General features: G+C 44.9%; 1 protein-coding gene and 1 long non-coding RNA gene across 3 annotated transcripts; one reads left to right on the plus strand and one right to left on the minus strand.

Moving 5' to 3' along the window:
- Positions 1 to 28,320: 28,320 nt before the first annotated feature.
- KCNJ3 (potassium inwardly rectifying channel subfamily J member 3) lies at positions 28,321 to 353,299 on the minus strand. Of its 2 annotated transcripts, none has more exons than XM_068245763.1 (3): positions 351,250 to 353,299; positions 292,632 to 292,848; positions 28,321 to 29,931 (listed from the first exon to the last, which is right to left on the minus strand). In XM_068245763.1, exons 1-3 carry the CDS (start codon positions 351,919 to 351,921, stop codon positions 29,348 to 29,350), a joined length of 1,473 nt encoding a protein of 490 aa, XP_068101864.1. In that variant the 5' UTR covers positions 351,922 to 353,299; the 3' UTR covers positions 28,321 to 29,347. The 2 variants fall into 2 exon arrangements, with proteins under 2 accessions (XP_068101864.1, XP_068101865.1); XM_068245764.1 differs by lacking the exon at positions 28,321 to 29,931 and adding an exon at positions 254,391 to 254,468.
- Positions 353,300 to 406,334: 53,035 nt separating this feature from the next.
- Positions 406,335 to 425,317, plus strand: LOC137525847 (uncharacterized). Its single transcript, XR_011023029.1, has 3 exons — positions 406,335 to 406,482; positions 409,777 to 410,020; positions 425,108 to 425,317. It is a non-coding gene; the product is annotated as an uncharacterized lncRNA (long non-coding RNA).
- The last annotated feature ends 151,399 nt before the right edge of the window (positions 425,318 to 576,716 follow it).

Consider the following 576,716-nt stretch of genomic DNA (forward strand, 5'->3'; position numbering starts at 1 on the left):
TCCGACGTGGAGTTTTTGTGTATTGGCTCATTTTACATGCTTTTTTCTCTTTTTTTCCCTCAGTGTTTTTCCTCTATGTTTTATTGCTGTATGAAGCAAGTCAGGGTTGTTGTTTGTATCCCACAGGCTCTTTTGATAGTATGTAAAATCTATATTTTATGCACTCCTTGTGGTTGTAATTGAGGACTCTTTGTAAGTCTGAAATGTATTAACTATTTCTGTGCTGTGTGTTTGATTTGTTACAGTTTGTAAGCCATTGTGAGCCATTGTAAGCCATTGTGAGGACCCCCTGGCATGCTGTGGGGTTTCACTATATTTTCACACACAAAAGATTGAAGAAATTTAAACTCAAAAAAAGAAAAAAAAGAGAGGCTGAAATGTATTTTTATTTAAGCACTTGTGTCATTTATCTGTCTTGTGTACCTGTGTAGAGGAGGGTGCAAGGACAAATCCCGTCACTAGAGGGTGCATGGTGTCAGGCTGAACATGAATCAAAAACTGAGACAATCTCTTCGAAGAGTTCCAACATCTGAAGTGTGTTTTCATTAAATAATAGTTTTATTTTTCTGTATTTAAGTGTCCTGTGTGTCTGTAAAGGTTAAAGTGCTTCAGGTCACCCTGCTGATATTTCCGGTTGTGCCCAATTACCAGACTCCATTTTGAAGGCAACATATTTTGCATGTTCCAGCCACTAGATGGTGCATGAAAAATATACTGTCACTCTTTTGCAGCCAATATAGAGGAAGTATGACCTTTTTACATTCACCTTTTAAAGGAAACCTGTGGTAAAAAGTGCCCCAAATAGGTACTTACCTTAGGAGAGGGAAGCCTCTGCATGCACAGACCCGCTCAGCTTTTGGCAGTGTAGCTGGGAAGCAGGAAATTTGGGCGCATGAGGCAGGTGGACAAAAAGAGCGTCGCCATTGACTCCCACAATAAATATTGTTTAATGGGCGCCCAACAGGAAAAAAGGGCGCCGGAGAAAAATAACGTTTTACAAGCGGCGCCCGGAGACTTTTAATGTTTTATAACTGCTTCTCATGATTACACATTATTTAATAATTTATAATTTTTTAAACATTATTTTTAAACGAAAAACAGTACAATATTTTTTTTTAAAACATTATTTTTAAACGAAAAACAGCACAATGTTTTTTTTTTTTTACAAACGTTATTAATGCTTATCACAGGGGGGCCCTAGGTTTAGGCAGCATCAGGGGGGTCTTAGGTTTAGGCACCACCAGGGGGGTCTTAGGGTTAGGCACCACCAAGGGGGTCTTAGGGTTAGGCACCACCAGGGGGGTCTTAGGGTTAGGACCACCAGGGGGGTCTTAGGTTTAGGCACTACCAGGGGGGTCTTAGGGTTAGGCACCACCAGGGGGGCCTAGGGGTTAGGGGTAGGTACAGGGAGGGTTCTGTGTGAGAGTAGGGTTAGGTATAGTTTTAGTAAAATTCTTATTCATCTTTTATAAAACGTTATTATACATTTCACTCTTTAAACAGGGAAAATTAACATTTTTACAATTGCCGATTTCATACACATTATTTAATGATTTATAACTTTATAAAACATTATTTTTAAACAAAATATAACACAATTTTTTTTTACGTTATTCATGCTTATCGTTTAAAACCCTGCGCCCTTTTTTCCCGGCGCCCTTTTTTAACGTACGCGTGCAGCTGCCCTTTTGGGGATCTCAGAACTGGAAAAGCATAGCAGAGGACTCAGAGGCTTCCAACCTCCTGAGGTAAGTATCTAAATTTGGCCACTGCAAACTTTAAAGCGGGCTCAAACCAAACATTTTTTAAATTCAAAATATTTAGTTGCACCACTCTGACACATACAAACACTCCTTCAAGCTTATGAGCATTTCAGTGCATGCTTTTCATCCTTCTCTTTTCATAACTAGGGTTAAACAGGTGGCAGCCATTAAAAATTCCTCCTTTGCCAGACACCTTCTACTCCACCAGTTTGCCGGATTCTGTCCCGGCAATATGAAAGGAAGGGAGGGGTTCCTCCAATACAGGGCTGCCCAATATGTCGATCGCGAGCTACCGGTAGATCGCGACTGACTGCTGGGTAGTGTTGGGCGAACAGTGTTCGCCACTGTTCGGGTTCTGCAGAACATCACCCTGTTCGGGTGATGTTCGAGTTCGGCCGAACACCTGATGGTGTTCGGCCAAACTGTTCGGCCATATGGCCGAACTAAGAGAGCATGGCCGAACGTTACCCGAACGTTCGGCTAGCGCTGTGATTGGCCGAACGGGTCACGTGTAGTGTTGGGCGAACATCTAGATGTTCGGGTTCGGGCCGAACATGGCCACGATGTTCGGGTGTTCGAGCCGAACTCCGAAAATAATGGAAGTCAATGGGGACCCGAACTTTCGTGCTTTGTAAAGCCTCCTTATATGCTACATACCCCAAATTTACAGGGTATGTGCACCTTGGGAGTGGGTACAAGAGGAAAAAAAATTTAGCAAAAAGAGTTTATAGTTTTTGAGAAAATCGATTTTAAAGTTTCAAAGGGAAAACTGTCTTTTAAATGCGGGAAATGTCTGTTTTCTTTGCACAGGTAACATGCTTTTTGTCGGCATGCAGTCATAAATGTAATACATATAAGAGGTTCCAGGAAAAGGGACCGGTAACGCTAACCCAGCAGCAGCCCACGTGATGGAACAGGAGGAGGGTGGCGCAGGAGGAGAAGGCCACGCTTTGAGACACAACAACCCAGGCCTTGCATGAGGACAAGAAGCGTGCGGATAGCAATTTGCACTTTGTCGCCATGCAGTCATAAATGTAATACAGATGAGAGGTTCAATAAACAGGGACCGGAAACGCTAACCCATCACAGATGTTCATTGTTCATGTTACTTGGTTGGGGTCCGGGAGTGTTGCGTAGTCGTTTCCAATCCAGGATTGATTCATTTTAATTTGAGTCAGACGGTCTGCATTTTCTGTGGAGAGGCGGATACGCCGATCTTTGACGATGCCTCCGGCAGCACTGAAACAGCGTTCCGACATAACGCTGGCTGCCGGGCAAGCCAGCACCTCTATTGCGTACATTGCCAGTTTGTGCCAGGTGTCTAGCTTCGATACCCAATAGTTGAAGGGTGCAGATGGATTGTTCAACACAGCTATGCCATCTGACATGTAGTCCTTGACCATCTTCTCCAGGTTACAGGGGTCCAAAATTGGTAAAATCCCCCATAGACTTTCATTGCCTCCCTATTTCACTTTCCAAAATCTCACATCTTTTCAAAGGGCAATGGCTCAGCAGTACCAAATTTTCTAGCATTGTAGGGACCCTTAGGGGGAACATGACTGGTGAGTTTTGGGCCCCTAGGCCAAAGAGGTCATAGCCTAGGGTCACAAAAACCTGTTTATTTGGGCAATTTCAATGGTAGTGATGGTGACGTACATAAATCTCAGCCATGGCCGTTAGCAACGTCTGAATTTCACGAAATGTCTCATGCAGGTAGAAGACATATTGTTAGACTTGGATTCCAAAGATGGGGTCCCTACATCTCTGCAAACCAGAGTTACAGGGCTCCAAAATTGGTAAAATCCCCCATAGGCTTTCATTGGGCCTACTATTTACCGTTCCAAAATCTCACACCATTTCAAAGGGCAATGGCTCAGCAGTGGCAAAACTCACCAGTCATGATTCCCCTAAGGGTCCCTACAATGCTAGAAAATTTGGTACTGCTGAGCCATTGCCCTTTGAAAAGATGTGAGATTTTGGAAAGTGAAATAGGGAGGCAATGAAAGTCTATGGGCGATTTAACCAATTTTGGACCCCTGTACCTCTGGTTTGCAGAGATGTAGGGACCCCATCTTTGGAATCCAAGTCTAACAATATGTCTTCTACCTGCATGAGACATTTCGTGAAATTCAGACGTTGCTAACGGCCATGGCTGAGATTTATGTACGTCACCATCACTACCATTGAAATAGCTCAAATAAACAGGTTTTTGTGACCCTAGGCTATGACCTCTTCGGCCTAGGGGCCCGAAACTCACCAGTCATGTTCCCCCTAAGGGTCCCTACAATGCTAGAAAATTTGGTACTGCTGAGCCATTGCCCTTTGAAAAGATGTGAGATTTTGGAAAGTGAAATAGGGAGGCAATGAAAGTCTATGGGGGATTTTACCAATTTTGGACCCCTGTAACTCTGGTTTGCAGAGATGTAGGGACCCCATCTTTGGAATCCAAGTCTAACAATATGTCTTCTACCTGCATGAGACATTTCGTGAAATTCAGACGTTGCTAACGGCCATGGCTGAGATTTATGTACGTCACCATCACTACCATTGAAATAGCCCAAATAAACAGGTTTTTGTGACCCTAGGCTATGACCTCTTCGGCCTAGGGGCCCGAAACTCACCAGTCATGTTCCCCCTAAGGGTCCCTACAATGCTAGAAGATTTGGTACTGCTGAGCCATTGCCCTTTGAAAAGATGTGAGATTTTGGAAAGTGAAATAGGGAGGCAATGAAAGTCTATGGGGGATTTTACCAATTTTGGACCCCTGTAACTCTGGTTTGCAGAGATGTAGGGACCCCATCTTTGGAATCCAAGTCTAACAATATGTCTTCTACCTGCATGAGACATTTCGTGAAATTCAGACGTTGCTAACGGCCATGGCTGAGATTTATGTACGTCACCATCACTACCATTGAAATAGCCCAAATAAACAGGTTTTTGTGACCCTAGGCTATGACCTCTTAGGCCTAGGGGCCCGAAACTCACCAGTCATGTTCCCCCTAAGGGTCCCTACAATGCTAGAAAATTTGGTACTGCTGAGCCATTGCCCTTTGAAAAGATGTGAGATTTTGGAAAGTGAAATAGGGAGGCAATGAAAGTCTATAGGGAATTTTACCAATTTTGGACCCCTGTAACTCTGGTTTGCAGAGATGTAGGGACCCCATCTTTGGAATCCAAGTCTAACAATATGTCTTCTACCTGCATGAGACATTTTGTGAAATTCAGACGTGGCTAACGGCCATGGCTGAGATTTATGTACGTCACCATCACTACCATTGAAATAGCCCAAATAAACAGGTTTTTTTGACCCTAGGCTATGACCTCTTCGGCCTAGGGGCCCGAAACTCACCAGTCATGTTCCCCCTAAGGGTCCCTACAATGCTAGAAAATGTGGTACTGCTGAGCCATTGCCCTTTGAAAAGATGTGAGATTTTGGAAAGTGAAATAGGGAGGCAATGAAAGCCTATGGGGGATTTTACCAATTTTGGACCCCTGTAACTCTGGTTTGCAGAGATGTAGGGACCCCATCTTTGGAATCCAAGTCTAACAATATGTCTTCTACCTGCATGAGACATTTCGTGAAATTCAGACGTTGCTAACGGCCATGGCTGAGATTTATGTACGTCACCATCACTACCATTGAAATAGCCCAAATAAACATGTTTTTGTGATCCTAGGCTATGACCTCTTAGGCCTAGGGGCCCGAAACTCACCAGTCATGTTCCCCCTAAGGGTCCCTACAATGCTAGAAAATTTGCCACTGCTGATCATTTGCCCTTTGAAAAGATGTGAGATTTTGGAACTGTAAATAGGAGGCCCAATGAAAGCCTATGGGGGATTTTACCAATTTTGGAGCCCTGTAACTCTGGTTTGCAGAGATGTAGGGACCCCATCTTTGGAATCCAAGTCTAACAATATGTCTTCTACCTGCATGAGACATTTCGTGAAATTCAGACGTTGCTAACGGCCATGGCTGAGATTTATGTACGTCACCATCACTACCATTGAAATTGCCCAAATAAACAGGTTTTTGTGACCCTAGGCTATGACCTCTTCGGCCTAGGACTGCATTGAACGCGACCCACGCATTGTGTGCATTCTGGACAACACCAATTACTGGGTTTATACCCTTCTGGATCCACGGTACAAACACAATGTTCCAAAACTGCTTGAAGAAAGAGTCCGACAGGTCAAAATGGAAGAATACCAGCAGGCCCTTGTGGAGACTTTAAAGAGGAGATTGACATCCTCCCTCTCCTCTAGCAAGTTGTACGCCGACAGACTGACTTCCGCAAACCCAGGACGACCAGGAGGGCAGCAAACAACACAAGCCGCAGCTAGTGCCCAAAAGGGAATGGTATCGGCAGTGTCCTTGGAGTGGGAAAATTTTCTGACACCCATGCAGCAGCACACAGAACAGCAAGCGTGCAGATCCACCTCCAATACCGACCGCCTGGAGAAGATGGTCAAGGACTACATGTCAGATGGCATAGCTGTGTTGAACAATCCATCTGCACCCTTCAACTATTGGGTATCGAAGCTAGACACCTGGCACAAACTGGCAATGTACGCAATAGAGGTGCTGGCTTGCCCGGCAGCCAGCGTTATGTCGGAACGCTGTTTCAGTGCTGCCGGAGGCATCGTCAAAGATCGGCGTATCCGCCTCTCCACAGAAAATGCAGACCGTCTGACTCAAATTAAAATGAATCAATCCTGGATTGGAAACGACTACGCAACACTCCCGGACCCCAACCAAGTAACATGAACAATGAACATCTGTGATGGGTTAGCGTTTCCGGTCCCTGTTTATTGAACCTCTCATCTGTATTACATTTATGACTGCATGGCGACAAAGTGCAAATTGCTATCCGCACGCTTCTTGTCCTCATGCAAGGCCTGGGTTGTTGTGTCTCAAAGCGTGGCCTTCTCCTCCTGCGCCACCCTCCTCCTGTTCCATCACGTGTGCTGCTGCTGGGTTAGCGTTACCGGTCCCTTTTCCTGGAACCTCTTATATGTATTACATTTATGACTGCATGCCGACAAAAAGCATGTTACCTGTGCAAAGAAAACAGACATTTCCCGCATTTAAAAGACAGTTTTCCCTTTGAAACTTTAAAATCGATTTTCTCAAAAACTATAAGCTCTTTTTGCTAAAAAATTTTCCCTCTTGTACCTACTCCCAAGGTGCACATACCCTGCAAATTTGGGGTATGTTGCATGTAAGGAAGCTTTACAAGGCACGAAAGTTCGGGTCCCCATTGACTTCCATTATTTTCGGAGTTCGGGTCGAACACCCGAACATCGTGGCGATGTTCGGCGAACCCGAACATCTAGGTGTTCGCCCAACACTACTGCTGGGTAGATCGTGGCCTCCTGGCCGTGTCCCAGCAAAAGTTGCTCCCAGTAGCTGTATTATAGTAGCAGTGTGGCCGCGTCTCATCACATTCTGCTGCCACTGCTCTCGGCCGATCAGGGAAGGGATGAGGAGGGGAGATGCACGGCTGAAGGGGAGAGGCCCACTCCTTCCCCTTCAGCCACGCATCTCCCCTCCCTATCCCTTTCCTTATTGTCCAAGAGCAGTGCAGGTATCAGAAAGTGATGGGACGCTTGCTATCCATATCACCCGCCGGACTGAACTCCTGCTCTTTTGGCTGCCGGTCTGGAGGAGCAGTGGATACCACAGCTGGAGCTAGGTACTTTATTACTTTGCACCTACTTTTAGCTACCTATGCTGGGCACCTACATTTAGCTACCTATGCTGGGCACCTACACTTAACCACCTATGCTGGGCACCTACATTTTGCCACCTATTAGGGCACCTACACTTAACCACCTGTGCAGGGCACCTACACTTAGCTACGTATGCTGGGCACCTACACTTAGCTACCTATGCTGGGCACCTACACTTAGCTACCTATTAGGGCACCTACACTTAGCTACCTATTAGGGCACTTACACTTAACCACCTATGCTGGGCACCTACACTTAGCTACCTATGCTGGGCACCTACACTTAGCTACCTATGCTGGGCACCTACACTTAGCTACCTATTAGGGCACCTACACTTAGCTACCTATTAGGGCACTTACACTTAACCACCTATGCTGGGCACCTACACTTAGCTACCTATGCTGGGCACCTACACTTAGCTACCTATGCTGGGCACCTACACTTAGCTACCTATCCTGTGCACCTACACTTAGCTACCTATGCTGGGCACCTACACTTAGCTACCTATGCTGGACACCTACACTTAGCTACCTATGCTGGGCACCTACACTTAGCTACCTATGCTGGGCACCTACACTTAGCTACCTATGCTGGGCACCTACACTTAGCTACCTATGCTGGGCACCTACACTTAGCTACCTATGCTGGGCACCTACACTTAGCTACCTATGCTGGGCACCTACACTTAGCTACCACTGGGCACCTACACTTAGCCACCTATGCTGGGCACCTACACGTAACCACCTATGCTGGGCACCTACACTTAACTACCTATGCTGGGCACCTACACTTAACTACCTATGCTGGGCACCTACACTTAACTACCTATGCTGGGCACCTACTTTTAGCTATCTATGCTGTGGACCTAATTTTAGCTACCTGTGCTGTGGACCTACTTTTAGCTACCTGTGATGGGCACCTACATTTAGCTACCTATGCGGGGCACCTGCATTTAGCTACCTATGCAGGGCACCTGCATTTAGCTACCTATGCTGGGCATCTAGACCTAACTACCTATGCTGGGCACCTATACTTAGCTACCTGTACTGATAGATCTCTTGGTTGCGACAAATTTAAAAGTAGCTCGCGAGCCAAAAAAGTGTGGCCACCCATGCTCCAATAAATGTAAAATATTTTATATTTGTCATCATGCAGCTGAAAAAGGCTGCTATTTATTATTATAATTTAGAAAATAAATTTTTAATTTTGGTCCACTTTAATAGGTTTGCTTTAACCTCCTTAGCGGTAACCCCGTGCTGGACACGGGGTAAGCCGCCGGAGGGTGCCGCTCAGGCCCTGCTGGGCCGATTTACATAATTTTTTTTTTGCTGGACGCAGCTAGCACTTTGCTAGCTGTGCCAGCACACTGATCGCCGCCGGCCCGCGCCTGATTGCCGCTCTCTGTTGCGGCGTTCGCCCCCCCCCCCAGACCCCGTGCGCTGCCTGGCCAATCAGTGCCAGGCAGCGCCGAGGGGTGGATCGGGAGTCCCAATGACGTCCCGACGTCGCTGACGTCGGTGACGTCATCCCGCCCCGTCGCCATGGCGACGGGGGAAGCCCTCCAGGAAATACCGCCCTGGGCTCACTACATGATTTAAAAAAAAAAAAAACTGCTGCGCTGCCCCCTGGCGGAATTTTTCATACCGCCAGGGGGGTTAACATGTACCTGAGATGGGGATATCAACATTTTTTAAATACCTGGAGCTTCCTACAGCCCCCGCCAGTCAGATCACTCCCACGCCACCGTTCCCTGCTGCCTGCAGCCTCCACAACTGTCCCCGGCAAGTCGTCTAGTCAGGAGTTGGTGCAGATACAGTCAGGCTGTGCAGACTACCCCCTGGAGTAAAGTGCACACAGCCAGCCTGCTCCTGTACAGTATGCCCCAGGCCAGAGGACTTTCTGGGTCAATTTGTGGGAGCGATCTGGCCGGAGGGGGCTGGAGGAAGCCCCAGGTATGCATATATTTTTAATAGTAGCAAGGAATACAGAACATGCACCTTCCATCCAAACGGTTTATTACCACAAAAGTGACAGTGCTACAATCAATTTGCCATACAAAACAAAGTCATGTCCAGTTCTTACGTGTCCGGTGGACTTGAGGTCATGGGTTCAGAAGGTGGGTGGTGGGCACAAGGATGGTGAGCGACGGCCGTTTCGCGTCTGAATGATGCTTAGTCACGCTGCATACCATTCAGACTGAATGGTGACCAAGCGTCATTCAGACACGAAATGGTCGTCGTTCACCATCCTTGTGCCCACCACCCACCTCCTGAACCCTTGACCTCAAGTCCACCGGACATGTAAGAACTGGACATGACTTTGGCCTCAATTCACTAAGATCATGTTGGAGATAAGGCAAGAGAAAACTTACTTCCACACAGTGAGATAGTTATCTTATCTCTTCATTCCTTAAAGGGATACTGTAGGGGGGTCGGGGGAAAATGAGCTGAACTTACCTGGGGCTTCTAAAGGTCCCCCGCAGACATCTTGTGCCCGCGCAGCCGCTCACTGATGCTCCGGCCCCGCCTCCGGTTCACTTCTGGAATTTCTGACTTTAAAGTCAGAAAACCACTGCGCCTGCGTTGCCGTGTCCTCGATCCCGTTGATGTCATCAAGAGCGCACAGCGCAGGCCCAGTATGGTCTGTGTCTGTGCAGTACACTCCTGGTGACATCAGCGGGAGCGAGGACACGGCAACGCAGGCGCAGTGGTTTTCTGACTTTAAAGTCAGAAATTCCAGAAGTGAACCGGAGGCGGGGCCGGAGCATTGGGGAGTGGCTGCGCCAACACAGGATGTCTGCGGGGGACCATTAGAAGCCCCGGGTAAGTTCAGCTCATTTTCCCCCGACCCCCCTACAGTATCCCTTTAAGTTACCTCCTCTGTAGTTAAGTTACCTCCTCTGTAGTTATTTTCACATGCAGTTAATTAACAGCCTGTCTTTAACTTTAGAATTCTGGAGTTATTTTAAGGATTGAAGGGTTAACTTAAAGACAGAAGAGTTAACTTTAGGTTTGCCTGAGGTAAAATGTTTGCTGAATACGACATGTCTCATTATCATGGTGATAACTATAGAAACGTTATTAAAGACAGGAGATAAGCTTAGTGAATTGAGGCCTTTGTTTTGTATGGCAAATTGATTGTACACAGCAATACTGAACCGCTGTGTAGCACTGTCACTTTTGTGGTAATAAACCGTTTGGATGGAAGGTGCACGTTCTGGATTCCTTGCTACTACTACCTATTGGTCTGTTTTTTCTCTACAATAGCGGAGCACATATCCAATTACAGTGCTAGACGGTGTTTACCATTACATAGGTCATCCGGTATCGATGCCAGTGTGAACCTAGCTCTAGCTCACAGAGATTAACTATGGGATGTGCCACACAGTGAACTGTTATCTTGTTGACACACAAATGTATATATTTTTGAGAATACCCCATCTCAGGTTTCCTTTAAAGAGACACTGAAGCGAAAAAAAATTATGATAATATGATTTGCATGTGTAGTACAGCTAAGAAATAAAACATTAAGATCAGATACATCAGTCTAACTGTTTCCAGTACAGGAAGAGTTAACCTGCTGGGCGGTCTGGACGAGCTCAGCTCGTCCAGTACTGCCGGAGCCTGCCGCTCAGGCCCTGCTGGGCCAATTTGGCTCAAATAAAAAGCAGCACACGCAGCCGGCACTTTGCCAGCCGCGTGTGCTGCCTGATCGCCGCCGCTCTGCGGCGATTCGCCGCGAGCAGCGGCGAAAGAGGGTCCCCCCAGCCACCTGAGCCCAGCGCAGCCGGAACAAAAAGTTCCGGCCAGCGCTAAGGGCTGGATCGGAGGCGGCTGACGTCAGGACGTCGGCTGACGTCGATGACGTCACTCCGCTCGTCGCTATGGCGACGATGTAAGCAAAACAAGGAAGGCTGCTCATTGCGGCCTTCCTTGTTTATTCTGGGCGCCGGAGGCGATCGGAAGAACGCCTCCGGAGCGCCCTCTAGTGGGCTTTCATGCAGCCAACTTTCAGTTGGCTGCATGAAATAGTTTTTTTTTATTAAAAAAAAAACCCTCCCGCAGCCTCCCTGGCGATCTTAATAGAACGCCAGGCAGGTTAAGAAACTCCAGTTGTTATCTCTATGCAAAAAAAGCCATTAAGCTCTATGACTTTCAAGGTCGTGGAGAGGGCTGTTTTCTGACTTTTATTATCTCAAGTGTTGTTGAACTATTTACTTTTTCTCTGCCAGAGGAGAGGTCATTAGTTCACAGACTGCTCTGAAAGAATAATTTTGAATGCTGAGTGTTGTGTAAACTGCACATATTGTAGTATGATGCAATGTTAGAAAAAACACTATATACCTGAAAATAAAAATATGAGAATATTTTATTTGCTGCTAATCTTCTAGTAATTATTCATAGTACACAACCAATTCATTATATCATATTTTTTTCGCTTCAGTGTCTCTTTAAATGGTTTAGTAGTTTTTGTGTTTTTTCTTTCTTTTGCTAGTTTGGCGTTCTGATTTTTGCTTGATGAATACTAGAGCTCTCTTTCATAAACCCTACAAGCGTTCATTCAGAATCAGTTTTATTTATGATTTTCTTCAAGAAAATGGTTCTTAGACCTGCAGTGTTTACAACAACATTGTGGAGTTATTTACATATTAAGCAGTTACTGATTACCTCTTACATATGCCTAATTATACATTTGCATATGCATGACTTTTCATAATTATCCTTTAACAAAACAACCAGGTTTGAAAATGAGCTAAACATAAAATCTTAATGCAAAATTATATTTTGGCACTCTAAGTACTTTGGGAATATTCTCTAAACATTATTACTAAAAAGAGCAAAAGGGAGCTCATGAGAATCTCTACGGCAGGGGTGCCCACACTTTTTCGGCTAGCGAGCTACTTTAAAATTCGCCGAGGCCAGGAGATCTACCAACATTTCAAATACTGAGCTTAGCATTAATAATGCTGGTATATCACTATACAAGTCTTGTATAGTCATATAACAACATTATAAATGCTAAGTTTACCATGGGACGACCACAAATTGCAATCTCATTGGCAGAGGATTTCCCCACAAATTGCAATCTCATTGGCAGAGGATTTCCCCACACAGGCAATCTCATTGGCAGACTATTTCCCCACACAGGCAATCTCATTGGCAGAGGATTTCCCCACACAGGCAATCTCATTGGCAGATGATTTCCCCACACAGGCAATCTCATTGGCAGATGATTTCCCCACACATGCAATCTCATTGGCAGATGATTTCCCCACAAATGCAATCTCATTGGCAGATTTCCCCACAAATACAATCTCATTTGCAGATTTTCCCACAAATGCAATCTCATTGGCAGATTTCCCAAGAAGTGCAATCTCATTGGCAGATTTCCCCACAAGTGCAATCTCATTGGCAGATTTCCCCACAAATGCAATCTCATTGGCAGATTTCCCCACAAATGCAATCTCATTGGCAGATTTCCCAACAAGTGCAATCTCATTGGCAGATTTCCCCACAAATACAATCTCATTGGCAGATTTCCCCCCAAATGTACCCCCACACAGTGACATTAACCCCCCTCCCCACCCCAGCATATTTGGCAGCAATCCTTCCCTCAACTAGGGGTGCCCACATTAAGCTCAGTTAAACCCCCTGCCACCCCCAGCCCTCCCTCCCCTCCCCCTGCATGGCTTCTATGAATAACAACTAAATCCCCTTCCCCCTGCAGCCCCACAGTAAACTAATTGGCCCCGACCTGCAGTGCGACCCGACCCGACCCACCAGCACCATAATTCTATTCCCCACCTTGGCAGCAATGCAATTCCTCCGCTCTCCAGTCTCCAGTCCAGTCCTTCCAAAGATGGATGCGGTGGTAGAAGCCCGCGGGACAAGGGGGAGGCGTGGCCACAACGCTTGACCATCACAGAGGAGGGAGAGAAGACGCTCACAATTGGCTCCTCTCCCCCTCCAGCCACGCCTCTCCCATCAGCGCTGCTCAATTGGCTCCTCTTCCCCTCCAGCCACGCCTCTCCCATCAGTGCTGCTCAAATGGCTCCTCTCCCCCTCCAGCCACGCCTCTCCCATCAGCGCTGCTCAATTGGCTCCTCTCCCCCTCCAGCCACGCCTCTCTGTTTAGCCGCGCCTCTCCCATCAGCGCTGCTTCGCTCGGAAGCAGATTCTGACAGCCGCAGCACGACACAGAGAACACGCACGGCTATATTTAACAAGACGCGGCCAAGAGGCCGCGATCTACCAAATAGGCGGTCGCGATCTACCGGTAGATCGCGATCGACCTATTGAGCACCCCTGCTCTACGGTATCCAGTGCAGCAAAAGTAGCATCTATTTTGAAAAAAAAGTAAGAAAAAAAAAGAAAAACACAAATCATGTATACAGACTTGGATGTCATAGGATCACAGAAGATCCAAGTCCACTCTGAACAGAAAGGGAAGAAGTATTCTGTGGCACATGGATAGATCCTGGGTGTGGCCAATAATCTACCAATTGTTTACACCAGTGACACCCCCACCTCTCCCTCAGGTGAACTATGGTTGAAACTCCTTCTCTTTATGATCATATTTGGTGGTCTTGCTAGTCTCTACAGGGTTTTTGGAAGGATGTCGAGAGGGTGTTAAACCGGGCTGCCTGTGAGGGCTTTGCATTAAAGGAAAGGTCCGAACAATGTAAAAATAAAAAATCCACTTGCCTGGGGCTTCTTCCTGCCCCCTGCATCCATCCTGTGCCCTTGCTGCAGCTCCGGTGGCTCCTGGTCCCCTCTGGTGGAGAAGTCAACCTCACCAAGTCGGTTTCCGGATCGGCTTCCCCTGCGCTCCAGCATGCGGCTCACTGGTCATGCTGACGTCATCCGGACTGTACTGCACAGGTGCAGAACTACTGCGCCTGCGCAGTACAGTCCAGATGATGTCAGTGCGACTCTGAGAGCCGCTCGCGCAGGCGCAGTGGACAGCCTGCGCCGGAGGGGACCCCGGGCCACCAGCGGTGAGCGAAGCTGCGGCGAGGGCACAGGACGGCTGGCAGGGGCTGGAGATAGCCCCAGGTAAGTGGATTTTTTATTTTCAATGTTCTCAGATGTGTCCTTTAAAGAACTATATGGTCCTTCTTTATATCCGTTGCCTGGCAGCTAAGAAATCAATGAGAAATGGGGAGCTAAAATGGTGCCAGATGTTAAAGTGGAATATAACCCTGCATTTCAACTTTGCTCTAAAACATTATTTACAGCATATTATATGCAACCAGCATTTTTTTTTTACTATACCAGCATTGGAAGGGTTAAACACAGAGGTTTAAAGTTCTGTGGAGAGATATGCAGAAGTTCACATAGATACATTTTAACTAAATAGAATGTAACAAGTTATAAATGTTACACACTCTTTGGCTGTTCTCCAGCTTCTCAGTCAGAGAGATGAGTCACATTCAACACTTAGATACATTTATGTAAACAAAATGTATCTATGTAAGCTTCGGATGCGTCTGCAGAAATCTAAAGGAACTTTAAAGCTGTGTGTAACCCTTCCAATGCTGGTCTAGTAAAAAAAAAAATGCTGGTTGCATATAATATACTGTAAATAATGTTTTAGAGCAAAGTTGAAATGCAGAGTTATACTCCGCTTTAAAGAGAATCTGTACTCTGAAATTCTTACAATAAAAAGCATACCATTCTATTCATTATGTGCTCCTGGTCCCCTCTGTGCTGTTTCTGCCATTCTCTGCTGCAAACCTGGCTTGTAATTGCCAGTTTTAGGCAGTGTTTACAAACAAACTAACCAGCTTCTAATAGGCTCAGCTAAGCAGAGTGTGTTAGTCACACAGAGCCTGCAGGGGGTGTGTACAGCTTCTAGCTAATCACAAGCAGCCCTGCACATTCCAGTCTGACTGCCTCAGCCTGACTGTGCCGACTATAGAGAGAAGATTAGATCATATAACAGAGATAACACAGCTACTGTGCAATTAGGAAAAGCTGCAGTAAGCCAGACCACATTAGAAAAGGCATAGGAACTTATAGCATAGAAGAAATAAAGATAAACAATTTGTTACAGAGTCTCTTTAAGGTATGGCAGAACAAATGCGCCAAACTTTTAGATATAGAAATTGATATTACTGGTCCTGCTAGTGACAGAGGGGAAAATACCAAAAATATGTGGGATACAATAAGTAATTGAAACAAAATTACTCACAGCTTACTCTCTCTTGTTCCTCTCTCCTTGAGGGGGTGGTTGTAAGCATGCTATTCCTCTTACTTGTTTTTCTTTTCTTCCTACCGGTAACTCTTTCTTGTCTTCATCTTTTCTCACTTCTTTTTTTTCTCTTTTCATTCGCTCTTTTCACTGGCTACAGATCTTCTTTTATGTCTTAGGGCCCGTTCAGATCAGAAATGCAGATGGCCATGCGTGCGGAACGCGTGCGGACCGCAATGCGTACGAACGCATGGCCATCCGCGTTTGTGTGCGTTGCGTGGCTGATCCCATCACTGAAAAGTGAATGGGACAGCCACGCGTTTTTGCAAAATCTGCGTGCAGCATGCGTTCCCGGACCGCACAGGTCCGGAACGCATGCAGTGTAAACATCAGACATTGCACTCTATGCAATGTCTGATGTCGTGCGTATCGGCCACCTGCACGCGTTTCCAAAACGCGTCTGGAAACGCGTGCAGTGTGAACGGGCCCTTACTCCTTTCCTCCTCGTATTGTAATTCCATTCCCTTTTTTCAAGCAAACCATGAAGTGAATTCAATGCCCAGCTTTAAGAGCAAGCTGAGGAAGGCCAAGATAGGTCTTCAATTCTACTGAGTGTTTGCAAAAAAAAAAAAAAAAAAAAGGAAACCCCTTCTCTTTAAATAGAAAAATAGTCCCGAAATACCATACATCCATCTCAATGAAATGTAATAGAGAAACAGTGTGTGTACTGTTTTCCTCAGCATAACCACTCGAGCATGCTCACTCAAACAAAATAATTAATCAGCGTGTACTCCCCAATAATACATAAACCATTTCCTGCAGACACTTTAAAACATCGGTTATTAAAAACTTTAATTTTGCTTTAATGCACATCCACTCACGGGGTGCTTGGTTGCGTTTTAACGTGGCCATGGACCAGTGATTAACTATTTTCACCTCCTGGACGTAGAAGCTATGTCCAGGAGTCCATGTTTGCCCCCGCATGCTCCCAGGAATCAATGAATCGGGCCATGGTGCCCGATCACTGATTCCTCTCCCCTGCAGAAAAAGTGACGGCTTCTCTCTGAAGCCTTGCTTTTTCTGCCTCCTACGTCCCCCTATGTCCCTCTAAGCGTACATGTTACGCTTAGAGTGACGTTATGTAAACAAACCTAAGGTTACCATCTTGTGGCCAAAAAGTAAAACTACATCTACATTAAAAAATAAAATATATAAATATATATTTACATTAAAAAAAATACTATTTACATCCCACCCTCCCAAAAAACCCAAATAAAACGTTTAATAATAAAAAAACAAAAACATTACAATTAAAAAAACACAAATATTTACCTAAGGGTCTAAACTTTTTAAATATGCATGTAAAGATGAAATATTTCTATTTTTTTTTTTTTATTATAAGCTTGTAAATAGTGATGGATGCAAAATGGAAAAAATGCACTTTTATTTCCAAATAAAATATTGTCGCCATACATTGTGATAGGGACATAATTTAAATGGTGTAATAACCGGGACAAATGGGCAAATACAATACATGGGTTTTAATTGTGGAGGCATGTATTATTTTAAAACTATAATGGCCGAAAACTGATAAATAATGATTTTTTTCAGTTTTTTTTCTTATTCTTACTGTTAAAATGTATTTACAGTAAGGTAGCTCTTAGCAAAATGTACCACCCAAAGAAAGCCTAATTGGTGGCAGAAAAAACAAGATATAGATCAGTTATTTGTGATAAGTAGTGATAAAGTTATAGGCTAATGTATGGGAGGTAAACATCAGGCATGATCGAAAATGCAAATATTCTTTTATTTTATTCGCCGAATATTTTCGCATTAATTTTCGCCTAAAGTCAGTTTTTTTCGCGTTTAATATCTAAGACCCCTTACAAACTAGAATCACCAAATTTTCAGGGTATATTGAGGAAATATGTGGGTACAAGAGGAAAAAAAATTTGCAAAAAGACCTTATAGTTTTTGAGAAAATCGATTTTAAAGTTTCAAAGGAAAAAAGTATACATTTAAATGCAGTAAATGACAGTTACTGTAGCAAACCTAGCGGTAGTGTAATTTTACTAATATCAAATGAAAGGGCCAAGTGCAAAGGGCCAAGTGTCAAATGCAAAGTGCCAAGTTCCAAGTGCAAAGTGTTATATGCAAAGTGTTATATGCAAAGTGCAAAGTGCCAAGTGCAAAGTGTCAAATGCAAAGTGCCAAGTGCAAAGTGTCAAATGCAAAGTGCCAAGTGCAAAGTGTTAAATGCAAAGTGCAAAGTGCCAAGTGCAAAGTGTCAAATGCAAAGTGCCAAGTGTCAAATGCAAAGTGCCAAGTGCAAAGTGTTAAATGCAAAGTGCACTTTGCACTTTGCATGGCACTTTGCACTTGGCACTTGGCACTTTGCACTTTGCATGGCCCTTTGCACTCAGCCCTTTGCACTTAGCCCTTTGCACTTGGCCCTTTGCACATGGCGCTTGCACTTGGCCCTTTGCGCTGGCACTTGGCCCTTTGCACTTGGCAGTTTGCACTTGGCCCATGGCACTTGCACTTGGCCCTTTGCACTTGGCCCTTTATTTTGGTTTGCTACAGGTTTGCTACAGTAACTGTCATTTACTACATTTAAATGTAAACTTTTTTCCTTTGAAACTTTAAAATTGATTTTCTCACAAACTATAAGGTCTTTTTGCAAAAAAAATGTTTCCTCTTGTACCCACATATCTCCTTAATATACCCTGCAAATTTGGTGATTCTAGCTTGTAAGGGGGCTTAGATATTTAACGCAAAAAAACTGACTTTAGGCGAAAATTAATACGAAATTTCGCCTTTTGAAACGAAAATAGTACTTATTTTCGCGAAAATTCGGCGAAATCGAAAATAGGATTTTCGATGCGAAAATGACTTTAGCGAAAACTCGCAAGCAACACTAGTAAACATTGCTCGGATGCAAAAAGTAAAAAAGCGACTGAGGGCTGAAGTAGTTAAAGAAGCATTGGCACTACACTTTAGCCATGACAAATTAATTAGGCTATGAATCGGCCCAAACATCATATTTAGGCATTGTTTGGTACCAAATGTAATTAGGAAGAGTTCATACAACATAACGTGGCAGCATGTACTACTAAAAACAAAACAAAAAACAATTAGGCAGTGTGTACCCCAAATAACATAGGTTATGAATTTTCCAAAATGTTCACAATTAGCCGAATTGCCCCCCCCCCCCTGAAAATACCATAAATATGTAGCAGGTATCACCCCCCCCCCCCCCAAAAAAAAAAAAACATAGTTTGCCAGCACATAGCTAGGCAGTGTGCACCTCCAAATTAATTAGGCAGGGTGTCCCCCATACATAAGTAGTCAGTGGGTCTTCTGACACATTGGTATTCAGTGGTGTGAGTAACAAAAAGAAACTCCATGCTCACCTCTCTCCTGCAGCAGCAATACAGCTGCATGAGGGAGTTAACTACACATAACTGAGCTTTCCAGCAAAACTTTCCAGCTACAATCATTCTTATAATAGAAATCTGCCTTCTTAAAGAGACACTGAAGTAAAAAAAAATATGATATAATTATATGTATGTGTAGTACAGCTAAGAAATAAAACATTAGGAGCAGATACATAAGTCTAATATTGTTTCCAGTACAGGAAAAGTTAAGAAAAGCCAGTTGTTATCTATGCAAAAGAGCTGTTGAGCTCCACAACTTTCAAAGTCACAGAGAGCTCTGTCTTTTGAAGTTTATTATCTCAAGTATCAGTCACTGTATTTTTTTTTTCCTGCAGAAGACAGTTCAAAAGCTCACAAGCCTTTCTGTAAAATCATTTAGAATGCTGAGTAGTGTGTAAACTGCAAATATTAGAGATTGATGCAATGTTATAAAAAAAAACTATATAACTGAAAATAAAAGTATGAGAATATTTTCTTTGCTCCTAATGTTCTAGTCATTATCTGTACTACACAATCAATTCATTATATCATTTTTTTTGCTTCATGGTCTCTTTAAAACAGAAATGCTTATCAGTAATGAGCTAAATATGATCAAAAAAGATCTTCCATGATGCATCACTACTCGCTATGCTAAGCATAGGCTTAAATAGGGTGTGTTAGCAACAGGCTGTCTAAAACTTCTTTGTTATTTGTTGCAAGCCTCCTTTTTCTTTCTGAGCAATGGAACCGCATCACTTGCTGGAAGCCAGTTAATTATAAAAAAATTAAATTAGTTGAAGCTAATTCATCTTTGTTGACAGTGTAGACATAAAGATTGATCTTGTTCGAATATAATATTTTAATATGCAGTGCTTTACTGTACACCCTGCCTTAAGTAATAAGTATTACTGAAAACAGAAAATGTATTTTTAAGAACTGCACATCACAACTACAATTTAAACACCCTGATTTCTTTTTTAAAGCCATTTATAAAAACATACCGATATTTTGGAGAATATACATTTAAATTTCCTTGACTGCAGATTAACTACAGATGAAGATTGGTGATCCACCAAATTTTTAATGCAGATGTTTCCTATTGGTTTATACACTGACCAATGAGATTCCTTCTCATTGACCAATTCTACAGACCATTCACTCACCCAGCTTCAAGGCCATGTGACCAAAGTGGGAGAGCTTCAGACTGGCTGTAACGATCGTTATTAAACAATCGTTACATAACAAATGTTATCGTGACAAACCAGGAACAACAGATCATTTTGCAGAAAATACAGAGGTCTGAACAATGAATGGATCGGTAAGTGAATAGTGAACAATGAATTTATTATTAATTATATATATATATATATATATATATATATATATTTCTTTAAATATATATATATATATATATATATATATATATATATATATATATATATATATATATATATATATATATATATATATATATATATATATATACATATATCTATATATATATATTATATACACAGTATATATTTATACACAGTATATACAGTATGCATTGCTTGTGAACTGGTAAAGGGTTCTTTTAGACTCGAACTGACAATACAAATGTCAAAATGTCACCATTAGAATCAGAAAAAAATGAAACAAAGAATGTTAAAAAAAAACTTTATTGAGATAAATTCTTATGCACTGCACACTGTACATTAGGTGTCATTATTTGATATATGAAATTACATTCCACAATACTTATGGCTATTTGTGCCATCCAAATTGATGGTAGTTTCTAATTAAAACTTCAGTGTTTTAAAATATGGATTTATTGTTTTAAAAGAAGAGCAATAGAAAAGGTTAAATTTGGGTAAAGGCAAGACCGTGGAGTCCTGGATAGGAAATTAAAATAAATAAAGAATGAACAGGAAAAAATAGCACAACTTAAAAATGTACACCTTTTAAAATATATATTTTTTCAATTTCCCCAGGGCTTCACAGTAGTAGATGTTAAAAATAATTCATGATACCATACACAAAGATGACATACATCAATGTTTGATACACATTATTTTTTAGTGCAAGAGCTATATGTGTCGATACAATATAATAATAAAATACTGTTTAGCAATAATTCGATTTGAGTCCATTGGTCTTTTATGATAGGTAAAGTTATAACACAAACTTCCTGTACACCTTGTCCTTGGCCATGCTGCAGAAAAGTCCATGGCATTTTTTTTTTATTCTGTCTGTGCAGCATCCTCTGTGCCAATGCAGCAGCTGCAGCGTAGAAACTGTATATTGAAAGATGTGATTTTGGATTCCACGGATATTCAGATTACGAAAAATGCTGATTACCAAATCCATGGATTTCCAAAAACCAATTACCGATTTCCGTGGAAAGGTTTTGTTTTGTCATTTTGTTAAAAAGTTAGATAACTCTGATACTTCTGAGAATTGGACCAATCAGAGAATGCAGAACTTTACCGCGGTAATTGGAATAGCACACACATTTTAGGCCAATCACAAGAGTGAGAAATACTCGGTAGCATCCGAGTCTTTAGATTGGTTTAAAATTACTGTGGTAATCTGATTTTCATGGAAAATGTCTGCACGCTCTGTTTGTTCCATAGCTTAGAGTTCTGTGATTGGGCAAACATTACGAAGTTGCGGTAATGTGGCATTTCCTAGTAAATACAATTTTGGAGATCGATTTCCGATTACCGCTGTATTAAACCTATTTTTCAAATGGAAATGCGAACATTTTTAATTCCATGGAATCTCTACGAGCCACTCATCTCATGCTCTGCCTCTCAGCAGTGTGTGCTTTCTTGTGCTCTAAAACCGAGGTGCCGAGAAGGCAAATAAGATAAATGACAAGAAGACATTGCATGGAGTGTTGGGGTGGAGCAAAGGTCAAGAGGACAATTAAGTATGTGTGGCAACTTTGTGATCCTTTATAGCCATGTTTAGGGTCTTGAACAGAAATGTGACCGATTGCCATCAGTGGCCGACTGAGGAGTTTGTGGTATCACCAACACTAGATACTGAGGAGTCTTCTCCAATAAAATGTTTTGATAATTTTATGAAGGTGTGGGATATGTCCATGAGGGCTAGATGATGCAAGCATAGTGCGCTTCATCTGTACTGCACAGGCGCATGTGTAAGGCAGGCGCTGGAGAGATTGAGGGAGTCACTGCACATGTGTAAAACTGGCCGTGACTGGTCGAAGTTATGAGACCCGGTACCGGCGATCCAGAAGGCTAAGGACAGTGGCGTGGGAACGATCCATGCAGATGTAGCTGGAGGAAGCCCCAGGTGTGTATAAATCTATTATCTTAAATCCTCTCTGAGTCTCTTTAAAATGTCTGTGGAAAGTGTCGGCAGAGTGAGTGCAGCAGAGTGAGGATCCTATGGATGCTTTTTAAATAATGAGCAACTATATTTTTTGGCAAGGACAAATTAGATTTTTTTTCTAGCATTAGTCTAGCACTGGGAATGTCTGACTGACCTCCATCCTGCCTTTAGGGATATGCCGGGAAATGCATGTAAATGTTATCAAATATTCCATGGAAGTCAAAGGGCATTCCATCTCTAACTTAAATGGGAATATTCAGCTAGAGTAAGCCTTCTTGTCTATGCTATGGATATAACAGTAGCAAATAGACACTGCATGCATAAATACTCAAAGAGGAACTGTAAGGTGGACATTAACTCACAAGCAGTCTGTAGCGGATGGCAGGTTTGTCAGGGGTCTAATTCTCAGAGGGAAAAAGTCCTGCAGCCAATGGAAATCCAGCTGAAAAGATGAAACCCTTTACGCAAATTAAAATTCGGCCTACTGATGCACAGCCTTGTGGGTTATGACACCACATGCAGCTCATTCCTGATTTGAATTTGCTGTTATTAAAGGCTTGATATCTCAGTGCTCATACCTCTTACACACTTCTAATTTTGACTGTAGAGAGGGGACCCCCAAACTATCTCTGTGCCAAATTACAGCTTCCCAGTGCCACTGGTTCCTGAGATGGGGTATACCGATGCTACCTTATGAACCAGTAGGGCTGGGGGGATATAGTTTGGCACAGAGGTAGTTTGGTGGGTCCCCTCCATGTTTATTAGCTTTGAGTGCTGAGATATCGAGCGTTTAATATTAGTAGCATAGTATAATACCATAGACATAGTAGGATCAAACACAGCATTGGCGTAGCAACCTAGTGGAGAGCAGAGAAATAACGGCAGCAGCACAGGATCAGACACAGTACTGACAAAGCAGCCTAGTGGTGAGCATAGAAATAGCAGAAAATAACACAGTGTGAAAACCAGTCTGCTTCATACTGAAAATTGTGGCCAAATTTTGCTGCAATTACGTTTGCAATTCTTAAACAAGAATTTCAAACAGAATTGCATAAAAACAACGGCAGGGATTTTCAGCGTTAAACAGAGCTCTAAGTGATCTGAATAATTGTGGGTATCTATAAAGGAAAAAAAAGAAAAAAGGGGTGTGCCTTAAAGTAAGAGAATTAAAAAAAAAACCTCTAGCTCTGTGTGGACCTGTAGAAAACATGATTCCTCCCATGCTGCGAGAGACACTTTTCTATACCTCACTGACAGTTTTTTTCTCTTTTGCTTATCTCTATTTCTTTTCCTCACACTCTCTTTTCCTTTGTCTTGTAAAAAATGTCCTTACAGTTACTCTTTAAATCAAACCTGAATAGAGGAATACTTACCTGGATACCATAAAGTTTTTCTGGTCCTCGCTCTATTCTCAAGTGTTTCTGAGGAAAGGAGCATCTGTATTGTGCATGTGCGAGCCCAGACTTGAGTTGCGTGTGCTCAGCATGGCCCCTATACACTCCCACTCTCAACAAAAGAAGCTTTTCCACAAACTGGGTTGCACCCTTATGTCTGTAAATAAAGAGTTACTGCCAAATAGGCAGTATCTCTAAATAAATACTGTGAACTAGTGGCGGGATAGTGTAATGGTTAAGGGCTCTGCCTCTGACACAGGAGACCTTGGTTCAGATCTCACCTCTGCCTGTTCAGTAAGCCAGCACCTATTCAGTAGGAGACCTTGGGTAAGTCTCCCTAACACTGCTACTGCCTATAAAGCAGTGGCTAGTGGCTGCAGCTCTGGCGCTTTGAGTCCGCCAGGAGAAAAGCGCAATATAAATGTTCTGTGTTTGTTGTGTTGTTTGTTCTGTTCTGTTGTTTGTGTAGGCTTTATCAGAAAGAACAACTGCACAACTTAGTAGACATCTTAAAACTACAGCTGATGCCCCTGATAAACTGTAGCCCACAACATCTTCCCTTTTCCCCCTATTCTTTCACATAACTGGAGTCCTCTCTACAGCTTTATGCAACAGATCATCAGAAAGTGGATGGTTGATGACCATGTTGACCTCTAAAGTCTGAAGCGCTTTAGGTAAAGGTAGACACAGTCAAACAATTAATGTTTTGTTTATAATACCAACAAAATTCTAAAAAGCATATATCATGCTAAGCACAAGTATTAATAAAACTTTATCTTTCATTAAACTTTTTAAAATCCAGCAGGTCATAATATTACATGCAAACAACCAGCAGAGATGACCACCTAAACAACCAGAAGGTTGAAAAGATATAGGGTAAAGGTTTGATGCCGAACTACCACTTTTCAAGACCACTAGTACCATAACCCATCCAGGCTTATAAACCATTACATATCGTTAAGCACTCAGTTAACGGTTAACTGTGTCAGTGTATCACACATCTCTCCAAGAGAATAATATCTTCCCATAGACAGCACCATGTTTTTAAACCACTGTCCAACCAGATTAAATGGAAGCCATGGTAAATTACTTAAGATTAAGTAAATCTGAGTGCTGCAGGCAGTGGTTTAGAGAAAAGTGGAACTAATACCCACGTTTTTAGCTGCTAATGTCTATAGGGTGTAATGCATTTTGTAGGCAAGCTACTGCGTAGAGCAAGCTGTTGAACAACACATTTGTATAGGAATACACAGATAGACATGAAGAGCTCATGTCCCTTCTTCTTTGTACTATACTGAGCCCCAACAGAATAAAAATGCTGTAGGAACCAGAATGATAGTGCTATTTAGGTTCATTGCTAAGCAGCAAAGCAATGTAAGGGTAACACATCTTAAGGCTCATACACACGATTTTCGCAAACAACCTGTCGTTTGGATGTCAAATCGGGCGTGTGTACAGTCTGTGGTTCAGCTGATAAGACTGGACTTGAGCGATCCGCCAAGTGGATCGCTCAAGTCCAGTCTTATCAGCTGAATGACAGACTGTACACATGCCTGATTTGACATCCAAACCACCAATCATTTGGACATCCAAACAATGGGCCGTTTGCGAAAATCCGACGTGTGTATGTACCTTTCATTTTTCCTAGCAAAGGGGAACTCTATCAAACATGTTGATATCTGCATTCTTTGTCCATAGCTGGGACAAACTGATTAATGGCTGTCTACCCCACCACGGCACTGTTTAAAAAAGCCCAATGAACTTTAATGGCAAGATGTTCCACTTGGTCAACCGCCTGCTCGGGTTCCTCTTAACACAACTGAAAGCAAAAGGGTCACAGGAAAATGAGTAATCTCTACTGTTAGCAATCGATTTAGCTCTTTTAATAGAAATTGCAGAATTCTATATATTTAGACTAATGATCACTTTTAATGAATTATAAATACAGAATGCCCAGCTTCAAACCATTCAAGATGCATTGATTATTTATAAAGCAGTCTCTGTGCTCATTGTCTTGTCAACATATATATCAAAGTTAATCTAGCTCTTTGAATCTCTTTACATTAATTATATTCCCTTGACCAGAGAAGGAATAAAGTACTGTCATTAGCTGTAAGCAGAAAACGTCTTTAAAGTAGGACTCATGCATGTTGACAATCATGGCCTTAGCATCTAACACGTTGTTCATAAACCTCATAAAGTGACCATAAGTTGTGAAGAGCAGCACCTTCTTGTCCAAAAATGTCATAGTAATACTATAAATGTTAAACTGTAAAAGTGTAATATATTTAGAGCATATGAATAGTAGAAAACATATCTAAGTAGACTATATGTGAATTATATGTCTTCTCCTAAAGTATTATAGAGTAGAAAATAATTGAGCAAATTGAATTACATGCTTTGGGATGTAATTTCATACAGATGCAGTCATAGAATGTTTTTTGACCAGAAGTTCTATTCATGTGTAGCTAAATAATACTTACTCCAACGACATTTTTTTTTCAAAAACATATAAATAAAATTTGGTTTAAAAAGTAGCTACTAAAGGACTTCTATTTTTTTTAATCAGAGCTCCTACATTGGTGATATCTTATTGACTGCAGTGTAGGTATTTAGTTTCTTGATGACATAATTAATGTTTTGTATTGGTAACACTATGTTATGTAATTTGTGCAAAAAGCATAAACACTTGTATAGGAATACAATACATTGACCAATGTTTGTTATCCAGCATTTACCTTCATTTTGTCTAATGCCATAGTTAATTTTCGATTATAAAAAAAAAAATGTAATTATGTAATTTATTGATTAACCCAAAAATATAACTATATACATATAAACCAAAATTTTAACAATACTCTAAATGTATGTGTTGATGTATGATTTCTTGTGAATAAATAAATACTGTATGATAAAATAATCATATTTTTGAAGAAATATAGTCATGTAACATGGGTAAAATAATCTTTCATAAATATATTTTATGTACCTGAGTTCCCGAGATCTTTTTAAATAAGGTTTCCCTAGATCTCAATCAAAATACAATAAAATAATGTTAACTTTCTCTTTGTGCTAAAAGTTAGATACAATAACTTAAAAAATAAAAAATTAAGGGTAAATACTTATACCTCTAATGTACTGGATTCACTTGGGGTAAACCATATCCAGCGTCATCTTCTGTTTAACTAATTCTCTCAAATAACATTGTGTCTGCTAAGTACACACAGAAAAAAACATCAGTAGTTAAACAGAGTAGGCCTTTAGCTGGAGTGACAAATAAAAAATGTGGGCTTTCACAGGTCGTTGTTTACATTAAAGTTTTTCTCTGAAAGTGAAAAATAGACTTACATGACTTCAATTTTTAATTCTCTCTAACCTTGTGATAAAGGTAAGGATTTTCAGAGAATACATTGTGCCTAATAGAATGGGATGTGCTTCCTCTGATAAGAGTTTAGGGCATACAGGATTCATATACATTATTTCAATCTCACTTATATTATAGCTGCATTTAGCATTTGCAATACTGAATAAGACTGTCAGTGCACTGAAAAGCAAGCTTTAAGCTGTAACAAGGATCACAATATTCATCCAGCATTTATCTTACAATTGGAAAAATATTTATGAACCTCAATTGAAAAAAACATTTTTATCTTCATTTTAATAAGGGTTTACCATTTTTTCCCTTTTCTTTTTCTATTTTTTTTAACCAACTTGCATTATATAATTTTGATACATTTGCTGCATTGATAATTTTGCAGTGTGTTTGAGACTTCTAATTTCCAATCAAAAAAATTAATCAATAAAATTAATTAATTAGCATGGTCCACACAGCAGAGATGGCCAGTAATTTAGTAACAGCAGTACTATTTAAATTAGTTAATCAAAACTACCTTGTGAACAATTGCAGAGGAAGTTAGCACCGCAGTACCATAAAATTAAATACACCCAAAGTGTATAAAACTGCATATTATAGTCATATACAAACACATATAATAATATATATCTTAGGTTAGCAAGCTTTCATAATATTTTTAACAATAGCCTGAAACAGTGCACACTGAAAGGAAATGCAGGGCCCTACAAGTGAACTTAATAAAAAGAAACTCTTTTAATAACCAAAATTTATATAGTAGCTATATTTATATAAAACATGTCTAGTATTGTTTTTTAAGTGAGATCCAATTAAATGGCTTAATACCACATGAATTAATTAAGGGCACAGTATGCCTTTGTAATAAATAAAGTGACTATAAATTAGGAAAAAGTATAGAAATATTTTGAAAAATTCTATCTATAGGTCAATTAAATGCAAGCAATGTTTGCCAATAACTATTGATGTATTTTTTAAATCTTTTATACTACAGATGTTTAAAACTTTATTGTTACTCTGAAATATTAGACAGCCCAGAGCAAGTGAAAAAAAAAAGAACAAAAGATTCATTAAAACTGAAATTCTATTTAAACTGAAAATTTCACTTTGCTGTTTCTATTTTGTAACCTGTATAGGGCTGGAAATTTGGAGCAAGAAAAAAATTCTGGCGTTAGACACATTTAAAAATTATAAATAATGGCATTCTAGACAGGTAGACAGCCCTTTTCATATAGCATTTTATGTGTGTTTTTTAAAAAATTCAAAATAAAAGGGAACTGCTTTAACCATACACTTTAAAGTAAAATCTGAATCCAAGAGTGGTATTCAGTATTTTGCTAACTTTTTCTATCCTCCCCCTCTCCCCCCATCTTTTCAGTGGTCCTTTATCAAAGTAAACTGTGCATATAAAACATTGATGGAAATGAAAGCGAAGACCAGTTTGCTGTTCTAATAAATCTAATATTTCTAGCACCTCAGTCTTTTCTAACTTCGTGAGGGTATTTGTGTTCTTCAAAATCTCCATCACATAGATGCTTTGGATTTAGTAGCTACTGGTGATGTGCTCTGTGAAGTGATAATTTTGCATGGAGGTGATAGATCCCCCATAGAACATACAGCAAAATGAAGTTACAATATTAAATTAATTTCAGTTTTAATCATTTATACATGCTTTGAAATAACTTGCATGTATGTGTATTTACAATTTATAATCCAATAATAAATAAAACATTGCCCTTATAGTTATCCATTCTTATGAGAGAAGTACCAGTCTTAAAAAATATGGGGAAGAATAATGCCCCTTTCATTTTTGTTTTTTTTTGAGTATACAATATAAAGTAAGGATCATGCCATAAAACTATATGCAAAATATGCACACTATTATTGCATGCTTGATGTGATACTACATGCCAGTTAGTATTACTTTAGTTCTAGAAAGACCATAAAAACACATTTGGTCTCTTATGAAAGCACTATATATACAGTACAGTCCTGACTACTACCAGCCTTAAAAACGACGGTATATTTTTCCTAGAAAGGAAATTGAGTCTCAGCAAGAACTGTCTTTTTTCGGTTCCTCATAAACATTTCATTGAGTTCTTCTTTAACTCAATATTCTTAATTAATACCTAAAAGTATTTGTTATGTAAATCTGTCGGAATTCATTTTCCTTAATTTAGGTGGCAGGTTTCCATCCATTCTACCCCCACCGGACAATCTTTGAAGCTTTGGAGGTAAATCCGCTACCGATTGACTCATTGGATCTGAAATCAGCTTAGTAGTTTTAATGACCAATTTCTCTTCTGAATTACCCGGTACTGAACTTATTCGTTGAAGTTTCATTGGCAAGTCACCCATACTATAGGCTTTCTCAGAAGTTGTAGAACTCATTCTGAGTAATTTTCTTGGTAGGTCCTCCCTGCCAGTCATTTTCTGGAGTTTTGCAGGCATTTTTGTGCTAATATCATCAAGACTGTCCAAGGTGTCTACAGAGCTATTTTTGTCTTTGCTGTTGCCTACTGCTGGTGCTATTATTGGTGAAGATATAAGAAGCATTTCTTCCTGTTCTTTGACACTGTAAGGTGCGGTGTTAACTTCAAATGTTGCATGGAACTGTGAGTAATCTACTTTAAAGAATCCTTCTTCTAGAGAAATAACAGGAAAAAAACGATGACCCCAAAGAACTTCATCCTCAGTGTATGATGTCCGTGCTTGGCAAGTCATCCCTATAACCAAATAAAAAATAATTATTTAAAATACCATACAACTGAATTATGATGCATAAAATCACAATAGAAATCTATTTAACTTAAACAAGCATAATGACTTTGGTCCATTACATTTTTTCATTCAAGTTCACAAACATGTAAAGGGGATATTTTATAATTTTGATTGTTTATTAATACTATATTTTACAACCATGCCATTGATTTTGACAATGCCTTTCTGTTTTCTAATATGAAAACCCGTGTTTCTTGTGACTTTTCACATCAAAAATTGTATTTTCGATTTAGAGAAAATTCACGAAAATGTAAAAAAAATCTTTATTTTTACCACAAAGACGTGGTTATTTTAGTGCAAAAATGATATATAACAGATTTACAGATATAACAGATTTGACATGTTTTTTTTTTTTCATATTTGCTTGAAAAGCAAAACACTAGGTTAAAATGCCAGCATTTTCAGTACTACACATGCAAAGTTTCATTTATATTGATACAATTTACTAGAACAGCATTCAACTAGTTAAACACAGGACTTACAAGCTCCCTGCAGGGAAAGCTGGATGCATCTGAACTGGAGATAACATTATCTTGTGTTTACTTAATTGTATCAAGTGAGGAATGTAACATTCTCTCTAGCATTTCAGACACTAACACAGACAGATACTCAGAAAGCATTTCTGGGTACATTTACAGGTTCATTTAATATGAATACACCAGTCATGAATAAAATGCAATGTCAGCTCTCAGAGCAAAAAAATTGTACTTTGGGAATGTGTAATTCCTAAATTACTAATAATACATATGCACAAAAGCAAATATGATAACTGTATGGGATATAAAAAGTAGAAAAACATGTTTTTATTGAATTTTATGTCAGAGTTTTATACCGCTTTAACAACTAAGACATTTAGGGCCATATGCAATTAACTTTTTCACCAGGTGAAAAAGTGACTTGCATATGGCCCTTAAAGAGGAACTGTAATCAAGGAATGAACTTCATCCCAATCAGTAACTGATACCCCTTTTCCCATGAAAAAGTTTTACCTTTACTCAAATAGATCACCGGTTGCCTGTCTGTAAGACTTGTTGCAAATAACAACAGCCAAGCAACCAATATCTCACTCTTCCCCTTGTTTGCTTTAAGTATCGAGTTTATGAGTTTTCTGGTCTGCAAGGGGGATGTAGACTATTTTCAACACGGTGGTAAAATTTTGCTACTCTGATTGCAAAGCGAAAAATGGCTATTTAAACCAAAAGGAACAGTTAGCAATTTTCGTCAAGGTCATTATTACAATGAAATTTAAATTTTTGCCTGAATCAATATTTCAGTAGAAATGCAGTAGATTTTTGAAAGATAACCCATTTATGAAAGTGAGAACTTTCTTCAAAATGTGTTTTCTCATTGCCATTGACTTCAATACATTTGGTGAAAATGTGTCTTTGCATACATGTCTATAAATGTCCATGCGTATTCTTGTGCAAAAATATGTTTTCTTATGCACATGTATTTCTGCTAATATTCTAATCTGTGCAAAAAAAATTGACATTTTTGGAAAAAACATTGGCTGATATGCAATTCACTTTTTCACCAGAGTTTTCTCCTAGGAGATAATTTTTCAACTTCTATTTAAAGAAAAATTTCAGCACTATGCAGTTGTAAAAGTACCAAAAAGTAGGTGAAAAGGTACTATCAAAATTATTTTGAGTAATTTTTTGCCTGCTGATGGTTTAAAAGACATTTTATTGACAAATTTGAAAATATCACCTAGGAGAAAACTCAGATGAAAAAGGGAATTGCATATGGGCCTTTGTGTTTAATGAAAATGGCCATATTCATCCATTGCTAATCTGGACAAATATCTGCAAATTGGAACTTTATTAGATCATAGAAGCAACAAGGTTTCAAGATGATATGTTTTGAACTCACACTGGTCCTTAGCTATGACACTATTAATGACACTATTCACAACTGTTAACCAGTGTACTGTGCGCACTTAACCTCCTTGGCGGTTAAATTTTTTTGCCAAGGAGGCTGCATTATACTTTGTTTGTATTTTTTTTTCTGTTTCATGTAGCTACCCGAGTGGTAGCTACATGAAACACCACGAGAGGGCGCATGTGTCCCTCTAGTCCGATCGTCGCCGGCAACAACAGCAAACAGGATATTGCGTATAGCACGCGATCTCCTGTTTGGCTTGTCCTGTTGCCATGGTGACGATCAGAATGACGTCATGGACGTCAGCCGATGTCCTGACGTCAGGCGCACCCGATCCAGCCCTTTGCGCTGCCCGGGACTGATTGGCCCGGGCTGCGGAGGGCTCTGGCGGGGGGGCCCTCTTCAGCCGCTGCGTGCGGTCGATCGCCGCACGGCGGCGCCGATCAAGCTGTACGCGTGGCTAGCAAACTGCTAGCCACGCGTACAGCACTTTACATCATTTAAATCGCCCCACCAGGGGCTGAGATATCCCTCAAGGCGGCTTACCCCGAGCTCAGCTCGGGGTTACCGCTAAGGAAGTTAAATATTCAATGTGAAAATTGCGTTCCGATGCAAAAAAAAAAAAATTGCATTCCATACTACACCATACTGCACATACATGGCTGTTATTTAAATATTCAATGCGAAAATTGTGTTCTTATGCGAAAAACAAAATTCGTATTCATCAGCCAGTATACTGCACATGCATGGCTATTTATATATTCAATGCGAAACATCTATTCCTATGCGTAAAAATGCATCTGAAATAACACAAAATGACACTAACATGCGAGATTACGGTTAGCGATTGCGTTTACATTTTTACATGTAATCTGCAAATCTGCAAATTTTGCATTATTATTTCGATGATGCGTAATTGAGAACTACGATGAGTAATTACGCATAGGCATAATTTCTGCCAACCACTATTTATCGGAGCCAACACAGTGAATTAATGGTTAAGCAGGTATAACTTTATTCTTATATAGTGTTAATTTCCTTCTGGACAAAAGTTAGAACAAAATTCATGTGTGACAAGCAGAATATCCAGTAACAGCAAATTCGGCCTAATGCATCTTTTCTCCATTCTGGAGCATGCCCTCGGTGGGGATTTTAGTTCCCTTATGGTATCACAGAATTGGTCATACTTTATGAACTACAACTGATTTCATATATATCGCATGTGCCTCTGAGGAAGCAGCTTCTTACCGTCAAACACATGTTAGGCCGTTTTTGCTGTTGCTGGACATTCCGCTTATTAAACCTGAATTTTGTTCTACATCTTGTCCAGAAAGAAGACAGTGGGGAAGATTTATTAACGCACTACCAACAGTTTTTTCTTCTCAATCTGTTCTAACCAGCAGGGAGAATAGTTCTGCATGATAATAAGAACCTTCTTAAATCATAGGTAATAGTGGCAGTTTAGCATGAATTTCTAGAGCTGCACTACAGTTAAGAAAAGTACAAATCCATCCCTAAGCTGCTGCAGATTAAGAAGTGCTTCATATCAGTTCTCCAGATAGTGCAGAGTGCAGGCTAGACATGATTTGTGAAGGGCTTCTCCCCCATGCTGAATTCCTCCTCAGAGGCAGAGCTTGCTGCTATCAATACAGCAGATGTATTGGTTACCTCAGCAGCAGCAATTCCCCTCACATATTGCACTGACTGAGAGATCTTCCTAGCTCTTCCTATTTTACAACAGTTTAAGAAGGAATCTGCACTAATGATTTGTTAAGATGCCTTGTTCTGCACAAATTTCTAAAAACCTACCAATATGTTATCTCACTCTTGATAAATGTCCCCTATGAGTCTTTATGCGCTTTGAAGAAAAACGATCTACAAATGTTATTGTATTGTAATGTTATTGTAAGAATGAAGTGATAACTATATAAATGATAATTCACTGTGCTGGCTCTAATAAACCCCAGTTTGTGAACTTTTTGGCATTTAAAGCGGTATAAAACCCTGACATAATATTCAATAAAAACATGTTTTCCTACTTTTTATATGCCATATGGTTATCCTATTTGCATTTGTGCATAAGTATTATTATTCATTTAGAAATTATAGGTTTCCAAAAGTACATTTTTTGTATATAATAAGTGTGTATAAGGCAGCGCAAGGTTTATTGGGATATCTGTATAAGCAATACCAGTTGCCTGGCTATCCCATTGATCTTCTGCCTCTAATACTTTTATCCATATACCCTGAACAAGTATATGCAGATCAGGTGTTTTAGACATTATCGTCAGATCTGACAAGATTAGCTGCATGCTTGTTTGTGGTATGATTCATACACTACTGAAGCCAAATAGATCAGCAGGGCTGCCAGGCAACTGGTATTATTTAAAGGATACCCGAGGTGACATGTGACATGATGAGATAGACATAGGTATGTACAGTGCCTAGTACACAAATAACTATGCTGTGTTCCTTTTTTCCCCCTCTGCTTGAAAGAGTTAAATATCAGGTATGTAAGTGATGGACTCAGTCCTGACTCAGACAGGAAGTGACTACAGTGTGACCCTCACTGATAAGAAATTTCAACTTTAAAACACTTTCCTAGCAGAAAATGGCTTTTGGGAGCAGGAAAGAGATAAAAAGGGTCAATTGTTCATACATGTTAGCTGTGGTATACTTCAATGAATGTGTCACTGAGCAAAAACAGTAAAACAGTTAAAACTTAAGAAGTAGATTTAAACATAAAATAAAACTGCGGAATATGTTAAAAAGTATTTTTTAGGAGAAGGAAGATAGATACAATTATTTATTTCATTAGTTTATTTTCACCTCGGGTGTCCTTTGAAAGGAAACAAATATGGCAGCCTCCATATCACTCTCACCTCGGGTTCACTTTAAAGCCGTAGGATTAGCCATACTATGCCAGGGGGGAAAAACACATATATAAGTAGATAAATACTTGATCTACTTACATAACATATGTATTGTACTGTCCACATTTTGATTTTAGTGAATGTTATATAGTAAATGAAGAGAATTCTGTTCCTGGTGGGGGCCATGTCTTTTGCCCACAGTTTAGGCTAACTCGTGATGTAATTTCTGCCCTTTACTTTTTTTCTTTTCTCCTCCAATCACTGAGTCACCTCAGCCTTGCTTGTAAACACAAGTGAGCAGGGGATCAGGTTTCAGATAAGCTGACAGGGAAATAAATGGAAGAGGAGGTATATATTACAGATAAAACGGGCCCCCAGCATGCAACTGTTTGGCACTGACTACTAAAAGGCCAGTGCTCCTTAAGTATGTGATAACTCCAAATCATAACAGCAGAAAAAAGTTTTGAATGCAGGATTAGCATCTTTGTCACTTAATACACGCAGACCAGTTGCTGTTGAAATTTGATTTTTATGGTGCCACTCCCGCTTTAAGGAGATTTTTTAAATCCTTGTACAGGTAAAGTCTTTGGGATCATATTACTTACGCACAAAAAAAAGTACACTCTTCTGTAATATTTTTATTGGCTCAATCATTTTTGAGCCACTGAAGCATAGGAAGCGTAGTGTCTTTTTTCCCTACACTGCATTGATTTTGTGTTACTTCCAGGAGAATGATTGCATTTTAGAGACAGGCGATGCTCCAGCTGTAGAACAGTTCCTTAGACTTCTGTTTTTAAAACATTTTACTCATTGTAATTGATCCCAGGACGATTCAGTGCAAGATGTCAGTTTGTTGCGATATGCAGGCCGTTTTGTTTTTTTTCTGTCAAGATGTTTCAGAGCTATTTGATTGCAATTATAATATCTACTTTTAGTAAATGATGTCCGGGTTTGGGCAAAGGTTTAAAGGGAACCTGAAGATGCCTTAAAAAAAAAGAGAAAAAAAAGAGATTCACATACCTGGGGCTTCTGTCAGCCCCCAGCAGTCGTCCTGTGTTGAGATGTAGTGAACGGTTCGCCGGCGAACGGTTCCAGGTGAACTTAGGGGGTTCGCGTTCGCCTGCACCAGGCGAACTTTTGCGGAAGTTTGATTCGCCCCATAATGCACTATGAGGGTCAACTTTGACCCTCTGCATCACAGTCAGCAGGCACATTGTAGCCATTCAGGCTACACTAAGCCTTGGAGCCCCACCCCCCCTTATATAAGGCAGGGTCCAGCGGCCATTACACTCACTAGAGAGAGGAAAGGGACAGCTGCTGCAGACTTTTTCTCTTAGGGACAGATTAGTTAGGTTCTAGGCTGCTTTGCTTACTCTTGACTGATTATTATTGCTTTTAAAGCACCCATCAACAGCAACAGCTCTTTTCAGAGCTCATCCTGTACATATTTTTTTCTGTGTGTCAAATTGACACTTTTGTTGCATGCACAGCCTTGCTAATTTATAGTGTGTGTGCCACTGCCAGCAGCCCAGCACATTCAGTAACTACCTGTGTGTGTGACAGGAAGCTGCACATTGTACTACCCAGTACTGCATATACCCAAGTACCTGTTGTGTTTACTTAACCCACCTCATCACTGCATATACCTAGCTTTGTGTTGAGTGAACCCAGCTCACTGCATCTAACTACCTGTTGTGTTGAGTGAACCCACCTGGCCACCTCACTGCATCTAACTACCTGTTGTGTTGAGTGAGAACCCACCTCACTGCATCTTAAGTACCTTTACTGTTCAGTGAACCCAGCTCACTGCATCTAACTACCTGTTGTGTTGAGTGAGAACCCACCTCACTGCATCTTAAGCACCTTTACTGTTCAGTGAATCCAGCTCACTGCATCTAACTACCTGTTGTGTTGAGTGAGAACCCACCTCACTGCATCTTAAGTACCTTTACTGTTCAGTGAACCCAGCTCACTGCATCTAACTACCCAGTACCTGTTGTGTTTACTTAACCCACCTCATCACTGCATATACCTAGCTTTGTGTTGAGTGAACCCAGCTCACTGCATCTAACTACCTGTTGTGTTGAGTGAACCCACCTGGCCACCTCACTGCATCTAACTACCTGTTGTGTTGAGTGAGAACCCACCTCACTGCATCTTAAGTACCTTTACTGTTCAGTGAACCCAGCTCACTGCATCTAACTACCTGTTGTGTTGAGTGAGAACCCACCTCACTGCATCTTAAGTACCTTTACTGTTCAGTGAAGCCAGCTCACTGCATCTTACTACCTGTTGTGTTGAGTGAGAACCCACCTCACTGCATCTTAAGTACCTTTAGTGTTGAGTGAACCCAGCTCACTGCATCGAACTACCTGTTGTGTTGAGCGAGAACCCACCTCACTGCATCTTAAGTACCTTTACTGTTCAGTGAACCCACCTCACTGCATCTAACTACCTGTTGTGTTGAGTGAGAACCCACCTCACTGCATCTTAAGTACCTTTACTGTTCAGTGAGAACCCAGCTCACTGCATCTAACTACCCAGTACCTGTTGTGTTTACTTAACCCACCTCATCGCTGCATATACCTAGCTTTGTGTTGCGTGAACCCAGCTCACTGCATCTAACTACCTGTTGTGTTGAGTGAACCCACCTGGCCACCTCACTGCATCTAACTACCTGTTGTGTTGAGTGAGAACCCACCCCACTGCATCTTAAGTACCTTTACTGTTCATTGAACCCAGCTCACTGCATCTAACTACCTGTTGTGTTGAGTGAGGACCCACCTCACTGCATCTTAAGTACCTGTACTGTTCAGTGAACCCAGCTCACTGCATCTAATTACCTGTTGTGTTGAGTGAGAACCCACCTCACTGCATCTTAAGTACCTTTACTGTTCAGTGAAGCCAGCTCACTGCATCTAACTACCTGTTGTGTTGAATGAGAACCCACCTCACTGCATCTTAAGTACCTTTAGTGTTGAGTAAACCCAGCTCACTGCATCTAACTACCTGTTGTGTTGAGTGAGAACCCACCTCAGTGCATCTTAAGTACCTTTAGACAAGACAAGACAAATAACATTTATATTGCGCTTTTCTCCTTGCGGACTCAAAGCGCCAGAGCAGAGCAGCAGCCACTAGGGCGCGCTCTATTGGCAGTAGCAGTGTAAGGAAGACTTGCCAAAGGTCTCCTACTGAATTAGTGCTGGCTTACTGAACAGGCAGAGCCGAGATTCGAACCCTGGTCTCCTGTGTCAGAGGCAGAGCCCTTAACCATTACACCATCAGCCAACAGCCTTTACTGTTCAGTGAACCCAGCTCACTGCATCTAACTACCTGTTGTGTTGAGTGAGAACCCACCTCACTGCATCTTAAGTACCTTTACTGTTCAGTGAACCCAGCTCACTGCATCTAACTACCCAGTACCTGTTGTGTTTACTTAACCCACCTCATCACTGCATATACCTAGCTTTGTGTTGAGTGAACCCAGCTCACTGCATCTAACTACCTGTTGTGTTGAGTGAACCCACCTGGCCACCTCACTGCATCTAACTACCTGTTGTGTTGAGTGAGAACCCACCTCACTGCATCTTAAGTACCTTTACTGTTCAGTGAACCCAGCTCACTGCATCTAACTACCTGTTGTGTTGAGTGAGAACCCACCTCACTGCATCTTAAGCACCTTTACTGTTCAGTGAATCCAGCTCACTGCATCTAACTACCTGTTGTGTTGAGTGAGAACCCACCTCACTGCATCTTAAGTACCTTTACTGTTCAGTGAACCCAGCTCACTGCATCTAACTACCCAGTACCTGTTGTGTTTACTTGACCCACCTCATCACTGCATATACCTAGCTTTGTGTTGAGTGAACCCAGCTCACTGCATCTAACTACCTGTTGTGTTGAGTGAACCCACCTGGCCACCTCACTGCATCTAACTACCTGTTGTGTTGAGTGAGAACCCACCTCACTGCATCTTAAGTACCTTTACTGTTCAGTGAACCCAGCTCACTGCATCTAACTACCTGTTGTGTTGAGTGAGAACCCACCTCACTGCATCTTAAGTACCTTTACTGTTCAGCGAAACCCAGCTCACTGCATCTAACTACCTGTTGTGTTGAGTGAGAACCCACCTCACTGCATCTTAAGTACCTTTACTGTTCAGTGAACCCAGCTCACTGCATCTAACTACCTGTTGTGTTGAGTGAGAACCCACCTCACTGCATCTTAAGTACCTTTACTGTTCAGTGAACCCAGCTCACTGCATCTAACTACCTGTTGTGTTAAGTGAGAACCCACCTCACTGCATCTTAAGTACCTTTACTGTTCAGTGAACCCAGCTCACTGCATCTAACTACTTGTTGTGTGGAGTGAACCCACCTCACTGCATATACCTAGCATCCACCCGAGATGGACAAAATGAACAAACCAGGTAGAGGAAGAGGTAGAGGCAGACTCAGAGGAAGGCCACCAGGCACCGGCAGGTCTGTGGCTGTGCGAGGCGGTGTTGCTGTGATTTCGTGCGGACCTGGCCCAAAATACAGTGCTCAGAAGAAGGCACGTGCCATCACTTCCCAAAATCGTGAGGAGGTGCTTGAGTATTTAACACAGAACACCTCATCCCCCGCAGCCACCAGCGCTACAACAAGCACCACATCCGCTGCATTTAACACTTCGCAGGAGTTATTTGGTGGTGGTGGTGAAATCACTGATTCCCAGCCACTACTGCAACAACAACAAGAAGGCGCAGGTACACCACCTCATACGTCTGAGTTTGGTGGCGATAGTATGGAGGAGGGGGATGATGAACCACCTCAAGTTGGTGCAGTTGAGGAGGTGTCTGAGGAAAGCGCAGCTGGCCAGGAGGATTATGATGATGATTATACGGATACTACATATGTTCCCGGTAGAGGAGATGACCAGGGGGACAGTTCAGAGGAGGAGTCAGAGAGGAGTAGGAGGAGACGACTCCATGATAGAAGCAGAGGGAGCTTGTCCTCAGAAACAGCTGGGGGCAGTGTCCGGCGCCATGTATCGCCAGCTATGGCCAGCCAGCCAACATGCCCTTCAACGTCAGCTGCTGATGCCACCGTAGCGCCATCACCCCAGGGGGGCTCAGCGGTTTGGAAATTTTTTCACGTGTGTGTCTCAGATCGGAGCAAAGCCATCTGTTGTCTCTGCCAGCAAAAATTGAGCCGTGGAAAGGCCAACTCTCACATAGGGACAAGTGCCTTACGAAGGCACCTGGAAAGAAGGCACAAACAGCTATGGCAAGAACACCTGAGGAAAAGCAGCACCCCTCAAAAGACAAGCCACCCTCCTTCTCCTCTTCCTCCTTCAGGTGTATCGTCTTCATCCACTTTCTCCCTTGCACCTTCACAGCCACCCTCCTCCACACCGCCTCTTCCCTTGAGCGGTTCCCTTTCCTCTGCCCACAGCAGTACCCAGCTGTCCGTGAAGGAAGTATTTGAGCGTAAGAAGCAAATGTCTGCCAGTCACCCTCTTGCCCGGTGCCTGACAGCTGGCGTGGTGGAACTATTAGCTCTCCAGCTACTACCATACAAGCTGGTGGAGTCGGAGGCTTTCCGTAAGTTTGTGGCCATTGGTACACCGCAGTGGAAGATACCAGGCCGCAATTATTTTTCACAAAAGGCCATACCCAAACTGTACCGTGCAGTTGAGAGGCAAGTGGTGTCATCTCTGGCACACAGCATTGGGTCAAGGGTCCACCTGACCACGGATACCTGGTCTGCCAAGCACGGGCAGGGCCACTACATTACATACACAGCCCATTGGGTCAACCTGGTGACCGATGGCAGCAAGCAGGGAGTACATGGCTGCGCAGCGGACCGACTTGTCACACTGGAGCAGCTCTCCTGGCTGCTCTTAACAAACAGGTGGAGCAATGGCTGACCCCGCACAAGCTTGAGATCGGCAACGTGGTGTGTGACAACGGCAGCAATCTCATTGCTGCGTTGAATTTGGGAAAGCTGACACACATACCCTGCATGGCACATGTGCTGAATCTGGTCGTGCAAAGATTTGTGTCCAAGTACCCAGGCTTAGAGGACGTCCTGAAGCAGGCCAGCAAGTTGTGTGGGCATTTCAGGCGCTCTTACAAGGCCATGGCACGCTTTGCGGAAATTCAGCGTAGAAACAACTTGCTGGTGAGACGCCTGTTTTGCGATAGCCCGACTCGCTGGAATTCCACCCTGCTGATGTTCTCTCGCCTGCTAGACCAGGAGAAAGCCGTCATCCAGTACCTGTATCATTGCAGTACAAGGACACAATCTGGGAGGATGGGGATGTTGTGGCCCAACAACTGGACTCTGATGCGAAATGCATGCAGGGTCATGGAGCCCTTTGAGGAGGTGACCAAACTGGTGAGTCGCGATGAGGGCACCATCAGCGACTTGATCCCCTATGCCTAGTTCCTGGAGCGTGCCGTGCGTAGAGTGGTGGATACAGCTGTGGAGGAGCGTGAATGAGAAGAGTTACGGCAGCAGGAGTCGTGAGAGCCATTTACACCCGAACCCGATGTTCCCACAACACCTGTGGCAGCACAGAGGGGGGAGGAGGAGGAGGAAGAAGAGGAGGAGGAAGAAGAGGAGTCGTGTGGGGAAGGAGAGGAGTCAGACTCTGATGATGGTGATGATGAGGAAGGTGTTTCTGTTGAGGAGGAAGAGGCGGCGGAAGAAGAACAACCGCGGCAGCCGTCACAGTGGGCTTCTGCTGCTCCACGTTCCCGTGGTATTGTTCGTGGCTGGGGGGAGGAAGAGGAGTTGCATCCCGTCACTGAGGAAGAGCAAGAGGAGATGGAGAGTACGTCTGCATCCAGCTTTGTGCAGATGTCCTCTTTCATTTTGTCCAGCCTGTTGAGGGACCCCCGTATAAAAAAATCTCAAGTTGAATGACCTGTACTGGGTAGCCACGCTACTAGACCCTCGGTACAGGCACAAAGTGGCGGACCTGTTAACAACTCAACACAAGGCGGAAAGGATGCAGCACTTGCAGAACAAGCTGTCGATGATGCTTTAGTTTACAATGCGTTTAAGTGTGATGTGGCTGCACAACGCAATCAAGGTACCTCTGGCAGTAACCCTCCTCCTCCCAAGTCCATGCAGGCAAGGACAGGACGCTCCAGCGATCTCAGGGTGATGTCGGACATGCGGACGTTCTTTAGTCCAACTCCTCGCCATAGTCCTTCCGGATCCACCCTCCACCAACGCCTGGACCGGCAGGTAGCCGACTACCTAGCCTTGAGTGTGGATGTAGACACTGCGAAAAGCGACAATGAACCCTTGGATTACTGGGATTACTGGTTGCGCAGGCTTGACCTGTGGACAGAGCTGTCCCAATTTGCCATACAACTTCTCTCTTGCCCTGCCGCAAGCGTCCTGTCAGAAAGGACCTTCAGTGCAGCTGGAGGCATAGTTACTGAGAAGAGAAGTCGCCTAAGTCAAGACAGTGTTCAGTACCTGACCTTTATCAAAATGAATGAGGAATGGATCCCGGAGGGCTACTGCACAACCGAAGACTAAGTCAGTCCCCACACACAACATCTCTGCCTGCAGGCCACTTGCCTTCTCCGCCACCACCAACAGGGTCCAGGACTCTAGCCGGATTCCTGAATGTTTAAGGCTGCTGCTAGCAGCGGCCGCTACACTAATTTTTCTGGTGCGTGTACATGCCTGCCTAATTTTTCTGCCTGCACTGCGGGCGGCTGCAACAAAAAAACAAAAGGCATGTACATGTGTCCATCCCCCTTCGTGATCATTACCTTGCCGCGGTGAAGGGGCATGCGTATCACAATGAAGCAATGACCGCCGGCTATTTGAGTGTCTCGGGTGGGGGTGGCACACAAAAGATAATAAGGTCATTGCTTCATTGTGGTCAGACCAAATTTAATCAGCTGGACAGTCACTGTTGTTCTATCATTGAGCTACCACAGCCCGGCGACCATATGGGCTTGAAAAACGCCACGGCCTACACCCTGGCCACGGTGCGCACCAGTCCAGCACGGTCGTCACGACGCAAACAGCTGTTTGCGGTGCGTTACACAGTGAGTTTGGTGTGTCAGTGTGAAGCAGAACTCTAATTACACTCCCTGATTGATGTATACCCATGCAAGATGTTTGAAAGCACGTTAGGCCTGCAATTTAGCATTCAATGTGATTTCTGCCCTTAAAACACTGCTTTGCGTCAAATCCAGATTTTTCCCCGGGACTTTGGGCATGTATCTCACTCCGCCATGCCCCCCTCCAGGTGTTAGACCCCTTGAAACATCTTTTCCATCACTTTTGTGGCCAGCATAATTTTTCTATTTTTCAATGTTCGCCTCCCCATTGAAGTCTATTGCGGTTTGCAAACTTTTACGCGAACCGAACCTTCCACGAAGGTTCACGAACGGGGTTCGCGAACCAAAAATCGGAGGTTCGCGACATCTCTAGTCCTGTGCCCGCGCCATCCTGGAACAATTCTCTGTTCCAGGCCGCAGCTCACTTTCTCTTTTGCCAGTAGATTTTCTCAAACTTCGCCTGCGCAGGACGCCTCCGGTCGAAGGGAGCCCGAACGAGGACATGTGCGGCCAGGGCCATGCAGACACAGTGGACGTGAACTTGTAAGTCATTGAAAGTGAAAGTGAGCTGCAGCAGGGGAACCGAGGATTGTTCCAGGATGGCACAGGATGGCTGCAGGGGGCTGGTAGAAGCCCCAGGTGAATTAAACTTTTTTTTTTGTTTTAGGTATCTTCAGGTTCCCGTATTTGATTCAGCCATAGATTCATTAACAATTATTAAGGAGACTATATAGAATGGTGGTGATCAACATAAATGATCACTGCTATGACAAGGGCTCACCTGTTTAGGTGGAGGGGATATCAATAATTATTGTAAAAATTAAGCATTTTTTTTCATTGCAGTTCCTAAATATTGTCACTGCAGCTCCACTTTACCTACTCTGCGACCGCCAAACACCAATTGGCGGCCACAGAGTGGCTCCCCCAGGACCGCTTAATGTCGATTGGCATCAGGTCCTGAAGGCGTGGATTAGCAGGGACTGCACGCACATTCCCTGCCAAGGTTGATAGCCGGGATTCGTGAACCAGTGCTGGGCCGAAATTACGCATTAGCATAATTACGCATCGTAATTCACTACAAATGCACCGTAAGCGTTACGTGTAAGGTTACGGTATTACGCGTAATTAATTACGCGTAGACCGTAGGTTACGTTATTACGCGTAACAAATTACGCGTAAGACAGTAAACTCCTATTGAAATTACACAGTGTGCCGTAATCGCGTAATATTACGCTCCCGTATAATATAAAAAGCCGCCGACTTTAAGGGTTAATAGCAAAGCCCCCTTAAGTGCTAAGAGCCTCAAATTTGGAGAATATATTAAGGAGATCAGAAGGAATAAGAGGAAAACATTTTTTTTTCAAAAAGACCTTATAGTTTTTGAGAAAATCGATGTTAAAGTTTCAAAGGAAAAATATATACATTTAAAAACCCGCCGACTTTAATGGTTAATAGCAAAGCCTGCTTAAAATTTAGGAACACCAAATTCCCAGTGTATATTAAGGGGATCAGTGGGAATAAGAGGAAAACATTTTTTTTCAAAAAGACCTTATAGTTTTTGAGAAAATCGATTTTTAAGTTTCAAGGGCAAAAATGTCTTTTAAATGCGGAAAATGTCAGTTTTTTTTGCACAGGTAACAATAGTGTTTTATTTTCATAGATTCCCCCAAGTGGGAAGAGTTTTACTTACTTCGTTCTAAGTGTGGGAAATATTAAAAAAAACCAACGTGGGGTCCCCCCCTCCCAGACCTCTTTAACCCCTTGTCCCCCATGCAGGCTGGGATAGCCAGAATGCGGAGCACCGGCCGCGTGGGGCTCCGCACCCTGACTATACCAGCCCGCATGGTCCATGGATTGGGGGGTCTCGGAAGGGGAGGGGCAGCCAAGCTTTCCTCTCCCCCTCCGAGCCCTTGTCCAATCCAAGGACAAGGGGCTCTTCTCCACCTCCGATGGGCGGTGGAGGTGGAGGCCGCAATTTCCTGGGGGGGGGGGGGGTTCATGGTGGCATCTGGGAGTCCCCTTTAAAAAGGGGTCCCCCAGATGCCCACCCCCCCTCCCAGGAGAAATGAGTATAGGGGTACTTGTACCCGCCTCTCCCACATGTCACCTATATACATGCTGGCACCCATGGGTGACAGGTGTGGGCGGAGTGGACGGCGGGAGCCGGCGGTTGAGCGGCGAGTGACGTCGGGTGCGGTGGAGTTACAAAGTAACAAAGTTGTTACATTGTAACAACTTTGTTACATTGTAACTGATTAGTATATTTCCGAGGATATTGCGTGGGAACTGGCTTTTAAAGGGACAGGTAAGTATTAATGGTTAATTAAGAATATTAAAGGACTTTTTTCGTGGTTATGTTTTTTGTTCAATTAAAATACTTTTTCTAAGTGTTTGTGTGTTTATTTACTTTTAACTCTTAAAGGAAATGGGTAAGGGGTACAAGTACCCCTATACTCATTTCTCCTGGGAGGGGGGGTGAGCATCTGGGGGACCCCTTTTTAAAGGGGACTCCCAGATGCCACCATGAACCCCCCCCCCCCCAGGAAATTGCGGCCTCCACCTCCACCGCCCATCGGAGGTGGAGAAGAGCCCCTTGTCCTTGGATTGGACAAGGGCTTGGAGGGGGAGGGGAAAGCTTGGCTGCCCCTCCCCTTCCGAGACCCCCCAATCCATGGACCATGCGGGCTGGTATAGTCAGGGTGCGGAGCCCCACGCGGCCGGTGCTCCGCATTCTGGCTATCCCAGCCTGCATGGGGGACAAGGGGTTAAAGAGGTCTGGGAGGGGGGACCCCACGTCGTTTTTTTTTAATATTTCCCACACTCAGAACGAAGTAAGTAAAACTCTTCCCACTTGGGGGAATCTATGAAAATAAAACACTATTGTTACCTGTGCAAAAAAATGACATTTTCCGCATTTAAAAGACATTTTTGCCCTTGAAACTTAAAAATCGATTTTCTCAAAAACTATAAGGTCTTTTTGAAAAAATTTTTTTCCTCTTATTCCCACTGATCCCCTTAATATACCCTGGGAATTTGGTGTTCCTAAATTTTAAGCAGGCTTTGCTATTAACCGTTAAAGTCGGCGAGTTTTTAAATGTATATATTTTTCCTTTGAAACTTTAACATCGATTTTCTCAAAAACTATAAGGTCTTTTTGAAAAAAAAAATTTTCCTCTTATTCCTTCTGATCTCCTTAATATATTCTCAAAATTTGAGGCTCTAAGCAATTAAGGGAGCTTTGCTATTAACCCTTAAAGTCGGCGGCTACCTAACATTGATCCATGCGTCAACTTTTCCGCTTGGAAGCATGACCTTACGCATTAATTGCTAGTAGGAAATTACGCGTAAGGCAATAACGTAACAACCTGCATTACGGTATTCTTACGCGTAATTGCGTAAGGGCTATGCGTGATTACAGACATGAACGTAAATAAATGTCTACGCCGTAAGCGTAATTCCGTAATGCGTAATAGCTTAAAATTATGCGTAATGATCCGTAAGCGTAGTTTTTTCCATTACGCCCAGCACTGCCGTGAACAGCCTGCCAATCAGAGCTGGCAGGCTGTTAGGGCCTGTACACACTGATGCAGTTGCGCTGCGTTTTTTACAATCGCATGTGATTTTTAAATCACAAAGCCTTCATGAAATAGAAAAAAAGCATCCCACCAGTGTGTACAGGTCTTCACGATTTTCATGGTTTTTCAAAAGACCTTGCAATTAAAAAATGCATGCAATTGTAAAAGCACAGCACAAGCGCAGCAGTGTATACAGGCCCTTAGAATAGAAAACAACAGCTATTTACATTTGTACAGTGCTGCAATCTAGTGCAGCACTGTACAGGGCACAGCCCTGTCACTTAGCTGTCCCTCTGATTGGTTCACAGTCTAAACCCTCTCATAGGTTGATGCCTATGAGAGGGTACTGAAAAGGATTGATCACAGTCAGAGGATTTTTTTATTTAAAAAAAATAAAATAGCTGTTTAAATTAATAATAATAAAAAAAAAACGCAAATAGCAGCAGTAAAGCTCTATTGGTGAGAAGAAAAGGAGGTCAGATTCATTTGGGTGCTAAAATGTGTGGCCGTGCAATACACTGTCAAAGCTGTGCAGTGCTGAATAGGGATGGCCTTGCCTAGGAGAACTCATGGAGAAGCATGTGATCAGTTTGGTCAGCTGATAGTTTTTTAAGGTTCTTATTTGCTGTGATGACTTCCTGCTTTAACACATGATCATGACCAGCAAATCAGAGCCTTACAAATCTGATCAGTTGATCAAACTGATCACATACTTCCCCGTGAGTTCTCCTAGACAGAGTCATCCTTAGTGCTGAATTGTAAAAAAAATTGCCTGGTTACTAGGGGGGTATAAGCCTGTGGTCCTGTAGTGGTTAAAGAGGATCTCCATCCTAAATTAGAAAATCCTGCTGCGCTGCTGTAAGAAAAAGTTATATTTACCTGCTGTATCTTGTCCCACAGAGCCGCCCCGAAGACCCCGCATCACTCCACTTCCGGTGCTTGGCCCCGCCTCCCCTCTCTCCCAGGAGAAAAAACGCCCGGCTATTTACTGCAGTAAATAGCTTGGTGTTTTTTCTCCGAGGAGAGAGGGGAGGCGGGGCCATGCACCAGAAGTGGAGTGATGCGGGGTCTCGATGGTGGCTTTGTGGGACAAGACACAGCAGGTACATATAACTTTTCTTTCCAGTAGCGCTGCAGGATTTTCTGTTTTAGGATTCTCTTTAAGTATTTGTTTTTTTACCTGAGATTCCCCTCTGCAGAGCAGCTGAAAAAGGCGCAGGCAGCATCCTGTTTAAAAGGGGACTGTTTAAAAGAGAACCACTAAAGCATGTTATTTGTAGCCACAGTTTGTGTAGCGGGTGGCCCCTGCACCCATTATTATACTGGGGGCCCTTCTAAATAGGACATGTTTTAAGGGGGGGGTTAAGGTAAGGTGCAGGAGGGGGGTGGGGGGTGAAGGCTAGCTGCCCGCTGGGTGGTAGTTAAGGTTAGTTGCCCAACTGTGGGGGGAATTAAGGGTAAGGTATCATGAGGGAGAGGTTTAGTGTTACTCAACACCAGGGGGAGATTAAAGGATACCCGAAGTGACATGTGACATGATGAGATAGACATGTGTATGTACAGTGCCTAGCACACAAATAACTATGCTATGTTCCTTTTTTCCTTTGTATGAAAGAGTTAAATATCAGGCATGTAAGTGGCTGACTCAGTCCTAACTCAGACAGGAAGTGACTTCAATGTGACCCTCGCTGATAAGAAATTCCAACTATAAAACACTTTCCTATCAGAAAATGGCTTTTGAGAGCAAGAAAGAGATTAAAAGGGTAATTTCTTATTAGTGAGGGTTATACTGTAGTCACTTCCTGTCTGAGTCAGGACTGGGTCAGCCACTTACATACCAGATTTTTAACTCTTTCAGGCAGAGAAAGAAAGAAAGGAACACAGCATAGTTATTAGTGTGCTAGGCACTGTACATACACATGTCTTTCTCATCATGTCACATGTCACTTCGGGTATCCTTTAATCTCCCCCTGGTGTTGAGTAACACTGAACCTCCCCCTCATGATACCTTACCCTTAATTCCCCCCACAGTTGGGCAACTAACCTTAACTACCACCCAGTGGGCAGCTAGCCTTCACCCCCCTCCTGCACCCCTTTAAAACATGTCCTATTTAGAAGGGACCCCAGTATAATAATGGGTGCAGGGGCCACCCGCTACGCAAACTGTGGCACCACCACTGGAGGGTTCTGTGTGAGAACAGGAGTTAGGTCATAGTAAAATATCACCGATATTTTACTATTCGAATTAAGTAGTAGAATATCAGTTAATGTACCCATATTAGTCTACTACCGCTATTTTGCATCATTTTTAACAGGCGCCTTTTTCAAAGGTATGCCCCCTTGGGATTACTTTAAAACTGGAGAAGGCTATTTACATCAGTGGAGCACAGTGGTTCACAAACATCATTCCCTACAGATGCTGAAAACCTATTCACTACTTCAGTCCAAAGGTCCAGTCAAGAGCATAACCCAGGAAGGCAAACAAAGCTTTGCTCCTTTATAAATATAAAATCATATATGATTAAAAAAAGGCAATAAAAGAAGGGTGATTGGTTAAGGCTTGTACACACGTGCAACTATTCCTCCCAACTATTGTCCAAATTTGGTCTGTTGGACGATAATTGGCAGTTTTTACCATATTTTTTCCTGTTTATTCTGGGTCCCCTACTACATAGACATAGGCACATGTGTGGAAGAACTCTTATCTGAGTAAAGTGGTAGAACAAATTTCATATGGAACTAGAGGTAGAGAGTTTTCCTCCTCACGACTGATAGTTTATAGGCTTTCCTCCTAAGGACCAGGGCAGGCGCTTACATTAAGACAAGAGGGGGCAACTGCCCCAGGGCCCGAGCACTGCTGGGGTCCCAGCCTCCCCCTGCCTCAACATTGTGGTCGCACTGCTGCCCCATTTCCCCACGCGGGCAGAACCCAGACCTCCCTCCTAATTAATCCGTGCTAAAAAATGTATCAGGGCCCCAGCACGAGAGCAGCATTTGTATTTTACCTGTCTCGGCTGCTGTACTGGAGCCACTTGCCTGTCTTCATTCTATTTCCTGTACCTGGCGCATGTTACACATGATATGATGCGTCCGGTCACACAGGAAGTAGAATGAAAACGGGCAAGCGGCTCCAGCACAGCAGCCAAGACAGGTAAAGTACAAATGCTGCTCTCATGCTGGGGCCCCACTAGAGGATACATTAGTTAGTGTGGATTAATTAGGAGGGAGGTAGGGGTTCAGCCTGCAAAGGGGGGAGGGGGGGGCAGGGGTCTCGCATCTGGCCAATGCTTGTCATTTTACTGAGGGATGGGGCCCCAGGATTGTTTTTGCCCTGGGGCCCCACTGGAGGTTAAAACGGCCCTGCTAAGGACTGCTAGTTTCTAATAAGGTAGAAGTGATGGAGCACTGCACATTGATCAAGTCAGGTGTAAACTAGAGCACTCATATTTCATTTACCGGGGGGAACCTGACTAGCTAGCTTCTTTATCATGTTCTAGGTCTGTACGACCACATATGAATATCCTTACTGTCCATTTACCCCTTCTAGAAAGAGTTCTAAACAGTACCCCATCATACTGTCCCAACGGTGGCATCATGTCCATCATGCTGTCAGCCTGGCTAGCTGTGGACAATTCCACCCTACCCTCTGCATCAACCAGAGGGTGGGTACATTGCCACAGAATTGAGGTGGTCAGCTGAGTGTAGTTACACGGGGGCAAGAGATAAGGCCAGTGTGGCACTTTCACAGCTTGGCAGCTTGGCACCCGTGGGCCAGTACGAAAAACCAGAAAGCATTAGGCAAATATGAATTTGGTTTCCTAGGTTTAATGTTGCTCACCTATAAACACCATCCTTATTTGCAAATAAAAATAAAATGAAATTACCTTCTAGTGTATTGTACTTTAGGCAATTATATAGGCTTGAACGCCAAAAAGTTCCCAAATTGTGCCCTTTGAATTTTGTAGTATATTGCTATGGCACATGCTCACCATGCATGCCACAATAAAAATACAGTATATGTTGTGGAATATAGACATACAATCCCCTTCAAATAAAACTGCATGCGGTCACATTTACACCACATGATAATGCCTTGCCAGTCAACACACCGTAGCTCATACTGTGCAGTGTGAATGTACCCTACGTTATTATCTGGATTTATTATTTATCTTTTTCTTAAGACTAAAATTAATCTGTCTTGAAAACATACCCTGCTGAGAATTATAAAAAAAAAACAAAAAAAAAAAACAACTACAGCCGATTATGAAACCACTTGTAATTGATTTCCAGGTCTTAAAAGTAATGTTTCCTCAGGTACTAATTAATTGCTTAAAATCTTTCACCAGCCCATATGTTTTTCCATCTCTGTGAGAGGATCAAGACAACATTCCAATTATCGGTTTATAAAGGTCTCAGTATCTACAGCCTATCCTAATTGTATACCTTCTGGCTCCCCTGCCTGCTTAGAGACCTACGTTCTCCCTGGGATATGCTCCCAACTCTACAATTACGCATGTGTTACACTGGCAGCTTTATTGTTACCATAGACTATGTGTCGTACAAGAAAAAGAAAAGAACCTCTGAGAACATGAAGAAGAACAAAAAATAATGTTTATGTCCTTTGATAAATTTCAGGCTGTGTTGTTTACTCTGTCTGGTCCTGTTGATCTCCAACGTACAATGATCAGTGCTAGCCAGGTAATTGGTTTCCGTTCGGTAGAGCTCTTGCCAAGTTCTTATTCCATGATTGCCACCAATATGTCTCAACGAGTGCCTAGGACTCGCTGTCGTTCCTACAGAGTATTCTAGGAAAACATAGGAATCATTATTTTTAATCTTCACTGATCCTTATTATTCGGGACAAGCACAAATGTTTACTGATGAAACTTCTAAGCACAGGGGGATGATTTTGGATTCGAGCCTTGATCAGGAACAGTGTTTGCTGAGGATTTACATATTCCCTACAATCCCTGTAACCATTAGACATTTGTTATCTGCTGCTACATGTTAAATTAAATAAACACCAATACCCAATGTTAATGGAACTTGACAATAGCACAGGTAATCAACATTTTAATATACTAGGTGGATTATCTTTTGATAGATCCAATATGTTGGCCAAAGATAATTTATTTCAAAACATCTGCCCACCTCAAAAAGTGAGGAATACGATGAAATTATTCTTATAAAAGGTATGAACAACATAAAGACTTGCATTCATTAACTAATTCATAGCTTAGGATAATGCATTTATGTTACTTTCTGCTTCATAGTAGGCCCCCAGTGTAATGTCCAAAGCCTTGTTAACAACTCCAACCAGTGTTGCCCTTTACAATAGTTACTTGATGGTCAAGGCGACATGGCATGAAATGAGCCTTTACAGGCATGCTGTTTGGCTAGAGCCGGGCAGCATGTACCACTCAATGAAAGAAGAGGTAGAGCAATGAGGTGGTGCATGAGCAAGCAGCATCTGGCAAGGTGGGTAAGTATGAATGCAATAGCCTTCTTTGTTGCTCACCTATTAGCTATCTGCCATGGCAAATTGTCAAATGATATCATGGGGGAAGCTGGACAAGCGCTAGATTCTTGGCTAACATGGCAACAAGCGACCATCTCCCTTGTGTGTTTCCCAGGGTGTGTACAAAGCTTAAATCTTGCCAAAATGTATGTTAGTGTACAACAGCAGGTTTTTAGTTTACCACAGCAAGAGCAGGGGCTATAATTTGGCAATCAGCTTTAATTATTTTGGTGCCCTCCATTACAGAGTTTTTTCTTGACTGAAAGTGTTGGGGATTTGAAAGCCTCTGTTAGGCTGCTCATGCAGTCAGAAGTACTCTTTAATGGAACATTTTGAATTCACTACCTAAACAAAAAGGAAACTATCTTATCCACCAGATTCCCATGGACTGATGGTTGTCTGCTTCCTCCAAGCTAGCATGAACCACTCCACATTAGTCACATGGACATGCCGGGAGAAGATAAATGGCTCTGTCAGTTGAAGATGTGTTTACTGATTAACAAACTTTAATGGCTTCAGGCTGACTGGAATGGGAGAGGGGGAGGTGAACAGGCATCAGAGATCGAGGTGAAGGCAATGGGAAGCTGCATCAAGCACTCCCTTATTTATTTATTTATTTATTTATTTATTAAATTTCAGAATTTTTTAATGCATAATTCATTTAAATTCAGCAAGCATGTGGCAGGCATGGCCAGATTTATATTTCAGGAGCCTCTCGGCACAGAAGTTCTTGCATCCTAAATATTACCCAACACCACACCTGTGAACCCTCAGATCCCAATGTGAACACAAGTGTGCTGGCTGCCCCCATTTTCTGGCAAGCCTAGCCAACCCCCTTTTCCATTCCCCTGTCCAATGCACCCATGCTCACCATCCACTTAGTCTCTCTCTATATTATCATATGATTTGGTTACTTCAATTATCATGGCATTAGATGCCCCTTTACATTTTGTAACGGTTAGTGATGTTCATGTGTATAAGAACTCATGGAGAGGCATGTGATCAGTTGGATTAGGTGATGGATTTGTTAGTCTCTGATTTGCTGCACACAAATACTGTATGTGCTTAACATCGCATACAGTAATTACCTTGGTAGTGGGAACTGTATGGATCTTCCAGATGATTCCCACATCCTCTTTAAGGCCACTGATCCACAGCTGGGATGATCTGGAAGTGCGCAGCTGTGCTCCAGTCCATGAACGAGCACAGCCTCACTGTGCAGATGCAAGGTGCCTCCAGCCTGTGCAGTAGCACCAACCACTGGGCTCAGCGGAAAGCCAGATGAGAGTGTGGCTGAGCGCACCTCTCAACAAGCCCTTGTCAAAGAGGTTTGGTGGGTCCCAGCACTGGATCAGTGACAGCACAGGAAAAGGGGGAAGCCATTGGGCTATCCCGAGCCAGAGCAGTTTCTAGGCTAAATTGCACCCAGGACGAGGGTGTAAGAATTGTACCCCTCCCTGTGGACTCAAGAACATTATTTGTGATGTAGTACTTAGCCACCCCAGTATAGGTGGCCAGGTATAGGTGCCCCCCAATATAGGAAACCAGGCATAGATGCTCATGTATAGGTAGCCAGGCATAGGTGCCCTAAGTGTAGATAGCCAGGTATAGGTGTCCCCAGTACAGATAGCCAGGTATAGGTGACCCCAGTATAGGTGCTACAGAATAGGTTAGCCAGGCATAGGGGTCTGCCCATAGGTAGTCAGTATAGGTGTCCCCAGTATAGGTAGCCAGGTATAGGTGACCCCAGTATAGGTGCTCCAGAACAGGTTGGCCAGGCATAGGGGTCCCCCCATAGGTAGTCAGGCATTGGTGCCCCCAGTATAGGTAGCCAAGTATAGGTGCCCCCAGTGTAGGTAGCCAGGTATAAGTGACCCTAGTATAGGTGCTCCAGAATAGGTTAGCCAGGCATAGGGGTCCCTCCATAGGTAGTCAGGCATTGGTGACCCCAGTATAGGTAGCCAAGTATAGGTGCCCCAGTATAGGTAGCCAGGTATAAGTGACCCTAGTATAGGTGCTCCAGAATAGGTTAGCCAAGCATAGGGGTCCCTGCATAGGTAGGCAGGCATAGGTGCCCACAGTATAGATAGCCAGGTATAGGTGACCCCAGTATAGTTAGGTATAGGTGCTCCAGAATAGGTTGGCCAGGCATAGGGGTCCCCCCATAGGTAGTCAGGCATAGGTGCCCCCAGTATAGGTAGCCAGGCATAGGTGCCCCAGAATAGGTAACTAGGCTTAGGTGCCCCAGTATAGGTAGCCAGGCATAAGTGCCCACAGTATAGGTAGCCATGCATAGGTACTCCCAGTATAGGTAGGCAGGAATAGGTGCCACCAGTATACTGTAGGTGATGGAGGGGGCCTGTGGGCACATTGGGACTTAGCCACAGGGAGGGGGCGTCATCCGTTGTGCTTCCCCCTCCACTGCAGGATAAGCGCACCAGGAAGCCTCACTGCAAAAAAACCCTCACCTGCCAGGTACCAAACAAAGTAACTTGCCGCCGGACTCCTCTGCCGGCTCTGACTGCAACGCCACTTACTCTCACTACTTCCTGATCAAATGTGATCTTTCAGCGCAATATTTACTATCGCATGGTACAGAAAACAAAACAGTGTTTGGTGAAAATCAATGTGAAACAATTCTTTAGTCGATTGGAACTGAAAATTCACTCGATCTGAATGTTGTATTTTACAATTGAATCGGAAGAGAGAAAAATGCCCTAATAAACCTGTTTATGGGAACAATCAAAAATCACCTTCCGATTACTTTCGAATGTAAAAAGTGCATTGAAAGATCACATCTGATAAACCAAGGGCACCTTAAAGAAAACCTGAACTGAAAATTAAAAGTCAAAATAAACATACACAAGTCATACTTACCTTCCATGTAGTCTACTCCTCAATCTCTTTCTCCTCTCCTGCATCCTGTCTGTCCACTGTGATCAATGGAATTCTCCATCCTCCATTTTGAAAATGACCATTACCCCATAACAGCTTCCTGGTCAGCACACAGTTAAACTGTAACATCGCCCACTTAAGCCATAGGGAAACATGGACACATCAGTTCTCCTCTGAGCTGTAACTGACAGCAACTGACATAACTGACAGCAACTGATATATTTCAGTTCTGACAAAATGTTGTCAGAACTGGAAGGGATCATTGTCAGAAGAAAATGGTGAGCTTCTGAGAGGAACTGATGGCAAGGTAACTATGTAATGTTCATTTAAAGTTACCTCATGTATTTATTTTAAATAATTTTACTCAGTACAGGTTCCCTTTAAAGAGGAACTTTAGTGAAAAGGGGAAAAAAATAATATATTGCAAAGTGAGAAGTAAAAAAATAGAAGAGAAATCAAGAAGTGATTGATATTCGCCATGTAATTCGTTCATATTATGTTATCCACAATCAGCCTGCATGTCATCATCTTTACTATTAGCAGACAAGAAAAAAAAACTGACAGCACCAACTGCCATTATCTATTACCAGAACGCCTAAAATGCACTAGGCTAAAAGGTTGTTTTTCTATAGATATGCATATGCACAGAGGGAGATACTTGGCATTTGGAAACAGCTGTCATTTCCCACAACAAGGTTTACAAACAGGAAACTGTCAGGACCTAGGACCTCCTGACATCACACTGTGGGAGGGGTTTCACCACAATATCAGCCATACAGACCCCTCAGATTCTCTGTTTGAGAAAAGGTAATGATTTCTCATGGGAAAAGGGGCAAGCTGAGGATGAGGTAAACTTGTGAGGATGCACCCCCCCCCCCCCGCCTTTTCCAACTTTGAATGATCGCACAGCATCCGAAAATGTACTCTGATTCATTTCATGCAAATGAAACACTGCTGCTCTCCTGCCTCCCCCTCATCATTCACTGTTGGACTCCTCACACAGCACAACAAGCTGCTTTTCCCCAATGATGACCTCTTCACCTTGCTCACAGTACAAAAATGCTGCCCCTGTAATCTCTGCGCCTGATGCAAGTGTTTGCTCTTGCTTCATGACAGAACCGGCCCTGAGTATCATTAGCTACAGACTAGCTACTGGCTAAAATCAGGGCAGTGCTACTTGTAATTAGTGATTCACTAGTGTCACATCCGAGCATACTGTGTACACAAGTGACAAGGCAGGATAGAAAGAGCCTGGAGCAGAATTTATATTGCATAATATACTATTACCCAACAAGGCTGTAAACTACTGATTTTTATGCTGTTCTTCACCCCATAGAAAACACCAACTGATGAAACATTGCATTGAGTGTGATTTAGGTGCTTACATACAGTAGATTAGGTCTGCATCACACAGAGGCTACTAATCACAGCACGTACCTTCCACACATATTTGCAAACAGAATGTAACAAGGTTACAGAGGCGCCAGTAGTGTAAAATCAAAATGTAAAACAGTTAAAAAGATAGGGAGGCAGTAGGTGGACTTACCTCCCCAATGCAGACACAAGATAATGTCGATTTTCAACATAAAATAAATTTATTTATATACTCCAATTAATTGAAACGCGTTTCGTGGGTTCAACCCACTTCATCAGGCTATAGGTAGGACCAATACACTTGTGTGCAGGATCAGTCAGCTTAACGCCTCCCCTACATATTTGCAAACGTATGTGTTAAATTACCCTTCCCCCGTGCACCTCCCTCACTAGTTATGAATCGACTGAGCAACTGGTATTTTGGAACTCATTTACGAAAATGTATTTGGAAGGAAATTATTCTTGCTTCCTATGGTAGCCTACGAGTTTCCTACAGTCCGTTTTCACATCGCCACTGGAAAACAAAGCAAGGGATCTGCAGGAATGTTTCTAGTAACCAGTGATGAGCGGAAATGCTGATATTATTTTGGCATTCATTTTTGCGAAAATAATGTAAAATTCGACTTTCAAGTGAAAATGTCACTGAAAATAAGTTTGTTATACACTTTGCGATTTTTCTCAAATTTCCTTGCTAAAAAAGAAATGTTTTTGTGTCCTTTGCAAATTGTCACCGTAAAAACAATGATTTGGGCATTTTGTGATTTTTTTTATCAGAAAGAAAAATTTGTTTCCTTTAACCATATTGCGGAAATGTAATGTATTTTCACAAATGTTTCCTTGGAATCAAAAAAAGCATTTTCGATGCAAAAATTAAAAATTTGCAAGCAACACTGCAGGCAAAATTGACCCCCCTGATAGACCCCCTTTACTAAAGGAGCATTAGGGGACCTTTGTTGTGGCCCAGTTTGCCCACAGGCCCCCTTATCTGGCTGAAGCATGTAACCGCACTTCCCATGTTCGGTTGCTGCCCGTAGCAGTTATAAGTAAAGACAGTCAAGTTAGAGGACTCTTATAAGGTAACCCTCTTGTGATTTTTGCCTTTCCGAAATTATCATGATCGTCATATTTAGATATCCTCTTTCCCTAAAATTAAGTCATCCTCGGAAAGTAAGCCCTAGCAGGAATTTTGTGCATGCTCGAAATATAACCCCTACCCTGAAAATAAGCCCTATCTGCAGTAAGGGGAAAAAGTATGCCAACTTGTGTTTCTATTGGAACAACTCAGTGAGTACAGTGATCGGCCCAATAACAGAGCCATGGTCCCGTCTACGAGATCATTGGCTCCAGTAGAAACACAAGTTGCCGTACTTCTTCAGCATATGCTGAAGATCGGAGACACAGCAGCATGGAGCTGGGGAGAAAAAGAGTATTAGGATGACATCACATCACAGGACACGGGGAACAATGCGACATAGAGCTAGGGTTAAGAGAAGGAAGCAAGGGACATCAGAGGACACAGGGGACACAAGGAGGACATAGGGTTACATGTGACACAGGAGTTTAGGGGATAGATGAGGTCATGGAGGGGGACAACAGGAGGATGCTAAAGGTACAAAGGGGGCACACAGGGCCACACAAGAAGTGGATCCAGCAGAGGAAGAGGTGGCACAGTGGGGAAGGCAGGAGGACACACAGCACTTGTGTGTTTATAGAAATATAAGACATCCCCTGAAAATAAGCCCTAGCACAACATTTGGAGACACTGTCTTATTTTCGGGGAAACACGCTATCTGCCACACTGACGGTGTAGATAGAACACCCTATGTTTCTATGAAGAACAGGTGTGTTCGTTTCAACCTAGTTAGGCTGCATGTACCCCCAGACAGTATAATTAGGCACTCTCCTCCCAAACAGCATAATTATGCAGAGTACCCCCAACGCACTTAATTAGGCAGCACACCCAACACATTTAATTAGCTAGATAGTCCCCCAAACATAATCAGGTATTATGGTGATCGACTCTGCATTATCTGAGCCTGGTATTATAATCCAAGCTCAGTGAAAGGAGGCTCCCTATGCATATCACTAGCAGAAGTATTTAGTATCTGGACATGGGCCTGAATATATTTATGTAGCAACAACACTGCCGGAATTCCTCTTTAAAGAGAACCCGAGGTGGGTTTTAAGAATGCTATTAGGACACAGAGGCTGGTGCTGCATACTATCACCAGCCTCTGTGTCTGTACTGTGCCCCCCCAGGCCTCCCCTGCGCTCTGCTGTCCCCAGGAAAAAAAAACTGCTGTGCTAGCGACATGCAGCTTGTCGCTAGCAGGCTGTTTACCTTTGTGCTGCCTGTCACCACCACTCCCCCGCCTCCTCTATATCACGGCTACCCGCTCGCATCCCTACCCTCCCCGCCTCTGTAAGCTGATTGGAGGGGAGGGGACGCAGGCAGGTAGCGGCTCTATAGAGGGGGTGGGGGAGCGGTGGTGACAGGCAGCACAAAGGCAAACAGCCTGCCAGCGACAATCTGCATGTCGCTAGCACAGAGGCTGGTGATAGTATGGAGAACCAGCCTCTGTGCCCTAATAGTATTCTTAAAACCCACCTCGGGTTCTCTTTAAGCAAAAAGTCAAGATAAAACACCATAGGGCTCATGTATTAGCGTAGAGAAAACTGGAGTAAAAACAGAGCCATTGTTCAGAGCAATTAATGAGAATCCTGAAACATGACTGGTTGCACCTTTCTTGACACACGCCAATAATTCATTCACTCATTAATACATTTCTGGGAGGCTGCATTGACTTTTCCATAGCCTGTTTATCTCTAGTGGTAACGGTACACCACGGAAAATAACCTAAGCAGCCGGTCAGAATATTAATAACAAGAAAAGTAGAAGCCGCTCAAGACTGTATTTTTAGACTTTTAAATTACTCCCTTGCTCTTCTTCTTTTAAATCTACTGTTCCGTTAAGGGCAAGAAACAAGAACGGCTGAAATATTAAGCCTTGTCGAGGTCACAATTGATAGCTGCCCAAAGCACTGCAGAGTCTAGTATCGCCATGGCAACCACACTGCCATAGTAACCTCACACACTAGAGATATTAGGCAGGAAAAATTGTTAAAGGCCTGAAAGAGCACAAAGAGACATAACATGCACTTTCTATGGGTTAAACTGGCCCTTACTTTCACTTTGGAATTGTTTTTATAAATGCAGAGCCTACGACCGGCGTGTATAGCGGAGATGGAGCTGTAACATTGCCATGGCTTCAGTTTATCTACTGTGCAAAGTCTGCCTGCTTTCTCTGCCAAGTGTTGTCTGCCAAAAATATGTGTAGCTATCAGAACAAACATCTAAACAACTTGTTTGTTGAGAATCGAGCCAGGCAAATGCCAAAGGACTGCTGGATATATAAATATATAGAGTATATATATACATATATATATATATCTGTATCTACATTTATGTCATCCCGCTTCCTTAAACTCAATATGAGCAAAACAGAGATTGTGATATTTCCACCTTCTCTCTCTGTTCCACCTCCCATTGTCACAATCAATGTAGATAACACCCCAATAGCATCAACCCCCAAAGCTCGTTGCCTAGGGGTAACTCTGGACTCTGAGCTCTCCTTTAAACCACATATTAACACTTTAACTACCTCCTGCTACTTCCATCTCAAAAACATTTCCAGAATCTGTCTCTTCCTTTCACAAGAAGCAACTAAAATGCTTGTACATGCCCTAATCATCTCCCGCCTTGACTACTGCAACACCCTACTCTGTGGTCTACCAAAAAGCAGACTGGCACCTCTCCAATCCCTACTAAACTCTGCGGCCCGTCTCATCCACCTCTCTTCTAGATCCTCTGAGGCAGCCCCTCTCTGCCAATCCCTCCATTGGCTACCAGTTGCCCAAAGGATCCAGTTTAAACTTCTCACACTTGCATACAAAGCTCTATACAAGCTATCGCCTCCATACATTTCCTCTTTAATCTCCAGATACCTCCGCGCCCGGACCCTCCGTTCCTCACAGGAGACCCTTTTGTCCTCCAGCCTAGTCACCTCGTCTCACTCTCGCATTCAAGACTTCTCACGGGCTGTCCCTCTCCTTTGGAACTCTCTCCCTCAGCCGGTTCGTCATGCCTCAAGTCTGGAAACCTTCAAACGTACTCTGAAAACACACCTGTTCAGACAAGCCTATAATTTGCTATAGGCAGCACTGAAGGCACACTGGCTCACCCACTAATCCTTGTGTTTCCTTCCCTTTTGTTTCCTCCCCACTACCCTCTAGATTGTAAGCCCGCAAGGGCAGGGACCTCCTCCTAGTGTTTCTCATACTGCTGTTATTTTAACATATGTACATGTACCAACCACATATCAACTATGTATGTATCTGTATTTACTCTATTCAATGTCATGACGGTACAGTGTCTTGTATTTCTTATGTATATTTGTTCCCCATTATTTGTTTGTACTATGTACAGCGCTATGGAAGATGTTGGCGCTATATAAATAAAAAATAATAATAATTATATATATATATATGTATATATATATATATATATATATATATATATATATATATGTATATATATATATATATATATATATACAGTGGAGGGAATAATTATTTGACCCCTCACTGATTTTGTAAGTTTGTCCAATGACAAAGAAATGAAAAGTCTCAGAACAGTATCATTTCAATGGTAGGTTTATTTTAGCAGTGGCAGATAGCACATCAAAAGGAAAATCGAAAAAATAACCTTAAATAAAAGATAGCAACTGATTTGCATTTCATTGAGTGAAATAAGTTTTTGAACCCTCTAACAATAAAAGACTTAATACTTAGTGGAAAAACCCTTGTTTGCAAGCACAGAGGTCAAACGTTTCTTATAATTGATGACCAAGTTTGCACACATTTTAGGAGGAATGTTGGTCCACTCCTCTATGCAGATCATCTCTAAATCCCTAAGGTTTCGAGGCTGTCTCTGTGCAACTCTGAGCTTGAGCTCCCTCCATAGGTTTTCTATTGGATTAAGGTCCGGAGACTGACTAGGGCACTCCATGACCTTAATGTGCTTCTTCTTGAGCCACTTCTTTGTTGCCTTTGCTGTATGTTTTGGGTCATTGTCGTGCTGGAACACCCATCCACGACCCATTTTCAGTTTCCTGGCAGAGGGAAGGAGGTTGTCGTTCAGGATTTCACGATACATGGCTCCGTCCATTTTCCCATTAATGCGATTAAGTTGTCCTGTGCCCTTAGCAGAAAAACACCCCCAAAGCAAAATGTTTCCACCCCCATGCTTGACGGTGGGGACGGTGTTTTGGGGGTCATAGGCAGCATTTTTCTTCCTCCAAACACAGCGAGTTGAGTTAATGCCAAAGAGCTCTATTTTGGTCTCATCAGACCACAGCACCTTCTCCCAGTCACTCACAGAATAATTCAGGTGTTCATTGGCAAACTTCAGACGGGCCTGCACATGTGCCTTCTTGAGCAGGGGGACCTTGCGAGCCCTGCAGGATTTTAATCCATTGCGGTGTAATGTGTTTCCAATGGTTTTCTTGGTGACTGTGGTCCCTGCTAATTTGAGGTCATTCACTAACTCCTCCCGTGTAGTTCTAGGATGCTTTTTCACCTTTCTCAGAACCATTGACACCCCACGAGGTGAGATCTTGCGTGGAGCCCCAGAGCGAGGTCGATTGATGGTCATTTTCTGCTCCTTCCATTTTCGAAAAATCGCACCAACAGTTGTCACCTCTCCCAGCTTCTTGCTAATGGTTTTGTAGCCCATTCCAGCCTTGTGCAGGTCTACAATTTTGTCTCTGACATCCTTGGACAGCTCTTTGGTCTTTCCCATGTTGGAGAGTTTGGAGTCTGCTTGATTGATTGATTCTGTGGACAGGTGTCTTTTATACAGGTGACTAGTTAAGACAGGTGTCCTTAATGAGGGTGACTAATTGAGTAGAAGTGTCTAACCACTCTGTGGGAGCCAGAACTCTTAATGGTTGGTAGGGGTTCAAAAACTTATTTCACTCAATGAAATGCAAATCAGTTGCTATCTTTTATTTAAGGTTATTTTTTCGATTTTCCTTTTGATGTGCTATCTGCCACTGTTAAAATAAACCTACCATTGAAATGATACTGTTCTGAGACTTTTCATTTCTTTGTCATTGGACAAACTTACTAAATCAGTGAGGGGTCAAATAATTATTTCCTCCACTATATATATATATATATATATACACAGTATATATAGTACATCCCAGAATATACCACGATGAGTCTTATAAAAACTTTGCTTAGGCTACTTACTTATCTATAGATACATCCCAGAGTACTTTTGTTGTGGGTCCCTGGGTGCAAACTGGGCAATTGTCTGAACTTCTTAGCTCCCCCAAGTCAGGGGTCACATGGTTGCAACTGTGACCAGTCCTCTGGTTCATAGGAGTGTTCATCTGGATTCCATTTGCATTCACCACCCCAATAAAGAGGTCAACAGAAAAGTGTAGTAAAAACATTTACTGGGCTTCATTAGCTGGTTCTCCCTTGTTTCACATCTATATGTCTGTCAGTCTACATTGGAATTGTTCTATGGAGACTTGATGGGGACCAGAAGACAAATAGGGAATACTATGGTAGGTTGAGGGGTCCACTAGACTACCAGGGAATACTATGGTTGGACCAGTAGACTACCAGGGGACACTGTGGGGGGATGAGGCGACCAATAGGCTGACAGAAAATACTGTGTGGGTATAGGGGGACCACTAGACTACCAGAAAGTATGGTGTAGGGATGGGGGGACCACTTGACTTCTAGGGAATATGGTATGGGGATGGGGCACTAGACTACCAGGGGATATTGTATGAGGATTGAGGGTACCAGGAGACTACTAGAGAATACCGTGTGAGAATGGGGGGACCATTAGACTATCAGGTAATATGGTGTGGGGATCGGGGGCATTAGACTACCAGGGAATACTGGTGGGTGGGTGATGGGACTGATATTACAATTTTACTAACGTTTTAGTGCTTTCCTATTTTATTGGGTTACTCTGGCACATAATTTGTATCGCCGGTTATCAGCATTTGCGGAAATCACAATTTCCACAGAATTGGAAATTGGCTTTTCTGACCATCCTTAGTGAGGGGTCTTTTTAGGTTAAACATTGCTGGTTTAGATTAAGGTTAGGCACTAAATATGGGGTGTTTAGGGTAAGACATTACCAGGGCATGGTTCGGGTTAAGCATCGGTAGAGGGAGGGCAGGTGTCAGAAAATAGGGGTAGGTTTAGCTGTAGTAAAATATCAGTAACATTTATAGATATTTTACTATCGGAATAAGCACTACACAATAGTAGAAAATCAGTAATTTTATTGATATTCTACTAGAGGCTTTTTCGGTGCCTAACTTTCCTCTGTGCCATTTTTGCATGTATGCCTTTTTTAATATCTAAGTCTATGTAAGGTCCACCTACAGCAGTGCATTTCTTTCACGTATAGCTCTCATTTGGGTGCAGGGCCGGATTTCAGGAAAGGCTGCAAAGGCCCTGGCCTTTACAGAAAAATGAAAGAGGAGGGACAAAATGGGGAGCATCACATGAAAAAGAGAAAAAGATGCTCAAGGAAGCTGTTCATGGGAGGGGCTGCTGTGCATGGATGATACACATGGAAGAAGGGGCTGCACATGGAATGGGAGGGAAAGAAAAGGGATCCACAACATACTTGGCCTAGTGGCACAAGTATAAATCCATCCTTGTTTGGGTGGCAGCTCCCCTCTTCCATGTGCTGGTTCTGAACCCCCTTTAGCAACCTCTTTTTCCTTTTGCAGCAAACCCTTCTTCCATGACCGGTTGCTCCTTTAGGCAGAAGCTGTCCTAGGCCACAGCCTATGTGCAGAAATCCATCCCAGTACACCGCATTGAAATAACAGTGATGGGAGCATTGACTCTTTAAATAAGCCTGAGGTTTATTATAGAAGGATCAGTACCAGGTGACTAGCACAATGCCTGTATGACACCTCCTCTGTATATCGCTGTGATGTGTTTTAGTATCATGCCGCTAACAAACAGAAAAGCATCTAATGAATCACACAAAACAAAACCATCACATCCAATTTCCAGGTCCACACAGTGTAATACAGTCTAGTACTCTGGAAAGGACATATGGCCTTGGACCAGATTGCAATCATTTGTCTAACAAGGACCCTCCAGGATACACAAAGAAAGCGTTTGAGTTTCCAGGCATGTCTGGTGCCATAGATAAAGGAAATGTTATTCTCTGTTTGCTCTAGCGGAAATCAGCTGTGTGTGGCTGGAGATATCTTTTAAAATGCTACTAAAATCGTCTTAAGGGGCTCATACACCTAACAATTTTCCCGCCGATATACAGCAGATTTGATCACTGTGATCGAATCTGCTGTGAAATCGTTGCGAAAACGCTGACAGAACGATCGATTTCCTGTCCGAAATCAATTGTTCCCGTCGATTCCCGTCGATCCGTCTGTGCAGAAGATTGCGATCGATCGCCGGTGGGTCGGGAGTGCGTCAATAGCGGCATTCGAATGCCCGACAACCGACGCTAGCGGCAATACATTTCCTGATGCAGCCGGTGCGTGTCCCCTGGTGTCCGCTGTCACTTCTCTGTGCTCGGCTCCTCCAGATTCACTGAACTTCCTGTCCCGGCAGGAAGTTTAAACAGTAGAGTGCCCTCTACTGTTTAAACTTCCCCGGTAGGAAGTTCAGTGAAGTTGGAGTAGCCGAGTACGGAGAAGTGACAGCGGAGACCAGGGGACACGCGCCGGCCGGATCAGGTAATGTATACGTGGGGGGGGGGAGGCGTCAGCAGCAGCTTCACAGATTGTGATCGGTTTCATGCTGAAATCGATTCACAATCTGTTTGCAGTAAAGGAGCCATATGATCCCTCTCTGATCAGACTCGATTAGAGAGGGATCTATCTGTTGGTCGGATCTGATGGCAAATCGACACATGTATGGCTTACAGTAAGCTATAAGACTAGAAGGAAAATGGTCAGGGAGGATCATGGGAGTCTTGACAGCTGAGATGAGTACAGAGGCTTATTTGTGGAGGGTAGGGCTTCTTCTGGCTACATTTATGGCCCATTCAGATCGGAGGTGCTGGAAACAATGTTAGTATTGAATGGTACTTTACAGGTTCTGGTTAGTATGACTGCCAGTTTTAGTGGGCATTGACTGGTGCTCAGGGATGGGATTGCCATAAAGCACTGTAGGTGTGTGCCTACAGGCGCTTATTGTGGCAGAGGTGGCCACCCTCCCTTGCTAAATATTCCCTCTCTCAGCAGAGCCGGAGGGTGATGCCACTCCCAGCTCCTGTCCGGCAGCCGCAGAGATGTAGTTAGGGGCAGAGATCTGAGGCTAAAAGGGACTCCGAGCTCAAAATAAAAACAAAATCGGTACTCACCTGGGGCTTTCTGCAGTTCAGAGTAGGTCGGGAGGTCCCACGGCGTCCATCTGGCTCTTCTCCCAGGGCCTGGCCTAGCCCGGCGACACAGGCCCGAGTGTCGTGCTCATTCTTTCTGAAACGTCACGTCTGTCGTCACCACGGCGGCCGCCTCGCATCATCATGGCGGCAGGCGTGACAGTATTTAATCACGCATGCGCCGTACTGTCACGCCTGCCGGCGTGATGACGCAAGGCGGCCGACGTGGTGACGACAGACGTGACGTTTCAGGAAGAAAGAGCCAGACACTAGAGCCCAGTGTCGCCGGGATCCGCCGGGGAGCCATTTCTGGCCAGGCCCTGAACAAAGAGCCAGATGGACGCCGTGGGACCTCCTGACCTACACTGGGATGCAGAAAGCCCCGGTTGAGTACCGATTTCTTTTTTATTTTGAGCTTGGAGTCCCTTTAATCAGTGCATCCTGTGAAAGTGAGAGTTGCATGGTGGGCGGTGTGGGTATTGCATCCTCCTCCCTCTGTCCCTGCACTGCACCAGCTGCAGCGAAGATCAACTGTGCACTCTGGCCACACACACTGCCATTTGGCACCTGCTCTTCTCTGCGGGGGGTGGGCTTGAGGCAATGTAAGGGGTGACTTAGTTGTGTGTAGTCCCTGATCTTAGTTATGTGTAGTCCCTGATGTCTAGCCAGTTTTGTAAGGTAACTAGGGCTATGTGTATAATTATCATAGTTTTTTTTTTTTTATTATTAAAGTAAAGGGGGCCTTGTCCAAGATTTGGCTGGGCAGGCCCACTCTTTGAATCACACCACTGCTAGGTTTATGTACATTTAGCTTTTTATGTAATTCAAGAAAATAAGGGCTGGTATTGGAGGTATGGCCTGTGTTGAGGGCACTAGAATCTGAGGGCCAGATTTATCGAAGTATTAACTCTAATAACTCTTACAACTAATTAACTCTTTTGGCTTCCAGTATCACCTCTATGCGGATGACACCCAAATCTATCTCTCAGCTCCTGACCTGTCCTCACTACTATCCAGAGTCCCCGATTGTCTATGTGCCATTTCTGCATTCATGTCCTCCCGCTTCCTCAAACTCAACATGACTAAAACGGAAATTGTGATTTTTCCACCATCGCTATCTACACCCCCACCAATTGCAACTATAACGGTAGACAACACCCCAATAACCTCAACCACTAAGGCCCGCTGCTTGGGGGTTATACTTGACTCAGAGCTCTCCTTTAAACCTCACATTGCCTCATTAACCACAACCTGCTATTTACAGCTCAAAAATATATTCCGTATCCGTCTCTTCCTCACACAAGAAGCCACCAAAATGCTTGTTCATGCCTTAATCGTCTCCCGCCTAGACTACTGCAACACCCTACTCTGTGGCCTACCAAAAAACAGGCTAGCACCTCTCCAATCCCTTCTAAATTCAGCGGCCCGCCTCATTCACCTTTCCACATACTCTTCCGATGCAGCCCCACTGTGCCAGTCTCTCAACTGGTTACCTATTACCCAGAGGATCCAGTTCAAACTCCTGACTCTAACATACAAAGCCCTCCACGAGTTGTCTCCTCCATACATCTCCTCACTAATCTCAAGATATTGTCCCTCCCGCAACCTTCGCTCCTCCCAAGAATTTCTCCTGGCCTCTAAGCTGATCACCTCCTCTCGTGCTCGCATCCAGGACTTTACACGAGCATCACCCCTTATCTGGAACTCTCTTCCACAGCCTGTACGTCATGCTCCAAACCTGGACATCTTCAAACGCACTCTTAAAACACACCTTTTCAGACAAGCTTATAACATTCTATAGCCCTTATTTACTTCTCTGTCACAATGTAATCAGAGGCAACGAATCACTGCCTCATCCATCCTCCACCCCCTTACCTAGTGTGTTCCCCACAACCCATCAGATTGTAAGCTCGCAAGGGCAGGGTCATCCTCCTAATGTTTACTCTTCTTGTAACAATATTTGTGCTGCTTGGAACTCTGCTGTACATTTGCTAGTTGTATCTATGTTCCCCTTGTCGTCTTATTGTGCTTTGTAAAGCGAAGCGGAATATGTTGGCGCTATATAAATTAAAAAAAAATTATAATAATGATAATAATAATAATAAAGTATTACCGACAGTTTTTTCTTCTTAAACAGTTCTAGCCAGCAGGGGACTGTTTTGCATAATAATAAGAAACTTCTACTTGTTGTAGAGAAAATCCTACTTAATAATAAGAAAATCCTACTTAATGGTGGTAGTTTAGCATGAATTTCTAGAGCTGCACTACAGTTAAGAAAAGTGCAAATCTATCCCTAAACTGCCACAGAATAAGAAGTGGTTAATAGTAGTTCTACAGATAGTGCAGCAGTGCCAGCTAGGCGTGATTTGTGAGGTGCTCCTCCCCCCTGCTTAATTCCTCAGTCAGAGCCTGCCTGTATCAACACAGCAGATGTATTGGTTACCTCAGCAACAGCAATTTACCTCACACACTGCAATGTCTGAGAGACCTTCCTAACTCTTCCTATTTTACAACAGTTTTAGAGGGAAACTGCACTATCTAGTTATTTCTTAAGATGTCTGAGACAGTTCTGCATGGATTTCTAAAAAACTACCAATATTGTGTCCCAGATAGTCTTGATAAATGTCCCCCAAGCTCCTGAAGAGTAAATCCGGCCCTTCTGGTGCTGATGGGTGCTGAGAGCACTACTGATTACTAGTGCTTGTTAGTGAGGGGTTGTGGAAGGCATTTTCTGTTGAGTTCTTTGCTAATGAATATCATGTAGCAAAGCCAGCCAGGGTCAACTGGCAGAAGACAAGGAGATGCAAAGAACTCCAAAGTGGAGCAAATTATGTGCAAATCTATGCAAGCTTGGAAATGGACTAGTGCAGCAGCTGTTGCATGTGATTGTTCCATTTCCGACCAGAATATATTTGCATACAATTTGCATACAGCTCCGAATTCCTTGTATCTTATTGATCACTTGAGGTGTGGACTGGCCTGTAGGAGAACAATGGAGGTTTGCATTTTGATAGCACTATATGGCCAAACTCACAAGGGTAGCAATGAACAAAATAATCTATTGCAGGGCCGGGCCAAGGCATAGGTTGGAGAGGCTCCAGCCTCAGGGTGCAGTGTAGGAGGGGGCGCACAATTCATTCAGCTATCATTCCTAATTGTGTATGAAGCAGAAAGAAATAAGAAAAGTGGATACATAGCAGTGACTGCAAGCCAGATAACTAGATATTAAGGTGTTGGGGAGGTTGTGAGCCCTGTGGCCCTCTTAGTCTAATAGCAATCAGTGTGTGACAGCTGAGGTGGGAGAAATGGAGGGGCGCACTTTGGTGTCTCAGCCTTGGGTGCTGGAGGACCTTGTCCCGGATCTGATCTATTGGTTCATTTTTGTAGAAGAAATGGCCTATCGTACATTTGAAATTTTCTTATTGAAAACAAGATGCGTAGCTACACTGGAGAGGAGCGGGGACCTGTCCCTCCGCTGGAAGCACTGTGGCCACTATTCTGCAAATCACCACTGGAGCTGGCCCTTTAGCCCCTAGGCCTCCCCCATGATGGCAACGGTCACAGGGTCTGTTGTTACTTCCCCTGGGTGAAGGTCAGAGGGATGCCCTGCTTTCTGGCATAAACATTTATCTTTGCCTATGATAACATATACTAATGTTCTATATCTTAGCTGTACTACACATACAATTTATTATCTCATAAGATTATTTTTACTTCAGGTTTGCTTTACACTAAGACAAAAGTAAGTAGGGCAATTCGGGTAAATCTCCATCAGCAAATTCAGCATCCAAATCACAACCGGTTTGACTGAAGATGTTACTGCAGGTGATTAGCATCTCCGTATAGAGAAGCTCAGATTTCAGGGTGTTATTAATATTTAAACATATTTCTTTTATTTAGATTTTATTAGGGAAAACTGTGCACCGATGGCCAGTGAATGCTCAAGATATGTCTGATTTAGTAAGCAGATGTAAAATAATGCTTTGATGATCAATATTAATAGACATACATAACATAACAGAGGCACACTCAGACACACACATACTAGACACTTCACACACACATTGGGCTTGATTCGCTAAAGTGTGCAAAGTGTTAGCACGTCAGTGAAAAGCCACTTTGCACATGCTAACATGCTTTGCACGTGCTAACTAGTGTGCTAACTAGTTTGCTCGTGCAAAGCTTTTAGGCGTGATAACTAAGTTATCACGCTTTTGTGAATCAAGCCCATTGTATAAACACACACACACACACACACATACATACACACACCACATACAGGTACACACAATGTGGGCACACATATGCATAAACATCAGACACATACACATGCACACACGGAAAAACAAGACACACACAAGACATACTACACACACACACACACACACACACACACACACACACACACACACACACCAGATACAGGAAAACATTTACACACATACACACACACATACAAAGACAAATACCACACAAAGACACACACACGGAGAGCAGACACACTGTACACACATATTTTTTGCGAGCACACACACACATACACACGCACACACACCAGATACAAGTACACATATCACACACACAGAAACATATGGACCAACATCACATGTGCACACACACAAGACATACTGCATTCAAACATTGCACACAACCATACACACACACATACACTTTGAACACACACTTCAGTGGCATACAAACACACACACACACACACACACACACACACACACACACACACACACACACACACACACACACACACACACACCTGACATAAACTCTCTCACACACACACAACATACATGCACACACAGCAGACACACACTGCTTACTCAGATGTGCACACTGCAGACACAGACTCAAAACACACACATGCATGCATGCACCACATGACACACTCACACACGCTTGGCTGATGCGTAGTCACCCAGCCATTTTATTGGACGGAAATGCGTCATTTTGCAGCATAATAGATGAACAGCAGAGCTGGCATTTCTCAGGAGGTGCGGCGGGCTTCGCAGTTCAATAAAGCAGACTCGCTTTTGTCATGGTTGAGGAACTGAAAGTTACGTAACTGCAATAACTCTTTCCCCTCAGGCTGCCTATGCGCAAATCCTACCTGATGTCGCAGAGGATCTTAAAGGAAAAGTATTAAGACGTTTGCTCCGTTTTTCTCTTTGTGAAACTGCACACATTGATAAACAAGTGGGGTTTAATATTACTCACTTAGACATTGCTGTTACATATTTGCTTCATAAATAAATATTTATTACAGCCTTTACAGGGTACAGCCAAGTTCCCAAAGCCCACAAATGTCCCTATTCAAAAAAATCGGAAATATTTGGTAGTATTGGACCAATCAGAGAACTTTGGTGATTTACCGTGAAAATTGGAAAAACTCGGAAATTTTAGGCCAATCAGAAGACTCGAAAATACTTTGTAGTATCCGAGTCTTTTGGTTGGCCTATAATCATCATGGCAATCCAATTTCCATTTTGAAAATTCTACATTCTCTGATTGGTTGATTGGGCTGTAATTGGCCTAAAATTACAGCATTGCAGTAAATCGGTATAGTGGTAGGTAGACAAAGATAGAGAAACCGGCACTGCTTCTTAGGCTCATTTATTCAAATGTATAGAAACATTAGAAATATCTTGCATACAAGCATGCAAGCATACAAAAGTTAAAAAACATATCCTTTGAGGGAAGGTGACATGGGTTGGTGGTTGGTGAGCGGTGGGTGGTCAGGTACTGGTGCCTTACGGCCGTTTCATGCTATATGCGCTTCTACAGAGGCTGCAAAGCAGGGTCTCTAGGTTAGCTTCATTTAAAGCCCACTAATCTCAGCAAACGCCGTTTAGGCCCCACCCATCTACTTCCTACTTCCTCCGTATTACTCCGAAGCGCTTCCGCGCTTCTGACTGTTACCGTGGAAGCAGGGGACTCCCTAGTATATGTCATTACGCCAGCCTGTGTTAGGTAGCGTCCGTCATGCATATTGCAGACGTTATGGTGGCCATACATGGTACAATAAAAACGTTTGATTATCCCATTTATTCGATCTAAATGATCGAATCGAATGAAAGTTGAAAATATTTTATTTTTTTCGATCAAGAAATTCGAACGATTATCCCGTTTTTTCGAGAAAAATTAGATCGGACATGCTGGAAAAATCTTTATATTCGATCTAACGGAATAATCAAACTAAATTATCTAATCGACAAAAAATTAAAAATTGTACCATGTATGGCCACCTTTAGTACGTATGAGGTACCATAGCCACATTTGAGCGACATCTTGTGTCCAAAGATGGAACTGCAGCCTCACAACATACAGCACATAGGCAATGAGACAAAAATAGGAAAACGGGTGAATGAAAAGTGGGTAAAAAGTGAAGGTGAAACGGAAGTGAAATAAAGGTGAAAGGCTGCAATGTAAAAAGATACAGTGTTAAATTAGGTACAGTAAAAAGTGTTGATAATGTGATTATAAGGCAAATTAGTAGAAAATGACAAACATGAGATTGCCCATTTATACATATCGTGAGTGCTGCAAGTGCCACCTTGATCAAAGTGGGTACATGGGGAAAGGTGAAATACTAAGGATTCCTATCGGAATAATATGTGTTATATGGGGTAGTGAATATCATGCATTTCACATAAAATCCATTTCATTTGGGCCCTCTTTCCATACTCCCTGGTTCTGGGATAGAGTTGGGGTCCCATTCGGAAAGGGTAAGCGTTTTGGTAAGGAAGGGAAAGGGGTTATGAACGGCCTCCGCTACTCTAAACTCAAAGCATGTCAGATGCAACCAATGTTAGTATTATAGTAAGGCATAGAAAAAAGGGGGGGGGGGGGTAGGGTTGGTTCAAGTCCCGTATTTTCATAATTAAAAAGGAAAAAATAAAGAAAATAAAGAAAAGGGACAGCTATGCATGGATCAGCCCTCAGTCACAACTACATGGTTGTTATCTTCATCAAGGATCCAAGAAACATGAGAGGTCTGTGTGATCATTCAATCCCAAAGGCCCCATTGCATCAGTCCTCAGGATTAGTAGAGCTTCTTCACGTTTCAGAGTTTTTTCTCGATTGCCTCCTCTAGATGGAGGTTGAACGTGTTATAGGCCTGCGAACTTCAAAGTGTTTGGGTCACTTCCGTGTTCCTTTCTTATATGCTCTATGACTGGAGGTGAGCCTTTGCCTGGGGATATTTAATTGTAATGTTCCCTGAACCTCTCACTTAGCATTCTTGTAGTTTCTCCTATGTAGAACCTACCGCAGGGGCACCACAGGGCGTAGACCACAAATTTTGTTTTACACGTAAAAAATGCCCGTATCTGTCGTGAAATAGAGCCCAATCAAACTTGTTGTTGCTCACCTACCAACCACCACCAACCCATGTCACCTTCCCTCAAAGGGTATGTTTTTTAACTTTTGCATGCTTGTACGCAAGATATTTCCAATTTTTCTATACATTTGAATAAAGGAGCCTAAGAAGCAGTGCCGGTTTCTCTACATTTGTCTACCTACCACGATACTGACTACTGCATACCTGAGCACGCTTCACATTGGCCAGTATACTCAGGGAAGGAGCACTGACTGTACCACTATGATACACCAGCTCAAAAACTTGGGATTAAAATTGTAGTGCCAGCCTGCTATTGATCTCTATCACCAGTTGCAGTAAATCGGATTTGCATGGAAATCCAATTTCTGATGCCGTTTTCCAATCAGAAAATTGGAAATTTCCGTTACGGCAGAATTTTCCGACCATCCCTATTCGGAATTAAAACCATCTAACACTCCTTCTGACTCGACTGCATCCCATCCCCAATGAGGTCTGGGGTAAAGATTCATTACATCATACCACAACCATACATCCTTGCTGACTGAGCTGCTCTCAAAAAATGACCCTAAGAAACTTTTAGGCCTCATTCACACCTAGAATCGAAAACGATAACGTTTTGCATTTTTGTTTTGCATTTTTGTGCGCTTTTTGTGAGCAGCAACTGGGCCACACCTCCCCCCTCCCCCCAGGCTATCCCACTGAATCCAAGCAAAACAAAAAAACAATTTTCCAAAAGCCAAATCATCATAGCAAAACAAATGACACTCAGCGCCTCTGCCTCAGTGGCAGAGGCGATGAGTGTCGTTTGTTTGGCTAGATGCCGTAACTCCTTTTTCTATTGCCTGAGGAAGCGGGCGCTGACCCGTGAAACGCGTTGCTTTGTTTTATCTGGAGTTCGTTAATAAATAGACTGAATGTACAGTCGTGTTGTGTCTGCTTGGAGGGGGTAAGTCCACCACTGCCTCCTCTAATTACCAAGTTTTGGCTTTTAAGCTCCTTTAAAACCCCTTTTATCCTTTTGGCGCCTCTGTTCTCTCCTATATAATATTGTATCCACCCTGGGTGGAGGGAGAAGACCCTTTCTACTATCTACAGAGAGCGACTTCTTATTCCTGAGTGGGGTCAGGATAATCTCCCCACCTGCCTTTACAGTGGTTGCCTATTGGTGACCCATGTTTGTGAGTATAACAACTATTACACTTTGTCATTATCCCCTTTGTCAATACATACTACACTATTGGGGCTCTTGGTGTTCCTCTGTTTATCTCGTTTTAATGTTGCATCAAAACACAACATCCTACTGTGAAAGAGGCATGAATGAAGTGTTAGTGGGGGAGGGGGTGTGGGAGGGGCAGAGTCCTATTTAGAATTAAACTGACTTCTACAGCACAAGGCAGTGTCTGAAATGGATACTGGTCCTGTGATAATTACCCCAAGCACATGGCTTTGGAATGCCTGGCACTCAAGGCAGGCGGCCGACATTGATACTGCAAAGTAAAAATAGGCTGAATGCGCACAGTCTAAGATAGCAATTACGGAATGTTTGTCAGGCAAAGCCGCTGTGGATTTGAATAAACTGGATGTGACAATTTCAGAGAAAGGTATTGCTTTTTGTAAAAGTAAAACCACTGCCACGAAGGCAAAGGATATGACCCAGATTCAATAAAGAGAGCAGTGCCTGAGCTGTCGTGCCCCGGGCACAATTGGCAGGCATCGTTCAATACATCGAGATCGTTATATTTGGTTTACAAAACTGCCTCCATAGAAATGATAAAAAAAGTATTTTGTTGCACATTATAGTGTCCAATCAGAAGAGCATTCGGCAGCCACAGGACCAAGGTGCAAAAATCTTTGTCCATCTTTACTGTTCATCTGAACTCAGAACGTCCTCTCTGCTCTAAAAGTTAAATAACTGCATAATAACCTATAAAGAAAAACATTTTTGTTACAGCTCATACAAATCCTGCAATAAATCTGCAGTGTGTCTACTTCCTGCTTTCATGAAAGCAGACACAGGGTTAACATCCTGTGTTTACAAACTAGCTGCTCAGTCGTGCTAGCCAGCTGACACAGCTGAGAGGCCAAATTCCAACTTCTGATTAGTCACAGATGAGGGGGAATTAGTAAGGCTAAACTCTTTAAATACATACAGGGTGCATTTATTTATGCTTTCCTTCTGTCCTGTGCAAGAGTTCAGGTCCACTTTAATTAAAAATAAATTAATTCAACAAAAAACTGTGTAGAAGGTAAAGTCATTTTGACCATAAAAAATGTAGCTCTATACACAGAGCAGATCAGTGGGATGCTCATTTGGTTGTAGATTGAAAGTAAGCCAATCAGAAGCAGTAGATGCTAGTTTTGATTGGCTCAGATTCTAGCTGCATGCAATTTAGAACAAAATTTGCAACTCAGAAAAGATGCATCTCATTGATCTTCTTATATTCTCAGGGGCCCACAGTGTTAAAGAGGAGCTGTCAGCCATACTATCTCAGAAAAAAAAACATATATATATAAGTAGATAAATACTTGCTCTACTTTCATAACATATGTATTGTACTGTCCACATTTTGATTGTAGTGATTTTTCTATAGTAAAAAAAAAGAGAAAATCCTTCTTAGGATTCTCTTTTAAATGTGTCTGTCTTTAAGCCAATTCTGACATCATTTCCTCCCTTACTCTCCTCTGCCTGATTGTGTATGCATTGCCCACCCTTCTTCCAGTCTTCAGGCACTCCCATCCAGCTATGGGGAGGGGGGAGGGGGTGCGCACTCAGGCTCTCAGGCTGCATTAGTTAAAGGAATACTGTAGGGGGGGTCAGGGGAAAATGAGTTGAACTTACCCGGGGCTTCTAATGGTCCCCCACAGACATCTTGTGCCCGCGCAGCCACTCACCGATGCTCTGGTCCCGTCTTCGGTTCACTCCTGGAATTTCAGACTTTAAAGTCTGAAAACCACTGCACCTGCGTTGCCTTGTCCTCGCTCCCACTAATGTCACCAGGAGTGTACTGCGCAGGCCCAGAGACACAGGATCAGCAAGAGAGTCAGGCAACTGGTATTATTTTAAAAGGAAAAATCCATATCCTTCTCAGTTTAGGTTCCCTTTAAAACCTGTGTATTTTATTTGCCCATTTGCCTCGGTTATTACAACATTTAAATTTTGTCCCAATCACAATGTATGGCGCCAACATTTTACTTGGAAATAAAGGTGCATTTTTTCAGTTTTGTGTCCATCACTATTTACAAGCTTATACTTTAAAACATGTTCATAATATACCCACTTCACATGCATATTTAAAAAGTTCAGACCCTTAGGTAACTATTTATGTTTTGTTTTTTTTCAAATGTATTTTTTTTCCATTAAAAAGTTTATTTGGGTAATTTTTGGTGTGGGAAATAAACAGTTAATTTTAAATGTAATAATGTGTGTTTATTATATTGAAAAATGTATGTAGATGTAGTTTTACTATTTGGCCACAAGATGGCCACATTGAGATTTTTTTTGTCAGTTCTTGTCACGTCCAGGAAGCGAGAAGAGAACGGGAAACTTTTTTTTCAGAAAGGTTGCGGTCTCTGATAAGAGACAGTCGGTTTTTCTGCTGGGGACTTAGATCAATGAATGGGAACCATGTTCCCATTCATTGATCTCCAGGCTACTGGGGGGCGGCACGGGGGCGCACGGGCGCATGCGTGATCACGCCGAAGCGTGCACCAGCAGGAGAGCAGCCGCCCGGATGCGAGGATCACGTCCAGGTGGCATAAATGGTTAAAGTAAACCTGAGATCTAGAAAAAAATATATATACAAACCTGTGGCTTGCTCCAGCCCCCTTCAGGCTCATCAGTCACCCTGCCCGGATCCTCTGCTAGGCAAGCCCGTAACTCTGGACAGCCCGGCGTAGCGCGTCCTAGATCGCGCTCCTTTTGCCGGGCACTCTCTGCGCATGAGCGTGACGTCGTTCATGACATCACGCACATGCGCAGAAAGTGCCCGGCAACAGGAGCACGATCTAGGATGCGCTCGGCCGGGCAGCGCAGGCATACTACTCCGGGTCATAGCGACCCAGAAGTAGTCGAAGTCCCAGTGATGCAGAGATGTTCGCTGGCGAACGGTTCGGGAACTGTTCGCGACATCTCTAGTTGGCAGCAGTGAGGAGCAAAAATACTGATATTCTTTTTGCATTAATTTTTGTGAAAATAATATATAATATCTATAATATATATATATATTTATAATAATTTGACTTTCGAGCGGATATGTTTTTGTAAATCATTTTGTAATAGGTTTATAATTATTAGAAGGTAATTTGCTATAAACTCATGAATGGCAATTTAGGCAAAAAATTTTGGTGAAAATGTTGGCAAATTTTTTTTGCAAAAATTCCCATTGCGAATATATTTTTGAAGTCGAAAAGAGAAAATTCGCAAGCAACACTGGTTGGCAGATTTAGTTAAAAAGGGTCTTAATGCCTTGCCTCTCCACCATCTGAATTATATAAGCCACAGTATATGATCTGCCGTAGCTTGTGCCAGAATATTCATACCGCGCCGTACACTAGGCTGATCTGATTACGCGAGCTAAGGTGGACGTCTATTGAATTTCTGGAATCCTAATAGTCACAAAGGTCTCTTTCTGAACACTGCCTGTAAATTGAAACTAAACAGGATGGCGGAGTATAATTTATCATCATCCGACGTGGAGCTGCTGCTTCACAAATCAGGCAAGATTGGAGATCAGGTAAACATTACAACAGTATTTGTAGAGGTTCCCATACACAGCTGAATATTATTATGTCCTCATTCACACACATGAGTGCGTATCAAAATCCCTTGATTAGTCTTCTCTCCTATAAGCATCACTTATACCTCACCTACAATGCAGCGTCTGAGTACAGGATCAGCACGCATCTCTTCCTTGAAGTGTTGTCACATGTACTTTGTTTATTCCCAGCCACAGCGGGAGAATCATTTAACTACAAGTGACTTTGCTCTGGTTCCCCGCCTCAGTGGCGTAGCTAAGGATCTGTGGGCCCCGGTGCAAGTTTTACATGGGGCCTCCCCAAGCACTCTATACATAACAATTGATATGGCGCACCAAAACCTGCTAAGGACAACCACAGTGTCAGAGTTGCAAGAAGGGGATGGGGAGCAGTTTGTTAAGGATTATTACTATTCAAAGCATCTATAGACGTGATTATTACCAGCACAGGACCAACAGAAAGCTAATACTGTGATAGAGGGAGGACCCTTCGCGGCCCCTCTGGCCCAAGGGCCCCGATGCGGTCGCTACCTCTGCACCCCCTATTGCTACGCCCCTGCCCCGCCTCCTGTGATGCAATCAGAAGGAAAAGTGTCAGGATGTTGACTGAAACTGGTCACTTGCCAGTTTTATCACCAGGAGAGATGGTGGTAAAATTTCACCACCGTTTTTTTTTCTATAACTGAAAAGATAAAAAAAAAACTGTGAAGTTTGTGAAGCACACATTTAGATACTTACCTTGGGAGGAGGAAGTCTCTGAATCTTCCTCTAGAGGCTTCCCCCATCCTCCTCCCCAGAGATTGATGAAGATGTAATGGGACCCTAGGCAAGGTAGTAGATTTGGGGCCCCCTTGTGGTCCTTTTAGTAAGCTGAAATGAAAAGAGGTCAAATAAGGTGGCAGATGGGCCCCTTGATGCCCACTAGGACGCAAGCAACTGCCTAGGTTACCTGGTGGATGATCCTGCTCTGCTCCTCCCCCAGGCCGGTTCAGAGCTGAGACCTCAAAGTGCTGTTGCATTGCACCTGCTCAGTAACACAGACCCGATTGAGCAGATCCATGCTACTGTACATGTGTGAGCCGCCAACAAGCGGTTTTGCGGATGGGAACCTGTCGGTGGAGGAGGTTGGGGGAACCAGAGGCTCCCCTCTCTCAAGGTGAGGGAAGCAGTTTATTTTGTCACAGTTTCCTTTAGGTCAGTTGTACACTTAATTTTGGTGTTGTGGTGCAATGCTCTTTCCGCATCGCACTGCCACGCCAAAAATGACAAACATATGACCCTGCGGTGGAGTATGCCGACAGGGTCATATGCATAGGCTGGCCTTCTCACTCAGTGACCCTCCCTGCTGGACAAGAAGTGTGACTCGGGGATTCCTGTCATCTGCCTTCGTCGATTAAATTCTGCATCGCCCATTAACTCCAATGATTTCTGTCAGAAACGCGCTGCAGATTTTGTATCAGCTCGGTGGAAATTTGGAAGCTTCCGGTGCAATGCAATATATTGGCCCAATCGATTGGCTATTAGTATAAATTACAACTGCATCACACCTCTCACAATCTTAGATCAAAAGGAACTAATAATTTGGTCACCCCCAGAGTCAGGGGTGCCTCTAGTCATTTTGTCACTCCAGGCGAGAAAACCTGTGCCCCCCCCAAGCCCCTCCCCCCCAGGAAAATAATCATAATGCAGCATCGTTTCACCAGAAAATAATCATAATGTGGCAGTGTTTCATCAGAAAAAAATTGTAATTATCGTAATTCAGAATTGTAATTCACCAGAAAATAATCGTAATGTGGCAGTGTTTCACCAGAAAATACACTTATTGCAGCAGCAGTTCACCGGAAAAATATTCGTAAGGTGGCAGCGTTTTACCAGAAAATAAACTTATTGCAGCAGCATTTCACCAGAAATTAATCATAGGGCAGCAGCGTTTCACCAGAAAATAATCGTAATGGGGCAGCGTTGTCAGAAAATAATCATAATGTGGAAGCGTTTCACCAGAAAATACACATAATCCGAGCAGAGGGAAAGAGTAGAGAGGGAGAGGCAGCATAAGATGTAAGAGGGGGGTAGAGGAACAGAGAGGGGGAGGGATAGACAGCATAAGATGGAAGAGGGTGCAGAGAAACCGAGGGGAGAGGGAGAGACAGCATAAGATGGAAGAGAGTGCAGGGGAACAGAGAGGGGTAGAGACAGCATAAGATGGAAGAGGGGGCAGAGGAACAGAGAGGGGAGAGGGAGAGACAGCACAGCACTAAAGCACAGGTTTACAGCTTTACCAGCCTACAGCCTAACCAGCTTTCAAAGAAAACTCTAGTATCAAAAGAGCAGGGCACATTCTAGCAGTTATAACAGTACTGGGAGTCGGCACACAGGACAGGAAGTGTTAGCAGCCTGCCTGCATACCTTCTCTTCTGCCTGTGCATGCTGCTTATCATCTCTGAGTCTGGAGCAGAAACTTCCCTTCTCCCGGGCTGTGTTGCTGTCTTGTGCGGGGGCGGGGCTCCAACACGGACACATCACATTCTTCTCTCTGTGACTGCATCTGTCCCCTGGCTGTCTCGCTCTAGTGTCTGTGTGCAGCCAGTGACACAGGTGGGGGGTCAGACTGTCGGGGGCATAAGCTGGCTGGCCGCTGGCTCCTGGTTTGACTAACGTGGGGCGGAGTTAAAGGCTGGGCCACACGGGATAAACACTTTACCTGTGTGGCTACTGAGAAGAAGGGGCATGGCTTTAAAGAAGGAGCCTGGCAGAGAAGAGCAGTATTGATTGCTCTATTGGCTGGGGAGAAGTGGCGGTGGAGGCACTGCTGAGCACATGGTAGCGTGCCGAGCATTGGGGACTGAGTCAGGAGGTAATATAATATTAAAAAAAAAAAACATGGTCACAGTAGCAGCGGTGGGGGAATGCGCCTCACCACCTCATGGCGCCTCACCACCTCATGGCGCCCCAGGCAACCGCCTATACTTGCCTGGTGGGTGAGACGCCCCTGCCCAGAGTCCATCTCAAAACCTTTGCAGGCAGAGTCTTCTGGCATGCTGCCCCTACCCTTTGGAACTCCTTGCCACACCCAATCATGACAACTCCATCCCTGAAAGCATTTAATTCCAAACTGAACACATAGTTACAGTCCACTCTGTAACTATATCTTGATCTGAGACAGGTGTATGTGTTTTGAGTCATACGGGAGAAAAGTGTTTTACAAATGTTATTGCCTAATGTACTGTATAAATTGGTGCTAAATTGCTTGAGAGCCCTTTCACACTGAGGCGGTGCGGTAATTTTTCAGCACCCCACCACAGGGCAATGAAAGTCTATGGAGACTTTCATACTGCCGAGGTATGGTGCGATATGACAGAAGTGACATTTTCACCGCATCCTCGACGCTCGGATAGCCCTACGTTATTGCATGATTATGTGTTGGGCTACGGCAATCTGTGGCAGACTGGAAGTCATGTAATCTGTGTTGAGACAGGGATGTTACAAATAATGGTGGCTGCGGTGCGGCGTGCATGCGTGGAAGCATATTTTTTGCAATACACTTCCGTGCACTTCCGTATTTCGGAAACAGGAAGTAAGCACAAACATGTCACTTCCTGTTTGGCTGTCGGCCAGAAGAATCCCAGAAGGCCTGTTTTTGGCGGTGCGGTGAGGCCTCCAAGCCAATCCATGGTCTGAAACTCATGTCTGATCGTCTCTGGGCAGAAGCAGAAGGCATTTGTTTGGGTATAAGATGCAGTAATGGCTCTTGTTACGAGGGAAAAGACAAACTGCAGATTTCTGTTATAAAGTCCTAAATCCTGCAGAAGAACAAGTTAGAATCCAATTTCAGAACTTCAGATGAAGCTTGGTCTTCTAGATAAACCACCGTTCAAACATAATAAGCAACTAAAGGACATCTATATTAAAGCCAAATAAGTCGTATTGTGATAACAAAACCAGATTCATTTTCTGCACAGATACGGCTAAGGAAACAGCACAATAGATTAATCCTTTTTGCTCTCCTTATCATGGTATCGAGGGCTACGGTGACACAGCAATGTCCTCCAGGCTAAAGGAATGGGGAGACTGCGAATAATGCATTATAATGTCCACAGAGTAGAATGTACAATACAATGCGCAATGATTTCCCATAATGGAAGTTTAGCTGAATATAGATATACACTCTGTCTTTACAATCAGTCCATCTAGTTAAGGTAAGCCTGCCCTATTACCGTTTTTCTCTTCTCTGTTGGAACTGTAACGTTAATAGGGATATTTAAATTATTCTGGTGAAAAAACAAGATATGTTGCCCGAGGAGCTACAGAAATAGAATTGTTAGTGATAAGACTTGGAAATCAGCACCCTGCCCATTCTGTGTTATCAGAAACTAAAGTTTTGTGAAAAGTTACATTATAACTAAAGATTAGAGAAAAAACGAAAGAAGGAAAACATCTTCCAATCAAATTTCCCTGAAAATAGGACAATGATTGGCATAAAAGTAAAAATAAAAATAAAAAAAAAATCAGAGCTGCATATTTTTCAGCTACTATTGTAATTGAATGTGAGATATTCTCATAGTTGAAAATCATGCCATGTGGCCTTTTAAACTGCAGTAGCTATATTCATGTCCACCCATGTTTAAAGAGAACCTGTACTGAGTAAAAATATTTAAAATAAACACATGAAGTAACTTCAAATGAACATTACATAGTTACCTTGCCATCAGTTCCTCTCAGAAGCTCACTATTTTCTTCTGACAATAATCCCTTCTAGTTCTGACAATATTTTGTCAGATCTGAAATATATCAGTTGCTGTCAATAAAATATCAGTTGCTGTCAGTTATAGCTGAGAGGAAAACTGATGTACCAGGAAATGTCCATGTTTCCCTATGGCTCAAGTGGGCGATCGTACAGTTTAACTGTGTGCTGACCAGAAAGCCGTTATGGGTAATGGCCATTTTCAAAATGGAGGACGGAAAATTCCCTTGATCACAGTGAACAAACAGGACGCGGAAAAGGAGAAAGACACTGAGGAGTAGACTACATGGAAGGTAAGTATGACTTGTGTATGCTTATTTTGACTTTTAATTTTCAGTTCAGGTTTTCTTTAAGCATCATGGACTCTTCCAAATGGAGCACTCAACAAATTCAGAAAATTAAACAAAGCATGAAAAGATATGATTGGTTTTCAAGTTACTGAAAGGGCTAATGATTTTCTTTTTTACAGACATCTCAGCCATTAAGTTTTTCAACCTAGTACAAACTAAGCTTTATCAGCTTACACTTATTCCAGGCATGTTTGCATTATGTCTATAGCGGTCTATAGCTGTCTATATCTTCTGGAGAGGTAAGCGATTACCTCTCTTTTTTATTTGTATTTATATTTTAAAACATCAAAACAGAACACACATTGGATGCCTCCATCCTACCCATTATATGTCACTACAGCTCCTCTTTTACCACTTCTCTACTCTTGCCACGCTTATCAACGTCCCTGTACATAAACACCTGTGATTCTGAACATGTGTAAAAACTTGGTTCTGTTTTTTATTTTTAAAACACGGAGTTAGTATCTTGTGGTCAAAAAGTAAAACTACACCCAAATACACCATCATACACTTTCCCATAGAAAATCAACACATTTTCATTATTTTTTAACTCCTTCCACCGCTACCCCAAAATAAAATATTATCTCTATACATTGTACTAGGGACACAATTTAAACGTTGTAATAACCAGGACAAATGGGCAAATAAAACGGGTCTGTTTTATCTACAATAGCACATTTTATTTTTTAAACTACAATGGCTGAAAGCTGAGAGACGGTGAATGTTTTCAATTTTTTTTCTTCTTCTACTCTGTAAAATGCATATAAAATAATATAATTCCTTATGCCTTGGTTTGTCCAGCAAAAAATAATATAAAGATCATTTCAGGGTGATAAGTAGCGATAAAGTTATTACCGAATGAATGGGACGAGCTTTAGAAGGGGCAAAAAACTGTGGCAGGGAAGTGGTTAATTAATCCAGGCCAGGTTTGCAGTATCCCCAATCCCCATATGTTGTCCAGCCTTAGTAAATCAAAACAGTTGTTTTGTGTTGTTGAAAGTGTCTTGCAGCCATAAAAATGCTGTCACAAAACAAAAAAAATACATTGTGTATATCTGTATTTCTAACAATCAATCTAGACTCTGACAGTCTGCCTGTCTATCTCCTTTCCTATCTCTAGAATTCTACATTCCGATCCCGGAGACGATTTCCCTGCTGGCTATCGTTATTTTATTCCTTGGCCTCCTCTGCAAGTGTTTTATTTAGCGTGGATGGCAGCAAACAACATACCCCATGGCTAGCTAAATTCATGGAGACCGTACTGCAGAGCTGTCACATTGTTAGTCTGTACCGCTCGCAGCCAGTCTATAAGTGACTCAAATGGGTTATGCCTCTTCCCATTTCCTGTTGACACATTCAAGAAGAAAATATTTAGGTCAATCATGGAATAATCCCTCTGGGAGCTGAAGAAACAATGTAATTGTTAAAATGAAGTCGGTTATTAGAGCTATGAATATTAGATTACATCGTAATTAAGTCGCAGATCACTGACACACTTTTCTGTGCAAATAGTTTGGTGTTTGCCTGTAAATATTAGATTAAGTTAATTAAACACATCAAAAATGCAGGTTCTGGAGTACCTAATGTGCAATGAGTTAGCCAGGGACAACCACAGCTACGCTGACGTTTAAATGTACTTGCGACTTAAAGCGGATCCGAGATGAAAAACTAAATATAACAAGTGACTTGTTTATATATCTTATCTAAAGTTTAGATAGTTTACACAGCAAATCTATCTTCAAACAGCTTCAACAGTATATTAATATTTTTCCCTGCGATACAATGGGAGCAGACATGTTTTCTGCTTGTCACTATTACACAATTACACACACAGGCAAGCTTATCTGTATCTAGGCATGCTAATCTGCATATTCTGTGAAAACTCCACTCTTATCTCCTCCATTACACAGGCAACTGATCTGTATCTGCACTGCAACTCTCAGATTGTGAAAACTCTGCCTCTGAAATCTATAGCTAGTAACACCTTTTTCACCTGCCCAGACTGAAATCCCACAATCCCTTGCAAGCGCCAAGGCACTCTGGAGAAGCTGTGGGTGTGGCTGGTTTAGTTTATAGGAAATTAGAGTATTAAAACAAAACAAAACAAGTATTTGGCTTGAGGAATGCCCTATAAACTATATGTAAGGAACACAATTATGCAATGAGTAAAAGTTCATCTCGGATCCACTTTAACTAGGAGACAAAGTAAGCTATCATAGGCATGTTACAAGTGATTTAAAGACATCATTGCTCAAAATGGCTTTAAGTCACAAACAATCTCTATTTACTGGACATTTTCTGTTTGGATTTGTTGCATTTAAAGTAGACCTGAACTCATAACTTCCTCTCTGCTGTAAAAGATATGCAACAGCATAATTTGTCTCACTTATTGCAGAGCAGTAGCCGTGGACCCCAATATGTTACTCGCTTCTAACAGTGGGACAGATCCTCAATCCTCTGTGGTGGTGGACAGGGCCGGTTCTCTCATGAAGCAATGTGAAACATTTGCATCAGGCACAGAGAATACAAGGGCAGCATTGTAGTACTGTGTCTACGCTAACAGCATGCAGAGGAGGAGGAGGAGAAGTGAGAGGCGAGCAAGGTGAAGAGGTCATCAATGGGGAAAACAGCTTGTTGTGCTGTGTGAGGAGTCTGACAGTGAGCGAGGAGGGGGGAGGCAGGAGAGCAGCAGTGTTTCATGTGACGTGCACAGGAGAAGGGAGGAGGTGGCACTGCTGTCCTGACTGAGGAGGAATGGAGTGGTTGAGGATGGGAGGAGCATCCTCACAAGATTACCTCAGGCAACAAAAAGTCTAGATTAGAAACAGCTCCGGTGGCGGAGGTCAGAGAGGCTATTGTTACAACACTGTTTACAGTGTATTGTGCTCTGAGTCCTTCTTATTTATATACATACTTATTTTACATTTTACAGTTTTTCATGAAAGTGATCCTTTAAAGTGTAACCAAGGTCTGCCTCATGCTAAGAAACACATACTTACCTAAGGAGAAGGAAGACTCTGGGTCGTGTAGAGGGGGTACATGTTGTTGCACCGCCGGTGAATGAATGACGGCTCAACCTGCTGTAACCCAATAATAATAATTATAATCATTAAATACAATAATAATAATTATGAAATAATATTCCCCTCCAAGTCGTAGCAACTCAGAGGAAGAAGTAATTTGGGGTCCAGGGATCGTCAGAGCCCCAAATTACCCTTATGCACCCCGCAAACTACAGCATTACTGCTATAGAGGTGCACCTGCTTCGCCTGTGGAGGCTTCCCACGTTATTTTCCGGTCAGAAGAAGACAGCCCCCCCCTCAAGAAATCGAGTACGCCTGTGACTGCGCATTGAGCCGGGGCATCTCGTGCATGAGCGGCTCCGTGCATCTGCGCCAGTGTGGTCGTGCTCACACAGATACAATACAGCCAGACTCGTACTTAAGAAGGAGCCCAGCCAAGCTCTTCCAGAGGGTCCCGGCAAGCAGCAGCGAGGAGGACACAGGAAGCCTCTACAGCAGTGATTCTCAACCTGGGGTCAGCGGACCGGATCAGTGAATAATGGCGCACAGCGCCTATGCATATAAATGGCGCAGTATTAAAAAGATACGCTTATCGCTATTTATCGTTAGTACTGCATAATAATGGCGCACAGGGAAAAAAGAAGAAAAACGGCACACAGTAACGTTATTTATCAATAGTGGCAAACACTAACGTTATTTATCAATAGTGGCACACACTAACGTTATTTATCAATAGCTCCCTACATAAGCCAAACTGCAGACGTTATTTAACTGCAAAACGGTGAATGGATTTAATGTAACCCTGTCAAGGTTAGGGTTAGGCACCACCAGGGGGTCTTAGGGTTAGGCACCACCAGGGGGGTCTTAGGATTAGGCACCACTGGGGGGGGGTCTTAGAGTTAGGCACCATCAGGGGGGTCTTAGGGTTAGGCACCACCAGGGGGGTGGTTAGGGTTAGGCACCACCAGGGGGGTGGTTAGGGTTAGGTACCACCAGGGGGGTGGTTAAGATTAGGCACCACCAGGGGGGTCTTAGGGTTAGGCACCACCAGGGAGGTGGTTAGGGTTAGGCACCACCAGGGGGGTCTTAGGGTTAGGCACCACCAGGGGGGTGGATAGGGTTAGGCACCACCAGGGGGGTCTTAGGGTTAGGCACCCCCAGGGGGTCTTAAGGTTAGGCACCGCACGGGGGTCTTAGGGTTAGGCACCACCAGGGGGGTTTAGGGGTTAGGGATAGGTACAGAGAGGGTTCTGTGTGTATTTATGCTAAATAACAATAAGGCTTTAACGCTAAATAACAATAAGGCTTTAACGTTAAATAACAATAAGGCTTTAACGTTAACTAGCGATAAGCGGCAAACGTATTAGCGGCAACACCGTGCGCCATTATTTGCAGGCGCCATTTTCAGATGGATCCCAGCGGACACCTGGAGGTACATTACCACTTGCCGGGGGTCTCTCAGGGGCTGCAGATCTTGTCAGGGGATGCGGATCTTGCCTCCAGGTGGACTTGTAGGCAAACTACAGCTTATGGGTTGAATCCAGCCCATCTGGCCATTTCATCTGGCCCGCTGATTCAGGGCTGAATGGTGTGTGTCCCCAGGAGGTGAACTGTGGACGCCGTTCCAGTTCACCAGCCTCAGCCCGCAGCTCACCTCCAGCCTGCGGACTCTGCGGGTTCCAGGAGGCAGAACAGTGCAATGGGAAAATGGCATCCAAAGCCCTTCACTGGAGAATATTTGGGTCTCCAATGAAGGGCTTTGGGCACCATTTTCCCGCAGCCCTGCTCTTCTTGTCTTCTGGACTTGCTGCACCAAAGATGATCGGGACGCTATGTTGGAGGACTGGAGAGGAGTCTTCTTCCAGGTGAGTAAATGTTTCTTCTTTTACAGGTACCACTAGCACCAGGGCTATTAGGAGGAACTAATGGGGGCATGCATTTTTTAAGGGCAACAATTGTGTGTATTTTGGTAAAACACAGCCATATGTGTTTTTTTTTTCAGGAAAACACATGATGTGCATTTTCTGGGGAATGCTGACACATTACATGTGTTTTCTAGGGAAACGCTACGTCATTATGTGTATTTTCTGGTGAAACGCTGCCACATTATCTGTATTTTCAGGGGAAACGCTGCGCCATGATGTGTTTTTTTCTGGTGAAACACTGTGCCATAATGTGTATTTTCAGGAGAAAGGCTGCACCATTAGGTGTATTTTCTGGTGAAACACTGTGCTATTATGTATATTTTCTGGGAAAACACTGCACCATTATGTGTATTTTCTGGTAAAACGCTGCACATTATCTGTATTTTCTGGGGGAACGCTGTGCCATGATGTGTATTTTCTGGAGTAATGCTGCACCATGATGTGTATTTTCTGGTAAAACACCGCCGCATTGCATTTCTTGCTGTCTAAGGGGGTCTGTCTGCTGTCTCTGGACCTTTATTGTTGGCTGGTGCCAAAGAATTTAGGCTGCTGCCATTTGCTGGTTGTGGGTGAGGGGAACGTTGTATATTTACCTTTAGGATCACTTTGCATCTGTTTTGGGAGAAAACTTGGGCCCACTGTCTTTGCTTTACACTGTTACATTACAGTTAGCTCCACCCATATCCTGTCATGGCCGCACCCATTTTTTGCAGCAGCGTGCAAACCTCGTCGCACTCGTGTTCTTGTCGGGGGTACATTGGCTTGTGGATGATCCACAAAAGAATACATGCGCTAAAAAGGTTTAGAATCACTACTCTACAGGATCCAGAGGCTTCCCGCAGCTTCAGTAAGAATCTCTTTCTTAACCCGAAGTTCGCCCCAGGTTCTCTTTAAGCATTCAGTGAATAAGTATTATTTAGAGATTTAATCAGTCCCTGTTTGGAGCCGGAATGGAGTTCTGTACAAGCAGCTAGACAGTACTGCAGCACAGCAGTGTAAGCCGAGCGGATGACTAATCACTAGGAGGAGGTCAGGTCAGATGTGATTATAATTATTTCTTACATACTGGCATGTACCGGGGACCAAAACTAAACAATGCCGAGGAAATTGTCGAATTGCGGCTGTTACCGAGTCTCCTATTTCCTTTTAGGGTGATTCAGTGTTGTGACTTTTAGGAACTTGTGTCAGCGATAATTACAGTCATTTTACATCACGCCCCCAAAACGATGCTTATCCTACACAACTACATAATCAGCCACTTTTTTTTAATTACCTATTTTAGGCTTTATGGTTGAGAAGATGTTTGGTCTTGGTTTAGGGGACCAATCAGGAAACATCATAGGGGACAGTTCTCCAATCATAGCACCATCTACGTAGTGATGAGCAGAATTTATGCCTAATTGCCTATGCGTAATTACGCATCATAATTTACAATTACGCATCCTAATTGTAATGCGAGATTTTAGGGAAACACATAATTAATTTCGTAGTTTTGTAGTGTAATTACGCATGAATTTATGCGTAATGTTGTGCCGACTTTGGCAATGAATATCCAGTCCCCCATACATACTATTGCTGCCAAAATTGCTACATATGTTATTGGCCTGTGTTTACAGCTGTGCTTTCTGTGTTTCTAGTTCTCTTCAACATGCAGATCAGATGCTTCTGATTGAAGTCTGACTGGATTAGCTACAGCCAAGGAGATCAGTAGGACTGCAAGGGAACTGGTATTGTTTAGAAGGAAATAAAAATGGCAGTCACCATGGTCTTCTCACTTCAGGTTCCTTTTAAATGAGAACTCTCTGTACCTATAACAGCAACAGTTTTGCAATGTTGTGCAGACTGATATGCATTGCTGACCTATGCACTGAAACATTGACATGTGCTGCTCACTCCCTTACTATGATTTTCACTGGAGACTATTCTATAATATAACCAAAACTTAATTTATGCATGTTGGAATACAATCCTAGCATAAATTGAGAAACCCCTGTACTGTATATAGGCATAGCATTTTCTTAGATATATATTAAGGAATATGGAAGTGTGCTGTACACCATATGATATGTTCTCCAAATACGGTACTGTTTCCATGGTTGCAAAGAAATTAGATTTGAAGATCTTGGCAGTTTTAGAAAAAGGAAAGTCAGTTGAACTGGGGAGGTCATTTTAACGACATAACATGACAATATGGCTTTGAACAGCACCAACAAAAATTGTACCATATTTTTTTAATGAAAAATACCTTAAAGAGAACCCGAGGTGGGTTTGAAGAATATTATCTGCATACAGAGGCTGGATCTGCCTATACAGCCCAGCCTCTGTTGCTATCCCAAACCCCCCTAAGGTCCCCTTGCACTCTGCAATCCCTCATAAATCACAGCCACGCTGCTGACAAACAGCTTGTCAGAGCTGGCTGTGTTTATCTCTATAGTGTCAGTCTGCTGCTCTCCCCGCCTCCTGCAGAACTCCCGTCCCCGCCTGCATCCCTTCCCTCCCTGCTGATTGGAGGGAAGGGACGGGGGCAGGGACCGGAGCTATGCAGGAGGCTGGGGAGCAGCTGAGACTGACACTACAGATGTAAACACAGCCTCACAGCATGGCTGTGATTTATGAGGGATTGCAGAGTGCAGGGGGACCTTAGTGGGGTTTGGGATAGCAACAGAGGCTGGGCTGTAAAGGCAGATCCAGCCTCTGTATGCAGATAACATTCTTTAAACACACCTCGGGTTCTCTTTAAAGGGAACCTGAAGTGAGAAGAATATGGAAGCTGCCATATTTCTGTTTAAAGAGAACCAGAGATGAAGCACTCTCTTGTATTTTACCTTATAAATCAGTGGGAACATGACAGTAAACACCTACTCTGCTCTTTGTTTCATTGTTCTCTGTTTAATCTGACTGTTATCCCCTCTGATAAGAATCCCCGACTGAGCACTCAGTCTAGCTTTGCTACGGAAAGATTATAGCTGAGTCTTTCTTCTCTTGTGTCTTTTCAAGCCCAAGCCTGCCCCCTTGTGACTCTGCTATATTGACTCAGCTATAATTATTCCCTGCAAAGCCAAACTGAATGCTCAGTCTCGGATTCTTATCACAGCTGATAACAGACACTTTTAGCAGTGAGGATGAAACAGAGAGCATGGTAAGTGTTTTATCTAATGCTCTTACTGATATATATGGTAAAATACACAAGGGTGCTTCGTCTCTGGTTCCCTTTAAACAATACCAGTTGCCTGTCAGTCTTGCTGATCCTCTGCCTCTTATACTTTAAGCCATAAACCCTGAACAAGCATGCAGATCAGATATTTCTGTTTAAGTCTGACTGGATTAGCTGCATGCATGTTTCAGGTGTGTGATACAGACACTACTGCAGCCAAATAGATCAGCAGGACGACCAGGCAACTGTTTCATAGGAAATAAATATGGCAGTCTCCATATACCTCTAGCTTCGGGTTCTCTTTAGCTGCAGACAAACAAATCACCTCTGATATAATTCCCCACCACCTATCCCTGTTAACAGTGTCATATTGTATTCTTTCTACAGCCACACAGTAAAAAATATATGTTTCCCACTCGCCGCCTTTTGGCGAATAGAAATGTGAAGTGCACGACGCACACCTCCAGGCATAAAAGGAAATATTTTAACCATGCAAGAGGAAAATATATATCATTTCATAAGAAGGAACTGGCCCCTACAGCCTCTGCAATGCAACTGAAGCTGAAGTAAACGAGGACATAAAAAAAAGAGACCAGACTGCCATGCTCTGCTATTGATTCATATAATCTAATAGGACAGCCAGAGTCCTGATCCGCAATCCCTTTATTATATGGTTGGGTTCTGTGGGCAGTTATGAATATACGCGTCTTTGATGTAAGATATCAAATATGCATGTTCTGCTCCCAAATAGTGAAAGCCAGTCAGCTCCAGAAGCAGTGGAAAGGAAAAAACATAGCTTGCTTATAAGCAAGAAAAAGGGTTTATATTAGTATCGCCATGGCAACCCCTAATGATGGGTACTTGTAGCGTAGCAACCACATTAGAAGTAAGTGCATACAAAATGCTGGTACATGTTAGAAATAGACCAAATCTATCACGCTGGATGAGATTGTTCTATTATTTATTTGACCTACCCATATATGACAAGGCTAAAGTTTACAGGCTCAAGTGTACCAGTTTGCCAGTATGCCTGGGTGCACTGGGCATTCCTGAGAGCGGGGTTGGCTTTCATTTACTATGATCAGAGATCATTCCTGAATTAACCACCGAAAGAACCTGGATTTTTTTTTATCCTGTAATTGCAATTTCCAAAGTGTGGAAATATCCAACAGTTTTTTGTTGTTGTTGAGGCACAAAGTCATTGCTGTAACAACATACCTTTAAAGGACCTCTGTCGTGCAAATCTTAAAATTTAAAATACATGTTAACATATACAAATAAGAAGTACATTTCTTCCAGAGTAAAATGAGCCATAAATTACTTTTCTCCTATGTTGCTGTCACTTACAGTGAGTAGTAGAAATCTGACATTACCGTTAGGTTTTAGACTAGCCCATCTTCTCAGAGAGTGTTCTTAGGGTTTCCTTTAATTTTAAAAGCACTTAGTGAATGGCAGTTGCTCCATCCAACTGCCAGAAAAGTGTACGGTGAGCAGGGAGGTTGTCCAGCATCATTGTATAAATCTTTTTCAGGGAATGTCTTTATAAAGAATAAAGGCCATGCTGAGATTCCTCTATGGAGAGATGGACTAGCCCGAAATCTGTCGGTAATGTCAGATTTCTACTACCTACTGTAAGTGACAGCAACATAGGGGAAAAGTAATTTATGGCTCATTTTACTCTGGAAGAAATGTACTTCTTATACGTATGTGTTTTACATTTTAACATTTTTGCGACAGTTACTCTTTAAAAAAGGGGACCTTACGAGGCCCCTAAAACAGTTGCACAAGGAAGCAATAAGGAAAACCAAGAGCCCCCAATGGTGTAGTTATATATCAAAGTAAATTTGCAGTATGTGAAAAAGTCAAGAGAAACTGCAGTGAACATAATGCCATGAAAAAAAGTGCTACATTTTTTCAATAATTATTTATAAATGATTTAATCAGTGTCTGCCCATTGTAAATCTTTACTCTCCCTGATGTATTCTGAAATGTATCACATGGTGACATTACTGCTGGCAGGTGATCCCTATGGAAAGAGATGCTGCTTTTTTGGCAGTGGGAAACAGCTGTTATTTCTCACAACAACCTAGGCGCTGACATCACACTGTGGGAGGGGTCTCACCATAATATCAGCCATACAGAACCCCCTGATGATCCATTTGTGAAAAGGTGAAGAGTTCTCATGGGAAAGGGAGTATCAGCTACTGATTGGGATGAAGTTCAATCCTTGATTACAGTTCCTCTTTAAATCAAGAGGTTATACTCACAAACAAGGGTTACCTCTATAGCAACCACTAGTAAGATGGGTGGGGGGGAATTCTACCTGACCCCACTCAGGTTAAGTAGTCGCTCTCTGTAGACAAAAAGGGGAGCACACCCCTTCACTGAGGGTGGACAATTGTAACACTGAGTATTACTACAGAGACTATTTTTGCTAAAAATTAAGTAAAATGGGAGGTAGTGGTGGACTTCCCTTCCCACTGAAAGACATGGTTTAGTCTGTTTCAGTTTACTAATGAAACGCTTTATTCAACTACTCCACAATGCAACACGTTTTGCAAGAGCAATCCTGCTTCATCAGACAATAAGGGAGTAACAAGATACGGTCATAGGAACACCAAACACTTCAGTCTCATCCTCTGTCTGCCTGAAACAGTTGTCAGATATTTGCACTCTTTGGTTTATTGCACTTACTGGATAAATAAAACCTAGATAAGTAAAACCTAGATTCTTCCAGGTGGTTATGGTGTGCCTGCTAACCCAAGAATTGTTTGCATGATGATGACAGCCAATCAGCATAGCCAAGAGCCAAACATTACAAGGATTAATGATTCTGCTTATATCAGAGAATATAAGGAAGTATGCAAAACTAGAACTGAATGAATGAGCCCCACCCCACTTCCCCCTCTCTACTTAGGGCTCGTTTCCACTGTGCCGACATGCGTCTGCAAAATGCGATGCTAGCACGGCTTTAGGGGCTCACACGTGGGAAGCTGTTTTTGCTGCTTACACTGCTCTGTGTTTATTATGCAGTCAACAACCAGACCCTGCGTTGCAAGCATTCTAATATGAGCATAAATGATTCTGCTGTAATAAATCTTATCTAAGTCAGCCTGTCTCTATTTAGTACATTGCCGCCGAGAAGAAAGCTTGTTATCCCCCCTCCCACATTTCTGCTCTACACTGATTGGCTGAGGGCAACTCAGTGTGAAGCTGCTGAAATACGATCTATGCTGTGCTCACATGTGTAAGATATGACAGTGCAGTTCCTAGGAGAAAAAAAAAAAGAGTACAGTAGTAAATGACATCAGGATTGGCTTCAGTAGTGTAACGATTTGTGTCAGCAAAGAACAGAATTCTGATTATTAGCTATTATTAAATAGCAATATGTGATTGGTGCAACAGTAGTACTGATAGGTTTAGCTATACCTCACCAGAGGAGCTAGTGGGTACTAACAGTACAGCGCCCCTTACCAGAGTCAAGGGCCCTCTGGTGAGAGTAGAGTGGTCAGACTGATCGGGTTGGCAACAGACAGACAGATGCAGTACAAAATCGGAAGGCAGAGACAGAAAGGTATAAACAGGTAGAGTCGGCAGCAAGATCAGATGGGCTGAGGTACAGAATCACTGAGCAGAAGAGTAGTCAGAACAAGCCAGAGTCATGCACAGTAATAAATAATGTTTAAGGCTATCAAACAATTCCTATCTTGTGTGAAATCCCGGGTTTCCTCCCGGATCAAAGCACACCGGACCTATCTAAGGTCTGAGTGCTAACACCAAGTATTCGCAACAGCAGACAAGTTGCGAGTGATTCAGCTAGGCTTATGAAGCAGAGGAGACCCCCTACGGCACACCCTCTCCTATCAGCCAATGAGGAGCGGCGAGCGTCTCCTCTGACATCAGCCGACCGGCCGGTCAGCTGACGTGCCTCCTCCCCGCATTAAGGTCCTGTCTGTGCGTGCGCGCACGCGACAAAGCAACCCTATATGCGGCTGACAGACCCGTCTTCGGCGTGCTAGACGCCTGAGGCACGGATAGATTGCTAGGCAGGGAGCTGGAGGCAGCTGCGGTGGTAGCGCTGTTCACCGTGGCTGCCTCTCCAACGTTTGTTACAAGTAGGAGGCAGTAAAGAAGAAAAAACTGTTTTCTCTTGTTTTACTATATAAAATTCACTGAAATCAAAATGTAAACAGTACAGTACAATACATATGTTATGTAAGTAGAACAAGTATTTATCCACTTATATAAGTGTTTTTTTTTCCTGGGATAGTATGGCTGTCCCTGCTGCTTTAAAAATAATCCTAAACATGGACCTTATCATTGAATTAAAGAATGGTTTGTGTACCAATAATTTTATTTTTTTGTTTTTGTTTTTTAAAGTAGCGTTACACTTTAAAGTTGACATTACTGAAGGATGGTTCTATCTCCATCTCCCCCAGAGGCTTCATAGTCAGAGATTTACATCCAAGGACAATTTCTTTGCATGTTGACAATATGTGATAATCTGTTACTGTTTCCAGTCTCCTTGGGGCTGAACTTGTACACATCTTATTAATAATTCACACTAATAAATAATAGAATGGCAGATCTGAAGCAATTTTATTGCTAGGGCCATGGTCCTTCCAAGGGAAGAATATCGTACAAAGAATATATTGTGTATCATAGTTCAATTATTTTCCCGGGAAGGACTCAGCTTAAGGTACACACACAGACGAATGCCACAAACACACACACAAGTAGGCTAAAATACTTCATCTGCCCTTCAAACAACCCTGGTAGTGCAGTTACAGTTACAGGATAAGCACTTTTAAAGTCTTTGTTGGAGGCGTTAGTATTAATGGAGTGGACTCTTACAATCACTGGGGGACCCAGAGCTTTGGGAGAGCTCCAGCTATTTTCCCTTCCTTTCTCAGATACAGTAGTAGCAGTAAAGTATTGTACCATGTTAGCCATCAGTAAAAGAAAGATGTTTTGAACCAGGATTATATCACTTGCTGGCTAACTTAAAAAAATAAGAGTAAGCTTTTGGTTATTCCGCCTTCATCAGACTTGAATCCTGTATGTGATGAAGGGGGAATAGCCAAAAGCTTACTGTTATTTTTTTTTAAGTTAGCCAATAAATGTTATCATTCTAATTCAAAGCTTCTTGCTTTCTCAGATACAGGAATCCATTATCAAGGTCAAGGGTTGTTGTGGGTGTTGATGGTGCATACATCAAATAAAGGCACCAGGAAAAAAGGTATAGCCCCAGGCATCTAAATTTGCTGATGCCGCTGATGGTCACACTTATTTTGGGATGGGTGCCCAGGCTGCAGGGTAACCAAAGAGGGAATGAGTAAGGAATAGGAATACTAGGAGAAAGAAGGGATGGTAATGAATGATTTGCCCATCATTTGTAGTCATGAACCTGGCCCCTGCCCTTCCACAAAATGTATTGACCTGACGATCCCCCATCCACTAGTCTACCAATGATGGTGTTAAAAGTATGAAAAAAGACCTTAAATACCTGAACATAGATATGAACAGCAGTGGTAATGTTACTTACTGTACCTGAATTTGCCCTTTTGCCAAGCTGTCTGCTGGTAGGGAAGGTACGGGTAAGCCAGCACTTATCACCCTTCCCCCAATCAATGTAGGAGTGGGCCATGGCTGAGCTGCCACTCATTGCCTGTACTTCTGGGAACAGTAGAGGGTGGAGTGAGTGCCTCATTAAGTGTGGTTTGACCAGCGAGGTCCTTGAGAATCTGAGGAAGAGCTTGTTACTTGGCAGCAAGAAAAAGCATCTACTAGTGTGTGTGAATGACCCACGTCAGCTGCATACATCTACTTTACATGATAGAAGGGCTCAACCCAGCCCACTAAACCCATCTCATGAACCTATGGGAGTCTTCAACTTTTGGTATCATCCCACAACCCCCAAGAAACCCACACTACTCATCCCAACAAAAGTGCTGACTTCCTTAATCTAGACATCATCCTGTCCCATGAACCACACCTTCGGCACAAAGGAAATCATTGGACGGAGGAGAAGAGGCAGTTTGGCCATGATTCAACCCCACAAAAAAACGTGCAATATTCCAGTTAATCTTGGGGCATATCCCACATGTAAGCCATATCCTAAAGGGGAGGTGACAGTGGTCATAACAGATCTGCTTTCTTCCAGTGATGTGTGGGTAGGGAATGAGCTGGAGATGTGACCATCCCTTCAAGAAATCACTGAATCTTGTTGTTAGAGCTTTGCAAGGATTTAGTGGTTATAAGGAAGGGGTCGAAAAGTATTAAAAGTGGGAATATTTCTATGAATAGATGCTGCCCCCCACTACAGATAAACTGTCCTCTGAAGGCACCAATCCCGCCAGGTGAGATCTTTTTACTCATGAACCTAGCCCTGAAGGACCAGAAACCCCTCATTGTTCCTCTGGGTCACCTGTGGCAGACACTGTGTTCTCCAAGGCAGTTTGAGTTAATGGCAGCCAGCAGGAGCTTACCAATTGAGCATAACAAGGTAAAGGAGAACTGGGAAGAGACTAACTGTACAAAGAGGTTATTCCCTCAGAGCGTGAAACAGGCATGGTAGATCGGCAGTTGGTTGTACCCCACAAATACTGACAGCAGCTGTTGTCTCGTTGACGAGATTCCTCTTATCAGGCACTTGGGGACACACAAGGTCAAAGCCCATCTAGCTCACAACTCATAAGGTTGGGATAAACTGTTTTGACAGGTTCTTATTTGAATACAGTGATAAATCTTTTCTATTTATGTATTAAAGTTGACTTTAATAGTTGAAAACGGTCACTCGCGATCAGTTTATAAGCAGAACTAAGCATCTTCACTTCCACAAGAACTCAAAACTAACAGGACATAAAAGCGTTGCGGCATCCGAAAAAAAAAAACATCTTAAATTAAAAGTTGAAAAACAAAACGGAAATGCAAGTACTTTCAGAAAAAAAGCAAAAAAGTTTGCTGTGGCTTTGAAGTGGATGAAATGTTTTTCTTATCTCTAAACTATGCAAGGAGGAAGAAAAAACTTGATTGTTCTAAAGCATTCTACAAAGTGACAGTGCTGACATATCTCCTTATATTAATTAGTCTTCAACAGTTTTCAAGCTCCAAAGCATAAGCAAGAGCCCATGACCACACTCATTCTAAGCGAAGGAAGAGTCCCGCTGAGGGTCACGCTAGCGGAATCACTTGCATTGCTGGTACTTTTATTAAAAAAAAATGTGTATATTAGTAAAAGTCATATCATTTGGCATAGAAGACATTTCACATACTATGTTCTATTTCAGTTCTGTATTTCGATATCTGCCTGGAGTTTAACCAGATCAATTAACGTTAGTAATTACTCCTCAAAATGGCAAGAACTAGAGAACCGCAAATCCGTTTTCCTTGCATCCACCGTAATTTTTTCTTTCACTTGCTGAAATCCAGATCTCGGGCGGTCGAATTAAAATTATTAACCAGTTATACTTATATTATTATAATTTGGTCAGAACAGGCCAAATTGATAAAACAATTAAAAAACTATTTAAAATGAAGGAAAGGGTGAACTTGCCTCTAAATAACCAGGGCCGGGCCGAGGCATAGGCTGGAGAGGCTCCAGCCTCAGGGCGCAGTGTAGGAGGGGGCGCAGAATTCATTCAGCTGTCATTCCTAATTGTGTTTGAAGCAGAAAGAAATGAGAAAAGGGGATACATGGCAGTGACTGCAAGCCAGATAACTAGATATTAAGGTGTTGGGGAGGTTGTTGGCCCTGTGGCGCCTCTTAGTCTAATAGCAATCAGTGTGTGATGGCTGGGGGGACAGGGATGGAGGGGCGCACTTTGGTGTCTCAGCCTTGGGTGCTGGAAGACCTCGTCCCTGCTCTGACAATAACCGTAACAAGGTAAAAAGTTTACTGAGCTCACCACAATGCATTTCGTGGTCAGTTGACTTGTTCACATCTTAAAGGAAAAGCGAGGTGACGAAATAAATCTATCTTTACTTACCTGGTGCTTCTTCCAGACCCTAGAAGTCACGTGTGTCCTTTGCCACAGGTTCAGTCTTCTCTTGGGTTCGTCATGGGGAGTATGTCATGGGGAGTATGTCCACGTCATCAGGAGCATACTGCGCCTGTGCAGTAGTACTGTGCAGGCACAATACGCTCCTGGTGACATTGGGCACTCAAGTGACGCGGGCGCATGCCTGTGCATGCGCAGAAGACGTCTCCTTCAGAGGCTCCCAGCGGGACCCAGGAGAAGACCAGAGCTGCAGTGAGGGACACACGTGGCTTCTATGTGGATCAAAGGCCACCTATGTGGAATAAAATTCCAGCACTATGCTGTGCTGCATAATTACGCTGGTGTGCATGCAATTGGGGGTGGAGCTACAGTGCATGAGCTGGAGCAGTGGACCACTCCCCCTGATGCCGGGTCACTCTAATGTGAGAATGTAGATATCCTACAGATCCCTGTGGCTGGCTGGTCTCTGGATCACCCATGCGTGTGTGTCTTTCCCATGCCCCCACCCCCCTGCAAACACCGATATAAGGTCGGTGCTGGGGGGACATAGGTGATCCAGAATTTGGGTTGTAAATGCTTAGACAATGTTGTGGGACAGCTGCACACAAGCTATAGTCTCAGCTAAGATAACTGCAAATGATCGTTTCAGGTAAGTATTATGTAACTTGCATTTGAGGCTTCACCTTAAAAAGCTAGTGTATTTGCTTTGTAAAATTATTTCTTCCACCATCTCCTCCTTCATTTGATGGACAACTGAAGAAATCATTTTCACTTAACACATTTGTAGAATTAGGGATATTTGGAACAACCTGCAGCTATCTTGCTTTGACGGCTGAACGTGGTATTTATGCACGCCGATATGAACTGAACTTTCAGCTTTGCAAAGGTCTGCAGCAAATTTAGCAGAAAAAAGTAAATTAGCAGAACTTCCAGGCTTTATGAAATTTCTTGGGAAAACAATGCTAAGTGAACTTTAAAACATGGAGACAACATCATCTCAGAGGCGCTCTAAGGAGCATTAATACATTGGCAAGAGCAATCCGCTGACCCTGTATAGAAAAGGCAGTCTGTCCTCGGCATCTACTGTCTGCACCACTCAAGTAAAGACCCACAGTCATGAAACTAAAATGATGCATTATATCTGTGTCACATTATAAATGCCTCTGCTTTTTGTTTATGTGGTTTCTTTTGCCTTAATGTGTTCAGTCCCTTTTGCTTTGCTTTGAAGCACAGTATAAGTGAGTATGTCAACTATGTTTCAATTTCAAACAGCTATGACCCCTGCAAACCTGCTGATAACCACGTCCCCTTTGCCGCTGTACACGTTGAAGAGGAGCTGTAACCAAGGATTGAACTTCATCCCAATCAGTAGCTGATACCCTCTTTACTGTGAGAAATCTTTACCTTTTCTCAAATAGATCATCAGGGGGCTCTGTATGGCTGATATTGTGGTGAAACCCCTCCCACAGTGTGATGTCAGGGCCATGGTACTGACAGTTTCCTGTCTGTGAGCTTTGTTGCATTGGGGAAAATAACAGCTGTTTCCAACTGCCAAGCAACCAGTATCTCCCTCTGTCAGTGGCGTAGCTAGAGATCATGGGGCCCCTTAGCAAAACTTTCATGGGACCCTCAGATAGAGGCAAACTTAGGCAATGCCACCTGCCCCTACCCTATAGATAAGAGTTAACTGGGAAATTTACATTCTCATGCAGAGGGTGGAGAAACACAGGAAAGTTAATGGTGATACATACACATAAATGGAAGAAGAGGAATATATTGTAGATAAAAAGAACTCCCAGCATGCAACTGTTTGGCACTAACTACTAAAGGGCCAGTGCTACTAAAGTATGTGATAACTCCAAATCATAACAGCAGAAAAAGTTTTGCAAATTTTGAATGCAGGCTTAGCATCTTTATCACTTAATACGTTCAGACCAGTTGCTGTTGAAATGAAATTTTTATGGTGACAATACCACTTTAATATATATATATATATATATATATATATATATATATATATATATATATATATATATATATATATATATATATATATATATATATATATATATAATTTTGTACACTTTATGCCTGCCATCAGGATTATTTTGTTTCTTGCATTTGGAGAGTTCATTGCATTTGAGTCATTATTGGCCTGGCTGTCCCAATGACCTATAAAAGGAGTTTCCTTTTATAACTGGACAGCTGTAAACTACAGATTGATCTAGGCTTGTGGCCTTGTTCACCGTCACCACAAAATTACTCTCAGCAATCTAGCAGCAACAGGGCCTGGTAGGTCAAATGCCACATTCAACAACTATGTCCCTCCCGGGCTACATTGATTGAACACTGCACAGTTATTGTAGAAATGACATCCATTCATCATCGCGTAACGCTTTCTCAAAGATTATTTTCCCATTCCAGGGATATACCTGCTTGGGTCACTCCGGCCTTCATGTATGTCTTTAAATTAAACATGGTCACAGCCAGCTTGTCCGCCTTTCTTACATTTTTTAAAACGGTGCTGGAAATGTAATACCAGCTCCCATGTTATCATCACAGTCAGTGGAGATTTATAAGGCATGGCTATGTCCCCTCCTATTTCTGTTTTCTTGCCTGTTGTGACATGACAGTATTTACCGAATTTCGTGCACCTTTAAAGCGGCATTGTCACCATAAAAATCAAATTTCAACAGCAACTGGTCTGAGAGTATTAAGTGATAAAGATGCTAATCCTGCATTCAATACTTGCAAAACTTTTTCTGCTGTTATGATTTGGAGTTATCACATACTTTAGGAGCACTGGCCCTTTAGTAGTTAGTGCCAAACAGTTGCATGCTGGGAGTTCTTTTTATCTATACTATATTCCTCCTCTTCCATTTATTTCCCTGCCTAGCTGCTTATCTGAAACACCTCTGCTCACTTGTGTTTACAAGCAAGGCTGAGGTGACTCAGCAATTGGTGGATAAGACAGTGCAGTTCCTAGTATACACCTCAGTGGGAGTGTCTGAAGACTCTGGGAGGAGGGCAGCTAATGAATACACAATGAGCAAGAGAAGGGAGGGGGGAAACAAGAGTCAGGAAGGATATGATGTCAGCATTAGCTTGGCAAAATGGCCACTGCCTAGAATAGGATTTTCTGCTTTTCCTTTATAAAATTCACAGGAATCATTATGTGGATAGCACAATACATCTGTTATGTAAGTAGAAGTAGTATTTCTCTACTTATATATGTGTTTTTTTTTTCTAGGTTAGCATGGGTGTCGCTTGTTCTTTAAATGCAGGTATAGAATTTGCCATAACTACTTCTTGTGGCAATACATTCCATATCTTAATCACTCTTACTGTAAAGAACCCTTTCCTAAATAAATGGCTAAAACGTTTTTCCTCCATGCGCAGATCATGTCCTCTAGTCCTTTGAGAAGGCCTAGGGACGAAAAGCTCATCCGCCAAGCTTTTATATTGCCCTCCGATGTATTTATACATGTTAATTAGATCCCCTCTAAGGCGTCTTTTCTCTAGACTAAATAAACCCAGTTTATCTAACCTTTCTTGGTGAGCGAGACCTTCCATCCCACGTATCAATTTTGTTGCTCGTCTCTGCACCTGCTCTAAAACTGCAATATCTTTCCTGTAATGTGGTGCCCAGAACTGAATTCCATATTCCAGCTGTGGCCTTACTAGAGCGTTTAACAGGGGCAATATTATGCTAGCATCTCGAGTTTTTATTTCCATTGTAATGCATCCCAAAATTTTGTTAGCTTTAGCTGCAGCGGCTTGGCATTGAGTACGATTATTTAACTTGTTGTCGATGAATACTCCTAAGTCCTTCTCCAAGTTTGATGTCCCCAACTGTATCCCATTTATTTTGAATGGTGCTCGACCATTGGTACGACCAAAATGCATGACTTTACATTTGTCAACATTGAATTTCATCTGCTATTTCACACTGCTGGTTCTTCCCACCTGGCCCCTCCTACTCCTCCCACATGAGATGCTTACGGCTCTCCCTTAACCAGGTGGCACTGCTCCTGTCCTCTGCACTGGTTATGGCCCAACCTCTCCTTAAGGTGACTGTGTTCATTCATATAGTAAAATATAGGTAATATTTTACTATGGCCTAACCCTTCCCTACACTCACACAGTACCCCCCCCCCTCCCACCCCTGGTGGGACCTAACCTTAACACCCCCCCCCCCCCCCATGGTGCCTAACCTAAATCCCCCCCAGGTGCCTAACCTTAACACCCCCTGGTAGGTGCCTTTCCTTCATTCTCCTCCCCTGTGATGCCCCTAAACTTAACTCCCACCCCCGTGCCTAATCTTAACCCCTGGTATCCTGTTGAAAAGGGCGCCCGCTATGTGATCTGCGCCTACAAATAGAGGGCCATTTTTAACAGGACAAGTCTTGTACCCTTTTTAACTGCTTTGACCGTCAAGCGCTCCATGCATAACAATTGATATGGACGGCCAAAACCTGCCAACAATATCCCCATTCCCCACTGTCAGAGAGGTGTAAGAAGGAGAGGGACAGATTGCTAATAATCACCACTATTCAGCACAAATATAATGGTGATCATTACCTCCACAGCACTAATAAAGAGCTTATACAATGGTGGTAGCAAGGGGGCCAATTGCTCCAGGGCCCCCAAGCTCTGCTGCCCCTCTATCACCAGCTTTCCCCACTGCTTCAAGGGTGTCCTCCCCCGGGCCCCTGGAGTGTTGTGAGCAATATCAACTTACCTGTCCCGGGGCTGGTCCATATATGCTCCCGTCTTCATCAATTCATCCTACTAGGCTGCCTCTTCTCAGTAAGGGCCCTAAGTCACTAAGTCATTAAGAAGGTCTCTCACAACACTGCAGGGGTCCCTGGGAGGACATCTAAGAAAGAGGCGAAGACCTGGGAGGGGGGAGCACCCGGGTTGAGAGTTGGGGGTCAGGAACCCCTCTAGGTCATTTTTCCCCGGGGCCCCAGCATTGCTGCAACCAGCCCTGGATGGAAAGAGGGCCTCTGGTGAGCCCCATGGTCTAGGGGCCCCAGTAAGGTTCCTGTTTCCACCATTACCATGCCACTGAACACTGCAAAGCGCAGCAGAAAATAAAAATTCTTTATAGATAAATAACAATCATTATAAACACAACACTCCCTCTGCACTGACATATGTTTCACTTTTACTAAAATACTTGCGAAAACAAAGATCTTCTGAAGACCTAAAGGAAAGCAAACTGCAGTTTTGTGCCAGAAAATTGATTTTTCCCAAAATCACCTCTCGCACCTGACGACGAGCGCTGTGAGTTACAGTAATGCTTGCTCCGCTCCTGCAGAACAAAATGGAATTTGTAGTGTTTACATCTGCCTCTTCCAAACATCAGTTCCGAGAGGTGATCCCCCAGCAGCGCTCAGACTGCGCCGCTCCTTTCCACAATCGTGCGGCTATTAATAGCAACTTCCCTTCATTCTTCCTATCGGTTTTCAAGAATACTTTCCCTAAGTACAATCCATGATGCACGCTGACAATGTAACTGCAATGTATCTCTACATATTAATGAAGGTCACACTGCCATGGGCTGCCACGGAGCTGCAGCTACTGTGCCATTATCGCAATATGGCTCACTTACTTGCTAATGCCTTAAACAGCGCCTAAGAAAATGATATGGTATTCCTAGAGAAATAATCCTATGTGATCCCTCTTATTTTCAGTGTGTTGAGCGGCGCTGTGAAGAGGGAGGTGCGGGAAAGCTGTGGCGGAGGAAGAAATGGTACACAGGATGCTGCAGATGAACGCACAGACGCTCTTTCATCACCGAGACTAAATAGGGATGCAGTAAAGGCCACGTGCAATCAGGTCCCTTTTACACAAGCAGGTAATTCCTGTGTAATGTTACTAAGGCTGTTCATTCAGATTCCACGGAATTCCAATTTCCGCATTTCCGATCAGAAATTGGCATTTCCATTCAGAAAACGGATATCGCAATCCCACGGAACTCTGATTTAGTGCAACTTGGTAATTTTAGCCCAATCACAGAACTCAGAAATCACAGAACTCAGAAGTATTGGACCAATCAGAGAAGGCAGAATTTTTCTGCAAAAATTTGAATCACCGCAGTAATTTTAGACCAGTCACAAGAGTTTCCATTTTTCCAATTTCTGTGTTTTTTAATTTATTTATTTTTTCAGTTTTTGCATTATCTGATGTAAAAAAAATGAATTATAAAACACTCCTCCAAAATCAGAAATCAGAAAAACGAAAATCGGAAAGACTTAAAATCAAAAATTGGGGAGACGGAAATTGGCATTGGCAGAAATCGGAATTTCTGCGGTAACGGAAATGGGCATTTCCGATGACCATGTGACTTTCACACTTATTGCGGTCCCTTGTGCCGCAGGGGAAGTGTCCATCCGAGCTGATGCAACGGCAATAGCACCTTACTGCAAACACCTCACTTAAAGAGAAACTCCGACCAAGAATTGAACTTTATCCCAATCAGTAGCTGATACCCCCTTTTACATGAGAAATCTATTCCTTTTCACAAACAGACTATCAGGGGGCACTGTATGACTGATATTGTGGTAAAACCCCTCCCACAAGAAGCTCTGAGTACCGAGGTGCTTCTGGCTGTTTCCTGTCTGTGAACCTTGTTGCATTGTGGGAAATAGCTGTTTACAGCTGTTTCCAACTGCCAAAAAAGCATGCAGCAGCTACATCACCTGCCAACAGTAAAAATGTCACCATGTAATAAATGTCAGAATGTAAACCAGGGATTTAAACAATTTTACAATGGGCAAACACTGACTAAATCATTTATACATAATTATTGTAAAAATGAAGCACTCTTTTATTACATGTTTTACTACATTATTTTCACTGGAGTTCCTCTTTAACTCACGGTGCTTGAGGTAATAGAAATCTATGGATTCCACACGTGGTGCAAACCAAGGGCATTGCTAGGATCTTTAGAGATCCGGGACCCTTTTGGGCACTCCAGGCGGAAAGGTGTGGCCATGCATAAGAATGAGGGTGTGGCCATGGGTGGGGCCAAATGTACATGAACTTGACAGTGGCCTAAGTAGAAAATCTATGAAAGAGGGCTGCTCACAGCTGTAATAATATCAGCATAGCCCAGTTTGCCTCCTCCTATATAAAATGAAATTAAATTCTCGAGAGGTAGCGCTCAAAGTTTGCCTATACTATCCACTTAAATCCAGTCCATAAAACAACATCTAGTATATTATATCCTAAAGGATGCCAACAGAACTCTCCGCATAGACAGTTCAGCAACAGCCAGTGTGAACCAGTCCTCTCTGCAAAAAAAAAAAAAAAAAAAAATGTAAAACCGGCCTAATTGTTCTTGATAAACTCACCATCTCCCCCTCCCTTCCTTTCCCTGAACTAACACTAAGAAAAGCACCCCACACACACACAAATCTTGATCCCTGTTGTACTTTGTTCGCTGGTTGAACTTGATGGACATTTGTCTTTTTTCAACCCAAATAACTCTGTAACTATGATCTGCTGCTGTTTTTCTTCTATTGGCCCCCAAAGTTCCAGTGTAGGCGTTTCTCTGGGGCCTCTAGTGCTGGCGGCCTATGTTGTTTGACATGTATGAAGAGGGGAAGGGAAGTCTTTTCTTTTTCTTATTCAAGATTTTTATTAGTCTAAAGTGGTAACAAACATAGGGCTTGATTCACAAAGCGGTGCTAACCTACTTAGCACGTCTAAAGTCTTTAGACGTGCTAACCAGGGTGCTAAGTAGGTTAGCACCGAATTATCTGATTCAGAAATTCGGTGCTAACCTACTTAGCACCCTGGTTAGCACGTCTAAAGACTTTAGACGTGCTAAGTAGGTTAGCACCGCTTTGTGAATCAAGCCCATAGGGTTACTGCACGAAAGTGCGGTACTATTGCTGCAATATCACTGTTACTACCGGCAGCATTGTACCATGAGTCACGCCATCAGTGAGAAGCAAAAATCCTGTTCTTTACATATTAATTTTCGTAAAAATGCTAGTTTGATTTTCGAGCAAAAATGCCATTCAAAATCATTTTGTAATAAGTCTGTTTCTTTTTTATTATTATTTTTTCACAAATTTTTGTGCTAAAAAAGTTTTCATGGCAAAAATAATGATGTTCCCCTTTTTCGCACATTTTCGCCATATTGTGAAGATACAATGTATTTCCACGAAAAATTTCCTTAAAATCTAAAAATGCCATTTTTGATGCGAAAATGACTTTGGCGAAAATTTGCGAGCAACGCTGCAAGCTGTTAGGTACTTGAGTAGCGTGAGTGTTGCTACTGTAACATGTGTCACCGCGTGTTTGTAACTCTGGTTTCCAGAGTAATGCTCTGGTTTGATCCCAGAGGCCAATGTCTGTTAAACCTTTTGGGGGCCTTATCCACCTAAAAACTTGAAATACGGCCTGCATTCTTCAGCAAAGTGTTTACAATCGTTTTGCACCGTGCGACACATCAATAAGCGGCCTCTGAACACTCTTAGGGTCATTACTGTCACACTGGCTGCTCTCCAGAAAAAAAGGTCATGTAATCAAATTTGACTCCATTCAACAGCTCTCCTTAAAAGCAAAAGATAGATAAAAGAAATGAAAATTGCTGATGTTGATTGGCCAGCCAAGAAGGAAGGACTGTGTGCTGCTGAGCTCCGTGTCCACAGGTTAAAGCTTTTTGATCCTTTTCACTTTCAACATAAAACTGACAAAACGCAGTATCATTAGTAAGGGATTCATGCTAAAGCATCTTTGAAGGAAAGATCCGCGCAGACTATAAAAAACAAACTGCACTTACCTGGGGCTTCTTCCAGCCCCTTGCAGTCGATCAGTGCCCTCGCCGCAGCTCCTCTCCCTCCCGGCGTCCAGCGGTGAAGAAGCCAACCTTGCCAGGTCGGCTTCCGGGTCAGCTTTATGTGCGCTCCACAGCGCGGGTCACGTGGTGTAAGTGACGTCAATTGATCTCTACTGCACAGGCGCAGTAGAGACCCGATGACGTCTCTACACCACGTGACCCGCGCCGTGGAGCGCATAGAAGCCGACCCGGAAGCCTACCTGGTGGGGTAGGCTTCTTCACCGCTGGACGCCGGGAGGGAGAGGAGCTGCGGCGAGGGCACCGATCGACTGCAAGGAGCTGGAAGAAGCCCCAGGTAAGTGCAGTTTGTTTTTTATAGTCTGCACGAACCTTCCTTTTAAAGAGGAACTGTAACCGAGGATTAAACTTCATTCCAATCAGTAGCTGAAGCCTCCTAACCCATTAGAAATCTTTACCTTTTTCTCTAATAGATCGTCAGGGGTTCTGAATGACTGATATTTTCATGATTCCCCTCCCACAGTGTGATGTCATGACCATGGTCCTGATATTTTGCTCTCTGTAAACCTTTTTGCATTCTGGGAAATAACAGCCTTTTCCAACTGCCAAGCAACCAGTATATTTATCTTTGCATATGTACTGTATATCTATAAAAACACCAACCTTTTAGCCTATCACATTGTTAGGGGGTGTAGTTATAGATAATAGCAGTTAGTGCTGTGTGGGTTTTTTTTTTTTTTGTCTGCCAGTAGTAAAGATGATGATGTGCAGGCTGATTAGGGATGCGAATATTAATCACTTCTTGATCTCTCTTCTATTTTTAACTTCTCGCTTTGTAATGCATTGATTTAATGTTTTCCCCTTTTTCGCTTAAGTTACTCTTTTAGCCCAACTCCAGGCATAAAGGGGTCCTGTGTAGGCAATCACTGACAAAGCTGGTATTTATCTATGCAGTAGTTTCCTGATTAGCTGATGTCAAATAAAACATTTGTAAAGTATCCGCTCATAAGAATTCCACTTCCTACACTATAGAGATTCATACCAGGGACTTCCTTTGTTGCCTGAAGAAGCAGGTTACACCTGCGAAACATGTTGTAAAGTTGAGTGTACACCAATAAAGATTGCTTTTCAAATAAGCACTTTTTGTGTCTTCTGTTGGGAGGTAATTCCACCACTACCACTGTTGCTAGTTTAATTGCTTTAGGTCTTATGATAAGTATTTTTTTAATAAATGAGTGAGATAGCTCCTATTCCGATAGCATGGCTGCGCAAGCCCGCTCGTGCATGCCAGTAGCACGGAGGCTTACTGCGCATGCGCGGGCAGGCTTAGTCGGCTTTTGCATGGCCGCGCCATAGAAAGAAGAGCTGAGTAGCCCTGATGTGATTAACAAAAATGCCTTTTCGCTAAGCTTTTGCGGGGCCACGCTCAGCAACGAGGGACATCGGATTAGTGAGGGAAGCCTCAATGGGATCCTGAGGCTTCCCTCTTTTTAGATAAGTATCTAATTTTGTATCCTAGCTTTGGCTCTGTTACTCTTTAAAGGACATCCAAGCTGAAGGCTTACTCCAGCCTCTAGCAGTCGATCTCATCTCTTGCTGTAGTTCCACTCAGCTGCGTACCTTGGGAATTTGACACCCGGTGCTGATTATTTACAGACACCTGCCAAAAACAACCAATTTTTTTTGATGGTAGGGTCAATGGGTTGGGGCGCCGAGCGTGTCACTGCAAATTTTGTGGGAGTTATGAAATTCTGTACTCTATACAGTGTTGCAGAAGATGTCAGTGTCACTGGCTTTTACAACAGCAGACTGCCCTGCATTATTGATTAATTACTCTGATCAGGATAAATAATCAATAGTCTAGGGCACTCTGGTATTACAGCAGCCAGTGCACATGGCTACTAATGACAGGCAACTTCTGAGGCACTAAACACATCCTGCCACCTCTCCCTGCTAATGTCCCAGCTACAGCACAGCAATCATTCTCTCTACTAACCCTGCTGCTTTGCACATTCACTCACTGCAGGGTGTGTGTAGAAAGCAAGGAGACACATTGCCCACAGGGCAGGAAGGGGGAAGGGTGCTACATCTAGTGCAGGAAGTAGTACAGTCCCCTGCACTGATTGCTGCTATTTTCCCAAATGTTGCCTACATCGATAAAATCAGCAGTATTATAACAACGACAGACCGCTGATTCGAGCCATGGGGCTCTTTATCAAGTTGTCAAAACTGCAATACTACAGTATTGCAGTTTTGACAACTTGATAAAGAGCCCCATGGCTCGAAACAGCGGTCTGTCGTTGTTATACTACTGCTGATTTTATCGATGTGATCAATAAAAGAGATGATTATTTACATCGTTGGTGCCTGCTCCCTGTGGATCTACTGAATTAACGGCTCCGGTGGTGTGGAACGCCATAAGCTTGGGCACACGCTTCTCCCTATGTTTGATGGGTGCTGATTCAAGTCTTTCTTGTGTTTACCCCAAATGTTGCCCAAATTATGAAGAAAGGTCCCAGGTGGAAAAATACAGTGACTGAGACAGTGACACCCCTAGCCATGGCTACACCCGGTGCTGTGAGCACCTGCAGACTTATGGTAGGTACGCCACTGGTTCCACTGTCCTTCAATGTGCCGCTAGTGAGGTTGCAAGCCTCTGCACATGCACAGGCCAGTCTCTGCACCTCTCTCGTTCGCACTCTTGCACAGTTTGTCTTTTTAAACTGTGCAAGTGCAAAATGCTCCTGGCCATAGGAGTGCAATCCAGAGAGGCGTGCAGATGTAGCCACGCATGCACAGAAACCCGAGCCCCCAGCCGTGGTCAAGAATCTTTCAAAGGGGCTATCAGAGCAGTGGAGGGCAGGGAGACTGCAGCCAGGAACCATATAAACTGCTAGGGGCTGGCTAGAGTCTAGTTAAAGCTTAACTTTTCCCTTTCAGCTCGGGTGTCTTTTAAAGTCCCAAAAAGTTGATTGGGAAAGGCTATCCTTTTTGTGGACAGAAGCAGCAGGAGATTGACAGCCACATTGCATGAACATGGGAGTTAATACAAAAAAAATAATAAATGAATCAGCTGAGGATCTTTTTTTACTATACAAAATTGGTTAATTGTTACAAATCCACAAAAAATAGGGCAGGTACTTTTTTCAACTATTTTATATTCATTCAAATGAGAACGACACCATCAAGTCCATAATGGGACACTGCTGATCCATGAAAAATCAGCAGGATGCCAGGCTATTGGTAAAGGAAATAAGTATGGCAGCCTCCATATGTCTGTCACCTTGGGTTCCTTTTAGGTCGGTTTTACACTTATATTTTTGCGTTGCGGTGGAGATGCGATGTTCCTGCCCCCTTCCACCGCAACGCAAAAAATGTCAAACATATGCCCCTGTGGCAGAGTCTGCCAATAGGGTCATATGCATGGCTCCGCCCCCCCGCTCATGGCGTACTCCCTGCTGGGCTGGAAGTACATCACTGCTTGGCAGGGAGTACGCTACTGGGATTCCTTGGGATTCCTGTTGGTGGCACACCACAATGCAATTCTCTCCATAGCTTACATTACTTGTATCGCCCATAGACTTACAATACCCCAAGCACCGTATGTTAAGCGGCAACCTGCTGTTGCCCTTGCATCAATTTAGATACCTCTAGCGCACTGCAATGGACCGCAATAAGTGTGAAAGTCTCCATAGATTTTCAGAGCTTTTGAGGCCCCTTGTGGCAAAATAGGGTAACTGTAACACAACACATGTTTCCCTGCTAGTGTAAAATGGGACTCAAATAGTCTAATGGCCCTAGCATGGAACAAAGATAGTCCAAGCAAGAATAACTTCCATAGGACCCAGACAGCAGGCACCTGTCTCATCTGATTACCATGGAAGGGGCAGAGGTTCCCCCACAACTGTTCTCAGGGCATTTTACCGGTGTGATGTGCGGCAGAACATGTGACCACATGCTACGCCCGGCACACACACATCACTGGGGAAATTCAACCTACTTCTGTCCTCTGACTCCTTGCTGTGACCCTCACCCTTGTCCCTTTTACATTTTTCATTTTCAGTTTACGCTTCACCCTTGCAGCCAATTTGCAGAGAGCGCGCTCCACTTTCCCCCTCAGGCAAAAACTTCATTTTTGATGAAATTTCCCATTTAGTATGTCAGGGTGAGATTTTTCTCCTAATAAGTCCCCTAAAACCATCTTCTGTTTCTCGCTGAATGGCTGGATGCGCAACTGCTGACTTAGAAAATGTCTAAATCTACACCCAAATGTACATCCTGAGTGGCTTTCTGTGTTTGGTAAGATAACGAATCTGCTGAAATGGAAAAAACAGTAAAAAGAAGATACGTGAAGAGGAAGATACACTTTAGTACATTTATTAAAGTGAAATTGATGTAAAAAAAAGCAGTCCCTTCAGTTCAGCCATATATACCACAAGAATTAGGGCCAGTTCACACAAGTGTAGGGATGCTAATTCGGATTTCGTGGAATTGAAATTTCCAATCTGAAATTGAAGTTCTGCGAAAATACAACATTACCGCAACTGGATAATTTTAACCCAATTACAGAACTCGGAAGCATTGGACCAATCAAAGAATGCAGAGTCAACTCGGAAGTATTTAGCCCACTAATCAGAAAACAGAAATTGGCGGAATCGGTAATCAGCATTGGTGGTTCAGACAGACGCCCGTCTGAACTAGAGATGGCCCAGCCTTGGAGAACTCATGGAGAAGCACATGATCAGTTTGATCAGCTGATAGATTTGTAAGGCTCTGATTTGCTGGTCATGATCATGTGTTAAACCAGGAAGTCAACACAGCAAATCAGAGGCTTACAAATCTATCAGCTCATCAAACTGATCATGTGCTTCTCCATGAGTTCTACTAGGCTGGTCCATCTCTAGTCTGAACCAACCCTAAAACAAACTTTAATTTTGTTTGCTTACTTTTTGTTTTTTTTGGGTGCCTACAGAACACAGTCACTTCACAGAAACTATCAGTCGAAAGTGGAAAATCCTACTGTGAGTTGCCAATTTTGTTTGATTACATCATTATCTAGGTTGTAAAAAGACATGCACCTCTATTCATAACAAAAAAAGCCACAAGGAAGAAAGTATTTCCCTGACTGGATCAAAGAATCGTCTTTCTTTCAATCATAACCGTTGGTGCTCTTCAACGGACACCTGAAGTGAGAAGGGTATAGAGGCTATTTATTTCCTTTTAAGCAATACCAGTTACCTGGCTATCCTGCTGATCCTCTGCCTCTAATACTTTTAGCCATAGATCCTGAACAAGCATGGAGCAGATTAGGTGTTTCTCACATTATTGGCAGATTCAAATACTACTGCAGCTAAATAGGTCAGCAGGCTCCCAGGCAACTTGCATTGTTTAAAAGGAAATAAATAAGGCAGCCTCCATATCCCTCTCACTTCAGGTTCCCTTTAACCTCCCTGGCGGTAAGCCCGAGCTGAGCTCGGCTATGCCGCGCAGGAGGATTTCTCCGGCTCTATTGGGGCGATTCGCCCCATTCAAAGTGCTGTGCGCGCAGCCAGCACTTTGCTAGCCGCGCGCACAGCTTGATCGCCGCCGCTCTGCGGCGATCGCCCGCACGCAGCGGCGAAAGAGCCCCCCCCCCACCAGAGCCCTGCGCTGCCCGGACCAATGAGTTCCGGGCAGCGCTATGGGCTGGATGGGGTGCGCCTGACGCCAGGACGTCGGCTGACGTCCATGACGTCATTCCGATCGTCGCCATGACAACAGGAGAAGCCAAACAGGGGAACGCGTTATATACGCGCTCCCCTGTTTGCTATTAGTGCCGGTGATGATCGCACTAGAGGGACACATGCACCCTCTAGTGGTGTTTCATGTAGCTACCACTCTGGTAGCTTTACATGAAACAAAAAAAAAACAAAAAAAATAAAGGATTTTTGCCCATTTGAAAAAAAAAATTAACCACCAGGGAGGTTAAAGTAAGGAAGACGTTCAAAAAACAGTTTTCTAAAAAGGTGGCATACTCTCATTTCCTCCATACACAGTTCATATCCACTTGTCCTTTGTACACGGTAACAGTAAAAAAGGGCGCAGGAGGCTAGTGGACAAATCGGGCGCCGCCATTCACTCCCATAATAAATATCGTTTAATGGGCGCCCGATAGGAAAAAAGGGCGCCGGAGAAAAATAACGTTTTAAAAGCGGCGCCCGGAGACTTAATGTTTTATTACTGCTTCTCATGATTACACATTATTTAATGATTTATACATTTTTTAATATTATTTTTAAACGAAAAACAGTACAATATTTTTTTCAAACATTATTTTTAAACGAAAAACAGTACAATTTTTTTTTTACATTATTTTTAAACGAAAAAACCGCACAATATGTTTTTGAAACTTTAATAATGCTTATCACAGGGGGGTCTTAGGTTTAGGCACCAACAGGGGGGTCTTAGGTTTAGGCACCAACAGGGGGGTCTTAGGTTTAGGCACCAACAGGGGGGTCTTAGGTTTAGGCACCAACAGGGGGGTCTTAGGTTTAGGCACCAACAGGGGGGGTCTTAGGTTTAGGCACCACCAGGGGGGTCTTAGGTTTAGGCACCACCAGGGGGGTCTTAGGTTTAGGCACCAACAGGGGGTCTTAGGTTTAGGCACCAACAGGGGGGTCTTAGGTTTAGGCACCAACAGGGGGGTCTTAGGTTTAGGCACTAACAGGGGGGTCTAGGGGTTAGGGGTAGGTACAGGGAGGGTTACTTAGGCACCAACAGGGGGCTCTTAGGTTTAGGCATCAACAGGGGGGTCTAGGGGTTAGGGGTAGGTACAGGGAGGGTTACTTAGTAAAAAAAAATTTAAACGTTATTATACGTTTCACTATTTAAACGAAAGATTAACGTTTTTACAATTGCCGATTTAATGCACATTATTTAATGATTTATAACTTTATAAAACATTAATTTTAAACGAAATACAGTACAATACATTTTTAAACGTTATCCATGCTTATCGTTTAAAACCCCGCGCCCTTTTTTCCCAGCGCCCCTTTTTAACGAACGCTTTGTACACAGCTCACTTGCCAAGTTTTCATATGGTATTCCTACATGTTTATTATGGCACTTCACAGTTGTATTTTTTCCAAGCTAAATAAGCCAAGTTGGTCTAACCGTTCCGGGTGAAAGCAAGAAGTTTTGAATCAGGATGATACCATTTATTGACTAACTTGAAAATATACTGTATGAGTCAGCGTTCAGCTTTTGAGCCTGCATCAGACTGAATCCTGTATGTTTACAAGACAGCTATATACATGCAACATCAAAGGGGATACATGGATTCTTGCTTTTACTGATCGCTAATAAGGTACAATATACTCGGCCGGATTTACCATAAGGCACTATAGGCACGTGCCTACAGGCGCATGGTGATGGAAAGGTGGCTCACTCCCCTTCCTGAGATCCTCCCTCCCTCCTTTTCTATGCAGAGTCCCAAGCACAGTGTAAATGAGAGGTTACACACCGAGGTCTTGGCATTCCAGTGAGATATCTCTCTTCAGTTGGAAGTACCACTAAATACTTAATACTGAGGGTACTTCTAGCTACCTGATACTAAGGGGCACCTGTAGCTACCTATTACGGCCAAGTGAAGTAATGGAGAAGTAACCAGGCCAGCCAGCACACTTGTTCGGCGGGTGTTTGTGGGTTCGTGAAGTCTAGGGTGCCAGGACATCTGTGACTATAAGCTCCCCGGGTCTGAATATATTGCTGCTACTTTCTGAAAAAGTGAGACTGCCATCAACTTGATTCATCTAGCTGCCTGTAATTGTTCTAGAATTTCAGTGTCCTCCCCACAAAGGACCCGGCCCTGGGCAGCATGCTGATCAAGGAGGCGGCTGGACATGGAATAGGTGTTGCGGCATATGTAAGAGAAAGGGGAGAATGGAATAGGGAGGAAGCGCACATGGAGCAATACATGCAAGATAGAAACCGCTGTCCAATGAATCTATAGGCTGTGTTCTGTTGCTATGTTGGGGAGCGGAGGGCCAACGGTGCGGGAGTGACGTCACGTGGAGGGTGGAGTAAGTTGAGATAACAATGCTCTTGGCCAGAGTTCAGCTAAATCGGTCTGCTGAGCTTATTATCGAGGGCTGCTGTAAACATGCTAGTTTCATCTAGCTTATGTACAAGACTTAATACAGACACAACATTTAAAGAGCAACTGTCGTACATAAAATCAAAAATCAATTCTTTATTTTATCTGGTAAACAAGTAATAAGGATGCTAACCAGGCAATCCAATAGTTAAAATCACTATTACTTTTCTTGTTGAGAAATGATTATTCCTCGGTTTACCTGACTCTTATTTGGTACGTGCAAAGTTTGGTACACAAAAAGGAAGTTGCAGGACATGTTGATTTGTTCTTTTTTGCTGCTCTACTTTCCCTCAGACTTAACTAATGCAGCCTGATTGGCTGAAGCCTCCTTCCCTCCTGTTTTCCCCTCCCACTGCCCTGTTCCTCTCTGATTGGCCAATATTTCTCATTTTGAGACAATGCACTTTCTATAGTGAAGGGCGGGCAAATCAGGTAGAGGAGAGTAAGGGAGGAAATTACAATAGGATTGGCTTCAAATTAGCCACACTTAAAATGGGAAATGCTATAAAGGATTTTCTCTTTTTTTTTACTATGGAAAAATCACTAAAATCAAAACGTGGACAGTGCAATACATATGTTATGTAAGTAGAGCAAGTATTTATCTACTTATATATGTGGGTTTTTTTCTGAGATAGTATGGCTGACAGCTCCTCTTTAAGATAGATTTTAACTTTTAAACACAAAATAAGGCTATGGGATTCCAGGAAAATCCTATTTTGAATTAGGATTATAGCTCGGAATCTGGATGTTGAAAATACACCATTGAAATCAAATGGCACCCTGCTGCAGATTCCAACACAGGAATAAAATGCTAAATCATAAGAAAATACAAAACTAACGTTTAAATATCCTGCCTCCGTCCAAAACTAAAAATGTAAATCTTTTGGCGGAAGATCTTTTTCTTAAACCCGAAAGTCTCCGAAGGGACACCCATATTGTGATTTTCTAAAAGGTAAAGAAAAGGAAAATCCTAATTACAGAGTTTTAGCTGAGCGGGTTCAGGATATAGCTGAACTCTTCCTGCGTCTCTCTGTTTGCCGAGAACTTTACTTAAGAGGAATATTCAGCGGGAAGACCCGTGGCCTCTTCTCACCGGCGGATCCTCTTCAGAAATTCAAATCAGTAAGTCGGAGGACACAGGCTTGTTTAATGTTCTGATATCTGTATTCAGGAGAGAAGCCAGTAAGCAGGGAGAACAACACTCCCATGACTGAGCAGACGAGAGCGGATGCATCCATAAAAGAGGAACTGTAGTGAAAATAGCGTAATATACAAGTGCTTATTTTTTTTACAATATTCATTTATAGATGATTTATTCAGTGTTTGCCCATTGTAACATTTTTCCTCTCCCTGATTTACGTTTTGAAATTTACCACAGGTGGAAACATTCTTTAGTTCTGCCAGGTGATCTGTATGGAATGTTTGTTACTGAGAGTTCTATGCACAGAGGAAGATACTGCTTAGCAGTTGGAAACAGCTGTTATTTCCCACAATGCAATGAGGTTCACAGATAGCAAACTGTCAGGGCCACGGCCCTGACATCACACTGTGCGAGGGGTTTCACCACAATATCAGCTATACACATATCCCTGATGATCTATTTGAGATTGGAGAAAAGGTACAGATTTCTTCTGGGGAAAGGGGGTATCAGCTACTGATTGGGATGACGTTCACTCCTGGGTTACTGTTCCTCTTTAGAGCCCATGTTATAGTTTATATGCATCCAACAGAATGTAATTTTATGTTAATTATGCATAAAAAACGCTTGCAAAAAAACACACAGATCTTCACAGTAAGGGCCAGTGCACACCAAAAACCACTAGCGTAAAAGCAAACGCTTATCGCTTTTTTAAGTGATTTTTTTAAGGCTATTCTAGGCATATAAGGCTATTCTAGGCATTTTGCAGTCCATGTTTAGCATGGTATCGTTGCTGAACACAGTTTCTCCATAGCATACAGATTGCGGGCATATTTGCCTTGGGTCCATTGTTGACGTTTGTATACAGTGTGCCTCTGAGGAAGCGGCCTTGGGTTGTGAAACACGTGTCAGGCAGTCTTTTTATGTGGATTGGAACTCTGTATTTGTATCCATACGTTGGTTTGCAACTTTTGAAGATATTGTGAAAGAAGAATAAATAGAGAAATTGTTAAAAAAAAAAAAAAAAAAAAAAAAAAAAAAACTATTTCCTGAGAATTACCTTGTTTATTCTAGGCATATGCCTAGTTTTGTGGAGCGTTTTGATGTAGCTTTTTTATATTTTATTACAGTAAAGCTGTAACTGAACAGCTTCTGTAACAAAAACGCTTGGAAAATCACTCTGATCTAGTGCTTTTCAATGCGAGTTTTTCCACTTTCCTATACTTGAAATCGCCTCAGAAATCAGCAAAAATGCTGCAGGACCCGAGTTTGCGTTTGGGGAAAAAACAAATCGCTCTGGTGTGATCCATCCCATTAATATACATTAGCCAAGCGCTTTTCAAAGCGCAAGCGTTTTTTAAAAATGCTCAGAATGCTCAAAGGAGCAGCGAGTGGGTGTGATTGGCCGGTCTGGTGCCAGAACTGGCCCTCCTTGCCGGATTTGTTTAGATTGACCCAGAAAAGCATTAACTTGAACTGTAGCCCTAGGCAAGATGTCAAATATGGGCCCCATTGTTGGTCATTTTGCTTCTTTGATAAGGTAAGATTAAGGAGGTTAGTCAGCAAAGGTGCCAGCCATGCCCTAGGAGCCCATAAGGCCCTAGGAACCCTGCTTAGGACCTTGCACAGAAACAGAAGACTCGTGAATGGATCGAGAAGCCTCTTGGCTATTCAAAGACTTGAGGTAGGTATCTCACTCTGTAGTTATACTCTTTTTCAGGTCCACTTTTCGAAGACCACCACAGCTATGATTCAGTATAGGACAGTATTTATGGCAGCGTTTGATGATACATATGACAGTGTGTGAAATATGTGTTTAATATCACCTAATCGCTGCATACGCTTTGTGTTTATCAGTGCTGACTCACCCTGAGAAGGGATTACGAAGTGCAAAGGAGAAAAAGAAAAAAAACAATCTCAGCTAGGTGAAGGCAGCACAATTATTCAGATTACTTCACCATGAGCATTTTGTACAAATGGGACAAGAGGTCTCAGTGGGATTTTGCTGATAAGAATTCTCGTTTTGCTGTATGAGCAGATGCAGTCTGTCACACAGATGCTTTGTTCTGTCATGAGGCGAAGCCCGTTGCACTCAGCCCAATATTTTCACTGCTGGTTGGGCAATAACATGCACAGATGGCTTCTGCGGCCCGCTCCGAGAGCGATTCCATTCACCCGGAGCACTTTAAGTGGCATCGTGTTTCGTCTCTTGCTGTACAACGGCTGCCACAACAGCTCTAATTGTTAAGAAAAATGAATTATCGCCGGCACTAAAAATAGTCTGTGTGTTAGGTTGGGGGCTGCGTTTCGAGAGGATCGGTTTGCCTGAACCGGAACTGGCCAAAGCTCTGGCGGATCTGCAGCTAGTAGATGCTCAGTGCTGTTTGTTATTAGTGATAAATGCTAAATTCTAATTAGCTTCACCTGGGAGGCAGAAGTCGTTTCCGACAAATCATTGAGGTATTAATGCTGCTGCTGGTTAAATAGAACAGCTGCTAGCAGGGGTGTAACTACAGGGGAGCAGCCCTCGTGACAGCAGGGGTGCCCAGAGCTGTAAGGGAGCCCCAATTATTACTTCACCCCCTCTGAAAAACGGGTCCATTGTGTTTTTGTGACTACACTTGTTATAGGTGTGAAGATGATGATGTCCACACTTGTTTTTTGACCCCTGGAAGCAGCTTCCATAGAGGCAAAGGGGGCAATTGCCCCAGGGCCCAAGAGCTTGTAGGGGCCACTAAGGTGTGTGTCCCCTCCCGTACAGCTATGAAGGGAATGAGGAAGAGAAGTATTATGGGGGAAGTCGGGAGTGTAGAGCTGCCTCCTGTGTCCTGCCTGGATCAGGTAAGACACCAATGTGTGTACACTCTGGATTTGTTGAGAAAAGGAGGAGGGGAATAATGGGATCATCAACAATGCTTTATGACTGAGACCTAATGATTTTGTGTGGCCGGGAGTGTGGTGAGATGGGTTCAGGGAGTCAGCTCGGGGGCTGCAGGCTACTTTTGCTCTGGGGCCCCATTGTAGCTAGAACTGGCCATGCTTCCAAGATGGGCCCTCAGGCTGTAAGGGGCACAGGGATAGGCAAGGGAAAGGGTGGGAACATTGGTGGAGGGCCATCCAAATTTTGCTTATGCCCTCAGGCATGTCAGTTAGTCAAGAGTGTCTTCCATTTGCCTGTTCTGGAGTTCTGACTAAATGGGGACGTTACTGTACCTCTGAAGTGGGCATGTCCAAGTTCCAAACAGTAGATGCCTAGGCAAAGAAAGTGATTGTGCACGAGTTGTAAGGCCTGATGGATCTGCTGCCCTCGTTTCAGGCGTACCTCAAGAAAGGGCACAGAGGCATTTGAACACAGGGTGAAGCCACCACTGGAATATCAGCAATACTGCTAATATCCTCCTATTAGCGGCGGGTTGATTACAATAATAGAATATCAATAATTTAACTGATATACTAATATTGCTTTACCTAACCTTCCTCTCTCACAAACCCTCCCTACTCCTAACACTAACCTAACCACTATTCAGGGGTGCTATAGACAAAAATCACTGCGCATCATTACTCCACTGCAGACCAGATAGGAGTATACCCTGTAAAATAATTACAATTTGCACATAGTGCCAAGTATTGCCTTAAAGGGACAATGTAGGGGTCGGGGGAAAATGAGTTGAACTTACCCGGGGCTTCTAACGGTCCCCCGCAGACATCCTGTGCCCGCACAGCCACTCACCGATGCTCCGGCCCCGCCTCCGGTTCACTTCTAGAATTTCAGACTTTAAAGTCTGAAAACCACTGCGCCTGCGTTGCCGTGTCCTCAATCCCGCTGATGTCACCAGGAGCGTACTGCGCAGACACAGACCATACTGGGCCTGCGCAGTATGCTCCTGGTGACATCAGCGGGATCGAGGACACGGCAACGCCGGCGCAGTGGTTTTCAGACTTTACAGTTTGAAATTCCAGAAGTGAACCGGAGGCGGGGCTGGAGCATCAGTGAGTGGCTGCGTGGGCACAGGATGTCTGCGGGGGACCATTATAAGCCCCGGGTAAGTTCAACTCATTTTCCCCCGACCCCCTACAGTGTCCCTTTAAGACAAACTATGATTTGCACCCTGCGCCGCACTCCTGAGGGTAGTGCCACTACCTTGGGAAGGATAAAAGAAAAGCTCCCCCTATGTGGCCTCACTCACCAGAAGCGCCTCCTGTATGTTAGCGTATCACAAGAGACGGTCAGTGAAGGATGCACTTAGTTCCAATAAGCAGATTCCAAGTTTAATGTAAAAAAACAGTCATACAGGGAATTGTTCACGTACATGAAATATTCTGGCCATGGACCACAGAGCTACATGTTACCTCCGATCACCTTACTTCCAGGTATGATGTCAGTGTGCACCTCCGACTCCGCCCTACGCGTTTCGTCACGCTCGTGACTCATTCAGGGGCTCCTCCTCCTATTCTGGGGTGCTATGAATGGTTACATTGAGTCTGCATTCCAGTAAGACTACTTTTGTTATTTCATTTATTTATATTACATATCAGGAATCAGGAATCAGGAATCGTTTAGTTCGCCAAGCATGACTGGGTCATGCCCGAGACATTAATCGATAGCATTAGAGACATTAGACATCAGAAGAGACATTAATCGATAGCATAGAGCAACAGGAGCAGAAATTTACAATTACACATGTCAGTAGCAGACGGTTACATTTGCACTCCAATTTCATTTACATTGTATTACATTTGCATTTCCAGTTTACATACTAGAGCAGCAGTATCAAGACTTTGTGTTAGTCAAAAGAGTGCTCAGCTTGATTAAAAATGAATGAGATCTCCATGTTCCTAAGCAGAGTGCAAGGAGAGCCCCACATCACCAAAGAGAGTACAGCAATACCCCTGGTATCCGGCACTGGTAGGGATCACCTTATGCCAGATACATGTGCTTGCAGATTGCTTGAGCAATTGGCTGAAAAAGCACAAACCTCCCCCCCCCCCCCCAGCTGAAAATACTTGCCAAGCCTCTAGGGGCTGTCTCCTGCTCTTCCTGTGGCTCCTAGCGGCTTTCCAATGTCCTCTGTGTGCGGCTCCCGGCATGTCACCTGACCCGCATCAGGTCACATAAAACACTGGGAGCCTTTAGAGCCGGGACAAAGTCCTCCAGCACCCAAGGCTGAGACACTAACGTGCACCCCAGCCATCCCTCCCACCTCAGCCGTCACACACTGATTGCTATTACATAAATATAGTTATCTGGCTTGCAGTCACTGCCATGTATCCCCTTTTCTTCTTTCTCTCTGCTTCAAACACAATAGGGGTATGATAGCTGAGTGAGTTGTGCCTCTGCCTCGGCCCAGCCCTGGGAGCTATACATGGACACTGGAAAGCTGCCATGAGAGCAAGAGTTCCTTTCTCTGCACATAATCCTCACCAGACCATGCCCCTTTCCTTCCTGCCTGTGGTGCAGAGGTAAGCAGGATCAGCCATGTATTAACTGCAAGGCCAGCTGGAACCCTCTTTCAGCTCCTCCCTGACTACCTCACTGTATAGGAGGGGAGGAGTGCCGACTGTATAGGGGGAGGAGTTTGGATAGAACTGTTCAGTAAAACCAAGCATTTTCTGACATTAGCACAGGAAGACAGCACTACAATCCCAGCCAGCCAGGTAAAAAACAGGTTTATGTGCAATATACATAACTTTATGCAGTTCAAAATATGATATATTCCACACAGTATACATAAAAAAAACTAAAACAAATTCCAAATTTTCTTTGTTCTAAAAGATTATTTGTAGCATAAAACCTACTCAGAAAATCAGAAATCAGAAAAAAATTGGTAGCAGAACAGCATTCAAACACTTAGGACACGTTTCCAGTAGAGACAAATCCGACCCACATCTACAACGTTTCCCATGCAGGAGACTTGGGCGGGGAAATGCCAACTATCCCTCCAATGCCTTGCCTTACGAATCTCACTTCAATGCGATTCTGGTAGCATGTTGCAGATTTCTGCAGCACGCACCCAAATCCTTATAGCCGTGCATGGCATGGCTAAACTATTCAGCTGCATGCTCGCATCACTGCAAGTGCCGACTTTCGTCCGAACCAAGCGGTCGCTTGGGGCCTCAAGATCGTAGGGGCCTCGGCGGCTCAGTGACGTCGGCGTGACGTCACTGTTTTCCCGCAGCCCCGCGGGGCTGGCAGAGCAGAGTAGGGCAGGGCTACGGGAAGATGGCCGCCGCCGAAGCCCTGCTCTGGAGACTATGCCTCCAGTACAGGGCTTCGGGTGGCCATCTTCCCGTAGCCCTGATTCAATCAGCGCGGGAGATTGGAGGAGGGAGGGAGCTCCGTGGGAACTGCGCGCCTGAGGAGCCGGCCAGGAGAGGAGACGGGGAGAAAAGGTTTCTGCCAGTGCCAGGTGAGTAAATTCTTTTCTTTTTTCAGCTCTGAAAATGTGCCCTAATTGCGTTTGATATCTGCTGAACTGTTCCCTAATTGTGTTTGATTTCTGCTGAACTGTGCCCTAATTGTGTTTGATTTCTGCTGAACTGTGCCCTAATTGTGTTTGATTTCTGCTGAACTGTGCCCTAATTGTGTTTGATTTCTGCTGAACTGTGCCCTAATTGCGTTTGATTTCTGCTGAACTGTTCTCTAATTGTGTTTGATTTCTGCTGAAAATGTGCCCTAATTGCGTTTGATATCTGCTGAAAATGTGCCCTAATTGCGTTTGATTTCTGCTGAACTGTGCCCTAATTGCGTTTGATTTCTGCTGAACTGTGCCCTAATTGCATTTGATTTCTGCTGAAAATGTGCCCTAATTGCGTTTGATTTCTGTTGAAAATGTGCCCAAATTGCGTTTGATTTCTGCTGAAATGTGGCCCTAATTGCGTTTGATTTATGCTGAAAATGTGCCATAATTGCGTTTGATCTCTGCTGAAAATGTGCCCAAATTGCGTTTGATTTCTGCTGAAATGTGGCCCAAATTGCGTTTGATTTCTGCTGAAAATGTGTCCAAATTGCGTTTGATTTCTGCTGAAAATGTGCCCTAATTTCGTTTGATTTCTGCTGAAGATGTGCCCAAATTGCGTTTGATTTCTGCTGAAATGTGGCCCTAATTGCGTTTGATTTCTGCTGAAAATGTGCCATAATTGCGTTGGATTTCTGCTGAAATGTGGCCCTAATTGCGTTTGATTTCTGCTGAAAATGTGCCATAATTGCGTTTGATTTCTGCTGAAAATGTGCCCAAATTGCGTTTGATTTCTGCTGAAATGTGGCCCTAATTGCGTTTGATTTCTCCTGAAAATGTGCCATAATTGCGTTTGATCTCTGCTGAAAATGTGCCCAAATTGCATTTGATTTCTGCTGAAATGTGGCCCAAATTGCGTTTGATTTCTGCTGAAAATGTGCCCAAATTGCGTTTGATTTCTGCTGAAAATGTGCCATAATTGCGTTTGATTTCTGCTGAAAATGTGCCCAAATTGCGTTTGATTTCTGCTGAAATGTGGCCCTAATTGCGTTTGATTTCTGCTGAAAATGTGCCATAATTGCGTTTGATCTCTGCTGAAAATGTGCCCTAATTGCGTTTGATTTCTGCTGAAATGTGGCCCAAATTGCGTTTGATTTCTGCTGAAAATGTGCCCAAATTGCGTTTGATTTCTGCTGAAAATGTGCCCTAATTTCGTTTGATTTCTGCTGAAAATGTGCCCAAATTGCGTTTGATTTCTGCTGAAATGTGGGCCAAATTGTGTTTCATTTCTGCTGAAATGTGGCCCTAATTGCGTTTGATTTCTGCTGAAATGTGGCCCAAATTCTGTTTGTTTTCTGTTGAAATGTTGCACAAATTGCGTTTGTTTTCTGCTGAAATGTTGCACAAATTGCGTTTTTATTTTCTGGTGTCTGGGGTAACTGTTGCTGCATTTATTATTTAATGGTCATAGTTGGCTATATTTGCTGTGCTACGGTTAAGCTCCGCCCATACAATGTCATGGCCAAATCCACCTTTCGGCGCGGCGTGCTGCGCGCGCCTCAATCCCCCCCACATCCATTTTCCCTGCAAACAGCCCCGCCCCAATCCACCCTCCAGCTCCACCCACATGTCATGGCCACGCCCACTTATATGGGATAGCCACACCCATTTTTGCCGGATAGGGCCACTTCCTTGGGGCCACAAAAACCTTAGCTGCACCCCTGGCTAAAGGGAAACCGTCCCATAAGCAGAGCACTTTCATCTTCATAGGAAGCCTAGATCTGAAGCTTATATCAGAAGCCAGAGGAAGTAATTACATTATCGTGTTTATGTTTCCGTATCAGCACTATTAGTAAACATTTCTGGCAGTGTTTCAGCTTGCATGGTTAGCAGAAGTTAAAACAAGAGAAATGTAATTAGATACATTATAGTATATAACTATTAGAGCTATGCAATAAAATGCTATGGCAGCTTTCAGAGCAGATAAACTGTACTTTGGGAAAATGTAATTTGTAAACCGATAATAATACAGGTGAAACTCGAAAAATTTGAATATTGTGCAAAGGTCAATTTATTTCAGTAATTCAACTTAAAAAGTGAAATGAATACATGAAATTGGAACCCTTTGCAGGTGTTTTGGATGAATTTGCTGATTAGGGTCTGACACTTTGAGCCGAGAATATTGAACATTTCCACAATATTCTAATGGTCTGAGATTTTGATTTTGGCGTTCTCATAAGTTGTAAGCCATAATCATTAAAATTAAAACAAATATCTCACTTTGCATGTAATGAATCTATTTTACATATTAGTTTCACAAAAGCAAATATGGTAAAAGTAGAAAAAAACATATTTTTATTGAATATTAGGTCAAGGTTTATTACCGATTTAAAGCGGATCAGATCTCCAAACTTCCTCTCTGCTCTAAAATATAAGCAACAGCATAATAACCTTTACCGAAAAATAATTTCTTTGTTACATCCTGTGTTTACAAATTAGCTGCTCTGCCAAGGCATCCCGCTGATACAGCTGAGAGATCAAATTACACTTATAATAAGTCACAGATGAGGGAAGAATAAGACAGGCTAAACTCTCTAAATGTGTATGTTTTCCTCCTGTCCTGTGCAAGAGTTCAGGTCCACTTTAATAAAGGAGCTTTTTTTACTTAGTAATGGTACCACGGTTGCACTGTGCTACTTATTTGGCAAAATAAATGGAAATAGATTTATAGACCTTTTATATAACTTTAACCACTTCACAACTGAGGGGTTTTACCCCTTGAACACCAGAGCAATTTTCACCTTTCAGCGCTCCTTCCATTCATTTGTCTATAACTTTATTACTACTTATCACAATGAAATGAACTATATCTTGTTTTTTTCGCCACCAATTAGGCTTTCTTTAGGTGGGACATTATGCCAAGAATTATTTTATTCTAAATGTGTTTTAATGGGAAAATAGGAAAAAATGTGGGAAAAAATTATTATTTTTCAGTTTTCGGCCATTATAGTTTTTAAATAATGCATGCTACTGTAATTAAAACCCATGAAATGTATGTGCCCATTTGTCCCGGTTATAAAACCGTTTAAATTATGTCCCTATCACAATTTTTGGCGCCAATATTTTATTTGGAAATAAAGGTGCATTTTTTTTTCAGTTTTGCATCCATCCCTAATTACAAGCCCATAGTTTATAAAGTAACAGTGTTATACCCTCTTGACATAAATATTTAAAAAGTTCAGTCCCTAAGGTAACTATTTATGTTTTTTTTTTATCGTATTTTTTTTTTTTAATTACAAAAAAAGAATAATTGGGGAGTGTGAGAGGTAATGAGTTAATTTATTGTGTAAAACGAATGTATTTGTATATGTAAAATGCTTTAGGGTGTAGTTTTACTATTTGGCCACAAGATAGCCCCAGTGAGTTTGTTTACATGCGAAGCACTACGAGGCTGGGAAAATCACAATGATCGCGCTGTTTCTCAAAGAAGCAGCAGATCATTGTGGGGGCTTAGATCAACGAACAGGAATAGATTTTCCTGTTCATTGATCTCCGGGCGAGTGGACGGTGGCATGCACAAGCGGCGGGAGCGCGCGCACGAGCGGCGGTAGCGCTGACAGCGGCGGTAGCGCGGAAGGTACGGATTTCTCCGTCCCTTGGTTTTTTAGGGGGAAAAAAGGGACGGAGAAATCCGTACCACGGGGGGTAAAGTGGTTAAAGAGGAACTCCAGTGAAAATAATGTAATAAAAAAAGTGCTTCATTTTTACAATAATTATGTATAAATGATTTAGTCAGTGTTTGCCCATTGTAAAATCTTTTAAATCCCCGATTTACATTCTGACATTTATTACATGGTGACATTTTTACTGTTGGCAGGTGATGTAGCTACTGCTTGCTTTTTTGGCAGTTGGAAACAGCTGTAAACAGCTATTTCCCACAATGCAGCAAGGTTCACAGACAGGAAACTGCCAAGAGTACGTACTTTTCTTGTTTCTTGTGGGAGGGGTTTCACCACAATATCAGCCATACAGCACCCCCTGATGGTCTGTTTGTGAAAAGGAATACATTTCTCATGTAAAAGGGGGTATCAGCAACTGATTGGGATAAAGTTCAATTCTTGGTCGGAGTTTCTCTTTAAGTGTATGTTATTAAAGTTTTAGGGGAGGTTGAATCAGGATTGAGGGGGCTGGGAGGGGATGTGGGATACAAATATTCAGGTCAAAGTGGGCTTTGATTTTAATATTTCATGGGCTGAGCAGCAAAGAATTCTGAGGATTTGGATAGTAATTTAGTGAGGCCACATGTTGGGTTTGCGCGGACTCCCCTCCCCTGCTGTCCTGTCCTTGCCTTGCCTGCGTAAGGTTGTTCAGAATGATATAATAACCGAGTGAGCACCTATTTTCTGCTGACGTGGATTGGAGAATGTAAAGAACTGCTGATACTAGGCACGAAAGCTCAGACTGTGTGCCTGGCAATAATGAATCTGCACAGAGTAACGCAGCCAGGAAATGCTCAGTGAACTGCGTCTGCCCTCTGTGCAGTCAGCAGCTGGAAAATATGCAAGAAAAAAAAAACAATAATAAACACTTACAACCACTTTAGCCAATAAGCAAAACAGAATTCGCTGTACAGATACATGAAAATCAGCAGATGGAAAATCCTCGGGATTATTTATTTATTCTTTTATCAAACATCTATAGGATATCTTAAAGAGAGATTGTCAGCCACAAAATCAAATTCCATTTACCCTCTGTGTTTATTATGCAGACTGCATTGCAAGCAATCAAATCTATTCAGAAATAGAACCTATATCTATTTCTGAATATATATTTCTGATACATAAATCTTATCTCAGTCAGCCCGGCTATATTTGGTACATTGCCAACGAGAAGGAAGCTTCTCATCACCCCTCCTCACTGATTGGCTGAGAGCAGTTCAGTGTAAAGCAGATGAAATATGATCTATGCCAGGGCTGCCCAATAGGGCGATCGTAATCTACTGGTAGATCGTGACCGCCTGCTTGGTAGATTCAGGCTCATGGCGGCATCCCATTAAATTGTGCGGCCAGCAGCTGTAGAACGCATCCGCTTGGCCACGTCCCATCAAGTTCCGCTGCCGGCCGCTGGACAATAGGAAAGCAGGGGAGGAGAGAGGCGGCACGGCTACGACATCATGGCTGGGGGAGGTACAACACATCCACACAAGCTGCCCGCCATCCTTTTGCCATCTATAAAAATACATAATAATACCAATATTTGTAGAAAGAACTTTGAAATCTTTTCCTAAAGGATTCAGTGTAAATGCGAAGACTACATAAGAATAGCATAATTTAAAAAATAAATAACATTTATATTGCGCTTTTCTCCTGCTGGACTCAAAGTGCTGGAGCTGCAGCCACTAGGGGCGCACTCAGTAGGTAGTAGCAGTGTTATGGAGTCTAGCCCAAGGACTCCTTATTGAATAGGCGCTGGATTACTGAACAGGAAGAGAAAAGATCTGAATGCAGGTTTCCTGTGTCGGAGGCAGAGCCCTTAAAGTGGAACTGTCAGCCATACTATTTGAGAAAAAAAAACACATATATAAGTAGATAAATACTTGCTCTACTTACATAACATATGTATTGCACTGTCCACATTTTGATTTTAGTGATTTTTCTATAGTAAAAAAAGAGAAAATCCTTAAGATTTTTTGTTTTGACTATGTCTATCTTGAAGCCAATCATGACATAATTTCCTCCTTACTCTTCCTGTGCCTTGCCTCCCAGTCTTCAGACACTCCCACCCAGCTCTGCAGTAGAAAGTGCATTATGAAATATTGGCTAATCAGAGTGGAACAGAGGTTACATAGTTACATAGTTACATAGTTATTTTGGTTGAAAAAAGACATACGTCCATCGAGTTCAACCAGTATAAAGTACAACACTAGCCTGCTCCCTCACATATCCCTGTTGATCCAGAGGAAGGCGAAAAAACCCTTACAAGGCATGGTCCAATTAGCCCCTAAAGGGAAAAATTCCTTCCCGACTCCAGATGGCAATCAGATAAAATCCCTGGATCAACATCATTAGGCATTACCTAGTAATTGTAGCCATGGATGTCTTTCAACGCAAGGAAAGCATCTAAGCCCCCCTTTAAATGCAGGTATAGAGTTTGCCATAACGACTTCCTGTGGCAATGCATTCCACATCTTAATCACTCTAACTGTAAAGAACCCTTTCCTAAATAAATGGCTAAAACGTTTTTCCTCCATGCGCAGATTATGTCCTCTAGTCCTTTGAGAAGGCCTAGGGACAAAAAGCTCATCCGCCAAGCTATTATATTGCCCTCTGATGTATTTATACATGTTAATTAGATCCCCTCTAAGGCGTCTTTTCTCTAGACTAAATAAACCCAGTTTATCTAACCTTTCTTGATAAGTGAGACCTTCCATCCCACGTATCAATTGTGTTGCTCGTCTCTGCACCTGCTCTAAAACTGCAATATCTTTTTTGTAATGTGGTGCCCAGAACTGAATTCCATATTCCAGATGTGGCCTTACTAGAGAGTTAAACAGGGGCAATATTATGCTAGCATCTCGAGTTTTTATTTCCCTTTTAATGCATCCCAAAATTTTGTTAGCTTTAGCTGCAGCGGCTTGGCATTGAGTACGTTTATTTAACTTGTTGTCAATGAGTACTCCTAAGTCCTTCTCCAAGTTTGATGTCCCCAACCGTATCCCATGACTTTACATTTGTCAACGTTGAATTTCATCTGCCATGTATGTGCCCATATAGCCATCCTATCCAGATCCTGTTGCAATATGACACTATCTTCCTGAGAGTTGATGATTCTGCACAATTTTGTATCATCTGCAAAAATAGCAACATTGCTCAGGTGTGGGAGAGGAAAACAGGAGGGAAAGAGGCTTCAGCCAATCAGGCTGCATTAGTTAAGTCTGGAAAAGTAAAGAAGAAAAAAAGAAAACCCAGCATGCCCTGCAACTTCCTTTGTGTGGCAAATGTACCAAATGAGAGCCAGGGAAACTGGAAAATGATGTTTTATGGACAAGAAAAATAAGAGTGATTTTTAATGTTTTGATTGCCTGGTTAGTATCCTAATTACTTGTTTACCAGATAAAAATAAAGAATTGATTTTTTATTTTATACCCAACAGTTAATCTTTAACCAAGACGACACTATCAAGCCACTTCATATCTACTGACCTCAAGCCAAACCACTGATATATACATATACTGTATACAGCGATATAAAAAATATATATATATTTTATTTATTTTTTTATGGGTAGAGGTCACTAGCTCCTACATCAAACCCTTAAAGGGAACCCAAGGTGAGAGAGATAATTTGCTTAGATAACAGCTCTAGTAGAAAGGGACTTCAGACAATTTCTGAGTAGAGCTAGTACTATATGTACCTATGTTTATCTTGTGCTACATGTCAGCTCATGTACCCTTTAACTGTTCCCTTCTCAGATCTCTTTATGAAAGCAATATCATCTTTTCACACCGTGAGCGCGTTTGAGGAGCTTTTTTAGAGCTTGTCTAATTGCGAACGCTTTTCAGTGTTTTGAAAAGCGCCTGGATAATAAAAATCCAATGGGTTATTCCCTCTATTATCTCTATAAAATTCCTCCAAAATTGCTAGCGCTACTTAATGTGAAACAGCGATTGCAAATCCACTATTGACTGATCAAGGGGCAATCTGACGTTTATCTGACATATTTATGTTAAAACTACCTTTACTAGTCTAACCTGACTATTGAACGCTTGCCTTTTAGAACACTTTTCTATCCATTAAGCTGTAAGAGTGTAAATTGTAAATGAGTGGCGCTCTGGCCTGCTATAAATATGTCTCTGAATGCCGCGGAATAAGCATGTAATTGTTTGCTATTGGCTGCAATTCTACAGAACATTTTTTTTTAATCTTAAGTAGTCTGACTCATGCTTAGTGAACTAAGCGGTGATCTGACAAATGGGTTTTAATGTTATTATTATAATTAAGGGGTTAATTTATAAAGATTGCATATTTGCAGGATTTTGCAGGATTTTAAAAAGAGACTTCTCTCCTCATTCTTGGAATTTGTTTAAAAAGCAAACTCACTGAACTATTATTGCACTAAGCATGGAACAAGTTTATTTGCAATTTATACCTTTTTGTTCTTCAACAGTTACCAGTTACAAAACCCTTTAGGAGCCAATTTATTTAGAGGCCTGCAAGTGCTCCAGGCCAATTTATTTTAGCACTTTTTTTTATTTGTTACATTTTCTTGCTTCTAATTAGTACTGATGTAATGTGTGTTTATGGCCACTTGTCACTAGGGGGCAGTGTGACAGAGTGCGACAATAACAGAGGAATTCTGCTTTCCGTTTCTATATTTTCTGCTAGAGAGAGAGATCAAAGCATTTCATGAATTTACAGCCAAACGACTTCTGTCGACTGAGGTCAAAAGCAGCACACTTATCGCAAACAAGATAACTATTGATGCTGCTAAGGGTTAAATACTATCTCCAGTGCAAATAGTATACACATAAATATAAAATTAATGTCCTCCATATAGTACTATAGTGTAGCTTTTGTGACGGAGTGGGAATATAAATAACCTGTTCACTGGGAAATTGCAATTATTGTTAAACCCTGCCCCCCCCTGTTTCCCCCCCCCTCCCCCCATTGCAAACCCAAAGAATTTCTGTTGAAGTCCAGAGGCCACTCCCACCTGTGTTCCCATGGTCTGCCCCCAGCTCGGTGGCTGCCTATCACGCCACAGTTGCCAAGCTGGGGTTGGCCGCAGCAACACAGTGGGGGTGGCCACAAAGCTCCAAACATCAATTGAGAGGGTTCGGGCAAAACAACACCATGGGGGTTTTACTGATGAGAGAGATGGGGTTTAACAATAATGGCAATTTCATGGTGAACAGGTGATTTATGTTCCCATTAAATTGCCAAACTACATTAGGGTACTTAATGGTGGATATTAATTGCATTATCAACCAGTTCAAGCAATTTGGATGCTTATATGGATGCTTATATATGCTCATTCATGGGGGGATTAACATGTGGAAGATTGTGGAATGGAAACGTGTTCCTTGAGCCAATTTCAATTGCCTGTGTATGAATGAACATAACATCAATCAGAAGTCATGTTCATTCATTAAAATGTAAGTAAAGTAAAAAAAAAAAGTGTTCAAACATTGGTAACACAGGATAGTGTGTAATGCCCTCTTGCAACCAAAAAATAAAATTAAAATAAAAATTCATTAAACAATTCCTATTTCCTACAGTCATTAACCCCTTCTAACCCCCTCACCTGTAGTTCCCAAAATAATATTCCCAAACATAATTAGTTACCTTAGGAACTTTCTTAATATGTACCGTATATACTGGCAAGCAAGCCAAATTTTGGACCCCTTGCGAGTCCCCTGTGGTCCGCGCCCCCCGCTCCCCCGCCCCGCGGCCGCCGCTATCACCTGAGCTGGCGCCGCATCTTCTATTATTCCCCTCTCCGCTCGTATAGTAATTCACAGCAGCGCGCCCCACGGCGGCTGCTGTGATGATGAAGCAGGTAGCCATAGAGAGAGAGCGGTTCCCATAGCTACAGGAAGCCGCTCTCTCTCTATGGCTTCCTGCCTCGTCAGCACAGCAGCCGCCGTGGGGCATGCTGCTGTGAAGTACTATATGAGTGGAGAGGGGAATAATAGAAGATGCGGCGGGATGTGGGGAGAGGAGGGGGCACTACCTACCTATACTGGGCACTGTACTAGCTATACTGGGGCACTATACTGGGCACTACCTACCTATACTGGGCGCTATACTGGGCACTACCTACTGTACTGGGCACTATACTAGCTATACTGGGCACTACCTACCTATACTGGACACTATACTAGCTATACTGGGCGCTGTACTGGGCACTACCTACCTATACTGGGCACTATACTAGCTAAACTGGTTCACTACCTACCCATACTGGGCACTATACTAGCTAAACTGGGGCACTACCTACCCATACTGGACACACTGTACTAGCTATACTGGGGCACTATACTGGGCACTACCTACCTATACTGGGCACTACCTACCTATACTGGGCACTATACTAGCTATACTGGGCACTTTACTAGCTATACTGGGCACTTTATTAGCTATACTGGGCACTATACTAGCTATACTGAGCACTATACTAGCTATACTGGGGCACTATCTACCCATACTGGGCACTATACTAGCTATACTGGGCACTATACTAGCTATACTGGGCACTTTACTAGCTATACTAGGGCACTACCTACCCATACTGGGCACTATACTAGCTATACTGGGCACTATACTAGCTATACTGGGACACACTGGGGGGATCATGCGGCCAGCATTTCCTACCCCCAGCTTATACGAGGGTCAATCATTTTTTCCTGTTTTTTCAGGTACAAGTTTGGGGGTCGGCTTATATGCAGGTCGGCTTGCTTGTGAGTATATACGGTATGCCATGAGGGTATATTATTTTTATTTTTGCAAAAAAGGGACTTGTAATTGATAGGGTACAGTGAGAAAGCAAAAAATTCACCTTTATTTCCAAATAGTATAATGCCGCCATGCACTGTACTAGGAACATATGGTAATTTAAATGTCTTGATAGCTGGGACAAATGGGCAAATAAGGTGTGGGTTTTATCTATAGTAGCATTGTTTATTATAAAACTATAGGGGATGGAATATGAGAAATAGTGTATTTTTTTCCTTTTTTTGTGCTTTGCTTTTCTCTATAAAATGCATAGAAAATAAAGTAATTACTGAATACAAGTATTACCCACAAAGAGCCTAGTTTAATACACCAACAAAAAAATCCTTTTTTTTTTTTTTTTTACTAGCGGAGTTAATAACGATAGTAAAAAAATTAATGATGGATTTTATTAATTTTTGGCTACAAGATGGGGTTATACACTATCTTGGGCTACTAGGAAGTGTTTGATCATTTCTTTACTACACGTGTTCCAGTTCACCACTCAACCAAGTGTAAGTACTGCTGTGACGGAGCAGCGGGAACATGCGTGGGATTTGATGGGAAAATCGCATGGTGTATATAGGTTTTTAGACAACAGACAATACTGTAGATGTAGCAGTGCTAATTAATGACAACATCAGGTTGGGGAACTCTGTATTAGAGGCCAGCTTGAGGGCTCTGCATGGTATTTTAGCTGTTCCGGGCACTGCCCTCTTCTGGATGGAGGTTAATGTTGTTGTTCCTGGGATCTGGAGTGACTGCTTCAGCTTAGGAGTTACCGCCCACTAGTAAGTAAAAGAAGCAGGAGAGGTACCAGGGTCCAGGGCCGTTGCTAGCCCCAAAGATCAGTGGCATGTGCCACAGATCTATTCTAGGGTGCCCCGGATGTCCCCCAGGCAGAATCAGAGCTGTGGAGCCTCTATGAGGACATGAAGGGAGCTGTGGTTCTTCTATGGGGCATGCTGGGAGTTATAGAGCCTCAATGTGAGGCCTGTGAAAGCATGGGAGGGGGTCCACTAGAAGGTCAGGGCATGCTATGGGGAAACTGCCAGATAACCTAGCAGCAGGCCAGCCTGCCCAGCAGAAATCCAGACCAGCCAGCACAGAAGCCAAGTAAGGGCTGGTGCACACCACAGGAGCTTTTAGAAACGTGATTTTAAAAGCTCTTGCTAATGCAATGCTATGGAGGATTTTTACAAAATCACATGGCTCCAGTGTGCGCACACACATAGGATAACATTGGCAGGAGCTTTTAAAATTACAAAGCGCTTAGAAAAGCTCTTCTGGTGTGCACCAGCCCTAACGCTGCCTAGTTATGTTTAAGTGGCACTACCTATTTGTGTGATATGCTGCATTTATTTATTTATTTATTGTATTAATGGAGAGGGGGCTTCAATCAACATTTTGTTGGGCACACTTACTTAGAACGCTGTTAAGTTCATGAAAATTGGGCCCCATCCATGACCACACCCACATTTTGGTGCATGTCCCCACCCAATTTTCAGCGGGAGTGCCCAAAAGTGCCCTGGATCTCATAGGATCCTCACAATGACCTGCCAGGGTCTAAAAGATGAACTAGAAAACATGAAAACTGTAGCCAAGAGTGTTCCCTTTAGTGGTAGGAGGATAGTGGGCGGTAACTCCTAAGCTGAAGCAGTCACTCCAGATCCCAGGAACAACAACATTAACCTCCAGCCAGAAGAGGGCAGTGCCCGGAACAGCTAAAATACCATGCAGAACCCTCAAGCTGGCCTCTAATACAGAGTTCCCCAACCCTGTCCTCAAGACCCATCAAGAGTACATGTTTTGCAGGAAACCACAAACATCCACAGGTATTGTAATTGGTGTCACACTGGAGCTAATTAGCTCTGTATTAGACGCCAGCAATATTCAGCATTAGTAAAGCCACCTTCTTTAATTGACTGCCTAATGCTGATAAGACACTTTCAAATGAATTAACTGCGGTCCACACAATAGTGGTTTCTTGAGATCAGAGACTGGCCGTGGATCATCTTCTGATTCCATAGTGCAGTGTTTTTCAACCAGTGTTCCGCGGCACACTAGTGTGCCGCGGAACGTTGCCTGGTGTGCCGTCCTCTTCTCCCCCTCCCGCCCGTCCCCGCGGCCGCCGCTGTTATTACCTTAGCAGCGGCCGCTCTCCCCTCTCCAGCGCATGTGTTTATTCTAGCAGCGTATCTCCGGCTGCTCTGTGTGATGCGGAAGGAGGCAGGGCTCGGTTACCATAGTAACGGCGATACATATCGCCGTTACAGGAAGCCGCTGCCCTGCTTCCTTCCGCATCACACAGAGCAGCCGGAGATACGCTGCTAGAATAAACACATGCGCCGGAGAGGGGAGAGCGGCAGCTGTTAAGGTAATAACAGCGGCGGCCACGGGGACGGGCGTGAGGGCGCTATACTGGGGCACTATTCTGGGGCACTATACTAGCTATACTGGGGCACTATTCTGGCTATACTGGGGGGCTATACTGGGGCACTATACTAGCTATACTGGGGGGCTATACTGGGGCACTATACTGGGGCACTATGCTGGCTATCCTGGGGCACTATACTGGCTATACTGGGGCACTATACTGGCTATACTGGGGCACTATACTGGCTATACTGGGGCACTATATTAGCTATACTGGGGCACTATTCTGGCTATACTGGGGCACTATACTGGCTATACTGGGGCACTATACTGGCTATACTTGGGCACTATACTAGCTATACTGGGGGGCTATACTGTGGCACTATACTGGGGCACTATACTAGCTATACTGGGGGGGCTATACTGGGGCACTATGCTGGCTATACTGGGGCACTATACTAGCTATACTGGGGCACTATTCTGGCTATACTGGGGCACTATACTGGCTATACTGGGACACTATACTAGCTATACTGGGGCACTATACTGGGGCACTATACTGGCTATACTGGGGCACTATACTAGCTATACTGGGGGGCTATACTGGGGCACTATACTAGCTATACTGGGGGGCTATACTGGGGCACTATATTGGGGCACTATGCTGGCTATACTGGGGCACTATACTGGCTATACTGGGGCACTATACTGGCTATACTGGGGCACTATACTGGCTATACTGGGGTACTATACTAGCTATACTGGGGCACTATTCTGGCTATACTGGGGCACTATACTGGCTATACTGGGGCACTATACTGGCTATACTGGGGCACTATACTAGCTATACTGGGGGGCTATACTGTGGCACTATACTGTGGCACTATACTAGCTATACTGGGGGGCTATACTGGGGCACTATGCTGGCTATACTGGGGCACTATACTAGCTATACTGGGGCACTATTCTGGCTATACTGGGGCACTATACTGGCTATACTGGGGCACTATACTGGGGCACTATACTAGCTATACTGGGGCAACTAAACTCCCTACACTGGGGCAACTATGCTAGCTATGCAGCCGCACCCCAGCCCCCCCCCCCATAGCCTGCTGCGCATGGCACTGTCCACTAAGTCGCGCAAACAACCGGGGGTCGCACAAACAACCGGGGGCCGCAACCCCGACCCCCCCCCCCCCCCCCCCCCGCACCGTTCCCCGGAGAAAAATATGGTCAGACAGTGTTCCCCGGGCCGGAAAAGGTTGGGAACCACTAGTGGACTGTCAGCGTTCAGGGGGCATGATGAATGGGAAATCAGTCCATTCTCCTGCAGGCAGACTGCTATTCCAAGTTCATTACAAAATAATACGCCAATAAACAGCCAAGGCAGCCATGTTGTATTCACCAGAAGTACCCATCTTGTGCACAGTAGTGGGGTCTCTTCAGATACAGTGACTTGCAAAAGTATTCGCCCCCCTTGAAGTTTTCTACATTTTGTCACATTACTGCCACAAACATGAATCAATTGTATTGGAATCCCACGTGAAAGACCAATAGAAAGTGGTGTACACGTGAGAAGTGTACACGTGAGAACATTATACATGACTCCAAACATTTTTACAAATAAATAACTGCAAAGTGGGGTGTGCGTAATTATTCAGCCCCCTTTGGTCTGAGTGCAGTAAGTTGCCCATAAACATTGCATGATGAGTGCTAATGACTAAATAGAGTGCACCTGTGTGTAATCTAATGTCAATACAAATAGAGCTGCTCTGTGACGGCCTCATAGGTTGTCTAAGAGAATATTGGGAGCAACAACACCATGAAGTTGAAAGAACAGGCTACAAAAGATTTCCAAAGCCTTGAACATCCCATGGAGCACTGTTCAAGCAATCATTCAGAAATGGAAGGAGAATGGCACAACTGTAAACCTACCAAGACAAGGCCGTCCACCTAAACTCACAGGCCGAACAAGGAAAGCGATGATCAGAAATGCAGTCAAGAGGCTCATGGTGACTCTGGACGAGCTGCAGAAGTCTACAGCTCAGGTGGGGGAATCTGTCTATACGACAACTATTAGCCATGCACTGTACAAAGTTGGCCTTTATGGAAGAGTGGCAAAAAGAAAGCCATTGTTAACAGAAAAGCATAAGAAGTCCCATTTGCAGTTTGCCACAAGCCATGTGGGGGACACAGCAAACATGTGGAAGAAGGTGCTCTGGTGAGATGAGACCAAAATGGAACTTTTTGGCCAAAATGCAAAACGCTATGTGTGGCAGAAAACTAACACTGCGCATCACTCTGAACACAACATCCCCACTGTCAAATATGGTGGTGGCAGCATCCTGCTCTGGGGGTGCTTCTCTTCAGCAGGGACAGGGAAGCTGGTCAGAGTTGAGGGGAAGATGGGTGGAGCCAAATACAGGGCAATCTTGGAAGAAAACCTCTTGGAGTCTACAATGGTTAATTTGCATATATTCAGCAGTGATGCCCTGGGAGACATCTCAAGCTCACTCCAACCTGAATTATCGCAAATTCTTTCTGTTTTAAGAAAGCAAACTTTTGTGAGTCTACAAAAGACTTGAGACTGGGGCGAAGGTTCAGCTTACAGCAGGACAACGACCCTTAGCTTAAAGGCAGGGCAACAATGGAATGGTTTAAAACAAAACATATCTATGTGTTAGAATGGCCCAGTTAAAGTCCAGATCTAAATCCAATCGAGAATCTGTGGCAAGATCTGAAAACTGCTGTTCACAAACGCTGTCCATCTAATCTGACTGAGCTGGAGCTGTTTTGCAAAGAAGAATGGGCAAGGATTTCAGTCTCTAGATGTGCAAAGCTGGTAGAGACATACCCTAAAAGACTGGCAGCTGTAATTGCAGCAAAAGGTGGTTCTACAAAGTATTGACTCAGGGGGCTGAATAATTGCGCACACCCCACTTTGCAATTATTTATTTGTAAAAAAATGTTTGGAATCATGTATGATTTTCGATCCACTTCTCACATGTACATCACTTTGTATTGGTCTTTCACGTGGAATTCCAATAAAATTGATGCATGTTTGTGGCAGTAATGTGACGAAATGTGGAAAACTTCAAGGGGGCCGAATACTTTTGCAAGCCACTGTAGATACTGAGATTTGCACAAATGTTAAAGAGACTCTGAATAAAAAAAAATGATGGTACTGTATAATGATTTGTATGTGTAGTACAGCTAAGAAATAAAACATCAGGAGTAGAGACATAAGTCTAATATTGTTTCCAGTACAGGGATAGTTAAGAAACTCCAGTTGTTATCTATGCAAAAGAGCCATTGAGCTCCATGACTTTCAAAGTTGCATAGAGCTCTGTCTTCTGAAGCTTATTACCTCAAGTGTCAGTCATTGTATTTTATTTTTCTATGCAGAGAAGGGTTCAGAAGTTCACTAGCCTGCTCTGTAAAATCATTTAGAATGCCGAGTAGTGTGTAAGCTGCAAATATTATGATGCAATGTTATAAAAAACTATATAACTGAAAATAAAAATATGAGAATATTTTCTTTGCTACAAATGTTCTAGTAATTATCCGTACTACACAATCCATTCATTAAATCATAAATTTTTTGCTTCAGTGTCTCTTTAAATCTGACTAGTGATGAGCACAAATTTCGCATAATCAAAATTTTGGTTCGTAATTCGCAATTATGATTTGACATTGTAATGCAAAATTTCGGGGAAAACGTAATTGATTTTATATTTAAACGACGTAAGCAGGAAACATAATTTCCCAATGTTGTTTAATTTTTGCTAGTTATGTTAACCTCTTGAGGACTGCAGTGCTAAATCCCCCTAGTGATCAGGCCATTTTTAGTAAAATGTGCCACTGCAGCTTTAAGACTAAGCTGCAGATCCGCGCAACACAGCACACAAGTGATTCCCCCCCCCCTTTTCTCCCCACTACCAGAGCTCTCTGTTGGTGGGGTCTGATCGCCCCCAGATTGTTTATTTTTTATTTTTTTACAAATATTTTTGTTCCTGTTTTTATTTAAAAAAAGTATGTTCCTTTAAATATATTCCCTCCCTCCCTCCCCACAGCCAGCCAATTGTGGCGATCGGCTGTCACCAGTACAGCGCTGCTGCCAATCGCAGCGCTGTACACGTAAATAGACGGCGATCCCGCTGTCTAACAGTCTCCCGAGCGGCAATAGCATCTCGGAGACTGAAGGCGGGGCAGAGCTCCGCCCCCCAAGCAGAAGATGCGCACGCAGTCTGCACGAGATCTCCTGCAAAACAGAGCCCCAGGACTTTACGGCCCATCGGCGCGACGCGGTCGGCAAGAGATTAAAGAGAAATATTGGGAACAAGTCAAAAAAAATTTTTTTTCAAAAAGACCTTGTGGTTTTTGAGAAACTTGATTTTGAACATGCAAAGGAAAAATGTTTTTTTAAACTGTAATTTTTCTGAATTTAAACACCTTTTTTCCCAGCCAGGGCACTATCTACACAAAATTTGTATGTTCTCCCCATGTCTCTGTGGGTTTCCTCAGTGCACTCTGCTTTCCTCCCACATCCCCAAAAAATACACATAAGTTAAAGCGGACCCAAACCAAACATTTTTTTTAATTCAAAATATTTAGTTGCACCACTCTGACACATACATAGATAAATAAACACTCCTTCAAGCCTATGAGGATTTCAGTGCATGCTTTTCACCCTTCTCTTTTCATAACTAGGGTTATACAGGTGGCAGCCACTAGAAATTCCTCCTTTGCCAGACACAACCTACTCCAGCATTTTGCCGGATTATTTCCCGGCAATATGAAAGGAAGGGAGGGGTTCCTTCAATAAATGTAAAATATTTTATATTTGTCATCATGCAGCTGAAAAAAGGCTGCTATTTATTATTATAATTTAGAAAATAGATTTTATTCCTGAAATCTTGTATTTTTAATTTGGGTCAACTTTAACTGGCTTATCCTTAAATTGGCCCTAGACGACAATGGATATGTGACTATGGTATGGGTTAGATTGAGAGCTCCTCCGAGGGACATGAATATGTAAAGGGATGTGGATGATGTTGGCATTATATACATAATAAAAATAAAATGCCTCCAATGACTCAGCACAGCTGAAGACAATTTACATTTAAGTGTAGTTGAACAACGGTAAAGAAAAAAAACTGCACCATTAAGTGTCAATGAAAAAAATCATATTTATCATTTTCAGCCTGCAGAAGGTGGTTCTAATTTAAGACTCTGATAATGCCAGTTCCAAGTTCATAAGTTCATGAGAAGGTGCTCACTGGCTACCCAACAATAGAGTGGGGTGTGCAGAAATCACTTCCCAGGTACTTCAGAAATCCAAACATAGAGCAAAAGTAGAGATCCACACCTCCATACAATTTACAATGACTTACATTTATTAAATCTGCATTAAAAGACAGACATTTAAAATATTGGACTTGATGATGCTACTTCCATATACAATTACCTCCCAAGCCAAGATCACACCATCCTTGTTACCAAGTTCTGAGTTATTACCTGCTGCTGAGATCAATTACACGGACGTCTAGGTTCTCCATAGTGGGAAAGACAACCCACTCTCCCTGCACATTGAAATTATGGACTTTCAAATATATAGATAGATATAGTAGATAGATAAAATGCTAATTATTCTCGCTTGCATGTACATTTTATGCAACCTGTATGGGTGTTGGAACTGGACAAATCAAATACACAAGATCATTTGATTGGATCATTCCCAGGCTCCCATGCAATTTGCAAATTTCTTCACAAGTCATTCTTATTAGCATCTCATTGACTATCCTTGATTCCTGTTCTTTTCTATAGAACTATTTTTATCTTTACTACACAGTAGTAAAATATGAACAATTTTTTCACTTGCAAACTTGACCTGCTAATAAAACAATAAATAAAAATATGTAAAAAAATATGGTTGTAAATGTAATAATAGTAATAATAATAAAAAAAATGAGTATACTAGTACAAATGGGATTTAGAATTAAGTACTGGTCTGAAAAGGTGATGTCGAATTGTTCTTGTGCAATAATATTCCATTACCATTAATTTAAACAAAAAAAAATTACACTATCCTGATTGCTTTAGCTTTCCCATAGCTAACCCATGGTTGGACTGTACGACTCTTGTCTATAATTTAATTACAAACAACTTCCAGGAAGAGCAGACAAATACACACACATAAGCCAACTGCTGGCAAATGGACATCTGGGACTCCAGTGCTTATTGCGTTGTGACCTGTGATGACTCAGATTTCCAGTGAGTGGGTTATGCATTGCTGTCTATCACAGTTCTGAAGCAGAATGTATTTCAGGCTTCAAATTTATTTAACCCTGGAAAATGCTTTTCAGCAACACGGACACATAGACGGGATACTCTACAGCAGATACAAGAGGAAAACTACGGATGATAGCGTAAACATGAAGATGGTTATTTATTCCTTTTCTCTCACCTGGAAAGCTACCAAAATGCGATCACCAAGAAAAAATCCTCCTACCTATCACAGGAGATCGCAAAGGCCGCCAACAGACCAGCCCAACTATTCCGCACAGTTGATAGACTATGTAATCCATCCTGTCTAAAACCCACTATAACTCCCTCAAAGGAGCTATGTGAGAAATCTGCTTGCTACTTTGCTGACAAAGTATCTTCTATTCGGTCTCTCATTCAGTCCACAGCACCCAAGACTCATGCAACTAATGGAAATAGCTTCAAAAACAACCTAACACCCTGGACTGACTTCAAAAGTATTAGTGAGGAAGAGATCTCAGACATCCTCTGTCGTCTCCGCCAGACAACCTGCGACCTGGACCCTGGACCAACTAAACATATGCTGAAATGCCCTGACCTGCGTGGTCCAGCATTTCACAAAATAGTAAATTGCTCTCTGCAAGCAGGGAGGTTTCCTACCTCTCTAAAAGAAGGAATCATCAAGCCAGTTCTTAAAAAACCTTCCATGGATCCAGATGCTATGAACAGCTACAGACCTGTCTCCAACCTCCCCTTCTTAGGTAAAGTTATTGAAAAGGCTGTCTATCTGCAACTTGAAACCAGGCTGTCAGTAAACAACATCCTGGACCCTCTACAATCTGGCTTTAAGAAACACCACAGCTGTGAAACAGCCCTCATCCAAGTCTGCAACGATCTGCTCATGGCAAGGGACAGAGGGGAATGCTCCATCCTAATCCTGTTGGATCTCTCAGCTGCTTTTGATACAGTTGACCATAAAATCCTGCTTAACAGACTGCAGGAGTACTGTGGCATCAGTGGATCAGTCCTCCAGTGGTTCAGATCATTCCTGACTGACAGAACACAGAGAGTATCCCTAGGACCTATAATGTCCAAACCTGCACCTCTACAATTCGGAGTGCCACAAGGATCAATCCTATCCCCTCTGCTGATTGCAATCTACATGTTGCCAATCGGTACACTTATCCAACGACATGGCCTGACGTACCACTGCTACGCCGATGACACACAGCTATACCTGTCCTTCAAACCTGGTGGAACAGACCCTACCCCAAAAATAAACTCTTGCTTAGCTGAGCTTCAGGCATGGATGAATGATAACTGGTTGAAACTGAATGCTGACAAAACTGAGGTCCTGTTTGTCCAAAGCCAGTGCTCGCCATCAAAACAGCTCTATCCTAAAGCAACACCAATCAGGATTGGGAATTCAGACATAAACAGCTCCAACCTTGTGCGCAGCCTTGGCGTACTAATCGATGGGGAATTGAGTTTCAGAAACCAAATTTCATCTGTAGTTAAATCTTCCTTCTTTCATCTGAAGAACATTGCAAAGATTAAACATCTGATTCCCCCAGAGGATCTTCAAACCCTAGTCCACGCCTTCATCACATCACGGCTGGACTACTGCAATGCCCTTTATGCTGGCCTCCCCAAAAAGGACCTGCGTCGCCTGCAATTAGTGCAGAATGCTGCTGCCAGATTGCTAACAAACCAGCCTCGCCACTGTCACATTACACCGATCCTTCGCTCACTGCACTGGCTACCAGTAGAATGGAGAATACTCTTCAAGATTGGACTGCTGACATTCAAATCCCTGCACAATCTGGGCCCTGGATACATGAAGGACTTGCTGAAGCTGCACCACACCTCTCACAACCTCAGATCAGCAAGTTCTATAAACTTGGTCACTCCCAGAGTGCACCTCAAAAAATCTGGAGACAGAGCCTTCTGTCATGCTGCCCCTACTCTTTGGAACTCCCTACCACACCCAGTAAAGACAGCACCTTCCCTGGAGCTATTCAAATCCAGACTGAAAAGCCACCTGTTTAGCCTGGCATTTCCAGATTTATAAAATTCTTCCTCTGTACCACGATGGTCGGAGCCATGCTTATGCGCTTTGAGTCCCACGGGAGAAAAGCGCTTTACAAATGTTATTTGTTGTTGTTGTTGTTGTTTTTTCCTTCCATCCAGCGGAAAAAAGTCAAACTGAAAAGCAAGGGTTTTTTGCATTGATTAAACACAACATTTCTTTACCTAAAGTACGTTTTTTCTTTTTTGTTTTATAAAGTTGAAGTACCTGTAATTCATATACAGTATGTATATATATATATATATATATATATATATATATATATATATATATATATACAGTGGTATTCGGCCCCCTTGAAGTTTTCCATATTTTGTCACATTACTGCCACAAACATGAATCAATTTTATTGGAATTCCACATGAAAGACCAATATAAAGTGGTGTACACGTGAGAAGTGGAACGAAAATCATACATGATTCCAAACATTTTTTACAAATAAATAACTGCAAAGTGGTGTGTGCATAATTATTCAGCCCCCTTTGGTCTGAGTGCAGTCAGTTGCCCATAGACATTGCCTGATAAGTGCTAATGACTAAATAGAGTGCAGCTGTGTGTAATCTAATGTCAGTACAAATGCAGCTGCTCTGTGACGGCCTCAGAGGTTGTCTAAGAGAATATTGGGAGCAACACCGTGAAGTCCAAAGAACACACAAGACAGGTCAGGGATCAAGTTATTGAGAAATTTAAAGCAGGCTTAGGCTACAAAAAGATTTCCAAAGCCTTGAACATCCCACGGAGCACTGTTCAAGCGATCATTCAGAAATGGAAGGAGTATGGCACAAATGTAAACCTACCAAGACAAGGCCATCAACCTAAACTCACAGGCCGAACAAGGAGAGCGCAGAAATGCAGTCAAGAGGCCCATGGTGACTTTGGACGAGCTGCAGAGATCTACAGCTCAGGTGGGGGAATCTGTCCATAGGACAACTATTAGTCATGCACTGTACAAAGTTGGCCTTTATGGAAGAGAAAGGCATTGTTAACAGAAAGCATAAGAAGTCCCGTTTGCAGTTTGCCACAAGCCATGTGGGGGACACAGCAACCATGTGGAAGAAGGTGCTCTGGTCAGTTGAGACCAAAATTGAACTTTTTGGCCAAAATGCAAAACGCTATGTGTGGCGGAAAACGAACACTGCACATCACTCTGAACACACCATCCCCACTGTCAAATATGGTGGTGGCAGCATCATGCTTTGGGGGTGCTTCTCTTCAGCAGGGACAGGGAAGCTGGTCAGTGTTGATGGGAAGATGAATGGAGCCAAATACAGGGCAATCTTGGAAGAAAACCTCTTGGAGTCTGCAAAAGACTTGAGACTGCGGCGGAGGTTCACCTTCCAGCAGGACAAAAACCCTAAACATAAAGCCAGGGCAACAATGGAATGGTTTAAAACCAAACATATCTATGTGTTAGAATAGCCCAGTCAAAGTCCAGATCTAAATCCAATCGAGAATCTGTGTCAAGATCTGAAAACTGCTGTTCACAAACGCTGTCCATCTAATCTGACTGAGCTGGAGCTGTTTTGCAAAGAAGAATGGGCAAGGATTTCAGTCTCTAAATGTGCAAAGCTGATAGAGACATACCCTAAAAGACTGGCAGCTGTAATTGCAGCAAAAGGTGGTTCTACAAAGTATTGACTCAGGGGGCTGAATAATTACGCACACCCCACTTTGCAATTATTTATTTGTAAAAAAATGTTTGGAATCATGTATGATTTTCGATCCACTTCTCACATGTACATCACTTTGTATTGGTCTTTCACGTGGAATTCCAATAAAATTGATGCATGTTTGTGGCAGTAATGTGACAAAATGTGGAAAACTTCAAGGGGACCGAATACTTTTGCAAGCCACTGTAGATACTGAGATTTGCACAAATGTTAAAGAGACTCTGAATAAAAAAAAATGATGGTACTGTATAATGATTTGTATGTGTAGTACAGCTAAGAAATAAAACATCAGGAGCAGAGACATAGGTCTAATATTGTTTCCAGTATAGAGAGAGTTGAGAAACTCCAGTTGTTATCTATGCAAAAGAGCCATTGAGCTCCATGACTTTCAAAGTCGCAGAGAGCTCTGTCTTCTGAATCTTATTACCTCAAGTGTCAGTCATTGTATTTTATTTTTCTATGCAGAGAAGGGTTCAGAAGTTCACTAGCCTGCTCTGTAAAATCATTTAGAATGCTGAGTAGTGTGTAAGCTGCAAATATTAGAGATTGATGCAATGTTATAAAAAACTATATAACTGAAAATAAAAATATGAGAATATTTTCTTTGCTACTAATGTTCTAGTAATTATCCTTACTACACAATCAATTCATTAAATCATACATTTTTTGCTTCCCACTGTATATATGTGTATATATATATATATATATATATATATATATATATATATATATATATATATATATATATATATATATATATATATATACATATATATATATATATACATACATATACAGTATATACTGTATATACTATATCTTGCTCATGCGCAGTAGAGCCACACTCATACATTGACAGGAGGACGGCCTACAAGGGCAAGAGTGTCCCGGCCAGCAGCAGTGCTGTCAAGGAGGAGAAGCCTCTGAACTATCCAAGTATCCAGAGGCTTCCCTCTACTGGAGTAAGTATCTAACTTTAGGCCTGTACCCACCACATGATTTTCCCAACAATTTTTTTGATGACCAATGATTCTTTTGAGCAATGAGCAGTTAATGCTGCGATTTTACAATGTGGGTACAGGCACGCAATCACGCGAGTGACGCTTAGCTGAGTGTGCTGATAATGACCTTCACGCCGGATCAGATCTTTAAAGTGAATGGGAACCCGTATTAAAAAAAGTCAGATACTCACCTAAGGAGAGGGAGGCTCTGGGTCCCATAGAGCATTCCCTCTCCTCTCCCAGTCCCCGCTGTTGTCCTGGCTCCCCCGTAGCGGCATTCGACCATTTCGGTCAAATACCGCTGTCTCCCAGCCAAAGGGAGGCTTCGGAAAGCCAGAGTGCTCCCGAAGATAGGCCGCTCTACACTGCGCACGTGCGAGCGCCCTCTATGATGCACTCACGTCTGCACCGCCTGTCTTCGGGAGGACTCGGCTCAAGGGGACGTCACTGGACCAGTCGGGTGGCAAGTCCATAGCTTTTTACTAAATTCTCCTTACAGGTCTGTTTTAAGGATGCCTGCATTCTGAGGTTTATGAAAAACGTCATGTAAAAAATACATTACACATTATGTGAATTTTAATAAAAAATATTTTTTATAAATATAAATAACTGTGGTCTATAATATTGCTACTGTGAAAGTCCAAAAGTCCCCAAAATGTTCTCAAAATATATGAAAGGGATGTTGAGGAGTGTTGGGTAATTTAGTAAAAACACAGTGGGCCCGACCCAAATTCACTTTTCCTCCTAAGTTTTTCTCCCTGGAGATAATTTTAACCTCCTTTTTAAAATAGCTTTCCAGCACTTTGCAATTGAAAAAAAAAGTACCAAAAGCAGGTAAAAAAAATATCAAGTATTTTCTTGTTCGCTGTGGCTTAAAATGCATGTTAATGATAAAGTGTAAAAATATGACCTAGGAGAAAACTTAGAAGAAAAAATCAATTGGATCAAGCCCATTTATGATTTATTAGTATCCATAAGTAAAATCATAGTATTCTCCCTTTAAATCTTAACTTTGGCCAAGCACGCGTGTGCCTGCCTGTGTGTGTGTGTGTGCGTATGTGTGCTTGTGTGTGTGTGTGCGTGTGTGTGCCTGTGTGTGTGTGTGTGTATGTGTGTGTGTGTGTGTGTGTGTGTGTGTGTGTGTGTGCGTGTGTGTGCCTGTGTGTGTGTGTGTGTGCGTGTGTGTGCCTGTGTGTGTGTGCGTGTTTGTGTGTGTGTGTGTGCGTGTTTGTGTGTGCGTGTGTGTGTGCGTGTTTGTGTGTGTGTGTGCCTGTGTGTGTGTGTGCCTGCGTGCCTGTGTGTGTGTGTGTGCCTGTGTGTGTGTGAATGTGTGTGTGCGTGTGTGTGTGTGTGCCTGTGTGTGTGCGTGTGTGTGTCTGCCTGTGTGTGTGTGTGCGTGTTTGTGTGTGTTTGTGTGCGTGTGTGTCTGCCTGTGTGTGTGTGTGTGTCTGCCTGTGTGTGTGTGTGTGTGTGTCTGCCTGTGTGTATGTGTGTGTGTGTGTCTGCCTGTGTGTGTGTATGTGTGCGTGTGTGTGTGTGTGTGTGTGTGTGTGTGTGTGTGTATGTGTGTGTGTGTGTGTGTGTGTGCGTGTGTGTCTGCCTGTGTGTGTGTGTGTGTCTGCCTGTGTGTGTGTGTCTGCCTGTGTGTATGTGTGTGTGTGTGTCTGCCTGTGTGTGTGTATGTGTGCGTGTGTGTGTGTGTGTGTGTGTGTGTGTGTGTGTGTGTGTGTATGTGTGCGTGTGTGTGTGTGTGTGTGTGTGTGTATGTGTGTGTGCCTGCCTGTGTGTGTGTGTGTGTGTGTGTGTGTGTGTGTGTGTGTGTGTGCCTGTGCCTGCCTGCCTGTGTGTGTGTGTGTGTGTAAGGCTGTAACTATCGACTAGGTGCCCACTGAGAATTCAGATTATCATGTTGGGCATACACTACGAGATCTTTTTAATTGATAGGGTTTTAGATTTACTAACAGAAATGTGTTCAAATGTGGGGCATTCCGTTTCAATATAAATACTGAGCATGGATGTGAATTTGTAAAATTTTCCCTCCCCTGATTTACATTCTGAAATGTATCACATGGTGACAACTTTACTGCTGGCAGATGATGTCTGTGCAAGGAGATGCTGGTTTTTGACAGTTGGAAACAGCTGTTGTTTTCCACAATGCAACAAGGCTCCCACAGTGTGATGTCAGTACCTCGGTACTGACATCACGCTATGGGAGGGGTTTCACCACAATATCATCCACACAGACCCCCTTGATGATTTGTCTGAGAAAAGGTAAAGATTTCTCCTGGGAAAGGGGGTATCAGCTACTGATTGGGATGAAGTTCAGTACTTGGTTACAGTTCCTCTTTAAATCATGAAAGATTAATGCAGGAAGCTGACCTGCTTGAAAGTAAAATAAATTACTAGAGGGAGCCTGGCCCTGGATTGTACATTTTCTTCTTATTTATGTATTGCATGGTAGCTTCTATACTGTTTGCATGTAATGATTTATTGACTTTAAGGGATGCTCTATGCACTAGTAGCAGGTTTATTGACTAACCCAGTTTAAAGTGTGATTTCTGTGTGTAAAGTGTCTTGACCCATGGAAACCGATTTTATCCTTTACTAATGATCTGTACCTTTGACTATGTAGAACTGAAAGATGATAGGTCGTTATGGGTTAATGCATTTTGCACAATGCATTTCATTTGACATCATCGTAAATAAGCAGCAGTGGGTGCACTGCTCAACCTCTCCTCCCTAAACAGTGGTGCTGGATCAAAAACAATGACACTGGGGTAGCAAAAGGTCTGCAACCTTGCTTGTTAATTAAAAAAAAAAAAAATGTATTTATGCATCAGCAAGACAGGTAAAAAGGGCTAGCATGTATCAGACTGTGTGTCTTTAATACAGAATACATACATACATGCATACAGAACTGGTGAGAGTCATGGGCACTGACGGTCATGGCCAGGGTCGCATTTCTGGAAAGGCCACAAAGGCCCGGGCCTTGGGAGGCAGCAGTCCAAGGGCGCATTTGAACATAAAAGAGGAGTTGCTACATAGAAAAGAGGAGGTTGAAAATGGGAAGCAATAAATGGAAAAAGGGAAACCGGAGTTGTTCATGAAAGAGAGGGGCTGCACCAAATGAATGACACACATGGAATAGGAGCTGTACATGGAATGGGAGGGGCCCTGCGGCACAGGAAAGGGGAGCCACACCATACTTGGCCTAGGAACACAAAAAGTATAAATATGGCCTTGGCCATGGCAGACACAATGGGAAGTCCTACATTGGCAGACTGACACCCATGTTCTAAGCCATGCCGGTGCCACACCCCAATTACTGCCTTTTAGAACTCTTCTGAAAACTATCGTACATTTTCAACTAGAGAGAAAGAGGTTCAGATAAAACAGAAGACTACCTACCAAGCAGATTCTCGACAAGTTCCTGTACAGAAATGCATTGCTAACTAGGCTTTACAAGTCTGTCCTGTTTACACTTAGTGCTTATTACATCCATATGTGGTGTAGTGGGGTACATAGTGCTGCACACAGTATCTAACCAACATGATAGAACATCAGAGGTTGCAACGAAAGCTACACTTGACAATTCCCGCCAGAGTGTTGTAGTGTGGTATGATTCAGAAGTCTTTTGGATAAGCTGCAGGCAAGCACAGGTACATGCTGAGTTTTTGAATTTGAAAATTTCAATTACAAAACAAATGCTTTAATAAAGGTCAAGTATTGAATGTCAAACTCTTTTTATTTGCGCTAAAAATAACTGTTCTAGAATATGTGGTCTGTGCCGAAGAAACACTTTGTCATGTGTCTTAGACTGTTTGACCTAATTGTAGTCTTTTTTGTAGAAGGTAAGTCCACCACCCTTCCTCCTTTTAATGTTTTTTTTTTTATATATTTTGGGTGCCTCATAATATACTATCACAGTTAGCCCACTTTGGTGGTAAGTTGAGGTGTTTTACCCATCTTCTATGGGAGTGTAACTACATGGGACATCACCTATCCTGGATTTCTGTCCCGAGTTATGGTGGGTTTGTGATCAACACCTGCTTTGTAATTGGTTGCATCTCTGACAGCCCAACTCTCGTTGTTTGATCACTCATTCATGCTGTACTACACTACATTTGGCCCTTGGTCTCCTTCTAGGCCACTCAAGATCTACATTTTTTATAAGTAGGCCACTGTTTCCTTTTGGCAAAAATACAGGAGAGAAGTGCTGGCACTACAGCTTTAAGAGTGGTGAGGGAAGGGGGTTCAGCATCAGCACATCACCACCTGGTACCTTCACATCTGCAAGCCAGTGTGCTCTGACTTAAAACAGCATATCTATAAGGCATGCAAGAGAGGAGAAGCTAGCACTGCTGAATGGCATACTGGTTTATTCAAATGTGCATAAAAAACATAGTACAGTTTAGTACATATGTCTTTAGTATCCATCATGAATTGCACATACTGGTACGTTGGTAGGAAGGAGGGTGATGGTGGGTGCCAGGCACTAAAAGCCAGATGGCTGTTTTGCGCTATCAAGCTGCAGTACAGTACTACACTACATTTATCCCTTGGTCTTTTGTTTCCTTTGAGGCTACTCAAGAGCTACATCTTTTATAAATAGGCCACTGTTTGTTTATAGCAGATTTGAAGTTAATATCTTACGCTTCAAATCTGCTATAAACAAATCCTGTAGCTAGGTAACGTCCTCCCTGCTCAGCGTTGGTATTCTGTGCTGAGGGGGAGTGGCTGGCTCAAAGTGCAGTTAGTCATGTGGGCGGTCATGTGGTGACGCCCACATGACGTATAGTGATGCTCAAATACCCCTTTTTAAAATTCGAGTTTGGTCGAATTCGAATAGTAAATTATTCGAGGTCAGTCGAATATTCGAGTCGAATAATTTTTACTATTCGATTCGACCTCGGACTTCGAGCTCACTATTTGAGTCGGTATTCGAGCTAACTATTCGAGCTGACTATTCGAATTGGCCTTAAATAGCTTCCCAACACTTGTTTTGAGGGTTAATGATGCAAGAAACATATTTTTTTCCAAGTGACAACAGCAAGTGATTATGTGGGGATGTTCCTTTAAAAAAAAAAAAAGGTGAAAAGAGAAGTTGTGTCCAGAATTTTGTTCAGTACTGTATATACTTCTTCTTCTTCTTCTTCTTTATCTTCTATATCTTCTTCTTCTTCTTCTATATCTTCTTCTTCTTCTTCATCTTCTTCTTCTTCTTCTTCATCTTCTTCATCTTCATCTTCTTCATCTTCATCTTCTTCATCTTCTTCATCTTCATCTTCTTCATCTTCTTCTTCATCTTCTTCATCTTCTTCATCTTCATCTTCTTCATCTTCTTCTTCATCTTCTTCATCTTCATCTTCTTCATCTTCTTCTTCTTCTTCTTCTTCATCTTCTTCTTCATCTTCTTCATCTTCTTCTTCATCTTCTTCATCTTCATCTTCTTCATCTTCTTCTTCATCTTCTTCATCTTCTTCATCTTCATCTTCTTCATCTTCTTCTTCATCTTCTTCATCTTCATCTTCTTCATCTTCTTCTTCTTCTTCTTCTTCTTCTTCTTCATCTTCTTCTTCATCTTCTTCATCTTCTTCTTCATCTTCTTCATCTTCATCTTCTTCATCTTCTTCATCTTCATCTTCTTCATCTTCTTCTTCATCTTCTTCATCTTCTTCATATTCATCTTCTTCATCTTCTTCTTCATCTTCTTCATCTTCATCTTCTTCATCTTCTTCTTCTTCTTCTTCATCTTCTTCTTCATCTTCTTCATCTTCTTCTTCATCTTCTTCATCTTCATCTTCTTCATCTTCATCTTCATCTTCATCTTCTTCATCTTCTTCTTCATCTTCTTCTTCTTCTTCTTCTTCTTCTTCTTCTTCATCTTCTTCTTCATCTTCTTCATCTTCTTCTTCATCTTCTTCATCTTCATCTTCATCTTCTTCATCTTCTTCTTCATCTTCTTCATCTTCTTCATCTTCATCTTCTTCATCTTCTTCTTCATCTTCTTCATCTTCATCTTCTTCTTCTTCTTCTTCTTCTTCTTCTTCTTCATCTTCTTCTTCATCTTCTTCATCTTCTTCTTCATCTTCTTCTTCATCTTCTTCATCTTCTTCTTCATCTTCTTCATCTTCTTCTTCATCTTCTTCATCTTCTTCTTCTTCTTCATCTTCTTCTATATCGTCTTCTTCGTCACTTATTTCTCTTTTCATTTTTTTTTTTTTAAAGAAATGCAGCTATTTTTGAGCGTAACAACAAATAGCTGGTGGCGCACGCATGTTGGAAGCGCCATTGTATGTGCTCCCTGGCAGTGGAAACACACAGACAGCAGGAGGTAAATTTAGCAGCAGGAGGAGGAGGATGAGTGTGTGGCAGCATGCAGTCAATGAGGCAGGCAGCGTGACATAATAGCCCTGGTACCTAGCGGTGATACCATGGCTGTAAATAAACACAACAGGAGGTCCCAGACAGCGGTCGTGCAGCCCACATTGTGTCCAATACACAACTGGGACAACACAGTTTTCAACCCGGGCACCTCCGAAAAATTAAACCTTTTTTTGTAATGGTTTTGTAGTTTTGGTTTTACAACCAATTACACAGATATATAGCTATTTTTTGACGTAATAGCTGGTGGCAGAGTGGCAGCAGAAGGTAAATCTGTGTACCCTGGCGGTGGGAAACACAGACAGACAGCAGCAGCAGCAGGAGGAGGAATGGAGGAGAGTAATTATGTGAGCAGCTATTGTTTGACGTAATAGCTGGTGGCAGTGTGGCAGCAGAAGGTAATTCTGTGTACCCTGGCAGTGGGAAACACAGACAGACAGCAGCAGCAGGAGGAATGGAGGAGTAGTGTGAGTGTGGCAGCAGGTAGGCAGCGTGACATAATAGCCCTGGTACCTAGCGGTGATACCAGGGCCGTAAATAAACACAACAGGAGGTCCCAGACAGCGGTCGTGCAGCCCACATTGTGTCCAATACACAACTGGGACAACACAGTTTTCAACCCGGGCACCTCAGAAAAATTAAACCTTTTTTTTTTTTTAATGGTTTTTTGGTTTTTGGTTTTACAACCAATTTAGCTATTTTTGGACGTAATAGCTGGTGGCAGAGTGGCAGCAGAAGAAGGTAATTTTGTGTACCCTGGCAGTGGGAAACACAGACAGACAGCAGCAGCAGGAGGAGGAATGGAGGAGTAGGCGAGCAGCTATTGTTTGACGTAATAGCTGGTGGCAGAGTGGCAGCAGAAGGTAAATCATCTGTGTACCCTGGCAGTGGGAAACACAGACAGACAGCAGCAGCAGCAGCAGGAGGAGGTATGGAGGAGCAGTGTGAGTGTGGCAGCAGGTAGGCAGCGTGACATAATAGCCCTGGTACCTAGCGGTGATACCAGGGCCGTAAATAAACACAACAGGAGGTCCCAGACAGCGGTCGTGCAGCCCACATTGTGTCCAATACACAACTGGGACAACACAGTTTTCAACCCGGGCACCTCAGAAAAATTAAACCTTTTTTTTTTTTTAATGGTTTTTTGGTTTTTGGTTTTACAACCAATTTAGCTATTTTTGGACGTAATAGCTGGTGGCAGAGTGGCAGCAGAAGAAGGTAATTTTGTGTACCCTGGCAGTGGGAAACACAGACAGACAGCAGCAGCAGGAGGAGGAATGGAGGAGTAGGCGAGCAGCTATTGTTTGACGTAATAGCTGGTGGCAGAGTGGCAGCAGAAGGTAAATCATCTGTGTACCCTGGCAGTGGGAAACACAGACAGACAGCAGCAGCAGCAGCAGCAGGAGGAATGGAGGAGTAGTGTGAGTGTGGCAGCAGGTAGGCAGCGTGACATAATAGCCCTGGTACCTAGCGGTGATACCAGGGCCGTAAATAAACACAACAGGAGGTCCCAGACAGCGGTCGTGCAGCCCACATTGTGTCCAATACACAACTGGGACAACACAGTTTTCAACCCGGGCACCTCAGAAAAATTAAACCTTTTTTTGTAATGGTTTTGTAGTTTTGGTTTTACAACCAATTACACAGATATATAGCTATTTTTTGACGTAATAGCTGGTGGCAGAGTGGCAGCAGAAGGTAAATCTGTGTACCCTGGCGGTGGGAAACACAGACAGACAGCAGCAGCAGCAGGAGGAGGAATGGAGGAGAGTAATTATGTGAGCAGCTATTGTTTGACGTAATAGCTGGTGGCAGTGTGGCAGCAGAAGGTAATTCTGTGTACCCTGGCAGTGGGAAACACAGACAGACAGCAGCAGCAGGAGGAATGGAGGAGTAGTGTGAGTGTGGCAGCAGGTAGGCAGCGTGACATAATAGCCCTGGTACCTAGCGGTGATACCAGGGCCGTAAATAAACACAACAGGAGGTCCCAGACAGCGGTCGTGCAGCCCACATTGTGTCCAATACACAACTGGGACAACACAGTTTTCAACCCGGGCACCTCAGAAAAATTAAACCTTTTTTTTTTTTTAATGGTTTGTTTGGTTTCGGTTTTGCAACCAATATAGCTATTGTTTGACGTAATAGCTGGTGGCAGAGTGGCAGCAGAAGAAGGTCATTCTGTGTACCCTGGCAGTGGGAAACACAGACAGACAGCAGAAGGGCAGTACACAGCAGCCCACTGTAGGTGTAAAATGTGTGGCTGCAGGCGACGTAATAGTCAAAGTGAACCAGGCTGGCTTAGTGAGCAGGAGCCAGGAGGTGGTAAAGGGTGGTAAGGCACATTAACGATGGTTCCGGCAGCCAGTTCATGTCCCCCTCTCGCCGACAACAGGGGCCAGGAACTCGCCTTCCACCCACGCCTGGTTCATCTTGAGAAACGTCAGTCTGTCCACAGACTTGTGAGACAGACGTGAGCGTTTCTCGGTGACCACGCCACCAGCTGCACTGAAGCAGCGCTCGGACAGCACGCTGGAAGGGGGGCAGGACAGCACTTCCAGGGCGTACTGCGCTAGCTCGCTCCAGATCTCCATGCGCTTGACCCAATACTCCATGGGATCAACAGGGGCATCGCTGTCAAGCCCGCTGTACGACCCCATGTAGTCAGCCACCATGCGGGTCAGGCGCTGGCTGTGACCGGAGGAGGATGCTGCTGCATGCATCTCCTCTCTAGTCACTGCTGCCGGAGCCTCTACAGTCCTGTAGAGCTCGTGGCTGAGAGACAGCAGGTCTGTGGGGCGCTTGCTGCTGCTGGATGCAGGCACCTGCTGCTGCCTCTGTGCTGGCTGCTGGACAGTGGGGGTGGAAGGCTGGGGGAAGGCTTCCTCCAAGCGCTCAACAAGGGCCTGCTGCAAGCTCCTTATTTGTTGCGCTGGGTCTCCTCCTGCAGGCGGCAGGAACTGGCTCAACTTCCCCTTGAGGCGTGGGTCCAACATCATGCTGATCCAGATGTCCTCCCTCTGCTTCATCTGGATCACCCTGGGGTCCCTGCGCAGGCACGCCAGCATGTGCGCTGCCATTGGGAAGAGGCGGGCCACGTCTGCTGGCACATCGACGTCAGTGCTGTCCTCATCCTCCTCCTCTGCCGCCTCATCCTCTCTCCACCCCCGCACCAACTCAGCTGCGCTGTGCTGATCCCCCTCATCAGCAGCCAGGTCAGGGACCTCCACCAAGTCCTCCTCCTCCTCCCCCTCAGAGGTGGACTGCGCAGCTGGTTGCCGCTCCTGCTGGTCCAAGGCTGCCGCTCCCTGTTCCAGCAAACCATCGAGGGCCCTGTTCAGCAGAGAAACCAGGGGCACCCACTCGCAGACCATAGCATGGTCCCTGCTCACCATGTTTGTGGCCTGCAGGAAGGGAGCCAGCACAAAGCACACCTGCTGCATGTGCCTCCAGTCATCATCGGGGACGATGGACGGGATGTTGCTGGTCTTGTCCCTTCTCCGAGCTGCGGAAACAGTGGCCAGGGCAAGGTACTGGTTGACAGCGTGCCTCTGTTCAACCATACGCTCCAACATCGCCAGGGTGGAGTTCCAGCGAGTCGGAACGTCAATGATCAGCCGATGGCGTGGCAGATCCAGCTCCTTTTGCACGTCTTCCAGGCTCGCACAGGCTGCAGCCGAGCGCCGGAAGTGACGCACAACATTCCTTGCCGTTTCCAGCAGTTCGCCCATCCCCTGGTAGGTGCGCAGGAACTTCTGCACCACCAGGTTCAGCACGTGGGCAAGACAGGGGATGTGGGTCAGGTTTCCCCTGTCTATGGCAGCAACCAGATTGGCCCCATTGTCGGACACCACCTCTCCGACTCTGAGGCCTCTGGGGGTCAGCCAAATCCTCTCCTGCTCCTGGAGTTTGGCCAACACGTGGGCTGCCGTCAGCTTGGTCTTGCCAAGGCTGACCAAGTGCAGCAGCGCTTGGCAGTGGCGGGCCTTCACGCTGCTGCTGAGGCGGGGGGTTTGGCCAGGTGTGGCGGAGGATGGCAGAGGATCGGAGGAACCCGCTGCAGTTCCCCTGACCCTGCGGGGTGGCACCACCCACTGTGTTGCTGCTGCTGCTGCTGCTGTGCCCGCTGCTGCTCTCCCATCCTCACCCCCTTCCACCAAGCTGACCCAGTGGACAGTGAAGGACAGGTAGCGGCCTGTCCCGAAGCGGCTGCTCCAGGAGTCCATGGTGACGTGGACCCTTTCACCAACCGCGTGCTCCAGCCCTCGCTCCACATTGGCCATCACAAAGCGGTGCAGTGCTGGAATGGCCTTGCGGGAGAAAAAGTGTCTGCTGGGGAGCTGCCAGTCTGGGGCTGCACAAGCAAGCAGCGCCCGCATGTCGCTCCCCTCCTGCACGAGCGTGTACGGCAGGAGTTGGGAGCACATGGCCCGTGCCAGCAAGCCGTTCAGCTGCCGCACGCGACGGCTGCTGGGAGGCAGAGCCCTAACCACCCCCTGGAAGGACTCGCTCAAAAGGCTCTGGCGTGGCCTTTTGCTGACACGGGAATCACCAGACACAGCGGAGGAGGCCACTGAGGACTGGCTGCCAGAACAGGCCTCAGTGTCGGCGGCAGGAGTTGCAGAGGGGGGAGGAGCAGTGCGTTTCCGCACTCCTGCTGGTGCTGCTGGAGGAGCAGGAGGGCGGGTGGCTGCTGTTGCTGCTGCTGAAGGCTGTGCAGTGATGGGTGTGGTGCCACTGCCAGCACCAGATGCCTTCAGCCTCTGGAACTCCTCATGCTGGTGGAAATGTTTAGCCGCAAGGTGGTTGATCAGCGAGCTGGTGCTGAACTTTAAGGGGTCTGCACCTCTGCTCAACTTCCGCTGACAGTGGTTGCAAGTGGCGTACTTGCTGTACACAGTGGGCATGGTGAAAAAGCGCCAGATTGGTGACAGAAACATCCCCCTACGGCATGGAAGCGCTGCTGCCTGTCTCCCTGTGGTGGTTGGGGGGGGGGCTTGGGTGCGGCTGGTGGTGGTACTGGCTGATGCTGCTGCTGCTGCTGCTGAGCCTGAGACACCAGCAGGCTGTGGGTCGCTGCCAATGCTTGCAATGATGCGCCTCCTTGCAAGGCCCACAAGCGCATCCTCCTCCTCCTCCGAGCTGCTGAGGACGACATCCCCTGGAGGTGGTGGCACCCAGTCTCTGTCTGTCACCGGGTCATCAACATCATCCTCCCCCTCCTCAAACATGTCCTGCTGGGATGATGACCCCCCAAACTCCTCTCCTGATGCATGGATGGGCTGCTTGACTGTCGCCACAGTCTTGCTGTCCAATCCCTCATCCCCCAAAGTGCCCATCAGCATCTCCTCCTCAAAATCGCCAACAACAGCAGACAATTGACTCATCATGCCTGGGGTCAAAAGAGTGCTGAATGAGAGGTCGGCGACTGACGGTGAACTGGCCTCCTCCCCAGACCCTGCTGGGCGGCTGCTGCGAACAGGGGTGGTGGTGGTGGTGGTGGTGAGGGTGGAGGCCTCGGATGCAGAGCTGATGGCGGGCTGCTCATCCTCCGTCATGAGTTGCACCACAGTGTCTGCATCCTTTTCCTCAATGGGACGTTTCCGACCCGGCTGGAGGAAAATCGGAGCAGGTGCTACACGCTGCTGCTGCTGTGTCTCTGCAGCGTGAGTTGCAGATGCTCCTGCTGGGCGGCGCCCAAGGCGTCCACGGCCAGTGGCTATGGGAGGAATGTTAGCCACTGACGCTGCTGCTGCTGCTGCGGAACTGTGCATGGTGGCGCGCCCGCGGCCGCGGCTTGCCACAATGCTGCTCCCTCTCCTCCTGATTCCCTTGCTGCCCTTCCCCTTGCCCAAACCGCGCTGGCTGCCACTTCCAGACATCTTAAATGTTTTGGGCGTATAGACAAAAGTTTTGTAAAAGGGCGGGTGAAAAGTGGGGTACTTTAATGGAGTGGGTTGGTTGGTGAGGTGACTGAGTGAGTGTCCCCTAGTACAGTAAGTAAGTAGTAACAGTCAGGAAGTACAACTAGCAGTTACAATAATCAGTAGTAATCACAAGTAAATTTAGTGTGTGTACACTCAGACAGTGAGTGCACGCACGCAGGAGCTAGTAGCCTATGAACACAGTGACTGAGTGTCCTAGACTCCTAGTACAGTAAGAGTAAGTAGTAACAGTAAGTAGAACTAACTAATTACAATAATCAATCAGCGATCAGAAGGAAATGGAGTGTGGGTGGTGTGTGTACACTCAGACAGTGAGTGACCGCACGCAGGAGCTAGTAGCCTATGAACACAGTGACTGAGTGTCCTAGACTCCTAGTACAGTAAGAGTAAGTAGTAACAGTAAGTAGAACTAACTAATTACAATAATCAATCAGCGATCAGAAGGAAATGGAGTGTGGGTGGTGTGTGTACACTCAGACAGTGAGTGACCGCACGCAGGAGCTAGTAGCCTATGAACACAGTGACTGAGTGTCCTAGACTCCTAGTACAGTAAGAGTAAGTAGTAACAGTAAGTAGAACTAACTAATTACAATAATCAATCAGCGATCAGAAGGAAATGGAGTGTGGGTGGTGTGTGTACACTCAGACAGTGAGTGACCGCACGCAGGAGCTAGTAGCCTATGAACACAGTGACTGAGTGTCCTAGACTCCTAGTACAGTAAGAGTAAGTAGTAACAGTAAGTAGAACTAACTAATTACAATAATCAATCAGCGATCAGAAGGAAATGGAGTGTGGGTGGTGTGTGTACACTCAGACAGTGAGTGACCGCACGCAGGAGCTAGTAGCCTATGAACACAGTGACTGAGTGTCCTAGACTCCTAGTACAGTAAGAGTAAGTAGTAACAGTAAGTAGAACTAACTAATTACAATAATCAATCAGCGATCAGAAGGAAATGGAGTGTGGGTGGTGTGTGTACACTCAGACAGTGAGTGACCGCACGCAGGAGCTAGTAGCCTATGAACACAGTGACTGTCTGACTGAGTGTCCTAGACTCCTAGTACAGTAAGAGTAAGTAGTAACAGTAAGTACAACTAACTAACAATAATCTATCAGTAATCAGAAGGAAATAGAGTGTGTGTACACACAGACAGTGAGTGAGTGCACACACGCAGGAGCTAGCTAGTAGCCTATAAACAGTGACAGTCAGTGAGTGTCCTACTCCTAGTACAGTATAACTACAATACTATTAGTAAAGGACAGCAGAAATACTGGTATAGATGAGAGAAATAAACAGAGGACAGCTGCCCACAGAGGCAAGGCCCCCCTGAGGCCTAAACCTGTAAGCTTGCAGCAGCTGCCTGTCTCTAATGTAACACACAAGCTACTAACTAAAATACAATGTCTATCTAACTAACAACAATATAGGTGTATATGGCAGGTGTAGGTGAGCAAAAACGCTAGGTAAATGATCACAATAGAGCACTTGCTAAGCCAAAGCACAAAGGAGCAACTCTCTCTCTGTACAAGTCTCAGGCAAGCATGGAGAAACGTAACATGGCGGCCGCTATTTATAGGGTAGGGGCTGGCCAGGGTCCCCCTCTGTGATTGGCTGCCGTCAGAGGGCCTGGGAGCCCTCTGATTGGCTCTAAGGACATCAATCTGGGCTATGACGCTATTCGAGCTCGGTACCGAGCTCGAATAGCGCCGAGTTGCTCGAATAGCTCGAATAGTGAATGGGCTATTCGAGTGTACTCGGATAGCCCATTCGAATAGCTCCAGCTATTCGGAGCTCGAATACCGAGCTCGAATAGCTGAAAAAGAGCTCGAATATTCGAGCTACTCGAATATTCGAGCTCTGCTGAGCACCACTGATGACGTATAACAGAGTATACGGAGCGACGATGTGCTGCTCCCAGGGCTGTAATCCTGCGCAGCCTCAGTAGGGCTATGCAAACTGTCCAGGAGGGTGATTTTTAAAGCGGCGATTCTAATCGCCAAGAGATAAGGCGACCCTGGGCTGGGTCGGGGCCGGTAATGGTAACTGGATTTAGCTATCAGAGCGTCTGGGAACTGGGAAAGTGAAGGGAGGCACTTATCATCTGCCCTGAGGTCTGATATTCAAGTAAGGTAATTAACTTTTTTTTATTACATTCAGCTCGTAAGTCCTTTAAAGAAAACATATGATTGGGCCTACCCTACATTTGCACCACGTTCCCCATGTAACCTCGTAGTAACATTTAGAGCCTGGAGGACCATCTACCTGGGGTCAAAAAGGAAGATCGGCCACCATGACCTCCAAGAGAGTGTGGCCACTATGACTCAGGGGCGTTGCTAAAGATCAGTGGCACGTGTTCCCCAGGCAGAGTCAGCTGTTATGCCTCAATGGTGGGCATGCTGGGAGCTGTGGTGCATCAAAGGGTGGTATGCTGGGTGCTGTGGTGCCATGCTGGGCAGTGTGATGCCTTTATGGGGGCATGCAGGAAGCTGTGGTTCTTTTATGGGGACATGGTGGGAGTTGTGGCGCCTGAATGGTAGGCCCATAGGAGCATGGGAGGGGGTCCACTAGAAGATCAGGGAATGCTGTGGGGGATTGGCAGCAGGCAAGCCCACCCAGCTGAAAGCCAGATCAGCCAGCATAGAAGCCAGGTAACTCTGCCTAGTTATGTTTAAGTGGCACTGCCTATTTATCTGATATGCTGCATTTTTTTAAATTATTATTACTGGAGAGGGGGCTTCACCCAACATTTTGCTAGGCAGGTCTACTTAGACCGCTGTTAAGATCATGTAAATTTGGCCCCACCCATGGCCACACCCACATCCTGGTGCATGGCCACACCCACTTTCCAGCTGGTATGCCCAAAAGTGCCCTGGATCTCTTTGGATCCTAGCAATTTCCAATTGGGACTCGTACATCGGAAAACAGAAAACAGATTTCTGGGGAAAATCTGCATTACCGCAACTCAGTAATTTTAGCCCAATCACAGAACTCGGAAGCAGTCAGCTCTGAAGTATTTGGCCAATCAGAGAATGCAAAAAATGACAAAAAAAAAAGACTACTCAGAAATGGAAAATGGAAAACTGAAATGGGAATTTCCGCGTAATTGGAAATCGGCATTCTCCAATGCCGACCTCCGATGCTAGCTGCAAACGACCATACCTGAAGGCAGACCATTTTATTATGAATTCAGCCCAGCTTTACAGGATTATTTATGGTCTCTGATGACCTACAATGAGATGCCTAAGTAAATCACGCCAAAAGCCTATACTACTCATGCGATATAAGATCGACGCAATGATTAGTCTGGGGAGGTGAGCACCTACGCACGGACCGAGCTGGAGGTCGGGTTATCGTTGGCCATAATTCTCTCTATGGACACACACAAATCTCTAATTATATTTACTTTTGTAGGGCACACAAAGGCTAATGAAAATTGTCTATTTTTATTCAAATAACACTTATCCTTTAACATGTCTTATACATGAAAAAATAAACTGTGGAAAATGTGAAGGTCAAACAAACTCTTGATGTGACTGCAAGATTTGACTTATTGATTGCAACACCTGACTCCAATTAACCTAACTTTGAACATGTCGTCACCCTAGACATCCTCCTACCTTTTTCATCGATAACATTGATTGTTTGAACCGTTTGTGGAACTAAGATATGGTAAGGTAAGTTGGACTCATTTTTTCTAACTATTCATCCATATTTATATTTAACTACTATATTTATAGAGCCAGCATATGAAGCAATAGTGTGTGAAGCTATACATACAGTATCTGATTCTGTCCTTTAGGAACTCCAAACTTATGGCCAGAGCACTCCGCTAACTTTGGTCTACCGAAATGACAGGTGACAATTCTCCATATAAACATGCTGCTATCTTTTTCTATTTATTTTGTCCAATGGAGATGAGTGATGGGGAGGAGCGAGCTGCAGCAGGAATAACCAATAGGGACAAGACCTGGTTTTCAAGTTTGCCCAATTACAAATGACCAGTGTGTTCATGTTAGCGTACTCCTGCACACACTGTGCATAGACACCCCCCCCCAAAAAAAAATTATGAACAACTGTTTCGGATCCTAAAATCCCAAGGTGTGTATTAGCAAATAATGTCCCTACCATTCTTAAGGGGCTTAAGGGGTTGTATGGGAGCCAAATATAACCTACCAGTAGTGGCATAGAAATAGGTGATGCAGAGGATACAAGTCCACCTAGGCTTGTGGACCCAAGGGGCCCACCTAGGGTTTTCCTACAATTGCTGCATTAGCTCTTTTTGGTGCTATAGTGGTAATGATTACCCTTATAAATGCATGAAATAGAGGTAACAAAAAACAAATGGTTTATACTGCACCTACTTACACCTTTCTCGCACTGCGGCTGTCCTTGAAAGCCACGTTTTTGATCATGTAGATTATTTATATATAGTAAAGGGAGCTTCAATGACAGTGAATACATCCTGTTTTGTAAATAGGATCCGTTGATACTTGAGAGTCTGACTGAGATCAGTGGCGTATCTATAGGGGTGCAAGTATGGCTAGTGCCATAGGCACCATGCCTGCACCCCCCCCCCCCCCTTGACCGTGTGCTGTGCACTGCTAAAATGCATTTATTGAGCCGCCGCTCAAACAGTCGCCCCCTCCTTCCTTCCGTGCTGCTAAAATGCATGTACTGAGCTGCTGCTCAATACCATTCCACCTCTCCCCCTCCTTCTCCCCCATGTTGCCGCCACTAAAACACGTGCAGACCTGAGATTAGCAGTGACCAGGAGACAGGACAAGAGATCACCGCATAGTAGCCGCGCAATGAACTTCAAATGCAGGAAGTGACATCATCAGTCACTCCTGCATTTGAAATGCATCCGCACGATCTACTATGTGCCAATCTCCTGTCCTGTCTCCTGGTTGCCGCTGATTTGAGGTCATTGTTTTAGCGGTGTGCAGCACGGGGGAGAGGGGAAAAACTGTATTGAGCGGTGTCTCAATACACACCTTTTAGCAGCGGCAGCATGGGACAGAAGGAGAGGGGACTGTTTTGAGCGACGGCTCAATAAATACATTTTAGCAGCTCGCAGCACAGGGAGAATGAGAGGGGCCTATTTTTATGTGGTGGGGGTGTGGGTAAGTGTTGGGGGGGTTATAATTTTAGTGTTTGCTATAGGCTGTTTCACCCAGATACGCCCCTGACTGAGATCTGTTGCATTAGCAAAAAGCAGTATTGCACTGTCTGCGTTTTACTGCTTGAGAGTGGAAGCTTTTCCCATGTAGCTTATGGTTGAAGCGTTCTGACTGGACAATCAGTGCGGACACTACACTGTCTGCTCCAACTGTCCGTCGGGTACCTAGCCTTGAAGAGGAACTGTAGTGAGAATAATGTAAAGAATAAAATTATTCAGTATTTTTTTTACAATAGTCATTTATACATTTTTCAGTCAGTGTTTATACATTAAAATCTTTCTTTTCCTTGATATACTTTCTAAAATCTATCACTAGTGGTGATATCTTTAGTTCTGCCAGATGCCTATTAAATGCCGGCGATCCCCGGCCAATCAGAGGCTGGGGATCGCCAATCTCCTTTACAGCAGCGCCGTACACTGTAAACACCGGGGGATTTCTTCCCCGCGTGTTTACAATTAGCCTGCGAGCCGCGATTGGAGGCTCGCAGGCTGTTCACGGAGACACCCTCTGTGAACTGACATGGAACGGCTGCTCGAACGAGCGGCCGTTACCATGGAAACCCACTTAAGTCCAGCCGCCGCCTATCGGCGTTAGGCGGTCGTTAAGTGGTTAAAGTGCCTCTTTAATGCTAGGTACACACCATACAATTTTCTGGCAGATTTACCTGCCAGATTAATTATTTCCAATATGTCCAATCTGAATTTTGATCGATTTTTCAATATTCTGATCAATTACCGTTCACTTCTATGGAAATCGATCAGAAAAACAATCGGAAAACCGAAAAATCAATCAAAATTCAGATCAAACATGTTGGAAATAATCGATCTGGCAGGTAAATGTGCCAGAAAATTGTATGGTGTGTACCTAGCACTAGGTGCTCTTTATGATAAAATGTTGTGATCCAATCTTGCAAATACTTTCTTCTTTTTTGTAACAGAACAAAAACTAAAGGTTTTCACAGAAGTTACATTGCAATTTATTTAAATTGCATCTGTAATTGGAGCATTAATAAAATTGGAAAGTGAAGTAGGACTGTAATCTGCGGTGATAGAAGACTGGCAAGCCTCACGCGGCGCTGCCAACCTCCCGCAACGTCTCATCTATTTCTTCACTGATTGCATATATTTTCCTAGGAGGACAGAACAGCAATGGCTATTGTTTTTTAAAGGAAAATGTCTCCATCCCTAAGTCACTGCTCGAGGCAGACATCACTGCTGCACAAGTCTTCTTTTTGCGCTATAACGTTATTACAATTCTCTGCGCAAGTCCTGCGCAGTAGAGCGGTCCCGACTGGGATCGGCTATTCCCGTCTGTTTCCGGGTGGGGAGTCGCTACTGCGCCTGTGCTGGGAAGGTAAATATTTACATGCCCGCTGTTAAGTGGGCTGCAGCGAGACCACTGTGGGACACAAGAGGACGGGGGAAGCCTCAATAGAATCCAGAGGCTTCCCCCTCCTGAGGGAAGTACTAACCCCAGGGGAATTTTTTAAGATGAAAGATCCTCTTTAAGCGCAAATTAGTCAAATTTGCTTCAAAACCAAATTTGGGAGTTTCTCCTGCTCGTCATCCCCAGCACAGAGCAGAAACCCTTGTTACTCATTCTAAACACGTTAAAGGGGCACTACAGTAAAAAACTGTAAAATGTAAAATATGTGCAAACATATACAAATAAGAAGTACATTTTTTCCAGCGTAAAATGAGCCATAAATTACTTTTCTCCTATGCTTTCTCCTATGCATTGAGGGAGATATTGGTTGCTTGGCAGTTGGAAAAAGCTATTATTTCCCACAATGCTACAAGGTTCACAGTCAGCAAACTGGGCCATGGTCATGACATCACATTGTGGGAGGGGTTTCACCACAACATCAGCCACACAGACCTCCCTGATGATCTATTTGAGGAAAGGTAAAGCTTTCTTGTGGGAAAAAGGGTATCAGCTAGTGATTGGAATGAAGTTCAATGCCCATTTTGCCAGCTTCGGGGTGTAGAGCTATTGCTCTTGCCTGGATTGCACCATCTACCTGCACAGACCTAGGTCCTGACATCAGATAGTGGGAGGGGTTTCACCACAATATCAGCCATACAGACCCCCCTGATAATCTATTCGAGAAAAGGTTAGGATTTCTCATGGCAAAAGGGGGTATCAGCTACTGATTGGGATGAAGTTTAATCCTTGGTTACAGTTCTCTTTTAAGGCCATTTTCCACCTGCAGTGTTTTGCAATCTGCTTGGTTTGGTGGACATCGCGTGCATTAGTGAGATGCAACTGCAATGTGATTTTACCGGATTGCAAACATTGGTCCTGTCACATTTTGGTGCATTTGCGCTCTTAATGAACTCAGTCACAGTTGGACACACTTTTCTGATGATCGGATCCCTTGGATGACAGTTTGGAGCTGAGTTCTATAGATAATCTCCTGCTCTGGAGGGGGGAGGAGGGACAACAGTGCAGTACAGTGGCGTAGCAGTAGGGGATGAAGAGGTAGCGACTGCAGGAATATCGGCCCTTGGGATAGAGGGGCTCAGAGGGGCCCACTCTCAACCACAATATTAGCTTTTTATAGGTCCTGTGCCGGTAATAATCACTTCTATAGATGCTTTTAATAGCAGTGATAATTAGCAAGCTGTTCCCCATCCTTTTCTTGCACCTCTGACACTGTAGTTGCCATTGGCAGGTTTTGGTGCGCCGTATCAATTGTTATGTATAGTGTGTTTGGTAGGGCCCAATGTAAAACTTGCACCGGGACCCACAGCTCCTCAGCTACTCCACTGGTGCAGTAGACAATGGAGTGGCTTGAAGTGGGTGAGGTAAGCAGGGGAATAACAAAATAAGTCTGTTCTGTAAACATTGCCATCTATGCCATAGGAAGTAGCACTTAAGAAGTGATTTATATGACATTAGCTAATCAAGTAGTTAATACACAGATTACAATCTAGCTTTTCCTTTGAATCGCTGCACAGGACAAGACAGCAGAGAAAACAAAGTCACATAAAGTAAGTACAGTAAATGAAGTATCACAGTGTCATTTTAATTTTTTTAACCTCATACAAAAGTTGTCCTTTAAATGCATTTGGGTTGAACATAGACATATATTCCAGTAATAGGACGGGTGAAAGAGGCATGCACGTCTCATGACATACATCATAGCATGAAGGGGATATGACTCCTGCCGTAATGAGCTTGTTTCTGTTTGAAAAATAAATTCAAAGGCATATCTATGTGAACCACTAAATTAGATCCGCTCTCGTCATCTTCCATATTAAAAATAGGTTGTGACTTAGAAAGAGAAGAATACAGTAACAGGATCTGCGTGCCGGAGAGATCTGTGACGGATGATTCACCCAACCGGTGTCCAGCAGACCTGCGAGTTCTGGCAAGACGATAATTAGGTAAAGCGATGAGTGTCGACAGGAAAAACACACTAATCAACTTAGAGCCCGTGTCCAGAGAGGACTAACATTAACAATATAACAGGTATGTCTTTTGTTATCAACATTGTTAAGTGTGTTTTGTGGCTTATCACAGAGGCGCTTTTACTGGCTGACAAACCTTAAACTGTTACTCCTGTTTATTGCTTGATGAAGAAGGTCAGTACCTGTGAAACCCGTTGCATTGTTTGGAGTTTTCCATTAAAGAATTTTTCAACGGAATATCGACAGGGCCGGATTTCTGGCAAGGCCACATAGGCCATGGCCTAGGGCACCAGAAATGTAGGGGCGGCTCAGTGAGGGACAGTAAAGCTGTTCCATGCAGCCATTCCTATCTACAAGGACAGCTTTAACCTTTGAACTCTCTGTCCTGTGTACTTGTGTCGTCCCTGCAAGACCTGTAAGCTCTATCCTGCAGGTATACTTCGGCCTAACTCACATGGTGGCACAATGGGTCCATCATTAAGGAGATGGCAAACGTAACGTAAAAGTTCTTAAGGAAAATATAACTTATAATCTATACAAGTATTACTGAAATAGTTGTTGTCTGTGACATCCAATGATGTAAGTAGAATTCTCATTGGGGCACACGGAGATAAGCATACAGACGGTATAATTGGCCTTGGGCGGTAAAAAGTACAAATCCGGCCCTGAATATCGACTGTTATAACACTTATACACTCAAATATCTGCGGCAGAGAAATCTGAAATAGTCCCTTCCGCTGTCACTAGGTAAAAGTCCTCAGAAAGACTCCCAAAGCTTATTTCTTGAAATGACCTCAGCGCTATTAGATATTCCACAATTTATTCACCATCACCAAACACTCAATACAGTGCAGGCTTACCGTATTCTATTAAGACCCAGATTATAAGGTCTCAAAAGCGTTTTTGCCCAATAACAGCCTCGATCACCACTTCCTCCTTAGTCATCAACGATCACCTCTTCTCCTTAATTCGCTCCCAATGAGATATAATATAAACCAAAACACATCTAAGTGTATACCGTTTAAAAATACTTCATTTATTGCACATCCATATCATATACAAGTTAAATGCAGTCCTTGATACTCACTTCCGGGCCCTTCGGACAGAGACCCATGAAGTTAAATGGCACATCAATCAATCCTCCTCTGGAGTACCTTAACTTTCTATCATCCGTAGGCCCGACCGGTTTCGCTGTTGCGTCCTCAGGGGCTTGCAACAGCGAAACGGGATATGGATAATGATGATAATGATAATGATATGGATGTGCAATAAATGAAGTATTTTTAAATGGTATACACTTAGATGTGTTTTGATTTATATTATATCTCACTGGGAGCGAATTAAGGAGAAGAGGTGATCGTTGATGACTAAGGAGGAAGTGGTGATCGAGGCTGTGATTGGGCAAAAACGCTTTTGAGACCTTATAATCTGGGTCTTAATAAAATCTGGTAAGCCTGCACTGTATTGGGTGTTTGGTGACGGTGAAGAAATTGTGCAATATCTAATAGCGCTGAGGTCATTTCAAGAAATATCGACTGTTTTAGTCTAATTGGGGGAAGTCCACCACTACCTCCCTGTGTTTAATCTATTATACTCAGTTTTGGCACATCTGTTCAACGTATAACCAAGTTTTTGAGTTCACCCTTGGTGTAGGTGTGTTACCCCTATTCGTTTCCTCATACAGAGAGCAAATTCTTAACCAGAGTGGGGTCGGGTTTAATTTCCCCACCTGCTAATACAGTAGTTTCCTTAGTGGTAACCCACCTTTGTGAGTACCCTCTCTCTTCTGTCTATATCAAAAACCATATTTGTGATAATATACTACACTATTAGGGGCACTCCATTTTTCCTTTTTGTTTTTTAAGTATTTGTGGTTTATAAAGTTTTTTTATTGTTATATTAAAGGATGCCTGAACTGACATTTGACATGATGAGATAAACATGTATATGTACAGTCCCAACCCTACATGGAACTAGGCTGTGTTTTGTTTTCTCACGTTAAAGGTTTAGAATCCAGGACAGTAAATTATATTTTCTTTGCAGTTGGATTGAACTTGAGTTGGATTGTAGCATAACTGTTAGGGCTTGTTCACATTAGAGGTGATTTCAGGTTTTTTTTTAGCGCTGGCGATTTAAAAAATCACCTTAAAAGTGCAAGTGCAATGTTAACTTATGTGAGTGTTCTCACATAAGTGATGAGCTTTCTATCCAATCGCAAACGTGGCTCCTGCACCGTTTTCTGAAGGTTTGCAATGCAGTAGAAAGGATAGGGAAATCGCTAAGCGCTTGAAAAAGCGTTTTGAAAAGGGATTTCCCGAGCAATTTCAATGAATAAATACATTGTATTTATTCATTTCTGGGGTCAAAGAGTTCACTTCATGAATGTCAGCATCAGGAAGTGAAAAAAAAAATATAGCTACACAAAAGCGCTTAGAAAATCGCCTTTCTAAGAGCAAATTGCTCTGAAAGCGTTTAAAACAGATTAAAAAGGTCAATACTTCAAGACTGAAGCTATAAAACATTAAACACTCTTGTCATTCAGCTGAGACGATAAAAACTTTAATCATAAAGTTTTCACTTACATTTTAGGCCAATCACAAGACTTGAGAATACCTCGGTAATCCGATTTTCACTGAAAAATTCTAATTGGTCAAATACTTCCGAGTTCTGTGATTGGCCTAAAATTGCAGAGTTGCGGTACGGTGTCATTTCTGCAGAAATCTGATTTCAGTTTTCCAAACGGAAATGTAAATTCCGCACAATCCGAAGGAGCATCCTTAGATCCTATAAACTCACCCTTGGGAGTTTTCAACAGCAGGGTTAAAATGGTCTCAAAAATATTCTCCTCCAGAAGCGACGCTGGGAGGCAGACTCCAGACAGAAGATGTCACCTTTGGTGCCTCAAGGAGATCTACTGAGCATGGGGACGGGGCCAGAGCAGGATCATCCACACGGCAACCTAGGCAAGTGCCTCAGGCCTAATGGGTGTCAAGGAGCCCAAATGCCAGCTTCTATGGTCCATTTCCTACCTTAGCTTTCCAAAAAGATCTTAAAGGGCAGCTAAATTTACTTATTTGCCTAGGGCCCCATCTAATTCTTCTCTGGATAGGGAAGTGTTTGGAGAAGGAGGGAGGAAGAATGAACATATGTGCAGTGGCGTAACTAAGGAGCTGTGGGCCCTGATGCAAGTTTTACAATGGGGCCCCCCAAGCACTCTATACATAACAATTGATACGGAGCACCAAAACCTGCAAATGGCAAAAAAGTGTCAGAGGTGCAAGAAGGGGATGGGAACAGTTTGTTAATGATAACCACTATTCAAAGCATCTATAGAAGTAATTATTACGAGCACAGGGCCAATAACGAGCTAATACTGCAGTTGAGGGAGGACCCTTCGGGGCCCCTCTGGCCCAAGGGCCCCGATGCGGTCGCTACCTCTGCACCCCCTATTACTACACCCCTGGGATGGGGAACAGTTTGTTAATGATTACCACTATTCAAAGCATCTATAGAAGTGATTATTATGAGCACAGGGCCAATAAAGAGCTAATACTGCAGTTGAGGGAGGACCCTTCTGGCCCAAGAGCCCTGATGCGGTCGCAACCTCTGCAACCCCTATTGATACGCCCCTGCATATGTGTAAATAGATTATAGCCAGAAAAAAAGGTGTAATCCGCTCAACTCTCTCTATCAAGGAACAGTGCAGGAACCAGGCGACCCAACACCCAGAACCAGCAAAAGAAAGGCGAAGTTCCGAACACTGATCCAGTGAAAAATTTCAAGCCTTTATTGAAAAATGTAAAACCAGATTATATGTATAGCTGACATGTTACGTACAGTAGTCCTTAATCATAACATTATTAAGCATGCTATGATGAACTACTTAAGGACCGTGGTGATTGAAATCTATGCCCTGTTTTGTTGGGCTCCTGGCTGGCAGGGCGTAGATTTCAATCACTGCCCGCAGCGCGTATCCGCCATTTCCGTCGGCCCCCGCCGATCGCGCCGCAGCACACAACAGGCCTGATTCACAAAGCGGTGATAACTCACTTATCACGCCTAAAAGACTTTAGGCGTGATAACCTTTGCACCGCTGAGTTAGCACCGCTTTGTGCTGATTATCGCGCGCAAAGTCCCGCGCTCAAAATTCGCGCGAGTTTCTTCTTATCATGCCTAAGCTGAGTTTAGGCGTGATAAAGGGCTTTTCACTGGCGTGCAAACACTTTGCACCGCTTTGTGAATCAGGCCCACTGGGTCTGCCTGTCTCTATGACGGTAGAGCCATGTGAGCCAATCAGGAGCCGATTTCATTGGCTCCTGGCCGTGTCTATCAATGCAAGCTGCTCCCATTGGCTTACATTGATAGACATGGTCAGGAGCCGATGAAAGCGGCTCCTGACTGGCTCACATGACTCTGCCGTCATAGAGCCAGCAGAGTAGATGTTAGAAGGATCCTGGTGTGCGGTGGTGACAGCGGTTGCGGCGGGTATGCGTGGCGATTCATCGGGATTCCGTCGTTATTGTATCAGCGGTCTCTGGTCCTTAAGGGCGCAGAGACCACTGGTACTTAAGTGGTTAAGGACCACTGTGCGTCCGAAACAAGTCAGCTATACATGTAATCTGGTTTTAAGTTTTCCAATAAAGGCTTGAAATGTTTCACTGGATCAAGAGGAGAACTTCACCTTTCATTAAAAAGATTATAGAATATAATTACATGTATCTGGTTTTTAATATGCAAAATGAGAAAGTGAATGTTTCCTCCCCCCGTGTCATTATCAGATTGGGCTAGATTAAAGGAGCTCATCCCTAACCAGCAGCTTAGGTAGTATTATTAGTTCTGCTCCAAGTAGACCTGACACGGCAATGCCTGTTTTGTAGAATAATTCTCCTTCTGTCTAGTGGAGCATCAAATGCACTGCCAGACGTGCAAGTTTTAACAACTGCCAAGTGCATGATAGCATCCAACTCTCTTGTGTGCGAGCCAATCAGAGCAGTAAAGTGTGTTTATTTTATTCATTTCTATGCCGCTGATAAATTCCACGGCTCTTTAGAGATTGCACAGATCCATTCACATCAGTCCCTGCCTTGGAGGGGCTTATCGCATAATGTGCCTACCGCAGTCATACTCAAGGATTTTTGGGTGGAAGCCAATTAACCTGGTTTTGGACAGAAGGGAGAAAGGTTCACCTGATAAAAATTCACAAGCACAAGGAGAAAGACACAAGGATTTCAAACAGAGTGCGTACATGGCAGGAAAAAAAAGACAGGACTCCGCTACTAACATCAACCATTCTAACCACTAGAGGGCCTGCTCACACATAATGCAACGTCAAGTAGTGTGCACAGCTCTGTACCTTTCTTAAAGGGAGTCTGAAGCCAAAAATTAAAGAAAAAAAACAATAAAACAGATACTTACCTCAGAAGGGGGAAGGCTCTGGGTCCTGTAGAACCTTCCTGTTCCTCTTCTTGTCCGTCGTTCCTGCCCATAGGTCAGAGACTGCGACTGCCCCACTGCGGGTGGACTTTGGAAGTCTTCGGGAGCACTCAGTCTCCCAAAGACGGGACGTTCCAAACTGTGCACATGTGAGCGCCCTCTGTCGCGCACTTGCGCGTGCGCAGTGCAGAGCTGCCACAGTACAGAGCACTCGGGCTCCTGAAGACTGCTGGAGAAGCCTGCGGGGGAACAAGAGGTTGAAGAGAGCAAAGGGAAGGCTCTATAGGACCCAGACCCTTCCTTTTCCTTAGGTAAGTATCTGTTTTGTTTTGTTTTTTTAATTTTTGCTACAGATACACTTTAACCACTTAATGACATGCTGACTTATAAAAACGTCCTGCTAGAGCCTCTTCATGGCTCCAGGACGTTTTAATAAGTCAGACAGTGCTGCTGCAGCTGTGCGCGTGCAAACGAAAGGATGAGCACTGAAAAAGGTGAAAATCGCTCTTGTCCGTTAGGATAAAAACCGCCTTGGGGTGAAGTGGTTAATAGTTGCAGTAGAATATGGAGCAGGGCAGCCTCATTCAGTAAAAGAGAACAAGGCTGCCCGTCTGTCACTTCAACATTCGTGTTGTCAACAAATGTTTAACCTGCCTGGCATTCTGATTCCCGCGGCCCTGCGGCCGCGGGAAAGTTTTTTGCACATTTTTTTTTTTTACATGTAGCTAGCCTAGCACTAGCTACATGATTCCCCCCTCCCTGCGGCGTCTGTCCATGCCCTCTGATCGCCGCCGGCGCAATGACCCCTCCGGAAATCCCGTTCTGAACCGAATTTCCTTGAGGGCTTCCCCCGTCGCATGTCAGCGACGTCGTGACGTCACAGGGAGACCCGATCCTCCCCTCAGCGCTGCCTGGCACTGATTGGCCAGGCAGCGCACGGGGTCTCGGCTGGGGGGGCCCTGTATTGCGACGGGTAGCGGCGGATCGGCGGCGAGCGGCGGTATTCGGGTAAGACACGCAGCAAGCAAAGTGCTTGCTGCGTGTTTAAAAAAAAAAATTATTCAAATCGGCCCAGCGGGGCCTGAGCGGTGACCTCCGGCGTCTCTGGACGAACCTAGCTCGTCCAGAACGCTAAGGAGGTTTTAAAGTAGTATCGGCTGTGCTAGTGAAGTATTGTGGTCGCGCTAACTCACTTTCACGCATCATTTAGAAGGTTAGGCCATAACTAAAGTGCGCATGCTACGCTGTCATGGCCACACATACCACTAACTTATCACCCCCACTTGTGCATGGCAGCTTTACTGCACTTTTATGAATCTATCCCATTCATGGGGAGGGGGAGGCTAGGGGAAGACATTGAGGTTCGGCTTATAATCGCATCACACATTATTATTTTAGGGGCCAAAGTTGGAGGGTTGGTTTATACTCAAGTATATACGGTATATGCAAATGTATATGTATATCCAAATGCCAAATGTGGTAAAATAAAAATTTCCACCAATCAAATGTCAACCTCCAAACCTAGTTCAACAGGAAAAAATATAAACATTTCAATCAATGTACTTGAATATATAGATTCATTTCTGCAGCATGAAAAAAAGCAGTGAAACAAGAAAGAAACTGTTGTTTGAATCTAGCTAATGCAAATAGAGCTGCCAGATCGAGCAGCCTGAGAGAGCTATGCATCTAAATATCTGTGGCAAGCCAACCACTCTAATAACGAGGTTACACAAAGAGCAGGGCAGGGAGGGCAATTGCCAGAAGCCATCTGCTCTCAGAAAACCCCCAGCTAATATTCTCATTTTAGAAATCATTTCATATCAGCTGGATGATGATGCACTTTGCAGGGCGATTCTAGCACAGCCATGTTGCTCTCTGCTGCAAGTCCGTCTCATTCTAACTCAGGTCTTGTGAGGTAACAGATACCTGCGAGGATAATAAAGTTGCATTTTTTTTGTAAAAATGACATTTTGCAGGATGAAAGCCATAAAGAAAACCTGTACTTAAAAAAAAACCCTCTTGTGGATACTTACCTAGGGAGTGGGAAGCCTCTGGATCTTAACGAGGCTTTACCCATTCTCCTCTGTCCCTTCGTTAAAGCACCCGAACACCGTGGAGGTAAATATTTACCTTCCCGGCACCAGCGCAGGCACAGTAGCTGCTCTCTGATCGGGCTCAGGCAGAAATAGCCAAGCAAAATTGAGGCGCCTGCGCAGTAAAGCAGACTCGATCGAGCTCGGCTATTTCTGCCTGAGCCCTTTGGAAAGCTGGTACTGCGCCTGCGCTGGAGTCAGGAAGGTAAATACTGCAGGTGCTAATGTGGAGGCAACACTGGAACGGAGGTAGAAGGGAGAGGGCCGGACTTATGTAGGCACATGCCTACAGGCGCCTGGTGACGGAAAGGTGGCTCACTTCCCTCCCCTAGTGCCTCCCTCCCTCCTTATACAGAGTCCCCAGCAGAGCATAAATGAGAGGTTACTCACCCAGCTCTTGGCATTCCACTAAAAAGATCTACCTTCAGTCGAGGGGACTACTAGATACTTAATACTAAGGGTACCTCTGGCCACCTAATGCTAAGGGACACCTGTAGCTACCTATGACAGTCAAGGGAAGTAAGGGAGACGTGACAGCTGGGCCAGCCAGCACACTTGCAGTGGGGTGCAGCAGGGGTTTCTAGGTTCATGGAGGGCAAAGTCTAGGGTGCCAGGACATCTGTGCCGATAGGCTCCTGTGATGTAAATCCAGGCCTGAGAAGGGAGGAAGGGGGAAGCCTCAATAGGATCTAGAGGCTTCCCCCTCCCAAGGCAAGTATCCCCTAGAGCAGTGGTCCTCAAACTAAGGCCCGCGGGCCAAATGTGCCCCCCTGAGGCTTTTTTACCGCCTCCCCCCCCCCCCCACACACACACACACAAAAAAAGGAATTATAGATGCAGTCGGCTACATCTTTAAATATTGGTGGTCCGCATATAGAATGAAGCCAGAAAGCAGTAATTTGCTGCTTTCCAATCAAATTCCACATCAGGTGACACTGTTGTCCAACTGGACTGCAGGTTGTCACCTAGGTATGCTTCATTGTCTGGCCCGCAAAGTCTTCTACATCATTTTATGTATGTTCCAGCCCCCCAGCAGTCTGACGTATGTTGACCCGGCCCTCAACCCAAAACGTTTGGGGATCTTTTTAGTTACAGTGTCTCTTTAAAGGACAACAACTGAAGTGAGAGGGATATGGAGGCTGCCATATTTATTTCCTTTTATACAAACACAAACAAACACAGAACATTTGTATTGCACTTTTCTCCTGGTGGACTCTAAGCGCCAGAGCTGCAGCCACTAGGACGCGCTCTATAGGAAGTAGCAGTGTTAGGGAGACTTGCCCAAGGTCTTCCACTGAATAGGTGCTGGCTTACTGAACAGGCAGAGCCGAGATTTGAACCCTGGTCTCCAGCGTCAGAGGCAGAGCCCTTAACCATTACACCATTACAATACCAGTTGCCTCGCTATCCTGTTGATCCTCTGCCTCTACAACTTTTAGCCATCAACCAAGCGACTTGCTTCCGAAGTTTTCCATCCTGTGTGATCAACCTAATAGACCGATTTCAGATAGAAATTGATAGATCGGCAATCATTTGCAGCTTCAGTTTCAAGCAGATTTGATCAAATGATCAAACTGGCTGGATATCAATGAAAAAATCGTTAAGTATACAGCCGCCTTAACATACACTGGCGGAAAATACTCTGCCATGCATGAGATCTTTATTTTGTAATTTTGAAAAGATTCCTAGGGTCAGGTCAGCGTAATCCTGTTTTTTCAATGCCAGCATCAGCTAGGAACCCCTTTATCACATTACCATGGGCATAAGAGAAGAATCCGTGTCTTTATCTTCGGTGACAGATAAAACGACATGTTGTTGTATTGCTTATTTTATTGAAGCTGATTACAGGTTGTGTGAGTAAAACAGGGGAGACAGGAGATGGGATGAATCACTGAAACAGAGACGTCTATGCTGCAGAACTATTACCATATTATAGCCCTAGAGATGATATAAGTCAGCTTCCAGATATGAATCTTCAGTCCGCTCTCCCTCACTGCCGGCATTCCGTTAACAATCTGATTTAAGACTTATGGGTCCTGATTACTGAAGTGGTCCGCGACTGGGGAGAACAGCAAGCGCAAATTTACATAACATAAACTGCATTGAGCGTGCACGGAAAGCCTGTGTGTGGCCGTCTGACATTGGCAGATCTAGAATTCACAAAGCAATTCCCAGTAAATTCAGGGGCAGATTTTTGGAAAGGCCACATAGGCCCGGGCTGCTGCCCCAGGGGCGGGGGAAAATGGAAGAGAGGTCGCTGTATATGGAAAAGGAGATTGAAAATCTTTTTTACCTCAAACAAAGAACAGCGCAGTACAAATAACTCAAATAGCGGAAGCAGGAAAAAGGGTGTCGTCTGAAGGTGGAAGAAAAGGGTGCCGCCATAGACTCAAATGCATTTAAGATTAATAGCAGAAAAAAGAATGCCTGATAAATATCGTTAACAACATTAGAACATTAAAGTTTTTGAAATATGTTATCGTTTTAGAAACTTGCATTGTTATGGTTTTTCGATAGTATGTATAGATTTTGCATTATCAAATACTGTTTATTATCATTTCTATGTGCGTAAGGGTGTTTGTGCAGGGGGAGTGGTTAGGGTTAGGCACCACCCAGGGAGGGTAGGGCTATGCAACACCGGGGGGGGGGGGGGTCTTCAGGGTTAGGCACCACCAGGGGGTGGTTAGGGTTAGGCACCACCGGCGAGGGTGGTTAGGGTTAGGCACCACCAGGGGAGTGGTTAGGTTTAGGCACCACCAGGGGGGTTAGGGTTAGGCACGCACCACCACGGGAGTGGTTAGGTTTCTGCACCACCAGGGGAGGGTGGTTAGGTTTAGGCACCACCGGGGAGGGTGGTTAGGGTTAGGCACCACCAGGGGAGTGGTTAGGTTTCTGCACCACCAGGGGAGGGTTCAGTGTGAGAGTAGAGTTAGGTTAAGCTGTATTGGTAAATTTTGTAACGATTTTCACAGTTAATATATTTTCGCTTTCATCTCCCACCGGCGCCAATTTGTTATCCAACTGGGCCATTTTTTCCTGGCGCCCTTTTTTTATGCACCCCAAATAGCGTACATTGCAGTTCCCTAGCCAGCCAGTTGGCCAACACATGAGGTAGAGCGAGTAAAAAAGTTGAATGATGTTTTTGTACTGCAAATCCATTTGAGGGCACAGTTTTAACTTTATTAAAATGTGAGTAAAACGGTTTTACGCTTTTGTGGCTCAATTATTCTTTGTTTGAGGTGAAAAGTGTTGCATGAGACTGGCTATAATTGGATAAATAGTAGTGCACCACCGTATATATATGTGTTTTACACCCTGTGATATTTACTTGTCAGCGCGGTATTGTAGATTGGACAATTATACCCTCTACCTAGATCTGCCAGTACTTTATAAACAGGCACTTGGATATCATCTCCACCCATTTCTCTATTCAGATCAATGTCCTTCAGCTTTGCTCACATCTCTCCCCTTTTGACTTACAGTCTTGATAGGAGTTTTTTTTTTTTTTTTGCTCTGCATTTGTGATTTAATGCAAAGACCCAAATTTGATTAGGTATCCATGGAAACCTACGGAACATGCGGTATCCTTTGCCACTGGGAGTAAACAACAAACTCAATTAGTTTCATGTGTGAGCTACGACCAGGGTGAACACCACCTGTGGCTAAAAGGGGACCTGTTGTGTATAACAATGGCTGATATTCTGCATAGAGGGAGATATGAGGGACAATATCCTTAAAGGTGTGTCATAACACCCACATAAAGTGTATGCCAATACAAGGATATGTATAAAAGATATTGAAGAAACTCAAAAAGGTTTATATGCAAAAATACAAAAAGTCTTTATTGAAGACAAAAGTCGAGCAAAATATTCATATCAGGTATCCTTCAAGGAGCATATTCCATAGCCAAGGATGGCGAACATACAGCAGTGATTAAAGCGGAATATAACCCTGCATTTCAACTTTGCTCTAAAACATAATTTACAGCATATTATATGCATTTTTTTTTACTAGACCAGCATTGGAAGGGTTACACAGGGCTTTAAAGTTCCTGGAGATTTCTGCAGACGCATCCGAAGCTGACATAGATGCATTTTGTTAACATGTGTGGTATGTGACTCACTGTCTCTGACTGAGAAGGAGCTGGAGGACAGCCAAAGAGTGTGTGACATTTCTCAATAGATACATTTAACTAAATAGAATGTAACAATCTGAACTTCTGCATATCTCTCCACGGAACTTTAAGCCTCTGTGTTTAACCCTTCCAATGCTGGTCTAGTAAAAAAAAAAATGCTTTTTGCATATAATATGCTGTAAATAATGTTTTAGAGCAAAGTTGAAATGCAGGGTTATATTCCGCTTTAGCATCAGGATTACTGCAATTCTAAGTATTGAGGTGACAATGTCGACTTGTTTCGGGATAGACCCTTCATCAGGCCTCCACATATAAAGTCAAATCTGGATAATTACTGCATGATCTTAAAGAGAATCTGTACTCTAAAATTCTTACAATAAAAAAACATACCATTCTATTCCTAATGTTCTCCTGGGCCCCTCTGTGCTGTTTCTGCCACTCCCTGCTGCAATCCTGCCTTGTAATTGCCATTTTTAGGCAGTGTTTACAAACAAAAGACATGGCTTCTAACTAGAGTGTGATAGGCTTGAGAGTAGCTCAGTCTCTGACTCATACAGAGCTTGGAGAGGGTGTGTATAGCTTCTGCCAATGACACGCAGTGCAGCACATTCCACACATTACAGCCTCAGCCGACAGAGCCGACAAAAGAGAGAAGATTAGATCATATAACAGAGATAACACAGCCACTGTGCAACTAGAAAAGGCTGCAGTAATCCAGACCACATTAGAACAGGTATAGGAACTTATAGGATAGAAGAAATAAGGCTGAAAATTTTGTTACAGAGTCTCTAAGTAACATCTGGACAACATGAAGCCAGGTAAGACCACTAGTCCTATATTCACACACAGAGACCACACATAGCAAGGTCTGGAGGAGAGTGGTGATAATTCCTTACACACTTTATTATTATTATTATTTAGTATGTATATAGCGCTGACATCTTCCGCAGTATATTGTGTTGTCACTTAACTGTCCTTTAGAGGGGCTCCCAACCTAATGCCTACCATAGTCATATATCTATATATGTATCGTAGTCTAGAGCCAATTTAGGGGAAGCCAATTAACGTATCTGTATGGTTTTGGGATGTGGGAGGAAACTGGAGTGCTCGGAGGAAACCCATGCAGAGATTGGGAGAACATACAAACTCCATACATATAGTGCTCCAGCTAGGATTTTTGCTGTGAGCTCCTTGTATGTTCTACATTGTATGACAACCCCATGTATCTATTGTGCGGCACTGCGTTATAAGTTGGCGCTTTAGAAATACAATAAATAATAATAATAAATATTTTTGACAGCCTTTTTGGAAGCAGATTTGTGAGGCTGTAAGGTCTCGTCGCACATGGCGGCGGAACGCCGATATCCACGCTAAGGCGCAAGCCTCTGGGTCTCAGCGAAGCTCTGATGTCAGTGGAGCGCACGGTGCTCCTTCCTTATTGGCCCAGCAGCGGACGCGTCCTCAGTACACGCGATGCCGCTGTAAACATTAGCAGCATGCGTACCGGCGTGTCAGCTGACACGCCGCAGACTGATTGGTTGTTTTGGATTCTGTTACTTTTTGATTGGTTAGTGCTGATATAAAAGAAAGGTGAGCGCCCTCAGTCTTGGCCCGTGATAGCCTAAGCTGGGCTTGTAGCTGAGATTGTGCTCACACCAAGTGCCTTGTCTTGCTACAGATCCTGTCTGTCTCTTGACCAAGCTTCTTGTAGATCTGATACCTTGTTGCCGACCCGGATTGAACCCGACGGGAGGACTGGCCAGGGGGGAAAGGGGGAGATTTCCCCCCAGGCTGACTCTCATTTAATGATTTAGGGCTGGTACAGTGCCTGGTGCTTTCATGTTTTTGTATAAGGCAATGTGAACCACTAGTCTGGCTGAGAGAAATAAACGCCCAATTTCAGAGCAATTAGAGGGCAGGCAAGCTGGTAAATATACACAGCATTGTGCAGAGCAGAGGTTTGCCTGCAGGGTCCATGGGAAAAAAATTGTCTAGTCTCTCATCATTGTTAAAATGACTGCATGTGCACTGCTACATGAGGTATTGTCTAGGTTGAAAAGTTTTTGACATTCCCTAGACTCCAGAAGGGCTGCTTGCAGACAGTGCCTAGACTCCAGAAGGGCTGCTTGCAGACAGTGCCTAGACTCCAGAAGTGCTGCTTGCAGACAGTCCTTAGACTCCAAAATGGCTGCTTGCAGGTGAATTCTGATGATAAATTCTGAATGCGACAGAAACCCCAGCCGTGGTCTCTCAAGTGTTCTTACTGTATTTCCCATGTGACTAGTGGCATATAGCACGTGGGGCACATGTGCGTTGTCATTTGGGCTTGGGTTGCGGTGAAAACAGGCCTCTAGTTTCTGTTTTCCTTCCAGGCCAAAAGGTCCCAGTCCTCCTCTTCTGATCATCTGTTATCGACCCCGCTTGTACCTGACCTTGCATCTACTGGATTCCCTGTTGCCAAACCTTGGATTGCTTAAGGATCTTGCATGAACGCTGCCTGCCCTGATCCCGGCCTTTGTGACCTTGCATCTGTAATGTGATTATACTTTCGTCTGGATTGCTGCAGTCCATAGGCCTCAGGTGACTATTCAATTATACTGTATCTGCATTTCCTTGCTGTGTTTGGTGAATGCAATATGCCAGGTTGTATGTTACATCTACCTGCAGGATTGTGTGGTTTTGTTTGTTAGGCAGGAGTGTACGCAGGTGTTAGGGCTGGATTATAGGTCAGTCATATGAGCATAGAGTCTGACCTATAGCAATTAGCCAGAAAAGCCTGACAGAGGCTTTCTTTTAATTTTTAATAAAGAATTTTCTACTTGTAGATGATCGGCATTCATGAAAGATCCTGCAGTATTGGCCTGGATTTATTAAACGTTTTCTGCTATTAAGCGTTACCAACCTTCACCTGAGTCTCGGCAGATCAGGCAGAGGATTGCTGAAAGGTTAATGAATATGTGATTGCAGTTATTTGCACGCACACACCCACAGGGAGAATTTTTATTTAATAACCGGAGAACTGTCTGGATTAATTAAAAAAAAGGTCTCACTCCATTGGTGCGTGCATACGACTTCCATCACACAAACTTCTAATTCACTAACCTTACACCAGGCCTCACTATGATCAAATATGGCCCAGCTGAGCATTGCAGATTCTTACCACCTCATGGGAGTGTCATTGCCTGCACCATTCAACTCATTGCAAGAGCTTAGGCCACACACAGTACAATTTTTTTTTGTATTCGGGAAGTACAATAGATTTTCACTTTGATTGTAACTTTTGAAGACATTAACTAATGCATCACGTATGCGTGTTAAATCTTTCCTCAATTAGGAAAAAAAAATGTCGAAAATCCTGAAAATATCGTTTGGGTGATTAACGCAAGAAATTTTCAATCTATCCTACACCATTGCATTTGCAGAAAAATCGATCAGAATTTTCCATCATGGCCAATCGAAAAATACATTTAAATAAATCGGAAATCAGGGCGCAGTGTAGAAAGGGGCACAACTCACTCAGCTATCATTCCCCTGTTGTGTTTGAAGCAAAGATAAATAAGAAAAGGATATACATAGCAGTGACTGCACGCCAGATAACTAGAGATTAAGGTGTTGTAGGGGAGGGGAGGGGGGGCCTGGGATGCCTCTTAGTCTAATAGCAATCAGTGTGCAACTGCTGGGGTGGGAGAGATGGAGGGGCGCACTTTGGTGTGTCAGCCTTGGGTGCTGGAGGATCTTGTCCCGGCTTTGGTTGGGGGACAGGTTCTGTACATAATGCAGAGCGGAAGTGGAGCGTTATACATTAGCTGCTCCTGATATGGATACAGGTCTGTCTTCACTTCCTTCTTAGTTTGCAAGCTCAGTGCAGCCAGACAATCACCATGCGGCTTCAGTCACGTCAAGTGACCGGGACAGAAACAGCATGTGATTGGCAGGCTGCACAGCACTTGTAAGTTAAAGAAGTTAAGAGGACTTGTATCGCGTTCGGAGCAGGAAGTGTAAAACTCTCTGCTCCGTTGTCGCGCTGCACACCCCCAACTCCCTCTCCCGGGCTCTTCCCCAGCTCCTGGGGCCCTGGTGGGCCACAATAAATATAAAAAGGGAGGTGGACATATACGTTTCTATATACTGGATGATTCATGAATATGTTGACCTTCATTTTTACTTTTGATTGCCCTGGAAATGCTAAGAAATTGCAGCAATCAATACAGACCAAATTGTAAACAATTACAGCTAGCACATTAATTGGACCTGGGTATATTACTGTTATGTTATTCAGGCCTCTTTTGTTATGCTAATAAGCAGTGCCTATTTAGGTGTAACGATTATCATCCATCCCTTTCTTAAAGGACAACTATCAATAACCAAGTGTCCAAAATTACAGTGTACAATTAATGTTTAGCTGTGTAAGCATTTACCTACTTTTCATGTTAAATATCAGAGGCAAAAGTTGTAATTCATTGTGTGTAGGTTTTAGCTGCAGTAGAATGATTTATTAGCAAACGGGGGGCTGTGCTTTGTGAGAAAAGTGACAATACAGCCAGTGCTGGTCTCTGCATCTCTCAGAAGACTACAGAGTACTGCAAAAAAAAAACAACCTTTAGTATGAAAATCCTGCCTTGGTATCAAGTTTTACACACAAAACAGAATGTCTATTCATGCCGCAGATACATTTCAGCCTGTTAGCTTTGCACGTCAGTGCATTATTCTCCTCAAATAGCCAACCCTCAAAGTCTGGACAGCTCATTCAGAGAGACAAACCTACAGCGGCAGTTTAAACTAGTGAGACCTTTCATCTGCAAAAGATATAACGTTCACAAAGGGTTAACAGATGTAGGGAGAGGGATTCCCCCCTCCCCTTATGATTCACTGGTTCGAAGCCCTGGTCCAGAAACTCTTCATGAAAGGAATTTGATAACATTAAAGGAAGATAAAAGCAGGGGGGGATATACAGCAGTACTTATTTACACCTTGACAAGCTATTCCCTTCCTAGTTTAAAAAAAAACAAAAAACGTGTAACTCGATCGTTGTCCTTTAAGAAAACTAGCACAGTGTATTAAGAATAACTCTGCAGTGCCTCCTCTGCAGGTGTCACCAAAGGTGGTTGCCTAGTTTGCCTATGTTTAAAAATGTTCACCTTGCCCTATTCAACAGGGATTTTATTATTTTTTTTAGCTACACTTCAGTCTCCGCACACTAACACTTTAAGCCCCATTTCAGGTTTAACATTCTTGGCTTATCTGCCAGTATATAGTGTATTAACACACCTGGGAGGCCTCAGTCCACAGCTGGATATAACACAAAACCAGCATTGCGATTAGCATTTCCTGAAAGCCGAACTGATTCTCCAGATATGAAATCTCCTCCACGTCTCCTAACAATGGCTGAACATGTCCACGCTTCTGTCTCCCGAGAATTCTTTGGGTTTTTCCTCCCACTGATGATCCAAAAGCAGTAGAACTTCAGTGGCCTTATTAATATTTAAAGACCCGACACACCAGAAATCTATAGAAGCGCTTCTACAACTTTTCCTGCGCACCACGGCTCTGAGATAAGACCGTTTATTCTGCAGCCAGTTTCAGGATTTACTGCTCTGGACTCGGGATAAGCTTGCGAAAACATCAATTTCACTTTAGAAAATGCAATGCAATTTTTTTCAAAATTAGTTTTTTGTTTTTGCTCTTTATTACTACTTTTGACATTTTCCAAATACAGCATGTTGCAGTCTATGCACTGTTCAGGGCCGGATTTGTACCACCCAAGGCCCACTGTCACCCTGTCCTGTTCCTGTGATTCCTTTATCCTGTTCTCAGGGTCGGCCCGCTCATGAGGCGGGGTGAAACTTTTGCCTCAGGCGGCACATTTCTAGGGGCGCCATCCGCCCGTTGGTGGGTGGGGGGAGCCGGCCGCCTAGCTGGAGGGGTAGCGGGCAGGACAGGGGTATTGGGCCTAGCGGCGGGGAGGGGGGACGGGGGGCCCAGGCGGGGTCCAACCCCCCTCCCCGCCGCTAGGCCCAATACCCCCGTCCTGCCCGCTACCCCTCCAGCTTGGCGGCGCCCCCCCCCCCCCACACGGGGGGGGGGGGGGGGCGGCAGCAATAATTTTTTCAAAATTTGCCTCAGGCGGCAAAAAGTCTAGGGCTGGCCCTGCCTGTTCTGTTCTCCCCCTGTCCTGTGCTGTTCTCTCCCCATCTCCTGTTCTCCCCCATCCTGTAACGTCCTTCACTGCTGCAGACCGGGGCCTTGATTCAATAAACGGCGCCAAGCCGGTTAGGAGGCCTTAACAGTTTGTGGGCGCAAACCACAGCATTAGGTGGTTTGTGCCCATAGAACCACCCACATCATGCGCAGAGCGGCTGGCCGGTATTAGTAAGTGGTGCGACGATAACTCTGCGCCCGCTGCCCTGTAAACGTCGCAACTGGTGCGATGAAAACGGCGCATGGGGTGGCCCCCGAATCGGCGCACTCGGTGCAACGTTTACAGGGCAGCGGGTGCGACGTTATCATCGCACCGCACACTAATACCGGCCAGCCGCGCTGCGTGCACACTGAGCAGGGCTGGGTGCGATGTAGCTTTGCATGGCTGTAAGTCTGCTCAAAGCTACTTTGGGGGCAGTAAGTGGCTGTTCACTCCGGCGCTAACACTTAGCAGCGGTTAGTGAATCAAACCCAAGGTCTGTGACCGCTGCCATTAACATATTAGGCAATTGAACTGCCTGAGTGTGCCAGCAGCTGTCTTCCCCTTGCTTCCTGGTGCCCTTGGCCATAACCTTTGTGGCCTTGCTTCAAGTCCAGACATGGCCCTGTTTGCAGCCTCCTATCTCTGACATGATGTAGATTTTAACACACCAGCTCCGTGCACCACTCTCATCGCGAACGCACTTCCATTGCTGCTAAACTAATGACAGCTGAGTTTTGTGTGCTGTTCAGGAGCCCATTTCATAGGTCTTTGATCCACCACAATCACTGCGAGCCAACCACAGTGACCAATGATCATTGAGAAAAAATTTACCTTCCTGGCGGTAAGCCTGAGCTGAGCTCGGGCTATGCCGCGCCGGAAGATTTCTCAGGCCCTGCTGGGCCGAATTGCATAATTTTTTTTGTACACGCAGCTAGCACTTTGCTAGCTGCGTGTACTGCCAGATCGGCGCCGCTCCGCGCTGATTCGCTGCCGCTCGCCGCGCCGCATCGCCCCCCCTCCAGACCCCATGCACTGCCTGGCCATTAAGTGCCAGGCAGCGCTGAGGGGTGGATCGGTAGTCCCTTTGATGTCACGATGTCGATGACGCCGGTGACGTCATCCCGCCCATCGCCATGGCGAAGGGGGAAGCTCTAATGGAAATCCCGTTCAGAATGGGATTTCCGGACGGGCTTGATCGCCGGAGGCGATCGAAGAGGGTAGGGGGATGCCACTGCTCTGCAGCTATCATGTAGCTAGCGCTAGGCTAGCTTCATGATTTAAATTTTTTTTTTTTAAATAGTGCTGCACTGCCCCCTGGCGGTTTTAATTAACCGCCAGGAGGGTTAAGAAAACAAAAAAGGCTCTGATCCTTAACCTCCTGGGTGATAATCCTGAGCTGAGCTCGGGGTATGTCGCGCAGGAGGATTTCTCAGGCCCTGGTGGGCCGATTTGCATAATTTTTTTTTGTTACACGCAGCTAGCACTTTGCTAGCTGAGTGTAACTTCCGATCGCCGCCGCTCGCCACCGATCCGCCGCTACCCGCCGTGCCGCGCAGCCCCCCCGACCCCTTGCGCAGCCTGGCCAATCAGTGCCAGGCAGCGCTGAGGGGTGGATCAGGACTCCCTCTGACGTGGTGACGTCATCACGAGCGTCGCCATGGCGACGGGGGAAGCCAAACAGGAGATCCCGTTCTGAACGGAATCTCCTGCTTGCGCTGATCACCGGAGACGATCGGAGAGGGTGGGGGATGCCGCTGCACAGCGGCTATCATGTAGCTAGCGCTAGGCTAGCTGCATGATTTTAAAAAAATAGATTAAAAAAAGTGCTGCGCCCCCTCCTGGGCGATGTTATTGTATCGCCCAGAGGGTTAAAGAAGGATTGGCAGACATAAATTCGAATTCGAAATGCCAAATGCTATGTGTTTATTAAGCAGTCTACATCCTTACCCTGCATTGCAAGCATTCCAATATAATCATAAATGTGTCTGCTGTAATGAATCTTATCTCAGGCTCCCCTGTCTCTTTTCTCATACATTGCCAAAAAAGGAAAACCCTTAAAAAGCCAACGCAAATGTATGCATGCAGGAAATCGTATGCTAAAAGTATGTATGCAACTTCTGAAGGTCAAGTTTTTTTTTGTTTATGTATTTTAAGGTCGCATTCACAGTGCCACGTTGCGGAGCTGCGACATACAGTCTTATAACGCAGCTTACCACACTGCACTGTAATCCTATGGGCCATTCACAGTGCAATGTTATTGTTGCGTTAAAAATGTTGCATTGTGGTAACTCATTGCGTACAGTGCGTAACCTCTAAATGCAGGCACGTTGCGACTTTAACGTCGCATTAAACCGCAATGTCCTACTGTGAATATGCCCTAATGGAATAAATTGGCAGGGTAATTTCTGCTGAATGCCCAGTCTAGCTTTATTTGTGGTGTTCCCTTTTAGTGCAGTTAAAGGGGCAATGTGGCAGAAAATTGTAAAATTTAAAATATGTGAAAACATAGACAAATAAGAAGTATTTTTCCAGCGTAAAATGAGCCATAAATTACTTTTCTCCTATAATAATAAGGGAAGGGAGACACCGAGAGCCCGATATGGTGTAGTATGTACTGGTAATAAGATGAAGGTGATTAATTGATAGGAGTAATACTCACAAGTCTGGGTCACCTTTCAGGCAACCACTGTATAGGCAGGCGGGGAGATTAGACCTGTCCCCGCTCAGGATTAGGAAGTCGCTCTCTGTAGATCAGGAAAAAAGGGGGGCAACACCCCTCCACCCAGGGGTGGATACAATGTAATCAGCAGTGTAACAGAGGCGCCAAAAGTATAAAAACAAATAAAATGTTTAAAAGTAGGGAGGCAATAGGTGGACTTACCTCCCTAGTGCAGACACAGGAAAAAATCGAGTTTTCGACAAAATAACGTTTAATTTACAAACTCCAATATTTTGCAACGCGTTTCGTGGGTTTCAACCCACTTCATCAGGCTATAAAAGGAGCAATCAAAGTTTACTAAATTAAACGTTATTTTGTCGAAAACTCGATTTTTTCCTGTGTCTGCACTAGGGAGGTAAGTCCACCTATTGCCTCTCTACTTTTAAACATTTTATTTGTTTTTATACTTTTGGCGCCTCTGTTACACTGCTGATTACTTTTCTCCTATGTTGCTATCACTTACAGTAGGTGGTAGCTTTTTTTGTTTTCTTAATGTTTACTCAATGATCACTGAGGTTGGCTCCCAGTGATCGTGGTCTGATAGAAGTGACAGGTTTTGGACCAGTCCATCTCTTCATAGGGGATTCTCAGCAAGGCTTTTATTCTTTATACAGATATTCCCTAAAAAGGATTTAAACAATGATGCTGGCCGGCTTCCCTGCTCCCTACACAGTTTTTTGGCAGTTGGACAGAGCAACTGCCATTCACTAAGCGCTTTTGAAAATAAATAAATTCCTGAGAATCCCCCCATGAGGAGATGGGCTAGTCCAAAACCTGTCGCATCTGTCAGATTTCTACTACCTACTGTAAGTGACAACAAAAGTAATTTATGGCTCATTTTACTCTTGAAAAAATGTACTTCTTATTTGTATGTGTTTGCACATATCTTAAATTTTACAATTTTTTGCCGTAGTAGTGCCCCTTTAAGGATCAAAGGCTTACACCCCTAGTGACCAGGCTATTTTTTACAATTTAGTGCTCTGCAGCTTTAACAGCTTGCTGCATAGCCACACTACTTGGCACATAAATGAATTTTGCTCCCTTTTCTTGCCACCAACAGAGATTTCTGCTGGTGGCATCTGATTGCTTCTGCTAAGTTTGTTTGTTTTTTTATTAATTTTATTGTAACCTTTTGTTAGTAAAAAAAGTATTTTTCTTTGTATTTCCCTACCCAACATCCCTCCCTCCCCCCGGAGAGCCAATTAGTGTGATGCCTATGAGAGGCAATCATCTTTTGGGCCAATCGAGGGGACAGCTCAGTGACAGAGCTGTCCCCATACAACGATGCAGGAGATCGCTGTACATGTAAACGACAGCTGTTTTCAGCCGTTAGGGCCTGTACACACTGCTGCGATTGCGCTGCGCTTTTCAAATCACATGCGCTTTTTAATCGCAAGGTCTTTTGAAAAATAATGAAAATCGTGAAGACCTGTCACAGTGGCGCGATGCGCTTTTTTTTATTCTCATGAAGGCTTGTGATTTAAAAATCACATGCGATTTTAAAAGCGCAGCAGTGTGTACAGGCCCTTTCACAGCCTGTAAGCCACGATCTGATGCGCATGTGCGCATGTGCGCACGCATTCCCTGCTAATTCTCGCTCACCGCTATTGGCGTTAGGCGGTCCTGGGATAAAATCACTATTACTTTTCTTTTCCATAAAACATCCCCATTCCCCAGTTTCCCTGGCTCTTATTTGGTACATCTGCCACACAAAGTAAGTTGCAGGGCATGCTGGGTTTTCTTTTTTTCTCCTTTACTTTACCCTCAGACTTAACTAATGCAGTCTTATTGGCTGAAGCCTTTTTCCCTCCAGTTTTCCACTCCCACACCTCCGTTCCTCTCTGATTGGCCAATATTTCTTACAGTAACTAGTTGACCTAAGCCCGTTTAAAAACAGGCTCTAGGTCTCTGTCACACTGCCACCAACGCATGCCCCCCTCCCCGCCTTACACGCGCACACCTGTCCGCCGCATGCGCACTCACGTACATCCGTCCGCCCGTGCACACCCCCACCTGGCTCCCTGGCCTCGTCCTCCTGTCCCATGCTACACATGCACAGTAGCGGAAACGCACATACACAAGGACAGGATGACGCTGGGTCACTTAGGTTTATTACATAGGATGCACTTTCTACTGCGGAGCTGGGTGGGAGTGTCTGAAAATTGGTAGGAGGAAGGGCGGGCAATGATACAAAGACAGAGACAGGGCTGGTGCACACCAAAACCCGCTAGCAGATCCGCAAAATGCTAGCAGATTTTTAAACGCTTTTTTTTATTTTTATGAGGCGTTTTGCTAGCGTTTTGCGGATTGCTGCTGCGGTTTTCAGTATAGTAGATTTCATATATTGTTACAGTAAAGCTGTTACTGAACAGCTTCTGTAACAAAAACGCCTGCAAAACCGCTCTGAAGTGCCGTTTTTCAGAGCGGTTTGCGTTTTTCCTATACTTAACATTGAGGCAGAAACGCATCCGAAATCCAAAAAATGCCTCACCCAGGCATTTTTCGTTTCCGCAAAACGCCTCCCGCTCTGGTGTGCACCACCCCATTGAGATACATTGACCAAGCAGATCCGCAGCCGCAAGCGGATCTGAAAACGCCCAAAAAGCCGCCCGGTGTGCACCAGCCCTAAGGGAGGAAATTATGTCAGGATTGGCTTCAAGATAGACGCAGACAAAATGGAAAATCCTAAAAAGGATTTTTTTTTTTTACTAAAAAATCACTAAAATTAAAAAGTGGACAGTACTATACATGTGCTATGTAAGTAGAGCAAGTCATTTATCTACTTATATATGTGGGTTTTTTTCTGAAGTAGTATTGGTGACAGCTCCTCTTTAAAGAGACACTGAAGCAAAAAAAAAAATGATGATATTATGATTTGTATGTGTAGTACAGCTAAGAAAAAAAACATTAAGATCAGATACATCAGTCTAATTGTTTCCAGTTCAGGAAGAGTTGAGAAACTCCATTTGTTATCTCTATGCAAAAAAGCTATTAAGCTCTCAGACCAACTTGGTCCTGGAGAGGGCTGTTATCTGACTTTTATTATCTCAACTGTAATTTAACTGTTTACTTTTCCTCTAGCAGAGGAGAGTTTATTACTTCACAGACTGCTCTGAAAGACTAATTTTGAATGCTGAGTGTTGTGTAATCTGGACATATTATAGAGTGATGCAATGTTAGAAAAAACACTATATACCTGAAAATAAAAATATGAGAATATTTTCTTTGCTGCTAATCTTCTAGTAATTATTCATAGTACACAACCAATTCATTATATCAGGGGCGTAGCAATAGGCCCTGCAGCGCCTGCGCCCGCGGGGAGGCCCGGCCCCCCCCCCCTGGGGCCCGCTCGGGGCCGTTTTTTGGGGGCTGGAGGGGTGGCAGCATGAGGGGAAAGCCTTGCCCACAGTCGGCGGGGAGAGGGGAAGTTCCCCCCTCTCCCTCACCTCGGGGCTCTCCCCTCTGCGCTCCCCTCCAGCTAGTCAATGTGTGTGGGCAGCGGGCAGCGGCGGCGGGATACATACCTTCTTCCTTGCGTTCCATCGCCGCCTTCTCGCTCTAGCGGCTGACGTCACTTCCGGAAGCGGAAGTGACGTCAGCCGCTAGAGCGAGAAGGCGGCGATGGAACGCAAGGAAGAAGGTATGTATCCCGCTGCTGCCCGCTGCCCGCTGCCCACACACATTGACTAGCTGGAGGGGGATTTTCAGGTGTCTGCTGCCCACATTACGATTTTCAGGTGTCTGCTGCCCACATTACGATTTTCAGGTGTCTGCTGCCCACATTACGATTTTCAGGTGTCTGCTGCCCACATTGTGATTTTCAGGTGCCTGCTGCCCACATTACGATTTTCAGGTGTCTGCTGCCCACATTACGATTTTCTGGTGACTGCTGCCCACATTACGATTTTCAGGTGCCTGCTGCCCACATTACGATTTTCAGGTGTCTGCTGCCCACATTACGATTTTCAGGTGTCTGCTGCCCACATTACGATTTTCTGGTGACTGCTGCCCACATTACGATTTTCTGGTCACTGCTGCCCACATTGCGATTTTCTGGTCACTGCTGCCCACATTACGATTTTCAGGTGTCTGCTGCCCACATTGAGATTTTCAGGTGCCTGCTGCCCACATTACGATTTTCAGGTGTCTGCTGCCCACATTACGATTTTCTGGTGACTGCTGCCCACATTACGATTTTCAGGTGCCTGCTGCCCACATTACGATTTTCAGGTGTCTGCTGCCCACATTACGATTTTCTGGTCACTGCTGCCCACATTGCGATTTTCAGGTGTCTGCTGCCCACATTACGATTTTCAGGTGTCTGCTGCCCACATTACGATTTTCTGGTCACTGCTGCCCACATTACGATTTTCAGGTGTCTGCTGCCCACATTGCGATTTTCAGGTGCCTGCTGCCCACATTACGATTTTCAGGTGTCTGCTGCCCACATTACGATTTTCTGGTGACTGCTGCCCACATTACGATTTTCAGGTGCCTGCTGCCCACATTACGATTTTCAGGTGTCTGCTGCCCACATTACGATTTTCTGGTCACTGCTGCCCACATTGCGATTTTCAGGTGTCTGCTGCCCACATTACGATTTTCAGGTGTCTGCTGCCCACATTACGATTTTCAGGTGTCTGCTGCCCACATTGCGATTTTCAGGTGTCTGCTGCCCACATTACGATTTTCAGGTGCCTGCTGCCCACATTACGATTTTCAGGTGTCTGCTGCCCACATTACGATTTTCAGGTGTCTGCTGCCCACATTACGATTTTCAGGTGCCTGCTGCCCACATTACGATTTTCAGGTGTCTGCTGCCCACATTACGATTTTCTGGTGTCTGCTGCCCACATTACGATTTTCAGGTGTCTGCTGCCCACATTGCGATTTTCTGGTGTCTGCTGCCCACATTACGATTTTCTGGTGTATGCTGCCCACATTAGGATTTTCTGGTGACTGCTGCCCACATTAGGATTTTCTGGTGACTGATGCCCACATTGCGATTTTCTGGTGACTGCTGCCCACATGGCGATTTTCTGGTGACTGCTGCCCACATGGCGATTTTCTGGTGACTGCTGCCCACATTGCGATTTTCTGGTGAACTCTGCCCACATTACGATTTTCTGTCCCACATTACGATATTCTGGTGAACGCTGCCCACATTACGATTGTCTGGTGAATGCTGTCCACGTTACAATTTTCTGGTGACTGCTGCTCACGTTACGATTTTCTGGTGAACTCTGCCCACATTATGATTTTCTGGTGAACTCTGCCCACGTTATGAATTTCTGGTGAACGCTGCCCACATTACGATTGTCTGGTGAATGCTGTCCACGTTACAATTTTCTGGTGACTGGTGCCCACATTACGATTTTCTGGTGAACTCTGCCCACATTATGATTTTCTAAAGGCCCACATTACGATTTTCTGGTGAACTCTGCCCACATTACGATTTTCTGGCCCACATTACGATTGTCTGGTAAAATGCTGCCCACTTTACAATTAATTTACAGTGAAACGCTGCCCCATTACGATTATTTGGCACCTATGGGGGGGGGCCCCATCCAAATATTCGCAGGGGGGCCCAGTGATTTCTAGTTACGCCCCTGCATTATATCATATATTTTTTTCGCTTCAGTGTCTCTTTAATGTAACTTAGCGTGTCAGTCAGCATAATAGCAAAGGCCTGTTGTGACCGATGCTGTAAAGTGCCTGTGTACAGATACAAAGACGCGTGAAGCACCCCTTAGTCTCTGTGGACTATAGCTACAAATTATGATACCAACAATATAATCAGCAATCATTTCTAGTAATTCCATGTATACTGCTATTCATTTTCATATCCTGTTGAGAATGCTATTATTAGATACCCTCTCCAGTGCAATTTATTATAATGTTCTCCTTCAAGATCCAACAGTTATGTCCTTTACAGGAAGGCAGATACCCCCTCAAGACAAAATACCTCCTCAAGACAGAATACCTTAATCAATGATGCATTAAACAAATTACATAACTGCTCTACCTCGCACAAGTAAAGAGCCAGGTCATTCATAAGGTAAGCAAGGCATGTACCTAGGGCCTGCTAGCTGCCTGGGGGTCTGGTAGACAATTTATCTGACACTAACCCCATCTTGTAATAATGCTAGGAAGCAAGAAGAGAGAACCAAAAATGCCAACTTGCTTGGTGCTTTAGGCTTGGTTAACAGTGGTGAGTCACAGTGCAGCGTAACGTCCACATAGTATCACGGTTTACCGCACTGCAATGCACCAACTATAGGATGTTCACTGTGCGACGGGTGTATTGTGGTATAAAGGTGTGCGGCACTGTAACAGTGTGTTACTGCTAAACATGCAGGTTTACAGTGAAGCATACCTTTAATTGGCTGTATACTTCATTGTATGCGACACAATATGCAGATAACATGCAGCGCCACTCTCCTGTTGCTTTGCATTGTGTTCCTACTGTTACAGAGAACTCTCACTTTGACCCTAGCCTAAACTCGAAACCAGAAAAAAGGGCGTAGGAGCCCTTATGGAAAAAACGGCGCTGCCTTAGGAGCTTATCGTAAGAGGTGCAAGGACAGAAATTTGGGCGCACCCGGGCTCAAAATGTACCTTCTTTGATGCAAATTGTGGGAGGAATGTGCTGCCTCTGCTGTGATAGGGAGAAGTTATACACGCCCCCTGCATGCCCCCTCCAGGCTCTGTGTGCTTTGTTTAGTACTCACAGACAGAGCTCTCTGAGGGGGAAGGAAGCTGCCTGTCTCATGCTGAGAACTGTGCGAATCCCAGACTGGAGTGCAGATAATTCTCTATGTAATAAAAAATGTAACATGAGATATATACAAACATCACTGCCTGGTTAGCGGCCATGTTTTTTGTTTGTGAACACTGGCAAAAACTGGCGATTAAAAGCCAGGATCGCGGCGGGGAGCTGCGGAAACGGCAAAGAGGGGCCCAGGAGAACACAATGAATAGAATGGCATGCTTTTTATTGTAAGAATTTGAGAGTACAGATTCTCTTTAATAATGACATTCCCATTTGCAGCAACATACCCAGTGGTAAGTGATACTTTGAGAAAAGGAAATGCCAAGACAACACAGGTCTGAAAGTCCTGGCCACAACAATTAACAAGGAAAGGGGCAGGGGGGAAATACTGGGCTGCAGGAAGGGGAGCGAATAACTGCAGCATTTGGGGGCCTGGAGGAGGTATTGGCTGCACTTAAGGGACAGGTGGGGTTAATGGCTGCAATACTTAATGCAGTGCATTCATTAACCCCTCCTAGTCCCCAAGTGCAACAATTAACTTTGTTGGGTAGACTTATACTTGAGTCAATAAAACATTCCAGCTTAAGTGGGTTGAATATTGGAGTCGACTTATACGCGAGGTCAACTTGTATTCAAGTATATATGGTATACTGTAGCATAATCAAAGTTTTTGGTTGTTTTCAACATGTTTAATTTGTTTTAAACTACTTACAACTGTTTATACCATACTGTAACATGTAACAACAACAAAAGTAACAAAGAAAAGTACAGTATATTTTGTACATGGAGGCCACTTTGTATATATGAAATGGTGTAACTCGAATCGTTTGTAAGTGTCTCTATGTGGCCTCTCCAGTTTAGATAAGGTAAAGAGATAAACGGGTCTTTATATGTACATTTAATCTATTAATTTGTTTGAAGTGTACCTGAAGTGGATTTTAATTTGGGTGATTAAACATACCCTAGAGAGATTATGAACAGCTCTCCTAAACCTCTTTAGTTTTATTTCCATAATTATCACTGTTGTACCAAGAGCCCACAGAACACATCCTTAAGCCCCATACACACCTTCAACAGCTGTCTTTTATGCAGCACAATTGTTCAAAGAGCTGATAAGACTGATAAGACTGATAAGAAGATCCAACAGTTGAATTGACGTCTTATCAGTCTTATCAGCTTTTTGCACAATAGTAAAAGACTTTTTTTTGTTATTTCAACTTGTTTCACAACAAAAGTTGTTCAACAATTGTGCCCCAGAAAAGACCGCTGTTGAGTGTATGTATTGGGCTTAAGCTGATCCGACGTTGTGGCAGGATGTTAATATTTGCCCGGGAAGCCAAACACAGCCCCTGCCATCTGCAGCAGTGAATTTGGGTGCCCGCGGCTAATGGACAATTTGGGCACCGCCAGAGGTGCTAATGCAAATATTGGGCACCGAAAGCAAATATCATTTTGAAAATTAGAAGGTAACAGTTTTTGAAAATGTTATTGTTTTTGAAAATTATAGAAAGTTATATTGTTTGAAAGGTAAAGTCATACACATTTTTCACTTTTTAGATCACCAAAAAATGTTTATTACTGAAAATGGAAACGCTATTTAGGGCCAATTCCCACTGGGGCGCTTTTCTCTTGCGATTTGCACTTTGCTGATCGCCCGCAATCAGCAAAGGGTTGCTGCACAAGCGCTGCACAAGTAATCCTATGGGATTACTCTCACTGCAGCGATTGTGACGGGTTTGCGATTATAGCCAATCGCAAATGTGCTACATGTAGCATTTTCCTGGCAATTGTGTCACAATTCTCATTCAATAAAATGAGATTCGCAAATCGAGGAAAAATCGCCGAAACAGTAATGCAAAATTGCAATTGCTAGGTGATTGCGATCATGATTTTTATTTAGAGAGGAGAACAATTTTCTTTCTAACACTTGTTCACCACTTTTCCAATAGATAACTCCTTTAACCACCCTGGCGTTCTGATTAAATCGCCAGGGTGGCTGCGGGAGGGTTTTTTTTAAATAAAAAAAAAACTATTTCATGCAGCCAACTGAAAGTTGGCTGCATGAAAGCCCACTAGAGGGCGCTCCGGAGGCGTTCTTCCGATCGCCTCCGGCGCCCAGAATAAACAAGGAAGGCCGCAATGAGCGGCCTTCCTTGTTTTGCTTACATCATCGCCATAGCGACGAGCGGAGTGACGTCATCGACGTCAGCCGACGTCCTGACGTCAGCCGCCTCCGATCCAGCCCTTAGCGCTGGCCGGAACTTTTTGTTCCGGCTACGCTGGGCTCAGGCGGCTGGGGGGACCCTCTTTCGCCACTGCTCACGGCGGATCGCCGCAGAGCGGCGGGGATCAGGCAGCACACGCGGCTGGCAAAGTGCCGGCTGCGTGTGCTGCTTTTTATTTGATGAAAATCGGCCCAGCAGGGCCTGAGCGGCAGCCTCCGGCGGTGTTGGACAAGCTGAGCTCGTCCAGACCGCTCAGGTGGTTAAAGTACAAATGAAGGCTGCCATATTTAATTCCTTTAAAAAAATGCCAGTTGCCTAGCTGCTGTAGTGTCTGAATCACACACCTGAAACAAGCGTGTAGCTAATCCAGTTACAATTCAGTCAGAAGCTTCTGATCTGCATGCTTATTCGGGGTCTATGGCTAAAAGAATTAGAGGCCGATGATCAGCAGGACAGCCAGGCAATGTGCATTGTTTAAAAGGGAAAATAAATGTGGTAGCCTCCATATTCCTCTCAGTTTAGGTGTCCAGTAAAAGGTGGAGATCTGCGGCTACCCTAAAACTGAATGAAAGACATTCTTTTATATATATATATATATATATATATATATATATATATATATATATATATATATATATATTTAATGAAAAAAGCTATTTGCCACTTCCAATATCAGGTTCCCTTTAAAGGGACTGTTCGAGTAAAAAAAAAAAAAAAACTTCCTCCAGCCCCCAGTAGCCAACATGTCCCACACCACAGCGCCACTCTCAGCCGCCAGCCTGGGGTCCCCGCTGGTGCAGAGGCCGTCCTCTACTGTGCCTGCGTGTGAGCCGCTGTCAATCAAGTCCACGTTGTCCGGTGTGTACTGTGCAGGAGCAGTAGTTCTGCGCCTATGCAGTACACTCCGGACAATGTGGACTTGATTGACAGCGGCTCTCGCGCAAGGCACGGTAGAGGACGACCTCGCGAGGTCGGCCTCTGCATCGGCAGGGACCCCAGGCCAGCGGCTGAGAACGGAGCTGCGGTGTGGGACATTTTGGCTGCTGGGGGCTGAAAGAAGCCCCGGGCAAGTAGATTTTTCTTTTATTTACTCGGACATTCCCTTTAAGTTACACAAGTTTAGAATTAAAAGTGTAAGATAATAATAGTAAGCAATGAAATCACTGATCTCCACCATCATAAATCAGATCACATACAGTATTTATTATTATTTATTATTTTTCAATTTTTAAAACTGAAGAACTAAGAAAAACTGATTTGTAATCAGACCCCTTCTTCATTATAAATAAGTTCCCCGATGTGCATTTGAACTTTGGAACTTCACTGCAAACAAAAGCTATGTCTTAAGCTCCCCTCACAAAGCTGATTGCCTTCATAGCTTTTGTTTGGAACAGCAGAAATCCTGTTCATGAGAAATCCACCTTTTACTACAAGTCTCTTTGTGAATCTCCATTACCGTATTTTTTTTTCCGGAACATAAGACGCTTCAGTAAGGGGAGGCAAGGGAAGGAGTGTGAACATTGGGGGGCACATCCAATTTTTGTTTGCTAGGGGCCACTAATAGCGACCGCACACGGGTGTGTGTGTGTGTGTGTGGGGGGGGGGGTTGGCGGGTTGGAGAGGTTCACCTCAGCTTAAAGTGAACCTCCAGACTAAAAATCTACTCAGCAGCACTGAAAAGGCTTGGTGTTTCTTTAACAGTTTCACAGCATCAGAACTTTGTTTGTTTTACCCATGTCTAACTTTTAGCTGCACAAAAGCTAAGCCCCGCCCCATCAAAGCAAACTGCCCGGTCATTTTTCCCCTGATGTGCAAAGCATGATGGGATTTCTGATGTTGTTGTTCTCACTGCCTAGCAGCTGGGAGGAGTGATCAGGACACAGGACAGTTGGAACTGTGTCTCATGCTCCCTGTCACCTCCTTTCAACCAAAAAGATGGCTGCCCCCATGAAATCACAAACATTTGCCTGTTCTTTTAAACAGGGTGGGTAAGAGATTATATTCCCTATCTATTTTAATTAACATAACTAATGTAACTTAAAGGGATACTGTAGGGGGGTCGGGGGAAAATGAGCTGAACTTACCCGGGGCTTCTAATGGTCCCCCGCAGACATCCTGTGCCCGCGCAGCTACTCATCGATGCTCCGGCCCCGCCTCCGGTTCACTTCTGGAATTTCTGACTTTAAAGTCAGAAAACCACTGCGCCTGCGTTGCCGTGTCCTAGATCCCGCTGATGTCATCAAGAGCGCACAGCGCAGGCCCAGTATGGTCTGTGTCTGCGCAGTACACTCCTGGTGACATCAGCGGGATCGAGGACACGGCAACGCAGGCGCAGTGGTTTTCTGACTTTAAAGTCAGAAATTCCAGAAGTGAACCGGAGGCGGGGCCGGAGCATCGGTGAGTGGCTGCGCCAACACAGGATGTCTGCGGGGGACCGTTAGAAGCCCCGGGTAAGTTCAGCTCATTTTCCCCTGACCCCCCTACAGTATCCCTTTAATGACAGTATGTTTGTTTAGGCTGAAGTTCCTCTTTAAACTGAATATTTAAATTAGAAACACTGTTACCAGTGTGCTCCTCTAAACGGTAAGGCATTCTTTGTTTTGCTGCTTACAATGATAGACATTAGGAGCTCTCGAGGGCCACATAACATGGCAGGGAGGGCCGCATTCGGCCCGTGGGCCTTGAGTTTGACACCTGTGCACAGTTTCCAAGCATTTATTGTTGCTTGTAATGAGCTAAAATACTGATACGGTGTTGCTGGATATGGGGCTTATAGAGGGTTATCATTTTATAAAACTCTAAATTTGTTATACTTCATCAACTACATCAAGCCCAAGTACCCCCTGGACCCTTCAGAAGCACCCCCAGGGGTACTCGTTCCTCTGGTTGAGAAACTAGGTTCTGGATCATATAAATTAGGCCCTTGGCGGGTAGGAAAAAAATCTATATATTAATAATCTGTCTCTATAAAGTAGACCCAAAGTGTCCAGTAAAACCTCTGTGCCTATTAATGATAGGTTTCTACAGCAGTTAGTTGTTCCTGATATTCTGCATTGCTGTATCTCGTTTTCTCCCTTTCCTGTGTGCTGAAACCAGGTTAAATTATTCCCCACTCCCCAGTCCATATGCTTCTGTTAGATCTAGTACATAATTATCTGACCGCATTGGAGCAATGGCAGCTCTGCAATGAACAATTATCTCTGGGAGTTAGCAGAGCTGCCCCATCAATCTCCCCGAGTTCATACAACTCCATTCATCGCAGTTACTATAAAGAGGTGATGGAGTGTGGCGCGGACACCCCCTCCTCTAATAATAGTGCTTCCACGCGCTCTACAAGCAAAGGATTACTCCGCACTCACAGGGAGAGGAGAATATCACAGCTAAAACATACACAGCATTAGCTCGTTCCAATTTTTCTTTTATATTAGTGTACTCTTATTATTACAGATTTAGATTACTCCAAATGGAAGCAGGGAATTTGGGCGTCTGCATCTAATGAACGATTTAGGCGCCACCATGGGCGCTAGTGCAAATGTTGGATATTGGGTAGCAAAAGCAGAAAATTTGGCGCCCCGATACCTATCGTTTTAAAAATTAGAATGTTATAGTCTCGGAAATTTTGATGGTTTTGAAAATTATAAAGTTAGTGTTTGAAATTTGTTTGTCTTTTGTATTTACATTTTTTTTGCTTTTCAAATGTATAGTTTTAAAATTATAAGGGGGAGGGGGTTAAGATTAGGCATCAGGAAGGGGAGGGTCTAGGATTTGGCGTCAGGAAGGGGGTTTTAGGGTTTGGCGTCAGGAAGGGGGGTTTTAGGGTTTGGCGTCAGGAAGGGGGGTTTTAGGGTTTGGCGTCAGGAAGGGGGGTTTTAGGGTTAGGCGTCAGAGGAGGGGGATTTTAGGATTTGGCATCAGGAAGGGGGGTTTTAGGGTTAGGCGTCAGACTAGGGGGGTTTTAGGGTTAGGCGTCAGAGGAGGGGGATTTTAGGGTTTGGCGTCAGGAAGGGGGGTTTTAGGGTTAGGCGTCAGAGGAGGGGGATTTTAGGATTTGGCATCAGGAAGGGGGGTTTTAGGGTTTGGCGTCAGGAAGGGGGGTTTTAGGGTTAGGCGTCAGAGGAGGGGGGTTTTAGGGTTAGGTGTAAGGAAGAGGGGGGTTAAGGTTAGACGTCAGGGAGGGGAGTTTTAGGGTTAGGCGTCAGGAAGGGGGGTTTTAGGGTTAGGCGTCAGGAAGGGGGGTTTTAGGGTTAGGTGGGCCCTACTTATAAAGCCAGTGATCTACATATCACAAATTTTTTTTACTAACCTCCTAATGCAGTGAGTAACAACTTTATTGCTCGTACACACGCCGTGCACAGACCTGGATTAGTGAGATTGATTGCTCACTTGCGTTCAAAATACTCATCACACTATAGAGCTGTGTGACCATGCCTAAGGTGACTTTACACTGCTGATGATAGTGTGGCAATTCCTCAGCAAGAGACATCACACTGTAGAGAGCTGTGTGAAAATACCAGAGTAGTAAACCTTAAGGTGTCCATCATTCTATGTAAGCAATAAGAAGGTAATTATTGATTGTTTCCATAAATGGGTCAATTAGGGCATTTTCTCTCTTCAGATGGGATCGCAAAAGCCAACAATCCAATCAACAAAATTCTGCATTCCAATCAGCCATAAAATTTCATGTCGGGTTTCTCCACATATGGCGTGGTTTTCTGTACTATCATTGTATCGTAAACATCTTATCAAATGATCGGAGAAAAATATTGTACCGTTAATGGGCACCTTAACACTGTAAAATGTAGCCCTTTTTTCCAGGTGCCTTTTTTACATGTATATGGTCATTGGCCTCACCCCCATGTCTACCGTTACCATAATGCTGTACCACATGGCGCACATGTGACGTCACAGACACGCACCTGGTTTCATATGATACAGGCACTCGCCCAATGGCAGACTCGGTTGTGGTGGTGGCCCTGACCACACAGTATCCTACCACGATTGGACAGTGTATGGCGTGGGCAATGCGTAAAAGTCCCATACCTACTGCGATCTCCATGGTAAAGTAACATAGACTACCACTGGCCAATCAATAACCAGGAAATGGGGACTATGATAGGCTGCCTTCTGTATTCTGTGCTATTTGCTGGAGCTGAGCCTGGGTCCTTTCATCCCCCACACCACGTGCATGCCTGACCCAGCATTCCGTAACTGCCTGCAGCTTCTGCTGTGTCATTGGACCAGGTCTGACTGCTTGCTAAGCTGCTTCAAATAGTGTGGTTAGCTCGACACCTTTCATTTGTTTGGACACTTAATCTGCAAATAAAGCCCACTGGCTGCCTGAAGTCCACCCCTTGTTTATCTGGTGCCCAAGGCCATGGCCTTTGTGGCCTTGCCAGAAATCCGGCCATGGTTGTGGCACCGATTTTAATCTGATTCAATAAAATTATCAAATCGAATGGTCAATCAGGCCACAAAAATGGTAGATATATGGACTGTGGGATAATACCCGGGTTGACTGACACCACACTATAAAAGGGCTTTGTTGTTACAAACTCTGAGCAGGCGATATTACACTGTAGATGGTTGTGCTGCAATGCCTGAGCGGCTTGGCATTCTGCTGCTGATGATGATGATCAGGTGTGATCAGGCTGGCATGACACTGTAAGAGTTGTGTGACCATGCCAGGGCAGGCTGGCATCACGCTGTAGAGAGCTGCCTGCTGTGTGACAATGCTTGAGCAGCCTGGCATCGCACTGCTCAGAGCTGTAGGACACAGAGAACTCCCCACAATTTGGCAGCCTACCAGTAACCTACATTCTGAATTGTGCATCAGGATTAGATGTTATATAAATATTGTAGATGGCTGATAGTCAATTGCAGTGCAATAAATTCAGTTTTACAGACATTTATGGGGTGTTTTTGCACACATTATGGATAGTACAGTACAATGCCTGCCCTATCTCCATAAATATCGGAATGATTCGCATGCCTGGCTGACTACAGTGCAGCTGGTAGTAAGATCCTACCATTATTCTGTCTAGTCTATGTTTTGTCTTTTTTGTGTGGCTAAAACCTCATATACAGGATCTTCTAAAAAAATTAGCATATTGAGATAAAGTTCATTATTTTCTGTATTGTACTGATAAACATTAGACGTTCATATATTTTAGATTCAAATATACACAACTGAAGTAGTTCAAGCCTTTTATTGTTTTAATATTGATGATTTTGGCATACAGCTCATGAAATCCCAAATTTCCTATCTCAAAAAATTAGCATATTTCATCCGACCAATAAAAGAAAAGTGTTTTTAAAACAAACAAAGGCAACCTTCAAATAATTATGTTCAGTTATGCACTCAATACTTGGTCGGGAATCCTTTTGCAGAAATGACTGCTTCAATGCGGCATGGCATGGAGGCAATCAGCCTGTGGCACTGCTCAGGTGTTATGGAGGCCCAGGATGCTTCGACAGAGGCCTTAAGCTCATCCAGAGTATTAGGTCTTGCGTCTCTCAACTTTCTCTTCACAATATCCCACAGATTCTCTATGGGGTTCAGGTCAGGAGAGTTGGCAGGCCAGTTGAGCACAGTAATACCATGGTCAGTAAACCATTTACCAGTGGTTTTGGCACTGTGAGCAGGTGCCAGGTTGTGCTGAAAAATGAAATCTTCATCTCCATAAAGCTTTTCAGCAGATGGAAGCATGAAGTGCTCCAAAATCTCCTGATAGCTCGCTGCATTGACCCTGCCCTTGATAAAACACATTGGACCAACACCAGCAGCTGACATGGCACCCCAGACCATCACTGACTGTGGGTACTTGACACTGGACTTCAGGCATTTTGGCATTTCCCTCTCCCCAGTCTTCCTCCAGACTCTGGCACCTTGATTTCCGAATGACATGTAAAAGTTGCTTTCATCCGAAAAAAGTACTTTGGACCACTGAGCAACAGTCCATTGCTGCTTCTCTGTAGCCCAGGTCAGGCGCTTCTGCCGCTGTTTCTGGTTCAAAAGTGGGTTCATGCTTCCATCTGCTGAAAAGCTTTATGGAGATGAAGATTTCATTTTTCAGCACGACCTGGCACCTGCTCACAGTGCCAAAACCACTGGTAAATGGTTTACTGACCATGGTATTACTGTGCTCAATTAGCCTGCCAACTCTCCTGACCTGAACCCCATAGAGAATCTGTGGGATATTGTGAAGAGAAGGTGGAGAGACGCAAGACCCAACACTCTGGATGAACTTAAGGCCGCTATCGAAGCATCCTGGGCCTCCATAACACCTGAGCTGTGCCACAGGCTGATTGCCTCCATGCCACGCCGCATTGAAGCAGTCATTTCTGCAAAAGGATTCCCGACCAAGTATTGAGTGCATAACTGAACATAATTATTTGAAGGTTGACTTTTTTTGTTTTAAAAACACTTTTCTTTTATTGGTCGGATGAAATATGCTAATTTTTTGAGATAGGAAATTTGGGTTTTCATGAGCTGTATGCCAAAATCATCAATATTAAAACAATAAAAGGCTTGAACTACTTCAGTTGTGTGTAATGAATCTAAAATATATGAAAGTCTAATGTTTATCAGTACATTACAGAAAATAATGAATTTTATTACAATATGCTAATTTTTTGAGAAGATCCTGTACATAAATTGTTGATCATAAGTGAACCTGAGGGGAATTTAAGTGTAAAATATATACTTACCAAAAGCACAGTTGCGCTCCTGTAGCCAGGAGCATTCTGCACCTGGGACGAATGTCTCCAGCTAGGGAAGCGTGACCGCCAGCGGAGTGGCCACGCTCGCTCATGCGCAGAGGCCACCGACCTGGCTATGGATAGCAATGGAAATACATAGGAGAATTTATGGAGAAGCATGTGATCAGTTTGATCAGCTGATAGGTTTGTAAGGTTCTGATTTGCTGTGATGACTTCCTGGTTTAACACATGATCATGACCATCAAATCAGAGCCTTACAGATCTATCAGCTGATCAAACTGATCACATGTTTCTTCATAAGTTCTCTGAGTTCCCCTAAGCATTGCCATCCTTAGCTACGGAGTGGACCCTGGGAGACTACCTGAGAGCGCAGCTGCGGCAAGGGACACATAGGCTTTCAGGGGCTGGAGGAAGCTACAGGGAAGTAAATTAGATTTCTTCTTTTAATCGCCAGCTGTATCATTTAAATGTAACTGCAAACAAATGTAATTCACGCTGCTCCCTACTGTTCTGTGCTGTCCCCTGTCCCAGATCCCGACTGTACCAAGTCGGCAGAGATGGATGAAGATGTAATAGGGCCCTAAGCAAGGTAGTAGATTCGGGGCCCATTTTAAGCTGAAGTGGAGAGAGGTCAGAGAAGGTGGCTGGTGGCCCCCTTGACACCCACTAGGCACCTGGCACCTGCCTAGGTTGCCTGGATGATCCTGCTCTGCAAGTCGGTACCTTTGTTTTTGCCAGTTAATCATTTCAGCTTTTTAATATAAGCGAAGTTTTCCTTTATGTAGAACAGAGCAACTAACACCACGGAAGCAAAGACAGACTTTACAAAAAAAATGGTCTAATAAATAATATGGAGAACACGTTTTATATGCTTTTGAGATGATATGCCTTTTTAAAAAGTACTTTCTGAGCCTCTCACTTTAAAAAAAAAAACTCATTTGCAACGACAATAGAATTTTGAGCCCGCCGCTCATTAACAATACAGCAGGCAGCGTGCCAGCCCAGGATGCTAAATTTGTCAAATGTGGATTATGGGAATCTTTGTGGAGAAAATCATTTATTGGCTCAATTCTCAATTTTAATAAAGAGCTACGGATGCGGCGGAGAATGACAAATTTCTTCCTTTTGTGCCTCGTTCTTAATCATATAAAGCAAGAGCCGGATACCAGAGGGGAACGCTGAGATGTTGTGCTGTGCTCGTCAAGGAAGAATACGCAAAAAAATAAATAATTTAAAGAGGAACTGTAACCCAGGATTGAACTTCATGCCGATTAGTAGCTGATACACCCTTTCCCATGATAAATCTTTACTTTTTCTCTAATAGATCATCAGGGCTGATATTGTAGTAAAACCCCTCCCACAGTGTGATGTCATGACTATGGTCCTGACAGTTTCCTGTCTGTGCACCTTGTTGCATTGTGGGAAATAAGATATAACGGCTTTCTCCAACTGCCAAGCAAGCCGTATCTCCCTCTGTGTATAGAAGTCTTAGTAAACAAACATCCCGTACAGATCACCAGGCAGGAATAACTTAGCCTATCGGGTGTGATTATATTTAATTGTAGTTGGTCCTGTCTGTTTTTTCCATGTCTGCCAGTAGTAAAAACGATGACATGCAGGATGATTGTGGATCAAACATGAACAAATTAATTACATAGCGAATATCAATCATTTCCTGATCTCTCTTCTATTTTGTTACTTCTGGCTTTGCTATGTATTAATTCATTTTTTTTCCAACTTTTTAATTTCCTCTTTAAATCCCTGATATTACAGCAGGGCCGGATTTACAGCTCAGGAGCCTATAGGCACATAAGCCCTGGCAACCTAAACCCCGCCCCTTAACACAGGACACACCTCCACAGGCCAAGCCCTCTAGCCAGCCAGATGTGCCCCATTAAGCAGTCCCCCACAACCAGATGTGCCCCCCCCCTTTTCCCCTCAACCAGTACAATTAGTCTCTCCTCCCCTGTCCAGTGCCAGTGAGTCTCCTCATATACAATCTGCTTGCACTCTCTAGAAAGAGGGAGGGAGAGAAGGGAAGCATTTGGGGCTGCCAATGAGCCACCTTCCACACATGTGTCGCTTGTAGGCACTAGCCTACAGTGCCTATCGGTGAATCTGGCCCTGTATTACAGACAGTGTAATATTCTACGGACAACTTTTTACTTTGGTTGGAGTCATCCTTTAGTGAAGCAAGCAATAAAACACTGAAGCTGCGGGAGTTAAGTGAAAACAGGCTAATGATCCCTCCTCTACCGGTCTGTGCGGCGGTATATACAGCCCTTGAGTGAGCTCTATGCACACAGCTTAATAAGCATCACTTTAAGCGGACAGACCGGACTGCAGACGCACGTTGTTAGCTCCTGCCACTAATGTGTTGGTACACAGTTTGTCTAATTGCTGCAGTTTCGCTCTTGGAAACACAGGCAGGACCGTCCTTCCCGCAATGTTTCTGGAGATTATGCAATCCCGGGTATGCTGGGGGATCGCTGTTCTGTTTCATTAAAACAATGCGAGCATTAGTGCTGTTATATATATAGTTATGGTGTTGCTAAGCAACAAGAGCTGCAATTTTTTTTTATCACCATATTTTGCTGGCTTACTATGCTGAGGGCTGGAGCTGAAATGAATAGTGCTTCTAGACTTGTTGCAAAATAAATAATAATAATAAATTATGCAGGATGTTCGATGGGTCTGTGTGCATTGCTATGCGTTTCCCATCTGAGACCACAAGAATATGAATACATCAGATCTTCCCCCAAAAACAAATAAAGAAAGGGATACAGGTGTCAGAAATGGTGCATTTACTGAGGTGGGAGGTGCTGTATCTCTGGCACAGCATCCTATGCTCCTGGGCAGCCCATCTGACGTGAGAGGGATATGGAGGCTGACATATTTATTGTCTTTTAAACCATGAATATTGCCTGGCTCTGCTGCTGACCCTCTGCCTCTAATACGTTTAACTATAAAGCCTGAACAAGCATGCGGATTGGGTCTTTCTGACTCAAGTATGACTAGATTAGCTACATACTGGTTTGAGGTGTGCAGAGGAGTAGCTATGGGTGTGCAAGGGGGAACATATGTCCCTGGGTGCAGCACTGTAGGGGCGCTCAGCACAGCCGCTGCACCCCCACGTGTATGAGAAGCGGCTCGCTGGTTGCCCAAAGTGCCCCTGCTTCTCTACCTCCCTCCACAGAGGAGTGCAGAAACGTTACAGCAGCGGAAAAGGGGCACACATGTAGCTATATAAACAAGAGGATGGGGGGCACATAGGCTATCTAAAGGGGGGGGGGCATGACTGGCTATCTAAAGGGGGGCACATGCGGCTATCTAAACAGCATTTATACATCTGTCTCCGCCCATGACTATGCCCACATTCTAATGCTTGTCCATGCCCATTTTGTCCTGGGAGGGGGGGGGGGGATGCAAAAGCTTTGTAATGCCTCTGGAGGTGTGTAAATCAAATTATACTGCAGCCAAACAGATTAGAAGTACTACCGGGCAACTGGTATTGTTTAAAAGGAAATAAATATTGCAGCCGCCACCAACAGTGGATTTATACTTTTCCAACTTTAGGCCAACCTTCTTGTATCTTCCCTTCCATGTGCATCACCCCCCTCCTATTCCTTGTACAGCCCTCTCTTCCATGTCTAACCTTCATGTACAGCAGCCTCCTTCAGTTTTTTTATATAGGTCCCTTGGGCAGCAGCTCTCTCTGTTTTCATGTCTGGTTCCTTATTTGCAACTTCTGTATTCCATTTGCATCCTCTTCTTCCATATGCAGCGATCCCTTTTCCATGTTCAGCCCCTCCTTGTCCAGCTGCCACCCGAGGCCCGGGCCTTGTGGCCTTTCAAGAAAGCTGGTCCTGGTCACCACACATTTCTCACTTCAGGTGTAAAAGCCCAACTCCAGATACAAATCATCTAGACCATACATGTCAAACTCTGGCCCGTGGGCCAAATTTGGCCCTCAGAGCCATTCAATTTGGCCCTCCAGTGGTTTCCGTACTTTGCATTATGTTTGGCCCACTCTAGACCACTAGGGAAGCTATAATGGAGGTGAAGCCCTAGATCACCAGGGAAACCATATGGGAAAGGTAGGAGAAAGCACTAAACACTAGGGAACTATATAAGGTATGGTCGGGGTCTCTAGGCACCAGGGAACTGTATAGGGGATGGAGGACCACTAGACACTAGAGAACTTTATAAGGGAAGTGGGTGGCCAGTAGACATTGAGGTTGGCCCGCAACTTGGTCCCAGTGTACAATTTCGGTCCACTTTGTATTTGAGTTTGACAACCCTGATCTAGACACTCAGTAGCAGAGCCTGATTACATCTACAGTGGGTTGCAAAAGTATTCGGCCCCCCTTGAAGTTTTCCACATTTTGTCACATTACTGCCACAAACATGAATACATTTTATTGGAATTCCACATGAAAGACCAACACAAAGTGGTGTACACATGAGAAGTGGAACGAAAATCATACATGATTCCAAACATTTTTTACAAATAAATAACTGCAAAGTGGTGTGTGCATAATTATTCGGCCCCCTTTGATCTGAGTGCAGTCAGTTGCCTATAGACATTGCCTGATGAGTGCTAATGACTAAATAGAGTGCACCTGTGTGTAATCTAATGTCAGTACAAATACAGCTGCTCTGTGAGGGCCTCAGAGGTTAACTAAGAGAATATTGGGAGCAACAACACCGTGAAGTCCAAAGAACACACAAGACAGGTCAGGGATCAAGTTATTGAGAAATTTAAAGCAGGCTTAGGCTACAAAAAGATTTCCAAAGCCTTGAACATCCCACGGAGCACTGTTCAAGCGATCATTCAGAAATGGAAGGGGTATGGCACAACTGTAAACCTACCAAGACAAGGCCATCCACCTAAACTGACAGGCCGAACAAGGAGAGCGCTGATCACAAATGCAGTCAAGAGGCCCATGGTGACTCTGGACGAGCTGCAGAGATCTACAGCTCAGGTGGGAGACTCTGTCCATAGGACAACTATTAGTCATGCACAGTACAAAGTTGGCCTTTATGGAAGAGTGGCAAGAAGAAAGGCATTGTTAACAGAAAGCATAAGAAGTCCTGTTTGCAGTTTGCCACAAGCCATGTGGGGGACACAGCAACCATGTGGAAGAAGGTGCTCTGGTCAGATGAGACCAAAATGGAACATTTTGGCCAAAATGCAAAACGCTATGTGCGGCAGAAAACTAACACTGCACAGGGGTGTAGCAATAGGGGGTGCAGAGGTAGCGACCGCATCAGGGCCCTTGGGCCAGAGGGGCCATGAAGGGCCCTCCCTCAACTACAGTATTAGCTCTCTATTGGTCCTGTGCTCATAATTATCACTTCTATAGATACTTTGAATGGTGGTAATCACTAACAAACTGTTCCCCATCCCCTTCTTGCACCTCTGACACTGTAGTTGCCATTGGCAGGTTTTGGTGCGCAGTGGCAATTATGTATAGAGTGCTTGGGGGGCCCCACTGTAAAACTTGCATCAGGGCCCACAGCACCTTAGCTACGCCACTGACATTGCACATCACTCTGAACACACCATCCCCACTGTCAAATATGGTGGTGGCAGCATCATGCCCGGGGGGTGCATCTCTTCAGCAGGGACAGGGAAGCTGGTCAGAGTTGATGGGAAGATGGATGGAGCCAAATACAGGGCAAACTTGAAAGAAAACCTCTTGGAGACTGCAAAAGACTTGAGACTGGGGCAGAGGTTCACCTTCCAGCAGGACAATGACCCTAAACATAAAGCCAGGGCAACAATGGAATGGTTTAAAACAAAACATATCTATGTGTTAGAATGGCCCAGTCACAGTCCAGATCTAAATCCAATCAAGAATCTGTGGCAAGATCTGAAAACTGCTGTTCACAAACGCTGTCCATCTAATCTGACTGAGCTGCAGCTGTTTTGCAATGAAGAATGGGCAAGAATTTCAGTCTCTAGATGTGCAAAGCTGGTAGAGACATACCTAAAAGACTGGCAGCTGTAAATGCAGTCAAAGGTGGTTCTACAAAGTATTGACTCGGGGCCGAATAATTACGCACACCCCACTTTGCAGTTATTTATTTGTAAAAAATGTTTGGAATGATGTATGATTTTCGATCCACTTCTCACATGTACACCACTTTGTATTGGTCTTTCACGTGGAATTCCAATAAAATTGATGCATGTTTGTGGCAGTAATGTGACAAAATGTGGAAAACTTCAAGGGGGCCGAATACTTTTGCAACCCACTGTATATAGAAGCTCCTTAATTAGATCATGCCAAATAAATCACTTTTTAATGTATCTGATTAGTGGCCCCACCAGCAGCTAAGGCACCACAGACTAGTACAGCTTGAGGCTGAAGTTTACCAGGAGAGCTCTGTCATTGCTCCACCCTCTTATACTCTTATAAAAGTATGATGGCCTTAAAGGACCACCTCAGCGAAAAAAGTAAGCAGTTAAAATCTGACCGAACAGAGAGTTTTTGGACTATTCCATCTCCTCATTGGGGATTCTCAGGCCCCATTTACACTTAATCAGTTGGTATGCGTTTTTTTTTTCCTTCTCCATAGCAGTGCATTGAGAAAAAGATTTCAGTTAAAATGCGTTAAGTGTGAAAGGTGCCATAGGAAAACATGGGCATTACTGTGAAAATCAGTTGTCCTTTCAGTTATAACTGAGAGCAACTGATTAAAGTGTAAACGGGGCCTCAGGGTTTTCTTAGAATGGCAGTTTAACCGCCAAAATAGTAAGATACCAGCAAGCCTCCCTGCTCACTCATGCACTAATTTGTCAGTTAGACTTGGCAGCTGCCAATCAGGAAATGCTTTTAAAAACAAAGAACACCCTGAGAATTCCCCATGAGGAGATGGACTAGTCCAAAACCTATTGGTTCTGTCAGATTTTAACAGCTTACTTTTTTTTGCTGGAGTGGTCCTTAAGACCTCTTGCACACTGCACGCGATTCCGGAGCAAACTGCAAATCAGAATCTGAATCGGATGTAAAAACTGATTAAAAAGCGGAATCTGAATCGGAATCACTTGCAGTGTGCAAGAGGCCTAAAGTGGATCCGAGATGAACTTTTACACATTGCATAATTGGGTTCCTTTCTATTTTTTATAGGGCATTCCTCAAGCCAAATACTTTTTTTGTTTTTGTTTTAATACTGTAATTCCCTATAAACTAAACAAGCCACACCCACAGGTTTTCAGAGAGCCAAGGCACTTTCAGACAGTAGCAAGGGCTCATGGGAGCTCAGTCTGGGCAGGAGGAGGGGGAGGAATTACTAGCCAGAGATTTCAGAGGCAGAGGGGAGGAGGGATGAGGAGGGATGATTAGGTTTTTTTTCTCAAGATACAGATAAGTCTGCTTCTGTGTAATGTTTACAAACAACATGGCTGCTGTCACTGTATCACAGGAATAAAGAATCATATTCTATGAAAGTTGTTTGCAGCTATATTTGCTGTGTAACCTATCTAAACTTTAGATAAGATATATAGACAAGTTACTTGTTATAGTTAGTGTTTCATCTCGAATCCGCTTTAAAGAGACTTTGTATTTTAAAAAAAAATCCACTGGGGGTACTTACCTCGGGAGGGGGAAGCCTCAGGGTCCCAATGAGGCTCTCCCCATTATATGGAGCCCCAAAACCTACCAAGGACAGCTGCAGTGTCAGAGAGGTGTAATAAGAGTAAGGAAACAGTTTTACCACAATGCAATGCACAATGTGTTCATTACCAACATGGCACCAAGGAAAAGCTACTAAGATGCATGAAAGAGTGCCCCTAGTGGACCCCTCTGTTCAATGGGCCCGGTGCATCCCCCGTGCGTACAAGAGAAATCACCGCCGGCAAGATACAGCCGATATATGGCTTATTCTGCTGCTGCACAATTTCCGGCAGCGTTAATTACTATTCCCCCGAATCCCCCGCCAGGTCCACGTGGATGGTGGGGAATGATGTAATTCAGCTTCCAGCTATTGCTGGCGGACGAATTACAGTGTTTTAAAAGTAACTTCAGTTCCATTTTCTGACGGCGCCGATGTTACTCACTGAGCGCCGCTATAGCCATAATTCCTATTACAGTCTATGGTGGTGCCGACTGCGCCCAAATCTCCTGCACTGGATTCCATGCGTTTGTCACCAATTGCTACTCCACTGGTGATGCCCACAGCTAGGGAGGCCCATCCAGAGCAGGGACAAGGTCCTCCAGCACCCAAGGCTGAGACACCAAAGTGCGCCCCTCCATCCCTGCCACCCCAGCCGTCACACACTGATTGCTATTAGACTAAAAGGCACCACAGGACCCACAACCTCCCCAACACCTTAATCTCTAGTTATCTGGCGTGCAGTCATTGCTATGTATCCCCTTTTCTTATTTCTTTCTGCTTCATACACAATTAGGAATGACAGCTGAATGAATTCTGCGCCCCCTCCTACACTGCGCCCCAAGGCTGGAGCCTCTCCAGCCTATGCCTCGGCCCGGCCCTGGGCCCATCTGTCATGGAACAAATGTGGCCACCATGACTTCCCCACCACAACAGTGCGGCCACCAGGAAATCCTCTATCCAAAAGAACAGCTGCTTCGGGAGTTCTGTATTCCTCAAGACATTTGATGGTGGTCTTAACCTGGCCATACACTTATAGACTTACCACTCTATGTGGCAAAATTATTGACTCCTCTCTGATAGGAATCGATTCAAGAAGGAATAGATTCCTACCACACACAGCTCATCAATTTTATTAATAGATTATTGATTGAACTGCAGTGTTGCACTGTTCAATGTAGGGCAACGCAATGGTCAATCGATCGACTACCTGCAGTTGATTCCCGATCGAATAGTGCAACACTGCAGTTCAATCAATACTACCTGCAATTAATTCCCGGCCGATCAACCCTCCAATTTTTTTATTATTAGTCGGATGAAAATTGGTGCTGCCAAGAGCATGCCCGATCCACGATGCAACCAATTCCAGGGCAAAATTGGCCGCCTTTATCATTATCAAAATCGCTAATGCAAATGTTGACCGATCGACTGATTTTCATCTGACATAGGTTGATTCAGTTGATTGGTGCAGATGGAAAATTAAACTCAATCGGCGGCGGCCCGGGAGCCCGTCGCTATCAGCATTCGGTTCAGCAATGACAGACGTTGCGTCTGCTGCTATGTTGCATAGCAGCAGCAATAATCTCACCTGCCCAGCTGGGGCGCATCCACAGGGTCCATGCTGTCACTTCTTCCGGATGGCTTCTTCTCTATGTCTTCTTCACTTCCTATCCTCTTACAAGCCGAAGTTCAAACAATAGAGCACCCTCCCTCTGGACAGGAAGAAGTGACAGCGCAGATCCCGGGACCCACGCCGGCGGACAGGTGAGATTACTGCTGCTGGCCGAGGGAGCCTAAATAGAGGGAGGCCTGGGGGGCGGTGAGGCAGTCGGCGGCAGCTCCACAGGTTTTGAATCGATTTCATGCTGAAATCTATTCAAATTCTGTGTTCAGTGTAAAGACAGCCAATAGATCCCTCTCTGATCAGAGAGAGATCTATCTGTTGGTCGATCTAGTGGCAGGAGCGTAGCAATAGGGGATTCAGAGGTTGTAACCGCATCGGGGCCCTTGGGCCAGAGGGGCCCCGAAGGGCTTTCCCTCAGCTACAATATTAGCTCTCTATTGGTCCTGTGCTCATAATAATCACTTCTGTAGATGCTTAGAATAGTGGTAATCATTAACAAACTGCTCCCCATCCCCTTCTTGCACCTCTGACACTGTAGTTGCCATTTGCAGGTTTTGGTGCGCCGTATCAATTGTTATGTATAGAGTGCTTGGGGGGCCCCATTGTAAAACTTGCATCGGGGCCCACAGCTCCTTAGCTACGCCACTGTCTAGTGGCTATGGACCAGTGTATTGCTTCCCTTAAGGTTAGGCGTTTCAACTGGATCCTCTGGCTAAATTAAACCAATCAAGCCAGTATTTGCTCAGCTGGTTAATTAGCCAGTAGCTAGAAGCTTTGATTAGCTAATTTTATCTCTTTAGAAATTCCCTTATTAGGAGAATTTTTTGCTCCTAACTAGGGATGCCTGCTTGCCGCTCCCGCCTTCCTCCTCTATGGCAATAAAAAGGCACGCTTGGACGATCCGTTCATCTGCATCCCCCCGGGGCACCTTCACTAGTACTGAGGTCACTGTTACTGGGGATTGTCAGGGATTGAACATGCTGGATGTGTCTTTTTTCAGCCTAATCAGCTATGTAACTAACTACGTCAGTGGACAGAACCTTGAATGTTCAGCCGAGAAAAAGGAGTGAAGGGTGAGTCATTCTGGAATTATTCATTAGTCTGCACTGTCGGGTAATCCGATTCCACCACAAGACATAAAATTGGAATTCAGGAGCGTTCAGCCTGGATTACTTGGACTTCCAGCTATCGTTTTCACAAGAGCGGTAGGAAATGATTACAAGCGTTGTAAGATGCCATTGAACTCTGCAGCAGAAAAAGGTGCTCTCTGGAGAGAAAACTCATGAATATTGGCAGATGCCAGGGGAATGCTCTGTTTATACTTAGTGTCAACTGTAAAGTCTGGTGGTGAAGAAATCTTTGATTGGGGCAGTTGATGATTATTTAAACTAGGTCCCTAAACTCTCATAATGGAAAAAAGGGCATACGTGTCAAAAGCCATACATGTCAAACTCTGGCACACCATACAATTTGGCCCTCAAGTGGTTTAGCCATTTTGCATTATGTCTGGCCCACTCTAGACCACCAGGGAAACTATTTTGGGGGTGAAGACCTAGATCACCAGGGAAGCTGGGGGAGGGGGATCACTAGACACCAAAAAATTCTATAGGGGAGGGAGGGGAACCACTTGACACCAGAGAAATTTATTGGGGAGGGGACCTAGACTCCAGGGAACAGTAAAGGGAAGGGAGGAGGACCACTAGACACCAGGAAACTGTATAGGGGAGGGGCAATAGACACCAGGAAACTGTATAGGAGAGAGATGGATGGGAAAGAGGGAGCCACTAGACACCAGAGAACTGAATAGGGAAGGGGGGAGGCATTAGACACCAGGAAACTGTATAGGGGAAGGAGCAAGGCCATTTGACACCAGGGAACTAGAGGTGGCCACTAGACATTGAGGTTGGCTTTTGACGTGACGTGGTCCCAGTGTTCAATTAAATCCCACTTTGTATTTGAGTTAGACGCCCCTGTTCTACAGGACTGCACGCTTCCAGCTTTGTGGCAGTAGTTCTGTTTCAGTATGGCACTGTCCCTGAATCCAAAGTGAAGTTCAGAAAGAAATGGTTTAATGACTAATGTGCAGTATGAGCTCTGTGCAGGATAGTTATCCCACAAAGCTATCACACACAAGCCTGGCCAATTGTGTAGCTTTATAACCATTTATAGCCACTGCATGCGCAGTACTCAGGTAAACGAGTGCATCTGAAGCTGTCCGAGGTGGCGGTGGAACGAGAGGCACAACAGAGGAGGACATGGAAGGCTCTATAGGATCTAGAGCCTTCCCTACCCATAGGTAAGTAACTTTTTTTTTTTTAGCCTTTACACTTACTTCAAAGTCATTTTGTGACTACACCCCTTAAAGCGGACCTGACCTCCGAACTTCCTCTCTGCTCTAAAAGACACGCAACATCATAACAACCATTAAATAACACTTCTTTATTACAGCTGATAGAAATCCTGCAATCAATCCGCAGTGTGTATACTTCCAGCTTTCATGGCAGCAGACCTATTTTTAAAATTTGTGTTTACAAAATAGTTGCTCTTCTGTGGCAGAGGACGTTCCTGAACTGATACAGCTTAGAGATCAAGTTACAGTATGTTGGCGATTAGTCACAGATGAGGGGGAATTGGACAGGCTAAACTCTCTAAATACATACAGGGTGCATTTCTCTCTGTTTTCCTTCTGTCCTATGCAAGAGTTCAGGTTTAATGAGTTAATGAGTTTTAGAGTTTAATGCTTGCTGCCTATGCCTCCTCCTATCCTCTCTGATCTCTATACACTGCTATGCAGTGCGCAAGCCTCTATTATTAGAGTCAGTGCACCATCTCCCTTCCAGAGCGGAGGAGCTGTCTGCACACATTACTTCATTAAAGCTGCTAATTGTAAATTGTGTTGTGAGCTGCCTTCCCCAGCCATGTTTCCTCCATGCAGTTGTGCACCGCTCTCTGTCACGCCATGATTGCGATTAATATAAATAGATGTGCTACTACACTCTTCTTTAAGAAGGTCAGCCGCGCTGCAATGTCATTCTCCATCAGGTCCTCTCTGGCGGTAAGGAAACTACAGTCTTCTGCTGCAATCTCAGGTCCTCTGCAGTGTTTGTTAGTGAGGAGCAGCAGCACCCGAGGAGAAGAAGCCTTGCTTCTCAATGTTTCTTGCAGCTATTCTAGCGGGTTAGAGGGGAGAGAAGAATCTTCGTACATCACCTCTAAAGATCTGTACACATGTTAGATTAATTGATTGATATTCGCCATTTAATGCGTTCATATTGTTTGATCCACAATCAGCCTGCATGTCATCATCTTTACTACTGGCAAACATGAAAAAAAAAACAGGCAGCACCAACTGCCATTATCTATAACCCCACCCACCAATAATGCGATAGGCTAAAAGGTTGTTTTTGTATAGATATACATATGAATAAAGGGAGATACTGGTTGCTTGGCAGTTGGAAACAGCCGTTATTTCCCACAATGCAACAAGGCTCACAGACAGGAAACTCTCAGGACCATGGTCATGAAATCACACTGTGGGAGGGGTTTTACCACAATATCAGCCAGCCATATAAAAATCCCCGGATGATCATGGGAAAGGGGGTATCAGCTACTGATTGGGATGAAGTTCAATTCTTGGTTACAGTTCCTCTTTAAAGTCGCCACACACAAATGAACGACATTGCACAAACAACATTACACCAGCACAAAGAAATTACTAGTCTTTTAACTACTTTACAACCGCCGCACGCCAATGGGCATGATCGCACCGGCAGCCGCAGGACCGCCTAACGCCAATTGGCGTCAAGTCCTGGGGCTGCAGTTTCCCAGGGAACGGCCGCGCGCACGTGCGATCATTCCCTGCAACTTCACGGAACTGAGTTCCGTGATTAGCCTGCTAGCCGCCAATCGTGGCTAGCAGGCTGCTTGTAAACGAAAGGGGAAAGAAATCCCCTTTGATTACATGCGTACAGCGCTGTGGTCTCCAGCAGCGCTGTACAAGATCGGCGATCCCCGGCCTCTGATTGGCCGGGGATTGCCGTCCTCTCATAGGCTGATGCCTATGAGAGGTGGAGAGCAGGACGGATCGCCGTCCTGCTCAATTGTACAGGTGGAGGGGAGGGAGGAAGGAGAGGGAGGGGGACTGCGGCAATGAGAGCCTCTAAGTGGCTAAAGAAAAAAAAATAATAAAAGTGACCGCTGCGATTGGACCTCTCTGGCAGCATATCCCCTTAGGGACAAAAATAGGAGGTGAGTCCGATCGCCATACTCCTTAGCTGGGCTGTGCAGGAGGCTGAAAAGCCTGCACAGCCCAGTACAGAAAAAAAGTGTCTGGTCTTTAGGGGGGTATAACACTGCGGTCATCAAGTGGTTAAACTACGCCGTCCACACACAATGATATTGAAAACAACTATGGAGTTTAAATATCGCATGCGGAAGCAATAATTCACACCACACTTGTGCATGCTCTTGAACATTGGTGTTTGACCAACATTGCACACACCCGCCCGGCTGCACAATATCTGCCTAACAATCGCCTGAGTGTTTTTAAACACGATTTTCAAAATTTCAATTCCAAATGACTTCTCTTTAGCGTGTGTACGCGCGTGTATCAAAAAAGGGCGCCTGGAAAAAAGGGCGCGGGGTGTAGCCGAAATTTTAAGTTTTAATGCAAAACCATATTTTCTTTTAAGGGGTTGTAAACGAAAATTTAGTGCTAAATAGGTTAAATAAACGGAAATGAAATGGCAAAATACCGATTATAACAACTAACGAATTCTGAAAAGAAACGTCAAATATCGTCTATAACAAAAACGATATTTGCACTTGTATTAAGCATAGCAATGCAATGGTAGGTTTTACAGATATTTTACTGTAATTATACCAAACTGTAGGCTCAAACAGATCTCTCCCTATCCCTATCCCTATCCCCTAGACTCCTCTTTGTTTAAATATATATAATTTAATAAATTGTATATATTACATATATTGTGCTGTAACTATACCTAACCTTACTCTCACACAGAGCCCTCCCTGTACCTATCCCTAACCCCTAGACCCCCTGGTGGTGCCTAACCCTAAGACCCCCCTGGTGGTGCCTAACCCTAAGACCTCCCTGGTGGTGCCTAACCCTAAGACCCCCCCGGTTGGTGCTTAACCCTAAGACCCCCTGGTGGTGCCTAACCCTAAGACCCCCTGGTGGTGCCTAACCCTAAGACCCCCCTGGTGGTGCCTAACCCTAAGACCCTCCTGGTGGTGCCTAACCCTAACCACCCCCCTGGTGGTGCCTAACCCTAACCACCCCCTGATTGCATATAATAAACTGTAACTATACCTAACCCTCCCTGTACCTATCCCTAACCCCTAGACTCCCCTGGTAATGCCTAACCCTAACCATCCCCACCGCACAAACACCCTAAACACATATAAACAATAATATATTTCATCCTTAAAATACTTCTCTACAAATAACATGAATAAAATAATTTATATATTTGTAATAGAATAAATAGCCTTAAAATAGCCTTAAAATCACGTATACATTAATATTATAAATAGAGAAAAGTATATATAAATATGTACAATACAATAGATAGCCTTACAAGCATTAGAAATCTTAATATAACAGTAACATTAAAAGCGATATTTTAGTAACTATAATCAACGCATTATAAGTGTAAAAACAACCTTACAATAACAGTAATATTAAAAGCAATATTTTAGTAACTATAATCAACGCATTATAATTGTAAAAACAAAGTTAATACCAAAAGCGATGTATTTCTAATACAATAAGGTTGAAAACGGTATTTACGCATTATACATATGAAAACAAATTTTTAAATGATCAAAGAAGTGTAAACGAAAATTTAGTTGTTATACTTTTGTAAGCGAAATTTTTAAACTAAATAATAAGTAAAACTGATATAAGCGAAATTTAAAAACGAAAAAATAAGTATAACACAAACTCAAAACGAACTTGTAAACGATATTTCTTATAAACCTTATTCTGTAAACGAAAACTTTTGTTAACACGATCCCTGTAACCGCTATTTCTCGGGCGCCCTTTTTTCCTGTCGGGCGCCTAATAGCCGATATTTTGCATTGCAGTCTATGGCGGCACCCTTTTTGTCCACTATCCCTGTGCGCCCTTTTTTACTAGCACCAGCTTAACTTCGTAAATATACAGGTATATAAACTTGCCTGCATGAAATAACATGAATAACACCATGCTCATTCGGATTTTGTGGAACTGAAATTTGGACATTTCCAATCAGAAATTGGTTTTCCGCTGAAATATCACATTACTGCAACTATAAATACTAAATAATAATAATAATAACTCAGTCATTTTAGCCCAATCACAGAACTTGAAAGCATTGGACCAATCAGAGAATGCATAGTCAACCCAGAAGTATTTAGCCAATCAGAGAAAGCATAAAATTATCAAATAAGACACCTCGGAAAACGGATTATTATGCAGATAATACCATAACCGCAACTTGGTAATTGTAGCCCAATCACATAACTTGGAAGCATTGGACCAATCAAAGAATCCAGAGCCAACTCAGAAGTATATTGAGCAGTCAAAGAATGCAAAAAAAAAATAAAAAATGGGAAAACAGAAATCGGATTTCCGCAGAAATATCGCATTACCGCATCTTGGTCATTTCAGCCCAGTCACATAACTCTGAAGCCGTGGACCAATCAGAGAATGCAGAGTCATCACAGAAGTATTTGGCAAATTAAAGAATGCAAAAAATGACCAAAAAAAAAAAGACTCCTTGGAAATCCGAAATCTGCGGAATCGGAAATCGCCATTTCTGCCCATCTCTAGATTTGAATTATTTTTAACACCAGACTGTAATTCCATTTTAGACACTTATATAGAATTATAATGCGAGCTGACCCTTATATGAACCAGCACAAACTCCCGTGTAGGGAGGAGGGTCTGCCTGGTAAAATTTCAATCAAACCATAAATTACGACCAGTGGCCCTACCTGTGCTTATGAAAAACTTTATTGATACAAAAATATGTGGTCACATGTTTTTGTATCAATAACATTTTTTATAAGCACAGGTAGGGCCACTGGTTGTAATTCCATTTTAGTAGCCACCATTACACTAAACTACAGTATATCACAGTTCCATAACACTGAGAGCGGCAGTTCATGCAAATGCCCTCTCTGCACAGGAACTTATGCATAGGTTCTTCAGGGATGTGGTGGCAAAAAAATCTTTACATTATTCCAGATGGAGAGAGCCCATAGTCACAGTCACATAGACCTCAAATCCGATTAGTTCTGTTATCTGGAGAACATGGCTTCTTAATTTATGTACGTAAGTAGGATGCACTTGGCTTAGCGTTAGAATAGGGCAGAAAGAGGGAAGAAGAAGAGATATGCAGGTAGCCCTATGGGGGCAAGGAGGTGCTGAAGAAATCCCTAAATCCTCTGGCACTTTCCAAATAATATGTATAAAAATGTATTCCTAGGACTCTCTGCATCACATAAAAAGAGGCAGCCTGCATATGGCATGCGGAATTTAGAATATGGCTTTTTCTAACCATTCATTATACATTCATTGTAAATTACTTTACATTTTCTACTGACACGTTCTTATTATTTTGAATTTTAGCAGAAATTACTCAGAAGGAAAATAGAAATTGGGAGGAAGTGGCAGATGCGAGCAAATTTCATCCCTGGAAACTGGAGCACATATGGTGCGGCATGGAAATACCCAGAATTCTGTGCGCCGTGCACTATCTAGGCACAACAAACAGCTTCTTGGCTCATTTCCGGATGGTTTGCAGTTGACGTCTGAGTTGAAAGGGAACGTGTTTGGAAAGGAATGGGAAAACTGATATTTCTGATGTGCTCTCGATGTACATGTTCCATGGTGTTCACATTTATTTTTGTTATACTGCTTAAAGTGACCCTGTCATTAGTTTAAATTGAAGCGGTGTCAAAGTTGACACAGTGTCCACTAGGCTTTAAGCTGTGCATTCTCACCATTAATAATTCTGGGCTTCCTTTGAACGTTTCGTCAGTAGGGAGGTGCACCAGAGTTTCTTGCAATTAGGACTTCCTGGTTCAGACGTACAACTGCAGTAGAGATAGATTACCCAGCAAACTTATGGTGAACCAGAACTCCTGGGAGTCAAAAAGCCTCCTTACTAAAAATGCAATGCAAAACAGAGGTCTGCCTTCTTAAAGAGACACTGAAGCGAAAAAAAATATATGATATTATGATTTGTATGTGTAGTACAGCTAAGAAATAAAACATTAAGATCAGATATATCAGTCTAATTGTTTCCAGTACAGGAAGAGTTGAGAAACTCCAGTTGTTATCTGTATGCAAACAAGCCATTAAGCTCTCCGTCGTGGAGAGGGCTGTTATCTGACTTTTATTATCTCGACTGTAAGTGAACTGTTTACTTTTTATCTGCTAGAGGAGAGGTCATTACTTCACAGACTGCTCTGAAAGACTCATTTTGAATGCTGAGTGTTGTGTAATCTGCACATATTAGAGAATGATGCAATGTTAGAAAAAACACTATATACCTGAAAATAAAAGTATGAGAATATTTTCTTTGCTGCTAATCTTCTAGTAATTATTCATAGTACACAACCAATTCACTATATCATATATTTTTTTTCGCTTCAGTGTCTCGTTAAAACAGAAGGTATTTGCGATTGTTCAGGTTAGAGTGAGCTTTGAAGTGTCTCCCACATGCATCACAGTGGCATCAGTGCAAGTTGGATTAGTGTGACTCTGTACAATTATAACAAGCTGACACATCACATTCCAGCGGTTCTGGAGGTGTGTCCCACGGCGGTCTCGCTGCAGCCCCCGGAACGCACAAGCGACAAATGACGCAGATCGTTGCAAGTCGACGCAGAAGCCGCGCGGTACCATACTTTTGGACCTGCGTCAGGGATGTGGCGAACATGTCACTTGCGTTGCGCCGTACCACAGAAGCATGAAAGTCTCCATAGACTTTCCTTGCCGGATGGTGGGGTGCGGTAGAAATACTGCACCACCCCGGTGTGAAAGGGCCCTACAGGTATCACCTACACCTCTTCTGTCGTTATGTTTTCGGATTCTCTCCATGACTAACATCGGGCTACACTCAACAGGGACAACAAAGGACAATTTGCATATTCAGCAGTGATGCATTGTGGGACACCTCATATGCTCACTTCAATCTGAATAATCACACTTAGGGCCCTTTTCCACCAGCAATCGCTAGCGTTCACGCTGAACGCTAGCGATTGCTGAATCGCAAAATGCAGGAAAGTTCCGGCAATTACGTTCACGATTTTGCTATGCTGTAGTGTGCAGGGCAAAATCGCGGCAAATATCGCTCCGCAGCGCGATCGCGTTTGAGCCAAAAACGAATTGCGGTAGTGGAAATAACCTACCGCGATTCCTATGTTATTTAGCAAACCGTAGCGATTTAAAAAAAAATCACTAACGGTTTGTGATTTTGCGATTCAGCATCGCAAACGCCGCTAGTGGAAAAGGGCCCTTACCTTCTGTTTTAAGAAGGCACACTTCTGTTCTAGGGTTTAGAGAGTGACACGTTTCCATGGTTACCATCTTAGATTGGTGCTAATGCTACACACAGTGTCAGAGATTAGCCACTTGTTTGCATTTATAGGCATTGCTTCATGTTATATACGTGCCTCTGAGAAAGCCAGGCAAACCTTAAAGAGGAACTGCAGTGCAAAATAATGTAATAAAAAAGTGCTTAAAGGTAAGGTCCAAGCAAAATAACAAAAATGAGTTTCACTTACCTGTGGCTTCTCCCAGCCCCATGCAGCCATCCTGTGCCCTTGCAGTCACTCACTGCTGCTCCAGTCCCCTGCTGGCAGCTTGCCGACCTCAGAGGTCGGCGGGCTGCATTGCGTACACTTTTACGCATTCCCGCTAGTACAGGAACATTAACACATACATTTTTACGCGTTAGCGGTGCAACACGTAAAAATGTACGCAATGCGGCCCGCCAACCTCCGAGGTCGGCAAGCTGCCAGCGGGGGAGCTACAAACAGCAAATCAGATTCCACCCATTCAAGTCAATGGACAAAATGGAAAAGGCTGCCATTCTCACAGTAATCAAGCCAGAGTCCCCACACATGGCACAGTTGGTCACTTGGTGGCCGAGGTTACAAATCCAGGAAAAGTGGGCGGAGCATAAAACAGCCAATCAAATTTCAGCCGTTCATTTTAAATGGGAAAATGTAAACTGCAGCCATTCTTACACTGTTACTGGCAGGGTTCTCAAACTTGCCACACTTGGTCACTGGGTGAATGTGATTAAGATTCAAGAAACTGGGTGGAGCCTACAACAGCCAATCAAAATTCACCTATTGATTTGCAAGGGGAATATTTGAACTGCTGCTATTCTTACACTTTTAATGGCAGAGGCTTTAAACTTGCTACAGTCGGTCATTGGGTGACTGGGGTCCAAATTCACTAAAGGGGCGGGGCCACATGCAGCCAATCAGATTTCCTTGGTGGATAAACTGCTTCCATTAACACATTTTTGATGCCAGGAACCTGACAGCTCACACACTTGGTCATTGAGTGACTGTGTGTCAAGGTTTCAAAAAGTGGGCGGAGCCAAAAAACTTTTACTGGGAAAATATAAACTGCAGTCATTCTTACACCGTTAATGGCAGGGTTCTCAAACTTTGCACAGTTGGTCATTGGGTGACAGATTAAGATTTTGGAAGGTGGGTGGAGCCTACAACAGCCAATAAAAATTCACCTTTTGATTTTCAAAGGGAATATTTCATCAAAACCTGGTACAGTTGGTCCCTGGGTGACTAGGGTCCAAATTCAGGAAGGGGCGGAGCCACAGCCAGATTTGTTTATTTTTCAATGGGAATATACAAAGTATTGATACCAAGGACCCCAAAGCTGATAAAATTGATAATTGAGTGACTGTATGTCAAGGTTAGAAAAAGTGGGCGGTGCCAACAACTTCATTTTTTACATTGCAGGGTTCCCAAACTTTACACAATTGGCCACTAGGTGACTGGGATGAATATTCAGAAATGTGGGTGGAGCCTACAACAGCCAATCAAAATGTACCTATTGATTTTCAAGGGGAATATTCACTTTGCTACCATTCTTACACTGTTAGTGGCAGAGGCCTCAAACCTGACACAGTCAGTCATTGGGTGACTGGGGTCCAAATTCACTAAAGGGGTGGAGCCACAAACAGCCAATCAGATTTGTTAGATTGATATCAGCCATTCTGTTATTGGCAGGGTTCTCAAACGTGACACAGTTGGCCACTGGGTGACTGGGACTAATATTCAGAAAAAGTGGGTGGAGCCTACAGCAGCCAATCAAAATTCACCTTTTGATTTTCAAGGGGAATATTTACATTGTTGCCATTCATGCTCTCTTAATGGCAGAGGCCTAACATCTGCTACAGTCAGTCACTGGGAGACTGAGTTTAAATTCTGAAGGGAGCGGGCAAAAAACAGCCAATCAGATTTGTTTAATTTCAATGGTAAAATGCAACTTATTAATGCCAAGGACCCCAAAGCTCATAAACTTGGTCATCAAGTGACTGTATGTCAAGATTAGAAATAGTGGGCGGAGCCAAAAACAACTAACTTTTTACATGGGGAAATATAAACTGCAGCTTTTCTTACACTGTTAAAGGCAGGGTTCTCAAACTTCACACAGTTGGTCATTGGGTGACTAGGATTAATATTCGGAAAAGTAGGTGGAGCCTACAAGACCCATTTAAAATTCACCTATTGATTTTCAAGGGGAATATTGAAACTGCAGCCATTCTCACACTGTTAACCCTCCTGGCGGTCTATTAAAAACCGCCAGGGGGCAGCGCAGCCGTTTTTTTTGAAATTTTTTTTTAAATCATGTAGCGAGCCTAGGGCTACATGCAGCGGCATCCCCTACCCTGTTCGATCAGGAAATCCCGTTCAAACAACAGGATTTCCTGGAGGGCTTCCCCTGTCGACATGGCGACGAGGCGGGATGACGTCACCGACGTCATGGATGTCGTGACGTCTATGGAAGTCCCGATCCACCCCTCAGCGCTGCCTGGCGCTGAGAGGCCAGGCAGCGCACGGGGTCTAGGGGGGCTCTGCGGCGCGGCGGATAGCGGCGAATCGGCGCAGGGCGGCGGCGATCAGTGTGCTCGCACAGCTAGCAAAGTGCTAGCTGCGTGCAGCAAAAAAAAATTACGCAAATCGGCCCAGCAGGGCCTGAGAAAACCTCCTGCGTGGCTTGCCAGGAAGGTTAATAGCAGAGGCCTCAAACCTGCTACAGTCGTTTGTTAAGTGTTTGGGGTTCAAATTCAGTAAAGGGGCGGAGCAAAAAACAGCCAGATTTCTTTGCTGGATAAACTGCTTCCATTAGCACAATTTTGATGCTAGGAACCCAAAAGCTCACAAACTTGGTCATTGAGTAGTGACTGTGTTTCAAGGTTACAAAAAGTGGGTGGAGTTAAAAACAGATTTTTCTGGTAAATTGTAAACTGCAGCCCTTCTTCACTGTTAAAGGGGCACTATGGCTAATCTCTTCATTTTAAGTCCCTTTAACATAAACATTTGTATGTTTAGCATTGTTAATGTCATGTATTGTGACTGTTGAAAAGGATATTTTAAACGTTGCTGTACAACGGCTGCAGCGTGTTAGAGTTACACGTTGGAATAAACCTATCTGATCGGACCAGAGAGGGGGGGATAAATCAGCAATGGAAAGAGCAGTTACAGTGCCTCCTATTATACAATGGTTTATGCTGAATCGGCGTCAGTAAGGTAAATTTGCCTGACGTCACTCATTAGCTATATACGTGTACTTGCAGTTTAAAATATCCTTTTCAACAGTCACAATACATGACATTAACAATGCTAAACATACAAATGTTTATGTTAAAGGGACTTAAAATGAAGAGATTAGCCATAGTGCCCCTTTAATGGCAGGGTTCTCAAACTTAGCATAGCTGCTTAATGGGTGACTGGGATTAATGTTCAGAAAAGTGGGTGGAGCCTAAAAATGCCAATCAAAAATCACATGTCGCTTTTCAAAGAGAATATTACAATTGCTGCCATTCTTGCACTGTTAATGGCACAAGCCTCAGACCTGGTACAGTTGGTCATTGGGTCACCGGGGATCAAATTCAGAAAAGGGGACAGAGCCACAAACAGTGAATCAGATTTGTTTCATTTCATGGGAAAATACAAATTATTGATGCCAAGGACCCCAAAACTCTCAAACTTGGGCATTGAGTAGTGACTTTGTGCCCAGGTTACAAAAAGTGGGCGGAGCCAAAAACAAATTACATTGTGAAAGTGTAAACTGCAGCTCTTCTTACACTGTTTATTTCAGGGTTCCCAATCTTTGCCCACATGGTCACTGAGTGACTGAGATTAATATTCAGGGAAGTGGGTGGAGCCTATAATAGCCAATCAAAATTCACCTGTTGATTTTCAAGTGGAATTTTTAAATTGCTGCCATTTTTACACTGTTAATAGCAGAGGCCTCAAACCTGCTACAGTTGGTCATTGGGTGACTGGGGTTCAAATGCTGGAGAGGGGTGGAGCCACAAACAGCCTATCTGATTTGTTTAATTTCTATGGGAATATACAAATTATTGATGCCAAGGACCCCAAAGCTCACAAACTTGGTCATTGAGTGTTTGTGTGTTAGGGTTAGAAAGTGGGCGGAGCCAACACCAGTCAAATACATTCCCGGGCAACGCCGGATCATCAGTGGGTGGAGACAAATACAAATTTCACTGGGAAAATGTAAACTGCAGCCATCCTGTTAATGGCAGGGTTTTTAAACTGTGCACAGTTGGTCACTGGGTGACTGGGATTAATATTCAGAAAAGTGGGTGGAGCCTACAAAAGTGAATCAAACTTCACCTGTTGCTTTTCAAGGGGAATATTTAATTGCTACTATTCTTGCACTGTTAATGGCACAGGCCTCAAACCTGGTACAGTTGGTTATTGGGTGACTGGGGTTCAAATTCAGAAAAGGGGGTGAAGCTACACACAGCCAATCAGATTTGTTTCATTTCAAAGCAGATTATTGATACCAAAGACCGCAAAGCTCACAAACTTGGTCAGTGAGTAATTGCGTGTTAGAGTTAGAAAAAGTAGGCGGAGCCAACACCAGCCAAATACATACACGGGCAACGCCGGGCAATCAGCTAGTTTTTACAATAATTGTTTGTAATGATTTAGTCAGTGTTCCTCTCCCTGATTTACATTCTGACATTTATCACATGGTGACATTTTTACTGCTGGCAGGTGATGCCTGTGGAAAAAGATGATGCATTTTTGGCAGTTGTAAAAAGCTGTTATTTCCCACAATGCAACAAGGCTCCCACAGTGTGATGTCAGCACCCTGGTGCTGACATCACAGTGTGGGAGGGGTTTTACCACAATATAAGGCATAAGGTGCCCTTGAGTGGTGCAATCTTTTGATACAATCGTAACTAATCGGAAGGCAATTATCGATCATTCACATCTACTGAACGATTCTTTCTTCAAATTTTATCATGAAATTCAACTTTCCGATCGATTTTATCCTATTTAGCAATCGACCAAAGAATAATTCCTTATCGATTGCCTTCATAAACGGCAATTTTTATATACAATTCGATCATAAAAATTGCATCAAAAGATCACATTTGGTGAAAAAATTCTACCGTTAATGGGCACCTTTACAGAGCCCCTGATGATCCATTTGAGAAAAGGAAAAGTTTTCTGCAAGAAAAGGGAGCATCAGCTACTGATTGGGATGAAGTTCAATCCTTGGTTATGGTTTCTCTTTAAAGGGAAGGTTCACACTGCTAATAAAAAAAAAACTGCACTCACCTGGGGCTTCTTCCAGCTCCTGGCAGTCGATCAGTGCCCTCGGCGCAGCTCCTCTCCCTCCGGGCATACAGCGGTGAAGAAGCCGATCTCGCCAGGTCGGCTTCCAGGTCGGCTTCAGTGCGCTCCACGGTGGGGGGTCACGTGCTGTAGAGACGTCATCGGGTCTCTACTGCGCAGGCGCAGAACTACTGCGCCTGCGCAGTAGAGACCCGATGACGTCAGGTGCACCGCGTGACCCGCGCCGTGGAACGCACATGACGCCGACCCGGAAGCCGACCTGGCGAGGTTGGCTTCTTCACCGCTGTATGCCCGGAGGGAGAGGAGCTGCGCCGAGTGCACCGATCGACTGCCAGGAGCTGGAAGAAGCCCCAGGTGAGTACAGTTTTTTTTTTTTATTAGCAGCGCGGATCTTCCCTTTAACACTGGATATGAGTTTCTTTGCAATTTTGTATGGATCTTTATACTTGACACTAAGGGGTTTATTCAGAAAGCAGCATTTTCCTCTAACACATGGCTTTACACTTGTTATTTTACGCGAGTAACCGCTTTAAAGTCTCACTGCTCAAAACATAATGCCCGTTAGCTATATAGTATAGCACGTAAAATAACAGGTGAGCAGGCGGATAACAGGTGTGAAGCTTGTGCATGTCCGTCTGTCATCTGCTTGGTTACCTGTTATTTCATGCATTATATAGTTGACAAACTATTAAAGTGAACCCAAGGTGAGAATAAACTGACAAGACAAACAATTATATGGATCCTCCTACTCCTAAAAATAGCGATTTTAATGAAAGTGAATGGAAGCGATTTTAAAAAAATGCTAATCACTCGCAAAACGCCCAGAAAAGCGCTTCTACTGTGAATGAGCCCTAACAGGGATGTTTACTATATTCCTGGCCAGGTACCGACAAGACAGAAACTGTCACTTTCATGCCTAGAAATTAACTTTATCAGGCAGCAAAATAAAACAAGTAAAACAGCCTGGTTACGAATATGTTTTGTACAGTACATACACATGTTTATTTCATCATGTCACATTTCGCCTCGGGTACACTTTAATGAGAACCCGTAACCAAGACTTAAACTTCATCCCAATCAGTAGCTGATGCCCCCTCTCCCATGAGAAATCTATTCCTTTTCTCAAATGGATCATCGGGGGGGGGGGGTCTGTATGGCTGATATTGTGGTGAAACCCCTCCCACAGGAAACTGTCAGGGCCATGGTCCTGGCAGTTTCCTGTTTGTGAACCTTGTTGCATTGTGGAAAATAGCTGTTTACAGCGGTTTTTAACTGCCAATAAAGCAAGCAGCATCTCCTTTCACTGACATTACCTGCCAGCAGTAAAAATGTCTTCATGTGATAAATATTTAGAATGTAAATCAGGGAGAGGAAAGAAGTTACGATGGGCAAACACTTTTTTTATTACATTATTTTCACTGGAGTTCCTCTTTAAGTTTTGAATGGTAAGGCAGTGTTCACACTTATTTGAAAATACAAGGGATTTGCGATTTGATAAAAAGACAATCGTCGCAAATCTATTGTATTTCAATGGCATCCCAAATATTATGCCTTTATATGCATAATAGTTGCAAATTTGTGATTTTCTGCCTTTTAACCTCAGGTGAGGTGGCAGATCTGCTTTTTACAATGTGCAAATAATCTTCCAATGCAAATCAATGATAACACTGAAAAATCAGATTCGACCAACAGATAGATCCCTCTCTGATCAAATCTGATCAGAGAGGGATCGTATGGCTGCCTTTACTGCAAACAGATTGTGAATCGATTTCAGGAAGTTTAAACAGGGTGCTCTACTGTTTAAACTTCCTGCGGGGACAGGAAGAAGTGAAGCCTGCTGGACTTGGAGCCCAGTGCAGAGACGGCACAGCGGTGACCAGGGAACAGGTAATGTATTGCCGCTGTATTGCGTCGGTCGACGGGCATTCGAACGCCGCTATCGACGCACTCCCGGCGATCGAGCAAAATCGTCTGCACGGACGGCTCGACAGAAATCGACGGGAACGATTGATTTTGGACGGAAATCAATTGTTTGCGTTTGCGCAACGATTTCACAGCAGATTCGATCACAGTGATCGAATCTGCTGTATATAGGCGGGGAAATCGTTAGGTGTATGGGCCCTTTAACCACTTGCCGACCGCACACTCATAACGTGCGTCGCCAGCTGCAGCCTAATTAATCAGGAAGCAGCCGCTCGTACGAGCGGCTGCTTCCTGTCAAATCACGGCGGGGGGCTCCGTGCATAGCCTGCGGGCCGCCGATGGCGGCTCGCAGGCTAGATGTAAACACAAGCGGAAATAATCCGCTTTGTTTACATTTGTACGCAGGGCCGGGCCGAGGCATAGGCTGGAGAGGCTCCAGCCTCAGGGCGCAGTGTAGGAGGGGGTGCAGAATTCAATCAGCTGTCATTCCTAATTGTGTATGAAGCAGAAAGAAATAAGAAAAGGGGATACATAGCAGTGACTGCAAGCCATATAACTAGATATTAAGGTGTTGGGGAGGTTGTGGGCCCTGTGGCACCTCTTAGTCTAATAGCAATCAGTGTGTGACGGCTGGGGTGGCAGGGATGGGGGGGTGCACTTTGGTGTCTCAGCCTTGGGTGCTGGAGGACCTTGTCCCGGCTCTGTTTGTACGGCGCTGCTGCGCAGCAGCGCCGTAAGGCAGATCGGCGATCCCCGGCCAATCAGCGGCCGGGGATCGCCGCCATGTGACAGGAGACAGCCTGTCACTGGCTGCACAGGACGGATAGCGTCCTGTGCAGCCCGGCTTACCAGGGGGGGCCAGGTAGGAGAGGGAGGGGGAGGATTTCGCCGCGGAGGGGGGCTTTGAGGTGCCCCCCCCGCCACCCACAGCAGGCAGGAGAGATCAGACCCCCCCAGCACATCATCCCCATAGGGGGGAAAAAAGGGGGGCAATCTGATCTCCCTGCCTGCACCCTGATCTGTGCTGGGGGCTGCAGAGCCCACCCAGCACAGATCAATCAAACCAGCGCTGGTCCTTAAGGGGGGGGTAAAGGGTGGGTCCTCAAGTGGTTAAGACAGTATTACAAAGTTCTGAAAAATCACAAACGGAATGTTATGTATGCAGCAATCTCAATGACCAGTGTTAAAGGCCTGATCACTTTACATACAGGCAGTGGCGTTCCTACAATTCATGCCCCTCTCCCCTTGAATCCCCTGGGTGCCCTTCAGAGCCTTTGGGCCCATCTCACAGGGGTCATAAAACAAGTGTGGCCATGATGATCTTCATACCCATAACAAGTGTAGCCACAAAACACCTGATCTGATGTTATAGTCCCCTGTGTCAGAGGAAGGGAAGGTTAGTAGTTGGGGCCCCCACAGCTCTGGGCCCCCTGCAATTGCAGGGACTGCTCCTCTCTGGTTACACCCCTGCATGCAGGTTAAGTCATTATGCTGATTGGCTGCTGGGGGTATAAAGAGAGGCTCCAGCCTCAGGGTGCAGAGAGGCTCCAGCCTCATGGCGCAGTGTAGGAGGGGGCGCACAACTCACTCAGCTATCATTCCCCTATTGTGTTTGAAGCAGAGAGAAATAAAAAAAGGGATACATGGCTGTGACTGCAAGCCAGATAACTAGAGATTAAGGTGTAGGGGGCCCTGGGGCGCCTCTTAGTCTAATAGTAATCAGTGTGTGACGGACGGCTGGAGTGGTAGGGAATAGGGATGGAGGGGCGCACTTTGGTGTCTCAGCCTTGGATGCTGGAGGGCCTTGTCCCGCCTCTGAGCACACCACTGATGAACTGGAGGGGGAAGCAGCCAGGACGGGGGAGGGGGGCAGCGGAGTCGCCCCCCCCCCCTCACCTAAGTCCCCTGTCCCCGCTCCCCCTCCAGCTATTTGCGCAAATGTTATTCAATGTATAATGTAATTTATGCAGCTAGCTGGGAACTTCCTTCCTTGTGTTTCATCGCTTGACTTCCTGCAATGCCGCCCTCTATACTTCAGAGGGCGGCATTGCAGGAAGTGATGCGGCGAGTGGTGAAACAAGGAGGTGAATGAGTTCCCTGATCGCCGCTCGCTGCAGGCAATCATTTTAACAAAAGTAACTGGAGGGGGTGCACGGAAGAGGGCACCAGCTGATGGAGGGGGGTCCAACCCCCTCCCCGCTACTGTGCCCGCTGGCCCTCTTCTGGCTGCTACCCCACCCAGCATGGCAATCCGGATCTCCCTCCGTTTTTTGTATACAAAGTGAAGAGGGAGATCCGTTGATCTAGTAGATCCACAAGTGTAAACCTACTCTGCGAAAAGCCTGTAAACGTAGAAAAACATTATTTTCACTGCAAAAATGTTACCCCAAAAACAAGAAAATCTATATCTTTACTGCCAAAATTCTTGAAAAACACCAAAAATAACAGTACATATTCTCGATGGCATTTTCACTTGAAAATCAAATCAAATTTCACATTATTTTTGTGAAAATTAATGATAAAAGTATATTGGCATGTTTCATCATCACTAACGACAGGTAAAATAATAATACATTCTGTACAGACCATTTAATGCAGCATAGTAATAAAGGAATAAAAAGAGGATCTTGATAGACTAAATCCATTAATTGACTAAACTGATGGCTGAGGAAGGGTATAAAGAAAAAACAACAAGAAAAAAACAACAACAAGATAAGTATCTTTGCTTAGGTTGCTTAGGAGGCGGCGAGATCCCAGATGCAGTGAAATGGAGTCCACAGATCAGCATCGCTTATGTGCTGCTCTGTGAAGCAGATATCCCCCCGAGAACGCGGCCTGAACAACTGCATAGAACTGGATGCGGAGAAAACTATTACAAAGCAATAAAAGCTGCAGCATCGGCCAAGTCAGTGCAAGTGCGTGAAAGTCATTGTGCTCAACACATCATATGCTGCACAGGAGAAAGGTTATAGAGGATAATCACTATAGCTACTACTACTGAGGGTTTCCTCTCCTCTTATTAAAGCCATCGCTATAGAGCCATGGGGGCCAGCCCAGTGCAAATTTTACAGGGCACAACCCCATCACTGTACATTTAATAACCACATAAAAGAGGCCACAAAATAAGTCATAGGCCAATAAATAGCCTATGCACAGTGGCGTAACTAGAAATCATAGGGCCCCCCTGCAAAACTTTTCATGGGGCCCCCTTGGCTCACATGGTGTGCAGAAAACTGACAGATGAGTGTGCTCCTAGCCTCAGCTTATTACACTCACTCTGTCCATCTCTGATGGAGCAGAACTGGCTCTGCAGACTCCTCCAGCATCACTACAGTACACAGCACTTGGGGAGGGGTAGAGAGGTTGGGGGCTGGGCATCGTACAGAAGAGCCTGCTGCACACTGAATAGGATTGTTTGATTTGTTAACAGTGGTTGAGCAGATGTAGTCAATAGAACAATTGTGCAGAGAATAGAAGAAGCTTTTCCTCTCCTTGCCTTTAGTTGTCAGTCTCTCAGGATGGGGTCCCCAGTGGCTTCTGGGCCCCCCTGTGGCAGCATCCTTTGCAGGGTCTATTGTTACGCCCCTGCCTATGCAGCAACTGGGGGAGGGCTACTTATGGCTATTGGTGGCTATAACTTTTTTCCTGCTGCGGCAGGGTTAATTAGGGCACATTGCATGGTGGAGACCGTTTCTGCAGGGGAAGGGAGAGGGGCAGTTAGGGGTAGGCATATGTTGGGGGGAGGGGGGATTGTTTAGGGTTAGGCATCAGCTGGGGGGAATCAGTTAGGGTTTGGCACTGGTTAGGCATCGGTCGGAATGTGGGGATTTCTTAGGATTAGGCATTAGCTGGGGGGATTAGTTAGGGTTAGACATAGGTTAGGATTAGGCAACGATTGGGGGCATCGGTTAGGGTTAGGCATCCAAAAAGGGAGGGTTCAAGGTAGAATGCGGTCAGGTTAGGCCCTAGTAAAATATTGTTAAAATTAGCAATATTTTACCAGTGAAATTTGTTTTTAACTACCGCTATTTTTAAATGTATGTACAGCTCTCCCACAAAGCTTGGCCCCCAACATTTACATCCCCTTCTCCCCACAACCAGTATGTAAAAAAGTAAAATCTAATTTGTTTTGAGTATTTCCTTCCTTGCCGGGGGCTTTAAAGGTATTTTGTTGAGAAGGTATGTAAATACCTCTTTTGGAAAAGAAAAGTTGATTGATGATCTGATCACGTTTGCAAAAGGCCCCAAAGGAAGTTACGTGGGTGAAACTGGAAAAACTCTGAATAAACGTATGAACTGACACAGGTACACTATTAACAATTCCAACTCTGATCTCCCAGTCCCTGCACATTTTGGTTCCCAGGGACAATGATCTTTGTGTTACTGCCCTGGAGTGTGGCTTTACATCACAGAAAGAGAGACTAATAGCAGAGACAAAATGTATACATTGATCAAATCTGTAGATAAAATATTGAACAAGGATACCCATTTGTTACATTGGTATGAGACTTGATGATTTTTAATGTCATCATTCTTTTTCAGCCCAGACTACTGCAACCATTCTGTTAGTAGCATACTCTTGATCTCGGAATGTATGAGTCTCAGTTATGTCAGGATTGAGTAAACAAAGGGTCTTATCTATTTGGCATAAATCAAATTACATCCTCTCTAGACCTTATTTGGATACTTTTTTCAATTTAAAGCATTTTAATGGTAGTATTTATGTTTCCCCCAAAAATCTATGTATCCCCTTTTGATGTTGCATTTTATATAGCTGTCTGTTCCATCAGCTTGTCAGTATACAGGATTTGAGTCTGATGAAGTTGGAATAGCCAAAAGCTCAATCTTATTTATTTAAGTAAGCCAATAAATGTTTCACAGATCTAGTTTCACGGATGATACCATGGTATCATCTTGGTGAGCAGGTGCCACCGCCAGGGACAAACTCAAGCTCCAGAGAGTCATCAAAGCCACTGAGAAGATCATCGTGCCCCCCCCCCCCTCCCACCCCTGGACTTCCTATACTCTCCCCCCAGCAACCACCACCTAAACCTACTCCCATCGGGTCCCAACATCAGGTCCATTCCAACCAGGACCTCCAGGTGCAGGAACTTCTTTCCCCAAGCTGTCCTGGCCCTAAACTATGTGTAATGTCCAATTGTTAATCAAAATGCTGTACATACCCCCCCCCCCCCCCCCACCCCCATGTGTTTCTGTGTACCCATGTATGCATTGTATATGTACTCAAGTATTTAAGTATGCTCTGCCCATGCAAGTCTGCTGTACTGTATGCCAAAAAAAGTTTCCTGTACTTGGCGAATAAAATCTATTCTGATTCTAATTAAGGTCTACTGGATTCTGTCCAGTGAATCTAAGCTGTGTTTTTAACATAATGGGCTCGATTCACAAAGCGGTGATAACCCAGTTAAAGACTTGGGGCTTGATTCACAAAGCGGTGCTAACAGTTAGCACGCTGGTGAAAAGCCCTTTATCATGCCTAAACTCAGTTTAGGCATGATAAGTTTAGGTGTGATAAGTTTAGGTGTGATAAGTTTAGGCATGTTAAGTTTAGGTGTGATAAGTTTAGGCATGCTAAGTTTAAGCGCCAACTGCGTTAGCACCGCAGTGCACAGCTGATCAAAAGTTTTACGCTAGCAAAGACTGGTGCACTTTGTATAAAGTTTAATGGCGCTGCTTTGCGTGCGGGACTTTGCAAGCGATCTAAACTTATCTAAACTTAGCATGCCTAAACTTATCACACCTAAACTTAGCATGCCTAAACTTATCACACCTAAACTGGCTTTTCACCAGCATGGTGCAATGGTTATCATGCCTAAAGTCTTTTAGGCATGCTAACTGGGTTAGCACCGCTTTGTGAATCGAGCCCTTTGCGTGATAACCATTTTTATCATGCCTAAACTCAGTTTGGGCATGATAAGTTTAGGCATGATAAGTTTAGGCATGATAAGTTTAGATAAGTTTAGATCGCGCGCAAAGTCCCGCACGCAAAGCAGCGCCATTAAACTCTATGCAAAGTGCACCAGACTTTGCTAGCGCAAAACTTTTGATCAGCTGTGCACTGCGGTGCTAACCAAGTTGGTGCTTAAACTTATCACGCCTAAAAACTTATCACACCTAAACTTATCTTGCCTAAATATCATGCCTAAACAGAGTTTAGGCATGATAAAGGGCTTTTCACTAGCGTGCTAACTGTTATCACCGCTTTGTGAATCAGGCCCATTGTCAGTATGCAGGAACTAAGTCCGATGAAAGCCATTTACCCGAAAGCTGACTTTTTATTTAGTTAGCCAATAAATGGAATCATCCAGATTCAAAACTTCTTGTTTTTTACTGACGATTACAACACTACTGCTACTAATAAACATACAAAGTAAGGTAAATTCACAAGATAACGTTTGTGAATTATATACAACTCTACAGCTATATACAACTATATACAATACAAAGTATTTATCCTATAAATAATTATTTCTCAGCAAAGGTAGAATTTAACTTTATCCTTAAAAAAAATGTCAAAAAAACAAAAGCTTAAAAAACACCGGTACATTCCCTCTACGGATTATATTCCCATCATTAGGCTGGTACGGCACAGTTTATAGATTGTACATGCTGCCGATGAAGCTCTCCAAGTGCTCTGAGCATATCAGTAATTTAGCCATGGCTACCGTAAAATGGTAAAAAAAGAAATTGTTAACATTCCGTTCCCAGCATATTGCGCCTTGCCATGGAGAATAGCACACTATACAGGGAAGTGATAATAACAAGTATTTCTCCTCCATTCTAACTATCCCTTCCTTCTGTACTGAAACCGTGGCCCTGGGCTGCCCACTTCATCTCCAGCAAGTATTTCAGGAGAAAGGTCAGTAATTACCCTGCGGAAAGCCATGATAATATACTATACCGCAGGCCTGTATGGAACAAGCAGATAGGGGAGCTGGATGGCTGCTGTGACTGCACAGCTTCCTAGTGTCGCTGTGAACACCGGGCTTCCTCTGTGCTGACTTCAGCTACCAACCAGTCTCCAAGCTAGAACTGGAAAATGACAGCTATAGAATCCCGACTTAACCTGCTGGGCTGTTCCAGAACTGTAGGCAGATCTTATTTCAGATACAATGTACTTAAAGCAAACCTGCGGCGGAAAGAAACCTTATGATATAATGAATTGTATGTGTAGTATAGATAAGGCATAGAACATTAGCAGCAAAGAAACGAGTCTCATATTTTTATTTTCAGTTATAAACCTTTTAATAACATCGTATCATACTGTCACAGTTGCAGCTTTAAAACCACACTCTGTTTTATAGCTTAAAGTGACACTAAAGTAAAAAAAAAATCAAAAAAAACGTATGATATAATGAATTGTACATGTAGTACGGATGATTGTTAGAACATTAGGAGCAAAGAAAAAAGTATCTTATTTTTATTTTCAATTATATACCTTTATTTTTATAACATTGCATCATTCTCTAATTATTGTAGTTTACAAACTACGCTCTGTATTTTAAACTATGAAACAGAGCAGAACTAATGACCATTTGCACTTTCCTGCAGTAAAACCTTACACAAACAAGAAACAGTGAGGCAATGTTTCCACTAGCCTCCAAGAACGGCGGCACTTCCTGGTCTACCGATACAACGGAATCTAAGAAGACGTACCATGCACGGCTATGGAATTTGCTGCCTCCCACACGGAAATGGATGGCAATGTTGGCCGAATTGCTAGGGCAAGCGATTTCGTACCATTATTTCCTATGGCAGAGTTTCCCTGCGCGATTTGCCTGTGGGGAAACTCTGCAAATTCAGCCCAGTTTCCGCGCTAGTGGAAACGGGCCCTGAGAGACAGGTTGAGTTAAGTGCTTCAGAAAACTGCACTGTGGCCAACCATACTTAGTCGGAGAGCTCAGAGGGGCTCTTTTGCATAGATAAGAACTGAAGTTTCTTAACTCTTACTGTAATAGAGGGGACGTTAAGGTTGCATAACGTTACCCTAACGCAACGCATGGTGGTGCTAATGGTGGACGCTAAAGCGCCGTTAGACTGTGGAGACCACGTAATCGGAACACTCCGCATCACGTGGTCCCACTAGTGACGTCAGCACAGTGCAGTGAATAATAATTAGCCATGTGCCTACTTACAATAGACATTACTGCGCATGTGCACACAGTCTAACGCAGCCGAATACGAGTATACTCCAACGCAACGTGGGCACTGTGAACAGCCCATTGATTTTTCAGTGCTGTGAGTTGGGCTGCGTTACAGGCTGCTCTAACGTGCGCCTGTAACGTCCAACTGTGAAAGCAGCCTAAGGGGACTCCGAGCACCTCTCATGGGTATGCCTTTAACCTCCCTGGCGTTCTATTAAGATCGCCAGGGAGGCTGTGGGAGGGTTTTTTTTAAATAAAAAAAAAACTGTTTCATGCAGCCAACTGAAAGTTGGCTGCATGAAAGCCCACTAGAGGGCGCTCTGGAGGCGTTCTTCCGATCTCCTCCGGTGCCCAGAATAAACAAGGAAGGCCGCAATGAGCAGCCTTCCTTGTTTTGCTTACATCGTCGCCATAGCGACAAGCGGAGTGACGTCATGGACGTCAGCCGACGTCCTGACGTCAGCCGCCTCCGATCCAGCCCTTATCGCTGGCCGGAACTTTTGCTTCGGCTGCGCAGGGCTCGGGCGGCTGGGGGGACCCTCTTTCGCCGCTGCTCGCGGTGGATCGCCGCAGAGCGGCGGCGATCAGGCAGCACACGCGGCTGGCAAAGTGCCGGCTGCGTGTGCTGCTTTTTATTTTGTAAAAATCGACCCAGCAGGGCCTGAGCGGCGACCTCCGGCGGTGATGGACGGATATATTCGTCCATACCGCTGAGGAGGTTAAAGGACTTACGAGCCCAAATAATAAAAAAAAGGTCTGTACCTGTATGAATTTTGAAGGCATGATCTGCGCTCTCCATGCAGTTCAGCCGGGTCCCCGCTGCTTAATCTCCCCCCGGCCGGATTCTGACCCCACAGCCCGGGTTGGGCTCTCGTGCCTCCTCAAAAATGGCCGACGGAGGAGGCCACGGTTGCGCAGTCCGCACAGACGCGAGTGTGGCTGCGCAGCTCTAGGGCCACGCCCTCGATCCACGCTACAGGAGACGGCCATGAGACTATATTACTGTTAATTTTGCAAAAAAAAGTCTTGTAATAAGTGAAATAGTAATGAGAATCCCTAAACTGAAAAATTCTCCTTTATTTCCAGAAAAAATATTATCATCATACATTTTACTAGGGACACAAGTAAAACGTTGTAATAACCGGGACAAATGGGCAAATAAAACGTGTGGGTTTTATGTACCGAAGCACATTTTATTTTAAACTATAATGGCTAAAAGCTGAGAAATAATCATTTTATTTCTTTTTTTCCCCTTATTATTCTTTTTACAATGCATATAAAATAAAATTTCAGTGTGATAAGGAACAATAAAGTTATCGCTGAATGAATGGGCGGAACGCTGAAATGTGAAAATTGTTTTGGTTTTTAAGGGAAAAAACCTGTGATCCTGGTTAACGATTAATAGCAGCCCCCTTACATGCTAGAAACACCAAATTTGACCGATATGTTAAGAAGAACAGTGAGAACAAGAGGAAATTTTTATTTTTCGAAAAGACTTGATAGTTTTTGAGAAAATCAATTTTGAAGCGGAATACAACCCAGCATTTCATCTTTGCTCTAAAACATTATTTACAGCATATTAAATGCAACCAGCATTTTTTTTTTTACTAGACCAGCATTCAAAGGGTTACACACAGAGCTTGAAAGTTCGCTGTAGTGAAATGTGGACACATCGGAACTTTAGATAATGTTATCTTGTGTTTACTTAAATGTATCAAGTGAGGAATGTGACACATTCTCTGACTGTGTAGAAGCAGCTCCACACAGACAGAGAGTCATAGCATGTCTGCTTTCACTACATAATGAATAAAAACAGTAATTAGTAAAATGCAAAGTCAGCTCACAAAGCAAAAAACTGTACTTTTGGGAACCTATAATATCTAAATAAATAATAATATGAATGCAAATAGGATAGTCGTACGGCCTATAAAAAGTAGGAAAACATGTTTTTTATTGAATATTATGTCAGGGTTTTAAACCGCTTTAACCACTTGAGGACCCACCCTTTACCACCCCTTAAGGACCAGCGCTGATTTTTGTGATCTGTGCTGGGTGGGCTCTGCAGCCCCCAGCACAGATCAGCTGGCATGCAGAGCGATCAGATCGCCCCCCTTTTTTCCCCGCTATGGGGATGATGTGCAGGGGGGGTCTGATCGCTCCTGCATGTTGCGGGGGGGGGGCACCTCAAAGCCCCCCTCCGCGGCGACATTCCCCCCCTCCCTCTCCTACCTGTCCCCCCGGTGATCGGGGCTGCACAGGACGCTATCCGACCTGTGCAGCCTGTGACAGGATGTCTGCTGTCACATGGCGGCGATCCCCGGCCGCTGATTGGCCCAGGATCGCCGATCTGCCTTACGGCGCTGCTGCGCAGCAGCGCCATACAATGTAAACAAAGGAGACAAATGTCTCCTGCGTTTACATTTAGTCTGCGAGCCGCGATCAGCGGCTCGCAGGCTATTCACGGAGACCCGCTCCGTGATCTAACAGGAAACAGCCGCTCGGGCGAGCGGCCTTTCCTGATTAATTAGGGAGGCACCTGGCGACGCAGAGCTGCGTCACTGGTCCTCCAGCTACCACTTTGCCGCCGCACGGTATGAGTGTGCGGTCGGCAAGTGGTTAAAGTTTCAAAGGAAAACAGTATTTGTGACTTTAGCAGTTACGGTAATAGCAAGGCCCCCTTACATGCTAGAAACACCAAATTTGCCAGATATGTTAAGAAGAACAGTGGAAACAAGAGGAACATTTTTTTTCAAACAGACCTTATAGTTTCTTGAGAAAATCGATTTTAAAGTTTCAAAGGAAAAAAGTATACATTTAAAAGCCGTAAATACAGTTAATGTATTTATACTTTATGTATACTTTTTCTCCTCTTGTTCCCACTGTTCTTCTTAAAGGGGTTCTGTGTAGCTTAAAAAGTAAAACAAGCTGACACTTACCTGGGGCTTCTATCAGCCCCCTGCACGGGTAATGTCCCGCGCCGTCCTCTCTCGATGCGCCGTTCCCCGCCGCCGAAACCGCGCACTATTCGTCTGATGACAGACGAATAATGTGCGCTCCCGTTCGCGTCATCGGGAGCTTACTGCGCAGGCGCAGTAAAGGGTTTTCTTGTACTGCGCCTGCGCAGTAAGCTCTGATGACGCATGCGGAAGCGAGAGCTCAGCCGCGCAGCCGCAGTGTAATCACTCGCGTGATTACACGGGGACTGGCGGCGGGGAACGGCGCATCAGGAGAGGACGGCGCGGGACATTACCGCTGCAGGGGGCTGATAAGTGTCAGCTTGTTTTACTTTTTACGCTACACAGAACTCCTTAAACATATCTGGCAAATTTGGTGTTTCTAACATGTAAGGGGGCTTTGCTATTAACTGCTAAAGTCGGTGGGTTTTTAATCACCAATACGGACTAGTGATCATCACGAGTCGGGTAACAAGTGCAATCAAGAGTGCATTCGTGATCGGCTAAAACTACTAGTGATCACGAGGTCGTGACGAGCACCACTACTTGGCAGCACTGATTTTCATTAGATTTCATAATAATTATACAATAATAATCTAATCGGAAGGTTGATCAGCGGACAAGTTGACAGATGTATGGGCAACTTTAAGGTGGCCATAAACTGATAGATTTGCAGCAGATTCAACCATAAGATAGAAATCTGTCAGATGCCTGTCAGGTCGAATCTGACAGGAATCTATCTAATGTGTGCCACACACTAGGAACAGATTTCCAATAAAGCTCAGAATTAAATCTATTGGAAATCTATTGAAAATGGCTCTAATTGCATTATTGCACCATTAGCTCCAATACAACTCTATGGGTCATGAATCTGCTGCCAGCAGCAGTTAGACCTAGGTTTTCCATCCTGTCAGAAAGATCAAATCGTTTGAAATTGGCCACAAATTGATCAGCTGATTGATTGTGCATCGATTTGCGGCCGATCGATGGCTAAAATCGACCAGTGTATGGGCCCCTTTAGTCTTACACCCAGCCTATTGATTGGGACAGCCTTGCCTTAATGCTCTGTTTGATTTTCTTCAGTAGTAAAAACCGTAAACAAAGGAGCAAAGTTGGCTAAAAAGTATTTGCGGAAGGCTTAGCAAATGTTAACTCTGAAATAACTCCCAGTAAATTAAACTTGCAAAGAATCCAATAAATCATTACAAACGTGAAGGGCAGGATTCCAGCCAATCCGTCTTCCCCGGCTTTCCAATAACATCATTACAAATCGCGCTTCCCCAAAGCACTGCGATTTTTTATATCATAGCACCGGAGAGCTGAAGGAGAAAATGTAAGCTCCCCGAAGGATAACCCTATCTTTATTTATTCATACCTCATTTCTTCATCCTGGGTTTTCAAGCAGCAGGTCTTTTAATCTTCAATGCAATGACTAATTTAAAGAATGTACAGCGCTCTCCAACATGAGCGTTAATTGTGGGGCTTAAAATGAGCGGCTGTGCTGCGTTCTTTTGCAGGCAGCACAGGAGCGATCGCAGTTCTGTGTGCTGGTGCTTAGGAAGAATGTGTCTTACAGGTTTATGTATTAGCAGAGGAAGACCTGTGCATTGTAATCTTTTTAGATGGATTTTTTTTCTGGCGGCAGTGGATGCTGTTTCTTTTATTATAAGGCTGTGCGATGTAGCGGGCAGAAAGGATTGAGTGCATACCTATTACTTATAGGGCCTGATGTGCGAAGTAGTGGTAAAATTGCCATGTGCAAGCCATGCAGGGCAATGTTACTGGCACGGTGTAACAATAGCAGCGGGCGACACCCGCGATTGCAGGGGGGGGGGGCTGGGGGTCCCTCCTCCTCCCATCCGCATGCAGAGTAGTCAGGGCTGTCATCAGTAATTTCTGGGCTACAGACTGGGAAAACCTACTTGGACTCCCTCAATCCCCTCCCTATATTTAAAGGATACCCGAAGTGACATGTGACATGATGAGATAGACATTTGTATGTACAGTGCCTAGCACACAAATAACTATGCTGTGTTCCTTTTTTGTTCTTTCTCTGTCTGAAAGAGTTAAATATCAGGTATGTAAGTGGCTGACTCAGTCCTGACTCAGATAGGAAGTGACTACAGTGTGACCCTCAATGATAAGTAATTTCCCTTTGTATCTCTTTTCTGCTCTCAGAAGCCATTTTCTGCTAGGAAAATGTTTTATTGTTGGAATTTCTTATCAGTAAGGGTCACACTGTAGTCACTTCCTGTCTGAGTCAGGACTGAGTCAGCCACTTACATACCTGATATTTAACTCTTTCAGACAGAGAGAGAAAAAAGGAACACAGCATAGTTATTTGTGTGCTAGGCACTGTACATACACATGTCTATCTCATCATGTCACATGTCACTTCGGGTATCCTTTAAGGTGGTCGCCAGCAACTAGCAAAGCGCTGTGACATACAGTATGTAATCCTATGGGCATACTCACACTGCTGTGGTTTTGCATCGCAAAAAGTGCAAACATGCTGCATTCAGCATTTTTTCAGCGATTGCGATTCTCACTCGCTGAAAGGAGAATGGCAAAGCACAAGCATAACAAAATAAAAAAAAATTGCAATGCAAAATCAGCCGGCCGAAGTGAACACAGCCAAACTCACTGACAGTCTTTACATTCTGTGATAGACTTGCAGCTGGGGCCAATGTGTGGGGCATTGTTCGCCGGGCCCCAGACTCACTCGGCCCCATACTGCAGTCCCACCTGTGATGCCCTGAAGGCGGCCCTGAGAGTAGTATAGGGAGTGTTATATTTATCTGCTTGCAGCACCGTGGATCTCCGTGCATCACAGCAGCAGCAGCGATCACATGAGTCCCACACCGGTGAATGGCAGCAGAGATAGTGTGCCGTGATGCATGGAGGAGACCCACAGCACTGGAAGCAGGTAATATTACACTTGCTACCTGTTCCAGCAGAGAGTGCTGATGCTGCGAGGCGTAGATATCTGCGGCGCTGGAAGCAGGTTAGTATAAAGCTCTTTGCGCTACTCTGCATGGTGGGAGGGAGTGGTGGGGATGTTAGTTTACCGGCTGCCTTTCTGGTCTCTTGGGAGGGGCTATGGACCTAGGGGTCCCCATGCAATCTTTTTTTGGCATGGGGGCCAATACATGGCAGTTGTGCCCCTGGTCGCCGCTACTAACAGAAGGGTGTGTAATCCTATTAGCATACGGTGCATTACTGCCTTATGCCATCGCTGCTTCTTGTATCAGGCGCATAGTGATTTAAAGTGTAACTGTAGTGAAGAAAATGCCACTAGTGCCCCTGAGGAAGCAGGGAAGTGTCGCGAAACATGTTGCACATGTTTCAGTAAAATATTATAGCGATAATTGTCCTAACTCCTATCTATTTGAGAATATAGCCTACGCTATATCTTTTTATCAACCTTTCCCAGTGTCCTGCTGCTACAGTAAAACACATGATTATAATCTAAATACAGATTAAAGTACATGTTGTACACTAGGTGCAATTTAATTATGTTTTATTTATTTATTTATTTTAATGGATGCACAACTAGATTAACAGATAGCAGAGTAGCCTGAAGTTAAACCTTAAAATAAAAATAGACGCACACTCATCAAAGAACAATGTGTTCCGTCCAGTTGAAGAGGGGAGAAACCATCTGCAGATGACTTTTTTTATATAAACCCAAAGGTATGATAGCTCTATTGATGCCAAGCAAATTACCTAATTAGTCTGCCAAAGAGGCAGATGTTACCACTAAAAAAAATGTATTGTGCAAACCGACATCTGGGTCCTTTAATTTATATCTGGGGGGAGGGGGAGTAAGGGCACTATAATATAAGGCGGCCTACCTGTGCTAACTAATTGTTCCCTGCGATGTTTGCCTAACAACGTCCTACACAGACTATTGTTTCCACTACAATGGAGAGCCTGCATGTGTTCTGTGCTATGAAAATATCACGTACTCCAACGAGATGGAAATTAACAAAAGACCTTTTTTTGCGCACGACCCAACACACACCCAAAACAATAACAGCCTAAATGTTTCCTTTCATACAGTAAGTGTTCCATCAGCAGGGACAGGACTCGGATGGTAGCAAAAACAATGCCTCCGAGAGCCACACACAAAAGACACCTACTCTAAAATAGATATGTAAAGGCAGAGAGGATGATGGGAGCGCTGGCCTCTCCTGTGAGTGGCAAGAGCGCAAAATGGCTCTTTGTATTTTCACTCTCTGAGTAATTTGTTTATGAAATATGAATGGGATAGTTAGAGATCATTGTTTGAAATAAACACGGCATAGAAAACCTGGAAAAGAAGGGAGATGCGAAATTTTGTCATCTACTGTATTTAAAGTGTTTGTCAACTTACACATAAAGGGAACCAAGCACCACTTTTTTTTCCTGGTTTCTAGTAGCTATAGGAGCTGCCATGTTCCTTCCTCCCCTTCTAGCTGCCCATGATTTATCCAGGGGAAGGTGTGAAGATATAATCTGTGACTTCTCTAAACTCTTTGAAGCATAGTGTCCTGTCCTACCCCCTGCTGAGCTTAGCAGAGAGCCTGTTTGCTCTCTGCTAATGTGTGCAATTTATTTCTTTATTTTATTTATTTAAGTATTTATATAGCGCTGACATATTACGCAGTGCTGTACAGAGTATATAGTCTTGTCATTAACTATCCCTCAGAGGAGCTCACAATCTAGTCCCTACCATAGTCCTATGTCTATGTATGTAGTACCATGTAATGCATGTATCATATTCTAGGGCCAATTTAGGGGGAAAGCCAATTAACTTATCTGTATGATTCTGGGATGTGGGAGGAAACCCGAGAAGAACATACTAACTCCTTGCAGATGTTGACCTGGCTGGGATTCCAATCGGGGACCCAGCGCTGCAAGGGGAGAGCACTAACCACTATGCCACCGTGCTGCCCAATAAAATAATTATATCAGTCCTTATATGCCAGAAACATCTGCAGTCTACAGACCTCAGAAGTAGGAGGACGTAGGGTAATAAATGCCTCTGTTAAACTTCAAAGTGTAAAAAGAAGAGGGATTTTTTTTATTAATGAGTCACATTGTTGGCAAGCATATTAATGTGCTATTGAGATGGCCTGGGTGCTAAAAATGGTGGTTGGTTCACTTTTAAAGCAAACCTGTTTTTTTTTTTTTGGGGGGGGGGGGGTATAACAGATACTTACCTAAGCTGAGAGAAGTACCTGGATGCTCTTGAGCTTTTCCATGTCCTCCTTGATCCCACCACCGTTTGCCGAGACTCAAGTCTTGTTCCCAGCTGTGCGCACCTTCATGCATGGGCGTGGCTGTACTGTGCATGTCAATGACTGTCACTTACTGCACCCCAAGGGTGTTGCTGGGATCCTAAAAGATCTGGGGCACCTTTGGGGTCAAAAAATGGGCACGGCCATGCACCGGAATCTGGGTGTGGTCATGGGTGGAGGCAAATTTTCATGAACTTCATAGCAGTCTAAGTAGGCCTTCCCAGAAAAATGTTGGATGAAGAGCCCCCTCTCCATTAATTAATTTAAAAAAACAACACTTTAAGCACAATTCCCTGTAAGGGCTTGTTCACACACAGGGCGTTTTTGCCTATTTTTTTAAAATCGCCCTAAAAACGCTTGAGCAATGAATCCTTATGAGAGTTCATATCAACGCATTTCATCTGCTTTCCGCTCAGCAAAGCGCTGCCTGTACCGTTTTTAGGGCGATTTTGCTACAATGAAAGGTATAGGAAAAATACAAAAGGCTCACAAAATTGATTTGTGCGGCGATTGCGTTCGCACTTTCATGAATAAATGCATTGTATTTATTCATTGCCGGGTGAAAGAGTTCACTTCCTGACTAACGTCAGGAAGTGAAAAACAGAATCGCTCTGCAAAAGTGCTTTACAAAAAAATCGTAGTGCGCAGGTAAGCGCCAGGAGGGGGAATAAAAAAATCACTCACAAAATCGCCAAACGCTAGCCTCAGCGATTGCATTTTCAGATGTGACCAAAGCCTAACTTCAGTGTCTATACAAAATTAAAAAAAACAATTGTGTGTCTGGGGTTTAAATCCATATTTTTAGTAAAGTAGGAAAAGTATCTCTTAGGTGTTTATTCTGCTCTGTAAGCTCTTTCTATTGAGATTTTACATCATTCCCTATTTGGTAGCAGATGGTCATTAGAGCAGGATGTAAATGGAAAGCTGTGCAGTAAAGAATCGCACCTTCTATGCAGGGCCGGTGCTGCCATAGAGGCAAAGGAGGCAGCTGGCCCAGGGCCTCTGTGCACTCTAGGGCCCCCCCAGGTCTCTCCCTGACTTGTGCTACCTTGGGCCCCTGCACCGATTTGTCAGAATAGCAACTCACCTATCCCGACACACTACTCCATCCATGCTCCCTGTCTTTATCCCAGCTGGCTGCCTATTCTCCATGACCAGTCATTGTCTCCAAGGCCCCTCCAGCTCCACTTGTGTGCACGCTGTCCCCTCTCCCACCTACAGGGTTATGGAGCTGATAGGAGACATGCAGCAGCAGCAGCACTTGCTACGAGTTCCAAGCCATGCAGGTCCATTGGTCTCCTCTGTAGTGCCGCTGTTCTCCACTTCCTGCTTCTGCGTTTGGGCTCTAGTGCCCGTTGTAAGAAACAGGAAGTGGAGAAAAGCGGCACTACAGAGGAAACCAACAGACCTGCATGGCTTGGAACTTTAGCAGGTCAGTGTGTGCTGCTGCTGCATATTTCCAATCAGCTCCATAACTATGTGGATGGGAGAGGGGGCAGCGCCCACATGGAGGGGGGAGGGGGGGTTGTTAGGGGCACATCTAACTATTATACTGGGAGGAGAGGGAGACATTAGTGGCACATATGGCTGGCTATTATAATGGGGGGAGGGGGGACATAAGCAGCCCATATAGCAATCATAGTCGGGGAGGGGGGACATAAGGGGCCTATATAGCAATCATAGTCAGGTAAGGGGGACATTAGGGGCACATATAGCTATCATATTGGGGGGAGGGGGGACAATAGGGGTATAAATGGGTATTGTACTTGGAGGAGGGGGGTTGTTAGGAGCATGTATGGCTATCACACTGGGTGGGGGGGTCAATTAGGGGTAACCTGGGCATTTGCTCCAAAGACGCTAAGCACTACTGGGCCCTTTAGGTCTCCTCCTGACTTGTTTCAGGGCCCGGGGGGGGGGGGCATTTATTGCCAGGGGTGGGTGTCGGAGGGGTCCCCTAGTTACTCTTGCTCTGGGGCCCCCTTGTATCTAGAACCGGCCCTGTGGGGATTCGGGAACACAGTTCATGTAGCTGGTGTCTACTGAAAAATGAAGGTATTTACACCCATTTTAAAACATTTACACTATAGTCATAGTCTCAAGGCCGGATTTATACTTTTCCCGCCCCTAAGCCAAGTATGTTGGAGCTTCCCTTCCAAGTGGAACAATGCCCCTCTTACTCCATGTGCAGCCCCCTTTTCCATGCATCACATCCATATATGGCAGCTCCACTCTTTCTTGAACACCAGCTTCACTTTTCATATGTTGTTTCCCATTTGCAGCTTTTTTTTCATATGTAGCAACCCCAATTTCATGTCCAGGGTGAGCCGACTGACGGGGGCTGTCGATCACCGGATCCCCAAATTACCCGTGTGCAGGGAGCGGACTATGGCATTAGTGCTATAGCGGCATGGCCAGAGATCAGACAAGGCCACAAAGGCCATGGCCTGGAGAACCAGGAAAGCAAGATGCGGGCTGTAGGTAGCAGGCTTGCAGCAGCAGTTAACCTGTGTAACACTCGTCCTGCTACACAGAGTTTGCACATATCGGTGGGCGGCTACCAACAACCGGATCTGGCACTCGAAGGCTGATCGGGCAGAGAACAGGTACTTACAGTGATCTCTGAGCCACCTATCACTCAGACACTCACCCAATGTGCCGCTCGCCAAGGAGCTAACCATCTAATCCCTGCTATCAGGTATAGGTTGTAAAAAAAAAAAAAGTCCATTGGTGACAGTTGCTATAAACGGAATATATTTACTCTCGTATCTGAATAATGCTTCACCATGTAACTGTGCCTGAACAGCTCTTGATAAATGATTGGGCGGAGATTGCCGCGGAAAGTTGCACGTATTTATACAACCCATCAAAGAAAGATGATTGTTTTTATGTGATATTGATGTTGACTCCAAGCTGCACTTTTTAATACATAATATTAGTCAACGAGCACCTAATTATCTCTTTTAAAGAATGAACAGAAGGAATCCTTTCTCTGTTTCCTAGCAAAACTGAGTCAATCTTTTCATAAGCAATCAAGATCATAATCGCTTCTGAGAACGCAAGAGCAGAATGATTCAATATACATCTGAACCACATTGTAATAGCAACAGAATACTAAACCTCATAAAACAATGGGTCCTGCATGTTAAACTGGATCTAGAGAAACATGAGAGCCTCGTTGATAGTTCATAGTCATATTGGCACAATCAGGTCCAGGCGGACCTTTCTTGTCTTATAACCCTGTGATGTTGATCTATAAACAATGGAAAGTAATAATAGACTGTGAGGGATACGTGGATTTATACACTAATCAGCCAAAACATTAAAAACACATTCCCTAATATTGACTAATGACTAGGACTACCTTGTGCTGTCAAAACAGCTTTGACCCATCAAGTCATGGACTACAGAAGACCTCTGAAGGCGTAGTATCTGGGACCACTGGCTTAACTACAATTCATTGGGCCCTCCAGCGAAACTTTGATGAGGCCCTCTGAATGGTCACACCCCTTCCCTTGCCTCCCCCTTTGGTGCCCTTCATGGCCTTGGGGACGATCTCACAACGGTCCTAAAAACAAGAGTGGTCATCCTAATCTTTATACCCATAACAAGTGTAGCCACAACAATACTTGATCTGAAATATAGTCCCCTGTATTGGAAAAAGGGAAGACTAGTAGTTGGGGCCTCCACAGCTCTGAGCCCCTCTGTGATCGCAGGGGCTGCTCCCCTCTAGTTACGCCCCTGTCTGGGACTAAAGCTACCTAGACAAACGCTCTATAACTGTCATTAAAAAAAAAAACCAGTGAACAATCAACGTCTGATGACGCCATGACCTGTTTGAAGTCAACAACGCATAACAATGCTCTACCGATGGTTCGTTAAAGGGAGTTTAAAACGAGGATCTGAAAGTATGAAGCACAAGACTTTGTTAATCGCACGTTGTGTCACATACTGTAAAGCAAATTAAAAGTATGCTTCACTGTTACTGTTATTTGCAGTAACGCCCTACATGCACCGCATTGGGATGCTGCATGCCATTATTAGAGTTGGGCCGAGCCTCCGATTTTAGGTTCGCGAACCGGGTTCGCGAACTTCCGCGGAAGGTTCGGTTCGCGTTAAAGTTCGCGAACCGCAATAGACTTCAATGGGGATGCGAACTTTGAAAAAAAAAATAATTATGCTGGCCACAAAAGTGATGGAAAAGATGTTTCAAGGTGTCTAACACCTGGAGGGGGGCATGGCGGAGTGGGATACATGCCAAAAGTCCCGGGGAAAAATCTGGATTTGACGCAAAGCAGCGTTTTAAGTGCAGAAATCACATTGCATGCTAAATGACAGGCCTAAAGTGCTTTAAAACATCTTGCATGTGTATACATCAATCAGGTAGTGTAATTAAGGTACTGCTTCACACTGACACACCAAACTGTTCACTGAACAGAACAGGTATGCAGTGGCGGATTCACTGAACAGAACAGATATGCAGTGGCGGGTTCACTGAACAGAACAGGTATACAGTGGCGGGTTCACTGAACAGAACAGGTATGCAGTGGCGGGTTCACTGAACAGGTATGCATTGGTGGGTTCACAGTACAGGTATGCAGTGGTGGGTTCACAGAACAGGTATGCAGTGGTAGGTTCACAGAACAGGTATGCAGTGGTGGGTTCACAGTACAGGTATGCAGTGGTGGGTTCACAGAACAGGTATGCAGTGGTGGGTTCACAGAACAGGTATGCAGTGGTGGGTTCACAGAACAGGTATGCAGCCAGGAACAAGCTAAGCCTAACTAATCTTTCCCTATGAGAGAGAGTGTGCAGCAGCTCGCCCTACTCTCACTAATGCAGGCAGGCAGTGGCACACGAGTGACCGTAATGGTCGCCGCTGCCTGCCTTATAGTAGGGGGGAGTGGCTCCAGGGGCTAGTGTAGCCTAATTGGCTACACTGTGCCTGCTGACTGTGATGTAGAGGGTCAAAGTTGACCCTCCATGGTGCATTATGGGGCGAACCGAACTTCCGCAAAGGTTCGCCTGCGGGACGCGAACGCGAACCACGGAAGTTCGCATGGAACCGTTCGCAGGCGAACCGTTCGGCCCAACTCTAGCCATTATACCGCAACACACCTACCACACTATGAATGAACATCATATAGATTGTACATTGCGTGCAAGAAATAAGAGCTCAAGGAAAAACGGGTGCCAGGCAAGGCCTAACCCTAAAACCCACCTCCTGATGCCTAATCCTGAACCCTCCCTTCTTGATGCCTAACCCAAAAAACCCACCTCCTGATGCCTAACCCTAAAACCCGCCTTCCTAACGCCTAATCCTAAAACCTACCTCCTGATACCTAACCCTAAAACCCCCCTTCCTGATGCCTAACCCTAAAACCTATCTCCTGATACCTAACCCTAAAACCCCCCTTCCTGATGCCTAACCCTAAAACCTACCTCCTGATACCTAACCCTAAAACCCCCCTTCCCAACACCTAACCTTAAACCCCCCTTCCTGATGCCTAACCCTGAACCCCCCCTTCCTGACACCTAACCTTAAAACCCCTTTCCTGACACTTAACCCTAAAACCCTTCCTAACCCTATCATTTTTGAAACGATACATTTCAAAACAATACTTTTAAAAACAAAAAACTCATCAATACAAAAGACAACAAATTTCAAGAACTATAATGTTCTAATTTTCAAAAATGAAAAAAAATTGGTTATACAGGCCCAGTGCCCAATATTTATCAGATGAACACATTTCTGCTTTTGGCTCCCAACAGCCAATATTTGCATAACCACCTAAGCGCCCAAATCATCTGTTAGCTGCAGGTGCCTAAAATTCCTGCCTCTAGTGCATTGCAGTTCAGCAAGCCTTGTTACAAAGCGTCCGTAATGCCGTACCGCAACGCAGCACTGTGGATGAAGCCTCACCCTTTAAATAAACACCTTGATTACTCGTAAGGTTAGTCCTTTAGTAAAAGGCGCCTCTCAGAACCTGCTGCCGTTTAACCTTTGCCATTTCAGAGCTCTTGTAGCTTGCTGCCAATTACCCAGCAATCAGTCTGCTTAGCTGCTGTGGAATGAGTTGCATTCTTCTCCTTTAAGCTGCAATGTTTAGGGGGATGGCGGCGGCGGTGATAACAGCATTCTTCGTATTCTTCAGCGGCACTTCATCAAGTGGCGTGTGAAATGTCTCCGTACATCTCTGTTATACAGACCTGACCTGTGGTAATCGCTGAGTGCCCGTGTGTTAACAGAGCGCACATAAAAAAAAGCAATCACCGCTCTCTAATGTATATTTCCCTCCTTACATACTGATGATGGAGGAGATGGATTCTGGTCTCTTGAGGAGGGATTTTTTATTATTATTATGGCATTGAACATGAGATTCATGTGGATGTCACCAGGACAGGCTTCCTGTCACTCTTACTTTAAATATTTATGGCGATGTTCAAGTCACTTTAAGCTGCCTAAGAAGAAAAAAAAAAGGTTTGCAGGCAATTAGTAGGGCATGTCACTGTCAGGCTGTTGCTGGAAAGATCTACTGAGTGCCAAAGAAGCAGGTCAGTGACAGAATTTAAAGGAACAATCCATTTTTTAAAAATTATAGGACAACCGAGGTGACATGTGACATGATGAGATAGACATGTGTATGTACAGTGCCAAGCACACAAATAACTAGGCTGTGTTCCTTTTTTTTCTCTGCCTGAAAGAGTTAAACATCAGGTATGCAACTGACAGTTTCTGTCCAGATTGGGACCGGGTCAGATTGGGTCAGACTATAGTATAACCCTCACTTATAAGTAATTACAGCCATAAAACACTTTCCTGTAAGTAAATGGCTTCAAATAGCAGGAAAGAGATTAAACAGTCAATAATTCATAGATTTAAGCTCTGGTATCCATCAATTAAGGTGCCATTGAGCAGAGACAATGAAACAGTAAAAAACTTAAAACCTAATTTTAAATATAAAATAAAACTGTGGGATATCTAAAAAAAAAAATACATTTGTAGGAGAAGAGGATAGATACAATTGTTTTTCTCACCAGTTTATGCTCACACTGGCAAATGCAGACGGGCATGCGATTGGAACGTAGCGCACATGATCGCACGCCATCTGCATTGCCGTGCATTGAGAGTGAATGGGTCAGTGTTGTATTGTGCCCAATTCATGCAGCAATGCGATATCACATCCTGCTACACAGCACAAAAAGCCTGTTTAAACAGTGCTTAAACAGGGTTTCTGGAAAGGTCACAAAGACACGGGCCTTGGGCGGCTGCAGACCAATTGGGCACCTAAACATGAAAGAGGGGTTGCGACATATGAAAGAGGAGGCTGAAAATGGGGAGCAACAGATGAAAAAGGAAAATGATGCTCAGGGGAACTGTTCATGAATGAGAGGGGTTATAGTACATGGATGACACACATGGAAGAGGGGGCTGCACATGGAATGGGAGGGGCGCTGCTGCACATGGAAGGGAAACCACAAAACTCTTGGCTAGAGGCAAAAATCCGGCCTTGGACAGTACAGTCTATGCACTTTTGATGTTCTTGCATATGGCACACCATGGACTTGATTCACTAAACCGTGATAACTCAAATATCACACCTTATGAAAATATATCACACTTTATCAAAGTTATCACACCTTATGAAAAGATATCACACCTTATCAAAGTTATCACACCTTATGAAAATATATCACACCTTATCAAAGTTATCACACCTTATGAAAATATATCACACCTTATCAAGTTATCACACCTTATGAAAATATATCACACCTTATCAAAGTTATCACACCGTATCAAAGTTATCACACCTTATCAAAGTTATCACACCTTATGAAAAGATATCACACCTTATCAAAGTTATCACACCTTATGAAAATATATCACACCTTATCAAAGTTATCACACCGTATCAAAGTTATCACACCTTATCAAAGTTATCACACCTTATGAAAAGATATCACACCTTATGAAAATATATCACACCTTATCAAAGTTATCACACCTTATGAAAATATATCACACCTTATCAAAGTTATCACACCTTATCAAAGTTATCACACCTTATGAAAAGATACACCTTATCAAAGTTATCACACCTTATGAAAATATATCACACCTTATCAAAGTTATCACACCTTATGAAAATATATCACACCTTATCAAGTTATCACACCTTATGAAAATATATCACACCTTATCAAAGTTATCACACCTTATCAAAGTTATCACACCTTATCAAAGTTATCACACCTTATGAAAAGATATCACACCTTATCAAAGTTAACATGCCTTATTGGCGTAGCATAGCGAGCGCTGCAAACCCTCAGGGGCTCAGTCGGACGAGTGGACGAGTGCCATTGGCAATTAGCAGTCATAAGTTTGTAGCGCTCGCTATGCTACTCTGATAAGGCATGTTAACTTTGATAAGGTGTGATAACTTTGATAACGTGTGATATCTTTTCATAAGGTGTGATATCTTTGATAAGGTGTGATATATGAGTTATCACAGTTTAGTGAATCAAGCCCCATGGGGGGTTTGCGCGTGTAAAGGATTACGCTGCGTGATAAACGAAGGTTTGCGCATGATCACACGCGTGAAACATGCAGACCTTCGTTTACACGCGAGTGTAATCCTTTACGCGGCAAAGATTCGCGGGCGGCAGATCACGTGATAACTGCTGCGCTACCAGTTATCACGCTTTTGTGAATCAAGCTCCATATGTGTTGCTGAAATGCACACGGCAATGCGCATAGTGTGAACAAGGCCTGATTGCTGTTGCAAAAGATCTTTTCTTGTGTAATGTTAAACGTTACTTTTTACAGTTTCAGTCAGTGCTGGTCGTAATGGAAAAATCTACGCTTACGGATCATTACGCGTAATTTTACGCTATTATGCATTACGCAATTACGGTTATGGCGTAGGAAATTATCTACGGTTCATCACTGTAATTACGCGTTAACTTATGCAGTTACGCGTAAGGATACCGTAATGTAGGCGCTTACACTACGATGTTACGCGTAGTGGCGTAATACCCATTAATGCGTATTTTTTGACGCATACGGACGATGTGTACGCAATGGCCATCAATGTGACAGCTATTGCGTACACATCATTAGTATGCGTCAAAACGTACGCTTATATACTGAAGGGCGGGAGAAGATACTATTGGTTGCTTAGGATGTTTGCTGACCTTGCTAGGGAGCACAGCTCCCATTTTTTGCTTTCATGATTATGCACTTGTAGATAGCTGCGTATACTTTTGACTATGCACTTTGCACCCTAAGCACTTTATTATTATAGCCCTGACGATGGCTCTCTTTTAAGGAGCCGAAACATGTCGGTTAGGTGGAGGGTTTTTTCTATGTAGAAGTTACTCAGCATACAATACTTCAGTGCCTAGTATTGGGATAGATAAGGTTTGACTATATATTTAATTAGTCTTCCTTAACCTACACTCTTTTGTCCTTAAACTACCCAACTAGGTTTATGTGAATTTGATCATGAACATTAGATTGAAACAAAGTTTTTTAATGTAATAAAATTAAAAGTTATATTTTAGGTGGTCTTGTTTAAGGTCTGCGAAGTGTGTGAAATTTAATAAATCAGATTTGTGTAATGTGCTTAGGATGTTGACTGATTGGCTACTCTTAGAAAAGGGGAGTTTTTACGTTAGTAATTACGCGTAAAATTACGTGTAAGCCTTCGTAAAATTACGCATACCTAGAAATTACGGTAGACAGCGTAATTACGATACCACTTAACTGCTTACGCGTAAATAATTACGCTTAAGACTATAAGTTACGCGGAGCGCTTACGCGTAAATTTACATTGAATTACGATGCGTAATTACGCTCATGCGTAATTTCGGCCCAGCACTGGTTTCGGTTTGCAGCCAGCATTGTTATTATTATAAAACGTTGAAGACATCACCATTTTACTTAATTGCATCCATAGCAACTGCATGCCATTTGAGAACCAGACTTCCCTGAATAATTATCTCCCGACACATGGAAATGGCTTTCAGCCTGTTTCAAGGGTGAAAAAAAGGGACAACATTTTCTTTGAACAATAATCGCACTATAATTATAGAACATCCCTTCTGTATTGCTAGCTGAACAATAATGCATTTACTTCATGACGTACTACTGATTTTTCTCCATTAAGGTAGCCAGAGGAACTGCCCCATATTAGGTAGCCAGATGCAGCCCCCCCCAAGGATAGGAAGCCGGATGTGACCCCCGTGTAACCCCCCCCCCCCCTAGTGTAGGTAGCCAAATGTAGCCTTCTCAGTATAGGCAACCAGATATAACCCCTCCCCACGGGTAGGTACCCAGATGTACCCCCCCACCCAAACAATTGGAAGCCAGAAGTTCCCTAAGTATTAGGTAGTCAGAAGCAGATTGCCCCCAGTATAGTTAGGTAGGATCCCAAAAATTAGGTAGACTATAAACTATGCAGAATTAAAAAAGTTAATGGTGCCTGTACTCCCTGACGTTGCTTAAAGTGAATAGGAACCGCATTTAAAAAAATGAGACAGATACTTACCCAAGGAGAGGGAAGGCTCTGGGTCCTATAGAGCCATCCCGTTCCTCTCCTGGTCCCCTCGATCCAGTGCTGGCTCGCCCGGTAGCAGTATTTCACTAATTTAGTCAAATACTGCTTTACCCGGCCGAATGAGGCTTCAGAAGTCTTCTGGGAGCCCGAGTGCTCCTGAAGAAGGGCGGCCCTGTACTGCGCCTGCACAAGCACGCTCTCTTGCACGCTCACGCCTGTGCAGTATAGAGCCGCTCGTGTTCGGGAGGACACGGTTCCCGAAGACTTCCAAATACCCTTTCGGCGGGGGATTGATACGGGGGGAGCCAGCACAGGATGGAGAGCACCGAGAGAGGAGACGGAAGGCTCTATATGACCCAGAGCCTTCCCTCTCCTTAGGTAAGTAATTGCTTCATTTTTTTAAAAAATGTGGTTCCCATTCACTTTAATGAATACCCAATGTGTTTTTTTTTTTGGGGGGGGGGGGGGGGCAGTTGGGACAACGAGGCATGTTCTCTGCCTCATGACATGCCTCTGTGTCCCCACACTGTCACTCTCTGCCCCCCCCCCCCCCCCCCCCCACACACACACACACACACACACACTGCTATAGCCCCCCTAGATTAGCAACACTATTTGTCACTATCTCGGAGGTAAACATTGAGGAGAGGAATGTCCTGTTTAAAACGCCCACCAGGGACATCCCTGCAGGGTTTCCGGAGATGCCATTGGGCAGCTCTCTCTCCCTGGCCATGCCCCCTGCCTCTTCCCCGCCTCTCTGCACGCTGTGAATGAGAGAATGAATCTCTCATTCCAGCATCGTGACTCAGAGGTCAGGAAAGTGAAAGTGGGCCATTGCCCTGATCCGCACAGCTACCCGAATTAGGTAACCTAGTTTTTTTTTTTTTAATTCATGAGCCCACCTCGGGTTCTCTTTAAAGCTGCTTGATTACAAATGCCACAAAGCCTCTAAAGATGCAGGGCATGAGAAACATTTGTTAGGCCAGCCACTGCTGCCACCCTGCCGCACAGCTGCACCGCAATCTATCTCCATTCATGCGCTGACCTGTTGTATGAAGTGAATAGCCAATTTTAATAAAGCTGTTTTAAAGGACAACTGAAGTGAGAAGAATATGGGGGCTGCCATATTTATTCCTTTTAAACAACACCAGTTGCCTGGCAGCCCTGCTGATCTATTTGGCTGCAGTAGTGTCTGAATCACACCAGAAACAAGCATGCAGCTAATCTCGTCAGATCTGACAATAATGTCAGAAACACCTGCTCTGCTGCATGCTTGTTCGGTGGCTAAAAGCATTAGAGGCAGAGGATCAGCAGGACAGCCAGGACACTGGTATTACTTAAAAGGGAATAAATAAGGCAGCCTACAATTTAAAATATGTGCAAACATATGCAAATAAGATGTATGTTTTTTCCAGAGTAAAGTGAGCCATAAATTACTTTTCCCCTATGTTGCTGTCACTTACAGTAGGTAGTAGAAATCTTATCTGTTGTAAGCGACAAGTTTTGGACTAGTCCATCTCTTCATGGGGGATTTTCATGGATTTATTTTCAAAAGCACTTAGTGAATGGCATTTGCTCTGTCCAACTGCCAAAAAACTGTAGCCAGCAGGGAAGCTGGAGAGCATCATTGTTTAAATCCTTTCTACGGAATATGTTTATAAAGAATAAAAGCCTTGCTGAGAATCCCCATGAAGAGATGGACTAATCCAAAACCTGTCACTTCTGTCTGATTTCTGCTACCTACTGTAAGTGACAGCAACATAGGAGAATAGTAATTTATGGCTCATTTTACTCTGGAAAAAAAACGTCTTATTTGTTTATGTTTGCACATATTTTAAATTGTTCAATTTTTCACCATAGTGCAACAACAAGTAGTGCCTGACCATTAACTCTTTTTTACTTTTGGATACAACTGTACTGACTAACCTATAGGTCCTGAGCACGCGTACGTACAAAAAGGGCGCCCGGACAAAAAGGGCGCGGGGTGTAAACGCTAATTAACAATTAATCAGTAATAGCGTTTATAAAAAATAGTGTGCTATATCTTGTTTACAAATAATGTTTAACAAATGTATAAATCATTAAATAATGTTTATGAAATCGGCAATTGTGAAAACTTTAATCTTCCCTGTTTCAAAAGTGAAACTTATAATTATGTTTATTAAAATAACGATAATATATGATTAATTTTTATAATTGTATATTATTGTGAATAACCTTCATTTATGGTTTGTTCTTATAATAAAATCTGAAAATATTCTTTATAACGATGATATAAATATAACTATGTTCGTAATAAGTGTTGTAAAACATTAGTAAATATTACTAAAATTGTAGTAAAACTATACCTAAGCCTACTCTTACACAGAACCCTCCCTGTACCTATCCCTAACCCCTAGACCCCCCTGGTGATGCCTAAACCTAAGACCCCCCTGGTGGTGCCTAAACCTAAGACCCTCCTGGTGGAGCCTAAACCTAAGACCCCCCTGGTGGTGCCTAACCCTAACCACCCCCCTGGTGATTTATATTGTAATGTTACTATACCTAACCCTACTCTCACACAGAACCCTCCCTGTACCTATCCCTAACCCCTAGACCCCCCTGGTGGTGCCTAAACCTAAGACCCCCCTGGTGGTGCCTAAACCTAAGACCCCCCTGGTGGTGCCTAAACCTAAGACCCCCCTGGTGGTGCCTAAACCTAAGACCCACCTGGTGGTGCCTAAACCTAAGACCCCCCTGGTGGTGCCTAAACCTAAGACTCCCCTGGTGGTGCCTAAACCTAAGACTCCCCTGGTGGTGCCTAAACCTAAGACCCCCCTGGTGGTGCCTAAACCTAAGACCCCCCTGGTGGTGCCTAAACCTAAGACCCCCCTGGTGGTGCCTAAACCTAAGACCCCCCTGGTGGTGCCTAAACCTAAGACCCCCCTGGTGGTGCCTAAACCTAAGACCCCCCTGGTGGTGCCTAAACCTAAGACTCCCCTGGTGGTGCCTAAACCTAAGACTCCCCTGGTGGTGCCTAAACCTAAGACTCCCCTGGTGGTGCCTAAACCTAAGACCCCCCTGGTGATGCCTAACCCTAACCACCCCCCTTAGTCATCGCTTTATTATGTGGATAATAATGTTTTACAAATTGTGACTCCAAAAAATATATTGCAATTTACATTACGTACTGATCGCTTTATTTTGTGAATAATGTTTTAAAAACAGTAAGGGATAAAACTTTAAATAATGTTTTAATTAGTTAAATAGGATAAATATGTTTAGTATTTTTATAAACGTTATTCGGCACGGGTGTATTTTATAAATGTAAATCACCACAAGCTCAGTTATAAATCATTAAACATCTCCGGGCGCCGTTTGTAAACTTTATTTAGCTCCGGCGCCCTTTTTTTCCTGCTCTGCGCCCATTAAACGTTATTTATTATGGGAGTCAATGGCGGCGCCCTTTTTGCCCACTAGCTGCCTGCGCCCTTTTTTCCCAGCTCCCTTGAGCAAACCTCTGTGCAAACTTAATAACTACCATCACAACCAACAATCTATCTAGTGGTTGATCTGGCCATACATTGAGTAATGTATGGTCACCTTTGCTGGTTCTCTTGTGTTTTTTACTCCTTTGTGTCCTCTGGCGGTCCAGATTACTTTGTGTTTACAGGTCTCTTTAAAGATTTTAGAGATTCTTTTCTGAACAGCTAACGTTGCTTTTAGCGGGATCTTTGGGAAAAAAAGGATTTTTAGCCTGATGCAGCAGCTCATCTTTGTAAGCTGAATATGATATCTGCACAGAGAAACCACACAAGCATTCAGCCTGCCCTCATTCACAAGCTGGAGATCATTTCACCAAAGAGTTCCCTGCAAAGTACAAGATTAAATATTATTAGCTGTGAGGTCAAACTGCTCATTCCTGTGACAGAGGCTAAACACGCCCCCTGACTGCATTACATTGTTATGTTCCCAGCTCACACTGTGCTCAGTCTACAGTTTCTTCCCTATGGATTCCACTGATGTAGTCAGCGTGAGAATGGCTGTCATAGGCACTGAACATAGCTTACTATGGAATCCAGTGATGTACCGGTAGTCAGTGTGCGTCATAGACACTGAGCATGACGTGCAGAGGCGTATCTAGATGGGTGCAGGCATGGCTCATGCCACGGGCGCCACAGTCCCAAGGGCACCATGCCTGCCCATGGGCTGCACCACCATGCCCTTCCCTATGCCTCCCCATCACTCAGAACTCAAGTCAGTTTAATCTGTTATCTGGCAAACATGGCTACTTAACTTACAGGATCTTCTCAAAAAATTAGCATATTGTGATAAAGTTCATTATTTTTTGTAATGTACTGATAAACATTAGACTTTCATATATTTTAGATTCAAATATACACAACTGAAGTAGTTCAAGCCTTTTATTGTTTTAGTATTGATGATTTTGGCATACAGCTCATGAAAACCCCAAATTCCTATCTCAAAAAATTAGCATATTTCATCTGACCAATAAAAGAAAAGTGTTTTTAAAACAAAAAAAGTCAACCTTCAAATAATTATGTTCAGTTATGCACTCAATACTTGGCCGGGAATCCTTTCGCAGAAATGACTGCTTCAATGCAGCGTGGCATGGAGGCAATCAGCCTGTGGCACTGCTCAGGTGTTATGGAGGCCCAGGATGCTTCGATAGCGGCCTTAAGCTCATCCAGAGTGTTGGGTCTTGCGTCTCTCAACTTTCTCTTCACAATATCCCACAGATTCTCTATGGGGTTCAGGTCAGGAGAGTTGGCAGGCCAATTGAGCACAGTAATACCATGGTCAGTAAACCATTTACCAGTGGTTTTGGCACTGTGAGCAGGTGCCAGGTCATGCTGAAAAATGAAATCTTCATCTCCATAAAGCTTTTCAGCAGATGGAAGCATGAAGTGCTCCAAAATCTCCTGATAGCTAGCTGCATTGACCCTGCCCTTGATAAAACACAGTGGACCAACACCAGCAGCTGACATGGCACCTCAGACCATTACTAACTGTAGGTACTTGACACTGGACTTCAGGCATTTTGGCATTTCCCTCTCCTCCGTCTTCCTCCAGACTCTGGCACCTTGATTTCCGAATGACATGTAAAAGTTGCTTTTATCCGAAAAAAGTACTTTGGACCACTGAGCAACAGTCCAGTGCTGCTTCTCTGTAGCCCAGGTCAGGCGCTTCTGACGCTGTTTCTGGTTCAAAAGTGTGTTCATGCTTCCATCTGCTGAAAAGCTTTATGGAGATGAAGATTTCATTTTTCAGCACGACCTGGCACCTGCTCACAGTGCCAAAACCACTGGTAAATGGTTTACTGACCATGGTATTACTGTGTTCAATTGGCCTGCCAACTCTCCTGACCTGAACCCCATAGAGAATCTGTGGGATATTGTGAAGAGAAAGTTGAGAGACGCAAGACCCAACACTCTGGATGAGCTTAAGGCCGCTTTCGAAGCATCCTGGGCCTCCATAACACCTGAGCAGTGCCACAGGCTGATTGCCTCCATGCCACGCCGCATTGAAGCAGTTATTTCTGCGAAAGGATTCCCGACCAAGTATTGAGTGCATAACTGAACATAATTATTTGAAGGTTGACTTTTTTGTTTTAACAACACTTTTCATTTATTGGTCAGATGAAATATGCTAATTTTTGAGATGGGAATTTGGGGTTTTCATGAGCTGTATGCCAAAATCATCAATATTAAAACAATAAAAGGCTTGAACTACTTCAGTTGTGTGTATTTGAATCTAAAATATATGAAAGTCTAATGTCTATCAGTACATTACAGAAAATAATGAACTTTATCACAATATGCTAATTTTTTGAGAAGATCCTGTATGTAGGGTGCACTTGACTTAGTGTTAGAAAAGAGGACAGAGAGAAAATAAAAAGAGATAGTTCCCAAAAAGTTACTTCAGCAGCATCCTGAACCAAAAAAACACAGACAACCATAACACATGCATGCAAGAAAGTATCCTGTTTTTAGAGGAAAAGGGGGCTCTGATGGGGGGGCACAATTTCAGTGTTTTCCATAGGCTCTTTATTACCCAGATACGCCCCTAATGACATGACTGTATAACGGGTGCTAGAAGAACAGCCGCCAGCCTCCTGGGAAGCCTTTCCCACCGCCCCCACATACTGTGCACACCAAGCGCTCTTGCAGCCAGTCACTGTCATGGTCCAACGTTGTCCGCATGCACGGCCTGCCAATCCAATGCCAAGGGCCACTGGTCATGCATGTGCTGCATTTGCACTGAATTTGAATTTTCAAAAAAAGCTGCATTCAAAAATTCTACAGTGATTCTTATTCACTTGAATGAAATTCCAAACAGAACAAGGGCTTTTGCTCGGATTTTCAGTGTGTATCAGCCCTGACACAGACACAGGCCAGAGAAAGAGTCGGATTTGTACTTTTTTACTGCCCACCGCCCACTATCACCAGCTGCCCCCAGACCGACGGCATCCTAAACTCCCCCCTAACGCAGCATGGATTAGATTGTAGGCTGCTCTGAGGACAGTTAGTGACATGATGGCAGGGATTACATTATAAGCTCCTCTGAGGACAGTTACTGACATGATGGCAGAGATTATATTATAAAATCCTTGGCGAGCAGCACATTTGGTGAATGACAGGCACCTCAGAGATCACAAGTGCCCAATCCCCCGAGTGCCAGATCCGGCTGTTGGTAGCCGCCCACCACTATGTACAAACTCTGTGCAGCAGGACGAATGTTCCTCAGGCTGACTCCTACTGCCACCCTGCTGCCTACAGCCCGCCCCTTGCTTTCCTGGTGCCCTACGCCATGGCCTTTGTGGCCTTGCCTGAAATCCGGACATGGCCAGAGACGAAAGAAGATTTAATGAGGCCCAAGGCAAGGTTGTAGATTTGGGGCCACCTTGTGGTCCTTTTGGTAAGATGAAGTGGAAAGAGGTCAAAGACGATGGCAGGTGTGCCCCCTGACATACACTAGGCCCCAAGCACTTGCTTAGGTTGCCTGGTGGACGATCCAGCTCTGATGCAGGCGGACACAGCTACCCTACCATTTTATTATCTAGTATTACCATGAGCTCTTTATACTGCTAAACGTATTTGAAAAAATAAAAACAATCTGCTTCTATAGCAGCAGGTATTCAGGGAACAAGCGCTGAATTAATTACGAGGACTATATTAGGGTGAATATGAAGATAATTCTACAAGGACAGGAGAAACGGGAGCAGATGGGACAGTAATAGATAAAAATAGTGCGAAGAAGGGACAGATGGGAGTGTTGAGGTTGAAACAAATTACCTTGCGCCGAGGAAGACCTAAATGGAGGGACAATTACCAGCTAAAAGGGCGCAGAAGATACAATCTGCTGAACAAATATTATTCTAGCCTGCCCATTGTAGTCACTGCTCGGAAGGTCAGATCATTTTAATCACGCACAGCGAGGCAACATGAGGAGTAATCGCTGCAAGAAGCAGGCACGGCTGCATACCAAGAGCGGCCTTTACATACTGATTATTGATGTAGCAGGCTTTCCCATCCAGGGCTTCTCTAATGGGAACCCTCTATGTACTGACTTCCAAAGCTTTGCCTACCACAGGCCCCAGACACAGTGACATAGCCACAGGGCAATGGCCCTCAGTGCACACTTTACACTGCTCCCCTCAGGCACCATATTTATTACAATAACAACACCTGCTTCCCAAGGACACTCTCTGTGTGATGGAGGAGGAGGACTAACCAGGGGAAGGGGAACAAATGGTTTTGATGACCACTACACAAAGCACGTAGAGTAAAAGTAGTAAAGAGCTTGGCACCGATGGGTGAATGCTTCAAAAACTTTCATCCCTAAAATACATCAGGTACAGGCAGAAAGGGAAGAAGGAGAGCCTGACAGCCGTTTCGCGGGGAATCCCCACTTGGTCAGAGGCTTTTTGACTTCTGATAAAGCAGGGTTTCTACATGAAACGGCTGTCAGGCTGTCCTTCTGCCTGTCCCTGATGTACTTTACGGATTAAAGTTTTTGAAGCATTAACCCATCTGTGCCCAGCTCTTTACTACTTTTAATACATTGGAACTTTTTATTGCTGTGAGCACGCTAGAGCTCAACAATCCAGTGTGAGTACTGTCAGTCTGCCTTGGGTGCCGGTCACACTCCTTATCTTCCGCTTTGATACGAAGCACATAGGGCAATGGACCTTTGCTGCTGAACAACTGCAGTAGCTGAAGGAGTCTTTAGATTGGCACTCTGGACCTGGGGCCCAGGAGTAGCAGTCAAAACCTCTACAACCCCTATGCCTACACCTCTACCCAGATGGACTGCTAGAACTGTATTCCTCAGAACTTCCTCTGCACTGGAAACAAATTTTTATAGAGAGAGAGTAGCATGAAGAGATAGTAGAATTTCCCCACTCAAATGTTGCCTGTCCTCCTAACCTTAAAGCTTCCCTTCCTGACACCAGCTTGGGCTGCCGGGGTGAATGGGAAAACCCCCGTGGAACCATTTGCACCTTTATAATTGGCGCTGCTGCAGCTCTCTTATGGAGCCTCGCCCAGCCTCCCTTTTCCAAGTTCAGACCTGCAGCGTGATGACTTGCAACAAACAAACCTGCAGATCAGCGTGGGACCCAGCGGGCAGAGCAGTGCATAGTAAGTGCCCCATGGACTTCATGTGTGGAAGTGACTCGCGCAGTTACTTACTGTGTGCTACTCTGCCAGCTGGATCCCGCTCTGATCTGCAGACCTGTCTTTCATCAGTCGCCACGCTGATCTGAAGGTCTGAAGTTACTGGTTCCAAATGTTTACTTCCGATCATCTATATGAATAATTGTTCGTAAATGAGTCAGGGGTGTTTAAAAAAATGATACATACCTGGGGCTTTCTTCAGTCCCCTCTAGGCTGATCGCTTCCTCCCACTCTGCCTGGATCCTCCGCAATTTGGCCCAGAAAGACCTTTGGGCTATGGCGTAATGTGCATGCATGGCCAAGCCACACACCCCCCATCGCACTCCTGTCGCACAGAATGCTCCAGTCCTGGTAGTGCAACGGGGGAGTGTGCGTTGCCGGCCTGTGATGTCTGGCCCTCACTGAAGGACTTTTTCTGGATCAAATTGCGGAGGATCCAGATGGCGCAGGAGGATGGCGGGGAAGCGATGAGTGTTGTCCGGATCATGAACGATTCGGATCTTTGATCCGAATCTATTTTATGAGTCGATCATCCGAATCATCAAAATGAGTGATTCGGATCACAAAAGGGGCGGGGCCAGGAGCGACACGCCCCCTCTCAGCGGGCAGCGGGGTCCTGGAAGCAGAGCAGGGATGGATCGCTCTGTTGGAGGGGAGGCAGCCTTGCAGCCAAAGGTAGATGAGAGAGAGGAGACATGGGTGCCACTGCCAGATATGTGTAGAGCACACATACTGGCTATAGTGCTGCTCATTATAGGCTGTCTGTTCCGTAGTGCTGCACAGTGATCACATTGGAAGCTTTTGGCTCAGCTCAGCACAGCTCAGTAACTTTGCAGGCACTGTGATTGCAGCGTAATATGATCCTCCTGCACTCTGCACTAAACAGCTGCACTTATCTTTGGGGAATGCTTTGGGGAATGCTTTCTTTCACTGTGCGACGTTTCCATTCAAGGTATACAGATGAACATATAGGTGAAATACATGTAAAGCATATGATTGCAGCATGTGGGTATTGTGTGCAAGCAAACATTTCTGCTCTCTGCTCGTCCCTCCTCCCTTCTCTGTCCACTCCCTGCCCTCTGACCATCTTCTCCCCTTCTCTGTGTGTCCACCCCCTGCCCGTCTCTGTCCACCCCCCTCCCCTTCTCCTGTCCACAGCAGGGAAAGACCTGTCCTGCTATTCATTTCACCCCCGAATGCTTCTGGTAGTAAAATGATCCGAGATTCGGATCAAAGATCCGGATCTCTTCAATGATCCGATTCGAATCATCCGGATCATTGAAAAGATCCGAACTTCCCATCTCTAGAAGCGATCAGCGCTGAGGGGGTGGAGGAAGCCCCAGGTATGTCTAATTTTTTTTTAAATTATCTCTCGACTTTTAAGAAGTTAATTATCTAAGTAAAAAATAAATGAATTGATAAATAAAAGACGTGACACATTATACACAGTGTTCAGTTTGATCTCTAATTGGATAGATATTCTCCGCTCATATGGACATGAGGTAAGAGATGCATATAGTCAGACGAGGGGCTGGGTAAAGGGTCTCAGGATGACGCACTGCTGTAAAATCACGGCCATCTGTTACATCTTTGTGTCAGTGTGATAGCATGGTCTGTCATTTGCAATCAGTTTTCACAGTTCTCATATCTTACACATAAGTGCCATGTACAGCACTACTTCTGAAAAACATGGGGGGGGGGGGAGGGAAGAGCTCCATAATGAAGGGGCGCACAGGACAATGCCAGTAAGACAGCAAATTATAATATCTCCTCTGTGCTGTTACATCATTTTCTTCCTTCTATTAATATGCCACTTCAAAATAAATGACAGGTTTTTTAAAACCTTTTAGATTGAAAGCTCACAACAAGGGCAGGGCTCTCCCACCCTTTTGTGTCTTGGATTTTGTTACACATTTATTCGTATTCATTTTGTCACTGGAATTACCAATGTTGTATTTTGTAACAACTGGTTATTTCGTATATTGGAGTATACCTGTGAAGAATTGCGGAGCACAGAGCGGCGGTTTCCCCGCAGCAACATGAGTCTGGTTTGGCTGGACCCAGTAGTGCTCACAGATGGGGAGCTACGCGCGCGCCGCAAGACAGGCTCTTTATACCAATAGGAGAAGGGTCTGCTGATCAAGGCGGTCAGCTGATCCCAGTTCAGTTGTTGATTGGTTGATGGGAGCTGGGTGGCGCTGGAGAGCGCTCCACTATATATATCTCTTGCTGTTCAGTTGCTGGTTGTCTGGCGTTGCGAATGCCTATGTGTTAGCACTCAGACCTAGTCAGATCTTTCAGTGTGGTGGAACCAGGAGGACCTGGGAATCCACACTTAGCCAGTTTACTGTGCATTATCTGTGTTATTCATTAGACCAGTTCCAGGGTGTAGAGACCAAGGACCTCACACCCCAGACTAGGATTACTGTGTATTATCTGTGTTATTCATTAGACCAGTTCCAGGGTGTAGAGACCAAGGACCTCACACCCCAGACTAGGAATACTGTGTATCATCTGTGTTATTCATTAGACCAGTTCCAGGGTGTAGAGACCAAGGACCTCCCACCTCAGACTAGGAATACTGTGTATCATCTGTGTTATTCATTAGACCAGTTCCAGGGTGTAGAGACCAAGGACCTCACACCCCAGACTAGGAATACTGTGTATCATCTGTGTTATTCCTTAGACCAGTTCCAGGGTGTAGAGACCAAGGACCTCACATCCAGACTAGGGAACTTGTGTTATCATTCTGTTATACTTCAGACTAGTTCCAGGGTGTAGAGACCACGGACCTCACACCCAGACTAGGCATTGTTTGATATCTGTTATGACATATTGCTTTCCTGACCACTCCTCTGATCTCTGATTCGGTACCTTGCACTTCTGATTTTCCGTTGCCAAACCCTGCTTGCCTTGGATACCGAATAAGCTTACTGTTTTTGTACTTTATCTGTCAGTGTGTTGCTGACCCGGCCTGCCCGACCTTTCTGGCTGTCACCCACCCCTTGGGTGCTCAGCTTCCCTGCAGGAGCCCCCTACTTCTCAGAAGGGGCACTGCTGCTAGCCAGTCAAGGTCTCCTTCTCCTGGAGTCCTTGACTGCAGTAGAGTCTGTCTCTACTTATTGGACCACCTGCTACCCCGGTGGTCCAATTTCTACTGTTACACCAAACACTCACACGCTTCAGGTGTCCAGAGGTTAGCAATATATCTGTATTATCGGTGATTCTGCAGATCATAAATAATCAGGTATATATCTGTATTCTTGGTGATACTGCAGATCACCAATAATCAGATTCTCTCTGCGTGCTGACACCAATCGTTACAATACCATTGTCTGTATTTTGTACCCCAAGCTTATTTTTACAGCACCACTGACTATTTTGGCACTTAATAAATGTATAATAATAATAATAATAATAATAATAATATATGCATTTAATAAATAAACCATTTCGATTTTTTTCCCTATGTTTTCCTTTGAAAAAAAGAAAAAGTTCTATTAGAAAATCTATTGTTAGGCACTTTACCAATCAAAGCTTTTAACAGAGTGGGGAAGAGTACAAACCCCCAACTAGATTTTACTGCTGTCTTCCATTTCTTGTTTGAGAAACCAATAGGGTTTGCATAAAAGCTATGGAATTTCCATGGACTGGGAGCAAGGGAAAATCTTCCCAGTGGCAACACAGACATACACCTGGCCGCACACTTTGATCCTGCAATGACTTATGCCTAAGTACTCTGTGCATCACCCGATTCACATGCGAGACTACAGGACTTTTCTAGAGCTGCCCTATTCTGTGGAACTCTCTGCCCCTCCCCCCCCCATTAGGCTCAACCCCTCCTTCTACACCTTTAATCAAACCTTCAAAACGCACCTGTTCCTTGCTCGTCATCAATGCCCTAACCCCCACTGCTGACCAACTATGTATCGTTCCTCATCTAGGGTAATCCCAACTCCCCCTCCCCTCTCTCTAGATTATAAGACTTTGTGCAGGGTCTTCCCCCTTGTGTTTCCGACTCGATCATGTGCCTATACCCTTGAATGACCAAACTACCTCCACTACTTAAAGAGAACCCAAGGTGTGTTTAAAGAATGTTATCTGCATACAGAGGCTGGATCTGCCTATACAGCCCAGCCTCTGTTGCTATCCCAAACCCCACTAAGGTCCCCCTGCACTCTGCAATCCCTCATAAATCACAGCCGTGCTTTGAGGCTGTGTTTACATCTGTAGTGTCAGTCTCAGCTGCTCCCCCGCCTCCTGCATAGCTCCGGTCCCTGCCCCCATCCCTTCCCTCCAATCAGCAGGGAGGGAAGGGATGCAGGCGGGGACTGGAGTTCTGCAGGAGGCGGGGAGAGCAGCAGACTGACACTATAGAGATAAACACAGCCAGCTCTGACAAGCTGTTTGTCAGCAGCGTGGCTGTGATTTATGAGGGATTGCAGAGTGCAGGGGGACCTTAGGGGAGTTTGGTATAGCAACAGAGGCTGGGCTGTATAGGCAGATCCAGCCTCTGTATGCAGATAATAATCTTCAAACCCACCTCGGGTTCTCTTTAATCGCCACTCCATTGACTTTGTGATCCTAGCCTTCTCCGGGGATACAAGATCATGTATTTATATTTTAATGTGCACTGTTTTCGTTGTCTATAACCTTATTTATTGTACAGCACTGGCTGCATAAAAAGTTGGTGTTTTACAAATAAAATACATAATTAGAATCAGTAAAAACTTTAATACATCTTAATCCCATTCTACATTTTGCAAAACCAAACTATTTTTTTCTGAAATTTTGCTGGTACATTAGCTAAAATGTGACATTCAGTTTTCCATGCACTGTATGAAGGCTTCACGATTTTCAGATTTCTTTGTTTTTGTAAGATGGGCTTTGAGTGTGGACTTCCTGTCCGAGTGACACCTGGAGCTTTGCTATAAGGTGAACTTCCTGTTTCGGAGTGCATTCACCGCTAAGGCTGCTGATGACAGCGTTCAGCTCACAGTAAGGAGGATGTGTTGTAGTGGCACTGATAGCTTGACTGAGTTAATTCCGGTGACAGGAGCTGTCAATGCGGATTGCTGCAGAAAGAATGTCACTAAAGCCAACAGATAAAGTTAGTTCCCCTACGCTGCCCACACTGCCCTGACAGCATGGTCAGTTCAGAGCAGTGAAAAACTACAGCTGCTGCTTCCCAGCCAGGTCAGATCAGATGCTCAACACTAAATTCACACCTGGTTCTGCAAAGAGGATGACAAGCAGTTGTGGTAGGAGTTTATTGGCAGTAGAATTGTTCCCTTAGATCAACTGTCTGTTGATCTTGCCAAAGCAGCATTGTTTGTACAGCATCTGCTCAGCTTTTCTATGTGACTCCTTTATAGCATTTCAGCCAGTGGTGTAGGTATCACCATAGGAGCCATAGCGACTGCCACAGGACCCATAGTAATGAGTTCAGTCCCAGTGGTCTTGGCCACCATTAAGAAGGTCCACTGTGGGACTAATGGAGACATCTTTATTCCTGTCAGGTGATCTCTGTGGAATGTTCATTTACTGAAAGTTCTATGCACAGAAGGAAATGCTGCTCGCATGGCAGTTGAAAAAAGCCGATATTTCCCATAATACAATGAGGTTCACAGACAGCAAATTGTCACACTGTGGGAGGGGCTTTACCCCAATATCAGCAATATGGATGTCTCTGATGATCTATTGGAGGAAGGATAAAGATTTCTCTTGGGAAAGTGGGTATCAGCTGCTGATTGAGATGATGTTCAATCTTGGGTTAAAGTTCCTTTTTATGTTTTCATGGCATTATGATCCGATTTGTATAGCGCTTTTGTCCTGTCAGACTTAAAGAGAATCTGTACTGTAAAATTCTTACAATAAAAAGCATACCATTCTATTCATTATGTTCTCCTGGGCCCCTCTGTGCTGTTTCTGCCACTCCCTGCTGCAATCCTGGCTTGTAATTGCCATTTGTATGCAGTGTTTACAAACAAAAGACATAGCAAGTGGTAGGCTGAGAGTAGCTCAGTGTGTGAGTCATACAGAGTGTGCAGGGGGCCTGGAGAGGGTGTGTATAGCTTCTATCCAATCACAAGCAGCACAGCACATTCCAGCCTGACTGCCTGAGCAGATTAGATCATATAACAGAGATAACACAGCCACTGTGCAAATAGGAAAGGCTGCAGTAAGCCAGAGCACATTAGAACAGGTATAGGAACTTATAGGATAGAAGAAATAAGGCTCAACATTTTGTTACAGAGTCTCTTTAAAGCGCTCAAGAGCTGCAGTGAGGCCCTCAGGACCCTGCAGTGTAGGGAGTCTTGCCTTGAACTCCTTACTGAATAGGTACCAACCCTAGCCAGGATTCTAACCTTGATCTCCCATGTCAAAGGTGGTGCCCTTAACCAGTACACTATCCAGCCACTACTATTATGAACATAACTTCCCCACCCCCATAAAAGATAAGTAGCCAAGGCAGGATTTATATAGTAGTTTTTCTGCCCCTAGGTCAGTGATCTGCAAACTTGGCTCTCCAGCTGTTAAGGAATTACAAGTCCCACAATGCATTGCAGGAGTCTGACAGCCATGTCAGTCATGATTCATAAAGGCAAATGCATTGTGGGTAGTTCCTTAACCCATTCAGGTTCCGTCGTTTTCACGTGAGAAATGTTCACTTCCCATTCATTAGCCTATATCACAATGCACTGATCTATATCTTGTTTTTTCCGCCACCAATTAGGCTTTCTTTGGGGGGTACATTTTGCTAAGAGCCACTTTACTGTAAATGCATTTTAACAGGAAGAATAAGAAAAAAATGGAAAAATTCATTATTTCTCAGTTTTCAGCCATTATAGTTTTAAAATAATACATGCCTCCATAATTAAAACTCACGTATTGTATATGCCCATATGTCCCGGTTATTACACCGTTAAAATTATGTCCCTATCACAATGTATGGCGACAATATTTTATTTGGAAATAAAGGTGCATTTTTTCCATTTTGCATCTATCACTATTTACAAGTTTAAAATAAAAAAAATATAGAAATATTTCATCTTTACATTGATATTTAAAAAGTTTAGACCCTTAGGTAAATATTTACATGTTTTTTTTTTTTTATTGTAATGGTTTTTTTTTTTTATACTAAAAATGTTATTAGGGTACTCTTGGGAGGGTGGGAGGTAAACAATAGATTTATAATGTAAATGTGTGTTAATTCTGTTTTTTTTTCAGGTGTAGTATTACTTTTTGGCCACAAGATGGCGGCCATGAGTTTGTTTACATGACGTCACTCTAAGCGTAGCACGCGCTTAGAGTGACACATCGGGAAGGAAACGGCCAGAAAAGGCGCAGCTTCCGAGAGAAGCTGTCGCTTTTTCAGCGGGGGAGAGGAATCAATGATCGGGCTCCGTAGCCCGATACATTGATTCCTTGGCTACCGAATCCGCGGCCGGGAGTGCGCGTGCACGCGCACGATCGGCCGCGGGGGCGCGCGGTAGCGCGCATGGTTCCTGGACGTAGAAACTACGTCCAGGAACCAAAATAGGTTAACAGCTGGAGAGCCAAGTTTGCAGATGACTGCCCTAGGGCAACCTTCTTGCAGTTACCCTTCCATGAGCGGCACCCTCCTCCTAATCCTTGTGCAGCCCCCTCTTCCATGTCTAACCTTCATGTGTAACAGCCCCTTCAGTTACATACAGATCCCTTGAGCAGCAGCTCCCTAAGTCCATGTGTTGCTCCTTATTTGTAGCTTCCATATCTAATTTGCAGCCTCCTCTTCCATGTGCAGCAAATCCCTCCTCTATGTCCAACCACCCCTTGGCCAGCTGCTGCTCACGGCCCAGGCCTTGGTTGCCTTTACAGAAACCCGGCCCTGTAAGTAGACCAAATTGGTAGAAATCAACAATCCCTACGTTATAACTAGGTTGTAGAATTCACCTGCTGTGGTAAATGCCAGCTACTACCAGATCCGTCAGCGAGGGTGAAACTCACCCCATCCAAAACGCAAACGCCACATGCAAAACTCACGCCACCGATAGATACCGGGACCTCATAAAATGTGATCGCTAACGTCTGTTTGGCAATACAGGATGTATAAACCACATTTGATTCATTATTTCAGTTTAAAGCAATTAGGATAAGTGATGACCTCATTATGAATGTACAGTTCTCATATTACAATGTGTTCTTCATTCATCAAACAAATTATTGCAGGATATTTGAAATGACCGTGATGTATTTCCACATCTGCTGCGATAACCAGGATGTATCACTCTGCTGCGATAGCACAGATGTAGCCTCAAAGAACTCAAAACAACACATTTAAAATCTTTAAAGTGGGATAAAACTATGACATAACATTCCATAAATATGTGTTTTCTTACTTTTTATTACCCATACAGATACCATATTTGCTTTTTATGCACAAGTAATATTGTCTGTTTACAAATTACAAATTCCTGAAGAACCCTTGATTTAAACTGGGCCAGGGCACTTCACCACGCTGCTCTCCTACACCACCAAGCCAATCTGAGCTCTGTCTACCAAATCCCCTAACAGTTAGGCCCGGTTCACATTTGCGTTCCCTGTCCGGATTCGCCGGGCCGGATCCGGACCGTATACTGTACAAACGGAACGTACGTTCCGCATAGCAATGCAAAGGCTATGCGGACGTTCACACGTGTCCGTTCCATACAGTACGGAGCCGGACCGAATCCGGACTCCGGACACTTTTCCAACATGCAATATTTTTTGGGTCCGGATCTCCGGCCCATGCACCCGGACCGGAGCCGGACCTGAGCCTGACAGCACCATCCAGAACACAGAAACCAATGGGGAACGGAAGGCACAGAACACACTGCCTACAAAAAGCTGACGTTCTATCCCACTTCCTATGCCTATCCAAGCGGCCATTTCGGATGGGGACACATGGGCCAAGCATGTCTGGAGTGGAGCAGCAGTGACAGACGTGCTGGAGCTGTTTGGCAGAATTTTGTAGGTGGAGGTGAGGCCTACAGCGGAGGAACCTGATTCTACAGGTGCACCAGGTGCACCTTCTGCTGACCCCAACATTTTTTTATTTAATTTCGCTATTTTTTGCCCACGGATCCGGATGGCAGCCTGATGCATGCCTGACGCAAACGGACCGGATCCGGATCAGGTCCGGATCGGATCCTGTCCGTTTGCATGGCAAAACGCAAGTGTGAACGGGGCCTAAACCTCCTAAATTATGCTTAACCCCAACTAATAACCCTAACCAATCATCTTCTGCCCAGCTTCAGAATTAGTCACTATGGGAGGGAATCTAGACAGACCCCTCACCTTCATAATGATCAGCAGGGGCGCCTTTACCTACTGACCACCCAGGCAGCGGCTTGGAGCGGCTTTGATGGGGAAGGCGCAATAAATTACTGTCAGTCCAAGGGGAAATAAAAATTCCTGTCCTGAAAGACCGTTGTAAGGGACTGGAGAGAAAAAGATTTCCTTCTGTTTTAAGAAGGCAAATTACACCAAGCTTTGCTTTTTTAGTAGGAGGGCATTTGGTTCCTTTTATCCCCCTATACATTCCTAGTAGCTTGGGTCACCCTGAGCTGCTTGGTTACTCTGCTCTTTTCACAAATAGCCTTCTGCTAAGTCACTAAAGAATTATTCAGAGTTCAGAATTATAGATACTCCCTAAGAAGGTGTCTCTGGCTTATAGCTGTTCTCTGCCTCTCCACAGAGGAGACAGCGACAGCGCCCTACCCCCAAATGTTACTGAGTCTGCAGAGGGAGTGAGACAAACAAACAAACAAACAAACAGTAAACTCTGCAGACAGCTGTGTGCTCTGCTAGAATGTCTGCATGTCTAGATGTCAGGAGGATCGCCATGACTAGCTATGGATCATCTGATCCTCTCCCCTACACAGCCTGCACTTCTCCCTGAATTCAACAGGACAGTGTTTGAAGTGTGTAATGGACACAGTGGGGGTTGCAGGTTTTGTCTTTCATTGTGCGTGAATGAATAGGAGGGCAGCATCTAAAGCTCAAACAATGATAATGGACATGTAAGCAATGTGTGTAATTACATCCATCACTACTTATAATTGAAGATGGCATAATAATGTATTTCCATTAATGCTGTCTGTTTGCCCTCTCTCTAATGCTATGTACCGCCTCACAATTTTTCCAACGATTTTCCCGATGTTCATCAATTTTTTTTTTTGAGCGACAAGTAGTCATTTACACGATGTTGTGACATCGCTTAGCGTTGTGTGGTGAAAAGTGACCGTCACTGAGGATCAAGTAAAGTACTGAGGTCGCTTGACTTCTCGTTTGCGCCCGTCCTGTAATGTCACGTGACATCTCACATACCCGCTGGCAGGAAGATGAATCGCTGGACGCTTGTCATGAGGGACACCTCGCTGGATCCATCTTCCTGTGTTGTTGCAGTCACTGTGGTGAGTGTGGAGCTTAACTTTGCTTGCCCTCACCCTCTGCTCATGCTCCCTCTCCCACTGTCTCTCTGACCAAACAACTGCTACTTGGGGAACAATGTGCACAACTATGTACACTAGTATGAGCACTCTTCAGGAGAGCCAGTAGCATTTGGAACTATTATTGTGTATTTATGTAGCACTGACATCTTCAGCACTTTACAGAGTACATAGTCATGTCACTGACTGCTCACTGGAGCTTACAATTTCATCCCTACCATAGTCAAACTGTAATGTCCGACCATATTATTAGCATGTATTTATATAGCACTGACATCTTCTGCAGTACTTTATATAGCACTGACATCTTCTGCAGTACTTTACAGAGTACATAGTCATGTCACTGACTGTCCTCAGAGGAGCTCACAATCTAATCCTACCATAGTCATAGTCTAATGTCCTACCATATTATTATTATGTATTTATATAGCACTGACATCTTCTGCAGCACTTTACAGAGTACATAGTCATGTCACTGACTGTCCCCAGAGGAGCTCACAATCTAATCCTACCATAGTCATAGTCTAATGTCCTACCATATTATTATTATGTATTTATATAGCACTGACATCTTCTGCAGCACTGTAGAGAGTACATAGTGATGTCACTGACTGTCCTCAGAGGAGCTCACAATCTAACCCTACCATAGTCATAGTCTAATGTCCTACCATATTATTATTATTATTTATTTATATAGCACTGACATCTCCTGAAGCACTTTACAGAGTACATAGTCATGTCACTGACTGTCCTCAGAGGAGCTCACAATCTAACCCTACCATAGTCATAGTATAATGTCCTACCATATTATTATTGTTTATTTATATAGCACTTTCATCTCCTGAAGCACTTTACAGAGTACATAGTCATGTCACTGACTGTCCTCAGAGGAGCTCACAGTCTAATCCCTACCACAGTTATAGTCTAATATTTTCAATATAGGATTGTTTTGGGGTAAACCAGTTGACTTATTAGTATGTTTTTTAGGATGCAGGAAATGTCTGAAGTGTCTGAAGACAGAAACTCCATGCAGATTTTGCCCTGGCCAATGTTCAAGCCTAGGACTCAGCACTAAAATGCAGTAGTGGTACCCACTGAGCCTCTATTCTACTCATAGATATCTGCTCATCCATGTCATCAATTCTGACCCTCTACTACCCTTCCTCCCTCCATTCTACTTCTCTTCTCTTGTATCACTTACACTACAAACACACTGTGCTTATCTCCAGAATGGATTATGAATCAAACTGTTAGGCCCAGTGCACACCAAAACCGCTAGCAGATCCTCAAAACGCTAGCGGTTTTGGAGCAGATTTCAGAGCGATTCTAGGCATGTTTAGAGACATTTTCTAAACATGCCGAGCGTTTTTGTGAAGCAGATTACAAATATTGTTACAGTAAAAGCTGTTACTGAACAGCTTCTGTAACAAATACGCCTGGAAAACTGCTCTGATCTAGCGGTTTTCAGAGCGGTTTGCATTTTTCCTATACTTTACATTGAGGCAGAATCGCTTCTGCAAACCGCAAATGTGCAGCAGAAGGCACGTTTGCGGTTTGCTAAAAACCTCAAACCGCTGGTGTGCACCATCCCATGGAAATACATTAGCCAAGCGTTTTCACAGACAGATGCGGATGGCGGATCGCTGCTAAAACCGCTCGGTGTGCACTGTGCCTTAAACCACCTTACCATATCAGCCCTTCAATGTCATAATATACCCACTCCAGTCCTACCCTAACAGGTGGTAACATATCTGCATATCTCATAATGTTTGTGAAAAATTATTTTGAAAGTAAGAATGTCTTGCTTGATAATCCAGTCTTGCAATGTGACTGCCATTGGAACTTGTAGTGTGGATGCTGTATTTATTTGAGGTGCATACTGGCAGCATGTGCTGTATGGCATACAATGCTGATCATCCACAAGGCAAACTTAGGCAGCTGCCTAGGGTCTAGAGAGAGTTTAGGGGCCTGGTGGTTGCTAGCCCCCACCAAATCTAACTAAATGAGCCAGGTGACCATCAGTGGAGGGCAAAGTGTTATCTTGCCTAGGGCCCCATTTCATAGTTATCCCTCTCTGATGGCTTATATCATGTGTGAAGTGTTCTATAATGTATATGATTTTTGTTTTATTTTTTATGGGTGGGGGGGGGGGGGGGGCACAGGATTTCTTGCCTGGAGTGACAAGAAGGCTAGAGGCGCCCCTGATGATCAGCAACCCACTTTGAGCAGTGGCTGTGTCATAGCCGAAGTCCAAGAAAATGGCACCAAGATTACAATGTTCATCCCTATTGCAGTCTTCACTGAAGATACTCTCTGATAACTCGGTTCATTATCATGTGCACTAACTATATGGCTCAATGTTTCCTCAGAGTCACGTTAAAGGGTACATGAGGTGACATGTGACATGATGAGATAAGCATGTGTATGTACAGTGCAAAGCACACAAATTACTATGCTGTGTTCCTTTTTTTTTCTATCTCTGCCTGAAAGAGTTAAACATTAGGTATGTAAGTGACAGATTATGTCTGGGTTGGGACTGGGTCGGACTATGGGGTAACCATCACTGATAAGGAATTAAAGCCTGAGCCATAAAACACTTTCCTGGCAGAAAACAGATTCTGAGATCAGGAAAGCAAAAAAGACTAATAGTTTATACATTTTAGTTCCGGCATACTTCAATGTATGTTTCATTGAGCAGAGACTATCAATTAGTAAAAACTCAAAAAGTAGTTTTAAATATAAAATAAAACTGTGGGATATCTAAAAAGGTCATTTTTAGGAGAAGGAGGATAGATATAATTGTTTATCTCATCAGTGTATGTTCACCTTGTGTTTCCTTTAAAGGGAAGGTTCAAGCGAAATAAAAAAAATGAGTTTCACTTACCTGGGGCTTCTACCAGCCTCATGCAGCCATCCTGTGCCCTCGTAGTCACTCACTGCTGCTCCAGTCCCCCACTGGCAGCTTGCCGACCTCGGAGGTCGGCGGACCGCATTGCGTACATTTTTACGCATTCCCGCTAGTGCAGGAACATTAACACATACATTTTTACGCATTACTGGTTCAATGCGTAAAAATGTACGCAGTGGATAAGACCAGAATGGCAACTGTTATTTGCATCGGCGAGAATGATATTGATATTTTGACACACGCATTTTGAAGCAGGAAGAGGCACATGATGAGCTACATTGCATTCTGGGAACTTTAGATGGGCAGCAAAAAATGTGGTTACCCGCTCCAAAACATTAGCCTCCTGCATCCTCTATCAAAGGTATTCTGTGGGAGAAAAAAATGTCTGAAATTGATGTCTTTATCCCAAGTTATCAAACGCTTGCTCTATTCCTAAGAAACCTAATTCAAAACAGATGGGATGAGCAAGATACACTGAAATGCAAAACACAACTAAATCACTCTAGCTTTGCTGCATAGAAGTAATTAGGCATTGTTTATTATAGCATGACTGTTGCAGGGTATGTGCCAAATTGGATTTGTAAGAAATTTAACTATGTAGATGCTGAAGCGGTGGCTGCTAGACCAAACAGTGGGGGAGGGCTCTGAAAAACATGTTTTACTAGCTGATTACTGATTAGTATAATTAAAATGCAATGCTCAGTTTTTATCTACCCATGCCAAAATATGTTTACTGTATAGTTTTAACCATTTCAGCCCGCGGGAATTTTTCACCTTATGCATCAGAGCAATTTTGCCTTCCCATTCATTCACTAATTCACTACTTATCACAATTTATTGATCTATATCTTGTTTTTTCCGCCACTAATTGGGCTTTCTTTGGGTGGTACATTTTGCTAATAATTATTTATTTATAAATGCATTTTAACAGGATTAATAAGAAAAAATTGAAAAAAATTATTATTTCTCACTTTTCGGCCATTATAGCTTTAAAATAATCCACGCTACCATAATTAAAACCTATGTATTTTATTTGCCAGTTTTTCTCGGTTATTAAACCATTTAAATTTTGTCCCTATCACAATGTATGGCGCCAATATTTTATTTGGAAATAAAGGTGCATTGTTTCTGTTTTGCGTCCATCACTATTCACAAGCTTATAATTTAAAAAATATTTGTAGTATACCCCCTTCAAATGCATATTTAAAAAGTTCAGTCCCTTGGGTAACTATTCATGTCTTTTTTTTTTTTTTATTGTATTTTTTTTTCCATTAAAAAATTTATTTAGGTAATATTTTGGTGTAGGACATAAACAGTTAATGTTTAATGTTGTTATATGTGTAAATTGTAATGTAAAAAATATGTAGATGTAGTTTTACTATTTGGCCACAAGATGGCCACCTTCATTTTTGTTTTCCCTCCTTGTACTTCTCGCTAAGCGGAAGTACAAGGGGGATGCGGAAATTTTTCCGGGCAGAAGAACTGAAGCCTCATGTGTGAGCGCTTCGTTTTTTCTGCGGGGGACATGGAGCGGTGATCGGGAACCATGTTCCCGTTCACTGATCCCAGGGGTACCGGGGGATGGCATGGGGGTGCGGGAGCACGCAGGAGCGCAGCAGAGCAGCCGTCCGGACGTGAGCTTCACGTCCGGGCGGCGGAAATGGTTAATCTATCTACTAGGGATGGTCAATGAGATGCAATAATTTTGAGCTGATGCAGGATCATGCAAATATGTCTATGCAAATTTATGCAGCTTGAAAATGGACCAATCAAATTTTTAAGCAGGATTTAATTGGTTCATGTTCAAAATGCATACAATATTTTCATAATGCTGCATCAACTCAAAATGATTTGCATCTCATTAACCACCCCTACTTTCTACTAACCAATTTAAAGAGACTCTGTAACAAAAATTGCATCCTGTTTTTTATCATCCTGCAAGTTCCAAAAGCTATTCTAATGTGTTCTAGCTTACTGCAGCACTTTCTACTATCACAGTCTCTGTAATAAATCAACTTATCTCTCCCTTGTCAGACTTGTCAGCCTGTGTCTGGAAGGCTGCCAAGTTCTTTAGTGTTGTGGTTCTGTGATGCACGCCCCCTCTCTGCACACTGCCTGTGTATTATTTAGATTAGAGCAGCTTCTCTCTTATCTCTTATCTTTTACAAGCTGGATAAATCGTCCTCTGAGCTGGCTGGGCTTTCACATACTGAGGAATTACAAACAAGGGCAAAGCTGTTTGCAGGAAGAAAAGAGCAGCCTGAAACTTCAGTGCATGGGGGAAAGAAACACACAAATGATCTCTTGAGATTCAAAAGGAAGGGTGTATACAGCCTGCTTGTGTATGGATGTATTTTCTATGTGTGGACATACTGTACATCCACCTACTTCCTGTTTTGGTGGCCATTTTGTTTGTTTACAAACAAACTTTTAAAAACTGTTTTTAACCACTTTTAATGCGGCGAGGAGCGGCGAAATTGTGACAGAGGGTAATAGGAGATGTCCCCTAACGCACTGGTATGTTTACTTTTGAGCGATTTTAACAATACAGATTCTCTTTAACTAGATATTTACAATCTGTCTAGCTTGCATGCAAATTATTTGCAACTGGGGATTCAGCCAGACATTCATCTAATTAGCTGCATTCCAACCTGCGAATGAATAAATTAACAAACCTACCAGAATTATTTGCATCTTATTGACCAAATCTATCCTTGTATCTATCCATCAATCTATGGGCACCTATATATTGATTTTCCCATGATCGAATCTGGCAGATATCAATGCTGCAGCATGGTCACCTGATTGATCGTTTAGATCAGTTTCCAGCTGTAGTCGGTCAAACGGATCCCTCGATCATGCTGGAGGATCTCCAGCATCTTGGTTGAAAGGGCTCCAATAGGTGTGTGGTGGCAGGGCCGTTTCTTGGGCAGTGTGGGCAGGCCGACCGCCCTAGGCGCAGTCCGTCATGTACAAGAAGGGGCGCAGGGAGAAGGACATAACCGCTAGGGAGCTGGTGACGTGCAGTGCAGCCAAATGGAAGAAGAAAGAAGGTTACCAGCGCGATCACCCTCCTAGACTCCTCCTGGGCTGCCTGAGTCCGATGTCAAGTCATCATCACGTCACCACCGTGTGATGACACCTGATGTCTTGTAGCGGTACTGCAGGCTGTCAGTGCGCGGCGCCCATGGAGGAGTCAACTTTTCGGGCTCTCTTCGCCTGTGTGTTTTCCTGGTCCCTGCTTCCTCCTGGATGAGTGGCTGGTCACTACTACTAGTAAGTAAGCAGATCTACTTGTGACCTGTGGCTGTGTGACTGTCCCTAGAGAGTATTGGTTCGCGAGTCCACGGGGTTGGGGGGGGTAGGGGGTGCACTTTTTACACCCTCACCCTGGGTGCAATTTAGCCTAGAAACTGCCCTGTGTGGTGGTAATGGGGTTCGATTTTCTGTTGACCAATGGACCCCTGGCCAGTCTCCACTAGAGTTGGGCCGAACCTCCGATTTTAGGTTCACGAACCCTGTTCGCGAACTTCCGCGAAAGGTTCGGTTCGCGAAAAAGTTCGCGAACCGCAATAGATTTCAATGGGGAGGCGAACTTTGAAAGTTTTAAAAAATTCTATCAGCTGGAAAAATGATAGAAAACATGTTTCAAAAGGTCTAATACCTGGAGCCACACCTAATTGAGTGAAATACACATCACTGCTGGCGGAATCCGCCCACCCTCCCTCCTCCAAGCAAGGTCCTTTATACCATTTGACTCAGTTGTCTGCCTACACTAATTAGTTATGGGACAGCTGCTACACACTCTGCTAGGGAGATTTTAACCTCCCTCCCGGAGGGAGGAGGATCTCTTCTGGCAGGGAATTATACTATTTTAAAAACCAGTATACATCATACCATAGCTGGGAATCAAACCCAGATCTTACTGTGTGGTGGGCACGTCACCCTAAGCACTGTACCACTACAGTAGTAAGTGAAGCTAGCCTAAAATGTACCATTTATGCTCAATGCAATAGAACCATTAGGTTGCTTAAAGGAGAACTGTAGTGAGAGGTATATGGAGGCTGCCATATTGATTTCCTTTTAAGCTATACCAGTTGCCTGGCAGCCCTGCTGATCTATTTGGCTGCAGTAATAATAATAATAATAATCCGAACATTTGTATAGCGCTTTTCTCCTGTCGGACTCAAAGCACTCAAGAGCTTCAGCCACAGGGACAGTGTTAAGGAGTCTTGCCTTGAACTCTTTACTGAATAGGTACTTGACCTAGCCAGGATTCAAACCCTGGTCTCCCATGTCAAAGGCAGAGCCCTTAACCAGTACACTATCCAGCCACTGCAGTGTGAAACACACCAGAAACAAGCATGCAGCTAATCTTGTCAGATCTTACAAAAATGTCAAACACCAGATCTGCTGCATGCTTGTTTAGGGTCTAGAGCTAAAAGTATTGGAGGCAGAGGATCTGCAGGATAGCCAGGTAACTGGTATTGCTTAAAAGGAAATCAATATGGTAGCCTCCATATACCTTTCACTACAGTTCTCCTTTAAAGGGAACCTTAAGGGCCCATTCACACTTGAGCGGGAATCGCACGATTCCCGCTCATGGCAAACCGCTAGCGGTTCTGCAAGAACCGCTACACAATGTAGCGAATGGCAGTGTTCTCACTGCCACGGTTGCGGTTAGCGATAACCGCAACCGCGCTGCATGCAGCTGTTTGCCGGCGACGAGCGTTCCGCGATTTGCGATCGGGATTAGCGCTAATCGCGATCGCTCCAAAACCGCTGCAGTGTCCAGTGATTTTTCCGCAATAATCGCAGGAAAATCAATCCCGCAAAACGCCGGCGGTAATCGCCAGCGTTCTGCGGTTCTAAGTGTGAATGGGCCCTAACTTGAGAGTGATATGGCTGTTTCCTGTAAACAATACCAGTTGCCTGGCAGTCCAGCTGATCTTTGTGACTGCAATAGTGGCTGAATCACACCCTGAAACAAGCATGCAGCTAATCCAGTCTGACTTCAGTCAGAGCACCTGATCTGTATGCTTGTTCAGGGGCTGTGGCTAAAAGTATTAGAGACACAGAATCAGCAGGCGATTCAGGCAACTGGTATTATTTTAAAAGGAAAAATCCATATCCTTCTCCGTTTAGGTTCCCTTTAAGGATTTGTAGTATAAAAGCCAACTCACATTGGCTGGGATTTGAACCTAAGTCTCACTGTATGGTGGGCAAGCACACTAACCCCTATACCAACTGAAGCTGGCCTAAAATTTACTATTTATGCTCAATACAAGAGAAAAAGTAGACAAGACAAATAACATTTATATCACACTTTTCTCCTGGCGGACTCAAAGGACCAGAGCTGCAGCCACTAGGGCATGCTCTATAGGCAGTAGCAGTGTTAGGAAAAGAGAGAGATATGAATCTACCTGGCTATCTGGGGTTCTCTTTGGACAACTGTTGAACACAAAAGAGAAGGCCATGTCTGGCTAAATATCTGTAAGCAGTGGCTGCATGGTGTAATGGATAAGGGCGCTGCCTCTGACAAAGGAGACCAGAGTTCAAATCTCAGCTCTGTCTGTTCAGTAAGCCAGCACCTATTCAGTAGGAGACCTTAGGCAAGTCTTCCTAACACTGCTGTCTTGTCTAATTTTTCTCTTGACAACTGTTGAACACAAAAGAGAAGGCCATGTCTGGCTAAATATCTGTAAGCAGTGGCTGCATGGTGTAATGGATAAGGGTGCTGCCTCTGACAAAGGAGACCAGAGTTCAAATCTCAGCTCTGTCTGTTCAGTAAGCCAGCACCTATTCAGTAGGAGACCTTAGGCAAGTCTTCCTAACACTGCTACTGCCTATAGAGCATGCCCTAGTGGCTGCAGCTCTGGTGCTTTGAGTCCGCCAGGAGAAAAGTGTGATATAAATGTTATTTGTTTTGTCTACTTTTTCTCTTGTATTGAGCATAAATGGTAAATTTTAGGCCAGCTTCATATGGTACAGTGGTTAGTGTGCTTGTCCACCATACAGTGAGACCCAGGTTCAAATCCCAGCCAATGTGAGTTGGCTTTTATGCTACAAATCCTTAAAGGGAACCTAAACGGAGAAGGATATGGATTTTTCCTTTTAAAATAATACCAGTTGCCTGAATCGCCTGCTGATCCTGTGTCTCTAATACTTTTAGCCACAGCCCCTGAACAAGCATGCAGATCAGGTGCTCTGACTGAAGTCAGACTGGATTAGCTGCATGCTTGTTTTAGGGTGTGATTCAGCCACTATTGCAGTCACAAAGATCAGCTGGACTGCCAGGCAACTGGTATTGTTTACAGGAAACAGCCATATCACTCTCAGTTAAGGTTCCCTTTAAAGGAGAACTGTAGTGAAAGGTATATGGTGGCTACCATATTGATTTCCTTTTAAGCAATACCAGTTACCTGGCTATCCTGCAGATCCTCTGCCTCCAATACTTTTAGCCCTAGACCCTGAACAAGCATGCAGCAGATCTGGTGTTTGACATTTTTGTAAGATCTGACAAGATTAGCTGCATGCTTGTTTCTGGTGTGATTCACACTACTGCAGCCAAATAGATCAGCAGGGCTGCCAGGCAACTGGTATAGCTTAAAAGGAAATCAATATGGCAGCCTCCATATACCTCTCACTACAGTTCTCCTTTAAGCAACCTAATGGTTCTATTGCATTGAGCATAAATGGTACATTTTAGGCTAGCTTCACTTACTACTGTAGTGGTATAGTGCTTAGGGTGACGTGCCCACCACACAGTGAGATCTGGGTTCGATTCCCAGCTATGGTATGATGTATACTGGTTTTTAAAATAGTATAATTCCCTGCCAGAAGAGACCCTCCTCCCTCCGGTAGGAGGGAGGAGGGAATAGGTAGCATGGTAGGAGGGAGGTGGCCAATTAAAATCTCCCTAGCAGAGTGTGTAGCAGCTGTCCCATAACTAATTAGTGTAGGCAGACAACTGAGTCAAATGGTATAAAGGACCTAGCTTGAAGGGCGGGTTCTCTAGCAGTGTGTTTGACAATAACATGTCTGCTGACAGTGAAATGGAGGGTAAAAATTTTGCTCAATAGAGCATTATGGGGGCGAATCGAACTTCCGCAAAAGTTCGCCTGATGCAGGCGACCGCGAACCCCCAAAGTTCGCCTGGAACCGTTCGCAGGCGAACCGTTCGGCCCAACTCTAGTCTCCACCCAAGTGTATGTGTCCCCCACTGGCCTGTGGTCAGTGCTGCATGCTTACCTGTCACACCAGTGCAAATCCTCACCTCTTCCTGTGTCCGGCTTTTGAATTGTCATCACGAGCGCCTGTACCACGAGACACCAGCACATGTACTGATGTCACTACATGTGGTGGTCTCACGTGGACCGTTGTACAGGCAGTTGCAATTTAGAAACCTTCAGACACAGCGGGAGACTAGGAGTTGCAATGGCATTAAAGGTGAGTCTTTTACACTCACCATGGGGCACATAGACGGGGGGGGGGTTGTCAGGCAGTGGCAGCTGCACTAGCTCAATTTCCAATAGATTTCATGCTGAAGTCTACTGGAAATCTATCTGCCCGACTCACCCCACTACAAAGCCATGCAGCACAATGAAGACCAAGAAAGGCCGTGTGCACTGAAAATCGTGGTCCGCTCTATACTCCCTCCAACCCCCAACCCACAGGTCATAACAAAATTCCAGATAAAACACACCACAGCTAAGACGAAAGAGGACTATGTGGAAAAATGGCGTAGTGAAATAAAACAGTCACAAAAGCTAACCATATACCAGTATCTACAAAGAGAATATAAAATGGCCCCATACCTGGAAAAGCTGCAAAACTCTCAAGAGAGGAACATCCTGAGTGTCTACAGATTGAGTGCTCACACCCTCGAAATAGAGTCTGGGAGACACAGAGAGACGTACAAACCCAGGGAGGAGAGACTATGCCAACACTGTGAGCAGAACACCCTTGAGGATGAAAGCCACTTCCTGCTGCACTGCCCCAAATATACTGCAAACAGGGACGCTTACTTTAAGCAATTGTTGGAACTATTCCCAGACTTTCTCACACTAGAAGATTAGAGAAAAACATATATCCTACACTATGTCACAGCATGCCACAGACGGAGAGGAGCATAACGGAACTGTAAACCTAAAAAAATGTCCACAGATTTCTTAGCCATTGTCCCCCTACCCCACCCCCTCCCATGTCCCCTATTTCCCATTGCTTTGGCAATACCTGTAATGAATCTTGGTCATGCCAATAAAGCTATCTTTGATTTGATTTGATTTGATTTGTGTGGGCAAGCAATATATACCTCTTCGATCAGCTTCAATCAGAGAGGGATCTATCTGATGGTCGATCTAGTGGCAGATCGACAAGTGTGTGGCTAATTTATCTCTTCATCCAACTATAATGTATCTATCATCCTGCTGTTCAGACAAAGGGAAGGCACAGACTTAATTTGTCTGCGAAGATTGCAGCTGATAGTACTCCCAGTCTGTGGAGCAAGCAGTAGCCAATGCTTGGGTTCTCGACCAGGTACAGTAAGTGATTAAAAGTAATTAATTCGACATCAGTTAACTAAGGAGATTCTGCACAGACTGAATCAAGCTCTGCAGCTGAATGTCTACACAGGTCCAGGAAAACATTTATGCCCGGAGTGTTTGATTTAATTCTATTATTGTTTAAATTCGCAGCTTATTTTTTAAAAAATTGAGTAAATAAGGTTATTCATTCCCTGGGATACAAAAAAAGCAATTCTAATATAAAACAATTTGGAAACCAGCACAATATATACCCACAGGCAGGAAAATGGAAGCGTTGGCAGCAAATTAAACTGGCAAGGAACAACCACTCACAGCGGTGGCAAATACAATCGCTCATCTATCATCTCCCCGACTCCATGGCAGAAAACTGATACCACCACTAGTCTACCCAGGCCATAGCAACAATCCGTAGAGCCAAACTGCCCAGCAATGCCAACATTCTAGCCTCGCCAAGCACGAAGGGGATCCAACTCATCGATTGGCTGTTCAGATTCCAAAACACAACTGGCCCTCGTACCTAGCAGGTTGTTTACGCCTTTCAAAGATAATTGTAGTGTACTTTTAAGGCTCTGTTCACAGGAAGCAAGCCTCTGATCACTAATGTAAATATATCATATATTATTAAAGTGGACCTGAACTTTTGTACAGGATACAAGGAAAACATAGAGAAATGCACCCTGTGTGTATTTAGAGAGTTAAGCCTGTCTAATTCCCCCTTACCTGTGACTAATCACCTCCGTAATTTGATTTCCCAGTTGTGTCAGCTCAGAAATCTCCCCGTCCACAGCAGAGCAGCTAATTTGTAAACACAAGATGTTAACCATATGTCTGCTTCCAGGGCAGCAAGAAGTAGACACACTGCAGATTTATTACAGGATTTGTAACAGCTGTAAGAAAGAAATGTTCTTCTTTAAAGGTTATTATGATCTTTTAAAGCAGGGAGGTTCTGAGTGCAAGGCCGCTTTAATAATATAATAATGTATTGCACTATTATGCAGTTATAAGAATTATAATCATAGTCTTGCCTTGATAAACAATACCCTATACCACAAAGGCCTATTATTATTCATGCTAGCATAGGGCTCATAAAATGTTTACAATTTTTGAACGTGGCACCGGTGCTGTTGCAAAGTGCCTTTGGAGGACTATTGTCACCACAGCCTCTACCTGCTACACACACTAGTTCGTGGTTACATTATTGAACGAATTCAGCATTAACCCTAAGATATGTGTAAAGGTAATTTTTTTTTTCATTTGTGCATGAGTGCATCCAGCCAGCACTATGATGAGTCCACAACAGTAATGGTCATGTCTATAATAACTCATGGAGAAGCATTGGATAAGTTTGGTCAGGTGATAGATATGTAAGTCTCTGATTTGCTAGTCATGATCATGTGCTAATGCAGTATGTGATAGCAGAAAATCAGAGCATTGCAATTCTATCAGCTGATGAACCAAATCATATGCTTCTCCACGAGTTCTCCTAGGCATGACCCTCCACACTTTGCAGTCAGGGCCGGATTTGTACTCTTTACCGCCCAAGACCACTGTCACCAGCCAACCCGCTTTGGTATAGGTAGCCAGATGGCCCCTCCCCTCCAGTATAGGTAGCCAGATGACCCCTCCCCCTTCCCTCTAGTGTAGGTAGCCTGATGACCCCCCCAGTATAGATAGCCAGATGACCCCTTTCCCCTTCCCTCTAGTATAGGTAGCCTGATGACCCTCCCCCCCGTATAGGTAGCCAGATGACCCCTCCCCCTTTCCCTCCAGTATAGGTAGCCAGATGACTCCCTTAATCCCTCCTTTTCCCATCCCCCTTTTAGTATAGGTAGCCAGCTCGCCTTCACACCACAGCAGCCATCAGTGTCACTCATTTCTCCGCTCAACTCCAGTGCAGAAGTTTCCTCTTCCTCTCCGTCTCCAATGCTGCCCAAGTCCATATCCGCCGGTCACAATGCAAATGTGTACAGAGAGCAATGTGGCTGCTGCACAGGCGGCTAGCAGCAGAGTACCGTGGTCAGGCACTCATCTGATCTCCCTGCATTGCAGCATTTTCAAGCTTGCAAATGCTGCACCAGTTTAGCCTGCTGCTTTGGTGCCCTTGCTCCTGTGGTGCCCTAGGCCATGGCCTAGGCGGCCTTGGCCTAAATCCGGCCCTGTTTGCAGTCCACACTTTGCAGTCCCAAGAACAACCATCAAGCTCAACTTTCTCCCAGCAGACCTCATTGTTCCACCTAGCATCAGGACTGGCTTCCAGCTATTCAGAAGCTGCCTTATTCCTAGGCCATATGCCTCTCTTGTAGGTAAAAACATAAATGATTTCTGCCACAACTAACTGTGTAACTGTGGTGCTTGTTTGTGCCAGTGGCAGTTACGATAAGGAGTTGGGGGACAAAATTTCATTGTGTACTATGCCAGATTTGAATTGCGCTTTTGGAAATAAAAACACGAAAACTACGGCAAAAACTACGGCATACCTAAAGCTCACAGACTTTGACTTAGATCAGGGTTATCCAGACTTTTTAGGCCAAGGGCCATGTCATCATTCTTCAGAGTTCTAGAGGGTCGAACTAGCGCAATTAAACACAGTTTTTGACGATTGTTGTTACACTATGCCAGCCTGTGACATTTTGTCGAATAAAACATTTCCACTGGAAATAACTGCCCATCAGTGGCTGTTACAGCTGCTGGCATAGTGGTGGCTTCTAATCAGTGGCCGCTACTGCTACAGTGGTGGCTTATAACCTAGACATGAGCAAAAAGGGAGGCAGAGTGGCGACACAAGGTGGCCCCTGCATGTGGTACCTCATCTACAGCCTGCGGGCCACATGGAATTAACAACTGTAGAGAGCTTTGGGGGCCACCGGAAAAGGCTCGGCAGGCCGGACTTTGGACATGCCTGACTTACCTGATATTTTTCTTCCTGATTTAGCCAGAGAGTAACAAAGAGATATGAATTCAAAGACCTTTACACTAAATCACCCTCTGTTGCCATGGTTTTAGTTCAAGTTGCCATGATTTTAGTTTGTTAAGTTATCTAAAAATTGTACCATTATTATGGAAGGTGCAAACTGAAATCCCAAGACAATTTGTACTTGCATTATGTCAGAAAAAGGACCGTGTAGCATTGATAGGTGTTACCATTTTTTTGGACAAAAAAAAACACTAAAACACACTTCAAGTATAACTACAGCAACACTTTAAGTTTTGTATCGCAGAGACAGTAGCAAATACTGTAAGCTGGAAATCATAACATTTTCATTATTCTTATTGATAAAGAAGTCATTTTGAACATGTCAAGAGGACCTTAGAATAAATCCAAAACATACATCTTACTTTTTTATTTATTTTTACCCTTGATCACTTTGGTGTGAACTGGATTGGCGCATATACAGTTGCTTGTGTCACCGGCGGTTCCAAACAGTATATAAAGATTTGGTAATAATATAGAAAACTCACCCGTAGTCTCCACTATACCCTCCAGGATGACGACGATTTCAAACTGCTCCGTCTGCATGGATCGCTGGGAGAGGTCATAGAAGGGGCTCTTGGCATCAATCACGTGGCAGATAGTGAGAGGGGACACCAGGAAGAGCTGATCAGCCCCCGTGCTGAATCCTACATCCAGTTCTAGCTGATCGAGAGGGAGGAACTCACCCTCGGGTGTCTGCCGAGACTAGACAAGCATGCAGGAGAGAAGAGAGGAGGACATTATCACTAGGATGGCAGTTTTCATGACAGCCTGACATTGCATTACATCACCGCAAACATCTGACATTTCCAATTACAGGAGATTTGTCTGCTCGCTGTACGTTGTGCGGCATCGTTCAGAAAGCCGGGAACAATATACAAGGCGGAGAGGGTTAGCAACCTTCAGCCTCAACGCTGATAAGAAGCTACCAGCCTAAGTGTGGAGTCAGCAGAACTGGAACATCAGAGATTTTGTGAAGGGTTATAGGCAGAGATGGATTTGTACATTTTACAGCCCAAGGCCCACTGTCACCAACCCCTCCTCCCCGCGCCATGCTCCCCCCATCCTTTGTGCTCACCTCATTCTGTATTCCCCTGTCCTGTGCTGAGCTCTTCCCGTCCTGTGCTCTGCTTCCCCATCCTGTGCTGTGTTCCACTGCTCCCCATCCTGTGCTGCTCCCGTCCTGTGCTTCTCCTTTTCTGAGCTCCCTCCATCTGTCCATCCTCGCACTGCTCACTTCTTGCTCTCTTGCCTGGCGCATAATTACAAACAGAGAGAGAAGCTGGAGATACCGGGCACTAGAGTGAGAAGTGAGCGGTGAGAGGATTGACATAGCTGGAATGTTCAGAGGAGGTGAGAGAAACATGGCTACCTCTGTGCCCGATACGCTGCATACTGGGCTAGGGGAGCACAGGACGGAGAGTGCTTTCTACTAGGACTCTGGGGGGAGGAGGGGGTTATTGTCACTCTGCCCATAAAACAGGTCTCTGACTGCTGCGGTTTACATGTTTGGCGGTTTAACTGCTTGATTGTGCCAGCCTGCTGCCCGACCCTTGCTTTCTTGGTGCCGTAGGCCATGGCCTTTGTGGCCTTGTCTCAAATGTGGCCATGGTTATAGGCAGTCAGTGATGTAACTACAATTCATGGGGCCCCACAGCAAAATTTTGATGCCCCCCCCCCAATGTTAACACCCATTGCCTCCCATTGGAGGCCCTGCAGCTCATCTCACAAGAGTCATAAAATTAGTGTGGCCATAATGATCTTCGCACCCATAACAAGAGCAGCCACAAATCCCCTGATCTGAAGTATAGTCCCCTGTATCTGAGAAAGGGAGGGTTAGTAGTTGGGGCCCCCCACAGCTCTGGGTATCCCTGGCGTTGCAGGGGCTGCTCTTCTCTAGTAACACCCCTTTAGGCAGTGGCTTCGCCATAGGAGATGCAGAGGTGGCAGCCGCAACACGGCCCCTTGACCAAAGGGTCCCTCTTTCAGCTGTTTCACTTTCTCTTCAGTGGTGCTCAGTGGCGGCTTTAGGATTTGTAGGTGCTATGCAGGTACTGGACCAATTTCTGGGGTAGCGCACCACGGCAAAAAATGGGTGTGGCCATAACCGGATGAGGGTGGAGCTAACTGTAATTTAAAGTGAACCCGAGGTGAGAGTGACATGGAGGCTGCCATATTTTTTTCCTTTTAAACAATACTAGTTGCCTGGCAGCCCTGCGGATCTATTTGGCTGCAGTAGTGAACTGAATTACACCAGAAACAAGCATGCAGCTGATCTTCTCAGTTCTGACAATATTGTCAGAAACCCCTGCTGTATGCTTGTTCAGGGTCTATGGCTGAAAGAATTAGAGGCAGAGGACCAGCACGGCAGCCAGGCAACTGGTATTGCTTAAAATGAGATCAATATGGCAGCCTCAATATTATTCTCACCTCGGGTTCTCTTTAAAAGTGCAACGCAATGACAGTGGGCCCAAATTTTGGTGTCCCTTTCCCCAGAAAATTCACATAATTGTGCAGGTTTTCTCAAGAAAATACACATAATGTGAGCAGATTTGCCCAGAAAATACATTCAATCATGTCGGTAGATTTGACCAAAAAACACCTTCAATCATGTGGTAGATTTGACCAGAAAACACGTTCAATCATGTGGCAGATTTGACCAGAAAACACGTTCAATCATGTGGCAGATTTGACCAGAAAACATGTTCAATCATGTGGCAGATTTGACCAGAAAATACGTGCAATCATGTCGGCAGATTTGACCAGAAAATAGTTCAATCATGTCAGCAGATTTGACTAGAAAATATGTGCAATCATGTCGGCAGATTTGACTAGAAAATACGTGCAATCATGTCGGCAGATTTGACCAGAAAATGCGTGCAATCATGTGGCAGATTTGAACAGAAAATACGTGCAATCATGTGGCAGATTTGACCAGAAAATACGTGCAATCATGTGGAAGATTTGACCAGAAAATACGTGCAATCATGTGGCAGATTTGACCAGAAAATACGTGCAATCATGTGAAAGATTTGACCAGAAAATACGTGCAATCATGTCGGCAGATTTGACCAGAAAATACGTGCAATCATGTGGCAGATTTGACCAGAAAATACGTGCAATCATGTGGCAGATTTGACCAGAAAATACGTGCAATCATGTGGCAGATTTGACCAGAGAATACATGCAATCATGTGTCAGATTTGACCAGAAAGTACGTGCAATCATGTGGCAGATTTGACCAGAAAATACGTGCAATCATGTGGCAGATTTGACCAGAAAATACATGCAATCATGTGGAAGACCTGACCAGAAAATACGTGCAATCATGTGGCAGATTTGACCAGAAAATACATGCAATCATGTGGAAGATTTGACCAGAAAATACGCGCAATCATGTCGGCAGATTTGACCAGAAAATACGTGCAACCATGTGGAAGATTTGACCAGAAAATACGTGCAATCGTGTGGCAGATTTGACCAGAAAATATGCGCAATCATGTGGCAGATTTGACCAGAAAATACATGCAATCATGTGGAAGACCTGACCAGAAAATACGTGCAATCATGTGGCAGATTTGACCAGAAAATACATGCAATCATGTGGAAGATTTGACCAGAAAATACGCGCAATCATGTCGGCAGATTTGACCAGAAAATACGTGCAACCATGTGGAAGATTTGACCAGAAAATACGTGCAATCGTGTGGCAGATTTGACCAGAAAATATGCGCAATCATGTGGCAGATTTGACCAGAAAATACATGCAACCATGTGGCAGATTTGACCAGAAAATACATGCAATCATGTGGAAGACCTGACCAGAACATACACCTGCTAATATAAATAAAAAAAAAAAAACATTTACTCACCTGCAGCAGACCTCCTGTCCTGGCCTCCATCTGGCACGCAGCTCCCATGATCCTCTGCAGCCAGCAACTGAAACTCCAGCGCTGAGAGCAGGGCTACGGGAAAATGGTACCCAAATAGCGACCCGGCGTACGGTTTGGGAACCGTTCGCAACATCTCTACTGCCTGCATTACCCCACGCTGAGAGCAGGGCTACAGGAAAATGGCCGCCCAAAGCCCTGCACTGCAATCTCAAAGTCTCCAGAGCAGGGCTTCAGACGCCATTTTACCGTAGCCCTGCTCTGCCACTGCCGGAGCTGCGGGCTGCTGCTGCCAGTGAACTGACACGGCATCTATTAGACGCCGAAAGTAATTTCACGCTGGGTGCTTTAGGGGTGCTTGGAGAATTTTAAGGGGTGCTTCAGCACCCCAAAACACCCCCCTGGCGCCGCCACTGGTGGTGCTGTAATGCTACTGATCACCTATTTATGTGTTTGAATAGCAGTACTCATTGCAGCAACCCTGTTAGGAAACAAAAGTTAAAAAAAAAGCTACCATACTTACCTGAGTAGTGGGAAACCTCTGGATTTTTCAGAGGCTCCATAGAGCCTCCTCCCAGGAAAGCATTGCTCCTCCAGTAGAGGACAGGATGGAGACAGCAATATCAATAATAACTTGTAATCTGACAGAACCTTTTCATCTCTTTATTTTAAGCGGTCTGAGTCATTCCCCTGGAGCAAGTATGCAGATCAGAAAACAAAATCTGTACACCTGATCTGTTACCAAGGGAGTGACTCACAAAGTATTCCATCCAGAAAATCAGCATTACAGCTAGGAAACCAGAGAGAACTTTTTGTGAAGGAGATCAAAATGGTAGACTCCAAAACTTGTACTTTAAAAAATGTACAATACCTATAATATGAACATCGTCTTTATTTACACAATAGGGGTAAAAAGGCGCCCAGGTTTCAATAAAACTATGCGAAAAACTAGTAATAATGTAAAGAGTGAGGTGGTTTACCTCAATGATGACAATCATACATGAAACAAGATTTATTAGCACAGGCAACGCGTTTCACAGGTTCAAGCCCACTTCCTCAGGCCAATACAAGCGAATAGAATAGTCAAAACGCATGAGGCTCAATACTATGTTGGCAACATTACATATATAACACTATGACTATCGTCATTGAGGTAAGCCACCTCACTCTTTACACTTTTACTGTTTTTTAACCTAAACCTAGTTTTATAAACGTGGGTGCCTCTTTACCTCTATTGTGTGCACATATCCCCCATCACTGAGACGTTGGAGGGAACCCCTCCCTTCACCTGGTGGACAATCAGTGATTTTTCCCCAGTGAGTGCGACCGTACCTAGTCCGCTGTTGGACACCCCAAGTGGAGTCAGTTTCATTGTCTCCACCTGCTTCAAGTGGTTGGTTGCCCCTACTGCAAACCACCTTTGTGAGTAGCCTATTTTGTGACTAATATTTGCACTTAATTTGCCTACTAACGTACTATGCTATCCGAGCTCTAGTTATTTCTGTGTCTTTTCCTTTTTAGGGTGCCAAGACACCCCATCCTTCCACATTGTCCTTATCTACATAATTACATATATTTGTTGAAAAAAAAGACTCATCTGCAAAGCTTAAAGAGGAACTCCAGCAAAAATAATAAAAAAGTGCTTCATTTTTACAATAATTATATATAAATGATTTAGTCAGTGTTTGCCCATTGTAAAATCTTTTAAATCTCTGATTTACATTCTGACATTTATCACATGGTGACATTTTTACTTCTGGCAGGTGATGTAGTTGCTGCTTGCTTTTTTGGCAGTTGGAAACAACTGCAAACAGCTATTTCCCACAATGCAACAAGGATCACAGACAGGAAACTGCCAGGAACATGGTCCTCAGAGTTTCTTGTGTGAGGGGTTTCACCACAATATCAGCCATTTAGCGCCCCCTGATGATCCGTTTGTGAAAATAATTAGATTTCTCATGTAAAAGGGGGTATCAGCTACTGATTGGGATGAAGTTCAATTCTTGGTCACGGTTTCTCTTTAAGATCATCACCCAGCCCTGGAAGTTTGAAACAGAGGAAGACAATACAAAACTGTAGTTGACACCAAGTATACATTGCAGGCAATTACTAGAGATGGCCCCAACGGTTCGCCTGCACGTTAGGCCTGCAATTTAGCATTCAATGTGATTTCTGCCCTTAAAACGCTGCTTTGCGTCAAATCCAGATTTTTCCCCGGGACTTTTGCCATCTATCCCACTCATCCATGCAAAAACTCAGATGTTAGACCCCTTGAAACATCTTTTCCATCACTTTTATGGCCAACATCAGTGTTTCTAGTTTTCAAAGTTCGCCTCCCCATTGAAGTCTATTGCGGTTCGCGGAAGTTTGCGCGACCTGAACTTTTGTGGAAGTTCGCGAACCGAAAATCGGAGGTTCAGGCCATCTCTAGCAATTACATGTATTCATTCATTGAATCTAAGGCCCTTTATGAAGTAGCTAGTAGTAACTATGCCTCTCATTGGTTGTAACAAAGGCCTGCAGTCCCTCTATAAAGCCCATCTGCAAGCACAGACCTAAAAACACCGTCAGCATAATAATCAAAGTGCTCAGATGTTACCTGCTAAGCAGGGCCGGGCCGAGGCAGAGGCTGGAGAGGCTCCAGCCTCAGGGCGCAGTGTAGGAGGGGGGCGCACAATTCATTCAGCTGTCATTCACAATTGTGTTTGAAGCAGAAAGAAATAAGAAAAGGGGATACCTGACAGTGACTGCAAGCCATATAACTAGAGATTAAGGTGTTGGGGAGGTTGGGGGCCCTGGGGCACCTCATAGTCTGATAGCAATCAGTGTGTGAAGGCTAGAGTGGGAGGGATGGAGGGGCGCACTTTGCTGTCTCAGCCTTGGGTGCTGGAGGACCTTGTCCTGTCTCTGCTGCTAAGTGAAAAAGGAAGCTTTTGCGACTAAAAAATGGAAAATGGTGTTCACCGGACCAGAAGCATAATGAGGTGGGATATTTCCTTTCAGTATCTGTGGGTGGAACTGCTGCTGACTCCTAGATTGCATCACTCCTACTGTTTAGACTGAAAGGGGAAGGTACAGTCTGAATGTAACTGTCAAGAATGCAGCCTATAACACATACAGGTTGTTGTGCATTAAGGAGACACTGAAGTCTCTTAAAAATCCTCTTTTTATTACAAAATTGTCTTTAACATTATTGTGTAATCCCCCCTAATTCCCCCTTCCCTCCCCCCCACAAAATCCACAACTTTCTTGGTCGTGGACTTTGCTGCTGTTGGAGGCAGAGCTTTCAGCCACAGCTCTGCCTCCATGCCCGTCTATTAGCGGCGGTTCTCTGCCACTCCCCGCCCCTCCCAGTGAAGGAAGACTGAGAGGGGCGGCGGAGAGGCGGCGATCTGGGCTGATAGACGCACTGAGAGGCAGAGCTGCGGCTCATAGCTTTGCCTCTTACTGAAGCGCAGGATGGCTTGCCCCCCGGGGAGTTCGGGGGGGGGGGTTCGTGAGATTACAACGGCGGGGATGCGGCGGTTTAGGTAGGGTAATAATGTTAAACACGATTTTGTAATAGAAAGAGGATTTTTAAGAGACTGCAGAGTCTCTTTAAGTGGCTAGTGTTTTGGCTCCTGACCTGGTTTCTTGAACACTTATCAAAGTCACTGATTCACAAGATTCTTGTGGTCTAAGTTCGACAAATAACTTGCAAACTTGCCAGCAGAGATTTAGCTAATTCCTACTTTGAACCAATCACATTACTCCCTGTCCTTCAGAGGAGCTCACAGTTATATCACCGCCATGGTATACCGACAGTTAGGTAAACTACCAGTATGGGGTTTTTCAGTTGGGGGGGGGGGGGGGCTTTTGGTGAATTATTTTTAGTTATTTTTTATTTTTTTGGGTTTATTGCTAAACAAAAATTCATTGTGAGAGAAACCTGAGGCATATGTAGGACTCTCAAGCAAACTCTGCACTGGTGGGAAGATCACTCACATGGCACCTTAGACAAGTGACTAGAGCCTGGAGATACCTCTCTGACCTCTTTCAATACTCCCTTATCCAACCCCACAAAAAAAGAAAAACTAGGTAGAAATAAGGGAATTCAAAATTAGTAACTTGCCGAGACTCCTGTTTCACCTTAGCCCATCTCTGCCAAGGGCAAAACTGCAGGGGTGCCCAGAGCTGTAAGGGGGCCCCAATTACTCCTACACTCCCTCCAATAACCGGGGCCATACTTCAGATCAGGTGTCTTGTGGCTACACTTGTTATGAGTGTGAAGATCATGATGGCCACACTTGTTTTATGACCCTTTCAAGGGTAGGCAAAGGGATAGAGATGATTTGTAATCTGCTAATCGGCTATCCATAACAACAATTTGGACGTTCGTGATTTTGTGTAATACATTTGGAATTTTGCATGAATTTGGCAATATTTTGTGCTGACTTTAGCTAAGTATGTTAAAGAGAACCCGAGGCGGGGTTCTGACTATGCAATCCACGTACAGAGGCTGGGTCTGCCATCGTTACCAAAATTGCTACATATGCTAAAGAGAAGAGTGGGAACAAGTTAAAAATGCAAAGGAAACATGTTTTTTAAACTCAGAAAATAAAAAAAAAATAATAATAATAATTTGCATTTTAAAATTCCATGGCATGTATTGGGGAATTGCTAATAACTGATAAAGTCGGCACAAAATGACTCAAAAACTACAAGAAATTGCAAAATTATGGTTACTGATTATGCTTACAAACAAAATGAATTCATTTATTCATTTTCCCGAAATGTCACATTATGATTTTGCACTGTAATTGCAAATTACGATTATGCAAAATTTGTGCTTATTCCTACAAAGGATATGAATATTGGGGGGCACCATCAAAGTATTGTTGGGGGGGCTCCCATGGTTTGTAGTAACACCTCTGATCTCTGCTGATTATGCTGGTTTTGAGTCCAGAGCCCTGGGCCTGTAAGGAAAAAGCTCTAAACACTCGGTATAATGCTGCTTTTTATAGAAAATGTATTGAACACACCTTCCAGATCTACATTTATTCCTCATGGGATTCCCGCCAAATGTCTATCGACTGCTTGTTTGGATTGATAAGTAGAGTCGGCGTCTGTATTTTTCCACTGTAAAAAACACATTTCCTGAACAATCACGGCATCCTGCGCGCATCCCATTAACATGCCCTTCCTAAGGATTCGCTTTCTCCTGCCTCGCAGCATTGTATAAATATATCGATTCGCGCAATGGCCGGCTTTTCTAGATCCGTGGAAAATTCACCTCCGGCAGTGACAGCTGAGGAAGACCAATGTCTGAAATAATGGAATCCAATTGTAAAAGAAAGGGTGGAAATAAATAAAAATCAGGCAGCCTGCTCATTTTTTCACTCCTAGAAATATTTGTAAATAAAGTTCACATGTGCAGAAGAGTAACTAATACACCTGAAATATAGTCAACTTTGAGTTGACTCCCACATATTCAATAGTGTTGATTGTTGTGAGTTTTCACTAAAGTCATTTTCGCATCGAAAATGCTATTTTTGAATTTGAGAATTTTTTTTGCTATAATAGCTCGCATTTTGAAGTTTTTCACTAAAACATGAAAAATGTATATTTTACCACGAAAAGCCTTAAAACACGGAAAAATGATATTTTACCACGAAAAACTGTGCTTCTAATAATCAACATTTTTACCATAAAATTTTGCAAAAAGCGCAAACAATTTGAAAATTAACAAAACTTACTTTTGATGACATTTTCGCTTAAAAATCGAATTTAACATTATTTTCATGAAAATTAATGCAAAAACAATACTGCCATTTTTTGCTCATCACTGATATTCAACCCGCTAACTCTGAAAATTGTGAAGACTTAAAGAGAGTCTGAAGCGAGAATAAATCTCGCTTCAGACCTCACAGATAACAGGGGCATGCGTGCCCCTGCTAAAACGCCGCTATCCCGCGGCTTAACGGTGGTCCCTTCACCCCCAAATCCCCTCCGTGCAGCCAGGGAGCGCTTCCGCATTGGGGCAGGGCTAGCCGCCGCAGCCCTGCCCCACGCGCGTCTGTCAGCGCGTATCTCCGCCTCTCCCCCGCCCCTCTCAGTCTTCCTTCACTGAGAGGGGCGGGGGAGAGGCGGCGATGCACGGCTGATAGACGCGACTGGAGGCAGGGCTGCAGCCGTTAGCCCTGCCTCCAGGAGCGACCAAGTCTGCGACCAAGTGTTGCAGTGGGGGGTTTGGGGGTGAAGGGACCCCCGTTTAGCGGCGCGATAGTGGCGGTTTAGCAGGGGCACACGTGCCCCTGCTAACTATGAACTCTGAAGCAAGATTTATTCTCGCTTCAGAGTCTCTTTAAGCGTAAGTTGTAAACAAAAGTATAGCCATCTTCCCTATAACAAGTGAAGCCATGTGCCCCCATCAATATTTCCATTTGGCTCCATAACATGTATTGATATGTTCCCACATAACAAATATTGGCAAGTACACTTGCAGCAAGTTTTGCCATGTCCTTCCCATACCAAATATTATAATATCGGCAGGAAACAGATCCCTCTGTGATCAGCTAGAGAACTGCCTTGTGGTCGATCTGACTGTACATCGCCTGATGCAGGGGCATAGCAATAGGGGTTGCAGAGGTAGCCACCGCATCGGTGCCCTTGGGCCAGAGGGGCCCCGAAGGGCCCTCCCTTAACTACAGTATTAGCTCTCTATTGGTCCTATGCTCATGATAATAACTTCTATAGATACTTTGAATAGTGGTAATCATTTACAAACTGTTCCCCATCCCCTTCTTGCACCTCTGACACTGTAGTTGCCATTGGCAGGTTTTGGTGCGCCGTATCAATTGTTATGTATAGAGTGCTTGTAAAACTTGCACCGGGGCCCATAGCGCCTTAGTTATGCCACTGGCCTGATGTATGGACACCTTAAAGAGAACCTGAACTGAAAATAAAAAGTCAAAATAACCATACACCGGTCATACTTACCTCCTGTGTAGTCTACTCCTCAATCTCTTCCTCCTCTCCTGCATCCCATTTGTCCACTGTGATCAATGGAATTCTCCATCCTCCATTTTAAAAATGGGCATTACCCCATAACAGCTTCATGGACAGCACATTGTTAAACTGTAATATCACTCACTTGAGCCATAGGGAAACATGCACATTGCCTTGCACATCCAGTTGTAGCTGATATATAACTGACAGCAAGTGGTATATTTCAGTTCTGACACAATATTATCAGAACTGGAAGGGATCAATATAAGAAGAAAATGGTGAGCTTCTGAGAGGAACTGACGGTGAGGTAAATATGTAATATTCATTTGCAGCTATGTCATGTTTTTATTTAAAACATTTTTACTCGCTTCAGGTTCCCTTTAAATGGTATGGAGTCTGCTTCTTCAGGAAGGTATTGGAAAAAAAAAAAAAAGCTAACAGTAGCTAAGGAAAAGTCTTTGCTTAAACATGCAAAGCACATGTTACGATTTCCTAAATGACCTCATTTGTCATAGTGACACGCATGGACACAATCTGCAGCACGCTGCAGGGGAGGGCTCCTAGTTAACGACTAAAAATAGAACCATGGGTGGCGATAAACTTGAGAAAAAAATATCAACTATTTTCAAATTAAACCTGTAGCAACATGAAAAAACATATGTAATCCCATATGGCGAGCGTGCTTTAAGAACAGCCAAATTAACGCTGTTTTATGAAAAAATACACATTATGTTTACTGGTATTACTCATGCTGCAATGCTGTTGTTAAGTTTTAGTTTTCCCTATTTGAAGTGCATCATTTCCTGAAACTTTTTGTTTTTGTAGTGGGTAGTAGACAGTCCATAAGATCTCAGAGCCAAATATCATTAGTATTTATATGGCGCTGACATCTTCTGCAGCACTTTTACAGCAAAGTCCCCATTATTATTATTATTATTGATTTATAAAGCGCCAACATATTCCGTGGCGCTGTACAAAGTAACCATTATCCAGAACTCAGGCAACTGGAAGTCTCAACTAACCGACATGCCTGAGGTGGACAAGGGGAACAGTAATTTTGCCATTTTCAGAGATTTGAAGCAACTTACCAATTCTTCAAGCCCCATCTTCTACACTTCTGAAGCTTAGCTTCCAGCGTCCCTGTACAGGTCCCGGCATGTCATGTGGCCCGGGCCGCATCAGGTCTGGTCACATCAGGGCTGGTCCTAGACTTTTTGCTGCCCGATCCAAACTTGTGGGAATGTCCCCCCCCCCCCCCCTTCCTTCCCGATTTGGAATTATCACACAGCATCCGACAACTTACTCTGATTCATTTAATTCAAATTAAACACTGCTGCTCTCCTGTCCCCCCTCCTCGCTCACTGTCAGACTCCTCACACAGCACAATAAGCTGCTTTCCCTTGATGATGACCTCTTCACCTTGCTCACAGTACAAAAAAGCTGCCCCTGTAATCTCTGCACCTGATGCAAGTGTTTCACCTTGCTTCATGACAGAACCGGCCCTGGGTCACATGTTAAGCTGAGACTCATTCACACAGGATGCCGAAAAGCCACTGGGAGCTACAGGAAGTTAGAAGATGGTGTTCGGAGGATAGGTAAGTCATTTCTCCGGCACAAGTTTTGTGCTATTTTTGGCCAGTTGCAGAAGCAACTATCAAGCACACAAATCCGGCACCAGGCAATCCCTGTCTGTGTCAGATACTGTGGACCTTGCTGTATATAGTCTTGTTGCTAACTGTCCCTCAGCGGGGGCTCACAATTTTATCCCTACCGTTGTCCATTGTAGCCGGGCAGGGGAAGGGGAAGTCAGCCAGACAGACACAGGGAGAATCTACATCCGCTGAATGTGCTCTTTGTCCCTCTGACTTCTCTAACCCTTCCCTAGCACCCCCTACCTAGTCAAACCCTGATGTCACTCTCCTGGCGGATCAACTTGCCCAAGCGCTGTCCTAGGACATTGTCCTCCCAAATCACCCGTCCTCAGTGTGCCACTCTGCTTTACACCTCCTCCATAGGTTCCCCCACCCCCCCTTCCTGCATTAGCAACAGAACGTGTCTCTAGCCTGTAGGCAAGTGACATACAGCCTCACCCCGTCGGCAGGTCAATGACATGCAATTTCAGTTTGAATGCAGATTATATGTAAATTGTATCAAGCTTAGAATTGGGCCAATCACAACTTAAAGGGATTGCATTTGACTGGTCTAATTCCAAGCTGCATGAAATTTTTATCTCATTTGACGATCTCTAATTATCAGTCACACATATCAGATAATACTACCAATAGTTCAGGGTCTATGGCTAATAGAGGCAGAGGTTCAGCAGGAGAGCCAGGCAACCAGTATTGTTTAAATGGAATTATATATGTCAGTCTCAATATCCCTCTCAATCCAGGTGTAATTTCAGAATAGCACTAATCACATTAACTGGGCTACCTTGCTCCTGCCTTGTTTTATAATGCTTCCCGCAATCCAGTCCTCCAGCAACTTTGTGCTTCCAGCTTGAACATGCACACTGAGCATTCCACAGTTCTTGAGTCTATCCATAAGGTCAAGGCATAATTTGCAATTATGGGGACCACCAGCAACATATTCAGGAGGTTCCTAACCCCCTTCTCACTTCTCCATTTATGACATTAACAGTCTGCGAACCCGGTCTGGCCATCATGCTCTACATTCCACGTGAAAGACCAACACAAAGTGGTGTACACATGAGAAGTGGAACGAAAATCATACATGATTCCAAACATTTTTTACAAATAAATAACTGCAAAGTGGGGTGTGCGTAATTATTCAGCCCCTTTGGTCTGAGTGCAGCCAGTTGCCCATAGACATTGCCTGATGAGCCAGTTGCCCATAGGCATTGCCTGATGAGTGCTAATGACTAAATAGAGTGCACCTGTGTGTAATCTAATGTCAGTACAAATACAGCTGCCCTGTGACGGCCTCAGAGGTTGTCTAAGAGAATTTTGGGAGCAACAACACCATGAAGTCCAAAGAACACTCCAGACAGGTCAGGGATAACGTTATTGAGAAATTTAAAGCAGGCCTAGGCTACAAAAAGATTTCCAAAGCCTTGAACATCCCACAGAGCACTGTTCAAGCGATCATTCAGAAATGGAAGGAGTATGGCACAACTGTAAACCTACCAAGACAAGGCCGTCCACCTAAACTCACAGGCCGAACAAGGAGAGCGCTGATCAGAAAAGCAGTCAAGAGGCCCATGGTGACTCTGGACGAGCTGCAGAGATCTACAGCTCAGGTGAGGGAATCTGTCCATTGGACAACTATTAGTCGTGCACTGCACAAAGTTGGCCTTTATGAAAGAGTGGCAAGAAGAAAGCCATTGTTAACAGAAAATCATAAGAAGTCCCATTTGCAGTTTGCCACAAGCCATGTGGGGACACAGCAAACATGTGGAAGAAGATGCTCTGGTCAGATGAGACCAAAATTGAACTTTTTGGCCAAAATGCAAAACGCTATGTGTGGCGGAAAACTAACACTGCACATCACTCTGAACACACCATCCCCACTGTCAAATATGGTGGTGGCAGCATCATGCTCGGGGGGTGCATCTCTTCAGCAGGGACAGGGAAGCTGGTCAGAGTTGATTGAAAGATGGATGGAGCCAAATACAGGGCAATCTAGGAAGAAAACCTCTTGGAGTTTGCAAAAGACTTGAGACTGGGGCGGAGGTTCACCTTCCAGCAGGACAACGACCCTAAACATAAAGTCAGGGCAACAATGGAATGGTTTAAAACAAAACATATCCATGTGTTAGAATGGCCCAGTCAAAGACCAGATCTAAATCCAATAGAGAATTTGTTGCAAGATCTGAAAACTGCTGTTCACAAACGCTGTCCATCTAATCTCACTGAGCCGGAGCTGTTTTGCAAAGAAGAATGGGCAAGGATTTTGGTCTCTAGATGTGCAAAGCTGGTAGAGACATACCCTAAAAGACTGGCAGCTGTAATTGCAGCACAAGGTGGATCTACAAAGTATTGACTCAGGGGGCTGAATAATTACACACACCCCACTTTTCAGTTATTGATTTGTAAAAAATGTTTGGAATCATGTTTGATTTTCGTTCCACTTCTCACGTGTACACCACTTTGTAGTAGTCTTTCACGTGGAATACCAATAAAATTGATTCATGTTTGTGGCAGTAATATGACAAAATGTGGAAAACTTCAAGGGGGCCGAATACTTTTGCAAGCCACTGTATGGCCTGCCCCTCCCCCATAAGTCCTCCTTTGCCCTTTGGAGTAGATCTGCACACCAATGCTAATAGATTTGGCACTACAGAGTGCAATATGTAAGTTTGTACTGCTGAAATCAACCCTGGAAGAGTAGGACTGATGAAGCAGTGCCTGGGTGCATTGTTGGAAGGGTTACAAAATACTGTAGAACACAATGGTGAAAACTTGGTAATGGGTTTAGATTAACCTCATCATTATAACATCTAAGCACAAACTAATTAAAACACAAAACGAAAAAAAAATAAGCACTTTCATTTCCCCCCTCCCCCCTGGGATCACGATCAGTCATCACAGTGCATCAATAAATAACAGAAATAAATCGCACTGAGCTCACCTAGCTGCTGTGGGTTTGTTCTTTGATCTCCAAGTGCAAGAGATAAGTTTGAATTTAAAGTAGAGAGATTCTGTGTGCAAGCTGCATTGAGCTATTTTTACACCACTCTCTTAGATTCAGAATTTATTCACCAAGTATGACTAGTGTCGCACCCGGAATTACTTGTGGTTTGCTATGCTCACTATGCTACTCTGATAAAGCGTGTTAACTTTGATAAGGCGTGTTAACTTTGATAAGGCGCGCTATCTCTGATAAGTAGTGTTAACTCAGATAAGGCGCATTATCTCTGATAAGGCGTGTTAACTCGGATAAAGTATGCTATTTGTCTTAGTGAATCAAGCCCATAATGTTAACAGCATGCAAGGTAAATAAATACAATGGGATAGGCAAACAAAACGAGCATACTTTAGGGCATAAGGCAAGCTGGGCCACTGAGACAGTGGTGCTCAGCAGAGCTCGAATATTCGAGTAGCTCGAATATTCGAGCTCTTTTTCAGCTATTCGAGCTCGGTATTCGAGCTCCGAATAGCTGGAGCTATTCGAATGGGCTATCCGAGTACACTCGAATAGCCCATTCACTATTCGAGCTATTCGAGCAACCCGGCGCTATTCGAGCTCGGTACCGAGCTCGAATAGCGTCATAGCCCAGATTGATGTCCTTAGAGCCAATCAGAGGGCTCCCAGGCCCTCTGACGGCAGCCAATCACAGAGGGGGACCCTGGCCAGCCCCTACCCTATAAATAGCGGCCGCCATGTTCCGTTTCTCCATGCTTGCCTGAGACTTGTACAGAGAGAGAGTTGCTCCTTTGTGCTTTGGCTTAGCAAGTGCTCTATTGTGATCATTTACCTAGCGTTTTTGCTCACCTACACCTGCCATATACACCTATATTGTTGTTAGTTAGATAGACATTGTATTTTAGTTAGTAGCTTGTGTGTTACATTAGAGACAGGCAGCTGCTGCAAGCTTACAGGTTTAGGCCTCAGGGGGGCCTTGCCTCTGTGGGCAGCTGTCCTCTGTTTATTTCTCTCATCTATACCAGTATTTCTGCTGTCCTTTACTAATAGTATTGTAGTTATACTGTACTAGGAGTAGGACACTCACTGACTGTCACTGTTTATAGGCTACTAGCTAGCTCCTGCGTGTGTGCACTCACTCACTGTCTGTGTGTACACACACTCTATTTCCTTCTGATTACTGATAGATTATTGTTAGTTAGTTGTACTTACTTACTACTTACTCTTACTGTACCCGTAGGGACACTCACTGTCACTGTTCATATAGGCTACTAGCTCCTGCGTGTGCGCACTGCACTCACTGTCTGAGTGTACACACACAACACACACTCTATTTCCTTCTGATTGCTGATTGATTATCGTAATTAGTTAGTTCTACTTACTGTTACTACTTACTCTTACTGTACTAGGAGTCTAGGACACTCAGTCACTGTCCATAGGCTACTAGCTCCTGCGTGCGTGCACTCACTGTCTGAGTGTACACACACCCACACTCCATTTCCTTCTGATCGCTGATTGATTATCGTAATTAGTTAGTTCTACTTACTGTTACTACTTACTCTTACTGTACTAGGAGTCTAGGACACTCAGTCACTGTCCATAGGCTACTAGCTCCTGCGTGCGGTCACTCACTGTCTGAGTGTACACACACCACCCACACTCCATTTCCTTCTGATCGCTGATTGATTATTGTAATTAGTTAGTTCTACTTACTGTTACTACTTACTCTTACTGTACTAGGAGTCTAGGACACTCAGTCACTGTCCATAGGCTACTAGCTCCTGCGTGCGGTCACTCACTGTCTGAGTGTACACACACCACCCACACTCCATTTCCTTCTGATCGCTGATTGATTATTGTAATTAGTTAGTTCTACTTACTGTTACTACTTACTCTTACTGTACTAGGAGTCTAGGACACTCAGTCACTGTGTTCATAGGCTACTAGCTCCTGCGTGCGGTCACTCACTGTCTGAGTGTACACACACCACCCACACTCCATTTCCTTCTGATCGCTGATTGATTATTGTAATTAGTTAGTTCTACTTACTGTTACTACTTACTCTTACTGTACTAGGAGTCTAGGACACTCAGTCACTGTGTTCATAGGCTACTAGCTCCTGCGTGCGTGCACTCACTGTCTGAGTGTACACACACTAAATTTACTTGTGATTACTACTGATTATTGTAACTGCTAGTTGTACTTCCTGACTGTTACTACTTACTTACTGTACTAGGGGACACTCACTCAGTCACCTCACCAACCAACCCACTCCATTAAAGTACCCCACTTTTCACCCGCCCTTTTACAAAACTTTTGTCTATACGCCCAAAACATTTAAGATGTCTGGAAGTGGCAGCCAGCGCGGTTTGGGCAAGGGGAAGGGCAGCAAGGGAATCAGGAGGAGAGGGAGCAGCATTGTGGCAAGCCGCGGCCGCGGGCGCGCCACCATGCACAGTTCCACAGCAGCAGCAGCAGCGTCAGTGGCTAACATTCCTCCCATAGCCACTGGCCGTGGACGCCTTGGGCGCCGCCCAGCAGGAGCATCTGCAACTCACGCTGCAGAGACACAGCAGCAGCAGCGTGTAGCACCTGCTCCCATTTTCCTCCAGCCGGGTCGGAAACGTCCCATTGAGGAAAAGGATGCAGACACTGTGGTGCAACTCATGACGGAGGATGAGCAGCCCGCCATCAGCTCTGCATCCGAGGCCTCCACCCTCACCACCACCACCACCCCTGTTCGCAGCAGCCGCCCAGCAGGGTCTGGGGAGGAGGCCAGTTCACCGTCACTCGCCGACCTGTCATTCAGCAGTCTTTTGACCCCAGGCATCATGAGTAAATTGTCTGCTGTTGTTGGCGATCTTGAGGAGGAGATGCTGATGGGCACTTTGGGGGATGAGGGATTGGACAGCAAGACTGTGGCGACAGTCAAGCAGCCCATCCATGCATCAGGAGAGGAGTTTGGGGGGTCCTCATCCCAGCAGGACATGTTTCAGGAGGGGGAGGATGATGATGACCCGGTGACAGACAGAGACTGGGTGCCACCACCTCCAGGGGATGTCGTCCTCAGCAGCTCTGAGGAGGAGGAGGAGGATGCGCTTGTGGGCCTTGCAAGGAGGCGCATCATTGCAAGCATTGGCAGCGTCCCACAGCCTGCTGGTGTCTCAGGCTCAGCAGCAGCAGCAGCAGCATCAGCCAGTACCACCCCCAGCCGCACCCAAGCCCCCCCCCCAACCACCACAGGGAGACAGGCAGCAGCGCTTCCATGCCGTAGGGGGAAGTTTCTGTCACCAATCTGGCGGTTTTTCACCATGCCCACTGTGTACAGCAAGTACGCCACTTGCAACCATTGTCAGCGGAAGTTGAGCAGAGGTGCAGACCCCTTAAAGTTCAGCACCAGCTCGCTCATCAACCACCTTGCGGCTAAACATTTCCACCAGCATGAGGAGTTCCAGAGGCTGAAGGCATCTGCTGCTGGCAGTGGCACCACACCCATCACGGCACAGCCTTCAGCAGCAGCAGCAGCAACAGCAGCCACCCGCCCTCCTGCTCCTCCAGCAGCACCAGCAGGAGTGCAGAAACGCACTGCTCCTCCCCCCTCTGCAACTCCTGCCGCCGACACTGAGGCCTGTTCTGGCAGCCAGTCCTCAGTGGCCTCCTCTGCTGTGTCTGCTGATTCCCGTGTCAGCAAAAGGCCACGCCAGAGCCTTTTGAGCGAGTCCTTCCAGGGGGTGGTTAGGGCTCTGCCTCCAAGCAGCCGTCGCGTGCGGCAGCTGAACGGCTTGCTGGCACGGGCCATGTGCTCCCAACTCCTGCCGTACACGCTCGTGCAGGAGGGGAGCGACATTCGTGCGCTGCTTGCTTGCGCAGCCCCAGACTGGCAGCTCCCCAGCAGACACTTTTTCTCCCGCAAGGCCATTCCTGCACTGCACCGCTTTGTGATGGCCAATGTGGAGCGAGGGCTGGAGCACGCGGTTGGTGAAAGGGTCCACGTCACCATGGACTCCTGGAGCAGCCGCTTCGGGACAGGCCGCTACCTGTCCTTCACTGTCCACTGGGTCAGCTTGGTGGAAGGGGGTGAGGATGGGAGAGCAGCAGCGGGCACAGCAGCAGCAGCAACACAGTGGGTGGTGCCACCCCGCAGGGTCAGGGGAACTGCAGCAGGTTCCTCCGATCCTCTGCCATCCTCCGGCACACCTGGCCAAACCCCCCGCCTCAGCAGCAGCGTGAAGGCCCGCCACTGCCAAGCGCTGCTGCACTTGGTCAGCCTTGGGAAGACCAAGCTGACGGCAACCCATGTGTTGGCCAAACTCCAGGAGCAGGAGAGGATTTGGCTGACCCCCAGAGGCCTCAGAGTCGGAGAGGTGGTGGCCGACAATGGGGCCAATCTGGTTGCCGCAATAGACAGGGGAAACCTGACCCACATCCCCTGTCTTGCCCACGTGCTGAACCTGGTGGTGCAGAAGTTCCTGCGCACCTACCAGGGGATGGGCGAACTGCTGGAAACGGCAAGGAATGTTGTGCGTCACTTCCGGCGCTCGGCTGCAGCCTGTGCGAGCCTGGAAGACGTGCAAAAGGAGCTGGATCTGCCACGCCATCGGCTGATCCTTGACGTTCCGACTCGCTGGAACTCCACCCTGGCGATGTTGGAGCGTCTGGTTGAACAGAGGCGCGCTGTCAAACAGTACCTTGCCCTGGCCACTGTTTCCGCAGCTCTGAGAAGGGACAAGACCAGCAACTTCCCGTCCATCGTCCCCGATGATGACTGGAGGCACATGCAGCAGGTGTGCTTAGTGCTGGCTCCCTTCCTGCAGGCCACAAACATGGTGAGCAGGGACCATGCTATGGTCTGCGAGTGGGTGCCCCTGGTTTCTCTGCTGAACAGGGCCCTCGATGCTTTGCTGGAACAGGGAGCGGCAGCCTTGGACCAGCAGGAGCGGCAACCAGCTGCGCAGTCCACCTCTGAGGGGGAGGAGGAGGAGGACTTGGTGGAGGTCCCTGACCTGGCTGCTGATGAGGGGGATCAGCACAGCGCAGCTGAGTTGGTGCGGGGGTGGAGAGAGGATGAGGCGGCAGAGGAGGAGGATGAGGACAGCACTGACGTCGATGTGCCAGCAGACGTGGCCCGCCTCTTCCCAATGGCAGCGCACATGCTGACGTGCCTGCGCAGGGACCCCAGGGTGATCCAGATGAAGCAGAGGGAGGACATCTGGATCAGCATGATGTTGGACCCACGCCTCAAGGGGAAGTTGAGCCAGTTCCTGCCGCCTGCAGGAGGAGACCCAGCGCAACAAATAAGGAGCTTGCAGCAGGCCCTTGTTGAGCGCTTGGAGGAAGCCTTCCCCCAGCCTTCCACCCCCACTGTCCAGCAGCCAGCACAGAGGCAGCAGCAGGTGCCTGCATCCAGCAGCAGCAAGCGCCCCACAGACCTGCTGTCTCTCAGCCACGAGCTCTACAGGACTGTAGAGGCTCCGGCAGCAGTGACTAGAGAGGAGATGCATGCAGCAGCATCCTCCTCCGGTCACAGCCAGCGCCTGACCCGCATGGTGGCTGACTACATGGGGTCGTACAGCGGGCTTGACAGCGATGCCCCTGTTGATCCCATGGAGTATTGGGTCAAGCGCATGGAGATCTGGAGCGAGCTGGCGCAGTACGCCCTGGAAGTGCTGTCCTGCCCCCCTTCCAGCGTGCTGTCCGAGCGCTGCTTCAGTGCAGCTGGTGGCGTGGTCACCGAGAAACGCTCACGTCTGTCTCACAAGTCTGTGGACAGACTGACGTTTCTCAAGATGAACCAGGCGTGGGTGGAAGGCGAGTTCCTGGCCCCTGTTGTCGGCGAGAGGGGGACATGAACTGGCTGCCGGAACCATCGTTAATGTGCCTTACCACCCTTTACCACCTCCTGGCTCCTGCTCACTAAGCCAGCCTGGTTCACTTTGACTATTACGTCGCCTGCAGCCACACATTTTACACCTACAGTGGGCTGCTGTGTACTGCCCTTCTGCTGTCTGTCTGTGTTTCCCACTGCCAGCGTACACAGAATTACCTTCTTCTGCTGCCACTCTGCCACCAGCTATTACGTCAAACAATAGCTATATTGGTTGCAAAACCAAAAACCAAACAAACCATTAAAAAAAAAAAAAAGGTTTAATTTTTCTGAGGTGCCCGGGTTGAAAACTGTGTTGTCCCAGTTGTGTATTGGACACAATGTGGGCTGCACGACCGCTGTCTGGGACCTCCTGTTGTGTTTATTTACAGCCCTGGTATCACCGCTAGGTACCAGGGCTATTATGTCACGCTGCCTACCTGCTGCCACACTCACACTGCTCCTCCATACCTCCTCCTGCTGCTGCTGCTGCTGTCTGTCTGTGTTTCCCACTGCCAGGGTACACAGATGATTTACCTTCTGCTGCCACTCTGCCACCAGCTATTACGTCAAACAGTAGCTGCTCGCCTACTCCTCCATTCCTCCTCCTGCTGCTGCTGTCTGTCTGTGTTTCCCACTGCCAGGGTACACAGATGATTTACCTTCTGCTGCCACTCTGCCACCAGCTATTACGTCAAACAATAGCTATATTGGTTGCAAAACCAAAAACCAAACAAACCATTAAAAAAAAAAAAAAGGTTTAATTTTTCTGAGGTGCCCGGGTTGAAAACTGTGTTGTCCCAGTTGTGTATTGGACACAATGTGGGCTGCACGACCGCTGTCTGGGACCTCCTGTTGTGTTTATTTACAGCCCTGGTATCACCGCTAGGTACCAGGGCTATTATGTCACGCTGCCTACCTGCTGCCACACTCACACTGCTCCTCCATACCTCCTCCTGCTGCTGCTGCTGCTGTCTGTCTGTGTTTCCCACTGCCAGGGTACACAGATGATTTACCTTCTGCTGCCACTCTGCCACCAGCTATTACGTCAAACAGTAGCTGCTCGCCTACTCCTCCATTCCTCCTCCTGCTGCTGCTGTCTGTCTGTGTTTCCCACTGCCAGGGTACACAGATGATTTACCTTCTGCTGCCACTCTGCCACCAGCTATTACGTCAAACAATAGCTATATTGGTTGCAAAACCAAAAACCAAACAAACCATTAAAAAAAAAAAAAAAGGTTTAATTTTTCTGAGGTGCCCGGGTTGAAAACTGTGTTGTCCCAGTTGTGTATTGGACACAATGTGGGCTGCACGACCGCTGTCTGGGACCTCCTGTTGTGTTTATTTACAGCCCTGGTATCACCGCTAGGTACCAGGGCTATTATGTCACGCTGCCTACCTGCTGCCACACTCACACTGCTCCTCCATACCTCCTCCTGCTGCTGCTGCTGCTGTCTGTCTGTGTTTCCCACTGCCAGGGTACACAGATGATTTACCTTCTGCTGCCACTCTGCCACCAGCTATTACGTCAAACAATAGCTATATTGGTTGCAAAACCAAAAACCAAACAAACCATTTAAAAAAAAAAAAAGGTTTAATTTTTCTGAGGTGCCCGGGTTGAAAACTGTGTTGTCCCAGTTGTGTATTGGACACAATGTGGGCTGCACGACCGCTGTCTGGGACCTCCTGTTGTGTTTATTTACAGCCCTGGTATCACCGCTAGGTACCAGGGCTATTATGTCACGCTGCCTACCTGCTGCCACACTCACACTGCTCCTCCATACCTCCTCCTGCTGCTGCTGCTGCTGTCTGTCTGTGTTTCCCACTGCCAGGGTACACAGATGATTTACCTTCTGCTGCCACTCTGCCACCAGCTATTACGTCAAACAGTAGCTGCTCGCCTACTCCTCCATTCCTCCTCCTGCTGCTGCTGTCTGTCTGTGTTTCCCACTGCCAGGGTACACAGATGATTTACCTTCTGCTGCCACTCTGCCACCAGCTATTACGTCAAACAATAGCTATATTGGTTGCAAAACCAAAAACCAAACAAACCATTAAAAAAAAAAAAAAGGTTTAATTTTTCTGAGGTGCCCGGGTTGAAAACTGTGTTGTCCCAGTTGTGTATTGGACACAATGTGGGCTGCACGACCGCTGTCTGGGACCTCCTGTTGTGTTTATTTACAGCCCTGGTATCACCGCTAGGTACCAGGGCTATTATGTCACGCTGCCTACCTGCTGCCACACTCACACTGCTCCTCCATACCTCCTCCTGCTGCTGCTGCTGCTGTCTGTCTGTGTTTCCCACTGCCAGGGTACACAGATGATTTACCTTCTGCTGCCACTCTGCCACCAGCTATTACGTCAAACAGTAGCTGCTCGCCTACTCCTCCATTCCTCCTCCTGCTGCTGCTGTCTGTCTGTGTTTCCCACTGCCAGGGTACACAGATGATTTACCTTCTGCTGCCACTCTGCCACCAGCTATTACGTCAAACAATAGCTATATTGGTTGCAAAACCAAAAACCAAACAAACCATTAAAAAAAAAAAAAAGGTTTAATTTTTCTGAGGTGCCCGGGTTGAAAACTGTGTTGTCCCAGTTGTGTATTGGACACAATGTGGGCTGCACGACCGCTGTCTGGGACCTCCTGTTGTGTTTATTTACAGCCCTGGTATCACCGCTAGGTACCAGGGCTATTATGTCACGCTGCCTACCTGCTGCCACACTCACACTGCTCCTCCATACCTCCTCCTGCTGCTGCTGCTGCTGTCTGTCTGTGTTTCCCACTGCCAGGGTACACAGATGATTTACCTTCTGCTGCCACTCTGCCACCAGCTATTACGTCAAACAATAGCTATATTGGTTGCAAAACCAAAAACCAAACAAACCATTTAAAAAAAAAAAAAGGTTTAATTTTTCTGAGGTGCCCGGGTTGAAAACTGTGTTGTCCCAGTTGTGTATTGGACACAATGTGGGCTGCACGACCGCTGTCTGGGACCTCCTGTTGTGTTTATTTACAGCCCTGGTATCACCGCTAGGTACCAGGGCTATTATGTCACGGCGAGCTGCCTGCCTCATTGACTGCCTGCTGCCACACACTCATCCTCCTCCTCCTGCTGCTGAATTTACCTCCTGCTGTCTTTGTGTTTCCACTGCCAGGGAGCACATACAATGGCGCTTCCAACATGCGTGCGCCCACCAGCTATTTGTTACGCTCAAAAATAGCTGCATTTCTTTAAAAAAAAAATTGAAAAGAGAAATACGTGAAGAAGAAGAAGACGATATTGAAAAGGAAGGAGAAGATGAAGATGAAGAAGAAGAAGAAGATGAAGAAGAAGATGAAGAAGATGATGAAGAAGAAGATGAAAAAGAAGAAGAAGATGAAGAAGATGAAGAAGAAGAAGATGAAGAAGAAGAAGAAGAAGATGAAGAAGATGATGAAGAAGATGAAGAAGATGAAGAAGAAGAAGAAGAAGATGAAGAAGATGATGATGATGATGAAGAAGAAGAAGAAGAAGAAGAAGAAGAAGAAGAAGAAGATGAAGAAGATGAAGAAGAAGAAGAAGAAGAAGATGAAGAAGAAGAAGAAGAAGAAGAAGAAGAAGAAGAAGATGAAGAAGAAGAAGAAGAAGAAGAAGAAGACAATATAGAAGAAGAAGAAGAAGATATAGAAGAAGAAGAAGAAGAAGATATAGAAGAAGAAGATCGAGAAGAAGAAGAAGAAAGATAAAGAAGAAGAAGAACAAGTATATACAGTAACACTACTGAACAAAATTAAGGACACAACTTCTCTTTCCACATTTTTTTTAAAGGAACATCCCCACATAATCACTTGCTGTTGTTACTTGGAAAAAAAGAGGTTTCTTGCATCATTCACCCTCAAAACAAGTGTTGGAAGGCTATTTAAGGCCAATTCGAATAGTCAGCTCGAATAGTTAGCTCGAATACCGACTCGAATAGTGAGCTCGAAGTCCGAGGTCGAATCGAATAGTAAAAATTATTCGACTCGAATATTCGACTGACCTCGAATAATTTACTATTCGAATTCGACCAAACTCGAATTTTAAAAAGGGGTATTTGAGCATCACTACACTGAGATACTAGGAAGTACAGAGTTGGCTGAAGGAGTTAGCTGTCCATGGTTCTGCGGGCTGGGTTATTAAGCTTGGCAGCTAGAATGTTGAGCTGCCATAGGGCTGGAGTACCAATGGAGGGCATGTGTGGCAGGGGGACTTGGGTTCAGCAGGAGGACTGCTTGGGGAAATAAGGTGCTATTGCGCCTGGAGGTTCTTGAGGGAATAGATCTCACTAAACCGAATACTACATTTTTATACAGTATGGCTACTTAAAATATTGCTGACGTTAGAAAGAGGAAGAATAGTAATTTTCACCTGGACGACATTACTTTTGGGCCAACAGTCAGATAGGATAACTATAGAGCCAATAAGAAGTTGGAAACAGGTTTTTAACTGTATGTTAAGCCTAATTGAAATTCCACTTTTTAGTAATTTCTTATGAAACATATGTGTGCACATGGTATGAAACCTGAGAACAGGATAAATCGAGCGTAAAGAGGAACTCCACTGAAAATAATGTAATAAAACAAGTGCTTAATTTTTACAATAATTATGTATAAATGATTTAGTCAGTGTTTGCCCATCGTAAAATCTTTCCTCTCCCTAGTTTACATTCTGACATTTATCACATGGTGACATTTTTACTGCTGGCAGGCGATTTCACTGGAAGGAGATGCTGATTACATTTTTATTTCCCACAATGCAACAAGGCTTCCACAGTGTGATGTCAGGACCTCATTGCTGTGAGGCGCTGACATCATTTGTGGCAGGGGTTTCACCACAAAATCAGCCACACAGACCCCCTGATGATCCGTTTGAGAAAATGAATAGATTTCTCATGTAAAAGGGGGTATCAGCTACTGATTGGGATGAAGTTCAATTCTTGGTTACGGTTTTTATTTAAAGCCCATCTCCAGGTACATACAGTATCTAAAAATACCACCTAATAATAGCACAGTAATCAGAATTCTCAGATGTCACCTTTTTGTGTAAAATGACACGTCTGCAGGGCCGGCCCGCTCATGAGGCGGGGTGAAACGTTTGCCTCAGGCGGCAAATTTCCAGGGGCGGCATCCGCCGAGCTGGAGGGGTAGCTGGCAGGACGGGGGTATTGGGCCTAGCGGCGGGGAGGGGGGGTCGGACCCCCCCCCCCTCCCTTGCCTGGGTCCCCCGTCCTCCGCTCCCCTCCAGCCTTACATAGAAGCAGCCGCTATTTGTAAGAGGCACGGGCGGGGAGGACTCACCTCTTCGTCGATCCAGCGTGCGCTCCACTGACGTCACTTCCTGCAACGCTGCAGGAAGTGATGTCAGTGGAGCGCACGCTGGGAAAAGGTGAGTCCTCCCTGCCCGTGCGTCTTACAAATAGCGGCTGCTTCTTCTATGTAAGGCTGGAGGGGAGCGCAGTTCGGGGGACCCAGGCGAGGGAGGGGGGGGGTACGACTCCCTCCCCGCCGCTAGGCCCAATACCCCCGTCCTGCCAGCTACCCCTCCAGCTCGGCGGCCCCCCAGGCGGCAAAAAGTCTAGGGCCGGCCCTGCACGTCTGCATTTAAAAACTCTGCAGTGACATTTTGATCTCATAACCAGAAAGAAAGAGAGGTGTGTGTATGTGTGTGCATGCGTACGCGTGTGTGTGTGCGCCCGCGTGTATTTTTTATATTTCCACCCATAGAGCTGTATGATCATATGCAATCTCTTATTTACTTAATGGACAACTGAACTGGGAGGGATATGAAAGCGGCCATATCATTTCCTTTTAAACAATGCAAGTTGCCTGCCTGCCCTGCTGATCCTCTGCCTCTAATACTTTTAGCCATAGTCCCTGAACAAGCATGCAGATCAGATGTTTGACTCAAGTTTGACTAGATTTGCCGCTTGCTTGTTTCAGGTATGTAATTTAGACACGACAGATGCATGAAAGATCAGCAGGACTTTGAGGTAACTGGTATACAGTTTAAAAATAAATAAATATGGCAGTCTCCATATGTCTCTCACCTCGGGTTCCTTAAAGTGAATGTTTACCGTTTCAAAAAAGAAAAAGTCAGATACTCACCTAAGGAGAGGGAAGGCTCGGTCCTAATGAGCCTTCCCTTTCCTCTCCCGGTGCCCGGTCCCGCACAGGATCCCCTGTGGCAGTATTCGACCAGTTCGGTCAAATACTGCCACTTCCGCATGCCGAAGGGAGCTTTCGGAAGCCTTCGGGAGCACTCGGGCTCCCGAGGACGGGGCCGCTCCATACTACGCATGCGCAAGCGCCCTCTATGACGCGCTCGCGCATACGTAGTATGGAGCGGCCCGTCTTCGGAAGCCCGAGTGCTCCCGAAGACCTCCGAAGTCCCTGCAGCGGCGGACGCGAACGGGGGAGCCAGCGCAGCACCGAGGGCACCGGGAGAGAAGAGGGAAGGCTCATTAGGACCGAGCCTTCCCTCTCCTTAGCTGAGTATCTGGCTTTTTTTTTTTATATAGCGGTACCCATTGGCTTTAAATGAAATGATATTAGTGTCCATTTAGCGCCCGTTTCCACTTTGAACATGCTGCCTATCTGCTCAGTGACTTGCCATCCAGATAACACTTTGGTGCGAATCTGGACGATATGCTGCAGGTTTCTTGTAGCACGCAGCCAAAACCCAAGCCATGCTTAGCGAGTCGGGCTGCGGCTACGCAACAAAATGGGATCCATGTTTGAATCGGAAACAGCCGCAGCTCCCAGTGGAAATGGGCCTTAAAGAGGAACTCCAGTGAAAATAATGTAATAAAAAAGTGCTTCATTTTTACAATTATTATGTATAAATGATTTAGTCAGTGTTTGCCCATTGTGAAATCTTTTAAATCCCTGATTTACACTCTGACATTTATTACATGGTGACATTTCTACTGCTGGCAGGTGATGTAGCTGCTGCTTGCTTTTTTGGCAGTTGGAAACAGCTGTAAACAGTTATTTCCCACAATGCAACGAGCTTCACAGAGAGGAAACTGCCAGGACCATGGTCCTCACAGTTTCCTGTGGGAGGGGTTTCACCACAATATCAGCCATACAGAGCCCCCTGATGGTCTCTTTGTGAAAAGGAAAGATTTCTCATGTAAAAGGGGGTATCAGCTACTGATTGGTATGAAGTTCAATTCTTGGTCACGGTTTAATATGTGGTTATGTGGTTAGTGTGATGTAGAGGTTGACTCACAATACTGAGCTCATGAATGATTACAAACAGCACAACATGCATTCTGCAGGCGACTTGCACCTTGTGCACATAACGTGAGTTCTGCTATTTGAGCAACATGCGTTATGTTACTTATTTAACCACTGCTAAAATTGACTTGCATTGTGTGGCTGGAGAATGTACTAGTTCAGGGCTTTGCTTCTAACACGGGAGACCTGGGTTCGAACCTCAGCTCTTCCTGTTTAGTTAGCCAGCGCCTATTCAGTGAAGAGTCCTTGGGCAAGACTCCCTAACACTGTTACTGCCTATAGAACGCCCCCTAGTGACTACAACTCTAGCACTTTGAGTCTGCCAGACGAAATATTCTGTGTCTTGTCTTGAATCAGGCCTCTTGTCTGTTTTCCTCATAAATTATCCTTCCTAATAGTTACGGTGTGTGATGCTTCATCTTTCGTTCGAGTTGATTCTAGTGGACAAAGGCCCACACAATCATCTAGCTATGAAAAGAGAAGCCTCGGACTTCCCTTCTGGTGTTTAGTAAATGAGTCATTTGAGGGCAGCCACAATAGATATATGAAGGGTGGCTACTCACTGGCTAGCCATAGCTCTAATTCAAGATAAAGCTTAGCTCTGACCTTCATCAAGAAGAGCAAATCAGCAACAAATCGATTGTGGTATGAAAAACGGCCAACTTTATTGCACTAAACACGATACATTTCATGGCTTATTAGGGGCCGCTTCTATGGGTGAATTGTAGTAGGAAAGAGTTCCCTCATACACACGAGTGAACGGCTCTCTAGTCATAGCGTTATATCTCCAGGGAGGGACCTGCCAGAAACCATTACTAGGCCCGGGAATCTGACTGGAGAGGCAGTATTCTCTACTAGCAGAAAAACTGCTCATCTGAACATTGTGGCCAGTGGTGCAAGTAATGGCCAAAAAACTTTGTTCCGCAAATTTTGCGAAGTTTTTCGCATCGTAAAACTTTGCATTAAACTTCGCATAGTATTTTACGAAATTACGGGTATAACGTAATTGCTGCTACAGTACTACGCTTGCAAACGAAATTGCATAACGTAATAACGCGTTACTTACGCCTGATAATCCACATTAAACTTGCCAATGTGCATACTATACACTGTATATTAACGCGTATAATCATGCTTATAATGCGTATAAACATATGCATTAAACAGCGCATGCGTGTCTATACAATACCATGTCCGCATGTGGAAATTTGTAAGCGTACATCAATCAAAATATGCGTCAAAAGATACTAAATGACTAATTTCATAATGAACCGTAATTTCGTGAAATTACGAAGTTATGCGAAATTTCAATACATAATTACGGTTCACACGTAATTTATTACGCATTCTCCCATAAATTTTGCATTACGATAACGATGGAAAACGTCGAATTTTGAAATTTCGGCCCACCACTGATTGTGGCAACTAAAAGCAAGCTATAAATTATTTGCCCTCAAATTCTTATTGAATGTGTTTATCTACTACACCATCATTCTTACTGGTGCCACCGGTGGGAGAGAAGGAAATCCTTAACTAAAAAAATAGAAAAGAAGATTGTGGCTAGCTGCTCAGAGTGTGGTGTTATGTGACCTCCAAAGTCGAGGATTCCATTAGGGCAGCATGATGGGGACTTGGTGGCACATTACTCAGGGGATCTGTGATCCATGGACCCTCCCACCTCCTCTTTCAAGACAAACTATAACCAATGATTGAACTTCATCCCAATCACTAGCTGATACCACCTTTCCCATGAGAAATCTTTACTTTTTCTCTATGGGCCCGTTTCCACTATTGCGAATCTGCATGCGTTTTCTGCATGCAGATTCGTATAATCAATACAAGTGGATGGGCCTGTTTCCACGGTTTTCTGTGCAGGAAAACTCTGCACGGCAGAGCCATGAGGGCCCGTTTCCACTATCGCGAATTCGCATGCGCATCCCGCATGCGAATTCGCATGGGCAATACAAGTGGATGGGACTGTTTCCACTTGTCAGGATTTCTGAGCATTTTTCTGTGCAAAAAAAAAAATCTGCACGGCCCCTGCAGAGCCCTCAGAATTCGCACACCGCATACCGCTATGCGAATTGCATACAATGTATTTAATAGGAAATTCGCATGCGATTTTGGTATGTGAATTTTCATGCGAGTTTGCATTCAATTTCACATAGAAACAATGGAAAAGCACACAGGCACTGCAATGGTTAAATTCACATACATAGTCATCCATGCAAAATCGTATGCGAATTCGCATGAAAATTCGCATACAACTGCATGCGAAATTCTCATCCGCATGCAAATTTTTTCCACGGCGATTCCCACCGCACAAGTGGAAACGGGTCCTCATTCGCAAACAATGTATTTAATAGGAAATTTGCATGCGTTTTCGTATGCGAATTTTACCGCAAATTTGCGGGAGTTTTCTCATAAAATCAATGTAAAAGCACACAGGCACTGACATGGCTAAATTCGCATACTTACTAACATACCCGAAAACGCCCGCAAATTCGCGGTAAAATTTGCATCCGCGTGCAAATTTGTTTTGCGTTTTTCCGCGACTAATTTGCACTGCACAAGTGGAAAAGGGCCCTAATAGATCATCTGGAGGGCTGATATATTTTGATGAAACCCCTCCCACGGGGGGTGAAGTCAGGAACTAGGTCCTGCCAGTTTCCTGTCTATGAGCCCTGTTGCATTGTGGGAAATAACTGCTGTTTCCAACTGCCAAGCTACCTATATCCCTCTGTGCATATGCATATCTATAACAAAAAACAAACAAAGAACCTTTTAGCCTATCGCATTGTTAGTGGGTGTGGTTTTAGATAATGGCAGTTGGTGCTGTCTGCCAGCGGTAAAGATGATGACATGCAGGTTGATTGTGGATCCAACAATGTGAACAGATTACATGGATAATATTAATAATTTTTTGGTCTCTCTTATATTTTTTAACTTCTCACTTTGTATTGTATGGATTTCCCCCCCCCCCCCCCCCCTTTTCCATAAAGTTCTTCCGTCAGATGGTCAGCAAAGGGCTTAATGCACATTGTCCACTAATAATCACATAACAGCACTAATCACAGGTATATTGTTTTATAGGCAGGCAGCACAGATTATTTAATGGTTGGCAGAATAGTCAAGCACAGCGCAGGGATCTGCAAAACACTGTACCACATATTTCATGCTAAAAATAACTTATTCTGTCTTTCTTTACAGTGGCAGTCTGTCTAAATTATGTTGCCATAGCTAAAGCCTTGATTTATTTATTTGTTGTTGAAAATGTGCACATTCTCATTTTGTTATATGTAGGCTATTTATCATGCACATGCTTCCCTACAGGCTGTAAAAGCCAGATATTCACTTGGCAGGAACATAAACTGCAATAAAGCCTAAACAAAATGGAAAAAAAAGAGAGTTTGTTTTTTCCAGGGACCAATCAAATGCCACCTGTCAGCCACATTTCTAGGGCAGGTGAGCAAAAGAATAAATGCCTTTGATTGGTTGTTATGTAAGCCTGTAGTTATTTAAGTTATGTAAATACTGTTATATTCATACCTCCCAACTTTTTGAGATGAGAAAGAGGGACACTTAAAGGGATATTGTAGGGGGGTTGGGGGAAAATGAGCTGAACTTACCCTGGGCTTCTAATGGTCCCCCGCAGACATCCTGTGTTGGCGCAGCCACTCACCGATGCTCCGGCCCCGCCTCCAGTTCACTTCTGGAATTTCAGAAAACCACTGCGCCTGCACGCCCGTGTCCTCGCTCCCACTGATGTCACCAGGAGCGTACTGCGCAGGCACAGACCATACTGGGCCTGCGCTGTGCGCTCTTGATGACATCAGCGGGATCGAGGACAAGGCAACACAGGCGCAGTGGTTTTCAGACTTTAAAGTCTGAAATTCCAGAAGTGAACCGGAGGCGGGGCCGGAGCATCGGTGAGTGGCTGTGCCAACACAGGATGTCTGCGGGGACCGTTAGAAGCCCCGGGTAAGTTCAACTCCATTTCTCCTGACCCCCCTACAGTATCCCTTTAAAGTAACAAAATGTTCAGCCTTATTTCTTCTATCCTATAAGTTCCTATACCTGTTCAAATGTGGTTTGGCTTACTGCAGCCTTTTCTAGTTACACAGTGGCTACATAATCTAATATTCTCTCTTCTGTCGGCTCTGTCGGGATCAGGCAGGAATGTGCTGTCTGCTGTTATTGGCAGAAGCTATACACACCCTCTCCACAGCCTATCACAAGCTTTTGTTTGTAAACACTGTCTAAAACTGGCAATCCAAGCCAGGATTGCAGCAGGGAGTGGCAGAAACAGCACAAAGGGGCCCAGGAGAACATAATGAATAGAATGGTATGCTTTTTATTGTAAGAATTTTAGAGTACAGATTCTCTTTAAGCCACGCTCTTGCCACACCCCTGACCACACCCCCATCACACCCCTTGTCACGCATACCATAAAGATTCCATAAGAAAATATGTTGTTTTATAATTCAAACCACACTGGTCCTTTCTATCCTGGTTCATTTTCCTTCATAGTAACATTTTAAAATTAGTAATATATCAATTTAACTTCCCAACGACCACTCCACGCCCATGGGCATGGCCACATGGTCAGCCCCAGGACCTCCTAACGCCAATTGGTGTCAAGTCCTGGGGCTGCATTTTGCAGGAGATCGTATGCAGGCTGCGCGCGCATATCCTACGCGAATATCCTGCCTCAGTCTCCGAGCGGCGATCGGTACACTGTTAGCCGTCTTTACATATAGCCGTGTGACAAGAGAGCGATCGGCTCTCATAGGCAGAAGCCTATGACAGCCGATCGCCAGGATTGGCAGCTGGGGGGAGGGAGGAAATTATAAAAAATAATAATATTAAAGTGAATAGGCAGAAATAATGAAAAAAAAAAATAACATAAAAATTTATTAAGAAGAATAAATAAACACGGGGGGGGGGGGGGGGGGGGGAGAATCAGACCCCACCCACAGAGAGCTCTGTTGGTGGGGAGAAAAAGGGGGGGAGAGGAGTGTGCTGTGTTGTGCGGCCCTGCAGCTTGGCCTTAAAGCTGCAGTGACCAATTTTGTAAAATATAGCCTGGTCTTTAGGGGGGTTTACCACTGTGGTCCTCAAGTGGTTAAAGGATGGGAATAAAGTTTAGAGTCAATCAAACACATTTTAGTAGAGAAATATATATATATATATATATATATTTACATAGAAATAGGGACAAAGTTCTGAAAGAGGGACAAATGAGGAGGAAAGACTGACAGAGGGACAGGGCTCACAAAGAGGGACTGTCCCTCCAAAGAGGGACAGTTGGGAGCAATGTTTATATAGCCTTCCAAAGTACATTACAATACTAAATTTGACATCCAGCTTAGGATGTTAAGATAGAGAGATCTGGCCATTGCCACCTCCAATCCACGCTGGCAGTTGTAAACAATAGTAATGTCTACCGCCTAGCTTTTCTGTACATTTCTAACCACACCCACTAACAATGCGATAGGCGAAACATTTTTTTTTTCCCATCGATACACACATGTGCAGAGGGAGATACTGGTTGCTTGGCAGTTGGAAACAGCTGCTATTTCCCACATGCAACAAGGCTCACAGATAGGATACTGTCAGGACCTAGGTCCTGACATCACATTGTGGGAGGAGTTTCACCACAATAAGCCATACAGACCCCCTAATGATCTATTTGAGAGAAAGTAAAGATTTCTCATGGGAAAAGGTGTATTAGCTACTGATTGGGATGAAGTTCATTCCTTGGATAAAGTTCCTCCTTAAAGGGAACCTAAACTGAGAAAGATATGGATTTTTCCTTTTAAAATAATACCAGTTGCCTGACTTTCCTGTGTCTCTAATGCTTTCAGCCACAGCCCCTGAACAAGCATGCCGATCAGATGCTCTGACTGAAGTCAGACTGGATTAGCTGCATGCTTGTTTCAGGTCTTTGATTCATCCACCACTGCAGCCAAAGAGATCAGCAGGACTGCCAGGCAACTGGTATTGTTTAAAAGGAAACATCCATATCACTCTCCGTTTAGGTTCCCTTTAAGATAGATAGGAGGAGACAACAGTACGTTTAAACTTCCAGCTTGGATTTGGACAGAAGCTAGGCCAAAGAGGCCACTTCTCTTTATCTAGACATCCTAGGAGGCAGTAACAGTAATTGTCACATAGCAAGCAACGTGACTGTCCATTCTTTTCACAAAATGGTCCCCTCCCTCCATTATGTCTGGCTGACAAGTTTAGTTTTAAATCCATAGTTCTTATTACGCCGGAACCCAAACTGTCAGCTGTCATCCTAAAGCAACTTGCAAAATGGCTGTCATGGGACTTTCCTACCTTCATTTCATAATTAAGGAAGCCTCGAATATTGCAAAGTGGACAGACAGCGCTGTCCCAGAAGCCTTCCTAATTGCACTGCCTCCCCCATGCAGATAATGAAAAGGGCTACGAGCTCCTCAGGAATAAACAGCCTAGAAAAATGTAATGATAGACTTAAATGATTTACGTATGCGTTCAGTATGCTACGCACCACACAAACATATACATCTTCCCTCACTCGACAGTATCAGGAACAGAAAATAGATCTGTGGAAAGGGAAAACATAATAGATAGCATAAACATATGCTTCGAGGCCTATCTCTCAGGCTTTTGTTAGAAAACATATATAATAATAAGCCAATTCTCCCATAATGCCTTGCTGCAGTATCCACTGTACCGCTCCGCGATTCGCCGTACGCTTACGCTGTGAGGCACAGATCATCTCCCAGCTATAATGTGCACGGTGAACCTTATATAATTCTAAAAATAAACACTGAATGAGAGCTAAATCGGGTTCGCTGAGCGACTGCTGTTGATTTAGTTCGTTTTAATGGCGCGATAGTAAGTCGAGCGCTTGCATTAACCTTGTTTACGTCCCGGAAGGAAGAAATTGGCTTGCCATGAAAAGAGTTAAAATTGCTGTGACATCGGATGTGTCTAGTCATGTAAGGGATGTCATCTGGCCTATCTTTCTGAGCTCAGCTGCACATGAGATTTTAATAATTGTTGGCATGAGGTTTAACTTTATTTGACAATTCTCTCATATGCTGTAGATTGATTTTAATACTTTGCAAGCCCTGCACAGGTCCTCTTTGCCTTTGTTTTTGTTTTTTGTTTTTGACTAAAATTCCCTTGATGAGCTGATTTCATGCATGGCAGCGATCCTGAAGGGTTGATTGCGGCCCTCACAATGCCATAGTAAAGATTAGGATTTTTAGGAAGCTCACGTTCGTGACCAAACGTTCTACAGGCAGTTATATTGACCTGAGGAAGCGGGCCAAGACCTGTGAAATGCGTTGTCTACCTTGCATGAGTAACATTACTTTTTCCATTACATAATGCTTTGTCCTTCTGAGAAGGTAAGAAACTAGGCTTCTCATATATATAACATCTAGTAGTGCGTTTTAGTATAGTAAAGATTACCTCATGAATTTTGGTCCTGGTAAGCTTCCTTCTTTCTCTTTTTTCATCCTCTCATGGACAAGTTACACCTCTCTATCTGTTTATTTTTTTTTTTATTATTGTATATCATGGCCCTTAAACAATTCACTCGTCCTAAGTTTTCTCTTAGGAGATCATTTTTCATCTTCAATTTAAAATAACTTTTCAGCACTCTGCCATTGAAAAAGTAACAAAAAGTAGATGAAAAGGTACTTACGAAATTATTCTCAGTATTTTCTTGCTTGAAGGTGACTTAAAGGACAACCGAACAACTGAGAGTTAAATGAAGGTCGCAATATGTATTTCCCTTTAAGCAAGACCAGCTGTCCGGCTATCCTACTGATTAGAGATGTAGCGAACGGTTTGCCAGCGAACGGTTCCAGGCGAACTTAGGGGGTTTGCGTTCGCCTGCACCAGGCGAACTTTTGCAGAAGTTCGATTCGCCCCATAATGCACTATGAGGGTCAACTTTGACCCTCTGCATCACAGTCAGCAGGCACATTGTAGCCATTCAGGCTACACTAAGCCCTGGAGCCCTAACCCCCCCCCCCCTTATATAAGGCAGGGTCTGGCGGCCATTACACTCACTCGTGTGCCTCTTAGAGACAGACTAGGGACAGCTGCTGCAGACTTTTTCTCCTAGGGACAGATTAGTTAGGTTCTAGGCTGCTTTGCTTGCTCCTGACTGAATATTATTGCTTTTAAAGCACCCATCAACAGCAACAGCTCTTTTCAGAGTTCATCCTGTACATTTTTTTTTCTGTGTGTCAAACTGACACTTGTTGCATGCACAGCCTTGCTAATTGATAGTGTGTGTGCCACTGCCAGCAGCCCAGCACATTCAGTGACTACCTGTGTGTGTGACAGGGAGCTGCACATTGTACTACCCAGTACTGCATATACCCCAGTACCTGTTGTGTTTACTTAACCCACCTCATCACTGCATATACCTAGCTTTGTGTTGAGTGAACCCAGCTCACTGCATCTAACTACTTGTTGTGTTGAGTGAACCCACCTGGCCACCTCACTGCATCTAACTACCTGTTGTGTTGAGTGAGAACCCACCTCACTGCATCTTAAGTACCTTTACTGTTCAGTGATCCCAGCTCACTGCATCTAACTACCTGTTGTGATGAGCGAGAACCCACCTCACTGCCTTACTACACAGTACCTGTTGTGTTTACTTAACCCACCTCATCACTGCATATACCTAGCTTTGTGTTGAGTGAACCCAGCTCACTGCATCAAACTACCTGTTGTGTTGAGTGAGAACCCACCTCACTGCATCTTAAGTATCTTTACTGTTCAGTGAACCCAGCTCACTGCATCTAACTATCCAGTACCTGTTGTGTTTACTTAACCCACCTCATCACTGCATATACCTAGCTTTGTGTTGAGTGAACCCAGCTCACTGCATCTAACTACTACCTGTTGTGTTGAGTGAACCCAACTGGCCACCTCACTGCATCTAACTACCTGTTGTGTTGAGTGAGAACCCACCTCACTGCATCTTAAGTACCTTTACTGTTCAGTGAACCCAGCTCACTGTATCTAACTACCTGTTGTGTTGAGTGAGAACCCACCTCACTGCATCTTAAGTACCTTTAGTGTTGAGTGAACCCAGCTCACTGCATCGAACTACCTGTTGTGTTGAGTGAGAACCCACCTCACTGCATCTTAAGTACCTTTACTGTTCAGTGAACCCAGATCACTGCATCTTACTACCTGTTGTGTTGAGTGAGAACCCACCTCACTGCATCTTAAGTACCTTTAGTGTTGAGTGAACCCAGCTCACTGCATCTAACTACCTGTTGTGTTGAGTGAGAACCCACCTCACTGCATCTTAACTACCTTTACTGTTCAGTGAACCCAGCTCACTGCATCTAACTACCTGTTGTGTTGAGTGAACCCACCTCACCGCATATACCTAGCATCCCCCCGAGATGGACAAAATGGACAAACCAGGTAGAGGAAGAGGTAGAGGCAGATCCAGAGGAAAGCCACCAGGTACCGGCAGGTCTGTGCGAGGTGGTGTTGCTGTGATTTAGTGCGGACCTGGCCCAAAATACAGTGCTCAGAAGAAGGAACGTGCCATCACTTCCCAAAATCGTGAGGAGGTGCTTGAGTATTTAACACAGAACACCTCATCTTCCGCAGCCACCAGCGCTACAACAAGCACCACATCCGCTGCATTTGACACTTCACAGGAGTTATTTGGTGGTGGTGGTAAAATCACTGATTCCCAGCCACTACTGCAACAACAACAAGAAGGCGCAGGTACACCACCTCATACATCTGAGTTAGGTGGCGATAGTATGGAGGAGGGGGATGATGAACCACCTGAAGTTGGTGCAGTCGAGGAAGTGTCTGAGGAAAGCGCAGCTGGCCAGGAGGATTATGATGACGATTATACGGATATCACATATGTTCCCGGTAGAGGAGATGACCAGGGGGACAGTTCAGAGTAGGAGTCAGAGAGGAGTAGGAGGAGACGACTCCATGATAGAAGCAGAGGGAGCTCGTCCTCAGAAACAGCTGGGGGCAGTGTCCGGCGCCATGTATCGCCAGCTATGGCCAGCCAGCCAACATGCCCTTCAATGTCAGCTGCTGATGCCACCGTAGCTCCATCACCCCAGGGGGCTCAGCGGTTTGGAAATTTTTTCACGTGTGTGTCTCAGATCGGAGCAAAGCCATCTGTTGTCTCTGCCAGCAAAAATTGAGCCGTGGAAAGGCCAACTCTCACGTAGGGACAAGTGCCTTACGAAGGCACCTGGCGAGAAGGCACAAACAGCTTTGGCAAAAACACCTGAGGAAAAGCAGCACCCCTCAAAAGACAAGCCAACCTCCTTCTCCTCTTCCTCCTTCACGTGCATCGTCTTCATCCACTTTCTCCTTTACACCTTCACAGCCACCCTCCTCCACACCGCCTCTTCCCTTGAGCAGTTCCTTCTTCTCTGCCCACAACAGTACCCAGCTGTCCGTGAAGGAAGTATTTGAGCGTAAGAAGCAAATGTCTGCCAGTCACCCTCTTGCCCGGCGTCTGACAGCTGGCGTGGCGGAACTATTAGCTCGCCAGCTATTACCATACAAGCTGGTGGAGTCGGAGGCTTTCCGTAAGTTTGTGGCCATTGGTACACCGCAGTGGAAGATACCAGGCCGCAATTATTTTTCACAAAAGGCCATACCCAAACTGTACCGTGCAGTTGAAAGGCAAGTGGTGTCATCTCTGGCACACAGCGTTGGGTCAAGGGTCCACCTGACCACGGATGCCTGGTCTGCCAAGCACGGGCAGAGCCACTACATTACATACACAGCCCATTGAGTCAACCTGGTGACTGATGGCAGCAAGCAGGGAGTACATGGCTGCGCAGCGGACCGACTTGTCACACCTCCACGGCTTGCAGGCAGGCCTCCAGCCACCTCCTCTCCACCTGCTACCACCGCTTCGCTGTCGTCATCCTCCTCCTCCTCCTTGGCTGGTGCCGCGATCTCCTCTCCAGCTACACAGCCCCAGCACCCCAGGGCCTATGCTGCATGCCAGGTACGACGGTGTCACGCAGTGTTAGACATGTCTTGCCTGAAAGCGGAGAGTCACACTGGAGAAGCTCTCCTGGCTGCTCTTAACAAACAGGTGAAGCAATGGCTGACCCCGCACAAGCTTGAGATCGGCAACGTGGTGTGTGACAACGGCAGCAATCTCATTGCTGCGTTGAATTTGGGAAAGCTGACACACATACCCTGCATGGCACATGTGCTGAATCTGGTCGTGCAAAGATTTGTGTCCAAGTACCCAGGCGTAGAGGACGTCCTGAAGCAGGCCAGGAAGTTGTGTGGGCATTTCAGGCGCTCTTACAAGGCCAAGGCACGCTTTGCGGACATTCAGCGTAGAAACAACTTGCCGGTGAGACGCCTGATTTGCGATAGCCCGACTCGCTGGAATTCCACGCTGCTGATGTTCTTTCGCCTGCTAGACCAGGAGAAAGCCGTCACCCAGTACCTGTATCATTACAGTACAAGGACACAATCTGGGAGGATGGGGATGTTGTGGCCCAACAACTGGACACTGATGCGAAATGCATGCAGGGTCATGGAGCCCTTTGAGGAGGTGACCAAACTGGTGAGTCGCGATGAAGGCACCATCAGCGACTTGATCCCCTACGCCTACTTCCTGGAGCGTGCGGTGCGTAGAGTGGTGGATACAGCTGTGGAGGAGCGTGAACGAGAAGAGTTACGGCAGCAGGAGTCGTGGGAGCCGTTTACACCCGAACCCGATGTTCCCACAACACCTGTGGCAGCACAGAGGGGGGAGGAGGAGGAGGAAGAAGAGGAGTCGTGTGGGGAAAGAAAGGAGTCAGACTCTGATGATGGTGATGATGAGGAAAGTGTTTCTGTGGAGGAGGAAGAGGCGGCGGAAGAAGAACAACCGCGGCAGCCGTCACAGGGGGCTTCCGCTGCTCCACGTTCCCGTGGTATTGTTCGTGGCTGGGGAGGGGAAGAGGAGTTGCATCCCATCACTGAGGAAGAGCAAGAGGAGATGGAGAGTACGTCTGCATCCAGCTTTGTGCAGATGTCCTCTTTCATGTTGTCCAGCCTGTTGAGGGACCCCCGTATCAAAAAACTCAAGTCGAATGACCTGTACTGGGTGGCCACGCTACTAGACCCTCGGTACAGGCACAAAGTGGTGGACCTGTTACCAACTCAACACAAGGCGGAAAGGATGCAGCAGTTGCAGAACAAGCTGTCGATGATGCTTTACAATGTGTTTAAGGGTGATGTGGCTGCACAACGCAATCAAGGTACCACTGGCAGTAACCCTCCTCCTCCCAAGTCCACGCAGGCAAGGACAGGACGCTCCAGCGATCTCAGGGTGATGTCGGACATGCGGACTTTCTTTAGTCCAACTCCTCGCCATAGTCCTTCCGGATCCACCCTCCACCAACGCCTGGACCGGCAGGTAGCCGACTACCTGGCCTTGAGTGTGGATGTAGACACTGCGAAAAGCGACAATGAACCCTTGGACTACTGGTTGCGCAGGCTTGACCTGTGGCCAGAGCTGTCCCAATTTGCCATACAACTTCTCTCTTGCCCTGCCGCAAGCGTCCTGTCAGAAAGGACCTTCAGTGCAGCTGGAGGCATAGTTACTGAGAAGAGAAGTCGCCTAAGTCACGACAGTGTTCAGTAAATGACCTTTATCAAAATGAATGAGGAATGGATCCCGGGAGGGCTACTGCACAACCAAAGACTAAGTCAGTCCCCACACACAGCATCTCTGCCTGCAGGCCGCTTGCCTTCTCCGCCACCACCAACAGGGTCCAGGACTCTAGGCGGATTCCATGAATTATTTAGGCCGCTGCTAGCAGCGGCCGCTACACTAATTTTTCTGGTGCGTGTACATGCCTGCCTAATTATTCTGGCTGCACTGCGGGCGGCTGCAACAAAAAAACAAAAGGCATGTATATGTGCCCATCCCCCTTCGAGATCATTACCTTGCCGCAGTGAAGGGGCTTGCGTATCACAATGAAGCAATGACCGCTGGCTATTTGAGTGTCTCGGGTGGGGGCGGCACACAAAAGATAATAAGGTTGTTGCTTCATTGTGGTCATACCAAATTTGATCAGCTGGACAGTCACTGTTGTTCTATCATTAAGCTACCACAGCCCGGCGACCATATGGGCTTGAAAAACGCCATGGCCTACACTCTGGCCACGGTGCGCACCAGTCCAGCACGGCCGTCACTACGCAAACAGCTGTTTGCGGTGCGTTACACAGTGAGTTTGGTGTGTCAGTGTGAAGCAGAACTCTAATTACACTCCCTGATTGATGTATACCCATGCAAGATGTTTGAAAGCACGTTAGGCCTGCAATTTAGCATTCAATGTGATTTCTGCCCTTAAACAGATTTTTTCCCGGGACATTGGGCATGTATCCCACTCCGCCATGCCCCCCTCCAGGTGTTAGACCCCTTGAAACATCTTTTCCATCACTTTTGTGGCCAGCATAATTTTTTCTATTTTTCAAAGTTCGCCTCCCCATTGAAGTCTATTGCGGTTCGCGAACTTTTACGCGAACCGAACCTTCTATGAAGGTTCGCGAACGGTGTTCGTGAACCGAAAATCGGAGCTTCGCGACATCTCTACTACTGATCCTCTGCCTCTAATACTTTTAGCCATTCACCCTGAACAAGCATGCAGCAGATCAGGTGTTGCTGATATTATTGTCAGATCGGACAAGATTAGCTGCATGCTTGTTTCTGGTGTCCTTCAGATACTGCTGACAAATAAATCCAGGGGCACCGCCAGTATGCAAGCGAGCCAAGCGGCCGCTTGGGGCCTCACTTTATGGGGGGGCCTCGCTGGCTCGCTCGCTCGTCTCCCCTCCTGCAGTCCGACTCCAGCTCAGCTTGCATGTCAGCGATGACACGCAAGCAGCCGGGTACTGAGGCGGCACGTCGCTAGGGGGCTACTCCTCTCCGTGCTATCTATCTTTCTAACCTACAGTGGGGCCACCTATCTATCTAACCTACACTGGAGCTACCTACCTAACCTATCTTACCTACAATGGGGCCACCTATCTATCTAACCTACAGTGGGGCCATGTAGCCATCTATCTATCTATCTATCTATCTATCTAACCTACAGTGGGGCCATCTATCTATATAACCTACACTGGGGCCACCTACCTAACCTATCTTACCTATAGTGAGGCCATCTATCTATCTAACCTATAGTGGGGCCATCTATCTATCTAACCTATAGTGGGGCCATCTATTTATCTTACCTACACTGGGGCCACCTACCTATCTAACCTACAGTGGGGCCATCAATCTATCTATCTATCTATCTATCTATCTAACCTACAGTGGGGCCATCTATCTATATAACCTACACTGGGGCCACCTACCTAACCTATCTTACCTATAGTGAGGCCATCTATCTATCTAACCTATAGTGGGGCCATCTATCTATCTTACCTTCAGTGGGGCCACCTATCTAACATACACTGGAGGCACCTGCTTATCTAACCTATACAGGGGAAACCTACCTATCTAGTCTATACTGGGGCCACCTTTCTATCTAACCTATACTGGAGGCACCTACCTATCTAACCTATACTGGTGGCAAGTTGGCTACTATATGGGCTACCCTGTAGTGGAGGCAACCATGCCTGGCTACCTATACTGGGGGGGGGGGGGACTTATACCTGGGGGCAAATTATACACCCTCGCCCTGGGTGCAATTTAGTCTAGAAACTGCCCTGCCCTCCCCCCGCAGTGTGCCGGCTTCCAGTACCTGCTGCCTCTGCACTCAGACCTCAGATCGGCGGCGACCAGACAGGCGCATGCTACCCGCGGACACGAAGCATGAAAGCCCAGCATAACCGCCAGAGTGCAGCACACAGGCCAGCCAGCCAAAGACAAGACAGAAGCCAGGTGAGGGGCTTATTTATTTGAAATTCTGACTATTTAATATATTTAAGTTACACTACTGCTATGTTCATGTACATTTGACCCCACCTATGACCACGCCCACTTTCAAGTGGCATGACCACGCCCATTTTTTGCCGCACATTTATTCCCTATTGGTGTCCGGGGCTGCCCCAGATCTGTCAGGACCTGTACCTGGCTACCTATACTGCAGCACCTATAGCTCCTACCTATATTGATGGCACCACCTGTATGCTATCTCATTTGTTAACCGGGGAATACCTGTATTCTGCTATTATTTGGCTCCACCCACATCATGCCTTGGCCACGCCCCAATCGTCTTAAATTTTCCATCATGTCCAATTAATACTTTTGATCATTTTTTTGTTTAGAAGTCATGTAAGTCAATGGCGCCACAGATATTTTAAACTGTTTCGCATTTGTGTAGCGGCGCACATGCGAAAAAGCGTATTCTTTCAATACACTTCCTTGCAATTCATATTTCCACCACAGGAGGTGAGTGCTAGAGAACCCCACTTTAGATGTGAATCTCTGCCAGGATTGAAATGAAGGCTCATTGCCACGCATTGCTGGCGTTAATTACAAAGCCTTTTTTGAGCGTTGCGGTGCGATGCTATTGCACCGCAACCAAAATGCTGGTTACTAGTGTGAAAATGGCCTGAATGCATAGTCCATTGTGGTCCATTCAATGAACGGAGTCATTTTAGGCTGTAGTGTGATCCCAGCCTTATAATTTTATGATCCAATGGCCTCAATTCTGATAGGGTTATCAAACAAATTACCTCATGTAAGGTAATTTACCTTATGAGATAAGATAATAACCTTTAGCAATTCTGGTAGGTTTTAGTCAAGTTTTACCTCATGAGGTAAATTATGAGGTACTGTAATTCATGAGGTAATTTGCATTAATTTTACTGAAAAATGCTATTTGCAGGCAGTGTCGCACTGGGACCTGGAAAAAATGAGGAAATCCACTTGGTGGCCAAGCAGCAGTAATCATGTGTTACTGCTCACAGTGAAGATAGGTTTCTATTGGGAGTGATAATACATGGTTTCTGCTGCTTGGCCAGTAGGTGGATTTCCTCAGCTTTTCCACCTCCCAGTCCGACAGTGGTCTCATGGAAATTAGGGGGCATGTTAGAACATAATTTACCGATCAGTTAAAGACCTGCGTGTACCTGGAGGTAAAGTCAATTTGAATGCATTTTGCAGTTTTTAGTGGAGTTCCTATTGCTGTTTCAGGCCTGGAACCCACTACAAAACGCTATCGCTAATCACAATCGCTAGCATTTTGTATGAGCAGTTTGTAAGCGATTTCATGAGTGTTTTAGGGAGCGATTTTAAAAAGTGTATCAATTTGCCAGCGGTTGTGTAGCGATTAGCGAATAAGATACCGTAATCATATGCATATCAGCGCAACCAACAAAGTCATAAAATAATTGGAACAGGGTATATATGCAGAGCAGCTAAAGTCCAACACTTCAGTACAGCATCTTGATCATGGATAGAATAAAACACTTCAGCGCTATGTCAAATACGTCCACCACGTAGCGTCATATTCGTCCACGAATAGCGTTTTAAAGTCTGATTGGTCCTTTCTATTAATTTTAATTTTATTACCGTGTGCAGTAACTTCAAATTGCTAGCAAAATCGCTCCGTTCAGATTTTGATGAGCGATTACGCCAGCGATTATATACTTTACATTGAACACTAACAAAATGCTGCATGTCCTGCGTTTGCGATTTTGCTAATCGCAATCGTGTCTGTGAAATTTGCACCAATCATTTACATTGGCAGAGCGTTTAGGGAAATCGCTAGCGATTTATCACGCTCCCTAAATGCTCAAAAAAAATCGCTCTAGTGGGTTCCAGCCCTTAGTGTTGTTCCTATTCAGGCTGTGTAAAAGAAATGAATAGTAGAAATAAAACTCCAAATATTTACTGGATTTTTTTTTTTTTATAAAGGATTCAATGCCTTTAAATATACTTTTCATAGGTTGCTACATAATCAAAAACACCTACCCCCCTGAAAAAAACAAAACATCTTCCAAAGACTATCCTAACTTATGGAAGATAATTAAAGACTACTATTATTTATTTACTGCATGCTTACCACTGAAATACCTCATGTTTTACCTCATTTTATGCATTTACCTCATGTTTTACCTCATATTCGGAAATGGAGAAAAATCTTTCAGATTTGCTAAAAAAAAGAAGAAGAGGAAAATACTTCATGATGTATTTTACCTACAAAAAATATTTACCTCACATAGCTACCAGAATTGAGGCCATTCCATAAAAAGTCTCCTGTTTCTTTAGCTTAAAAATCCACCCATCTTTTATGGCCCACCCATCTTTTATGGCCCACCCATCTTTTATGGCGTACCATCTTAAATGGCATAAATAGTTAATGCAAAAGGAACAAACCATGCAAATTGCTAAACAATGACAATTTACATTTCTGCATGTTGATGTTGCTCTCAATAGATCTTTTCTACATTTGGAAGCATTTGGCTGGTTCCCTTTCATTACCTTTTGAGACTGAAGTTCATGCTCAGTACTTCAGCCTGCATTTACCGGAACACTGTAATATGAATTATGCATTAAAAAGGATTTGTATAAACATTGCAGTTTCCGCAAAATAAAGTAAAAAACAAACAAACAAATGAATGTTCTGTTACTGGGTTCTGTCATCTCTACTGGAGTCTGTTGCTATTGTTTGTTGTCTGTTACTGGGGTCTGTCATCTCTCCTGGAGACGGTTGCTATGGTCTGTCAACTGTTACTAGGGTCTGATCTATTGATGGGCTTCATCATCTACAAATCAGAGTTGATCTGTTGCTGGGTTCACAGAGGCGCTTATCGTGACCTTGCGACTGTACTGTGTGTACTTCTATTTGTTATTGCCTGAAAAAGCGGGAATATACCTGCGAAATGCGTTGCACTGTTTATTGGAGTACATAAATAAACTTGTTTTTTTTAAATTGATGTTATTATGTCTACTTCGGGGAGATGAGTCCACCACCGCCTCCCGAGGAATTTTAAAGCTTTTAATACATTTTATTATTTTGGCGCCTCTGTTCTCCTTACAATACTGTTGCTGGGTTCATTCATCTGTTACTGGGGTCTATAAGGCCTCCTATCCACGCGGAAAAAAATTGAGCAGTACAAACAAACAATGGATCGTTCCACCTGTATCAAGCGATGTGTTTAGAACAGGGATACCCAACTCCAGTCCGCGAGGGCTATATCCATGCCAGTGTTTAGGATGGACAGAGAAATGGAGAAATGTGTTCTACTTGATGATCCACACCTTCCCTGATTCAGTCCCATCAATAAGATTGAGCTGTGCCAAAAATGTGTGAGGACCTCGGCCCTTGAGGACGAGAGTTGGGCATCCCTGGTTAAGAAGAACAACCTGCAACAATTCTTGTTTGGTAAGAACCTGTGTGATAAGAATGATCGTCACTCATGACGGATCACATCGGCAGATCATCGTTTATAGTCAGCCGTGTGTACAGAGCTATGAACTATTATTGGATTATGTGTTCTGCTTGTTTAATGATCATATTGTTTGCCGTATCGCTCGTCAACACATCACGTCATTCACATTACATTGCGTGGATATCTTGAAAGAAATTATTGGAGACGGGTCATAGTTCTCCACCTGCTTCTTGTGGTTGTGAGCAGGGATGCTCAACCTCAGATTCGGGTGAAACCCGGATAGATGTTATCCAGATTTTCACCCTCCTAATTACAATCAGCTGTGCGGGTAGGGCGGGAGGGTCAATCTTACCTCTCTGACGTCTTCTTCTGTCTGTCCCTCGGCGCCTCCCACGACGCGCTCCAATCCGGGGTCATGTGAGCACAGACACTTCCTCCTTCCGGGTTAAAGGAGGAAGTGTATAGTCACGTGACACCGGATTGGAGCGCGTCATGGGACGTGCTGAGGGACGGACCAAAAAAGACGTCAGAGATGTAAGATTGACACCCCGCCCAGCCCGCACAGCTGATTGTAATTAGGAGGGTGAAAATACAGATAGCAACTATCCGGGTTTCACCCAAATCCGAAGTTGAGCATCCCTAGTTGTGAGTATATTTCTTTCTCATCAACTTATTCAAGCTTCGTGACATTGGGGCTGATTCACTAAACTGTGCTAGCTCATAGCATGGCTGCGCTAGCATTTTGCGTTTTTGTGCAAATGCGTGCAATATGCCGCATTTGCACGTGAACATTCGCATTTGCGTACGAAAACCATTAAACGCTAGCTTGTTAACACGGTTTAGTGAATCAACCCCATAATGTGCTATTAGGCTCCCATTGTCTCTGTGTTGTTTTCTAAGGTTTTTGTCAGATATGTTTGGGAACGGGGGGTGAGAGGCCCCTGTGCAGGATCGGTAGGCTCATGGATGGATCAGGAAGCCTTTGGACTATCCTGTGGCTTGCTTCTATTTTTTTTTTTTTCAGCACAGGTTCTCTTTAACTGAGAAAACAATTCAAAATGTACAGAAAAACAGAGACTGACATAGAAGACACGTTTCCATGTGCTCAAACCCTAGAGATCACACTGTTGAGAGATCAAGCTATGATGCCGCAGTTTCTACAAGCACAGAGGTCAGTGATATATACTTCTGGTGATGGACTGACTAGGCCGACGCACTGAGAATAGACTGTGGGGAGGATACATGACAGGGATGCCACCACAGATCGATTGCACTGGATTCTGACCAAGCAAAAACACAACCAAAACACAAGCACACTCCAGGGGGCCATTATACCTCAAAGTTGTATGAGCAAATACATTTGTTTGATCTAACAGTGATGGATGAGTGCCTAAATGAGTTTCCAGCTAAGTATTTACCAATGGATTTAACGGAGGACGTAAATCAACCAAGGCCGTTAATAGGTTGTAGATTAACCCCTGAGAGGAGGATAAAACCCTCTTGATCATCCAATTGAAAATAGCTAATAACACATTAAAGTGTACCTGATGCGAGTAAAGGAAAAATGTATACATACGTGGGGCTTCCTCCAGCCCCCTTCAGGCTGATCGGTCCCTTGCTGTCTTCCAAGGCCACATGGATCCTCCTCTAGACGGCCTGGTAATTCTGTAATTCCACCAGTCAGCACAGGCACAATCCAGCCATGCACGCTCCCCCCATTGCGCTCCCATAGCCGGGAGCATTCTGTGCCTGTGTAGTAGTACTGCGCAAGGGCAGTACTCTACCAGCGGCGGGAGCACACCTCCATGGCTGGGCCGTGCATGCTCTGTACACCACAACTGGCGGAACTACCGGGCTGCCTAGCAGAGGATCCACTGGGCTTGGGAAGATGGTGAGGGACCAATCAGCTTGAAGGAGGAATGGAGGAAGCACCAGGTATGCATGCATTTTTTCTTTCTTTTAGTCTCAAGATTCCTTTAACCCACCTGAGCGGTATGGACGAGCTCAGCTCGTCCATCACTGCTGCGGTGAATTTCTCAGGCCCTGGAGGGTGTTTTTTCACCAAATTTTCGGAGGGGGTGTAGCTAGCACTTGACTAGCTACATCACCCCTCTGATCGCCGCCGGCCCACTCTGGTCCCCCCGATTGCCGCTTTTTTATGCTTACACCCCCCCCCCCCCCCCGGAGCCCGCCCCGGCACAACCTCTCCATAGCCTCCAGGGGTCGCTATGGCAGTGATCGTAACTGCGCATGACGTCGCGACGTCGATGACATCAGACATCAGATCATCGCCTTAACAACGCCTGAAGCTATGGCGGAAGTCTCGGCCATCGCGGCATCGTAGGATCGCGGGATCGTGGTCAGGTAAATATCGCCAGCGGCGATCAAAGGGGGGTGAGCAGTGCTGGGGGACTTGGGGGGAAAGTGTAGCTAGCCTAGTGCTAGCTACACCAACTTAAATGCATTTAAAAAAAAAAAAGCCACCCGCGGCAGCATGGCCGCAATTAAATGAACGGGTGATTAAGGTGATTATTTAATTTATTTTTTCTCCTCAGAGTTCTCCTAGGTGATATTTGAAAGAACATCCAGACAGGTAGGATCGAATCCAAGAATATGCTAGGCCCATTCCACCTAATAATTAGAGAATCTGAAGAAGCAGAAAATGATGGACAGTGTCAAAGGTAGAGAAAAGGTCAAGGATTATTAGTACAGAAAATTGGCCTTTGAATTATGCAACTTTAGTGAAGACTGTTTCAGTGGAATGGTGAGATCGGAAGGAGTTAGTAGACAGAAAGTCAGACAGTTCTAAAAAGATGGAGCTTCTCCAGCAATTTGAGAACAAAGGGAAGAAGTGAAGTGAGACTGGACATAAAAAGCAGGGGCATAACTAGAAATCACAGGGCCCCCCTGTGAAAATTTGGATGCCCCCAGAGCCCGCTCAGGTCCGTATTATGGGGCAGGAGGGGTCGTGGTGGGCAGGAACACAGGCATACCTCTATATGTTCCACCGTGGATGTCCGATCTCTAAGTGTCACAAGCTACTTCCTGATAAACAGGAAATAGCATCAGACACTTAGAGAGTGGAACCGGAGGTGGTGGAATGCAGGCAGGTATGCCTGTGTTCCTGCCTGCCGCTGCTGCCACCTATCAATGCTGGAGGAGGACCGCTGAGAGGAGAGCCCGAGGTGATATGAGAGCTGGGGGATAAGACACAAGGGAATAGAGTCCAGAGTGCAGGTAGTGAGGTGAGCTTTAGAGATAAGTGGAGAAAGAAACTGTTCAGTGAAGGCAGTGAAGAATGTAAGAGAGAAGGAGGTCAAAGTGAGTGACTGGCCAGGTAGAGAGGGAGCGGGGTAATTTCTAGTGAGTGAGCAACAAGGCAGGCAGGAGGAAGATGGTGGAGGTGGTTGGACTAGTGAAAAGGGGCTTAACTAGAGGGGAGCATTGGAAATGCGGAAATGTAATTTTTGCTGAATCTGAATAAGCATCCCTAGATGCAACTAGATGAGAGCAGCATTGCAGGGGTGCCCAGGACTGTGGGGAACCCAACTACTAACCCTCCCATCCTCTAATACAGGAGACCACCCTGCAGATCAGGTGTTTTTGTGGCTATACTTATCTTATTATAGTGTGAAAAACACGCTGGCCACACTTCTTTTATGATTCTTGTGAGATGGACACCCAGGCCATGAAGGGCACCAACGGGAGGAAAGGGAAAGTGTGGGAACACTGGGGGACCTCATCAAAGTTTCGCTGGGAAGGGGGGGTCATCTAAATTGTAGTTACGCCACTACTCCAATCCAGCAACATCCATCTCTTCTTTCTCTTTGTAGTCATTGCTCTGCCAATTATATAACTGTTCTATCAAGCAAAACTGAGCTGAGAATAGGAAGTAGCAGATCTAGGGCTTGATTCACAAAGCGGTGCAAACAGTTTAGCACGGGTGTGCTAAACAGTTAGCACGTGAAGTGCCGTTCGCAGACTTTTGCGCGCGCAATTTGCCGCGCTCGGCGAATCGTGGCAAATTGCGCACGCAAAAGTCCACGATCGCACGATTCACGGCAAATTGCAAATCCGTGCAGATTGCACCGCTTTGTGAATCAAGCCCCTAGTGTCCACCTAGGATTTAGGAGGACTGAGATTTTCATTGCTTGCAAAGCAGTGCCAGAGAAATAGCAGACCTGGAAGAGAAGATGGGCCGCAGGAGTCAGAGTGGGCTTTCCTGGAGAGATGAAGATTACCCTTTGTTCCTATAGTATAATTTTTAAACTGTATGGCTGGTATTTCGCTTTGCAGAATTATAATGCGGTCTGTTTTATTGCCATACGGTTTGAGCACTTGGGCAACAACCATGTCACTCACAATCTTTGTGAGAATTAATTAATTTGCTCAACTTGAAAGTCCTTCTTAGCCCTAAGGCTAGCCTAGCTTCACACAATTTCTGGTAAAAACATCAGGAAAAGAATGAATGTCGTGTTGACATTGACATATGTTCGACTGCTACATTAGTATTGTATGCTAATTTTCCAGAAGGGGAAACAACGATGTTGCCCAAACAAATGGCCAAAATGTATGCCAGAAGATGGATGCATGAAGTGTTGTCAGGGGTGATTCTGATTGTCGGGTTGCAGACCATCATGGAGGCTTGATGTCCCTGCCATTAACAAGGAAACACCAGTGTTTAATACTAATATGAACCTAGCCTAAATGTTAAATCTAACTCCTAAACTGTCCCAGAGGCTAGAGCTCAACACCAGGACTGGACAGAGGCACAGGCAAGAGAGGCTCCAGCCTCAGGGCGCAGCGTAGGAGGGGGTGCACATCTTACTCAGCTATCATTTCCATATTGTGTTTGAAGCAGAGACAAATAAGAAAAAGGTATACTTGGCAGTGAAAGCAAGCCAGCCAACTAGAGATTTAGGTGTTGGGGGCCCTGGGGTGCCTCTTAGTCTAATAGCAATCAGTGTGTGACAGCTGGGGTGGGAGGGATGGAGGGGCGCACTTTGGTGTCTCAGCGATTGGTGCTGGAGGACCTTGTCCCGGCTCTGCCCAATACTCCTCCCACTTCCCCATGGTCAAGTTTAATGCAACATTTTGAACAAAACTGATCAACTGATACCATAGCAGGGCCATAACTACAGGGAAGCAGTGGTGTAGCTACAGACCTCAGGGCCCCGATGCTGAGTTGGGACTGCCCCCCCCCCCCCCCCCCCCCACACACACACACACACACACACTCCCTTACATTCCATTCACATTAAAACATGTATTCCCTTTTAACCCTGTATAGTAGCCAAATGTGCCTCACCCCATTATGGTAAAGGGGGAAGAGGCGCCCAGAGCAGATAAAATATGTTAAAAACAAATAAAATGAAAAAAGTGAGGTGGCTTACCTCAATGAAGACAAATTCACGTATTGATAGAATTTTATTGCACTGGCAACGTGTTTCGTGTGTGCATACCCACTTCCTCAGGCCAAATAGCAGTGCCTAATAGTGCTTGTAGCCACAAATAAGGCACCTTATTTGTGGCTACAAGCACTATTAGGCACTGCTATTTGGCCTGAGGAAGTGGGTATGCACCCACGAAACGCGTTGCCAGTGCAATAAAACTCTATTAATACGTGAATTTGTCTTCATTGAGGTAAGCCACCTAACTTTTTTCATTTTATTTGTTTTTAACGTATTTTATCTGCTCTGGGCGCCTCTTCCCCCTTTACCTTGTGCCTTCACCCTCCTTTTGGAGGGGGATCAACCCTCTTTGACCAGTTTAGGTCATTTGAGGTTTGCTTTTTATCAAGAGTGCGACCATCACCAGCTCTGTCTGGTCACCCGATTGGAGTCGGGGTTATAAATCTCCACCTGCTTCTAGTGGTCGGTTGCCCTTCTGCAACCCACCTTTGTGAGTATAATACATTCGCATATTTTACATGCTTCTGGTACTGTGACATACTGCACCATTTGGGCTCCTGTTATCTCTGTGTTTTCTTCCTGCAGGGTGCAATTTTTATTATCCCTACTTTTTGTCCGCTCACCCCATTATGGTAGCCAGATGGGCCCCCACCCCCCAGTATGGAAGCTTGATGTGTCCCTCTCCAGTATGGTAGTTAGATGTGCCCCCCCCCCCCCAGTATGGTAGCCAGGTATAGGGGCCACCAGTATAGGTAGCCGGGTATAGGTGCCCCCAGTATAGGTAGCCGGGTTTAGGTGCCTCCAATATAGCTAGCCAGGTATAGGTGCCCCCAGTATAGCTAGCTAGGTATAGGTGCCTCCAATATAGCTAGCCAGGTATAGGTGCCTCTAGTATAGCTAGCCAGGTATAGGTGCCCCAAGTATAGGTAGCCAGGCATAAGTGCCCCCAGTATAAGTAGCCAAACATAGGTACTCCCAGTATAGGTAGCCAAGTATAGGTGCCCCCAGTCTAAGTAGCCAGGTATCGGTATCCCCAGTATAGGTAGCCAGGCAGGGGGCACAGCGGCAGGTGTATGCAGAGCAGATAATTACGTTACTCACATTGCCGGGATCCCTAGGAGGCACTGTTACAATGAGAAGGAATGCAAGACCAAGAAGTAAGTACATGCAGTGCGTGGATCCCGGTAACCCGAGTATCATGATTATCATGCGCCCGCTGATCCGCCCCCGGGCAATGCCCCGCCTTGCCGGCCCATAGAAATGGGCCTGCAGGTGGACAACGTGGGGAGGACAAGTGTGCGATTAGATGATTTTAACATTATACTATGTGGCTTCTCTAGCAACAGAATAGTTTGTTGATTTACTATTGCTAGCCAAATTCCTTACTCTTTGGCCCTGGGGATGGTCAACGAGACGCAAATACTTCCGAGTCGCCGTAGGATTCTGAAAATTCTGTACGTAAGAGTTTGAAAACAGACCAATCAAATTCCATCTTGGGAGGGTTCAATTTGCCTAATTCTACATCAACTCAGAATTATTTTCATCTCCTTGACAATCCCTAATTTGGCAAATGATATTAAGTACAGGCCAGGGTCTCAGTGTTGCTCAAAAAGAATTATGTAGAACTCTTCGGTAGTCTTCCCTAGTTCTAATCTCTAACCCTAACCCACCACTGTGCTCCACAGAAACTATCAGCTTTAGTGTTCCTGCTAAGAACTGCAACAACGCTAAAAATTCCTGGTTCCCACTGGCTGACATCAATTTTTCATATTTTAAGTGGAAGAGCAACAATGCTACAATGTTAATTATTATTATTATTATTATTTAGCATATATATAGCACCAACATCTTCCACAGCGCTGTACAGAGTATATTGTCTTGTCACTTTACTGTCCCTCAGAGGGGCGAACAATCGAATCCCTACCATAGTCGTATGACTATGAATGTATTGTGTAGTGTGTATGTATCATAGTCTAGGGCCAATTTTAGGGGGAAGCCAATTAACTTATCTGGATTTATTGGGGATGTGGGAGGAAACCAGAGTACCCAGAGGAAACCCACACAGACAGGGGAAGAACATACAAACTCCATGCAGATAGTGCCCTGGCTGGGAGTCATACCAGGGATGCAGCGCTGCAAGGCGAGAGCACTAACCACTACGCCACTGTGCTGCCTGTTCAATGCTATACTGCAGGCAAATAGGGATTTTTTTTGTTGATAATATGTGACTAGGCAAAAAATGTGCAAATCTCAGATTCAGGAAGGAAAATAAATTGAACCAATCAAAACCTGTAGCTGATAGCTAATTCAGGAGCTAATTGGCAGCTGCTGGCATTCCTTGAGTATTAGAATATTTGGGGATGGGGAAGGTCACGGAAGAGTAAGGCAGGGCCGGGCCGAGGCATAGGCTGGAGAGGCTCCAGCCTCAGGGCGCAGTGTAGGAGGGGGAGCAGAATTCATTTAGCTGTCATTCCTAATTGTGTTTGAAGCAGAAAGAAATAAGAAAAGGGGAAACATAGCAGTGACTGCAAGCCAGATAACTAGATATTAAGGTGTTGGGGAGGTTGTGGGCCCTGTGGCCAGGGCCGGGCCGAGGCATAGGCTGGAGAGGCTCCAGCCTCAGGGCGCAGTGTAGGAGGGGGCGCAGAATTCATTCAGCTGTCATTCCTAATTGTGTTTGAAGCAGAAAGAAATAAGAAAAGGGGAAACATGGCAGTGACTGCAAGCCAGATAACTAGATATTAAGGTGTTGGGGAGGTTGTGTGCCCTGTGGCGCCTCTTAGTCTAATAGCAATCAGTGTGTGACGGCTGGGGTGGGAAGGATAGGGGGTGCGCACTTTGGTGTCTCAGCCTTGGGTGCTGGAGGACCTGGTCCTGGCTCTGGAGTAAGGTTAGAGGGAGTAAGAAGTCGGGCCTTTGAATTAGAGTTTGGCATAGGGTAAATTGTTAGCATTAATTGATAGATTTCAGTTAGTTTAGGATATATATTCAGTGGCGTAACTGTGTAGTTTGGAGCCCCAGTGCAAATTCTACCTGGGACCCCTAGTATTTTACTGGTGCTTCCAATAGCAGTATCAGTGTCAGAGAGGAATAATCAGAAGTTGAACAAGGAAACAGTTAAAGGGAGCCTAAACTGAGAAGGATATGGATTTTTCCTAAATAATACCAATTGCCTGACTCTCCTGCTGACCATGTGTCTCTAGTACTTTCAGCCACAGCCCCTGAACAAGCATGCCGATCAGGTGCTCTGACTGAAGTCAGACTGGATTAGCTGCATGCTTGTTCAGGGGCTATGGCTTAACCCTTTCCACTCGGAGTTCTTTCCTAAAGGAAGTTGTTTCTGCTCAGAGTTTTTTTTTGTAAGAAATGCGCTCTCCCTCTTACTCCCTCTCCCATTGTAGCATGGAACATAACACCGTAACATGGTATATCTTATTTTAAAGAACGCATTATAACATTTAATTTGATACCTTATTTGGACAGTTTGGCATCTTCTATTGGCTGGTAGCAGAGTAGAAAGCCAAGGTATGGTAAATTGAAAATCAGTTTCCTGGGTGTAATCCAGGCCTGCGTGAGCAAGTTTCGCAATAATAGGTGGTTTTATGCCCGCCACCCGAAGTATTACTGTCCCTACACACAATGCAATCTTTGGTATTTCGATTGGGCATATTAGCAATAAAATACTGGCTACTATTTACACCCTTCCCCAGTCCATCCCATTGGATGCCACTCATTCTCGGGTTTCATTGGGTTTTGCGGGACATACGAGTGGAAAGGGTTAAAGTATTAGAGACACAGGATCAGCAGGAGAGTCAGGCAACTGGTATTATTTAAAAGGAAAAATCCATATCCTTCTCAGTTTAGGCTCCCTTTAAGGATTACCACTATGCAATGCACATATAGAGGGGTTCATTACTAGTATAGCACCATGGGCGTAACAATCACCCCTGCGGCCCCTGCAAGCGCAGGGGGGCCCAGAGGCTTTGGGGACCCCTCTTCCTCCCTCTCCCCAACCGTAATTGCAGCAAATTAGCAAAAAAAACCTCCCTATTCATACACAAAAACTGTGTGCAGGAGCATGTGTAATTTTATCCTGCTTCCAGATGCTGCTTTACAGCAGAACTCTCTCTACTGCCATTCGCTGGCTCCCAATCACATAATCTGCATGGAGTTCGGGCATCGAGGAGGCCCCATGCTATCATTTTTGCAGTGGGGCCATTATCATTAAAAAACTAATAAGATGGATAAAGGAGATTCCCTAATGGCCCCAGGTGTGGTCGCAACCTCTGCATCCCCTATTGCTACGCCAATGGATATATCAACAGGCTGATAGGTTAGATAGACCCAAGAACCATAAATAGGGTTAAAGAGGAACTCCAGCCTAAACAAACATAATGTCATTAAGTTACATTAGTTATGTTAATTAAAATAGATAGATAATATAATCCCTTACCCAAACTGTTTTAAAAGAACAGGCAAATGTTTGATTTCATGATGGCAGCCATCTTTTTGGTTGAAAGGAGGTGACGGAGCATGAGACACAGTTCCAACTGTCCTGTGTCCTGAGCACCTCTCCCAGTTGCTAGGCAATGTGAATAACAACATAGGAAATCCCATCATGCTCTGCACAGCATCAGGGAAATAAAGCCCAGGCTTTTCTCTTTGATGGGTGGAGCTTAGCTAAAAATGCAGCTAAAAATGATGCTTTGGTAAGAAAAACAAAGTTCTGATGCTGTGAAACTGTTAAAGAAGGTTAGGGTTAGAAGTTTCAGAGAAAGTAAATGTTAGGGTTTATTATAGGGGAAAGATTGGTGTTAAGAAGAAAAAAAGGAGAGGGGCAGTTAGGCTTGGGGAAAGGTCATCAGATAAGGTTTCGTTTAGCGATTAGGCACACTGAAGACTGCGCTGTCTGATGGGCACACTAACGGCCTGTACACACTGCTGCGCTTGTAAAATCGCATGCGATTTTTAAATCGCAAGCCTTCATGAGAATAGGAAAAGCGCATCGCACCAGTGTGTACAGGTCTCCACGATTTTCATTATTTTTCAAAAGACCTTGCGATTAAAAAGCGCATACGATTTGAAAAGCGCAGCACAAGCACAGCAGTGTGTACAGGCCCTAATGCGCTGTGCAGCTGTGCGTTATCACAACACACTGCTTAAGCGCAACACAGAGTTGTCCCAGTCACTAGCTGAATGAAGCTGCGCTGCAACGCAGAGCAACTCTAGTGCTTTGCGGTTTTGTATAACGCACAGCCACCTGTGTCTGCATTGCAACTCATCAGTGTGCCCGGGCCCTAAGGGTACTTTGGTGGGGCATATTATTATTATTATTATTTATATACTGTCGACATTATTCCATAGTACTTAACATATTATATAGTCTTGTCATTTAACTGTCCTTCAGAGAGGCTCAAAATCTGATCCCTACCTCAGTCATCTGTCCACCATAATCTAGGGACACTTTAGGGAGAAACCAATAAACTTGTGTGGATGTTTTTGGAAAGTGGGAGGAAACCCGCACTGACATGGGGAGAATATACAAAATGTGTGCAGAGAGTGCCCAGGCTGGGATTCAAACTTGGGGACCCAGCACTGCAAGGTGAGAGTGCTATCCATCACACCACCATGCTGCTCAAGGGCCAAGTTGGGTTATGTGGAGTTACTGTTTGCAGAGCATCGTGGTAGAAAAAGTCGTCCCAATATCCTTCACATAATCTTGTTAACATGGAGGCAGATTTGGGGCTCTTCCTACCATCATAGATATGTGGGAGATAGATGTGCATATATACATAAAGAGGGAGAGAGAGTGGTGGTCATAAGATCTGTTAGTGGCCTAACAGTCTCCTGACATCCACTTGGCACTTTATACATTTTGTAAGTTAAAATTATGCACATGAGATTCAAATCTATGCCCGACAGTATCTAAATTACCTTCAGCTACCAAAAAAAGAATGCATTGTATCAGTGCGTAGCTAAGGAGCTGAGGGCCCCGATGCAAGTTTTACAATGGGGCCCCCCAAGCACTCTATACATAACAATTAATACGGCGCACCAAAACCTGCCAATGGCTAATACAGTGTCAGAGGTGCAAGAAGGGGGTGGGGAGCAGTTTGTTAATGATTACTACTATTCAAAGTATCTATAGAAGTTATTGTTATGAGCACAGGACCAATAGAGAGCTAATACTGTAGTTGAGGGAGGGCCCTTTGGGGCCTCTCTGGCCCAAGGGCCCCGATGCGGTCGCTACCTCTGCACCCCCTATTGCTACGCCCCTGCTGATTGTATCTATTAGAACCCACTTTAATACAGTAACAGTTAATATCTGAGCAAAGCATTTCTAGGTCACAATAACCGTACTAGAAGATTTAGTGGAAAGTGTGAAAAATCTTAAGAGATCCATTTTTTCACCCACTTTGATAGTTAAATGTCTTTAATAAAAGGTTATTTGGAACATCCTTCCTATGGTTGTTTAGTGATGCTTACATAATATTTATACATGTAATTTTTTATTGTATACATTTATGATGATCAGTTTCTTAATATTACTTTTCTGGCAATATAATTAAGCCACGCGAAAGGGAAAGTAAAATGGGTATCAAAAACATTTCAACGACTCTGTGTTTTTTGGGGGAAAATGTTGACTTGTTAAACCGCATTGTTTGACAAACATTTCAAATCGTCAAGATTTCTAAAAGGTACGAAGTGAGGAATACTTACTTTGAGCAATTTACAACGGATCTGAGCGGAGACCATATGGCTGTTTCGGAGGTTGCCCACTCTGAACATCAGGGTGAGTTTGCCATCCCTCATGGAGATGACGGCGTGTTCACTGAACATGAGAGTTTCTGCTCTCTTTTTGGGTTGAGACATCTTGATAAACATGCAGCCTATTAAAAAGGCATCAACAATGGAACCTAGGATGGATTGGAATAGGAAAAGGATAATCCCTTCGGGGCACTTGTCCGTGATGTACCTGAATCCATACCCAATGGTGGCCTCTGTCTCAATGAAGAAGAGAAAGGCAGATGGAAAGTTGTAGACATTGGCCACGCAAGGTGTGTAGTTCTCGTCATGTGCTTTGTTGAGATCCCCTCTCATGTAGGCAATGACCCACCACATGGAGGCCATGAAGAGCCAGGCTACCGTGTAAGTCAGAATGAAAATGAATAGGTTCCAGCGCCATTTAAGGTCCACCAAGGTGGTGAAGAGGTCAGAGAGGTATCTGCTGGTCTCACTACCCAAATTCCCATGCTGGACGTTGCATCGACCATTCTTCTCCACAAACCTCTGCCTTTTCTTTTTGGGGGCTGCTTGGTTAAATCCAGAACCACTGGAGGAAGTGGTCACTACCTGATAATCGTCCCCAAATTTCCTTCGGAGTGCAGACATAATATGAAAAAAGCAACAACAGCCAGATTCAATGGATGTGGAAATCAACGTCAGTGTGTTATTTTGTCCCTTCGTCGTTTTTCTATTTTTTGTTTTATTTAATGTTTTTCCCCCCCTGTTGCCTTGATCAACCTGGAAGCCTACAGCTGGCAAACTATGGTTCTCCTGAAGCCAGCTACAAGACTGATCGTTCGTCAATATCCATCTAGAGCTTCTGTCAACTGGTCAAAGCGGGTTACAAAGCTGATAGACTGTGGCTATTTCTTCCTAAACACAATACAAATGATCTCATTATCTCATTCCCAGATCCCTATCCCTTTGGCTTGGATTTCGCTGCACCGCATCTCTGGCAGCCTGCGTGTTGCTCATAAGTTAGCATGCAGAAAAAAAAAAACAAAAATAATAACGGGGAAAAAAATACAAAAATAAAAAACAAAATAAAAAAATAAAAACCTTAAGCAGCCTGGTTAGAAGAGCGATGGCATATCTTGCTCCTGCCTGGTCAGGTGGAATTTTTGTTTTGTTTTGCTTTTTCAGGTTGGCTCTTGTAGAAAGTATCAGTGAGCAGATGCACATGGGTTCAAGCAATGGTCCAGTGTAGCAGTGTCACAGAGGCACAGTCCCCCTCCCCTTACAAAGAGATCAGCAGAGCAGAACTGTCTTGTGCTTGCAAGGGTCTAAAGATGTCACATCCAGCCTCCTTTTTGCCTTTTATTCTTCTGAGCTTCCTGGGATGTTGTGAGCAAACGCCACTACTGATCCTCCGGAAAGCCACAGTCTGCTTCCAGCTTCATGCTCTTTTTTTTCCAAGGGATCCTTTAGAGGGTCTGAGAGGGGAGGGGGGTGAGGTGGATGGCATGAAGAGTCCCTGTTCAGGGAGAATTAGCTACAGTCTTTTTTTCTTCCCGGGGGAGGTGGTGGTAGAATCATGATGATTGTGGTGAGTGTGGGTTATAGGGAGAATGGAGATAGTGTTGGTGTATGTATGTGTGTGTGTGTGAGTGTATGTGATCAGCTGCAGCGATCCCTAGCTCCGCCTGCTCGCTCTCTCTCTCTCTGCCTCTCTCTTCCACTCCCCATCTGTATGGTGCTTCCAGACTGCAGTGCCCAACACACTCTCACAGACAATGAGGACATCTTCCTACACACACTTGTACAGCACGCCATGCAGAGATCTCATTACATAAAGTGTATTACACACATGCACCATAGCCACACATGTCCTGCATTGGAGACAGGTGCAGACACAACCATGGGGGCAGAACAGAAGAGGGGGCAGATATTCGCCCCTGCAGGTCACAGGCAGAACTGACAATTATATGTGATTTCTATGGACAGTTTTGTCTGCGAGAGATGTTAGTCCTTTAAAAAAAAAAAAAAACCTACATAAGAGTGGGAGAAGCGTGCATACTGGATGTTTCTGTGTTGCTTTGGTTTTGTGCTCTCCTTCTGCAAGTCACTCACAGGTAGCCAGGGGCAACGGGCCTGATACATCAAGAGGGGGGGATGGGAACTGAAGCAATAACTGAAGCAGTTGCCCAGGGCAACCAGTTATTTATTCTCAACATTATTACAGTATGTACTATTTTATGAAAGACTGTGTATGCCAAGTAGCCTATATTGTGGGTAACTTAATTTAAATCACCTTGTGACTAATATCTATACATGTCAGGAGGGTTGGGGACCAAATAGTTAAAGGACACAATAGTGCTGATAGTTTTTTTGTTGTTGTTTTGTTTGTTTGTTTTTTGTTTGTTTGTTTTTTTCTGCTCTGTCTTATGCTGGCCATACACTGTCCGATTATAGGACGATCGATTGACCTATCGATTCTTAGAATCGATTCAAGATAAATGAATCGATCGAACATGAATCCATTTTTTGCCCAAACACTGGGGTTACGTTTTGTTCTATTTTTCCACCTTTAATCGATCGGAGACTATTTTCAATCACAAAATAAGCACCCTGATGAATCAGATCGAGTAAAGGTCGATCGAATACATAATGAAAAGCTCACGATTCTTGTTCCATTGATTGAAATAACCCGACATACTCGATCGATTCATTTGAGGAATTCGATTGAATATATCGGTCGATAAGAATAAATTCTACATCAAAATAACATCTTGATTTTTGATCCATTTGATTAATTTATTGGTCATAATAATTGATCAAAGTAAAAATCAACCAGTGTATGGCCACCTTTAGCCTAAACCTGGCCATACAGTTATAGATTTCCACCCAATGTTCCAAAATGACCAATCCCTTTCCGAAAAGAATTGATTCAAAAGGAATCAATTCCTACCATACACTGCACATCAATGTCCAATAGATTCCAGCAGGGAATCTATTGAAAATCGATCGACCTGCAGAGTTGCATTGTTCCATGCAGTGCAAAGCTATAGGCCATCGATCTGCCAATGCTCTTGCCCCACCACCGACCGTTTTACATTTTCCATCCTGTCCGATCGATTATTTCAATAAATTTTTGTTTAAACAGGATCAAACATCAATCGAGCTGACATTTTGGGGAATCAGTTCCCAGCAAATGAATCGAATTTGCAAGGAATCGAATAAGAAAATTCATGATTGTATGGTCACCCTTACTGTTTATTTGTTTGTTTTTTCTTTATTTTTCTTTATTTAGTTTTGCTGCTTTGTTTTTTTGTCTTCTTTTTTCCTATTTAACAATTTACTTATTGTTTAGAGGTGCTGCTCATATAATCTTAAGGTGGCTATACACAATTCAGTTTTTTTTCTTGCTTTAGTTTTTTTTTTTTTTTTTTTTTTTTTTTTGCTTTTCGGCCAGAGAAATCCAATAGAATTTTCCACTTGATCAAATAATTTAATAATTTTAAGAACTAAGCTAATAAACCAAACACTTTTCTATCTGATTTTTCCAAATCATCCAGTCGAAAAATTTGGGAAGATTGGTCTTTTCTTCATGAAAAATCGAAAATCAAAAAAATAAATCTTTTTTGGGTTTTCCATACAATTGAACATTTTTATTAAAATAAAAATAGGAAAATCTATTGATTTGGTTGAAGCATGTGTGGCCACCTTTATGATTCATACACACTTGAGATAAAAGTCTTTGGAAAAGGCAAGATCACAGACCAATTTTACCCCATTCCATGTAGTATGAGAGCCATACTCTACACAGTCTATTCTATGGAGCTGAACTCCCCATCAAATAAAATCTTTGCAAGATGCTGCACACAAAGATGCTGTACACACTCAAAAGATCAGTATCTGCAAAAGATCTGTTCCTGCAAAAGATCTGTTCCTGCAAAATGCATTCATAGTCTATGATATCTGCAGATCCTCATACACACTTGGTTTAACAGACAATCATCTGCAGATCATCTGCAGATCAGATCCACCAGGATGGATTTTCAGATCTGCAGATGATTGCCTGATATGCAGATGAAGTCTGTTAAACAAGGTGTGTATAATGATCTGCAGATCTCATAGACTATGAATGCATTTTGCAGGAATGGATATTTTGCAGATAATGATCTTTTGAGTGTGTACGGGCATCTTTGTGTGCAGCAATCTGCAAAGATTTTATTTGATGGGGAGTGCTCCATAGAATAGACTGTGTAGAGTATGGCTCTCATACTACATGGAAGGGGGTAAAATTGGTCTGTGATTGCCTTTTCCAAAGACTTTTATCTCAAGTGTGTATGAAGCATGGTGGCCATACATGGTACAATTTTTTCATACAATCTTACCATTTCTATGTAGTATAAGGGTAAATTAAGTGAATATACTGAAAGGATAATTTAGGCAGTTCCCTTATATTGCATAGAAATGGTAAGATTGTATGAAAAAATTGTACCATGTATGGCCATTAGACTCATCTCTTCTGCAGCTAAAAATCCTGTGTTGAAAGTGACTAGAAAACACAGAGTACAAGAGCTTTGTTTCAGGCTCTGTGGTGGAGCTGCTGCTTATTCCTGGATTACATCATCCTACTGTTCAAACTGCCACAGGATGGTGCAAATTGAATTTTTCTGAGGAGCAGGCAGTCTGTGGTGCAGTATGTTGCTGGTGTCTGGGCTCCTGAACATGTATTTACAAGTGATTTATCTGCCATCAGGTAATACAGGAGCTCTGCTACTTTGTGCTACAGAGGTCTAGGCAAATGTTTCTAACTGGGATTTTAATTATCTTCTCTTTTTTTAGATTTTATTTTGATAAAACTGACACTGAGCAACATAATCTTTAGTGAATTTTTGTACATATTACTGATGTAACCTAGTTTGTAAGGTACAGGCTTGTCACTGCCATTGTTTATATTAATAAATGTCTGATTGCTACCCTGAGCATGGTTTGGTGACGTACTGATGAAATCTCATCTGTGCACACATGACTTTGTAATGCATATGGTTTTTCATAGGATAAACATAGAAGTTTTTAGACATGTGAGTTCACATTTTTTTTTCCACGTTTTTGCTGCATTGTGCTTTTAAAACGACAGCTTGCTGCAATTTGTTGGGACAACACTTGCGTTTTAAAGGAAACTCGAGGTGAAAGTAAACTGATGAGATAAACAATTGAATCTATCCTCCTACTCCTAAAAATGACCTCTTTAGATATCCCACAGTTTTACTTTATTTTTAAATCTACATTTTAGGCTTTTACTGTTTCATCGTCTCTGCTCAATGACACATTCGTTGAAGTATGTTAGAGCTAAAATCTATGAGCTATCTACCATTTGTATATCTCTCCTGCACTCAGAAGCCATTTTCTGCCAGGAAAGTGTTTTATGACTGTATTACTAAACAGTGAGGGTTATGCAACCCAGTCTTGACCCGAACAAAAAAACTTGCATACCTGATGTTTAACTCTTTCAGACAGAGAAAGAAAAGAAGGAGCACAACATAGTTACTTGAGTGCTTGGCACTGTACATATACATGTCTATCTCATAATTAGAGATTGCCCGAACGGTTCGCCGGCGAATGGTTCCAGGCGAACTTCTGGAAGCTGGACCTTGGTAATTGCTATTACTGTGCCAGCCAGGCCCTGCCTAACTATCTATACTGGGACACTTACCTATGCCTACCTACCTATACTAGGGCACCTACCTATGCCTACCTATCTATATTGGGGCACCTACTTACCTATACAGGGACACCTACCTATGCCTACCTACCTATACTAGGGCACCTACCTATGCCTACCTATCTATACTGGGTCTCCTACCTATGCCTAGCTAACTGCTGGGGCACCTACCTATGCCTATCTACCTATACTGGGACACCTACCTATGCCTACCTACCTATACTGGAACTCCTACCTATGCCTACCTATACTGGGACTCCTACCTATGCCTAGCTAACTACTGGGGCACCTGCCTATGCCTATCTACCTATACTGGGACACCTACCTATGCCTACCTACCTATACTGGGGCATCTACCTATGGCTACCTACATACAAGAAGATAATAAGGTCGTTGCTTCATTGTGGACAGAGCAAATTTGATCAGCTAGACAGTCACTGTTGTTCTATCATTTAGCTACCACAGCCCGGCGACCAAATGGGCTTGAAAACCGTCACGGCCTGCATTCTCGCCATGGTGCGCACCAGTCCAGCATGGCCGTCACTACGCAAACAGCTGTTTGCGGTGCGTTACACAGTGCGTTTGGTGTGTCAGTGTGAAACAGAACTCTAATTACACTCCCTGATTGATGTATAAATATGCAAGAGGTTTTACAGCACTTTAGGCCTGTAATTTAGCATTCAATGTGATTTCTGCCCTTAAAACGCTGCTTTGCGTCAAATCCAGATTTTTCCCCGGGACTTTGGGCATGTATCCCACTCCGCCATGCCCCCTTCAGGTGTTAGACCCCTTGAAACATCTTTTCCATCACTTTTGTGGCCAGCATAATTTGTTCTATTTTTCAAAGTTCACCTCCCCATTGAAGTCTATTGCAGTTTGCAAAAGTTCACACAAACTGAACCTTTCGCGGAAGTTCGCAAACCAAAAATCGGAGGTTCGGGCCATCTCTACTCATAATGTCACATGTCACCTTGTGTATCCTTTAAGGTTTATAACAGCATGTGAAAACACAAATGTGCAAAAATATACACCACTTGCCTTGATTAATCTGCCCTAATAAATGATTTAATTCAATTTTAAAAACAAGTACCGTATATATTCACATATAAGACGACCCGTGTGTAAGCCGAAACCAGGAACAAGTGATTGCCTCATGTATAAGCCCCCTCCCCAATATATTCCCCTCCACAGTAGCCAGATGTCCCCCCAGTACAAGTCAGCTCCCCTCCCCATAGCCAGATGTTCTCCAGGATCATACAGTTGTGTCTCAATAAGCTACTAGATGGCCTTATAGATATGAGATACAGCGACTGCCACACAGGACGAATCCCCGATCATTGCACCGCTGAGACATTGCTTGCAGGCTATGCTCCACAAGCCAGGGGACACAGGTAGTCTTGAGCAGCACACTCTGCACACCATGTTGCAGGGGATGGGGGGGCACGGACACAGCAGGTTGCAAGCTGCTCCACCATCCGTTCTGCTCCACTGACTCGCATATAATCCGAGGGGGTAACCTTTCAGCACATTTTTTATGCTGAAAAATTAGACTTATATGGGAGTATATACAGTAAGAAGAGGTTGTTCATAGCATTCAGGTTTATTATTTACACATTTTTCAAGAAAATGCTATTAGAAACCACAGAACAAAATACTTCATGATCAATTCAATCAAAAGACTAAATGATATGATCTGACTTTGACAAGCACAAGGAGCTGTAGAGATAATATGTGTAGACAGTGGCGTAGCAATAAGTATAGCAACCATAGCGTTGCTACGGGGCCCTACGCCACAGGGGGCCCCCCTGCCCGTACATCAGGTTTTTTTTTTTTTGTTTAGTTTTTTTTTTTTTTTTTTAATGTCGGTCCTGTCCGGGGCCCCCACCCCCCATACTTTTAGAGCTGCGGGCCCCCCCCCCTCCCTGGCCCTCCTCCTCTGATAAGGTGGCTGTGAGGAGGGGGACTACTTGGGCGCAATGATACTCCTGGCAGCCGGCCCGACAGTTACTCTATAGTTCTGGCTTCCGGGCCGGCCAGCCAGGGAGAAGGAGGAGTGACGTCCTATGCGCGTGCGAGGGAGGGAGCGGACTGCTCAGGGTGCTGACTGTGCCTGTTGGACTGGAGGAGGCCAGAGCGGAGGAGAGCGGAGCGACCCGACCCGGCCCCACCCCACCGTGACCGTCCCACACAAGCTGCCCGCAAGTAAATTAATACATGTGCCTGGCTGGCTGGTACTGCTGGCTGCTGTGGAGCACGGTCGGAGGTGGGTGGGTGCTGGGGAACGGCCTGGCCGGGGGACTTGCTGTCTGCTGTGTGTGGGGGGATGGGGGAAACAGAGAAGTGCTGGCTGCTGTGGGGGGGGGGGGAGAGAGAGAGAGAGATGTGCGTGTGGGGGGGGGGGAATGGGGGAGAGAAGTGCTGGCTGCTGTGGGGTGGATGGGGGAGAGAGAGGTGCTGTGCGTGTGTGTGTGTGGGGGGGGGGATGGGGGAGAAACGTGCTGGCTGCTGTGGGGGGATGGGGGAGAGAGAGGTGCTGCGTGTGTGTGTGGGGATGGGGGAGAGAAGTGCTGGCTGCTGTGGGGTGGATGGGGGAGAGAGAGGGGTGCTGGCTGCTGTGTGTGTGGGGGGGGGGATGGGGGAGAGAAGTGCTGGCTGCTGTGGGGGGGATGGGGGAGAGAGAGGTGCTGTGTGTGTGGGGGGGGGGGATGGGGGAGAGAAGTGCTGGCTGCTGTGGGGGGATGGGGGAGGGAGAGGTGCTGGCTGCTGTGTGTGGTGGGGGGGATGGGGGAGACAGAGAGGTGCTGGCTGCTGTGGGAGACAGAGAGGTGCTGGCTGCTATGGGGGGGGGGGGGATGGGGGAGACAGAGAGGTGCTGGCTGCTGCCCCCACATAGTGATTGTCTGGTGAATGCTCCCCCCACATAGCGATTATTGTCTGCCGAATGGTCCCCCCCATAGCGATTATTGTCTGGTGAATTGCCCTCCATAGCGATTATTGTCTGGTGAATGCTCCCCCCACATAGCGATTATTGTCTGGTGAATGCTCCCCCCAAATAGCGATTATTGTCTGGCGAATGGTCCCCCCATAGCGATTATTGTCTGGTGAATGGCCCCCCCATAGCGATTATTGTCTGGTGAATGCCCCCCCCCCCCATAGCGAGAGATTGTCTGGTGAATGCTCCCCCCACATAGCGATTATTGTCTGGTGAATGCCCCCCCATAGTAAGCGATTATTGTCTGGTGAATGCTCCCCCCACATAGCGATTATTGTCTGGTGGATGCTCCCCACATAGCAAATATTGTCTGGTGGATGCTCCCCACATAGCAAATATTTTCTGGTGAATGCTCCCTGCATAACGATTATTTTCTGGTGAAATGCTGCCCACTTTACGATTTCTGGTGAAATGATGCCCGCATAATGCTTATTTTCTGGTGAAATGCTGCTCTCTTTACGATTATTTTATGGTGAAATACTGCCCACTTTACGATTAATTTCTGGTGAAATGCTGCTCTCTTCACAAATATTTTATGGTGAAATGCTGCTATCTTTATGATTAATTTATGGTGAAATGCTGCTCTCTTTACGATTAATTTATGGTGAAATGCTGCTCTCTTTATGATTAATTCAGTACTGTAGAGTCGCAGTCAAGGAGTCGGAGTCGGGGGAATTTTGGGCACCCGGAGTCGGAGTCGTTGATTTCATAAACTTCGGAGTCGGATGATTTCTGTACAAAATCCACAGCCCTGTTAAGTATTAGACTAAGGAGTCGGAGCCATTTTGGGTACTCGGAGTTGGAGTCGTGGTTTCATAAACTGAGGAGTCGGAGTTGGAGTCGGAAGATTTTTGTACCGACTCCACAGCCCTGGATTAATTTATGGTGTAATGCTGCTCTCTTTACAATTAATTTATGGTGAAAGGCTGCCCTCTCTACGATTATTTTATGGTGAAATGCTGCCCACTTTACGATTATTTTCTGGTGAAATGGCGGTGGGGATGGCGGCGCGGGGGGGGGGGGGGGGGGGGGGCCATACAAAAAATTTGCTATGGGGCCCAGTCATTTCTAGCTACGCCCCTGTGTGTAGACATACTTTCTAGTGTGCTTTTAATATAGCAGCATTACATAACAGTGTGCTACATAACCATTTTGCATTCATGGGTTTTTACCCCTTGAGATTCCTGGCATTTCAGCTGTGTCCAGTGACATATCAATACGGGATGCAGGGGTTGCGAACACACCAGGGCCTATGGACCAGAGGGGCCCTCTTTCATCTATCTTATTGTTATGATCGCTTCTGCAGCGTTTATTGCTGACTGCAGTGGTATTGCAAACCAAGCAGTTCTAATGTCATTACATGCATTTGCTTGCATAGTTTGGTTTGCACTTAAACTAGTTGCTGATTCCATCTGCAGTCGCTCTGAAGTTAATGACAGTTTAATATGCTTTTGTGTAAACAAACATTGTCTGCTGCAGTGGAGGGGCGGTCCCTTTCCTGCAGGCTGCATATCATTGTCTGCCTTTTCCTGCTATCAGCCTGTGATTAATTACCATTCACTTGTGTGGGAATCTGCAGGTCTGCTCCCATTGGATGACCTCAGTATAAAGAACTGCTTCCTGCAATGCCTCATGGGCTATCATAGTCTCAGATTGTATCTGTTACTCTGCTCGTGCCCCACCTCGTTCCTGGTCCGTGTGGACTGCGCTGACTCCTGCGAAGGGGTCAGCGAGTCCTCCTAGTTCTGCTCTTGTTCTAGAAGTTGCTACTTGCTTGTCTTGTGTCATATATTGGTTCATCGCCAATATATACGCATACTTGCGCATTTTGTTATTTTCCTTGTATTCGTGTTACGTTAATATATCAGTGTCGCTGATATATACGTACACGAACTGTTTATTTCCTGTGTTCAGTTAGTCAGTTTTCCAGCACGTTTTGGTAGTTTGCGCGTACCGTGAACACCCGTGCTGAGCTAGTTATCCTGTTCCTGGTTCTGTTTGTGGATTGCGTTCATCTCTGCGAAGAGATAGCGAATCCTTCTGAGTCCTGTTCCCTGTATTACTCCAGTCCTAGTCAGCGTTCCTGCTTATGTCATATATTGGTTCATTGCCGATATATACATATGTTAGTCAGACCTTACAAAGAGTTTCATTGATAGCTGTAATTGTAATACGCTAGGAAAACATACTTATTGTATATTTATCTGTGTTACGTTCATCTGTCTCGATCCTGCTATTTTCTGACTATCCTGTCCTGTCTTTGTGAGGCACGCCATCGCCGCAACGCATTGGCTGCCTCATTCCAGTCTGTCTGGTTTTGGACGCTTGCTGTCGCTAAGTAGCCGCTAGCTAGCAAGCGTTCATTCTGTCTACTTATTCTGATCTCCTCAGTCCTGGTTTATGCGCTCAGCGCTACTTTGCGCTGAGACGTTATTACGAAAGTGTTGTTTGTGGCTGTTCGGATCTGCACCGGCTCTGTGCGCCACAATCTCCTATTGGAGTCAGTCCTCTCCTCCACTAAACTGGGGATATCCTGATCCCTTGTGCTGGTGTGTGTACCTCCTTCACGTCAGCTTATGTGTTGTATGCTGACTGTGGAGATTACACCTCCAAGCTTAACATTATGATAGCCCCATTACCAATCCCCATTGTGGGGGGGGGTTCCTAGCAAAAATGACACTGTTTGTTATGGTTCCTGTTCCTTTAAGAAATTTGAGAAGCTCAATTCTGAAACAGAAAATGAGTTTTTTTCTGAATGTACCAGGTTCCTGGCCAATCCCGAGCTCCAGGCTACTCCTGTTTCAACGTGGGCCTCCCAGCTAGTTTATGTTTTATTTAAGGGAAGATTGTTTCAGTGGGCCTACGATGTCTTGGATCATACCAATTTAAAAGAAAGACCACTGGAATTTCTAGCGTTTGTGATCCATAACTGGCTGCGCAAAACCGATTTGCCTAGCCCTTTTGATAAGCTCCTGGCAGCTTGTCAATCAGCTGCTCCTTCTACTGCCTACAAAAATAATCAGCAAGCAGATAATTGTTCTGATAACTTTTCTTCTGCTAAGGCAGCAGGGTCTAAAGCCAAACGTAAACGCTCCAAAAGAAAAGCGTTACAATCAGCAGAGTCGTTGCCCTTGGTGACTGCGCATCAGATCTGTAATGAGACTCCGCCAGTAGCAGATAATGAAATTCAGTCACCATTCAGGGGAGTCAAATGGACCTATGAAACTACTAATGAACTTTCATTGCTAGCCAGGGAAAATAAAAGTTCTTGTTTAAATGAATTATCTGAATATGATTATGAAGATATATTACAGAGTATTGAACAGATCAATTTATTCGTGCAGCAAGGGAAATTTGCATACACTACAGTTCAACACTTGCTACAGGTATTGGAGATCCTTAGGAATAAGAAATCGGCCAATCACCTGCTAAATAACCCAATGTATGTTTCTGCCACTAACACATTTGCAAACTATGATCAGCCGGAATGCTCAGCTGTTAATTATGCATGGGATCCTCCATTTGAGAAAGGAGAGATGGAAGCCCTGGTCTATGAATGGAAGAAAGATGCAAGTTCATTTTGTCAGTTTTACAGTGCAAAAAGTGAATTAGTATTGAATGCATGCATTAAGTCTGCCTATAACCTAATAAAAACTGGTGTGTGTGGGTATGACTTTGTGGCTCCATTGATCGATGTGTGGAGAATGATTCTGGACGATTTTTATGCGATTCAATCAGTTGATACCAGGGAAGACACACTGTCAAGTGGAGATTGTTCCACTTCCTCAGTTCCTGAGGACTCGCCTGCTTCAGCACCTTTGGCTGATTCAGCGAGTGATTCAGAGCTCCTTTTGTGTGAAATTGAAGTTCCTGTAATTCCACCCTGTACCATGGATAACTCAGTGTTACTTCCCAGTAAGACAGAAATTACTAATACTTCCTTAATCTTGCCATGCACAAATTTCTCAGCAGAGGACCCAGAGGTCCTGCTGACTTCTGAGTCCAGCCTAGCCAGTACTCATGAGTCTTTGTTCAGTGAAACAGACACCAGAAAAATCTTGCCTGTCCCTGCAAACACTTCTGCAGAAATTACCTGTGTTAATAAAGTTCAACTCCTGTCTGATCCAGCAGATGCCAATAGATGCACTACATCAGTTTCTGAGTCCCAGCAATCCTGTCCAGAAATCTCAGAACCCCAGCATCTGAATTTTCCAATTTCACAATTGAATGGTGATTTAGATGCGCAAACATTGTGTTTTGATCTTCCTGTTTCTACACCTCACTCTAGTTTCATGAATAACTCAGAGCGTCTGCTATGTGAGTCCGAAATCGCAGAATTATTACCGTGTTCAGAAAATGTTCCAGTGAACTTGCCCTGTACCATGAATTGTGCAGTAGATCTCTCCAATGAAACTCAGGTCACAGAATCATTATGCTGTCCAGCAGGTGCTTCCATGGTTTTGCCCTGCAGTGTGGACTGTTCGGTGATCCTGTCCAGTGAAGCTGTAGTCACAGAGTCTTATGCTTCACCCAGTACTTTGGATACTTTAAACCCTCTAGCAGAACAGTCTGAGGCACTGCTTACCTCAGTTGGTGCTGCAGTAATATTCACTTGTCTAGCAGCTGTTTTAGAATTACAGTCTGCTCTAATAAAACTTGATGAATTTCTGCCCAGCGAAGCAGAAGCCATTGAAATATTGTCCTCGTCAGCAAGTGTGTTAGATACCTTGCCCTGTACACAGTCTGATTTAACCAATGTTGTTGAGTCCCTCTCCAGTGTTGTAACAGCCGAGGAACTCCAGCCCTGTCCTCTGAATGTTTCAAAAGTCTTGTCCTGTAACATGGATAATTCTGACTCGCTGGAAAAAATAATAGAAATCTCAGAATTTCAGTCCGGGTTAATGAGTGTTTCTGAAACCCAGCCCTGTATCCTGGAAAATTCTGGTTCTCTGGCCGGTGTGGCAGAAGTTCCTGAGTCCCCTTCCTGTCCAGTGAGTTACTCAGTTTTGCCTAGTTCAGTGGGGATTGCTGCACTACTGACTTGTTTTGCAGCCCTTCATGAGCTCCAATCCAGTGTATTTGATGAGTCTCTGTCTAGTCCAGAAGAAGTTATGGAAACCCTGTCTAGTTCGGTGCATACATCAGAAGATTTGTCCTGTCTTGTAAATGCCCCTGAACATGATTTGTTAATAACTTTGCTGGAATCAGAGACATCTAAGTCTGATCCTGCATTTTTTAGTGAGAATCCAGTAACTGTGAAGTCTAGTCATGATGATTTTTTTTTGCCCAGTCTTGGTTTCGGTCCTACCTTGACTGACTTTGAGGTTTGCAGTTCCTTGACATGCCCAGAAGTCTCTCTTGTGCCGGTGTGCCCAGATGTGCTTCGTATGCCAGAGTGCCCAAGTGTGTCTGTGTTGGCGTGCTCACACGCTTCCCTAGTGGAGACATGTTCTGATGTTGCCGGTTGGCCTGCATGCCCGGAGATGGTTCTGGTCCCTAAAAGCCCTGATCTTGATGTTTGTCCTTGTGACCCTGACTCTAGAGTTGCCCTGGGTTCCATAGGGGTTCTTGATGGTTCTCCATGTGAGCCTAAGGGGCGTTCTGACCTGTGGGGATCTCTTTGGAGCTTCCAAGTGTTCTGGGAGATCTCTGAGGAAACTTGTCCTGGTACCTTGGACTGGTTCAACGGTGGGTTTTGTGTTGGTAGGGACAGTTCCGGTGGGCATTGCAAAGGCTTTGGCGTTTTTGGACAGTCCCGGGAAGGCGGTGGGTATCGCTCAGAGAGTTTCTTGGGGTTGTTTTCTGGAAGTCGTGGTTCTGATGGGTGTCACACTGAGGCTTGTAGTGCTGACGGGCATGGTTCGGTAGGTTCTGGTTCCAATTGGTCTAGTTTTGATGAGACTGATTCGGGAATTTGGTTTTGTCGGACGGATCCGACCTTCATGAATTTTCAGTCAGATCAGTTTGCTGGATTTCCCAATTCTGATTTTTTGGTTTGGGTGGTTCAGGAGAAATATGTCAGTTTTCATAGGCGTCCAGAGGCCGCGTTTAAGGGAGGGGGTACTGTTATGATCGCTTCTGCAGCGTTTATTGCTGACTGCAGTGGTATTGCAAACCAAGCAGTTCTAATGTCATTACATGCATTTGCTTGCATAGTTTGGTTTGCACTTAAACTAGTTGCTGATTCCATCTGCAGTCGCTCTGAAGTTAATGACAGTTTAATATGCTTTTGTGTAAACAAACATTGTCTGCTGCAGTGGAGGGGCGGTCCCTTTCCTGCAGGCTGCATATCATTGTCTGCCTTTTCCTGCTATCAGCCTGTGATTAATTACCATTCACTTGTGTGGGAATCTGCAGGTCTGCTCCCATTGGATGACCTCAGTATAAAGAACTGCTTCCTGCAATGCCTCATGGGCTATCATAGTCTCAGATTGTATCTGTTACTCTGCTCGTGCCCCACCTCGTTCCTGGTCCGTGTGGACTGCGCTGACTCCTGCGAAGGGGTCAGCGAGTCCTCCTAGTTCTGCTCTTGTTCTAGAAGTTGCTACTTGCTTGTCTTGTGTCATATATTGGTTCATCGCCAATATATACGCATACTTGCGCATTTTGTTATTTTCCTTGTATTCGTGTTACGTTAATATATCAGTGTCGCTGATATATACGTACACGAACTGTTTATTTCCTGTGTTCAGTTAGTCAGTTTTCCAGCACGTTTTGGTAGTTTGCGCGTACCGTGAACACCCGTGCTGAGCTAGTTATCCTGTTCCTGGTTCTGTTTGTGGATTGCGTTCATCTCTGCGAAGAGATAGCGAATCCTTCTGAGTCCTGTTCCCTGTATTACTCCAGTCCTAGTCAGCGTTCCTGCTTATGTCATATATCGGTTCATTGCCGATATATACATATGTTAGTCAGACCTTACAAAGAGTTTCATTGATAGCTGTAATTGTAATACGCTAGGAAAACATACTTATTGTATATTTATCTGTGTTACGTTCATCTGTCTCGATCCTGCTATTTTCTGACTATCCTGTCCTGTCTTTGTGAGGCACGCCATCGCCGCAACGCATTGGCTGCCTCATTCCAGTCTGTCTGGTTTTGGACGCTTGCTGTCGCTAAGTAGCCGCTAGCTAGCAAGCGTTCATTCTGTCTACTTATTCTGATCTCCTCAGTCCTGGTTTATGCGCTCAGCGCTACTTTGCGCTGAGACGTTATTACGAAAGTGTTGTTTGTGGCTGTTCGGATCTGCACCGGCTCTGTGCGCCACAATCTCCTATTGGAGTCAGTCCTCTCCTCCACTAAACTGGGGATATCCTGATCCCTTGTGCTGGTGTGTGTACCTCCTTCACGTCAGCTTATGTGTTGTATGCTGACTGTGGAGATTACACCTCCAAGCTTAACACTTATTAACTTTGCACATGTCATGTACCTGGGATGCGTGAATCCTCCGTGTGGCCGGATGGGCGCAGCCCTGGAGTCCAGGTGCGTGCGCCCGAAGGCAACTGCATAGTGCGACTGGATAATCCGATGCGAAGTACAGGTACAACAGACAGTAGACGTAGTCAAGGATAAGCCAGGAGTCTGTTAACAGGAAATCAGTCCGAAACAGGTAAGGTACAGGAAGGAAAGTCAAACGGATAGTTAAAGGATTGCCAAGGATCAACGCCAGGATATCAGTTCAAAACGGAAAGTCACATAGGACACAGGAACGCAGGGAACAGGGACTCAGGAAACCTGATGCTCAGGCAACCAGGATTGAGACCAGGAAGTGCTTCTAAAACATAATGCAGTGGACTTACCTCTCACAAACGGACTGAAAGTCGATTTAAACAGAAAAATGTCCGTCCTTCGCTGCCTGCAGCTCTGGTATTGGGTCCTGTTAGTTCTGCCAGGACGGCGGCGTGGGAGCGATCCGTGCGGATGGGGCTGGAGGAAGCCCCAGGTATGTATAAAACTTTTTTTATTTCGTCTCTGGTACACTTTAAAGTATCTGCAAGCTTTCCACTACTTTCACACTATATAATTTGTGTTGTGAATCCTAGAAAACAGGATTGCAATGGTGTTGAAAAGTCACTTCATGCTTTACAAGTGTGATATTATGCATACAGAATATATAGAGATGTGCTTCACTGCACAGCATGATGCGCATTGGATCCAATGCACCCCTCATGTGTAAATGTGAACGTACCATTACAATATACTAGCATTGTGTTTATATTGTCCGTTGTGGTGCAATGGAACTGATGCAGTATTGCAGTGTTAAAGTTGGGGTGTAAGAACCCAGGGGGCCCCCTGTAAAATTTTCATGGGGCCCCCAGGAATCCAAACTCCCACCACCGTAACCAATAATTTCTTCCCCTTCTTCCTACCCAGGACACCTTGCCCCTGGCTCGGCGGCACTCAAAACATTATTGAGTAGCGCAGGGAGCAGCGAGATATTTACCTGCTTCCAGAGCTGCAAATCTACTGTGGGCTTCCTGGCAGCCACTCATTCTATTGTAATACTTTACAGCTCCAGATCAAATGCAAGTCACATGATCTAAAGCCATAGGATGGCAGCATAGAGCAAGTGGCTGAAGGTAGAATGACAGGTCTTGCTGCCCTACTGCTTTCTATGTCACTGTGCTACGTGTCATCATCTGCAGCCCCTGAGACCTGCTGGTTCACAAGATATGGCATAGGAGCCTTGTAAAACCTTGTGAACCAGCAGGTCTCGTGGGCTCCAAATTTGCACAGAAGTAGATCTGGGGGTTCCCTCCATACCCTCAAAATTTGGGGTGTGTAGGGTGTGTAAGAGGCCTACAATTTAAAGAATTGATGGTAGCCTGTAATTGAGAATAAACACTGTGCATGCATGTGATGACGCGCAGTGATGTAGGCAGCAGGAGAAAGAAAGGATTGTGCTGCACATGAGCATGAGACAATGCGCTGACATGGCAGCAAAAAGGTGACGGAAAGCAAAATCTGGCATTGCAGCGGAAAGCATGGAGGAAGTGTTTATCTCACAATAACAAGCAATGTTGAACTCAATGGACGTATGTCTTTTTTCAACCCAAATAACTATAGCCCGCTAATATTTTTTTTCCACAAATTTTTTTCTTCCCAATTATTTTTGTTTACCCCCAATTAGTGTTTTCATGCTTGTCATATTGCTAAATGAAACAATTTTATCATATGACTTTACTGTCTAAATATGTATATGTGTATTTATTTTTTATATACCCGTATATACTTGCATATAAGCCGACCCTCGTATAAGGGCCCTCGTATTAAAGGTCAAGGCACCCACTTTTCCTTTAGAAACCAGGAAAAAGGGATTGACTCGCATATAAGCCCCCTCCCCAATATTGCCCCCTCCACAGTAGCCAGATGTACCCCCAGTACAAGTCAGCAGCCCTCCCCATAGCCAGATGTGCCACAAGGATAATAGTCGTGTCTCAAGACACCAGTAGATGGGGTCATATATACGAGCAGTGGCGGCTCCAGGAATTTTTTTTAGGGGGTGCTATGCAGGTGCTGGACCAATTTCTGGGGGAGCTGACGACCTGCGGTGCGCTAAGCAAAATGGGTGTGGCTACAACCTGAGGCGCGCAAAGCGCGCAAAGCTCGTCGCGGCAAAGAATGGGCGTGGTCATGACCGGATGAGGGCGGGGCTAACTGTAATTTAAAGTGAACCCAGGGTGAGAGTGATATGGTGGCTGCCATATTTATTTCCTTTTAAACAATTCTAGTTGCCTGGCAGCCCTGCTGATCTATTGGCTGCAGTAGTGAACTGAATTACACCAGAAAAAAGCATGTAGCTAATCTTGTCAGTTCTGACAATATTGTCAGAAACCCCTGACCTGCTGCATGCTTGTTTAGGGTCTATGGTTGAAAGAATTAGAGGCAGAGGACCAACACGGCAGCCAGGCAGCTGGTATTAATTAAAAGGAGATAAATATGGCAGCCTCAATATTCTTGCCTCGGGTTCCCTTTAACAGTGCAGCGCAAAGACAGTGGGCCCAAGTTTTGGTGACCCTTTCCCGAGAAAATTCACATAATTGTGCAGGTTTTCTCAAGAAAATACACGTAATGTGAGCAGATTTGAACAAAAAACACGTTCAATAACCCCAATATGCACAACCGTTATCAGATATGACCCCAATATGCACAATCGTTATCAGATATGACCCCAATATGCACAATCGTTATCAGATATGACCCCAATATGCACAATCGTTATCAGATATGACCCCAATATGCACAATCGTTATCAGATATGACCCCAATATGCACAACTGTTCACAGATATGACCCCAATATGCACAATCGTTATCAGATATGATCCCAATATGCACAATCGTTATCAGATATGACCCCAATATGCACAATCCTTATCAGATATGACCCCAATATGCACAACCGTTATCAGATCTGACCCCAATATGCACAATCCTTATCAGATCTGACCCCAATCAGCAGCACCACCTGAAAAAGATAAGAAAAACCCATTTACTCACCTAGTCAGACCTCCTGTTCCGACCTCCTCCTCTTCCGACCTCCTTGTGGCGCACAGCTCAGCTCCCACGATCCTCTTCCTTCCTGCAGCAGCCTGCATCACCCGGCGAGCAGGGCTACGGGAAAATGGCCGCCCGAAGCCCTGCACTGCAGACTCCAAGTCTGCAGAGCAGGGCTTCGGGCGGCCATCTTACCGTAGCCCTGCCTGCTGCTCCGTGCTGCTGCTGTGAACTGACTCGGCGTCTCTTAGACGCCTGAAGTCAGTTCACGCCAGGGGGTGCTTTGGGGGTGCTTGGACAAATTTAGGGGGTGCTTGAGCACCCCCAAGCACCCCCCTGGCGCCGCCACTGTATACGAGACAGCGAATACCGGACAGGAAGAATCCCCGATCATTGCACTGCTGACACGTTGCTTGCACGCTCCGCTCTACAAGCCAGGGGACACAGGTAGTACTGAGCAGCGCACTCTGCACACCATGTTGCAGGGGATGGGGGCACAGACACAGCAGGGAGCCAGCTGGCAAGATCATGATCTCTAGTGCACAATCCTTATGCTCCACCATCCATTCTGCTGCACCCACATATAGGCCGAGAGGGTAACTTTTCAACACATTTTTTTGTGCTGAAAAATTAGGCTTATATGTGAGTATATACAGTATATTTACCTATATTGTACCAATGCAAACCTATTTCTGGGCCTTCTGTCTCTTGCGCACAGCTGTATGCTCCATCAGGGATGCTCAAATTTGGATTCGGGAGATACCCGGATAGTTGCAATCCGGATATCTCCCAGTAATGCTGTGCGGGCTGGGCGGGGGGGTCAAGCTTACCTCTCTGACGTCTTCTTCGCTCGTCCCTCGGCGCCTCCCACGATGCGCTCCAAGCGGCGGTCACCTGATTACAAACACTTCCTCCTTCCGGGTTGAAGGAGGAAGTGTTTGTAATCACGTGATGTGCGTGGACCGCATCGTGGGAGGCGCCGAGGGACGAGCGAAGAAGATGTCAGAGAGGTAAGCTTGACCCCCCCGCCCAGCCCGCACAGCATTACTGGGAGATATCCGGATTGCAACTATCCGGGTATCTCCCGAATCCGAATTTGAGCATCCCTGTGCTCCATCTCCTATTGCCTGATGCAAGCGGGGCCGCACCTGCACATTGCACATTGCTTAGACCCTTTGAAGTGCATATGTTAATAAATTTGCTTGTTGATATAATAACCTGTTTTTGTGTCTGCTTGGAGGAGGTAAGTCCACCACTGCCTTTGTTTTTTTTTTTTAAGTTTTATCTACTTTTATTCTTTTGGAGCCTCTGTTCATTTCCACAATGTAACTGTGAGCAGCAGATAAGTATCCAGCTGATTTCTTGCATCCGGATACTGATATTCTCAGCCATGCGATGACTGTCTGATGAGTGGGCTTCTGCCTGCCCCAGAGTTCCACTCTTAGGAAAAGAATCCCTGAATCTGAAGCAATTGCTCACTGGTCTTGACTGCTAGTTAGCTTTATTTCACAGAACGGACCCCACACCTAGTGTTGGGCGAACAGTGTTCGCCACTGTTCGGGTTCTGCAGAACATCACCCTGTTCGGGTGATGTTCGAGTTCGGCCGAACACCTGACGGTGCTCGGCCAAACCGTTCGGCCATATGGCCGAACTAAGAGCGCATGGCCGAACGTTCCCCGAACGTTCGGCTAGCGCTGTGATTGGCCGAACGGGTCACGTGGTTCGGACCCGAACGCGCTCTGATTGGCCGAACGGTCACGTGGTTCGGGTAAATAAATACCCGAACCACGTCATATCTCCGCCATTTGTCTGTGGGTTTAGCTTTGGGTAGGCAGGCAGGGTAGTTCGCGCTCCAGCCACGCTAGCCAGGGTCCCCCCTGTCATTGTGTCACTGCTGGGAACAGTAGTACACCGCTTGCTCAGCCACACTATATAGCATTCTGTTTACTGCCACTCTGTGTACCTCGCTCAGCCACACTATATAGCATTCTGTTTACTGCCACTCTGTGTCTGCTGGGAATAGTAGTACACCGCTTGCTCAGCCACACTATATAGCATTCTGTTTACTGCCACTCTGTGTACCTCGCTCAGCCACACTATATAGCATTCTGTTTACTGCCACTCTGTGTCTGCTGGGAATAGTGGTACACCGCTCGCTCAGCCACACTATATAGCATTCTGTTCACTGTTCTGTGTCTGCTTGGAATAGTGGTACACCGCTCGCTCAGCCACACTATATAGCATTCTGTTTACTGTTCTGTGTCTGCTGGGAATAGTGGTACACCGCTCGCTCAGCCACACTATATAGCATTCTGTTTACTGTTCTGTGTCTGCTGGGAATAGTGGTACACCGCTCGCTCAGCCACACTATATAGCATTCTGTGCACTGTTCTGTGTCTGCTGGGAATAGTGGTACACCGCTCGCTCAGCCACACTATATAGCATTCTGTTCACTGTTCTGTGTCTGCTGGGAATAGTGGTACACCGCTCGCTCAGCCACACTATATAGCATTCTGTTTACTGTTCTGTGTCTGCTGGGAATAGTGGTACACCGCTCGCTCATCCACACTATATAGCATTCTGTTCACTGTTCTGTGTCTGCTGGGAATAGTGGTACACCGCCCGCTCAGCCACACTATATAGCATTCTGTTCACTGTTCTGTGTCTGCTGGGAATAGTGGTACACCGCTCGCTCAGCCACACTATATAGCATTCTGTTCACTGTTCTGTGTCTGCTGGGAACAGTAGTACACCGCTCGCTCAGCCAGAGTATATAGCATTGTGTTTACTGCCACTCTGTGTACACCGCTCAGCCAGACTATATACCATTGTTTACTGACACTCTGTGTACACCGCTCAGCCAGACTATATACCATTGTTTACTGACACTCTGTGTACACCGCTCAGCCAGACTATATACCATTGTTTACTGCCACTCTGATTCTGCTGGGAACAGTAGTACACCGCTCGCTCAGCCAGACTATATAGCATTGTGTTTACTGCCACTCTGTGTACACCGCTCAGCCAGACTATATACCATTGTTTACTGACACTCTGTGTACACCGCTCAGCCAGACTATATACCATTGTTTACTGAAACTCTGTGTACACCGCTCAGCCAGACTATATACCATTGTTTACTGCCACTCTGATTCTGCTGGGAACAGTAGTACACCGCTCGCTCAGCCAGACTATATACCATTGTTTACTGACACTATATAGCAGACTATATAGCATTGTGTGTACACCGCTCAGCCAGACTATATACCATTGTTTACTGACACTCTGTGTACACCGCTCAGCCAGACTATATACCATTGTTTACTGCCACTCTGATTCTGCTGGGAACAGTAGTACACCGCTCGCTCAGCCAGACTATATACCATTGTTTACTGACACTCTGTGTACACCGCTCAGCCAGACTATATACCATTGTTTACTGCCACTCTGATTCTGCTGGGAACAGTAGTACACCGCTCGCTCAGCCAGACTATATACCATTGTTTACTGACACTATATAGCAGACTATATAGCATTGTGTGTACACCGCTCAGCCAGACTATATACCATTGTTTACTGACACTCTGTGTACACCGCTCAGCCAGACTATATACCATTGTTTACTGCCACTCTGATTCTGCTGGGAACAGTAGTACACCGCTCGCTCAGCCAGACTATATACCATTGTTTACTGACACTCTGTGTACACCGCTCAGCCAGACTATATACCATTGTTTACTGCCACTCTGATTCTGCTGGGAACAGTAGTACACCGCTCGCTCAGCCAGACTATATAGCATTGTGTTTACTGCCACTCTGTGTACACCGCTCAGCCACACTATATAGCATTGCGTACTCTGCCAGTCAGTGTGTATATTGCTGGGATCAGTAATACTCCACTCACCGTCAACCACTATATGAGCTCAACATGAGTTCCCCAGAGACCTCCGCTGTGAGCAGCACTCCCAACAACAGCAACAGCCAACGCCCCACGCAAGCTATAACATCCACCCCAGCAGCCAGTGGTCAGCAGCAGCCCTCCCCGGAGGAGAACGTTGTGTCCATCAGTCCGTCGCCAGAGCGATTAATGAGGGCTGCCATTGAGGAGATGATGGGGCCTGATGTGGAGGAGGAGGTCTGGCTCAGGCCAGCATCCCAAGTTAATGTTGAGGACGATGAGGGGTCTGTGTCTGGGGATGTTGGGGTGGCAGAGGTGGTGGGTGGGTCAGACTCAGGAGAAGAGTTGTATGATGAGGATGATGATCGGGACCATCTGTATGTGCCTCAGAGTCCGACCCCGGAAAACATGTTGTATCGTGTGTTTAGGTACTAAAATCTGCGTTCCCTCCCAGTAGTGTTGGGCGAACAGTGTTTGCCACTGTTCGGGTTCTGCAGAACATCACCCTGTTCGGGGTGACTATATAGCAGACTATATAGCATTGTGTTTAATGCCACTCTGTGTACACGGCTCAGCCACACTATATAGCATTGTGTTTACTTCCACTCTGTGTCTGCTGGGAACAGTAGTACACCGCTCACCCGCCACTGTATAGCATTGTGCTCTGTGTCACTGCTGACAATAGTGGTACACCGCTCACCCACCACTGTATAGCATTTCTGTACTGCCACTGTACTGCTGCCAGTCAGCGTGTACTTTAAGGATAAGTGAAATGAGGAAGAAATCCGGTGAAAGAGGGAGGGGCAAGGGAAGAGGTGTTTCCCCTGACGGTTCACGTACAGGCCACAGGGGAGCACCCAAGAAAACCCACTCAATACTGCCCATGTTGTCCAGGACAACAACCCTCACAGATCCAAAAGAACAGGACCAGATAATTACTTGGATGACCTCTCAAGCGTCCAGCAGTGGGTTAAGCAGCACCAGCACATCACGCACGAGGTCCGAGTCCTCAGCCAGTTAAAGTCTGGGCTTTCTTTGAAGACTGCACTGAGGATGTTACCATGGCGATTTGCAAGGTGTGCAAGACCCGCCTGAGCAGGGGGAAAAGTATTAACAACCTCTCCACCACCAGCATGAGCCGCCACATTCTATCCAAACATCCCACTCTGTGGGCAAACGCGGCAGGACAGGGTACCACCAGCAACACTGCCTCCCTTGGGTTCACCAGACTCACCACCAGACCCGCCTCAGCAGCAGCAGTAGCCCAGCCATTGCGTGGTTCACAACATTCACAAACATCAGACGATGCTGACACTGTCACTTTCCGGACTAGTGCTCTTGAGGTCTCCCAGTGTTCATCAAACACAACAACCAACAGCCCTTCGGTGTGCAGCGCTACGGTTGAGTTGTCTGTCTCTGAGATGTTTGAGCACAAGAGGAAATTGCCAGCAAATGACCCCCGGGCCGTGGCAGTAACAGCCAGCCAGCATAGCCAAGCTTCTGGCCTGCGAAATGCTGCCATATCGAGTGGTGGAGACAAACAGCTTCAAGGGCATGATGTCAGTGGCCATCCCACGTTACGTTGTTCCCAGCCGCTACCACTTTGCGCGCTCTGCAGTGCCTGAGTTGCATGAGCACGTGGTCAGCTAAATAACCCGAAGCTTGAAGAATGCCGTTGCCTGCAAGGTTCACCTCACCACTGACACCTGGACGAGTGCGTTCGGCCAGGGTCGATACATCTCCCTTACCGCGCACTGGGTGAACCTTGTGGAGCCTGGCAGCGATTCCTCACCTGCTACGGCGCGGGTGTTGCCCATGCCGCAAACAGCTGGATAACAACAGCAGCACCTACCTCTCTGACTCCTTCTCCTCCAACGCATCTCAAAGCTGTACCTCATCCGGAAATGCTAACCCAGCACCAGCAGCAGTAGGATCGTGGAAGCAGTGCAGCACAGCTGTTGGCATGCGTCAGCAAGCGTTGCTGAAGCTGATCTGCCTTGGGGATAAGCAGCACACAGGGGAGGAAATTTGGAGGGGAATAAAGGAACAGACGGATTTGTGGCTGGCACCGCTGGACCTGAAACCGGGCATGAAGCTAGACACCTGGCACGAACTGGCAATGTACGCAATAGAGGTGCTGGCTTGCCCGGCAGCCAGCGTTATGTCGGAACGCTGTTTCAGTGCTGCCGGAGGCATCATCACAGATCGGCGTATCCGCCTCTCCACAGAAAATGCAGACCGTCTGACTCAAATTAAAATGAATCAATCCTGGATTGGAAACGACTACGCAACACTCCTGGACCCCAACCAAGTAACATGACCGATGAACATCTGGGATGGTTTAGCGTTTCCGGTCCCTGTTTATTGAACCTCTCATCTGTATTACATTTATGACTGCATGGCGGCAAAAAGCATTGCTGCTATATCCGCACGCTTTTTGTCCTCATGCAAGGCCTGGGTTGTTGTGTCTCACAAAGCGTGGCCTTCTCCTCCTGCGCCTCCTCCTGTTCCATCACGTGTGCTGCTGCTGCTGCTGCTGCTGCTGCTGCTGGGTTACCGTTGCCGGTCCCTGTTTATGGAACCTCTTATCTTTATTACATTTATGACTACATGGCGGTACAAAGCATGCTATCCGCACGCTTTTTGTCCTCATGCAAGGCCTGGGTTGTTGTGTCTCACAAAGCGTGGCCTTCTCCTCCTGCGCCTCCTCCTGTTCCATCACGTGTGCTGCTGCTGCTGCTGCTGCTGCTGGGTTACCGTTGCCGGTCCCTGTTTATGGAACCTCTTATCTTTATTACATTTATGACTACATGGCGGTACAAAGCATGCTATCCGCACGCTTTTTGTCCTCATGCAAGGCCTGGGTTGTTGTGTCTCACAAAGCGTGGCCTTCTCCTCCTGCGCCTCCTCCTGTTCCATCACGTGTGCTGCTGCTGCTGCTGCTGCTGGGTTAGCGTTGCCGCGTGGTCCCTGTTTATTGAACCTCTTATCTTTATTACATTTATGACTACATGGCGGTACAAAGCATGCTATCCGCACGCTTTTTGTCCTCATGCAAGGCCTGGGTTGTTGTGTCTCACAAAGCGTGGCCTTCTCCTCCTGCGCCTCCTCCTGTTCCATCACGTGTGCTGCTGCTGGGTTAGCGTTGCCGCGTGGTCCCTGTTTATTGAACCACTTATCTTTATTACATTTATGACTGCATGGTGGTACAAAGCATGCTATCCGCACGCTTCTTGTCCTCATGCAAGGCCTGGGTTGTTGTGTCTCAAAGCGTGGCCTTCTCCTCCTGCGCCACCCTCCTCCTGTTCCATCACGTGTGCTGCTGCTGGGTTAGCATTACCGGTCCCTTTTCCTGGAACCTCTTATATGTATTACATTTATGACTGCATGCCGACAAAAAGCATGTTACCTGTGCAAAGAAAACAGACATTTCCCGCATTTAAAAGACAGTTTTCCCTTTGAAACTTTAAAATCGATTTTCTCAAAAACTATAAGCTCTTTTTGCTAAATTTTTTTTTCCTCTTGTACCCACTCCCAAGGTGCACATACCCTGTAAATTTGGGGTATGTAGCATGTAAGGAGGCTTTACAAACCACAAAAGTTCGGGTCCCCATTGACTTCCATTATGTTCGGAGTTCGGGTCGAACACCCGAACATCGCGGCCATGTTCGGCCTGTTCGGCCCGAACCCGAACATCTAGATGTTCGCCCAACACTACCCACACCCTCTTGTGGGCTTGTAACAGAAGTTTACGTTCACCCACGTGTTTTCATTTTTACTCTTCAGAAGGTGCTGCTGACAGAGAAGAGGAGTGGGAGTACGCTGGTGGGTGTGGGAAAAATGAAGACGGATTTAACTCAATAACTGCTGAGAAGATGGGTGTTGGAAGACCCCCTCCCTTGATTAAAAGGAGGGGTATGCGCTGCCCCGGGGAACATAACAATTGCATCCAGCAGACATTGATTATTTTCCTTAAAGTGAACCTGTGCTGAAATCCCATGGTAATAACATATGCAGTATTGCCTTTAAAGAGGAACTGTAGAGAAAATAAGGTATTGAATAAAATTGCTTTTTTTTTTCTTACAAGATTCATTTATAGATTATTTAGTCAGTGTTTTCCCATTGTAAAATCTTTCCTCTACTCAGGGTCGGTTCTAGATTTTTTGCTGCCTGAGGTAAACTTATGAGGAGGCGTATCCACCCCCCTCCTCGTCCTGATTTGGAATGATCACACAGCACCCGACAATTTACTCTGCTTCATTTAATGTTCTCACATGACATGCTGCAGCTCAACACAATAGCACACTGGCTGGCTGTGACAAACAAACTGCTCACCCTCAGCTACTCCATTCCGCCTCAGTCAGGACAGCAATGCCATCTCCTCCATTCTGCTGTGCACGCCAAATGAAACACTGCTGCTCTCCTGCCTCCCCCGTCCTCACACACTGTCAGACTCCTCACACAGCACAACAAGCTGCTTTTCCCCAATGATGACCTCTTCACCTTGCTCTCCTGTCGCTCCTCCTACTCTAACTGCATGCTGTTAGTGTAAACACACAGTACAAACATGCTGTCCCTGTAATCTCTGCGCCTGATGCAAATGTTTCACCTTACTTCATGAGAGAACCGGCCCTGCCTCTACCTGATTTACATTTTGAAATGTATCACAAATGCCGACATCTTTAGTCCTGTCAGGTGCAGCTCTGCAGAATTTTTGTTTCCGAGAATTCCAAAGCCAGTAAAAATAATGTTGAAATTGCTCTGGGAAGAGAATTCCACTTAGCTAATCAGCCTAGGCTAAACACCACTGTGAGGATAGAGTTACATACAATATACATCAATATATAGATATAGGAAGTGTGTCTGATGCTGACCCCTGAAAAATACTATAAAAGTGTTAATCCTGAATAATTTATTGCATTCTGCAAGCCACCCAATGTCCCCCACCCCCAATCTTACCTAATCGCTGCCCCTCTAAGTCTGTTCTGCTACCCCATGTTTTCTGGTGATCTGCACTATGCCTCAGGGCCTTTCACACCAGGGCGGTATTTTTACCACTCCTCACCGCTGAGCAATGAAAGTCCATGGAGACTTTTATACTGTGATGCAACGAAAGTGACGTTTTCGCCGCATCCCCGTCGCAGGTCCAGAACTACGTTACCGAGCGACTTCTGCGTTGCAGCGATCTGCATCGGCCTGGAAGTCATGTTAGTCTATGGTGACGCAGGAACTTCTAACAAATTACTGACGTAGCAGCACATATGTGCGGGAGCGTTTTTTACAATACACTTCCGTGGACTTCCGCATACCCCGAAAGCAGGAAATGACCGCAAGTGTGCATCACTCCATGCTTGGCCCACTGCCAGATGGGGAATACCGCGTAGTATGGAAAAGGAGAGGTATGCGCTGAAGACCTGTGTTTGGCAGTGCCACAGCACCAGATTGCAGTGTGAAAGCGGCCTCAAGCTTACCCATTACAGTACTCCCCATATAGTGCTTTCCATATTACATACAAAAAATATAGTCCACTGTCCAACTGTGTATAGAGAACAGAGGGGATAACTATGGAGTCCTGTGCCAGGGTTTCATATGGGACACCAACCGACTCAAGTAGAATGGAGACATTTTTCTCCATTATACTACTCGTGATCACTCAACCTACCAGTGCCTGAGATAGGCAAAAAGGGCTCTTAAAGTGTGGGCGCCATATTTATGCCGCCATGGGCCATAATGTAAATTATGGCTATAGCGGCTCTCAGATAGTAATTTGGGGCCGGGAGGGGGAATAGAAACTAACACCATCAGGACTTTTGCAGGAGCAGGGTTTGCCCTGCACCTAAATTTCCCAACGCCTTAATTACATGATTGTACCAATGCCACCGATGATACTGCTTCTCATTATTGTGCCTCCCCTCTCACCTCAATATAGTGCGCTTGAGTGCTTCTCCAATTACTTCCCATATTATATAGCCTCCTACTACAGTACCCTATATTCTAGATATAGGGCAGATCCCCTAACCCAGACAAGCTCGTTCAGAGGATCTGACTGTGCCTGGCAATGATGGGGGGGGGGGGGGGGTGAGGAGAACATGGGAAGTCTCTGGACTATCGAAAAACTTTTCTCTACCTAGGTAAGTATCTAACTTTTTCCTACCCCCTCAAAATTACTGTAAAGTACCCCTGGGCCCTGACTTTAAATACTTTTCAAATTGTTTTATTACTGGTGCTGGGATTTTGTCACAGCCAGGGGCGTAGCCAGGAATCATGGGGCCCCATAGCAAAATTTTGATTCCCCCCCCCCCCCCCAAAAGGTATAGGTAGCCAGGCATAGGTGCCCCCAGTATATGTTAGCAAGGTAAAAGTGCCCCCAATATAGGTTAGCTAGGCATAGGTGCCCCCAGTATAGGTTAGGTAGGCATAGGTGCCCACAATATAGGTTAGCAAGGTATAAGTGCCCCCAGTATAGGTTTGCTAGGCATAGGTTCCCCCAGTATAGGTTAGCAAGGTATAAGTGCCCCCAGTATAAGTTAGCCAGGCATAGATGCCCTTAGTATAGGTTAGCCAGGTATAGGTGCCCCAGTATAGGTTAGCAAGGTATAAGTGCCCCCAGTATAGGTTAGCAAGGTATAAGTGCCCCCAGTAGAGGTTAACTAGGCATAGGTGTCCCCAGTATAGGTTAGCAAGGTATTAGGGCCCCCAGTATAGGTTAGCAAGGTATAAGTGCCTCCAGTACTGGTTTGCTAGGCATAGGTGCCCTGTGAATAGGTTAGCAATGTATAAGTGCCCCCACATTAGCTAGGCATAGGTGCCTCCAGTATAGATTAGTAAGGTATAAGTGCCCCCAGTATAGGTTAGCTAGGCATAGGTGCCCGCAATATAGGTTAGCAAAGTAGAAGTACCCTCAGTATAGGTTAGCTAGGCATAGGTGACTCCAGTATAGGTTAGCAAGATATAAGTGCCCCCAGTATAGATTGGCTAGGCATAGGTGCCTCCAGTATAGGTTAGCTAGTCATAGATAGATGCCTCCAGTATAGGTTAGCAAGATATAAGTGCCCCCAGTATAGGTTAACTAGGCATAGATGCCCCCAATATAGGTTAGCAAGTATGAGTGCCCTCAGTATAGGCTAGCAAGGTATAAGTGCCCCCATGTTAGCTAGGCATAGGTACCTCCAGTATAGGCTAGCTAGGCATAAGTGCCAGTGAGTCCCAGTGTAGCTGCGGCTTCCCCCTCCATCACTGCCCCCCCCCCCCACATATACTGCGCCTGCCAGGCTGCCACTGAGCCCTGCCCCCGCCTGACGTAGGGTTGTTGCTAATTGCTATGGTTGCTATGGCTATCCCTACACCACTGGTCCTCCCCCCCTCCAGCGTCCCCTTTGGCCCTATTCTGGCAACAATTATGAACGGGGAGGAAGTGACAGTTCTTCCTCCCCTCTGTGCATCCTTAACTCCACCCCCCCCCCACTTGTGGCTTTAGGTTTGTATATGTTGCACTGCACACAACACGCAGGGTAGCTGCGCTGTGTGAGGTCTTGTGTTAATTGAGGTCAGAAGGATGAGCACGGATAACTAATACAGTATGTTGGTGCTTTATAAATACAATAAATAAAACATTGTTTTCCAGTACAGGAAGAGTTAAAAAAAAAACTTCAGTTATTATCTATTCTATGCAAAATTGGTTCTCTGAGCTATTAGACCCACTGGATCAAATGTAGTCCTGTATTCTGAGGCATTTAAACAGCCAAGAAACTGTGGTAGACCGATTGAGATAAGGTTTTACTGCAGGAAAGCTCAAAGGGTCATTATTTCTGCTTTGTTTTATAACTTAAAAGACAGAGTGGGGTTTTAAAACTGCAAATATGACAGTATGATGCAATGTTATTTATTTATTTTATTTAAAGTGTTACCAGTATATACAGTAACTGAAAATAAAAATATGAGTCTTTTCTTTGCTGCTAATGTTCTATTCACTCTCCATACTGCGCATACAATTAATTATATCATACTTTTTTTTGCCTCAGCTTTGCTTTTAATTTCTCTTTTTTCTGTGTTGTTTAAAATTCAGCAGTGTATTACCAATATCTGTACTCAGTACTAACTGACAAGTCATTTGAATTGCTTAAAGAAAACCTGAACTGAAAATTAAAAGTGAAAATCAACATACACAGGTCATACGTACCTCCCATGTAGTCTACTCCTCAATCTCTTTCTCCTCTCCTGCGTCCCGTTTGTCCACTGTGATCAAGGGAATTCTCTGTCCTCCATTTTGAAAATGGCAGTTACCCCATAACAGCTTCATGGTCAGCACACAGTTAAACTGTAACATCGTCCACTTGAGCCATAGGGAAACATGGACACATCAGTTCTCCTCTCAGCTGTAACTGACAGCAACTGATATATTTCAGTTCTGACAAAATGTTGTCAGAACTGGAAGGGATCATTGTCAGAAGAAAATGGTGAGCTTCTGAGAGGAACTGAAGGCAAGGTAACTATGTAATGTTCAATTGAAGTTACCTCATGTGTTTATTTTAAATAATTTTACTCAGTACAGGTTCTCTTTAAGAGTGCAGTTATATTTCAATTTACATGTCAGCACAGAGGACACAGTGCTCTGCAGACCTCCAGCACAGTTTGGTGAGTGATGGTGGATTTTGAAGTGGCTCAGCATCCATAGCAACCAGATTTATTGTTGTTGTTTTTTAACCCATAAGCATAAATCAAAGAAATGTAACCTCATTTGTTGCTCTAGACAACGATGTCACTTTCGTATCAGCGGTCATCGATCACCGTCAAAGAGTTGGATTTATATGAGTAACAGAATCAGGTGATGGCCAATGGTATGCGGATGTGATTTAATAGCCTTGAAGCCTGACTAAAATGATTAAAATAGCTCTGGCAGCCCAACTCAGTCAGTCCTGGAAGAAATGTTTAAAGTGGAAGTAAAGTCTAAAATTTTCCCAAATGCTCCACCAAATTACCCATCCAAATATCATTTTTGAGAACAAACTGGTTCAAAAAAGTGCATGAAAGGGTTAATAGGTTTATTTTCATTTTTTCCAAGATCCTTAACAATCAATGAGCTGTGCTGAACTGAAGCACTTTAAGCTGTCTATGCTACTGGGGCAAGGGCCACAATTCACTCACATCATGCTGGTGATAATATGGCAAGTGGAAACTTATTACAAAACATCAATCCACATTGTAAATGTCAATTCACTGACAAACCTGCCCTTATTACATTCTTACAGTGAGAGTGTTATTTTATCACTCTAGTCTTTAACCACTTCTGTACCACAGTGTTTTTTGCTGATCGGTGCGGCGTGGGCTCTCCAGCCCGCAGCACCGATCAGCTGGCAGCCAGGGCGATCAGACTGCCACCCTTTTTTCCCCACTAGGGGGATGTCCTGCTGGGGGGGTCTGATCGCCGCCGGCTGCTTGCGCTTGCGGGGGGGGGGCTCTTCAAAGCCCCCCTCCGCAGAGCTTTCTGGCCTCCTTCCCCTTCTCTCCCTCTCCCTTCCTCTGTGAGCGGCGCAGGACGGATTTCCGTCCTGCGCCTGATGGGATAGGCTTTAGCCTATCAGATGCCGGCGATCCCCGGCCAATCAGAGGCCGGGGATCGCCGATCTCCTCTACGGCGCTGCTGCGCAGCAGCACTGTGTACATGTAAACACCGGGGAAGATCTTCTCCGTGTGTTTACATTTACCCTGCGAGTCTCCGATCGGCTCGCAGGGTGTTTACGGAGACACCCTCCGTGAGCTGACATTGAACGGCCGCTCATACGAGCGGCCGTTTCCATGGAATCCACTTCAGGATCCAGGGGCGTACTTAAGCGTACGCAGAATCCTGAAGTGGTTAAAGGGGAGCTGTAGTGAAAATAACGTAATGAATGCAATTGTTTATCCCCCCTCAATATTCATTTATAAATGGTTTAGTCAATGTTTGCCCATTGATAAATCTTTCCTCTGCCTGATTTACAATCTGAAATTTATCAATAGTGGTGACATATTTAGTCCTGTCAGTTGATCTCTGCAGAATGTTAGCGTACTATGCACAGATACTGCTTGCATGGCAGTCGGAAACAGCCATTATTTCCCACAATGCAACAAGGTTTGCAGACAGGGATCTGGTAAGGCCATGACCCTGACATCACCCTGTGGGAAGGCTTTCAACACAATATCAGCCAACAGCCATACAGATGTCTCTGATGACCTATTAGAGAAAAGGTAGAGATTTCTTGTCGGAAGGGGCTTATCGGCTACTGATTAGGATGAAGTGCAATCCTGGGTTAAAATTCCATTAAATTGATCAACTGTAGTATTTCTTACATGCAGTAGATAGGGAGGGGAGGAGCACAGGCAGGTGGGTTGCAGCTCCGCCCTTCCTGCAACCTTCACTGCCCGGAAGATTATTGCCAGCCTGCAGGAGGAGAGAGAGAGAGAGAGAGAGAGAGAGAGAGAGAGTGTGCGTGTGTGTGCGTGTGTGAGAGACTGGGTGTGACGGTGTGTGTGTGTGAGAGTGTGTGTGTGTGTGAGAGACTGGGTGTGTGTGTGTGTGTGTGTGTGTGTGTGTGTGTGTGTGAGACTGGGTGTGACTGTGTGTGTGTGTGTGTGTGTGTGTGCGTGTGTGTGTGCGTGCGTGTGGTGTGCGTGTGTGTGTGCGCGTGTGTGCGTGTGTGTGTGCGTGCGTGTGGTGTGCGTGTGTGTGTGTGTGCGTGCGTGTGTGCGTGTGCGTGTGTGTGCGTGCGTGAGGCCTGTGTGTGTGCGTGTGTGTGTGCACGTGTGTGCACGCGTGTGCGTGTGTGCGCGTGTGTGTGGCCGTGTGGCGTGTGTGCGTGTGTGTGTGTGTGTGCGTGTGTGTGCGCATGTGCGTGTGTGCGTGTGTGTGCGTGTGTGTGTGTGTGTGCGCGTGTGTGCGTGCGTGTGGCATGTGGTGTGCGTGTGGCGTGTGTGCGCGTGTGTGCGTGTGTGTGCGTGTGTGTGTGTGTGCGTGCATGTGGCGTGTGTGTGTGTGTGCGTGTTTGTGTGTGTGTGTGCGCGTGTGTGTGCGTGTGTTTTTTTTCTATGTGCAGTGTGGCTAAGGAATAGTCCTCTCCTATCAGATCCAGATCAGGGAGATTCATCTTTTTGCCACATTGAGTAGCAATCTATTAATGTTTAGCTACCTTAAAGGGAATCTGAAGAGAAAATAAACCTATGAGATAATGACGTGTGTGGGTAGTACAGCTAAAGGTGGCCACTAATGATATAATTTGCTGAATAATCGATTACAAACGCTTATTTGTATGAACGATCATAAATGATTGTTTGGGACCACTAATGGACTAAAATCTCCAAACCAATCTGATCAGATTAATGAAATCGATCTGAATTTCAGTTCAATCCGATCAATCTGATCGGAATGGTAAGGAGATTTTCGTCCATAAGTCGTCCCAAACAATCGTTTACAATCGTTCATACGAAGAATTGTTCATAATCCATCATTCAGCAAATTGTATCATTAGTGGCCACCTTAAAGGATACCCCAACTGAAATGTGACATAATGAGATAGACATGTGTATGTACAGTGCCTAGCACACACATAACTATGCTGTGTTCCTTTTTTTCTTTCTCTGCCTGAAAGAGATAAACATCAGGTATGTAAGTGGCTGACTCAGTCCTGACTCAGACAGGAAGTGACTACAGTGTGACCCTCACTGATAAGAAATTCCAACTATAAAACACTTTCCTAGCAGAAAATGGCTTCTGACAGCAAGAAAGAGGTAAAAAAGGGGAATTTGTTATCAGTGAGGGTCACACTGTAGTCACTTCCTGTCTGAGTCAGGACTGAGTCAGCCACTTACATACCTGATATTTAACTCTTTCAGGCAGAGAAAGAAAAAAAGGAACACAGCATAGTTATCTGTGTGCTTGGCACTGTGCATACACATGTCTATCTCATCATGTCACATTTCAGTTGTGGTATCCTTTAAGAAATAGAAAAGTATTAGCACAGATATGTCTCATATTGTTTCCAGTACTGTAAGAGTTAAGAAACCATTTGTTTTCTATGTAAAAGAGCTTCTCTGAGCTCTCCAACCAAGTTTGGTAGGCTACAGTGCTATTTTCTGAAGCACTTATCTCAACCTGTCTCTCACTGTTTATTTTTTTAAGGTTTTACTGCAGGAAAGTTCAAAGGATTATTAGCTCTGCTTCGTAGTTTAAAGGGACTCCGAGCACCTCTCATGGGCATGCCTTTAAGCCAGACGACTTCCAACAAAGTCGTGCTATGACCCCTCTGGAGGAGCCTCTTGCAATGGCCATGCGTGTCACTTCCTCTTCCTGCTTCATTCAGTGATGCACTTCTCTAACAGAGAAGACAGGGGTGACCCAGAAGTTATAACATAGCCAAGATGGCAGCCGCAATTTTTAAACTGAAATCGAATGAAAACTATTTGGTGTAGAACGGTGATTCGAATGAAAGAGGAGAGCACAAGCTACAGAAAGGTATGCATCTTTGAGTACTTTGCAGTACTGGTCAGAGTCTTAAAGGCATACCCATGAGAGGTGCTCGGAGTCACTTTAAAATACAGAGTGCAGTTTGTAATCTGTAAATATCAGAGAATGATGCAATGTTATTAAAAAAAAAAGCTATATAACTGAAAATAAAAATGAGACTCTTTTTTTTGTGCTAATGTACTATTCATTGTCTGTATTGCACATACAATTCATTATAGCATAAGTTTTTTTTTTTGCTTCAGTTTTTTTCAGCTTCACTTTTGTTATTGGGCCTGTACGATCGATATTACGATTGAATTGGAGAATCGATCTTCTGTAGAATCGTATTGTTAATGCCACCTTTAGACCAGAGAGGAAACTTACCATGTTTGGATTTTAGGCAATTTCCTGCAAATGTATTCATTCTATCCGTGCTGAGAGACTGGTTGTTCAGATCCCCGCGCTCTATCACTAATATATGAAATGTGATGTGGCTCTCTCCTCGCTGTACATAGCGTGCAGTGACCGCGCTGTACTACCACAGCGATATAGATGTACACTTGTCTCTGTGGTTAGCACAGTGTGAGTAGTTATGTTTTAAATTATGCTACCTCCACTCTGTGTATTTTTAGAAACATTGTATCACATTGACACAAGCATTCCCCAAAGAGTGGAAGAAATCTCTAACTGATCATGGGTCACTGTGAGGTCACCAGCACGTGTTGTATACAGGAAGGCTTACAAGCCCACAGGGTATGCACATCTGCACAGTAAAACCTGCAGGTGTCTTGCATCCATGTGTGCTAATTGCAGTTGGATTCAATCATGCAATGATTTGCAAAAATTAGTCCTTGGGGGCCTCTCGCAGAGCATGTTTGTAAACCTGGATAAACACAAACCAATCTGATTATTTGCAGTAGAACGACCCTCCATTGATCCAATATGGTGCACGGTGAGCACTGAGGCCACAACACCAGGGTATCTAAGGTCAGATCATGACATCCAGCACAACCAATACACCAATCTTTTAGTACAATCATTTAATGGGCTAGAATGAGTTTCCTACATTAGAACCTGCTCATGCATGGTGAACTTAGAGTAGGATAAACACTGACATAATATACAATAAAAATGGGTTTTCCTACTTTTTATAAACCATACAGTTATCATATTTGCTTTTGTGCACAGGTAATATTGTCCAAATGCATAGTTCAAAAGTCCAAAAGTATAGTTATAAAAAGTATAGTTATATATAAAGTATAGTTCATCTGCTCTGAAAGCTGCCATTGCATTTTATTGCATAACTGCTCTATTCATGTATTAAAATCTATCTAGTGATCATTTCTCAGCTCTTTCTGCTTCTCAGCTCAGTTTCAGCAGTTTGTTATTGTTTACTAAAAGTATCTGACAAAGGAATGTACACAAAAGAAAATGTTATCACCTTGAGCCAGATGCTGTGCATTGAAGCAATGCGCTTTCCACTGAAGAAGAAAGTGCTGTGTTTAACTGTTTGAATGCTGTTCTGCTAATTTTTGTGTGTGTGCGATAGATTTTATGCTGTAAATCATCTTCAAGAGCAAAGAGTAAATGCTGAGTCATTTCATACCACTTTAAAGCACATCAGGCTGTCTGCAGAAATCAATAAAGTTGCAATACTCTGACCATTACTCACTACAATAACCCAATAATGATGCAGTGTGAGTTATCCTCTATTGACAACCCCAGCACAAGTTTCCTGCCTAGCCCCCATTGAAAGGAAATTATCATACACCGCTAATCAATGTAAATCGGTCACAAAGTTGACTTTCCATCTTTGTTTACTCAGTAAACAAACATTTATTTCTCCACATAATAATTTGGGTAATTTTTAACCACTTTACCCCCACAGGTGCGGATATCTCCGTCCCTTTTTCCACCCTGTCAACACCAGGGAAGGAGATATCCGCATCTCCCGCCCCTGTCCGCGCTCGTGCGTGCGCTTTCGCGCTTGTGCACACCGCCGCTCGCCCGTAGATTAATGAACGGAAAAAAACGTTCCCGTTCATTGATCTAAGCCCCCCGCAATGATCGGCTGCTTCTATGAGAAGCAGCGATCATTGTGGGAAAAAAAAAGTTTCCCAGCCTCACTGCTCTTCCTGTAAGCATCCTTCCGACGCTTACAGGTCGCATGAGCAAAAACTTACTGTGGCCATCTTGTGGCCAAATAGTAAAACTACACCCTAAGCATTTTTCATATACAATACATTAGTTTTACACTATAAATTAACTCATTACCTCCCACACTCCCCAATTTATTTATTTTTTGTAGTAAAAAAAAAATTACAATAAAAAAAAAATACATAAATAGTTACCTTAGGGACTGAACTTTTTAAATATTTATGTTAAGAGGGTATAGCACTGTTACTTTATAAACTATGGGCTTGTAATTAGGGATGGATGCAAAACTGAAAAAAATGTACCTTTATTTCCAAATAAAATATTGGCGCCAAACATTGTGATAGGGGCATAATTTAAACGGTTTTATAACCGGGATAAATGAGCAAATAAATTTCATGGGTTTTAATTACAGTAGCATGCATTATTTAAAAACTATAATGGCCAAAAACTGAAAAATAATGAATTTTTTTCCCACATTTTTTTCCTATTTTCCCATTAAAACACATTTAGAATAAAATAATTCTTGGCATTGTGTCCCACCTAAAGAAAGCCTAATTGGTCACGAAAAAAACAAGATATAGTTCATTTCATTGCTATAAGTAATGGTAAAGTTATGAATGAATTGCTCTGGTGTTTCAGGAGTAAAACCCCTCAGTTGTAAAGTGGTTAATGGAGGGTGAGGAAGGAGGAAGGGGGGAGTGGTGGGCATGAGGAGAACCTGTTTTTACATTTTCATACAGGCTAAATAAATAAATACCCCTTTAAAGAGACTCCGTAACAAAAATTGCATCCTGTTTTGTATCATCCTACAAGTTCCAAAAGCTATTCTAATGTGTTCTGGCTTACTGCAGCACGTTCTACTATCACCATCTCTGTAATAAATCAACTTATCTCTCTCTTGTCAGACTTGTCAGGCCTGTGTCTGGAAGGCTGCCAAGTTCTTCAGTGTTGTGGTTCTGCTATAAACTCCCCCATCCAGGCCCCTCTCTGCACACTGCCTGTGTGATATTTAGATTAGTGCAGCTTCTCTCTGTTCTATTATCTTTTACAAGCTGGATAAATCCTCCTCTGAGCTGGCTGGGCTTTCACATACTGAGGAATTACATACAGGCACAGCTGTCTGCACTCTGCAGGAAGAAATAGCCTGACACTTCAGTGGAAGATAGCTGCAGGGGGAAAGAAACACACAAATGATCTCTTGAGATTCAAAAGGATGGCTGTATTCAACCTGCTTGTGTATGGATGTATTTTCTATGTGTGGACATACTGTACATCAATCTACTTCCTGTTTTGGTGGCCATTTTGTTTGTTTATTAACAAACTTTTTAAAACTGTTTTTAACCACTTTTAATGCGGCGGGGAGCGGCGAAATTGTGTCAGAGGGTAATAGGAGATGTCCCCTATTGCACTGGTATGTTTACTTTTGTGCGATTTTAACAATACAGATTCTCTTTAAAGCAGAAACGCTAGCGTTGCGGGAAACGCACATTATACAACACAATGGGCCGCATGTAAAAATGCATATACTTGCGTTTTGCAATGTGCGTTTTTAAAAACGCTGGTTTTGTTGCAGATTTTTCAAAAATGCATCAAAAATTTACATAATGAAAGTCAGTGGTGACGCAGAGGTATTGCATTCTAGTGCGTTTTGCATGAGTTTTTATATGTGCTTTTTTTTTTTAAACCAAGTTTGATGATGTATTTCCACTTCCTATTGACTTGTTCACACTATGAGAATTTGTGGGGTTTTTTTTAAGCGCTGGCGATTTTAGAAATCGCCCTAAATGCGCTTTTGCAATGATTCCCTATGAGAGTGTTTACATAGGAACGTTTTGATTCCGATGTGCTTCCAAAAGCACTGCCTGTACCATTTTGTGAGCGCTTTGGCTCAATGGAAGGTTTGAAAAAACGCTTTGTATAGCGACTTCCAGAGCGCTTCTATGAATAAATACAATGTTTCCCTTCCTTTCTTCAGTTCCACTTTAAAGAGTAACTGTCAGGCTGCAAACGCTAATTTAAACCTCTATTCTCCTGTGTTAAACAGTTTAGAAGGAAGCCAAAAAGGCAATACTGAAGTTAAAAATCTCTCTTACTTTTGATGTGTGCTGAACAGCAAGGCTGTTAGTAGACCCAAGCTCTTAAGAGGCCGAGAGGCTGCATACCATACTGCAAAGCATTCTGGGGCTGCTTCTTCCCACCTTGGGTCCTCCCATCTGCTGCTAGTGAGAAGTTACAGGCTCATGTTACAACGCAGTCCAGCTCACAGCACTGAAAAATCTCGGGGCAGAGTATACTGCATGAGTCCGCTATTGTTCCTAGCCACATGGCTAATTAATATTCACTGCACAGTAGTGTTGTCTATTTTCTGAGTTGAATCATCAGGAAGCAGGGAGGACATGACGACACATTTGGCTTCATAGGAGACAGACAAACATGGAACCTGCCATGAGCTGTCAGGAGCATCATTCTCTGCAAATACTATATAAAAATTCTGTGAAATCCAAACGTGGACAGTGAACTACAGCCAATATTTAGCTACTGGTATATGTGTTTTTTTTCTCTGAGACCTTATACCTAACAGCTCCTCTTTAAAGGGACCTTGAGCTGTAGCTAAAATAAAATATTTCACTTACCTTAGGCCTCCTCCAGCCCACCGTAGGCCGCCAGGTCCCCCAGCGTCCTCCTGGCTCCTGTGGCTGGATGGATGGCTGCTGACGCAGGAGACCAGGGTTCGAATCTTGGTTCTGCCTGTTCAGTAAGCCAGCACCTATTCAGTAGGAGACCTTAGGCAAGTCTCCCTAACACTGCTACTGCCTATAAAGCACACCCCAGTGGCTGCAGCTCTGGCGCTTTGAGTCTGCCAGGAGAAAAGCGCGATATAAATGTTATTTTTCTTGTCTGTCCATGTCCCTCCGGCGGCTCCCGTTCCCGGCGACAACCAGGCCAGGTGTCGGGCAACTCTTCCTGGATCTTCACTCTCTGTATCATCACACGGGCCGCTACGCATCATCACGGCGTGACATGGTTTTCTACCACTAAACCGCGCATGTGCAGACCGGCTGCTGTGATGACACAGAGCGTGAAGATCCAGGAAGAGTCTCCGGTAACGAGAGCCGCCGGAGGGACACGGACAGGAGCCGGGGGACCTGGCGGCCTACGGTGGGCCGGAGGAGGCCCAAGATAAGTGAAATCTTTAATTTTAGCTACAGCTCAGGGTCCCTTTAAGACTCACGTATTGAATTATCTCATTTTCCACAGGCCTCCCAGGTCGCTCCTTACCGCTGAAAAAGACAGAGAATTTCCATCCTCCCCAGCCCCATGTTCTACAGTGTAAAATATCCCCCCCATGTTCCCAGCAGCACCGCGTTACAACACACCGCTCATAAATAACATGCAAAGTTACTAGACATGAGGCTGGCTGAGCCATGCATGACATCCCCATGGACTCATTAGAGACGGACGCCATGGTGACATTAACTAGCATGCATCAGTGGACATGCTTCCTAATGCCTACAAGACACAGTTATTTATGACAGGCAGCGTGCCGTTATTGATTGAGGTGTGTTCAGCACATAGCAGCGCAGAGCGCGGAGTGGAAGGATGACCTTTCGTACGGCCCTGTACTGTCTTCTGGAGGTCAGGAAAACGCCACTGATGTCATCTGTTTCTCTGTTTCTCATTATTGCTGTATTGATAAGCATAGCTGGAAACAGAGAGAGCAGAGCAAATATAATGTCAATAAATGTAAGACTCACTGAGGCCACTTTACATTTTCCTCCACTATTTACGTCTGTTGTTCATCCATCATTTTCTTACAGTGGAACTCCAGGTTTGCAGCTTAAAGAGGAACTGTGGTGAAAATTTTGCGTTACTATAATTACGCATGCGAAATTTGCTATTACGATGCGAAATTATGGTAGCGTAATTGCCATTAAAATCGTAATTGAAAATACCGTAAGCGTAATTTTCAACGCGTAATTTCGCATTTCGTTTATAACGTAATTTCGCATTAAACCATAACGTAATTTCGCGTTAAACCATAATGTAATTTCGCATTTCTTCGTAATTTCGCGAATTTCGTAATTACTTGTTAGCTATAAAAAGAAGGAAGCCTTTTCTCTGCCCACAGCAAAAACAGAGCGGGTTAAGGTATGCTAAAGCACATTTGGACAAGCTAGCTTAATTTTGGAATAAGGTGCTGTGGACTGATGAAACTAAAATTGACTTATTTGGGCATAACAAGGGGCATTATTCGTGGAGGAAAAAAAACTCAGCATTCCGTAACGCGAAAACGACGCGAAAATTAACGCTTACTGTAATATGAACTATCGCGAAATTACGTAATGTAACTACGCTTACAAACGGTTGCATGCAAGGCAAACGTAATTTCGCGATACCCACTGTAATGCGAAAATTACGCGAAAATTACGCTTGCGCGGAATTTTGCGAAATCCTTCTTCATTACGATTATGTACTTACGGCCATAATCATAATTACACTAATTACGCAAAATTTCGCGAAATCGTAATTAAGTCATTACGCTCATCTCTAAGGTATGTGGAGGCTGCCATATTTATGTCCTTTTAAACAATACCAGTTGCATGGCAGCCCTGCTGGTCTATTTGGATGCAGCAGTGTCTGAATAACACCAGAAACAAGCCTCTTTGGGGACCCTGTCCCTCTGTCCCTCTTTTGTCCTCATTTGTCCCTCTTTCAAGACTGATGTATAGATCTATGTAAACATGTATTTTTCTATTGAAGAATGTGTTTAATTGACTCTAAACTTTATCCCCATCCTTTTAATTGATGTATTTCTTACTTTCAATGTTACAATGAAGGAAAATGACCCGGGATAGAAAGGACCAGCGTGGTCTGAATTATAAAATAACATATTTTTTCTTAGAAAACCTTTATAGTATGCATGACTAGGGGTGTGCAGAGGGCATGGTTAGGGATGTGGCAGAGCATGGCTTAAAAAGAAACCATGACCAAGAATTGAACTTCATCCCAATCAGTAGCTGATGCCCCTTTTCCCATGAGAAATCTATTCCTTTTCACAAACAGATCATCAGGGGGCGCTGTATGGCTAATATTGTGGTGAAACCCCTCCCACAGGAAACTGTGAGGACCATGGTCCTGGCAGTTTCCTGTCTGTGAACCTTGTTGCATTGTGGGAAATAGCTGTTAACAGCTGTTTTCAACTGCCAAAAGAGCAAGCAGCAGTGACATCACCTGCCAGCAGTAAAAATGTCACCATGTGATAAATGTCAGAATGTAAATCGGGGAGAGGAAAGATTTTACAATGGGCAAACACTGACTAAATCATTTATACATAATTATTGTAAAAATGAAGCTTTTTTTATTACATTATTTTCACTGGAGTTCCTCTTTAAGTGTCCCTCTTTCTTATCTCAAAAAGGTATGCTCTACAATCCAGTGTGTCCATGTACAATAAAGACCAAGCCTTTTGCTTCAACATCGAAATGTATCTTTTACTCTTCCATTCGAGGACTAAAGTCTTTTTCAGGAAATGTGGGGGAAAAAAACCCTTGTAAATAAAAGAAGACGAGACTCGATGAATATGCAAGGTAAATGGTGTTAAAACATGCAAGCTTTCGTGAAGCAGAAGTCTATTTATATTGTAGTATCTCTTTAATAGTCAATTAGGATGACACCAGCGTCGCCAGTAGGAAAAGATGAAAACAGTTCGCAAAAAATAGAAAATAGTTTCTAGCTCTGAAGCTAAAAATACCCACTCTGGGAATCTGATCAGAAATCCTGCCATATTAACCAGTCCTATAATTGTTTCCACATATTGATTCCAGAACGAGACGTTTGTTAATTACTGCAAGTATAGAATAGCTGATGATATGGGCCGCAGAGGGGCGGCAACTGCTAACAGATGTGTTATTGGCCAGCGGAAGAGAAAGCTTTTAGTTCAATAGCTTAAAGTGTACCCGAAGCAACACTGACATGATGGGATAAACAGGTGTATGTACAGTGCAAAACATATTAATAACCAGGCTCTTGTACTTGTTTTATTTTGTTGCCTGAAAGAGTTAATTTTCGGGCGTGGAAGTGACAGCTTCTGTCCTGTCGGTACCTGGTCAGGAATAAAGTAAACATCACTGATAAGCTAATTACAACCATACAAGTTTTCCTGGCAGAATTCAACTTCTGAGTGCAGGGAGAGATACAAAAAGGTCAACAGTTCATGTAGTTTTACTCAGGAACAATTAATAGGCTACCACTGAGCAGACTAAACACTGGTGGAGGCGCCCTGAATGTATATATGGGATACTGAAACTGTAAGTGAAAGGTATATCGTCTTACCATCTCAGAAGAACAAACCATAGGTAATGGAAAAAGAATTGTTTATTCATGCACATTAGACAAGGCGTTTCATGGATTTTAAGTTAAAACAGGCACCCTAATGACTTGACCGAATCTTTGCAGGCACTTGTTATTGACCTGAGGAAGCGGGCTGAGACCCGTGAAATGCATTGTCTAACGTGCATGAATAAACAATTCTTTTTCCATATACCTCTCACTTATAGTTTCAATATCTGATATATACATTCAGGACACCTCCACCAGTGTTTAGTCTAGTCTAGATACCCTAAGGGGTCAGAGCAATTGGGACTTTCAGTTCTCATTACTTATCCAGGAGAGCGACCGACCGGCAGCTGTACCTACAGACCGGGGATACAGAGCGGGGACAGTCATATTCCCACAAGCTCTGACGGTGGTTGCAAGTGTTGCAACCCACCTTTGTGAGTATATTTTACATGCACATTTCCTCCCTTGTCCTAACAATACTGCACCATTGGGCTCCTGGTCACTCTAGTCTCAATTTGCAGATGCTTGAAGGTTGCATATAACCATCTAAGATTGACATTTCCCCATTGCCACTGAGCAAAGACAACAGAACATTCAATGTACTTTGTAAATATTTAAATATAAAAATAAAACCCTGGGATAGCTAAAAAGGTAATTTTTAGGAGTAGGAGGATAAATACAATTGTTTATTTTATCAGTTTATTTTCACCTCGGGTTCACTTTAAGTTTTGAAATCGTTAACGTTACTGAAGAGAGCCTGTCATGGTTAAATGTTTATATTCCTCACTCCAAAATTGCTATAAAGCTACATCCACACGCTATATATGTTCACGGGCAGAGACAATTGTTCCTGATCATCTTAGGCAAAAATTTTGAATGAGTATAGGTTTTTAAAGAGAGTCACGGAATAAGTCATAAGTATGTATAAAATGTAGCTTTTAATAGCTAATTACAAGTGGATCATTAGTCAATAAAACAATGGGGCAGATGCAGTAAAGTGTGTAAAATTGGCATGCGTGGGGCACGCACGCAGTTTTACCACTACTGGAGTACCACTCGTTAATCTGTTAGCGACATGGGGGTTACCGTTGTAACAAGGGAATTGCTATGATGCAAACGTAATAAAAGAGCGCCTGGAAATTTGAGCGTTCAGGAAAGCCGGTAGTCGATTATCGGTAAATTTACCAATATTATACTATGAAAGTGTAAAGAAGGATTGTAAAATATATTAAATACCAATATTTTACTCTAGCTAAACCAAAACCTACTCTCACACAGAATCAGCCCCGTTTCTATGGGCGTGCGACACGTGCCATCGCCCGGGGCGCTTTATTTTGCGGCAGAAGGGGGGCGCAGGAGCGGGAGGAACAGACATAATAGTTACAACTAACCTTCTTCAGCCGTTCCCCTGCAGTTTCAATGTCTTTCCTCTCCCAGCGTCCGTCGCCTGGTAACAGCGCCCCCTGTGATGACGTACCGCGTGTCATCACAGGGAGCGCTGTTACTGAGACAGATGCAGGGAAAGGAAGGACATTGAAGCAGCGCGGGTTCGGCGGAAGGAGGTGAGTTGTAACTATTATCAGGGCAGGCAGAAGATTGCTTGGGGCGGGTGGGGAGCCGCTGGCAACATTTCTTCTTATTAGCACATAGCCGACAGAGTCCGCAGTTCTGTCCGTTCCCAGCCGCCAGCTTTGCACACAGACATAAGAAGAAACAGTGGCTGCCTCTACTAGACGGAAGTCTCTATGCTGCTGGGGCTGCCAGTTCCACAGATCAGAAACCCACAGGGGACAGGGATAGAGTGAGATCTCCAGAACCACAGCAGCTACAGTATATTTCCTGGCGGGAAGAGAGAGAGAGAAAGCACGGCGGGGGAGGGAGAGAGTGATCAGCTGATTAGCTCAGCTGATCGGGACTGGAGCTCACACGGACACAGGAGAAGCAGGGCTCTGTATGCAGCCTATCACAGTGCACAGCAGAGAGGCATAACGATGCAGGAAACTAGATGATCTGATTCCTGACAGGGGATGCCTTCTGTGGCTGCATGCTTGTGAGTAGCTGTTGTGACTGTATGCTTGAGAGTGCACCCTCCCCCCTTTCTCCAAAGTAGCATTTGTTCTCCTCAGCATGTAGTCCCACTCCATAGAGGCACCACAGTTACCAGCATGCCCCTCCTGTCCATAGAGGCATCACTGCTCCCAGCATGCCCATTCACAGAGGCACCACTGCCCCCAGCATGCCCCCCCTGCACTATAGGGTCACCATACCTCCCAGCAAAAACCACCTCTATATACAGGCACTACAGTTCCAAGCATGCCCTTCCTCCTCCATATAGTATCGAGTTGTCCCTTAGGGCTGGCTGGAGGACCCCCTGGTCCCCCCCCCCCCCCCCCCCCAAAGTGATTAGTGGCTCCCTGGAGCCTCTGCAGCATATTCGCAGAAGAGCACACTTAACTGTACAGCTTGCTTCTCTGTGTTTTATCCTCCTTCATCTCTCTGACCCAGTGACACATGAATGCAGTCCACTGCAAATACAGGGGCCCTGGGGAACCACTATTCACATTTGAGGGGACCTGGCAGCCAGCTCTGAGGGACAACCCAATACTATATGGAGACTGAGAGGCATGCTGGAAACTACGGTGCCTCTGGAAGGGAAGTAGCATCATGGGAGCTGTGGGGCCTCTGTGGAGGGGTAGGGGCATTTTGGCAGCTGTATTGCCTCTATAGAGGGGGGCATGCTGTGAGCTGTTGTAGGTTTGCCCTTAAGGAAAAAATGGTCTTGGCTAGCCCCTTTAATTTCTACCCTTACCTGGCTAACCTATTCACTCTGACCACCCCCTCAGTTCTGGCTGCCCCACTCTATCCTTTTTTTCCTAACTCCTACCTCACTGATATCTCCTCGCCCTGACCACCTCTTTAGTTACTGCTCCTCTCCACCCTTACAAGCCCCCCCCAACCCCGCTCGGTGTGTATGGATCTTTGGGGGGGGGGGGATTGAATCCGGCCCTGACTATTATGTCCGCATCCCCCGCTGCTGTGCTCCTCTCCTGCCACCCATACCTATTTAACCTAAACTGCGGGAACCTACCTATTTAACCTAAACTGTAGGAACCTACCTATTTAACCTAAACCGCGGGAACCTACCTAACTAACCTGTATTGCGGGATCCTGCCTATCTAACCTAAACTGTGGGAACCTACCTAACTAACCTATACTGCGGCAACCTACTTAACTAACCTATACTGCGGCAACCTACCTAACTAACCTATACTGCGGGAACCTACCTAACTAACCTATACTGCGGGAACCTACCTAACTAACCTATACTGCGGGAACCTACCTAACTAACCTATACTGCGGGAACCTACCTAACTAACCTATACTGCGGGGACCTACCTATCTAACCTAAACTGCAGGAACCTACCTATCTAACCCATACTGGGGGAACCTACCTATCTAACCCATACTGGGGTAACTTACCTATCTAACACATACTGGAGGAACCTACCTATCTAACCCATACTGGGGGAACCTACCTATCTAACCCATACTGGGGGAACCTACCTATCTAACCTATACTGCGGGAACCTACCTATCTAACCTATACTGCGGGAACCTGCCTATCTAAACTATACTGGGGGCATCTACCTATCTTACCCATACTGGTAGCAACTATATGGGCTACCCTATACTGGAGGCACCTATGTAGCTAACCTATACTGGGGGCAACTACCTATCTAACCTATAATGGGGCAACTATACAGGCTACCCTATACTGGAGGCACCTACGTAGCTAACCTATACTGCGGGCACCTATGCCTGGCTCCTTGGGGGGGGGGGGGGGGGGCGATTTTTTACACTCTCGCCCTGGGTGAAATTTAGCCTAGAAACTGCCCTGCACAGAATCCTCCCCCGATGCCTAATGCTAACCATCCCCTCTGCAAAAACACCCTACCTGATGCCTAATCTTAAAGGATTCATCCAGGATGCTGAAAAAAACAACATCCTCTTACCTGGGGCTTTCTCCAGCCCCTGGCAGCTGTCCTGTGCCATCGCCACAGCTCCGGTGGCTCCTGTTGTCCTGCGCTGCAGAAGCTGGCCGTGCTAGGTCGGCTTCCTGGTCGGCTTCTTGTGCGTCCCACCCAGGGCCGGATTTCTGGCCAGGCCACATAGGCCATGGCCTAGGGCACCAGAAATTTAGGGGCGGCTCAGTGAGGGGCAGTAAAGTTGTTCTATGTAGCAATCCCTATCTTCAAGGACAGCTTTAACCTTTGAACTCTCTGTCCTGTACTCCGTATTGTCCTTGTATCATCCCTGCAACACCTGTAAGCTCTATCCTGCCTGTACACATCAGCCTAAGTCTCATGGTGACACAATGGGTCCATCTTTAACGAGATAGCAAACATAACATAAAAGTTCAAAACATAACTTGTGATCTATACGCATATTACTAAAATAGTTATTGCCTGTGACATCCAATGATGGAAAGTAAGTAGAATTCTCATTGGGGCACACAGAAATAACAACCATACAGACAATATAGTTGGCCTTGGGTGGTAAAAAGTACAAATCCGGCCCTGGTCCCACTGCGTGGTTCAGTAGTTCTGCGCCTGCGCAGTACAATGCTGATGACGTCGGCTGGACCACGTGACCCGCACGGTGGAACGCACAAGAAGTCGACCAGGAAGGCGACCTGGAGAGGTCTGCTTTTGCAGCGTAGGACAACAGGAGCCACCGGAGCTGTGGTGAGGGCTCAGGACAGCTGCCAGGGGCTAGAGGAAGCCCCGGGTAAGTGGATTTTGTTTTTTTATTTTGCCTGGACCTTCCACCAGCCCCATGTCTAACCTTAACCACCCTCATGTCTAACCTTAACCACCTCCCATGCCTAACTTTAACCATCCCCATGCCTAACCTTAACCACCCCACGCCTAACCTTAACCAACCCCATGTCTAACCTTAACCACCCCCATGCCTAACCTTAACCATCTGTGATGCCTAACCTTAACCACCACCATGCCTAACCTTCACCACCCCCATGCCTAACCTTAACCACCTCATGCCTAACCTTAACCACCCCCATGCCTAACCTTAACCACCCCATGCCTAACCTTAACCACCCAACCCTTTCACCTAACCTTAACCATCACTCCCCCACGACTAACCTTTACCACTGTTCCCTCCTGTCACCCGCCTCCGCCAATTGCTGCAAGAAAAGCAATGTTTTGGGCATCGGCACAGGCAACCAGTGATATAGCAGCATTGAGAGGTAATTTTCGCGCCCACTGTGACCGATAAACATTGGATGCTGTGGGAGCCCAAATTTCCCCTCAATACTGCTATTTAATGGGTGGCTTTTGAGGCACCCAAACTTCCGCCGCTAGTGGGCAGTCACCTACATTTCCTGCTACCTGCTATGACACCATAATGCATTCTTGAGTTAACAGGCGATGCTCCATTGGCGCCATTCACACTTGCAATGGCGATCGCGATTTTGCGGCGAGTGCATAGCGATTGCCCTTTGTGATTCTCATTCAGTGAAATGAAAATTGCATCACAATAACTCAAAAAATGCTGCATGCATTGAATTTGCGATTTCCGCGGATCGCTAGCGCTGCAGTGTGAATGATCATACATTGTACACAAAGCATTTCTAATTGCCAGAAATCATTCAAAGCACTGGAAAAAGCCCGCAAAGCACCACAGTGTGAATGGGCCCTTAGAAATGCAGAGGGAAGAGGGCTAAACCATTACTGGTCTCATGGGTATTGCTCCAAACAGACCCCAACCTGACAATGTTCCTATAAGTAGTAATCCTCTATATCTTCAATGTATCACTCTTCCTTCCTTTATTTAATCCATTGTATTAAGTCATTTAGCTTACCTCCATGAAAGTAATAATTAAGTTACCTCCAGTTTCATCCTGCCTGCCTATCTAGGTCTCTATGGTCGATTGCAGTGCGGCACCGGAACAGAGGAATGAGGGGTAGGCCAAAGCTCAAGGAGCACAAAAGACGGGGTTTTTTTTTAACCAGAGTTCTCTTATTTATTCTTCATGTAATATTCCTTCAAATTGCGGACAATACATGTAGATACAACATCAGACCTTCACTTCACCTCAAGAAATGCCTGACACGTGTTTCAGGGCCAACAGCCACTTCCTCAGAGGCACATCGTATACAAAACTCTTGCAGCCCACGCAGCTGTGTAAGCATCGCTGATGGTAGCTCTATTCTACACTCCAGATTGCGAGTTCAAGTTTTGACATAGGCCCATGGATGTTTTGTATACGATGTGCCTCTGAGGAAGTGGCTGTTGGCCCTGAAACACGTGCCAGGCATTTCTTGATGTGAAGTGAAGGTCTGATGTTGTGTCTACACGTATTGTCCGCAATTTGAAGGAATATTACATGAAGAATAAATAAGAGAACTCTGGTTCAAATAAAAAAAAAACATCTTTTAAGTGTGATGAACTGAATTTTGTATATTTAGGGGTGGAGCCATACTATCTTTTTATTGTGTCAGTGTTATTCAAAGCTCAAGGAGGCCAGCACAGCAAGAAGGGGGAAGAGGTGACCCAAGCCGGCAACCAACACTGTCAAGGTGCGGTTTAGTGTGTGAATTAAGCAGGGCTGGTTATAGTAGTAACAATAGGACCTCCAAGCAAAATTAATTCAGGGGCCTCCCGACATAATCCCCCTTCCCTAAAGTGGCATCAGGGGTCCCTTTGTGTCTTTGCTCCCCAGGGATCCCTCTGCTGTCCTGAGGGGCATGCTCCTCCATTGGTCTGTGGCTCCAAGCACTACCACCTTCATCCTCACAGGTACGCTTCTCCTCCACTACCTGGACATTATAACGTGCTACAAAAAAGCTGAAGCTACTGGTGGATGAAGATGATGATGAAGATGAAGAGTACGGCTCCACAGAGGACAGAGGAGCGCACCTGCCGGAACAGGTGAGTCTGTTCTTTGCCAAAGACTCTACAGAGGCCCTACGGAACACTGTTAAGTTGGGTGGGGGGTGACCTGGGAGGTCCCGGCAGATGAATCAGGCCCCTTAAACAATTTCCCAGATTGCTCATAAAGTAGCGGCAGTCCTGGAACCATACACAGGCGGTTAGCCAGTCCACCTGCTGAGCCTCACCATGACAAGTTCACACAACACTACCTGCCCATAATGTATGCACTGGGTACTTGGTTATTGTAACCAAGAACATATGTGTTTCTCACTCTCAAACGAGATAAACAGAGGAACACCAAGAGCCCCAATAGTGTAGTATGTATTGACAAAGGGGATAATGACAAAGAGTAATAGTTGTTATACTCACAAGCATGAGTCACCAATAGGCAACCACTGTAAAGGCAGGTTGGGAGATTATCCTGACCCCACTCAGGAATAAGAAGTCGCTCTCTGTAGATAGTAGAAAAGGGTCGCAACCCTCCACCCAGGGTAGATACAATATTATATAGGAGAGAACAGAGGCGCCAAAAGGATAAAAGGGGTTTTAAATTAGCTTAAAAGCCAAAAATTTGGTAATTACAGGAGGCAGTGGTGGACTTACCTCCTCCAAGCAGACACAACACGACTGTACATTCAGTCTATTTATTAACGAACTCCAGATAAAACAAAGCAACGCGTTTCACGGGTCAGCGCCCGCTTCCTTTGGCAATAGAAAAAGGAGTTACAGCTGCAAATGACAGAGATCAGAGGGTATATTGTTTCTGCTATGATACATCCTACATTTAAAGCTTCGATCAATGAGTGACAAACATGTGCAACATAATATGGTATATTGGCAGTAAAGGTACAGTATTTTGTATTATAGAATTGTTCTGTTGGTGGGTTGTGTTGGTGGGGGGAAAGAATGGGAGGGGAGGAGAACCACACAGGGGTGGGGGATGGGGGAAACCTGGGGGACGGGGGGAAGGGAGGGGGAGAGGCCAAGGGAAAGTTGTGTATCAGGAGGAGGGAGTGGGGGGGGAGGGGTTTATCAATTATAGCCATGGGACGTGCAAGTTACAGATCAAGTAGCAAAAGAGGTGACTGTAGATCAAAGGTAGTAAGAGTGTGAATGGCAGCAAAACAAACGAAACAGTGGCAGCAGAACATACCCCAGTATGGGGTTAAAAATTACAGATGGCAGCAGTAAAGACAAAATGTAAGTGGGTGTACCCACCAGGACTTACCATCTAGCAAAACAAACAACACTCAGCACCTCTGTAATGGCAGAGAGTGTCTGAGCATGCTAAGTAGTGTTCAGGATGTGACATCAACTGGGGAGAGGAAGTGCATCATCAGTGGGCGGAGCATACAAGGACTTACCCTTTTAAAGAGGAGTCAGGCCGCCATCTTGGAAAAGGCATGCCTGGTTCTCAGTACTGATGGGTCACCATGTTGGAGGTGGCCCAGATACACAGCAGTAACTACAACATTTGCCAAAAAGATATAATAAATAGCAGAGATTAACCAGGTCTTGATAAAAAGCATATACATGAATATACATACAACATATAGTTTATAATATTAAAAGTACAGAGTAAAAGGTCAGAATAAAAGGTCTATGTCACATTTGTATTAAAAAAAAAAAAAAAGTGGTCTGATGTTGGTTGAGAAATTCACTATTAAATTAAATTAAATGTTTAACCCCATACTGGGGTATTGTAATGATCGCTGCTGCAGCAGCTATTGCTGGAAGTAGTAGTGCTGCAGCTCAGGCAGTTCTGATCTATTTCCATGCAAGCTGCATAGCTTTGTCTGTCTTTCCCTGCTGTCAGCTTGTGACTGATTATCATTCACCTGTGTGGGAATCTGCATGTCTGCTCCCATTGGATGACCTCAGTATAAAGATCTGCTTCCTGCAGGGTTTCCTTGGATTTTCATAGCTTCAGCTTAAGCCTGCCTTGCTGTCGCTTTAGCCCCCGATCGTGTTTCTTGTTATAAAGATACTTTGCTGGTCTTTGCATCATATATTGGTTCATTGCCAATATATATGCATACCAGCACGTTTATTATTTTCCTTGTATTTGTGTTACGTTGATACATCAGTGTCGCTGATGTATACGTACACGAACTGTTTATATCCTGTGTGCAGTTAGTCAGCTTTCCAGCACGTTTTGGTAGGTTGCGCGTACCGTGACCACCCGTGCTGAGGTAGTTACCCTGCTCCTGGTTCTGTTTGTGGATTGCGTTCATCTCTGCGAAGAGATAACGAATCCTTCTGAATCCTGTTCTGTTACTGTTTGTGGATTGCGTTCATCTCTGCGAAGAGATAACGAATCCTTCTGAATCCTGTTCTGTTACCGTTTGTGGATTGCGTTCATCTCTGCGAAGAGATAGCGAATCCTTCTGAGTCCTGTTCCCTGTGTTACTCCATTCCTAGTCAGCGTTCCTGCTTATGTCATATATCGGTTCATTGCCGATATATACATATGTTAGTCAGACGTTACAAATAGTTTCATTGATAGCTGTAATTGTAATACGCTAGGAAAACATACTTATTGTATATTTATCTGTGTTACGTTCATCTATCTTAATCCTGCTATTTTTTGACTATCCTGTCCTGTCTTTGTGAGGCACGCCATCGCCGCATCGCATTGGCTGCCTCATTCCAGTCTGTCTGGTTTTGGACGCTTGCTGTCGCTAAGTAGCCGCTAGCTAGCAAGCGTTCATTCTGTCTACCTGTCCTGATCTCCTCAGTTCTGGTTTATGCGCTCAGCGCTACTTTGCGCTGAGACGTTATAACAAAAGCATTGTTTGTGGCTGTCAGATCTGCACCGGCTCTGTGCGCCACAATCTCCTATTGGAGTCAGTCCTCCCCTCCACTATACTAGGGATAGCCTGTTTCCTGGTGCTAGTGTGTGTACCTCCTCCACGCCAGCTCATGCGTTGCATGCTGACTGTGGAGAATACACCACCAAGCCTTACAGGTATGTTCTGCTGCCACTGTTTCGTTTGTTTTGCTGCCATTCACACTCTTTTACTACCTTTGATCTACAGTCACCTCTTTTGCTACTTGATCTGTAACTTGCACGTCCCATGGCTATAATTGATAAACCCCTTCCTCCCCCCCCTCCCCCCACTCCCTCCTCCTGATACACAACTTTCCCTAGGCCTCTCCCCCTCCCCCCCCCCTTCCCCCAGGTTTCCCCCATCCCCCACCCCTGTGTGGTTCTCCTCCCCTCCCATTTTTTCCCCCCTCCAACACAACCCACCAACATAACAATTCTATAATACAAAATACTGTACCTTTACTGCCAATATACCATATTATGTTGCACATGTTTGTCACTCATTGATCGAAGCTTTAAATGTAGGATGTATCATAGCAGAAACAATATACCCTCTGATCTCTGTCATTTGCAGCTGTAACTCCTTTTTCTATTGCCTGAGGAAGCGGGTGCTGACCCGTGAAACGCGTTGCTTTGTTTTATCTGGAGTTCGTTAATAAATAGACTGAATGTACAGTCGTGTTGTGTCTGCTTGGAGGGGGTAAGTCCACCACTGCCTCCTCTAATTACCAAATTTTTGGCTTTTAAGCTCATTTAAAACCCAAATTATCCTTTTGGCGCCTCTGTTCTCTCCTATATAGTGTTTCTCACTCTGTACAGTACCTTAGAGGAGTATGCTATTTTAGAAATTAGTAATAATAACAACAACCAAGTTTAATATTGGGCAAGAGCATATTTGACCAGCTCTGATTTCAGGTATTACCGTAGACAACTTTGTGGGGGCTTCAAACCTAACACTGAGATGATGTTTAGAATGACTATATAAAAAACCAGTAGCCACTGTAGGAAGTTAATTTCACTACTGTATTTTTATACATTTTTTGTGCAATGCTTCAACTATACAGCCAAATGAATAATGCAATCATATACTGCATAAGTGATCTTGCCCCTTTCCAGATATATCACTATGCTGAATTGCTGATGTTGCACTCAGCTTATCATGCATGCAGCTGACATTAACTGTCTCTGTCAACTGTCAGGTTTACCACTAAGCAGGGAAATTCCAGCACTGGGCATCCTGAAATTCACCTTCCAGTCTCTCCCTTGGGCCTAAGAGCCACTCATGGCCTTCTGTCAGGTCGCCGGAGGGAAATAGAGAAGTGGTTCCACTATTTAGGCTGATGACTTCAGTTCCAGGGTGACAGTTTAGCCAAGTGTACACTTCCATTAACGTTACCCCAAAGCTCATGTGAAAAAAAATCCAACATAGGCAAATTGATCTCTAGACAAACATTCATAAATGTGTGCAGAGGCAGAGGGTGCTGTTTGTGGTGCTGATGTCAGTAAAATGAGTTGAAATTAAAGGGAATCTGAACTGAAAATAAACTTATGAGATAAAGGGCTTGATTCACTAACCAGCACTAAGCCGATTAGTGTGCCTTATCACTTAGTGGGCACAAACTACAGTGCTAACCTTATCTGAGGTTAGTGTGCCCTATCTGAGTTTAGTGTGCCTTATCTGAGGTTAGTGTGCCTTGTCTGAGGTTAGTGTGCCTTGTCTGAGGTTAGTGTGCCTTATCTGAGGTTAGTGTGCCTTATCTGAGGTTAGTGTGCCTTATCTGAGGTTAGTGTGCCTTGTCTGAGGTCAGTGTGCCTTGTCTAAGGTCAGTGTGCCTTATCTGAGGTTAGTGTGCCTTATCTGAGGTTAGTGTGCCTTGTCTGAGGTTAGTGTGCCTTAACTGAGGTTAGTGTGCCTTATCTGAGGTTAGTGTGCCTTGTCTGAGGTTAGTCTTGTCTGCAGTTTGCGATGTAGCTTTGTCCATCTTTTACTGTGCACAAAACTACTTAAGGCACACTAACTCAGATAAGGCACACTAACCTCAGATAAGGCACACTAACCGGCTTAGCACCGGAAAACTCTTTTTTACTCAGGCGCTAACACTTAGTGCCGGTTAGTGAATCAAGCCCAAAGAAGGGTATGTGTAGTACAGCTAAGAAATAGAACATTAGTAGTAAAGAAAAGAGTTTTATATTATTTCCAGTACAGGAAGAGTTAAAGTGAAACCTCTCTCTTGTCCACAGCCCCCCCGCCCCCTCATAAAGCGTGGCCACCCTATGAATCAGGGCCACGCAGCTTCCCTTCCATATTAATGGCTGTGCTGTAGCCTTGTGAGCCCGCTCGCTCATGCGCAGTAGCACGGAGACCACGCCTCTGGCTTATTGCGCATGCGTGGGTGAGCTCAGTCGGCTATTGCGCGGCAATGTACATGGAAGAGGAGCTGTGCTACCCCAATTTGATTAGCCAATGAGAGACATTAAAATAAAGAGGGAAGCCTCAATAGGATCTTGAGGTCAGCTTTGGCTCGGTTACACTTTAAGGAGCTTCAGTTGTTATCTATGCAAAAGATCTTCTCTGTGCTATTGGACCCAACTTTGGGCAGATACAGTCCTGTTTTCTGAAGCACTTATACATCAAAGAAACAGTGAGAGACAGCTTCAGAGAAGGTTTTACAGCAGGGAAGTTCAAAGGTTCATTAGCTCTGCTCTGTTTCATAGTTTAAAATACAGAGTATGGTTTGTAAATTGCAAATATGACAGAATGGTGCAATGTTATAAAAAATAAAAAGCTATATAACTGTAAATAAAAATATGAGACTCTTTTCTTTCCTACTAATGTTTGATTCATTATCCGTACTACACATACAATTCATTATATCAAAAGTGGGTTGTTTTAGTTTTTACTTTAGTGTCACTTTAACCTAGATACACAACTATTGCACTTGGAATCGGAACTCAATCCTTTGTGTGCAACTTGTCACTAGCCCAGAGCCCCTAGCTGAGCTTCCCGATCCACAGTGGCATAGCAATAAGGGGTGCAGAGGTAGCGACCACATCGGGGCCCTTGGGCCAGGGAGGCCCCAAGGGGCCCTCCCTCAAGCAAGACTATTAGTCCTGTGCTGGTAATAATCACTTCTATAGATACTTTGAATAGTAGTAATCATTAACAAACTGTCCCCCATCCCCGTCTTGCACCTGTGACACTGTGGTTGTCCTTGGCTGGTTTTGATGCACCGTATCAATTATTATGTATAGAGTGCTTGGGGGGTCCCCATGTAAAACTTGCACCGGGCCCATAGATCCTTAGCTACGCCACTGCCAATCAGCATACCTCCCAAGATTTTGACATAAGAAGGAGGGACACTTTAAGACACGCCCTTCCACACCTCTAACCATATCCCTTGTCACACATATCACAAAGAATTGGAAATACGAAATCAAATATTCGCTTTGCATGCAATTTGTATACTACGCGTTAAAATACGCAATTACGCATAGTGCGAAGCGTAGTGTATGCGAATGCTTATGCCCGCATGCAAAAAATTCTACGCATTAATTCCTCTTTAATTGCTTATACCGGGAACTCTTCTATGCAAATTAGATGCGAGTAACGCATTCGTAGTTCACTACGCAATACACATGTTTACTACGCATAGTGAGCGTAAGCTACGCGTAAATTCATAAGCGTAGTTCTGAAACTTCACCTACGAACTACGATACGTAGGTGCGAACTACGATGCATAAATTCGCACTGGCGTAGTTTCTGCTCATCCCTGTTAAGCACAGCAGAGCCCTCAAACAGCCTAAAAAGTTGGCATTTACCGCAGTGAGTATTGCCGGCAATTTGTGCTGGTTGGTTGAGAGACTGCTAGTTAGTTGAGTTTGGATAACCGGGATTCTACTGTATTGTCATCTAAAGAGCAGACGCGAAATTACAGGGGCCTGTGTGCCAAAAATGACTGCTAAGGTTGGTTGAAACAAAGTAAGAAAAGCTGTTCAATAGCTTGGGGGGTGATCAGCGAGCACCATAAAAAACCAAAAACACAAAGACAGCAGGATCCCAAATGGTGCAGTAAGTCACAAAACAGTGGGAGATTAATTGTAAGCGGTGAAAAAGGATACTCACAAAGGGAGGTTGCAGAAGGGCAACCAACCACTGAAGGCGAGGGGAGATCAATAAACCAAATTCCACTCGGGTATCCAGCTGACCGGATGATGGTCACACTCTAATAAGAAGAGACTATAAGGTCCACTTGGTGATGACGCCACAAGGGACCAACTAGAACACCCCTCCAAAGTAGGGTGTAAATGCACAAGAGAGGGGAAGAGGCACACGAAAACTTCGTTAAAAACAATAAAATGAGAAAAAGTTGAAGTGGCTTACCTCGGTTGAAGACAAATTCATATAATTAATCAATTTTATTAGCACTGGCAATGCATTTGGTAGGTCTAAGCCCACTTCTATCCTAAGGCCTGGAACCCACTACAAATCTCTAGCGCAAACGCTAGCGTTTTTAATTAGTGTTTTCTGGCAATTTTAGTAGTGATTTTAAAAAGTGTAAGCTTCTTGTCAGGGATTGTGATAGCGATTTGCGATTAGTGATTTTAATTTTGATTGGTCCTTTCAATGTATTATATATTTTTTTTTTTACAGTTTGCAGTAATTTAAAATCGTAATCGACCTTCATTTAGTGTCGTGCTGCGATAACGACCGTCATGGCGGATCAGACCTTTAAGATCTCCGACGACTTCGTACAAAGTACCCTGATCGGTTGACTTCCCGTTCGTGCCCGTCATATAACATCCCGGGATGTTTCAAATACCCTCCAGCAGGAAGATGAAACAGGGAGCGCTCATCATCGAGGGTGTCACTGGATCTATCTTTCTGCATCGCTATGGTGAGTATTAAGTTTACACCCCAATTGATACATATGAGCCTTGAAGTGAAGTGAAGTGATTGCCCCCCGAGATCCATGCCTCATTCATTTCGATAAAGGTGAGGTACTGAACACTTTTGTGACTTAGGCGACTTCTCTTCTCAGTGACAATGCCTCCAGCTGCGCTGAAGGTCCTTTCTGACAGGACGCTTGCGGCAGGGCAAGACAGAAGTTGGATGGCAAATTGGGACAGCTCTGGCCACAGGTCAAGCCTGCACACCCAGTAGTCCAAGGGTTCATCATCGCTGCTCACAGTGTCTACATCCACACTCAAGGCCAGGTAGTCGGCTTTGAGGTGGGTTCACTGAACACAACAGCTATGTATATGCAGTGAGGTGGGTTCACTCAACACAAAAGGTCGGTATATGCAGTGAGGTGGGTTCACTCAACACAAAAGGTAGGTATATGCAGTGAGGTGGGTTCACTCAACACAAAAGGTAGGTATATGCAGTGATAAGGTGGGTTCACTAAACACAACAGGTACTAGGTATATGCAGTACTGGGTATTACAATGTGCACCTGTCACACAGGTAGCCACTGAATGTGCTGGGCCTGGCTGGCAGTGGCACACACACAGTATGAGTTACCAAGGCTGTCTATGCAACAAAAGTGTCATTGGGTAAGCTTCCAGGGCAGGTCTCACCTGTTTAAAGTTTGGCCAGTACAGCATACACGGCCACGGTTAGCATCTGTCCCTCTCTGCCGAGCCGGGGACCAAGCTCTCCAAGTCCGATAGGGCGGATGTGACGTCACTCCCTCCTGCGTATTTCCTGAATGGTAGTCATAGGAACCAGGGCTCGCTTCCTATACAATGACACAGCGAGCGGCGCCTGTACGCTGGGAAATGGGGATGGATAGTGGCAATAAGGAGTCAAGTCAAGGAGACTTGAAAAAGCGGAGGCTGATCCTCCGTGAAACGCGTTGTCAATTTTAATAAATAATTTTAGCCCAATTGAGCCTTATTGTGGCTCCTTTTTGCCACTATCCATCCCCATTTCCCAGCGTACAGGCGCCGCTCGCTGTGTCATTGTATAGGAAGCGAGCCCTGGTTTCTATGACTACCATCCAGGAAATACGCAGGAGGGAGTGACATCACATCCGCCCTATCGGACTTGGAGAGCTTGGTCCCCGGCTCGGCAGAGAGGGACAGACGCTAAACGTGGCCGTGTACGCTGTACTGGCCAAACTTCAAACAGGTGAGACCTGTCCTGGAAGCTTACTCCATACTGCAACTTGAAAGCTGAGAGCGCCCCTTCTTTTTCTTGTATTTTTTTCAGTGGCACTCGGGAGCAGCCCAGCAGAAAGTGGGTGGCCTGATCGCACCTGGGGTATATCCACTACCCCGCCTCTCTCTTGAAAAGTGTCATTGGGACACACACAAAAAAAAAATAGATCTTAAGAACAAGATTAGCTCTCAAAAGAGCTGTTGTGGGGTGCTATTATAGCAATAAGAATCAGCAAGGAGCAAGCTAACAAGCCAAGAGCCTAACTAATCTTCCCCTAGGAGAAACAATCTACAGCAGCTCGCCCTTCTCTCGCTATAGCAGGCACACAAGTGAGTGTAATGGCCGCCGGAGCCTGCCTTATATAAGGGGGGGAGTGGCTCCAGGAGTGAGTGTAGCCTGATGGGGCTACACACAATGGGCCTGCTGACTGTGATTTACAGGGTCAAAGTTGACCCTAATGGTGCACTATGGGGGCGAATCGAACTTCTGCAAAAGTTCGCCTTCGCTTGCGAACGCAAACCACCGAAAGTTCGCCTGGAACCGTTCGCCGGCAAACCGTTGGGGCCATTTCTAGTCTAGAGGTGTAGCAAGCATTTTCAGTGCCCGGGGACAAAGACAGTTTTTGTACCCCCCTCTGAACTAAATGAGCGTGGCCACACATCAGAATGTGATCATGCTCATGGGTGGAGTCAAAAGTTATTTAGATAGCTATATGTGCCCCCTTACCTCGTTCAGATAGCCAAATGTGTCCACCTTTAAATAGCCAAATGTGTGCCCCTTTAGTTAGCCAGATGTGCCCCCTTCACCCTGTTTAGTTAGCCAGATGTGCCCCCTTTAGATAGCCTTATTCTGCTGCTGTTAGTGCTTCTGCAGATGGAGGGAGAGAAGCAGGGGCACTTCGGGCAACCAGCGAGCCACCTCTCATGCATGTGGGGGAGCAATGGTCATGCTGAGCACCCTCACAGTGCTGCTCCCAGGGACACATGTCCCCCCTTGCCCACCCATAGCTACACCTCTGATCCTGTCACCACCCCCTCTCCTTTTACATTGTAAGCCTTTGGCAGGGCCCTCCCACCTTGTTTATCCTACTTGATCATGCATCCCGCTCACAGAATAAGGTGAACTTGAATTACTGTGACTATTACTCCAGTGTATGATCTGACATTCTGTACTTTATTGCTTATTATCTGTATTGTGTATTCTGGTATTGTGTATTCTGGGTAATATGCTGGCACTATATAAATCAAATGAATAAATAAATATATACTCGCTTGTTTTTTGTGAGGGTTATATTGTATTTTATACATTTGCATATGCATAAAAAAATAATGCAGTCTATAGAAGACATAAATAATTTAGTAATTTTGCACAATGAGATGGTAAGTGTCACTCTTGCACGGATCAGTGGAAACCCATTCGTCATGTCAAAGTGACCTGAATTCAGACGGGTCTGTGTGCTAACATCCAGGTCATTACATCTCTGGGAGGACGGATCCCGCTCGCTCAGCGCGCTGCTTTCCCCAGCTGCACATATGGGCCTATTTAATAACGCCCTGCAGAGAGTCATACGGCCTCATTTAATAACCAAGCGCAACATATGGACTTATTTAATAACACAGTCCGAGCAGTCGTATGGCCTTATGCAATAAAGCAAGGACAACTAGGCAGAGTGTAGTAGCAAACCACAATCAAGCCGAAATATTTTCACTACAAACCACACGGTTCCATACATCCAGGGCCGGGCCGAGGCAGAGGCTGAAGAGGCTCCAGCCTCAGGGCGCAGATAGGAGGGGGCGCACAATTCATTCAGCTGTCATTCCCAATTGTGTTTGAAGCACAAAGAAATAAGAAAAGGACATACATAGCAGTGACTGCAAGCCAGATAACTAGAGATTAAGGTGTTGGGGTTGTTGGGGGCCCTGGGGCGCCTCTTAGTCTAATAGCAATTAGTGTGTGACGGCTGGGGTGGGAGGGATGGAGGGGCGCACTTTGCTGTCTCAGCCTTGGGTGCTGAAGGACCTTGTCCCGGTTCTGCATACATCAGGCGACTTGGCGGCCGATCGACCATCGAATTCCATTATTATAATCGGAATCGTATCAAAATGGGTGCTGCCAAGAGCATGCCCAATCGACAATGCGACCAATTTTGTGCCGAAATAAATCACTTTAACCAGTCGGACTGCTGAAAGATGTAGGGCCGACTTGCTTGATTGGGTGCGCGGCGGTAACAATGAGCAATATTGGGACGAGCGACGAATGCGACAAAACCCCCAATGCTGCCCCCCCTAATGTGCCCTTCAGTGCACTATACATTACTTACAGTTTAGCTCACAGTTTGCTCCAAACACGCACCCCATGTGGTTGTCGGCAGACATGCAGGCAAGTGTGTGACGTCACACATGCGGTCCCATTACTCCGGCAACCAAGTGGGGCACTTGTATAGAGCAAGGAGTTCGCCCGGAGCCAGCGGAGGACAAGCGGCGGTCACGGACAGGTAATATACTGTAGTACACTGGGCATGGGGGGGGGCAAATGACACATTAGGGGACAGTGTCAGACCAGCGAGGTCTGATGCGGCGTCACAAGGCCATTTCTTGATCAATTTCAGCAGTAATCATCAGCTTCCCGTCGCGATTGGCGCTTTTCGTCCCCACAAAGGGACATGAAGACGCGGGGCTAGGCGGCCCTAGAAGCCGCATGCGGTTTCTAGGGCCGGCTGAAACGACGCGGTAAATCGGGATCGGAACGCCGCGTATGCACAATCTACGGTAATCACCGGTAACCGCGCAATGCTAAACGCTCCCATTCACTTGAATGGGAGTGTTTAGCCGACGAATCCCGAACACTTGGCGGTAAACGCTGCCAAGCGTCTCCGTGTGAACCAGCTGTAAAATTAACTTCAGTGGAACTCACCAGTGGGTTGCTTCACAACAAGAGGCGACATAGCCCCCTTCTTGCAAAAGCACTGTGCTCACAGCTGGTGGGTTGGAGGCTCTTTAGACACCCCCTGGCCTGTAGAGTTGGGCCGAACGGTTCGCCTGCGAACGGTTCCATGTGAACTTCAGAGGTTCGCGTTCGCGTCCCGCAGGCGAACCTTTGCGGAAGTTCGGTTCGCCCCATAATGCACATGGAGGGTCAACTTTGACCCTCTACATCACAGTCAGCAGGCCCAGTGTAGCCAATTAGGCTACACTAGCCCCTGGAGCCCCACCCCCCCTTATATAAGGCAGGCTGCCTGCGTTAGTGAGAGTAGGGCGAGCTGCTGCAGACTGTCTCTCAGGGAAAGATTAGTTAGGCTTAACTTGTTCCTGTCTGGCTGCATACCTGTTCTGTGAACCCACCACTGCATACCTGTGCTGTGAACCCACCACTGCATACCTGTGCTGTGAACCCACCACTGCATACCTGTGCTGTGAACCCACCACTGCATACCTGTTCAGTGAACCCACCACTGCATACCTGTGCTGTGAACCCACCACTGCATACCTGTTCAGTGAACCTGCCACTGCATACCTGTTCTGTTCAGTGGACCCGCCACTGTATACCTGTTCATTGAACCCACCACTGCATACCTGTGCTGTGAACCCACCACTGCATACCTGTGCTGTGAACCCACCACTGCATACCTGTGCTGTGAACCCACCACTGCATACCTGTGCTGTGAACCCACCACTGCATACCTGTTCAGTGAACCCACCACTGCATACCTGTGCTGTGAACCCACCACTGCATACCTGTTCAGTGAACCTGCCACTGCATACCTGTTCTGTTCAGTGGACCCGCCACTGTATACCTGTTCATTGAACCCACCACTGCATACCTGTGCTGTGAACCCACCACTGCATACCTGTTCTGTGAACCAACCACTGCATACCTGTTCTGTGAACCCACCACTGTATACCTGTTCAGTGAACCTGCCACTGCATACCAGTTCTGTTCAGTGGACCCGCCACTGTATACCTGTTCATTGAACCCACCACTGCATACCTGTTCAGTGAACCCACCACTGCATACCTGTGCTGTGAACCCACCACTGCATACCTGTTCAGTGAACCTGCCACTGCATACCTGTTCTGTTCAGTGGACCCGCCACTGTATACCTGTTCATTGAACCCACCACTGCATACCTGTGCTGTGAACCCACCACTGCATACCTGTTCTGTGAACCCACCACTGCATACCTGTTGTGTTCAGTGAACCTGCCACTGCATACCTGTTCTGTGAACCCGCCACTGTATACCTGTTCTGTTTAGTGAACCCGCCACTGTATACCTGTTCAGTGAACCCGCCACTGCATACCTGTTCTGTTCAGTGGACCCGCCACTGTATACCTGTTCCTGTATACCTGTATACCAAAACCTGCACTCTCGCCATGGTGCGCACCAGTCCAGCACGGCCGTCACTACACAAACAGCTGTTTGCGGTGCGTTACACGGTGAGTTTGGTGTGTCAGTGTGAAGCAGTACCTTAATTACACTACCTGATTGATGTATACACATGCAAGATGTTTGAAAGCACTTTAGGCCTGTCATTTAGCATTCAATGTGATTTCTGCCCTTAAAACGCTGCTTTGCGTCAAATCCAGATTTTTCCCCGGGACTTTTGGCATGTATCCCACTCCGCCATGCCCCCCTCCAGGTGTTAGACCCCTTGAAACATCTTTTCCATCACTTTTGTGGCCAGCATAATTATTTTTTTTTTCAAAGTTCGCATCCCCATTGAAGTCTATTGCGGTTCGCGAACTTTAACGCAAACCGAACCTTCCGCGGTGGTTCGCGAACCAGGTTCGCGAACCTAAAATCGGAGGTTCGGCCCAACTCTACTGGCCTGGTGGAGTGTCCAGTAATAAGGGGCAGGCATTTGTGGTGCCATGATCCACTGCCGGCAATTTTGGCACATTGAAGAAAAGGGTTTCTAAAAAGTGTTACAAAAACATATCCCATAAGCTATATCAGTTGTTTATATACTGTATATACAGTTTTTGTCCTTCACTTACAATGCACTTTGAAAGATCACTTGACTTCACATTTAATAACCTGCCAGAAGATGTTTCTATACCTCTTGTTGTGCTAAAGATAAACAGGATAAGCATGATCTCCCGGGCAGAGTCTTTTGTTTCTCAAGGTGACTCTATTATCTGTGGTTCTATAAGTTGAGCTCTCCCAAGTACAATCTATTTCATCTCAAGGTGACTCTATTATCTTGGGATCTGCCAGTCAAGCTAGCTGCTTCTCTAAATATACTTGACGTAAAGCAAACCTGAATGGAAAATAAATACAAAAGATAATATGGTATCTGTGGTACACATAGTACATAGTTTATAGTAATAGCCTGATGTCTGTCTAATCAAAGTCATTCTCACTATGAGGTTTCTGTACTAACAGTCCAGAAATGCTTGCAAATGATAACTATGCCCATCTGCAGTTAGACACATAACTGGATATATAAGACTCTACAGTAAGCTTACCTGGAGGCTGCCTCCTGTGGCCACAAAAGCCCTACATTTTCCCCGGTTCAGCCCACAGTTGTTGGGAACAGAACCACATTACAGCACCCTCTAATCTAAGGCAAAACATATCATTTAGAGACGCCAAAATTGACATACTAGAGAGCTAAAAAGAGAACCAGCAGTTTTCCAAATAAATTCTCCCCAAGAATTACTATGTACTATGAAAAAGGGGGGGGGGGGGGGTGAGGAAAAATGGGGGCCTGCTTTTCTTCATAAGAATATTGTTAGTATTCTTCGATTTTAAAATGTAAATATTATAAATTATTGTAATATGAGATCAGTATAAATTAACAATATTTTACTACAGCTAACAATATTTCACTACAACCTAACGCTACTCTCACACAGAACTCTCCCTTCCTGATGCCTAACCCTAAACCCCCCCTTTCTGACGCCTAACCATAAAACCCACCGTATAACTTAACCTAACCCTACTCTCCTAACCCTACTCTCACACAGAATTTGCTCTTCCTGACACCTAACCCTAAACTCCCCTTCCTGACACCTAACCCTGAACCCCCCCTTACATAGTTACATAGTTATTTTGGTTGAAAAAAGACATACGTCCATCGAGTTCAACCAGTATAAAGTACAACACCAGCCTGCTCCCTCACATATCCCTGTTGATCCAGAGGAAGGCGAAAAAACCCTTACAAGGCATGGTCCAATTAGCCCCTAAAGGGAAAAATTCCTTCCCGACTCCAGATGGCTATCAGATAAAATCCCTGGATCAACATCATTAGGCATTACCTAGTAATTGTAGCCATGGATGTCTTTCAACACAAGGAAAGCATCTAATGCTGGGAATACACGTTTCGTTTTTGCCTTCGTTTTAGCCTTCGATTCGTTCAGTAAACGAATCGAGTGTTGAAAACGTATGTGAAAATAGTCATAATCTCATTATAGTTTCGATTAATAGACCCCAAAAACGAACGACTAGTGATCTAACATGTTTGATATTATCTCTCTTTATCCATCTAATCGAGCCATTGGTAGGCTTGATGGCTGTTCAGATCGATTATATGTTCGTTTATGTTAGTCCGTCCCTGTAAAAAGGGATTTTCGTTTCGTTTCTTTGCAGCCTTCGATCATTGGAAAAACAAAACCATCAGAATCGAAAAAAAAAAACGAAACCGTGGGTGGTGATATTAACCGTACGTTCGATTATTTCGGGAACGAAAAGGACAAAAGGCACAATCGAAACGAAGGCTAAAACGAAGGCAAAAACGAAACGTGTATTCCCAGCATAAGCCCCCGTTAAATGCAGGTATAGAGTTTGCCATAACGACTTCCTGTGGCAATGCATTCCACATCTTAATCACTCTAACTGTAAAGAACCCTTTCCTAAATAAATGGCTAAAACGTTTTTCCTCCATGCGCAGATCATGTCCTCTAGTCCTTTGAGAAGGCCGAGGGACAAAAAGCTCATCCGCCAAGCTATTATATTGCCCTCTGATGTATTTATACATGTTAATTAGATCCCCTCTAAGGCGTATTTTCTCTAGACTAAATAAACCCAGTTTATCTAACCTTTCTTGATAAGTGAGACCTTCCATCCCACGTATCAATTTTGTTGCTCGTCTCTGCACCTGCTCTAAAACTGCAATATCTTTTTTGTAATGTGGTGCCCAGAACTGAATTCCATATTCCAGATGTGGCCTTACTAGAGAGTTAAACAGGGGCAATATTATGCTAGCATCTCGAGTTTTTATTTCCCTTTTAATGCATCCCAAAATTTTGTTAGCTTTAGCTGGGCTGCTGACGCCTAGTCCTAAAACCCCCCTTCCTGACACCTAACCCTAAAACCCCCTTTCCTGACGCATGACCCTAAACCCCCCCTCCTGACGTCTAACCTTTAACCCCCCCCCCCATCCTGACACCTAACCCTAAACCCCCCTTTCTGACACCTAACCCTAAAACCCCCCTTCCTGATTTCTAACCCTAAAACCCCCTTCCTGACACCTTACCCTAAACCCCCTTCCTGACACCTTACCCTAAACCCCCCTTCCTGACCCCTATCCCTAAACCCCCTTCCTGACCCCTATCCCTAAACCCCCTTCCTGACGCCTTAATACTAAAAATTATAAACTTTAAACTGATAACTTCCAAAAATGAATAATTTCTACAAAATTTCTACTAAACATTAAAAATGTCAAAAATAATAAAGTTCTAATTTTTTCAAACAATAGAAATTTTCAAAAATTACAATGCTGCGATTTTCAAAACGATAAATATCACGCAACCAATTTTCTGCTTTGGGCCCCTTATAGCCGATACATGCATTAGCTTCTACGGGGCGCCCCAAATCGTCCATTAGCCGCTGGTGCCCAAATTTCATGCTCTGATAAATTCTGCATGAATTAAATTAGGAAAAGCAAACTAAGTGGGAGCACCTAAAATTTATTTATTAAAGCACCAGTTCTTAACTACTGTAGCACTGGTAATACATGGTCCTTTAGCTACTTGCTGACCGCTCCACGCCAATTGGCGTGAACACGGCGGCTCCCCCAGGACCACTCAACGCCAATTGGCATGAAGTTCTGGGGGCGTGTGTTGTAGGAGATCGCGTGCGCATCTCCGCTTGAATGACGGAGCTCCGCTCCACCACAGCCTCCCATTGGCGATCACCGCTAGAAGACTGTTAGCAAGCGAAACCGCCATCTATTCACAATATAGAGCGGGGGGGGGGGGAGGGGCAGGAAAAAAAATTAAAAAAAGTAAGTTTTGTTTAAAAAAATGAGAAATAAATTAATTAAAAAAACAAACAATAGCCTGCAGCAGCGATCACAGACCACCAACAGAAAGCTCTGTTGGTTGACTGAAAAGGGGGGGGGGGGGGGGGGGAATCACTTGTGTGCTCAGTTGTACGACCATGCAGCTAGCCCTTAAAGCTGCAGTGGCCTAATTTATAAAAAATAGCCTGGTCACTAGGGTGGGGGAGGGGGGGGGGGTAAAGCCTGTGGTCCTTGAGTGGTTAATAAATATTTTTGTATGCACTTCCACTTAGTTTGTTTTCCATACTCCAGAGACATTCAAGCTGTATGTGTCTCATTGGGTTATAATGTTATTTTATTGTGTGTTTCTGGAACCACACTTCTGTTGATCAATCCCCCATCCACAGTACATATCCTGACTGACAAAGTAACCTGTTCATTCCTATTTCTTCCTAATTGTTTTCTTTATTATTGGCTAAAAGGAGGTTTGAATTTTCTGGGCAAATTTGCCTCTATAGATCACTGTCGGGTCTTTGGGGTTTCTTGGAAAATTATATTTTCTTACAATTTCCTTTCTTTTCAATTAACTATAATAAGTCTCTGAACATTCTTGAAGCCTGTACCACAGTGCTATAATTATCTGGCGGGAAAGAGCAGTTCTTTATCTTTTCTCCCAGTAATCTTGGCGTTTTAATTCAGCTTTCATCATTGCTAATTCCTCCTCTGCATGCCTTTCATCAGTGTCACCGATCTTTGATCTCCACTTTTCATGCCCTCTCCTCTCTCTGTTCCTCTTACCCACATCACGCTGATCTCTGCTCGCGACAACAAGCATCCTGCAGACGTTTTTGTGTCAAGGGCATATGGTCGACTGTCACAATTCCAATATTTGTCATGTTAGTGTGGGGCGGAAATTATCCGGGCGGGGTGAAGGAAGGTTTACTTCCGAAGGTGTATCAAAAAGTCCCATATCAGAATCAAAGAAAATGACGTGAAGGACATAAGTCACGTATACAAGATTTTGCTCGTGCTTCACCCCAGATGGCGCCATGCGAGGACGCCACGGCCACAGGGCTCCGGTCCTTTTCTCTTATTTCCCCCTAATTCCCCGCTGGCAACCTCCTGACCACCTCCACCCACCTGGGGATCATGCAGGGGCCTCAGAGGTGCTCGTGGTGGGGATCGCTGAAGCCAGGGGAACCTGGACGCCGCTCGTAGTAGCCAGGGGAGCCGGGAGCTGGGACGCCACTCGCTGCAGCCAGGGGAGCCGGGACGCCGCTCGCCTCCACGCTGTCCGCGGTCTATCTCTCCTGCCGGGGACCACAGTGAGAAGGGCAGCAACGACACTGCCCTCAGCCGTCTGGGGCTGCCGCCTAGGAAGAGGCCGCCATGCGGGCTAAGCACGTGCGCCGCCACTCCGACATTTTCAGGGGCCGGTGGCTGCTCCAGCCGCCATCAGCAGCCGTCCAGGGCCGCCGCCAGAGACCACCCCATCGCCGGGCAGGTTACCCTTTGTCCGCAGCCAGGATTGCTGGGGCTGTCGGACCCCCTCCACCACGGGTCGCCCTGAGACCAGGACACCAGCACGGGCATGTGGGACACTCCCCGCGTGCAGAGGAGGCCTATACTGCAGTGGCTTCCCCAGTCACCAAGGGAACGGCCATCGCAGCCCCGGCCCCTGCTGGACTCCCTCCACCACAGGTCACCCTGAGATCAGGTCACCAGCACGGCCACGCCACCATCAATGGAGGGCCCGATGCTGCCCCATCGCAGCCACAGAGGAGGTGATGCTGCCTGCTGCATCTGGGCATCAGCATCCTGCCACCACCAAAGGTAAACCCCCCTGGCCTGTCCACCACTGCTGCTGCCCAGCCGGGGTGGCCCCTGGCCCCACGTCCACCATTGCCCCTGGCCCCACGTCCACCATTGCTGCCCAGCAAAGGTGCCCCCTGGCCCCACAGGGCCCCCACTGTGTCTGCACCCTCATTACCCAGCCGTGCGGACTTGAAATCAGGAGCGCTACTCCTTGGGCAACCTGACCCGAGTGAACTCTGCTGTCCGCCTCCATCATGATGCCCCTCAGCTTTCTCTCTACTTCCGTGGACTATCGGTAGCACCTGTCTTGTTGGGAGCGTGTCGCTGTGTAGCGTCCAGTGCCGAAAATGGCAGCGCTCATATCAGCTCTCAGGCTGCTGCTCCAGTCCCACTCTTTTCTGTTCCTGCTATCAGTGTATGTCCTGCTATGGTTGTATTGCGTTAACTGTACGTGTATGCTGCAATGCTCTCTGTCTTGTTTTTTTTTTTATTTTTGCTTTAATTGTTTTTATTGTTTATATGTATGTACCATGCTTAACTGTATGCAATGCTGCACTCTGCTTAATTGTACGCACAAGCTGTAATGTTGTCCTATGTATGCTTTTCCTATGTATGTGCCATGCTTAACTGTATGCTATTTCTTGTTTCTTCATCAACGACCCTGTATGCGCCAAAACCAATTCCGGGTACAATCCACCATTGTACTTGGCGATAATAAATTCTGATTCTGATCTGATTCTGATTCTGAACCCTCTGCCACAACACATTAATCATCACTCTTCAACTTTTGATATCTTTAAACCTGCCCTCAAAACGCACTTTTTCTGTCAATCATACGCTCTACCTTAGGCCAGTTGGCCTTTGACCTCTGGCCAAGTTGTACTCCTCCTACCAGATAACCTGCCTCTAGGCTTTGAATATTGTACACCATCCCACCTCTTGCCCCCCCCCCTCCCCCCATTCCTTTAGATTGTAAGCTCGCAAGGGCAGGGCTTTCTCACCAGGGTTGCTCTCAGAATTCGCGAATTCGAATTTACCCATTGTCACAGGAGCCCTAGTGGTCAGACCGCAAATTGCCTTCCAATCGGTTTCAGCACACAGACCATGCAAGTTTTGGTCGCACTCGGTGCATGGAAATCGACGGAACTTGGGCAGCAGCCCGACCAGAAGGGAGCCTGTTAGGTACGGTAATTACAAAATACACACTAATTCAGGGTATAACTGCCACCACCTCTGTTTCCTGAGACAGAGGAACTCACTAACTGGCTATTCCTCGACCTGCAAATAAAAAATAGTTAAACACACTCTATTCTGTCTGGCTAGTAACAACAGTATCGTCTCTTCAGAAGTCTGAGTTCAGTTTCTGTGTATGCTGAATAATAGGGTAGCGGAACAGTGAACGACTTTGATAAAGTCTTTTATTCACGGGCAATATAAATAATTAATATATACAGACAATTATTAAAAGCAACAATTATTGAGACAATACTAGCGCAGTATAAAAAGAAAAGGAAAAAAATACTTAGTTTCATTTAAAAATTTCCTTTTGTGGGAAGAATCATAAAGTCCTTGGTAAAATTCTTTGTTTTAGCTCAATTTAAAATCCAAGCAAAATGGCCACCACTTGTTCCTCACGGTGGCCGTGCGTTCATCAAGGTGGAAAATGGAGGAATGAGGGAAGAGCCCCTCGCAGATGCTTTTGATGAAGCTGGTTTGGGGTGTGGCAATGCCGGCCCCCTCTGAATTACCCACCAATGACAATTCCTTCCCTCTGAGAGATTTTGGGTTTAAACTTATCAAATGCCATAACTCACAAACGGTACACGTCATATTCAGGTGGATAACAGATTCATACTTCTCGGAAAATACAGATTAATATGACATCAGACATGGCTAGTGCAACGGACCCAGTTCTTGAGAAGGGTCATACCTCAGTAACCGGACGGGCTATCACGATGAATTTCATATCAGTCCGATGGCCAGATTTTACCGAATAAGACTATATGAATTTCATAGCTGTGTGATGTACGGTTGCCATATAATCGACAAGAAACCATACATCATATGCATTCAGATGGCCCATGGTCGGTGCCGGATAGTCTGGAGTGAAAGCAGGTTTTGAATAGCCCCCTGCTGGGATTAGCTTCCTTGGCTCTGAAAAGACTCCTGGTTTGTTAATTAACATCTGAGTGTTACACCTCTGGCTTAATTAGCAAGTCACAGGGCCAGGTTTCCTGCCAGCTGGTAAAGGGGGGAAAAAAACTGCCTTTTAAAAAAAACAGGAATGTCAGACTCTGATTGCTTGCCCGACTACAATCAATGGCAATTGGCGCAATAAACCGATTGCGTTTTCATTTCTCACGGCTGTTCCGTGACACCCGTGATCACGGGTATTTTTTTATGAATCCAGAAGTCGAATTCGAAGATCGACACCGATCACGGATTCGAATTCGATTGTATCCGAATTTTACTCTCGAATTCAGCCATGATCACAGCAGGCAACAAAAGTAAGGGAGGAATGACAGCTGGGACAGCCAGCACACTTGCAGTGCAGTTTCGACAGGGGTTTTTAAGTTCATGTAGGGCGAAGTCTAGGGTGCCAGGGTATCTGTGCCTATAGGATCCTGTGTTGTAAATCTGAGCCTGGAAAAGGCATGTTTTTTTTTTTTTTTTTTTTTTTATAAAAACTTATTTTAGGGCATAACTCATTTAAAATGATGTTAAATGTTTATACTAACAGTGATTCAGCTAGGACTTTTTTGGCAGACAGTATTTATTGCCTGCATCCCTTATGATATCCGTACTGGAGAGGATATCTCTAGACATGTTTTAGCAAATCACATCTCAGCTAGGACTTTAGTAGCAGACATTGGTTGACTGAGTGATGGTTCAATGAGGATCCTCCATGGTGAGGAAGGATTCCCATTGGTCTATTACAATTGAATGGGGAGCCTCATAATGCTTCTCTCCTGCAGTGGTCCCGAGGGGCAGTGACAGCTGTGGATCGAATGACAACTTCAGCTGGAGATCACATGTACAATGGTGCATAATGTGACACTGCAAAGGGGCACAGTGCATCCGCTCAAGCAGGGGCATAACTAGGGCCCTACTGCAAAAATGATAGCATAGGGCCCCCTTGGTCCCTGAACCCCATGTAGGTCACGTGATCGGGGGTTGGCGAATGACAGCAAAGAGTGTTCTGCTGTGAAGCAGCATCTGAAAGCAGGAAAAAATTACACATGCTCCTTCACACAGTTTTTGTGAGCGAATAGGGAGGGATTTTTTTGCTAATTGACTGCACTTGCGGTAAGGGGGAGGGAGGAGGAGGGGCCTCCAAAGCCTCTGGGCCCTCCCTGCAATGGCAGGGGTCACAGGTGTGATTGTTGCGCCCATGCACTTGAAATATGCTGTAAATGTACCATTGTGCATCCGGCGCAGTGTGAACCCGGCAAAAGTCTAAACCAATCAATGTAATCATAAGTGTAGCAAATTGTGACCAATAGGTAATAATATAAAGCCAATAATACCAAAATATTATAGTATAGTTAGTTATAGTATATGATATGGCATGTGAACACTTATGTGTAGCTAAACTTTGTTGGAGTATAAGATTTAGCATCAGTTCCACTAGCTCCGGTTGCAATGCGGTTTTGCAGATAACATGTGTGTTCATATGCAATATACGCACGCATTGCCCCCAGAGCTGCGCTATGTTTGTTTGTTAATGGCTATGATCACATGAATGCTTTAACTTACACTATTTATTTTATATCTTCTCCTACAGAACAAACACCATCAGCTTCTCTCCATCTGATTCCCAGGATGGGAGTGTCATGACTGGCTGACTCTAAAATGCAATAAGCTGTGTTTTTTTATGGGCAATAAGCTGTGTTTTTTTATGGGCACAACTGTTCCCAGCTGGCACTGAAAGTACTGTTTTTTTTTTCAACAATAAGCAACAGTAAAATTCAATAAACTGGGCACAACTGTTCCCAGCTGGCACTGAAAGTAGTGTTTTGTTTTTTTACAATAAGCAACAGTAAAATTCAGTAAACTGTGGTTTTTTATGGGCACAACTGTTCCTAGCTGGCACTTAAAATAACTTTTTTTCCCCTCAACAATAAGCAACTGTAAAATTGAATAAACAGTGTTTTTTATGGGCACAACATTTCCCAGCTGGAAAATGGGCACAGTGGCTGCTGGCAGTGCCTGCTGGCAGTCGGCTGGCAGTGGTGAGGCAGGGGCACTGTGGCTGCTGCCAGTGGTGAGGCTGCGGCACTGTGGCTGCTGGCTGCCAATTCCTGGCAGTGGTGAGGCTGGGGCTCTGTGGCTGCTGCTGGCAGTGGTGAGGCTGGGGCTCTGTGGCTGCTGCTGGCAGTGGTGAGGCTGGGGCTCTGTGGCTGCTGCTGGCAGTGGTGAGGCTGGGGCACTGTGGCTGCTGCTGGCAGTGGTGAGGCTGGGGCTCTGTGGCTGCTGCTGGCAGTCGTGAGGCTGGGGCTCTGTGGCTGCTGCTGGCAGTGGGTGAGGCTGGGGCTCTGTGGCTGCTGCTGGCAGTGGGTGAGGCACGGGCTCTGTGGCTGCTGCTGGCAGTGGTGAGGCTGGGGCACTGTGGCTGGCCTGGCTGGCAGTGCTGGCACCTAACCGCTAGCTCTGTCTCCTACCTACCCCAAGCTAGTGCTGGGACCTAACCGCTAGCTCTGTCTCCTGCCTACCCCAAGCTAAACCCCCATGCGAATGGCAGAGCGAGCACGCGTTCAGGTATTTATATACCCGAACCACGTGACCCGTTCGGCCAATCACAGCTATGGTCACAGCCAGCTAGGCTGTGTGACCATAGCTGTGGAAAAATCATCATCACCGCTTACTGGCTGCCTGCAAAGGTGGCAGTAAGCAAGGGGAGGAGACTGAACAGCGCGGCCGAGCACCATGCGGGGCTCGAGTCGGCTGTGCTCGAACTGAACCCAAACACCCCAATGTTCGGGGAATAACGAACAGTGCCGAGCACTGTTCGATCAACACTAGTACTCATCTGAGTCTTGGAACTCGTACCAGGCTGTCCAAATGAGTGTGATCATATCCACTCTATCTTGGGCGTTGAATATTGCCTCCTCTACCTCCTTTATTTTTTAAACTCTTTGAAACCACTGGTGTAGTGAAGGGACAGACTGGGACCTCCAAAGGGCTGGGATCAAGGCATGAGCAGCATTGATTAAATGTGGAAGCAATAATTTTTTATAACTTTTAAAGGACTCCGACGCCCCATGCTAGAGGTATGTATCTGGAGCAAAAAGAAAAGTTCTGCTTGTAATCTTATAAATTAGGTCATGGACTTTCGTCCAGAAAGAACAAATTTTAGGACAATCCCAGGCTACATGCCTAAGGTCACCAATGGCACTTTCACATCTCCAGCACTGATCACAAGAAGAGGGGAAAATTTGTAGTTTTGTTCCTGGGCAAGAACATACCGAGAAGTCTTGTAAGGTCTAAGAAACAACTGTTCCCATTGTACATTTGAAAGCTGCCTCCCCAACGCCCCATGCCATTCAGATTTAAAAGGCAAAAAGATTCTTCTGAGTATCAACTATACAGCCAGGAAGTAGTATGTCTATGAGGATTTTGAGACTTACATCTTTGGTCAAAAGGTGTGTATGCATGCCGAAGGTGCACGGCTACCTTACTGGAATAAGCAAAATGGTCAATTTGTCTATACTTCCAAAAAAAGATCGGAGTTTGAGCAGTCAATAATTTACAAGACTCATACGGGGCCACACGACCATTTACAACAAAATTGCCCAGTCTAGGGATATGCTGAGGGACCTATCCTTCCAGATAATTTCTGGCACAATGCACACACTCGCAACCTCCAAAAACAGACACGCACCTATGAACGAAAATGGAGCAAATCCCGCCTCAACTCCGACTTCTTGGCGTACAAGGCCAACCTGCAGCTGTTCTATTCCACATTAACTGATGCTAAACAAAAATACTTTGCTGCCTTGATCGGATACCAAGCCTCCAACCCTCGGTGCCTCTTCACCACCTTCAACTCCCTCCTTAACCCCACCACTCCTCCCCCCACCTCCGCCCTCTCAGCCACTTATCTGTCCACCCACTTTACCGACAAAATAGCCAGCATCCGACGGGAAATCTCATGCCTCCACTCCACCACTTCTTCCTCTCCCACCAATACCTATTCCCCACCCCACCCACCACTCACTGCCTTTACGCCTATCACAGAGGACGAAGTCAGCCGTCTCCTAGCCACTTCTCCTGCCACCTCCGGCCCCCTAGACCCTGTGCCATCCAAATGCCTCCGTTCTCACTTCCCAGTTCTGGCTCCTGTCCTCACCTCTCTGTTTAACCTCTCCCTCTCCACGGGTACCTTCCCCGCTGACTTCAAACAGGCCACTGTACTTCCCCTATTTAAAAAACCCTCACTAGACCCCTCACTTCCATCCAGCTACCGCCCTATCTCCTTACTCCCTTTTGCATCTAAACTCCTGGAGCGTCTAGTCCACCAACGCATGACCCATTACCTTGACTCCAACTCCCTGTTTGACCCCCTACAACCAGGATTTCGGCCAGGCCACTCCACCGAGACTGCCCTCACCAAAGTCGTCAATGACCTCACGCTTGCCAAGGCCGAAGGAAAATACACTATCCTTCTCCTCCTAGACCTCTCATCAGCATTCGACACTGTCGATCACTCCCTGCTTCTCCAGTCCCTGCAATCTGTGGGTATCCAAGACCTTGCCCTAGCATGGTTTTCATCCTACCTCTCAAATCGCTCCTTCAAGACCTCCTTTAATGGTTCCTCCTCAACCTCCCTCCCACTTTCAGTTGGGGTCCCCAAAGGCTCTGTTCTTGGTCCCCTACTGTTCTCAATTTACATCGCCTCCATCGGAAATCCTCTCCTCTCTGGGTTTCAACTATCACCTATATGCAGATGACACCCAGATTTACCTCCATACCACTGACCTCTCCACCACCACCATGGAGAAGGTATCCTCTGGCCTCTCGGCTATTTTATCTTGGATGTCTGCCAGGTTCCTAAAATTAAACCTGGATAAGACTGAACTCCTAATCTTCCCGCCACGTGCTGCTTCACCCCTCACTGACCTCTATGTCACTTTTAATGGCACAATCATTCGTCCTACCACACAAGCCCGCTGCCTGGGTGTCACCCTGGACTCAGCCCTCTCCTTCACCTACCACATCCAAACCGTAGCTAGAGCCTGCTATTTCCACTTGCGCAACATCTCCAAGATCCGGCCTTTCCTGACCCCAGACACTGCCAAACTCCTTGTCCACGCCCTCATCATCTCCCGCCTGGACTACTGCAATTCCCTCTTGTCAGGCCTTCCTCAAAACCGCATCGCCCCCCTAAAATCCATTATGAACGCAGCAGCCAGACTCATCTACTCCTCCCACCGCTCTGTCTCCACGATTCCACTACGCAAATCCCTTCATTGGCTTCCAATTCACTTCAGAATCAGCTTCAAGATCCTATGTTTGGCATACAAATCCATACACAATTCCTGCCCAACCTACATCTCTGACCTGGTCAGCAGATATACACCTGGCCGTCCACTTCGCTGCTCCAACAACCTCTTCTTAACCACCCCACGCATCTCGCACTCCCATGCACGACTGCAGGACTTCCCTAGAGCTGCCCCCATCCTGTGGAACTCTCTCCCACTGCCTGTCAGGCTCGCTCCCACCTTCAACACCTTCAAAAAAGCACTCAAAACTCACTTCTTCAAGGAGGCCTACATCAACTCAACACTGCCCTAATCCTTTCTGCCAATAACTTCTTGTTGCACCCCCTCCTTCGTGTCACCAACCCCTCCCTCTAGATTGTAAGCCTTTGGCAGAGACCTCTCCCCTTGTGTATCTTACTTGACTGTGTGCACTTTACCCATAATTTGGAACTGGTAATTTTTACCACTACCACTCCAGTTTATGATCTGGTATGTACTACTATCTGCATTGTATTGTGTATGATATTGCTATTACCTGTATTGTTGTATCTATGATTTGTTACCTGTATTGTTCTGTCACCCCAGTTATCATTGTCTGTAATCCTATTTATTGTACAGTGCTGCGTAATATGTTGACGCTATATAAATCTAATAAATAATAATAATAATAATAATAATAATAATGTTAAGGTCTCCAGCAAAGTTAGGGTTACCCAAAACTGGTTCTTCAACCCTATTGGTGAGTTGAGAGAAGAGGCCTTGCAGGACCTGTTGAGGGAAGCAGCTATCAGTGGATGGGACTGTTTAATGGTAGGGGTAGAGGAGGGGCCAATCCATGGTAGACCAGCTAACTCGCATTCCACAAATGCCTGCTCAAGCAAGACCTAGTCCTTTGTGTCAGCATGAGCCGACCAATCAATAATTCTATAGAGTTGTGGTGCAAAATGATAGCCTTTAAAGTTGGGAAGGACCCCCCCCCCCCCCCCCCCCCCCACATCTGGCACGCAGCTTTTTATTACCCCAAACAAATTGATGAAGCTGCATATGCAAATCTTTAAAATAGGAGGAAGGGAGTTGTATCGGTAGGGCTTGGCTACTGTAAAGAAATTTAGAAAAGGATGGACATCTTAGATGCTGCCACTCTTCCAAACCATGATTCAAAAAGCCCTTCTTTGCCTCCCCTAACTTGAGAAATATACCCCTAACATGCCAGCGTGTCATGTGATGCCCTGTGGCCATTGAGACAGGAAGTGTCGAATATGTGAATGTTAACCTTCTGTTTCCTTACACTCGCGACTCTAACAGCATGCAGTCCAGGCCATGCAAAGTATGTCCAGCCCTGGCATAGACCCAAGAAAAGTGTCTACAGGACAGCCAGGGTCATTTGTAGAGTTTTTGCTGCCTGAGGCAAATTTGTGAGGTTGCACCCCCCTCCTGATTTTGAATGATCGCACAGCACCCAACAATTTGCACTGAGCATTATAGCCACGGTGTGACCCCCCAAAAAAACACCTTAAGTATAAGTAGGTAGTCAGGAATAGGTGCCCCCCTGAATAGGAAGCCAAGTATAGGTGATCCTGATATAGGTAGCCAAGTATAGGTACACCCAGTATGGGAAGTCAGGTATAGGTATTCCCAGTATAGCTGCTAGCCAGGTACATGTGCCCCAGTATAGGTAGCCAAGCACAGGTGCCCCCAGCATAGCTAGCCAGGCCTAGGTATCCCCAGTATAGGTAGCCAAGCATAGGTGCCCCCAGTATAGTTAGACAAGAATAGGTTCCCCCAGTAAAGGTAGCCAGGCAGAGGTGCCTCCAGTATAGGTAGACAGGCATAGGTGCGCCCAGTACAGGTTAGCCAGGCATAGGTGCGCCCAGTACAGGTTAGCCAGGCATAGGTGCCCCAGTAAAGGTTAGCCAGACATAGATGCACCCAGTATAGGTAGAAAAACATAGGTGACTCCAGTATTGGTAGCCAGACATAGGTGTCCCCAGTATAGGTAGCCAGGCATAGGTGCCCCAGTATAGGTAGCCAGGCATATGTCTCCCCAGTATAGGTAGCCAGGCATAGGTTCCCCAAAATAGGTAGCCAGGCATAGGTGCCCCAGGATAGGTAGCCAGGCATAGGTGCAACCCCCCCCCCCCCCCCCACTCTTTCACCTCCTGACACGGAGTCAGGATCGGCGATGCACTGTCTGGCACAGCAAGCGGTGGCAGTATATCAGTCTTTAGACCGGTGGCACTGAAGATACATGAAAGCGGTGTCCCTGCCTGCTAGTTACTTCCTGTATATACATGCTAAAAGGCAGGCACATGGCTCTCATGCCAGCTGTCATCTTCAGTGCCGCTGGTCTAAAGGCTAATGTAATGCCACTGCCCACTGTGTCAGACAGTGCAGCAGTGATCTGTACTCTTCACAAGAGATGAAGAAGCAGGGGTGGGGAAAAGGTGCGGAGCGGGATCCCGGAATTGCGGCCCTTGGAAGACGCTGCCTGACGCATGCGGTTCAGATAGCATCATGGGCACCAGGCCCCGAGGACAGCCTTATTTGCCTCAAACTAACAACCAACCATTTGCAAACAAACAGATAATTAGTGGCGCTATCTATAGTAAGGAGGACTCACACTGGCAATAAAGGAAGGTATTTCATTCCCCCGCAGGGCAAAAAAACAGAATTATGTTAATACCGAAAAACAATTTTCCCAGTTTCCTTGCTTAATCTGGAATGGATTATAAAGCCTGTTACAGTTATTCATGCCTGCTAGAGTTATGCTTGTATACATATACATGAATACCGCATACAATAAAGAAAGAAGAAAGTAGAACTCTGATAAGGCTTTCACCATACTGCAAATCTTGAACCCTTTTTTTATCTGAGAAATAGCAACATGGTTTGTTTTGAGGAAAGCAGAACAACTAAAGAAAGATGTTTTCTTTTGAAATGATGTGTTTCCTTCTGTATCTGTGACACAAGTGAGTATAAAGTGGTGGTGATGTACTGGTATACATAGATGTTTGCGTTTTCCTTCTGACCGCTGATCCTGAACATATTGAAAGGAGCTAAGCTATCGGTTGAGTTTGAATACTTTAATTTTTTATTTCATATTGGCAAGCTTTAATACTTACACTTATTGTTACACTTTTCTCCATGCTCTGTTTTGAGGCGCATGCTCTCTACTATGCCTTTAAAAAGGAACTCCAGTGAAAATAATGTAATTAAAAAAAGTGCTTAATTTTTACAATAATTATGTATAAATGATTTAGTCAGTGTTTGCCCATTGTAAAATCTTTTAAATCCCTGATTTACATTCTGACATTTATTACATGGTGACATTTTTACTGTTGGCAGGTGATGAAGCTGCTGCATGTTTTTTTGGCAGTTGGAAACAGCTGTAAACAGCTATTTCCCACAATGCAGCAAGGCTCACAGACAGGAAACTGCCAGGAGTACCACGGTCCTCAGAGTTTCTTGTGGGAGGGGTTTCACCACAATATCAGTCATACAGCGCCCCCTGATGGTCTGTTTGTAAAAAGGAATAGGTTTCTCATGTAAAAGGGGGTAACTATCAGCTACTGATTGGGATAAAGTTCAATTCTTGGTCGGAGTTTCTCTTTAAAGTGTACCCCAGGCGACACGTGAACTGATGAGATAAACGTGTATGCACAGTGCAAAACATATTAAAGAGAATCTGTACAGTGAAATTCTTACATAAATAAAAGTACCAGCCTGTTTGTTGCCTTCTCCTAGCCCCGTCTGTGACATTTTCGGCGCTTCCCTGGTGATAAAATCACTGTTTTATTCATTGTTTTTGTAAACAATTAAGATGGCCGCCAAACAGGAAAAACATTATCAGAGCAGGTGCCCATTTGCAGAGGCTCCTCTCAAACATGACTTGACTGCTGGACTGTTTCTCCCACTTGTTGCCTTAGCTGCTTGTCTGGGCTTTGAACTGATCTTTCTGCACTCACAGCTGTTAATAAGGTCACAGACAGGCTGGCTGTGAGCAGAGACCTTGCCTGTGACTCATACAGACACACAGCACACAGGAGAGCATATGGGGGCGTGGAGGGGGTGTGCATAACTTCTCCCTATCACAGCAGAGAAAGTGCATTCCTCCCTGGCTCGACAAGACTTGACAAAGAAAAGAAGATTAGATATGTTACAGAGACAGTGCAACGAGAAAAGGCTGCAGTAATCCAGACCACATTAGAACAGGTATAGGAACTTATAGGCTAGAAAAAAGGAGGCTGAACATTTTGTTACAGAGTCTCTTTAATAACCAGGCTGTTGTACTTGTTTTATTTTGCTGCCTGAAAGACTTAATTTTTAGGCATGGAAGTGACAGAGCTTCTGTCTTTCCGGTAGCTTGTCAGGAATATAGTAAACATCACCGATAAGCAAATTACAGCCATAAAAAATGTCCTGGTAGAATACAACTTCAGAGAGCAGAGGGAGATAGAAAAAGGTCAATAGTTCATGTATTTTAACTCTGGGACACTTAAAGGGGAACTGAAGAGAGACGTATATGGAGGCTGCCATGTTTATTTCCTTTTAAGCAATACCAGTTGCCTGGCAGCCCTGCTGATCCTCTGCCTCTAATACTATTAGCCATAGCCCCTAAACAAGCATGCAGCAGATCAGGTGTTTCAGACTTTAAAGTCAGATCTGACAAGACTAGCTGCATGCTTGTTTCTGGTGTTATTCAGATACTACTGCAGAGAAATAGACCAGCAGGGCTGCCAGGCAACTGGTATTGATTAAAAGGAAATAAATATGGCAGCCTCCGTGTACCTCTTACTTTAGTTCCCCTTTAAAGGGGAACTGAAGAGAGAGGTATATGGAGGCTGTCATGTTTATTTCCTTTTAAACAATACCAGTTGCCTGGCAGCCCTGCTGATCCTCTGCCTTTAATACTATTAGCCATAACCCCTGAACAAGCATGCAGCAGATCAGGTGTTTCAGTGGTTCAGACTTATAAGTCTGATCTGACAAGACTAGCTGCATGCTTGTTTCTGGTTTTAATCAGATACTACTGCAGAGAAATAGACCAGCAGGGCTGCCAGGCAACTGGTATTGATTAAAAGGAAATAAACATGACAGCCTCCATATACCTCTCTCTTCAGTTCCCCTTTAAGAGGCTGCCACTTAGCAGAGACAACAAAACATTGAATCTACTTTGTAAATTTTTAAATATAAAATAATTTTATAATAAATAATTTTTTTTCTGTCATTGAAACCAATGAGGATGCAATATAAACATATGATACATGATCTCCAATGTATCTCAAAAGAATCTCAAATACATTTTCTAAGTATGAAAATGCGCCATAGGTGCAGTCTGTTTTTTACGCCGCCTTCCCTTCACTACTTTTCAAGGAGAAATATGTGCTGCCATTGGAATGGGCACCCAATAAGAATAATTTATGTCTTTTAAATGTTGTGTCCTTGACAAGTTAGATGCTGTCCAGGTTTTAAACACTCTCTCTAGCCAGCTGGCCGACTTGCCTATTTGAGTCTGAAGATACGGAGAAAGTAATAGAGGGTTTTTTGTTTTTTGCTATTTAGCTGTTCTGCCGTTTTGGAAAACACCAGAAGCTGCCTTCAGCCTGGTTCTTATTCTTAGCACAATAGGAAGTGTAAACAACACACAGTCTAATGCTGGGCACACACTATGAGATTTTCTGGTCTATTTACTGTCAGATCAATTATTTCCAACATGTCGGAAATTGATTGGAAAATGCTCGGAAATCGATCGGAAAGCAGATCGGACATGTTGGGAATAATCAATCTGACAGTAAATCGGCCAGAAAAATCTCATAGTGTGTACCCAGCATAAAATTCAACTTAAATGCACCCTGTAATATGCACAGTTTTTTTCAAAAACAAAAACTGTCTGCAAGTTTGCCCACAACAACACCTGCTATGGAATATGGACGCCTGTTTCTCTGAGGGAAGAAGGGTAATTAGTTTGGTCCTCCCAGAGTTCTGGACACCCCATGGTTGCAGGTGTTGCTTCCATTATAGGTACATACCAGCCTTTACGCTGTATGAAGTCATAGGACTCATCAGCAATCGGGTAGGATCAGGCGTAGCAGAGTTCAGGTGAAAACTAGATATAGTAGGGAGATATAACTTAGGTGAACCAAGATCCAGGAGATGCTGGAGCGCAATGGACCAAAACCCGGAGAAAGAGTTGAACCCAGGTCTCACGAGTGGAGTGAAGGAGGGTAGCCGTAGTGTAGGTCACAGATTAGGAGCAGGCAATGAAATGCTGTGCCCAGCCCAAACGTTCTAAGACAATTTCTGGTTGTTAAGTCTTACAATACGCCTTACAATGTGTCATTAACTAGTTTGGGACCGCGTTAAGTAGAATTTACACCGCATCTGAGGCTCTCTAACTCTGATGTGATATAAATTCTATGCCACTGCTTACTGCTGTCCCAAGCTAATCACTGCTCCAGGAGGAAGTGTGACAGTCCTATGACAGCCGAACTTCCTCCTATCGGTATGGTACCAAGAAAACTCCTCTGTGGGGTTTGTGAAAAATGGATAAAAAGCTGTCCAGTTGCCAACAGCAACTAACTCCCTTATATGCTCCTGTTCAAGGAGGAAATCTAACTGCCTGCTTTTGTTCACAAATGAGAGCTGTACATAGTTTTTGACAACGTTGAAGAAATGTAGTCCACCAGTCTATACTAACCAAGAATTACTTTTTAATACCTCTTGGTTCGTTGCTGTGGAGAACATCTCCTGCAGCGTTCTTTGTTCTGGGTTTCATAACTCAGACCTAGAGAATAGCTCCGGCCTCTGAGCTTATGAGGTCAGGATGGAATTTGAAGATCTGTGGCAGCCAAGGAGGTTTGGGATGACTTCTAATCTAGGTCACCATTACAAGAGGACAGACAATCATTCTTAGGGCGCTAAGCCTCATGGGAGACAACAAGGTTGTCAGACACGATTCACCTTTAGTAGAACGAAGGAATATTGTCAGGAAGGAGTACGATGATTGATGGCTCTGCAAATCAACTATAATTTTAATCTTATCTGTGGGCTGTTCGCAGACTTCTCAAAAGGGCCATTTAGAAATTGTGGTCATTTTGGTGGCAATCATGGAATCCCTGATGTGAAGAAAGCGAAGCTGGAGAATAATAAATGTACAGTATGTGTAGTATAGCAACTGTCCATAATTCTGTGAACTGACCTAGGTTTTTGTTCCTTAATTCTGTATCCTGTTTCTGGTAATTGCCAAGGACACTTGACAGTTCTGTCTCCATTGTGCAATCAATATTTAAAACCAATGATATATTTAGCAACTAGGCTGCGCTGTCCACAACGGTCATACAATAACTATAACAAATTGTTTCTCAGGTTGTATGGTCACAGTCAAGTTTTTTCTCCATACAATGTCCACAGGCTTCACTGGGATCGCTGTCACACTTTTCCAAAGGGTGATATCAATACAATTGCTGGACTGCGCTCTCCAGTTCCTATAACCAGGGCCGGCCCACTCATGAGGCGGGGTGAAACATTTGCCTCAGGCGGCAAATCTGGGGGGGCAGCACCCGCCTCTGCATGGACGCTGGGGCCGCCCGCCGAGCTAGAGGGGTCGCGGGCAGAAAGGGGGTATTGGGCCTAGCGGCGGGGAGGGGGGTCGGACCCCCCCTCCCTCGCCTGGGTCCCCCGATCTGCGCTCCTCCTCCAGCGTAAAGTACCAGGCAGCCAGCGTGCATATGACGAAGAGGCAACGGGCGGGGGAATCACTCACCTCTTCCGCGTTCCATCGCGTGCTCCACTGACGTCACTTCCGGCAACGCCGCCCACTGTATTGTAAGTGGACGGCCTTGCAGGAAGTGACGTCAGTGGAGCGCACGATGGAACGCGGAAGAGGTGAGTGATTCCCCCGCCCGCTGCCTCTTAATGATATGCACGCTGGCTGCCTGGTACTTTACGCTGGAGGAGGAGCGCAGATCGGGGGACCCAGGCGAGGGAGGGGGGAGTCTGACCCCCCTCCCCGCCGCTAGGCCCAATACCCCCTTTCTGCCAGCTACCCCTCCAGCTCGGCACTCCCCACCCCACGGCTGGGGGGGGGGGATTTTTTCGAATCTTGCCTCAGGCGGCAAAAAGTCTAGGGCCGGCCCTGCCTATAACAACACAAAATTGCACATAGCGTGACTCTGTTTACACATATTCACACCACCCGTGCTTCAGTGATCAAAGTGCAACACACGTGCCCGCACACTCCTTCTCTGAATCTGCTCACCGGATCTTTGCCACCTCAAACAACAGGTGGATCTAGCGTTTGTATGAATTCCACAAGGCACTTTCTTTCTTAAATCTTCATCTTTTCTTTAATGTAAAACATCCTCAATAAAACACATAAAAGCACAATAGTGTAATCCTGTTTAAAAGTTTTAGCCACAATGCCCGCGCACCAATGCGCACTCACATAATGCTTTCTTGGAAACTAGCACATCAAAGCCTTAACAGCAAGGTCTGCCCGGCACCTGAGTAGATGGATGAGAGGCGTCCCGACTCCCCGTCCCTCCGCGGCGAACCAGCTGCTTAAACGGCGCTTGAAACTCCCTCTCCGAGCTCACAGTACAATCCCGGTATGGTGACGTCAGACGCGCTGGACGTGGCTCCGCCCTACGCGTTTCGACCAATCGGTCTCATCAGGGGCTGACGTCACCAGCGCGTCAACGTCCCTTTATACTAGTAGACCCCTCCTCCAGGCTGTGAATCTCCAGCCCATAGATATGGGCTTCGGCAAAATGGATACCGCTATATTGCGGTGCTTACTATTCCGTCGTAAGGTGGAAGCCCATACTCAGGCGGACATTGCTGTTTTACATCATTGCTTACAGTGGTACCATTACTGGATTATACTAAATAAAATTCAAATTAAAATGATCAAGTATAGTGCGTATGTTATTCCTAGATATATCCGATAAATTCCCCTATCTCCATCTTGTGGTGAAATAAGGAACTCTGATCTCTATTTGATATAAGCTCCAAAACATCTCCTGTGTGTTATTAAGCCAATGTGTACCCTAAAACCACTTACCCACATTCTTTATATTGTTATTGTTGTACCCCCCCCCCCTCCTCTTCCTCATCACTCCCCTCCCACAAATTACAAATCATTATTAATGTAGCAGTTTAAATCAAACTCAATGTTCAATCCTCCCGGGTGCATAGTTTTCAGGTTGTAAATCCACTTCACCTCCGCCTTTGAAATCTCCCTAACCAAACTAGATCCCCTCCATTTCTTCACATATTTTTCTATTCCCATAAACCTCATGAGATTGGGGTTGGACCCATGTTTCAATCTGAAATGATTCGATACACTATGTGTCTGGAGTCCCTTTGAGATGTTATAAATATGCTGTCCAATGCGTTTGTGGAGTGCCCTCGTGGTTCTGCCCACATACTCCATCCCACAAGGGCACCACAATATATACACTACACCCGCACTATTGCAGGTAATGCACTGCTTTATGTCCCATGTGGCCCCCGTATTCCTAGGGGTGTAAATAAACCAAAGGAACCCGTAAAATTACGATGGAATAATTGGACTCATGATAGATGGGAGACACCAGGTGACCAAAACTGGCGAACAGTCCCGCAGAGGAGCCCTATTAGGAGAGGCAATCCAACACCAAGGGGGGGATATGATAGACCAGGGATTACCCACTACAATTTAAGACAAAGACATCCTGTTGGACAGGTGGAAACTGACAATTATGGGGAGGTCCCTTTAAGGAACAGATATCAAGGATTGGAAGAAGTTGAGGATCAGGGTGATTATGATGAACATTTTTTAGGACTGGACCAGAGAGAAATATGGGACCAACGGTATACACAAAACGAGAACGATTGGGGAGGAGGAGACGAGGAAAAAGGGGGGGGGGAGGAAGCAACAGGCTTAGATGAGACCAAAAGGGGGAGATATTTTTAATATCAGTGGGGTACCCCTTAATAATCAACAGTTGTTCCTATTGGACAAAGGCCTCAACTTTGCCCCACCCAAAACATTAAATACATTTGAGACCTATTTAGGGATAAATAAATATGTCAGGACCCTAAACATAAAAAAGTATTTTCTAAACAAGCAGGGATCATTTACGAGAGACAAAGAGGTGCCACAGGAGTATGTGCACACAAAATTAAAAAATAGATCACTATTTAACCCACAAGACCAAACTAAAGGGAGCACTATAGAGACTTTCAAGAGAGCTGTGTTAACTGACCTGGAAACCCTAGAAGTTAAAAAACAGAGGAATAGTAAGCGATATGGAGAACAAATTAAAACATTAGTTCAGGAGAAAAATCTTATCCTAAAGCCCGCGGACAAAGGGGGGGGTCTGGTCATCATGAATAAGGAGCAATATAAAAATGAAATGACCAGAATTCTCAGTGATGAAGCAACTTATAAAATCTTGAGAAAAAATCCCACCGCTGAATTTAAGAATTCTCTAAAGGTCAAATTGCTTGAAGGGGAGAAGGAAGGAATATTATCCACAGATGAGCTAAAATATTTACTCCCCACGAATCCCTGCATACCAGTTATCTACTTCAATCCAAAGATACACAAGGATATAGAGAATCCACCAGGAAGACCCATAATAAGTGGGATGGGATCCCTCACACAAAGATTAGGAGAGTACATAGATTTATTTCTGCAACCGGAAGTAGCCAAGTTACCCTACCTTTTGAGGGATACGAAACATCTCTTACAAAGAATTAGAAATATAAAGGTGGAACCGGGGGATCTGATGGTAACAGGGGATGTTACATCCCTGTACACAGTAATACCCCATCATAAAGGTGTACAAATTGTTAAGGAAGCCCTCCAACAGGGAGGAAACCTTAAGGAAACCCAAATAGAATTCCTGGTGGAAATACTACAATACTGTCTTTCGCATAATTATTTTTGGTATCAGGGGGATTACTATGTGCAACGAACTGGCGGTGCTATGGGGGCGAAATTTGCACCAAGCGTAGCCAACCTGTATATGGGGGTATGGGAACAAGAGGTCCTACGCTTGAGGGGGAGCGAAAATATAGTGGCATGGAATCGTTTTATCGACGATCTATTTTTCATCTGGAGAGGCCCCAGAAGTGACCTGGAGGTTTTTTGTGAGGAAATTAATAGACACTGGCCAGAAGTAAAGATAACAGTAAAAATTGATGAGGGGAAAGTTGACTTTTTGGATTTAAATATCTATATACAGGAGAATAAATTATGCACTAATACTTTTTTCAAACCGACTGATAAAAATGGATATATTCCCAGAGACAGCTGCCATCACAACAGGTGGCTAAACAATATACCTAGAGGCCAATTTATGAGAATCCGCTGGAACTGCACGGAACTGCAAGATTTTAGGAAACAAAGTGGGGTACTGGTACAGAGATTTTATGAAAAGGGATACAATATGAGAGAATTGGAACTAGAAGTAGAGAGGGTAGCAGCTATGAATAGAGAGGAATTACTGGAGGATAGGGCGGGGCCTGGAAAACAGGCAGGAGAATTTGATTTATTGCTGGACTTTAACAGTCAGCACCGAGATATAGAAAATATTGTCAAGAAACATTGGAACATACTGCAGTTAGATAATGCCCTTGGGAAGACACTACCAAAAAAAACGAGTTTCATCTATAGGAGGGCCCCTAACCTCAAGTCAAGACTGGTAACCAGTTACATAGAACCCCCTGTAACAATGACTGGGGACCTTCTGGGACAGAAGGGTTTCTTCCCGTGTAGGGGGTGTAGGGGCTGCAGGGAGGCTAAACCAGTCAGGGGGAGGGAATTAACTTCTAGGAATACGGGGGCCACATGGGACATAAAGCAATCCATTACCTGCAATAGTGTGGGTGTAGTGTATATATTGTGGTGCCCTTGTGGGATGGAGTATGTGGGCAGAACCATGAGGGCACTCCACAAACGCATTGGACAGCATATTTATAACATCTCAAAGGGACTCCAGACACATAGTGTATCGAATCATTTCAGATTGAAACATGGGTCCAACCCCAATCTCATGAGGTTTATGGGAATAGAAAAATATGTGAAGAAATGGAGGGGATCTAGTTTGGTTAGGGAGATTTCAAAGGCGGAGGGGAAGTGGATTTACAACCTGAAAACTATGCACCCGGGAGGATTGAACATTGAGTTTGATTTAAACTGCTACATTAATAATGATTTGTAATTTGTGGGAGGGGAGTGATGAGGAAGAGGAGGGGGGGGGGGGTACAACAATAACAATATAAAGAATGTGGGTAAGTGGTTTTAGGGTACACATTGGCTTAATAACACACAGGAGATGTTTTGGAGCTTAGATCAAATAGAGATCAGAGTTCCTTATTTCACCACAAGATGGAGATAGGGGAATTTATCGGATATATCTAGGAATAACATACGCACTATACTTGATCATTTTAATTTGAATTTTATTTAGTATAATCCAGTAATGGTACCACTGTAAGCAATGATGTAAAACAGCAATGTCCGCCTGAGTATGGGCTTCCGCCTTACGACGGAATAGTAAGCACCGCAATATAGCGGTATCCATTTTGCCGAAGCCCATATCTATGGGCTGGAGATTCACAGCCTGGAGGAGGGGTCTACTAGTATAAAGGGACGTTGACGCGCTGGTGACGTCAGCCCCTGATGAGACCGATTGGTCGAAACGCGTAGGGCGGAGCCACGTCCAGCGCGTCTGACGTCACCATACCGGGATTGTACTGTGAGCTCGGAGAGGGAGTTTCAAGCGCCGTTTAAGCAGCTGGTTCGCCGCGGAGGGACGGGGAGTCGGGACGCCGCTCATCCATCTACTCAGGTGCCGAGCAGACCTTGCTGTTAAGGCTTTGATGTGCTAGTTTCCAAGAAAGCATTATGTGAGTGCGCATTGGTGCGCGGGCATTGTGGCTAAAACTTTTAAACAGGATTACACTATTGTGCTTTTATGTGTTTTATTGAGGATGTTTTACATTAAAGAAAAGATGAAGATTTAAGAAAGAAAGTGCCTTGTGGAATTCATACAAACGCTAGATCCACCTGTTGTTTTGAGGTGGCAAAGATCCGGTGAGCAGATTCAGAGAAGGAGTGTGCGGGCACGTGTGTTGCACTTTGATCACTGAAGCACGGGTGGTGTGAATATGTGTAAACAGAGTCACGCTATGTGCAATTTTGTGTTGTTATAGGAACTGGAGAGTGCAGTCCAGCAATTGTATTAATATTTAAAACCAAATGCACCATATCTACCTACCTTCTGTACACAAAATTAATCTGTATTTGAGTAAAAAAAATGTGTAGCCTCTCCGAGTGCATTGCCAGACCACAACCTTCACTAACCTACATCCCCAGCTGGCCCCTATTATGTGTTGATTAGAGGGGCCATCTGGAACTATGGCGACTGTACGCTAAGCAGCAGGGGAGAGGAAGTTGTGAGATGAGATGCTGGATCCTGGACATGTGAGTGAGGCACTTCTTTGCTCCGCTCTCAACTCTTTGGGGTCAGGGGGGGGCAAGAGCAGATATACTGTGGGAATCTGGTTATCTATACCAGGCTTGGGGAGAGGGCATCTGACTATCTTGGTGGGACTTTTGTCTAGCTATCTATACTGGGGGTGACATCTGACTTTACCGGGAGAGGGGCATCTGACTACCTATACTGGACTGGGGGAAGGAACATCTGACTATACTTGGGGGACATCTAGCTACCTATACGGGGAGGGGGGGTGAATTGGTTATACTGTGTGGGGAGACATCTTGCTCCCTACATGGGGGGGGGGGGTGGATCTGACTATATATGACAGTACAAGGGGGGATCTGGCTAACAATACTGGGCTGGGGGGGCACATCAGAATAAACTGCAGAGAGGGGTGCAGAGAGGGGCATCTGTCTAAACTTTCACAGCGACACAGCGGCAGCAGAAGTAATGAAAGTCAATGGACGAAGCAGACATTTTAAATATGACGTGAATATGGTGGGGAAGCCCGGGAACCCCAGTGATGTACTTCCTGTCAAGCAGGGAGTACGTTACTGGGTGAGGGGTGGCAAAGGGCATATAGGGGGCGGTGCTATGCATATGACCTTGTCAGCGCACTTTACCGCTGAACTCCAGTGCTGATTAGCTTATCGCAGTAGCAGATGGCATATAGACCTGTGAGCCATGCAATCAATGGTTTTAAAAGGGCTTTACATTCTACTGTTTATGCCGCAATCCTGTAGTGAAGTATAAATAATTATTGACACAAGGAATTCCTTTGCTCTCTTAGCTCTACAAATGTCTAAAGAAGCCGTATATCTTGGAAGGCTTCATAGATTTGTCTATAAAACCCAGCGTAAATATGGCTAGCGGTAACCTAATATCCCAGTATTAATAGCCAGCAGTGAAGAAATCCCCAGAGGTGGCCTCTGTAATAAGTACATTTATACAAGTATAGCCAGGTGGTATAAGAAGCTGCTGTTTGCTTAACAGGCTGCTGAAAAACAGTAAACCAGCCTGAGACTCTCTAAACCAGGGGTCAGGAACATTTTTGGCTGAGAGAGCCATAAACTCCACATATTTTATAAATGTAAGTCCGTGAGAGCCATACAATATGTTTTAAATTGGGACAGTAGGGTTCACGTCCCTATTGCCATGGTGATGTGTATACAGTTGATCCGCCAGGCAGTGGAAGTGTCATACAAGTCCTCAGCTTCTTTTGGGTTTCAGCATTTTTGGGTTTCAGCATTGTCAGTAATTTATTGCCCCGAGATTATTGACAGACAGGAGAAATACCGACTAACAGTTCAACAGTACAATTAGCTAGCTGACTTGGGGGTTGATTCACTTTGTAGACGAGATGCCTACACTTTGGACCAATAGGCTACCTGTCAAGTGACAGGCAGGCTATTGGGCCAATCAAAGTGCGATGATCTCATTCTACAAAGTCACTGGACCTGACAGGATCCAGAGTAGGACGATTGGAGCAGATGTTCGTTTTGGGGTCGTGCAAGTAAGTTAGCAGTGCATGCTACAGAAGCAGTGAAAATGTTACTTGCGCTGTCACACTAAGCTGTGCTGCTTGAACAGTGTAGCTTAGTGAATTAACCCCTACTGATTTGTCTGTGAGCTAGATGTAGCCATCAAAAGAGCCACATCTGGCTCCCGGGCCATAGGTTCCCTACCCCTGCTCTAAACCAAAAACCATTGATCACCTTCCCACCTTCTTCATCGTTAGTATAGCAAAGCTGAATAGAGGAATGTGCAATTATTGTGACAATTTTCAGAGAGATGCCCTTTAGAAAAGCCAATCATGTGACCCAGGAATTCCTCCGGAGTATGGGATACAGTTTTGGGCACCACACTATACGAAGGACATTGACACTAGAACAGGCAGGGCCGGGTTTCTGGAAAGGCCGCAAAGGCCCAGGTCTTGAGCACCTGCAGACCAATGGGGCACTTGGACATGAAACAGGGATTGCTACATATGAAGGAGGAGGCTAAAATGGGGATCACCACATGAAAAGGGGAAAATGATGCCCAAGGGAGCTGTTCATGAAAGAGAGGGGCTGCTGTACATGGATGATACACATGGAAGAGGGGGCTACACATGAAAGAGAGGGGCTGCTGTACATGGATAATACACATGGAAGATGAGCTGCACATGGAATGGGAGGGGCACTGCTGCACAAGAAAGAGGAGCCACAACATACTTATTTTATTTATTTATTTATTTATTGTATTTATAAAGCGCCAACATATTACGCAGCGCTGGCGTAGAGGCACAAAAAGTACAAATTTGGACTTGAGAACAGGTGCAAAGATGAGAAACTAAATTAATCAGAGGGTTGGGAGGTCTCAATTACCAAAAAAGGCAGGTAACCTAATTAACATGTACTGATACATCCAAGAGCAATATAAAAGATCGGTAGATGAGCTCTTTATCACTAGGTGCCCCTTGCAATTCACAAACTCACCAGCTATGAGTAATGCCTAATTCTATTCAATTTAGCACCACACACACACACACACACACACACACACACACACACACACACACACACACACACACACACACACACACACACACAGACACACACACACACACACACACACACACACACACACACACACACACAGACACACACACACACACAGACACACACACAGACACACACAGACACACACACACACACACACACACAGACACACACACACAGACACACACACACACACACACACACACACACACACAGACACACACACACAGACACACACACACACACACACAGACACACACACACAGACACACACACACACACACACACACACACACCACATACATACATACATACATACATACACACACACACACACACACACACACCACATACATACATACATACACACACACACACACACACAGACACACACACACACACACACACACACACAGACACACACACACACCACACATACATACATACATACACACACACACACACACACACACACACACACACACACACACACACACCACATACACACACACACACACACACACACACACACAGACACACACACACACACACACACACACACACACACACAGACACACACACACACACACACAGACACACACACACACCACATACACACACACACACACACACACACACACACCACATACACACACACACACACACACACACTTCTCCCTGGGGGGTACAGGACCCGCTTGAGCCAAAAAGTTATTTCCTTCCTGTTCAGTTGTCAAAATCATCCCCTGGAAGTGATTCTTCCCATCAAAAATAGGCAAACTTTTCACCTGCTCAGAGCAGGTACAAAGTCTCTATTGCCTTTGTCCTGACAGCTTCTTTGGGCATAAGGGACAGAGCCGGGACAAGGTACTCCAGCACCCAAGGCTGAGACACCAAAGTGCGCCCCTCCATCCCTCCCACCCCAGCCATCACACACTGATTGCTATTAGACTAAGAGGTGCCACAGGGCCCACAACCTCCCCAACACCTTAATATCTAGTTATCTGGCTTGCAGTCACTGCCATGTATCCCCTTTTCTTATTTCCTTCTGTTTCAAACACAATTAGGAATGACAGCTGAATGAATTCTGCACCCCCTCCTACACTGCGCCCTGAGGCTGGAGCCTCTCCAGCCTATGCCTCGGCCCGGCCCTGATAAGGGATCTTCCTTTACTAAGCAGACCCCAGATTCTTGTAATTTGAATAGGTAAAGGGAAAAGAAAAACAATAAAGTGCTGGCTGGGACCACTAGTTACTTCTTCACTGGCCGCTGGGACCACCCATCTCAGTACGCTGCTTGCTCAAAAAACACTGTAGCTTCTTCTGCCAACTCACCAGCTACACTGTTTGCAGAGTACTGGGAAAAGCATATTTGAGTCCTTAGATGAGATGAATAGGAAACCCCAGCTGGACATTCAAAGATACTTCTGCCGGGGCTCCACTAAAGACGGAGAAGAGGACGGCAGCAGCAGCTGTCACAGCAGGTCCCGTGGCCTGCGGGCGGCACGCAGCAACCTGAAGGCAACAATGCCAGCAGAGCCCGGTATGCAGCATGATAAGTGCTGGCACCCTTTTGGCTCTCACGGCGGACATCAGGTAAAAGCAATGGGTATGCGCACATCTCTGGCGGAAGCATGGCAGCAGTGCCACGGTGCTGAAGGACAGCTGCACAGCACAAATACCCCACTCGGCAGCGCTCAGGATACAGAAGCATCGCTCAGGCAAATAGCTGGCATTTGCATGAGTTATACGCTCAGGAATCACTCAGGTATAGCTGGCAATTGAATTTGCTGATTAATCCTGAGCGATGTGAGGTGCTAATAAGCTTGCACATTTTTAACTTCTTAGCACCTCGAAATGCATATGGCTCTAGGTCTGTACAAAGGGCATGATCTACTCATGGAAGAACATAGATTTTACCACCTGTACAGGGGCGTAACTAGACGTAATAGGGGCCCCCTACAAAAATGATAGCATTGGGCCCCCTTGGTCCCCTAACCCCATGCGAGTCGCGTCAACTGGCAGCAGACAGTTTTCTGCTGTGAAGCAGGGCCTGTAAGCAGGAAAAAAATACACACTCTTCTGCACTCAGTTTTTGTGTGCAAACAGGGAGGCTTTTGTGCTAATTAGGTACACTTGCAGTCAAGGAGCAGTTGTTTGCATTTAAAAAGGGTTTGGATGCTTTCTGAAGAGTATCCACAGCTATGTCTGCTTGATGTTGGAAGTTGATTTGTGAGGTTGAACCTGACATGGGAACACATTTTTCTTTTCAACCAAGACAACTATGTAATTCATTTCCCTGAAGATTGCCAGTCTACTTTCTTATAAAATTTAAGGAGGTGATCACCTGTGATCAATCCTTCCAATAATCTTCCAGATAGTCTATGAGCTCCTCACAAAAGACATTCAGTTTCTGCCTCGTCCTCATTTTGACACTCAGCTTCCTGCAGTAACCTTGGTAGCAGTGGTTGACATTATAACACTATTAACTATAAAGATAATAGAATGGCTGGGATTTACTGTATCTGTGGGTGCTTATCCTTGACACTGCAGGAGGTGGAAAACACCTTCCTAACCACTTCAGCCTGCAGTGTTGTTCACCTTATGCATCCAAGCAACTTTCACCTCCCATTCATTTGCCAATAACTTTATCACTACTTATCACTATGAAATTATCTATATCTTGTTTTTTGCACCACTAATTAGGCTGTCTTTGGGTGATACATTTTGCTAAGAATTATTTTATTCTAAATCCATTTTAACAGTAAGATTAAGAAAGAAATAGAAACAAACCATTATTTCTCAGTTTTTGGCCATTATAGTTTGAAATTAATACATGCTACTGTAATTAAAACCTATGTATTTTATTTGGCCATTTGTCCCGGTTATTACACCATTTAAAATATCTCCCTATCACTATTTATGGCGCCAATATTTTATTTGGAAATAAAGGTGCATTTTTTGAATTTGCGTCCATCACTATTTACAAGCTTATAATTTAAAACAATATATTAATTTACTCTCTTGACATGCATATTCAAAAAGTTCAGACTCTTAGGCAACTATTTATGTATTTTTTTTTTTTGTTTTTAATTTATTAAATGTAGTTTTTTTTTTTTTTTTTTTTTTTTTATAAAAAAATGTATTTGGGTGATTCTTGGTGTGGGAGGTAAACAGCTAATTTTAAATGTAACTTAATGTATTTATTCAATAAAAAATGTATGTGGGTGTAGTTTTAATATTTGGCCACAACATGGCCACAGTCAAAAAGTCCTGGAAGCGAACGTTCTCGCTTCCAGGAAGCATTAGGAGGACGGGAAACCTTTTTTTCTCCAGAGGCTATCGGTTTTTCTGCGGGGGACTTTGATCAATGAATAGGAATCATATTCTCATTCATTGATCTCGGGGCTAACTGCAGGTGGCGGGAGCATGCGTGTGATCGCCAGCACAGTGCATTGGCAGCAGCACAGCCTATCTGGATGGATATATTTGTCCAGATAGGCTTAAGTGGTTAAAGTTCATCTAAACTCAATCCATGTTACACAAGATTGACATGCACAAAATCCTTGTAGCTCCATCTGACAAGTTACACAAGAGCAAAGATGTTCTTTGATATAGTGCTGTCTTATTCAAGAATCTAACATTACAATAATACTCACTCTTGACCTGCAAACTGATAGTGACACCATACTACAAACAATGGGATTATCATTTAGCCTATCCACATATTTTTTTATCAACCCCCCCACCCAAATTCTAAGGAGTGTTTAGGATTGTCTAATTCTAATTTCTTTCCCAAACTCAAACCCCAATTTAAAATACACAAAATCCAATTGCTGCTTTCCAGCTAGGTCCCTACTCTTTTCTAGAGGAGGGCCACCACATCATTGCGCTGGCCCAACCACTTCTGGTCGGTTATAATAGGGGGCGTGGCAAACACTCTCATCAGCCCCTTGTGATTGGCATACAATTTCTGTGGTATTCCGATTGACAGTAACACTCTGCATTTTTTGATTTGTGTAATATTTAGCATTTCCACCCACTCCCAGAAAACCGCTGTGGCAGAAGAGATCATGGCTGAACAACAAATCCAGTATTTTCTGGCACAAAAGGTCAATTTTTAAACATTTGTTCATGCTACTGTGTTATAACATCTACGAACTGCACTAAAAGCACAGAATTTATTTTTACACATTTGGTCCGCTCTAAAAACCTTGTAGATGAGTATGGAGGGGATTTGGGGACTGCCGATTAACTCTTAGGTCATGTGGGGATTAGTAGGCATAGGGAATGATTCACAAAGCTTTTTTCCTGTTTTCCATTGTTTTCACCCTATCTATGATACTTTTTTAAGCTCCCAAAAGCAAAAATATAATATAATTAAAGAGAATCTTTAATAAAAAAAAATCTCTCGGGGAGATACTTACCTCCGGAGGTGGGAGCATCTGGATCCTAACCAGGCTTCCTCCCGTCCTCCTCCGTCCCTCCGTTCAAGTGTCAGGGTCCCCCGAAGTGCGGTGAGGTAAATATTTACCTCACTGGGATCCTGTGCAGACGCACTAGCCGCTCTTCATCCGGGGTAAGGAGGGATTAGCCGAACCCGACCGATCCGCTCTACTACGCAGGTGTGAGTCCTTTTGCGCCTGCACAGTAGAGCAGATACGATGGGGCTCGGCTATTTCAGCCTAGCCAAAATGAAGAGCCACTACTGCTCCTGCACAGAATCCCAGAGAGGTAAATAAATCAAGCTTGTCGGGGGAGGATTCGGGGGAGCCAGCGCTGGATTCCTGCTATCTTCAGAGGTCAGAGGTCAAAGGACCCTGAGGTTTACCATTCCCGAGGTAAGTATCCCCCAGACTTTTTTTTTTCTTTACAGAGTCTCTTTAAAGTGAGTCTCCAGACTAAAAATCCACTCAGCAGCACTGAAAAGGCTTGGTGTTTCTTTAACAGTTTCACAGCATCAGTTTTTCTTACCGAAGCCTCATTTTTAGCTGCACAGAAAAAATCTGCCCGGGCATTTTTCCCCTGATGCTGTGCAAAGCATGATGGGTTTTCTGAGGTTTTTTTTTTTCTTTTTTTTTTTTGAGATTTGAAGTTGGAACTGTGTCTCATGCTCCCTGTCACCTCCATTCAACAAAAAATATGGCTGCCCTCATGAAATCACAAACATTTGCCTGTTCTTTTAAAACAGGGTGGGTAAGAGATTATATGACCTAACTATTTCAATAAACATCACTAACGTAACTTAATGACAGTATGTTTGTCTAGGCTGAAGTTCCTCTTCCTGTAAGGTAAGAAAAGTAATATTGAAATGAAGATAATTCAGGAACAACTTACTTTGCAAATGTGCTGAAAGGTAAGGTTATTTTTTTATTAGGTGATAAATAAGTCATTTATGAGAAGTTTTGTGAATACAGCCCATAGAGTTTGGCCCTAAAGGTTCATACACACCTACCAACTATCTGTCCAACTCTCTGCCAAACTTGTCTCTTAAGCCCCATACAACTTTTGTTGTGAAACAAGTTGAAACAACTAAAAAAAAAACAGCTGATAAGACCGATAAGCAGTGGTGCTCATCCGGATTCTGGATATCAGAACTACCCAGATAATCCAAACTTTTTCCACTATCCAAACTTTGAATAGCAATTCGGATAATTTTAAAAATCCGAATAGCACTATCCGACAAACTCGGATTTCCCATCTGAAATCCGAAATCTGAGCGGATAGTTAGTTCAGATATCCAAGCAGAGGCCAAAATCACCTCCAATGGCAGAAATCCAATTAGCAGGCAGTCAGGGAGAGAGACAGAAAGAGAGAGAGAGAGATCCGAAAGGGATTTTGACCATTTGAAGAGACTTTTGGAAGCATTTTTAAGCCATTTTCAGGTCACTTCCGGTTTTCTATCCGGATATCCGAATCCGGACGGATATTGGGTTCGGATATCCGAGTTTACTCGGATAACAAAAAGTTCGGATTCAGATAACCGATTCGGATCCGGATATCTGGGTATCCGGATCAATTCGGATTTTGAAAAGGGGTATCCGAGCACCCCTGCTGAAAAGAAGTCAATCCAACTGTTGGGTTGACTTCTTATCAGTCTTATCAGCTTTTTGAACAATAGCAAAATACTTTTTTTAGTTGTTTCAACTTGTTTCACAACAAAAGCTGTTTGACAATTGTGCTGCATAAAAGACTGCTGTTGAGCGTGTGAATGGGGCTTAACAGACAAGTTTGGCAGATAGTTGGACAGATAGTTGGTAGGTGTGTATGAACCTTAAAGGATACCACAACTGAAATGTGACATAATGAGATAGACATGTGTATGTACAGTGCCTAGCACACAAATAACTAGGCTGTGTTCCTTTTTTTCTTTCTCTGCCTGAAAGAGTTAAATATCAGGTATGTAAGTGGCTGACTCAGTCCTGACTCAGACAGGAAGTGACTACAGTGTGACCCTCACTGATAAGAAATTCCAACTATAAAACACTTTCCTAGCAGAAAATGGCTTCTGAGAGCAAGAAAGAGGTAAAAAAGGGGAATTTCTTATCAGTGAGGGTCACACTGTAGTCACTTCCTGTCTGAGTCAGGACTGAGTCAGCCACTTACATACCTGATATTTAACTCTTTCAGGCAAGGAAAGAAAAAAAGGAACACAGCATAGTTATTTGTGTGCTAGGCACAGTACATACCCATGTCTATCTCATCATGTCACATTTCAGTTGGGGTATCCTTTAAGATGTACGAGGCACAAATCAAAAATCTTTTTTTTTCTTCTTCTTTCTTCTGAGTGGGAAAAAAAACAAATATCTACGCTATTTTTTATTTCTTTTAATAAATGTAATCTAATGAAATAAAAATAAATTAAAGAGACATCCTCTTGGCTACAAGAACCTTTTCCCTTCAGCCCGCTTCTCAGATAGGAATCACATTCTGTTTCATCTTTATGATTCCTATATTTAATAGGAAGTCAGGGGAAAAATAATTGTCTTGAATGCAGAAACGAGATCAAGGGCTCCTAATCATGCTGACTAGCACATCGCTGATATTTTATGTGATTCCATCGGTGTAGAATTTTTCCTACATCTGCTGTACCTAATGATTATGCCCTCATTTAAAAACAGTAAAATAATTAAACATATGTACTACAAGCCGGCAATTATATAGAGGAGGAAGAGATATAAAAGTGAAGTCATTACTAAAAGGCAGCTGAAAGTGCCAAACGGAGGAAAAAAGGCAAGGGGGAGGGGCTATGTGAAATGAATTTGCTTGATCAAGAGATAACTGCCTCCTGTTTCAAGAAACAGCCTGGATGGTGATGTTATTTACTGTAAATATTCCACTTTGATTGAGATGCTATAAATATGTATAAGTGTTCCACATGAGCTTTTGTAATAAAATGGGGGGCACCGCACCTAGTGTAGTCGCTCCATAGTGCTGCTTTGCTAACCCCCCTGTGTGGAAGGGTTAGTAATAAAAATAATAGCGTGTGTTTATATATTTAGAATTTATCCATCAAAGGATCCCTATAATGAACAATGGTATAATTTAAAGTACAAAGGGCTTGATTCACTAAGACAAATAGCATGCCTTATCAGAGTTAACACACCTTATCAGAGTTAATGCACCTTATCAAAGTTAACACGCCTTATCAGAGTAGCATAACAAGCGCTACAAACATATATGCCTGCTAATTGGCAATGACGAGAGCTCCACTTGTACTGTCCTGAGCCCCTGCGGGTCCAATCACTTTAAAGGACATTATCCTCACACTTTGATTGTCCCAATAGGCAGCCTGTCACTTGACAGGAAACTTGACAGGCAGCCTATTAGGCCAAACAAAGTGCAGGGATAATATCCTTTAAAGTGATTGGACCCGCAGGGGCTCAGGACAGTACAAGTGGAGCTCTCGTCATTGGCAATTAGCAGGCATACGTTTGTAGTGCTCACGATGCTTCTCTGATAAGGCGTGTTAACTTTGACAAGGCATGTTAACTCTCATAGGGGTTTTTAACTCTCATAAGGCATGTTAACTCTGATAAGGCATGCTATTTGTCTTAGTGAATCAAGCCTACGTACAGTATATATGAAATGTACATTTCTCTTTGAGTAAAATCCATTATAAATTAAATTTTTCCTATGTTGTCATAGCTGACAAATCTGGCAGATTGTGGACTAGTCCATCTCCTCATGGGAGATTCTTAGTATTACCTTTGTTCTTTACAAAACGCACTGCCTGGGAAGGATTTATACAAATAAGTTGGGCCGGCCTCTCTACTCATCTGCACACCATCTCATCTGCACACCATCTCATATGCACACCATTCTGGCAGTTGGACTGATCAAGTGCTGTTCAACATGTGCTTTTGTAAAAGAAACACCTTAGAATCCCCATGAGGAGTTGGATTAGTCCAAAACCTGCCAGATATGTCAGATTTTCACTAGCTACTGTAAGTGAAAGTGACATAGGAAAAGAGGGGGGGGGGGGGAAGCATTTCACTCTGGGAGAAATCTACATTTTATATGAGTGTATTTTATAATGAACAATTTTTCATGATAGGTGCCCTTTATAGCTTAAATATGTTGTTAGCTTCAGCCCCAAATGGTGCTGCCCCAGCCATGAGAATGACAACCATGCCTTCTCTCCAATCGGGAAGGAAGAGATACAAATACAAAGAAAAAAGGAATCCGGGCACCAGATGAGCTGCTATGCAAACACCCACTTTATTGCATCCCACCAAAACAGATACAGCTTACAAAGATGTCAGCCTGACAGCCGTTTTGCAAGCCCAACGCTTGCTTCTCTGAGGAAGCTTACGAAACGGCTGTCAGGCTGCCATCTTTGTAAGTTGTATCTGTTCTGGTGGGATGCAATAAAGTGAGTGTTTGCATAGCAGCTCATCTGGTGCCCGCATTCCTTTTTTCCTATGGATTTGTGTCAAGATTGTCTGTCTGTCCGGATGCACAGTGAGTCACCCCGGGCCTCCCCCAGAAAGGTCTGCCTTATCTAGTGCCGATCTAATCTCCTTCTTTGCACTTGAACAGTGAAGGAAGAGATGCATGTTTCAGGTGTGTGATTCAGACATTACTGATGGATGAAGCATGCCAGGCAGCTGGTATTGTTTAAAAGGAAATAAATATGGCAGCCTCCATACCTCTCTTGCTTCAGGTATCCTTTAAAGGACATCCGAGGTGAAAATAAACTAATGAGAAAAACAATTGTATCTATCCTCCTTCTCCTAAAAATGACTTTCTTAGATATGCCATGATTTTATTTTATATTTAAATCTAGTTTTTAGGTTTTTACTGTTTCATTGTCTCTGTTCAATGACACCTTCATTGAAGTATGCTAGAGCTCAAATCTATGAATTATTAATCCTTTGTATCTCTTTCCTGCTCTCAGAAGCCATTTACTGACAGGAAAGTGTTTTATGGCTGTAAGTTCTTATCAGTGAGGATTATGCAATAGTCTGACCGAGTCTGATCCGGTCCCGAACCAGACAGGCACTTGAATGCCTGATGTTTAACTCTTTCAGGCAGAGAAAGAAAAAAAGGAACACAGCCTAGCTATTTGTGTGCATGGCACTGTACATTCACATGTCTATCTTATCATGTCACATGTCACCTCGGTTGTCCTTTAAGAGATGGGATTTGCTTAGCGTTCAGTGATAGTGTCAGAACTGTTTAAATGCATGACATGAAACAATCCCATTAAAGCAGACCTGAACTCAGAACGTCCTCTCAACTCTAAAATATGAGCAACAGCATAATAACCTTTAAAGAAAAACATTGTGTTATTACAGCCAATATAAATCCTGCAATTAATCTGCAGTGTGTCTTCTTCCTGCTTTGATGGAAGCAGGCAAAGGGTTAACATCCTGTGTTTATAAATTAGCCGCTCTGTCGAGACAGCCAGCTGACAAATCAAATTACACTTGTGATTAGTCACAGATGAGGGGAAATTAGACAGGCTAAACTCTCTAAATACATACGAGGTGCATTTCTCATTGTTTTCCTTGTGTCCTGTGCAAGAGTTCAAGTCCATTTTAACCTCCTTGCCGGTTATCCCGAGCTCAGCTCGGGGTAACCTGCCGCGGAGGAGTCCTCAGGCCCTGGTGGGACGATTTGCATAATTTTTTTTCAACACGCAGCTAGCTGCGTGTCACTTACGATCGCCGCCGCTCCGCGCCGATTCGCCGCTACCCGTCGCATCAGAGGGTGCCCCCCCGAGACCCCTGCGCTGCCTGGCCAATCAGTGCCAGGCAGCGCTGAGGGGTGGATCGGGACTGCCTCTGATGTCACAACGTCGATGACATTGGTGACGTCATCGCGCCTGTCGCCATGGAGACGGGGGAAGCCCGCATGGAAATCCCGTTCAGAACGGGATTTCCAGATGGGCATATGCGCCGGCAGCGATCGGCGCATATGGGGAGACGCCGCAGGGAGGGGGGAAGCATGTAGCTAGCGCTAGGCTAGCTACATGCTAAAAAAAAAACAAAAAAAAAAACACCCTCCCTGCCGTGCACAGCAAATATTTAGAACGGCAGGGAGGATCAAGATTATACTCGCGCTATTTGAAAACGAGGACCTTTGATTTCTCCGCCTCCCTCTGTTGGGTGATATATATTCTGCGATACGCTGCTGATGTCATCGTAGCTGCCAGGCACGGCTGCACTCGCAGACCACTAAGTCAGAAGCAGTGATTTATTCAGTGTAAATAATTTATTAGACTTCTGCCATCTGATTGTTTTCTACGTCCCAACAGGAGCACATTTTAATGAACAACACTATTACAAAGAGGACAATAATTGCCAGAGCGAGGTAGTAATTGCAAGGAGGTCATATTTCCAAATGCCAAGATCAGGCAAGGTGCGCGGAAACGGCTCGGCAAATAAAGCGGCCCAGCGTGCGTCATAATCATGCATGCTAATTGACCAAATAAAGAGCCGCATTAATAAATGGCTTCTGAACCCCATGAATTTTCATCTAATCTGTGAAACGAGGAGAGCGGTTATTATTCTATTCATGTGTAAGAAACTTGTCTTCATTAATCCATTAAAAGCCACGTGTATTGTTGGGAAGCCCCAGGCACGTGTGACGGTAAACTGTAATATTGTTCTTTTATGCTTTTCTTTGTCGGTACAAAATGTGATATTTCCTGAGTCGATTAATCTTGAAAATTCACCATTGTACATTATAGACTTTCCATCTGAGGCTGTGATTATTATTATTATTATTTAGTTATATGGCGCCAACATTTTTCGTAGTGCTGTCAAGTCTGGATTTATACTTTTCATGCCCCAGCCTGTTCCCCCTCCCCCCCATTCCATGCGCAGCCCCCTCTTCCATGTGTATTATCCATGTACAGCAGCCCCTCTCTTTCATGAACAGCTTCCTTGGGCATCAGTTTTCCTTTTTCATGAGTTGTTCCCCATTTTCAGCCTCCTCTTTCATATGTTGTCACCTTTTTTCATGTTCAGGTGCCGCCATTTACTGACCCTTGTGGCCAGGGTTTTAATCCAGTGCACTTCCTCCTTCCCCTGCCTGTGTTTTTTGTCAGCATGCACACAGCTTATGCTGGTGTATGTGCATGGTGCACATGGATACATTACGTTAGCTCCCTTGTGCGATTGGTAAGATGCGCTATCTGTCCCAGGAGAGGACGTCAGGATGTGTGCTCCTAATCCATTGATAGGTTTGATACAATGAATGTTTGCATACCTGCACTATGCATGTTACAGGGCCAGAGTTAGGACACCTACGATTACCTGGGTACTTCTGCGCAGTGTAGGTGCCTGGATGAGTGGATTTGTGAATGCATTTGTTTGAACATTTGCATGCAAGTGTGCGAAGGGTTCATTTTTTTTTCCTATTTTTCTAGCCACAACCCCTTTAGCACCTCCCTTTCCCTAATTATTTATTTAAATGTCCTAACTAGAGGCGATGTGCTGGATATATGTGTTTTTTTCAGGTCCCACCTTGGGCTGCAGTTGCCTTTGTGGCCTTTCCAGAAATCCTGCCCAGAGCGCTGCACATGGTACAAATCATAATTGTGAGGAGCATAAATAGATGAGATGTTCAAAACTCTCTACTAACAGGACAACCAGCATTACAAATACATACATAGTTGGTGTGTGGGTCAAGACATTACTAATACTGGTACATGTTTATGTGATACATTGCAGCAGAATAAGAAACACTAGGAAGAGATTCCTGCCCTTGCGAGCTTTCAATCTGTAGTGTAGTGTAGTGGGGTGGAGACATTAGAAAAGGGGACACAGGGGTTAGTGGATAAGACAATGACCCTCCATGCTATCTATAGCAAATTGAAGGCTTGTTTAAACAGGTGTGTTTCAAGAGTACGTTTCCAGGCTTGGGGGGGCATGACGGACAGGCTGTGGGAGAGCGTTCCAAAGGAGAGGTGGTGCTCGTGAGAAGTCCGGGATGTGGGAGTGAGAGGAGGTGATCAAACTAGAGGACAAGTGGGTCTCCTGGGTGGAGTGAAGGTTCTGGGTGAGATGGTATCTGAAGATTAATCAGGAAATGTAAGGAGGTGAGTCAGCCCATGTATGGATAGTATAGATTTGCTCTGGCGTTAAAAAGGCCAGCCCCATTGCTGAGTGATGGTGGAATGGAAATTAAAAATATAGGGGTGTCATGGCAGCATTTATACCAACATTAGTACTCCATGTTCAATCAGCAATCTGTTATCAATTTCATTGACCTTCCATGGTAGTTTTTCCTATACTCACTGCACTAACATCACAATTTAAAGAGACACTGAAGCGAACTAATTTTCCCCATTTTACCTTATAATTCGCTTCAGTGCTCTCAAGCCAAGTAATCCGCCACGTCCCCGACGCAAAACGAGTGCTGCAGAGCCCCCAAATCCAGTGGCGTAGCTATGGAGCTATGTGTCCCAGTGCAAGTTTTACATTGGGGCCCCTCCAGCACTCTATATATAACACTTGATACAGTGCAACAAAACCTGCCAAGGTCATGCACAGTATTAGAAGTGCAAGAAGGGGATAGGGAATAGTTTGTTAATGATCACTACTATTCAAAGCATCTATAGAAGTGATTATTACCACCACAGGACCAATAAACAGCAAATGCTTTGGTTGAGTAAGAGCCCCATGGGGCCCCTCTGGCCTAAGGGCCCCGATGCGGTCGCTACCTCTGCAACCCCTATTGCTACGCCCCTGCCCAAATCCCCAGGGGGCAATCTGGCCGGCATTTCCTGGAAGGGGCAGAGCTTTCAGCTTCAGCTCTGCCCCTCCTGACGTCAATTGCGGCGCATCGCCGCCTCTCCCCGCCCCTCTCACTCTTCCTCCACAGAGAGGGGCGGGGAGAGGCGGCGATCTGTGCCACGATTGACGTCAGGAGGGGCAGAGCTACAGCTGGAAGCTCTGCCCCTCAGCGCAGCAAAATCCAAGACCAAGTTGGTCGTGGATATTTTCACATGGATTTGGGGGCTCTGCAGCCCTCGTTTAGCGGCGGGGACACTGCGGATTACTTGGCTTGAGAGCACTGAAGCGACTTATAAGGTAAAATGGGAAAAATAAGTTTGCTTCAGTGTCTCTTTAATGCATGCAGTGTCAATAGAGCATCCGCTCCCAATGATCCCCATAACAAGCTAGCAACGTAAGTTTTTTGCCTCCCCTGGACACGCAGAACCTTTTCTACATTCTTTCCAAAGCTTAGTACACTTCTACACAATGGTAATTATGGCAGGCAATTAGCTTCTAAGTAAAGTAATAGTATTCATTTTCTAACCCTTCTAGTTACTTGGAGTCTAATAAAATGTTTTTTACTATTGCGTTTGCTGTGTTTAATACTTTAGACTCTAGATTAAATGTGGGTTTCTTATCACTTTAATCATGGGGTCAGCTTGATCAGGTGATACATCTGTAAGGCTCTGACTTGTTGGTCATAAACGTGTTGTTTTTGTTTCCTGTGCAGCCTAAAGCAAGAGGTGGTCACACCAAATCAGAGGCTTACAAATCTGTCACCTAATCAACCTGATCACATTCTACTCTATGGGTTCAACCTGAGCTGAAAGGTCAAAACCACCTCTAACCAGAAGAAAGCCCAGCAAAGACTATTCTTCCTTCCCCAACTACAGAAGTTTGGTAGGGCTCAGGAACTGCTGAGGTGGGTCTTCTCCTGGTCTGGTACACCAGCTCTTCCGCTTGCGACAGATACAAACTCAGAGGATCAATAGAGATGATCATTGGGAAACCCCTTCCCCCACAACTTCAGACTGCATTCAAGAACAATGAGGATAGGCCACGACCCCTACCACACAGGCTACCATTTCTTCACTCGGCTCCAATTGGGCCAGAGGCTCTGGGCCATAGAACTTTCAGCTTCACCCAGCTCCCTTTTAACACCATTATTTTACCAATATTTATTAGTCTAACAGAGATATTGATAAAATAAAAACATAAAAAAACAGTGTTATATACAATATTTTGCCAATTTGGCATCACCCCGTGCCCTTTTAAAGGGAGTCCAAAGCCCAAAAACAAAAAAAACGTACCTAAGCAGAGGGAAGGCTCAGGGGTCCTATAGAACCTAATCGCTCCTCTCCTCAGCCCGTCGTTCCTGCGCTGGCTCACCCATTTGCAGACCGTTCACTTTCACTTGAAGACAGGCCACTCCATATGCGAGTGCCCTCTCTCCCGCACTCCCATGTGCGCAGTACAGAGCCGTCCGTCTTCTGTAGCATCTGGGCTCCCAAAGACCTCTGAAACCTGGTGGAAGATTTCAATGGACGAGCCTGCGGGGAAACGAGAGGATGAGGAGAGGAACAGGAAGCTCTGTAGGATCCAGAGCCTTCCCTCTCTTTAGGTAAGTATCTTTTTTTTGTTGTATTTATGCTTCAGATTCACTTTAATACTGTTATTTTAACATATTTATTATTGTAATGGATATTCATATGGAGAAATAATACAAGAAACATTATTATAAATGATTTTTGAAACTCCAGCTTCACCCTGCAGCCTTTTTCCCTCGCGCCCTTATTTAACGTACGCATGCCGGGTACACAAGCAGTATAAGCCACTCTTGGAGGTGTTCCAGTCCATGTTTGGGATCTTCTTTACATCCCCTCAGTCTGGTGCTTTTATTAGACTCGAGGAGATATTACATTAGAGGAGCACGAGGCTGGCAGCCGTCCACATGCTGGGCTGAATAGGATCCTGGTGACACTTTCATGTGCGCAGTAACGATCAGCAGAGTGAGAAAAAGGCCATTAAAATGAAATCTGTGGCCGTATAGATTATGTTTGCTGTATATTAATAGCCGCAGCACTTCATAGGTGCCGCACCACTCTTTACACGGTTGAAGTGTTGCTCTTCCTCTCCTGCACCAGCTGGCAATTACACAGTGTGATTTATCAAGACAGATGCAGAGATAAGACCTGAGTCACACAGAGGGTTGAATCGTGAATTTCAGCCACCCTACAGCCAACTACCTCATGGTAGGCAGGCCCAGAGTTACATCACAGGAGCCTATAGGCAGAGATGTCCTGGCACCCTAGCCTTCACCCTGCATGAACCCACAAACCCCCCGCCGTACCGCACCACAAATGTGCTGGCTGGTCCAGCTGTCACTTCTCCCTTACTTCCCCGCCAGGAATGGTCGGAAGAGCCCATTTCCGTTTCCGGGACAATTCCGCATGCCGTCATACCGAAATTCCGCATACCGGCACATTCCGGCGGTATTCCGCATGTATTTTCCCTAATTTTTATCCGGACTTCTGTAATTTTCGAATGATTGTGTCTATGTTGTCTATTGTCAATAAAGTTGTTGTATATTACGGAAACGTGATTGAAAAGTGTACTGTCGTAAATTTCCTCCTTTTTTTATGGAAATGCTGGTTTTTTATATGCGCACTGTTTGGGGGTGTATGTGTATATGCTGCGATCACTCGGAAACGGCTTGACCGATTTGAACGAAAGTTGGTATGCAGATTCCTTACTACCTAGGATGATATATTCTGGGGGTCTCGTGTCCCCCCTGCACACCTGGGCGGAGCCACAAACAGCCAATCAGATTTCCTTGCTAGATAAACAGCTTCCATTCAACACATTTCTGATCATGATTGGTCAACTCATTCCGCATCTCCTGATTGGTCAATTCATTCCGATTCCGATTTTGCCGGAATTCCGCATTATTCCGCATTCCGGTTTGAAATTTCCGGATTCCGCGGAACAATGCGGAAACCCCAATTCCGGCGGAATTTCGGTATTTTAGCTTCCGCGGAATTCGGAAGCTCATGCCTGTTCCCCGTGCCTGTCATAGGTAGCTACAGGTGCCCCTTAGTATTAGGTAGACACAGGTATTTTCAGTATGGAGTAGCTAGAGGTGCCCCTGAGTGAAGGTCTGAAGAGTCTTGCCCCCACCAAATCGTATTAAAAGAAAGCCAGGTGATCATTAGCGGTGGGCAAAAATGCCATCTTGCCTAGGACCCTATTTCACCTAAATCCTTTTCTGCTCGGGACTCTGCATAGGGAAGGAGGGAGGAAGGCCCTTGGGGAGAGGAGTGAACCACCTTTCCATAACCAGGAGCCTGTAGGCACGTACCTACAGTGCCTTATGGTAAATCCGGCACTGATGGTAGGTATAATTCTACTGAATGGCAGTGCCATCGTCCCATGCCTGTTCCCTGCGTCTTCTGGAATGACAAAGGTGTTGTCTAGCGATGAGCAGAAATTACACCTATGCATAATTACACATCGTAATTTGCATTTACGCATCGTACAGCAAAATTTCTGAGAAAATCGTAATGAATTTCGTATGTAATTGTTAGCATTCGTAATTATGTATGCAAAGAAAAATGGTTTTGAAACTGTTATTTTTCTGAGTTTAAAAAACATTTTTCTTTGCATTTCTAAAATAGATTTTCTCAAAAAACTTCAAGGTCTTTTTGAATTTTTTTTTCTTTTGTACTCACTATTCTACTTAATATACAGTGGGATGCGAACGTTTGGGCAACCTTGTTATTCGTCATGATTTTCCTGTATAAATCGTTGGTTGTTATGATAAAAAATGTCAGTTAAATATATCATATAGGAGACACACAGTGATATTTGAGAAGTGAAATTAAGTTCATTGGATTTACAGAAAGTGTGCAATAATTGTTTAAACAAAATTAGGCAGATGCATACAGTAAATTTGGGCACCACAAAAAATAAATAAAGTCAATTTTTAGTAGATCCTCCTTTTGCAGAAATTACAGCCTCTAAACACTTCCTGTATGTTCCAATCAGAGTATGGATTCTGGTTGAAGGTATTTTAGACCATTCCTCTTTACAAAACATCTCTAGTTCATTCAAGTTTGATGGCTTCCGAACATGGACAACTCTCTTATATTCAGGTCTGGGGACTGAGATGGCCATTCCAGAATGTTGTACTTGTTCCTCTGCATGAATGCCTTAGTGGATTTTGAGCAGTGTTTAGGGTTGTTGTCTTGTTGAAAGATCCAGCCCCGCACAGCTTCAGCTTTGTCGAGGAGTCCTGGACATTGGTCTCCAGAATCTGCTGATAATGAAAGCACTGGTAGGACAGATTTCCCATTTCTAGGACACTCTTGCTAGAACTTTACCTGCCCAACTTCTGCCTTGTACCTTTGACTAAGATTGTTTGCTGCCCACACCAACCTTTGACTAGTTCTGTCCACAGCTTTCCCTGACCTCGGCTACTCTATACTATTACTCCTTATGACACTGGCCTGCTCTTCAGATTGTCTTCGTCCTGACAGTCTCCTGTTCTCTCTGTGGGTAAATTTCAAGGACCACAACTTACATAGGGTCAGTAATTGAGTTACACCACATGCAATGAGTTTATTCCCCGATGGGTGCCCTGGTGGTGGAATAGAACTGTCTTTTTTGAAGTATCAGGACTGCGCATTGAAGATTTGTGGTTATTTTCTCATGTGGATGTATACGACGCTGTTGTGCACTTCAGACAATATATTTTACTATTCGCTTGTGGACTACCTTCAATAGATTTAGCGCACTCTATTTTTAAGAGAAGTGAGGGTGCTCCCCTGGTCACTGACTTTTTTAGAATCTTTTTAATTTGCACTGTAGCGCTTTGTTAATTGTGTTTGAAGGACCACAACTTGGTGGCTACCAGACAGCGAAGTAGGTGATCATTACCATTATCCTATACAATAATATCCCTGTGTCGCTGCATCCACCTTTGTCCCTGTGTCTGTGTTTTTGGCTACTGCGCATGTGCACAGCACGGACAGCAGTTGGGACAGGCCAGGGAGCCGGGCAGATAGGTGCGTGCGGCGGACGGCGCACGCATGTGCACTGACAAGCGGCAGGAAAGAGACCTAGAGCCCGATTTTAATCAGGCTTAGGTCAGCTAGTAGCACTAATAAAGAGCTAATGCAGTAACTGGAGGAACCCTATGTTGACCCCTCAGGTCAAGGGACCCTGGTGTAGTTGCAACCTTTGGATCCCTACTACATTACTGTTCCTCAGGTATCGTCAAGTAAGTATTTCCAGTGGCAGTGGAGATATAATAAAGTCAGAGACTGGAATCAGGCTCTAAATTGCTATTTTATTGACCTTTTGGCAACTGCCACTATTTTTAGCCAGGAAAGGTTGTAATCTTTTATAGTTGGCAATTTTTAAATCATTCAGGACTCCTTAATATTCCCACTGGAGGTGTTTGCAAATCTCTGGAGATACCTAAGGCCGGTTTCACAACAGCAACCAGCATTATAGGTACGGTCCGCTCGGATGATTGCATCGCACCATAACATTAAAGATAGCCTTTGGAGATTACTGAGGCAATCTCACTTCTGGCTGCAAGCGAAGCTATAATTGATGCTCTCTAGCGCTTACTTCCTGTGGCAGAAATCGGAAGTGCACGGAAGTAGCTTCTGCTCATGTGTGAAACAGACACAAATCAGTTTAACATATCTGCGGCGTCATTGACTTGCATCACTTCCGGTCGCTGCGGATGTCGAGCGGTAATGCGCTGACGCTTTCACATCAGATCGGACGCTTGCGTCGCATTGCATCGCACCGCAGCAGATACGAAATGCCCCATATGTTTTTATTGCTTTAGCATGACCCTGCGGTACAAACGGGTATTGCAACGCAATGAAAACTTCCTAGTGCCTTAGCAAACCAGTAGCAAAGTGTGGCAAAGTATAGCAGCCAATTAAAATCCAGGTTATTGTGCTCAGAGCACTGAATCATACTGGTTAGTGATTGGCTCGCGAAAGACTATCACATTTGGAGCCTTATTCTCCCCCTTATTGAAATAACCCATATACTGTGTCACCAGGGATTTGTACTTTATAATAATTGAATATGAATTGAATATTTTGGATTACAGTTCCCCCATCACCAGTGAATGTGAAATCATCTATACAGAATTTGCAGGCTATAAAATGTATGTCCCAGATAAATGAGGTCCTTGGCATTAATTGTGGCAACTGGCAAGACGTTCTTCTAACATTAAATAAATTGATAATATTCATTTCCTTGCGAGTCCTTGTGGATTTTGGATGCATGATTCAAAGGACTTTGTGGAGGGACCCACTAAATTCTAATGAAAATTTCAAAGCCTAATAAAGCTGTCAAAATGATATCCAGCCAGCATTTCCCATTATGCTGTCATTAATATGGTAAAAACTTTATATCTGATTTCTTTTTCTCTTTTTCTTTTTTTCTTTTGAGGACAAAGTTATTGAAGCGAGTTGACTTATATTATGTGTTTCAAGACAATCTTAATATAAATGCTAAAGTAATTCATTGTTTCATGCTGGTAGGTTTTGTTGCAAAGTTTTTACTGCTGAAAAAAAAAGCAACCCTTCTTATTGGCACAATTTACATGGGCAACTGGCTGTACATTCTTCTTTGAAATCAGGGGCGTAACTACAAGGGAGAAGCCAATGTGACCACAAGAGGGCCCAGAGCTGTAAGGGGACCCCCAACTACAACTTCACTGAAGGGGTCCATCCTTCAGATCAGGGGATTTTGTGGCTACACTGGTTATGGGTATAAAGATTACAATGTCCACACTTGTTTTATGACCCTTGTGAGATGGGCCTCTAGGCTATGAGGTCACCAAGGGTAGGCAAGGGAAAGGTTCTGAATATTTGGGGTTGCATCAAAGTTTTCCTGGGGAGCTCCACAATTTGTCCTTCTGCCCCCTGCTGGAGACAGCATAAAACTCAATAGGACCCATGGGTAGCGTAAAAATGAGGAGTTAGCAATGCTTGTTTGATGCGGTGGATATTGAGCAGTTGTGACACATCACAGTTACCATGGGGGGAGGGGGTGTGGAACAGGAAATTTAGGTGCTTTATTGCCTGTTATTTGTAGTCACCATTTGTAGAGCACTGGCACCCACTATTTTATCAGGCGCCTCCGGCTCCCAAATGTCCATTTATAGCCTCTGTTCAGAATCATAATAAATTATTTCGCCAAATACAAATAGGAGGTTGTACTCGGAATTGGTTTTGGCTCAGACAGGTTCTGGAAGGATGGGGGGGGGGGAAATGTCTGAAAGCCATGGCTTGGCAATCATCTGTCAATCCTAAGGAGACATGGGGAGGGGGACAGAGGGAGGTGAAGGTTCAGCAGTGATGGCCAAGTTCTTCATGAAAGAAATCGGAAGTGACGGCTGCTAAAAATCCCGATTGATGACATCTGACATCTGGCAGTGCTGGCCAAGGTGTTCCAGTTCAAAAAGGTGCAGTAGTGTTGATTTCTGTGGTGTGTCCCGACTCCTGGGCAGCATTCAGCCGAGCTGGTCAAGATAATCTGGCTGTGACAGAACCATCCAGCTGCGGCGGCCCTTACTTCCAGTTTAGTGGCTGGCATCATGGAGGGGATAAACCAGAGGTGTCCCTGCTGAGGTGGAGCAGCAGCTGGTGGATGGATGGACCCAGCATCCAGCAAGGCCAAAGGTTTCCCGATTAGTCTTCCTACCTCAGTGGAGCCCTGATCTCCTGGGTAGCAGCTGTGGACTCGACACGGCTAGTACTTGCACAGACAACAGACACAGGCAGCAGCAAAGTGAAAACAAAACCTCCAGGTCCCGGACTCCCCACAACCTGCACCAGCATCCCAGGCTACACCGGATTACACTGCACACCTTCAGCGGGGAAAACAAGGTGAATTGGTTGGGAAAAGTGAGAAAAACAAGAAAAAGCCAAACTCCTGTGGCCAACTGGCCATGGCTGTCAATAAAGGCGCCATCTATTAATATGAGGGGCCCAAACTTCTGCAGCCCCCATACCCACCCACCCCCAAAGCGACATTAGAGGCTGATATATAATTTCCCTGACACCCCACCAGGGCACCCCACATCAGGTACGTGAAGACCTGAAGGCGTGGACGGAACTCCCGTAGAGAAGACCTGAAGGTGGAGAACAACAGGTACAGTATGTCTGGGGGCACTACCTAAGCTCAGGGACACTATGGCTATTGACTACCTATGGCACTAAGACCACCTACCTATGCTGGGGGGCACTAAGACTAGTACCTACCTATGCTGGGGCGCACTAAGACTACCTATACTGGGGGGCACTAAGGACTACCTACATATGCTGGGGGGCACCAAGACTATATATATATATATATATATATATATATATATATATATATATATATATATATATATATATATATATATATATATATATACATATATATATATATATATATGTGTGTATATATATATATATATATATATATATATATATATAGATATATATAGATATATATATATATATGTGTGTATATATATATATATATATATATATATATATATATATATATATATATATATATATATATATATATATATATATATATATATTATACTTTATATTATTTTATTGTGTATGATTATGGGAATGCCAACAGTAAACAGATTCTGTTTAGCTGGGAGGCTGAATTTATTCTGTATAACATTACCACAGTGTTTAGCTGGCCCAAAAAATGAGCGATATTTAAAAAAAAATTATAACAATATGAGTAGAGGTCTGCTTTAACTGCTGGAGAACATCATTCCACAATTAGAAAGGTCAACAAACTAGCCCCAACATCCAAAAAAAGAGATGACTTGCAGACAGCCTCTGCGGACCTTGTTGTTCGGTGCCATCAATAATAAAGAATTTAGATAAATGTATTTCAGCCGATCTATCCCTGACTGTCGGTAGTAATGACATTCCCATTAGTCATTAGCTGAACCCGCAGAGTAGGCACCGAGTACGCCATGCGTCCTTCTACACCCGGATCAGCCGCTTACATGACAAGCGATTTGTCTGCCTGCCGTTCCCTTTACGCCCTCCGTCTTTTTTCAGTAATAACTTTCAGCTGTAAAATTATTTGCACATTCCCACTAGTAATGTTTGAATCGATCCCTGAAAATTCCATTTGACCTGCATACGAATGTGGCTGCAAATTGCTTTTTGGGTAGATTATAATCGATATGCAATTTTTCCCCCTAATAACTGTTAGGCTTTAGAAGTCTATTCATTTGAATTACGGTGTTCTTATTTGACTAAGATTAACATACAGTACGTGAATTTATGTAAGAGGTTCAAGGATTTTTCTTCTTTGTAATGAATAAAGAGGACGTGCCTACTCTGTATTTTTCTAGCTTTCCAAACATATTTTTAAAGCAAACCCGAAGAGAAAATAAACGTATGGGATAATGAATTGTATGTGTAGTACAGCTAGGAATTAGAACATTAGTAGCAAAGAAAAGAGTCTCATTGTTTTCCAGTGCAGGGAGAGTTAAAAAAAAAAACTTCAGTTGTTATCTGTGCAAAAAGAGCTTCTTTAAAGGGACTCCGAGCAGTGCAGAAACTATGGAAATATGCATATCATTTTAAAGCTCTCTTTCTCCTCTTTCCAATGATATATAAATCGCCACCCTACGCCTTTTAGTTTTCGCTATTTTCGCGATTGAAATTGCCGCGACCGCGATTTCAATCGCGAAAATAAAGAAAACTAAAAGGCATAGAGCGACGATTTAGGTGTCGCCAGAAAGAGGAGAAAGAGAGCTTTAAAATGATATCCATCTTTCCATAGTTACTTGTATTACACAGGACGACACTTTTCCCAGTGTCAGCAGCTCCATTCAGCAGAAAAAGTCGGCCTGTGTAATACAATGTAACTATGGAAAGATGGATATCATTTTAAAGCCCTCTTTCTCCTCTTTCTGGCGACACCTAAATCGTCGCTCTACGCCTTTTAGTTTTCTTTATTTTTGCGATTGAAATCGTGGTCGCGGCAATTTCAATCGCGAAAATAGCGAAAACTAAAAGGCGTAGAGCGGCGGTTTATATATCATTGGAAAGAGGAGAAAGAGAGCTTTAAAATGATATGCATCTTTCCATAGTTTCTGCACTGCTCGGAGTCCCTTTAAGCTCTTCGACTCACCTTGAGTTGAATACAGTCATGTTTTCTGAAGCGCTTAAATGGTCCCTAAGCAGTGATTAAGAATGAAATGGGGACTTACTTGGGGCTTCCTCCAGTCCACTGTAGCCCGCGAGGTCCATCGGTGTCCTCTGGGTCCCCGCCGTGGTCCTGCTGGCGGCTCCAGTAGGTGTGCGACTTTGGCAGAAGATGCGCATGTGCAGAGACCCGGCCGTTCATCACCTGTAGCGTCTTTATGCACATTGCCTTAAGGGTCGTGCGCATGCGCGGTACAAGACCAGGATTCAAACCCTTCAGCAGTGCGTCGCAGAGTCTGTAGTCATGTCACTGACTGTCCTTAGAGGAGCTCACAATCTAATCTCTGCTATAATGCTACTTCCATCTGGAAAACCTTTCCCTTTCTTTTACAGGAGGCTACTAAAATGCTTTTACGTGCTCTAATCATATCCCGTCTTGACTACTTTAATACCCTTCTCTGGGGTCTGCCAAAAATCAGACAGGCACCTCTCCAGTCTCTATTGAACGCTTGTGCCTCCCTCAACTACCTCTTGTCCCACTCCACTGACACAGCCCCTCTCTGCCAATCTCTCCATTGGCTACCTATTACCCAAAGGATCCCGTTTAAACTCCTAACCCTATCATACAAAACTCTAAATAAGTTGTCACAGTTCCTCAGTAATTTCCAGATACCATCCTTCCCAGAACCTTTGCTCCTCCCAGGAGATCCTCTTATCCTCTAGCTTGGTTACTGCCGCATCCAGGACTTCTCAGGAGCGTCACCTCTCATTTGGAATACTCTCCCCCAGCCTGTCCGTCATGCCCTGAGCCTAGAAACCTAGAAATGTTCCTCCAAAATATAGTTGCTCTGACAAGCATTTAGTTTGCTATAGGTAGCATTTGAGGTTCACTGTGTTTCATCCCCTAGAGTCTCCACCCCACACTATCGTCTAGATCAAAGCTCCCCAACCCTATCCTCAAGACTCACCAACAGTCTATGTTTTGTAGGATCCACAAACATGCACAGGTGAGGTAATTAGTGTCTCAGTAGAGCTGATTAACTACCTCTGTGGATTTCCACAAAACATGCACTGTTGGTGGGCCTTGAGGACAGGGTTGGGGAACACTGCTCTGAATTGTAAGCTCACAAGGACAGAGACCTCCTCCTTGTGTTTCTTATTCTGTTGTAATCTATCATATGAACCAGTATTGATGATGTCTCAAACCACACATCCACTAAAGGTGCTCATATATCTATCGACTTGGCAGCCGATCGACCATACGATTCGATAATTATTATTGAATCAGATGAAAATCTGTACACCCAAGTGCATGCCTGATTTATGATGTGACCAATTTCAGGCCGAGCATGTCGATCGGACATGCTGCAAGATGTGGGGCCATCGTGATCGATCGTGTGCACGGCGGTAACAGCGAGCGATATTGGGAAGAGTGACGAGCGTGTCGAAACCCCTGACGCTGTCCCCCATAATGTTACTCCGACAACCACATGGGGCGCGTGTATGGAAGGAGGGTGGACACATACAAGTAGTGTACACTGCACTGGCACCGGGGGGCACATTGGACATTAGGGGGACAGCCTCTGGCCGGAAAGGCGGCAGATGCGGCGTCACAAGGCCAATTCTGGATTGATTTCAGCATGAAATTGATCGGGAATTGGCCTGTGGTGTATAGGCAGCCGACAGATCTCTCTCTAATCTCCAGCTAGAGAGAGATTTGTCTCTTGGTTAAATCTTCCCATCATCGCTAGTTGTATAGCTACCTTAAGACTAGCATAGCCTTATGTCCCTATCATACAATAACCTGAATTTTGTGTTAGAATCATTTAACTTATCTGTAGTTTTGATACCTGGTATAATTACTCCTATCTAACACAACTTGGGGATTTTCTGTAATGTAAATGTTCACTACATGCCAGTTGTCTACCTATACCCCATCTGAGATCATGCATCTGATCTGCATTCCAATCATACGCACCATATTTTTTATGTCTGAGCCTGTTAGTGGCAGGAAGTTTGTCAACACTGTCACGGAGCAGCAGTGAGCCCTTATAGATATGTTTCACAGAATGACAGAGGAATCAATCAGACTGCTTGCACTGACTGTAATTAGTTCACCTGTGGCCTGGCGAGGATTGTGCGGCTTATTATGCTTTCCCCGGGGGATTGGGTACAGTGATTTGTGAGAAGGAGTTCCATCCTCAGCACTGCTGTATCACCGGCAAGGTGCGTCTAGCGGGGGGCTCTTCCAGCTGCATGCCATGTAACTCTCAGCCTTATCTATTACATAAATTGCCGGAGATCGAGACCAGCCTGACTAAGTTTAGCTTATAGGAATCCCTGTGTTGTCATAGTAACTACATATTTACTCCAAATTCATCAGTTGCTATAGCAATTACTGAAACAATGCACACAAATCAGATTCCCTGCTCACAGTAAGGGACTGCGCACATTAAAACAAATCATGCAAAACGGGGATTCTGTCTTACATGGACAGTCAGCCATTCTCCGTTTCACCCTCTTAATAATAAACTTACATATGTTGCTCAATTACTGCTTGTCATATACAAAAATCTCTTAAGGTACATAAACACATCAGACAAAAATTGGTCAAAACGAAAGCTGACCAATGATCCATTGGCAAAAGCACACTATCGTAAATGGCCAACCATATGAACGATTAACCACTTAGTGAAATGTAAGCAGTATATCTACACCCTGCAGGAGGCTTGTTCCTGTTCCAGAGGCGTAGATATACGCCTCCCACTGTGATCACCGTTGTGTGTGCTCGCGCTTGCTCCAGTGCACGCTCCCGCATGCGTTCTAGTTGCCACCTGTTAGTACACAGTTCCCATTCACTGATCTAAGTGCCTGGGATCATTGACCACTGGTTATCACTGTTCAGCTGCCTTTCAGTATCGATAAAAGTGGACAGGGTAAGGTGGAGTTCACTCACTTGCATTTCACCATCGTGTGTTTCACATGATTCTGATGTTTTAAAAGGAGGGCGTATCGGAGTCATATAAAACGTGTGGTGAAAATTCAAGTGACCCCCCTCCCTCTGACCCTGTACAAGTGTTTGGTATTGAAATGGTGCTGAACAGCGATAATCAGAAGTATTTGGGTGATCTGAATTCACTATGACGGATTTGAACACCAACACTACCAGACAACTAGTATTGTTTAAAAGGAAACAAGTCAATATAGCAGCTTCTATATTCCTCTCAGTTCAGGTGACCTTTAAGTAGAATCTTCAGAACTAAACTAAAGAATAAGCTGTGGTGTAAAAGAACAATGTAAGACATTCAGTAAAATAAATTCAAGAGGTATTAAATATAGTTTTCAATAAAAACGTGTTTTTACTTTTTATAACCCATACAGTTATCATACTTGCTTTTGTGCACAAGTATTATTGTCTATTTACAAACTACAAGTTAAAATACAGTTTATCTGCTCTGAAAGCTGACATTGCATGTTCTTGCATAGCTGCTGTATTTATATATTAAAATCTATCTAGTGATCACTTATCAGCTCTCTTTGCTTCTACTATGTCTGCAGCTCAGTTTCAGCATGCTGCTGCTGGTTACTATTTGTAGCAGTCAAGGAAATGTAAACAAAAGATAATGTTATAACCTCTACAAATGCAGAAGGAATCTTTCCACTGAAGAAGAAAATGCTGTGTATACAGTGGTGTGAAAAACTATTTTTACCCTTCCTGATTTCTTATTCTTTTGCATGTTTGTCACACTTAAAGGGGTTCTTTCGCGAAAAAAGTAGGCAGTTAAAAAATGTGACAGATGACAGATTTTGGGCCAGTCCATCTTTTTAAGGGGGATTCTCAGGACTTTCTTTGTTTTTAACAGCATTTCCTGAACAACAGTTACAAAATCTAACTGATATAATAGTGTGAAAGTGATTAGGGAGGCCGGCTGGTATCTTGCTATTTTGGCAGTTAAACTGCTGTTCAGGAAATGCTGTTGAAAACAAAGAAAGACCTGAGAATCCCCCTTAAAAAGATGGACTGGCTCAAAACCTGTCATCTGTCACATTTTTTAACTGCCTACTTTTTTCGCGAAAGAACCCCTTTAAATGTTTCTGCTCATCAAAAACCGTTAACTATTAGTCAAAGATAACCTAATTGAATACAAAATGCAGTTTTAAATGATGGTTTTTATTATTTAGTGAGGTAAAAAAAAACTCCAAATCTACATGGCCCGGTGTGAAAAAGTGATTGCCCCCCCTTGTTAAAAAATAACTTAAAGGTGGTTTATTACACCTGAGTTCAATTTCTGTAGTCACCCCCAGGCCTGATTACTGCCACACCTGTTTCAATCAAGAAATCACTTAAATAGGAGCTATCTGACACAGAGAAGTAGACCAAAAGCACCTCAAAAGCTAGACATCATGCCAAGATCCAAAGAAATTCAGGAACAAATGAAAACAAAAGTACTGTAATTGAAATCTATCAGTCTGGTAAAGGTTATAAAGCCATTTCTAAAGCTTTGGGACTGTAGCGAACCACAGTGAGAGCCATTATCCACAAATGGCAAACACATGGAACAGTGATGAACCTTTCCAGGAGTGGCCGGCCGACCAAAATTACCCCAAGAGCGCAGAGAAAACTCATCCGAGAGGCCACAAAAGACCCCAGGACAACATCTAAAGAACTGCAGGCCTCACTTGCCTCAATTAAGGTCAGTGTTCACGACTCCACCATAAGAAAGAGACTGGGCAAAAATGGCCTGCATGGAAGATATCCAAGGCGCAAACCACTTTTAAGCAAAAAGAACATTAAGGCTCGTCTCAATTTTGCTAAAAAAAAACATCTCAATGATTGCCAAGACTTTTGGGAAAATACCTTGTGGACCGACGAGACAAAAGTTGAACTTTTTGGAAGGTGCGTGTCCCGTTACATCTGGCGTAGAAGTAACACAGCATTTCAGCAAAAGAACATCATACCAACAGTAAAATATGGTGGTGGTAGTGTGATGGTCTGGCGTTGTTTTGCTGGTTCAGGACCTGGAAGGCTTGCTGTGATAGATGAAACCATGAATTCTACTGTCTGCCAAAAAATCCTGAAGGAGAATGTCCGGCACTCAAGCTGAAGCGATCTTGGGTGCTGCAGCAGGACAATGACCCAAAACACACCAGCAAATTCACCTCTGAATGGCTGAAGAAAAACAAAATGAAGACTTTGGAGAGGCCTAGTCAAAGTCCTGACCTGAATCCTATTGAGATGTTGTGGCATGACCTTAAAAAGGCGGTTCATGCTAGAAAACCCTCAAAGCTGAATTACAACAATTCTGCAAAGATGAGAGGGCCAAAATTCCTCCAGAGCGTTGTAAAAGACTCGTTGCAAGTTTTCGCAAATGCTGGATTGCAGTTATTGCTGCTAAGGGTGGCCCAACCAGTTATTAGGTTCAGGGGGCAATTTCTTTTTCACACAGGGCCATGTAGGTTTTGAGGTTTTTCTCTCACTAAATAATAAAAACCATCATTTAAAACTGCATTTTGTGTTCAATTATGTTATCTTTGACTAATAGTTAACGGTTTTTGATGAGCAGAAACATTTAAGTGTGACAAACATGCAAAAGAATACGAAATCAGGAAGGGGGCAAATAGTTTTTCACATCACTGTAACTGTTTGAATGCTGTTCTGCTAACAATTTTTTTGTGATAGTAGGTTTAAGGCTGTACATAATCATTTAGAGCAAAGAAGATATGCTGAGTTTTGAACCACTTTAAATATCTACTTAGATATACTTTTTATACAACAAACAGCCTAGTACAGGGGTAGGGAACCTATGGCTCAGGAGCCAGATGTAACTCTTTTAATGGCTACATCTGGCTCACAGACAAATCAGTAGGGGTTGATTCACTAAGCTACACTGCTCAAGCAGCACAGCTTAGTGTGGCAGCACAAGTAACATTTTCAAAGCTGGCACGCTACTGCTGTAGCGTGCACCACTAACTTACTTGTGCTTCCCCCAAAATGAACAGCTGCTCCAATTGTCCCACTTTGGACCCTGTCAGGTCCAGTGACTTTGTAGGACGAGATCCCTTCACTTTGATTGGCCCAATAGGCTGCCTGTCACTTGGGCCAAAGTGCAGGGATCTCATCCTACAAAGTGAATCAACACCCAAGTCAGCTAGCTAATTGTACAATTGTTAGTCGGTATTTCTCCTGTCTGGCTCTCGGGAAAATTGCTGATGTTGCTGAAACCCAAGAGAAGCTGAATACGTGTCTGACACTTCCACTGCCCGGCAGATCAACTGTATACACATCACCATGGCAACAGGGACGTGAGCCCTCTGCTGCGCATGCACACTGTCCCAGTTTGAAATATATTGTATGGCTCTCATGGAAATACATTTTAATGGCCTTGTAGGATCAGAGGGGAATCTTTTTATATATTGTAATTTTACTGAATAAAAGCTTTGCAAGAAGCCTAATATTTACAACCAGGCCCTGCATCTTTAGTGAAGTAACACAGCCGAATTTTCCCCTTTTTAACAAGGATCTATTAGCAGAAGAATCAGTGGCATGACCCCATAATAACATCTCAGACCTGCATCCAGTAGAATATCACAGTTCATTTATTTTTTGATAAAAATAGAAGAAGCATTGGCAGGGGCTCCAAAATTACAGCGAGCTCCGCAACATTCAGCTGCTGAACAAGGTTCATTTTCTTTCTAATAAGAAATAAGACCCTAATTCTAACCCCAGCTCAGAAGAAAAACTGGAAATGTGTTATTTCCAAGTTTCAAACTTTTTTTTCACTCAACTAACTTAAAAACACAATTTCCAGCCAGAAACCCCAAAATCAGAAAAATCTTTGCTAATCTACTTACCATCTTCACCATCTACACCAGAACATGGCTACAGCTATACAAACTAGTCGCCAAGTCCTTAAGGGCCCGTTTCCACTGGCCACCACGCGCGGCTGCAAGACGCGTGGCGGCACTTCTGGGTCTGCGGGAACACAGACGAATCCCAGAAGCTGTGCCATGCACGGCTATGGGATTCGCTGCCTCCCATGCGAAAACTGTGGGCAATGCCGGCCGAATCGCTAGGGCAAGCGATTCGGCCAGCAGCGCCATTACTTCCTATGGCAGAGTTCCCCCGAGCGATTTGCCTGCGGGGAAACTGCGGATTCGGCCCGGTTTCCGCACTAGTGGAAATGGGCCCTTAGGGCTGGATAAGATGGACGAGTGAACCATTCGTCTACAGCAGCACAGTGTGTCATTTCAAAAGATTTTTGCAAGCTTGCAGAAAAGCATGTACTGGCTTTCAGTGGCGCTTCCAATCCCAGTGTGAAGAGTTTTTAATTTCTGGGAAATATCGAAGCATTGCAGTAAACGTTCCTGGAAAGATTGCCTAAATGCCAGACAGAATACGGTGAAAATCGGGATCAAAACTCGGCGAACGCTGAGGCCCTTGTTTAACATCGCAGAACAGTCCATGTAACCCAGCCCTTAATCCTTTAACACTTTGTAATGGAAACCACTTGTTTTTTTTTTAGTGTTTTGCATAAAGTTTGCACAGTGGTTATCTGGTTCATAAATGTGTAACAATCCCAGGATGAGTGATAGAAGTGGTTTGTGTTTGGGGAGCTACTTCCTGTGGCCCCTGGAACTTCCTATGACCTCTAGAGATGAGCCCAACTATTCTGCGCAGTGAACCAGCGGTATTCAAAATTTGCTTTTAACACAAACTTTTTTCAAAAAGTTTCGTGTTTGCACTTTTCCTTCAATGGCAAGCGAGCGACCGCCGACTTTAGCGGCTAACAGCAAAGCCCCCTTACGTGTTAGAAACACCACATTTTCAGGGTATGTGGAGTGGAACAGTGGCTACAGGAGAAAAATGAATTCAAAAAGACCTTATAGTTTTTGAGAAAATCAATTTTATAGTTCCATAGGAAAAAAGAATACATTTAAATGCGGTAAATGACAGATAATGTAGCAAACCTAGCGGTAGTTTTGCATAAAGTTTGCACAGTGGTTATCTGGTTCATAAATGTGTAACAATCCCAGGATGAGTGATAGAAGTGGTTTGTGTTTGGGGAGCTACTTTCTGTGGCCCCTGGAACTTCCTATGACCTCTAGAGATGAGCCCAACTATTCTGCGCAGTGAACCAGCGGTATTCAAAATTTGCTTTTAACACAAACTTTTTTCAAAAAGTTTCGTGTTTGCACTTTTCCTTCAATGGCAAGCGAGCGACCGCCGACTTTAGCGGCTAACAGCAAAGCCCCCTTACGTGCTAGAAACACCACATTTTCAGGGTATGTGGAGTGAAACAGTGGCTACAGGAGAAAAATGAATTCAAAAAGACCTTATAGTTTTTGAGAAAATCAATTTTATAGTTCCATAGGAAAAAAGAATACATTTAAATGCGGTAAATGACAGATAATGTAGCAAACCTAGCGGTAGTGTAAATTTACATTTATCAAATGAAAGAGCAATGAATTTCATGATGGGGTTTCCAGGGGAAGTGGCAGCGCTTTGGCCAGGGATCTCTATACAGCCACAATATCCCTGGTAACTTTACCTATTTTTGGATTTTTTTTTTTAATGTTTAGAGTGTGGGAAATAAAAAAAAAATAATGTGGGGTCCCTCCTCCCGAGCCGCTATTGTTAACTTCTTCCTGAAGTCTTCGGACACTGTTGACCTTCCCACTGAAGGAAGAGGCGTTACCCAGTAGTGGATCTAAGCGACCACGGGTCTTCGCCCACACTCCCTTGAGGGGAGTGCAGGATTTAGCTGCCTAGTGCCCAGCCAGGTCACTACTGGGATAACCTCAGCAAGTGGTCAGGAGAACAGCGACGCTAATGTGTGATGAGAAGCAGACGTGGTCAGGCAGTTTCCAGAGGTCCAGGACAGGAGAGAGCAGCGTGGTTAGGTCACAGGCAAAGGTCGGGGCAGGCGGCAGGCAGGCAGAAACGAGGTCACAATCCAAGAGTCGGGGCAGGCGGCAGGCAGGCAGAAACGAGGTCACAATCCAAGAGTCGGGGCAGGCGGCAAATAGCAGGAGTCGGGGTCACAAGCCAAGGGTCAATTCCAGGAGTCAATCAGAGATCAGGGTAACAAAGTTCCTACGGACTACGCCAAGCTGTCAGAACGAGCAGCACTGGAGTAATGGCCAGTGCTGCTTTTATACAGGATCTTTGGCGCCAAATTACCGTCCTGCGCATGCGCAGTGCGCGCACAGCGCACCGCGCCTGCGCGCGCATGCGCAGTGGCGCGTAGAATCGCGGGCAGACGCGCGCGCGCACAAGACTCCGTGCACGCGCGCGCACCGCAACTTGCGCGCATGCGCGCACCGCCCAATGCCGCGCGCCGCCAACCAGGAAGCCCACACACCAGCCCTAAGGACCCCCTGTGCGTGCGCACCCCAGGACGGCCGCGGGAGCGTCGTAGGACCCCAGAATGGTGAGTGTGACAGCTATGCTAGCCTAGTCCCCCATGCAGGCTGGGATAGCCAGAATGCACAGCCCCGGCCGAGTGGGCTTTGCACCCTGAGCTATACCAGCCCACGTGGTCCATGGTATGGGGGGTTCCGGGGGACAAGGTGCTCTTCACCACCTCCGGTGCCCCAGGAGGAGGTGGGGGTCAACAACGCCCTGGGGGAGTTCATGGTGTCATCTGGGAGTCTCCTTTAAGAATGGGACCTCCAGATGCCCGCCCCCCTCCCAGGAGAAATGAATATAGGGGTAAAAAGTATGCATTTACCCATTTCCACAAAGGGTTAAATAAAATAAAAACACAACCACGAGAAAAGTCCTTTATTTTTCTTAATTAACCAGAAATACCTACCTGTACCTTTAAGAAACAGTTCCCTCACCAATGTCCTTGGAGATGTCCCACGCCAATATCCTCTAATCTTGTTGATTGAAGATCTCAGCGCACCGCTGCCACACACGCCGTTCTCACCGCCCTTCACTATATTCGTCCATTTGCCATAGTGCCCCTTTAACTACTTTAAGGCCGCATCATGCCAATGGGCGTGATCGCAACGACAGCCCCAGGACCACCTAACGCCAATTGGCGCAAAGTCCTGGGACTGGCTTTTGCAGGAGATTATCTCCGTTGGTAGGTGGTAGGTGGTCTGCCTGCGGCAATAGTTGCTCGGAGACTGTTAGACCGCGAAACCGATGTCTAATTATTCTAAGGCTCAGGGGTGATCGGCTGTCATAGGCTGAAGCCTATAACAGCCGATCACAGTGATTGGCTGGCGGGGGGGAGGGAGGGCGGCTTTGTTAAAATAAAGACAGACAGACAGACAGAAAGAAAGAAAGAAAGAAAGAAAGAAAGAAAGAAAGAAAGACATTTATCAGAAAAATAAATAAATACATATTTGTAAATAAATAAAAGGGGGGTTCTGGGGGGATAAGACCCCACCAACAGAAAGCTCTGTTGGTGGGGAGATAAGGTGGGAGGGAATCACTTGTGTGCTGAGTTGTGCGGCTCTGCAGCAAGGCCTTAAAGCTGCAATAGCCTTTTTCAAGAAAAATGGCCTGGTCTTTAGGGGGGTTTAACACTGCTGTCCTCAAGTGCTTAAAAGATCAAGATCTGGCTATTTTCTTTTTCTCTGCATAAAGTAAAACTAGTGATGATCATAAGGCGCTAATTATGATTGCACAAGATTTAATGTAATTTTAGTAACTACAATTATGATTACAATACAAAATCATAATTGTCAAAATATGCAAAATGTTGCCTAATTACGGCTATATGCGTAATATATATAATTATGAAAATGGTTTTGTAACTATGAAAAATTACTAGTAGCACAAAATGAAATGTGAAATTACAATTTAACACTACATTACAATGCGAAATTATGAATGATGAAGAAATTATTTACACAAAATTACTCATAACACAAAATGAAATATGACATTATGGTTTAACACTTACGATTTTGTGTCATAATGGCAAATGATGCAAACCTGAGTCAGCTGAGTCAGAGCACCTGATCTGTATGCTTGTCCAGGGCCTATGGCTAAAAGTATTAGAGACACAGGATCAGGAGGACCGCCAGGCAACTCGTATCGTTTAAAAGAGAATAAATATGGCACTGGGGCGGACTGACCATTAGGGCACTCGGGCACGGACCGAGGGCCCGTGGTCAGGGGGGGCCCGCCACCCGCCATAGAACCCTGAGCAGCCAGGAGGGGAGACAGCCAGTGAAGGAGGGCGATGGGCATAGCAGCGGAGAAGGGGGGAAGTTTCCCCCCCCCCCTCCTCTCACCTTGGGGCCCCCCTTCCTGGCTCTCCCCTCCGTAATCTGTAAGACAGCTGGAAGCGGCTGACAGCGGGCGGAGACGCTGTTCAGCCACCGGAGGGATCGCTGATCTGTGTGCAGCTAGTGTGGGCTTGAGAAGCCCAGACTAGCTGCACACAGATCAGCGATGCCTCCGGTGGCTGAACAGCGGTAAGTCTCCGCCCGCTGTCAGCCGCTTCCAGCTGTCTTACAGATTACGGAGGGGAGAGCCAGGAAGGGGGGCCCCAAGGTGAGAGGAGGGGGGGGGAAACTTCCCCCCTTCTCCGCTGCTATGCCCATCGCCCTCCTTCACTGGCTGTCTCCCCTCCTGGAGACACCTTCAAGCCTGGCTGCATATACTGGGGAGACTTATACACCTGGCTGCATATACTGGGGGCACCTATAGACCTGGCTATACTGGGGAGACCTATACATCTGGCTGCATATACTGGGGGCACCTATACACCTGGCTACATATACTGGGGGCACTTATAGACCTGGCTGTATATACTGGGGGCACTTATACACCTGACTACATATACTGGGGACACTTATAGACCTAGCTACGTATACTGGGGGCACCTATACACCTGGCTACATATACTGGGGGCACTTATAGACCTAGCTACATATACTGGGGGCACCTATAAACCTGGCTATACTGGGGACACCTATACATCTGGCTGCATATACTGGGGGCACCTATACACCTGACTACATATACTGGGGACACCTATATACCTGGCTATACTGGGGGCACCTATACACCTGACTGCATATACTGGGGGCACCTATACACCTGACTACATATACTGGGGACACCTATATACCTGGCTATACTGGGGGCACCTATACACCTGGCTGCATATACTGGGGGCACTTATACACCTGACTACATATACTGGGGGCACTTATAGACCTAGCTACATATACTGGGGGCACCTATAAACCTGGCTATACTGGGGACACCTATACACCTGGCTGCATATACTGGGGGCACCTATACACCTGGCTATACTGGGGAGACCTATACACCTGGCTATACTGGGGAGACCTATACATCTGACTGCATATACTGGGGGCACCTATACACCTGACTACATATACTGGGGGCACCTATAGACCTGGCTATACTGGGGACACCCATACACCTGGCTACATATACTGGGGACACCTAAAGACCTGGCTATCTATACAGGAGACACCTATAGACCTGGCTATCTGTACTGGGGACACCTATAGGCCTGGCTACCTATTCTGGAGACACCTGTAGACCTGGCTACCTATACTGGGGACAGCTATAGACCTGGCTATCTTAACTGGGGACATCTATAGTAGTGATGGGCGAACACCTGGATGTTCGGGTTCGGGAAAGTTCGCCGAACATGGCCGAGATGTTCGGCATGTTCGGGCCGAACCCCGAACTTTCCGAACATCCAGCTTTTGGGGGCCATATGGGGTCGCAGGCATAAGGGGGGAGCATGCCCCGATCGCGGGGGGGGGTCGGAAATTCCCCCCACCCCCTCCGCTAGCGCTCCCCCCTCTGCCCGCTTCCCCATTCAAAAGTTTAAGCAAAGTACCTGTAGTGGATGGCCTGGCAGTGGGCGGCACTGTGGAGTGAGGAGGAGGAGTCCGGAGAGTGACGAGTAGAGGGAGGCCGGGCAGCGGGCGGTTCAGCGGAAGTACCCTTGTGGTACTTCCGCCCTTTCTCTGACCTCACGCCCGCTGCCCGGCCTCCCTCAACTTGTCACTCTCCGGACTCCTCCTCCTCACTCCACAGTGCCGCCCACTGCCAGGCCATCCACTACAGGTACTTTGCTTAAACTTTTGAATGGGGAAGCGGGCAGAGGGGGGAGCGCTAGCGGAGGGGGTGGGGGGAATTTCCGACCCCCCCCCCGCGATCGGGGCATGCTCCCCCCTTATGCCTGCGACCCCATAGGGGGGCAGTATTCGGCCGAACAGGGCCCTGTTCGGCCGAACAGGGGCCCTGTTCGGCCCTGTTCGGCGGCCATTAGAAGTTCGGGGCGAACCCGAACTTAAAAGGCCGAACACCATCAGGTGTTCGGCCGAACGCGAACATCACCCGAACAGGGTGATGTTCTGCAGAACCCCGAACAGTGGCGAACACTGTTCGCCCAACACTAATCTATAGACCTGGCTATCTTAAATGGGGACATCTATAGACCTGGTTATCTATTCTGGGGACACCTGTAGATTAGGCTACTTATACTGGGGACACCTATAGACCTGGATACCTGCACTGGGAAAACCTATAGACCTGGATACTTCCACTGGGGATACCCTTTGACCTGGTTACCTATACTGGGGGCACCTATTTTGGGGGAACTGCTGCCAGATTAACTATTTTTGGGGAACTGCTGCTGCCAGATTAAGTGTATTTTGAGAAACAGCCGCCAGATTATGTGTATTTTTGGGGAACCGCTGCCAGATTGTGTATAATGGGGGAACTGCTGCTTCCAGATTCTGTGTATTTTGGGGGAACCACTGCTGCTACATGTGGTGGCTGGATGGTGTACTGGTTAAGGGCTCTGCCTCTGACACGGGAGACCAGGGTTCGAATCTTGGCTCTGCCTGTTCAGTAAGCCAGTAATTCAGTAAGGAGTTCATTGGGCAAGACTCCCTAACACTGCTACTGCCTACTGAGTGCGCTCTAGTGGCTGCCTCGCAAGCGCTTTGAGTCCGACAGGAGAAAGGCGCTATACAAATACTGCCATTATTATTATTATTACATGTATTTTTGGTGATCCGCTGCCAAATTATGTATATTTGGGGGAACCGCTGCTGCCAGATAACGTCTATTTTGGGGGAACGACTGCCATATCTGTATTTTGGAGGAACCTCTGCCAAATTGCATGGATTTGTTGGTAAAATGCTGTCAGATTACAAGTCTTTTGGGGGGAAGCACTATGGCAGAGTTCAAACTTCCCCAGCAGACCTTTTACACCACTGCTAAGGTCATGTATATTTTGCCCCACCCATGACCACGCCCACATTCTGTTGCGTGACCACACCCGTTTTTTGGCGCGCCGCGGTTTTTGTCACTGTGTAATATCTCAATATAACATATTTACTGTTGTCAATAAATTATTATATCTTAGTCTGTAAAAATATAACGTGAAAGGTGGGAAAAATTGGTATGGGGGCCCCATAATCTCCTATTGCCCGGGGGCCCCATGAGTTGTCAGTCCGCCCCTGTATGGCAGCCTCCATTTACCTCTCACATCAGGTTCCCTTCAAGTCAGAAATGTTGTAAGGAAAGGTGTATTTTTCTGTTTAGAGTCCATTCATACTGTCCATTGCGTTGTGTCCCAACGGACAATATTGTTGGGATGCAACTCATGCAACCTGCACAGTGTGAGAAGGCCCTATTAATGTCACCTTACAGGGAATATTCCCAGCCTGCAATCTGTGTCTCTGGAGTTTCTTGGAGTTGTCAATTTGGAGACAGGCATACTGTATATTCTGGTAGCGTCTGTGAGATGAATTGTGTATTTCTTGTACTGGTTGTTCTCTCTACATGGGACAGAATTTTAAGTCCATCACCAGGCACAATAATATACTATGCAGCTAGTTCCCTGTCTATCTCACTAGCTTTGTACTGTGAAAAGAAAATATAAAAAATGCTGCAGAGGGAAAGGGAAAAAAAAAATCTGTACTTTTACTCTGGCACTGCTGGCAGAGTTATCATGTAACCTGTACTTACTTATGCCTTGTTGCAGTAGTGTCAAATATTTATAAATGTATTGATCCTCCTACTCGTAAAAGCGGACTTTTTTTGTAGATATCCCATGGTTTTATTTTATAGTTAAACATTTAAAAAGTAGATTAAATGTTTTATTGTCTCTGCTCAATAGCAGCTGATTGAGAGTCCCAGAGTTAAAGAGACTCTGAAGCGAGAATAATTCTTGCTTCAGAGCTCATAGTTAGCAGGGGCATCTGTGCCCCTGCTAAACCGCCGCTATCCCGCGGCTAAACGGGGGTCCCTTCACCCCCAAACCCAACCCCGCAAAAGTTGGTCGTAAAATTGGTCGTATATTTCCTCTTCCTGGAGGCAGGGCTAACGGCTGCAGCCCTGCCTCTAGTCGCGTCTATCAGACGCGCATCGCCACCCCTCTCAGTGAAGGAAGACTGAGAGGGGTGGGGGAGAGGCGGAGATACGCGCCGACAGACGCGCGTGGGGCAGGGCTGCGGCGGTTAGCCCTGCCCCAACCAGGAAGAGATCCCCGGCTGCTCGGAGGGGATTTGTGAGGTGAGGGACCCCCGTTTAGCGGCGCGATAGCGGCGGTTTAGCAGGGGCACACATGCCCCTGCTATCTATGAGGTCTGAAGCGAGATTTATTCTCGCTTCAGACTCTCTTTAAAATACATGACCTATTGACCTTTTTTCTATTTTTCCCCTGCCCTCAGAAGTTGTATTCTGCCAGGAAAACCTTTATGGCTGTAATTTGCTTTTCAGTGATGTTCATATATACGTATTCCCAACAAGGTATCAACAAGACAGAAGCCGTCACTTCCATGCCTAGAAATTAACATTACAGGCAACAAAATAAAACAAGTAAAAAAGCCCAGCTATTAATATGTTTTTGCACTGTACATACACATGTTTATCTCATCATGTCACATATTGCCTCGGGTACACCTTAAAGTGTAACTGGCGAGCATAAAATAAAAAATCAATCCTTTATTTTTATCTTGTAAACAAGTAATACGGATGCTAACCAGACAATCCAAAAGTTAAAATCACTATTACTTTTCTTGTTGATAAATGATCATTCCCCCAGTTTACCTGACTCTTATTTGGTACACACAAAATTTGGTACACAAAAAGGAAATTGCAGGGCATGCTGGGTAGTCCTTTTTTACTTCTCTACTTCACTAAGGCAGCCTGATTGGCTGAAGCCTCTTCCCCTCCTGTTTTCCCCTCCCACACCTCTGTTCCTCTCTGATTGGCCAATATTTTTTATGCTGAGACAATGCACTTTCTATGGTGAAGAGAGGGCAAATCAGTCAGAGGAGAGTAATGCTCCATACATGGCTGGTTTTTTATTATCAATCGAGCCGCTGATTGCTCGATTGATAATATCCGACGTGTCCGATCGCCGTGCCGGATCGATACCGCGCTCAATCCCCGCGAGCGGACAATGGAAGAAACGAAGCGCAGATAAGGAAGTGCCCGTGGGGACGAGCGGGAATCGATCCACGCGTCCAGCTGTCCACGCGGCCGAGCGGGGACGCGCCAGCATCGAGCCAGCATCTATGCCCAGCATAAGGGAGGAAATGACATAAGGATTCACTTTAAAATAGCCACAGTTAATATGGGAAATGCTAAGAAGGATTTTCTCTTTTTTTACTGTAGAGAAATCACTAAAGTCAAAACATGGACAGTGCAATATATATGTTATGTAAGTAGAGCAAGTATTTATCTACTTATATATGTGGTTTTTTTTTCTAAGATAATATGGCTCCTCTTCAACAAATCTTTAATCTATACTGTAGAATGAAATGTTATTTGTTTTAGTTTCCTTTGCTAGTATTTTCATCTTCATTTAGTTTTTTTTTTCTTTTTTACCTCTGTTTTAAATTAGTAACATGTTTGATAGTGTCAGCAAACATAAATAATTGCTTAAATATCAGAAAATCTCTTTTTCTAAAGTCTGGTACACATTTTCAATTTTGATTGGCCAATCACTTACCAATTTTACTACTCCAATGTAATATAAATTTACCTCTACATTCTACCCATATTAAGCAAAGTCTGTTGACCCTCATACTACATGGAGGTGGTAAAGTTGGCCACTCAATGGCCAATCAAAACTGAAGGTGTGTACCAGACTTAAGGGTGCATACACATATGCGATTTTGATAAGTCAATCACTGACCAATTGTGCCACCTCCATGTAGCATGAAGGCCAACAGATATTGAATTATATGAACAGATGGTGTAGATAAACCCTCATACTACATGGAGGTGGTCAAATTGGTCAGTTATTGGCCAATCATACTTGAAAGTGTGTACCAGGCATTAGAGGAACTCTACTAAGGCTTCTTACAGACAGGAGGCTGAATTGCGAGCTTGCAAGGCATATCAGGCTTTCGTCTGCCGCCCGCCAGTGCAATTCGGATGCAATTTAATGGCAGCCAAATCGCAGCGGTTGTACCACCACCCGTGTCAAGCGCTGACATGCAGTGGTGTTGTAGGATGGCAGAGGACTCTCTCAGTTCTGACTCGGGGGGCGGGCACTTGTCTAGCGTCAATACTGAGTGCTAACAAGCTCCCTGCCGGTGCAGGAGAGCAGCTGACAGGCAGTGAATTCAGACTCTCAGTAGCTCATGTCAAAGGGACTGAATGATATTCTGCAGTGTGTCTGGTAGTTTTTTCACTGACCTGAGGAAGCAGGCAAGCATCCACAAAACGCGTTGTCAATTTCATGTGTAGACTGGTCCAAAATTTTAAAAAGGGGTAAGATTACCTTTCTTTTTATAAGATCAACAGTTTTATTAGCATATTTGTTATGCATTTGGCACTTCCCCCACCTGCTTTAGTGTCTTCTTTAAAACAAAATAACATTTATACATTATCAGTTATTGTCTCAGTAAACCTTGAGATTTAACATTAACAAATAGTAGTTGTCATCCTTGTTTTTAATTGTAATTTTGATGGACCAATAGAAATGCCCAGTGGGAAATTCAAATTAGCCCCACTGCAGTTGATATACATTTTTCACTGGGGGCTTATGTGAATTTGCCATCTGCATTGTTCCACATGCTCATACTATGCACATTAACAATTTTTATTATTGGTACAGTAAAAGGAAAAAAGTATGCAATGCAGAACAATATACCTTTATCTCTAAATCAAATATCATCAACATATATTATAATAACAATGTAATTTAAAGTGTACCCAAGGTGACATGTGACATGATGAGATAGACATGTGTACGTACAGTGTCAAGCACACAAATAACTAGGCTGTGTTTCTTTTTTCTTTAATGCCTGAAAGAGTTAAACTTCAGGCATGAAAGTCACAGTTTCTCCATCTTGTCAGACCCTTGTCAGATTAAAGTGTAACCTTCATTTCTAAGAAATTACAACCATAAGGGCTTTTTCACACTACAAGAGCTTTTCTAAGTGCTTTTCAAAATCGCTATCGCTTAGAAAGCTCTTGTAGTGTGAACAAGCCCTAAAACATTTTCCTGCAGAGAACAACTTCTGAGGGCAGGGGATAGATAAAAAAAGTCAATAGTTCATGTATTTGAGCTCTGGGACATTTTATGGACTGCCATTGAGCAGAGGCAATAAAATATTAAATCTACTGTGTAAATGTTTAAACATAAAATTTAAAAATAATTTAAAATATATATAAATTCATACCTACCTGGGGCTTCCTCCGCCCCCTGCCTGATTGCTCCCTCGGCGCTGTCCTCTACTTCCTCCTCAATCTTCCATAAGGGGTCCCTGTATCTTGGCCAGTCAGAGCTTACTGCGCCTGCCCCACCTTCCTCCTGTCGCCAGGAGCTTTCTGCGCCTGCGCAGTACTACTGCACTGGTGCAGAACTCTCCTGGCTGCAGGAGTAAGACGGGGGAGCGCACAAAGCCGCATTGCGAATGCGTCAACTTGCCAAAGATACCGGGACCCCTCACTGAAGATTGACGAGGCGGAGGACGACGCCAAGGGAGTTTTTTTATATTCATCTCTGGCACACTTTAAAGCTAAAATACTAAAACAGCTGGTCCATAAGTTGAAAACAACCATTACATTGGTTAATTGCCTTATGGAACAGGTTTCTACTAGCTGAATAAAAAATAATAACATCAATAAGCCAGAAAGCAGCATTTTGTCTCTCTGATGACAGCCATGAAAGCTCACTCTGACAAAAGTATCCAGCATGCACCTGGCCTCTCTGATGGCTGCCATGGAAGCTCACTGTGACCGAAGTATCCAGCATGCACCTGGACTTTGCACAGAACACACAGCCATTTATTGTCAGGATACACATTTCACAGTGTTGAATAATTACTCCACAATGTTTGATTTTCACTTCATTTATTTAGCTTTTGTGTTTGTTCAATCGATTTAATACAAGGACCAGCAATTTGGCCTCCGCTGAATACGCAGAGAACATACATGGTGATAAGCAGTAAAATAAACATTAATTATTGCCAACTCTCGATTAGGCTTGTTATGATCAAACACACAGCTTAAATCGACGGGGATCATTGATACCAAAAGGTTTTTCATTCTGCCCACTGGCAGGGAGCGTGGTTAGAGGCACGTGCAACATTGCGGCGCTGAAAGCATGGCTCTGTGAGCGTGAAGCAATGCAGGGAATATCTGCTACAGCTGACAGCATGGCCCTGTGAGCGTGGAGCATTGCAGGGAACATCTGCAACAGCTGACAGCATGGCCCTGTGAGCGTGGAGCAATGCAGGGAACATCTGCAACAGCTGACAGCATGGCCCTGTGAGCGTGGAGCAATGCATGGAATACCTGCAACAGCTGACAGCATGGCCCTGTGAGCGTGGAGCAATGTAGGAACATCTGCAACAGCTGACAGCATGGCCCTGTGAGCATGGAGCAATGCAGGGAACATCTGCAACAGCTGACAGCATGGCCCTGTGAGCATGGAGCAATGCAAGGACTATCTGCAACAGCTGACAGCATTCCCCTGTGAGCATGGAGCAATGCAAGGAATATCTGCAACAGCTGACAGCATGGCCCTGTGAGTGTGGGGCAATGCAGGGAACATCTGCAACAGCTGACAGCATGGACCTGTGAGCGTAGAGCAATGCAGGCAATATCTACAACAGCTGATGGCATGGCCCTATGAGTGTGGAGCAATGCAGGGAATATCTGCAACAGCTGACAGCATGGCCCTGTGAGAGTGGAGCAATGCAGGGAACATCTGCAACAGCTGACAGCATGGCCCTGTGAGCATGGAGCAATGCAGGGAATATCTGCAACAGCTGACAGCATGGCCCTGTGAGAGTGGAGCAATGCAGGGAACATCTGCAACAGCTGACAGCATGGCCCTGTGAGCATGGAGCAATGCAGGGAACATCTGCAACAGCTGACAGCATGGTCCTGTGAGCGTGGAGCAATGCAGGGAATATCTGCAACAGCTGACAGCATGGTCCTGTGAGCATGGAGCAATGCAGAGAATATCTGCAACAGCTGACAGCATGGACCTGTGAGCGTGGAGCAATGCAGGGAATATCTGCAACAGCTGACAGCATGGCCCTGTGAGCGTGGAGCAATGCAGGGAACATCTGCAACAGCTGACAGCATGGTCCTGTGAGCGTGGAGCAATGCAGGGAATATCTGCAACAGCTGACAGCATGGCCCTGTGAGCGTGGAGCAATGCAGAGAATATCTGCAACAGCTGACAGCATGGCCCTGTGAGCATGGAGCAATGCAGGGAATATCTGCAACAGCTGACAGCATGGCCCTGTGAGCGACGCGTGGAGCAATGCAGGGAATATCTGAACAGCTGACAATTTTATTGATGATCACCTAATTACGATTACACTAAATTTTGTGTAAATTTTCACAATTACGATTTGTTAGTTCAATTGATTTTGTATAATATAATTATAATATAATATAATTTGTAATTTTGCATACATTTTCACATCATTTTCACATAATTTGGTGCCAACTTTGCTGGTGAATAGCAAAGTCCTCCTGCCTTTGTCACCATAATTGCTTCATATATTTAGAAGAATAATGCGTACAACTCAAAAAAAAATTCAAAAAGATCTTGTAGTTTTTGAGAAAATCTATTTTAAAAATGCAAAGGAAAATGATTTTTAAACTCAGAAAAATGAGAAACATTTTGGCTAGTATCCACTATTTTTCTTAACATACTGTATATACTCGCATAGAGGCCTAATTTTTTAGCACTAAACATGAGCTGAAAAGTTACCCCCTCGGCTTATATGCAAGTCAGAGCAGCAGAACAGATGGTGGAGCAGGTTTTGTTACTGGCAGATGAGCATAAGGATCGTGCACTAAAAATTCTGCACTTGCCAGCTGGCTTCCTGCTGTGTCTGTGCCCTCCATCCCCTGCAACATGGTATACAGAGTGCGCTGCTCAAGACTTCCTGTGAAGCAAAGCGTGCAAGCAATGTTACATAGTTACATAGTTATTTGGGTTGAAAAAAGACATACGTCCATCGAGTTCAACCAGAGAACAAAGTACAACACCAGCCTGCTTCCTCACATATCCCTGTTGATCCAGAGGAAGGCGAAAAACCCTTACTAGGCATGGTCCAACTAGCCCCAAAAGGGAAAGAATTCCTTTCCGACTCCAGATGGCAATCAGATAGAATCCCTGGATCAACATCATTGGGCATTTCCTAGTAATTGTAGCCATGGATGTCTTTCAACGCAAGGAAAGCATCTAAGCCCCCTTTAAATGCAGGTATGGAATTTGCCATAACTACTTCCTGTGGCAATACATTCCACATCTTAATCACTCTTACTGTAAAGAACCCTTTCCTAAATAAGGCTACTTACACACTAAGACGTTGCGTTAGGTGCTACGTTAAGGTCACATAACGTGCCCCTAACGCAACGTATGGTGGTGTTGAAGTTGGACGTCAGATTGAACTGCGTTATGCAGCTCTCAAAGCAGCCGCTCCAAGTTAGTGATAGGAAGTCCGGATCTTTTTAAGGATTCGGATCATTTGAATCGGATCATTGAAAGGATCCGGATCTTTGAACCGAATCATTTGAATCATTTTACTAGGGAAGCAGATTGGGTGAAATGACTAGCAGGACAGGACTTTCCCTGCACTGTACATTCTGTATGTTCCTGTTTCTTCCAGACAGACATCCTGTGAACCGAATCTTTCATTGTGATGATCCGGATGATTTGACTTACAAAAAAAATCCGGATCAAATGAACGATTCGTTCATGATCCAGATAACACTACAGTCCCACCACGAGTCTCTGCAGTGCAGTGAATATTAATTAGCCATGTGGCTGGCCGCAGAGAAGGAGGGGAGACCTCCTCCTCCAACATTACTGAGCATGTGCAAGCAGTCTAACGTGGCTTAGCTCAGTATAACGTACAGCATGCAGCACTTTGTTTAAACGTGCTGCGTTACTGTGTAACACAACGTGTGCACTGTGAACAGCACAATTGAGTTTACAGTGCTCTGAGTTAGGCTGCGTTACAGGCTGCTGTAACGTGGGACTTTAACGTCCCACTGTAAAACCAGCCTTAATGGCTAAAACGTTTTTCCTCCATGCGCAGATCATGTCCTTTGAGAAGGCCTAGGGACAAAAAGCTCATCCGCCCTCTGATGTATTTATACATGTTAATTAGATCCGCTCTAAGGCGTCTTGGCGTCTTTTCTCTAGACTAAATAAACCCAGTTTATCTAACTTTTCTTGATAAGTGACACCTTCCATCCCACGTATCAATTTTGTTGCTCGTCTCTGCACCTGCTCTAAAACTGCAATATCTTTCCTGTGATGTGGTGCCCAGAACTGAATTCCATATTCCAGATGTGGTCTTACTAGAGAGTTAAACAGGGGCAATATCGAGTTTTTATTTCCCTTTTAATGCATCCCAAAATTTTGTTAGCTTTAGCTGCAGCAGCTTGGCATTGAGTACGATTATTTAACTTGTTGTCGATGAGTACTCCTAAGTCCTTCTCCCAGTTTGATGTCCCCAACTGTATCCCATTTATTTTGTATGGTGCTAGACCATTGGTATGACCAAAATGCATGGCTTTACATTTTTCAACATTGAATTTCATCTGCCATTTATGTGCCCATATAGCCATCCTATCCAGATCCTGTTGCAATATGTCCCTATCTTCCTGAGAGTTGATGATTCTGCACAATTTTGTATCATCTGCAAAAATAGCAACATTGCTTACTACTGCATCTACTAGGTCATTAATAAATAAATTGAAGAGCACTGGACCCAGTACAGACCCCTGTGGGACCCCACTGCTAACAGTCACCCATTTTTAGTATGATCCATTGACCACAACTCTTTGTTTTCTGTCAATTATCCAGTTCCCTATCCATGCACACAGACTCTTCCCCAGTTCTTGCCTCCTCAACTTTTACACCAGACTTTTGTGTGGAACAGTGTCGAAGGCCTTAGCAAAGTCCAGGTATATCACATCCAGTGGCGGACATACGGCCGTGCAGGCTGTGCCGCCGCACGAGGGCCCCTGAAGTTCCGTTTTCTTCAGGGGCCCATTAAGTATTTTTTTTTTTTTTTATATTTTTTTTTTTTTATAATTTTCTCCCCCCGGGGGGCCCCGACTCCTATCCTCCCTCCCTCACCACGGGGGGCCCCCCTCCCGATATGCGCGGCGGGAGAGCGAGCGAGCGAGCGGCAAATGCAGGAAGTCTTCAGGGCTCTCCAGGCATCCGCTAGAGGGCTCAGCCGCTTGGTCTCCGATATGTCTCCAGTTGGAGACATATTGGAGACTAAGCGGCTGGGCCTCTAGCGTCTGCCTGGAGAGCCCTGAAGACTTCCTGCATTTGCCGCTCGCTCTCCCGCCGCGCATATCGGGAGGGGGCCCCCCGAGGTGAGGAAGGGAGGGAGGGAGGATAGGAGTCGGGCCCCCCACCCGGATAGCTACCCACCCGGCTACCTAACCACCTACCCACCCACCAGGCTTCCTACCTACCCACCCGACTACCTAACCATCCACCAGGCTTCCTACCTACCTACCCACCCGGCTACCTACCCACCCACCAGGCTTCCTACCTAACCACCCACCCGACTACCTAACCACCCACCCGGCTACCTACCCACCTACCCACCCGGCTACCTACCCACCCGGCTACCTACCTACCTACCCACCCGGCTACCTAACCACCTACCCACCCGGCTACCTACCCACCCACCCACCAGGCTTCCTACCTACCCACCCGGCTACCTACCCACCCACCAGGCTTCCTACCTACCTACCCACCCGGCTACCTACCTACCTACCCACCCGGCTACCTACCTACCCACCCGGCTACCTACCTAACGACCCACCTGGCTACCTACCGGGCTAGTTACCAACCCACCCACCAGGCTACCTACCTACCTACCTACCCACCCACCCACCAGGCTACCCACCCACCCACCAGGCTACCCACCCACCAGGCTTCCTACCTACCTACCCACCCGGCTACCTACCTAACCACCCACCCGGCTACCTACCGGGCTAGTTACCAACCCACCCACCAGGCTACCTACCCACCCACCCGGCTACCCACCCACCCACCAGGCTACCTACCTAACCGCCCACCCGGCTACCTACCTAACCACCCACCCGGCTACCTACCTAACCACCCACCCGGCTACCTACCGGGCTAGTTACCAACCCACCCACCAGGCTACCTACCCACCCACCAGGCTACCTACCTAACCACCCACCCGGCTACCTACCGGGCTAGTTACCAACCCACCCACCAGGCTACCTACCCACCCACCCACCAGGCTACCTACCTACCTACCCACTCGGCTACCTACCTAACCACCCACCCGGCTACCTACCTAACCACCCACCCGGCTACCTACCTAACCACCCACCCGGCTACCTACCGGGCTAGTTACCAACCCACCCACCAGGCTACCTACCCACCCACCAGGCTACCAAAACTCACCCACCCACCAGGCTACCTATCCACCCAACCACCCATGGGAGCTGCGCGCCGGATGGAGGCTGGGACAGGAGGTCTGCTGCTGCAGGTGAGTAAATGTTTTTGTTTTTTTATTTATATTAGCAGGTGTATGTTCTGGGCAGGTCTGCCACATGATTGCATGTATTTTCTGCGCAAATCTGCCGACATGATTGCATGTATTTTCTGGGCATATCTGCCGACATGATTGCACGTATTTTCTGGGCCGCTCTGCCGACTTGTTTGCACGTATTTTCTGGGCATATCTGCCGACTTGTTTGCACGTATTTTCTGGGCATATCTGCCGACTTGTTTGCAAGTATTTTCTGGGTATATCTGCCGACTTGATTGCACGAATTTTCTGGGCATATCTGCCGACTTGATTGCACGTATTTTCTGGGCATATCTGCCGACTTGATTGCACGTATTTTCTGGGCATATCTGCCGACTTGATTGCACGTATTTTCTGGGCATATCTGCCGACTTGATTGCACGTATTTTCTGGGCATATCTGCCGACATGATTGCACGTATTTTCTGGGCATATCTGCCGATATGATTGCACGTATTTTCTGGGCATATCTGCCGACATGATTGCACGTATTTTCTGGGCATATCTGCCAACATGATTGCACGTATTTTCTGGGCATATCTGCCTACATGATTGCACGTATTTTCTGGGCATATCTGCCGACTTGATTGCACATATTTTCTGGGCATATCTGCCGACATGATTGCACGTATTTTCTGGGCATATCTGCCGACATGATGTGTATTTTCTTGAGAAAACCTGCACAATTATGTGAATTTTCTGGGGAAAGGGCCACCAAAACTTGGGCCCACTGTCTTTGTGTTGCACTTTTCAAGGGAACCTGAGGTGAGAATAATATTGAGGCTGCCATATTTCTCTCCTTTTAAGCAATACCAGTTGCCTGGCTGCCGTGCTGGTCCTCTGCCTCTTATTCTTTCAACCATAGACCCTGAACAAGCATGCAGCAGGTCAGGGGTTTCTGACAATATTGTCAGAACTGAGAAGATTAGCTGCATGCTTGTTGCTGGTGTAATTCAGTTTATTACTGCAGCCAAATAGATCAGCAGGGCCGCCAGGCAACTAGTATTGTTTAAAAGGAAATAAACCCTCAGCCCGGGTTCGCTTTAAGTTACAGTTACCTCCGCCCTCATCCGGTCATTTCCACGCCCATTTTTTTTGCCGCAGGTTCTGTCCACTATTTTTTGCCGGTTGTAGCCATGCCCATATTTTGCCGCGGCGCGCTAAGCGCGCCGCAGGTCGTAGGGGGCCCACAATTACAATTTTGCACAGGGGCCCACTGCTGGCTGTGTCCGCCACTGATCACATCTACAGCATTCCCAATATCCACATTAGCGTTCACTACCTCATAAAAGCTGAGCATATTAGTCAAACAGGACCTGTCTTTAGTAAACCCATGTTGATGCTGAGAAATAAGATTATTTTCTACTATGAAGTCATGTATAGTATCTCTTAGTAACCCCTCAAATAGTTTGAATACAGCTGATGTTAAGCTTACAGGTCTATAATTTCCTGGATCTGATTTTTTGCCCTTCTTAAATAATGGGAAAACGTGGGCTGTACGCAAATCCACTTGGACTCTGCCAGTTGAAAGAGAGTTACAAAAGATAAGATAAAGGGGTTTATCTATAACTGAACTTAATTCCCTTAGGACCCGAGGATGCATGCCATCCGGGCCAGGTGCCTTGTCTATTTTTAATTTATTTAGTCGTACCTTCACTTCTCTATGACCTCATTTTTACTTGCAGCTTTTTCAGTCTGCTGTAGTAATTGCAGTTCTGCAGCTTAAGGTGGCCTGTAGCATACCCCAATAAGCAATTGGCAACCTTTATTTCCACCATGAATATTTACCCAAACGGACTCCACATCTTCATAATCTTCCTCCATCTCATTGTTCAGGACAGCTGTAAAAGAATTATTAACAAAGAGACAAACCCCTCCACCTTTTTTCCCTGTTCTATTCTTCCTAAACACATTGTATCCCTCTAAATTCGCTATCCAGTCATGGCTTTCATACATCCATGTCTCGGTTATTCCCACAATGTCATAACCTTTGTCAATCAGTATGAACTCTAGTTCGTCCATTTTATTTGCAAGGTTCCGAACATTGGTTACCATGCACTTTATGTTTTTACCACCACATTTTCCAATCTTGGTTTCATGAAATGGGCTACTTAAAGTTTTACCAACCTCCTTACTCTTTACACTGTCCCCACCCCCCTCTCAACCCCCAATAATGTTAGGCTCCCACTATCTTTTTACCTTATCTTGTCTACATATTGAGACTTTACCCTCCCACCTCCCCCCAAATCCTAGTTTAAAATCTCCTCCAACCATTTAGCCATCTTCTCCCCCAATGCAGCTGCACCCTCCCCATTAAGGTGCAGCCCATCCCTGCTGTAGAACCTGCAAAGTCTGCCCAGTTCTCCAGGAACCCAAACCTCTTCTTCCTACACCAATTTCTCAGCCACTTATTTAACTCCCTAAGCGGTGTGTCAGCGGTGCAATGATTGAGGATTCTTCCTGTGTGGCATTCGCTGTCTCATATCTATGACCCCATCTAGTGGCGTCTTGAGACACAACTATTGTCCTTGGGGCACATCTGGCTATGGGGAGGGGGGCTGACTTGTACGGAGGAAACATCTGGCTACTGAGGAGGGGGCTATATTGGGGAGGGGGCTTATACGCAAGTCAATCACTTTTTCCTGGCTTCTAAAGGAAAAGTGGGTATCTCAGCTTATACGCGGGTCGGCTTATATGCTAGTATATTCGGTATGTCGCAATTTTGGTGGCAATAGTATATATGGGGGCTTTTCTATTAACCACTAAAGTTGGCACAAAATTAAGCAAAGATTATGCAAAATTACGATTGATTACAATTGCAGATGAAATTAATTATGTTTTTTTTTAAAATTTCTCATTGCACAATTTTGCATCATAATCACAAATTTTGATGCGAAATTACGTCTATGCAAAATTTGTGCTCATCACTAGATATTTTTATCTGTCCTATCCACCGATGATAGAACTACAAGTAGAATTCTTGGGGAATCATGTTATCGATTAAATCAGGCAATTGTTTTCTTTGTCTCTGAATTGCTGGCTATGATCATAAGGAAGTTTGCTTTCTTAAAACAGAAGGCATTTGCGATTATTCAGGTTGGAGTGAGCTCTGAGGTGTCCCACAATGCATCACTGCTGAATATGCAGATCATCTCTTTGTTGTCCTTGAAAGCTAAACAGCTGCCAACCCAACACACTAGATATATGGGCACCTTTAGTGTAATGTACTTGATATAGGCCAAGTTGTATATTAATAATTAGAATACTGTTTTCGGTTTGTTATGTTTAGCAGGCAACAGGCCATTGCTTAGAGATCAGCTTTCTAATCCTCCGGAAAAAAAAAAAAAACACAGCAGCACTAAATGAACAAAGAGGAAGCAAAACACAAATAAAAGGCACTCTGATTACATCAATATGTAAGATGTAACAAATTAATCAATTAAGCACTTTGCAGCAATGAAATATGTTTGCAAATGGAAAGCATCTCCCTCGGGTACTTAATTTGCTGTTTTCTTGGATTGGAAGCGTTTTGGGGGCCTTCTATTCAATATGAGAAGGAAATCAAATTCAGCTCTTTTCTCTAATTAATTCCCGAAAACTAATAGTACAGAGATTTAATGCACTGCTATACATTTCTCTCTCTCTCTTTGCAAGAAAAAAGGCTTGTTTCCAGAGTAGAAAATAACAGATCTAATTTTGTTTGGAGGCTTACATGGACATTTTTTCAGCCTTTAAAGTGGTGTTTTAATACCCCCAAATCCCTGTAGTGTGAAACTTCAAGTGATTCCAATGTGCCAATCTACACACAGGACATGATAGAGAAGGATTAAGCTGAAATAAGGCCCTAGGCAATGTGGTGGCTTTGGCTCCCTATTAGTTGTTTTGGTAGTCTGAAGTGGCAGAGGGGTCAGAAAAAGTGGCAGTTGGATCCTCTGACACCCACTAGGCCCCAGGCTCCTGCCTAGGTCGCCATGTGGACAAATTGGCTCTAGGGCATTGTGTTTGAGTTTATCCAAAAACGAGGGTCGTCTGGAAAGTAACAGCTGTTTTCATTTCATCAATTACAGAAAACTGTTTTTTTATTTGGACACACTGGCCCTTATTCAATTCACTTTCTCCTAGTTTTCTTCTAGGAGATAACTTTTCATCACTGCAATTGAAGAATGTACCAAAATGTAGGTGAAAAAGTACTGTTAAAACTAGTTTGAGTATTTTCTTGCTCGCTGGTGGCTGTAAAGGTATTTTATTCATAATGTGTTAATATATTACCTAGGAAAAAAAGTTGGAGAAAAAGGGAATTGAATAGGGGTCACCAGCCATTATACAATTCACTTTTTCTCTTAAGTTTTCTCCTAGATTATATTTTCACATCTTATCAATAAAATACTGTTTAGGCCACCAGCAAGCAAGGAAAACATTCAGAATAATTTATCAGTACTTTTCCACTCTTTTTAATTACTGTAAATACTTGCATATAAGCCTAATTTTTAAGCATAAAAAATGTGCTGAAAAGTTACACCCTCGACTTATATGCGAGTCAGTGGAGCAAAACAGCTGGTGGGGCAGGATTTGTTACTGGCAGATGAGCGTAAGGATTGTGCACTAGTGATTGTGCTCTTATCAGCTTGCACCCTGCTGTGTGTGTGCTCCCCATCCACTGCAACATGGTGTGCAGAGTGTGCTGCTCAAGGGTCAAGAGTACCTGTGTCCCTTGGCTTGTGGAGCGGAGCGTGCAAGCAACGTGTCAGCTGTGCAACAACCAGGGATTCTTCATGTGTTGCAATCGCTGTGTCTCATATCTATGACGCCATCTAGTGGCTTCTTGGGACACAGCTGTGTCATCCTGGGGCACATCTGGCTATGGGGAGGGGGGTTATATCCGAGCCAATCACTTTTTCCTGGTTTCTGAGGGAAAAGTGGGTACCTCGGCTTATACACGGGTCGACTTATATGCGACTATATACGGTACCAGTGCTGAAGGGTTATGATAAACAGAAGATAAAAATATACCTCCTAGGAGAAAACTTAGGAGAAAAGGTGAATGGCATATGGCTCACTGTATCTTCACATTATTTCCCTACATAATAACCCCCTTTATTTGAACATGTATCATATATTTTTTTAACAAGGTTTTCAATTCCTCTGTTGTAGTAGAATCACACTCCTCACCTATGGGTTGGAGGGAAATGGGGATGTAGCCCTTATGGTAATGCTGCTGAACAAACAGTTGCTGGAATTTTGCAGCCATGTGACAAGCGTTGCAAGGAGAGAAGAGATTAACCTGAGAGATACACGTTACATTACACAGAAATAATACATTGCTTAGCAGATAAAAGCGAATGGCTGTTACTTTCTTGATAACCCTTGTAAATGTTGAATGCATCATCCAGACACCAAAAAATGACAAGGAACGTGCAAATACATCCAAACACCCCCTTAGCACATTTATAGCATGTTTAATGCCTAACCTCTACTACAACAGTTGGAGATGCTTAGTCTTGTTTTTTTCTGGCAGTTAAGCATACCATAATTACATACCTGATGAAGTTGGAGTGTTAGCCCGTGTGCCTTATTATGGCTATTGTGTTTTTTGGAAATAAGTCCACACTTTCCTCCCCCTTTTTAATCATTCTATATTTTTGGCACCTTACCTAGTTATAATAACTTGACCACCTTGGGTGGAGAGGTTGGGTTTTTGCCTAAATTTTAAGCTTTGAGAGTGGGACAAGCCTGGTTCCTCCTTGACCTAATTGGGGTCTGGCTTATGTTCCTCACTTGCCCATTAGTGCTTACCTGGTTGGCAACTATTGTCAGCCTTCAGGTGTAAAATAAGGCCCAGAAGGGCCCACAGGGTGTCACGGGGCCGCACATGATGGGCATTTGATGACCAGGCCAAGAACTTGATTGGCAGGCCAATCCTGAGAGAGCTGGAGTGGTGAGGAGCGGAGAATCAGGTTGGGCAAGGCAGACAGGATAGAGACGGTTTGACCGGGAAGGAAGAGGAGGGACTAACCAGTTGTGGAAGCATGTTTCCCACCTACCCTTTTCCTCTCCCCACCTTCTTTTTCATTTGTTTCTTTTTTCAGGAGGAGTACGGTGCCTGGATTGGCATTGCAGCCTGCGGGGGCAGGGTACTCTGAGGTCCCCGAATGGTCAGTAAATGGGGGGAGGATACGCCTCAGTGCGTTTTGTTCTGGTTGTACATTGCAGTTATCTTTGAAGCAGGGCCGTGTTGGTAACTGCTTACAGTTGTCCTCGAGGCAGTATCCATGGCCTTGTTGTGCAGTTAAGGAATTGGTGACCTCTGAAGTCCCTCCCCTTGATGCTCGTTACATTCTAGTGTTTATGGTGCTTGAGTCGTTGGTGTTGACTCGAATTGTTTTATGATTATTGTTAAATTATTTTCCCAAAATAAATGGGCTGCTTTGGCCCTTAAAACCCAACCTCAGCAGCCTGTGTTTTTTGTTATGTGGGGTTTATGTTGTATGGAAGGGTTTTCAGGTAATAGCCTTGGGTTCAGCAATAGCCCGTCATGTGTTGTCAACATTTACATTCACTTACTACACTATTTTGGACTCTAAATCCACTCTTTTGTCTTTCAAGTAGCTACTCCAGAACACGCCTCTCTCTTCTCGCACAACTGTGTAAACCAGACTTTTGTGTTATATGCACACAGGTGCTCGACCAGGGCCTGTACACCTCGTCCCTGCTGCAGCTGCTTTTGTCAAAGACCGAACAAGAGTTGGTGAACAGCTGGTACTTATAGGATACACAAAAACCTGTTAAACGTTACTGCTCTGTACACTAGTACATATGCTGTCCAAAACAGCTGAAAATAACAATGCCACTACCAGTTATGTTTTCATGAGTCTTTTTGTCATTCTGTACTGTACAGGCAGCGTTTCTCAACATTTTATTGGTATGTACCCGTTTTAAAACCCTGCACTCACAAAGCAAACCCTAGTAGTAAACATTATCACAAGTACACATAAACAAATATATATTTAATTGTACTACATGATGATTGTTTCTAAACAACTTCTAAGCATTTACTATTGCTTTTAATTAGCTAAAATACTAATCTGGTGTTGTTTAAATAAGATTTATAATATTCTTAAACTCTAAAATTGTTATTCTTGGTTAATTATATCAAGCCCAAGTACCCCTGGAACCATCAGAAGTACCCCCTGGGGTACGCGTACCACATGTTGAGAACCTGTGTTATAAGGGATAATGGACAATAAAACATTAGTATGCTGAATCACCCCAAGTTTTCCCTACATCATTGCGTACATGCAAAAAGGGCGCTGGCAAAATTTGGGCACCCAGAAAATTCGATTCTAGAATATGGGTAAATTTACAGATAATCTACTACTATAGTGAGAATAACGATAGTAAAATTTCGGTATTGAAAACAATATTTTACTACAGCTAAACTTAAAGGGATACTGTAGGGGGGTTGGGGTAAAATTAGTTGAAGTTACCCGGGGCTTCTAATGGTCCCCCGCAGACATCCTGCGCCTGCGCAGCCACTCACCGATGCTCTGGCCCCGCCTCCGGTTCACTTCTGGAATCTCAGACTTTAAAGTCTGAAAACCACTGTGCCTGCGTTGCCATGTCCGCGATGCCGCTGATGTCACCAGGAGTGAATAGCACAAGCCCAGTATGGTCTGTGCCTGCGCAGTACTCTCCTGGTGACATCAGGGGAAGCGAGGAGACGGCAATGCAGGTGCAGTGGTTTTCAGACTTTAAAGTCTGAAATTCCAGAAGTGAACCGGAGGCGGGGCCAGAGCATCGGTGAGTGGCTGTGCGGGCACAGGATGTCTGCAGGGGACCATTAGAAGCCCCGGGTAACTTCAACTAATTTTACCCCGACCCCCCTACAGTATCCCTTTAAGATTACTCTCACACTGAACCTTCCCACTACCAGTGCCTAACCTTAAAGAGAAATCGTGACCAAGAATTGAACTTCATCCCAATAAGTAGCGGATACCCCCTTTTACATAAGAAATCTATATTTTTTTTCATATACGGATCATCAGGAGGCTCTGTATGCTGATATTGTGGGAAAACCCTTCGCACGGGAAACTGTGAGGACCATGGTCCCGGCAGTTTCCCGTCTGTGAACCCTGTTGCATTGTGGGAAACTGTTTACAGCTGTTTCCAACTGCCAAAAAAGCAAGCAGCATCACCTTCCAGTGACATCACCTGCCAGCAGTAAAAATGTCACCATGTCGTAAATGTCAGAATGTAAATCAGGGAGAGGAAAGATTTTACAATGGGCAAACACTGACTAAATAATTTATACATAATTAATGTAAAAACGAAAACACATTTTTTAACTACATTATTTTCACTGGAGTTCCTCTTTAAAACATCCCAATGCCTAACTTTTAGAGATGACTCGAACCTCCGATTTTTGGTTCGCGAACCTCGAACGCGAACCTTCGCCAAAATTTCGGTTCGCGCGAAGTTTCGTGAACCACAATCAGGGGCAAACGCAGGATTTTTAAGGGGGGGGGGGGGGGATTCCTGAAAGGTCCAGAAGTACTTATGTCACCGAGTGCTTCCGAATACAGGTGGCTCCATACTGCCCATGCACAAAAGTGCGCTGGCGTATTACGGAGCTGCCTATCTTTGGAAGTACTCAAGGACACAAGTGTTTCTGAGGGCTTCTGGTAGCAGCAAATTTGAACGGGGGACAGCACTGGAACAACTCCCCGAGAGAGGAACGGGAGATAGACTTTGGACAATTCAGTGGAATATGCCACATAGTGTCACATAGCGCAAGCGATACCCATATGATGCAGGGATATATGCATCTGCGGAAGATGGAGGCGCTATATAAATACTAAATAACAATAATTTGCCTCACCAGGATTGCACTTTTATTTAGCTTTCCTGTATGAGAAGCAGTGGTGCTCAGCAGAGCTCGAATATTCGAGTAGCTCGAATATTCGAGCTCTTTTTCAGCTATCCGAGCTCGGTATTCGAGCTCCGAATAGCTGTAGCTATTCGAATGGGCTATCCGAGTACACTCGAATAGCCCATTCACTATTCGAGCAAACGGCGCTATTCGAGCTCGGTACCGAGCTCGAATAGCGTCATAGCCCAGATTGATGTCCTTAGAGCCAATCAGAGGGCTCCCAGGCCCTCTGACGGCAGCCAATCACAGAGGGGGACCCTGGCCAGCCCCTACCCTATAAATAGCGGCCGCCATGTTCCGTTTCTCCATGCTTGCCTGAGACTTGTACAGAGAGAGAGTTGCTCCTTTGTGCTTTGGCTTAGCAAGTGCTCTATTGTGATCATTTACCTAGCGTTTTTGCTCACCTACACCTGCCATATACACCTATATTGTTGTTAGTTAGATAGACATTGTATTTTAGTTAGTAGCTTGTGTGTTACATTAGAGACAGGCAGCTGCTGCAAGCTTACAGGTTTAGGCCTCAGGGGGGCCTTGCCTCTGTGGGCAGCTGTCCTCTGTTTATTTCTCTCATCTATACCAGTATTTCTGCTGTCCTTTACTAATAGTATTGTAGTTATACTGTACTAGGAGTAGGACACTCACTGACTGTCACTGTTTATAGGCTACTAGCTAGCTCCTGCGTGTGTGCACTCACTCACTGTCTGTGTGTACACACACTCTATTTCCTTCTGATTACTGATAGATTATTGTTAGTTAGTTGTACTTACTGTTACTACTTACTCTTACTGTACTAGGAGTCTAGGACACTCAGTCAGACAGTCACTGTGTTCATAGGCTACTAGCTCCTGCGTGCGGTCACTCACTGTCTGAGTGTACACACACCACCCACACTCCATTTCCTTCTGATCGCTGATTGATTATTGTAATTAGTTAGTTCTACTTACTGTTACTACTTACTCTTACTGTACTAGGAGTCTAGGACACTCAGTCACTGTGTGTTCATAGGCTACTAGCTCCTGCGTGCGGTCACTCACTGTCTGAGTGTACACACACCACCCACACTCCATTTCCTTCTGATCGCTGATTGATTATTGTAATTAGTTAGTTCTACTTACTGTTACTACTTACTCTTACTGTACTAGGAGTCTAGGACACTCAGTCACTGTGTGTTCATAGGCTACTAGCTCCTGCGTGCGGTCACTCACTGTCTGAGTGTACACACACCACCCACACTCCATTTCCTTCTGATCGCTGATTGATTATTGTAATTAGTTAGTTCTACTTACTGTTACTACTTACTCTTACTGTACTAGGAGTCTAGGACACTCAGTCACTGTGTTCATAGGCTACTAGCTCCTGCGTGCGTGCACTCACTGTCTGAGTGTACACACACCCACACTCCATTTCCTTCTGATCGCTGATTGATTATCGTAATTAGTTAGTTGTACTTACTGTTACTACTTACTCTTACTGTACTAGGAGTCTAGGACACTCAGTCACTGTGTTCATAGGCTACTAGCTCCTGCGTGCGGTCACTCACTGTCTGAGTGTACACACACCACCCACACTCCATTTCCTTCTGATCGCTGATTGATTATTGTAATTAGTTAGTTCTACTTACTGTTACTACTTACTCTTACTGTACTAGGAGTCTAGGACACTCAGTCACTGTGTTCATAGGCTACTAGCTCCTGCGTGCGGTCACTCACTGTCTGAGTGTACACACACCACCCACACTCCATTTCCTTCTGATCGCTGATTGATTATTGTAATTAGTTAGTTCTACTTACTGTTACTACTTACTCTTACTGTACTAGGAGTCTAGGACACTCAGTCACTGTGTTCATAGGCTACTAGCTCCTGCGTGCGGTCACTCACTGTCTGAGTGTACACACACCCACACTCCATTTCCTTCTGATCGCTGATTGATTATCGTAATTAGTTAGTTGTACTTACTGTTACTACTTACTCTTACTGTACTAGGAGTCTAGGACACTCAGTCACTGTGTTCATAGGCTACTAGCTCCTGCGTGCGGTCACTCACTGTCTGAGTGTACACACACCACCCACACTCCATTTCCTTCTGATCGCTGATTGATTATTGTAATTAGTTAGTTCTACTTACTGTTACTACTTACTCTTACTGTACTAGGAGTCTAGGACACTCAGTCACTGTGTTCATAGGCTACTAGCTCCTGCGTGCGTGCACTCACTGTCTGAGTGTACACACACCCACACTCCATTTCCTTCTGATCGCTGATTGATTATTGTAATTAGTTAGTTCTACTTACTGTTACTACTTACTCTTACTGTACTAGGAGTCTAGGACACTCAGTCACTGTGTTCATAGGCTACTAGCTCCTGCGTGCGTGCACTCACTGTCTGAGTGTACACACACTAAATTTACTTGTGATTACTACTGATTATTGTAACTGCTAGTTGTACTTCCTGACTGTTACTACTTACTTACTGTACTAGGGGACACTCACTCAGTCACCTCACCAACCAACCCACTCCATTAAAGTACCCCACTTTTCACCCGCCCTTTTACAAAACTTTTGTCTATACGCCCAAAACATTTAAGATGTCTGGAAGTGGCAGCCAGCGCGGTTTGGGCAAGGGGAAGGGCAGCAAGGGAATCAGGAGGAGAGGTAGCAGCATTGTGGCAAGCCGCGGCCGCGGGCGCGCCACCATGCACAGTTCCGCAGCAGCAGCAGCAGCGTCAGTGGCTAACATTCCTCCCATAGCCACTGGCCGTGGACGCCTTGGGCGCCGCCCAGCAGGAGCATCTGCAACTCACGCTGCAGAGACACAGCAGCAGCAGCGTGTAGCACCTGCTCCCATTTTCCTCCAGCCGGGTCGGAAACGTCCCATTGAGGAAAAGGATGCAGACACTGTGGTGCAACTCATGACGGAGGATGAGCAGCCCGCCATCAGCTCTGCATCCGAGGCCTCCACCCTCACCACCACCACCACCCCTGTTCGCAGCAGCCGCCCAGCAGGGTCTGGGGAGGAGGCCAGTTCACCGTCACTCGCCGACCTGTCATTCAGCAGTCTTTTGACCCCAGGCATCATGAGTAAATTGTCTGCTGTTGTTGGCGATCTTGAGGAGGAGATGCTGATGGGCACTTTGGGGGATGAGGGATTGGACAGCAAGACTGTGGCGACAGTCAAGCAGCCCATCCATGCATCAGGAGAGGAGTTTGGGGGGTCCTCATCCCAGCAGGACATGTTTCAGGAGGGGGAGGATGATGATGACCCGGTGACAGACAGAGACTGGGTGCCACCACCTCCAGGGGATGTCGTCCTCAGCAGCTCTGAGGAGGAGGAGGAGGATGCTCTTGTGGGCCTTGCAAGGAGGCGCATCATTGCAAGCATTGGCAGCAGCAGTAGGCAGGTCCCACAGCCTGCTGGTGTCTCAGGCTCAGCAGCAGCAGCATCTGCCAGTACCACCACCAGCCGCACCCAAGCCCCCCAAGCCCCCCCCCCCAACCACCACAGGGAGACAGGCAGCAGCGCTTCCATGCCGTAGGGGGATGTTTAAGTCACCAATCTGGCGATATTTCACCATGCCCACTGTGTACAGCAAGTACGCCACTTGCAACCACTGTCAGCGGAAGTTGAGCAGAGGTGCAGACCCCTTAAAGTTCTGCACCAGCTCGCTCATCAACCACCTTGCGGCTAAACATTTTCACCAGCATGAGGAGTTCCAGAGGCTGAAGGCATCTGGTGCTGGCAGTGGCACCACACCCATCACTGCACAGCCTTCAGCAGCAGCAGCAGCAACAGCAGCCACCCGCCCTCCTGCTCCTCCAGCAGCACCAGCAGGAGTGCGGAAACGCACTGCTCCTCCCCCCTCTGCAACTCCTGCCGCCGACACTGAGGCCTGTTCTGGCAGCCAGTCCTCAGTGGCCTCCTCTGCTGTGTCTGCTGATTCCCGTGTCAGCAAAAGGCCACGCCAGAGCCTTTTGAGCGAGTCCTTCCAGGGGGTGGTTAGGGCTCTGCCTCCCAGCAGCCGTCGCGTGCGGCAGCTGAACGGCTTGCTGGCATGGGCCATGTGCTCCCAACTCCTGCCGTACACGCTCGTGCAGGAGGGGAGCGACATTCGTGCGCTGCTTGCTTGCGCAGCCCCAGACTGGCAGCTCCCCAGCAGACACTTCTTTGCCCGCAAGGCAATTCCTGCACTGCACCGCTTTGTGATGGCCAATGTGGAGCGAGGGCTGGAGCACGCGGTTGGTGAAAGGGTCCACGTCACCATGGACTCCTGGAGCAGCCGCTTCGGGACAGGCCGCTACCTGTCCTTCACTGTCCACTGGGTCAGCTTGGTGGAAGGGGGTGAGGATGGGAGAGCAGCAGCGGGCACAGCAGCAGCAGCAACACAGTGGGTGGTGCCACCCCGCAGGCTCAGGGGAACTGCAGCAGGTTCCTCCGATCCTCTGCCATCCTCCGGCACACCTGGCCAAACCCCCCGCCTCAGCAGCAGCGTGAAGGCCCGCCACTGCCAAGCACTGCTGCACTTGGTCAGCCTTGGGAAGACCAAGCTGACGGCAACCCATGTGTTGGCCAAACTCCAGGAGCAGGAGAGGATTTGGCTGACACCCAGAGGCCTCAGAGTCGGAGAGGTGGTGGCCGACAATGGGGCCAATCTGGTTGCCGCAATAGACAGGGGAAACCTGACCCACATCCCCTGTCTTGCCCACGTGCTGAACCTGGTGGTGCAGAAGTTCCTGCGCACCTACCAGGGGATGGGCGAACTGCTGGAAACGGCAAGGAATGTTGTGCGTCACTTCCGGCGCTCGGCTGCAGCCTGTGCGAGCCTGGAAGACGTGCAAAAGGAGCTGGATCTGCCACGCCATCGGCTGATCCTTGACGTTCCGACTCGCTGGAACTCCACCCTGGCGATGTTGGAGCGTCTGGTTGAACAGAGGCGCGCTGTCAAACAGTACCTTGCCCTGGCCACTGTTTCCGCAGCTCAGAGAAGGGACAAGACCAGCAACTTCCCGTCCATCGTCCCCGATGATGACTGGAGGCACATGCAGCAGGTGTGCTTAGTGCTGGCTCCCTTCCTGCAGGCCACAAACATGGTGAGCAGGGACCATGCTATGGTCTGCGAGTGGGTGCCCCTGGTTTCTCTGCTGAACAGGGCCCTCGATGCTTTGCTGGAACAGGGAGCGGCAGCCTTGGACCAGCAGGAGCGGCAACCAGCTGCGCAGTCCACCTCTGAGGGGGAGGAGGAGGAGGACTTGGTGGAGGTCCCTGACCTGGCTGCTGATGAGGGGGATCAGCACAGCGCAGCTGAGTTGGTGCGGGGGTGGAGAGAGGATGAGGCGGCAGAGGAGGAGGATGAGGACAGCACTGACGTCGATGTGCCAGCAGACGTGGCCCGCCTCTTCCCAATGGCAGCGCACATGCTGACGTGCCTGCGCAGGGACCCCAGGGTGATCCAGATGAAGCAGAGGGAGGACATCTGGATCAGCATGATGTTGGACCCACGCCTCAAGGGGAAGTTGAGCCAGTTCCTGCCGCCTGCAGGAGGAGACCCAGCGCAACAAATAAGGAGCTTGCAGCAGGCCCTTGTTGAGCGCTTGGAGGAAGCCTTCCCCCAGCCTTCCACCCCCACTGTCCAGCAGCCAGCACAGAGGCAGCAGCAGGTGCCTGCATCCAGCAGCAGCAAGCGCCCCACAGACCTGCTGTCTCTCAGCCACGAGCTCTACAGGACTGTAGAGGCTCCGGCAGCAGTGACTAGAGAGGAGATGCATGCAGCAGCATCCTCCTCCGGTCACAGCCAGCGCCTGACCCGCATGGTGGCTGACTACATGGGGTCGTACAGCGGGCTTGACAGCGATGCCCCTGTTGATCCCATGGAGTATTGGGTCAAGCGCATGGAGATCTGGAGCGAGCTGGCGCAGTACGCCCTGGAAGTGCTGTCCTGCCCCCCTTCCAGCGTGCTGTCCGAGCGCTGCTTCAGTGCAGCTGGTGGCGTGGTCACCGAGAAACGCTCACGTCTGTCTCACAAGTCTGTGGACAGACTGACGTTTCTCAAGATGAACCAGGCGTGGGTGGAAGGCGAGTTCCTGGCCCCTGTTGTCGGCGAGAGGGGGACATGAACTGGCTGCCGGAACCATCGTTAATGTGCCTTACCACCCTTTACCACCTCCTGGCTCCTGCTCACTAAGCCAGCCTGGTTCACTTTGACTATTACGTCGCCTGCAGCCACACATTTTACACCTACAGTGGGCTGCTGTGTACTGCCCTTCTGCTGTCTGTCTGTGTTTCCCACTGCCAGGGTACACAGATGATTTACCTTCTGCTGCCACTCTGCCACCAGCTATTACGTCAAACAATAGCTGCTCGCCTACTCCTCCATTCCTCCTCCTGCTGCTGCTGTCTGTCTGTGTTTCCCACTGCCAGGGTACACAGATGATTTACCTTCTGCTGCCACTCTGCCACCAGCTATTACGTCAAACAATAGCTATATTGGTTGCAAAACCAAAAACCAAAAAACCATAAAAAAAAAAAAAAAGGTTTAATTTTTCTGAGGTGCCCGGGTTGAAAACTGTGTTGTCCCAGTTGTGTATTGGACACAATGTGGGCTGCACGACCGCTGTCTGGGACCTCCTGTTGTGTTTATTTACAGCCCTGGTATCACCGCTAGGTACCAGGGCTATTATGTCACGCTGCCTACCTGCTGCCACACTCACACTGCTCCTCCACACCTCCTCCTGCTGCTGCTGCTGCTGTCTGTCTGTGTTTCCCACTGCCAGGGTACACAGATGATTTACCTTCTGCTGCCACTCTGCCACCAGCTATTACGTCAAACAATAGCTGCTCGCCTACTCCTCCATTCCTCCTCCTGCTGCTGCTGTCTGTCTGTGTTTCCCACTGCCAGGGTACACAGATGATTTACCTTCTGCTGCCACTCTGCCACCAGCTATTACGTCAAACAATAGCTATATTGGTTGCAAAACCAAAAACCAAAAAACCATAAAAAAAAAAAAAAAGGTTTAATTTTTCTGAGGTGCCCGGGTTGAAAACTGTGTTGTCCCAGTTGTGTATTGGACACAATGTGGGCTGCACGACCGCTGTCTGGGACCTCCTGTTGTGTTTATTTACAGCCCTGGTATCACCGCTAGGTACCAGGGCTATTATGTCACGCTGCCTACCTGCTGCCACACTCACACTGCTCCTCCACACCTCCTCCTGCTGCTGCTGCTGCTGTCTGTCTGTGTTTCCCACTGCCAGGGTACACAGATGATTTACCTTCTGCTGCCACTCTGCCACCAGCTATTACGTCAAACAATAGCTGCTCGCCTACTCCTCCATTCCTCCTCCTGCTGCTGCTGTCTGTCTGTGTTTCCCACTGCCAGGGTACACAGATGATTTACCTTCTGCTGCCACTCTGCCACCAGCTATTACGTCAAACAATAGCTATATTGGTTGCAAAACCAAAACCAAACAAACCATTAAAAAAACAAAAAAAGGTTTAATTTTTCTGAGGTGCCCGGGTTGAAAACTGTGTTGTCCCAGTTGTGTATTGGACACAATGTGGGCTGCACGACCGCTGTCTGGGACCTCCTGTTGTGTTTATTTACAGCCCTGGTATCACCGCTAGGTACCAGGGCTATTATGTCACGGCGAGCTGCCTGCCTCATTGACTGCCTGCTGCCACACACTCATCCTCCTCCTCCTGCTGCTGAATTTACCTCCTGCTGTCTTTGTGTTTCCACTGCCAGGGAGCACATACAATGGCGCTTCCAACATGCGTGCGCCCACCAGCTATTTGTTACGCTCAAAAATAGCTGCATTTCTTTAAAAAAAAATTGAAAAGAGAAATACGTGAAGAAGAATAAGACTATATTGAAAAGGAAGGAGGAGAAGAAGAAGAAGAAGAAGAAGAAGAAGAAGAAGAAGAAGAAGAAGAAGAAGAAGAAGAAGAAGAAGAAGAAGAAGACGATATAGAAGAAGACGATATAGAAGAAGACGATATAGAAGAAGAAGAAGAAGACGATATAGAAGAAGAAGAAGAAGAAGAAGACGATATAGAAGAAGAAGAAGAAGAAGAAGACGATATAGAAGAAGACGATATAGAAGAAGAAGAACAAGTATATACAGTAACACTACTGAACAAAATTAAGGACACAACTTCTCTTTCCACATTTTTTTTTAAAGGAACATCCCCACATAATCACTTGCTGTTGTTACTTGGAAAAAAAGAGGTTTCTTGCATCATTCACCCTCAAAACAAGTGTTGGAAGCTATTTAAGGCCAATTCGAATAGTCAGCTCGAATAGTCAGCTCGAATACCGACTCGAATAGTGAGCTCGAAGTCCGAGGTCGAATCGAATAGTAAAAATTATTCGACTCGAATATTCGAATGACCTCGAATAATTTACTATTCGAATTCGACCAAACTCGAATTTTAAAAAGGGGTATTTGAGCACCACTAATGAGAAGAAGACACAGCCAGCCAGCACTAGGGGAAGAGGGAAACAAAGGTGAATGAGGGAGGGCTGGTGCCAGGGCCGGCCCTAGACTTTTTGCCGCCTGAGGCAAATTTGGGAGAGAGCTGCTGCCTCCTCCTGTCCCTGCCAGCCAAATCCAAAAAAAGCTTTATTGGCAGGACCAAATACATTTAGCATTGCCAAAGCAAAAACAAAACATTAACAACATGGTGGGGAGGATTGTGGGAATAGGGGAATGATATAAGTATACCGTCCATAGGGGTGTGGAGGATGTAAGGGATGGTCAGCCTCTCACACAAACTGCAGGCAGCCCTCCTGGAGTTTAGGGACTGTCAAAAACTTTTCAACCTGTGACATACCTTATGTAGCTGTCTACATGCAGTCTTTACAATAGGGAAAGAGCTGAGTTTTTCCCACAGACCCTGCAGGTAAGCCTCTGTATATTTACCAGCTTGTCTGCTTCAGCGATTTCAGGGAATTTTTTTTAAAGGTACAGGAGTCTTAGGGGGGTGTTCCATACATCCAGAACCCCCGTCTGGATACGCCAGTGGCAATAGACTTCAATGGGGAAGATATTTCAAGGGGTCTAACATCTGAGTTTTTGCATGGAGGAGTGGAATACACGCCAAAAGTCCCAGTGAAAAATCTGGATTTCATGCAAAGCAGCTTTTTAAGGGCAGAAATCACATTGCATGCTAAATTGGAGGCCTAAAGTGCTTTAAAACATCTAGCATGTGTATACATCAATCAGGGAGCGTAATTAGAGTACTGCTTCACACTGACAGACCAAACTCACTGTGTAACGCACCGCACACAGCTGTTTGTGTAGTGACGGCCGTGCTGGACTGGTGCACACCATGACGAGAGTGCAGGCCATGGCGGTTTTCAAGCCCAAATGGTCGCCGGGCTGTGGTAGCTCAATGACAGAACAACAGTGACTGTCCAGCTGATCGAATTTGATCTGTCTACAATGAAGCAATGACCTTATTATCTTGTTACCTCTTACCTTGTCCATATTGGGAGGATGAAGTGAAAGGTATGCACTGACTTGACTAATACAATGTACGGTTACACAGGTCCAGTGAACAGGTTGCAGTGACTGCTGGTACAACAATGTGCAGTTACACAGGTGCAGTTAACAGGTATGCAGTGACTGATATTACAATGTGCAGCTGTCACACACACACACAGGTACCGTGAACAGGTGCAGTGACTGGGGGTATATAACACTGCTTGCGCTCACGTATGTAGGTAGGTGCACTGAACAGGTGAGTATGCAGTGATTGGTATTACAAATGTGCAGCTGCCTGTCACACACACAGGTACCGTGAACAGGTGCAGTGACGCTGTGTGCGCTCACATAGGTAGGTAGGTGCACTGAACAGGTGGGTATGCAGTGATTGTATCACAATTGTGCAGCTGTCACACACACAGGTAGTCACTGAATGTGCTGGGCCTGGCAGTGGCACAGTAGGAATTACCAAGGGGCCAAGATCCCAGCAGCAGCTGCGACTTAATGACAGGGCTGTATATGCAACACAAGTGTCTGTGGGGCACACACACAAAAAAAAATAGATCACAAGAACAACATTAGCTCTCAAAAGAGCTGTTGAGGATGAGGAGTGCTTTTTAGCAATAAGATCAGCAAGAAGGAGCAACCTAACAAACCTAACACAAGAGCCTAACTAAGCTTTCTCTATGTCAACAGCAAGGTTCTCTCCCTTCTCTAATTACTGCAGCCACACGAGTGAGTGAAATGGCTAACGCTGCCTTCGTTTTATAAGGGGGGGGGGGGAGCTCCAGGAGGAAGTGTAGCCTGATTGGCTACCCTGTGCCTGCTGACTGTGATGTAGAGCGTCAAAGTTGACCCTAATGATGTAGTATAGGGGGCGAGTCGAACTTGCATAAAGTTCGCGTTCGATCGCGAACCACCGAAGTTTGCGCGAATAAGTTTGCGTGCGAACTGTTCGGGCCATCTCTACTAACTTTAACCAACTTCCACGCCTAACTTTAACCATCACTAACCTTATAGGAACCATAACTGATCCTAAAAAAAAAAGTTTCACTTACCTGGGGCTTCCACCAGCCCCCTGCAGATGTCCTGTGCCCAGGCAGTCACTCACCGATCATCTGGTCGCCCACCGCGAGTGCACCTGCGTGGCCCTGGTCGTGCGCATCCTCGATCGTGCTTCCGTCCCTGTGGCAATCTTGAGCCTGCGCAGACCGCATACTATGTATGTATGTACGTACGTACGCGTAGTACTACATACGTATGCGTACTGCGCAGGAGCAAGAAGACCACAGGGATGAGAGCACAGCCAGGGTCGCATAGGTGCACTGCTGAATCCAAAACGGAGCCAGAGCAGGGGCCTGAATGATCCGTAAATGATGGCACAGGCACAGGATGTCTGCAGAGGGCTGGTGGAAACCCCAGGTAAGTGAAACTTTAGTTTTTTAGGTTAATTTAAGATGCCCTTCAACCACCAACCCCTTACACCTAACCTTACCCACCATACCCCCCCCCCCCCCCATGCATAACCTTAACCACCCACCCCATACACCTAGCCTTAATCAGAATCAGAATAATTTATTTCGCCAAGTACAGCGGGGGCTGTACCCGGAATTATTTTTGGCACATACAGGGTCGGTGATGTTACGGCAAAATACACAAAACAGTAATATAAATTACATGGTAAGCGTATAAATAATACATAGAACTTAGTGTAGGGGTCCCGAGGGGTCATCCGAGTGCTATGTGAGCGGAGCTGCCACATTCTCTGCAGCGCTCGACGTCTCTGCAGCTATTTGGATGCCCCACGGAATGTCCTTGGAGAAAAAAAGAAGAGTAGAGCAGAGAGAGAGAAGAGAAAGGAGAGAGGAGAGAGATATTCCCTGGGCATTGCCGTAGCTGGCTAGTGGCCTGGTTAAATGTCCCAGTGGCCATCAGTGCAGCTGATGTACAACAATGGGGCTGCAGGCACAGTGGTGGTGGAGCGCAGGACTTCTGGTACCCCTGTTGTCCCTGTGGTGGAGAGGCTCTGGCGGCGGTAGAGGAGAGCATGGGTCCATGCTGACTGAGGCCTAGTCAGCAGCCCTAGTATGGGGGCTTAAGAGTCCAACAATGGGGCTTCGGGCACAGGAGACCCAGCACAGTGGTTCATCGCAGAACTTCTGGCCCTATGTTGTACCTGTGGAGGCTCAGACTCTGGTGGAAAGGCTCTGGCAGCAGTGGAGGAGAGCACGGTTACCGGAGACCATGCTGGGCGGCTTGAAGACTGGGACCAGGGCTGTGCGGGGATCAGCTGCCTAACGTGCCTGTGGATGGGGCAGATGCTGATCGTGGTCTCGGTAGCGGCGATGGAGAGCTGTGCTGGTGTGTCGGATTCCAGGGAGCTGGAGCGGCTCAGCTGATCAGTAACAGTGGCGGCCTGGTCTTTGGAGCAGCTGAGAGCGGCAGCCCGATCATCTGATTGGCATGGTAACAGAGGTGGCCTGGTCTCCGGCGGCAGCCACTGATCAGCTGAGAGCAGGGTCAGTGCAGCAGCTGATGCTATCTTCCATGTGGCGTCCCTGGCAATTGCAGCGGTGGTGGAATATGAGTGGCATGGAGGCGGCGTGGGCAGAGAGCGATGTCTCGGCAGTGAGGTGCTACGTCCTGGCTCCCCGGCTCCAGTGATCCATCCTCGCGGCAAAGCACAGCACATGGGCCGGAAAGTGTCTGACCTCCCAAACCTCTAGCAGCTTGCAATGCGCACCCGAGGCCCTCGCATCTTCCCCAGGTGGGTGTAAAAGAGATTGTGCGGGTGCAAGCGGGGAGATTAGGGGAAAAAAGAAGAAAAAGGCCGGAGCCCTGTGACCGTGGCATCCGAACGTGGTGCCATCTTGTCTTATATCACCCCCATGCCTAACCTTAACTACCCACCTACATGGCTTAACACACTCCCCCCCCCCCCCCCCCCCATTGCTGAAAAGAAACAAAAACAGAAAAACACAATTTTTCCTGCGCTGCCACAGGCCCCCATTGTAATACCGGCATTGAGGGAAAGTTTTGGCTCCAAAACTTCAGCTGCTAGCATGCGCACACATATTTCCTGTCACCAGTGTAACTATGTAACTATATACAACAACACTTAAGTTAATATGAGTTACTAAAAATAGAATGAAGATAGTAATTTTTATATAGCAGTGTGGACCAATATAAAGTAAGTAGAGGTGTGGACCCAGCGCCAGAGCACAAAAATCTTAAAATGTAAAACACATACAAATAAGAAGTACTTTTCTACCTTAATAAAATGAGCCATAAATGACTTTTCTCCTATGTTGCTGTCACTTACAGTAAGTAGTAGAAATCTGACATTACCAACAGGTTTTGGGCTAGTACGTCTTTTTATAGGGGATTCTCAGCATGGCCTTTATTCTTTATAAAGACACTCCCTGAAAAAGATTTATACAAAGATGCTGGCCAGCTTCCAAGCTCATCATACACTTTTTTGGCAGTTAGACGGAGCAACTGCTATTCACTAAGTGCATTTTGAAAATAAAGAAATCCTTGTGAACCCCATGAGAAGATGGGCTAGTCCAAAACCTTTTACTTCTGTCAGATTTCTACTGCCTACTGTAAGTGACAGCAACATAGGAGAAAAGTAATTTATGGCTCATTTTACTCTGGAAGAAACGCACTTCTTAATTGTATATGTTTAGCAGGGCCGGGCTGAGGCAGAGGCTGGAGAGGCTCCAGCCTCAGGGCGCAGTGTAGGAGGGGGCGCACAATTCATTCAGCTGTCATTCCTAATTGTGTATGAAGCAGAAAGAAATAAGAAAAGGGGATACATAGCAGTGACTGCAAGCCATATAACTAGATATTAAGGTGTTGGGGAGGTTGTGGGCCCTGTGGCCCTCTTAGTCTAATAGCAATCAGTGTGTGATGGCTGGGGTGGGAGGGATGGAGGGGCGCACTTTGGTGTCTCAGCCTTGGGTGCTGAAAGACCTTGTCCCTGCTCTGATGTTTAGAATATATTTAAAATTTCAAGATTTTCGCGACAGAGGTCCTTCAAGGGAAGGAAATTGGGATATTAGACATTTTAAAGATATTTGTTTTGCATACAGTTTACTATTGGACTTAAATAACATGGTTTGAATAGAAATAACCACTGCAAGGAGATCAGATGCTGGGAAAGTATTAAACATGTGCTCTGCCCTTTAACTATTCTAAAACAGCTGCTCCCATGGAGAGAGCAGGAAAGTTCACAGGGTGCTTGCAGTCACAACCGGAACAACTGGAACAACAGCAAACATGCCAAACAGTACAGATGGATATTAGATATCTTAAAGCAAACCTGAAGAGGAAATAAACTTATGAGATAATGAATTATGTGTAGTAAAGCCAAGATATAGAACATTAGACGCAAAGTAAATAGTCTCATACTTTTTTCCAGTACATGAAGTGTTAAAGAAAACTTCAGTTGCTATCTATGCAATCTGAGCTCTGTGACTTACTGGATCAAATACAATCCTGGTTTCTGAAGCACTTAAAGGGACACTTAAGCCAGAAAAAAAAATGAGTTTTACTCACCTGGGGCTTCTACCAGCCCCCTGCAGCAGACCTGTGCCCTCGCAGCCACTCACTAATCCTCTGGTCCCCCGCTGCCAGCTAATTTCGTTTTTGACGACAGGCCCGTCAGGACTGGCCACGCGTAGCTTTCTCCGCATTCCCGACTGTGATTAGCGCTATTGCGGGCCGCAACACGTACAAAAATACGCATTGACGAATATCTACGCATAGGTAATGCGGCAACGCTTATTTTTGTATGCGTTGCGGTCTGCATGTAGCGCTAATTACAGTCTGGAATGCGGAGAAAGCTACGCGCGTCCAGTCCTCACGGCCTGTCGGCAAAAACAAAACAAGCTGGCAGCGGGGGACCAGAGGATTAGTGAGTGGCTGCGAGGGCACAGGACTGCTGCAGGGGCTGGTAGAAGCCCCAGGTGAGTAGAACTCATTTTTTTTTCTGGCTTAAGTGTCCCTTTAACCACTTCAGCCTTCAGTCGTTTTCACTTTATGCATCCGAGCAATGTTCACCTCCCATTCATTAGCCTATAACTTTATCACTACTTTTCACAATGAACTGATCTATATCTTGTTTTTTCCGCCACCAATTAGGCTTTCTTTGGGTGGTACATTTTGCTAAGAGCCACCTTACTGTAAATGCATTTTAACAGGAAGAATAAGAAAAAAACGGAAAAAAATCATTATTTCTCAGTTTTCATTATATTCATTCGTTATAGTTTTAAAATAATACATGCCTCCATAATTAAAACTCACGTATTGTATTTGCGCATATGTCCCGGTTATTACACCATTAAAATTATGTCCTTATAACAATGTATGACGACAATATTTTATTTGGAAATAAAGGTGCATTTTTTCCGTTTTGCATCGATCACTATTTACAAGTTTAAAATCAAAAAAACAGAAATATTTCATCTTTACATTGATATTTAAAAAGTTTAGACCCTTAGGTAAATATTTACATGTTTTTATTATTGTAATTTTTTTTTATATTAAACATTTTATTTGGGTATTTTTTGGGAGGGTGGGATGTAAACAGTACTTTTATAATGTAAATGTGTGTTGAGTTTTATTTTTTTCACTTTTAGTTGTAGTTTTACTTTTTGGCCACAAGATGGTGGCCATGAGTTTGTTTACATGACGTCACTCTAAGCGTAACATACGCTTAGAGGGACGCATGGGGGACGCAACAGTCAGAAAAAGAGGAGCTTCTGAGAGAAGCTGTCGCTTTTTCTGCGGGGGAGAGGAATCAGTGATCGGGCACCATAGCCCGATTCACTGATTCGTGGGCTAACGATCCACGGCCGGGAGCGCGCGTGTATGCGCGCGATCGGCCGCGGGAGCGCGCGGACGCGCACATGGCCTCTTGGGCGTAGCTAGTACGTCCAGGAGGCCAAAGTAGTTAAACAGCCAAAAAACAGCAAGAGACAGCTTGATATAAGGTTTTACTGCAGGAAGGTTTAAATGGTCATCATTATTTCTGCTTTGTTTTATAGCTTATAGCTGATGACTCAGCATTGCCCGGGTATGTATTTGGCTGCTGTTGGCTCTGTCCACTTTTTCTAACCCTAGCACACAAAGACTCAATGACCAAGTTTGTGAGCTTTGGCATCAATTATTTGTATTTTCCCAGTGAAATGAAACAAATCTGATTGGCTGTTTGTGGCTTTGCCCCCTTTTCTGAATTTGAACCCCAGTCACCCAATGACCAACTGTACCAGGTTTGAGGCTTATGCCTGTAACAGTGCAAGAATGGCAGGAATTGTATTCCCCTTGAAAATCAACATGAATTTTGATTGGCTTTTTTAGGCTCCACTCACTTTTTTGAATATTAATCCCAGTCACCCAGTAACCAACTGTGAAAAGTTTGAGAACCCTGCCATTAAAAGTGAAGAATGGCTGCAGTTTAAATTTTCCCAGGGAAATCTGTTTTTGATTCCATCCAGTTTTTGTAACCTTGACACACAGTCACTCAGCGACCAAATTTGTAAGCTTTTGGGTTCCTGGCATCAAAATTGTGTGAATGAAAGCAGTTTATCAAGCAAAGAAATCTGATTGGCTGCTTGTGGCTTTGCCCCTTTAGTGAATTTGAACCCCAGTCACTTAATGACCGACTGTAGCACGTTTGAGGCCTCTGCCATTAACAGTGTAAGAATGGCAGCAGTTTCAATATTCCCCTTGAAAATCAATAGGTGAATTTTGATTGGCAATTGTAGGCTCCACCCACTTTTCTGAATATTATTCTCAGTCACCAAATGACCTACTTTGTCAAGTTTGAGAATCCTGCCATTAACAGTGTAAGAATGGCTGCAGTTTATATTTTCCCAAGTAAAAAGTTAGTTGTTTTTGGCTCCGCCCACTATTTCTAACCTTAACATACAGTCACTCAATGACCAAGTTTATGAGCTTTGGGGTCCTTGGCATCAATTAGTTGCATTTTCCCATTGAAATTAAACAAATCTGATTGGCTGTTTGTATCCTGCCCCCTTTTCAGAATTTAAACCCCAGTCTTCCAGTGACTGACTGTAGCAGATTTGAGGCCTCTGCCATTAAGAGTGTAAGAATGGCAGCAATGTAAATATTCCCCTTTAAAATCAATAGGTGAATTTTGATTGGCTGTTGTAGGCTCCACCCACTTTCCTGAATATTAACCCCAGCCATCCAGTGACCAACTGTGTCAAGTTTGAGAACCCTGCCAATAACAGAATGGCTGAAATCAATATAACAAATCTGATTGGATGTTTTTGGCTCCACCCCCTTTAGTGAATTTGGACCCTAGTCACCCAATGACTGACTGTATCAGGTTTGAGGCCTCTGCCATTAACAGTGTAAGAATGGAAGCAATGTAAATATTCCACTTGAAAATCAATAGGTGACTTTTGATTGACTATTGTAGGCTCCACCCACTTTCTGAATATTAATCCCAGTCGCCCAGTGGCCAACTGTGTCAAGTTTGGGAACCCTGCCATTAACAGTGTAAGAATGGTTGCAGTTTATATTTTGCCATGTAAAACATGTAGTTGTTGGAGCCGCCCACTTTTTCTAACCTTGACATACAGTCACTCAATTTCCAAGTTTATGAGCTTTGGAGTCCTTGGTATCAATAATTTGTATATACCCATTGAAAATTAACAAATCTGATTTTCTGTTTGTGGCCCCACCCCCTTTCTTAATTTGAACCCCCAGTCACCAACTGTACTAGTTTTGAGGCATCTGCTATTAACAATGTAAGAATGAGAGCAATTTAAAGTGAACCTTAAGTGAAGAAAAAAAAAACGAGTTCTACTCACCTGGGGCTTTCCTCAGCCCCCTGCAGCTGATCGGTGCCCTCAGCGTGTCTCTACGATCCTCCTGGTCTCGCCGGCGACCACTTCTGGTTTCGTCGTCAGGACCTGACAGGCTGGGAACGCGAGTAATTCTTCGCATTCCCACCAGCAACAATAGCTCCCTCTATGTTGCTATAGCAGCTCTCTATGCTGCTATAGCAACATAGAGGGAGCTATTGTTGCTGGGAACGCGAAGAATCACTCGCGTTCCCAGCCTGTCTGGTCCTGATGGCGAAACCGGTAGTGGTCGCCGGCAGGACCAGGAGGATCGGAGAGACACGCCGAGGGCACCGATCAGTTGCAGGGGGCTGAGGAAAGCCCCAGGTGATCAGAACTCATTTTTTTTTTCACTTAAGTGCCTCTTTAAGTATTCCCCTTGAAAATCAACAGGTACATTTTGATTGGCTGTTGAAGACTCCACCAATTTTCCTGAACATTAATTCCAGTCACCCAGTGACCAACTGTGCAAAGTTTAAGAACCCTGCCATTAATAGTGTAAGAATGGCTGCACTTTATATTTTCCCAGTGAAATTTGTTTTTGGCTCCACCCACTTTTTGTAACCTTGACACACAGTCACTCAATGACCAAGGCCTCAATTCACTAAGCTTATCTCCTGTCTTTAATAACATTTCTAGAGTTATCACCATGGCGATGAGGCATGTAGTATTCAGGAAACATTTTACCTCAGTCAAACCTAACGTTAACTCTTCAATCCTTAAAATAACTCCTTAATTCTAAAGTTAAAGACGGGCTGCTAATTAACTGCATGTGAAAATAACTAGAGAGGAGCTAACTTATGGAATGAAGAGATAAGATAACTCTCTCACGGGCCCATATGCAATTCACTTTTTCTCCTGAGTTTTCTCCTAGGTTAAATTTTCATATCTTGTCATAAAAACATTTTGAACCACCAGCAAACAAGAAAATACTCAAAATAATTTTGATAGTCCTTTTTCGGCAACTTTTGGGTATTTTTCTAATTGTAATATCCTTAAAAGTTATTTTAAAGAGAATGTGAACATTATCTCCTAGGAGATAACTCAGGAGAAAAAGTGAATTGCATATGGGCCACTGTGTCGTGGCAAGTTTTCTCTTGCCTTATTATCTCCAGCATGATCTTAGTGAATTGAGGCCCAAGTTTGTGAGCTTTTGGGTTACTAGCATCACAAGGAGATGCTGTATGCATAAGTGATGCAGAGGAAGCCTTTTCTCCGGCCGCAGCACATGATATGTGCATATCTCAGCACTGTGCTGCCCAAATTACACCACCCCTCACCCCGCTTAACACTAATAAAAAAACCAGGACTGCTTCTTAACGTTGGAATTATTTTATTAAGGCCAAAGCAGCCCTTCTCTAACTTTTATACATAAATAACTTTGTAAACAAAATATCTCTTTATTAACAAACCAGTAACCAGAAAATGTTTTAGGGAAAGGGCTCCGTGTGAAATTTGACCCACTGAAAAACACAACTGGCATGCAGCCTGCAATCTGCCGGCCCCCGCCGCATGGACCGGCTCAGGGACAACTGCACGCCTCCTTTTACCATTCTCTTCGAAGACACCCTTCCGTTATCCTTCAACCATAGGTGAGGTAAGTAATTGCCCCCCACCCTAATTGTAACTATCTCCGGAGCCCCATACCCCGCAAGCTGCAATGACATAACCACCGTCACACAATAACATTCTCCTAGTAACCAATAGTGTTGGGCGAACAGTGTTCGCCACTGTTCGGGTTCTGCAGAACATCACCCTGTTCGGGTGATGTTCGAGTTCGGCCGAACACCATCAGGTGTTCGGCCAAACCGTTTGGCCGCATGGCCGAACTAAGAGCGCATGGCCGAACGTTCCCCGAACGTTCGGCTAGCGCTGTGATTGGCCGAACGGGTCACGTGGTTTGGACCCGAACGCGCTCTGATTGGCCGAACGGTCACGTGGTTCGGGTAAATAAATACCCGAACCACGTCATATCTCCGCCATTTGTCTGTGGGTTTAGCTTTGGGTAGGCAGGCAGGGTAGTTCGCTCTCCAGCCACAGTAGCCAGGGTCCGCCCCAGTCATTGTGTGTCGCTGCTGGGAACAGTAGTACACCGCTCGCTCAGCCACACTATATATAGCATTGTTTACTGCCACTGTGTACCTCGCTCAGCCACACTATATATGGCATTGTGTTTACTGCCACTCTGTGTACACGGCTCAGCCAGACTATATAGCATTGTGTGTACTGCCACTGTGTACCTCGCTCAGCCACGCTATATATAGCATTGTGTTTACTGCCACTCTGTGTACACCGCTCAGCCAGACTATATAGCATTGCGTACTCTGCCAGTCAGTGTGTATATTGCTGGGATCAGTAATACTCCACTCACCGCCAACCACTATATGAGCTCACCATGAGTTCCTCAGAGACCTCCGCTGTGAGCAGCACTCCCAACAACAGCAACAGCCAACGCCCCACGCAAGCTATAACATCCACCCCAGCAGCCAGTGGTCAGCAGCAGCCCTCCCCGGAGGAGAACGTTGTGTCCATCGGTCCGTCGCCAGAGCGATTAATGAGGGCTGCCATTGAGGAGATGATGGGGCCTGATGTGGAGGAGGAGGTCTGGCTCAGGCCAGCATCCCAAGTTAATGTTGAGGACGATGAGGGGTCTGTGTCTGGGGATGTTGGGGTGGCAGAGGTGGTGGATGGGTCAGACTCAGTAGAAGAGTTGTATGATGAGGATGATGATCGGGACCATCTGTATGTGCCTCAGAGTCCGACCCCGGAAAACATGTTGTATCGTGTAGGATTATGTAAAGAGAAGAACCGAGAGCCAAAATATAGTGTAGTAGGTTATGATAATGGGAAGATAAAAACAGAGTACAATATTATACTCACAAACATGGGTTACCTCCAGGTAACCACTATATAAGCAGGTGAGGAGATTAGCCTGTCCTCACTCAGGATTAAGAAGTCGCTCTCTGTAGATAGGAAAAAAGATGGGGTATCCCCCTCCACCAAGGGTGGATATTCAATATGACAAGAACAGAGGCGCCAAAAGAATAAAAACACTATTTAAAAAGTTTAAAAGTTGCTGAGGAGGCAGTGGTGGACTTACCTCCAGCAAGTAGACACAACAAGCTGTGTATTTTGAACAAATTAAATTTATTGGTACACTCCGGGGGGCAGTCGCAACGCGTTTCGCAGGCAGAGCCCGCTTCCTCAGGCAATAGTAAACGGAGTACACAACCAGGGATGGTCGGAACGCCAAATTCCGATTCTGCGGTAATTCCGCATTCCGTCATGTACCGATTATCGATTCCGCTTTCCGCTACCAATTTCCGCATTCCAAGGCGGAATTTCCGCCGGAAATCGCGGAAATTCCGCCCGACTTTAACATCAATTTTCTCAAAAACTATAAGGTCTTTTTAAAAACTTTTTTTTGCATCTTGCTCAGAAGGTTCTGTTTAATAAACCCTAAAAATTTGGTGTTTCTAGGACTTACGGGGGCTTTGCTATTAACTGCTAAAGTCGGCGGATTTTTACTGTAATGTAAAATGCAGAAAATAGGCAGATGCAGATTTTCTGCATTTTACATTACAGTAAAAAAACGCCGACTTTAGTGGTTAATAGAAAAGCCCCCTTAAGTCCTAGAAACACCAAATTTTCAGCGTTTATTAAACCAAATCTTGTGAACAAGATGCAAAAAAAAGTTTTCTTAAAGACCTTATAGTTTTTGAGAAAATCGATGTTAAAGTCGGGTGGATTTTCCGCGATTTCCGGCGGAAATTTCCGTGATTTCCGGCGGAAATCCGCCTACGGCACTTGCATTACCGATTTCCGCATTCCGATACGGAAATGCAATTTCCGATCGGAATTTCGGAAATTGCATTTCCGCGGAATCCGAATGAGCATCCCTATACACAACTGCACCGCTCTGTCCCTCGGCAGTGGGGGCATCCAATTCCTGCTCCAACTCCAGCTGTTCCTCGTCCTGTTCTTTGTCATAGCTGGGACCAGCGTTTCCTGAGGCAGGTTGCCTGATGTTGGTATCATCACGCTGATCGTTTTCATCTTCAGAATCCCCCACTTGCATCATGCCAGCGGTTTCCATCTTCAACATTGATTTCTTCAGTAAACACAGCAGTGGTATTGTAATGCTGACTGTAGAGTTGTCACTGCTCAGTCACGCAACGTGGATTGCTCAAAATTTTGGAGGACTTGGCAGAGATCCAACATGGTGGCCCAATCAGATCCACAGAAGCTTGGTAGCTAGCTGCTGGAATGTGCCTCGGCACTGCGCAAAAGCGTGCTAGCATGTGCAGCGTAGAATTCCAGCGCGTAGGGAGGGACATCACCCAGCGAGCGATGGTGCGCTAGATTAAAGCGCTCCTGCATCTCTTGGTGAGTCCTTCAGAAGCGGTACTGGACTTTTAACAATGTTTTTTTCTTTTTCCTTCAACAGAAGATCTGCCACGTTGGAGTGAGGAGGACGCCGCCGACCCCGACACCAAGCTGAACCCCGGCGAACTCCAAGCAGAGGATCTTCAGGAACCCTCAAGGCTTTGAGCAAGCTGAGGAGGATCAGCAGTCCCGACGAGACCTCTCCTCATATGCGACTGAGTGCAGTGGAGCTCCCCAGAACAACCTCTCAGTTGTCACTTTGTCACTGGTCACTTTGTCACTTTGTCATTTTGTCACTTGTCACTTTGTCACTTGTCACTTGTCACTTTGTCATTTTGTCACTTTGTCACTTGTCACTTGTCACTTTGTCACTTGTCACTTTGTCATTTTGTCACTTTGTCATTTTGTCACTTTGTCACTGGTCACTTTGTCACTTTTGACTTGGTCACTTGTCACTTGGTCACTTGGTCACTTGTCCAGATGATCTCGGTACACCTCCTGCGATTCAAATTCCTGCACACATTGCTCTGGGATTTGGGTATGATGAATGATGCATCTAACTGGCCACCGGAGGCAATTAAGGCCTTCAAAACATTGAAAGCAGCTTTCTGTTCCGCCCCCATTTTGCGTCATGTTGAGTTGTTGGTGTCATGTTCATCCTCGACCTCGCCTTGCATTTCAGTGCGAGGTGCATTTTCCACAGAAAAAGGTTGTGAATCCGGGCACAACATTTGTGGCTGTTCCATTGACCTTTCACAGGTAGAAGATTGTGGGGGTGGGAATAGCTCCTCCGAATAGCCCATTGTGTCCTGAAAACTACTCATTACATTGCTTTGCGCACACATTTTTTTGTCCTCATGCAAGGCCTGAGTTGCACCTGAAAGCGTGGCCTTCTCCTGTGCCTCCTCCTGTTCCATCACGTCTGCTGCTGCTGGGTTAGCGTTGACGCCCGGTCCCTGTTTATTGAACCTCTTATCTTTATTACATTTATGACTGCATGGCGGTAAAAAGCATGCTATCCGCACGCTTCTTGTCCTCATGCAAGGCCTGGGTTGTTGTGTCTCAAAAAGCATGGCCTTCTCCTCCTGCGCCTGCTCCTGTTCCATCACGTGTGCTGCTGCTGCTGGGTTAGCGTTACCGGTCCCTTTTCCTGGAACCTCTTCTCTGTATTACATTTATGACTGCATGGCGACAAAAAGCATGTTACCTGTGCAAAGAAACATGACATTTTCCACATTTAAAAGACAGTTTTTCCTTTGAAACTTTACAAACAATTTTCTCAAAAACTATAAGCTCTTTTTCAAATATTTTTTTCCTCTTGTACCCACTCCCAAGGTGCACATACCCTGCTAATTTGGGGTATGTAGCATGTAAGGAAGCTTTACAAAGCACGAAAGTTCGGGTCCCCATTGACTTCCATTATGTTCGGAGTTCGGCGCGAACACCCGAACATTGCGGCGATGTTCGGCGAACGTTCGCGAACCCGAACATCTAGGTGTTCGCCCAACACTAGTAACCAACAATAGGGAGGGTGGGTGGGAAACACGTCCTGCCGCCTTGCTGTCCCCCGAGCGTCTGCCGCTCGAGACGTAACTTCCTCCTGACGTCACTTCCTCCCTCCTCCTGTCCTAAGCCTACACTAAGCGCGCATTGCCCGGCCGCCTCCTACAGCTCCACCTACAACCATTAACCCCCTCACAGCGAGCCTAGCACTATCATGGGGCCCTACACTCCACCCGCTGCGCTAATCTTGCTACAGGCCATCTAACAGAGCCGCTTGAAGTATGCTACAGCACATTTGGATAACCCAGCTTCATTTTGGAATAAGGTGCTGTGGACTGATGAAACTAAAATTGAGTTATTTGGGCATAACAAAGAGCGTTATGCATGGAGGAAAAACAAAGCATTCAAAGAAAAGCGCCTGCTACCTACAGTAATATATGGTGGTGGTTCCATCATGCTGTGGGGCTGTGTGGCCAGTGCAGGGACTGGGAATCTTGTCAAAGTTTGAGGGACGCATGGATTCCACTCAGTATCAGCAGATTCTGGAGACCAATGTCCAGGAATCAGTGACAAAGCTCAAGCTGCGCCGGGGATGGATCTTCAAACAAGACAACGACCCTAAACACTGCTCAAAATCCACTAAGGCATTCATGCAGAGGAACACGTACAACGTTCTGGAATGGCCATCTCAGTCCCCAGACCTGAATATAATTGAAAATCTGTGGTGTGAGTTAAAGAGAGCTGTCCATGCTTGGAAGCCATCAAACCTGAATTAACTAGATATGTTTTGTAAAGAGGAATGGCCCAAAATACCTTCAACCAGAATCCAGACTCTCATTGGTACCTACAGGAAGCATTTAGAGGCTGTCATTTCTGCAAAAGGAGGATCTACTAAATATTGATTTCATTTGTGGTGCCCAAATATATGCACCTGCCTAATATTGTTTAAACCAGTGGTGCTCAACCTTTTTTGGCCCGAGGGCCGAACTTCAAATCAAGAAAAATCTCAAGGGCCGGAACACATGCATACAAAATTTCGATGTAAAACTTTTAACGTTTTTCTAGCAGGGATGGATCTAGGGGGGGGGGGGCAAGCGGGTATCTTGCCCCAGGCGCAGTTTGTTGGATTCTTAAAAAGGAGGCAAAATGAATGGCAGTTTAGGCGCCAAAACCTGACCTTTAGGCGCCAAAACCTGACCTTGCCCCAGGCGCAACTTGGTCTTGATCCGTCCCTGTTTTCTAGTAACAGTTAACATGGTGTTGGAAATGGAAAGAAAACAACAATATAAGAATTGTTGTACTCACCATTTGATGTACATTTTCTTAATGAGAAGTAGCAGATTGATGCAGCAATGGTATCAGAGTCCAGTACGGTACCTGGGTGTATGCACAGGGCAGATTAATGCAGCAATGGTATCAGAGTCCAGTATGGTACCTGGGTGTATGCACAGGGCAGATTGATGCAGCAATGGTATCAGAGTCCAGTACGGTACCTGGGTGTATGCACAGGGCAGATTAATGCAGCAATGGTATCAGAGTCCAGTACGGTACCTGGGTGTATGCACAGGGCAGATTAATGCAGCAATGGTATCAGAGTCCAGCCTGTAGTGTGCTGGCTGAGGAGGCTGTCAGCTCTGCTGAGGAGGAACAGAGGCCTAATTACTCACACGTGGCCTGCCTGTAGTGTGCTGGCTGAGGGGGCTGTCGGCTCTGTGTAGGCCTGAGGGGGCTGTGGGCCTGAGGGGGCTGTCGGCTCTGTGTGGGCCTGAGGGGGCTGTCGGCTCTGTGTGGGCCTGAGGGGGCTGTCGGCTCTGTGCTGGCTGAGGGGGCTGTCGGCTCAGTGTGGGCCTGAGGGGGCTGTCGGCTCTGTGCTGGCTGAGGGGGCTGTCAGCTCTGTGTGGGCCTGAGGGGGCTGTCGGCTCTGTGTGGGCCTGAGGGGGTTCCCCGCGGTGTCCTGCGGAGGAGGAGAGGATAGGGTGGTATTGTGCCTTAGTAATTATGCTGAGGACGGAGGCTGCCTAATTCCTAATGGAGGAAGGTTCCTGCAGTAACCAATGAGGAAGGCTTTCTAACTATCCCAGCGCTACCCGGGGCTGAATACGCAGCACACGCGGGTGTATGCGCGGAACTACTTACTTGCCGAATGCCGATGCAAGGATAACGGTCTGTAACAATACCACCCGACCCTCTCCCTCCGTCCTCAGCCTATAACCACCTGATCCTCTCCCTCCGCGGGCAGCCTCCGTCCTCAGCATATAACCACCCGATCCTCTCCCTCCGCGGGCAGCCTCCGTCCTCAGCCTATAACCACCCGATCCTCTCCCTCCACGGGCAGCCTCCGTCCTCAGCAAATAACCACCCGATCCTCTCCCTCCGCGGGCAGCCTCCGTCCTCAGCCTATAACCACCCGATCCTCTCCCTCTGCAGGACACCTCCGCGCGGGCCACATAAACAGGCCTCGCGGGCCACAAATGGCCCGCAGGCCGTAGGTTGGGCACAGCTGGTTTAAACAATTATCGCACACTTTCTGTAAATCCAATAAACTTCATTTCACTTCTCAAATATCACTGTGTGTGTGTCCTATATGATATATTTAACTGACATTTTTTATTGTAACAACCAATGATTTATACAGGAAAATCATGACATTTAACAAGGTTGCCCAAAGTTTCGCATCCCACTGTATATAGATAGCTTTAGTTTTATAGCAACTGCAACTGTAGCAGTATGATGCAATTATATAAAAACAAACAAACAAAAAACTGTATAACTGAAAATAAAAGACTATTTTCTTTGCTACTAATGTTTTATTTATTATCCGTACTACACATACAATTCATTATAGCATACTGGGTTTTTTTTCCGCTTCAGATTTGCTTTAAAGTGGTATAAAACCCTGACATAATATTCAATAAAAACATGTTTTCCTACTTTTTATATGCCATACGGTTATCATATTTGCATTTATGCATAAGTATTATTATTCATTTAGAAATTACAAGTTCCCAAAAGTACAGTTTTTTGCTTTGAGAGCTGACTTTGCATTTTATTCATAACTGGTTTTATTCATTATGTATTGAAGGCAGAAATGCTTTGAGTTTCTGTCTGTGTCCAGGAGCTTCTGCACAGTCAGAGTATGTGTCACATTCCTCACAAGATAATATTATCTACACTTCAGATGCGTCCAGATTTCTCTGCACTGAACTTTTAAGTCCTGTGTGTAACCCTTTGAATGCTGTTCTAGTAAAAAAAAATGCTGGTTGTATATAATATGCTGTAAATAATTTTTTAGAGCAAAGAAGAAATGCTGGGTTTCATTTTAAGTGGCAGAGGGTTTGCTACATATCGTTAACTACAGGTTTGCTTTCAGGGTATTTTCATAGTTATACACATTTTTAGTAAAAGTTTGTTTTGTAATCCCGCGCTGCCAAACAATTGACTTCATAGGTAATATTCTTGACTAAGGCTCCATTGTGCTGTTATAGGTTCTTGAGATTCCACATTGCACAACTGAGAGCGTTCAAGTATTGTTCGTTGCCATAAGGGAACCATAGAAACTGCTGAGTCTTTGTGAACACTCCATAGTTTATTGTAAGCAGCTATTTGTACCCCCACCCCCCTCATCATCAGCTCCATGCTGTGCACCCTTTCCAGGACTGTGGAACAGATCCTGAAAGGGTAGCTTCACTTTAATAAATAAAAAAAAATACATATATTAACGCGCACAAATAATTTTGTAATTCAGTATCGCAAAAAAATGTATAGTCCAAAACACATGGGTACACATACAAATAAGGTGTACATTTGTATCAGATTTGGCTGTATATTACCGGTACTTATTTTTCCTTTTGCTTACGGTAGGAATCATACATCTGACAACTGGTAATATATCTAAACCTGTAATGGAAGAAGGCCCAGGACCCCTCTTGATGTTCTGGTCAGTCATGCTCCCAGCCATGGACAAGGACAACTACACTGGGTATATAAGGTCCACGCAGCCCATTAGAACAAGCCACTTGTGCGTGACAATATCGTAAAACATCTCTTTATGAAATGTGTAATGGAGAAGGAGCTAGATACTTACTGATTAACAGACTGAAAGCCATTATTTTAAACAAAATAACATTTATTAGATTAAATAACTAGAGATGTCATGGCACCTCCGATTTTAGGTTCGCGAACCTCAAACGCGAACTTGCTAAAAAGTTTGCAAACCGGCGATAATCGCAAACCGCAATAGACTTCAATGGGCACACGAACTTTCAAAACTACAAACACTAATTCTGGCCACAAAGGTGATGGAAAAGATGTTTCAAGGGGTCTAACACCTGGAGGGGGGCATAACGGAGTGGGATACATGCCAAAAGTCCCGCGGAAAATTCCGGATTTGACGCACAGCAGGGTTATAATCCCTAAAAGGCAGAAATCACATTGCATTCCTAAATTGGAGGCCTAAAGTGCTTTAAAACATCTTGCATGTGTATACATCAATCAGGTAGTGTAATTAGTGTACTGCTTCACACTGACAGACCAAACTCACTGTGTAATGCACCGCAAACAGCTGTTTGTGTAGTGATGGCTGTGCTGGACTGGTGCACACCACGGCGAGAGTGCAGGCGATGGCATTTTTTAAGCCCATATGGTCAGGCTGAGGTAGCTCAATGACAGAACAACAGTGACTAAGTGTCCAGCTAATCGAAATTTGGTCTGGCCACAATGAAGCAACGACCTTATTATCTTGGGTCAGGTGTGCCCCCTAACACACTCATATAGCCGGTCATTGCTTCATTGTGATACGCAAGCCCCTGTACCACGGCAAGGTAACGATCACGATGGGCAATTGACACATGTACATGTCTTTTGTTTTGTTGTTGCAGCCGCAGTGCAGCCACAAAAATTAGGCCGGCATGTACACGCACCAGAAAAACGATTATAGCGGCCGCTGCAAGCAGCGGCCTTAAAAATTCAGGAATCCAGCTGGAGTCCTGGACCCTGTTGGTGATGGCGGAGAAGGCAGTCAAGCGGCCTGCAGGCAGAGATGCTGTGTGGGGACTGACTTAGTCTTGGGGCATGCAATCACACAGCGTGCAGGCAGAGATGCTGTGCGTGAGGATTGACTTAGTCTTCGGCAGGCCTGACCGTGCTTTGCAGACCAGGCATCCGTGGTCAGATGGACCCTTGACCAAACGCTGTGTTCCAGAGATGACACCACTTGCCTTTCAACATCACGGTACTGTTTGAGTATCGCCTTTTTTGAGAAATAATTGCGGACTGGTATCTTCCACTGTGGTGTGTGGCTTTGCTTTTGTGTGCTGCTTTTCCTCAGGTGGCCATCCCATTGCAGTTTGTGCTTTTTCATCATGTGCCTTCATAAGGCAGTTGTCCCTATGTGGGTCTTGGTCTTTCCATGGCTCAATTTTTGGTGGCAGAGAGTACAGATGGCATCACTTTCATCTGAGGCAGAACACAAAAAATGTCCACACCTCTGAACCCTGAAGTGATGGCACTTTGGTGATGGCTGCCGACTGAGTGTTAAGAGGGGTGCCAGAATCAGAGCAGAAGGAGGAAGATATGTCACGCTGAGGAAGATGAGGTGTTCTGTGTTAAATAGTCAACTACGTCCTGACAATATTGGGGGTTGATGGCACGTGCCTTCTTCTGAACACTGTACTTTGGTCGAGGGCCACATGAAATCACGACAGCACGACCTCGAACAGACCTTCCGGGTGGCTTGCCTCTGGCTCTGCCTCTGCCTGTTGTTTTGTCCATATTGGGGGGGGGGGGGGAATGAAGTGAAAGTTATGCACTGACTGCTGGTATATAAAACAGTGTGCTGTTACACAGATGCAGTGAAAAGGTTGCAGTGACTGCTGGTATAACAATGTGCAGTCACACAGGTGCAGTGAAGGGTATGCAGTTACTGCTGGTATAACAATGTGCAGTCACACAGATGCAGTGAAAAGGTTGCAGTGACTGCTGGTATAACAATGTGCAGTCACACAGGTGCAGTGAAAATGGATGCTGACTGCTGGTATATAAAACAGCGTGCGGCCACTCAGATGCAGTGAAAGGCATGAAGTGACCGCTGGTAGAACAATGTGCAGTCACACAGGTGCAGTGAAAATGGATGCTGACTGCTGGTATATAAAACAGTGAGCGATCACACAGATGCAGTGAAAGGTATGCAGTGACTGGTATATAAAACAGCATGCGGTCACACAGGTGCAGTGAAAGGTATGCAGTGACTGGTATATAAAACAGTGAGCGATCACACAGATGCAGTGAAAGGTATGCAGTGACTGGTATATAAAACAGCATGCAGTCACACAGGTGCAGTGAAAGGTATTCAGTGACTGGTATTATAATACAATGTGCAGCAGTCACACTAGGCACTGAATGTGCTGGGCCTGGCACAGTATAGCAATTAGCAAGGGCCAGCTGCGACTGTATAAAACAGCTTGCGGTCACACAGATGCAGTGAAAGGTATGCAGTGACTGGTATATAAAACTGCGTGCTGTCACACAGGTGCAGTGAAAGGTATACAGTGACTGGTATTACAATACAATGTGCAACTGTCACACAGGTGCAGTTAACAGGTATGCACGGACTGGTATATAAAACAGTGTGCGGTCACTCAGAGGTGCAGTGAACAGGTGTGCAGTGACTGGTATATAAAACTGCGTGCTGTTACACAGGTGCAGTGAAAGGTATGCACGGACTGGTATTACAAATGTAAAACTCCAAATACTGCGCCGATATCAATAGTGGGTGATACTACTTTCGGTGGTGCGCTGCTATAAACCATACAAATCAACACAGTCTCAAATGGTAGCTGCGCACAAAAAACACTGGCAATCTGTATTCCACACTCCAAGTGGTAAGCGACACTCCTCCTTGACAGGGCAGGCAAAATTCTCCACTTCAGTGAGACACCACCACCACACCCCAAGCAGTGGCCACTCACCGTTATAAAAGACCCTCAGTTAGAGGGGTCCACAGCGCTTGTGGGGTCATCTGGCCGCCCCCTGCCGTTTGGAGAAAAGATCTCTTCTTCACCACTCACTGTTACAGTTGCTGTATCTTTTCACCTCAAAAAGACATATACCAGAGTTCCCATAGCGTAAAATTGTATAAAAGGTTTATTAATAAAAAAGTTGCACACTTACAAACATATCCAGGGTATTTTCGCATAGAGTTTTTATGGGCTCCACCCCAAACGTTGGCCGCCGGGTTGGCTGTAGAGCGCTGTTTCTTTCGCCTTCCCCTCTGCGTGCCATGTCCCTCCCCTCGGATAGTGGTAAGGCCGCGTGAACTTGACCGGTTTCGTCGCTCTAGGCGACTCCTCAGAAGCATGCGCGGCCTGCGTCTATCTGTTTTAAATACCCTCTGCCTGGTTAAAATTGCCCCCCTCCCCTCCAACAAATGTGCAGCTGTCTCACACACACATGTACAGTGAACAGGTATGCAGTGACTATTATATAAAACTGTGTGCGGTCACACAGAGGTGCAGTGAACAGGTATGCAATGCAGTGACTGGTATATAAAACTGCGTGCAGTCACACACAGGTGCAGTGAAAGGTATACTGTGATTGGTATTACAAATTACAATGTGCAGCTGTCACACACACAGGGGCAGTGAAAGGTATACACTGACTGTGCTGAGCCTGGCACAGTATAGCAATTAGCAAGAAGCTGTGACAGACAGGGCTGTATATGCAAGTGTCAGTGGGCCACACAAAAAAAAAAACACATCACAAGAACATTAGCTCTTTTAAAAGAGCTGTTTTGGGGTGCTTTTTATCAACAAATATCAGCAAAGGTCAAGCTAACAGACCTCCTAACTATCGCTTTCCCCATCTCTCCAATGTCTCTCCCTTCTCTCACTAATACAGCAGCACACAGAGTGAGAAAATGGCCGACACTGCTGCTGCCTTATATAAGGGGGGGGGGGGGGGGCTCCAGGAGGGAGGAGTGCAGCCTGATTGGCAGCCATGTGCCTGCTGACTGTGTGATGTAGAGGGTCAAAGTTTAGCCCAATGATGTAGTATAGGGGGCGGGTCGAACTCGCACAAAGTTCGCGATTCGACGCAAACGCGAGCTTGTGATGTTCGCATGAATAAGTTCCCGTGCGGACCGTTCGGGTCATCTCTAGAAATAACCGCTTTCAGTCTGTTAATCTGCAAGGGAGGTAAGTCCACCAATAATTTCCCCCTTTTAGCCATTTTTTTAGACTTTTTTATTCTTGTTGGCGCCTCTGTTCAAAATTTTGTGCAACAGTATGAAGAGTTCAAGTCGCATAAATCTGCATGAAATTAACATAAAATATGCTTCTCTTTGGCCCATTCTAGTTATCACCAAGCAACAGATCACTTTGAAACAAAGCATGACCATCGTTTGTAATCTTCAGGCCCCGTTCACAATGGCATGTTGTGGTGCAGTGTAATGGCGGCTTTGTAACGCAGCTTACCACACTGCATTTCACCGCCTATGCGACATTCACAATGCAGCCTGTGTATTGCAGTACAACACCGTGCAGTATGTGCAGTACACACACTGGATGCAGTGTATTACTGCTATAACCTGTTAACAGTAAAAGTGAAACAGTCTTTTCTTTGACTGTATACTTCACTGCATGTAAAGCAACGCAGTCGTAATGTGCAAAAAGAACTTTTTCGTTCCATCGCGTTCCTGACTTCCTGTAACAAGGAACCCAATGTCCCACTGTGACGGATCCGCTAATTTGGGTGTAGCACTGCAATGATCGTTTGGGCACCACCATAGGCCGTAATTAGAATTACAGCTATGGGTGTGATCAGTGACTAATTTGGGCGCCAGTGATTGCCGTAGCTCAAATTAGAAAAACTTAGCTAACCTCTTGAGGACCACAGTGTTAAACCAGGCCATTGTTTTTAAAATAGGCCAATGCAGCTTTAAGGCCAAGCTGCAGAGCTGCACAACACAGCACACTAGAAATCCCCTCCCCCTTTTCTCCCCACCAACAGAGCTCTCTGTTGGTGGGGTCTGATTGCTCCCCCTGTGTTTATTTTTTTTTTATATAAATATTTTTTAATTTATTTTTTTTATAAATATACCTATTTATTTCTTTATTTTCCCCTCCCTCCCTCCCTCCCCGCGGCCAGCCAATCATGGCGATCGGCTGTCATAGGCTTCTGCCTATGAGAGCCGATCACTCTCTAGTGTTCCAGGGGGACAGCCGTGTCACACGGCTGTCCCCAGTACAGCGCTGCTGCAGATCGCAGCGCTGTACAAGGTAATTAGACGGCGACAGTCTCCGAGCGGCAATCGGCGAGCGGAGCTCCGCCTACCAAGCAGGAGATGTGCGCAGCGTGCGCGCAATCTCCTGCACTGCGAGCCCCAAGGACCTTACACCGATCAGCATCAGGCGGTCCTGGGGCTGACGCCGCAGCCACACCCATTGGCGTGACGTTGTCGGCAAGGAGTTAATTCAGACGCCGGCAACAGCCAGTGCATGGATTACAACACGTCCACACCCCACCCCCAAGTTGAGACAACTCAGAGGGGGAATAGTATTTACCATGGCCCCTATTTCCAGCAGGAGCAGGGTGAGCCGTCTCTCATTTTCACCCTGCGCCCAAATTTGCCCGTGACCATTTGAAATGTAAACCCCTGTGAACATGGCCTCAGTGATCTCCAATCTTAGCAAACTATCTCCGCTATCTTCATGTATTTATGGGATGCCACATGCTTGCCTCATTTTATTGGTTCCATTTTTCCCCTGGAACATAATAGAAACATGATAGATGGTTCTTCCTTATACAGATTACAACTGTCTTTAGTAGTGAAAGTCAGTGGTCCAGGCTGGAATAATCTTTCCGCTGCACCAGTTATCTCTCCACATCCCGGCATCTCCATGTTCTCTGGCAAGAGTTAATTGGTCTGCAGTTATTGCTACTGTGTGTTGTGAATCAGAGACTGATGGAATTATTGTGGTAATTCTGGGAACATTTGTCTGCTTTCATTTGATTTAAATAACTATTAATCTTGTGCTCATTCTCCGCTGACCCAATATTATTCCACTTGACCCGTTCGCGCAAGTTATTTCGAGAGGAGAAAAGACGAGCATGTTATATGGTGGAGTACAGCCTGTTTTAATCAGCTCCGACATGCGCTGGGTTACTGTCCCGCGTCACCTGGAGAGGTATTACTGTAGGTCCTGTGTCTTGTTTGTCCTCCTTACATGTAGACCTGTAGAGAGGTCACATGGTGGTACTAAGACATTTCTATCTCCAAGTTCTTGAAAGAAGATTTAGAAGAATCAGCGAGTGATAAGCCGACATTTCACAAAGGTGTCATTTTGCATCGTAAGTTGCAATTACGATGCAAAATTGCAATTCTGAAATTTCGCAATGTGGCACAGTAATTTTGCGTTGACTCACACTTTTCTGATTTTTTGCGTTTACTCATAATTTCAATGAATATATCGTAATTACATGGAAATTCATCACCATGAATTGTAATTATGCAATAATTAGTCGTAATTATGCAACATTGTGTGTAATGATGAATAAGCTATTACTAAAATAATCTTATCCAGTTCAGGACCATAGGCTTACACCCCCCTAGTGACCAGGCTATTTTTTTTACAAATAAGTGCTCTGCAGCTTTAGGCCTCTTTCACAGTGGGACGGTGCGTTTGATGCGACATTAAGGTCGCATAACGTGCCCCTAATGCAACGCATTGAAAGACCATAACTTGGACGTTATAGTACATTCTTTAGCCCTGCGGTTGGTGCGTTGTTTTCGTCGCACAGTGATGGAACGAAAACGGCGCATGCGTTACATAAAAAAAAAAAACATTACTGAGCATGTGCAACACACACAACGCAGCAGATTTATTGCTAAACGCACAGCATGCAGCACCTTCTAAATATTGCTACACGTTACACACAACGCAACGTGTGCACTGTGAATGTTGCACAGACTTACTTTTGCTGAGCGTTAGTCCACGTTAAAACATTTTCTAACATGCGACTTTTATGTCGCACTGTGAAAGAGGCCTTAAAAGCTTGCTGCAGAGCCATACTCATGAACACAAATGAATCCTCCCCTCCTTTTCTGACCCACCAACAGAGATTTCTGTTGGTGGGCTCTGATCGTTGGTGACCTGTTTGCTTATTTATTTGTATTTACTTTTTAAATAAATTTGTCTATTTTTTAAATTTTTACTATTCCCCTCCCTCCCCACGAGCCAATCAGGGTGATCCTCTCTCATAGGCATCAGCCTATGAGTGGGGATCGCGATCGAGCCTCTCTAGGGGAAAGCTGAGTGACATGGCTGTCCCCAGTATAGCACTGCCGTAGATTTTAGTGCTGTACAATGCAAATATGCAAATAGGTGGCGATTTCGCCGCCTGACAGTCTCCTAGCAGCGATCGGCGCTGGTAGACTGATGACAGAGCTGAGCTCCGATTGCCTGTAAAACCCTGACCCAGGACTTTGACGACTTTCGATGTTAGGCGGTCCAGGGGGGCTGCTAGCTTCCCGACACCTTTCAGCGGTGTGCGGTCAGGAAGGGGTTAATTACAAAAATAATCATACTTACAAAAATTATGCATGTACTCGTAATTACACAAACTCTTGCGTACTTTTTCACAGTTATGATTTTGCTAGTACGATTGTAATTGTAATTACAAAAATGGCGCACAAGTAAAATTTACTATTATATTCATCACTAGAATATCAGTATAATAATACCAATATTTTATTACAACTTAATATAACCCTATTCTCATTTTGAACCCACCCTTTACCGATGCTAACCTTAACCACCCCTCTGCTGATGCCTAACACTTAATCTCCCCTCGATGCCTAACGTTAACCACACTACTGCCGATGCCTAACCCTAAATCTACCCTTCCCAAATCCTAATCTTAACCACCCTCTACCTCTCCGCACTCTTAAAATGTACATAAAGCAATTGCTGAAAAAGATATTCACTTACCTAGGATTTCTCCCAGCCCCCTGTATCCGTCCAGTCCCTCACCAGTCCTCTACGATCCTGTGCGCAGGACTCTATTGCGGATGGGAATGCAAGAGAGCCTAAACTGACTCCCAGTTGGTGTAAAACGAAACTAAGTCACAGCGGGGGAGAACGGAGGATCAGAGAGGACCGGTGCGGGACAGGACGGCTGCAGAGCCCACACGACTCCCCAGCGGCAAATTCACCGATTAGCGTGTCCAACAATGAGAGGCCAATGGTCATCCACAAAATGAAAGTAATACACACAGCTTTACACTACTTCCTGTGCACAGTTCACTACACAGGCTAGTGTGGGGACATCTAGGGCTTGATTCACTAACCGGCGCTAAGTGTTAGTGCCGGAGTAAAAAAGTGTTTTCCGGCGCTAAGACGGTTAGTGTGCCTTATCTGAGGTTAGTGTGCCTTATCTGAGTTAATGTGCCTTATCTGAGGTTAGTGTGCCTTATCTAAGTTAGTGTGCCTTATCTGAGGTTAGTGTGCCTTATCTGAGGTTAGTGTGCCTTATCTGAACTTAGTGCCCCTTAAGTAACACTAAAAGATGCACAAAGCTACATCGCGCACTGCACCGCGCACAGTGCACACAGCTCACACAGCGTAATGCGCCAATCTTTGCACGCGGTGCGACGATAACATCGCAACCGCTATATTGTATATGATGTGACCATAAGGTTGCATAGGATGTGACGATAACGGTGCACTGATGCGCCATTTAGGTGGCATCCTATGCGACCTTAAGGTGGCATCATGTACAGTATAGCGGGTGCGAAGTGACCGTCGCAGTGCGCGATCGGTGCAGTGCGCGATGTAGCTTTTTGCATCTTTTAGTGTGCACAAAGCTACTTAAGGGGCACTAAGTTCAGCTAAGGCACACTAACCTGAGATAAGGCACACTAACTCAGATAAGGCACACTAACTTCAGATAAGGCACACTAACTTCAGATAAGGCACACTAACCTCAGATAAGGCACACTAACCTCAGATAAGGTTAGCGCTGTAGTTTGTGCCCACTTAGCACCAGTTAGTGAATCAAGCCCCTAGTGGCTAAAAAATAAAAATACACATACATATGTTAAAGTAAATAAAAAAAAAAATCTCTGCTATAGTAACCAAAAAAAAGAAACACTTGTTAAAAAAGTTACAACATTAAAATAAAAATTAATAAATAGTGTAGGTACTCAGCTTTTTTAATATGTATGTTATAAGGGTATATAACTATTATTTTTGCAAATGAGGGTTTGCAATTACTGATATAGTATAAAGAAACACTATTTCCAAATAAAATATTGTCGCCATACATTGTACTAGGAACATAATTTAAATGTTGTGATAACTAGGTTAAATAGGCAAATAAAATGTGTGGGCTTTCATCTGTCGTAACACATTTTATTTTAAAACTATAATGGCTGAAAATGGAGATTTTTTTTTTCATTTTTTTTCTTCTTATGCACTTTAAAATGTATGTACAATAAAATAATTATTAGCAAAAAGTACCACACAAAGAAAGCTAAATTTGTGGCGAAAAAACAAACAAACAATGTATACATCATTTTGGTGTAATGAGTAGCGATAAAGTTATTGGCGTATGAATAGGAGGAGAAAAATATGTGAAAACTGCTGTGGTTTTTAAAGGAGAACTGTAGTGAGAGGTATATGGAGGCTGCCATATTTATTTCCTTTTATGCAACACCAGTTGCCTGGCAGCCCTGCTGGTCTATTTGGCTGAAGAACTGTCTGAATCACACCAGGAACAAGCATGCGGCTAATCTTGTCATATCTGTCAAAAATTGTCAGAAACACCTGATCTGCTGTATGCTTGTTCAGGGCCTATGGCTGAAAGTATTAGAGACAGAGGATTAGCAGGATAGCCATGCAACTGGTATTTCTTAAATGAAAACAAATATGGCAGCCTCCATATACCTCTCACTACAGTTCTCCTTTAAGGGGAATTAACCTGTGGTGTGGTGGCATGTGGGTATCGCAAGCACCCTCTATTGAAAAGATACGGGAGACAAGAGCGGGAGCCCAATAGTGTAGTATGTCAAAAACAAATTGGGATAGTAGAAAGTAAGACACTACTCACAAAGGTGGGTTGCAGGGGGGCAACCGACCACAGGAAGCAGGTGGAGACAACAAACCCGACTCCACTCAGGGTTTTTACGGGGGACCTGGATGCGGTCGCTCTCCTTGGTAAAAGAAAGGGGACAAGAGTCCACCGTGGTGGAAACCACATGTGTTCTGTCTCCACCCCTCAAACGGATGAGGAAAAGGGGGTATGTGCCAAACTAATTGGAAGATTATTTTGGCACAGAGGCTCCCTTTGCCGAATCTTCCAGTTAGTTTGGCACTGTTATTGGCCTGAGGAAGCGGGCTCTGACCCGCGAAACGCATTGCCTGTGCTGCTAATAAAAACCTTTGGTATTACAAAGATTTTTTCATCATTGAGGTAAGCTACCTCAAATTTATTTTTCGTTTTAAACTGTTTTTAGATGCTTTTACACTACACCAGGGCGCCTCTAATACCCTTATTGTGGTAACCTGTGGTGTAAATGTGGTTAATATTAATTCAGCAAACCCCTAAAATGTTGGGATCTCAGGTGAGGCCCACAGCACTTTATCCACCTAATACCAAGCAGTTTTTAAAAGTCATTTAGGGTCTTGAGATGTCCCCATTATTCTCCAGCCTTAGTAAATTCACTCCATTTCCCAAATGTATGCTGGCTGTAAGCATTCCTTTAAGAAAACAAACGGTTGCTTGTAACAAAAACACATTTATGTTATAAATAAAGTGCATTAGTAAAATCTGGCAGAAGATGTTTTGTTCTAGTAATAAATAAGATGTTTGTGCAGGGCGGGCACAGCGTGACTCTGCGAGGCAGCGGCTATGAGTAATATTCTTATTTTCTTGCCAAATTATGAAAACTGTTTAATATTCTGCAAGTCACCTAATCAAAACAAAAGCTATAATTTCCTTTGTGTTACTGGAAAAGCAATACAGTATATCCAGGCATTGCTGCAGGCCATCGTCTGTAAGTGTGAATATTTAAAGGTAAGAGAGCCACAAATTACAGAGCGTGACAAGCTCCTGTATTGCCGGGTCTAATATTGAGCAATAATTCAGTTTTATATTTTGATGTGCATCAGTCTTTGTGTACTAACTTAAAGTGTTACTTAAAAAGAAACTGTCTCAAAAATCTTACAATGTAAAACACATACAGATAAGAAGTAAATTTCTCCCAGAGTAAAATGAGCCATAAATTACGTTTCTCCTATGTTCCTGTCACTTACAATAAGAAGTAGAAATCTGACATTACCGACAGATTTTGGACTAGCCCATCTTCTCATGGGGGGGGGGGGGTGTTCTCAGGGTTTTCTTTATTTTTAAAAGCACTAAGTGAATGGCAGTTACTCTGTCTAACTGCCAAAATAGTGTACAGCGAGCAGGGAGGTTGGCCAGCATCTTTGTATAAATATTTTTCAGGGAATGTCTTTATAAAGAATAAAGGCCATGCTGAGAATCCCCTATGGAGAGATGGACTAGCAACATAGGAGAAAAGTAATTTATGGCTCATTATACTCTGGGAGAAATGTACTTGTTATTTGTATGTGTTTTACATTTTAAGATTTTCATGACAGTTTTTCTTTAACCACTTAATGACAAATTGACTCATAAAAACGTCCTGCTAGAGCCTCTTAATGGCTCCAGGATGTTTTTATAAGTCAGACAGTGCTGCTGCAGCTGTGCGCATGCACGTGCGCGCTCCCGTCCATGTGAAAATAGTGAAAAAATATATCTTTATTTCCAAATACTATATTGTCACCATACTTTGCACTAGGGACACAATTAAAATGTTGTGATAACCAGGACAAATAGGCAGATAAAATGTGTGGGTTTTATGTACAGTAGCAGTTTATATTACAACTGTTTTACATTTTAAGATTTTTGCGACAGTTCCTCTTTAAGTTACTTACTTTTTACCCCCCCCCCCCCCTCCAAAAAAAAAAAGAAAAACAGTTTAACTTACCTGGGGCTTCTTGCAGGCCCCTGCAGCCATGCCTTCTGGGATCCTTCAGCAAGCAGCAGCAACCCCCTAAAAGCTGGATGGTCGTGGCCAGTCGGAGACTACTGCGCATGTGCACCCGCGAGCCCTGCGCACCCTGATCATGCTCTCGTAGCCGGGAGAGTTCTGTGCATGTGCAGTAGTGATTTTCCCATACTATGTATGCGTAGAACGCTGCCATGCATGGGGTTACATCGAGGAGGCATGTGGCCGGCTAGCTTTCAGGCTGGAGGGTCTCTGGCTGGAGGGTCTTGGAGAGACGGCGTGGGCACAGGATTACTGTCCCAGCTAAGGGGCACAGGATTACTGCAGGGGGCTACAAGAAGCCCCAGCTAAGTTAAACAGGTTTTTTGTTTTTACTTTAGATTTCCTTGAGGCCAGTTTCACACTGCAAACTGGTGGTGTGGTGCGGCAGCCGTGCAGCCAAAAACAGGCCTTCGGGGAATGCTGCAGCGTTACTATGCGGTATTTCCCACCTGGCATTGGGCCAAGCATGAAGTGATGCGCGCTTGCGGTCCCTTCCTGCTTCAGGATATACGGAAGTGTTTTGTAAAAAATACGCTTTTGCGCATGCGTGCCGCAACGTCGTGTCGGTAATGGTTAAAACTCCGCGCATCGCCAAAGACTAACATGACTTCCGAGCCAATGCAGATCACCGCAGAAGAAACGCAGTAGTGTAGTTCTGGACCTGCGAAGGTGACGCAGCAAAAACGTCACTTCTGTCACATTGTAACGTGAAAGTATGAAAGTCGCTATAGACTTTTATTGCACGGCGGTGTGAAAGGGCCCTGAAAGTAAGCCTGAATTCAGGAGCAAAAAATAAGTTAGATATTTATCTGAGCGATGAAGCTTCTGGATGGTCCAGAAGCTTCTCCGATATTCGTGCACCCCTCCTGCGCTGCACTGGGACCTTCTAAACAATCTTCACTGTCGAAAATTGCTCGCAAGCTGCGCTGCGCAGAAGCAAAGAATGGCCTGCGCAGTAGCATGAAGCTGTCCTCGCACAAGTGGCTTCAGGCTGCACTCATACACAGATGGGATTACGGCTGCAAAGATAAGAATGGATTCCAGATGGCAGCAGAGGGGTCTTGGAGAATGTTAAAAGTCCTTGGATCATCCAGTGGCTTCCCCCTACTTTGGTAAGTATCAAACTTTTTTCTTTCTCAGCATTCAGGTTTACCTTGATGCTTGATTTAATCTGTAGCCAAAGGCATGTACAGCAATTTTCTTTTTGGACACAAGTCCTCATAGTTATCCACACAAGTTTAGAAAATTCCCATGCATGAGGTATCTGCAATCTCCCTTCCTTTTCGAAATTGGTCATTTTGGCGCTCAGTACCGAAGCTGGGCGCCGCCGTAGCACTATTTACATCCTTTTAAGCAATACCAGTTGTCTGGCATCCTGCTGATCCTCTGCCTCTAATACTTTTAATCATAGCCCCTGAACAAGCATGCAGATCAGCTGCTCTGACTGAAGTCCGACTAGATTAGCCACATGCTAGTTTCAGGTGTGTGACTCAGACAATACTATGACCAAAGAGATCAGCAGGGCCGCCAGTCAACTAGTATTCTTTAAAAAATAAATGATTAAATATGGCAGCCTCCATATACCTCTTAGTTCAGGTTCCCTTTAATGATTGCCAAAAGAAGAGCTACAGATGGCAAAAAAAAAAAAGAATCAACAGCTATTTTCATGGCATATTTGGCTAATAATAAATATGCTCCTAATTCTCAGTCCTACATACATAAAAAAAAAATCTGTAGAGGTAAAGAAAAATCTCGATTTGGTATTCCAAAGCACGGCTCACCCTTCTTTCAGCTGCAAGAACAGTGACATCAAACCACTTCTTCCCTCTGTAGTGTTCACCTGCCGACAACTTCAAACATCCCTGCCGGTTTAATGTTACTTTTTATGACTGAGACAAATACGGTTCATTTCCTATAGCAGAATTTTTACTATTATTATTTTTTGTATTATTATGATTTTTTTTAGGAAGGCTTGCCGATTCTCACACATGCCCCGCGAGCAGAGGGACAAGACAGAAGAGACGGACTTCAGAGTGTGGCTGCCTACGTCTATGGCTGCCTTAAGGCGATGCGCAAATTCTAGTTCTTTGCTGTCACCGTCAACCTTGGGAATGCTATCTTTTCATTGCCTGCGCTGTTCATTTAGTAGGATCCATTTGACAGCAGCCCTGGTCTTTGCTGTGCGATCGGGCGTGCAGCATTAATATTTATCGCCTATTATGTTTATATCTTGTTTCAAAAATAAAAAATATATAAAAAATAAACTAATAGTGAGTCAAAGTGATTACCATTCCGCGAGCTTTCAAGCATGGAGGCGAAGCCTGTTTTTCTAAATTATACATAGTTGTTTTTTTTCAGAGCTTCCTTCGCGGCCAAACACATTTACATCCGTGGCGGTGGAACAATCTCAGTTAGTGGTTTGTTTTGAATTTTCTTTTCCAGCCAGATTAAAATATTTCTGAATTGCTGGTGTGCTGTGAAAGGTCTATCTTAGTGAAAATAGGTGGTTGTTTAAGGAGAACCCCTCTTTTGTTAATGCCGCTTTTACACCTATTTAATGTGTTGCAGTGGGGATGCCATGCTCCTGACACATCCCATCCCAATGCAATGCAAAACAATGCATAGCTCTGCCCCGCTGCTTGGTGACGTACTTTCTGCTAAGCAGGTATTATGTCACTGGGATTCCTGTCGGACTGTGCATGTGTGTCGCAACGGTCGTTTAAAGGACCAGATTTCTGAATAGGCCACATGGGCCATGTATTGACTAAATAAATAAAGTCTGGCTGAGGGGCAGTAGTCGGTCCGCAGGTAATCGGTGAGACGTCGGCCAGAGAGAACAGAAGCACAATGGTGGCTGATGGAGGCTGAGCGAAAGGCGGAAGAGCACGGTTCGGCACTGGATAGGAGCGGAGAGGTGATTGAAACAGGCATCGGCTGCTTCAGTGAGGAGGGTTTGAGAAAGCGCCTGGGGGGGGGGGGGGGTGGCAGAAGCACCTGGCTACCTACAGTGCTGGGGGATAGGCATCTGGCTACCTACAGGGAGGGAGAGGGGAGAAGCATTTAACTATCTACAGGGAAGGAGGGGGAGAACCATTTGGCTAACTGCAAGGAGGGAGGGTTTAGAACCATACGGTTATCTACAGGGAGGGGGAGAAGCATCTGACTACCTATACTAGTCTCAAACTCGTCTCAGGGGTCTCAAACTCGTGGCCCGCGGGCCATTTGCGGCCCTCGATACAATATTTTGTGGCCCTCACCGGCAAAAGCTTACTTATGGTTCGCTTCAGTGCTCCCAAGTAATCCGCCGCATCCCCGCCGCTAAACGAGGACTGCAGGGGGGTAAACGGGGGGTAATCCGCCGGCATTTCCTGGAAGGGGCAGAGCTTTCAACTTTAGCTCTGCCCCTCCTGGCGTCAATCGCGGCGCATCGCCGCCTCTCCCGCCCCTCTCTGTGAAGGAAGAGTGAGAGGGGCGGGCAGAGGCGGCGATGCGCCGCGATTGACGTCAGGAGGGGCAGAGCTGAAGCTGAAAGCTCTGCCCCTTCCAGGAAATGCCGGCGGATTGCCCCCCGGGTTTTGCGGCGGGGACGCAGCGGATTACTTGTAATGGGAGCACTGAAGCGAACTATAAGGTAAAATAGGCAAAATAGTTCGCTTCAGTGTGAATTTGATTTTGAAATAAAAATCATTGCAAGGGGAGGGGGGGGGGGCTAGGGGGGTTCGCGGGAGCTGCTGATTGATTGATTCCCTTATGCGGCCCAGCCTCATCCTGACTTTGCCTTCTGCGGCCCCCAGGTGAATTGAGTTTGAGACCCCTGACCTATAGGGAGGGGGTAGAATCATCTGGCTACCTACAGGGATGGAAGGGGAGAAGCATCTGGCTACCTACAGGAAGGGGGGAGAAGCATCTGGCTACCTGGAGGGGGAGGGGGTGAGAGACATCTAGCTACTATTCCCCCACTAAATCATAGCAACTCAGAAGGAGAAGTAATTTGGGGTCCAGGTATCGCTGGATCCCCGAATTACCCGTGCGTGGGCAGCGGACTATAGCATTGCTGCTACAGTGGCACCAAACTCAGGCGCTACACGGCTGGTGCTGTGCGCCGAGAACAGGCGTCCCGTTGCCGGGACCTACAATTTTCAGTAGATGCAGCGAGGTGGTGTAGAAGATGGGCTGGGGAGCAGCACCCCGTAGTAGTGAGGCTCATCCCAAACCAAACCAAAAGGTCGTAGATGTATTTAAAGAGAAACTGTGATCAAAGATTGAACTTCATCCCAATTAGTAGCTGATACCCCCTTTCCCATGAGAAATCTTTACCTTTTCTCAAACAGATCATCAGGGGGCTCTGTATGGCTGATATTGTGGTGAACCCCCCGCAGAGTGATGTCAGGACCATGGTGCTGACATCACACTGTGGGAGCCTTGTTGCATTGTGGGAAATAACATCTGTTTCCAACTGCCAAAAAAATGCAAGCAGCATCTCCTTCCACTGACATCACCTGCCAGCAGTAATAATGTCACCATGTGATAAATGTCAGAATGTAAATCAGGGAGAGGAAATCTTTTACAATGAGCAAACACTGACTAAATCATTTCTACATAATTATTGTAAAAATTAAGCACTTTTGTTAATTCCGTTATTTTCACCGGAGTTCCTCTTTAAGTGTAAGTACACTAACTCTTTAACAAGGCAGAAACTGCCAGAGAAGCGTAGAAGATGTATCCAAGTACTATTACCAGTTAACTAATTATATTTCCGTTGCAGGATAACTCTTTACACAACTGTTGTACTATAAGCACCTCTACTAATGATCATCTATAAAACTAGCAGACGTATCAGAATCATTTCTATCAAACAGTTTCCTGTAATATCAGTAAAAGGCTGAAGGCAGGAGTAGATCAGGGACGCTGGTTATTGCAGGTAGCTCACAAGCTCTTGGGAATGGGGTGTCTAGCTTGTGAAGCATACAGTAAGTATAACTGCACCTCCAGACAGATCTGATAACGTGACATCTGCTGATGTATTTTTAGGTGCAAGAATCCAAATTATTGTTATTTTTTTAGCTTGTGTAATTCGCTTTTAATGACACAAGGGATTCTATCCATTCACATTACAGGGAGAAACCGGCTTAGAGGAGGTGAGGATACATCAGTTTTGATCTACGTGACAAGGCTTATTTGCTCTCCAAGGAATCTGGGATAAGAGGAACCACTGGCTTTAAGCAAACCTGTAGGCACAGTTCTACTCATCAAACCACTGTTACTATAGAAACATGAGCTTCCTCATTGCGGAAGATTAGCTATACCCCCTGCTCTCCTGCCACTCAGCAATGAGACCAACCGAAAGGTCTGGACAGTGTCATGTGTCGCTTAGTGGCTATGCAGTATTTGCATATTAAACCAAACCTGTCACAGATGTGGAGTATGGTCGGTCTTGGCATTGGTCACGGGGGTGTCAGCGCTGCGTGTCAGCTATATGGTTTGGGGCGCTGCAATACTGCTTTTGTCAGTAGTAACCCTACACTTTTCCTCTAGTGAGATTTTAACCCTTACTTCTTCTAATAATGAAAATACTCTTCCTGAACACTAATTTTAACCTAACCCCAAAGAAAACCACCTCCATTTACCTAACCTTAAAGAGAATCTGTATTGTTAAAATCGCACAAAAGTAAACATACCAGTGCGTTAGGGGACATCTCCTATTACCCTCTGTCACAATTTTGCCGCTCCTCGCCGCATTAAAAGTGGTTAAAAACAGTTTTAAATAGTTTGTTTATAAACAAACAAAATGGTCACCAAAACAGGAAGTAGGTTGATGTACAGTATGTCCACACATAGAAAATACATCCATACACAAGCAGGCTGTATACACCCTTCCTTTTGAATCTCAAGAGATCATTTGCGTGTTTCTTTCCCCCTGCAGCTATCTTCCACTGAAGTTTCAGGCTGCTCCTTTCTTCCTGCAAACAGCTTTGCCCTTGTCTGTAATTCCTCAGTATGTGAAAGCCCAGCCAGCTCAGAGGACGATTTATCCAGCTTGTAAAAGATAAGAGAGAAGCTGCTCTAATCTAAATAATACACAGGCAGTGTGCATAGAGGGGCCTGGAAGGGGAAGTTCATAGCAGAACCACAACACTGAAGAACTTGGCAGCCTTCCAGACACAGGCTGACAAGTCTGACAGGGGAAAGATACATTGATTTATTACAGAGACTGTGATAGTAGAAAGTGCTGCAGTAAGCCAGAACACATTAGAATAGCTTTTGGAACTTGTAGGATGATAAAAAACAGGATGCAATTTTTGTTATGGAGTCTCTTTAAAGAGAATCTGTACTGTGGAAATCTTACATAAATAAACATACCAGCCTGTTTGTTGTCTTCTCCTAGCCCCCTCTGTGACATTTTTGATGCTCCCGCTGCTTTCCTGGTAATAAAATCACTGTTTTATTTATTGTTTTTGTAAACAATGAAGATGGCCACCAAACAGGAAATACATCATTAGAGCAGGTGCCTGTTTGCAGAAGCTCCTCTCAAATGTGGCTTGGTCGCTGGAATGTTACTTCCATGTGTTGCCTTAGCTACTTGTCTGAGCTCTGCACTGATCTCTCTGCACTCACAGCTGTTTGAAATGCCTCAGCTCCACAAGCCTTGCAGAGACGCTGGCTGTGAGCAGAGACATTGCCTGTGACTCATGCACACACAGGAGAGCCTGCAGGGGCCGTGCATAACTTCTCCCTATCACAGCAGAGAGAGTGCATTCCTCTCTGGGTCGACAAGGCTTGACAAGTAAAGAAGATTAGATATATTACAGAGACAGTGCAACTAGAAAAGGCTGCAGTAATCCAGACCACATTAGAAGAGGTATAGGAACTTATAGAATAGAAGAAATAAGGCTGAACATTTTGTTACAGAGTCTCTTTAACCGGCTACCCCTAAAAATGTAATTTAACTTCCCCCTAACCCTAAGACTTCACCCAACCTCCCCACACCCAGGAGGACCTTATCAGTAAGATACAATAGGTGTAAAGAGGCACCCAGATGCAAATAAAATTGGATTCAAAACAATAAAAAAGTAAAGAGTGAGGCAACTTACCTCAATGATGACAATCAGATAAGACAATAAGATTAAGCGCTCAATGCTTTTAGGCTAGTTGCAGTTCAGCACTTGCATTGACCTGAGGAAGCGGGTCCATGAAATACATAGGGCTCGATTCACAAAGCGGCGGTATGGCAGTTTGGACGTCTTAAAGGTTAAGACGTCCAAACTGCAGCGCAAATGACTTTGTGCACTGAAACCGTCGCACTGTGCGCGTTACCGCGGTGTGCCGGAAATGTTGCGCGATGCGCCGACACCTGTGCGCCCGACGGTGCGACCTTTAGGGCGCAATGGTGCGGCGTTTCAGGGGCACCATATGCCCCGTTTTCGCCGCACCGCATGAGACGTTGTCGTCACATTGCACAACGTTTTCGGTGCACCGCGCTTTGCGCGCAGTGTGACAGTTTTGGTGCGATGTAGCTTTGCGTGACTATTAGTGCACGCAAAGCTTCTTTACATGCGCTAATAGGCTTTTCACACTTAGCGTCGCATAGTGAATCAAGCCCATTGCCTGTGTTAAATACATCTTCTTGACTTATCTAACTGTCATCATTGAGGTAAGCCACCTCATTCTTTATGTTTTTAATCTAATTTTATTCACATCTTGGTGTGTCGTTACCCCTATTGTGTGCTATACACCCCCCATCCCATCGAGGTTGGAAGAAATTCCTCTGGTGTCACATGGTGTATTCCATCGTGACCAGTGGCGTAGCTAAGAAGCTGTGGGCCCCAGTGCAAGTTTAGCATTGGGACCCCCAAGCATGCTACAGATAACAATTGATACAACACACCAAAAACAATCGAGGACAACCACAGTGTCAGAGGTGCAAGAAGGGGATGGGAAACTGTGTGTTACTGATCACTACTATTCAAATCAACTATAGAAGTGAATGTTATTTGCACAGGACCAATACAGAGCTAATACTGTGTTTGAGGGGTGGGCTCCTCGGGGCCCCTCTAGGCCAAGGGCCCCGATGCGGTCGCACCCCCTATTGCTACTCCACTGATCGTGACAGACCAAAGAGAGTGACCGCATTCAGCCTTTTTTTGGACACCCCGAGTGGAGTCGGGTTCATTGTCAACCACCTGCCTCAAGTGGTTGGTTGCTCCTATTGCAACCCACCGTTGTGAGTAGCCCTTTTTGACTTTTATGTACCTTTTATTGACAACTAACGTACTACGCTATCTGGGCTTCTGTTGTCTCTGTCTCTTTTCTTCATGGTGTCAAGACTTCCCACTTACCAGTAAGACATATTTTAAACCCTGGGAAGCAAAAAGCTAAAAAAAAAAAAAAAAAACTCTGTCGACTTTTTTTTTTAATCATTGCACACACTTTTTTTTTCTTTGTACTTGCCAGACTCTGAAAAAGTATTCCGTAACTAACATAAAAAAACATCTGAATGTAAACTCAGGGGGCAGGTTATCAGACCAGGGGGTGGTGTTATCGGTGTCAGGTGTATGGTAAAGAATTGTAAATAAGGATTTGCGCAGGAGTTGCTTGTATACTATGGGAGGTTTTTTTTGTCTTCTATCTCATTACAGCTGCAAAATCAGTAACTCACCTTTAAGCGAGATTGCCAGCCATAAAATCGAATTCCATTTTAGCACTGCTCTGTGTTTATTATGTAGTCTACATACTGACCCTACATTGCAAGAATTCCAATATAATCATAAATGTTTCTTCTTTAATTAATCTCATCTCAGTCAGCCTGATTTTAGCTCTGGCATACTTCAATGGATGTGTCATTAAACAGAGAAAAAGAAACAGTAAAAACTTAAAAGTAAATCGAAATATAAAATAAGACCGGGGGATATCTAAAAAGGTGATTTTTTTTTTAGGAGAAGGGGGATAGATACAATTGTTAGTCTCATCAGTTTATTTTCACACTCGTGTTTCCTGTAACATAGGATCCGTTTACACATGCACTTTTGTACACCGAATTTGGACGGGCCTTCAAGGGTAACATCGGGTTGAACATTCACGTCTATTTTTTTCCTGTTAAATAATAGTTGATAGAAAGCACCCAGCCCCGCTGAGGCACACGCCAGCGACGCCGTCTTTCTTTCTGCGCTCCAAATACAAAGACGGGATAACACAAAACAGCGGCAGATGTGCGGCACAACTGATTGAATAAAAACTAGTGCTTCAGAGAAAACATTCATTACATCCCTTCTTCCAGCTTTCCACCAATTCGGCAAATACAGAAAAGTACAGTAATTATTGTTGCTTGGAATTAGCGCTGGGCTTTGTCTCGGGAGACTCCGCAATAAAGAGAGGCAGGTGGAAGTGTGCCGACTGCTTGTTTGCCTTGTCAGAATGGTTCAATATCTATACAGGAAATGAGATCTCTGGGGAAAGGGGCAGATTGCGCTACGTGACCAATAGCATGTGGAGAACATTTTTAAAGTGGACCTGAACACTTGCACTGGACACAAGGTAGACAGTGAGAAACGCACCCTGTATGTATTTAGAGAGTTGAGCCTGTCTAATTCCCCCTCATTTGTGTCTAATAAAAAGTTGTAATTTGATTCCTCCCATGCGTCACGCCCATTTGAAAGTACAGGCTGTAAACAATATGTCTGCTTCCATGACTCCGGAAGTAGAAACTGTACAGATTTATTGCAGGATTTGTATCAGCTGTAACAAATACATGTTCTTTGTTTAAAGGTTATGCTGTTAAATATCTTTTAGAGCAGGTCTGCTTTAACTGAAGGGTTTGTCCAGGCCCTGAATAAGGGCCAGTGCACACCAAAAATTGCTAGTGTAATTGCAAACGCTAAGTATTTTTAAAAGCAATTTTTCTAAGTGATTCCAGGCATGTGCCTAGCGATTTTCTAGTTATGCCTAGCGACTTTTTACTTTTTGTATACTTTGACTTTTAATAGCAGTGTTAGGCAGATTTTGTGTCCACTCTCAACTCCCTTTACAGGTGAAACTCAAAAATGTTGAATATTGTGGTAAAAGTCCATTTATTTTAGGAATTTATCTTTAAAGGTGAAACTATTATATGACATAGGAACCTTTGCAGGTGTTTTGGATAAATTGGCTGATTCGAGTCCAACACTTTGAGCCCAGAATATTTAACATTTTCACAATACTCCAGTGGTCTGACATTTGGATTTTGGGGTCTTCATAAGCTGTGAGCCATAATCATCAACATTAAAACAAATAAAGGCTTGTAATATCTCGCTTTGCATGTAATGAGTCTATTACATGTATTAGTTTCACCTTTTAAGTTGAATTACTGAAATAAATGCATGATATTCTAATTTTTCAAGTTTCACCTGTATACCAGTATTAGGAAGCTTTTTTGCTCCAGCTCCACCACCCTAAATCAGCAGTAATAGTTGCCCACTATTAGAGTGAGCATAGTGGAACCTGATGAAGGCCCGAACTCACCTATCATGATTAAGACCTCTGTCCCTCTTAAGAAGCTCTCAGGCTGTATTTCAGGCAAAGAGGACGTGGTTGCCAATATACACTTTGTGCTAAGCATCAGTAGGTGCAAAGTTGCAGCGGGTGCTAAGATACTACGATCCAGTTTGACCAAAGTTGCAGTGGGTGTGGAGGTGCCAAAGTGCAGTCTGTGTCAAGTTGCAGTGGGTACCAAGGTCTAGTTTGTGATAAGTTGTAGTGGATGCTAGGTAGTATTGGGTGTTATTTTGCAGTGGATGTTAAACAGTATTGGGTGCTGACTAATCAGCAGATGGTGCAAAACAGTAGTGGATGCCATATGAGTGCTAATTGGTACAGGGTGCCATGTGAGTGGTGGATACAGGCCAAAGGTGGGTACTGGGTGCATGCAGGTGCTGTTGATAAAACATGAGTGGGTAGTGATTGTCATGTGGATTCTGGATGTGCACCATGGGTCAGTACTGGATGTCATATAGGTTTGGACCATGGGTGGTTACTGGGTGCTACTGTATATGGGTGCAGGCCACGAAAGGGTACTAGGTGAATAATGACTAGGTACTGGGTGCTATGTGGGTACAAACCATGCTTGTGTACTGGGTATGGCCCATGAAGGTTATTTGGTGCCATGGGGGTTGCTGGCATAGGACGGTACTAGCTACTGGGTTCCATGTGTGAGCTAGTTGCTAGGTATGGGAAATACTAAATCCCGTGTGGGGGCTGAGTGCTGGCTATGGGGAAAACTTAGTGCCATGTGATTACTGGGTGTAAAGTAGGTGTGGGTGCTGGTTATGGTGGTGGGGCGGAGGTATTGTTCATTATGTGGGTGTTGAGAGCAGGTACTCAGTGCGATGTGGGTTCTGGGCGCAGGTACTAAATGTAATGTAGCTACTAGGTGTGGGTACTGGGTGCCAAATAAAGGTTGTGTGCAGATGAAACTACTAGATGCCTTGTGGGTGGTGGGTGCAAGTACTGTATGCCATATGGTGGCTGGGTGTGAGTGCTGGATGCATGCACTGGGTGACACAGGGGTGCAAATACTTGGTGCCATGCCTGCACTGGGTACTAGTTATGAGTGGGCATTGGATATTACGTGGGTGCTGAGTGCAAGTATACAGATCCATGATGGTTCTGGGTGTGGGTACTGTTTATCATATGGGTGTTTGGTGCAAATAGTGGGTGCCATGTGGAGGCTGAGTGCAGGTGTAAATACTGGGTGCCATGACGAGGCTGGGTGCTGGTACTGGATATCATGTGGGTGAAACTACTGGGTGCCAGATGTGGGAGGAAATGGTGCAGGTTCAGGGTAGCATGTGAGTGCTTGGTATAGAGGGGGAGGAAGGGGGCTCCTGGTTCAATGTAATGTAGGTGTTGGGTATGTGGGTGTCATTGTGGGTGCAGGGGGAGGGAGAGGTCCCTGTGGGTGCTTGGGAGAGGTCCCTGTGGGTGCTGGGAACAGTAAAAGTGCTGCTGGGGGAGGAAGAGGTCAGCGCGGGTGCTGGGGGAGGGAAAGGTCAAGGTCCGTGAGGGTGCTGGGAGATGGAAAGGTCAGTGTGCCTGTCAGGAGAGGACCCTGTGCAAGCTGGGGGTGGGAAAGGTCAGCGTAGGTTCTGATAGAGGAGGGAGTGGTCAACGTGCATGTGAGGGGAGGGAGTGGTCACTGTGGGTGCTGAGGAGGGAGGCCGTCAGAGTCTTACCTGCTCCCACACTTGGCTAGAGAAGGTCTCCTGACGGGGGCTGCCTCTCAACAAGTGCCCTGGTTGGAGGCGGAGATACCTGTGGGTAGTGGTCGGGACTCATCACGGTAGGGGCAGGGCTTGTTTTGCATAGCCAAAGGGGCCTTTCTCATTCAAATAAAAAAGGGGGTGCCTGGGCACCCAGATCCCCCTTCCTCTGCACGTGCCTGAATGATTACCACTATTTAAAGCACATATAGAAGTTATCACTTCAGCACAGCACCAACGAAGAGCTAATACAGCAGCAAAAGGAGGGCCACTTGTAGTTGTAGACCCCTCTGATCCAGGGGCCCTGGTGCGGTCACAACCTCTGCATCCCCGATTGTTATACCACTAGTGTCCAGACATTGACACATGAATAACCTTTACATAATATCATTTCTGAAAATGACTAATGAATCATTTCCTGCTCTCTCTGGTCAAGGACCCCTCGTCCTCCTTTCAGTGGCAGCTGAGCTGATCATGTGACTCAGCTCAGAGCTACAGCAGTCAGTAAAATCTCCTCACAGTGGATTTGCTGTTCGTCTGGCATTAAGTTTCGGGATGTGACTTTGAGTGTAGCCACGTTGTGCTACTTATGCAACATGTGCTAAGAAAACGCGACTGATCATCTTAACAGGAAAGCTGACACTTTTTTAGTGTTTCAAATTAATCAAAGGTTTGAAGCAGAAACACCAAAAGGGTGCATAATATGAGGGGAATTATGCAGGATAAGCATAGAAAATCAAATTTTAATCACGGCACGGCTACCTAGAGGAGCCCTCAAAGCCCCCAGTGCGGCTCCAGCTCTTTTAGGCTTTTGCATAAGGGTGCCAAGATGAGAACTAACTGACAAGAGTCTTTTTATGTGGCTGACTTTGTATGTTCTGTCTTATGCAAAGGAACTCATTAAGCTTTTCCTCGCTTTCCGTGTTTACCGAGGCTTTTGGGAACCGGCTTAGGTTTGAAGAACCGAACAAGATGCTGATACTTGTTGTTGATGTGCTTTGACTCAATCTTCTGTCATTGAAAAGGGCAAAAAAGTTTCATTCTGCGCAAATAGAATCAGAATCATAATGCGTTATTTTGTAATTTATTTTTTACTGGCTCTTTATCTTAACCAATAGGAGCATAGCTGAAACATTGCATTCCACGGCAGAATGATGTAATTATACCCCCCAAATCCCGGGGCAATATTCCACGACTTTCCAAGTTGTGGATTTTGCTGCCCGGGGAGGCAGAGCTTTGCGCTGTAGCTCTGCCTCTGCTGGAGTCCATCTCTGCCGATCTCTGGCTCGCCCCTCCCCTCTCCGTGAAAGAATACTGAGGAGGGCGGGGAGAGGTGGCGATCAGCAGAGATCCACTCTAGCAGAGGCAGAGCTACAGTGCAAAGCTCTGCCTCTAACAGTAAGCATTCCCCAAATTTTGCCCCGAGAATTTGGGGGGTTTAAATACATTGTACTGCCACGGGAATGCGGCGTTTCAGCTATGCTCATATTTAAGATAAATAGCCAGTAAAAAAAAGTATTTATTTTGGCTTCAGACTCTCTTTAAAGGGGTTGCTTATGTGGAATTCCTGATAAACTTATACTTTGCATTTGCAATGCTATTTCAATCACTTCTGCTTTATATGTCTAACTAATTGGTCCCAAAGGGTCTATGGCTGAAAGTATTAGAGGCGGAGATTCAGCAGGATAGCCAGGCAACTGGTATTGTTTAAAAATAAATATGCCTCCACATCTCTCTCATTTCAATTGTCCTTTAATAACACCCCAATTTGTCCAGTTTTCCATTTTCAAGTACAGGTAGTCCTCGGTTCACGAACGAGATAGGGACTGTAGGGTTGTTCTTAATCTTAACCTGAATCCATTCTTAAAGAGAACCCAAGGTGGGATTTTATAAAGTTAGTAGGGCACAGAGGCTGGTTGTGCACACTATCACTAGCCTCTGTTGCCCTATTGTGTGCCCCCAGGACCCCCCTGTGCTCTGCTGTCCCCTGTAACAAAAACCGCTGTGCTAGCGACACACAGCGTGTCGCCAGCAGGCTGTTTACCTGTAAGTGCCTGTCACCGCCTCTCCCCCGCCTCCTCTATATCCGCGATCCCCGGGCTCTTCCCCGCCGCTGATTGGAGGGAAGGGATGCGGACAGGGAGCGCCGATATAGAGGAGGCGGGGAGCAGCGGTGACAGGCACCACATAGGTAATGTCTTTGTTACGGGTGACAGCAGAGCACAGGGGGGTCCTGGGGGCACACAATAGGGCACCAGAGGCTAGTGATAGTGTGCACAACCAGCCTCTGTGCCCTAATAACTTTATTAAATCCCACCTCGGGTTCTCTTTAAGTCGGAACATTGTTCCCTCTCTGCCCCCTGTGCCTCCAGTGTCCCCCTCTGTGTCATCTCTCTATCTCCCTTGTGCCTCCTTATGCCACCTTACGCCTCTCTTGTGCCACATTATGTCTGCTTATGCCCTCCCCCCCCTTGTGCCCACTTATGCTTCCTTATGTCTCCCTTGTGCCACTTCCTTATGCCTCTCTTGTGCTACCTTATGCCTCCCATGGGCCTTCTTATGACGCCAATGTGACATTTTGTACCTCCTATGTCCCGCTTTACCTTGTGTACAGCTGTGCCCCTTACTTTCTTCTCTCCAACAGCTCCTTTATTAGAGCCGCAGCATGTCTCACGTGGTCCACGATGATCACTGACATCCTCTCTCCCTTCACTGTTTCCCATAGTTGCAGCATCTCCCGATTGCATCATTACGCGACGTGAGAGTAGCCAGCAGGGGAACAGTAAAGGGAGAGAGATCATCAGCGATCGACGTGAAGTGGACCACGCGAGACAGACTGCTGCTTCCGCTGCTCCTACTCTGTGGTAAGAAATGTAGCTGGAGGAGATCAGAAGAGGTAGTCCCCGACTATGTGACGTCATCACAACGTATCGGCGGGCGTTTGTATGTCGGGTGTTCGTAAGTAGGGGGCTACCTGTAGTTCAAGTCCAGTGAATTGCCTGAAATGATACAATGATAAGCAGTAACTGGCAGAGGTTAAATAAAATAATAATCTACCCCAAACTGGAAAATAAGGTACATTTCAGAGTTGTACAGAATGGCCTTTTGCAGGAAACAGGATCCACCATCAGATGATAAGTTGCTGAGAGTCACAGCTTGGGTGATAGGCAGGTCACAGGATCACAGCTTCAACCACAGCTTCAACCACAGCTTAATGGTTGTCATAGTAAACAAGTCTGAGTTTCAAATGTAAAAACAAGACTTTGAGATGCAGGTTTGAGACGTTAAGTTGCAGCAAAAAAGACAAGAGAAATAACGTTAATATTGCACTTTTCTCCTGGTAGACTCAAAGTGCCAGAGCTGCATTCAATATGGGGGCGCTTAGTAGGCAGTAGCAGTGTTAGGGAGTCTAGCCCGAGGACCCTTTGCTGAAGAGGTGCTGGCTTACTGAACAGGAAGAGATGAGATTGGAACCCAGGTCTCCTGTGTAGAGATGGCCCGAACTGTTCGCCGGCGAGCAGTATTCTGCAAACATCCACTGTTCACATTTGCTGCAAACAGTGAACATTTGGCATGTTCGATTTGCCCCCTATATATTATCATCAAGATAAACTTTGACCCCTTACCTCACAGTCAGCAGACACATGGCAGCCAATCAGCTAGCACCCCTTCCTGGATCCCCCACCCCCCTATCAAAAAGCAATTGCGGTGGCCATATTGAAATAATTCTATGCTGGCTGCTGACTGTTAGTGAGAGCAGGGTCAGACTTGCTGCAAATAGGTAGGGGAAGAATTAGCTAGGCCAGTGATCAGTGGGGGGCGATCAGACCCCACCAACAGAGAGCTCTGTTGGTGGGGAGAAAAGGGGGGTCACTAGTGTGCTGTGTTGTGCGGCCTTACAGCTTGGCCTTAAAGCTGCCGTGGCCAATTTTGTAAAAAAATAACCTGGTCTTTAGGGGGGTTTACCACTGTGGTCCTCAAGTGGTTGAAGGATGGGAATAAAGTTAGAGTCAATCAAACACATTTTTAGTAGTAATTTGGGCATGGCATAAACCGAGTAAAAAAATTTGGTTAAGTGGCGCATAAAATAGTGTCAGTAGACTATTTGTAAATTTACCAATATTCTACTACTTAACCTTTTCGGGACCGGCCGCCTACCTCCCCCCCCCCCCCTTAAGGACCAGGCATTTTGCGCGGGCCGGATCCCGTCTGTGGTAGTGTTGGGCGAACATCTAGATGTTCGGGTTCGGGCCGAACAGGCCGAACATGGCCGCGATGTTCGGGTGTTCGACCCGAACTCCGAACATAATGGAAGTCAATGGGGACCCGAACTTTTGTGGTTTGTAAAGCCTCCTTACATGCTACATACCCCAAATTTACAGGGTATGTGCACCTTGGGAGTGGGTACAAGAGGAAAAAAAAATTTAGCAAAAAGAGCTTATAGTTTTTGAGAAAATCGATTTTAAAGTTTCAAAGGGAAAACTGTCTTTTAAATGCGGGAAATGTCTGTTTTCTTTGCACAGGTAACATGCTTTTTGTCGGCATGCAGTCATAAATGTAATACATATAAGAGGTTCCAGGAAAAGGGACCGGTAATGCTAACCCAGCAGCAGCACACGTGATGGAACAGGAGGAGGGTGGCGCAGGAGGAGAAGGCCACGCTTTGAGACACAACAACCCAGGCCTTGCATGAGGACAAGAAGCGTGCGGATAGCATGCTTTGTACCACCATGCAGTCATAAATGTAATAAAGATAAGTGGTTCAATAAACAGGGACCACGCGGCAACGCTAACCCAGCAGCAGCACACGTGATGGAACAGGAGGAGGCGCAGGAGGAGAAGGCCACGCTTTGTGAGACACAACAACCCAGGCCTTGCATGAGGACAAAAAGCGTGCGGATAGCATGCTTTGTACCGCCATGTAGTCATAAATGTAATAAAGATAAGAGGTTCAATAAACAGGGACCACGCGGCAACGCTAACCCAGCAGCAGCAGCAGCAGCAGCACACGTGATGGAACAGGAGGAGGCGCAGGAGGAGAAGGCCACGCTTTGTGAGACACAACAACCCAGGCCTTGCATGAGGACAAAAAGCGTGCGGATAGCATGCTTTGTACCGCCATGTAGTCATAAATGTAATAAAGATAAGAGGTTCAATAAACAGGGACCACGCGGCAACGGTAACCCAGCAGCAGCAGCAGCAGCAGCAGCACACGTGATGGAACAGGAGGAGGCGCAGGAGGAGAAGGCCACGCTTTGTGAGACACAACAACCCAGGCCTTGCATGAGGACAAAAAGCGTGCGGATAGCATGCTTTGTACCGCCATGTAGTCATAAATGTAATAAAGATAAGAGGTTCCATAAACAGGGACCACGCGGCAACGGTAACCCAGCAGCAGCAGCAGCAGCAGCAGCACACGTGATGGAACAGGAGGAGGCGCAGGAGGAGAAGGCCACGCTTTGTGAGACACAACAACCCAGGCCTTGCATGAGGACAAAAAGCGTGCGGATAGCATGCTTTGTACCGCCATGTAGTCATAAATGTAATAAAGATAAGAGGTTCCATAAACAGGGACCGGCAACGGTAACCCAGCAGCAGCAGCAGCAGCAGCAGCAGCACACGTGATGGAACAGGAGGAGGCGCAGGAGGAGAAGGCCACGCTTTGTGAGACACAACAACCCAGGCCTTGCATGAGGACAAAAAGCGTGCGGATATAGCAGCAATGCTTTTTGCCGCCATGCAGTCATAAATGTAATACAGATGAGAGGTTCAATAAACAGGGACCGGAAACGCTAAACCATCCCAGATGTTCATCGGTCATGTTACTTGGTTGGGGTCCAGGAGTGTTGCGTAGTCGTTTCCAATCCAGGATTGATTCATTTTAATTTGAGTCAGACGGTCTGCATTTTCTGTGGAGAGGCGGATACGCCGATCTGTGATGATGCCTCCGGCAGCACTGAAACAGCGTTCCGACATAACGCTGGCTGCCGGGCAAGCCAGCACCTCTATTGCGTACATTGCCAGTTCGTGCCAGGTGTCTAGCTTCATGCCCGGTTTCAGGTCCAGCGGTGCCAGCCACAAATCCGTCTGTTCCTTTATTCCCCTCCAAATTTCCTCCCCTGTGTGCTGCTTATCCCCAAGGCAGATCAGCTTCAGCAACGCTTGCTGACGCATGCCAACAGCTGTGCTGCACTGCTTCCACGATCCTACTGCTGCTGGTGCTGGGTTAGCATTTCCGGATGAGGTACAGCTTTGAGATGCGTTGGAGGAGAAGGAGTCAGAGAGGTAGGTGCTGCTGTTGTTATCCAGCTGTTTGCGGCGTGGGCAACACCCGCGCCGTAGCAGGTGAGGAATCGCTGCCAGGCTCCACAAGGTTCACCCAGTGCGCGGTAAGGGAGATGTATCGACCCTGGCCGAACGCACTCGTCCAGGTGTCAGTGGTGAGGTGAACCTTGCAGGCAACGGCATTCTTCAAGCTTCGGGTTATTTAGCTGACCACGTGCTCATGCAACTCAGGCACTGCAGAGCGCGCAAAGTGGTAGCGGCTGGGAACAACGTAACGTGGGATGGCCACTGACATCATGCCCTTGAAGCTGTTTGTCTCCACCACTCGATATGGCAGCATTTCGCAGGCCAGAAGCTTGGCTATGCTGGCTGGCTGTTACTGCCACGGCCCGGGGGTCATTTGCTGGCAATTTCCTCTTGTGCTCAAACATCTCAGAGACAGACAACTCAACCGTAGCGCTGCACACCGAAGGGCTGTTGGTTGTTGTGTTTGATGAACACTGGGAGACCTCAAGAGCACTAGTCCGGAAAGTGACAGTGTCAGCATCGTCTGATGTTTGTGAATGTTGTGAACCACGCAATGGCTGGGCTACTGCTGCTGCTGAGGCGGGTCTGGTGGTGAGTCTGGTGAACCCAAGGGAGGCAGTGTTGCTGGTGGTACCCTGTCCTGCCGCGTTTGCCCACAGAGTGGGATGTTTGGATAGAATGTGGCGGCTCATGCTGGTGGTGGAGAGGTTGTTAATACTTTTCCCCCTGCTCAGGCGGGTCTTGCACACCTTGCAAATCGCCATGGTAACATCCTCAGTGCAGTCTTCAAAGAAAGCCCAGACTTTAACTGGCTGAGGACTCGGACCTCGTGCGTGATGTGCTGGTGCTGCTTAACCCACTGCTGGACGCTTGAGAGGTCATCCAAGTAATTATCTGGTCCTGTTCTTTTGGATCTGTGAGGGTTGTTGTCCTGGACAACATGGGCAGTATTGAGTGGGTTTTCTTGGGTGCTCCCCTGTGGCCTGTACGTGAACCGTCAGGGGAAACACCTCTTCCCTTGCCCCTCCCTCTTTCACCGGATTTCTTCCTCATTTCACTTATCCTTAAAGTACACGCTGACTGGCAGCAGTACAGTGGCAGTACAGAAATGCTATACAGTGGTGGGTGAGCGGTGTACCACTATTGTCAGCAGTGACACAGAGCACAATGCTATACAGTGGCGGGTGAGCGGTGTACTACTGTTCCCAGCAGACACAGAGTGGAAGTAAACACAATGCTATATAGTGTGGCTGAGCGGTGTACACAGAGTGTCAGTAAACAATGGTATATAGTCTGGCTGAGCGAGCGGTGTACTACTGTTCCCAGCAGAATCAGAGTGGCAGTAAACAATGGTATATAGTCTGGCTGAGCGGTGTACACAGAGTGTCAGTAAACAATGGTATATAGTCTGGCTGAGCGGTGTACACACAATGCTATATAGTCTGCTATATAGTGTCAGTAAACAATGGTATATAGTCTGGCTGAGCGAGCGGTGTACTACTGTTCCCAGCAGAATCAGAGTGGCAGTAAACAATGGTATATAGTCTGGCTGAGCGGTGTACACAGAGTTTCAGTAAACAATGGTATATAGTCTGGCTGAGCGGTGTACACAGAGTGTCAGTAAACAATGGTATATAGTCTGGCTGAGCGGTGTACACAGAGTGGCAGTAAACACAATGCTATATAGTCTGGCTGAGCGAGCGGTGTACTACTGTTCCCAGCAGAATCAGAGTGGCAGTAAACAATGGTATATAGTCTGGCTGAGCGGTGTACACAGAGTGTCAGTAAACAATGGTATATAGTCTGGCTGAGCGGTGTACACAGAGTGTCAGTAAACAATGGTATATAGTCTGGCTGAGCGGTGTACACAGAGTGGCAGTAAACACAATGCTATATACTCTGGCTGAGCGAGCGGTGTACTACTGTTCCCAGCAGACACAGAACAGTGAACAGAATGCTATATAGTGTGGCTGAGCGAGCGGTGTACCACTATTCCCAGCAGACACAGAACAGTGAACAGAATGCTATATAGTGTGGCTGAGCGGGCGGTGTACCACTATTCCCAGCAGACACAGAACAGTGAACAGAATGCTATATAGTGTGGATGAGCGAGCGGTGTACCACTATTCCCAGCAGACACAGAACAGTAAACAGAATGCTATATAGTGTGGCTGAGCGAGCGGTGTACCACTATTCCCAGCAGACACAGAACAGTGAACAGAATGCTATATAGTGTGGCTGAGCGAGCGGTGTACCACTATTCCCAGCAGACACAGAACAGTGCACAGAATGCTATATAGTGTGGCTGAGCGAGCGGTGTACCACTATTCCCAGCAGACACAGAACAGTAAACAGAATGCTATATAGTGTGGCTGAGCGAGCGGTGTACCACTATTCCCAGCAGACACAGAACAGTAAACAGAATGCTATATAGTGTGGCTGAGCGAGCGGTGTACCACTATTCCAAGCAGACACAGAACAGTGAACAGAATGCTATATAGTGTGGCTGAGCGAGCGGTGTACCACTATTCCCAGCAGACACAGAGTGGCAGTAAACAGAATGCTATATAGTGTGGCTGAGCGAGGTACACAGAGTGGCAGTAAACAGAATGCTATATAGTGTGGCTGAGCAAGCGGTGTACTACTATTCCCAGCAGACACAGAGTGGCAGTAAACAGAATGCTATATAGTGTGGCTGAGCGAGGTACACAGAGTGGCAGTAAACAGAATGCTATATAGTGTGGCTGAGCAAGCGGTGTACTACTGTTCCCAGCAGTGACACAATGACAGGGGGGACCCTGGCTAGCGTGGCTGGAGCGCGAACTACCCTGCCTGCCTACCCAAAGCTAAACACACAGACAAATGGCGGAGATATGACGTGGTTCGGGTATTTATTTACCCGAACCACGTGACCGTTCGGCCAATCAGAGCGCGTTCGGGTCCGAACCACGTGACCCGTTCGGCCAATCACAGCGCTAGCCGAACGTTCGGGGAACGTTCGGCCATGCGCTCTTAGTTCGGCCATATGGCCGAACGGTTTGGCCGAGCACCGTCAGGTGTTCGGCCGAACTCGAACATCACCCGAACAGGGTGATGTTCTGCAGAACCCGAACAGTGGCGAACACTGTTCGCCCAACACTAGTCTGTGGCTGCCTGGATTTGTGTCCCCCCATGATGGCCTGGGCCCCCCCTTCTGCCAGCAGCCTTCACTTACCTTCCAGGCTCCAGCGATGAGCCGCACGGGACCCTCTTCTCCGGCCGGCATCTCCGTTCTGTCTGACGATCAGTTCTGGGTCGCGGCTTGATGACATCATCAAGCCGGGACCCGGCGCTGATGTCAGACGGAGCGGAGATGACGGCCAGAGCGGAGGGGGGTGCCGATCGTCGCGGGAACGGCAGGGAGGTGAGTGGATCCTCTTCTTTTCCCCCCTGCCGCCGCAGCTGTCAAACTGATCACTGCGATCCGACGGCGATCGTAGTGATCATGTGATCAGCAGCCATACGCGATGGCTGCTGATCACTCGGGGGAGATGTCGGCTTTCATATGACAGCTTAATCTCCCCCTCCGGGTGCGCACGATCGCGTCGGGAGCGGAAATTGCGGGCCAGCGTAGATTCTACGCCGCATCAGGCTAGAACAGCCACAAGTGCGGCGTAGAATCTAATGCACGTGGTCCTGAAAAAAGTTTAAAGAGACACTGAAGCCTCTTCAAATCCCACTTTTTATTCAACATTTATCTTCAACACTATCAGCCCTGCTAAAACGCTACATTCCCGTGGCAGAAAGCTGTTTACAAATCCCTGTGGGAAAATGCGGGGAGCGTTTCCTCATAGAGGCAGAGCTTTGGGCTGTAGCTCTTCCTCCATGCGTGTCAATCCCGGCTGATCGATGCCTCTCCCCACCCCTCTTAGTCTTCCTTCACTGAGGGGGCGGAGAGAGGAGGAGATCCACTGGGATTGAAGTGAATGGAGGCAGAGCTGCAGCCCAAAGCTCTGCCTCCCCAGGCAGCAAAATCCATGACCAAGAAAGTCATGGATTTTTGCCCCGGCATTTGGGGGTGGTTTGTAAACAGCTTTCTGCTGCGGGGATGCAGCATTTTAGCAGGGCTGATAGTATTGAAGATAAATGTTAAATAAAAAGTGGGATTTGAAGAGGCTTCGTGTCTCTTTAATTGATATAGTGGAATATCAGGAACATTTGCCGATATTTCACTATGACCTAACCCAGGCTTTCTCAACCAGGAGTCCATGGAACCCCAGGGTTCCTTGAATACTTTGCAGGGGTTCCTTGGCATTTTCCCCCATCGTGGGGGAAGTATAACAGAGCACACTATAATAGGGGTTCTGTAAAAAGAAGCACTAAATTGGGGGTCAGTCAGAAAAATAATGAGCACATTAATAAAATGCACTAGAATAAGGAGACAGTATAATGAGGGGCATTGTAATAAGGGGTAGTGAAATAAACAGCCTCACCTACTTTTAAAGTCCATGCCGCCTGCAAAATAAATGCCTACTTAACCTCTCCTTACTCTCACACAGAACACTCCCCTGGTGGGTAACTAATAATCCCCTCCCCCCATTTGGGACACTAATAACCCCCTCGGAAAACTAATAATCCCCCCTGGACAACTAATAACGCCTTCCTGGCAAGCAACTAATTATTTTATTTTTTTTATTTTAACCACTTGCCCACCAGGGACGTAAAAACACGTACCGCCCACCGCTGTCCGCGCTCCCGTTCGCCCGTGCGCGTGCTCCTGCGCTTCTGCATGCCGCTGCCCACTCGCCCGGAGATCAACAAACAGGAAAAAACTTTCCCGTTCATTGATCTAAGCCCCCCAGCAATGATCGGCTGATTCTATGAGAAGCAGCGCGATCATTGTGATTTTCCCAGCCTCATTGAACATCCTGTAAGCGTACTTCCGACGCTTACAGGTCGCATGAACAAAAAATTACTGTGGCCATCTTGTAATAAATAAAAAAAAATTCCCCCCCCCCAAAAAAATAAAAAAATAAATAAATAAATAAATATTTATGTCAAGAGGGTATAACACCGTTACTTTTTAAACTATGGGCTTGTATTAGACGGTGTAATAACCGGGACAAATGGGCAAATACAATACGTGGGTTTTAATTATGGAGGCATGTATTATTTTAAAACGATGATGGCCGAAAACTGAGAAATAATGAATTTTTTTTCCGTTTTTTTCTTATTCTTCCTGTTAAAATGCATTTACAGTAAAGTAGCTCTTAGCACCACCCAAAGAAAGCCTAATTGGTGGCGGAAAAAACAAGATATAGTTCATTTCATTGCGATAAGTAATGATAAAGTTATAGACAAATGAATGGAAGGAGTGCTGAAAGGTGAAAATTGCTCTAGTGGTCAAGTTATATAGATTTTTTTTAATAACATTGCATCACTCTTTCACAGTTGCAGTGTAGAAACACACTCTGTCTTTTAAGCTATAAAACAAAGTAGAAATAATGACCCATTGATCTGTCCTGCAATAAAACCTCATTTAAAGCTGGCTCTCACTGTTTCTTAGCTGTTTAAGTGCTTCAGAAAACAGGACTGTATTCCACCCAGTGGGTCTAATGGGTGCATGAAAAAAGTGCGCCAGGAAAAAAGAGCAAATTGGCACCAGTGGATAACAAAATCTCAATAACAAAAAACATTGTTAATGAAATTGCTTAATGATAAATACCATTTTAAAACAGACGGAAGATAATAACAAAAAAATATTAACGTTAAAAATATTTACGTAATTCAACAATACAGCTTAAAACAACCCTACTATCACACAGAACCCTCCCCTGGTGGTGCCTAAACCTACCATCCCCCACCCCCCTAATGGTGCCTAATCCTAACCACTCCCGCCCGGGAGAAACACAGAGAAACGGTAATATCTTTGATAACGTAAAATCTGTACATACGAACTAAATAATATGACAAAAACTATAATGTTGCAAGCTTCTAAAACGATAAAATTTTTCAAAAACGGTAATGTTCTAATGTTGATAACGATATTTATCAGGCGCCCTTTTTTCTACTCTGGGCGTCGTAATAACGATAAATGCATTAGAGTCGGCGCCCTTTTCGTCCACTAGCCGTCAGTGCCCTTTTTTCCTGCTTCCGGGTTCTGGTTCTGACCAGAGAAGCTCTTTTGTATAGATAACTGAAGTTTCTTAACTCTTCCTGTACTGGAAAACAATATGATACCTTTTACTTTGCAACCTATGTTATATATCTTAGCTGCACTACACATACAATTTCATAAGTTTATTTTTACTTCAGGTTTGCTTTAACAACATTTTCCTCTCAATAGTACGGCTTGTGAGCCTGCAAGTTGTTTCCATGCATTCTAGAAAGCTATTTACATTAAACTGCGCACCTAGAATGTTTGGAATCTGGCGCTCCCATTCAGCGCACAACACAAAGCAGCGGCTATATATCTCTCGTCTATGAAAGCGATTTGTATTCTGGCTCAGACTCTCTGACCTCCTGCATTATGCTGCTAGTAAAAAAAAGTCTTCACATTATTCATATGTTCAATATGTCTAGACATATTGCCGATATATGCATCGCCTACAGAGTGTTTTAGCATATAGATTACATCACTTGACAAGACCAGAGAGATTCAACGAAAACATCTCATGACTTAATAAAAAGTGACAGTGACAATACACGTTACTAAAGGGGTCCAGCGCTCCTTCATGTACCGATCGTTTATGAGAATTACCGCACCTGCAAGGATTATAGCTAAAGTGGACCTGAACTCAGAACTTCCTCTCTGCTCTAGAAGATAAGCAACAGCATAATGACCTTTGAAGAAAAACATTTCTTCGTTACAGCTGATACAAATCCTGCAATAAATCTGCAGTGTGTCTACTTAATGCTGTCAAGGAAGCAGACATAGGGTTACCATCCTGTGTTTACAAATTGGCTGCTCTGCAGAGGCAGACAGTTGACACAGCTGAGAAATCAAATTGCAGTTGTGATTAGTCACAGAGGAGGGGGAATTAGAGAGGCTAAACTCTCTAAATACATACAGGGGCATGTCTCGCTGTTTTCCTTCAGTCCTGTGCAAGAGTTCAGGTCCGCTTTAAAAGCAAACCTGTCAGCACAATTGGAGCAAATAATACATTTGTATGGTAAAATATTGATTTTGGTGAAAACCACTGCTTATGTTGTTGGTCTCACCCCGTCCAGTACTTCCTAAATTATTATTTTAGGCCCAGTGCACACCGAGCGGTTTTTGGAGCGATCCGCCGGCCGCATCCGCCTGGAAAAATGCTTGGCTAATGTATTGCAATGGGATGGTGTACACCGGCGGTTTGAGGTTTTTGCCTAGCCGCAAACGCGCCTCCTGCTGCGCGTTTGCGGTTTGCTAAAAAGCCTCAAACCGCCGGTGTGCACCACACATTGAAATACAATAGCCAAGCGTTTTCACTGACTGATGCGGCTGGTGGATCGCATACAAAATCCGCTTGATGTGCACCCGGCCAAATATCTGCTCTCTGCTCCCAAAACCGCTAGCGTTTTGACGATCTGCTAGCGGTTTTGGTGTGCACTGGGCCTTACTCATCCAAAAAAGATTTTAAAATAACTTATAACGATACATACATTTTAAAAGAGATCTTGGCTTCAACTCACATGAAGCCAACGGATACAGATAACACCTTCAGCCTGGTGCACACCAAAGGAGTTTTTCTGAGCGTTTTGGGTTTTTGAAACCTCCTGCTAATGTTATCCTATGTGTCTATGCACACTGGAGTGATGAGGTTTTGTAAAAAAAAAACCCATAGCATTACATTGGGAAGAGCTTTTGAAACCTCTACCATTTTGGGAGCTTTTCTGGTGTGTCTCAGCCCTAAGGGCTGGTGCACACCAAGAGCGCTTCCGAGCTCCTTTAAAATCACCAGCACTTTTAAAAGCGCTTGGCTTTCCATCAATGGGATGGAGTACACCAGAGCGAAGTGCTTTTTTCCCAAAAGCGGATCCTACAGCATTTTTGCTGATTTCTGAGGCGATCCAGCCTCAATGTTAAGTATAGGAAAGTGGAAAATCGCTCTGAAAAGCGCTCGATCAGAGCGATTTTCCAAGCATTTTTTTGTTACAGATTTACTGTAACAAAATATAAAAAAATTGCACCAAAACGCTTCAAAAATCGCTAGACATGATTAGAAAATCGCTCTGCACGTGCCTAGAATCGCTCTGAAAAATCACTTCAAAAAGCGCTGAACGTTTGCGATTACGCTAGCGCTTTTTGGTGTGCACTGGGCCTGAAACAGAGATCGTGTTCTACATATCCACAGATATACATAGCAACCCTCATTTAGGGCTGGTCGTTTACCGCCAGGATTGAACATACCCAGTATTGAGAAGAATGTCAGCGTTTACCTTAATACTTTTACCATTTTGCAGGCGATTACATGAACGTTGCGGTCAATCAAAATCCCTGTGACGCTGTGTGTAGTGTTTGGTTGTGTTCAGTGCCCCCTATAGGGCAACGTGACAACATAACGACTTGAACTTATGCGAAACAATGCCAAGTTATTTTCTGCACGGTAGCAGAAAAGCGTTCAGCATCTGCTAAACAAGATTACACCAGCCGACTGTCTAAACCAGCCTCTAGGGACAAAGCAGGTGGTGTCGGTTCTCAGTGCCGAAGCTGGGAGCCGCTATAGAACTGTAGGAGTCTATAGTGCATGCCCCGCGCAAGTATAATTTGGGGTTCCGGCTATGGCCAGCCCTCAAATTACTCCTTCCTCCGAGTTGCTACAACATTAAAGGGGCAATCGTATTTAAAGCCGCCGGTAATTTAAGCGTCAGCAGGGTGAGCCGTCACTCTGTTCACCCTGCGCCAAGCTCACCGGCGGCGTACTAATACGTATGCCTTAGGGATCCCAATGCCAGCAGTGGATACAACATCATACACAAACAGTGAATGCATACATGGTGGGACACATATCTATGTGGACAGAAATAGTGATGGTCAAGTTGATGCACATTTATGCAAATTTTTATGCAAATTTATGCAGCTTCACAATGGTAATCAAATTTCACCTCAGCAAGATTTGATTGGTTCATTTTCAAGATGCATACATTTGCATAAAAATTTGCATACGTTTGCATCAACTCAAAGTTATTTACCTCTTCTTGACCATCACTAGACAGAAACCTCAGAGCAAACCTACCTGCCATTACTGCAGAGCCAAAGGCCCTAAGGCTTCTTACATGTGAAAACTGAAAAGCTGAAGGCAGAGAATTCACCACCTGCCAGCTGCTCCATGCACCAGCCGGGCGCTTGCTAATGCTTCGTAGCTCTAGTAGAGAGGCACCCATTCCCCATGGAGTTACATCTGGTCACATGTGAAGTTTTTTGTCACCGAGTAACACCACTGCATGTCAAGCGTTGACACGGGTGGTTTTAAAGATGCTGCCCAAAAAATGATTAAGATAAAATGGGGCCCTGGGCAAGATAGTAGTTTTTGCCCACCGCTGATGGTCACCTGGCTTTTTTAAATAATTAGGTGGTGTTAGCATCCCCCATGCCCTTAGACTCTCTCTAGGCCCTAGGCAACTGCCTAGGTATGTCCTGTGGGTAATCCAGCCCTGACGCCACCATGCAGCTGCATGGAGCTTATAGCCGGCATCAGTGTTGGACTGGGAGCTGCAAAAAGCTGAGGAGAGACACAGGCTGGCCAAGCAGCAGTAATCAGGTGTTGCTGCTCCCAGTAAAGACTTGCTGCAGGTTTCTATTTGGAGTGATAACACAGGGTTACTGCTGCTAGGCCAGCAGGTGGATTTCCTCAGTTTTTCCACCTCCCATTCTGACACTGGCCGGCATCTGGGAGGCTAAACTGCCTAGCAAGCACTCAGTTCAGCCTTCCGTGTGGAAAATAGCGCAGCTAACACTGGGGGAGGGGCATCGCTCAAGAGGCAGGGCAAACATACACAGACCTGAATGTAAAGGGACCTAACCTCAAACTCATATGAAGCCCACAGATACTAATAACACCTCCAATAATTCTGAAAATATTGTTCTGCGTTTGTCATTTCTGTTTAGTTTCTCATTTGCTAGTTACTAGCTTGAACCCCCTTCTCTGTTTAACTTATAAGAAGTACTGGAGCAATAATGCAATGTACTTGTATCACTTGTAACACTTATTAGAGATGGCCCGAACAGTTCGCCGGCGAGCGGTTCCCGGCGAACTTCGGTGGTTCGCATTCGCGGAGAACTGGGAACTTTTGCAGAGGTTCGATTCGCCCCCCTAGTGCATCAACTTTGACCCTCTACATCACAGTCAGCAGGCACATTGTAGCCAATCAGGCTACACTCCCTCCTGGAGCCCCCCCCCCCCCTTATAAAAAGCAGGCAGCGTCAGGCTTTTCATTCACTCGTGTGCCTGCAGTGATTAGAGAAGGGAGAGCTGCTGTGCAGAGACCTATAGGGAAAGCTTAGTTAGGCTCTTATAGGCTTGTTAGCTTGCTCCTTGCTGATTCTTATTGCTAAAAAAGCACCCCTCAACAGCTCTTTTGAGAGCTACGGTAATCTTGTTCTTTTTTTTTTGTGTGGCCCACTTGCATTATATACAGCCTGTCAGTCAGTCGCAGCTGGCCTTTGGCCCCTTGGTGGTATAATTGTTACTACTGTGCCAGGTGCACATTATAATACCCATCTCTGCATATACCTACATGTTGTTCACAGTGAACCCACCTACCTACGTGAGCGCAAGCAGTGTCACTGTGCCTGTTCGGTACCTGTCTGTGTGTGACAGGTGCACATTTTAATACCCATCCCTGCATATATCTACCTGTTGTTCACTTCAGTGCACCCACCTACCTACGTGAGCGCACGCCTGTCCGGTACCTGTCTGTGTGTGACAAGTGCACATTATAATACCCATCACTGCATATACCTACCTGTTGTTCACAGTGCACCCACCTACCCACATGAGCGCACGCAGTGTCACTGTGCCTGTCCGGTACCTGTCTGTGTGTGACAGGTCCACATTTGTAATACTCATCACTGCATATACCTACCTGTTGTGTTCTGTGCACCCACCTACGTGAATGCACACAGTGTGAGTTACCACTCTGTGCATACCTGTTAACTGCACCTGTGTGACTGCACATTGTATTAGTCAAGTCAGTGCACACCTTTCACTTCACCCCCCCCCCTCCAATATGGACAAAACAAAAGGCAGAGGTAGGCCACCTGGCAGGTCTGTTCGAGGTCGCGCTGTCGTGATTTAGTGCAGCCCTCGACCAAAGTACAGTGTTCAGAAGAAGGCACGTGACATCAACCCCCAATATTGTCAGGACGTAGTTGACTATTTAACACAGAACACCTCATCTTTCTCAGCTTCCGCACGGAAGCATGACATATCTTCCTCCTCCTGCTCTGATTCTGGCACCCCACTTAACACTCAGTCGGCCGCCACCAACAAAGTGCCATCATCCCAGGGCTCGGCGGTGTGGACATTTTTTTGTGTGTCTGCCTCAGATGAGAGCAATGCCATCTGTACTCTCTGCCACCGAAAATTGAAACTTGGAAAGACCAAGACCCGTGTAGGGACAACTACCTTATGAAGGCACATGATTACAAAGCACAAACTGCAATGGGATGAGGGAAAGCAGCACACAAAAGCAAAGCCACACACCGCAGTGGAAGATACCAGGCTGCAATTTTTTCTCGAAAAAGGCGATACCTAAACTGTACCGTGATGTTGAAAGGCAAGTGGTGACATCTTTGGCACACAACGTTGGGTCAAGGGTCCATCTGACCATGGATGCCTGGTCTGAAAATCATGCTCAGGCCTGCCCAAAGCCTAAGTCAGTTCCCACACACAGCATCTCTGCCTGCACGCTGTGTGACTGCCTGCCCCAAGACTAAGTCGGTCCCCACACAGCATCTCTGCCTGCAGACCGCTTGACTGCCTTCTCCGCCACCACCAACAGGGTCCAGGACTCCAGGCGGATTCCGGAATTTTTAAGGCCGCTGCTAGCAGGCAAGGTAATGATCACGCTAGCTAGCAGCGGCCGCTATAATAATTTTTATGGTGCGTGTACATGCCTGCCTAATTTTTCTGGCTGCACTGCAGCTGCAACATCAAAACAAAAGGCATGTACATGTGCCAATTCCCCTTCATGATCATTACCTTGCCGCGGTGAAGGGACTTGTGTATCACAATGAAGCAATGATCGACGGCTATATGAGTGTCTCGAGGGCTGGCCAGTCACTGTTCTGTCATTCAGCTACCTCAGCCCGTGACCATATGAGCCATCACCTGCACTCTCGTCATGGTGCGCACCAGTCCAGCACGGCCGTCACTACACAAACAGCTGTTTGCGGTGCGTTACACAGTGAGTTTGGTGGGTCAGTGTGAAGCAGTACTCTAAGTATACTCCCTGATTGATGTATACACATGCAAGATGTTTTAAAGCACTTTAGGCCTGCAATTTAGCATTCAATGTGATTTCTGCCCTTAAAACACTGCTTTGCATCAAATCCAGATTTTTTCCCCGGGACTTTTGGCGTCTATCCCACTCATCCATGCAAAAACTCAGATGTTAGACCCCTTGAAACATCTTTTCCATCACTTTTCTGGCCAGCAAAAGTGTTTCTAGTTTTCAAAGTTCGCCTCCCCAATGAAGTCTATTCTCGGACCGAAAATCGGAGGTTCGGGCCATCTCTATCACTTATATCAGTAGTTCTCAAACTTTTCCAGGTCAAGGCACCCCTTGACAAAAACAATTACCAAAATGCACCCTCGCCATTTTAAGCTTTGTTCCCTGTGTCCTCCTCCATCCTTGTTTGTCCTCTGTGCTCCTCCATCCCCATTTTTCATCCATGCTCCTCTCTCCCCCTTTGTCCTCCTCTGTCTCCCTTTGTGCCCCTGTGTCCCCCTTTGTCCTTGTGTATTTTTTTGTGTCCACCTTTGTCCTGTGTCCCCATGTGTGTCCTTTACACCTTCATCCCCCTTTGTATCCTACTTTGTCCCGTGTCCTCCTTCATCCTCGTGCCCTCCTTTGTTCCGTGTCTTCCTTTGCGTCCCCCTTTGCCCCCTGTTTTCCCTTGTGTCCCCGTTTGTCCCATGTGCTCCTTCCTTACTGATGCAGAGTAAAAAGCTGCGGAAGACGATCGCGTGTCTCGCCTGATCCTGGGAGCCAGCGGCGATTAGAGACCTTTCACTCACTCTTCCCCCTAGTGCCAGTCGCATGTAATGGCACAATCAGGAAAAGCTGGCACAAGGGGAAGAGTGAGGGAGAAGAGAAGACACTGATCTCCGGGGGCTCCCAGGATCAGGTGAGAGATGGGGTCGGCAGGAAAAATAGAATAGGGACACGTGACTCAGAGGGCAGGCATGGCACCTCATTTGAGAACCTCTGACTTACATATTAAAGACATGTCAGCCTCATTAGCCACAGTACGATTATACTGTTCCTATCCTGATAGTAAACAAACTACAACGTACTCTGATCCATGGATAGATATGTTATAGAAATGTAGGGCTGTGGAGTCGGAGTCGAGGAGTCGGAGCATTTTTGGGTACCTGGAGTCAGAGGTTTCATAAACTTAGGAGTTGGAGTCGGATAATTTTTGTACTGATTCCACAGCCTTGTCGAAATGTTACCCCACTACTTCCACAAGATTCAATTGACTCTGCGTTCTCCTAATTATCCCTCTATTCAAGTGCTGAGAACATCTGCAAACATCGAGTACGGATTGCTGCAAACTGGTTTTCCGCAATGTAAACTGTTTAAAGAAATGGGAGTTGAGGAGGTGGGGTGGTGGAGGCGCTGACACTAATGGGATTACAAACGCGCCCATTCGTTTGCTTTGTGTTTCCGGCAAAGCGTTCTTACTCCTGGCAATGGGACGCCTGTCCGTGTGAAAGAGGCCGAAGGCTGATTACGGCTATTTCCCGATCACGGCAATCCCCAGAGGTACGACTCTTCATGTAAATTATCTGTAGTGAGTTGGAGAGCTCTAATATCTCTTATGTGTAATTATCTTTGTGGAGCATCAAAGGTGAAACGTCTACACAATTACTCTTCTCTACGGAAGTTCATTGACGATAACCCATATTTACGAGAGCAGACGTTTAATTCCAGTGTCAGGCGGGAGTGAGGTAATTCTAGAGTCATGAAAATATATACAATTACTGTGATCAGCCCCGTCCCTGTAATATTCCGACTCGCAGGCTCTGAAAATGACTTAATGGATTCCCCCGTGATTTAGAAGCCCATTCTCAAGATACATCTAATGTACTAATAACTTCACCTCTACACTCTGCACTCCCGTCTAGGACAATTAGAGGCAACTTCAAGGAAGAAAGTTCCTTCGGCTCATCAAAATGGATAATTTTGTATTACAACCTCTTTCACAATCCACAGTTCTGAAAATCATTCCAAGAAGTGAACCTCTAAGGGGAAGGGGAGATAAATACTTGTATCTATGGGGAGTATTATTTTACAAAAAGACATTAAATAGTACATTATGTTGAGAGAACATGTAGCTCCCATACTGAGACATTTTAAACTGTTGAATGTTTAATATGTTGCGTGCTTTTAGCCACAGGAGTTTTATGACCTGTGATTGCTTATCTATGACAGTTACTGTACAATTCAGACTGCAGAGAAACTGTCATTTAGAGCCTTGGACCATTAACCCTTAGGGCCCTTGCACACTTTCAGACTGCGTTGCACTGTGGTGCGCTTCCCTGCTGCAAGTGTCGACGCGGAAGTATCAAAATATCTGCAATCCCGATGCAAAGTCTGCAGCGCTTTACCGCATGATTTGCGCTTACTGCACGGATTATGTAGTAATGCGAGTCAATGGGTGATGCAGTAAGTGTGCATGACTGACAGTGCGGTGCAACGCGGACTGACTGGAATCCCAGTGACATACTTCCTGCCCAAGAGGAAGTACGCTACTAGCTGGGGGTGGGCCTATGCATATGACCCTGTCGCCAGTGGCGTAGCTAAAGAGCTGTGGGTCTCGATGCAAGTTTTACAATGGGGCCCCCCAAGCACTCTATACATAACAATTGATACGGCGCACCACAACCTGCCAATGGCATTGGCAGTGTCAGATGTGCAAAAATGGGATGGGGAGCATTTTGTTAATGATTACCACGATTCAAAGTATCTATAGAAGTTATTATTATGAGCACAGGACCAATAGAGAGCTAATACTGTAGTTGAGGGAGGGCCCTTCGGGGGCCCCTCTGGCCAAAGGGCCCCGATGCGGTGGCAACCTCTGCAACCCCTATTGCTACGCCCCTGCCTGTCGCTGCATGCACCGTGGCATATGAAACTTTTTTCTGCAGTGCAATGTGGTGTGTGCACCGCATCTCAAACTCCAAGTGTAAAACTGGTCTTAAAGGGAACCTTAACTGAGAGAGATATGGATATTTCCTTTAAACAATACCAGTTGCCTGGCATCCTGCTAATCTCTTTGGCTGCAGGAGTGGCTGGATTACACACCTGAAACAAGCATGCAGCTAATCCAGTCTGACTTCAGTCAGAGCACCTGATCTGCATGCTTGCTGAGGGGCTGTGGCTAACAGTATTAGAGACACAGGATCAGCAGGAGAGTCCGGCAACTGGTATTATTTTAAAAGGAAAAATCCATATCCTTCTCAGTTAAGGTTCCCTTTAAAGAGGAACTCCAGTGAAAATAATGTGATAAAAAAAAAGTGCTTCATTTTTACAATAATTATGTATAAATGATTTATTCAGTGTTTGCTCATTGTAAAATCTTTTAAATCCCTAATTTACATTCTGACATTTATTACATGGTGCCATTTTTACTGTTGGCAGGTGATGTAGCTGCTGCATTTTTTTGGCAGTTGGAAACAGCTGTAAACAGCTATTTCCTGATACCTCCATGTCTCCATACTTCCTGGGTTAGCTCCTCCCCTCTAACCCCTATAGGACCCATATCAAAACTATAAATAAAGGTCATGACCCAGTATACCCCATTCTCTTTTTCTTCCTCAGACACTATAGGATCCAGGTTATGGGTAGATATAATTTTTAATGTTATAAGGTTGTATTTTCTTTTTTCTATCCTACTTATTAGTGCTTATTTAAGCGCCTTACCCATGCTATGCCGGGGTTTTTTCCCTTATCGTTGGTTTTTTCCCCTGAGCAACATGTAATGCCTAGGATTACTAAATGTGTCCACAGAGGCTTCATGTGGATCAACATGGCTTTTAATCAGACTAAATGTCTGTTGGATGACTGTGTACCCGCTTTAGGGTGCGCTTTGCTTACCTAAGCTTTCTTTGGTTGATAGAGGGTAACAGTGAGTAGGCATCGCTGTTGCTCTGTGGATTGTTTGTTTAAAGATGGCCGCTAGACTTCATGATAACATCCTCCATGCGGGGTTGGCGTCCGGAAGTGACGCGTACGCATGCGCAGGGCGGCAGTTCCGGGGGAACGGAGACCGGCGGCCATGTTTGTTGTGGGCAGACGTGCCCTTCAGGCGTAATAGCGTGCGGTCACGCGTAGTGGCACGCTAGGAGCGCCGGACGTCGCCTTACTTAAATCAGAAGGTCTGGGCAGGCAGAG

Source organism: Hyperolius riggenbachi, chromosome 7 (genome assembly GCF_040937935.1).
Source record: "Hyperolius riggenbachi isolate aHypRig1 chromosome 7, aHypRig1.pri, whole genome shotgun sequence".
Classification (NCBI taxonomy): Eukaryota; Metazoa; Chordata; class Amphibia; order Anura; family Hyperoliidae; genus Hyperolius; species Hyperolius riggenbachi.

What these genes read in the sequence shown, in the direction of transcription:
- KCNJ3 (XM_068245763.1), bottom strand. Translation starts at nt 351,921, where the DNA reads ATGTCTGCACTCCGAAGGAAATTTGGGGACGATTATCAGGTAGTGACC. An exon ending in TCCGTTGTAAATTGCTCAAA is followed by an intron (nt 292,849 to 351,249) that starts GTAAGTATTCCT and finishes ATGCTTGTCTAG; the next exon opens with TCTCGGCAGACACCCGAGGG. An exon ending in GGGTATAGTGGAGACTACGG is followed by an intron (nt 29,932 to 292,631) that starts GTGAGTTTTCTA and finishes ATTTGGTTATAG; the next exon opens with GGATGACTTGCCAAGCACGG.